This window comes from Anopheles moucheti, chromosome 3 (assembly GCF_943734755.1).
Source record: "Anopheles moucheti chromosome 3, idAnoMoucSN_F20_07, whole genome shotgun sequence".
In the NCBI taxonomy this organism is placed as follows: domain Eukaryota; kingdom Metazoa; phylum Arthropoda; class Insecta; order Diptera; family Culicidae; genus Anopheles; species Anopheles moucheti.
Genome location: NC_069141.1, coordinates 26,189,769 through 26,732,356, shown reverse-complemented (window position 1 = coordinate 26,732,356; position 542,588 = coordinate 26,189,769). Strand labels below are relative to the sequence as shown.

The 542,588-nt window shown below is 43.7% G+C and overlaps 30 protein-coding genes and 1 long non-coding RNA gene across 43 annotated transcripts; 18 read left to right on the top strand and 13 right to left on the bottom strand.

The window, feature by feature from the left end:
• Positions 1 to 58,370: 58,370 nt before the first annotated feature.
• On the bottom strand, positions 58,371 to 59,644 carry LOC128302627 (uncharacterized). The gene is made up of 3 exons (XM_053039493.1): positions 58,807 to 59,644; positions 58,493 to 58,686; positions 58,371 to 58,424 (listed from the first exon to the last, which is right to left on the bottom strand). Exons 1-3 carry the CDS (start codon positions 59,642 to 59,644, stop codon positions 58,371 to 58,373), a joined length of 1,086 nt encoding a protein of 361 aa, XP_052895453.1.
• A 199-nt stretch (positions 59,645 to 59,843) lies between these two features.
• LOC128302626 (putative gustatory receptor 2a) lies at positions 59,844 to 61,240 on the top strand. The gene is made up of 4 exons (XM_053039492.1): positions 59,844 to 60,714; positions 60,783 to 60,862; positions 60,930 to 61,085; positions 61,157 to 61,240. The coding sequence occupies exons 1-4, from the start codon at positions 59,844 to 59,846 to the stop codon at positions 61,238 to 61,240; spliced, it is 1,191 nt and encodes a 396-aa protein (XP_052895452.1).
• Positions 61,241 to 61,413: 173 nt separating this feature from the next.
• Positions 61,414 to 62,786, top strand: LOC128302625 (putative gustatory receptor 2a). The gene is made up of 4 exons (XM_053039491.1): positions 61,414 to 62,284; positions 62,348 to 62,424; positions 62,482 to 62,637; positions 62,703 to 62,786. The coding sequence occupies exons 1-4, from the start codon at positions 61,414 to 61,416 to the stop codon at positions 62,784 to 62,786; spliced, it is 1,188 nt and encodes a 395-aa protein (XP_052895451.1).
• Positions 62,787 to 62,950: 164 nt separating this feature from the next.
• Positions 62,951 to 63,850, top strand: LOC128302624 (uncharacterized). Its single transcript, XM_053039490.1, has one exon. It carries the CDS (start codon positions 62,951 to 62,953, stop codon positions 63,848 to 63,850), a length of 900 nt encoding a protein of 299 aa, XP_052895450.1.
• Positions 63,851 to 64,165: 315 nt separating this feature from the next.
• On the bottom strand, positions 64,166 to 66,960 carry LOC128302623 (putative gustatory receptor 2a). The gene is made up of 5 exons (XM_053039488.1): positions 66,006 to 66,960; positions 65,620 to 65,696; positions 65,466 to 65,531; positions 64,450 to 64,539; positions 64,166 to 64,303 (listed from the first exon to the last, which is right to left on the bottom strand). The coding sequence occupies exons 1-5, from the start codon at positions 66,958 to 66,960 to the stop codon at positions 64,166 to 64,168; spliced, it is 1,326 nt and encodes a 441-aa protein (XP_052895448.1).
• Positions 66,961 to 71,032: 4,072 nt separating this feature from the next.
• LOC128302316 (mitochondrial fission 1 protein) lies at positions 71,033 to 72,637 on the top strand. The gene is made up of 3 exons (XM_053039111.1): positions 71,033 to 71,153; positions 71,339 to 71,452; positions 71,538 to 72,637. Exons 1-3 carry the CDS (start codon positions 71,109 to 71,111, stop codon positions 71,823 to 71,825), a joined length of 447 nt encoding a protein of 148 aa, XP_052895071.1. The 5' UTR covers positions 71,033 to 71,108; the 3' UTR covers positions 71,826 to 72,637.
• A 259-nt stretch (positions 72,638 to 72,896) lies between these two features.
• Positions 72,897 to 73,936, top strand: LOC128304525 (uncharacterized). Of its 2 annotated transcripts, XM_053041720.1 has the most exons (4): positions 72,897 to 72,971; positions 73,047 to 73,277; positions 73,358 to 73,511; positions 73,611 to 73,936. In XM_053041720.1, exons 1-4 carry the CDS (start codon positions 72,897 to 72,899, stop codon positions 73,934 to 73,936), a joined length of 786 nt encoding a protein of 261 aa, XP_052897680.1. The 2 variants fall into 2 exon arrangements, with proteins under 2 accessions (XP_052897680.1, XP_052897679.1); XM_053041719.1 differs by having other exon boundaries at positions 72,897 to 73,277.
• Positions 73,937 to 75,658: 1,722 nt separating this feature from the next.
• Positions 75,659 to 93,850, top strand: LOC128305353 (ATP-binding cassette sub-family G member 4). Of its 2 annotated transcripts, XM_053042751.1 has the most exons (8): positions 75,659 to 75,915; positions 84,831 to 84,961; positions 90,764 to 90,881; positions 90,962 to 91,151; positions 91,223 to 92,047; positions 92,132 to 92,300; positions 92,374 to 92,474; positions 92,538 to 93,850. In XM_053042751.1, the coding sequence occupies exons 1-8, from the start codon at positions 75,884 to 75,886 to the stop codon at positions 93,036 to 93,038; spliced, it is 2,067 nt and encodes a 688-aa protein (XP_052898711.1). In that variant the 5' UTR covers positions 75,659 to 75,883; the 3' UTR covers positions 93,039 to 93,850. The 2 variants fall into 2 exon arrangements, with proteins under 2 accessions (XP_052898711.1, XP_052898710.1); XM_053042750.1 differs by lacking the exon at positions 75,659 to 75,915 and having other exon boundaries at positions 84,747 to 84,961.
• A 16,635-nt stretch (positions 93,851 to 110,485) lies between these two features.
• Positions 110,486 to 305,046, top strand: LOC128305581 (protein outspread). Its single transcript, XM_053043095.1, has 16 exons — positions 110,486 to 110,803; positions 216,507 to 216,590; positions 248,261 to 248,326; positions 251,126 to 251,314; positions 251,527 to 251,590; positions 271,446 to 271,589; positions 277,656 to 277,709; positions 279,446 to 279,448; positions 295,926 to 296,713; positions 296,792 to 301,033; positions 301,115 to 301,249; positions 301,322 to 301,458; positions 301,526 to 301,678; positions 301,755 to 301,869; positions 302,338 to 302,569; positions 303,588 to 305,046. The coding sequence occupies exons 1-16, from the start codon at positions 110,684 to 110,686 to the stop codon at positions 304,115 to 304,117; spliced, it is 7,056 nt and encodes a 2,351-aa protein (XP_052899055.1). The 5' UTR covers positions 110,486 to 110,683; the 3' UTR covers positions 304,118 to 305,046.
• Positions 305,047 to 307,374: 2,328 nt separating this feature from the next.
• Positions 307,375 to 308,914, top strand: LOC128304175 (uncharacterized). Of its 2 annotated transcripts, XR_008287405.1 has the most exons (3): positions 307,384 to 307,429; positions 307,518 to 307,804; positions 307,973 to 308,914. It is a non-coding gene; the product is annotated as an uncharacterized LOC128304175 (long non-coding RNA). The 2 variants fall into 2 exon arrangements; XR_008287404.1 differs by having other exon boundaries at positions 307,375 to 307,804.
• Positions 308,915 to 310,494: 1,580 nt separating this feature from the next.
• LOC128305043 (ras-related protein Rab-9B) lies at positions 310,495 to 316,637 on the bottom strand. 2 transcript variants are annotated; one of them, XR_008287444.1, is made up of 4 exons: positions 315,657 to 316,637; positions 315,418 to 315,554; positions 312,105 to 313,518; positions 310,495 to 311,943 (listed from the first exon to the last, which is right to left on the bottom strand). XR_008287444.1 is itself a non-coding variant. In XM_053042323.1 (3 exons), exons 1-3 carry the CDS (start codon positions 315,709 to 315,711, stop codon positions 313,009 to 313,011), a joined length of 702 nt encoding a protein of 233 aa, XP_052898283.1. In that variant the 5' UTR covers positions 315,712 to 316,637; the 3' UTR covers positions 310,495 to 313,008. The 2 variants fall into 2 exon arrangements, 1 of the variants encoding a protein (XP_052898283.1); XM_053042323.1 differs by having other exon boundaries at positions 310,495 to 313,518.
• Positions 316,638 to 316,869: 232 nt separating this feature from the next.
• Positions 316,870 to 327,955, top strand: LOC128305040 (glycerophosphocholine phosphodiesterase GPCPD1). 2 transcript variants are annotated; one of them, XM_053042319.1, is made up of 8 exons: positions 316,870 to 316,983; positions 317,170 to 317,537; positions 319,107 to 319,394; positions 323,427 to 323,764; positions 323,841 to 324,614; positions 324,794 to 325,261; positions 325,333 to 325,479; positions 327,002 to 327,955. In XM_053042319.1, exons 3-8 carry the CDS (start codon positions 319,148 to 319,150, stop codon positions 327,161 to 327,163), a joined length of 2,136 nt encoding a protein of 711 aa, XP_052898279.1. In that variant the 5' UTR covers positions 316,870 to 316,983; positions 317,170 to 317,537; positions 319,107 to 319,147; the 3' UTR covers positions 327,164 to 327,955. The 2 variants fall into 2 exon arrangements, with proteins under 2 accessions (XP_052898279.1, XP_052898280.1); XM_053042320.1 differs by having other exon boundaries at positions 316,925 to 316,983; positions 317,439 to 317,537.
• LOC128305041 (CLIP domain-containing serine protease B15-like) lies at positions 319,415 to 321,185 on the bottom strand. Of its 2 annotated transcripts, XM_053042322.1 has the most exons (5): positions 320,916 to 321,173; positions 320,622 to 320,848; positions 320,463 to 320,559; positions 320,257 to 320,326; positions 319,415 to 320,185 (listed from the first exon to the last, which is right to left on the bottom strand). In XM_053042322.1, the coding sequence occupies exons 1-5, from the start codon at positions 321,162 to 321,164 to the stop codon at positions 319,869 to 319,871; spliced, it is 960 nt and encodes a 319-aa protein (XP_052898282.1). In that variant the 5' UTR covers positions 321,165 to 321,173; the 3' UTR covers positions 319,415 to 319,868. The 2 variants fall into 2 exon arrangements, with proteins under 2 accessions (XP_052898282.1, XP_052898281.1); XM_053042321.1 differs by having other exon boundaries at positions 320,261 to 320,559; positions 320,916 to 321,185.
• A 600-nt stretch (positions 327,956 to 328,555) lies between the features above and the next one.
• On the top strand, positions 328,556 to 330,215 carry LOC128300943 (ribonuclease Oy). Its single transcript, XM_053037205.1, has 2 exons — positions 328,556 to 328,673; positions 328,743 to 330,215. The coding sequence occupies exons 1-2, from the start codon at positions 328,603 to 328,605 to the stop codon at positions 329,620 to 329,622; spliced, it is 951 nt and encodes a 316-aa protein (XP_052893165.1). The 5' UTR covers positions 328,556 to 328,602; the 3' UTR covers positions 329,623 to 330,215.
• A 25-nt stretch (positions 330,216 to 330,240) lies between these two features.
• Positions 330,241 to 331,776, bottom strand: LOC128300942 (UBX domain-containing protein 1). Of its 2 annotated transcripts, none has more exons than XM_053037203.1 (3): positions 331,530 to 331,776; positions 330,858 to 331,451; positions 330,241 to 330,744 (listed from the first exon to the last, which is right to left on the bottom strand). In XM_053037203.1, the coding sequence occupies exons 1-3, from the start codon at positions 331,577 to 331,579 to the stop codon at positions 330,438 to 330,440; spliced, it is 951 nt and encodes a 316-aa protein (XP_052893163.1). In that variant the 5' UTR covers positions 331,580 to 331,776; the 3' UTR covers positions 330,241 to 330,437. The 2 variants fall into 2 exon arrangements, with proteins under 2 accessions (XP_052893163.1, XP_052893162.1); XM_053037202.1 differs by having other exon boundaries at positions 330,246 to 330,783; positions 331,530 to 331,762.
• Positions 331,777 to 332,041: 265 nt separating this feature from the next.
• LOC128300491 (general vesicular transport factor p115) lies at positions 332,042 to 335,181 on the top strand. Its single transcript, XM_053036567.1, has 2 exons — positions 332,042 to 332,200; positions 332,288 to 335,181. The coding sequence occupies exons 1-2, from the start codon at positions 332,123 to 332,125 to the stop codon at positions 334,841 to 334,843; spliced, it is 2,634 nt and encodes an 877-aa protein (XP_052892527.1). The 5' UTR covers positions 332,042 to 332,122; the 3' UTR covers positions 334,844 to 335,181.
• Positions 335,158 to 336,902, bottom strand: LOC128300492 (protein phosphatase 1 regulatory subunit 7). Its single transcript, XM_053036568.1, has 7 exons — positions 336,774 to 336,902; positions 336,592 to 336,709; positions 336,321 to 336,519; positions 336,118 to 336,246; positions 335,887 to 336,049; positions 335,520 to 335,828; positions 335,158 to 335,443 (listed from the first exon to the last, which is right to left on the bottom strand). Exons 2-7 carry the CDS (start codon positions 336,605 to 336,607, stop codon positions 335,270 to 335,272), a joined length of 990 nt encoding a protein of 329 aa, XP_052892528.1. The 5' UTR covers positions 336,608 to 336,709; positions 336,774 to 336,902; the 3' UTR covers positions 335,158 to 335,269.
• Positions 336,903 to 337,197: 295 nt separating this feature from the next.
• On the top strand, positions 337,198 to 338,939 carry LOC128303217 (magnesium transporter NIPA2). Its single transcript, XM_053040093.1, has 2 exons — positions 337,198 to 337,708; positions 337,891 to 338,939. The coding sequence occupies exons 1-2, from the start codon at positions 337,462 to 337,464 to the stop codon at positions 338,757 to 338,759; spliced, it is 1,116 nt and encodes a 371-aa protein (XP_052896053.1). The 5' UTR covers positions 337,198 to 337,461; the 3' UTR covers positions 338,760 to 338,939.
• A 105-nt stretch (positions 338,940 to 339,044) lies between these two features.
• Positions 339,045 to 346,441, bottom strand: LOC128303350 (PIH1 domain-containing protein 1). The gene is made up of 4 exons (XM_053040279.1): positions 346,302 to 346,441; positions 346,119 to 346,218; positions 339,339 to 340,087; positions 339,045 to 339,260 (listed from the first exon to the last, which is right to left on the bottom strand). The coding sequence occupies exons 1-4, from the start codon at positions 346,368 to 346,370 to the stop codon at positions 339,081 to 339,083; spliced, it is 1,098 nt and encodes a 365-aa protein (XP_052896239.1). The 5' UTR covers positions 346,371 to 346,441; the 3' UTR covers positions 339,045 to 339,080.
• Positions 346,442 to 346,929: 488 nt separating this feature from the next.
• On the top strand, positions 346,930 to 363,240 carry LOC128305108 (multidrug resistance-associated protein 1). Of its 3 annotated transcripts, none has more exons than XM_053042409.1 (15): positions 346,930 to 346,974; positions 347,232 to 347,525; positions 347,601 to 348,758; positions 348,826 to 348,963; positions 349,789 to 349,935; positions 350,410 to 350,494; positions 350,566 to 351,391; positions 351,470 to 351,602; positions 351,675 to 351,882; positions 354,434 to 354,657; positions 359,183 to 359,400; positions 359,542 to 360,263; positions 360,332 to 360,498; positions 360,566 to 360,753; positions 363,120 to 363,240. In XM_053042409.1, the coding sequence occupies exons 1-15, from the start codon at positions 346,930 to 346,932 to the stop codon at positions 363,130 to 363,132; spliced, it is 4,566 nt and encodes a 1,521-aa protein (XP_052898369.1). In that variant the 3' UTR covers positions 363,133 to 363,240. The 3 variants fall into 3 exon arrangements, with proteins under 3 accessions (XP_052898369.1, XP_052898370.1, XP_052898371.1); XM_053042410.1 differs by lacking the exon at positions 354,434 to 354,657 and adding an exon at positions 353,333 to 353,553 and having other exon boundaries at positions 346,931 to 346,974; XM_053042411.1 differs by lacking the exons at positions 354,434 to 354,657; positions 363,120 to 363,240 and adding an exon at positions 353,333 to 353,553 and having other exon boundaries at positions 346,931 to 346,974; positions 360,566 to 361,416.
• Positions 363,241 to 363,429: 189 nt separating this feature from the next.
• Positions 363,430 to 365,018, bottom strand: LOC128303647 (COP9 signalosome complex subunit 4). Its single transcript, XM_053040684.1, has 4 exons — positions 364,794 to 365,018; positions 364,464 to 364,719; positions 363,722 to 364,398; positions 363,430 to 363,645 (listed from the first exon to the last, which is right to left on the bottom strand). Exons 1-4 carry the CDS (start codon positions 364,954 to 364,956, stop codon positions 363,512 to 363,514), a joined length of 1,230 nt encoding a protein of 409 aa, XP_052896644.1. The 5' UTR covers positions 364,957 to 365,018; the 3' UTR covers positions 363,430 to 363,511.
• A 224-nt stretch (positions 365,019 to 365,242) lies between these two features.
• Positions 365,243 to 369,518, bottom strand: LOC128305526 (voltage-dependent anion-selective channel-like). Of its 2 annotated transcripts, XM_053043016.1 has the most exons (5): positions 369,388 to 369,518; positions 366,996 to 367,315; positions 366,630 to 366,857; positions 366,345 to 366,553; positions 365,243 to 366,266 (listed from the first exon to the last, which is right to left on the bottom strand). In XM_053043016.1, the coding sequence occupies exons 2-5, from the start codon at positions 367,313 to 367,315 to the stop codon at positions 366,175 to 366,177; spliced, it is 849 nt and encodes a 282-aa protein (XP_052898976.1). In that variant the 5' UTR covers positions 369,388 to 369,518; the 3' UTR covers positions 365,243 to 366,174. The 2 variants fall into 2 exon arrangements, with proteins under 2 accessions (XP_052898976.1, XP_052898975.1); XM_053043015.1 differs by having other exon boundaries at positions 366,630 to 367,315.
• A 467-nt stretch (positions 369,519 to 369,985) lies between these two features.
• LOC128302619 (uncharacterized) lies at positions 369,986 to 371,287 on the top strand. Its single transcript, XM_053039484.1, has 3 exons — positions 369,986 to 370,820; positions 370,892 to 371,127; positions 371,195 to 371,287. The coding sequence occupies exons 1-3, from the start codon at positions 369,986 to 369,988 to the stop codon at positions 371,285 to 371,287; spliced, it is 1,164 nt and encodes a 387-aa protein (XP_052895444.1).
• A 247-nt stretch (positions 371,288 to 371,534) lies between these two features.
• LOC128303598 (caspase-like) lies at positions 371,535 to 373,327 on the top strand. The gene is made up of 3 exons (XM_053040597.1): positions 371,535 to 371,759; positions 371,948 to 372,290; positions 372,360 to 373,327. The coding sequence occupies exons 1-3, from the start codon at positions 371,757 to 371,759 to the stop codon at positions 372,881 to 372,883; spliced, it is 870 nt and encodes a 289-aa protein (XP_052896557.1). The 5' UTR covers positions 371,535 to 371,756; the 3' UTR covers positions 372,884 to 373,327.
• Positions 373,328 to 374,633: 1,306 nt separating this feature from the next.
• Positions 374,634 to 381,339, top strand: LOC128301341 (uncharacterized). Its single transcript, XM_053037769.1, has 5 exons — positions 374,634 to 374,864; positions 378,627 to 378,996; positions 379,061 to 379,176; positions 379,243 to 379,761; positions 380,176 to 381,339. Exons 1-5 carry the CDS (start codon positions 374,634 to 374,636, stop codon positions 380,416 to 380,418), a joined length of 1,479 nt encoding a protein of 492 aa, XP_052893729.1. The 3' UTR covers positions 380,419 to 381,339.
• Positions 381,340 to 383,717: 2,378 nt separating this feature from the next.
• LOC128302549 (uncharacterized) lies at positions 383,718 to 384,360 on the bottom strand. Its single transcript, XM_053039398.1, has one exon. It carries the CDS (start codon positions 384,158 to 384,160, stop codon positions 383,816 to 383,818), a length of 345 nt encoding a protein of 114 aa, XP_052895358.1. The 5' UTR covers positions 384,161 to 384,360; the 3' UTR covers positions 383,718 to 383,815.
• Positions 384,361 to 384,425: 65 nt separating this feature from the next.
• Positions 384,426 to 384,931, bottom strand: LOC128302550 (peritrophin-1-like). Its single transcript, XM_053039399.1, has 2 exons — positions 384,814 to 384,931; positions 384,426 to 384,736 (listed from the first exon to the last, which is right to left on the bottom strand). Exons 1-2 carry the CDS (start codon positions 384,818 to 384,820, stop codon positions 384,474 to 384,476), a joined length of 270 nt encoding a protein of 89 aa, XP_052895359.1. The 5' UTR covers positions 384,821 to 384,931; the 3' UTR covers positions 384,426 to 384,473.
• A 9,074-nt stretch (positions 384,932 to 394,005) lies between these two features.
• LOC128304045 (uncharacterized) lies at positions 394,006 to 432,440 on the top strand. The gene is made up of 7 exons (XM_053041168.1): positions 394,006 to 394,075; positions 416,409 to 416,617; positions 417,945 to 418,080; positions 418,162 to 418,295; positions 420,025 to 420,147; positions 421,269 to 421,497; positions 431,300 to 432,440. The coding sequence occupies exons 1-7, from the start codon at positions 394,006 to 394,008 to the stop codon at positions 431,509 to 431,511; spliced, it is 1,113 nt and encodes a 370-aa protein (XP_052897128.1). The 3' UTR covers positions 431,512 to 432,440.
• Positions 432,441 to 493,883: 61,443 nt separating this feature from the next.
• Positions 493,884 to 495,112, top strand: LOC128302267 (elongin-C-like). The gene is made up of 3 exons (XM_053039050.1): positions 493,884 to 494,042; positions 494,295 to 494,531; positions 494,870 to 495,112. The coding sequence occupies exons 2-3, from the start codon at positions 494,326 to 494,328 to the stop codon at positions 495,009 to 495,011; spliced, it is 348 nt and encodes a 115-aa protein (XP_052895010.1). The 5' UTR covers positions 493,884 to 494,042; positions 494,295 to 494,325; the 3' UTR covers positions 495,012 to 495,112.
• Positions 495,113 to 497,529: 2,417 nt separating this feature from the next.
• On the bottom strand, positions 497,530 to 529,257 carry LOC128305246 (PRL-1 phosphatase). 3 transcript variants are annotated; one of them, XM_053042612.1, is made up of 8 exons: positions 528,967 to 529,257; positions 527,872 to 528,388; positions 505,421 to 506,341; positions 504,870 to 505,324; positions 502,631 to 503,937; positions 502,392 to 502,558; positions 502,157 to 502,300; positions 497,530 to 502,064 (listed from the first exon to the last, which is right to left on the bottom strand). In XM_053042612.1, the coding sequence occupies exons 5-8, from the start codon at positions 502,751 to 502,753 to the stop codon at positions 501,953 to 501,955; spliced, it is 546 nt and encodes a 181-aa protein (XP_052898572.1). In that variant the 5' UTR covers positions 502,754 to 503,937; positions 504,870 to 505,324; positions 505,421 to 506,341; positions 527,872 to 528,388; positions 528,967 to 529,257; the 3' UTR covers positions 497,530 to 501,952. The 3 variants fall into 3 exon arrangements, with proteins under 3 accessions (XP_052898572.1, XP_052898574.1, XP_052898573.1); XM_053042614.1 differs by having other exon boundaries at positions 502,157 to 502,288; positions 528,967 to 529,250; XM_053042613.1 differs by lacking the exons at positions 527,872 to 528,388; positions 528,967 to 529,257 and adding an exon at positions 512,562 to 513,686.
• Positions 529,258 to 530,165: 908 nt separating this feature from the next.
• LOC128302030 (solute carrier organic anion transporter family member 5A1) lies at positions 530,166 to 538,992 on the bottom strand. Its single transcript, XM_053038743.1, has 13 exons — positions 538,677 to 538,992; positions 538,245 to 538,461; positions 537,974 to 538,169; positions 537,720 to 537,880; positions 537,513 to 537,620; positions 537,240 to 537,340; positions 536,856 to 537,102; positions 535,995 to 536,537; positions 535,693 to 535,921; positions 535,431 to 535,619; positions 535,218 to 535,366; positions 534,996 to 535,149; positions 530,166 to 534,928 (listed from the first exon to the last, which is right to left on the bottom strand). Exons 1-13 carry the CDS (start codon positions 538,977 to 538,979, stop codon positions 533,650 to 533,652), a joined length of 3,876 nt encoding a protein of 1,291 aa, XP_052894703.1. The 5' UTR covers positions 538,980 to 538,992; the 3' UTR covers positions 530,166 to 533,649.
• Positions 538,993 to 542,588: the final 3,596 nt, after the last annotated feature.

Genomic DNA, 542,588 nt, shown 5'->3' with positions numbered 1-542,588 from the left:
TCCTTCGGCATGATGTACGCCCAAAAATAGTACACACCGAATTTCCATACCTCACATGTGAAACCGAACGAACACAGCAATTGAACCACATTTCGGATACGACTGTGAGAAGATAACGCAATTCTATTTTCCAAATTTTTCCAGCTGTGATTGTGTGGCCAGGTGCAGGAGGCAGGACACGAGGGGGTGTGTGTGTATATTTTTACATCAAATTGTCAACCGTGCAGGCTGCTCTGCCGGATGAATAAAGTTGATTGCTTTCGGCCCTGTTTCGTGGCGATGGTTTCGGGGTAATCGATGCGTGTGGCTGCATTTCCATTTATTTGAACTGATTTTTCACGACCTTGGAAAGCGAGGGAAAACCGTGTTTGGGGGTTTTTTTCCGCAAAAGCTAACGAGTGTGCGTGTATGCACGGTTATGAATTTTACGTATTTACACTGAGATTGTGTCAATAATGGTAATTGACAGAGATGGTTCCAAACTATCGCAACGAATGTTGATGGTTGTGACCATTTATTAAAGCTATTATTTCAATTTCATTTCGTGCTGTACCTCATTTTACTTTGAAGCCGCAACTTAATTATTTTAAATTTATTATTACCATTAAACAGAGGCTTAAATGATAATGGAATTAATTACGATAATTTGCGGATAATACAAATGCTATGAAATGAGCTGTTGAAAACACGCTGCCTTGAACCGTTCAAGAACTACTTAACTGTAATCATTAATCTTAACTGCTGGCTTGGGAAATATCAAACAGGGTAGCACAATAATAACAACAAAAAGGATTTACGTTTCATCCCTGGAGAGTAATGTAAGATGCCAGTAGCTAGCTAACCTGCTTATCTTGATGCAAAAACAAAATGATCTCTTTTCATTCTTCTACGCTGAGCAGCAGCGGCTCCAACAGACTCCACCAACATGATGTGTCAGAGTGGATCTTGTTAGTTTTTTTTTTGCTGAAATGATTTTTTAAGCCTTTTTCCTGCACTCTGTACAACCCTGCAAAGAGTAATCTGGATGCTGGACGTCTCCCGGTACGATTGCTGCGATAGGTGATCTCTTTTTTTGCTTGTTTTGTTTTCCTTCGTTCGTTGAACGAGTGTACTCATAGCATGCTGCTAGTTTGAAGTCATAGATTAAACAAAGTGCAGACAGTGTATCATTGCACACAGCTCCATTTAAATCGTAAAGCCAAATCGCAGCTTCCACCAGGGCGATCTCATGTCGTTGGTTTAATCGGATAAGCTGTCGGACTGGGATTGGGTTGATTGAAAAGAGCAACAACAACATGTCCCGAAGAAAGTATTTACTCGAATAAATGTGCAGAAAACACTCCACTCATGAGCCTTCCCTCGGACGGACCTGATCGTACGGGATCTTACGAAGCTGATGAAAAGCAAAACACCGAACGGTGGGTTACCGAGACAGGCAACCACGGTGCCGGGTGCTATGTTGGTGATAGGTGATCACGATGTCTAGATAAGGGCACAAACGACACTCTGAAGCGAACGGAAGAAAATTAAAGTTTGCTAGCGGGATGAGTGTGATACGTACAAAATACTGATGCATTTAAACACATGCTTCTTCCTGCTTTATTGAACGACTCTAGCTGGTATTCTGAAATTGAATTTTATCGTATTTTAGTTACATAAAAGGCTACATAGTTTTGTCTACGTTAAGCACATAAAAGAATCCAAGTAGTTTTTTATGAAAGATCTATTGATCATTAAAACGTCTTGAAAAGCAATCACAATGTGTCTGTATCAGATAAAATCTTCAAAAAATTGCTTCTTGTCTACATTTGCTCATGTCCGATCAATTTCTGTTGTGTTGCTGTTGTTCACTCAAATACTTTGATTTCACAAGTATTTTCAAGGATGACCACAATAAATTAGCAAATTTATAAGGAATTTATTTGATCAATCCTATGTGAAAGTCATTTTGAAGAATTGTTCTTTTATAATTTCTTTATATTTTAAAGAATTATTGACAATGGATGATAAAACAACTGTTCCAGGTGGAATGTACGGTTAGTCATTTACGAGCGGACGGTTAAGAATAGAAAATTTAAAACCGGAAAGAAATGAAAAACAAGAAAATCAATTTAACATTTCTTCGTTTCCTTTCAATTTTTTCTTCCATAGAACCATTCGCACAAGCGAATCGAATCGTCCTCCATCTTCAACACTGTGTTGTATGTGTTTTTGAACCAGAAAAATCCCTTCCGGGTCGATATTCGGTGTGTCGGCTCCTTCAAAACATCTTATACCTTTGCAGATATGTGTTCGATGCGGTTGCAATAATTCGTCTTCGCCTTGCTTTGATTTCCCGAAACGGGAGTCCGTCCTGTGCGAAAATGTGGATATCATTTCCGGCACTTTAAGGACATCCGCTTGATGGATGGGAGTGGTTGATAGAGACAAAGTAATGTCATCAGAAATCATTTTACGACTTCCTTAAGACCGCTGCCCAAGAATGAAACTTGCGTTCCCCAAGCGCATTGTACGGATGGGTTCTGTATGTTTTGTAGTAGCAGCTTTCCAAAGAGAGTCCTTTCGTGAAAAAGTCCTTTTATTTTAAATCCATTCATTCAATTGTCCTTCTAGATGAAGTCTTAATTCTCTTATTTCTCTTCATTCTGTTCATTTGAACGCTTCAACCGGTGGCTCCTGCATGGATGTACAAAGTATGGGTGGTATTCGGAAAATGGAAAAGTGCCCTCCATTTCATTCAACTTTTTGGATGGTTCAATGGATAACAACAGAAGCGAATAGTGTTGTAGCAGGAGGATACGGGAACTTCATGCAATATTTGAACAGTGAAACGGGCTTGATTTGGACATTTTGAGATTTTGGATTTTTTTTGGACAAAAAAACATTGAGTGAAAATGTGAAATTTCATTCAATGAGGCAAAAGGGAGCGAATTAGGTTGTAGGTGTTTTTCTCACAACAACCTACCGGTCCGTTTTCATTGCAGGAGTAGTCGTTGAAATGAAAACAAAATTGGTCACCAAAATCCTTCACTACGGAAACCAATCGTACTCGTGCGCAAAAAGAAGAAATAACACGCATTTTGGAATGTACATGAGCATTTACCTCGAAATTGACCATGAGAATTTTTAAGAAATTAAAAGAACTTTAAACTCAATAAACATTAAATAATATGAATTGCCTGTATAAATTACGACCGTTTTAAGACTATAAGAGAATTAAAATTGTTAACGTTTGAAGAACAAAATTAAAATTTTTGAACAATTATCTGGAAAACATATAACAAATACAGACACCTTTTAAGGAGGCCATTATACTTTCCGGCAGCAGCTTATTTTCACTGCAAGAAGGTTCATAAACTTATGAAAATAATCATTCATTTTCATTAAGGGCGAAAATGGCGTTACGTTTGCGTTCTGCCATAAACACCCAATCCTCGGTGAAAGATCCTCCCGGTACGTTGATTACGTTCGATTGTCCAGCGGAAGGGAAAATTTAAGAACTACCGGCTCCGGTACGAAAGTGTTGCAGCCCGTTTTGTTGCGACCGGTCCCGCTAGTTACTTGCTCCATTAGGATGCCATAATGGCGTAAAGTGGCCAGTAAAGAAGGGAAACAAAAACCGTCTCCATCAATCGATTTAGACGCCCGGTTGACCATAACCGGATGGTTATATGTCCGAAATGGAGACCTCGGGTGGGGTGTGGAGTTATACAAATAGAGGGTTGAGAGGAAGCACAATAACCATAAGCGGCCACGGTTTGATAGAAGTCGATGGACTACTGGGTGAAAGCGTCAGGAAGGATACCGTCAAGAAGGATGGAACGTATTTTGCCACCATTTTCCCGATGCTTTATTTTTTCCTTTCACGCTTTAGCTCTTCCATTGTTTTTTTCCCCACACTCAACCCCAGATGGTTACTTCACCTTCGCCGGATTCTGGTGCTTTCACATGTGCAGAAGAGCGGGGGATTTAGTTGGCAGTTTTTTTGTTGTTCTTTAGGTGTTTCGCGATAGTCTTTGAAACGTACGTAAAATAGAGTTTTTAGCGGGTTTTGGCAAAACACAGCATCATCATCGTGACGTTCGCGTATCCGGCCAAAGGGAACGAACACACAGGAAGGGAATGCAAAAAAAAAACAAGAAAAACAACTCGATCCGCGACTCAGAAGCGAAGATAACAATGGAACTTCAGCCAAGTGGAAATGATATTTTCCTCGCAGTGTCATTGAAAAAAAAAAAAACACGGGAACACGGCATGGAGCCAATATTCTGGAGCAGGGTGTGTAACTCTTACGAAAACATCATACATGCTTCCAACTGGCGCGTTGGAAGTAAGCAAGATAGCGAAAATGGCGGAATACGCTTAAATAAAAACCGCTCAAGGCACGGCTAACATGAGCACGATAGTTGTGAAAATGTTTACAAAAAGAAAATCCGACAAAAAAAAGACCTCAACACAGACAAAGCATGTAGCAACAGCACAGTACAATGGGTAGGAAATTCCTCTGACTTGCAGATGACACGGTAGAAAATGGAAAAATAGAACGATAAAACCAACCTAGAAGGCCACTGGAAGCGTTAAGTGAATTAATGTGCCACTAAATGGACAGTTTTGACCGAAAGAAGTCAAGTAAAATGGGGTGAAAACCCCTCGCGAACATCAAGAAACGATGAGCACAGTGTAAAGTGGTGCTGATAGTAGCGCGGAAAAATGAAAAATACAGATCACGAGCAATGACCGGGTTGCGCGGGATGATTGTTTAAATGGATTGAAATGTTTGGCGGAAGCACAACGTTTTACCCTGTGGGTTTGAGTTGAGCTGCAGCGTGGTTTAACAACAACCCCCGCATCACCGTGAGCTTTGTGTGTTCGGTAACCTCCGAACAGTATGATTGCATTTCTTTGTGGCACTGGGGGGAAAAATATGAAAATGAAAATCAATTGCAATTGCATTCCATTTCGATGAAGCCAGTAAACAAACAAGAACGATCCAAATGGAAAGCGTCAATGAGTGGATGTGGAATGGAATATTTCCATTGGAATGATATTTGCACTTTTTCAGCTCATTTTTAGCGTTTATTTGAAAACGTGCTACGAAATTGGTACCACGGAGGGAGAGCTTTTTTGCATAACAAAGACAATAATACCACGGAAAAGCGATGGAAAAATCCCATTGGTGGGACGTTAAGAGAATTCAGCAAAAATTTAAGCTCAACATACCCGCATCATGAGATTATTAATCGATAATTTAGGCAAGAGCGTTTCCTTACCAGATTCCTGTTGCGTTTTAGAAGGATGTACCATTCAGGTAAGTCGAAAGAATGTGTAGGCGTTTGTATTATTTTCTGTGGTTTGGAATAATAATACTCCAAATAAGAGAAAACCCCAAAAGCCCCAATTTAAAAGCCAGTACGCCAGTAAATCTTCGCCCACGTTACATCGTAACGCGATGGAAAATGGAAGAAATGTTTACCAAGGAAAAGGACACAAAAGCACCATGCATTATTCTGCTCCACGAGCGCAGAACGGTGTACACCAAGGGACTGGCGCTCGGTTTGCGCCGAATATTCGATGGCTTTTCGTTGCATGTCGAAAGCCTACGCGTAAAAGCCACAGAGCCAGGGAAGATTCAACGGATAAGTGATTGTGTGTGCGCAGAAAAACGGAACCTAAAGCTAACCCATCGCCAGGGATAAGAAAAGCCGAACGGAAGTGTGTGGTGTAGAAAGGAAGGAAAATGGCTGGGCGATAGGGGGAAACACATAGTGGTTTGAGACGTTCGAAAGCGACCAAGTTTCGCTGCAGGAAGGAAACCCTTACAGGAGAAACGGATGTAAAAAGGTGGTCGTAAACCGGGATGTATTTGTGAGGGTGTATGATGGGTTCGGTTTTTTTTGCCTTGTGCTGGATGCTGTGGATGTGTGTACTTATAATAACGGAGCACCATAATCATGCCAATCGTAATCAGCCAGCTGATGGAGCTGAAGTGCGCCGAGTTATCGGGTTGCGCGAGTGAACAATGGGAGTGCGTTGGAGAGCTATTTGGCCAAAACGAACAAACAATTGTAGTATATTATGTTGAACCTTATTCAGTTTCATGAAATAAGCTTTAGACGGAATAATTTGAGTCAGAATCATGAATCACGAATCACAAACTATATATGAATTTCCATACATTCATAAGGTTGCGCATTTTTATTATTTTTTTTTCTGCAAAAACACAGAGAACACTTAATTCCATTGATTCTTTGATGAAGGCAAATATTAAAAACTCATTATTAGAGTAAGACGGAAGGAATCATTTAGAATATTTAAATTATTAAAGATTAACAATTATTCAGAGCTACGCGAGAGTTCTTGAGAGTCAATTCGAATGTTTGAATATTCATTCCAATGAATGACTCTACTGAGCACAACACACAACACTTTTGTAGCGGAAAAAGTAATCTCCAAAAAAAGTGTTGTAATTTTATGTGTCACAAGTACGTTCAATTACTTGTACGCACATTTTAAATAGTTTAAATAAAACTGTTTATTAAGCACTAATACATTAATTAAATTAAACAATATATTACTCTTTCTCGATGGGTGGCAGGTAAAATCATTTCCATGGAAAGACGACTCAAAGTATCAAAATATCCTCTGGGGATTGTTCAGTAAATTCCCACACCAGGCGGCCACCGGGTTAGCGACCCCGTAGTACACCTGCGCTCCTTATCACGGAATGTCTCTGTACCTGGCACAGTCTCCGTTCGGCGCCCTTTTATTTCCCTTCCCGTAGGTAATAATAATTCCTCACCGAGCTCACGCACACGGTGATCCATAAAAGGTGAACCGGTGGGTTAGGTTGTTTATGAATGAGGAAAAGTTTTTCATTTACCGAATCCCAAACAGCAATGATCTTTCTTTCCCTTCCCGAGCCACACATACACCTTAAGTTTGCTGCTCCCGAAAATGGATTTTTTTTCGCTTCGTTTTTCCCATTTTCCCTGTCGTGGCTACCATTAATGAAGTTCGATTTTTCCGTTATGGAAAAATAACCATGAAGCAACTTTTCATCCGAATAAAGTTTTCCTTCATCCTTTATCCATTTTACCATACCAACTGACGTCGTAGTGATGGGTTGTGGTGGTGCGTAAAACACAACTAAAGAGGGTCTCTTCTCCCCTTAGGCGTAGGGCTCTATCGGGCGAACTAGGTCGGTGTGTTTGAGTTTTCCCTCTTCCGGTTGTGTGCACCGGTGTGACAAGTTTCACGTCATACAGACAGTTTTGTGGATGGAAATTGAGCTCATCAATCAAAGTATCGATCCTGCTCGCGTCCGATTTAATCGTGTGCTAAGTGAAAGAAGCAAAAAGAAAAATAATACAAACGCTTCCCGCAATATTTAGGCTAATATTGGGCGCAGCAAAAAATATGCCCGTTTTTTTGTCTCGTTCATATCTGCGGGTAATTGCTTCGATTAGGAATTTTATACCGTCGGCATACCCATAAGCGGAATGATGAAACTTGCAGGACTTGGTGGTGCAGGGATTTTGGGGGATGTATTTTCCTCATTTGAATTTGATTGTAATGAGTTTCGGGAATTCATTTGCAAGTTTAATCTCTCCCGAGTAAGCGTTACGGCGAAATGTGTGTCACAGTGCCTCCCCTCGTGGGACTAAACGCAGCCCTCGCAAACTGTAAAAGCACTCATTTCGTATTCCAGGACAACACACAACGCAGGACATTTGTTTGATGTCCGTATCGGACATTGAGGCAATATTTTGGTAATTTATTTCCAGCGTTTGAATAAATATGAATTCATGAAATAGAACAAACATGGATAATGGTTTGCAAAAAAAAAAATAAATGCATGAAGACTTTCATCAAATCTGCTAATCAAAAAGAGGCCAATAGAAAACAAAAGTTTTAGCTCAAAATGAAACTTTTAAAACAAAATTAAAAACAATTGCATTACTTTTAATTAACTGAACTCAATCAGAATCTCATATCGAAACGATATTTTAATGAAATTGTGCCATCCTTGCGGCGATAGTAAGCGTAAGTAAGGCATTTCATTAAACCATGTCTGAATTTAATTTCGCTCAATTTACAACACCTTCTAGCAATGGAGCAGTGCTACATCGCTCGCGAACGCATCTCCCCCTTTACGCTGCATTTTGCGCAAGCTCCAAATTAACGAATTTATCCTCCAGCAATTGAGGTTCGGTTCGGTACGCGCGTATTTATGTGGAAGGTTTACCACAGTAACAACAGTGAAAAAAACCTTGTGCGTGAGTACACCGACAGAATGCAATCTTCTGACCTTCCCGGAGCAGTAACAAGTGGTGGGGTGCTGGAAACTGGAACGGAAATTTTGTGGTTTCTGGCTCGTGTTTGTGGTTTATTTATTGAAATGGTATCACGGGTGAAATATTTCGAGCGTTAACATTTTTTTTATGGTAGCATTTACCATTTCTTCTGCAGTTTGAATTTAAATTGAAGGCTGAAGGACGTCAAACTGCATCAGCGTTTGGGATTTATTTCCAATTTGTAATTATTATGAAGCACAAATTCAAATTTGACAGTTGATTGAAGTGGTACACATTTTGCTAATCAAACTATCTACATATCTACCTAGCATAGAGCTGCAAAAAACACGTGAAATCGATCGATTTATGTAATTGGATTGTAGCAGATTTTATAAAACCGTAATAATTTATTTACAGCAGCTCCCAGAACAGAGCATATTCCAGACAACACCGCTAAGAAATTAACTCATGCAGAGGGTGGTTGAAAAATTCATAAATTATCATCCTTCCATGAGCGTTCAAGATGGCGGTTAGATAAGGGTGTTGTAATTTTGTGTATGTGTGTGTGTATCTTTGCGACAACGACCCTACCAGACGATATGAACATAAACATCTCAAGGATACTGGGGTTTTTGGGAGTGGTTTATGTTTCAGGAACCGGTTTATATCTTACTGGACTCTTTGATTAAAGTGGATGCTGGAGGTGAATATTTCATTGAGTCGTTATTTGGCGCAACAGCTTCTAATTAATCTTCTCCATCATGGGGTGTGTGTGTGAGGATATTTGTGCTTCAAATTTAAAATTAGTTTTAATATTTAAGTAAATACTACAGTATAAAAATGTTCTAAAACAATAATAGGAACATGACAATTGTTATGGTCCATTGGTATTTGACTATTTGATTAGCTCGTTATCGATTGACTTACTTAGACAACTCTCTTTACCCATATCACAACAAGGACACGATCACTCTTAAGTAAATCGTCTAACGTCTTACAGTCCCTAAGCTGTCGATACAAATTACCATTTTCACACTGCCCGTACTACTTTCCGAGTCCTGTTCAAACAAACCCATCTCCAACACCGGGTGTGGTATGAGTGTATTAAACAATCCTAACAATTTAAGATCAAGTGCAAATTGGCCCAAATTGGCTTGTCGAAATCGGAAGATTTATTTTGCTGACATCGAACTGTTTTGTCTCCCCCACAAAATAGACGCCTGTTCGGAAACCACCAAGGCTAGTTGTTGCGTGTCAGTTTGAATTATTGGAATAAACATTATCACGCTCCCGAAATGGTAGACAAAAACGGGAGTATCGTTGGATATTGGAGGACGAAACGAATCCATTGCTTGTAGTGAAAATGTTTCCGAGACTAACACAGCTCGACACGCGGATGAACCGAGGATTAAATGATTTCTTCGCATATTGCCAAACAATGGAAACATGGTCCTTGCGCCTTCTTGGTCGAACATCTTAAGCACAATCGCAAACATTGCGTGATCGCCCAAATTGGATACCCGCTTCTGATTTTCCCTGATGGTTCCTGCTCTACAAGCCAGCGGGTGGTACAACGTTGAATTATGTTTTATGATAATGACATTGATTTTCCGTCCCATATTGCCATGCCACCATTGGGCAACAGGGATTGCCAATATGAGGGAAAAAAACTTTTGTTCTATACCGGATGGAGTGAAACCGAAACCCAAAACTGCAAAACATTTACTATGAATTTATAAAAAAGTTTTTGATCCCTTTTTTTCCAGCGGATCCCCAATTTCTTCTTCCTTTAGGATTCGGTTCTCAAATTTCGGTACACCCTTCACCCTGAGCTCAGCTTGTCGCAGAACTTCAAGCATCAGTAAACGAACTCATCCCATTTCGAATGTATGTTTAAATCAAGAAGAAAAAAATCGAATCACAACTCACACAAAAGGGTTTAAGGAGTTCCCAAGAAGGTGGAATAGCATTAGCATAGCACTAATTCAATGATTGTTCAAACGAACCCTACAGATCATCCCTCCCCATAGGTCATTGTGTATAAGAAAGGGGGGGTTTTCCTTTGGATTAGGGTTTTGTTTCAAAGCAATTTAAAATATACTGTACGAAGGACAGTGATGAAGTTTACTTTCAGTAAGGATCTTCATCAACAGGATCGTTTCAAAGGAATGCTTCCAATCAGCCAAATAGAAACACTTTCGTATTGAGTTTAATAACAGCAGAAAACATTCAAATTTGAAAAAAGATCATCAAAGAAATTTGAATTTTTTTTTATAATTTTTTTTTGATTTTTGAACAAAACCTCAGTAATCTTAATGGAATCAAAATTAAACTGTTGTAATTTGAATTCCAAACTAGCCAAAATAGGATCAGATGGGACGATTAGGATGAGATGGAAGATAGGGATTACGTAGTTTTATCAAACCAAACCATTAAAGCTTTGTAAAACGACGGGCCCATAAAATTATGAATAAGGATGCAAAGGCTAACTTCCCATCAAATTTTCCCATCAAGGAAAATGTAGAACGCCAAGAGCTTATCGATGCACCAGAACTCATCCACAATCTGTAGAATGTATTTGTTACGGTTGGGGATGTCGGTAGAGCAGAATGTAGCAAAAGAATGTAAATTATGCAATTGATTTGATTTCCCCTGCTTGTTGTGTTACTGAAACGACTTGTACACATGTTTACGTACGCATGTTTGACCATCTTGTTTGAAGTTGATTCGATGGAATTTCCTTCTTTTGTTGAAGAACAATTCACCTTCGGTCCGATATGTTTCATGCGATGTTACGAACAGCTCATCAGCAGCTCATCGGTATTCTTACAGCAACAGTTGCAGTCACATATTCAACCGTTACAGGGTATGTGTTCCATTTATTGAAGAAACATTCTACAATCCTTTCCGATTCTCAATCAATACCGATAGAGCAATTTAGGTCGTCATATAAAAGCTACTCCTGGTACTGATTTGACCTGACAGTTGCAGGGAAATGTTCTGTTTATCGACAATAAATTATGTTCGCAAGTCTAACAAACGAACCACATCACGAACCAACAGCCTGCTAAAAGCGAATAAACCTGCTGTAAGCGAAAAAGGGCTTTTCAGCTTCAATTTTTATTACCACCCGTTTTGGAAAATTGTAAAGCACAGAAACACGTTGATTTTTTTTTTTTCAATAAAGAAACCTTATCCATAGATATTGAATAGAAATTTTTGCCTACATATCCATTATTCCTTCAGGAATGTTCCCTTGCAAGACGTAGCAACAGGACTCAATTCAACCCTGAGGCAAAACTCAATCAAGCTTGTTTTGACAGGCGACAGATTTCGTGTTTTTTCGTGCTCTCCCTCACTTTCGGGTGTAGTTTTCGGTTTCCTGCAACCTGTTTTCCAAATGGGGAGCATAATCTATCTCTGCTTCTCTCGCACCTCCTGCGGTACTCTATACATCTTTCATCATCATCATCATCGTTATGTATATTCGGTTTTGGGCTAAGAGGTAAGGTTTCGGAGGGTTCGTTCTCCCCCATCATTTGCACGTGTACATGATTGCTACTTGTTACGTGGTGGAACGGGCGCTTTTCTTTAAGAGAATGACGGCTTCTTTAGTCTTTCATCACTTTTTCTCTTCAATTTGCCCCGGGAGGGTGGAATCGGGATCACGAACCTGAACGAGGACTCGCGTTCAAACATATCGATACCGGCCCGGCCCCATATGGTTGGCGGCGTGTGCACCCTTGCCCAAAAAATTTGTTGAAAAAATAGAAACTTTTGTGTCCAGAAGAAAAACGAACGCGAGCTTCATCATTTTCACGACGCACAGTTGTACTGTATCGATGACGGGGCAAAAACCTGAAACCGTTGCCGGGAAGTTCGAAGTACGAGCGAGCGCACTCGGCCAGTTTGATAAATCGTTTTTCCGGCATTTTTCTCGCAGGAGAGCATCCTTCCACGGCAAGAAGAAACATAAAAGTTGGAAGTACACAAGTGTGGAAATGGAGTGTTGATAAGCTAAGGTACCGGTAAGTCGCAGCTGGTTGCCACATATGTACAACCGGGTCGAACGGTACACCTTCAGGGAGGTACGTAAGTGAACCATTACTAAAGTTCGAATGGAATTGAAGTATGCATAAAACCTAACCGTTAATACCCAAACCGAAACCTTCCTATCGAATGACGCATGTGTTGTAAAGGGGGGCGATGCGAAGGTTAGTAAGAAAATCCATAAATCATTTCCATGAGTTTGACTTTACTTTTGGTGCTTTAAATTTCTCCTTCTTTTTTTCGAGAAAGCAATCCACCGTTTGAATGGTTTAAGGCGGCGCCTGCCCGCACGCGAGTCGAAAGAGGACGAAATCATGTGTGAAATGGAAATTACGACATTTTTATGAGCCTCCGTTGAACCACCGCCAACATTTCCACCTGGTCGCTCGGCAGCCTCCCGTCGAGGTGAGCCGCAGGTGGATTTTACGAGGTGACATTTAACCGGTGAGCGCAAAAGAAATATGCTTTAACGGGGGGTTTGCATGTGGAGGGGAAGGCGTTACTATTTAGCTGCTGGGAGAATTTGTTCAAGTGTGCGGTAAGAAAGATTATTGAATTCAATTTGTGTTAACGTCTAATTGCTGAGCGTAAAATAAACTTTATCGGTTTGCTTGTGAGACTAATTACAAATAAAATAAAAATGTACCTAACGTTTACTCAACCCTGCAACTGGTGGTTGAGAGGAACGCATAGATTCTGGGTGTTCTTTTTTCGAAGAAGAATCGATACTATTTTCATCGCGTTCTGCAAAATCACGATAAATAATGAATACTTTATTCAACACTATTGATTCGCATAATTGAGTAAAATGTGTTCCCTGTCCGCGTTGCTGTGCACCGAAAATATTACCTCCCGAATAGAGGAATTCGATTCGTCATGCAAAACCATCCCGAGGGGAATGGGAATATAGTTGTGCACTCGGAAAAGAAAACGACACGGATTTGGGCATGGCGGCTCCGCATTCATTCATCCGCAAGGCGATTTATGTTTATTTCATCATCATCACAGGCCCCCGAATCAATTATTGCCGGCTAACAATTTCACGCTCAATATCCGCCACCGTTTGCCCGGGCGCTAAATTAATTCACTAATTTAGAAATAGAATTTCCGCCCGAAACTTCGCTGTAGATGTAGATCCCGCGGAATTTCGGTTGCTTGCGTGGGGCAGATCCGCCCCACTTTCGTTCCTGGCTGGGACACGGTGGAGAAGGACCGTCGTGTCGCTTTCCGCCGTTAAACTTCCGAACAGCAACCAGCAGGTCCGGGAAAGCCTTTTTCCGTGCATGGTCGGGATTGTCTGATAAATATTTCAAACCTCGAAATCGATTGGCGATGATGAGCCCAAAACCGACAGAGACCGTGCGGTTGGGGAAAGGAATTGGAACGATTTTTTCCATGTAGCAGCTGGTTTTGTTGCCATGGATGTAAGGGATGTGCTAAAGGATATGAGATTTGTGTACCCGTTCGACTCAGAATGCTTCGGAGGGCCAAAAAATGCGATAGTTTCCGGGAAAATGTGTTTTATATTACGAGCTACGTGTATAAACATCAACAAGCAGTCAAATCGCCGATGTTCATTTCTATGCTCTTTTACAAAAACATTCGAATTTAACTCTGTTTCAACTGGAAACGGTTCTTCCAAACCACGTGCTGTTCTACTTCAAGCTGACGCCTTGGAACGCGAATCGTAATCAAAATGGTTCGCTAAATCGTTACCAACCATATCTGAGATTGGGGATATTTTGGGGAGAATTTTAGTGCAAAACAGCATAAAATTTTCTCTCTCACTCATCTTTCCGGATGTCGCTGGGTTTACCCAACGGAGCCGGAAGTTCCCAGTCCCCCTCTCCGGAAGCAGTCAATTACACACCATCCACCGTAAGAAGAAGAATCGTTCCGGGTGAAGAAGAAAAAAAAAGGCACTCAGAAAGAAGCGAAGAAACAAAAACACAATCGGACCAGCAGCGCAACAAACAGTCACAATCATACCGCATCACACAGCACAGAACAACGGCAACTCCGAAACTCATCGACATCGGAACAATTCACGTGGGATGCTACGGACGCTAATGAAACGTGGAAAGTTTCTGCCTCGCCTCGAGCTAGGGAAATGGGGGCGGGCGGCTTGCTTGCTTTGCTGGAATCCTGAACTGGACCTGTGGAATAATTGTGGAGTGGAGTGTTATTTTGGTCTATCTGTTCTTTTGGTTTGTAAATTTACTTCCGAGCACGCTTTGAAAATCCCTAAATTTAAGAGATAGAAATGAGTGCGTTGAAGTTGACGAAGAAATAGTATACAAACAAAATTACATTGTTGTGAGGATATTAGAATAGAACTATTCACAACAAAAGGACACAACTTTAAAAATAAAAAAAAACTTGTCATATTTTAAATTTAGTTCAAGTCAAGTTTATCTTAAATTTAATTCCATGCTGATATCCCTAATTTATTTTTCTAAAATAATTTATAAACTTCAGCCAAGGCGAAACTTTCTTCACCATAAAATGTTCTCCGCTCTTGGATAGAAACTATTTGCAGTGTTATGAAACATAATTTACGGGCCACAGTTCGACTCCGAAAAAAAAAGGCACGCGCGTCGGCGCCAGCTTCGACGGATACCCAACTTTCGATGCTATGATTTGCAATTCAAACGGCACTGATGGGGAATTTGAAATTTGCCAAAATTGTGTCGTACGGCAGTGGGATGTGGGATGTAAGCAGATGCGGTGCAAAACTCCCCAAGTGCTGCGTTGTCATGATTTTGCGACTTTTGTAACGAAGTTTTGCGGTAGCTATTGCTATAATATTTGGAGAAGTTGTATGAATTTATGCAAACGTTCAATAAATTAGATTTTAAAGGGGGCCGCTTGGTAGTTGACGACACATAAGCAGAATAAATTAAATTTGCTGTATAATCGATTATGTGATTAACATGATATAATAATCTGCGCAGGAAATTTGGAGGCAATTCCCGTTCACAGCGAAATGAAACTGTTCGTGCGTTGTGCAATTGAACACCTGAGATCTATTTCCGGGAAAACAGGATGTTTTCCATAATTGAATAATAATAGCCACGTTGTACAATATCAATCATACACTTAAGACATTCCGAGCACCTGAAGTTCGTAATCTTCATAGACCAGTGATGCGTGTCCCGCGTTAAGGCAAGATCGATTCGTAGAAAGATTAGGATTATTTATAGAATGAATGAACGAACAGGTTTAACATCAATAGTATCCTGCCCCGACTCATTCGGGCACAATTGCAAATGACGCAAGTGAATTGCAACGCGCTTACATAAGCATATCACTCATCAAATTCCATTCCAACCCGGAAAGGGAACAAATTCCCGAGACCAAAAAGAGGGAAAAAATATTTAAATCTTACGACGCTGCTACTTCTATGCTATAAATTGGCAGCATGCAATAAAGCTCCACGAAAGGAAGGAAACTAGACGATCCGTCCGAAGTACAATCACTTCCCTTGCACGGTTCACTGGAAGCTTCAAATTGCAATCAGCCCAGTGTAAAGTGAGGATTCGGTGGCATGAAGAATGGTGGATCTCATCATCTCGGCAAGGTGCGCTCGTTTGTAAGCTATGCTCGATATAACACCAGCGATCCATCTTCTACCTAATAGATTGGTGTTATGAAATCAATTTTCGTGGAAACTGTCTATCGTCCTATGCTATCACCCAAGGTAAGGGCAGATGGATCATTTTCCTATCCAGCGCAGGAAAAAATAGGGCAAACACGGGTGAAACTTTGAAGTAAAGCTTCGGAACTAGCTTTTTACCCCCCGGGGTTGGAGTGTACATGTGCAACACCACCACTCGGGACTATCTTATGTTCTCTATCTCCATCAAACATCCAGCAGGAAAAATAGATGGATAAAAGTAATACCCGGGCAAGGATATCGCGCCATTTGGGGCCCACTATCGCTGTGTTTGGGTACGTGCTGGACTAGCACTTTTTTGGAGTGCAGCTGTAAGTAGGAGATGATGTTTTTCATATAAGGTAAAGGTGGGTCAGAGAAGCATTTCATTTGAGTGAACCGATGGGGAGGTGGCTGCCGAGAAAGAACCATCGGAAATTGCACCAAAAAGGCAAATATGCTCCTTGCAAAGGGTTTCCTCCGTTCGGAAGCTGATCAAATGCGAGGTGAGTGGGCCGTTATATTTTCTTCTTCACGACAGGAAGCAGTTCTATCGATTCTCAATGCAATCGATGTGCCTTTGTGGTGTGGTTGCCTACTCCCAGCCACTTTGCGTTTTTGTTCTATATTTCGCAATTGCTATAAACAGATAGTAACAAAGGAAATATTCTTGTTTTTATTTCGTTGTAGCTCAACTGTGATATCGGTTTAGAGGATAATCAAAAATTTAATGGTTAATTTAAATTTAATGGTTGGATGCGGACTATGATTTACAGAAATACGGTTATTTAACAGGAAAATGTGATACATCAAAAGCTCATAGTAATTATTGAAAAAAGGAATTATTTGACTTCAAAAATATTAAATTAAATTTTAATAATTAAATTTTAAATTAATTTTCTTTAATACTTCAAATTAACTGATTCACACTTTTAGCCATTCGCTTTCAGTATTAAGATAGTTCCATTTTACATGCAAATTAAAACTTTCCCCGTGGTTACAAATTTTAATTTGAAGAAACTTTCATTTCTTGTCGTTTTAAAATGTGCAAAAGCGCCTTAATCCTATTTGAAATCGAAAAAACAAGAATCCACGAAGCGGTCATTCAAAAGTTGTCTTTCCATAAAAAGGATAGGATAAGTTTTGCTTCTGCTTGGTTGTCATAACCTGATCTGCTCTTTCGAAACAAGCTTTTCGTACTCTTTGGTCTATAAGGTTTCAAAATACAACGCTCGACGATTATTTAAAAATAAAAAGCAACAGAATTTTTCTTTAACTTATTGTAACTGTATAACTTAAAACTTATGGTAAATCACACGAAACCACATTTTGCAAAGTTCGTCATTTGATTGCGTTACACTCATTCAAGGCGAATTATTTCCACAATGGATCACCGTGATGTGTTGCAAACAAAAAAAAAAACATCAGCCGAAATCCAAACAAAGAAACGATCAATGGGGTTTATCTTCCCATTTGATTCAACACGAACCATTAAGCAAAAATTATGGCCCATCGCGGACGAGTGACGAAGTGGAAAATGGGCAGAAGATGTACTAGCCTCAGACGGTTTGCAAATTAAAATTTATTGCTATTCTTTGTTGCTTTTTTTTTTTTTGGGGCGAAGATCTGTGTGAATGGATGTTTTGCTCTTGCGTTTAGTATGTTAGAAAACAAACCCCTCAAACTAAAGCAGGATTTCTTTTTATTGTTTCAGTTTCGAAAAATGTTTTCATCAATGTGAAAGCAATAATACAGTATCCACCGTTACTAATTGAGTGAAATATCAATCACTTTGCACAATTACTCCTCGAACTATAAAAGGCCACATTTAGTGAAAGCAAATTCCTACCCAACACACACGCATTAAAACCTGTCCAGTAATTGAACATATCTATTCTCCGTAACTAGGCCAAACCGATCGGCATTCGCCTTCGTACGGGCACTTATATTGTGTCCAGTGTAGGACCATAAAAATATCATCCCTTGCCAATCAATTCGATTCTCGGTAGCGGCACTATTCCCAGCACACACCGTCATCATAATACCCCTGTGTGTGTACGAACATTATGGGCTAGGAAACGGGCCAACATAAAGGCATTACCTTTAATGGAAAACCGTTAGCACCTTTTCGTCGGGTGTACACACGCAATACGGTTCAACCGTCCGGTCCGCTGCAGCGCCGAAGCCCTAGAAAACAAAGCACAATAAAACGAGTCCGTGAGCTGTTAGCCTGCACCGAACTACATCATAGACATACACGCGCATTCCGCCAATTTTGTCAGACCCCAGGTCCGATGGTGGATGCTCTCGCCGTCGTGTATCGAACACTCCAAACATGTTTATGAAAATCGAAACATTACTCAGCATGGTGTTTCGCGCGTAAAACGCATCACCACGATGCCGGTTCATGGAAGCGACGCGAAACGAAGCAGGACTTACGAAGCTAAGCCCCCAAAATCGCCAATAAAACTAACAACTAGTAGCGGTGTAGTGCAATATTTGGCTAAGGTAACCATGATCGCGGCCAAAAATATACTGACATTGCGGTCAGTTTAATTAGACTACGGTGGGTGGTTGAAAGCTTTTTTGTTTCTGGTGCCTGTTAGATTAAACCTCACCGAGCATCGAATGCGTGTTTCCTAACCGCATTGTTCGAGGAACCGCTTAGAAATGGAAGCTGGAAGCACCAATACCACAAGCCATGGTATTAGCATATAGGCTGTCAACCAGCTAGGACCAACGGGATCGATAAGAGCGGAACGCACATTATTGAAACGGAAGCGGTGGAAAGCTCGTTTGTGAAATGATTAGTATTAAACAAACAAAGCTCCCCCGTTGTGGTGAGGTGTTTTCAGAATCGGTACAAAAGGGGAAAAGCGGAACACTCGATCACATTATATTTATAGTTGTACTGCTAGTTTGTTTGAAGCGGAACGATCAAATTAACATGCAGCTTCAATACATCATCCAATCAATATGAATAGAGCGGGAAAGTTAATTGAGAGCTGGAAAATGTGTTTGGGAATGTATGTATTAAATGTTGTTTTCATATGGAAAGCAAACACGTGATTCGCATTAATCTCATTCAGTTTAGATGCCTGTCGATGTGATTTCGCTGAGTTCTTCGGTAAACGCCTAAAAGTATGTAATTTTTGTTGCTTTCTATGTTATACGAAAGCCATAAGCAAATGAACGTTTTTTTCAATTCTATAACCAACAAACTATATACAAATTGTCAGGTTAAGGTTTTAGCAAATCAAACTCTATTGCGATGCATAATCATTTGCAAGTTTATTGCATACTTCCAGGAGTCAACACGAACGCTGAGTGACAATAACGAATAGCTTCATACGAATATTTCAGAATTGGTTTTATAAGCATGATTAATAATTTACATTTCACTGTTATTTAAATCATACCATCCGTGTGTGTGTATCAGTCCCACCAAGAACATATTTCAAATGATTTTCTCCATTCCGTTCAGCATGGCTAACTGCAGACCTACTTATGAACACTCTCGCTATCTGGCTGTAACCCACCTGTACCTTCAGAGCGGAAACTTAGAGTTCGACGGCTATATTTAACCTCACCCGTACGTTGTGTCTTTAGCTAAGTGCCTATTAAAAGCCCATTTTTCTCACAATATTTATTTTTTCAATTCCACAAAAGAAGCAAACTTTCCACGGTGGGTTGACGTGGGTCGCTACCGGAACAAAACCAGTTTCCCCAAACAAAATAGACCCCTAGCAGCGTTCTGGGGGCGCTGTGCAACAACCAGACATTTCATCAGGCGGCTAGTTAGTTGATTTACGGGAAGCTTTAAAATGCATCAACATTAAGTGAGACCGTTTGCTTTAACGAACTACGTACAAAACCGTGTTGCGTTTAGCTTGCTGTAATAAATTTCCTTCCAAATACATGTCCAAGGTGTTTCGCGTGGACATCTTTACCACCGATGTGCGTGAAGCGTTTCTTTATCAGACACCAGTGCCATAGGAAACACGGAAAGCGAAACTTTTCCGGCGCATCAAGTCGAGAAATTTAAATATGAAATTCCAGCTAATCGGCGCAGGTGAGACATTTCCTTACTCACGGTTTAATCTCCTGCATGAATTATGTGCCTTGGAGCGTAAATTCTGTAAAGTAGAAACACAATATCAGTGCGGTACAGCACGTGCGCTCCTATTTACATCTGGATGGAAGTGAATTTAAAGTTTTCGCATTTCGCATGAACATAAAGCACACGACGTATATTAGGAAGAAATATTTGAAATCTTATGATGAGGTGATTGCACATGAAACCATGAATACTCAGAATTTGCTTTAAAGATGTGAAATAGAAATCTTTTATTTGCTGTAATGCAACAATTAATAAAACTCTGATAGTGATTGTGAAAAGAGACATAAGGCGAGTTTATGGCCCAACAAGGTTCAAAAGTCAGTTAAGATACTAGTTAAGTGGTTCATTAATACGCTTTTTATTACCTTTTATTCCTGCTTCAAATATAATTTACTATGTTCAGTAAATATAAATGTCATCAATTCAAATACACTCTCACATAAAAGCGTACAATACAATTGTTTAAAATATAGTGCAATGATATTGTACACCATCAATCAAGCTGAAAACACACTGAAATGCTCCCATCAATCAACGTGCTCTTTTTTCGAAAAATATCTTCTACTATGATGGCGTAGTAAACCATTCCACAAAGAATGCAATGTAACTAACGTGCATTCTCTTGCATGCCATTCTATTTCGTGGACCAAAGCTTAGGTATTTTAGCAAACTGCAACTTTTTTTTTTGTGCAACCGTCCACCAGAAACAGGCACTGTTTCATGTTCGGTCAAGCTTTTCATGCTTGCCGCCCCAGTTCATGCTGAGTCACACATTTTAAACGCCTCTGTACGTCGACCTAAACCTAAACGGTGAGAAGAAAGTGTCAAAGCGAGCGAAAAGGTTTCCGCCTGAGATTGGGAAGGTGGGTTAGATTGTCCACTAGCGACATCCATCCCATGTGCGAAAGCTGCTCGAACCACCCCTTAAGACCATCAGCCCATCCACTTGCCCCCAATTACCGGCAGAAAGATTAGTAAATTGGAAAAAGGCAACGTGGGAGCAGCAGTTCGATGGTCACCAAGGTTGATGAAAGATGACCCCACACGGGGTAAGTGAAACGCTCAGTGACGAAGCTAAGCATATAGATGGATGCCTGCTTTTTTTGTGAAGCACCACTGCGCGAATAAACTTCCGTAAGTAATGGTTTAAGCGGGCAGATTAAAAATAGTTTTCCCGACCTAGTTCAACTACTCCGTGGGTTGGGCCCGATTGGGTTGACCGTTTCAACAGAAGAAAAAAAAAAACGAAAACACTCTTTCGCTTCCTCTGTTTGCCCTTTTTTCGGACAGGGGTCAGTGGAAAGAAAATTCTTTTATATTGAGCTTTTTTTCTACTCTCTCTCTGCATTGCTTCAACTATCCGTACAGGCCACTTGCGCCACTCGAAAGAAGCATGCGAGCAGTTTACTTTGCGGTAATTGCAACTTTGTTATTGTGTGCCTGGAAGTGGAGCAATAGAGTCGAAAACAAGAAGTGGAAAAAAATGGTAGGAAGCTACTAAACTAGGAAGAGAATCGTTCCGAGTCATGCCACACATCTGGGGAAAAGGCCTTAGTGATGGTAATGATGAAGAAGCATACCATTTTTTTTTCTTTTAAAAAGACGCAGTAAGTTCGAAATATTAGCTGCAGTTAAGGATATTTCACGTAGTCACGAAAAACTTTGAACGTAATAACAGGCTCTTTTCTTTCTCTTCTAATTCTTCTTATTACTACTAACAGCTCAGGATGACTTGGCCAAGAGTTTGGCTACCATTGACTATTTTTATTTTTACCTTAAATGGAAAATCATTTAAGAATATTCATGTGAAAGGATGAATTGGGATTTGATACTGGTCTAGGTGTGTGAAGACCAACGCCGTTACCATTCAACTTTCGAACTCGTATAGAAGGAAAATATTAGCAAGAATACTAGTTTATCTACTAAACAAATGCAAGAAAAGAATAACTCCTTACTTTGATATGATGCTGATTAATGATGCTTAATATAAAAAAAATATGTTTTCGAACTAGAATAAGTAACTATTCAATTAAAATGCATAGAAAGCATAATTTAGCTTCAAATGACTACTCAAATGAGAACATTTTCAAAACTCAAACGCTAATTTTAATCAATCAACATCCAGCAGCCTTCAATAGCTGCTAGACGTCACATTGTATGGCAAATATGCCAAGTGCAATCCATCAAATAGCGTTCGATTTAAAAAAATAATCATAGGTAAATAGGTAAATTGAAAATATGCTTCACAGAAGAAAAAAAAAACAATCAAACAGCGTAGAAAAAATCCATCCACGTTTTATGCATACTGTTCCCGCGCATTGTCCTTTATGGAACGTTCGGATAAGTGCATAAAATATTCCATAAAAAAAACCCACCCCCCCGCTTGATGATGGGAAAATGAAAAACATAAGCTTGATCAGGGGCAGGACAAACAAAAAAGCTTATGGCGTTTCATTTTATTGCACCGCTGCTACCGAGATGAGGAAACAAAAATGGCAAGAAAAAGTACGTAGCAATGTGGAAATACATCGCGAAAAAAAACCAAACACACACACACACACACACACACACACACACACACACACACACACACACACACACACACACACACACACACACACACACACACACACACACACACACACACACACACACACACACACACACACACACACACACACACACACACACACACACACACACACACACACACACACACACACACACACACACACACACACACACACACACACACACACACACACACACACACACACACACACACACACACACACACACACACACACACACACACACACACACACACACACACACACACACACACACACACACACACACACACACACACACACACACACACACACACACACACACACACACACACACACACACACACACACGCGCACGGGGGAACTGAAATAGGTAACAAATTATTCAATTACATTCGATGAAGCTCAACGCAACAAATATTGGCTGGGTTGCAGTAGAAGCTTTTAGTTATTTTTTTTTTAATACAAATAAAGCATACTAATTTCGAGCGTACGTGAATAATTTACCGTGGTAAATGGAGTTGAGCTGACTTGGGTTCCAGCTGACCATTGTGATATCACAGGAGGGAAAGGTTGAGAGCACGGTTGACTGAAAGCACATAAATAAGGAAAATTTTCGATTCCAGCTTGTCCGTGTCCTGCCGCAGGAATAGTGAACCGGGTACCACACTCCAGTATACGATGTAATGTAAAGGTTCATAAGCGTACCAAATGGAATTCGTAAACGGCTTTTCTTGCGACCGTGATCAAACATTGGCAGGATTAAAACAAAAACCCGCCTACCAATCGAACCGAACTGGAATTGTTTGTTATGACAGGCCACAAATAACTAGCAGAACGCAAACCCCGTCCATGTTTGTTTAGCTCAGCGTTAGGTGTGTGCGTCATCCTCGAAATCGAACAGTTACAACGACTTTTCCACGTTTCATTAACCAATCCGTTTAAACAGCATTCAGTGAGCAGCACGTTTCACGATCGCAAATAATTACATCCACGTGTGCTCGAGCTACGATTTTCTCTCGAAACCGGCCTCGGAAGCTTCCCCTAGCATCATCAGACCGTGGGGAACTTCCTTTTGTCAATTATGCTCCACATTGCAATGGAAAGGTTCCTCTGTCCCGTTCGGAAATAAATATTGAAGTCTGGACGAGGGCTTCGGGATAATTGGTACGGCAGCGAACTGTACGAAAATAACCATGGAACTAGAAATAAAAACGTACCATCATCGGGTTTTCGCTTTTCCTTCTCAGGCACGTGTGGTTTCCAAACCAGTAGCGCCTAGATGGCTGATATTTATTTAATTATTTTCCACTTTCCACATTTTTTGTTTGTTTGTTTGTTTCTGTGTCGTGATTCGATTTTTGCTTTGGCACCTCGACACATCCGGTCGCATTAATCGATGCGCTGGATGCTTAATTCAAGCGTCACCGAAGAAAGAAAGGAAAGAGAAAGAGGAGAAGGCGAAAAAAACTTGTCCGGATGGTGCTTCTTCAGTAGGTTAGATGGTCTTTAAGCCGAGCCGACCGACTACTCGGCCCATTTGATCGTATCGGTCGATCGGTACACGTAGAGGTTAAAAAATAGATACCTCACTAACAGTGCAAACTCACTCACGCACAACACTAGCACACGTTAAAGCATTCCCACATTCGTTAGTGACACATTTCGTGTCAATAAACGTTTGTGTTCGAGTGTCAAAAAAAATATAAAGAAACGCAATAAACGATCGTGAAGTGTGAGGCCACAGAGAAACAGTGCGTTTAAATTCACTTGAGTCACTTCATAAATCGCGACCATAACCACCACCACCACCACCACCATCAGCACAGTATAAAAGCAGTATAAAACAATTACTAACACTTCGAAACTCGTAATACAAGGGGTGGGTTTGTTTGTCCACCCCGAAGCGGAACGCTAAAAACAACTGCACGGCGAACGAGTGCATCGCTGATGCATTCCATATAAATAACAATAATTGAGTTATTTATTTATTAAATTGGCAAGTGGAATGAAATGAATTTGCCCTTGCAAGTGCAAACTGGGTAGTGCATTGGGTGAATTTGTTTTTTAGGGGATGGTGGAAAAGTTTACGGTTACGAACGCAAACCATTAGATAAATTTTATTATCTAGTTTCCTAAGCAATGCGTTAATTCTAAGCCGGGTTCCATGTGCGCTTTTTTTTTAAAGGTTATTTATATGAATTTGTTCATAGGTCATTCAAATGATTCTTCAGTGAAGTTACTGAAGTCCTTGTGAAGTTAATTCATTGGTCGACGCTCAAAAGCATAACAAATATTTAAAAATACAGATATCTCTGAAGATTCGCATACATCTCAAAATTCTTTAATCCAAAAGTTCCAAGAAACCAAGAACCAAGAAGTTCTAAGAATACTTAAGAATTTCTAAACATCCAAATAATTCTGGAGTTTCTTGTTTTTGGGTGAAACATGATATCTAATCCTATATTATTATCAATTTGAGGTATCTTGTATTACGTTATTATATTTTTGTAAGGTTCCTGATAATAATTGTAAAGATAGTGGCTTTGAAGGTGTTGATTATTAATTAATTAATGGTATTAATGGAGGATGGTAAGTTCAATTTTTAGAGAAATTCAGAATCATTCACGTGGTTTAAAAATCCATTCAGATTCATGAATATAAATAACATTCACCCAACACTAGTTGTGATAATTTGAGATAAATATAAGAAATATCTGCAATGACATAGACAGTAGAAAGCTCCATCTTTGTAGATTGTTGTTCAAAAGCAATAATAGACAAAGAGGTATAAAGGCTTAAGGTCTTGAGTTGACATCATGCTCCCACCAAAGCAATAACATATACCTCCCCAAGTGTTTTCTTCAAAAACAAAAAACAGCAGCGAGTCCATTCATTTATGTTTCCACCTTCGTCGGACGATAAGGTTTTCCGGCGCTCCTGAACGCTAGTGTACCCGCTGTTTGAACTTTTCCAACAATGGTATTGTTCCGTTGACGCCTCGGCAAACAACGCACAGAAGAAAAGCTCTTCTACGCTTTCCTATTTTGCTAGCTTTCGCTAAACTTTAACCACCAAACGGTCGTTCTGGCAAGCCGCCGGGGGAAAAAGTGTGCTAACTTTCTTGCAACGAGACGCGCATCTTGTAGAGGATGTACTTTTTGTTGTTGCTGCTGCTGTTCATTTTCACCGTACATTATCGGATGGTTGTTCGAGCGTAAATCATAAAACAAACAAGTGAAACAAAATCACACATCCTTTCGTTGTTTTTCGCGGATGGAAAACATCGCGGCGTTGGGCCGGGAAAGTCATAAACAATAAAAACGCGACCGAGAGTGTGCTGAGCTGTGCGGCTTTGTACTACATCACTTTCAGCAGTAAGCAACGCCCAGTTCCCACCTGATCCACCGGGTTTGCCCAACACCCAAGCAAGCAAAGTCGCAAAAATTTGCACGTCTTCACGATGCTTTCGTTGGTTCACTTTGATGGGGGTCGTTCTAGCGCAACCGTGGCAACGAACGAACACGGTACAAACGTAAACAAAAACGTTCGCTGTTCCGGTAGCCGGAAAGTCGCGGCACACCGACACCGAGATCGATCGAGCAGCGCAGACAGAGAACGGTTGGCGTTTTGGGGTAGGTAGGCGATCGGGCCAAGAATTCAACGGTCACACACTCCGCGGTCGATGGTGTAACGCGGTTGAATCTCACGAACACGCAACGATTGATGAGATCATCGTGCTGTTGGTCGTGCGGTACTGGCGTCAGTTCCATCATCTTCTCGATTGTGGGGCAATTCAATGGAGGAATACTGTTCTCCCACGCGCTAACAGATCGATAAATGTTGAAACTGATGTTTGACGTTTACATTTTTTGAGAGTGTTAAGATGCAAATCTGACGGGTTTTAAGTCTTCAAATTTAACCGAACATTTGAGGGTCTCTTGATGAATTTGTTATTAAATAAAATACTCCAACGCAAAGAAGGTATATGAATTTATTAAAGCACAACGTTTGTTTCGCACGTCGCATTCAAAAGAATGGGTTATTATGAGTTGCTCTTGGTTTTTCAACAAGTGTTATAAAGAGTTATGTTCAAGTCTTTGCCGTCCCTTTAATATGTCGCAAATTTAATTTAACAAATGTTAGGTTGCCCTTAATTAGTAACATGTACAAGCAATACTTTTTTTTCTCATTATTACATCCTCCATAACAAACCAGGTGCGTTCTAACTGCTCACCCTTGTAATAAGTATAAAATGGTTGCATAAAACCTGCCCCTCATATTATTCACTTAGCAGGAGGAAAGTATGAGCTTACAAGCGCCATTGAATGCGGTTGCTTCACGCATGATCACATATCGCAAACCGCACATTCTTTGCTACCTCATTGCTTGTACTACATTTGGGTCATAAGTTACGTATAGAAATAGTTGAAGTAAATCTATTCATCGCTGTAACAATAAAATGCTTATTATTTATTCTATGTCGCAACATTTAATATTGCAAACATTTCATAAAAGTTCACGAACAATCAGTTTCCTTCCGAATTTAAACACAACTTTCATTTAATTGTTTTTTGCCTCTTCGTTTTGTGTGAATCCAAAGTGCCTAGTACGTGGGCCTTTGCATTACCTCAACCAACCTCTGCCCCACCGAACTGTAGCAAAGCAAATGAAGCAAAGTATCGTGTTCACCTCGGCGACACACGCGATAAGAGCACGGCCCTGCGTTCGTTAGAATGCAATTTGCTTAATCCTTCTGGTTGCGACACTAGCAAGTGTATATTCCTTCCAGTTTACACTAAACAAGTAGGTGTCGCGTGCAAACGCCACTGCGGATTCGACCACGCAACCCGGGTAAACGGCTTGCGTTCTAAGATTGCTTGTGTATTGTGCTTAAAGTCTCCAAGCGTTTTGTCGCGTTGCAGATTTGTTTAGGCGAATGAAAAGAAAAGCTTAACTCTTTTGCCTCGCAAGTGCAATACGCTTGCATACGCCTAGAAAACAAGTAAACAGGCGCTTAAATATGAACGTAGTGTTGCACGATGTCTCACTATCGCTATCGTAGCATTGCTGGTACGATGAAGTATAGTCTAGCATTGAAGGACCTTTCCGCGATGGGCTAAAGCTTTACCGTTGTGATACAACGTTCTTCACATGGAGGAAAAAAACGGGTTCGTCTTGTATGATTTTCTTCAATTTTCCACATCATGCAAGAATGCTGTTGAGTAAATATACATCATCCGAGATGAAAAGCGACACGGCGTTGTCCTTAATCGGTATACAGTGATGCCCAAAAGAGTACCATAATAGTTTTAAAATTAGTTGGAAAATATAATTCGGAAAGCGAGCTTTTAGCAAAACAAAGTAAAGGATGCATGAAAAGTCGAAAATAAATTAAAAAAAAAACTATTAAAAATTGAATTTAAAAGTCAGTTGATATTCAATGTTTAAACCTTTAAGAAAAATGCATCGACACCTTATCGAGCGGCCTAACGCCCCCTAAACAGAACAGTAAACAGCAGTAAAGACAGTACAGTAAAGATCAACACTAAAATAAATAAATTCAGTAATTCGTTTAGGTTTTAGCAATTCGTGGCCTCAAACATGCTTCGAAACTATTGAATTAAATGTTTTTAAACGGATCTCTGTTCTTCACATTTGGAATGGTTGGTGATCGTTGGTAAAACGTTACCCTGTACCCTGTAGTGTGCCTGCTGGTCAGAGGAAACTGGAATAGCACTTTGTTAAAGCTAATATTTAAAATCTTCTGCACTTCATGGCGATATCGTGTGGTCACAAAGCAGGCACAGGCACAGAACATTGAACTAGGGTGCTTAGTTATTGATTAACTGACAACGTTGTCAATTTTTATTTGCGGACAAAAGGATAGCTACTACAGAAAAATGCGACGTTCTCAACTAAATGGCAGCCAACTGGTATGAAGAAATTGATAAAATTGATAATTTTTGGATAATTCAAGTTTATCATTAATTACAATATAATTTAGGCATATTTTTAATTGCCTATATGAAGATTATTAAAAACTATGTTTATAGAAAATGATTACTTATTATTGTATGATTTCTAAAACCAAGATCATCAGTACTGGAAGTTTTACATTTTCCAGTGCTTTTTGTTTTACTTACACTGTAAAACGGACGCTCTGTAAACCCATCATTAAACACTAACCACGTCGTTGCCGTAATTTGTCATTAGCGTCTCATAACACGGGACCGTCATGTCCGAACACCCTCCTGCTCGACACAGCCTCCTTTCCACCGGCTTGCCGCACAATATTTCCCAGCACCATAATCGACTCATTCACAACTGATGGGATTTATGGAAGGCAACACAGCAGCAACAAGATCTGTGTGCCGCGAGTGCCCGGAGTGAAGGTTCTGGTGTCATTACCCATCCCACACTCAACCAACCCACCACCGTACAGCGCTAATTGTAAGAACTGGATGCATTCATGCAGGTGCACAGTTTTTAAACTGTAAAGCACACCACCGCCACCCAACGGGCTTACTCTGCGGTACCGCAATGACAGGACTTCCACAGTTGGAAACGGACCACTTACAGGACACTTTGCGATGCGAACGGGACCGGACGGTAAAACACGTCTTCAGTGATTGCAACCAAAACGGCAAGTGTCACCGAGATGTCGCACCGACCTGGGCGCTATTCATCAACGCCGGCGCCATATTTAAACACACCGCTGACACTCGAATCGAAACTTTTCTTCCGCCGACTCGGTGAAAACAGCAGTTGTGCTGCGTTGTGGAGGATTGAGATTTTCCAGCTTTACTGATCCTTATTTGCTGCCGCCCGATGGCCACCCCCCCGGAAAGGACATGCAGAGCCTGCGAAAAAGTGAAGAGTCCGTTTTGTCAACTTTTCCCTCCAACTCGCGCGCCATGGGAAAGGTTGAAGAATCGGCACGGCACCATTGCCATGAAAGCGCACGATTAATATCATGTCGTATTGCTGTGTCCGTTTTCAAGCGCCATGCGAATGGTTGAAGAATGGTTAAAATGTGAAAATCACCCGCTTCAGGTACGCCGAATGGGCCAATACCGAAACCGTTTGTGGCCCAAGGGGGGGTTGAGGGATGAAAATGGTAGCATAAAGGAAACACGCCACCACAACCCAACCCCTCCCCTGTTCTGTAACCTCTGACCGGTTCGTGGAGATGCCATGAACAGGGTTGTAACGTTAATTGGGGATGGGTTTTTTTTACGAATGGTGGTGGCAGACAATGCGGGACACGCAGGGTGGTGTAATTGTGTGTGGGCAAGGGATGGACATTGAAATGTCAGCCGTGGGGATGCCGTTTTAAAATTAATGAATTTCGACAGTTGTTGCGCTACGATTATTGGGGAAGGCAAAATCAGACCTTGGGCACCCGCACGAATCCGAGAAGGCTGTTGTCTAATTGAAAATTAAACATTTTTCACATTTTCTTGGCGATGAGCAGGGCAGAGGGTGAAGCGAAGAGGAATTTGTGCTAAACGACGGGGTCAAAGCACGACGGTTCAAGAATTGGCAATTGGATGTTGTTGTTCTGGTTTAACAATTTTAAGACTTGTTGGACATCTACCCTTCTTTTGCCGTGCCGATGCTTCTGATGATTAAGGCTAGAAATTAGCTAAGACTGGTGTATTGGTAACGAAGCCGGTCTTCACACGATCGGACCACTATCCCATAAAAAATCCCAATCGGACTAATCCTCCGTACGAAGGACTAAGTATTCAACCACGGGTAATAATAAAGTCAAAGAAAGCTAGAAATGACCGGCTTAAAGACCTTTCGTGGTTGTTGTGCCGATAAAGAAGAAGTTTTAAAGATAAACAATTAAAATACTTAAGATTTGAGAAGCCAAATAAATTGAAAATAAGTGATTTATTTATACGATTTTACCCGGTTCATTAGTATAGCAATGAAAAATCTAATGCACAGTCGTATACACGTCTTTTTCCGTTTAAAGCCCCTGAGCGTATGCAATGTACCTGTAAGTAGAAATAACAATAAAATGCTATAAGTAAAGAATACTTTAAATTGATTTATCGGGTCAACAAATATAACAAACAAAAATGTCTTGTTAATACGCAAGCAGTAACCAAATAGCTTATCACTTAACTAATGATAATAGCATACAACAATTAACAGCAAATTAATTGCTATTGCGGCACTCCACTCCCACTTGCGGTGAGGTTAATTGAATTGGTCCGTAATCATTATTTTCTTTCCGCTCACTACTGCAAACATACACTCCTAACAAAAATAATAATAATAATAATTCACCAACAGCAGTTTGCCACGAGCACGAGCCATATCCATAACACACAATCCATCCCAAGCTCAAACTCATCTTCGTTAAGTAATGCCAATAAAATTTGCATCACTTTAAGCTTCCGATTTCACCACGCCGCACCCGTGGTGTGTACGATGATGACGAGGATGGCCATATTTTTGTTTGCAATCAGAGCTCATAAAAGTGGGAAATAATTTTTCCTATCCATTACGGAGAAAACGGGCCTCCCCCGGGGCGGTACCCTAGCCACAAATGGCACCGAAAAGAGTGAAGGTATATAGATGGGGTTGAGTACCAGAAACTACCATCAAAGCGCTTCGAATGCTTTTTTGAGAGCATTTGTAGCAAATAAAGCATATTATGACGCCATGTGCGCTGTAAGTGTATGTTTGATGTAGGTCAAAAGCTTTGCTAGCTTTATGAAGAACCAAACGAGAGAAAGGTTTATTGCTGAAGTTGTTGAATTATTGTAACTGTAGAGGAAATCGGACAGAACTTTTATGAATTATTATTTGTAACTGTAAGTGTATATGTAACTTCTATTGCTGATTTTATATACTTTTATTCGAAAGTACTGAATGAGGAAGTAGTAGTAGTTAGAAGTTTGCTTAAGCTTTGCAATTGCAAAAGTAGCTCATACTTTACATCCATCCATTTTAACACTTAACAGTTTTTACCGCAAAAGATCAGTTTTAGACGAGGTTCTATCCACGACCTCCGCTGTACTAAAACGAACATTGAATAACACATTTATTGAAGCTAATAAAGCAATTAATTATTAGCCTTGTAACGAGAGCTCTAAAGCAGGTGTAATAAAGCCTCAATATCTGGGAACCTGAACAAAACCTTACATTAAATTTAGAATATTTTAAACAACCTTTACAATCCACCTGATGCATTCCTTTCCACAAATTCAAAATGAGTTGTTTCCACGCGAATGATAAATGTTGCTTCCTTAGCAAAAAAAAAGGCGAAACATAATAAGTAATAAAAATGATGTCTCATTATTTAACAGCGTTTTCACTTGCCACCAGCATTGTTTCCACTGTCCAGAACCGAACCTCGTAAACTCGAGCAGAATGCATTCCAGACTAAATTTATGGAAATAAATCTTCATGTAAGTAAGACGCAAACAATTTACGCACCGCGCAAGGCACGTTTCTCACCCTCGGTCACGGGGTAGATGCGTTGATCTCCGTTGTGTTGATCCGCTGTTGCGGAATTTCTTCGGTCGCTATGTTTCGGGTGGCATTCTGTGGCATTTCATTTTTATTATGTGACCCTCCATTGTAGTACACCTTTCCTTCTGCCAGGTTTCACAGACACAAAGGCACGTGCGCGTACATAAAACTGCAACAAACGCTCGTTCTTGCGTCTGCTACATGTACATATGCATCAAGCAAAAAAAAGGACGAGACTGCTAAAAACGCAACGCAGTAGCGCAGTAGGTGCACCGCGGTCCAGCCAGCTTCCGACGTTCGGTTGAACACCGTTCCAGTTTTTTTTTGTGTTTATTTGTCGCGGAATGCAACCGCAGATGCAACGCAACGCGAAAGACGCAAAGAACAATAATACGAACACCGGAAACCCAACCCGGCACACGATTCACGACGACCCACACGGGTGGTGATGATGATGCAACGGCTATCGGGGTAGAATGCAAACGGGTGCCCAGTAGCGGATGTGTGCGGGGAATTTGCAAATTGCAAACATCGCGCGGTTTGCCCCCCTTTCGGTACCGTTACGAATCCGTTGTTACGCTTCGGTATCTAATGCGATTTGTAACTCTTTTTCCTCTATTTGGGCACAAAATGCATTTGGACGCTGGGCGCGTGTAATGCATATTGCATAGCTGGGGCAAATAAAATGAAGCGAGTAGCACAAGATGCAGCATCCCATGGCCACAGTTTCGATATATTTATTTGCCACTAATTTTAGCTCCAATTTGCCACGTGTTGTTTACCAAATGACGATTATGGTGTAATCTTGCATTTGGGTATTGAGAACTACAGTTCGTAGCTGAAACGTATGGCTTTTAGTTTATTGAAACAAAAGAAAAATTAACAGAAAATGTTAAAAAAAAAACTCTTTGAAGACATAAAGAATTAAAAAAAATGCAATTCTAATTTTAATATAAGTTTGAAACATATTTCCAAAACTGTTTCAAGTAGAACGAATTTTCCTTATTGTACTTACAAAACAGCAAACCGATAAACATCCCTTACCTCTCCACGTGCAAACAGGCATGGAAATAGCTGTCTGGAATATCATTAATGCTATTATCTCGGCGGAATTTAAACTGAGTAAATAAAATTACAATTCCGTACAGCGCCCGACGAAAGCTCGACCTGCTGGCTGTTCGACCCCCTCTTTCGCAAGTCAGTCAGGTGATCGCGCGAAGATGGCGATGTTTACTTTAAAGATTACCATACACCAGGACAGGGACGGCAGTTAAAAGTGAGCTACCTTGTGCTGTTGTAACGGGCAGCACCGGTGGAGTGCTTTAACTCGGGCGAAAATATTATGCACACAGCGCTCCGCACAAAGCTAGCAAGTGTGATTATATACTATGTAAATAAAGGTCGCTTCGCGAAATGTAGATCCAATGAAATTATATTACAGATTCTGTGGTGGTGAGCGGCGGCACACTTACAGGTTGCATTACAACGGAACACTGCCGGCATTTGCGCATTCGCAAATTTGATTCGCAATTTAATTTGCTCGAAGTTTTCGCGTGCCGAGCTAAAACAAAACTCGCCGCCCTGCAATGAAATGCTCAGTCTGACTTATTGGCATGGATTATCCTCCATTAGTTTCAATAAATGTTGCTTGTTTTGTGCTTTTTTTCCGCGGCTACTGCCCGCCTGGCAACTACAGATGATGGTTTCATTGTTGTGTCTAGCCCAACGGTTGGTTTATGTTGTCATTCTATGCAAAATAGCCGAAGCAGTAACAAGCGGACAAGCTGCTCTCTTCATGGCTCACTTCCATCCGCGCTGGGTGATCGTGTATCGGGGAGAGATAATTTAATTCCTGCCGATCGAAGTAGTGCCCGCGCCTTTCGGTCGAGATTTCGACTCGATGAATTTCCAACAACCAACAAGGAAACGGCCACCACTAACGGGTGGTCTTTCTGGTCTGGGCGGGAGGAAAAAAAGAAGCAAAACACCATCCCCATGTAATCCAATTGAACGTAACGAAGCGCACCACGATATGATCGTGTACGGCAAAACAAGCTAGCTTGCTAATTTCAATCCTCGATGACGTCTTGAAGTTTTGCCGAGAAAGATAGTGGTGGAGGCAAAAAGTATGGTAAAACCAAATTCCCTCACTAACTGAATTGCATACTGCGACTGGGTCCGTAAGATTGCAGGGAGTGGGGCCCGCTGGTGCTGGGTTGATTATATTTGTTTCTTATCATACGCTGCCATCATCTCGATAAGACGGAAGAAAAGTAGCTTGCCTGCATTGTTTTTTTTCCTACGGAAACGTCAAATGTCTTCGGCTTTATATCTTCCTCCATCCCCCGCACAAAAAAGCAAACCATAATCCCAGACAGTACCACTATTGCCATCAAAATCGCTACCTCGCTTCGGTACCATCCAACTCCAACTCCAAAAAGACACTCCATAATTTGATACAACGGCTACAAGTGCGGAAGTGATGAATGCGAAATGCTATGGCAACATAATGAACAGATGGCATGGGAGCATAGAATTGGAGAAGAAGATGGCAAAAAATAGATCGATTCCAAGGGGCACAGAGAAAAGAAAAGACTGACGGGGGAGTAGCAGAAAGTAAAAACGATAAATACTAATACCACACGCACCATCCGTACCGCGAGTCACAAATTTTAATAAACGTGACTCTTCCACCCCAGACCCCACGAGATCGCAGCTTCCGAACGCTAATTTTGTTCGCTTGGTATTTTCCGCGTTAAATTTCAGTTATAATTGAAACGGCTTTAGGTTTGTCTGCTCCCAGGTTTGTTGAATCGTAAAAACACCCGCCAACGTATATGCCTGACCGAACAAGAACGAGTTTAAATATTATGAGCTGGATGCGATTTAAAGGGAGCAACACGGTGGAACTCTTCGCGCAATAAATTGAGATGAATAAGGAATGCTCCAGCACCACCCAACAGTACCGAAAGCGAAAGTACCGATGATGAAGTTCACCCCAGCGTTTGACTGCGCCCTCTTGTCTATCGGGCGGTTCAGCTCTTCGAAGGCTCTAACGGGGGAGGAGCATTTTGCGAGTGTAATATTTTAATTAAATGCACCGTTTTGCCTGGGTGAAGGTAGCGATTCAACGTAATTAAAACCATTATTAAAACAAATGTTGCAAAACAAAAAAACTGGAGATACATTTTTTCCACAACTTCAGCCAAAAACCATGCCGAACACTGCCGAAAAATTATATCTAATGAAAGGGCGGAAAAGGAACTTTTGAAGTGTGCAAACAAGTTCATGGTGCCCTAATGGGGAACCCGTAAAATGGCTGCTTGAAAATTAGCAGCACAGTTCACGTGAAACGAAGGGAAGATTCCTTTTTCGGGGAATATTGTGAGCTAGTGAATTTTCATTAACCTTTTCTACGAATGCGCCATAAAGAATAATTTTCAAGGAAAATATGTAACTGGATATCGTAAGTGGAAGAAGTTGTTTGAAGATCAAAATAATTTTACAACCAGCATGGTTTCTGAGGATTGTTTTGAGATCGAACTTCAGGACAATCGATATCTCGTAGAGGAGACAGACCATCCGTCAAATAGCTGAATATAAGTCTAAAGACTTTTTAATTGTTCAAAAAAATACTAAAGTTGGGTGAATGTGATCTGATTTTTCGCTCTCAGAGCTTTTAATCTTTGGGCTGTTATACTCTAAAGCTTTTTTGTGAAGATCTGGACAACTAACGATTTTTTATTGTAAGTTTATGTGAACGACCCTTCTTAAAAGATAAATTAAACACAACACTACAAGCTACGTTTAATATTACTTAAAGTTTTATAGTCACACAGGTATAAAAAACTCCGGTTAATTAAAAGCTTATGAAACCCATTTGGATAAGTCGGTTACATAAATTAGGATTTTAACAGTTTAAAATATATTTACGAATACAAGTAGCCATAAGCCCAAGAGCAACAGTGAGTAATATTCAAACTAATTAATAAATGTTTAATATAAAATCATTTTTAAAACATTTGTGAGATTACGCATCTTTTATCCGCACGCTTATTAACTGATTACGTTATCACTATATCAATATTTGTATATTGTATATTATTATTAATTCCATTTTGATCCGTCACAGTCGATATCAAATAATCAAACATTAATTTCGATAATGATGCGTTGTATACCTTTGTTGATTGAATGTAAACAAATTAAAAAAAGAAATGTTGATGAGCATAATATTGGAGTTGTTTATCGGCGTGTGTTGATGTCCCGTACTTACTATCTTGTATTTAAATTGTATCCAGTCAAACGTCTTACGTATTGAGTAAATCATATCTTAACAAAGAATGAAATGAAGCTAAATATCCCACGGTAGTGCAGCTATTTACACAAATTTGCATCATGTTTTCCTTCCTATAACTAGTTGTTTTAAAATTCCCAACAAATGTATGTGACATAACGTAAAAGTTTCTCCAAATCCTCCACCACAATACACTCATTAGCTCAAGGCGTGTGACTTATGGCGTTAGTTTTAGTGGGAACAATATGCAACATAGATTTGCCTTGCTTTGCTCCACTCATTCGCATTTCCCACAGCTTCTAAGCAACGAAAAGCAAAACCTAGCTCTGTGGAGCATCTGAACGGTCGAGTTGATCGATAATTGAGCGATGTGTATGATGCAATACCGTGATCATTGGCACACACACAAAAACACTCCACCCATGCCCGTACCGTGACATCAGAGGATTTTACCGTCGAGTAGATTTCACCCTTCACAACAACCAAACCCTGCTTTTGGTTCACATTCGACAGCTCACTGATTTGATTTTCGTTGCGAAAACCTTCTTCAAAGGAAAGCTGGTGTGGGTGGGTGGTGGTAAAGTGAAGTGGAAGCGCCAACGGTAAAGATCACGGGCCAAACAGATGTTCCCGTCCAAAACCAGTGGCTCTTTAAGGTGTGAGAATTATGGGAAAGTTGTTACAGAAAGGCAATGTAGTACAGGCACACCACCTTCAAACCGCATGTTCCGTGTGTAAAACACACACAGCAGGCTAACTCCGTATGCTACCCAAGCGCCATCATCGACGCAATCACCCGGTTTTTCGCGCCGTAACGTAACCCAATGGAAAAAAACAAGCGGAAAAACTAATCTTCCCCCCTGCAACGAAGCTGGAAGCTTGCTGAACTTTAAATCAGTAACGCCTGTTAGCTTTGTGGTTGGAGTTTTGTTTCTATTTTCCCTGTGTGTGTGCGTCTTATTATGAGCTAGCGACATTACCGCATCGCTTGTTTCGCGGCCCAGTACGATTAGATTATGCTTTGCAGCAACAAAAAAAGTGCGCCACAAGTCGCGAAACAAAACAAGAGGAAATTAAACTAGCTTTGTTTATGTCACGCTGGAAGGAAGTGGGAGTGAAGTTGTGATGTGGCGCAGTGAAAACAATTATTTAATCATTTTGAAAAAAAAAAACAATGTTTGTTTGCTTTACAACTGTTGCAGAAATAAACAACATAAATCAAACAAAGCCAAGACTTGGCTCAAGCGTTAAATCATATTTGCAATTGTGTGTTGCAGTTTTCTAAAAATCTGTGCACCGGTTCCTACCATGTGTGTGTGTGCGTATTGGTTTGTTTTTGCTCTCGCTGCTCCATTCTGTTCAATTTGTGGGTACAAACGCTGGGACCCGCTTCGGATGGTTTCACGATCACCAACGCCTCGTATGAAGCGCCTCGAAACTTTAACTAGCAATCACCGTCCGGAGCGCTGTACATGCATAAGCTAACTGTGATTTATTGAGCCCGCAACTACCCAAATGCCCTTTTCCGTCGGTGGCAATCCTCCAGATCCGACCGGGCAGCACTGTGGCCAGAGGGGTAGAAACACACCGCAACGTTCGTTAGAACAAGCCGAGTGACAGTCTTGTTTGTTGTTGGACAGTATGGGCCCCAGACTCCGATAAAACGATCGCTTTCCTCCGACCATTTTGTGCCGTGTTGCTCTGGACGCCGACCTTCCGGGTTAACGAACCGGGCACAATCGATTGGCTTTTCTTTTTGTTTTTTTATTACCGAAGAAGGGTCCAGTTATACTTACGGCATGTAAACAGAGTGGTGGTCACAGGTTGATGGGTGGTGAGACCATAGCGAATCAATAGGAAAAGCTATACATAAATCAGTTTCGTAATGAATTTATTCCTCAACCGAATATTCACGGAGCGTGCTGTGGTGCAAGAGTTTTAGTACCAATATTGTTTAATTTTTAAACTTAAATGCTTAATGCTCTCTAACAGCATTGGTGGTTTTATGGCACAGTTTCGGCTACCATCGCCTTAAACAAACCTAGTACCTGTAGATCTCATTTTTCAACATTAACAAAAAAACTGCTTCCGGAACTGCAGCATCCCGTCGCCCAAATGATCATATTTTCAATTTTGAAACACATTTCATCCCACTTCCGGTTGCTACCGGGGCGGCACTGGTTTCGCCATTGAAAAACAGAAACAGTTAGAAGCAGGCAGCTCGGTCAAAAGCTAGCCCACTTGAGCACCGACCATAATTCAACGAAATAATCACCCAAATTAAGAAACTCTTCCGAAAAAAGGGGTAGCCGCCCGCGAACCGTTACCATTAGCAACGCGTATTATCGCATTACGAAAAGCCCTTTGGTACCTCGCGTTTGCCTACCAAAACCCCACCGGGCAAAAGCACGACCCGGTACCGAGTTAGGGTACACGGTTCAAGAAAAGGTTTTCATTTCATTCCACCAAAGAGAAGATAAAGCAATGTACGAGGAAGGTAAAACAAAACAAATAAACTAAAGACCACGGGGCAGGTTGACTTCTGCGCGGGAAAGCCTTTTATAACCCTCCCGTGAAATAAGGTGGGCCCACAGCCGCCCACTCGAACGTCCTCCTTCCGCCTTCTCTTTGGCGGTTGCTGAAAATTTCGCGACTTCCACCAGTTTTCCACCAAAGCTTCCATCCGCGTACCTGGGCAGCAGCCCCGGGGGGCAAACCCGTAAACAAGCGAAGCTCATCCCGGGACATCTCGAAGCCCCGGACTAACTGCAAGCTGCACGACCCGGTTGGTTGTGCGATTGTTACAGATTTTGGAGCCACTTCTTCGTCACCGCACAGCTGTGGGTTTCACTTGGACCCTTTTCATAAACCGTCCACTGGCCAGAAGGACCGTTGGAGGCGTGCTGCGATGAGGGTCGAGATGAGTATTCCGATGGATTCGAGAGGATGGCTGTGGTCGAACGCCGTAGAATGGGATATATAAATTTAGGCTGTTTTTGTGACTCGTGCTTGGAATATCGCACGCTATCTGCTGGAAGGTCGCTCGCTTTAGGTATTTTTCTGTTCATTCTCCTTCACTCGATCGTTGTATCATTATTTGTAGTTGTAGAGTCGGGCAAGAACCGTGAAGAAAGGAACTGGAGCAATAGTTCGTCGGACATTTAGATGTCTACCCGTTTTGTGGTTGGAAGATGAAGAAAAAATAAACCTTGGGACCGACACGGAGATTCTTGCCTGGGAGGCACCTTTCGTCCGTGGATGAGCTTGTGTTTCCCTTTGGCCGTTTGTTGGCGTTTGCATTTGTGTGCCGGAGATGTGTTTTATCTGCTTTTGGCGATCGACACGATTTATGTGCGAGAAGTATACAATCTACACTATTCACAAGTAAAGCATGTACAAATAATACATGTTTATATACATCGTTAGCTCAATGCTCTGGTGATGTAAATTTTAAAGAACGTCAAACATAAGCTTAAGTTTAATGATATATTATTAAGTAGATGTAAGCAAGCTCTAGTACTAATGTTTAAGGTTTAGTTTCATGACACAGGTCCAATATGAAAGTTGATCCTTTTCACTTTCTACTTTGAAATTGTTCTTTTCCAATTTCCGAATCGTTAGTCTATTCTAACTTATCTTTTCTAATCTCCACAGCATTAATTTCTATCCATAGAGTAAATATTTCGTAATAGCAAACCTATTCAGTACAAGGCACCTGCGACAGTACACTCACTTTCTTTGTAAACATGGTTTATTATGAATAAATTAAAATGATGGTTCTTTAAAACAAAAAGCTATTAGAGGTTTAATTTTGATTTACTTCTGTTTGTGGTTTAGATCATTAGAAATTGTGTCATTTTTTAAAGTTCGTGCTAAGCTATACAATTATATATTTTAAAGTTACTTTAACTTTAACAATACTATCAGCAGTAGCTGGTCCCATGTTCGAAAACCACTGAATCACGAATGGAGTTTATACGATTTCGTTTTCATTTCGCTAACCAAGGCCACCCCGGAGGCTAGACCATCGCTGTCTACATCATCTTTCTGAGAAAAGGTTCTCCCACGGTTATCCAAAACTAAAACGTGCTGCTCCTGCATAGCCCTTCAACAAACGTGCGCGCTGGAGCAAACGGAGGGGGAGCAAAAGTAAAATAAAACAAAAAAAACTCGCTAAAAGTCAACCACACAGCACCTCTCGTGCCAATGAGGCGCTACAGAGGAGGAACCTGGTAAAAGCTTTACCACAGCCCGGCAACTTCGTTTGTGTCTCTGGCGGGCCGCCAATGGGTGGTAACGTCTTGCGGAAACTTCGTGAGTGAACTCAACCTTGGCCGTATCGGAGACACCGTACCCGGGGAAGACGCCGCAACAACACAAAACGTCACACTTGGACAAAACTTTTTCGAAGCAAAATCCATCTCCCGTACGACGTTGTGAAGCCCAGCGGAATGCCCACAGTTCCCCGGACTTGTTCTATAAATACGTAACGGACATGCAATGCGGCAGCCATAATTTTCATGACACCATCGCGGACCCTCAACCCATCGGCCCCAAAGCGGTCGTCGTTTCGTTTCTAGGTCTTTTCAAGATGGGTTTTTACTTGCACTGCTTGCTTGCTTTCTTTCTTCCCTTCGTGTGTCTCCGGTGGATACGTTCACGGAGTTCCCGCTTTCGGGAAGAGATTCTTCGCCCAAGAGGTCACAAATTATGCCCGCCTGACCGGGCTGCTTTACAGTTCGTGTTTAACAACAGCATCCAGCAAGACTTCCAAGACGAATCGCGCACAAATGGAGCACAAAACACAACAAAGTCCCCAGCAAGATGAACCGAGAGGGCGACAGGCAAGACGTTCCACAAAAAAAAAAAACGGTCCCCCGAGCTGCTCCACCGGATGGTACGAATACGCACAAAAAACCCGTCATCAGATACGGAGGCACGGAGGCAAGAATTCGCTGGAAACCGATCCACGACCAGGCCAGGCCCCTGCAGGCGGTACAGGGAACCGTACAAGCGTGTACAAATTTGTCATTCGTCTTTCCATCGTTTGAAGGCTGGAGCTATTCATAGGTAACAAGCGACCAGAGTGTGCATTTGTGCTGCATTCTGTGTTAAAGTGTCTTTCCAAAACTTGGAATACTTACCCACTCGGCCCGCGTAATGGACGGTTTTTGTAAAGTGGTCTATTGGGTGAGGTAGTTCCATGAAGATGTACTTACATCGTGGATGATGGTTTTTTGCTTTGATGGACAATTTTTATATCACTCGTCTAACAAAAGGGAAAACCACTTTGAATTTTGTGACCGTGATAGTCGGTTTTATCTGACGAGTCTGACTTGCGTAGACTGTGTGGAGTCTTTCTGTGTCTTTCCCTGCTTTTTCTAAAACGCTTCACTCCGTTGATGCTTGAACACGGCGAAATATTTTAAGGAACTTTTGTGTTAGTAATCGCTAATGGTAGCAACAAGAGCTAAGTTAATATGGAAGTGATGCTAATAAAGAATAGTAAAAGAAAAACCCGAGAGATATACACTCGAAACGAAAGCTTTCAACAACTTAGTATGCTTTTGACAGCTTTTCCATTCTTAACTCTGATTTTAAAATGGCATCTTGCAAAGCACTGGGCATTACACTGAGAAGTTGTGAAAGGCTCTTAACCTGGCCTTGTTACGATCGGTTAACTCGAGTGATTTTACTTGGAACGTTTGACATTTCGATGTTGGTAACACGATCAATACCTTGTTCGTTTCACGACTAACAGCTTCGAGCTACCTTTATTCAAGAAATTCCAATAGTTGACTGATCTCATTTTCCTTTGCTTCATTCTCAAATAAAAGTTACAAATTTGTTGAATGAATCGAATTCTTTGTTTAGAAAATACAATAGCTACGAATACATCATTCAAGTGTGTATAGTTTCATAAATCAAGTCGTTAGGTCTTGCCGTTTCTAAAACAATTCATTACCCACATGCTAAGTCCTGCCCAGCAGCCAATAAGCTCTTGTTAATCTTCATAAATTATTGTTTATAAAATAATATAAAATTTTGATTTCTTCCTATTTCAACAATACGCTATACAGCTGGCGCGCGCTCCTTACCGCCTGCTTGCAGCCTAACCTAATCGCCAATTGATTGAGCCTACAATCAGATCATCATTAAACCATCTTTCACCGAACCATTATCATATTACCTTTCCAACAGGCTGGTAAGAAATTTTCCAATAATTTATGCATCCCCAGCACATCATCCCCTCATCAAGCTCAGTTATTCGCATGAACAAACATTAGAAATTGCAAAATCCAGCGAGCACGAAACCGGCCCCAGTTAACCGTATTGCTGCTGCCACGGTGGTACTACTCATCATCATTTTGTCCACATGGGTTTGTTTTTGCATCTGGTGCGAATCCGCGCCCGGTTACGAAAGGGTTGCATTCGGCAAGAGGATAAGCATACGCACGCAAAACATGATGAAACTTGGCAGGATGAAGACAGACATGCAACACCTTAATTGGTGTTCGATCGAGCAGCTAGCACCTTCTCTGCCGACCACCGTACCCACTTTCGCCTACCGAACCGTAAAACGGAAAAACAACGTGGGAGTTTAATGGATGGCGATAAGAAGTGGGGGAGGAAGTGAAGAGAGGTTTGTACGGTTCTGACTAATTATTTCACTTCTTTCAAAGTTTTCACCCATCGTAGAAAGAAATGATTCGTTCTGCACCGCCTAACGCACTCGCACCTTCTTCTTGGCCACTATCTCCTTCGGGGTCGGTCGAGTTGAACCGATAAAGCGTGTGCGTGTGTGTTCGTCTTACAAACTATTAATTTCAATGGCAAAGCTAGGGGGCTGGAGACGAGAGACGGAAACTACCAACAATCAATCCCTGTTCGCATCAATGGCAGCGCCTGTGGTTTTCTTGCTCCACATTGCCAGCTGATTAATATGCGCAACGCAAACAACCCCACAACAACAACATCATCGCAACGTAACCCTTATGCTTGGTAGAATTGGATCCACTTTCGGAAGGGTTCTCGTGCTTGCTTTTGGGGGGGAAGCTTGGTCCGGTGAAGACTCACGCCGGAGCTGGTGTTGATTGACTGTAATTGAGCAGAAATCATTGCACCACAGGAGATGTGTTGGTCCGGCTGTATGCGTTTTATCTCCAACAACCATGGACATACGCAGAGACGCTACAGCTTGCTTCTTCACTACGAATGGATGGAGTGGTGGATGAGAAGTGCATCTGTGGAAAAGGCTTAGGAAGAAATTGAACCACTAAACTAAGTTCCATATCATCTTCCGCCTTTCAAAAACCCCAAAAACTTAAACCTTCTTTCGCCATGTCAGCAAATTCCTGCAGAACAAAAAGGGGGAAAGTTCCACCTCACACACACACCAAACGCCACCACTGTTTCCTTTTAAATTAATCCTTCATTTACACATCCGAACGAGTATTTGCTTTTGACATTAGCATCCATTTCGTGCGAGTGCTCGGGACATACAATACCTTTTCCAGTTCGTTTGCAGTTCCCTATCGCACACACCCCGGGCTGGTATTCCTGCCTAGCTCAGCTTGTTTTTCCTCCCATTCCTAATACAGCAAACCTCAACGAAAATTGGGATCTCATCAGCAGAACGGAACTTCCACCCCTTTCCTCTGGCAAACTAAGAAATACTGCCAAGAAAACCACACAGTACCACTCATCATATCGCCTTCTCATCCAGCAGGCTTTTAGCAGTGATTATTTCGCACAAGTCTGCAGCCAGTTTTGAAACCCAGGGCGGCGGCAGCAGCACCAGAATTGATGTGCGTCAGCAGTGTGCCCAAACGTAATGCAAAGTGATGAAGAAATTAACCTCACATTTTCAATGGTAAAATGCGAAGTGCGTACACGGTATTGTTTTACCAAGCCCAAGAACACCGAGCAAAGGGAAAACATTATCATTGCATGTCAATCTGCATCTGGGGAAAATGTATCTTACAGAGAGGGGGGGTGAAATGATAAGCAACGTAGCAGACGTGGAGGAGGGAATGTTCGCTTTTGCTTTCCGCTTCGTTACATCCTGCGTTCATAGCCAATCCTTGCATGCCGGTTCTACTTACTGTCGGTGGAAATGGAAAGCCACCCGCAGCGCGAGGCACGGCGTGAAACATAAAGCAAAACAAATAGCATATAAAACCATAACCATCCGATGCATCATCCCCGATGATGTACCGGCAAGAGGGGAGAAATAAAGAAATCACGCAAGACAAGTAATCACTTTGTATGAACATTTGTATCGTACTGTAGATGAGCAAGAAGAGAAAAACAAACACCCACACACACACACATTGGAAACCCTCCACGAAATTCAGACCCTCAGCATGGTGGAGGAATGATTTCCCTAAAAGCATCCAACATTTAAGAACGTCATCCTCTCCCATGATGATGGGTTGCTGATCGTTCCAATGAGATTGGAGCACAGAGCAGCACGTGTTTGTGGTGGATTAAACTCCTCTCCCATCGCTTTCATCGGGGGTGGAGTTTATAGCGAGTTAAGCAGAATATGTTACGTATGCCGATGGCTTAACGGTAACACGTTGCGCAGTCAAACGATTTTTATCATAAGCATCAGAGAGCAGCCGGAAAAAGCCAATCAGAAAATAAAATGTTGCTAAAACTGCAAACCGATTTTCGCATCCCCTGTACTGTAGATTTCCCAGACATTGCGCGCGATCTGGGAGGAAAATCTTTTGCACAAACAAACGGTAACCACAATTTGTGATTGGCACGTGCATGATTCTCCTCAGCCGCCGACAATGCGCGTTGCTTTGGTGGCGCAACAAAACCGATGAACAAAAAAAAAAAAACAACACACAGAAACAGATTTTCCATTCCCCGGTTGTAATTTTTCCCTCTATCATCCCCATCTTGTTTTCCATACACAGCAAATCGTAACGAAAATCCCGTATTCGTTTTTTTTATTTTTGTTTTCCATTTTAATTGGCCATGAGCGTAATGAATCGCATTAATACGCCATTACATGCTGGGTGCTGGTAATGGTCGGCACATTATACAATGCGCGTTGATTTTATGTTACCGTTTCATGTTTTTTGTTTTTGGTATGCGACACATTTTGTATTTTCTGGGCCGGTATTTATTTTTTGTTGCTACTTATTGGCATAACTCATGTGCACCGGCATAAAAGTCGTACCTTCGCGTCATCAAGCCGATAAAGTCGCAAAGTAGAAACATATGTTGCACAATCCTTACCGCTCTGCAGCACGGATACAGTGTGAGTACTGAGCATAAGTGAAAGGGCTGCTGCCAATCATGATTAAGGTGAAAAGGTTTACATTTCAAAGGTTCAAAAACGGAAGGAGGTATATAGGGAAGAGGGATTTTTTTTTTGGGGGAGGTAGACTTTTAATTTCCAGATCGGTTTCTGTGCTCGCGCTTCATTTAATGAGGTTAAATCACTTATCACTGTTTTATGCAGCACATCAAGCGTTATGATTGGTAATGGGAGAACAGTGCTATTGTCCCGATAGATTGAGAACACACTGGGGGTACACTTATTGTGCCTTTCAAACTACTGACACCATACACCAAATAATTGCAGCCAATGCAACAAGAGGTGCAACGTGAAAGGAAATGATTAAGGGATGTGTTTTAAATTTTAAACATCTTTGACATAAAAATTAAAATTAAAAAAATAATTTAATTTAATTTTAAACAAAAATTTAATAATTTAGATAAATTTTAACAATCACAATAACGCAGCTAACGAGACTTAGAAAGATTTTGGGACTAATATGTGTGGAAGGACAGTGAAGGAGCCAGCAATAATGACGAGATCTAGGATTTGTACGATCAATTCATTATAGAATTAAAAAGATGACATTAATACTTTCACTAGAAATCCCGCCACATTCGATTATCAAGCGACGACACTCGGCTGTGAGAGGTTTTAAAGGAATCCTGCAGCTGGCCAACTAGTGTCGGATTATAAAGCTAAACACCGTACCTTTATTTAAATTACTAAATAATTTAACAAACCTTGTCAAACAAACCTAAATATTCAACGTTTCCTTCCAATCTTGTTACATACTCGTCAGTTACCGAAAGTTCTACATGACTGACTTAAAGAGGACTACTTCAGGCGTCCATAAACCCTTCAAACTGGTGAAGATGCATTTGTTTATAAGTCCAATCCTTGTAGACATTTATCGAGTTAATCCATTCGGCCTAATAAATCTTGTCCCTCATTATGTCAGTTCTTGTCCGAATAATAACTATGCGCACAATCACATATGCTGCACTATCGTTCAATTCTAACTCGCGTTCGTATAAAGCTTTAGGAAAGAACACTGAATTCGAAATACCATACAACTGCAAGAAGCTGCTCATAAATTTGGCGCTGGCCGAGCAACTGAAATAAACCCGATACAATCAATCTATTCCCGGGTTGTTCATTCGATCTTTTACGATCATTCACCGGTAAAAGGAGCGCAACATGGGTCGCCCAGCGGGAGAACTGGGACAGGAGAAATATAAGAAAAAAACCCCTCCATTTCGGTATTTTGGTTTCATCTTTCATCAAACTCAAGCGCTTTATTCTTTCCTTTCTAGCGGCACCAACGCGTGCCCATAAACTCCCACTGACACTAATGGTGGGTCGGCGGCAGTGGGGAGAAGAAATAAAGCACCCCCAAACGAACCGTTTTAGTCGCCATTCCGCACAATATGGGCACGATTTTAATGTTACGAAACCTTTTGCCGTGGCCTTTTGTCATTGGATGGTTGGTATCTTCCCAGCCTTCGCTCTCCGTGAATGTAATTGTTCCGATCGGGCCGATTGCTTTATATACCTCTGCAGGTTCTCGGCCTAATCGCCCAATTTATGCTGCTGCCTGGTTCGATTGTCAGCCACGGTGACGGTGTTGATCGTGCATGGTGCGATGAGAAAGCAGATGACACCACAGCACATGGATCAGGCACATGATGGTGACCCTTTCCCATGACCGATGCAGCGCAACAGCGTGGAAGTCAATTTGTTTTTCAATTCCGAAGGAAATGGTTTAGACGCGATGGGAAAGCGTTCCAATCCCGTTTTTTCTCTCCCTCTCGCTGCAACGTTGCGCGGTATAAGCTATTAACTTTGCGTCACACACTGACACCCAGGGTGAATGGGGGTTGTGGCTGTGTTGTGACAAATTTTACGCTCCCGGCGTTACAGAGGTCGCGCGTGCCAGTGTACCGCAAGGGAGGAGACGGAAGGGCCAAAAGAGATTTGTCTCCGAAAGCTCACCACCCTCTGCTGCACCATGTTTTGTATCAAACTCGAAGAAGATCGAAATGCAAGCAGGCAGCACGTTTCACTCATAATGCACCCCGAGAGATGCAGCTGAAGGAAAAGGGTCCCACCAAGCATTAAAAATAGTTCCATCTTCCCCTTCAGCAAACACACGTAGGAGGTAACAGCTGATGGTTTGGAGACGATGACCACCGCGTACGGCTATATTCGTCTCCTTGGGCGGTTCTGAACGTTTCGATCGTAAGGCCAAGCGAGAGTAGATAATGATACACCGATGCGATGAACGATGGAAACACGATGCGTTAAATGTCGCGCTATTTAGAATGGCAGTGTGGAGTTTGGTTTGGTTTGGGGTGGAACCCCGTCTGGACACGCGGTAAAGCGAGCGTCACCCACGTGCACTCGCTCGTCGAACGTTTTGCCCTTCGACCGGGGTTGACGGCGATGGTCGTTACGGTGGGAAAACTAACCGGAGGAGTTGTCGACAAATGGCAATGCACCTATTTACAACCCCCTGTGCCCTTCGAAGTGTTACGGTATCGAGGTACGGTAAATTGTACAAACTAGCATCCCTTGCAGAAATAGGTCTCAATGTCATTGGTAACGATATTCCGCAAGTGCAATCAAATGATTCACTTTTTAAGATTTTATTCCACAGAAAGTATTCAACTTTTCTAGGAATACCTAGTAACACAGAACATAAAAACAGCTTGTGAAAACATCGTTGCATTTCAGTCTTTAAGTAAACTTGGTACTCCTCAATATTATTATACAAAGTGCAGCACATTTGTATGAACCCCAAACTACAAACAGCGGAGAAGTCACATAACACTGCAAAGCACTTACACCGCTCACATCCGGTGAGGCAAATCGACACCGAAAGTCTTTAAGCACGATTAAGTTTATCGCTATTTGTGCTCATAAATATGTAAAACAATAACGCCCATTTACGGTGTGCGGTGTGACAAAGGTTGTTGATAAATATCGTAATTATAGAATCATGGGATGTTTATTTTTTTGTTTTCAAAACACCGAATAACGGTGCCCGTACTTCCGCGGACATTTGTTTTGCGTTTTTGACGTCCGTTCACTTGTTTCGATAAAAATCACCGACAAACGAAACAAACGAAACACATATGATGTCACCCGAAAGTGATCGAAACAGAAAAAAAACCTGCTTGTTGGGTTCAAAATTTTAGAAAAAAACCAGCCGTCTTGCCGAATGTCTTGGAAGACACTTGCCAGGTGAAGGAATGGCGTTGGTCGAATAAGTGAGCATTAGTTGGGGGCTCTAGAGAAGTCGCCTACACGTGTTCCATTTGGAAGTGTGGTGCATGACTCATCAACCCCCCGTGTGATTTTGTGGAAATGAAATAAAACAAACAATTCAAACTTTATTTTTGTTTTAGTAATGAATTTCTTAATTTTAGTTTGATATATGATAAACAAACCACTTAATGGCCATCGTGCTATGATAGCACACAGCAAACGTACAAGTATTTCGCTAGCATAGCGACATTAGGAAGAGAAACGATCGCTTACTTCACGTATGCTGCTGCCGCCCATGCCCGAAAGCGATCGCAGACACTACGAAACGCACACGGCCAGCTAGAAGCGCCTTTCAAAAGAGCCCTGGGTACGACGAACAACCCACGTGCCCGCCACCAGCGCCTACACCCACGATACGATGACGATTGCAGCTGCAAATCTCAACCGCGTCCACCGGAGTCTACTCTCGCTCCGGTAAAGTATACCAGCGTGAGCGTCTTGGCTCACTTTCAATCAAACGTACATCGCGCGCGGTGTGCCCGTTTTTTTGCCGGTTTGCCCTCAAGGAGAAGGGTTGTTTTTTTGCTCTTGATTGCGCTTGCCTGTGCGGTTATGTCGCCCATTGATAAGTGCCCGGCCCCAAACTCCCGCACGGCCATGTGAACGTTGCCGCAGCCGAACCCGTCCTTAGCTAGACTGAAATTAAAGTTCGACCGTGCGGCATCGGAATGGTTTGTCGGAAGGCAAAAAAAATCAGCCACGAAACCTTCTTGAAAACCCTTTGCAAAAAAAAAAACCGAAGCACTAAGCCGCGCATTCGGGTTGGAGGATTAGATTCAGGTCAATCGAACGCGCCACGATTAAACCTATCCGGGTGAAAAGATACACATAAAGAACGACCCGTTCACGGTGAAAGGAGCCGCGCGTTGGTTTCGGATCCGAAGCGGAGGGAAAAGTCCGAGACGAGAGAAAATATTGAAACGCTTGCGATTAAGCGATCGTTCATAGTCGAGTTTCTTCTGTGCTCTAGATAGTTATTTTCTGACACTGGGCTGGCTTTTCCTAGACGGGGAGAAGCAGCAACAAAAACTAAAAAAAAAAACATGCCCAATTTGAGGTTACACCAGCAAGGCAAGGCAAACCATCGGCGGCAGTGTGGTGGTTTTGCAGAAATATAATGATACGATATCGTGACGCTTTAAATTAGCTACAATTTTTATGTTTATTTTAATGTTACTATCGCTGCCGTTTTGATTGCGAGGCGCACCAGGCGCACGGTTGATGCCAATCTTCTTCAATCGCTCAGCCACCAATTTGTAGACACGAGATTGCGCTTCATTTATTTATTTTTTTTCGCACTGTATCGGGCGGCTAATCGAAAGCCGTTCTACCAACCAATTATCGTTGGAATGAATATTTATGCTGCTAATGTTTGGCAGTTCAGTGATGGTGATGCAATAAACAGAGCGACGAAGGTTTAGGATTTCACTTTTCACATTATGATGCTCAAGGACTCAGGAGTTTGCGATTACGCATTTGAATGGGGAGCATCCAGCAATTGCTTTTAATAGGTTGATAGCTTTCCCAGTGCAATGATCATTCGATTTCAGCATTGAATTTAGTTATGGCCTTAAACAGGCAAATATTTTTAATTTACACACAATTTTTTTAAACCTTTCCGTTCCGTATTTACTTGATGCATGAAAAAGTCATCTGCTTGAGTCATTGAGAAGGTAAATTAATCTTAAAAATGACTTAGTTTAAATAAATAAACAATGTAGTTGGAATTTTTTTTTTGAAATTCAACTCATGCTTAGAGTTATTCAACTCGTGCACTGAACTTATAAAGTTGATGCTATTCAAAGGTCGTTTGTTCTAAAATTGTATCTCAATTTTAAGGGTGACTTCAAGCGTTAACTTTTTACTTTTTCCAACGCACACACTTGGTTGTAATTCCAATAAGTAAGTGAACGCACCCAATTAAGTAGCGATCCTATGATGTTATGTCTTGGAGTTTTGTTCAACGCGCTAAAAAGTTGTGGATTGAATATCATCCACATCAGAAGGGAACAATAAAACATTTATTATAATTTGACATGCATGTCAATATAAAGTTGATTTAAATATAAAATTGTTACTTTAAAACCTATTATTAAAAATGGCTTATAGCTTTATACAACGACGATTAGGAAACTACAACAGAATACGATATTTTTATCATAAAAGATATGGATATCGGATTGCAAATTATGACTAGTGGAGATTTTTGACTTACCTGTTCGAATAAGATCTTCTAACCTTCACGCGCTGTCGTTCTCTTCTGAAGTATTTTTTTATATATTTTTTACACACTTTACAGGATGCTTTACTCACTTTACGCACAACACTTCCGTAAATCTAACGTAACACTTTATATTACACTCAATTCAATATATCACACCAACCGTCGAAAAGGAGCTGTGCAACTGGGATAGAATTTACTTCCACACAATTACTGCCACCGAGATTCGTGGAGATATTTTTTTTACATTCAGAAATACCAATATATTTACAAAAAACTGGGGTTGCCTTCAAATTCACCGCGATAGACACTTGGAACTCGAATCAATCACACACGGACACAATTTCGTTTTCTTCACTTCTAATACACACTTTGGGTTAATTTTTTTTTACAAACTTTTTCTACACTTGCACGCGGACACAGTGACACTTTTCTTTACTGTTTGCGAAATCATGCAAAAAAACTCGAGCTCGATCAACACATGAAACGGAACTGCCGAAAAGAGAAGAGTGAGCGGAAAAAGGAAATCTTTAAGACAACATTTCAAATGAAACCGTTACTAAAACTCATCACACAGCAGGTCTGGTTAATGTTGGGACTGATGTGTTCCGATGACATTTTTAATTATATTTCACGCCACAGCGCGTCAATGTGTGCCCTTGAAGGGGTAGGGGGTTGGAATGGGAGTTACCCCCAAAAGTAACTGTTTGTTGGTGTCGTTAAGCACCGCAACAGCATGTTTCGAGAGGATTACATTGGATACAGTTCAAACACACACGAACGCGAGTTTGTTTGCATTTGGTAGATTTGGTTTCTGTTGGTGTGTGTGTGTGTGTGAGGAGGAGGCGTTTTTTAGCGCCACTTCCTTCCAGTCCATCCGGTTAAAACTGTCCATCCGTTGTACACATCCGGGAGCCATTCGGAAATCATTATCAAATCATCAGCTGACGGTACCACATTTCTTGAGGACCTCGGTCACCAAAAGAGGGCCAAAACAGATGATGAGCTACAATTATCGTGCTGGAACCGGTTTTTAATATCGCTGTGTTGAGAACGACGTCGTCAGATGATCCGTTTGTGGGGTTAATCTGTGGTGTAAACAAAATTCAAGATAGCACGATTTTTTGACAGCCTGTGTCAGAGCAAACGTCAGCTGATTGGAATCTAATCACGAGCGGGTGAGAGATTAGCATCGGTTAGTTGCCATAATGAAGGTAGTGATGAATAGTATTCGTACGAGATGGACCCAAACAGCAAACGCGTTGTATGAGTTGTATGAGTGTGAGAAAATGTCTTTCACAACCGTGACAAACGCGACAGCGAACAATGGATCATCAAGATCATCAGACTGCATTGGGTTTGGCGTTTGTTTCAGCTTCAAGTGCACTCATCAAACCCAATCCCCCAAAAGAAACAAAATGCAAAAGATCCTTTTTTACTCACACGCACACTCTATCGCACAATGCCGGGGTAACGCACACTTGATCCAACGAGTATTTTTGCTGTTGTGTTCCAAAAAACAAAAGAAAACAAGAATCGACGCACACACTTCCGCACTGTACACGCGTAATTGCGTACGCGAGCTGCTCTGTTACCAAACGCCGCCAGTAGTGTGAAGGCGACAAAACTTCAATGAAATCAATGAACGCCACAGCTTCCCGGTCCCGGAACGTCACATGCGCATGGCGTCCGTTTGACTCTTTGGTTGCGTACTGCGTGCTGGAGAGAGCACGAGAGGAAAATGCGTTACTTTATTCTTGCCCTTCTGCGTATTCTTTGCGTTTCGTAGTAGTTCGTACCATCCCTTGAAAACCGAGAACCACCCTTCGGCGAAACTGGGATCCCTTTCCCGAATACGCCAAAAAAGGAAGGTGCGGAAACTGAACAGCGGGGAAGAGAATACTGAATTGTGACGCAGGAAGTGGCCAAAATGGGAGGAGGGACAAGGTACACGGAGGGACTCGGAAGAGCCCTTCTTAAAGAGGAAATGCTGGTAAGCGTACGGCGAAATACACGGGGAAGTTGCTGGAAGATCGTTCCACATTGGACGGAAATTTAAAAATAGACAACCATTAGAAATTGCCCCGAATTCCTGTGTCATGTTTCGCGCAGTTAAGCGAATTCTTCCTTATTCACAGTAATTCATACAACAAACAGTGATACTACCGATATAAGCGATACTGGAAGCAGTATCGCTTGTGATAAGCACAGACACGCGTAAGTGTAGGTATTTATGCTTCTTCCCAAAACGGGGGAGAGTCACAACAAATAATATTTCTCCCATTTCTGGAGAGAATTTCCGTGCGAAAAGTAATGGAAGAAAATATTCGCACAGGCATACGGAGCCCGCATATACACACACGGACACCGCATGCACGTAACGTTCCGGTTCTCTCTCTCCGGTAGCAGCTTCCGTGTGCTCAGGGTCACCGGTGTGTGTTGGAGGATGTGTGGGTTATGAGGTGAGAGATCGGGCGTAAGTGGAGCAACGCACTGGCGATTGTGTTTTGAAAAATACTAATTTTGACACATCTGTCACACTCTTCCAATGGCTACTGCGATGGTGTGAGTTGTGTAGCTTCTGTTTCGCATTGTCTTCATTGGGATTGATGAACTCAAATCTCTTTGATGCTGGGCTAGGCCACGCGTGCCGCTCGTATTGTTTTGTGGCAGCTGTAGCATTGTTTTAAGCCCACACAAGCACATTTTCTCACTTCATAAACAAAACACTCCTTGAAAACTTGCAGTACTATCCCATTGGCAAGAAAATCACGCTTTGCCATGATGCTACTGATTCTTCGCACACTCTCAACAGCGTTCGCACATTTCGAACACACTTTAACCCAACTGCAGCTTCCACACCCAGATCAGTGGTGTCAGTCCCGTGTCTTGCGATCTTGTTTGCCGCACACACGGGCCGGATGAAATGAAGCGAATCCGGTTGTGCGGTACTGTTTCACAGCACAGATGAATATACACACCGTCCACTTTATGCACACCAAATCGGGCACAATAGAACCGACACAACAGTTGACATGCAGTGCGGCAACAACACAGTGCGATGGCAAACGGGAGCGTGCACCTTCTACACAGACCGAGCTCACTATTCAAACTGAGAAGCCGATCCCTCATGCTGCAGAGAATCCAGCTGTGCTGCAAGGTGAGCGAGAGATGGAGCGAGTTTTCGCGTTCTCTCCGCTCTTCAACATTACTCGAGCTCTGAGCGAAATTGAAATTGTTGGCTCACGGCGTACCCTACGAACAAAAATCGGTAGTAAACGCGAGCTCCAAAATTTCATTTTGTTTTAGTATAATTTTAATAAAAAAAAGTACAATTGTAATGAAAGGTATGATAAAATACAGAAAAAATGAGCAAAAATTATCTGCTCTTCGACTTCTCGAAACATTTGGGCATTTTCAGTACGTTTGTGAAAATAGCACATTCGAGCAGATATTTCGGGTAGTTTTTTCAATTTTCAAAAATTGGCCAAACTGTCTGGTCAACGTGGTCGTGCTAATATAGCAAAACAAACAGATAAGCTCAAGTAAATTTAAAATTTGAATTATAATTCAAGAAGTCCACTACCCTTGAAAGTAATTTCGATGCAACGTTTTTTTTCTGGTGCTGAAAAAGATGCTGCTCATATATAAGTATCGTTTATAGTTATATTAAAGTGTTGAAAATATTACATTTTATTTCCAAATGAAACGCTCCTCGCTCGCAACAAACTACGGAGGTGAAGACCAGAGTTGTTAAGAGGTCAAATTGAAGTACGTTTATACTCTACATCTTCAGACATATTCAGTTCTGGTTTCGGCTCTGGTTTGTTTCGGCTAAGACCTGTATTAAATGTATCGAGGGAAATGCAGAGGTCTTTCAACAAGTTAGATCTATCCACAAATTAATTCTCTCAGTTTTGGAATACTGTTGCACCGAATGTTCTTGCAGTGCAGAATACAATCCAGTTGCGATCCCATGACTAATGGAATGTTGCTATGAAAGATACTCGAAACAGAACATACCAACACGACAAATTTGTAACGATCACGTGCTTCACCGACACACGCCACGCACCATGTCGCTATGGGAACGGTGGCGCTGGGTTGTTGTGATTTGAGGTTGGGAAATGGGTTGCCGGGAGTGGATCACGCGATCGGCACATAGGGACGGTATTTCGGATGCTGTTCGTAATTGTTGCTGAAATGTTGTTTCTATTAGTTGTAATTGCACGATTTGTTGCCGTGGCTACAGCACTTGTGCGATCACAGTGCTGCAGCTTAAGTGGCTGTGCAGGCGCGTATAATGCAACATACATAATTAATGCACAAAATAAGCGCAGACTGTAGCGAATTCACATGAAATGTTAATTAATTAAGCAATTAAGTGGAGTTTAAATTAGTTTCTTCGGCACTACCGTTTATAACCGAACGAATAATAACTGTGCAATAATAAAAACGCTATCTTTTTAATAGTTTAGTGCTAGAATTGCTAGACGTATAACTCTAAACTCCGGTTCTAGTGAACTCTATTACGAATAAAATAAATTCTTCCAAAGTTTGAAGTCACTACTAAACCGTCCTTCAAAATTCTCGTAGAATTAAGTCTTTCTCCCCAAGTCCTCATGTGCTGTTTCCGGTTTCATCATTCTCCTTCAACCAATCAGTGCTTCTTATGTCCTGTGTTCCAGTGTCAATTGACTGACACCCGTGAAAGAACTAATATTGATTCGCTTATCGTCAGCACCGGGCGTATGGTTGAAACACTGAAAAGAGCACGATGTCACAGTGCTGACTGCAGTTTTCCGGCTGTCAAGATGGCATCGGCCGTTCAGGGCGATGCGGCCGTGTGATAAGCGCGTGCATCTGCAGCGAGCTACCGTCTTCTGTGGCTTAAAGGGTGTAGCAAAACGTACCATTGCAAAAACCGCGAGCTACTCCACCGTGTCTCGAGTGGTGCACTCGCATACCGGGGGGGAAGCACGAGTATAAGAATAAGCACGCCGTTGTTGGCCGACCAAACCATTTTCCGTTTTACCCCCTGTTCGAGTGTAATGTTTTGTCTCTGGTATGTCAGCGTCGGTGGTGGAAGGTGGCCAGGGAAGATGGACGGAATGCAGGGCAGATGGCAGGCCTTTGTTACACAAAGGCACCGAGAGTAGTGCACCGGTGACGGCATCCCAAGTTTTCCCTTCGCTGGTTTGGCCAAGTTCGAGCTTCAAGCCGCTTACAAATTGGTTCTCAACTCATTAGCCCGTACAAGTACGGCTTATGTGTGTGTGTGTGAGTGTGGGTAAAAGTGTATGTGTTTGTCACGCGGGACAAACGACTCCAAAGAAACTGCATCCCAATTTTAGCAGCATGCCCGCCTGCAAACCTAATGCTGCAATGCCGATGCAACGCGGGGCTGGTAGGATGGGGTGGTGTATGTTTCGTTTCATCATAAAATATGCTCACCAGCAGTGAAGCAATTAACGATTCCAGCAATGAACTCGTGTTATGCCATGTCTGCAGTTGTACCATGCCCGAGATGCCCATACACACACACACACCGCAGGGTTGTTTGGGTGTGGAAATTGAGGAAAATGTGGAAATGTGCTATCTGTCGCACGGGTGTCATCGAGTTGTGGAGCGCTCAATTGTGGTTGCATTTTAATCGGATTTGGTGATTCTTTTCACTTTTTTATTTCTAATAATCACTCCGCTAGAAGCGTTATCCAAGGTATTGTTCAAATAATGATTAGAGATGCACTATCCAGGAGACAGTTTTCCTATGTAAATGTACAACTCCACACCTCTTAATAACTCTAATCATTTAATTTAGCTCTTTAATCACAATTTTCTTAATTCATAATTCGTTGAAAATCATTTAAACCACGCTGGGCCCTTCTTATCATCCGCTGCTCCACACCTTTTTCCCGCCATCAACATCAATTTCCAGCGTTGCACAATCACGCCGTTACGCTGTGCCCATCGTTGGAGGCTGATTTTCACCAAACAATAACAAGACAAACACCCATGAAAAGGGCTCTGTATTGATGATTTTTCTCTTAATTTTCTAACACAAGGGGCGCGTTGAGTTAATTTTCCCCAAATTTAAAAGCCAGTGCGCCATTTGAAAACTCCCGCAGCCTCCCGTTGCGACACCCGGTTGGATAATTTCACTTTCACGAATTCCGTACCGGCGGATGCTTGATTTGAGATTTTACTACCGCGCAGCAGTTTGGTGGTTTACCGGTGGCGATGCTACGGACCGGAAGTGTATTCCCAGCGCCAAAAGGAAGCACAGTAAGGCATCGCGTGCCGCAGCAGGCAGCGGCATCGTTACAATCACGAATGTCGAACGCGTCGATTAGTTAACGCGTTTTGGGCTTATTTGTATGGGTATAGTATTTTTTTCATCCTCTTTAGTTGGCAGACTCCATGTGGATGTTGGAGTTTATGCGAATTGTGTGATGTTTTCTATTTTCCTTTTGTGTGCAATCAACACTGTAAATGTACGGCTGAATGTAGCGAGTTTTTTTATGTTGAGTTGTGTTTGTCATCGGAAACATGCTTTCAAAGAGGAACTTACAATGAATCAACAGTAATTGGATGTATTTTATTATGTTGCAGTTAAGGCATGGTGCGAAACAGCTGTTGTTTTGATTTTTCGTTATTGCATTAAACGAAAGAAAGTTTGTTGCTAATTGTGCTAGTGATTGATGTTGTGTCTGGGTTTGCAGAAAAGTTTACTATTCCGTGAGATAATTTACGACAATCGTTTCAAATTGATAGCGTTTGAAGTTTGGTTGGATTATGTTCAATGTACATAAATCACTACATGACAGGAAATGACTTATTATTATTGTATTGTAAACTTGGCTTTGGAGGCAAAAGCCTTAAAAGCGAAACGAATAATTTTTTGTTGGGACATGTTCTTAAATGTTTGTCATGGGCATGACAAAAAAAAAGGTTATCTTGTGTTGTTTTCATGACATTGTCATCCACTTATAATGAAATCAATGAATAATTTTAGAAAATAATTACAGCCATTCATAGCACTAATAGGAGATGTCAACGAATAGAATTACGTACGTGAGTATGGCAATAACAAGCTGAAAGTAACGAGATCTTTTAGTTTTAATGCTTAAGAAGCTCCATTCGAGTTTGCCACGAAGCATACCTTTCGAATCAGCGTGTAGTCGAAGTCGAATATATCTTTCGCCGTAAGCCTCAATCGAGTCCGAAGTAGCTGAGTCAAGAAGAAATACCGCAGTGGAATCAGGCTCGAATCTGCCGAACAATCCATATCGAGTAACGTTGTTTCCAGCGCATCCATTGCACGCTGATGGCTTTTTGCAGTGTTCATCAAAAAGCCTAAGATTACCGGTGTTGGAAAGAGGCAAAAAAATTGCACTTCACGAAAAAAAGAAATCAAATTTTTGGTTATAAACGGGTAGTTTCATGTGCAACGAACTTTTTCTCCGTTTCGCTTACATCTTAACCCCGTATCCTGCGACATCCACATCGTATATATCCAATAAAAATCGAATGCGATCTGGGCGAAGCTGCAGGCAATGTTCAACGCTTGTGAAAACCCAAACAGCTCGTTGATAGCTTCGTTGATCTGCCACAGCTGACCGTAGATTACGCGGCACGCTTCAAGTTGCTGCGCTACGCCTAACTGCTGCAAACGGCTCAATCTATTTTGCAACTGTCGTACATTGGCCGTCATCAGCGAGATGTGCAGCAGATGATACACGTGCCTAAGGTGACTGATTGTGTGCGGGTACAGGTTGTACGTCCAAAAGTAGTGCCACTGCGATCCGTGCGCAATATCGTAATAAAACTGGCGCTCAACTACTGCGCACACCACTATTAGCACCAGAACCACGATGAAAAAGCGTACCAGAACGCGGACGAGCTGAGCTCTTCCGATCAGCCCGAAGAAAGTTCCATTTCTGGTGGCCAGATCGCGGTAGCGTATCCAAATCGAGCGATGCCTTTCAATGCCAAACCAGGAGTCGGCTAGCGTTACGTAAACCGTCAGCAAACCGAAGCCAAACTTGAAATAGTTGTTCATCGCATCGGTTAGGAGCAACCCGCTGAAAAGGTTGTCGTAGTTACGTTTGGCCATTATGCCACAAATCACTGTCAACGCCAATTGAATGATCCACCAGATCGAGGTAGACCATCGGTGATGGCCAATCGTAAGGCCGGTGGTTTGGTGAAGCTTTACGGGAAAGTTTATAAAGCCAATCAGCTGAAAAAGCACCATAACGCACGAGAAGGCTCCGAAGGAAGCACCAACGATCACGCTCTCTGCGGATACCATTTTGAACTGAAGCAGTGAGGGGAACGTTCTGCAGACGTTCCGAATTAATGACCGTCATGTAAGGCATTAAAATTGCACAATGACGAATGCATTGTAGGCATGCAAATGTCGCATCAGTTTTTCGCTGTAACGATACTTAAGCGCTTAAGAACGTTACTTAGTCTGGAGTGAGGAACGCACTGCTTCCAGTACGTAAACGATGAATCTTGTGTTACCGCTACTACCAACAGAACGGCAGCTTTTATGTGTGGCTTTCGCCATCTTCAAGCTGTTCGGTTTCATACCGTTCCCGTTCGATTGCTACACGTTTGAGCTGAAACCTTGCAGCACTAAAAGAACACTGTTGCATCTTCCTCTAGGACAGCTTCTATTCTACGTCATCGCGCACTGTACTGTGATGCTGAGAAGCGCTGACATATTTTACACCGAGCTACAGATCCTGAACTTCAACGACATTTTAAAATATGGATCTCTGGTGATGGCTGTTTTCGTGATTTTTATATGCACCATAGTACAGCGCAACACGCACCGAAGCATTTGGGACATGTTGAGGCATCTTCGTGGCACTACGCGCAAGGAGTACGTACAACGCTATACACGCCAATATCTGTGGAAGTTCTATGGTTACCTGTTGTTCAGTGCGATCGTTGAAGCGTTAGAGCTGTACAGTATTCATAATTCTCCGCCGGATTTAGCATACTGGTTGATGACACTGAACTTGAGCGCCTTTCTACGATTTCGTCATCTTTTCCACATGTTCTACATCAATTTACTCAAGATACAGTTCAAGCAGTTGCAGTATGGGCTAGTGGATGTCAGCAGTTACATGGGCAATCTACGTGCACACCCGAAAGGATCGAAATTATATCGAGAGTTGTACAATCGATGCGTTGATCGTTTGCTTGAGTTGAAAAATGTGTACGGACAGCTGTGGGAGTTGAGTGACAGCATCAACCGTACCTTCGGATGTCCACAGATTTGTAATTTTTCAGGCAATTTTGTACAACTTTCGTGCGATCTATACTGGTGTTACATGACCGCAAAAGGATACGGTGTCGGTGACTACCAAGGTATGACAACTTCTGATTTTAGTCAAGCAATGTTGTTGTCTTCATAAAAACCTTTTCTGTTGCTTCAGATTTTATGTTCATTACATTATTGCCAACATCGTGTCTTATTGTTCTATTGCTGAGCTCTGCCGAAGCATGCCTTCGTGTGGTAGGTATAGAATGATACAACATGTTTAGTGTTGACTAAATACTTGACTCATACAAAATTCGCCCAGACATCCTCGCTTCAGTCAACACTGCTGGAAATTCCCCACGAAAATAATCCTACCTTCCGAAAGATCGTCTACCGCTTTGGTTTGCAGATCGCACAGCAAAAGATACGCCTGACAGCTTACGGATTGTTCGAAATTAATTACTCACTCTTGAGAATGGTACGTGTGTTGGACAGTGTTAAGGGAGCATTACCATTAAAGCATTACCGTTCTTTAATTTTTAATTTCAGTTCGCTACTGGAATTACGACGTACATGATAATTTTTATCACTTTTTCCAAAGAGCTTACTCCTGCAGAAGTCTCTGATGACTAATATCGATCGACGACACGCCATCCTCAAATTATACTCCATCGATCATCTGCAGTGTAGAATAGTGAATTTGATGTTATCATTCGGTACAGAATTGCTAATCATTCATCAGTGTTTCCTTCCAAGTACAATACTTAAGCATTCGCAAAGATCGCACTGCTTTCAGTACGTAAACGATGAATCTTGTGTTACCGCTACTACCAACAGAACGGCAGCTTTTATGTGTGGCTTTCGCCATCTTCAAGTTGTTCGGTTTCATACCGTTCCCGTTCGATTGCTACACGTTTGAGCTGAAACCTTGCAGCACTAGAACAACACTGTTGCATCTTCCACTAGGACAGCTTCTCTTCTACGTCATCCTGCACTGTACTGTCAGGCTGTACAGAGCTGACATATTTTACACTGAGGTACAGATCTTGAACATCAACGACATCTTATACAGTGGATCCATGATGTCGGCTGTTTTTGTGATTTTTATATGCACCATAGTACAACGCAACACTCTTCGAAAGGTTTGGGACATGCTGCGATTGATGGGTAGAACTGCGCGCAAGAAGTACGTGCAACGCTTTACACGGCAATACCTGTGGAAATTCTATGGCTATCTGTTATTTAGTACGGTCATCGAATCATACATAGTGTACAGTGCTCGTAATTTACCATTGATTTTAGCGTTCTGGTTAGTGGCATTGCATTTGAACGCTTTTCTTCGACTGTATCATCTTTTCCACATGTTCTACATCGAAATGCTAAAGGTACAACTGAAGCAGTTACATTATTGGTTAATGGAGGTTGGTTGCTATATGGACGATCTACATGTACATCCGAAAGAATCGCAGTTGTATCGAGAGTTGTACAATCGTTGCGTGGATCGCTTGCTTGAGTTGAAAAATGTGTACGGACAGCTGTGGGAGTTGAGTGACAGCATCAACTGTGCCTTCGGATGTTCACAGATTTGTAATTTTGCATGCAATTTTGTAGAACTTTCCTGCAATTTATACTGGTGTTATGTATCTGCAAAAGGATATGATGATGCTGCCTATCAAGGTAACATAACTTTAAGTAGGAATGATACACAATCTCTCATCAACAAATTTACATTTTTATTAGACACGTTCCTTATGCTGTTGCCAACATCTTGTCTTATTGCAATGTTGCTGAATTCTACCGAAGCGTGCCTTCGTGTGGTAGGTAACACTAATGGGTAATGACGGTAAAATGTGACTGTAACAAAGCTCTTCTAGGTGTCATCTTTGCAGTCAGCACTGCTGGAAATTCCCCACCAGAATGATCCTGTCATTGGAAAGATCATCTATCGCTTCGGTTTGCAGATCGAACAGCAAAAGATACGCCTGACAGCTTACGGATTGTTCGAAATTAATTACTCACTCTTGAGAATGGTAAGTGTGTTGGAAGGTGTTAAGGGAGTGTTAAAACATTACCGTTCTTTAATTTTTAATTGCAGTTCGCTACGGGAATTACAACGTACATGATAATTTTTATCACCTTTTCTAAAGAGCTCACTCCTGAAGAAGTCTCTGATGGCTAATATCGATCGACGACACGCCATCCTCAAATTATACTCCATCGATCATCTGCAGTGTAGAATAGTTTATTGATGTTATCACAACACTCTGCATAATTTGCTTCATCAAACTTATTAGCTTCTTTCAAACACAATGATTCTTAGGTGCTGCTTGAAGGTGCGAAACGATGGACAGCTTTTCCAAAGTGATCAGCTTCTACCAGATACTAGCTCTGAATTGGTTCAGCTCCAAACGAAATAAGCCTATAGACTGTGCAGTTATCTTCTTCATTATTTTGAACTTTTGTGGTGTCACCGTCCTTTTGTACTGGATCTACCGAAACCCATCGTTGGTGATATTCACCGACAATGTCCTCGGGTATGTGGTGGACTATTTCAAGTACCTTCTGATGATTTTCACGTACTACTCGCTGTTTGTCGAAAGTGGCTTTCAAGCTGGAATTCTGCGTCAATTTTGGAAAGAGCTGGAACAATTCCAGCACATTCTTCCCCGTGCGGGGTGGGCATCTCAGCAGCGATGTCACTTAGTTGTTGTTGCCTGCTTCGTCTTCTACATGACCTGGTGGGAGATTACGTACGCGTACTGTGTCTGTAAGACGGATCAATGTTTCAACTTTACCATTGCGTTTTGGATATTGTTTTTGTTGCTTCATTTGCGACAGTTGCAAATCTTGCTCTATACTAATCTAGTGAGCTTTTGCTTGAACACACTAAACGCAAAGTTGGTCTGGACGATCGAGTTAAGCAGGGGTGCTAGCAGATACGGTGGTGCTCGCAGTGATGGACAGATCTGTGGTAATCTACACACGCTGCTGGATATGTTCGCACGTACCGAACATCTGATCGAATTGCTTAACCGAGCATTCGGATACTCGTTTACCATCATCAAGCTGATCAACCACATCTACATACTGACCGATACGTACTGGATTGTGCAGGGTTTCATAAACGGAAGAGTCCTCGATTCATTATGTATGTGCTGGACAATGAGCTTGCAGCAGAAACTAGTTTTGCTAACCTGTCGTCGAACGTTGCATTGCAGATCTCGAATGTTGTATATCGTCTAAATTTATCTGCCTAATGTTAAATCTCTGGTCAAATGAGCGCATCTTGTCGGAACGTATTCGCACGCAGGCTCTGTTGCATCGCATAGATGATAGCTGGCAGTTACGCTGCAATCGAGGTTGGAGGATGGTAGAAAACATTCTGCTAAAGCTGCAATCCTCTCAGTCGTTCGCTATGACGGCAATGAGTATGTTTCGCATGGATTATGGCATCATGATGCAGGTATGAAGAAAATGCAAACAGCTTCGCGTACAATGACTATCCATTTTATTCCGCATTTCAGATCGTTCTCAATGTAACAGCATCGATTTCACTCTTTATTCAGGCTTCACAGGGAGTGTACCATTAGTGAACTGCAGGTTAGGTAGGGATCCGGTCGTCGGATCCGTTCCCGGTTCCTCCTTCGGCATAAACTGTATGAAGATAACCATGTACGTGGTAATAGCGGCTGCTATCTAAAACGAACAATTTGAAGAATTACAGGGGTTTTCATACAACTGAAGATAGTAGTCCAAAATGTTGTCTTTGTGTGTTTTAACATTCAAAATCGTCGCCGATACCCATTGAAAGTCTTGAATAAATGGAAGGAAATAGGACGTACCTCTTTTAGAAGCATAAAATCCATATCGAAAAATCCACCAAGTGAGAAAAAGATCGGTGTGTGATGCAGCAGTAGGGAAAAGTTTTCGATCTGGTCGGAAAGCCACAAAACACATTAGTTGCTTGTAATAATTAAATTTAGACAATTAAAACAATAATTAATAAACTGAAAAATGATGTAGTGCAGTATTTTCAACAAGTGCAGATCACCTTTGTACTTGGAAGGAATGCTTTATATTTTGATATTGTTACAATTATGCATACATGGATTTGAAACCAATTTGTTTTGTATTGAACCTCTAGAAAAACTAACTACAGGCAGCCCCCGAACTCGTAACTCTAATTTCCGCGTAAGTCGAACCCTGGTGCAATTTCGTACATACTTCAAAGTCACAGAGTTGACTTCCTTCTCTAAACTTAATTTATTCAGCGAAACAAGCGATTTTTAGAACGATTAAATTAAAATAAGTTAAAAACAAATGTTTTATATGACAAAAAAAATCTCATTTCCACCAAATTTTTACCTTTCTGTTTAGATTTTGTGCTATAAACCTGCTCCGCCTGTCAAATATCCAAAAACCGCATATCTTCGAATCCGCGTATAAGAGGAACCGCGTATGTCGGGGACTGCCTGTATTTGTTTTTTTTATAGATCCGATTTATATGCCGCTTTTGGGTAAAAATGGCTATACAATTTCGTGTAACGGGTCAGCAAAGAAAATTAGAAATACAAATCTAATCGAATTCTAATTCCATGCTCTATCCACCAGCAAACCCTGCATATCACAAATGCGCCATTAGCTAAAATATTCTAGAACATGTCCTACATAATTCAAGGCACCGGAGTTTTTTTCTCCAAAATTATTTCCATTTTGCTGCTCCATTATAGAAAGCGTAACCATTTCCCCTTATTTATTTATCGCATGATTAGCTCTGAAAGCATGCAGATCACTGTATCATATCGCAGCGCGCCACACGTGCCACGTAACAATGACCGACGGGGTAAAGCATACGAACCATTTTCGCGAGCATATCTGTCTCATCGCCGCGCCGTTTGTGCAGCAACTGTCCCATCTGGCCAACCTGCAAATCAGCGAATGCACAAAGCACAATTCGAAAGCGAGAATGTCAAGCAAAAATCATTTCGTGCGACCGTTAGATGGATGCTTACCTGGTTCTTGCAGTTTTCGCACGCCGCCAACACGATACCGAGGGCGGTAAATGTGGCCACGATGCTGAGTATGAAACCTGTCCGAGGATGAGAAGATGTTTATGTTCTGTTTTTTCGTTTCTTCTTCTTTGCCTCTACTGCACTCATAAAAATTTCACACACAAAGCACTTCCCAGCACAGGTGAGTAAACGAGTTGAAAGGAAGGAGTTGAAATTTATGATGGTACAAAAATCAATAGCTTCGTATGTCGCGTGTGGAAGCTGTACGAGTTAAATTTATTTTTAGCAAGCCACTCCAGCTGTAAGTTGTAGCTTTTTTTCTACATTCTCCTGGACGCTTCCAAAGTGCATTAGGTCACCATGCAAGTAAGGTGAGCTCCACTTACCGAAAATATCACCCAGCTGATTGAGATAAAGCAGCGAGTACAGCGAGTACAGGTCGCACGTACACTGGATAAAGTTTTGCAGCAGATTGGCCAGCTGCGAGTAAACGCAGCTACCGTTTAGGTCCTTTGCGGCGTGCCAGAGCGTAAGGTACGTGCTTTTTATGGCAAATAGCTGGCGAAGATGCTTCATTTCGGGGCGCCCATCGGACCCGAGAGATTTGGTCAGCCCCGCTGGGTTGCGTAATGTCCACGGATCGATGATGGCCGGTCGAAGGGATGCCTTTGTCTTCCAACGGTCCAGAGATGTCCGTTTGGGAGGAACATTGTCTTCGGTTAATTCCAACTGCCCGAGGGAAATGGTCCGACCGTCGACAAGAGACTCCATCTGCTCTCGCAGGATACTGAACCGGGCCGTTAAGCGGTCAATGTGGTATGCATGGTGAAGGTGCTTCATCCGTATGGTGACTAGCGACGGTACGGTCAGACACCAGATGATCCGGTGGAGCGGGTTCGCGTAAACCAGTGCGAGTATTCCCAGCTCGATTGCGCAACAGTACGCCCCAAACAGGGCCAGCTTGGTGCGGAACTGTGTGCGGGCGTGTGCCAAAATAGATCCAGCCGTCCGACCCGTCAACTCGTCCAGCGTTCCATCAACGGAGGTCACACGAACGTCCAGCGCACGGTAAACGCCACGTGCTAGTAGCGCCTCGACCAGTACCACCAAGTGTGCCACCACCGTCGTTGAGCTCTTGATGAAAGGGATAACGTTTATTCCGATACCGGTGCGCGAATCGGCAAAGAGCCACCTGCGCTCGATGAAGCAGTAGGCCAGCACACCCCCGTACAGGATGCAACACCCAACGCACCACAACAGTGCCAATGTGGACCCGAACGGTGCACCCGGTCCTGCGTACGTTTGGAGACCACAAAGTTGAAATACCAGTGTCACAACCATCCTGCTGGAGAGCTGGTCACTTTATTACGAACGAACTTATCGAAATGGCACGTCGTGGTGGTGATTTCTTTCAACCAACCAATAGAGAATTGGTCGATGCGTTCTGATGGACGTGAGAAAAGCATCATTCGGTGTTTGGTTTGACGGTGATTAATGATGGAGGTCGGAAGTTGGTCGGAAGAAAGCAGAAACATTCTCCCGATGACAGCAGGACATTAGGGACATTGTTTCCCGGGGGGGATGTGTTGATGATGGGAATGAGCAGACCTAATTAGGAGGTGATAGGAGGTTCATTCATTGCTAAATACAAAGCATTGTGTCTTAAAGAACGAAAGTTCACAAAGTTTTGATAACATCAATTATTTTAAATTTATTTTTATGGATCAGTTGATGATTTGATTTATTAATTCTTTCGATACTTCAAGACCAAACATTTTGAACTCTTGAAACTGTACTCTTCAGGAGTCTCTCAGAGTCCCAAGTGAGAAGCACTCCTGCGGCATCATGTTGTAACCAAATTGTGTTCTTTGTTGTATAAGTCGAACGTGTCATTTTTTGGAAGAAAATTAATGTAAATCACCAGGTACGATGTAATTGAGGCAAACATCTAGACAAGAAAATAGAAATCCCAATGTCAGTTAAAGAATGTAGCATTACTTGTTACTATTGCAGCGTACTACTACTCACGGTAGTCAACGAAGCAAGGCGTAGATCAAAGAAGTTTGCTGCTGAAAAGTTGATCCGTTCGTTGTGCAATTGTTTGGAAAAATTCTCAATCTGTAAGAAATTGTCATGGTGTAAAGCTATTCACGATTTGTATAAAGATCTTACCAATAAGACTGTTTTGCACGGTAAAGCCCAATTGTACACACTGTGCAGATGGTAAAATGTCAATTCTGCCTGTGGATGTAAAATATTTTTTAAATATTATTTATTTTTATATTATTTTTTAAAACATATTAATATTTTTTAAAGATATTAATAAGTGGATATAATATAGCCAGTTTACTGTCCTTATCTTAACTACCTCGTCCAGACATCGTTGGCAGGTGGTGAATAGCACGAAGAGCATCAACAAAGGAGAAATGCCACACAGGAACGATTCCACCTTGTAAAGATTTGCATCGTGGTGCAGACTCGCATACATCCAGTATCCATCGATCGTGGTACAAATGAACAGCATCGCTATCACCGCGAACAGTTGCCAACCGAAACGATCGCTCACTTCACCGGTAAGATCTTTCAGCAGATTTTGAATCTCCTTCAGGGACACCAAGCGCCGATGAGTCGCATCACCTGCAATATCTCTCACCTTCATCGACACGGTGAGGTGAAGTTCGTTGTTCAGGAACCGGTACCGACTGCGCAGGTAATGCACGTGCAGCAGAAAGAACGAGTCACCAAGGCGGATGAGTATGAAGAACCATACCTTTAGGCACCAGTTCCGGTACCAGACTGGATTGCCGGAAATGCGCGATATTATGAAGAACTCGCTCACCGCCGGTATCACATTGTACACGAACAGGCTGGCGAGATTGGCTTGGGTGAGCTGGTGATTGAGGCGCTCCAGACACCCAGGTGTGGTCCCGTGCACTTCACACAATTTGTCAATGCGATCCATTAAAACAGCGATGCGCTTCTGGGTGGCTCGTTTGCTTAAGGATAGTAGCAAGGTCACTAGCGGAACGGTTAGAGGGATCTCAAACTGAATAGCGTCGGCAAAGGTACCGGTGGCGTCACTGAGAAAGAAGACGGCTTCCGGTGTTGTTAGGGAGTACACCATAACGATGATCTCTCCACCAATGTACAGTGACACGAAGACGGCTGTTAGGGTGTAGAGTGAGGCTAGGGCTTGTCCATCGAGAGGCACTAGCGAGAAGCCAAGCAGCTGAAACAGCGGATAGACGGAACCGAACCGACGATCGTAGTGTATGTGGTGTTGGGCCATCACTCGCAAGTCGTATGACGTGCTCTGCCCATTGGAATGTATTTGGTAGCGATTTGGGAAAGGTTTGATTAATGATGAGTTTATTAATCATTCAGCTGATAGTGCGTCATTGTTGAACGGAAGAGATTTTAGATAGCACAAAACGTTGAACCTCATCACTTACAGTGCCATTGCATTGCACGGTACGTTATTTAATTTTCAGCGTCAAACAAACGGTTGCCAATAGTTTAGGTTTGATTAAAATTGAATCCGCACACATCAGGCAATCGCGAAATCCAGCCAGCAATCCGTCATCCGGGTTTGGTCAAAGTTTGCAGAGTAAATTACATTTTCGCTACATATTTTTTCGCCGTGTCCTCTTCGTGCGCTGGGGGGAGCATTGTCACCGAAGAGGGTAAATGAAATCATGAAAATTGCACAAACCATTCCGGATAATTACTTTGCACGTACCAGGTCTTTGCGACCGAGTCTGGAGAGGGATAAGGATTGAGGATTTCGAAGTTCGACATATTTGCCTAGCCTAGATAAGCGCAATCCGTCGCCAGTTCCAGTTCGGCAATGGAAACGCTGGAGCAATGGTTCGTCCTTTCCGGCTACGTTCGTTTTCATCGGTGGCTCGGTTTACTGCCGTATCGATTGGATGGTGGAGCTATGAACCTTTTCTTGGCCCACACCTTAGTGCAGTTCTGTGGCGTGGTGGCAAATCTTGTCCTTATCATCCTGCGGCGACGTTGCATTCTTTATCACTGTGAATCGATTGGGATGGTTGTGGATGTTATTAAAATGCTTACCATCCTTTTGGCATGTATGGCCATGTACGTGGAGCTTTTCCGTAACGTTGGAAGTGTTTGCAGCTGCTGGAAAGCGCTCTACCGAGCCCATCGGACACTGCAGCGCCTCGGAATGGCAGATCATCGTCAGTTGACGCGCACCATACGCTTGTATTGGCTGTTCGTACTAGGAACGTTCGTGTATCTGGCAGGAAGTGAGGTTCACACTTTTTTCTCTGCCATGCATATGCAGATCAAACGATATTACACGTACTTTTTCGGTTTGCAATATTTGCTGCACGTCAAGCTGCAAGAAATCATCTATCCAACGATCATGCTGGATTTATATCTGCGAATGACGCATACCGCTCTTGACCATTATGTTGATCTACTGCAGTGCTCTGAACGACTGGGAAGCACGCGATATATTGAGTTTCTTGCGAGTAAGCTGAACACCTTGAAACTACTGTACAGTGATCTCTTCCAGGCGAGCGTTGGCATCAATGAAGCTTTCGGGTGGACCTACCTGATCGTCTATTGGAAGAATTACATTCACGTCCTATCCAACTCGTACTGGGTGGTGTTTTGGTTCTTAAACGGCCAAACATATCATGCTACAAGTGTGTAACGACACAGGCCGGCAATTAATGAGGCTTAATGAGGACATAACTTTATTCTTTTCCAGAGATCGTAAACCGTTTGATCATTCGTACATTATTCATTGCTGTAATGTTCTACTTCAATAGTCGAGCAACGAGCGCTAGTGTTCGCATCAGACTCCGACTTCATACGATAGATTTAGGAATTCAAATAAAAAATAAGCCCCTTTTTACGATGGTAAGTGACATTCTACATGATGTATCGAAACATGGTGTTTATTATCGCTTTCCATGCTAACTGGTCCCAGATTGAGAGCTTCATACGCCAGACAAATTTGGAAAGTATTCAACTTACGGCCAGTGATTGTTTTACTTTAAACTGTGAACCTATCCTAACGGTATGTTTCTGTTTAAATCGAACTATTTCTTTTAAAATAAATGAACCTATAATTTATTTAATATTTTGCAGGTTGTTTTCACCGTAGGAGCCTACATCTCCATATTCATACAGCAAGCGCTTATACAAATACCGGAAGCGCGATGTTCCGATTATGACGCACGTTGCTGAATAAAAATGTGATAGCAACGAAATATTTCATACCGAATCGTTTCCAAATTTCAAACTGAAATATTTCAACACTTTTCACACACAGTGAAAACTTTCATCGCACAGTGGAAACATTTTTCACTTTCAATTTATTCTATAGTCCGGGTGATGCGAATAACCGGGTTTGCAGCTACCCGGATAAACGAAAACATATTGTAAACACGATAGGTCGCAAGTATTATTTTCTCTTCAATATAAAAGATTAACAAACGAATTACTTCACAATGGAGGAAATTTTAAACGATTCCGTAGTGACCGATGAATTGGAGGTAAGCGGTGTTGCTTTAGAACTACTCAGCTATGTAATCGTTTACTCGTAACGTTGCTATTATCATTTCACCCGTGCTCCGTGGCATTCGTCATCACAAATGTTCCAGATTGTTTTTCTGCGTAGAATGAATCATTAATGCGTCTTTGTGACCGTGCATTGCCTATTTTTGTGTACTTATTTTAGAGATTCGAGAAAAAATACAACCAAGAGCGTAAGGAAGGTGCCGTTTCGACCACAACACAGTTCGAATATGCGTACTGCATGGTGCGGAGTGACTTTGCCAGCGATATGAAAACGGTAATGATGCAACAATGATAATCATGCATCATCATGCGTCCCACAATTAATACAACTGATTTACCCTATCCATGCCGTTTTGCAGGGACTTGTTCTACTGGAGGACCTGTTCGTAAGACATCCAGAAGGGCGGCGTGATTATCTTTACTACATGGCAATCGGGCATACACGGCTAAAGGAATATTCAGAAGCAATGAAACACGCACAGGCCTTTCTGGAAATTGAACCGAACAATCAGCAGGTGATAGCGTTGGAGGAGTTGATTGGGAAACGCATGGACATCGAAGGGATGAAGGGTGTTGCCAAGGCGACCGGTGCGGTACTCGTGGTCGGTGGCATTTTAGGGCTAGGATTGGCGCTGCTGAAGAAATGAAAATCACCCCGCTAAGCCCTGGAGCCGATACTGCGTGCTGGTAGGGCTTTCTGTTTCCCGTAATTGCAGAGTGTTGCGAGTTTCAGTATAGGAGTTGCGGTAAGGTTTTACGGAATTATCTTAGGTTTTAGCATCCTTCCCTAGATTATTTCAAAGTTCCGAATTATGATTGTATTGCGTAATCGTGTACTATTGTTGCTGCATACTTTCTCTCGAAACACTTAGCTTTTTACGTACAATTGAATCAGTGTATAATGTTATCTTATGGTGGAAAAGAGCAGCTATATATTCTTTGCACTTGTATCAATACCGAAGTAGCTAAACAAAGCTAAACAAGTCTTTCAAACGGAACCTTCAAGCTGTTTAATCAGCTTCCCAAAAGTTTGAAGATGGGTTCTCGTTGCCTTTGGTTCTCTTCGTGCGGTGATTGTAATTGTTTTATTTTGTTTGTTGTATTATTGTTTCATTATTGTCAAACTTCAATATGCATGTTGCTATCAAAAGGAGTCTGGAAATGTCAGCAAGAAAGAATGAAAAATTGTTTACTAGAAATAAGGTGACTACTACAAATGGTCTGTCTCATACAACATGGCCGCACATGCACAGGATAACGAATAGAAAAACAAATGGAAATTTAGGATTGTACCAGGCAGACAGGAGAAATTTTGAATGTGTGAGCAAACATTGTGGAACGTTTATATGTTTCGATCATGTACACCAAATCTATTGCTAGTGTGCTCGCTAAAGATACAACCCTGGTGGTATAAATGTGTTGTTATTAATAATCAATTCAAATATAGACATATATATTAATATGGACGGTCTTGTCAGACATGCACTATTCTCTTCTGGCCGAGGGGTTATGGTAAACGAAAGAAGTAACATTCAATGTTTAAAAGATATTATCTATCATCAATTATCCATGCGCTCATTACACTTTCAGCCACGGAACACAAAAGGACACTTAATGAAGCTATCGCTTACGCCTTACGCCTCTGCACTAATTGCCCGAACACACGCAAATCGATCCTTTTTCCGGCTCAGTCCATCAATCGTCCTGACGGCAGCAACATGGTGCTGATGCGGCTCTTCTGCTTCCGATTGTCCGTACGCCTTGGCTCAATCATCGTTGGTGGATGCTGTATAGTAAAGGCATTTCAACCACGTTATACGATTCATTCTCCCAAAAGAAATGTTTTCTCTTTATCTCGTTCCCAACAGTTAGAAACAATAATTACGATGGTTACGCTAGTGGCATTGGGTGGAGCACAATTCTTCGAACAGGAAGCGCTTTATTACGAGGAAAACATGCAACTGTACAATCCGCACGATGTGTTTCTTTGGCTTATTGTGGTATGTAAAACCAATGCGAAGCTGTTCTACACATCCACGATGATCTGCATGGCACTGTACTTGCCGTGCTGTGGCGCAATGATGGCGGGAGCATATTTTGTGAGTTTCCCTCACGGGTCTCGGTAAGTGATTGGGATTAGTACAAATGCTCAAGGATACGTTCGTGTGTTTTCCCGCAGATGAAACAATATCTCCTGGCACCGTTCGTAGTGGTGGAGCTGGCTAGATTAATCTGCATCACACTGACGCACGTGATCGGCATGATGGTGATTAAGAAATCGATTAACGTGGGATACCTCATAGCTCTCACCATTGCCGGGGGATTTGCCTTGTGTAAGTATCGGAGCACGTGGAAGCGGCCATTTGAAGCTTCCGGACGATATATATGTGCTACACGACTATGTGACTAATTTTCTTTCTATTTCTTTAAAGTATTGCTGTTCTATCTATGGGGATGTGTGATAGCGTTGATACAAATACTGAGAATTGTGCGGTCGCCAGAATACATAGCCGTGTTTGGAGACAATCCGTTAGCTCCTGTGAACGCCGGTGAAACGACTCCACCAGGAACGATCGATCACGGTGCGATGGAGTGGAATGGAACTGGGCTCAAACCCACGCAACGAAACCATACCAGCAAAAACCTTGAACGATTGCCACCGACCGCTCTTTCTTCGGGTCAATTTAATGGACCAAACATGCTGATTGATGACTTTCGTCCTCTGCACAGCCGGTACTCGTACAGTTGGGCTATTTAGAGGAAATTTAAGAAAAAAAAAATCTTTAAAAAAAAAAATCTTTTAAAATCTTCAAAAAGGCAATAATTCGTAGCTTAGCTTCATCGAACCCACTATCCATGGCCCCATTCGGGTGCGGAAACGATTTGCGCATATGCAAAGCCGTTGCGGCAGCGGATCAGGTCAGGGCACCCGGTCACAGGACCCAGCAGGGTGCGCAGCGAGAAGAAAGACGTTGATAGCCTCGACAAAGCTGCTGCCTGTATGAAACAAAATGAAATCAACAAACACTTCAACGGACGAAGCATTAGTTTCTCGCGTACGGTGTAAACAAAGTACTCGTCGATGGCTTTCGCTCAATGCGCAGCGCGAGATCGAACGGAATCGTGGACTGTAATCGGTGGTTTCTTTGCATTTTCTTCGAAGGGTTGTGTGTTTTTTTTCGTTCTTGTACTGTTGTGCTCCTGGCCTGCAATAAACGGTTCAGTGCAGCCGACCGCAATCGTCCTAGCGGCTCTCTCTCTACGTTCACAAACACCATGATTTGATATGATTTTTTCCGATGCGTTATTAGTCGGAATGAATTCCACCCATACTGCAAACGCATGTTTACAGTAAGTGTCACTCTTTACTAATGATAGTACGAAAGATTATTAGTTAGAATATCTCCAAATGAAGAGAACGAACCTATTTGTGCACCTAAATCTATAATACTAAGATAAAATGTTAATGAGTGGTTTTATTGTTAATTCTTTGATAAGTGATATTAAATAAAAATTAAAAAATATGAATGCTGATGGAAAATGAATGCTTAAGCAAATCTTAAACAATTTACATATTTCTTAACTTTCCGATCCATATCAAAGTATGCTGTGATTTAAACTAAAAATAAATCAATTTCTTGTAGAACGTAGCGCTAAAAATTGGAAGGCCCTGTATTTTAAAATCGGAAAAAGAACACCCCTAAGCTGCTGCTTCCTTTCCGTTTTTCATTTTTTTTCACCCCTTATGCAAACAGTGCGCCCAACCAACCCAACTCGCGATCGTGCACGGCCGTTCGGTTTGGCCGTTTGCCATTTGATTATATTTTTTTTTCGTTCGTTCATCAACATCCCTTTCTGTCCACCGTGCGTGGCTCTCGTTCGCACTATTGTCATTTTTCTATCGGAATCAAACAACTCCACTGACCGCCAGCCCCAACAACCAATTTAAAGGGTAGGGAGTAGGGGTGAAGTTGACGGCGGACATGCTCGAGGTTTCAGGCCTGTTTGATAGAGTCCACGATCAAAGTATGGGCACGGTTTGCCACCGAGCAGAGTTCGTATGCGAGCGAGAGGGTTGGATTGGTGTTTACTTTTTTTTCCGCGGGTTCGCATGTCTGTTCGACCGCGCCAATGCTTTCCCACATTCATTCGACCACATCTGCCCCATCGGCGAGGATCGTCTTTGCTGCGAAGTGTGGCTTCGAAAGATTTTTCGGTTCAGTCAGTCCCCATCAGTTTGGAATACGCAGTGAGAAAGTTCCATCTCGACTCGAAGCGTGCAATCATTTCCTTTTGGGGTGAAGATTTTTATTTGTCACGAACTGTCCGCGTGTAACGCTTTTGTTTTGTGTGCGCGCGTGCGATTGAGTGTGTTTCAGCCGTATTTGCCGTGTTCAGTTTCGATGGAGCTAAAATTAGGTCGGCACTAGCAGAATAAAACGCATCCGCGAGAAAGAGAGTGTGTGTTGCCGGTGTGGACTTGGCGTGCGCGTGGAGGTTCGGCGAATAATCGCGTAAATATTGTGTGCATTGCAGCAATACGGAAAATTAACACGTCGGTTGCTGCGGAGGAAAGCTGGGATAGGGTGGTATCCACGTGTGTGGCGTGTGTCGCATAACCTGTGCGGCAAGAGTGCAACGAACTGAGGAGTCCAAGTTTGAAAATTATAAACAACACGCAGCCACCAAAAACAGCTCAGCAACGATGGATAAGCAGTACGTGCTGAAGAACAACATGTAAGTGTCCTGTACCTGGTGGACCGGGTGGTGGAGTGTGTTTTTCGCGTCGTTCTCGCTGAGTCACAGCCAAGGGAAAATCCGCAATCGAAGCTCATCGACCGTGTTCGTGTTTGGTTCGTTTTTCCACGTTTTTTTTTCCAATAACAATTTTCCTGTCTACCACGTGTTGCTTCCGAACATGGCATACTATCCAAACGTTTTTCTAACGTCTGACGTATTGAATATATAAACCTAACGTCTTACGTGTAAGCTTTTAGTAATTCAATGTTAATGTAAGGGTATAAAAGAGTTAAAATTCGTTTAAAAAAATACGGGAAGCCTTAAAAGTGCCCAAGCACGGCGCCTGTTGGCATTATTTTGGCGACTGACTATCAACTTGACCTACTTTACCTACAAACTGGAATTGGAATTTTTGTGCGCCCGTCTTCGACCGGTTTTCTGGCCAGCTATTCGTAGTCATCGTTCTCTGTGATAGGATTTACGGAGTACACAGCAGCAGACATTGAACCTAGTCCAGCTTTTCAGCGGGTTTGAATCGGGCAGGTTTCGTTGCGGACGCGTGCAGTTTCTAATCTAGCAGGCGATAGCGATGACCTTAAACATAAAGCAAAGTTATCGATCGGTGTTGCGATCGGTACGATTAGAAAATCGTCTTGCGAAGCTTGAGTGGTAGAATGATGCATCAATGAGTAAATGATTCGTGTTGCCCGTTTTTGGGTTAACGATCCACTAGATCGTACTTGTTATATGTCAGATACCGACCAGGATGCGAACTTCGAATACAAGATCTTCGTTGTGTTAGATCAATCTCTAAGAAACCATATCGAAATCATGACGAGATTGCCAAGTCTCTGTTGGTCAACTAGCAGAAACTTGATTTAACCATATCCGTAGAGTTAGACATCAAAATGCTCCATGTTGAAAGCTAAGATAGAATCGTCTAGATAGAATTCCATTCCAAAAACGTGTTGGCAAACAAATTTCTACCGAGTCATGGTTCTGCTCAACACCAACCCAGCGTGTTAATAAGTTGTTTGCATTTCTGTGCCAAACAGCAACGTTACTCAAAGCAGCTTTAGTACACTGAAAGAGATGCAACCACCTCCATCAAGCATACAGAACCTTCTAGAAGACACAAAGCGAATTGGAAATCCGTACGCAATTCCGACCAGAAGTGAGTGTGCTTGCGTTTAACGTGCGAGTGCATCTGAAGGAAACACATTAATTAGAGTAACATAATAACGAGCTGTACGGGTTGGTTTGCTAATGCTACACGCGTTATTTGGTTAGCCGCTGGCGAATGTTGAACGCATCGCTGGCGCGATCCTTGATGCATTAAGAGGGGAGGGAGCGCTCGGGCTGGACATGGTCGGTTGCCTACGGGTTCTAGGAAATTGCATCGTGCTGTATACGTCCATCACGTAATATCAGTGTCACGTTGGGTACACGCCTTTCTGACGCATGGCTATGACTTGAACGTCTGTCATACGTCTGGGTGACAGCTAGTAGACATGACGACAGTGTAGTAGTAGCCCTATCGGAATGCAATGTCGTGGATGAGCTACTGAAGTTGTTCTATTCTATCAACTCCATCAAACGCAAAACTGTTTGAAGTCGGTCGAAATATTCCGCAAAGGAGATATTCAGCTTTAACTAGGTTAATCATTCTATTGCGCTTGGAAACGCCGCTGCAGAAGGCTCGTACCGATTCAAACTTTGTTCGGTTCGTTGTGCCACTATCGTCGTTTGGTTGAATGTTTCTAACCACTCTTCCATGTCCGATCCACCTGGTCCATGCCCCGCTCGGCCATCATAATGTTGGCAACACCAAGCCAGCACTGGACGGCCTTCAAAAATACCACCTTCTAGGCAACATTTCCACCCCGGGCATCCCTTCCCCAGTACGCACATCGGATGCCGCTTATGAAACTAACACCGTAGACGAATTTGACCGTGTGCAGTGGAAACGAGTTAGAAAAATATAATCCCCTTCTGCACCTTCCTTCCACCTTCCTCGCCAGATTTCGGGGGCTTCCTTTCGCATGGTTTTGCTCCGCGAGTCTGTTCACTTTCGCGATCGCGGTCGAGCAGTTCTCGGCTACTTGCCCAACACCCCTTGTTCCGCCAAAGCCATGCGTCAAGTGCGCCAACTTCACGACTGCCGCTGCTAGCGGCATATGATGTGGATGCGGCTTGGAAGATGGAGGCTGTGCATAGTTGAATGAATCGTATGTGCATTACGAAAGCTGTGCGGTAAGACTGCTGCTACTCGCTGTTTTCTTCCCTTCAGGCACGTGGTGGAAGTAGTGTGTGGCCGGTAGAGCGGCAGCAGAACCCGTACGTACGTACCACCGGTGTAAACTTAAACTTGGTACGCTGTTAGCGTATCTTTTAAACGATCGGAACCCTTGAGATGGAAGGGATGGCCGAGAGCGAAGCATGAAACAAAAACTAAGAGGTGTACGGCTTTTATGCATCTTGGAGCGGTGGCACTCTTGGTGGGCTTGCGAAAATACTTTGGATCGATTCCACCCCTAAACCGTGGTGTCGCAGGAACGGGTTCTTTGAACGATCGTTACCCTTGGACGTTTTTTCGTTGTTGGTGCATTTATTTATTTTGCTTCTTCGTTTGCCGCTTAGTGGCAATGTGTCGTAATCACGATGTCGCGCGCCTGTTCCGCTAATCGATGAGATTGGAGCTATGGTTTGTTATGAAATTGAACTTATAAAGGCAAAGCATAAAGGTGATGTTCTATTCGCAACATCAGTTAATGAGTTGGTTGTTTATTTATAGATACACAAAACATCATAATCCTTATGAATTTGATTAAACAGATTTAGTTACTAACGATCAAACTTAAAAGAACTTGAAATCGTTTGTTTTCAAAAAAAAATCTTTAATCGATAAGACACTCAAAATGATTAGTTTTTATTTTAGAACTCTATTAATCGTAAATAATTTCACAGAATTTATGGGAAAAATAATATTAAACGAGGTTATCATGTATCGCTAATCGAATAGGACATCAAATTTGCCCATTTTATGTGCTCTTTACATACATTCTTGAAAGATCAAGCATTATTTACACCTTTTAATTTACTTTAGAACATTTAAAACATCTTTATGAAGTCAAAAGATGATCAACAAATTGATAGCATATGTCAAAGTTATTACGAATTTTACGAACTAATTAATTACAGTTCTGGTTGTCACTGGTCAAACGTTTTCAATTTAGCATCTTTAGTGCGCTATTAGCCTTTCGTGAGCTGATAATTAGCGAGCACGTCCCAACCGGAAGCCAAAGCGCAATAAAATACGTAGAACGTTCAACTAGCTTCCATGATCTAGGTCAAATGGCACCATTTGCTGAACGGGGCAGGCGTGTGTTGAGCAAGTTGATCTATCGGAGTATGCTTAGCTCACATCTAGCCTCTCCGTCCCGGAAGTGACAACGTCTCGAGAGACGCTTTGAAGGAGATCGTGTTAGTGGAAATCATTTGCCGACCGAGTCGTCGTTGGAGCAGTGTGGAGATGATCCACCTTTAAGCCAGAGCCCCTCCAGTCTATCTATCTCCCTAGTGAAACTGTTTAAGACTGAACAGCCTTTTAAGCTCGAGTTTTCAAGCTCTAAGTAGCTGATAACGAGCTACGAGTGTCGGTGCAGCAGGGCAACAACACTTGGCACTTTTTCACCGTCCCTTTGGTCACTGTTGGCCTGCTGATAAAAGCAGGGCCCTTCGGTTCTTTGTGTACGCTTCCCTTCGTGCGGCGTTTCACTGACGTCAAGGCGATTGGAGTGTGCTGATTTGAATATTGACCTCATCGCGGTTGAGCTGTTCGTTCGGCCGATAGAGGAGAAGGATGAACACAGAACAATGGTTGGTGGTATGGAAATGGTAGTGTACCCATCATCCACACCGCCTGCTGTCACTCAGACGAAGCGGTTTAATGGGGTTAGATTGTGGATCGGTGTTTAGGTTTTAGTACAGCGAATTTAAATGATGTTGTACACGAGAAGTTGAATGGAATACTAAATATCTCGACGAGATATAACAACTTCACCACGCGTATGTAGTTATAGGAGTGCTGTGTAAATAAAGTAGCAGCAGAAATATTTTTTCATCTCATTAAAAATCCCCGGAAAAGTATTTTATCTCACAGCCTAGTTGAACGAACTTAGTTATAACTGGCCTTATACGTGTTTTTTTTTCGCTGTTGTTGATTATGGACAACCAGTTGTTAGCGGAATGAATTGCAATTAATTTTTGCGCCCCTACGCAGATCAACGGATTCGCAGAAGGTTGTCCAGGTTAGGTTAAGAAAGCTGAGCAGGACGTATATTCAATCATCAATGATGGGCAAAAATTCAATACAACGTTGCGAGCTCCACACGTGAAAGAAATATTTCACACGAAACTCCCAAAATATCAAGTTTATCACCCCTTCTTTATTACCTTCGTGTCATTGTTTGTGTAGGATAGACCCTTATCAAGTTGTTCAAAGGTCGTTTTAGAGTTTTTAGTGTCACCTACGTCATAGCCAAGGGGTGTGATTTTTAGTACCAAGGCTAATACAGAAATAACCATGACTGTTATCACGAAAATTTAGGACACGTTTATGGTACGGAAGTTGACAGAATTTAGTGTTTCCGAATTAAATTGATTGAAACTCTTGAGAGTGTTATAAATGATTAAATTACGTGAATATTATCATGGTAAAGTGTCAATAACCAATTTTATTGCAGTATTTTCATGGTGGTCTTTTTTTGAGAGGCATTATAAAGATGCTTCAAAAGACTCTAGTGGTAAACAACTAGTTAGTCTGGTGTCTTTCTCATAACGTGACACAATTGTCTGACGAGTCTTGTGAACTCAGATCAGCGTCCAATAGTGGAGTTTTACATACTAGCGATTCCTATTACATTAGATAATTTTTAGAAGTTGATTCTCGAAGTGGTTAACTCTATGTAATTGATTGATTTTCCCTAAAGTTTAATATCAGGTTAAACAATGGAGACGCATGGCAAGCCTCGCTATATTGGAAGCTCCTGGAAGCCAACAGGTATATTGGAATTGACTAGGAATTCGAAATTATTTGTGTTATAGTGTTTGGTGTACTTAAATTACATATATTTAGGTTGCATTCAGCTTCAGATTGTCACTTACACCCTTTTCATCATTGGTGTATTGCAATTTTTCCCAAATATTTACCAATGAGCTGGATCAGATCGACGTCCATCGTCGTTTTTTTCAACTAATAATACACAGAGTCTAATAAAGTGCCACTGCGTCGCGGATTCGTAAAAAAACAAAAACAATTACCAAATCCAAAGCTCGTGCCCTTGTCAACCTTTCGGCAGGTTGTTCATCTTCCACGTAACGATATTTACACGTTGGCAGCAAAAATATTTACAAAACCCCGAAGAACCAATGAGAGATAACGCAGTTGTCTCAAGGCTGTTCCGCCTGAGCGAAGAGATGTGTGTCTGAGCATTTATTTAATTTCGTATGAGTGTTTCATCGTATCGGATGGTACTGTGTTTTTTTTTTGGTTTCGATTCGAACGGAAGCATCCATCCTCGCCATCAGACGGTTGGTTTGGCGTGGACGTTTAGATTTATTCAATCCTTTTCGCATTGGTGTGATTCAGATAACAAATCGTTTCGAAGCTCGAATCGAAGCTCCACGATGGAACGTTTACGACAAGGTTAGCCATAGCCACCCATTCTGTTATCAGTGTAAAGTCCATACGAACTCCAAAGTCCAAAGCGAATCCGTGATTCCATTCGCCAGGTTCGTCGTTGACAGTGGTAGTGGAGGGTGGTTCACTTGTCCAAACAAACGTTCCCGATCCGAAGGTGGTGGTGTTTGCGATGAGAGGGTGGATAGATGGAACTGTAGTGATAATCGAGCCCTGAATTCAACAGCTGCATTTTTGCTGCACTTTTGTCGTTCCCTGATACGGAACAATGACCAGTACATAGACGCTAAGCTTTCGATTGAATTCCTGCAGGAAGATAGTGTGCCTGATAGGGTGAGCAACCTGTCAGGGAAATAAATTCTAAGTACCAAGCTTTGCGAGTTCCGAGTCCCAAGTTACGTAAATTCTTACGCAACCAGGCTACCATCTAAAGTGGCTACGTTTCGGTTGACGTTTACCGTTGTCATGTCGTGTCATATTGAATTTGCTAATAAGTTCGCATCGGATTGTACTGGCGTTATGTCAAGTTAGTAGTTATACTACACGCAGAGTGTCAATTGATTTGTTTACACAAATTCTGTAAATGTTTTAACATCAAGGTTAACAAATTCCAATCACAGAGGAAAAAATGCTTAATCGCTTCTAAATCAACATTGTAACAATTGTCACCGACAGCATTACGAGCGTTTCTATTTGCCTGCTTAAAATATTCTTCAGAAAGCAAATAATTGCAAATGAATCATCCATCCGACGGACAATTCTTCAAGTGCTGACAAGGCAAATTTTGGTTCGAACTTTGTGAGGAGCTTTTTGTTGAGACTTCCGTCTGTTGACACAAGGCGGCCTCTACACTTAACGACACGCAACGATGAGATTTGTTGGATGATTTGGGATAATGGAATGTATTTATTTTTTGCATTTCCTTTGGAATTTGTTTCATTATATTTTAAATCGTTTCTAAGTGGAATATCCCATTATTTTTTGTTTCTGTTTTGTTTAATAGCTCATAGGAATTATAACTCACATCAATCGACAATCGTTGTTTAGATTTTACTTGGTCAGGAATAAGTAGTTAAGTGTTATATGTTACATTTCACTTTAGGACATCCAAGATCTAAACGAATTTTAATAAAACGAGTAATTATAGCTTAATATCCAAACAAATTTATGTAAAATATTAAATTTCCAAAATATTCTTTTATGATTTATAAAAAGTAAATATGTAAAAAAATGTATAAATGAATACAAGTAAATGGAATATGGTGTTGGGGAATAAATTTCAATGATAAAACTGACGTCACTTATGTCAAAAGTAAGGTTTTTTTGCGGTTCGATCACCTGGAATGATTTTGTTATCTCGTTATCGTTAACATGTGCCACGTTTTATCGCTCCCTTTTGGTCTCAAGGTACCGGTGATAATCCGACGTACAAAATTACATCAACACCCACAATCTGATACATGCTACCTAGTAACGGTAGAAGTTATTTGCTTAAACCAAGTACATCGAGAAGGCGAATGTAAATCAAGAGAATTATTGATGCACTTTTCAAAAAGCACTTGTTGCATGCATTGCTCACTTGTTTGCAACTCTCGCCGATTGCATGCAACAACGCACATCATCACCATGGAGATCCGACCGTGCGTTCTCGTTTGCTCACAGCACAACCACGGCGCGCTTGCTTATGCCCGTCTCGCTTGCGCTTCCTGTGCAGAAGGGTGCGTGACTAACCTTTACCGAACGCTGTCGTTGTGTTGGTGGCAACTGGTTGCCATCCCCCACAGACGTAAGGGATGGTAATGCAGCAATGGAGGAGCTGACACAGGCTGGAAACAAAGAATGAAGCAGCTTCGACTGCAACGGACGTGTTGGGTGAGGGTGCGAGGGTGATGAAAGAGCCTGTAATGAAGGTTGGGGTCGGAAAGGCAACCCCCTCCCCATCTTCAGTGCCCAGTGCACCAACACACAGACCGCACACAGCTCGTCGTGTTCGTGATGGGTTTGGAGGACGCACGCAATGAGCCACTGGCGTCTCCATCATCTTCTTCCACCCCTCCCCTTGTGCTGGATTTATACACCTCCCCCCCCTCCCCCATTAACACCCAATGCTTTTGTGGATGTGTGTGCGTGTCGCATATCGTACATTTTTGCTTCCCACATCGGTGCGGTCGGAGTCGGTGGCGTGTGTTCGGTTCACTCGTTGTTTGGCACCCTGCGGGACAGAGCAGCGCGTGTGTTATCGAGGCATTCTTTCCTGGCCGTGCGTGCGTGCGTCACAGTGATAGGAAGAACGCATCTAAACGCCTTCTAAAAAGTACACATTACGGCGCGTGCGTGAATCATTTGATAAGCGGGTTGAGAAAGTGAACTTTAGTTAGCTTAGCTTAGTGGCCTCGGGTGGTGTTGGGTTGCGGAAATTCGAAACTTCCCTCATCCAATACCGGAAGTGTGATTAAATCCCACCGCAGACAGGGCAGATTGAATAGAGAAACAGAAAACAGAAACAAAATAAACCAACCTCCCATTCAGGTGAGAGAGGGTAGCTTGCAAAAAGAGAAAGGAAACCCCCTTTCGAACTGGGAGAAGAAAGTGCATTTGCGAATGAAAGTAATTCGTTGCAGTGACGCGACATTGCATCCGCAAAGTTGAGTTTGTTTTGAGAAGTTGGCGCCTGTGACGTGATCTTTCGGTGTGATCGAGAAAAAAAAAGCTCAATCGCGAAAACAAACACAGCGTTTCATTGCCTTACCGTGCGTAAACGAAAGGAAATACACATTGTCTACAAGCCAAGCCAACAAGCCGTACGTCACAGTGACACTAGGCAAATAGTGGTCAGGGTGATCTTCGCTTGCAGTGTTAAAAACAACCTATTGTGTCGGCTCGTGAGGCATCCTCACGGTGAATCAGACGTGATAAGCGCATAGTAGAAGCATTCGGTTGCATTAAGTGAGCTCCTGCAAAATAGGCGCTGTGTGGTGTTCGTTTTAACGGTTAGACACCTTTCGACGGAAGACACACAAAGAAACGCAACGTAGGAAAAAAAAACACGAACGAACGAACGAACGAACGCACAGTGAGCTGAGCTTGAGGGGTTGAGAACGCGAACGCGAAAAAAAAACCACACACACAAAGCTTCCAACATGGCGGAAGCGATCGACCTTGCCGGTGGTAGCAGCGGTCTCACTAACAATTTGCTCGATGATAACAATAGGAAAAATGGTTCGGTACGGGTGCAGATCGTACCGTCGCAGCCGAAGACGCTCTCCCATCTGCCGACCCGACCACCCGTTGATCTGGCCTTCCACAATCTTACGTACCGGGTCAAGGAAGGACGCCGCAACAGTAAGTATAACACCCTCGTTTTGTTATTCCCCTACATGAACTGTCTTTCTGCATGGTGGCGTACTTCCTGGTGGGGTATTGTTTTGCACTCAAACCGATCGGATCATATCCGACAACAAACAATGTCGCGATCACCATTAGATCATTCGCGAGTGCGCGAAAGAAATTTGTCCACGTATACCGGGTGGTAGTGATCGGTGCCACCACATGAAGGCTCCGTTTGTGCATTTGCTGGACGACGACGGCCATAATTTGCATGCGCATCGATTATAAAGTCGATCACATTACGATCGTGGCGGGGATTTATTGTGATGCCACCTAAGAAGCGCCCCGGTCTGCTAGAGGAGCAACTTATTTGCAAGGGGTTGAAGCAAGTACTGAGTTGCAAAAAAGGGAAAAAGGCATACAAGATACGTAAAATATCCGGAATCGAGCAACATGACTTCTCTACCGGTTTGCCATTTACCGTGTGGTGGTAGTGGCTGATGTGGTTGGATTTTCAACATGCACTTATCGGAAGGTTGTGGAAAAGATCGTTGCTTGGTTTTTTTTTAATCTATTTTTTCTACAAGGTCTGATAATTATGACTTTTTATCAGTTTTTTTTTGGAAGGATTACCTGCTGAAAACTTTCCACCCGCTGCAATTAACCTTGATGGAGGAATTTTATCGCCTTTATACAATCACAAGTTTAACAATCTCCAAAGAAAATTAAGAAAACCGCCCTCGAAAGTGAATGGAAAATTAATGGTTTCAACACACAGCTCGGTAAACCCTTTTTTTTGTTTGATTTCACTCTTTTACATTTTAAAAAACACTGACATCGCGTTTCACCCCGTTCCCTTTTTGAAAATGGTGCAACTAGGTAAGCAAAAACAAAACACGCACCTTCCTGGTCAGGGTCGTACACAAAACAAACAATTAAAAAGCTGATCTTTAAGGCTAGCGCTATCATGATCGTGTACGCGTGGCCCTTAGCTGACCTTATCCCTATCATTTTCCCTTGTTTTATTCTGGTCCCAGCAACACGTGAGCGATCTTAGCCAGTACCACCTGTACAGGCCCACACGTTCCGGAAGTGTGACGGTATTGGCTTGAAAGGGCAAGTCCTGGTCACGTGTCCTGAGCGGGGGTCACAATGGCCACAACGCCTATCCATCTTGCCAGCGTACTTAAGACGCTATCTCAGCACACTAACCGGTTTTGACTGATCGGTAGGTTGGTGGCTAATTAGTCCATGGCGCTCGTTCCTCGTTGTTGAGTTTTTTTTGTCTAACTGTGATCTGCCTGCGGTCTGCGGGAGTGGACATTTTTAATGGCAAACGACATTTGCGATCTTGCTAATGGTTTGGTTGGTCGGTTAGTTGGACGACAAACGTTGGTTTTTTGTTGACGTTTGGAATGACTCGCAAACTGACCGGCTTTGTGTGGTAAGGTGCGTGATGTGACCGTGTGGAAGCAATCATGGTGACAAATAAAAGGAATGTTGTTTGTTTCATTTGTTTGTTGAAACTATCATTTTTTACTGTATTTTTTTTAAAATTAATGATGAAGTTAAAATGCTGTTGAGATGTTGCTCAAAGCTTCATATAGGTTAAGAGCTAGTATATTTGCTCTTTTATTTAGCCAAGCCTTTACCTAATCGTGGTTTTTTTTAAAGATAAACACTTCTTACTTGTGTTTCATTCAATTTTTATTCAGTGTTTTATAATACACTTTTCAGTGAGAGTTCTTGATATTTGTTATGCTACAAATAAATGACAGGCAGTAAATACGCCCTCCTACAGCTACTAAATATGTAAATATCGAAGATTAAATTGAGTTTAACAAAATAGACGTGACTTTTTCTCAATAACGCAGATAGTTCGGGTCCCATAATATGTGTAAAAAGCTGTACGAATCACTTTTAGCCTAACATTATTGCCAACTCCTGAAATTATGCAAATTAACGTATTTTGTAACATTAGCGGCATCAAATGTGTCCAGATTGCATACCTCCAAGGCGCAATTAACGTTTAATCGAGGAGTGTAATATTCTTAAATAGAAATAAGTAATAAGTAGTATTACTTCCAAATGTGATGAAGTATCATTTAAAATTTTATTTATTCTTCGAAAATTGGAAACTTATTCTTTTCTAGCAATAATTACACTCACTTAAATAAGGAAATTCCTCTCCTCACTTGTATATCTCTAACTCCCCGATGTGACTCACGCGGGTTACTTTACAATTTGCTCCCAACCCTCCCGTATCTGGGCAGAATATTACCACTAAATGATTACCCATTCACACATGTGGTGTGGGAATATCTCGTTCGTTAGACGATACACACTTTTCACCCGAAACAATTGCATCCTTTACGTCATGAAATTATAATCTCATATCGTGGATGTTTTTTTTTTTCCTTCCCACTATATCCGGATCAAAGACGAAACGGAGTGTTTGCCTTGAATCAGAGATGATGCTATGCTTGTTTTTACTAATTGCTTGAATGGCAATGGTTTGTGGTGCGTCAGAGGCTTTAGAACGCTGCCAGCGAATAGTGACCTACCACCTTCGGCCCTGGCAGTTTGTTCTGATTTCACCCATCGAAAGAGGGCCTCCACTGTACAACAGCGATGCATTTGTTTGCGCTTATCCCCTTACACATGAGTCAGTTGTGGTGAACTGGGCGGATGGATTGAAGGCAGCGGGTTTTTCTTTGTGGCTACGATCGTGCTGCGTCGTAACGTTGTGCTCGGGATCAGGAATGAGTAATTTCTTGTTCTGCTGTAGGAGTTTATTTTCTCCTCAATAATGTAAATGAAATGTACAACTCCAAAGACAAAGTCGTACTTTGGACCATTCATTTGCAGCTTTACGTATCCAGGTTTTGTGAACAATGTAACCCACAGTTACGCACGAACTCGATCAGTTCGCAACGCAACTACGATAAGGCATAGAAGTGAGCCTTATCACGAGCATCGTTTCGACTCGGGATCGATTGTTCCAGCGAGCAACTGGCTTTGTTTTCCGTGCATCTTATCGACGGAAAGGGACGACGAAGTATCGAGATAAGGGCACGCGGGTCGTGTGGTCTGATATTTTGCGGTTGCAGTTGCTACATTGCACAACAACCGAAAACAATTTATTTGTTTTTTTTTTTGTAAAATTCAAGTGAACTTCTAGTGCATTATTTGAATTATAATATTGCATGCAATGATGTTACCGATTCGGTTGCAGTTAGCACTGGGAACTTAGTTTGAACGAAAAGAATATTTACTGAAATCAATACTAAGTGTGCCACGTGTCTTTAATGATGTGGCCACAAGCCGACCGGGAACTAGTTCACGCAAGGTTAATAGTTATTTAATTGCGTAAGATGGTTGATGACCGGTAGAATACAGCAGAAAACAGCAGGCACGCTATCATTGGATCCAGGGATGAAATGCGTGTAAGGGTTGCAGAAAATAATTACAGTTAAAAACACCTTTCCCCACCCAATGTATCGATTCCGGGTCTAGGTTGTGTTTAATAGTCGGCTGGGGTAGTTTGTGTATAATCAAACGATTCGTCATGTTTTTCGCCGTTGGTGTTTAGCTGGCTCATTTTTTAAAACAATCGAGATGTGTAGATATCTCTAATTAGTCAGCTACACAGAGGATGATGATCGAGTAAGTTGTTTTTTTTTTTGTTGTTGTTCCCGGATTAATTGTTCGGACTACGCTGCCGATTGGTGTATTGATGATCGACATGGTTGTGATGGACGTTGTGTGAGGAAAGCATTTATTGACTTAAAAAAGTATCCGCCATTTTGTTACTTTACAAAAAAAATTTCCTCTTTTCTCATTACCTTTTAAGTATCGAGGAACACTGGATTACATGTGCTGGCAACAGATGAAACGACTAAAACAACAAACCTGACTTTAAGCCAATATTTCCTCCCGGTATGATCGTAACCTTGATCTTATGTGTGAACCCGGCAAGCATATTTCGCAGAATTTCCCTTTCCGCGGGGATTAATGCAAACACGTTGCTGGGAAGTCGCGACAAACACTCCAGCATTGAAAGCAAACAGGCGAGAGCTAATAACAGCTAGCCAGTTTTGAGACACTGTCTGCGTTCTGCGCTTGTTACAGGACACTTAATGGGCTTGTGCGCTGCTAACCGGTTATAAAGTTGTCTAGCTGCTAAAAATTTAACATTCAAAAGCGCTACGGGGATGTTGCTAAGATGGATGGGATGTTTATTTTGCTACGCATCGTTTCGATACCGCGGATAGCTGTTTGAAGATGGTGGTGACGGTGGTATATATATTTTTTTAATTTCAAACGTACCAACAGCGGTCACTGGAATTGACCTTGCCATTCCACGCACCGCATCATCATCGAGTGCTCGCAACTTACGACGGTTGTTGAATTCGATCAACGCGACAAACCAAGATGGGAATCTAAAGATAGCTTGTACGTGTGCGTTTTATTCTCTCTCCTTCTGCTGTTTGTTTAAGAATGTTAAATTCCAATTTACCCCTTCCAATGTTGAGCGATGGTGTTTGCAAATTGTTTGCACCATCTGAGACGCCTCCCAGCAGCACGGTTGGCAACACCTGGAAGATAAAGTTCGCCAGTAAAGTTGGATGTGAATATCATCGTTTTTAATTTTCATCCCATCACTCAAAATGCGCCATTTTTGTTATGATTTTGGGTACATTTGGTTTTAAAATTTGTATCCCAATGTCGTCACAATTTCGCTCCTATTTCGTTGTGTCAAACAGAAGATTTATTAAAGTCAACACTACTTGGTAAAGGGATTGTTTCTTTTAGTTTCTGTTTGCACAGTGGGCAGATATTCTATAACTGTGTTGAGAGGGTGAAGATCAATACTGCTTCAATTATTAATGTGGGAAAGTTTGCAACACGGGCCAGTGGTTCCAGCAGCACCCAGCAGAGTGCAGCCGTTGAGGTGATTCCCGTCGCGCTGGGTCGTTTGTTGGGAATCTTCCTGCCTTAACCTTGCATTTATAACTCAATGCATAATTTAACTGCCCTGCGTGAAGGTACCGGCAAAGGTAATATGCTGATTGAAAAACAGATTTTACACCCCTCCATAACTCATTATTCGGACCACGATTCGATACATTTGATGGTAAAAATGATTAGAAAACGTTTCGCTGCTAACATTGCAGCGCCGTTATGCTGAGTAACGCGGGTGCACTTTGAGTCACTCGGTGCCGCCGGTGTGCAAGTTTAGTTTTCTCATGTTTTACCACCACCGGGTGGAAAAACCTTGCCCGCTCGCGCGAGACCTTCGACGGGCGTCAATTAAACGTGGCCCCCGCAATAAAAACCAGATCGCCGATGTTCTAGCGACAATCTAGCGATCCTTTGCCGTGGGTTCAGTGTGTTCAACAGGGTAGTAATTAGTCGCAGGTCGTCATGGAAGGGCCACCGCAGGGAAAAATGTTAGCAAAAATCCAATCGCAGTGGATATTCAATCACGCCGATTCTGAGAACTCTGAGCTGGCGGTGGAATTTATCAAGGTAGGGATGTGCTTGGGAAGGGAGTGATGGCTTTCGTCGATCACAATGACATCGAGAGAAGTAGCACAAGAATCATCCATCACGCATCAATCGTTTGACCCGCGATCGATGGATGTAAAATGTAATGGAGGCATTAATTGCCTCCACACGGCAGGCGTCACTTTGACGCTGTACAACAAGTAGACACAATGGAATATAATTAAATATGACATTTCCTTATTTGTACGATGTATTATTTATGTTCATAATCCCTCATTTCCCTTTTTTTCACACCTTCTCCATCAGATGTGAAGACCATCCTGAAAGAGGTCAGCGGCAAGCTACGCTCGGGAGAGCTGACCGCCATCATGGGACCGTCCGGTGCTGGCAAGAGTACGCTGCTAAATATCCTTTCCGGCTACAAGTAAGTAGACGATGCTGCAGTAAATGCATCTCTTTCTTTTCTAAGCTCACGTTTTAATGGCTTTGTTGTGCAATTTACAGGACAACAAACATCGATGGTTCGATAACGATGAACGGAAAGGAACGCAACCTAAGCCAGTTCCGTAAACTATCCGCCTACATCATGCAGGACAATCAGCTGCACGCCAACTTGACGGTGGAGGAAGCGATGAACGTGGCGGCTAGTCTGAAGCTGAGCCAAAAGGTGGAGAAGAGTGAGAAGCAGCATGTGGTAGGTAGAGAATGTGTTTTATATTCCCCCGAACAAAAAAGAACGCTCACGGTACGATAATCCATTTGCAGATCAAGGAAATTTTGGAAACACTCGGCCTGGAGGAACATCGCCCGACATTGACGCGGAACCTATCCGGCGGTCAACAGAAGCGTCTCTCGATCGCGCTGGAGCTCGTAAACAATCCGCCGATCATGTTCTTCGACGAACCAACGTCGGGACTGGACAGTTCGACCTGTTTCCAGTGCGTGAGCTTGCTAAAGTTCTTGGCCCGCGGTGGTCGTACCATCATCTGCACCATCCATCAACCGTCGGCCCGTTTGTTCGAGATGTTCGATCAGCTGTACACGTTGGCCGATGGTCAGTGTGTGTATCAGGGTAGTACGCGACAGTTGGTCCCGTTCCTGGGTACGCTCGATCTGGAGTGTCCCTCGTATCACAATCCGGCCAGCTACGTTATTGAGGTGTCGTGCGGTGAGCATGGTGATCATACGCGCAAGCTTGTCAACGCAATCGAGAATGGCAAGAAGGATATTCGCAGCGAGCTGGATTTCCCGGCACAGAAGAACAAGAAGAACGAAAATGCGGCCAACGGCAATGCGAACCTGAAGGTCAACTACGAGCGCATGAATGGTGGTGCGAACAAGTACGCGGACAATTTGAACCTCGGTGGAAACGGTCTGCTCCCACCGTCCATGGTGAACGATATTGCGAAAGAGACGGAAACGATCAAAATCGCCGTCGAACCGGACCGGGAACCGGAGGTTAACAGTGCGCTGCTACCGGTCGAGGGTGCGGCTGACATTGACCACTCGCCTGAACGCTATCCAACCTCGGAGTTCCACCAATTTTGGGTTGTGTTGAAGCGGACGTTGCTTTTCAGCAGACGTGATTGGGTACGTTGGTCTTGTTCCGTATTCTAGGTTGGAAATTTCTGGAATACCAAGAAACTAGTACTAATCTGCTGGCTTCTCTTACAGACTCTCATGTACTTGCGTTTGTTTGCTCACATTCTGGTTGGGTTCCTGATCGGCACACTGTACTACGATATTGGTAACGATGGTGCGAAGGTGCTCAGTAATCTGGGATTCCTGTTCTTCAACATGCTGTTCCTGATGTACACGTCCATGACAATTACGATTCTTTCATGTAAGTTCACGCCATCAGTGTGAGTTTTGAGTGTATTTGGCTAACAGCATATCAATTTCCCTAATCCTTGCAGTCCCTCTGGAGATGCCGGTACTGTTAAAGGAGAACTTTAATAGATGGTATTCATTACGGTCGTATTATCTCGCTATCACTGTCTCGGACATACCATTCCAGGTAAGGTATCTCACCCTGTTGCAGAAGACAATACAGCACTAACCATGCGATTTGTACTTTTAGACAATCTTCTGTGTGTTTTACGTCTCGATCGTCTATTACTTCACGTCTCAACCGCTTGAATGGTTCCGCTTTGCAATGTTCCTTGGCTCGTGTCTGCTGATCTCGTTCGTGGCACAGAGTGTTGGTCTGGTTGTCGGTGCTGCCATGAACGTCCAGAACGGTGTGTTCCTTGCCCCAGTTATGTCCGTACCATTCCTGCTGTTCTCCGGCTTCTTCGTATCCTTCGACGCCATTCCAATCTATCTACGGTGGATCACCTACCTTTCCTACATTCGTTACGGTTTCGAGGGAACGGCGCTGGCCACCTACTCGTACGGTCGCGAAAAGCTCAAGTGCCACCAGGTGTACTGTCACTTCAAGTCACCCACGACCACGCTGGAAGAGCTGGACATGTTGGATGCCAACTTTACGCTCGATATTGTTGCACTGATCGTCATCTTCATTGTGCTGCGAGTTGCCGCCTTCCTGTTCCTACGCTGGAAGTTGAAGACCACCAGATAAATCGCGTGATGCTTTTTATTAAAGTTTAAATTTATCGTGGAGAGCTTTAGTGTGCATGCGCTATGGTATTGCGCGCTATCATCATCTTCCAAATCCACCCGATACCATCGTAGCGTAAGCCAAAGTAGAGTTAAATGTTTTCAAGTTCTTCTTCTACTGTACCAAAAAACACAGATGAGTGAAATAGGAAAAGATAAGGTCTGTGTGATGCAGTCCATTGGTTTTTAATCAGATTATCCTTGCCTTGATCGTAAATTGAACAAATAACGGAACATATCAAAACAATCGAACATTGACCGAAGCTCGAGCTCGATTCGAATCGCAGAAATATTTGCCACAAGATTTGCCTTCTACCTTTATTGGGTGTCTTATAGGCTAACTTTATGGCGTTCTACACCGTGCCCTTATACTATCTCTGTGTCATTCAAAAAGGGCAGCTTTCGAAGCTGTTCTGTCTATCCAGTTTTCAATGCAGTTGAACTATTTTGCTGAACGAATTTTACGATAAGGCTCAAGCGCACCGTAACCGTGCATTACATTAGATGTTAATGGAACGGGGTTTCTTTTAATAACCGATATTTGCTTCAAGATGTGTACACGTAAGAAAAATGTGGTTGTAAAACAAAAGAAGACGAGAGTAGGAAAAAAATCAGACTAAATGTGATAACATTTTAAACAAGAAAGCAATGACATGATCAATCAACATAATATTGTAACAAGTGCAATTAGTTAGTGCTGCGGAAGTGAGAAGCGAATGTGGATTGACCAATTGTAAATGGAATAAACAGGATTCAAGTGGTTTTTTTGAAAATATGTAATTGTCATTCTTCAGGATCTTATGCAAAAGAAAGAAAACTTTGAAAAAGCGTTACGCTTTGAACTTTGAAACTTTGAAAAAGGCCGGAAATATGACGATAAATTGCAATAAAAACCAATTTTGTTTACTTTACAATGTTGATTTTTATGTTCGTTAGAACGGCTAGGCCGTATTGATTAATTTTATCACGTAACCGGACAGTCAGTTATGAGTCTGCAGCGTTACAGGGAAACGGTCCGGATGCACCGGACCAGTGGTGCTCCATATGTTGAATGTTTGTTCAACACAAATTTTTTAACACTGTAAAATAATCATACTATTTTGGTGTACAGTCTTTACCCGAGTTACGCGAATAATACGTGCCAGAGAAATTCGCGTCACTCGAATTCCTTGTAAAATATCATTTATTTTTAATATTCAGGGGTCGATTTTATCTTTTAACGATAGTAAACACATTGTTTATTTCGTGAATTAGAGTAAATTTTGCTAAAATTAATGTTTATAATGGTATAATGTGACGTATTCTTGGGAAAATTTGACAAATAAAATATTCAACTCCATATACAAAATTACACAATCATTCAAAATTTTAAGATTCGCGTATCTTGAATTCACGTAACTCAAGTGTCGCGTAACTCGGGAAATGTCTGTATCTTAAATAGTAATTTAATAATACTAACCTAGCATATCTCTTTCATTGTACTAAAAAGTTGACGATCCCTGTCCGACTTGTGTACATTAAATGCCTGTCCGTAACGGGCCCACTGTTCGGAACCTCAGCACAGTAGAAACTTCATATCACTTGGAAATAATATTCTTTTTAAATAAGTATTTTTCAAATTATTCAGTTAAATACATAGAGGTATTTAAATACATAACAACAGTAATTATTTTATTTTCACAAACCACTGCGTTAGAAAAATGCCTCATAAACGAATAAAATGTTTGAATTTATAGTACAAATGTTGCATAACATCGAGTAGTATTATACGCTCTTCATCTTATGATTAGTTATTCTTTTGTTATAAATGGATTTTTTTCAAATTACAACATTATTTATAACAATATTCATATAAGCAAGTCTAAGTATTCAAGTCTTCTAAAGTAAGTATAAAGTTGTAAATTCTAATATAAATGGATATAACCATCTTAAGTGGATAACAAGACAAATTATGCGTTGAATGCATAATAATGAATTTGATCGTTTGCAATAGACTCATCCTTTATAGCAAAAATTAATGTACATTACTCATATTACCTCACTCTTGTTTGCCCTGTATGAGTGTTAGATAAATGCATCATACCCTATCAGTAATCTGCTACACCGGATCCACTAAACATTGAATTGTAAATTACCCATCCCATCCACCAAAGGTCCTCGACCGGATCAAGAGCCGTTCCGGTGCACGTGGACACTTCTGCACATTGTCACCGGAATGGCTGTCAGTTCCATTACCGTCGAACGGACTAACAACATCGTTAGGCCAAAGAAGACGCCCGTACGATCCTTCCGAGCGATTGATATGACATTTTAAAGGAGACAAATCTGCATAAAGCCACTCAGCGCGGTACAGGGCGTCCGGCAACGCCAAACAAACGGCTCATAATTCATCCACCGATTTAACCGCGCACATCGGCCCACTGCTCATCGAACTGCTAAGAGGCGCACGGCCCATTCGGCAGACAGGGCACCAGTGGTGGTGCATAATAGCAAACGTTCTTTTATTTTGCACCGGGTGCAAGTGCTTTGCAAGCAGTGCGATCTTCGTTCGCTACCTTAGAAAGTGTTGTGACGCAGGGTAACAATCAGGCACTGCATTGTGCGCCAGTCTGCACCACCGTTCACGATCACCGGGGCACTTTCTTCCAGCACCCGGCCGGCACTGATGGTCGATGATTTCATTATGAAAAGCATCACTTTTCTCACCTGAAGCGCGCGAGGATCCTTGTCGAATGGTTGGCTCGAGTGCAACCGGGCGCTGGTCGTGGACCCGAGCCAAGTGGTGCGATCACCTCACACTCCTATTAACACTCGACCGCCGAGGACCATAAATCTTCACCGATCATTGCAATTTGTGCGACGGGTGCGATCGCGCGCACGCCCTTGCGGCTCGGATGAAACAGATTCGTTCCGTGCGGCCCACCCGAGTCAGCGGATGGGACCTGTTTCGGAAGAATAGCCCCGGCTCGGAAGGCGCTTGGCGCCATCGAATGGGACACACTGACTGCAGCAATCACCACTAAGGGTGGACCGGTGGTTCGCTCTTCCCCATAGTGACCTTACAAAATAGAAACGATACACCAGACTAGTTATAGATGAGAGAAACAGCAGAATCTGAATTAAAAAGAAAAAAATCCAAGGCGTAGGTGGATTAACGGCTGCCGTTTTGGGAAAGTGAAAAGTTACGGCGGTGCGCTGTAGTAGCGGTGGAAGCTTTCGATTAAAATAGCGAACTCAACTTTCCCGTGCCCAAAACCGACTCGTTGCTGCAAAAGCTTAATGAGCCTGTACACATGGGGTGAATGGTTGTTTGGGTGCAGCACCAAGGGTGTGATTAAATCGCTATTAAACACGTGCAAAAGCGGGCCTTTGCTAAATAGCTTCATTTCGCAACACCCCAAAACGGAGGCGAGGAAATGCATTCCTTGGGACGTTAAATTTGATAGATCAGGCTGTGGGTAGTAAATCGATTTCGAGGAGATGCTGGCTAATGATTAAAAAGACCACATAGACTGGTATTTATAAATGCACACTTTTGTTTTAAATTTCTCCTGGTTGATCAACGAAAGAAGCAATGAGCTTGTCTGAATATTTTTACTTCAATTTTTAAATGAGTTTTGAATAATAGTCAATTCTCTTATATTTTAAACTAGTGGTATAAATACGTTCCCAAAACCCATTAAGTTTCCTTCATTTCTTGCTTAATAAAAGTTAAAAATACTTCCATCAATACAGCTTGTTAAGAGTAGGATACATATGGCTCCTGATATAAGAGTTAAAAATAAAGTCTTTAGAGTCTGGATCATGCAACGCCGCTCTTAAAACTTATCCTGCTCAATGCCGTATCCAAAAGAATATTGGAGCTAGTGTATGATCTATCTGTTTCAATTTTAATTATGTCCGATAAAAAGATATTCTCAGAAGATTTCTCTGCCGATCATCTCACACGATATTTAAGAGCAGACAGACTTAGATTTTAATGATGATGATAAGTCACTCCAAACTCCTCATATCCAAACACAGGTTTAAGAGAGAAGAAATTATCTTTAAGGCATTTAAACTCTAATTGCGTTGTATATAAAAAGCTAGTCGATAAGTGGCGGCTTCCAGCAATTAAACTCCCATATACTTATTCCCCAGTGTCCGTTAAAGATATCTGACGAGTACCATTGATTGGGTAATAGTTTACCAGTTTTCGGGACTATTCCTTGCATATGGTCCGGTTCAAAGAAACCAATAGCGTATCAGGGACCTTCCTTCCGGGTCAGAAGATCGTCCTGAGAATCAACCTTACCAGACTGCACAAAAAAAGACAGAACCCTTGAGTATCCCTCAATGTCCACTTCAACGCGCTTGTGTCTCAAACTGTGTTGTCTCATACTTTTTCCTTGCAAACTATTAATAATTTTATCATCATCATCGAGCTCGTGATGATAATTGCAGTTACACATTACAGAGTGACATGGGACATCTACACATATATCACATTACACAGATTGTTTAACATTCACAGTACCCCTGCGCTTGAACTTTTTTAAATTACTTGTATGAATTTCTTGCACTATGAGAGAGTAAGTTCGGAACTCAATTTATCTCTTAGTAGATAGAGATCAATTTTACCTACAAGAAACCCGGGTAATAGGCCATTTAAAAGCCGAAATATAAAAATCATTGTCTGGTACGCAATCCTTTGCTCTACTGATGTCTGTTGCAGGATATTCTACATAACAGCCGACGATGTACGTCGACCGAAACACAAAATCATCCTTGTAAAACGATTTTTCAATCGTTGAAGCTTTATAATTTGTCCTTGTTTCCAAGAAACAGAATGGAAATTAGTGATTTGTAGAGGTTTAATTTCTCAACAGAATCGAAATTATATGCCAGCCTACTTAGCACTCCACACTTCTCAATCACTTTGCTGATGACCCAGTCTATGTGAGCATGATCTAGAACAACTCCCAAGTATTTAACCTGTAGGGTTCTCTCGTTCCGTATTGATAATAATGGTTGGAGGGAGACGAACCTATTCCTTTTAGATAAATCTTAACTAAGGACCTTGTAAATCATCAATGCACCTCCATATGGTACGTGACGTGGGCCATACATACTCTTAGAAATGGTCAACTTGAATAGGACCAATAACGTAAAATATTAAAAGTACTCACTACGTGCTAAGATAATTGAAACCTGAGGTTAGGCTCTCAACTGGAACCAGTTGAGAGATGGCCACTGCAGGACTTGAACCATCTTCTTACAGATTGATTGTAAATGTTTTCATTTTCTAGAGCAGGGGTCTCCAAACTTTTCAGTCCAGTGGCCGGTTGAAACTACTGTTGCAGAGAGGCTGGAAGCTCTCGAGGGCCGTAGTTTGAAGACCACTGGTCTAGAGGTATAAGCAGAGATGGATCTAAAGGTGGGCGGAGGAAGAGGTCACCAAAGGGGTATAAAACAACAGGATAATACTCATAAGTTTAAAAATCAAGGAGTTTTTATGTTTCTTTCATTTTGCTAAAACATAAAGTTTGCTATGTAAACACAGTGGAACGAATTCTTCTTTTGTGTTTACAAATTTACTTTAACCCACGCGGTGCGCCTTCCCATCGGTACGCATCCACACCCAGGCGGATGAACTTTTCTCACCCGTTCATTGAAACGAACTCCCAACGCCCCCCCTGTATGCAAATAATGCAAGCCCCAAAAGTGCATCTTCAGACGCGTCCGATCTGTCTGCCGATTGTCAATCAAAGCCGGCGGACGATAGGGGGTGGGTATTGGCGGGTATTCGAGCAATCCCGCCCGAAAGGGGAATCATTATTCAAGGATTAACCTCGGCCCGTACCGGTGCAGCTTTCTCCCAACAGCAGCACACTCGCGCACCTCGTTGAATAGCGATGAGCTTGTGATGGATGGGTTCTTCCTATCGATCGCAATTTGCGTACCATCCATCCTCATCATCTCGCGATCATTAGGTGATCAACCCAAAATGACACATTGAATCGAAGCACAATGGGGGGGAAGGGATGCATAATGTACAGCAGGCCCATCATGCCATCGTGCTAGGGGGGAAAAAAAGAAGGTCCCGTTAGGAATTCGCGCTCGCAGCAATCCCTACACGCCCATTACGCCCATTCGGTGTTTACGGTTTGTTGCGTACCGCTTTTCGGTGTGGCGGAGAGCTGGTGACACTTTTGTTTTTTTTTGCAATGGGGCATCACCTTCCACGGGGGAACCGATTTTAAAATTTGTGTCGCCCGCGCGTGCCAATGAATGATTTATTTTGTTTGCATATTTTTGCATAAAGAAAAAAAAAAACAACCTCACAGGACGGCTCCAGAGCAAGCTTGAGGGGTTGCGGTAGGCGGTACGATGGATGGCGGGGTGGGATGTGTTCGAGGCTGCCCTGCAACCTTCCCGTTTGAAGTACGGGGTGAGCTTTATGTATGCTCTATCTGCCATGGCAAAACAAACCATTGCACTGCGTGTGTACGCGTTGCGTAGGGGGTGCCAATGGAGTTGCGCCCTCGTCGGAGTTGCGCTCGATGGCGGAAATGTGGCAAAACAGGCGCAATCGTTGGTTGCTTTTGTTTTTGTCGTGAGTTTTTGATGAATTTGAGATCAATGTCGTGAGCTAATGTACGCCGTACGCCTAAGCATCCGTGGCTGTGGTTGAGGTTGCCATTGGGTCGTTAGGATGTTAGAAGCGACGTGAGGTTTCACTCCACCATGCATAGAAGATCAGTGAGTGTCCCACGTACGTTTGAAGCTGTGTTTAAAAAACAATTTTTTCATGTGAATATAAATGGCCAGCAGGTATCAACAGCTTGTTTTCGTTTCATTCTTTATAAACCACGTCCCAGGTTACTCTTAGTAAATAGAAAATATTCTACAACTTTGTTATTAGGGGTAGATATAGGGTGTGAGCATGCAAATAAAAAAACCTTATGCAAAATACCCAACAAATGAACTCATCATCATCGAAAGTGAAATCGATTATACGGCTTGATGCGACTGAGGATCATCATTAATCTTACGGGGCCGGAATGAGCCTCGCCTCCAACATTCTAGGTCAGCAATATTCCGCGGAAACGTCACCGGTTTATCCTCAATTTTTGAGCTCGATCTTAGGGGTTGGTCTTGTTGTGCGATGTTCAACTGGGCATTGTATCTTTCTTTCTCGGCAAAGCGCAAAAACAAAAGTTCCTTACATGCGTTCGATCCTGGCAAACAGCACGCGATCGTCCGCTGTCCGGGCCGGATAACATACAGTGGACCCGCATCGGTACAAGCAGAAGACAACACCGCACTCGAGCGGTTTCGGACACCGGCGCAAAACAACGAGCCATCACACAAAAAAAGTAACAACCGAAAATCACACTCACGCAGCGCGTTCCTTTCACCCGGGCGGCTTTCTATGGGCAACGGTATTTATGTTAATTGCTTCATTGAATTGACCACTTGTCGCCGATACCGCGTTATGATGTATGTGCCGTCCGCGTCTGCCTGTTTCGCGGGAATGTTGCGGGAATGGGCACAGGAGAGAGAATTCGTTCACGTACGCACGTGCAGGCCGGGGGGGTAATGTGAAACTTTGTACGGTGACAATATGGCTCGTGCCAGATTTTGTACCCTCCTTGTTTTACTGGTTCAACGCAATCGCTATGATCGTTGCATTATTTTGTGTTATGTTAAAATCGGATGCTTTTGCTTTATGTCGCTCACGGTGGTGAGGGGGGGGGGGGGGGGGGGTAGGGGGAGGGGATCAGCGTTGGAGCAGGTGCAGGGCCAAAGGGGTTTTTGGCAGCCATTGCGAACGGGATCGGGACCTCAATTTTGTTGTCGAATTGTGTCACAAGTCATTTGCATGCATTGCGTTCATTGGGAAAAAACGTAGGAATAGAAAAGTGTAATTACTATTCATGCACTGTTAGGTGCATGATCTATATTCCAATGTGTCGTACTTTCCATTTATGATGGTGATGAGTTACTGGTGAGCTGGATGAAACGATGAAGGTATAAAGTATAAATATTCAGAATATAAAATATGTGAGAATGTTTGTTGAACGATATAAGTAGATAAGTAATGGCACGTGTACTTGATGAAATGGGTAAATGTTTGATAAAAATATATCCAAAAGTGGTACTTGATGGTGGTTTCGCTAGTATTATTACACTTAAAAAAATCTTTTATATTAATTGCTGAATTTAAAAAAAAAACTAAAGATTGAATACAAATCATAAAAAAGACATGAATAAATATGTTAACATAACTATACGTAACATAAAACAAATCGTCAATAAAATTGGGTACAAACAAGTATTACATACAGTAATATAAGAATAAGAATAACATAATCAAATGATACGAAAAAAGGATCAGTAAAAAGCACAAAATAAAAAAGTAGTAAAAAAAGAAAAATAAACGTAAAGTAATAAAATATAAAAGAACTTAAAGAAAAAAACAGAACTATAATTTAAAGATAAAACAATACGGCCATTTTTATAGTAAATCACAGTGATTTGCCTACATTTAATGATTAATAAGGATGCAACTACAGCTCTTAAATATGATCGCAGGAGGATTTTTAAGTATTAAAATGATAAGCGGAAATCTTTGAAAGTTAGAAACCATTGCCCTTTATACAGTGAACAGTGGTCTAAGGACTATTAACCAAACAAAATGAAAGCTGGAAATGGCTCTTTCGAAATGCCGGTAGCGGGTGTTCTTTTCCTCTAATTACCTTCAAGCACATTCCCACATTCCGCGGAGGTACTGGAAGAAAAATCGATTAGCGAATGCAAAGCTAGCAGCACTAATTGTAACCGGAGCTTCCACTGCATTGATACTGTGCAGCGGTGCGTTATTTCTGCATTGTACTCCGTACTCCCGACAACCTCTTTCGAGCCCCACGACAAGATATGTTTGATTTCCCCAACACATCCACATTGCATTCCGCCAAAGCATTATGATTGCCGTTTTTTTTGTTGGTGTGCCATTCCGAAACATCCCTCCCGGTTTGGTTAGAAAGGTGAAAGCTTTACCGCGACCACTCGACGGGGGGGTCCTTTCTACTTGCAACGCTCTGATAGTGCGCGCCGAATAGAATGGCGGATGTTTCGGGCGTCGTATCGCTTGACTGGCGATTGACAAAACGCGTTCGATGAGGTGTATTTGTAGTAGCAGCTAGGTGGAGGGTGGCCCTACGCGGTTATGTTTATTATGTTTATTATCTGAGGGTTAATTGTGGTGTGCTCCATGGTCGCGGTAGCCGCGAAATCTTGTGCGGCCATTATCGACGCGCAATGCGGTGAAGGTGAAGGAATTGATTTCCTTCCTGTGTTGTTTTCCTTCCCTTTTCCTTCTTCTTTCGGCGCTTTTTGTTTCGACAGCGAGCATAGAAAATAAACCGCCACCCAGTGGGGTTAGCGTTGCTGTTGGACGTTTTATTTTGTGATCGGGAAATTGAATTTTAGCAAAATCGCAGGGCGGTTATGGGAAGTCAGCAATAGTGGGCGATGGTTCAGATGTGTCGAGCACTTCTAGGGTGGTGCTGAAAGCCGGAAGTTGCCTTGGAGATTACCTGCCTGGAGATTTGGGCGCAATGTTTCGGGGAAAGTCAAAGCGAAAGTTGTCCCATAGAAGGAAGTGACAGTTATCATCGGTTGGGCCACTGTTATTGATGACTGTGCCATGTAGCAAGTAGTTGTGATAGAATGATATTTTGGTAATAGCTTCAAAAAAATTATGGCAGCAGGAGAACAATTAAATTGATATCCTTTAGGGCTCATTCAATTATTACGTAACGGGAAAATTGTCAATTTTCGACCCCCTCATCCCACATCAGAAATTTAGAGTGTCAATAAAAAGATGCATTTTGTTAGAAAAAAATAGATTAATTGAATTGATAAGCATCGTAAAACTCAGCATCATTAAAATCAACTGTTTTAGTTGCTATGCTGGCTTCTGAGTGGACATAAGAAATTACCAATGACATTTAAACAATCTACAAGTAGCTAGATAACATGAAATTTGTATAACATCCCTTACATAAGTTGATTTTTCATACATAGACTATGACGCGGGAATCTAAGAATCATCTAATTGTATGTTACATAACAAAAAGTTGACCTCCCCCTCCCCTCTTTAAAGCTTTACGCAATAATTGAATGAGCCCTTATTCATCATTAATGTCATCGTTAAGTTTTAGAATATTTTAATTATTTTGCATTCTTACGAAGTACGAAGCAATGATAATGGAATAAAAACATGGTGAATAAATTCAAAGATCAATGTTACTCTAATTTACAAATATTTTCATTACTTGCAAGGATTGAATGTAAAATCTAAGCATATTATGTTAAATCTGTTGCATTCAATGCTCAAATGCATATTCCTATTGGTTCAACGATTGGAATATTCGAAATAAATAAAATAGATAAAAATTCGAATAAAAAAGCCCTGCAGTAAAGAGATTTTAGTACTTCAACTTAAAATGATTACGTGTGTCATTACCGCACATGAGTACATAAAACGGTTTGTTACATTTTCGTAGCACCGAAACAATCAATCAACTTGATGTTTATTTGACGACTATGTTGTCACGTTTCGCCAACTTAAAATTATTTGCAGTACAATCAAACTTATTGCCCATTTTTGCCCTCGGAAACAGTTCACAAATCAAGTAGCGATTCTTACATCATTCGTTAACCGTAGCCAAAAGTAGCGTTTCAGCTATGGCCGGCGTAACTGCTTAACGATCCAATCATGCAACTATTGTGTGACGATCGATATCGTTGCACCGGCTGCTGCGATTGCAATCGAGTGCATTGCCCCCTGCCGGTAGCGTTCGAACGCTGGCAGCAAATTCATTCATTTTCTCCTGCAGGCATTTTCCATGTTTTTTTTTGTTTGTGTGGCTTTGTGGAAAGCTTACGATCAGCGGCAGGAATGCAAACGGGGCGGATGGGGGGAAAAAAATAAAAGCATCACCAACGGTAGCTTACACATTAGCAAGCTTAGTCAGTTTTGCTTGCGATCCTCCGGTAGGAGTCGGCAAATTTTCCCGCACGGTCCGTAACGAGGCTGTGTGGAGTTAATCAAAATTTTTCCCTCCAACCGTCCACGGCTGGACGTTCGAGATCGTATCGCGCGTATCGCGCTTGGTCAGCTGGCAAGCATCTCACAAAGGGCTACTTTCTCCACCACGGACTGGTGGATGCTGTTCGATGCTCGAATGTGTATGTGCGCCTTTCTTGCTCACGTGTCCTAATCATCCTGGTCGAGAGCAAGTGGTGAATAAAAAAAAACGGTTTCGTTTCTTTACTGCACGTAGAAATCGAGTGAATGTTGCGCTGCACTACAGCTCTCTGACCGCACGGATGCCTGGTTGTTGGAGGTGGTTTGCAGCAGGTAGCAAATGCATTTAAGACCGATTTGAATGTAGGAACAGTTTTGCTTTCTCGCCGAGATAAGAATCCTGCGCGGGTTGAGTCGGGAGATCTGGGTGAATTATGTCCCAAGATCGTACACCGGTGATTACGCATCGAGCTCGACCGTGTGCATGTGAACCCGGTCAGGATGGGACCCGCGGTGGAATCGGACCCACGCATCGGGGGCTTAGATCATGAGTCCGTCGAAATTCACAGCAGAAGTCGGTCCCGTCCAGCCGGTCCACAATGAGTTACTGACTAAGTTCTGCGACGCCTATCAGCTGCTGGACATCTGAATCTACCCTCAACTTGTCGCGAAGATGTCCAGCGTGAAGAGGTCGCATCATCGTGGGGATAAAGAATTTTCGGAGAACATCCCCGGATGCCCCGGTGCAGTAACCACGCTGGACGGTCTATCGCCGGTACGTTGAAGTCCCGTTGGCCAGGAACCTGCTCGTTTGGCGCACATATATACCGCAACTTCACGACAGGTCCATTGCGATGAATTACGAACCTTTCGCCGGGCTATCGATCCGCGATCGGTCCTGCCAAGGGGTCGGTTTTCGATCGTATCGTAAAGCGAGCGGACCGTTCGCGTTTTTGTGTGCGATTCTTGTTGCCGTTGTTCGGGAAACCGTTTACGTGGAACACAGTAGGGACGCAGTAGCCGCACTGTGCGTTCTTGGTGAGAAGTTGTCCCCGTTGGGAGAAGGTCGCATACGCGAGATTCCGTTCCCGAGGTGGCCGGTTCTGGTTCCCCAGCGCTTAGAACGCAAGGAGTTGGTGGTTGGCGTTGGTTACTAGGCCAACGTGAAGGTGTGCGGGCATGGCAAGAGATTACATCATTCATCATTCGCCAGCCGGACAATGGTTGGCCCCGAGGACCAGGAAGAGATTCCACGCAATCTCGGTGGAAGCACACGCGGAGATAAGACCGATCGATCTCGTAGCCGTAGAAGTGGAGTCGCTGGAATTCTAACTTCATCTCACTCCGGTCGATCGTTCTTCGGTACTCAAAGGAAGGAAGAGGAGTACAGCTTACCCTCGCCCCATCTTTATCAATGCACATCGGTGGAGAAGGTTACGGTGGCAATTGAAGAACAATTTGAACCCATTCCATGCACCGGACGACGCGGACGATGCGGAAGCACCCGAATGCGTACGAGGCGTGCAAAGTATTGAAGGTGCCTTTTTCCCCTCATTCACCCTATTTGTGACCCGGTATACTGCACTAATCTGACAAGCTACATCGCTCGCACGGGAAACAACATTCTCGACGGCCAACTCGGATTCTTATGCTCTACCCGTGGCAGAGGCTCGCGGTACGATGGCAAGAATGTTTGCTCCGCGGTTCGTATCGCAGAAACGCGCAAGGAAACTGCGCGTGCACCCGGGTGGATGGATTGTCAAATCAAACCATACCAGGCAGGATGGCGCTGAAGGCGACGGCTTCGGCAATGAGATGAGGGATGCCACCGTACGGTGCAATAAATCTTTCCATCAATGACGCTTCTGCTTGTTCGGGGTGCTTTTTTTGCCTCCGCTTTCGTACTCGCTATTCTTGCAGCCTAGCGGGTTTTGCTGTTCTATTGCGCTTCACGATTGCGCCACGCAAGCCCATCGCTAGATGGTGCTGTGATTGAAGGAAGAATTATGTGTCACGGTGGTGGAATAGGACTCGGTGGTGGAAAGGGGGGAACGAGGAAAGCCGCGCAGGAAAGTGCAACAAGGTGGCAAAGAAATTGACGATTCGCGTAAGTGGCGATGATAAGCTTAACGGGGATTAATATATTGTTCAGAAGGCGGTTGATAAGATCTTGTACTGGCGGGATGTGTTCTTTTTTATGCTGCATGTTCCACGCCGCTAGTAACGATGTGAAGCGAATTGAAAAGCTATTACTACAAACAGTTTATCATGGATGGGTTTCATTGAAGTAAAGGAAGATGACATGTCTGCAGTGCACTAGAACAAGACATAACGATTATAATTCGAGATTTCCTTTAACTTTAACTTAAAATATTATATCAGTAATATTTGTACAATTGGACAATTGAGTAATACAATGATTAATAATCGGAGGCATTGCTTAGAATAAGGGCAATATTCAATACAAATCCGTCTATTTCCTTGAGGTGCAAACCTCAAGAAGTCTTGGCATGCAATTTGCCCTCAGTTCTTCTTCATCTACAGTCATCTGCACTGCACTAATTCTGTACTCGTTGCAATCTCCTCCATTTCCAGCGTCAACCAACGACTCCCTCTTTTGGAATTCTGATCATTGAATAAGAGTGATCCACAGTGCAAAATATGCTTTTGTAACTATTTATTCTTTAAAGTTATTCTTAAAGTTGAAGTGATTAGGTAAAGAGAACTTTGCGTTAAAACATCATTTGACACAAAATTTACTCATGCGGGAGAGTAATTTATTCGAGTATAAATAAGATCCCTTCAAATTATTGTTCTTGGAGTAACAATCACTAGGCCAGTCATCTTTGGTATAATAGACTTTTTAGAACACTTTGCGGCTAACTGGATAGCCAGTTCATCCTTGGGAGGAATGGTCCGGATGGGATTTTGTACTGCTCCTCTTGTGTTTAGATTTAATTTAGATAAAGATAAAAGATGACAAAAAAAATTAATTACAGTCATATTTGCTTTCAATGAGTATTTAAGTGTAAATTATTTAAAATCTAAGCATGTTCTGTCTGCTCGCCGATTCATAGTTAAGACTAACCCATGTATGAGTTTAAAAATCGGGTGAAAACTCCAAAAATCTGCAATAAGTATGATTTTTTTGGTAAGCTACTAGAAGCTGTAGAATTTTAATATGTATTTAACTTATTTGATTGGGTTTAATTCAATGGAATTCAAAGAAAATGTGATATGCTGTGCTCCATCTCGTTTAATAATTTAAAAACCTGAGACATGGAACGCTTAGACCACAGCTTTATAGAGAGCAAACCTGAAGTAGAAAGAAACAACACGACTATCCTGCATGCCTTGTCTCACTTTAGAGACCGAACTCAATTCATAACAGCCCGGTCTCTAAAGAGCAGGAAGGCACAAGAAGCAATGCAATGTACGAAAGGGATGGAATAATACCTTATCGAGAGTCGTTCGGTTTATGGAGTCAGCCGAAATGAGAGACAGTTAAACTGGGAGATGCATGGTAAAAACTGCTCCCTTGAATGTTCATTCAGAGCGAGAAGGCTACCAAAGCAGTGCAATGAACGACAGAGATGGGAAACAATCTCAGAGAGAGCGACGCAGTTTTGTGTATTCTGTCTGAGTGAAACGCAACGAAACTGGGAGTTGCGGGTTAAAATTGGTCGCTGTGCTGCTCTCCGGCTGAGTTTAAAGATCCGGCTGGTGGCAGGTTTAAACAAGCTTTCAACGACGTCGGGTGTGTGTCTCAGCAGCGCGCGACGAAGATCAAGTACATCAAACGTAGCAATTTGCAGTGTATGCGGATTATTTGTCGTTTACACTACGAGCATAACATTACGCGGTGTGCATCGTTCGAAAACGTTTGCGATCATATTCGACGATAAACTAGTGCATGTGAAAAAGGTAAAGTTAGAGGCAAGTAATGCGAATGTTTTCTAACGTTCAGCAAGTGTTTATTTCTACACTCTTAGCGCTCAGGTTGAAATCTCCTGGGGAAGCTTATATTAAGGTGCAAAAGTGTGATAACTAAACGTGCGTCTGTTGCAATGAAGCTCTTTTCCGGGTGGTGAAGATATTGGTGCAAGTTCGTTTCATTTGTGTGTATTATCATCGTGAACCGACTGCCGCAAAGCAGCAAGCATGCCGAACATTGTGAAATGAACCTGTTATTACGCGTGTATCGTGACAGCGAGCTACATACACCGCAGTGTTCTCAACGCACGCCGATCACGCGGTGATCATATCATCGCCGTTTTCTAGTAGGCCAACCAACGAAAACAGGAAAAAGCGACCGAATGCACGCGTGGATAGGCAGTGCAACAAAATCGTGCGTGCACGTGTGAGGGCAAGTGCGTTTCAGGGCGTAAATTATGTTTTTCTTTTTGCGTTTCCTGCTGACTCTGATGGCGTGTGTGCGTGTGTATATGTGTGTATGTGCTTTTCCTCCGCTGAACTGGGTCGCGTGTGTGCGTAGTGATCGGGGAGGCCGGTGTGTGCGTGTTGGTAAACAAAACGTTCTAGCCGCTGTGTGTTGGGTTGCGTACACAGGCACGCATTTCGGAACGTGTTGCGCATGGAAGCTGCGGTTGATCGGTTGATACGAGACCGGTGCGTGTATGTGTGTTGGAATTTGCTGGAGAATTGCGTTTCGCTGTCACTTTATTGTTATGCTCTCTTTTTGCTTCCCCCCCCTCACGACCATGTCGATGATCACGCGGGTGCACAATTTGTTTTAATTTATTTTCGGCCCCTTCGGATGCAGTTTGTGTGAATGCCGCTATGGGTCATTTTGATGAGTAATTCTGAATGGAGTTAAATATTAATTAGCTTTCTTTTTAAAGTGATGAAGAGAATGAAGTCACATAGAGCAATTAACAGTTTAATTTTGAAACTACCGTAAAATGGCTTTATTTGCAGCCAGTTTCCACACTGTTGAAAGTCTTCACAAAACATGTCAATATGACAGCTGTAATGTGGTGGAAGCAATAAGACATTGTTATCGGCCATTTGTTCCGAATAGTTGGAACTTAACATGATTTCGTACAATCAGCTGTAGCTCACCTTGAAAGTCTCAAGCAAACGGAGCAAGTTTTTTGTTAACTTGAGACTCATCGAACAGCATCAAAACAAAAACACGCACACGCTGAAAACTTCCCATGTGTTGGAGTTTGTTGGAAAATTGCAAACAGATTTCTTTTTTCTGGCTTTAACTGATAATAATGTTAACCATCTCAACCACTCAACACTGCTCCAGTCTGCTTCACGTGCCATTGTGTAAATGTGTTTTCCACCTGCGATATCAGGAAAAAAAAACAAACTGCTGTGTCGTTTTTCACGCGTGTTTTCTATTTTTTCTGCGCTCTTTATAGATTAACCGATTTGCCGGCAATTTTGTAGCCTCCATTAAAAAAACCACGTCTGGGTGGGTAGTTTCGTTGGTTGACCCAGTGTGATCGACGATACGATCTTGGGGTTAGTTTCGGTGGTTGAAAGTGGAGTGTCAATAGCGTTGGCTTTCCCTGCCAAACCTCCATGTTAAGAAGAAGTGTAAAAAACACAATCATAATACTACCCAACTTACATTAATGTTTGTTGTTATCATTTTGTTTTATATTTTCCAGTTTAGAAAAAAAAACCCAACGGCATCCAGTGCATCGTGGGTGCATTCAGCCTGGCGCCCTGTGCCCTGTGCCGAGTGCTGTGTTTGTTTGTGTAGAAAAAAATATAGCAAAAGCTGTTGAACTAAACAGCCGCATGGTGTGGTGGAAAGTGTTGCACAGTGATTAGCAATAAATTAGAAATTAAAATGATTACAAAGTGCACTTGAAAACAGCTTAGAAAAGCAATAATTGTGTGCGTTTGGGAGGTGAAGTGCTGAAAGCAGTTGGCAGGAGTCGTACCTTTTTTAATTGAATTGCAAGCACCAACGTCTATCAAGTGTGTCGCGTATTGAATGGGAACGTTATCACGCTTGGTAACGTTTTGTGAATGAAATAGTGTGCTAGAACCTCTATAAAACCCGACCTCCAGTTTGAAGATGTTCTCCTGGAGATAGTAATTTAACGTCAGCTTAAGAAAATTGATAATATTCCGAATAAAACAAACAACCCGAATTACGATACAACAACTCCCCAATCCCTCAAAGGGAATAGGGTGGCAAGGGCAAAACATGGATCACCAAATGATGCCTCCCAAGTGTGCGATCGCGTAAAGAAGGCTTCCGAGCCTTCCGGCAGTGGATCCCAAAGGGGTGAGAATATAAGTGATCCAAAAGTTCCAAAAGTCCTATCCCTCCCGATACGAGCCAAAAGTGAAATAGAATCCAATTGCAACAGAAAAGTGAAATTTGGTGAATTCGGTGCCCATCTTGTGTGATCGTGTGTGTGGCTGGTCGTGCGAGTGAAAGAAATTTGTGTGTCATTTCCCTCCAAATCCCCTCCCCCAGTGAATGTGTGCATCTTCCAACCCTTCGCAGTGCCCAACGCAGTAATTCGATCAAAAAAAAAAACATGGGAAGCCGTAACATCGAGTGTCGTAAATTTTCACCGAACATCTTCAACAAGAGCAAATGCACGCACTGTTTCCGCCAGCGGGAGGAGCATAGTGCGGCCGCGCTGGAATGCAATCGGGTAAGTTAACGGATCGTCTTTTCTTGTTAAAATCTCCAAAACAACCCCCCTCCCCCCCAAAAAAAACGGGTATTTGATTCACATCGAGTCAGTGGTTTGGGTTTTGTTTCTTGATTTTGTATCTCCAACTTCGGTCCCCGCTCGGTTTGTCGATTTTGTCTGCCAGTTTTGCATCGATTTCGCAATGATTTCCACGCATTTTATTGTGTGCGGTGCGTGGGTGGCGGTATGCAACTGCAGCAACAGGCACCAGGAGCAGTTGTTTCGATGTTTTTGGCGACCGATTGTGCGCGGCTGCTTGAAGGCGGATTTTTCCCTTAAGGGCACAATTTGATTCTACACCGCAAGAAGAGCGACTATGAAGGAGAATTTATTTGCAAAGAATATCGTTTTTTCCATTGCGAAAACGGATTCTCGTTTGACCTTTGCTCGTGTGACTATAAATTGTCCAAATTTATTACTTTCCCATTGATTACATTTTATTATCACAAGCTTTCGGATTGTCTTATCAACCTTTTTGGAGGTGAAATTCCCACAGAAATTCGATTTTTTTTACACTTCGCTATATCGTTCATTAAACGCCTCTGTTGCAAGGCGTCCAATTTAAGGTACCGACATTTATCACCAAACCGGAATCGGATTTTCTATCGTAATCGTAACCGAGGTGTTAGTTCGGTGGTCTATAAAGCTGAAAGGGGTGAATAACTCCAGCTCCCCAGCTGTTTTCGTGGGCGATATGATTAGGCAATTGATTTATGGTCAATCGTAATTCAACTCCCTTCCAGATGGTTACCATATCGGTGGTCTATTTTAGCCCTTCCGTTTTTGGTTCGAAGAATTGGAAGTTCGAGTGAGAATGTCGTAATGTTCTTCGAACTTGTCCCCATTAGCGGCTCAGTGATGTCATCTGGCCAGTTGCAACACCACAAAAATTTAATGGTACGTTTGTTCATAAATTAAAATTCCCTTCCGAGCAGGTCGATTCGCAATGGTTCTGAAAAATCTCTGAACGTATATGAACATATATGCGCGTTTCAGGAGAACCCCTCCTTATTCCGGTGGTTGTAGCAACATCACTTCAAATCCACCACACCGATCGAATGTTTTGTTGGTGTCGTACCGTGAAATTGTTCGCCCGACACACCAACGCGAAGAGCGCATAATTGGAAAGATCGTACGCGTGTGGAACAAACGCGGTGGTTTATTGAAATTTTTTAACGACTCCAGTCCACACCAGACGACGCAATAAGACCCCGGGGAAAGCAATAAAGGGCCAAAGATGTAGTGACCCATTGTGCACAGATTGTGACTGCAGATTCTTTACTCTTCACCCCTCTGCAATCGGGACGTGGTGTGCGAGTGCTCGCGCGCGCGCGTGATATTCCACGAGTTCACATCGCTCCTGCCATCGGTACCCGGTGTTGGCGCACGTACGCGAAACCTTCTGTGCGAAAAGCGATCGTTTGTTGGGATGTGACGGGTGTGATGAAATTCTTTTGCGTCGAGCAGAAGGGTTACGGCCGTCGCGACCCAATCCTTGGCCGCGCCTTACTGACCGATCTTTTCCCTTTTGTGCACGCCCTACCAACAACCGCCCGGCGTCTCGACTCTCCCCTCAAAGGGGTCAAAAGGTTGTAAATTCACAATCGCGATCGCAGCAGTGAGGAAAGCATCTTTCAACACACGGGCAAGCACAGCCAAATGTGCGGCCCCGGTAGTGGTGCCCCGGTCAGAATGCGCGCTCAAAAGTCGATGTCAGGGCCACATCAGGGTGCTGAAGGTGACTCTCGGCCAGCTGACCTCGATGTGAGCGGAATGGGAAAGAATGCTTCATTGGAGCGGGACTCTCAACGCGATCTCGGCACGGTGAAGGAGTATCCAGTGTTGGGCAGTGTTTGGGCGAACATTGGGCACCCAACAGGCCGGTCGGCTCGAGATCGGTGAAGCATAATTTATGCAAAAAAAAAACCACTTCCACAAAATCTCCCAAAAATGCCCGTGGAAACGGCTTGACCGAACCGAATTTGATGGTGGCTGAAAGGTGGAAGAAGCGTTTGCGTCGATGGCCACCAGAACGGCGACGAGGACAGCAGTCGCTTGTAACAACATAACAGTCTCTCGAAGAAGACACCGCGAGTAAAACGACGTAACACACGATTTGGAGACGAGAGCACTTTGCCAAGATGTTTGTAGATAGTTTTTGGGGGCAGCTGTTTCGGCAGAACTGCTGCTGTAGCGAGACACCGTTTTGGGATGGTTGTTATTCGCTTCTTTAGCCCCGCTTGTTGACTGCTTTGGTTTGTTTTGGGGCAGATTCTTTCGACCGCTCGGCGAATTCTTGATCGGAGGTGGTGCTGGGCGTCGGTGGTACAGGTGACTGTTTGAGGATATGTTTTCAGTCTTCAGGCAGGAGATTTTTGGGATGTAGACTACGCGGTAGCGGATCTGCAGCAAGGTGTGTTAAAAACACAGCGAGTTCGACCGCACTGCTCCATCCAGAGGGACTCCATGGGTTTCGGCAAGATGTGCTTACGAAGTCACACTGACGCCACGCAGCATTGGAGAGGAGTTGTGTGATCTCCAGCCGCTGTTTGCTGAAGTTGCTGGGATGGGAAGAGAAATCTTCGCACTAGCCCAACATTGGGGAGATGTTTGAAGTTTGTTGGATGTGTTACGCTGGATGAGGACATACCTCGTGTGTCTAGTGTGGATATATTCAGAACTCCTGTATATGTTCCCCAGCCACGGTTAATTTTATCTTGAGACTGACCTCAAAACCTTTTCCGCCCTTGTGCCACCAATATCTGTGTCTCCCGATGTAGGTCTCAGCGAATTCCCTCCTGCCACTGGTGTACTAATAACTATGCTCTCGCACGCTCACACACACCGGATCACAGACCCGATCTAGACGTTGGGCCGAAATTCGGTAACCTGCTTTCGGTTCGAGAATGGTATGGCACCGATACAGACAGTGTGTGCCTGCAGGCACCGGAAACCGGCCTAATAACGGTGATCGTCACCGGTTACGTTTATCACCGAAAAGTGACCAATCTACCGGTGTGGACACGCCGCGAAACATTCTCCACTCACATCGCATCCCCCTTTGCGCGCAGTTCACACAGCGCTGGGTTTAAAAGGCACACGGTCACCGATGGGCTTTATGGGTCGTGATGATGGAGAGGCTGATGAAATCGAATGAACTTGAGAGACCTCTCGCGCCTTGCGTTCGTGCGGTTGTCACGGGCTCCGTGTGCATATGGTGCGAAATGGCGCACGCTAACCGTTCACGGTCGAGGCAATAGTTGGTGCCACCCTTTATTAGGGCCATTTCCTTTCCGCACTCAAACTGCGAGAGAAAATTGATGGAATGTTTTTTCGAAGTCGATTCGAGCGATCGATCGGGTGATGCAAAAAAAAGAAAAAAAAAAACAAAAACGGGTCACACCACTAATCGGCACCGACGCCGTAGCATAGGTCGGGTCCGGGGGCAAATGCTTTTAAATGCGCCGAGATCGGGAAGTTGGTGTGTTACATGTGTTTTTTGTTGTTCGCCGAAGGTTTCGTGTGGGAAGAAATTCCACAAAATCGATACAATTTGTGGACCTTGCGCCACACCATTAGGCCGGGTCGATCGAATATTGCACCGGGCTTTTCGTTTATCCGTTTGCTGGGCGAAGGGCACATGAACATAAAAAGAGGTTTGAAAACGGTCGATCTCACGTGTTGCAGTTGCGAAAGCTAATCGAGGTCTGGCATAAGGGTCGTAAAGGCGTCCGAAAAACTTGGCAGCGGGTTTTTTAAATACCTCCAGATGGCATTTGGGCATTTGGAGCTGGATAATATAAAACTCAATTTCGTGCAACATTTTATGTCGAAGATATTTCGTTCTTCAACTAATGCCAATCAGAAGACACTTCAATCGAGCACGTTAGAACCTCTCAGAAACATTACTTCGCATCTTGATTAGTCATTGTTTCGTCCGCTTGTTACTCAATTAATACCCTGCCAGCCGCCCATACGATCGCAAACTGATGATGTTGGTTCCTTGTTTTCCCTTTTTGTTATTCCATTTTAACTACCCCGATCTTGCCGGGCTACAACCACCCTCGTACGCTTTTTGGCGGCATCGATCGATGGGAAAATAAAGCCCAAAAAACAAAAAGAAGCTAAAACTCAACTACAAGCATTAAAACAAACCACCTTGTCGGCGGCAATTCGCAGTCAAGAAGAGCTTCTGACCTCTCCCCAACACCCATCCACATCCACGTGATCGTACGTGATGTTGACCATTTCGATCTGGTTACTTCCTGGGCGAAAATGACTCTGATCAAAGGGAAAGGTAAATAATAAAACCAGCGTCCTGTAGATACCTCTTGTTGCTGGACTGTGTGTACATTTGGGGTTCCTTCTGTCTCTGCCAGTTCGCTGCCCAGTCTCCAAAGGATTGAAGCGCATTTTCAACAGCTGTTAATTTTTCAATTTCATGACATTTGGTTCGCAATGAATTGAGGTAGGAATGGAGTAACTTACATGAAAAAAGTGACCGTACCCTGTCAGCACTTCACAACCTTTTCGCGATCAGTTGTCCAGTTTATCGAACGCCCGGTCCCGAAGGGTTTTCGCTCGAAACAAAAGGGAATTTTTTCCGGAACCTCGAACCCCCTTCTTTTCGACCTTCTTGCCTAGTCCGTACCGCAAACTGATCTGCAATAAAACAAACAACTACGCAACTTCCAAAAGGCAGGGGTTACGTTTCCCTTTTTGCGTAAAAGAACGCAAACCGCGCTTCCCCCTCCTCCGATCAGAGCACGATCGTTTGAAAAGCGGATCGAACGATCGTTTACTTTTCACCTGGGCAGCGCCGAACCGCCCTCAAGGAAAAACGCTGGTTGGCATTCCGGAAGCGGGCAAGCAGGCGGTCGGCCCCGATTGCTTTCGCCATCGGCAAGTTCGCGCACTGACCGCATCGGAATGCGCGTGGCGGCCCCCGAAACGGTGCGAATATTTCTGCGGATATAAAGTCTGCTTATAGATTTTTTTTTTGTGTCCGTTGCCGCTTGCTTCCTTTAACGGCTCGTGTGTCGTTAGGTAGGTAGGTCTGTCCGCCGACTGTGGCCAGAAAACGCTGCGGGTTGTTTCACTTTCATTGCGAATATGTTTGCCCTGCATCTCCCCGGCTTGCTCTGCTCGACGTTTTTAAGCTCGGTTTGTTGTTTTATTACTAGCGGGGCATTTTTCATTTGGGATTTTCTAATTATTGGCACGCAGTGGCCAATAACACCGGCGGAGGTTAGACTATTCGGTTCGGCAGGGTGGTTTGGGGATGATTTTTCTTCTTCTTCTTCTCTTCCCTATGCCTGCTTCAAGTAGAAAGTGACTCCGTTTCATTTTTTTGCCTCGTTTGAAGTATTGTCGTTTGATTTGAACTATTCCGTTTTGTTTCCCAAGAAGTTCGACAAGTCACGATGAGCTTTTGATGAGGTGGAAAGATGATGATAATGTATCGCTTGCGAGGTGATTACTTTCGCTACTTATTGCGGCTTTAACCAGCATTGTCTGCTGTTGGCAGTTTTCCTTGTTGATGAATTAATCCCCTATAGAAGATTTAAAGAGCAACATATGTATGTGATCATTGCCAATAGTTTGTTTAATGTGAGATGGAGTGGATTTGATGAAAAGTTTGGAAATAAGTGTTCCATTCGTATATTTTATTATGTCAACTTCCTAGGATTAATTTTTGTTTTATTAAATTATTTTATGTATTTCTCATTATGCCTTCCTTTTTTTATTTATTTATTTATTTTTTTTATTTAATTTATAGTATGACGGCAGTGCCGTATTTTACCTTCCTTTTTTTTAGCTATGTAAATTATTTAATTATTTTTCAATTTTAATAATACGGTGCTAAATATTCTAGTACCGAGAAAAGCTAAAAACAGATGGTTTAAATTAACATTTGTTGCACACCTTGATCGCCAAAATAAAAAAAAAAACCTTTACGCATACGCCCAAACATTTCCCAAAACGATTGCCACTCGAACATGATTTGATTAACCTTGATTCCGCAAGCAACCTGCACGTTTTTTCGTGCGTGTTTCCTAACTCGTGCGTAACCAAATCTCGCCTCGCACGTTCACAGCAGGTTTCGGTACGGTGCATTGAACTGCCCTACCGCCGGGAATGATGCACGAAAAAGGGAAAGGTATACGAAACCCCACATCAACACACACACACACACACACACGTGGCCGGGAGCCATTGACTGCCTTCGTCATCTCTTTACGACACCGTGGAATGTGATTGTTGTTCTTCGACAAATGCTTCACCCCCAAGCGCCCTCAACCCCGTAACTTTACCCCCTGGCAGTACTTGTTGTGATGATGTGTTTTTGATGGGGCCGTGTTTTGTGTGATGCTTCTTCAATCGGTTGAGCATAGGTGTGTTTTTTCCTACCACCCCCCCTCCTCTCTTTCTCTCTTTTTGCGTGTCCTACCTTTCATCTTTCAAACCGATCGTTAAAGTATGTTTCTATCGTTCGATTTTTTGTTTTGTTTGATTTTTTTTTCAAATTTTAGTACACATTGAAAGAGAAAGTTCAATCCCCTTGTGGGATGGAGAAGCAAAAGGGTGGCTTAAGCCAGGGGAGTACTTGGGGGAAGCGCTAAATCACCGAGTAAGTGAGTCAAACATACCAACGTGTTGAACGTCACCGATGCATGAGTAATATCGGTGAGACATTGGAACAAAGTCCGTTGCGAATTGAAGTGACGATGAAGTTAAGAATGTTTATTACTGCCAACCGAAGGTGCCAACTGTCTTGCTTGCTATCGAAAACATTCGATTGAGTTGTTACAGATTTCGCAAGCTTTTGTATGTAGTAGACATGTGATTATTGCTAATATATGCTTATTTTTAAAAGATACTTCGTAGAAAAGTCATAGAAAAAAATGATGCCCTTGAACTTGCCGAATGTTAGACCTATGAATTCAATTTGGTGAGACGTTTTTAGTGTGTTCTTTTCACGGATCTCAACAGTTTAAGACCCATGTTTCTATTCATTAGTATCTTCACCCTCACAAAGCATATAACGCTTAATCCACTAGAACAAACAACCAGAACAACCTTCGGCACCGTACGTTGCCGTGGACTTTAAGCCACAGCGCTTTATCTTAAGACGGCGCATAGCATAGCATTACCGAGTGGGGCGAGACCTTTCAGAAACATCCGCCATCATCGTTTCGTTTCCGCCCTGGGCCGCAGTGGGCCACCGCTCCCAGGCCCAGGTTTCTATGACGCCCAAACAGGAACAAACGTGACCTTATGGGATCCTATTTTCGGTGCGCAGTTATTTAATTAGCGTTATCTGCCTTTACGCTAGATAATCCTTATCTGGACCCAAGCGCTACAGGGCAGCAGCGTACAGCGGCGGAGGTGAAACCGTGTTCGCATTCCGCTTTGTGGTTGTTGATGTCTCTATATGCGCGCGGCACCGGTTAGAGCGCATCGTTAGCTTCGACGGAAGACAATGGATTGTGCGTCCCGGGTGTGTCCTTCGGGTGAAGCAACGACCGAACATTTGGTATCGGTATGAGGTTGTTTAGTAAAGGAGGACACCGATAGGGCTTCCCGATGCTTTACAAACGCGCCAGCGTTATATGTTGCCTTTAGCAGAAAAGAGCCGACGAGACGTTTGGGGGCCCCTTTGGGGGGAGCGTTTTGGTTGGCGATAAAGCCCAAAGGTCATGACGCTATCTCACCTTGGTGCTGTGCGGTGGGTTGAGTGTCAGAGTGTTTCAATTATTCATACGTAACGCATTTCAATTGCACTTGGTGTAAAATACGGCGCCGATACGAAAGAAAGAAAGAGAGAGAAAGACAAGAAAGATTGGTTTGGTGCCGTGACCAGGATACTTGCTGCATGTTTTTATCGTTTTCTACATCTCATGGCGATACGAAAGAAAGAAAGAGAGAGAGAGAGAGAGAGAGAGAAAGAAAGCGAAGAAAGATTTTTTTGGTGCCGTGACCAGGATACCTGTTGCGTGTTTTTATCGTAAAAAACATTCTATAAAAACATCATAATAATCCTGGATGATTGCTCCACAAATTCGCTAGGATTATTATAAAGCAAAAAAATCACATTTAACCACCTTACACTTGGCTAGAGAAGCAGGCCTAGATGCGAGAGCAAATTGTTGCGCGAGAAGCGTTAATGCATCGGACAGACATTGGTTTGCCGTCCGTTGCGAATATGTCGTGATCGGCAACAATTTACACGGAATTTGTACCCTGTCTAGCCATGGTTGACACATGCTGCATTCATGTGTATTCCCGCGCCATCACACACGTTCCCGTGTCTGTTGCACAGTAAAACCTGCAAAACCAAGCAAGATGCGCGAACCCCGAACGAACGATCCGACACATCCCAGACCGTAGTCAAATTATAATAAATCGTCTTCACTTCACACCTGATCATGTGCCCTTTTTGCACTGGATGTGTGTGTGTGTTCGTGAGGGAAGGGGCAGGTAAAGTGAAAGGATGCTGGAACGGAAGCGAAGATGCTACACAAAAAAAAACCCGAGTTCGTCTTCATCTCAGCCACCGTCTACGAGTTAAAGGCTAGATCAAGCCCAAGGTGTGTGTACGCTGTGGAGAGCCACTCTAGATCGCGCTCGATCGGGTGAAGACGACGTGTGCTTATGATGAAATAGGATACTTTGTGGCTTCCTTAATGTCGCGCTTCGTATCTAAGGGGTGGGAGGGTAGTAGGAGGATGGGAGAAGTTAGCCTTCACAGTGCACTTTTCGCACTTCATCTTGGCATCGATGGCACGATCTGTTGGCCCGCCGTTTCGTGCACCTCCACGTACCACGGGATACGCATGAGTGGTCGAGTAACACTAAACCAGATTAGCTACTTCTGATAGTGACAGAAGACTCACATGCATTCTACACTTCGTTGCACTCCTCCTTCTCCTCACCTCCTTTTGCCAGCACGCCAAGGCTCTTTTCAATTTTCCTTCCAACAAAGCTTTCGATCGATGTTCGATTTCATCTGCATCTGGCTATTGGAGTGGTGTCGCCAATGGTGCTGCTGATGCTCCCTGGTGTGACCAACAGCTTTCCTTCTTGCGTCCCCCCTCATGTCAACCTTACCCACCCTCACGGCACCTTGCCCAGCGTGGAGGAATGGAATGTGGTTCCAAAAGGAAAAACACGATGCGGTTTCACACCGGCTTCGATGCGTTTGCTTTTTTTTTGTTGCGGTTCGGTTCGTGTGTGCGTGTGTGAGAAGCTTTTTTGTTGTTGTCATTCGTGTGTTGTGCCACCGATGTGCCAATGTAAGCGATTCAATTGCGTAGCCGAATGCGCGCGCGCGCTTGCCGCACATACACAGCCGCGCATCGGACCAGATGCTGGGGCGACGTACACTTTTCCCACCGCCACAGTTTCCCATTCGCGCCAATGCGCAACATAGAAAAGACAAATGAATGTGCACAAATGTGAACAACAATTGTCGATAATCATCCATCCCTGTGGCTGTGGATTAAGTCCCCCGCTTTCGAACCTGTGGTGTAAACCCGTGTGGCCCCGTGTGGTCAGGCAGACTCAACCGAGCTCGCCGGAATGGAATGGTTTGTGGCCCAAGTGAAGGCGCCACAAACACTTACCACCCATTTTTTGCTTTCCACGCCGGGACGCCGGGATGAGATTGCGATGATTCCGATGGACGGTGAAGCGCCGAAGCGTTTACTGGAAAAATGCGCAAGACAAGCCGGTGGCGCAACGTCATCACGGCTGTTGTCATGAAGCTGGTGGAAATTTGTTGAAGATTAATCATCTTTCACATACAACTCTCTTTCGCTGGCTGGTGTGAGGGTTGTGGGTAGTTTTTTTTTGTGTTGTTGTGCGGATGGTACGGTCACTGTTCTCCTGTCGTTGGCAGCCTTAATTTTCTCTCGGTCGCATTGCTTGCTATTGTGTTGCGATCGATCCATCCAACTGTCCGATTGCTTCGACGCGATTCCAATGGAAATAACCTTTCCATTTCTGTGTTATGATCTTTTCTTCGGTTTTTTTCTCCTTTTCTTTTCTGACAACTTGTACACCTGATCATATCACAAGATTTTTGAAATGTTATTAAGTGTTTTATATTTCTTTATTCTTGTCTTTAATTTGCTGCAAAATTATTGTAACATAAATTCGTTTCGCTTAAATTACTTCACATGGTGTTTTCTTCGTACGACTCTAAGTAATGCAGACTGTGCAGCTCGCGTTTCAGCCCGCCAAGGCTAGTGTCCTTAATTATTTCTTTAATTTTATTGCCACACGTCGGGTGTTAATTTCGAGATAGTGTGTGATAAGAGCGTCGCTGTATCCCTAGCCAAACCATCACCACCGTCACATGATAGTTTTATCGCACGGCGTTGATCTGTTTTCGCGCTCTTATCGCGGTTGACGTTGGTGCTAGCGCGTTACATTATCGTCACCCATAAACCGCGTTGCAATTGCGTAGTCGTGATTTACCCCCGGTCGTGGTGCTGTATTTTAACGGTCTGCTGTACTCTTTAAGGGGAACTGATTTGCTCGATTAAATTTATGAACGTTTACTTAATCTAATTATTGCACGAAACCAAGAAGCAATTAATGAAATAGGAGTCATTTTTATTTAATGCAAATAGAAACAGATTAATTTAATTAGCGAAAGAAGATTATTCATTTAAGTTGGTTTCATTGATTCAGTTCAACGATTTATCAGAATTAGATTAAACCCAACACTGCTATTATTGTTGCAAATTAATTGTTCATCACGCATCGGTGAGGAATTCACCTTACGGTCTCGTTTGTTAAAAAACAAACTGGAAACAAAACGATGTGCATCACGCAAAAATGCATCTGAAATATTCGGGTGATGGCGATGCACGTCTTATAAATGTGTGTTTATATATTTTATTTATCAAAACGTTACGGCGCTGTGGACCCGCTAACAAATAAGGAAAACAAATGAAAGAAGCGAAGAGACAAGTAAATGCACACTCGGTTTGAACGACGCACTTGAGCAGCGGAACTACACACAAAGTACATCCCCAAAACCTTACAACCATTTTTGTACGGCCACCGCGCACAACACCGTTTCACCCTTTGTTTGCTGGCCACCTCTGTTCTGTTTTGCTAGTGGTTGTGGGGGGGCCCCCACATGACGTGTTTGCGTACGCTTTCGACACTTCCGCTCTGCGAAACGGTCGGCGCATGCGTAAATCGCGCTAACAAGGTGAATTATAAGCATAACCACCAGCAAAACAAGTAATTACTTAAGTCTTATTAAGTTTAATATTGCATTAATTGGTGCAATTAAAACACACAAAAAGGGTCGACGAGTTGGTGTGCACCACATTGAGCGGAAAGGAGAGGGTTAAGGTCGAGTGGTGTTGAAAGCTGTGTGGAATAAAATGCTGAAAGTGTTTCACCCCCTCGAACAAAAAAAAAATAGCAGATCATGTTCGCATGTTTTGACCTGACTCCCGATGCCCCGACACGAGAAAATTAGGAGGAAAAGCATGGAAATAAACACTCAAACATGGTGCCAAGCATCCAAAACCCCAAACACAAACCCAGGGTCTTGCTTGTGCTGGGGTGGCCCCATAATTAAAGGTGCACAATTTAGTGTATGAGACGCAACATAAAGCCAGGCGATAAGAATTTAACGCGTCTGCATTGTGTTTGAAATTAAAGCAAAAATTCTTTCTCAAATTTCCCCACCCACTGCTCCGGTTCCTCCCACCGGCGGCAATCGGCTTCGTTTAATCAGAATAATTCACCAAACCGACAAAACAGCCAAACTCCGCCGCTGCCCTCCTCCCGTACCCGTGCGTACAATCGTATCGATCGAAAATGGGAATGAAAAATTTATCAATTGCACCTTAACACGATAATAACTTTATTCGGAAATAATTTCCGTTCCGTTCGGGGCCAGTTTACACGCTTTACGCAATCTGCCGGCCATCCCTCGCCAACGGAAAAGAGTGAAAGGGAGCGCGAGGGGGGGTAGATAAGCGATCCTGTCGAGTGGGAATGAATAACAAAAAAAAAAAGAACACGCGGTAATGCCAGCTATAGAGCATCCATCGCTCCAGCAACATTCTGTTGGTGAGTGGTGAGTATTCTTTTTTTGCTGCTAACCCCACCTCAAGAGCTTCTTACGATCGTACGATCACTGGAACATATGTTTCGAATCAAGGGTGGTTTGTTCAGCTCCTGCTGGCTCTGTCTGTCGCAAACGGGGCCTCCGGAGTCCGGTCCGGTGGTATGCTTCCATTTACGTCCCGACGTATCGGGAGTGGGGGGTGGGGGGCCCCAGGATACCGAAAGGTGTCAGGTCAATGGTGAAGAATGCATCATGCTGTCGGTACGTGTTCTGGTCGCGCACTTCCAAAATGGTAAACGGGGTACTTATGCGAACGATCGGCAAACTGTGAGTGGAGCTTATTCCGTTTAGTGTGTGTTTTTTTTTTGTTGCTGATCTGTTCTCCATTTTGGCTGTGAGATCGAGTTGTGGTAGTATTTTTTTTTTTTTGGGGGGAGGTAGACATAAAGAAAGAAGAGCCGAGAGAGGGGTTTAGGGCGCTTGATGTGAAGGGTGAACTACTCACTCTGTACCGTAATGTGCCATATATATGTATTAGAGGCTAGAATACGCGGTTTTCGCTGCTTAGTATGGGTGGTGTGCTGGGTGGAAGCTTTAATGGGGTCCTCAAGCCTAGCTTCACCCCGAAGGAGAGTCGCACTGAACGTCGCCAGGTACGCGTCATCCCGATGTTGAAGGCCTGAAGGGGCTGAAGGAATGCTGTTGCGAGTAAGCCGAACCGCGTCTGGATAGCTATGAGCCATCGCAGGCCAATACAGGCTTGAAGTGGGAAATGGAACCAAAAGCTGGGTGTTGGTCGTTGCTGGTCAAGATACGATACGCGTCCCAAGTATGAGACACACGAATGGAAGAAAGCAGCAAAAAAAAAAACGCTGCTAAACCGGCCCAACATAAGGTGAAAGAATGGGAAAAAGCCGGTGCCCGGCAATGGGGCGTTCTCGCCACGAGCAGCATCACTCAATGCTGGAAGGAGCCCGCTTGGAGCTGGAACATTTCTTAAGGGTGCACAATGTGCCCACAGAACCACAAGCGGGAGGTGGTGGTGGTACGTGACGGGACGGTACAATTAGTTCTCGTGTGGGCTACGCCGGACCCGGACCGTCGCCGTTCTGGAGAGTAGCGTGGAGAGCGTTTTTTTTGTCTGTGTGCTTCTTTTGGGTAGAAGCAGAAGAGTGTAGAAATAACATCACCCCAACATGGAAGGGTTTGCTCCCTCCCGATGCTCCACACGCTGATGAAGGTTTGTGGTTGTGCCATGAAAGAATGGTGACGAAGCGACAGTGAGAAAGAGTGTGTGTACCAGATATACCGTCCAAAAGTGTGCCCTGGTATAAGGCCGGGTTGTGGACCGTTGAGAACCAAGTGTTGGAAATTCGTGAACGCATTCTTCTGCTGCAAGCCATCAGACGGGAAGAAAGGCCCGGGACCTTTCGTTCGGACATTCTTGGCATCCGGCGTTCGGAGTTGTCTTTTTGCTTGCTACGGCTGCGGTAGGAACTGAGCATGCTTTCGATGTAAACTTCTGTTACGGACGAATGTCGGAGAAGGTAAACATTTTATGTACATGCTAGATGTTGACTGTGGGTCACCGAAAACCGGAAGTTTGCTCAGAATTTGGAACGGGAATTTCTAAAGACATTCTCGATGTTTGTTTGCCGTAGTCTGCGGTAGATTTTATTCTGAGCTAATTTCATATTAAAAATATCATCCATTACACTTTGCTTCCCCTTTCGCATCAAATGTAACGTGATAGTTATGCAAGCAATCATAAACTTCACTGATAATAAGGCATTATCGCAAAGGACCACGTATAAGCGCTCCACCAGAACGGAACGTTCTGCCCGTATGTCATCCGCGAGAGTTCGCCGCGTCTGCTGGTGGTTGGGGTGGATGTGATGTAGCATAAAATTTAATGACCATTCGGACGGACACCCCCGGAGGGCATAACATTGTCTTCTAGCTCCTCAGGGGACGCCGGGAATGATTTTTCATCCATGCCCGTCCGTCCGCATTTGCTCGATCGCGTAGAAACGATACGAGCGTATCACACATCCTCAGCGGCTTAAAATATCCCCATCGATACACCCGGATCGAAGCGGGTTCGAGAGCGAAGTAACAGAGGTGCGCGAGTCATTGTTGAACGATTTGCACCCTGCGGGTGCATCTTCATCTTCAGCGCGGAAAAAATGCATCAACGAGTCGGCATCCTCTAACCCCGAACGTGAGTGCGTGATCTGGGCAGAATGTAGCCTGGGGGGGTACATTAACAGCGGGATCCAACGGGATGTTGAACCTGGTGGGGATTTCACAACGACGATGCGCGATGCGCGTAACAAGAGCATCATGTCCATCAAATTATTGTGGATTGGAACTGGTTTGCTCTAGATTCTGTTGCGTGCCGGGATGTGATGGAGATGGGTGAACATCAAACAGAATGCGTTGCTGTGGGTTCTTTCTGAGGCTAATGAGACATAGTTGTGAAGTGCGTCTGGATGATGTTGAATTACCTCTAATTTTTTGCTCCAACAATTACTTTTCATCTGAAGTTCTAACCAATACTGCCATCGCTTAGTGTTGAGTGAATTATTGCGCTATAGAGTAACTGGTCCAAACGCTGTTGAACTCGTCGCCCAGCGAGCATAAACAGTCGCATATAAACAGTCATATTTGTATTTGTCAGAAATAAAGTGAAGAGCAGTTGCCGGCGTTAAACGAACTAGGAAACACGCGGTTTTGCTATCACTAATCAAAATTGAGAAAACCAGTGTTTTAGCCTTCACTTAGTTTACATCAAGATCACCAAAAGTTCTACGGAAAGAAAATCTCCGTTAGAAGGCTTGTATTTCGGTAGTCAGACATCTACTTGACGACGACCGGACCGGCCCAAGTGTCAAATCCAAGTAGCAAATTAAGCTATATCGAGGACAGTTCTTCTGTTCGTTCTTTGGTTGCTGTGCAATTTCTCCAGTTCCCCATGACTCCCATTCCACTGATCGGATGCTCGTGTTTGGATTTACGAACCAGTGCCTAGTCGGCGGTGTGTAATCCTACAACTTAATCGGGCTGAATTGGACGATACCCCAAACAAGCCGCAAAACCGTGGCGACGGTGACAGCGTTGGGAGGTAAATATGTTCTCCAACCCGCCACGTAGTGTCAAATGAAACCGCTAGTGCTGTTTTTGCTTCGTCTTCCAGTTTTCGTGTCTATTTTGGAGATGGCCATCGGTACGCCGACCGGCACAACCATCCGTTCCGTTCCGTTCGCTTCATACCGATTATGCACAGCCGAAGTCTCGTACACGGGAAGTCCGCATTCTCTAGGATTGTACAGTTTGTCCGGGAAGTGTGCGAGCTGGCGCGAGTGCGAAGAAGAAAATTGACACATTACTAAATGATCGCTTTGCAGTAACGGGACTCGAGTGTTGGGATGGGGAAGGCAAACCCGACCAACTTCCCCAAACGCACACCGAACCGTTTGCTGCTAGGCTGATGGCAATGATGATGATCATGATCATCACCAGCCACAGTGTTGCCAGTGTTGTCCGACATGCTGCCAACTGAAGACCACTGATGTCTGAAGAACCGGTCCGAGATCGTTTTCTTGTAGTGTGCTCAGTATTTTTTTTTCTCTCCTACCGCTGCTTGCTACGAAACGCGCAAAAGAGGGTCTTCCGAGCGTTGTTCCGAGCCAGCGTCCAGAATACCTCAAGACGGGGTTTTGGGGAAAGGTCGAGGGTAAAGTGATCGAAGAAAGTTCGAAAGACAAACTTCGCTCCACTCGCGAGGGGGGGCGTAGGGTGGATAAATTTAAATTTCTTTCTAATTTATGATTTCATTATTCAGGCGATTCGAGTTCGACGGTGGAGTATCTACCTGTTAAAGATCAGGTCCGTATCCACCGAACGGGCATGTCCTCTGTTTTGATCCCCTTTTTGGTGGGAGCCTCCATACCCGTTCGCTTCGGATTCGGATCTGTTGCGTCTATGATTTGTTGCATCACAAGATCTCGCCGTGCGCGCTTCTTTTCCGTCCTCATTGCCGGGGCATTTAATGGAGGCAGTTGGATCCTACCTGTTTGGAGAGTGTAGTTCCTTTCCGTGCTGGCGATTGGAGCTCAGTCCCACACATGTACCGGAGACGATGGACGGGGTTCGTTTCTCGGCTTGGGTAGAAAATTAATTCTGCGTTGAAGGCTTAACGTAATAAATAACTTAAAGTCACCCGGGAGTGTTAGTGGGCAGGATAGTGAAGGGGATTTAGCGTGTTGACGATTCTTTGGAACTAAATTGAAGTTGTCACTAGCGCTGAGGCTGGCCAATTTGCAAAGGACGCACTAGGAAGGTGTAATTTGTCGTTTTCGCACAAGTGAAAGCTTTCGCGTGAGCTTTTCTGCTTCTAGTAATGCGAAGAACGGCCATTTACGGGTTGATATCACTTATCTGCAGTAAGAAGGGGCACACTTCCAGTGGTTGAGGCCCGAAACCTGTTGCACCTGAGAAGAAGTACAGTTGTCCGGTGGTAACTTCATGTGCCGGAAAAACGAATTAATATCAATTGATCAACGCAAATCGAAAGCGTGTGTACGCCTTGTACAACCCCGACAGGGGAACAAACATTTGCGACATAAACAAATCGTAGGTTCTGTGGCGTCGAGATCTGCCCCTAGAATGCGGCTCTAATTATTTCTCTTTCTCGGGAGGAGGTCTAGCGCACAGTTTCCGGGATATCGTGCGGGGGAAGCCAGCAGACTCTGGTCGATTTGCTGTGGCGTTCGATTTATTAGACGAGAAATATTCAATTGTTGCCCGACGACGACCACAACGACCTACACGCATTCCGCTGGCGATCCTGGTGGTGAGGGTGGTGAGCTCTTGTTGCCCTCACGCTTTGTCCCGCTTCACCATGCACAATGACGAAAAATAGACCGGACCTTCCGGAGAGTGTCAAGGTGTTTGGACGTTTAGGTGCAGAGCCGCTTATACTACCCGGTCCGGGGGGTCCACGTACGCGTGGTTTGATTGAAAATTAATATGCACACATTTTGCATGCACGATAGCCGCGCACCGGAGACCTGCTTTCGTTTGCTGGCTTGAGGACAGGTTGACAGGTTGATGCAGACTGCTGGGGCGATTATGACGCGCTCCGAGGAAGTTGGCTCCCGGGCACAACTGGACCGGTTCGGTTCAGTCTACCGGTGGGTGCAATCGAGGCGCGGAGTGTATCTAGATGTACTAGATAGCGGTTGGGTGGCTTGAACTGGTCTTGAAGCTTGAATGAAACTCCGGTTCGGAAGACGTAGGCGTTCGATATTATTGTCACGCACTTGGTCACGCTGGAGGCTGAAGTAAATAGGCTCAGAATTCTAACCAGCAGCGGATTAGAGTAGGATACAGAGAAACAAAACTAAACCAACAGAACTTGAAGGTCTTTATTAAATGACAAATCCAATAAAATGTACACTTTCAATTACGATAAGAAATAATCAATACGGAATGAACAACACTAATGCACTGCTATTTATTTTCTTTTTCTCTCACAGGTACGTAAAAGGATTAAAGTAGAAATACATCTATCATTGCACGCAGTATCTGGTGAATATGGATACAAAACAGACATTTATCGCTTGACAACTTCAGTGAAGTAACAACGACATTCCTCTCCGAGTGTTGCTAAGAACTTCATCTGGAATAATTCCAGCGCATAATAACGTAATCTATTTCCGGTACATCAACGTGCAATAAGGCGGACAGTCGGACACTCGTCTAATTGTATTAATAGCTTCCTTCCGAGAACTCTGTGGAGTGAGGAGTGGAGTCTATGCGCAACAGCTGCATTGTGATAAACCAAGCGCATCAATGGTGATGATGACGATGATTGCAGCTTTGACAGCAGCAGTACGTATAGCTTCATTCATGAATGGACGGTTCACCTTTGAGCTGCAACCGGAACCCTGGATGTAACCGGTAGATGTCCAGATCTTTTCCATATGCCTACCTGCAAACAATGTTTAGATCATATCGTTGATTAATCAGAGTCTTGTCACTCGGATGTACTGTAATTTTCGTTTATAGTAATAGTAGAATGAAGAGTTGACGTTTGATATCTACTGTTCTGGCCTTATATAGGTTGATCAGGTGCAATAGCAATGAAACAGGTGCACTTCAATGTGTGAAAGTCGATGACCACATGTAAGCAAGCAAGACTTCAACTGCGTTTTTGGAGACTATTCTTCTCGCAGTTCTTATTTTGTGTTCAGGATATTTTCTCAGGAACATCTACCGCCTAACATCTAATCAACTCATACGCATCATGACAATTTATGTCCAGTTTAAATGGAAACGAGGCCATTTTCTACCGGAAGTGGTCGGAATTAAGAAGGATGATAAGCACACTTGAAGTGTCATGCTTGGGCAAGTTCATGGCGTTATTATTCAACACTAAACAACGAACTCGCGCATGATGTACCTTTTCTTCCCACCCTTAACCCATACGAAAGGGAAGATACTTTACGCGCAGGTTAAAAATCAACTCACCGAAGGTGTTTAATGAAGGTCGTCTTGTTTCCGAGATTAGGCACCAGAACGTATACACGCTGTGGAAACCAACCCCGAACGCCGGCGTGAGCGTGTGTGTTTGTTTAGAGGCAAGGGCATTGAATCGGTGAGTGGTGTGTACCAACACCAACCACCAACGGAAGGTCAGAAGGCACTGGCGGTAAATAAGTCGGTACGTTAATGTTTACAGCCCCGAGACTTAGACGCCCTACGCAAACGGCCGTAACCGTCCAACGCACGGCACGGTATCAAGTGCTTCTATCTCTCTAAGGGTCAACACTACAATAGTACCAACGCTGGTGCAGGGTTTGCCAATGCTGACCTCCAGCGGCAGCGCGTGCAAAATGCGCGTCAAGCATCGTGTTTTTCGGCGCGAGCTACAATTTCATAATGTTTTCAGTCCGCTTGCTTCGCTGACCACCGTGGATTGCCGTGGGAACTGCCGTGGCCGGCGCATGGGCCGAGATCCGGGGTCGTTACGGTGCATGTTTTGTTTTGTTTTCCCGAGCCGATGTGTGGCGATTTTTCGGTGCCACAGTTTGGGATGCAATGGCGCAAGGAAAGTAAAACTCTAACCTAAAAGCGTTTAAAGAAAGGGAAACTTTTTCACCTCATCACCATCATCATCATCATCGCCGTGATCATCACGATTGATACGGAATAATCTTGATCGGTGACCGCCAAACGGTAATGATATTGTGGTTAAGTATGAAGACAATTTCAGCTGGCCAGAAACGCAATCTTTTTGCTTTGTGTTTCCTATTTACCTCCCGGTCCCATTTGCTGTGCCGAACCATTGTACGGGGCCGAGTACTATTTTCCCAACCACCCCCCAACTGTTCCTCCTGCAACACTCCCGCCTTTCTCGAACATTAATTGTGTTACGGCAAAGCGATGCAACGCGCGGTTATGGCTGTTGTTTCTGCGTTTATCTGTATCGTTACTTATCCGGTCCGGCTTCTTTTGCGGGAGAGCTCTGCTAGTGGGGCTGGGAAACACTTTTACTATCGGTAGACCCCCGGGTGAAGGCCTTAAACACTTTCCGTTCCGTTTCGTGGCATGGCTCAGGTAGCCATCCGAACGAAGCAGGGTACGAAAAAATCGTAACAAAACAAAGCAAATAAAGCAAATCTTAAATAGGGGATGATCGTTTATGATAGCCTTTTGAGGCGGGCTGCTGTTTTGTAATTTCGGAGTGTTTCACCACCCCTCCTCCCCCAACGGTTTGCACCGCAATAAGGAATGGAAGAAATTTGTAAAACATTAACTGATTGTTTTGCTGGAACCGTGGAACAGATTATTCTTCAACCGTTCGCTTTCATTGAAAGCGCTCAGGTGACAGAGTGGAAAATGGTACCGCGTAACACCGTTGATCCGTCGGGTGATGTGATTTGATTGCATTCGATGCAAAACAGGAACGTTTAGGATGTGTATCGTGCGCCGAAATGGAGCACGCTTACTGTTTAAGGCGGACAATCATATTCAGCTGTGTCTTTAAGATAGTTATTATGCAGCGGCGATGATGAAACTTTGTTTGGAGAAGCTTTCGGTGGGTATCTTCACTTGTGTCACCCGGGCGATGGTTTGGTGAAATGCTTTGCGGGGCCACACAGACATCAGATATCATTCATCATTTGCTCGGTCTGTCATGGATATAGTGTTTTTGGGTTGGTTGGCGCGGGGGTCATTTTGTGCGGCGATTGCGCTTACACAATCGACAATGTGAAGCTGCTGGAGGGAGGGATAATTTTGTGTTTGTTGGCTTTGCTTAGTGCAACGAAGCGTAATGAGTGTTTGCTAACTTGACGGGGTAGTTGAAGATGATTGCCCAAATGTGCCTGACGGTCCCGTGTTGTGGACCGGCATAACTCAGTGCAAACATGCATAAATCCTTGAACCCCGGTGGTTGTAATTTGCTATGGGAAACCGCAAAGTTATCATCGCTTTTGCCTTATTTTATTGTGCGCTTCTGCAAGGTCTGTTACAGATTTGCGGTAAAACGGTTGATTACATAACTTTTGCATTAATGTTCACTTAAGAATATTAGTATTGCTGATAAGATGATCAGATAATATCCAGCAAGAAAAGGTTAAGAAATGGTAGAAAAAATGGAAATAAAATATACAATTTTTGCTTTATTGCGGAAACCATAAAGATTACAATTCTGACAAATTTTTATGTGGAATTCGATATTAACAATAAATTAACGAGGCGCTAGAAGCTAAAAAAAAACGTTTTAATCAATTTAAATTTTTGTGCCCTGTTTTCTGTCTAAGCTAAAATTAAAAATGGATGAATATGCTATACGATCTCAAATTAAATCTAGGTCACCCTGAGAATCCTCCCTCTTTTCGACCAGGGCCACATAAAATAGAATAACAGTGAAGGAAGGAGATAAGAAAAAAAAGCTTGCAAAAAACGCTTTTCTCCACAAAAGATTGGGATCATTTGAAAATAAATATATTTACGAGCATCGGAAGTCGGGTACGGTGCCCTAGCTATCAACTGGCAATTATAGATCGTTAAGCAAATCGGGCAAGGCCGGGCATACACGGCATCTCGAATTTGGGGTAGGAATTTCGGGAATTCAATTCGATGTTTGGCAGAAAATTATTATACTTCGGGCCAGTGGTCGGCCATCCCGTTCCGATCGGTAGCGTCCGCAAAGTGGGTTGAACGTGGAGTGGTTTTCGCATTGCCGGTGGCGTATGATTAGTTCCAGTTATCGAACTCCGTTCTCGAAGCCTTGCCCTCAAGCGTTCGCGTTCGAATTCTCGCACATTGAAAGATGGGGCCTTTCAAGTTGGGCGCAACATCAAACACAGACTCTCCGCCCGATGCTGCGTATTAATTATTCTCGATTGATGTGAGAAATGGCGAACGCTTGGGGACTTGGGACGAATTGTATATTTACGACTATGACATCCGGATTGAATGTCACGCCGCAGTGTAATCTTGTGGAGGATCGCATGAATAATGACCAAAAATTATGACCCCAAAAGGAAGGTGCCAAGATCTGTGTGACCTAGAAATCGATACAACAAAGCAACAAAATCTGTACATCATTCCGTATCCATATCGGCACGGTTCATTAACGTTCTTTTCGCGAAGATAATTCCCTTTAATGATCGTGAACGCACGCTCTCCATCATTTGTTTGCCATTGCAATGCTCATAAATTACGACATTGCTACCAACAAAACAACACGATCTGGTGCTGTTGCGATCGTGTGCCAATGCGCCGATACCTGAATATGACATCACACATGCGATGCCGGTGCTGGGGTCGGCATTAGCGTCCGTTGCGGCCGGTCCCGCGGAACGGAATAATTAAATAATTCTCTCGGAATACGATGTGCAACACTGTCATTGATGCAGATTGACGCAAATCACATTGCCGTATCACGACCACGACGGGCTGGAAAGCCAAATGCGGCCGATAGATTATCTTCTATCGCCGGGATACTAATTGCAACATACACACGAGCAACGGGGGTAACGATGGGGGCAAACCTATAAGTACAGTTTAAGATGTAACGCGCCTGGGCAATAAAATAAAACCTCTCGTCGAGGTCCGGAGTCGCGTCGATGTAGCAATCGAAACGATAAGGGATCATGCTCTGCCGAGTGTGCCCGGGCCTCTGTGGTGTGTGTGTGATTGTTTCGTGATTCTAGCACTGGGAAACGGACCCCAAGACAGAACACCCGCGGGATAGCAGCGGCATTATTCCGTTAGCTGGGAGTTCCCGCGGTGTTGCACCCGTTGGAAGCAGTCCCATTCGAATCTGTAACCCCCCCTCTGTTCGGAGCCCTGGTGGTAACGATCAAGTCTCTCCCAGGGGTTAGGGAATAATCTAGGAAATTACGCCAACAAAACCGGGCACGTCCCGGGAGCTAGAAGCATCGACTCAGCACCGCCGATCCGTCGGTCCGGTGGACGCCGTGGCGTCCGGGCGAGTTCATCGGTGGGGTCCAATCTGGTACGAAGTACGAAGTAGCTACAACACTACCGCCGAACGGTTGCTGTGGCAGAGGCATGGCGAAATTACTTCCAACGATGCAGTAATGATGTAATACATTAATTTTCATCGATTAATCCTCTCTCGTCCTTGTGGTCGTCTCGGTCGCACTGTGGTTCGTTCTCCGGCAGCGCAATGTGATCCGTGGAAGCCCAGCATTACCCAAGCGCACCGTACTTCCTGCATAATCACGTAACTGATGCTTGTGCATGGGTCTTAGAAATCGAAGAATTTTTGTCCGCACACGTGTGAATAGAGCTACGAAAGCGATTTGTTAGAACAATTAATGATCGGGCTTAAGCGATGGTTCACCCAGCGCTTGATGAAGCTTTGTTGATTTCTGCTGTTCACGGAAGGTTTGACTGGTGGCCGCACGGCCACGAGCTAACGCTGCCTGCCTTTGCGTACCGGGCATCACAGCATACCTTTGCTAAGAAATATTCGTACCTTTCTGATTTCTTGCTTATCGACACCTTTAGCGTCAATGTGCCAAGTATCTTCAAATAACCGTGCATTTGCTGTGTGTTGTGCTTGCGGAGGTCGCAAAAGGTTTCATAATTACTGGCCATCTATTAAGCACCGCGGACTAATAATGACTACCATGACTCAGTGTAGTGGGTAAAAAATGACACTAATGACATAGATCTTTTGTTGGGCTGCCGTGTTTTGTTCCTGTGTTGGGTGCATCGGTTTTGCAATGTGTCGAACCGCTTGACAGCTCGCTGGTGCCATTTGTCAAAAGAAGAAGAAAAACAGCACACACACAGACGCGGAAGCACTCGATTCCAGACGCGATGGCTACTTTCTTCAGCAGTGATGCAGCAAAGAGCTACCGAACAAGCAACACCATCCTGCAGTGGCACCTTTCTACGGCCATGCTGATCACCCATTAAACAACCTGGTCAATCCCTGCCAACTCGAAAGGTGGGACCGATTAAAGGAACTACCGTTCGCTTACCGTTTCCACCTTGGACATCCACCCCGCCACCGGGTCCATCCTGTGGTCAGGGAAGAACATTCGTGCAGATTCATCGATTCATTAACCCAGAAACTTGGCCCCGGTTGGCAACATTCTTTACCCAGCTTTGTACAGTCTCGAGGGCTCACCCGGGTCATTCGGGAGGTTTGGGCAAACCGCGCCCTTCTAACGCATTGGAATGCCAGAGCGCCACACAAAACCGGGCCCGGTAATTGCCTACAGGATTACGGAGGTTTTGTGAAGGAACTCGGACTTTTTTGTTGTTGCTTTAACGCTCCCAGCTGGGAGCCTCCGGTTGTATGCGCGGGTATTGAGTACGGTCAGGTTTTTCTTCGGAGATGTGCAAAACAAAACAAAGGCAAAAAAATGTGTACCATGATCTCTGGCAAACGAATTCCACAGGTGGTTGTTGGGTGCTGTGGACCGTACGCCTGCTGCTGCAGGGTAAAAGCAATTTAAAAGCATGAGTTTTATCGTCGCTTGTCACGTGACCATCCTGTGGCAAGAAAAAAAAACCCTTTAAAGAGAGCGTTACATCAGGGAGTACGCGGGAGCTGAAGAATTCTTGCATGGATACCGAACGCCAACCGTAAACCCGACATTCGGCACGTGAAAGGCCTCGTAAGCTAAGGCCGCATTTGGTGATCCACTGCTACAGGTAATCCAATAATCGATCGTTGCACACGAGCTCGAGCTTTTCTAGCTTTAAAAAAAAACTTCTGAAAGAATAGCTTACTTACAGGTCGTTTAATCCACTTTTCACGCTATGTAGCGATCAACGTTGCGCAACGTACTTCCGGAAAAAAAAACAAATCGAGCTTGCCGTGACGTTCTTACATAACCCACGAACCGTAACCTTAAACGAATTGCGTTTTTATTTTGAAGATTTTAATCTTATTAGCTACTAATTCTTTCGCTCGAGACTACCTGTTACGTCGTAGACAGATTAAGTATACTGGTGGAATTTAATGGTGCTTCCTATTGGAGTAGGGTGAGTCAAAGACTCCATGCTGAACTCATTTACCACCTTAAAATGTAAATTCTTCGAGGAGTGTCATTAACATCGGTGTCGAAAAGAGCACACCCTGGTCGTCTTGTGTCCTCGGTGTCGCATCATTGTCGATGCCGCTCATCATGGAGGTGTCGCTCTGCTGTCAAAATTTACATTTGTCGCTCGTTATGGTACACGCATCATAAGAAAAAAAAAAACACACGAACAGTCACCGAGCTGTGGAGTATATTCACACGTTCTTATCAGGGTCAAGCGGGAGGTGATGGGTGATGGGACTCGGTTCTTATCGAACGGTTGAGACGGTAACATTCCACAGAACGTCAGTAAACTTTGGAAGAGGCCGGCTGAGGCAAAACTTGAGACTGAGACTTGAACCTTGCTAAAGGTGTAATAAATTAATGTTTGACTTGTCCTTTCAACGACACACCTGCACAGAGACCGGTGGCGTAGTGGGTGAACCATATCAACCCGCAGGCGTTTAAGCGTCATATCAAATTAAAACGCAATGAATGATCGATGAACTTATCTAGTGTAAATAACATATTGTCTAGATAGAGGAAACTTCAGGCCGACACAATTCCTTCGTGACGGATGTTCCGCGCGCACATTCCAATCGGTTGTAAAATGGTAACGAAGAAAAACATAATAAATTGGTTTGTACGATTACAGCCACGCCTGTGCTTATGCAACCTAACCGGCTACGAAAAGTCGTGGTGTCGAAAAGAAGGCTGTTTAGATAAACGTGCCAGACAGTGCGCTTGGGGCTTGCTATATTTACCTTGGTTGTGTGTGGTGCGTTTGCCGCTTCTCGCCTCATCTCAATCGGTAGTGTTCACGATAGAAAGGCGGGTATCGTAAATATTTGACACTTTGGTCGAATTTACATCGCCCATTTCCAGGTTCGTGATGCAACCGCATTATGATTGTATTAGCGTTTTTGTGGGTGTGCTGCCACAGCCTGCCCCATTCCGGAGGCTCGTTTGGAAGGTTGGGCCCCCAAGGAAAGTGATATTTCATGTTTCACTCCTTCGTAGTCGATAATTTATCATTAGAAAACGGTGCGCTATGAATGTGTGAGTATCTGCAGGGATTGCGCTGGAGACGTTTGCCTTCGAGTGGGAAAATCCTGATTGATGTGTTTTCGGGTGACAATTAAGAGATAGGTAGTTGTGTAGGCTTCCGGCTGGAATTGGATTACAAGGGGGCTTACCTTGATCGTAGAAAGATCTAGCCAGTAAAGGAATTGTGTAATAATCACAGGATCTTAGTTCATTATTAGCCACACAAACAACCGAACTGGAAAAGGATATAGGGAACTTTCCCCCACATCTCCCGTTTTTTTGATGCGAGGGATAAGGATTTTTTTCTTAAACGAGCCTCAACGAGGATCGGAAACAAGCAACCATAATTGGAAGAGCAGGCCCGAGTCCCAACCCAATTTCTAAGGGGTTTCATTACAGCTTCCTTTCTCGGGATCATTCGTTCAAGTATGGTCGAACAAGCTCATCATCGAACAAAAAAAAAACTCGAAGAATACACAGAGAGAAATAAAATACGTGAAAAAAAAAACAACAAACGCTTCATTATCTCCCAGAACAAAACTTGTGGAGTGTCTGTGTGCCTGGTTACACCGTACGTTAGATAGAGATCAATTCGAACCAAACGAACCGTCAAGGGCGAAGGGTTTCGCTTTGTAACTAACGGCAAGCGATAGAACGAAATCCAGAATTGGGTCCACCGAAAAAGCCTTTCCCGAAACCAGTTTCCACTGTGCCGCCGGCCAGTATGGTAGAGGCGGCGAAAGGTGTTCGGGCGCGGAACGTAGGACGCAAACCCCGTAGACCCCGCGCAGCCTGTTTGATTGAGTATTAATTATAGAATATCCCGGGAGTGGCGTCGTCGACATCATCGTTTGCGTCCACTTTTTTTTTCGTCGTCGTCATCGTTTTGTGGTTTCCCATTACCGGGGCGATTGCTTGAATGCATGGTAAATTTATCGTAAAATTATTCCTAGTGCGCTCCAATCATAGCTCGCGTGAGGGATTTTGTTGAGGATCATGAGGCGATGGGTTGAAGCGATCACTTGGTTCGCTTTCCCGATCTCGTCAGATGCTGTAGAAACCTTTACCTTACCCTTTTTCCCTGATAATGGTAATTTGCCCAGCTTTTTTATACATTGATCTGGAATAATTAGTTCCGAAATGTTGTTAATCGATTTAAAATTATTTAATCCATCCAACGGAGTAAAGCAGCTGGTTAGCGAAGGGATTTTAAATGTACGACCCACAGAACAATGCACAAATTTTAAAGCTACCAAACACACATACACCTGATCAATTAACTTTTGATTTGCTTTGTTTTTGTGCGTAGATGAGAAAAATAAAGGTACCACGCCAAATGGTTGTATCTTCTAGCACCAGAAATAGCCGTTTGCGTGATGGTAAGGTTGGCTTTTTTGTTCGTGTTCGTGAACAGCACGTACGCAGAAGGAGATCATTAAACAAGCCAATTCCGGATACCGAATGAAGGCGAACTCGTCAAATCTTCGACCATCATCGTTATTAGGAGCGGGCAGGTGCCTTCGACCGATACCAGAAGCGTTTAGGATCCTGCTCGAGTATGCCGCAAGCACAAACAAAATAGGGGAGCGACTGTCGAAATGTCGCTGTGTTCAAGATCGAACATAGATTTTTCGATCGTCCACCATTTCCAATTCCAGTGCCTCCAGTGGGTAAAGGAAGAGTTTCTATTTATTTTCTCTTTCATGTGTGCTCTTTTCCATCGATCGATTTTTTCCCTTGCGGTCCCGATCGTCAATGATTTGCTAGATTATTAGCTTCAGAAGGAGGAGATCTTCTCGTTGTCGAGTCACTCGCACGGAGGCAGTGGAATCTTCTTCAAGGGCTTTTGGGGTGTTTTTTTTTTCGCTCTCCGAGCTGGAAGAAATGTATCGTAAATTACATGATGATGATGATGATGGGAGAGTTTTGTTGTTGCTGTTTGTCCCTTTCCATCGTGCGGGGAACAATACAGGGAAGGATACCCGGGAATGTGTTCGATTCGGCAGTTTGATCCGGCCCAGTTCGAACGCTAACATCCAGAGGCGGAGAACTTGAATAAGTAAAAAGCTGTGGAGCGAATAAAAAAAAAACCCCTCGGGAATCGTTAGTGAGCGCCTGAAACACGCCCGGGATGATCTTACAGGTTGGCAGGTTGGAAGGTAGATGCAAAGGAGAGGGAAAATAGATTATCGAAGACGAAAAAACCCGAATCACCAACCGGCCTAAAACCTGTGCCATGGCCTGGCATGGTCCGGGTATTCTTCGCCGGGCGCCTTCAGCTTTGGCGGGATCCTGGGTCCAGTGGAGTGGTCGATTCTGGGTGGAACAGGTGAAATTTCATCACCAACACGCGAGGAGATGAGCAATCAGGTGGGACGGGTGGTTGAACTTTCTCCTAATGAGGTGTTGACCTAGAACCCACTTTCACCGCACATGGGCCGCCAGCGGAGGCACACCGGGCATTCGTTCGTGGTGTGAAGTTTTCTATGACTCAAATTGGGTTTTGTTTTGGAAGAAAACTGGTGCACATATTCAAAATGGACTTGCTTTTGATCTATATATTACAACTGAAATAACGCTTTTTGCTGTATGTTGTCTAGTTCCTCAATAACTCTTCATTATGGAACTACTCAAATTATCTCTGAAATAAAAATAAGCATTTCGCGGTTAAAAAACTATTTTTCATCACCTTTTTATATTGATTAGTTTTATTGAGTGTAATAAATTCAGTACAATAAGCACACCGACGATACATTCCATAATACTTCCCTGTTACGATCGATTGCTTCTGTTGCACCAAATGTAAGGGACGATTGCATAAGATTTTTGGTAGCCGTATTTCCCCAGTTATGCTTCGTACCGATGAGTACCTTTTTATTTACGATTTTTTCTTTCCTTTCTTCTCATCGGTGAAGGTATGTAACGTTGGCAAATCTGGCAAAACCCTGGGGTGGCACACCGTCCAACATCCGAGCGGCCAAATCGAAACCAAGAAAGTACCAGCGACGGACACCTCCATTGGCGCATTGCGATCGCGCGCTCGCACATTCGCCATGATTTTGGGGCCGTGTGATGTACGGTAACTGATTTCGGGGGGCGCGCTACCTTACATAAGCCCGAACGCAGGAGGTTTCGAGCGCGACTAAGCAACGGAACTAATCGTTTTCACTTTTGCCACCCGGCATCGGCGAGGGTATGTTGGGAAATCGGAGAAGAAAATTCATACCGTACGGTATAGGGTATGATGTGGATGAACTAACTTCACTATTTTCGATTCTCTCCTTTCTCCTATCTGGGTACTGGGGTAATGTTTTGCAATTTTATGCGCGTTGCGCTTCCGGCAAAGTAGATACACAAAAAAGGATACGAAATTACGTACCGTACGGTAGGACGGTGTAACCTTAATATGCGGAAGAACGGAGTGGTAAGCGGGTAATGCTACGCAAAAGGGAATTAAATCGGCGAAAACGGGGGGAAATATAGGCAAATATTAAATAACGCCAAAGAAATTTAAGCTGTCGAGGTAAAGAAGCAAACCAAAAAAAAAAAACACACAACGCCAAAACACACCATTTTGCCCATGTAAAACGTGCACCAATGCGTTTTACTACGTTTACTGGGTGCGCTTTTAGCATTTCTCATGTTTTGGCATTGGTGTTTGGCGGTTTTTTTTTCTCCCGCTTGTATATACTGTTTTTTTTTTGCATCAAATTTACCGATCGATCGCGTACTTTCACTTCATGCGCATTGCAACACACGTGCAGAAATGGGTGCAAAAATTAATAATGAAAGAGTCGCGTACGGTTAGGCGCTGTAACCGCACAGCTGAAACAATACCGAAAGTGAAAAAAAGCGGGAGGTTGTTTCGTTTTATGTTTTCAAAAGCGGTTGCGGTACCTAGGTAAAATTAATAAACGATTCGTTGTAGTAAACGGAACGAGGCTTAACCAAGCAGTGCTACTTATATTTGCCTTTTTCTTAATAAATTCCCTTTCATGTGCGATATGAAGAAAAGGTGATGTTGAAAAAAAAACGGGCGCTAAAAGAAACCATTTGCGAGACCAGGTAAACCGGAGAGTCATCTGTCTTATCGCAGACCAATCATTCACTTTCCCACTGCTACTAGACGAAGGTTGGATGGATGGTTGGAAGAAAACTCTACTGCACTTTCAGAAGCTGCATCACACTCACCGGCATGGCGGCGCACCGTTGAGTGAAGTCCGATTGGGGAGGAAAATTAAAATAAAACCAGTAATAAAACAGCCGCGCTGTTTTTTAAAAGCTGCACAGTTTAATGGGATTTTTGCTCCCACCCCTCCACCATTTTCCGATTTTAGGGGAGGACGAGCAGGAGCGAGGGGGTTATCTGGGAATGGAAGAAAAATGAACAGACATGACTAAGGGATGCAGTTTTTTTTTTCTTTGGCCCGTACCATTCACTCGTACCGTTGCAGTTTAGCCGCTTGGTTTAGCGCATGGTTTGAATGCAGTTTTGTTAAACTGTTAAACGGCGGTAACGACTCGACTCGGTGCCGTACCCAACTCCCCAAGCACTCACCCCATCACTTTTCTGTAAATTGATCGCGATCGCGGCCTGCGGTATGATTACACCGTTCGCTTAATTATTTAATTATTTTTTCAACTGATAATCGATCATTCGATGGTGTAATTATCGAGCGAGATAGTTCGGCTAGAAAGTAGCAAAGCACCCGGGCCCACTCCATGGTGGGTGGTATCGAAGCAGCAGAGGATTCGTTCGTTTGGTAGCGTTCGTGTAAGAGAAGGCACTGTGTTTAGCACGACCATTTCACGGTACGCAATCACAAACGAAAGCAGGAACCATCATAATGCTGATGGTTGAAACCCACCTCCCTCTCTCTCTCCCCCCTCCCCCCACGCAATCCATCACGATCAAGTACGTACGCCCGATCGGTTGATCGATCTTGTATCGGGTTGAGGGTCGTGATCGATGACTGGGGATGGCACGGTGTGGCATATCAAGATCATGCTGCTTATCGGGAGCGGTAGCGAATGCAACGACACCGATGCGATACGAAACCTCCGAGCCCGATCGATTGTGATGAATGTGAGTTACCGGAGTTTCTTGGAGTTTCGCGTTTCCACCGCTTTCCACCCGCTCGATGTCCGCTCGAAAGAATGCAACATATCGATATGAGGCAGCATAAGGCAGCAGGGAACGGGGAGCATAAGGCCACGCCAAGCAACGCATTGTCGACGCGGGCTATGTACGGGCAAAGCAACAAATGACGACGTAACGTTCTTGTCGTACCCTGTTTTTTTTCCCTCCCCATTGGGTACGCCGTGGTGCCTTACCCGTTTTACCCTGGGCGGCACACCCGATCCAACGCGATGGTGAAGCAAATATTGGGCTGGGTGTGTATGAGATTGTATGCCAGATTGGGTTGTTACTTTTCCGAACGCGGGTTGAGATTTATGATGCAGAAGTGCTGCCCGTCATTGAGAGGAGTTTGCATTAAAAAGTAAATAAGTATTAATCATTTTTGTATTTATTTAATTTTTAAATATAATTTGACTTTTTTTTGTCTCGTATTGCGAAGAAAACTTAAATATCTTGTGGTTTTTGTTATTGTTAGATTTTTAATGTAACAGAGTTTCTAATTCCCAAAGAGCTTCAAATTATTCTTAAACTTTTACTGCTTTATTTCATCAAAAATGGAAGTCTCATCCCATCACCATCATGAAGATGAAGCAACTCCTTCCCGATTGCTGATTTATTTATGATCTCACCATGACGACTCTATTCGGTGCGGTAACGGGTCTTGCGTATTCCGAACTGGACATTCTAGTTACAATTTTCCAGTTTTTCCTGCCCCTTCTCTGCACTCTCCGCTGCTTTGGCCGGAGTCGATTATTAAAACCAATATTAAGGTTTAAGATGCCCGGCAGAAGCTCTCTTATTAAAGCGACCCAGCTTGTAGTTCGTGCCTCGTCGAGCCGATAGGAAATGCACGATGCGTTCCGTGCGCAAGTGCGCTTATGGTACGTGCAGTAATTAAACCAAATACATACTCGCTTCCTTACCCCAACCGATCTAGATCGTGCGTGGTTGTGTGTGGATGCCGCTTGCCGGAATTTGACAAAACGGACATGTAACGGGAGGCACAAGCGAAGCAGTTTCAACTCAGCTCTGGAGGCTAACGGGGTTTTTGTTTAGCTTTTATTTTTTCTTCAATGGCCGAGACCGCAACCAGTCCTCGGTGCTGGCGTGGAAAATCTCGTCCGAGTCGCATGCGCAATCGGGAACGACATAAGGAAAACCTCTGGGCAGGAAAATGTCACGCATGCAATGGCCTCCGCAATTGGAAACTGCACTGTGTGCACCCGACGATTGAATGTGTGTGCAATGCATGTTTTTCTCTATTTTTAGCTGCCCCAAAAGCCGTATACCGTGCAATGGAAATGTGCTGATGGTTTGAAAAATTGGACCGCGCGATTTTCTTACAACCGCGCACTGACTGATTCGTAAGCGCGTAAAAGTGTTTCAATCACCACTCGGGATGCTGTATTTTCCCCCGCTGTCTGCCGCTGCTGCTGCAATTCCATCCGAGTCATGGTGCAATTTCCCGCATCATCGCTTCAGCCGTAGGAGAAAATCTATTTTCGCAGCAGAACCGCGCCCGGGGACAACATTCGGTCCGAATGTGCCACAAGTGCCAAGCAAAAGGTGCCACACTTTTGAGACGATGAGTCATCGGTGCGGTTTTTGTTCGCCAAGACGATGCTTGGGGCCTTGCTTTTTCGTTTCGAACGTTGCGATTTTGGCACAAACCCGTGTGGAAATGGCCGTTTCCATTTGTCGGATATCGGTATAGTAAATTTGTCATCGGAGATCGGGAAATGTTTTGCATCGGCCTGGTATAAGTGATGCTTTGATCGTAAATCTCTCAACCGAAAGCGAAAGCGATTTGCAATCGTGACTCGTACTTGTGTGAACGATGTGTGAAGTGAGGAAAACTCAAAACTTGAGTACATTCTGTATTGTATGTGAATATTGTTGCACTTAAATAAATGTGTCAACGGAATGTTTGATACAATACTGCAACAAAATTAATGAAGTACTAACTCTGCTCTGATTCTGCTCATTTTTATTGGCTTGGTACCAATGGATTGAGATTGAGATGAGGGTAATTGGTAGTGGTAGCTGGTTTATATATATCAGAATCCGTGGAAACTCCCTTATACAACATTTCGTCGAAGGAAGTTCTGCTTATTTGAAGACATTAGAAAAAATAAATAAATAAAGAAAAACAAATTAAATAAGCCCCATCAATGTGTTCTTAGTGATCGTTGTTGGGTTAATATGATTCAGATTCGTGAATACGAGTGAATCTTTGAAAATGGTCTCTATTCTGGTTAAAGCACGAAGAATATATTCAAGAATTTTCATATATTCAAAAAACCTCTTATTTCCAAGAACTTTCAATAATTTAGGAATCTTATGAGATTCATAATTCGTTATCGTTGACCTAGCCACTATTTTGGAATATTTATTCTCAGATAACGAAACATTATTCTTAGAACATTCATTATTCTTCACAAAATCAAGAATAATTGAGAACTGACAATCTATATAACTCTTAATCTATATAACTCTATAAATATTGAAAAAAAAAAATAAAATAATTAATTAAATTTAATTTTAAACCCCTTTTTGTATAGTAAAATAAATATATAGTTAAACTCTTTGTTCTTTCCCTCGTGAAAAGGAAAATCTCCTTCCGCTGGATTGCCTGCCGTAGCCTTCAAACACCAAAATAACTGAACTCACGGTTGGCTTTGTGTTAACGGGCTCCGGTCAAGGTTAGATTACGGGGCCTCCCATGTTAATGGGCGCCCCGTAGACGATCGAAAGCCGGCGTTACAGTGCCGAGGTGTGCCCAGATTCACAATCGTGAAGCGAAAAGCAGTAAGCAGATCGTTGTTTTTTTGTTGTTGTTCGTGTGGTAGTTGTTCGATTCTTTGCGTGCTTCAGACACATTCGGAACAGTGAGAGCATGGGTGAGCATTAAATAAAAAAAAAACAAAACTGCAATCACACAAAGCAACTGCACACTTCGGTGGTGTGTGTGATGATCGCTCGTCGAGCAAATGCAGACGCGGACGCTTCAAACGGGAACACTGTGCAGAGCAGCACGGTAGCAGAAACGGTGGCAGATTTGCATCACTCACCATCAAAACCGGGATCTTTCGGGGTGCAGTCGAGCATGAGTGGTGGTGCGAAAGGATGATTACGTTTCGTGATCGTTCGAGCCTACCTGCTGATTATGTGGTACAGTACCACATGGCAGCAAACCATCATCGTTTCGGCCCTTTGCAGGGATTTTGCAGAACGACCGTAGAAAGTGATCGAGCACGAAACGCCGAGAACGTAGCGCTGCTGGTTGCGAGCGTGCAAAAAAAAGCGTTTTCCATTTGCATTGCATCACCTTTCGGAGTTATTTGGCGTTGTGGCTAATTGCGTTCACGACTGAGCAGGTAATTTATGCTGGATGTTCACTTCTCAAAGATTCCTTCCAAACTACATACCTCCACTAGAAGAAAGTGTCACAAACGATCTTGCAACAGCGAATGGATGTTTCGCTTGCACTTCACCCATTTTTTTTCTCTCCATTTCACTTGACGAGCTTGCGCTTCCCTGAACGTATTGGAATCGCGGAAGATTGCCGAGAGTTTTGGAAATACGATCACTTTAGCCTACATTGTAGTAGGGTACTGGCGCAACCCTTCCCACTCGGGCGGAGGGTGTGTTTGAAATCGATACCGCACTCGACTACAATTTCCACACATACACACACACACACGTACGGCGGTATGTTGCGCAAGTGAGGAACGACGAGACGCACGAAGCGGGCCGCGAATATGAATGAGATCGCGTTAGCGTTTCACCCTAGCGAGCGGCCTAGATAGGCGACCGATCTCGGTGCTCTCGATCAGGGGTGTTGCACCGAAACGGTTCGATTGCGATGTGACAAACGTTGCCGGAACGTCACCCCGCGAGCCCGAAGAAAACTGGGTGAAAAGTATCGATTTTGGTATCGGCTGGGAGTTTGTGTACGCTTTCCACGATCGGCTGGGGAAACGCACATGTGCGACAACATGTGTTTCTCGTATGTTTATGTTTATGCTGCGAGCTGCAGGCACTGCAGTGTCCACTGGGGTCTGGTTCTGCCATCATCGGCCGGCCAACCGTCATTCGAATGCGAATGTACACATTTCCTGTGCGCGATCATCATATGTTGCGTTTGTGGCTTCCGGGGGTGGTGCATGGTGGTTGTTTGGAGCATCGAGCGGGCGGGAACATGTTACCGAGCCGTCACTATGTGTATATACCCGGCCATACAAAATATGAGAACCCCACTCAAGGAACTCAATTTAGCAGCGTTTCTCCTTACTTCCGTGATACGTTATGCCCCGTTATGGTCCATGTACCGTATTGTCGCACGTCAACTTGTTTTCTTAGCTCTGTTTTTGCAACCTTTGGATATTTTTTTGCATATTTTGTATTTCAATCTCATTGATTTTGGAACAAACTTGCACCAACTTGTAAGAATGACATTCGAATTGTTCCCAAAAATATGTCAATTTGGTCGTGTTGTCGATAAAATAATATGTCGAGACCTGTTGAGAACGAGACGATATTTCTGTTGCGAAACTCATTTTGATTATTAATTCAAAAGCAATGCATTTAACCTGTATCTTGTGGAAGGATCGTTATCGTTTGCCTAAATAAACATAAGTTCCGTTTCATTGAACTACTTCCTACTAGTGCTTTTAATTTCCTCATCTTTTATTGTTCCGTTTGTGTGTCTTGTGTAGCACACTTTTATTTATACCTTGAGTTAGGGATGTGCTTTTAGCATTTTTAATTTTTTTTTTACGAACTCCTCAACCTCAGTTAAATTTGCTCCTCCTACTCGTTTCAACAGGTTCAATACGTTTCTATATGCCACCAACGCCAACTTTGTTTATACCGTCCTTTGATCGTCCTGTCCAGCTGCATTGCACTACAAAATGTAGCTTCTCTGTACAGTTAATTTCCGTTATTAACCAATTTTCCATCAGTTCCGCATTATTCGCCATGCAAAGACTGGACTCTAAATTGTCCAACTCTTCCTTGTTGGAAACGCTCGCGGGATGAAACGTAGGTCGTTGGATATTCCTTTCTATGCCCTGCCGATTTCCTTCATTTGTGGAGATCATTTGGTTAGTAACCACATCTACCACATCGTTTATTGTTACGGCAACTCCAGCTACAACTGTGGACAACCGTGCTGTTTGCACAAGATTTGCTTGAGTTGCCGTTTTTATGAGCATCAACTGCTCCATAATAGCTGCTGTTTCTGGCATGTTACCATTATTATCCATGTCCTGATATGAACAAAAAAACGTTAACGTTGATGAATTAACATCAAATTGTATTGTATTACTTACTTGAGTTTTAGAAATAATTTTTCCTCTTCAAAATGAAGTTTACAACTATCAACAAACTTCGAAGCAGCAAGTTCGGCGATTTTAAGTGGATTGACAGAGTTTAAAAAAACAATGTCAGAAAACCATGAGCCGCACTGTCACATTGAAGAAAATTTCGAATCAATTCAATTATTGATTGCATTTTTTTCAATACCGTGATACACTCTGTGTCGTTTTAGTACATGTTATTCTTTTTAGTAGTAATTAAAAACTAATACGAATTTTTAAACAATTTGTTTCTATATTGGATCAAAATTTTAATGCGAAATGCCATTTGAGCGGTGTCATTACGGCGATTGCCAACACAACTGACCAACCCGAATGTATGCAATGGTATTTGTTTGACAGTTCATGTCTGAGTGATCAAAAAGAGTTGTGCAAAACAAAATTACGTGCAAAAAGGAAGTTTTCAGCTTAGTTAGGTAAGATTTCCTTTATAATTGTTCGTCTTTTTATAGTTTTTTTTAATAGGCGTGAAGCATTCAACGACAAATCTGCATGAAAAAGACTGAAAGTTGGGACCCGAAGCAACAAATCATGGAGCAGCAGCAGTACCGCATCCAGGTAAGAATGTCATAAGGGTTTGCCGATGTTTGTTAATTAACAAATTCATTATATCATTATTTCCAGATTCTACAACTCGCCAAAAGTTGCGCAGCCAACAAGGAATTAACCTAAACTCAGTTGTTTTATCCTGCGCTATAAACGGTTCGCGATGTATGCCAGCAACAGGAATCAATTTGACCGCTTACGGTCAAGCGCATTATCAATGCGCTAATCAATTATTGTGGGTTTGTCTTTTAATCCTACAATGGTGAATAAATTGTGCTGTTTTAATAAAATCCAAACGGGGGTATGAGCTTATTTTTACATGATGACACGGCAGAGGCATGGACGATATGAAAGAAAAGCAGGGAAAGGGGAAAAGAGCAAAATTCACTCACGGCACTCAAAGTCACTCACGGTCACTCATAAATGTGTTGCATTAATGCTTAACGGCTATCTTCCTTTAAGCCTTCGTTAAGCAAAAGTTAAGCAAACGAGCGACGCAACTTCGTGTCGCGGGGTATATAGGTCATGTTTGCCCAGCGCAGCATAATAAATTGTGGAGCTCGAACGTTGCGTTGGACGTACATGACTTTTTATGGTAGATGGCGTGTGTCTGTGTTCGCTGCAGTGAAAGAGTAAGAACAAATAGAAATGGTGCAATGTTGATACAAATTGCTTGCAGGACAACAAATAGAAGCAAAAGAGCTCCAACACGAACCATTCTTTGGGCAAGTGTGGTGCAAATGTGCAAATTAATCAAAACCACGTGTCGCGCCACGAGATAGAGAGAGAGAGCAGCGCAGCATGCGAAGTGCACGAAAGTCCCCAAACTGCTATCCCAACCCAGGCGGGAGTGTGTCACGATATGATCGATGAGTTCCAGGAATAAAAGAACATCGAGAGCGACATGCGACTGCCGGCAAGATGAGGTTCCAGCTTCCACGAAATCGCAAAACTGTTTATTGCTCCACCATCAACACATTCTCGCCCATTCAGGGGGGTGGGTTAGTTTTATGCTGTTTATTTGTTTGCCGTGCGATGCGGTATTAAATACGTAATTCGTCGAAATCGGTATGTTCTAATTGTGCATGCCAGTTAAACACCGTGCCGTGCATCTTGTGTGGGCCGTCTGGCAAAGTGGCGGACAAAAAATGCTGGTAAAGTAAACGAAAGACAGTTTATAAATCATATTTTCTAAACACAACGACCAGAGAGACCCGGGAATCGGTGAACGCGAAATACTTGTTCCAACTTTTCCACCAAACACACACGCGCGTGACGGAGCGTATACGCAACCGCAGGAGGAAGATTTATAGTCGAGCTCGTATCTCTTCAACGTATCATCTGCTTCTCGCCTTTTTTTTGTTCTCGCGCCCAACGAAACGACGAATTACGGTAGCTATCGTTGGGACACAGATGGGAGAAGGGTAGCAGCGAAGTCTTCGGCTCATATTCCAACGCGACATTCATCTTCTTTTCGGTGATTCAAAACCTTAAATTCTACAATCGCTCGAGGTACCTCTGGTGGAGTTTAACTCTCCAAAAAACCCCCAACTCAGGGGGAAGTCCCTAGAGGGGACGAAGTTTTCGTGGCTAAAATATCTTCATCACACGCAACTTCATTACGCTGTGGCTGGTGCGGAATGTTGGCTAGGAATGGAATTTAATCGAGCACTGATTGTTTTTTCCCCTTTTTGGCCCTCTTGTATGGCGAGCTTCTGGGGTCTTGGAAGATGTGATTTCATCTAGCACAGACCTCGGCTACGGTGTTTTAGAAGTTCCTATTTTTGCTTGCCCGATCCGATCGTATGCGGTAGATATGAAGAGCAGTTTTAGAGGGAACGAGAAGAAGATCCACTAAACAGATGACTATAAAAAAGCTGGCACATGTGCGGTCTTTAGCAGGGTTTCTTGTAAGAAATAAAAATTTTAATGGGATACGATATGCTAGTTGTTGAAAATTGTTATTTTTTGTTTTCCTTTTCGGGGAGTTTGTTTGAGTTTTTTGTTTTCGTACTTGTGTTTCAAACACGCAGCGTTTGAAGCTTTTTGTTCCCTGCTAAATGATGGGTGAGCGATAGAAAGGGAAAGGTTGTTGTTGTGTCTGGTGTTGATGAGTGGATGGAGTTGCGATTCGGTTTGCTCGTTTGTTATTTCGGCGTCGGCGTTTGTTTTTACGTAATTTTATTGGATATTTTTTGTTGCCTTTATTGCCCACCAACAACTCGCGAAGGATTCTTTGGAAGGGTTTTCTTGCCGGCACGAGTGCGATCGCCGTCCAGTGAAGCAGTCCGCATGTCAAAAGTCTTTGAACCTTGTGGTGCCGTGTGCGCCCAAGGTCAATGGTAATTAGCAAAACTCGATGAAATTAAAGCACCGTCCGCGTGCATGCAGCGGAAGATGTTGAAGATGCTGCTCCCGAAAGAAAGTGATTAGAACAGCGCCGTGCGTACGATGAAGCTGTTGTGTTGTGTTCGTTTCATTTCAACCACACGTCCAATTATAAAGACCCCCACGCTGGACGGGCTGTGGACTGTCCGGGGCAACTTCTCAAACGGCTGTCATCCGAAACCAGTGCGTGGATCGCCAAGTACACGATCGCATCAATTATGGGTCCTCACATTTCATGCGATAAATCGGGAAAATCTACACGATCTACATGATAGATGCTATCTTCGCAGCGATCGGATGCGGTTCCTCCAGGTTGTTCGTGGTCCGAAGGGCGCTCAACGAGATGCCGGGATCCACCGACAGACCCGTTAAAGGATGGGAACCCGTTTTCGGGCAGCCTTCAATTGCCCACCCTATTTCTGCGTCCCGGTAAGGGCAACGGACTTGTTTGCACATATTTGACTGTCATCTGTCATCGGTCATCGAGAGGTTGAAATGGTTGGACATTGGTCGATATTTCTGTCCCGTCGCATTGGCACCGTAAATATGTCGTTTTGCGATGGAAACGAACGCACCGTTATCGGATTTTTCCAATCGATCGATTGGATTTGGAGCTTGGTAGGGGGAGTAAAGTTCCCTGCGCAACGCTACAGGCCGAAGAATGCGAGAGTAAATTGGTCTATCGATGTTTGCCTTCTTCCTCCCTCCCGTTCGATCTCACAGGCCTCGGTGGAGTTGGACATAGTAGATTTTAAGTAAGACATACGTACAAAGTCATTATTTAGGACCATAGGGTGCTGCGAGATGGTAGTGGAGATTCCCGGGGACCTTCATCGGTTGGTTGGATTAGTTAGAAAATTGCTCACAGTGATAATCTTCCATCCGGTGCCGAGCTGAAGATGCACCGCCGTGCTCTCCAAACGATTGTCAAACATTCATCTCGCAGTAGGACCGCGCTGTACCATACCAGTTGCGCTGGCACTGGATCCCTGCTCGCTCCATATGTGGCAAATCTATGCGCCATTTCGGTGGGTGTGATTATCTTTTCAACGTCCATCAACCGGGAAGTTGAATTGTTGCGCACGGCGTGCGCGTTGGTATAGAATTGTTCCCCCGGGTTTCACCAAAGTACCGATGGCGCGTGTCGTCTCAGCTTTATCAGGGCCCGATCCTGCCAGGGCAATGTTAGAAATAGTACGGGCAGAACGGGCGACGGTTCAATCTGGTCGGGAAGAACTCAATCTTAGCTCACCGCACTGTGGATGTTCACTGCACTTCGAAAAAGGGGGAGAAAACTCATCAAGCAACGGCGTAACTCGAGCGCGTGTAATGGTTTCGCTCTATTTATGGAATTTTCAAATTATCTTTCGCCATTCGTCCGGTCGTCCGGTTGCCGTCTTCATCGCTTAACTCGTCGTTTGGTGAGTCAATACGGTTTCGAGACTGGAATTGGTTATTTCGATTCCTGAGCAACTGTTGGAGTTCGGCGTGAAGGACAAACCACACTCACCGTTACCACCTTCCGATGCTCATCGAATGTGAGTTCTCTTTCCAAGGTGCATTCGCTTTCGGGGCAGTAGAGCTGTGACACGTCAGTAATATCCCGAGGATCTTGATGAATTCGCATTCCATCTCTGGAGCGGCGGCGGGAATCGTCTTCACGACCTACGGTGACCTCAATAAACCCCGCACAAAAGTGCAGCGGATGCAATATCGGAGATGATCAGTATCCGCCGATGGGAACTCCGGTTGGACGATCCACCGAGACACCTGAAACCCCGCCGGGGGTACACTGTGAAGAAAAAAATAGCGGAAATAAAGTATCACTGCTGCTGTTCGCGATGCGCGACAGACGATAAGAAGCGCTGGGAGGTTCTGCTGCTACCGGTAATTTGTCCCACCGCCGCAAGGGTGACAATCGCCAGACGATGTCAACGGATATGATCAATCATTTTTCCATCCACCCATAGAGGCTGTGCGCTAGATGTGGGTCACGCCAGCTGTGGAAAGCTAATGGGTGTCGGCTGACATTCGACTGTTTCAATGACCTCCTGGCGAGTTTCTGGGTCTCTGACGGCAGCGCACGGTACGCCGCATTGGCCACTGGGTCGATTCGATCGTCATTAGATTTCAATCTGTCATCCCAGTCCGGGGGAATTTCTATGGGCGTACGCTGTGTACGGTACTGGGTCAACATCCTTTTAGAGCGACAAAACCGAACGAGAGACCGCTCGGTTGGTGGTGGTTATTAACTTTAAATTTCACGCACCCTGAACTTGGGCGCAAACAAATGGGACAATTCGATGGGCCCGTTAGGACCTGGGTAGACCATTCTCAACATTACGTTGATAGACGACAGCGTGAAGATGACGGTGGTGTGTTGAACTGTACAATGAACAATATTCAGAAACACACATACAAAAAACTACAACCAAACCAATCGTCCATATTGGGAAGAAACATCCAAATCCGTACATTGACCGATTATGATGACTTGTGGAGGACATCCGAAAAACGGGTTGTCCGGAACTTCCAACTCTCATAGTGGAGGGAAAAAGTCAACGGTTTATTGACGATGTGTGTGTGTGCTTTCAACACTCGGTTTCCCATTGTCTACACTAGCCGTCTTCTTGCAGACATGCCTCTGTCAAGCACTTTCGCGATGAGGCTGCAGTTTCTTTTGACACCTAGTCTCCAAACAATTTACCAACGCCGAGATGGACGTGTTCTTCACATTATGGACAAATTTCTCGTTCTTCGGTGTAACTTATGAAGCAAAAACTGATTGCGGGTCAGACGGTTTCGGTGAGGGCGTTAATTGTAAGCGGTGAAGATTCCCAGCATGAACCGATAGACTGACGATTTCCCAATTTTCGTACGTCCAAATTTGGCATTGGCTGCAGTGTGAGGGGTTGAAAGAAATTTTGCAAATATGACGCTACGCTACCGTCGTTCCCCGGTACGGATCAAGAAATTGTTGACCCGCTGGAAGTGATTATTAATTTAAAAACCTTTTCCTTTCCCCACCGGGAAGACCGATCGGTGATGATGATGACAGTAACGTTTGTTGCGTTAGCTTTATCATTGTTGTCTGCGAGATGCGAGGAAGCGGACGGAGACCGGTGGTGCTGATGGGTGTGAAAATTGGAAGGCAATTTAACTACCATATCGAATCAGAATCTGGATGGTGTTGTTCTCCAGCGTTGGAGTCCGAGAGATAGTTTTGCATGTTTCGTTTTAACTTCGAAACGGTATTTATGGGAGATGGTGGTGTGGTGTCGAGCGTGTAGGACTTCCCGACAGCATCCACCCTTGGGTGGATCATTTTGGAGGGCAAACAATGAGCACAGGATTGGTTGTTTTTTTTTTATATATATTTTCGTTGTATGTTGAGCGTGGGGGTTACCGGGATTGTTGGGCGCACCGTGCTTGACCTCCATTGTGCGTGGATGTAGGAAAATCGCACCTGCAAGCGTTTTTCAGCACTACATAACGGTTATGGCGATTAGGGTTTGATTGTCCATTGTGACAAATTGCCGGGAGATGGTGTGTTCGTTCTTTCGCCTTGCTGCAGACCCGGTGATTTGGTGAGGGTCTTTATGGGTGTATTGAATTTATGGCAGCAGGAAACCATAAAAATGTTTGTGTGGGCTTTTTCGAATCGGAGCGGTTTCTTTGAGTTAGTTGTTCTCGTTATTGTGACCCGGAATTGTATTCTAAGAATATGACAGTTAGATTTACCATTTGATTGAATTGATGCGATAATGGTTGTATTTTATCATCGTTTATTTACAACAATGTAAGGCATAACAAAGTACATGATTTGAAATTCCATTGAAGCAATTATTTTTAAACGTTGGTTTTAACGTTACCGAAGGACCGATGGATTTTGCGTAAATTTATGCACTGCGTAACTATAGCGGAGCAAATAAAGAAGGGGCAACAATTTCACCTTATGGGCAAATTAAACTACTGGGTAAACGATCTTCGGCTCGAAACGACGTCATAAAATTAAAAAAAAAAATTACAAATTAAGAGGAACTTTTGTCCAACGAAACACACAACCCATCCCGCGCCATCGCGCGAACGGTGGAGCAATGGTGCGAATGCTTCCAAACCGGTGCTCCATCGGGCTGGCACGACAAATATGCCTAATTAACGAAAAAACAACCGGTGGCCTCCGGAATGTTGACGGCGGCGAAACGCAAACGAAACGGACCTGCTCATTTTCGGACGCCAGCCTGCTCGTTGTCGGCCGCTCAGATGAATGCCCGGTGCACGGTTGCCGCGCTTGCCACGTGCGCCATTTTCGTGCCATTTGTCCGTACGTCTCACCACCGCCGGACAGGGTACGGGGTCTTCTGCCTGCGAAGGCGGGGGGGGAGGGGGGGGGGGGAGTCGCCCTTTTTTTTACAAACGGTGGCTAAAAGGCGGCTGGTTCGGTCTCGAAACGGTGCATAATGGCAGCACTTTTCCATGGGCCGATTTTGTCCGTTCAGCAGTTTAAATGGCGTTGTTGGTCGCTATCGTACACCGGCATACGGTGGCGTAAAGTGGAGTGGATCGTTTACGGATCTAGGAAACACGTTCCGAAGTCTAGCGTGCGTTTCGGAGCAGTTAGAGCAGATATCCTAAACCCGAGGGGCCAAGCGCCAACGGGTGGGATAACGTGGAATGCTTTTTTTTACGTTAGTATAGCTCTGTTGTTATTTGCTCCAGACAAACGAATAATTAGCCCTCACGATTGACTGTCTGCCGAAATTAAAGTTTCGTCGGACGCAGTGAGACGATCCTAAGGTTCCCTGTAGACATTCAATCTGCTGTAAAAGAGGCAAGGAATTGAATATAAACAACAGTAAACGAAGAATAAAAACCAAACTGTTAAGATTGGGTAGCGAAACGGAAATTGATGGTGTTTTTTTTTGTTTTGGAGAAGTCGCCGCTGAGTTACCGGCTGGAATCACCAGCTAGAAAAGCATGGGGGATAAAGTGGCAATATAATGATGCTGCGCCACAGTATCTCAGTACACTGCGGTTTTTTGGAGAGTGATGCACGTGATGCTCGATTTGTTTTCAATCGTCTACAAACATGCAACGATCAAGCCTTGAAAGTGGAAGATACTCTGGGAGCTTTCGACGTTGGAATTCCCAACTTTGGTCAGAATTTCGGACAACAAAAAATACAAAATAATCCTTGTGAGAAGAAGATTTCGGCAGTATGGAATTAAAGCACTCCACTCCAGATGATCTCCACAACAAAGTTGCTTCTCGTGCATGTCGTGGCCAATGGGGTTCATTACTTTCACAAGCTCACCTCCCATTATCCATTCTGTGGACATGAATTTTGTGCTAAAATGTGGATTACCGCCAGAATACGCCTGTCCGCACCTTTGTCCATGTTACATTTCGAGCGACTCACCTGTTCCGTGTTTCGAACCAGAAATTATCGCACTTACACACCGTAATCTGATTCCAGTTCGATCAATGGTCTGCAACCGGCAGTGGCTTAGGGATTTTTACCGAAGAAGACGGTTGGATGCTGAGGAGTTTATGCCGATTATTGCGGACACGATACACGAACCTAGCTGAATCGTGCTAATGATTTTTTAATTGTACCACTGTCGAACCTATCTACATGGGGAGTTGTGAGTTTTACCGAATGGTGAAGGGTGCACCACGACAGAGCAGCCCGAGCGGCCTGAACCTAGACCTGTGGAGGCAATTTTTGGTGAATGTTTCCAAATAACAGCCCAACTTCGATTCGGAGTACTGGTTTTGGGTGCACGAGCTCATGCTCCCAGTGTCCAGCCGGCTGTTGGTTCGATCGCTATCAGCCTGACCAGTTCGGACGTGTGGTTCGGTTTGAACGTTCCACGCAACCGAAACCGGGTGTTATTGTAGCCGATCCGCGAAGAAAATTGGTCCGTAATTTCTGGGAAGGTGGTACGTGCCCGCAGTCTCCGCATTGTTGCACGCATGCGTGAGCTTGATCCGATCGAGCCGGTTGTATCATCGCGCCGTATCTTCGCGCTTAAGATCACGCTCGATTTTTGCCGGGGTCTCACCCGGGTCGTGTGTGTGTGTGGGGATCAACGAATGGAGACATCATAATTGAACTGCCGGTTCGATGCGGCACAAGAGATGGTTGCGAGTGCACGGTCGATCGTGCGCGGAAGTTTGAACCGTAGGTAGTCACCGATCCGATTCCAGGTGTACCACGTTACCGCGCCGGTGACTAATTAGCTACAAAGTTGATTGATCGTTGCCGGGCTTTGCTTCTCTTCCACCTACTGGATGCGGTAACTTTCGGACGCGCCATTCTTCACCCTCGTCGGGAAGTTGTCCAGTTGAAGCTAAGGTAACATTTCTTGCTTGCGTGTAGGACTTGAAACAAGTTTTGCTACATGCTGAAATATGTATAGGAATTGACCTCAATTTAAATCCCAATGCTCTGGAGAGAGGGGAGAAATACTCCAGAACTTCGTCATTTGCCTTAAAACGAATCGTACGGATTAGAGCCCCCCGGTCACTCTGGCGGACGACCTGTTGTTAGTGGGTGAGCTTCAGTATTATTAAGAATAGTTCGCATCGTTAATGTAACATATCTTTTTCCTCGTTGCAACAAGTGAAGCCAACCAGCTCCGGCAGTGTGGGGCCCAACACACAATATCACATTATTCATGTACCGGACGGACCTCTACCAGGCGTAACTAATGACTCCGACGCGAATAAACAACTCTATAATTCATTCAATCATACAGAAGAATATTAACAACATCGCGCTAATGTTCTCACCTGTTTCTGTTTCCTTTCCGTTTCGTTGCAGGTAAGCGTCCTCTGCGGTAACGCAACGCGACAAGTCCACGCAGTACTCCCACTCAGGGCCTTTTGACTCGACAACAAACGGTACGGTAGGACAGTGTGGATGCGAAGCAAAAAAAAACCGTAGCAAAACAACACCATCGTACGCATCGGCCATGCATCGTCATGGTGGGGACGGGATTTGCGCCCCCACAGCTTCTCACGTATAAAAACCCTTCCGGAAAGGTGACACGGGCAAACGTCATTTAGAAATTCGCAATCTCACCATCACTTTGGCCTATATGGGCCTTGCAGATTAGCGCTGCATGGTTGTAAGTTTTAAGTGCTGGAAATACCTCGGCAATATGTGGAGTTAACCCACCAGACCTTCCCGACATTTGCATCTGGCCTTGTCACCCTTGTTTGTGTGATGTCTCCCAGAAGTAGTAGTCTCCCACTCTGGAATGTTCGAAACGTTCCTCAGTGCAGTGTGTTTAAAAATAACAGGTGGAACTGATTGTTTGGCCAGTAAAACATTTTTTTTTTGCAAAATTATTTTTTTTTATTCAACATACTTCCCTTCAAAGGCGTTACACCGATTATAACCGGTTTTAAATTTTTGGTTACTATTTTTGTAGCAGCATTTGTTATCTCCCTTAAAAATGTCTTTGTTTCGGCGATCACCTCTTCATTCGACGAAAATTTCTTCCCTACGAGCATCCTTTTGCGATCTGAGAAATGGAAATAGTCACTGGGAGCCAGATCTACGAAATACGGTGGGTGGCTAAGCATTTCGTGGCCTAATTCATGATTTTTTGTCATTGTTTTGAAAGATTTGTGACACGGTACGTTGTCTTGATGAAACAAAACTTTTTTTCCTTAAAATATGGCCATTTTTTTGGTGATTTCTTCCTTAAAACGCTCCAATAACTTGATATAGTAGTCGCAATTAATGGTCTTTCCTTTCTGAAGATAGTAGATGAAGATTATTCCTTGCGAATCCCAAAAAACTGACGCCATAACCTTGCCAGCTGATTGTTGCGTTTCCCCCCGCTTTGGAGCAGGTTCATCGCGTCCAGTCCACTCGGATGACTGTCTATTGGACTTTGGAGTGAAGTGGAGAAGCCAACACTCATCCACAGTAACATACTGACGCAAAAACTCGGATTAAATTCGCTTAAACAGCTCCAAACTCTGCTCCGAATCATCAACTCGTTGTTGTTTTTGGTCAAATGTGAGCTCGCGCGGCAGCCATTTTGCACAGAGCTTTTGCATATCCAAATACTCATGAACGATATGTCCAACACATTCCTTAGACATCTTTAGGGTGTCAGCTATCTCGATCAACTTCACATTACGGTTGCTTTTAATAATTTTGTGAATTTTTTTAATGTTTTCGTCAGTAACCGCCTCTTTTGGGCGTCCACTGTGTTCACCATCTTCAGTGCTCATTTTACCACTTTTAAATTTAGCATACCGATATTTGATGGTTGATTTTGGTAGAGCAGTGTCCAAAGACTATTTATTAAACCAATTTTTGGCTTCAACTGTATTTTTCCCCTTCAAAAACCAATATTTTATCATCACGCGAAATTCCTTCTTTTCCATGATTACTCAAAACACAAAAGTTGCGTCACACAAATTGCTCTAGCTCATTAGGTTATTGTCCGAGTGCTGTCAAATTTGGACAGAATTCGTTTGAAGGTTGATACAAACTAAAAATGATATAGACTTAAATCTACTAGCGCGATCTACGTGTTAGGTCAAACAATTATCAGCCGACCTGTTAATTCAGGTCTTGTTGGAAGATGTAGAAAGCCACAAAAACCAACGAAAAAAACCCTAAAAGCAAGTAAGGAAGTGCGGATCAACTACTCTGGGGCATTGGGAAGAACTCGACGTCCAGCAACAAAACACTTAATGTGCCAATGAAAACGCTTCACCGAGCAGAAGCACTGCAGCGGGAACGGTGAAGGTGTCACAGCTGGCGGCACGTCTCCGGAGCAAATCGAATGTGACCCACCTGCAACGAACCTGCGCCCGTGTTTGCGCGAAATGTGTCGTCATGCGCAGGTGAATTTCGCGCCGCGCAGCAAATTGCTACAACCACTTCCGGTTCGGCGCGTTGAACGGATTCACCATGCGACACCTTCCATGGGGGTTGTATCAGCTGCCCATCACGGTCCCATCCCCTCCGCTCAATGTCAACTTCGCACATGATCTCGTGAATGTGTTTCCCTTTTTTGGAGTGCTTAACGTTCGTGGGTTTAAAATACTGCCCGCCATGGAATGTCCCTGGGGGCCGTGGGGGGCTTAATGTGAGGAAGAATGTGTTTTCTTCAAGGAATGGCAGAAAAGAAAAAGGAATGGTACATTTATTTTGCTGTAACAGGTCCGGACGGACAACCGATCCATCACACGGCAGACTTTCGTCATCTCTCTAATGCGCGCACACAGCGTGCCACGCCGCCGTATGGCTCTCGTTAAGATGGGAAGATAATCGCGAATCGAGCCATCATCGGATCAGGGTGTTTGTGGGTGTGTGTGAGTGTGTGTGTGAGTGTACGTGCGGCCACACAGCATGGGGTGAAGGCAATCATAATTTAAGTAATTATATACGCTCGTCGCTCACAACGGTTGAATGTTGTGCTGTGTGTGCACCTTACAACAAAACCATCACCAGCGCCGGTTTCGTCCAGTGCCGCCATCACTAGTGACACACTTCTGTTCGTTCTACGATTCGTTTGGGGGGTTTGCTTGTGCTATTTAACCTCATTTTAAATCTCATCCCCTCCTCCCCCCTTTCAGAATCGAACGGAAGAAGATACCGCGACACTAACACGCGGCTCGCGGATTGTGTTTGGTTTGGGATGGAAAATATTGTCATTAGCACCGGCACCGGCTCACTATGTCGCATGTGTTTGGCGAGGTTATTATGTGGATTTTTTTTCCGCCCCACCTGGTGATGATGAGGAAACAATCCATCCAGACACAACACATCTCGGTGTTGCCATGTCCCGCGAAAAAAAAACGGGGGTAATAAAGCAATCAGCCAAACCAACCCGGTTGACCGATTTGACCGCTGGCGGAATTGCATCCAAATCGCCACTGCAAATGACCGAAACTGATGTGGTGTAAAAGTTTTATAATGAGAATAAAATGAGATGACATCATTGAGCAGGGTTTGTTAGATTTTGGGGAAGGGTTCGCACCGACTTTTCCTTGCGTTGCGCATACACCGCCACAACTGACTGCTGGCTTGCTCAGGTGGCGTTGCAAGCCATTAGCGGTTCGGACCGACGGTTCCACAACACTCTGAAGAAGACACTTGCGAAAACACCTTCACTGTGAGGCTCCGCGATAGAATAGGATGAGGATTAAAGTTGCGTTGTTCCGTTTACGATACTTCAATTCAATCGTTTTCACAGAACACAATGATACTTTCAAACAAACGCACACTCTGAGTTCGAGGCGAGTACAAGACGAGTTTAAGCTACATTGTGCGGGAAGCACACTTTTATGGCACTAATGGCAATAAAAAGAACTGCATCTCGCTGATGTCTCAGTTCGTTCGTTAGCCATTCGTGCAGTTTTATGACCTTTTTGCATTTGCATTTTATAAAATATAATAAACTCTTCCTTCTCCAGCGGTTGGACAAAAAAAAAGGGAACGTTGTTGACCGCCGTAGTAACATGCCGCTATCGCGATAAACTTTTCCTCCGATGCATTCTGCGGGTGGCTTCTAACCTACTGCGAAATAATAAAGAAAAAAAAACACACAAACAGGCAGGCAAATCGCACACCAGATGCTCGCTGGAGGTTACACCTGATCGGTTTTATAGGTTAGCTCTCGTGGTCGTGGTCGGTGGACAAGACGCGGTCGATTGTGGCAGGAAAACCTGCCAGCGATCGTCTGCGATGCATCGTTGCGGCGAAAACAATTTTCCAGTGTGTTTCGCTTTCCCGGTTTGTTTTTTTTTTACTGCTGACGGTCCGGCCAACCGTTGGAACTCCATAGCGAAACGGTGCCGTTTGTCGGTAGCGTAAGCAAATATGCACAAACATAAACTTCTGCCACGAGCCCATCTGTATCGCTGGTGGACCGTTTTCGCCGATGCCGATGAATAATGAAATCAACCATTCGGATCGGAATCGGCCAACAAATCTAGCGAAAAGCCACCGGCATCGATTGCTGCATCCACTGACCATGGTCAGAACGCGCGTCCGTAAAACGGTACGGGTTTTCCCCCCGTGCCAGTGGGCCAGAAAGTCAGCTGTTGCTATATTTGTGTTGTTTTGCTTAATCTGCTGCTTCGCTTTCGGTGCATCCAACCAAAGGGAAAACCGCTTCCACGTCTCGCGGTTGACCATATTGCTACGATCGATTAGGAGGAGGGCCCGACAGGAGGGGGCGGAACGGGGAAACGGAGGACACAGAAATTGAAAAGAACGCTCGCACAAACCCACTGCCCCGCACGGACAAGGGAAACGGACCTGCTGACCCGATTGTTAAACAGACCCATCGTCTTATCCGCGACAATCGCAAATGCACCAACGAAAGCTGAGCCGTTGAAGTGGTGGAGATGGAGGAGCAAAAGATGCAACCACCTTCTCGTGGCCGTTTGACCATTTGTGTGCCTTTTCCCCAGACCTCAGCATTCGGTGCAGCATTCTCGCACTCCTTCCATTTCGCATTTCGATGCGATACCGCTTAATGGTTCCCCACGCGTACGCCGGCACAAGAATCGACCAATATATCTCCAACGGCTCGCGCGCGCGCACACTCGCACGGAAATGGTTGTGGCTTTGTGGAAGATTTTTCATTTATGTTTTATAATTGAAAGTTATGTTGCTCGTAAAATGTAATGCAGCGGTGCAGTATAAATTCCCCCCTCCCGCCGGCCGATGAATGCCAACTGGAGGCGGTACGGTTCAGACGAAATAAACACCGGTATCCAACGGTCGGAACCCATATATGGGTTTTGGGGAAATTGCCCCCCTGAACTTGTTGCTTGGTGACGGAACTGTGACATATATTTGGATGCTTTGTTGTTTTTTTTGGGATGTTTGTTTTTCATTGTTGTGCGGATGCCCATAAACGGGAACGGGATGAAATTTAATAATACGCTCCAGTCGTTACGAAAGAAATATTTTAATTAGCCAAATGCCTGAATGTTCTACTTGTGAACTCGGTAACGTGAATGGGAGTTATTTTTTGTTGTTTTGGTCGTGAAGGCTTCCCTCCCATTAAGCGAATCATGTCGAGGTGATTTCCATCGGGCGCAACAAATTAGATTCTCAGTTTGGCAAACCTACAGCATTTCTTTTCGCGTAGCGCAATGTCCAGTGGAAAGCAGCAGAACCAAGCCAGTCTCCAAATTCATCAAAATCTGATGCTCGTAAAGTCAAATGTGTCATAAACTGACATGTACATCCCCATTTTGGAGGTGAAGGCAACAGAGACGGATACGATCAAGTGTTGGTGGTGGTTCAATAAAGGAACTCGCCTCACAGTTATGTGTAGGAAGATTGTTGTCCAGGATACGCTGAAACCTCGACCGCCGAACGTCGACCACAATTTCTTTCCACAGCAAAACCGTTGAGTGGTTCGAGCGTGTGCGGGTGGACAGATCATCACCCCGAGCCAGGCCAAAATTCTTTCGCCAAAGTTTGCCTTTCTAGAACCTGCGTGTCTCGGTTCCCCGCGGACCAGACGCTCCCAAAATGGATCGTACCATCACGCCACCGCGTAACCGAATGTCAAGATTTATAGCTGATTAATTGAACCCAGCCCGAAGAGAGAGAAAGACGTTTTAAACGTTTTTCTGGCTTTTCGACTCAGGTCACCTCGATTTGGATTTGGACTGACTGAAGTTTGTATTAATTATCGTGGCTTTTAACTAGCTAAAGATCAACGTTGGTGTCCGTGAAGCCTTGCGTAGTTACTGTTTTAGAGAGCGCATTAACATTTCAACGACCTTTTGCTTTTCCGGCTTATCTTCTTATCCGAATAGTTTAAATAGCCTCAAGGCCTACTATTCGCGTTACACCGGGTGTATGATACACAACATACGGTGTGCTTCTGAAGTTTATCTTCCAGGACACCGAAAGCTAATGAGCTTGGAGAAAATTGGCAAGAATCGTGCCACCCACACACGTGGACATAAAATTTCAGATTGTCTTCAGAGACTCCAAACATGGCCTCACGATGGGATCTGTAATGATTGCCACAACTAGCCACAATCGTTTGGCCAGACGAACATTCTCGTACATAAATATCCCAAATGCCCCGGAGGAACTCTGCACTCGGGTTTGATTTTGGACCATTATTGTACCTTGTTTGACATTGATTTAGTTGCCGCCAGTTGACTCCAACTCCACTTCTTGCGGTAACTTCAGTGTGGGCCAATGCGGCTTTCCTAAAATCGGGCCAAAAACTCTCACTTGCCATGATAAATCATCATGCTACAAAATTGACTTCGTTGGCAAACCTTTCCCCAAAGGGATTCGCTTCTTGGGGGCCCGTCCGTAGTCCGGCTCTATCGGTATCTCTCGGTGCGCTATCATTAACCGAGGAGCATGACGACCTCCACGCAGGTTCAGTACAATCCAGCCTAACCTATGTTCCTAGAGGGCACTGCCAGCGATCGTCATAGCGTTAGACTTCATCTGGTCAAGTTTTCGTTTACAAGATTCAAGACCAACTATTTGAGGCACTGAGCTGAAACCACGCTGCTCGCGATCTTCAACAAACCAGGGTCGATAGGGAAAAACGCCCCGGGGGAACTACTGCCTCTTCGTTTCACTGCCGCGACAGTGTGCAGTAGAAGCCGTACGCGCTGCACCTTATAATATCGGTCACAACGGGTTGCGCTGTTGCAGGTTCAGTCAGCTTGGGAAAATGAACCCAGGCACGAGCAGGGCATATATGAGTGCAAACCGATTAGAGACGTGGCAGCAAAATCCATTAAAAAATAAATAAACAAACGTCTATAAACAAAAACAACTCCGAGTGAGCGAGAAGCTGTTATTGTTTTTGCAATTTCCCGCGTCGGGCCGCTTTGCGTTCCCTTTGGTCCGAGCCGGGTGACTTTATTAAATATTTTAATCATACATTGTTCCGATGCACAATTGTGTTTGCCTGCCGGCACACACCGTGCCCGACGCTTTGCCGTGCAAAAAACAAAAAGAAAAAACATAATTCCAAACCGCAACCGGGGAAGCCAATTTGTGCGCACTATGTTACAAATATATGCTTGCGGGGTGAAATGCCATTAGAAATGGATTCTTGGCGTATCGCTCGCGGTAGGTGTGTGAATGTTAGACCACCGTTTGCCTACCGTTTGGGTCCAGGTTTCCAGGTGCACCGAGAATGCGTACAATGTTTCGCCACACGAGCCACACTAATGTGAGCTTTGTTTGTGGTATGTTACTCAGTTCAGTGAAAGTGTTTCCCATCTCTTTCTGGTCGGTGCCATTTGCCATGGTAGAAGTATCATGTTTCCGTCCGATGTTAACTGCACCCCCGCGACACGCATGCCAGACATTGGGAAATGGAGCACCGGTTGTGCGGTGTATTAAAATGGAGTACGAATTGTATTCAATTGGTAAACGCAAATTTGATCACGAACGTGTACCACTTACTTTGATGTGCAGCGGTTGGTCAGTGAATCGGTTGGATTAGTTGTTTTCTTTATTGGATTACATGATTTGGTTGTAAATCAAATAATTTAACGATTTGGATTACCGAGCTGAACCAAAAAAGCTAAAGCCATTGAGTATTTTTTGGTCTTGTTATGAATATTTATTGCTGAATTTATTCATGGACTTTCATTCAGTTATTTTAAGAAACAGTGGAATTTTCAGTACGGTTTCGATTTTCGGTTGTATTTTTACAAGAATTACTTGAGAGAAAATGACATCTGTCTTAATAGCAATTTATAATTAATTGTTTTATATTTCAGGTTTGCTTGATACAATATCTCGTATTAGTACAATAGTGATCATATTTAAAAAAGAAGATCATTAAAGATGATCATTGTTATAATTTCCCATATTACAACTGCAATGGTTTCATTGGAGCTACATGTTTAAGTTCATTGCAAAATAGTATTTTTTCTGATGAATCTTAAAAAATATGTAGGAAAGGATATTGCCTTCAAAGACTCCATCAAACTTATCGTTACATGCTTTCAACTAACTTTGGCTCTTGGTGATCTTCGACATTACAAAGACTACCTTTTAACAATCATTTGCTCATGTAAGTTACTCAAGCATCAATTAAGACGTGACTGGATAAATGTTGTCTTAGCCTAAACGTATTTTTGGTGCTGCTTTTTCAGGCACAAATACCAAATACATCGTATTATTTACATATTTTTTTTACATAAAAATGCAAGATATTCAATCTTCCCCGACATTTCGGTTTGCTTCGGCACGTATGCACCTCTTATCATCTGCTCGATATCGATTACAAATAGCATGACGGTTTGTTTGTTGCTGCTCAGCAAGTGTGCAAATGAAATCAACCCATGAACCCCGGTGTTTACTGGAGCAATAAAATAAAATTCGGCTGGATTTAGGAGACACTCTTTTTTGTCGGTTACCGCTGCGGCATTTCAATTAAGCGCTCGTGTGTGTGTGTCTGCCTCAGGGCGGATTGATTTTCGTTGTCTTTAATCTGTTTCTTGGACCAAGCTGAGACTAAGAAACAAACCGACCGACCAGTCGCCTTCGTCGGTAATGTGTCATTTTGTCCACTTGTGGGGACCCATGTGTGCGAGGGATTTCTGTTGGTAAGGTGATATTTTATTTCACCTTTCGTCTTTACGCCGGTTAGAAACCGTTCGATTGTAACAACCTGACGGTTAAGAGCGAAGTACAAAGTTTGGACGGCAAATGGGTAACCGCGGCCGTCGGAAAGGAATTCCATTCCAAGTTCGGTCCCTAACTCCGACTTGAAGTTTCGGTACGAGTGGGCGCTTCGGTTCGATTTTCTTTCCGAGGCAACCTTCCGCGAAATGAGACAGTTGAGTCGGGGGTGAGTTCGTTGTACGCATGGTAAATCGTACGCATACGCATGCAGGATGCAGTAGGTGGAAGGATGGTCAATGTCAAAATATTTCCTTGTCAAAGACTTACTGTCCCGTTTCGGGCCGGGGTGTCTAGCGTCTAATCCAATTTGACGGATCATGGGCAGGCGAACCCGGTAAAGTGTCGCCCGGTTTGGTTTGGTGGTGGTTGGTTTTTTACTCATTCGGCACACCGTTTCCTTATTACAAAACACACTTAGTTCCGGGTTTGGTTTCGAGACAGAAAAAATGGATCCAAATTTCGATGCCTAAAATGGTAAATCTTATGTTGTGTTCCATTAAGGACTATATAGTCATAGTACTGTTATGAACTGTTATGAACTGTTAACTGTTATGAAAATGAAATTATTTTTTCATGAGAAAATATTGTTAATAAAATATTAAAACGACATAATTTAAACTCCCAGGAATTAAAAATTGAATGCAAAAACCCTTCGATTTCTACTCCTGATTTTGCAACCTACGGCCATTTGCAATGGGAAGCAGTTTCACACCTCGGTTTGCGAAAAAAAACACACACAGACACACAAATGGCAGACGAAGGGCTAAAAGCACGTGCCCCAAACACGGGGCACCCGATTGAAGCATGATTGTGTAATTTCTTTCGACCGTTCGACAAGGTGCATTACTGCATCGTGCCACGTGACAGTAAATGGTTGCAACGAGGAACCGTGGCATTGTTCTAGCGCTGTTCTAAAATGGAACTGTTGCAACGTGACATTGCAGGTTGTTTGGAGCATTTAGCGGTGAACAGATGAAGCTCCGAGCTGAAATAAAAGGTGAACTTGCAAGAGTTTGTTACGATAAGCACTAGAAGGAGTTTTGGAGGAAATATAGCGAGATTCCGAGTGGATAAAGTTGGTGCCGTGACCAGGATTACTATGAACGTTATATAAGATGTACAGCACCAAAATTCTCGTGTAATTTTTTTTTTTGTTGATGGTCACATTCACCACACATCAAAGACGCATGCGTGCTACCATTGCCACTGCTTCCAGCGACTATCAGTCGAGCATACCGCCCCTGGAATTTATCATCACGCCAGATGCGCCGTCAGTGATAACGTTCCCGCTTTTGCACTTTGAAGCTTCTCTTTCCCACCTTCGCCACAGCTGATCTACCTGCGAGCCTGCAATGGCCTCCAAGGTTTCGTATCCGTGCATTTATCGCGGGCAATCTTAACCTTCTTTCTGCGATCTGGCGACCCCGCGTTCGCATAACATCTGCCACGGTTGCCGCACCGATGTCTTTCAGCGCACGCCCAGACAGACATTGGGACGGTAAACAGCACGGTGCCCTTTTTGTTGCTGCGGCGGCGGCAGCATTCCATCCGGGCACGTCTGGTGAGGTCCTATTATTTATAGCAATATTAAACATGCATGACACACAGGGCTGAGGGCAAATCTGGAACATCTCTCACGCGGTGGCGCGCGGTCGTTGGCGCTTAGGCCCACTTTTGTACCTGCTCGCGGTAAGGGCCGGTGCGGTGCCTCTAGCCCTGGTGCGGTGCCGCACGCGAAAGATCCGCTACGGGGATCCGTGCGAGCGCAAAGATTAAATGCTAATGATAACGTGCCACCGGCACTACCCCGGGAATGATGCGGTACGAGAGAGCGGTGGAAAGCGGTTTGTTTTCTAATGTGACAAGTGACCTGAGAAGCTCCACAACTGGAGCAGGGGTTGCAACAACGCAAAAACCCAAAAGGAAACCATCAACCGACGATCAAGCGTAACGGATTCGCGCGAGATATTCGGTTCCTGTTCCAAGTGTGTTGAGGCAGAATGGCAGAAGGTCGTAAAGAATGCGCTTTTGCGACTGGCTGCGTTGAGAAAAGGATACATTGGTGGCAGGTAGAGTTATGAGAATTCAGCGGGAGCGCAATCACAGGTGTGTGAGTTGTGTTTGGTGAAAGATGGAGGATGGACAGACCCAAGCGCCGTACGATCAGGTGGATGAACGCACCGGGTCGCAGATCGTATTGCAGACACGTTTCACTGCTGCAATCGGATCCGTGGTACGGAGTCGAGTTCGGGCAGTGTGTGAGCAGCAGCCGTTGGACACATACCGCGGAATGCAGCGTGCTGACACACGCAAAGTATACAATTTATACCACCTTCATTTCTTGTACCAGACCCGTTTCGGGGGGCTCCCGGGGTTGTTTTTTTGCGGCGATGCGAAGTGAAGAATAAATTTAAACGTGTCAAGCTAAGGGTTTATGTAAAGGCTAAGCAAAGCTGCTTGGTAAACCGTTGACACTGCCTACGATATGTTTTTACCACACCAGCCCGTGGTGGGCAGCACCAGGTTTGCAACCCCTTTTTTATTACCCTTGTTATCCCTTGTATTTCGTGTGGTTTTGCGTTTCGTTTGTTTATTAAGTAAGCGATTCGGCATTCCACTTAAAATTCACACCTTTCCTGCAAACGTTCCCAAACGATATCGATCGATGGCTTTAGCATTAGAAAAGCATCCCTTGCTAAATGTTTTTTTCGTCTCGAAGGGGGGTATATATCTTCCACTAATCCGTGTTACCTATACGTCCGAAACCCAAAGGTGGACCGTAAACCCATACCATACGTGATAATTTATTTATCCTTCACTCGGAGCTTAATCTTCTGGTGACATTTTATCACTTTTGCTGTTTTTTTTCTCTCTCTCTTTCATTTCATTTCATTAAACCCGCACCTTAAGCTTCAATCAAATACGCTAGAATCTTTTCGACATATTCGTGTATTTTTTCCGCCACTCTGCGTGGATATAAAATATGACTAAACATTCTGGACCACGGCGTAAGCATCCGTGGCACCCACCCACCCCACAGCACCGGGGTCGTGTTTTGTTTGCTGCCCTGCGCATAGACGCAAAACGTATCGGCACGCCTGAATTTGTGCGGCCTGATTTAACTTACGGATTTTTCCAAGGTCAACCGGTGGCTAGTTTGGAGTATCTCTAACACCCCCTTTTCTGCTGGTGCTGGTTGTTGATGCTGTAGTGAACCTGTGGCGGTGTTATGCTGTGGATAACTCACTAACTTCTGACACTCCTCGACTGACCAGGCTAGACAGCTCGTCGAACCGAATCGGTGGCCAAAAAAAAAAACGAAATTTAATCAAATATTCAAACACCGAACCGGTGTTCGGAGTTTTTTTTTTTGTTTGCCTGTTGGGTAAAATCTGGGAGTGTCTCGGCATGGTCATAGAACATATCTTTCTCCCAAACCTGGGGAAGCCAGCTCGCGTGTACAACACCGCGATCGCGATAACCACGAATGTCCGTGGCCGTGGTTTGATATCGTATCCCACCAGATTCCGATGCGAATAAGATTAAGTTCAATTTGCATCGAAAATTATCTCTTCCTTTCGGAGGGTAGGTTGGTACGACTGCTAAAATATTCGTGTAGATGGTAATGGAAGACCGCCAATAGCCATGAAGTTCTGACGCTAGTGGTGTTTTGGTGGTGGTGGTTTCAAATCTCGCTGAACTGTCATTTATTTTAGCAGTTTTGATTGGCGGGTGAATGATAATTTGATCGCACTGCTCTTCGTCCTCCAGACATATCGGGCTGGTTCCCTCCGGCTGAGTCACTTGATTTCTGGACGATTGCTGCTTCTTCGTTCGCCGTTCCGAAAGGGTTTTCTACTGCGTAGTGTGTGTGTTTGTGCGTGTATTTGTTGCGCTTTGATTTCTTATTCGTTTATTATTTGAAATCGGTCCGAGCTGATGGACAGATTTGTTTAACAAATAAACATCAATCGTTAGCGCTGTCTGCTGTCGTTTTGCGGCGAGCGACTCGATCACGGGCCCAGGGACTGATTGACGATCAACTGCTGGTTTGCCCCTTGCGTGCTTATCCTTGCGGCGCGACAGAACGTACACAACAACAAAGTCATTCTAGCGGCGGGACGGAAAAGTTTTATATTTCACATGCCGAACGTTGGACGACGACTGTGTAATTTGTGTGATGTAGGACAATTTATGTTTTGCATGCACAATCATTATTTATATCTTATTTACTCAAAAAGATACGCCCGGTTCTGGTTTAGAAAGAGCTGGTGGGATTATTTATTATTGAGTTTGAAATATTAAGCTAAACATGCCAAACCGCTACAGTATTTCAGCCATCTCTCATGCCGTATCTGTTTGTTTACTGTCAATACAGCAACGACAAAAAAAAAGCGGCAGTTTCGCTGAAGCATATTTCATAACTGGCGACGTCTTGTTTGCGAATGCTTCAATTCAATCGCGCAACCAACATGACGTTTCCGTTCACTGCACAGATGAGTGTTTTCTAATCAATCTTTCCGTACCTTCGGGTCCAATGTCGCTCTCCCTTTCCACCCGAGTAAGCAATCTAGATGGAATGGAATGCCACCGCACGTAATGAAGACATGGCCCACAGAATCGTTGGCGAGAAACGAACGGGCGTCAATCATCATCATCATCATCAACATCATCTGGTTCGAACCATTCAGGTTCGAATGAGGTTTTTCGCAATGCAATCACCTACTAAACTGCATCAGATGCAACAACCGAAGCACCGAAGAACGTATGTTGAATAAGAGGGATGTGTGGAGGAGGGGGAGGGACGAACGGGGGGCGTCAGTGAGTTGCAACAATTTTTCAAACTTCACCACCACAACCAGCAACCTGAATTTGTTCGCATTGCACACCGCGGGGAGTGTTCTTGACATTTCCGTGCCGACCCGAAACGGTCGCGGTGCTGGTTCCTCCTTAACAGAGACATCATCCCATTTGCTTTCTCAAGCTTAATTTTTCTTTACTGCGGGAAAAACGGTGGTACCTGGCGTACCGATAATGCTGATTGCCGCTTCGAACTCAGTTGACCGATCGCTGCAACTAGAGATGGACGGGAAACACATTGCCCGGTGACGATTCCGGCGATGTTCTTGCAGCACAGCAATAGTGCTCTGGAATGTCTTCGGCGCGTACCACGAGAGTGATCGATGCACAAGGTGCAATCTGGCTCTCCGCTGCGCGATTACCAGCGAAAGGGAAGATCAAGACAAATTACCTCCGATTATGTTTCCACCCTGATTTAAAGGTTGCTGTTGCTAGTGCAGCGAGATTTAACCCTTAAGGATCTTTGTTTGGCGTGCATCGAACACGGGTAAGATTTGTCACCCATTTCACGCAGATCTTAGGATCGATTTGCAGTTGGTTAGCCGTGGTGACATTGCTACGATACGCGCAAAACAAATAGAACCACCCGTTCATGAAAGGTCATCCCTTAAATGGCAGCAAGAGCACAGCGCAGTGCAAAACCGTGCGTTCTAGTAGGAGCAGTTTGGTTGAAGTTGTGTAGTTTGCAGAAAAAGAAACACTTAAAATTATGTTTTATTACCGACGAGCTGAAGCGAAAATTTATCACTTTGATTTATGCGCACAACGGGGTCAGATCTTGCGTTCTGGGTTGCTGGGCACGGGGTTCTGCTGCTGCAACGGTTGTGCGCTTCCAAGGTTAGCATAGCGCAGTGCACTGGACGCGCTTTTTGCGTCGTTTTGGCCGCAGTTTAATATCACTCGTCCTGCAATCCTTCTGTCAGATGAATTGCTAAGGATAGTGACCGTGATAGAGGTCGTTTCGTAGGCCTCCGTAGGCCTCAGGATCTAGCGAGAGCGACTAGAGCACCGATGAGTAGAAGCGATAGATCACGCCAAGCACACAGAACAAGGCCCGAGTGTTCCGAATGATTCCTGATTCCAACACCGGGGCGGCACGTATCGCGTGTGTGCGGTTCGATAACGACGGTGATGCGGCTCCGTGCGCTCTCATGCACACGTGAAGTGAGTCTCAACCTGTGCGGCGTGTGATGCGGTGCAAAATTAATGATATCATCATCTTTAACAATATAATCATAACTCATGCCGTTAATCCCCGGACAACGGAGGTTCATCTTCTGTCGTTGCTTCGGCGGGGGCTTTTATTTCTCTCAAGCATATGGCTTCCCTGAGAAGCGCATTTTGCGCTCACTTCATCCCACGCAGTATGATTCGCCGAAATTGGATGACGCTACCACCGGATTGGGGGAAAAACACAAACAAGTTGGCCGAAAATCTCCAACAAGCGTGGGTGTCACTGAAAGGATGAAAGGATTTTCGGTGACGTGAAGACGAATGGTGCAAATGCCTGTACGTGTTGAACAAATTCTTTTCTGCTGACGAGTGGTTATTGATTTATGTATTTTCGTTGATATAATGGGGATTTTGGAATGCTTTTTTTTTTTTGAGAAGTGAGATTCATCGTTAATCCCTCACTAGACATGCGCTGCAGAATGAGTAACGGTAAGAAAGAACTGTTCCCTTACATTTCTCACAAATTGAATGAATTCGGAATAAAACCGTGACAAGCAAACGGTACGACTACGCTTTTCAATACACAAAAAACTGCCCTTAAATGCAGCTCGTAAGGCAAACGGGTTTCTCCTTTTTTTACGCTTCCGCGACTTGAACTACTTTTGCTAATTACGCGACGTCGCTTAGAAGAAAATCCAAGCCATGCGACACATGAGGTGTGAACCGTTTTGGTGTTGTTTTGCTAGAATGATTTTATGCATCTCAACCCTCCCGGAACGAAGTTATCAGGGCGTTGGGCTGTGTGCAGGGAAAACCAAACACCATCAAACGATCGTTGACACACTAAAACAAACCCCACAGTTAGGTGTTCCGTGACGCGGGTTTATATTTTGTCTCCATAAACCGGAAGATGCTAATGGTCATGTACGGTTTGCTGAGGGTACATGGCTGAGGGGAATTGGTACGAATTGTAATGGCAAATATAGCGCGTCGTATTGTCATCAGTCTGTACCATCCACGTCCACCTTGCACCACCGTGGTGTCAATCAGCGCATCAGCGTCATATTTTTCGAGCTCGACAATTCCGCTCGTCATCTGATCGTGCATTGAAGTCTTTCTATCTCCGGTAGCGGGTAGGTTAGCAGTTCAGCGAAAAAAAAAAGCTTTCGAACCCATCGTGCATTCGGGTTAGCGTGTTTCGTAAGCGGAGCATACTCGTGAGGTGTTGATTAGACATGATTAGAAAGCACTCGCCATCCCTTTCCTCCCTCTCTTCCGCCCTTTGCCATCGAGGCCTCCTTTTGTCCCATCGGGATCCAGCACAGTTGATCACATTTGATGAGTGACTTCCCCTTATGTGTGCCGCGCACGTCAAGAATGCTCTCCATCCACGATCGCGACACCGTTGCCATACACCTTGGCACGGCATTGCGGCTCTGCGTGTGGCACAGTTTGAGTGCCGTCACTGCGTGCAAAACAATTTTCGTGGTTGCTCCAGTTTTAAGCTTCCCCGTGCATCGGTTTCTTCGTTCATATAAATATCATTTTGGGCTGCTCGTCGAATGGTTGTTGTTGCTGTATTTTTTTCCCTCTCTCTCCCTCTCTCTCCCTCTCTCTCTCTCTCTCTCTCTCTCTCTCCCTCTCCCTCTCTCTCTCTCTCGCTCTTGCCTTCGATGGAACTACTGGCGGTGCAAAGTGCCTCCAAAAAAACCCATTTGTGCGCGCGGGGTTACCACCGCTCCCGAAAATGCTGGGAGAGTAATTGAATTTGCATTTTCCAAACTCACGGTGCGATCGAATGCCCGAATGGGAAAGTGATCGTGTGGACAGGCGGCATGCCCGCGGGGTGAAATCGCCCCAATCGGTAAAGGATGATTGAAAACGAGGTACACGGGATGGCTGGGCAACGCAACGCGGCAGGGAAAAGTGTACCGAACAGTCAAAATCCGAAAAAAAGAACCCCAGCTCTCCACGCTGAACCAATTTGTCAAACCGTGGCACATCATACGGATGGCGTGATGGTTTTCATGAGATGGCGTTACCCCGGTTTTTTTTTTGTTCAGTTTTTTCCCGCGTAAACTGAAATCTAAACGTCTTTGTTTTGCTTTCTTTCTTTTCCGCTTTCATTTCCATACCACTTGTTCAGTTCGCTTTTTTTCTTCGGTGAGAGCACAGGACGGTTGGTGATAGAAATTGAAGCGTTTTCGGCGTGCCCCTGTCGCGCTGGCGTGCAGGATGGAATGAATCAATTCAACGCCGGGTTTCTCCTCGATGAGTGGAGAATTTTGGGTCACTGCGGACAATGTTGTTGTCTAGTTGTAGCTAATTTAATTGAAATTTGTTCACAGGTTGGAGAAAATAATAATTCTTCGAAACTCTATTTTGGCATTATTGAATCATTAAACTTATTTACGTTTATTCCAAGAGTTGTAATGATGAGTTATAGTTTTCACGATTAACTACTATAATTTTGCAGAATTATTTAAATCATGAGTCGACTGTCAAAAGATGAGTTCCGCATTATCACCATAATCACGCTTGAATCTTAAAGATAAATAAATTTTGAAATGAATTTTAAAAAATCTGGAATAGATTTGTTACTTTTGACAACTATCTCAAGTACGACTAGCCAACAAATTATTTAAAAATTATGAATTTGCAAGACTAGAGGTACTTGGTTTTCCTTCCCGGTGGTGCATTGGTAGCGGTGCCGGTCTTCACACGACGCTGCCGGTTAGAAATTCCATACGGACCCATAAATAAAAATCAAGAAAGCCAGAAATGTGTGTTGTTGTGTCGATATAGAAGAAGATGTACTTAAGTTAATATTCTCTGTATTTTAATAGATTCTCGAAAATCTCATCATCAGCGAGATTCGTAGTGGTCCAAAGAGATTCATCAAATTATGCCAATAATTTGATTCAAAAGTTAATGAATCTTCGGATGATTTATAAATCCCTAGAATTAAATAATTATTATTCAGAATTATTCGAATATTTAAATAAATTCAGTGATTTTTGAATGCTTAGAAATTTATGAATCTTTACAACTGAGAATTATTCTTCCGATTTAAACATTTATTAAGGTTTTCGTAAAATTAGATATTTCATTATTTCTACAAAACGCCACGAAGTCTACTTCCACTGGTAAATTGTACGAACAATGACCATCCATTCCTCTTCGTGTGACGGCATGCTGGTACCACGCGCGCGCATTTTCCTCCGCGCAATATACCACATGCGGCTCCCAAGCAACAAATGTGTACATAATAATAAAAAAAGAAACAATAACATTCCCATCGGCCGGCCAGCTAAAACGACTAAAAACGATTGAAACACAGGAAAAGCGTGTCATCATCGGCAGCGTGTGCGTCCATCCGGTATGCTGCCGGTGAACGGCCCCCAAGACGCCCCCCATATACGTGTCAGAGGTGCATTTTTCGTTTGTTTGTTGCCGTTTGCTGTTGTGTCGCTTTCGGTGCATGTTTTTTGTTTGTCGTGTACATTCGCGCGCGCAACATGCGCAAATGTGTGTTGTTGGTTTCGTTCGGTTAGCTTTTGCTGCCATATGCCATGGCGCTGTGAATCAACGTTAAACAGCGCGTGTTTTGCTAAGGTGGGTGAAAGTTTTATGAACAGAAAATGTGTTTATGTTCAGGTCGAGAATATTTAGTTGTCGTTTTTTGCGTTTTGTTTATTGTTATCTCTTCTTTTTTTTCTATTCGGCACGTAAAAGGCGCCACGTGGCAGTGATTTTCATGGAGTTTTCAACAAATTATTTTGCCCTCACGCTAAAAATGACTCGATTTATTTCATTTTCAAAAAATATGATATAGGTTAGAGGATTTTGTATATTTTTTTTGTCGTTCATTGAGTTTGAATTTAAAACAATTCATTATAACCATACTGCCCTCTCGTTACCATCCCATTCATTGTTCGCTGGTACAAATTGTAAAAACAAAATCCAAACGGCAATTTGGATTCCTGTGACCCACAGGTCCCGACAAGCCCACCAAACCCGGCCATATCCGCACGCGCCCTTGGCTTCCCTTGGCGGAAGCAAAACAAAATAATAGACCGCAGCGGCGGTGATCTCCACGGGCTCCTTACCAGCATTACAATTTGGCCGCCCGTACTCTCCCGTGCTTCCCTAATTGGCAATTCACACACCAACATGCGCCACCTTGTCATGGCCGCCACCGGGTGTGCGGAAATGGGCACTTTCGCCCATTCGATGCTCGGAATGCACGGTCTGCAGCGGTGCGCTAACGTGACGGCAAAAGGGCTCACCATTCATGCGGTGAGCAAACGCCGCCGGACGACGATTGGAAACCATTTCTCCGCCGTGTGCCGAGCACACTGCGATTGCCCTTCGAGGAGGTTGGCACACTGTTTTGGGGTATGTGCCCGCCCGATCTAATACACACACGCGACCGGCTGCCGATAATGTCCGGCCGCTACCGATTTGTGCTCGTGTTTTGGTGTGATTTTATGTTATAAGTCTCTTTTTCTGCTTCACGCTGCTATATTTTCCACGTTCGCGTGTATTTTGTTAACCTTTCACCATGGGGAGGGAGGGTGGTCCATACTTTCGCGTGCCAAAACCACGCTTTGCGGCGGGTGTCGATGTGGCGCAAACGGTAGCCACACTCATATCATGTCCTGTCCGCATTGTCCACCATTGCACGTCCACATAAACATACGTGAGTTTCGGGAGGAACAGAAAGAACGAATAAAATCACTCTCACTTGTGCCAGGCTTGTCCGGTCTGGTAGCAGTGCTGGAGCGAACGCAAGGAGCATAATTGGTTTCTGCTGGGTGCTGGCCGCCCCATGGGAGAACGCGAACGTGGTCATTTGTATTGAGTTGCTGCGCGTGCTAGGAATGTGAAATGAGCTGGCTCTAGTGTGAGCAGCAGTGCACGGCCATCGAAAACCAAACCCCCTAAACCCGGGGAGAAGTTGTCGAATGATCTCCCGAGGTTCCTCCGGATTGTCTGAGCGTCATCCGGTGCGACTAAAGATAGTGATCGTTATAATTTCGTTTTCACGTGCCCTCGGGGGGAAACACCAACAAAAGGGAGTAACCCGTCCCAACCGTTCCCGTCGCCGACATGGGCTACGTCCAGCAAAGGTTCATATCGTCGACTTTCTATCGCTATCAATCGTTGCCCGGTCGTCGATGGCAAATCGGGCCCACCCCAGTCGGGCCCCCTTGCTCCAGCAGATGATGTTTATCGCCCCAACTTTAAGGTCCAGCGCTTTCTACCGCCAGTTCTACCGCTGCAATTTGAATGGTTGTGTGGTGTGCAACGTCACACCAGCCTACCGTTTGTTGCGCGGATAAACAAATGAACAAATGACATGCGCTTCGGTACGCGGGAGCCTTGTTTTCGAATGGAAATGAGATTCTTTGGCGTTGTTTTTTTTTTGGTATTAAATTTTCTCTTACCATTGCAACTGGTAGTGACGCACCAAGCGGGGCAACGTAAACGACGGTTGCTGCGCGCGGCTGCACGTGAATGTGTATGGTTTTGTGGTAATAGTACTTACGGCACCATTTCCGGCCCTACTGGTTTAGCTGCGTGTGTTAGCTTCCTGTGATATGAAGCACTGCTAGATTTTTGATGGTGTTTGTTTTTGGTTGGTTTGAAATTTGAATTTTCTTTTCTTTTATTATCTTTTTCAAAACACATTCGCTACTGAATGTAATCGGATTCATATTGTTTGTTATATTTTTTTCTTTCTTTGCTAGTAGTTTTACTAGTTTGTTGTCTTACTTATTTTATTCTTTTCATTTTGCCATGTTTTCATTCATTTATATATTTGTTTTTCTTTGTTTCAACTCATCTGCTTATATTTCATGTTTTACATTAATTTTTAAGTTCTATTTGAAGTACTTCATTCATTCCTTCCATTCCATGTGAAATCTGTACTTTAGGATTTATAAATCTTTTTTTATTAAATCAAACGCTGTTCGAAGTAACATGCTGCTTCTTATATAAAATATATTTCCTTTTTAATTTAATAAGAAGCTCAGGTAGAAGCATCTTTAAAAAATGTAACATTTATGTTGGAACTATTTTCTTTAACTATTTTCTTTCTTCCATTTCTGTCACTTGACACGAGTTTTAAATCACAGAACCTCATTCAGTGTTGGCATTTCGATCGTCCACTAGATGTTGGATGATTTATAACATCGTTTTCCAGAGCGAACGACGCAAAATTGCGTGCGTGCCATTTTCAATAAATCTTTTCCACCCGCCTGCCAGAAAATACACCCCAAACCTCCTGCGCTGGTTGGACGCTGACCTTGGTGTACCATTACCGTGCATTGTCAAACCACTCAACCTTTTGCAGGGCGCACAGCAACCAGCAACTGACCTTCCAGGGGGTGGGAGAGCAAATAGACAAAATCCACCCATTTGTTGCAGCACGGTCGGTTGCTTGATGCGCAAGTGCACGAATCAATCACGCATACGGCACCGGGCCCGGTGCAGTTGCAGTCGCACGTCGAACGCAAAATGTCTCGTCGAACGTGTTTGCTCTCGTGACCGTCTCGCCATTAGACGCGCACTGACGCCGGGTTTTCAATTTATCAAACCGTCCGACCGGATGACATATCAATTCTAGGCGATCTTCACCGATCGCGGTCCGGTGAAGCCGAAAGGGTGTCGAAGGCCGTTTCCCACTTCCTTCTGCTGCTGGAGAGGCTACGATTCGAGCTGGTGGGATGATGCGCAATGTGTTCGCACGAGGGTCGAATCGGAATGTTTTGCGTGCGCGGTTGGTCAAACGTCGCCACGATCAATCATATAGCGCAAGGCGACGGACAGGTTCGCTTTTCGTTCTTTAACAGTCGCCATGCTTAAATAAAAACTCTACACCAGGAACAAACTGGCCGGCGACGAACATTGACCTTGGCTAATTGCCTTAGTGGGTTGAAATTGTGGCGGATGCGATCGCAGCCAATGATTGCTTTCGATGGTGGCCCGATGGCACAGAGACAGTGAGGCGACCAGGATCACTTTCACCCCATCATTCACTCGGTAAAACGTTGAAAAATACCATTCATACCGCTCAAACATGATGGGTAGTGTCATCCGGTGCAGAGAAAGAGAGAAGAAATGTAAAGACTCACACCGACCCGTACAGCTTCCGCTTGACCGCGAGACGCGTAATTGGCCGCCGAAAAGCGAAAAGCGACACCGATTTCTCACACCGTGTTGTTTTCAAACTGCTTGATGGGAATGGATAGTGGCTGCGAAAATCCAAAGCATCCAAAATATATTTTCTGGCCGATTTCGGATTTCGGATTTGCGATCACGCAACGGTGCGATCTTGGCGTGAGTGAATGATTTGCTGCCAATCAAACCGGGCCCTGATGCGAACATGCGTTCTGTCTGTAGCATTCCCCCGGTGAACGTCACGTTGGTTCTGTAAGCTCATTTCTTGCAGTCACGCAAAGCCAGGCGGTCAGCCAATGGAAGATAAGGTAGGGAAAACACACAACCACCGAATAAAAAAAACACGGTCAAGAGCACACGAAACGTGCAGAAAAGCGAGAGTGCTTTTTTTCTTGTGTTTCGTTATTTTGTTCGGGCTGGTGTGTTTCTATTGAGTGGCTATGCTTTGCCAGCACGATTTTTTGAAGCTTTTTTTTCGCATTGAACAGTTTTGGTTCCCCTGGTGGGGTTGATTTTTGAAGGTGAACTCAAAAACACGCAACACGGTTAAAAGTTCGTGTTTCATCGCCCGTTGATGTTCTTTGTGCGGAGCCAGGTTCGGGGTGAAATTTATGCGTGGCGGGTTGGGTTTTTCTTTGCTCTTTCTAGCGCTAGGTCATTCACACGCGGCTTTGTCACATCGCGATGGGAACGGTTTTGTTGGTTTAAAGGGTTTAATGTAAGGGTAGGATTGCAGTAGAAACAGTGATACCATAGAATTAATCGCTAATTTCAAGTCTCGAGAGACAAAGTCCCATGGAAGCTAATTATTATTTGCCGATCTAAATAAACTTCCACCTATTCGTTTTGCACTGATTCAATGTCAACGTTCATCTCCCGAAGGCTATTTGCCAAATATGTGCGCACAGCCCCAGTAGATCCTATCGACCCGACCGAAAACCAACCACCGGATCAGTACAGATCTGCTCAACAGATAAACCAATCAGATCACGCTCCCTCCAATAATAAATTCTTTCCAAACCACCAACCACCCCATTGCGTCCCCGTTCTCCAAAAAACCCTCCCCAGTCAATCGTTTTCGAACAAATTCAGCAACTTCGGCGCACACCGGAATAGTCTGGCGGTCCTTTCCGCGTGCTTTGATTTCTATCCCTCATCAACGCTCCCGGCGGACTATCCGCGCGGGGGCAGCCGCCAGCCAGGGCCGAGAAGCGGCGATCGTACCCGTTGATCGTTTGTGTCCATTTTAGGACAAAATTACCCCGGCAACGGTTGATTTATTAGCATCGGCTGCTGATTTATGACGCCTTCGTAGACGCGCGGACGCGAACCATTCGGGGCACCCTAGACGTTCTTTTCGGGGTCGATTCTCCCGGCCCTGGTACCGGGTGCCGCCGAACGGTGGAAAAAAGGCTTTGGAGCTAGAGAAGAAGAAAAAAAAACTATTACCAATGAATTGTAGGTGGATGCCCAAAGCAAACCGCGGGCCCTTCGGCTTGCTGACTCTCGTTTGGCAGTCACGGTTCCATTTCAACGGCCAATAAACAATTCTATGCTGCATTGACTTTTTTTTTGGTGGCGAGAGCGATAGATATGGTAGATTTTCTTTCGATGTTCGAAGCTACCTCATCCACAACGTCGCCCATTGCAAACAAAAAAAATCGAGCTGACGGCGGCAATTTTATTCCCATAGGCCATTTTCGCGAACCCGCGCACACAAACAGTGTGCACCTCGATTGGGGTGAAAGCCCCCAGTTTCGTCACGGACCCGCGGGGGAAAAATCGAAACATTCCAAACCACCCTGTTCGGTTGTGGTCACACGGTGGATGGTGGATGCCAGCAAATCAACCGAGGGAAAGTGTTGAAAATTTATTAAAACCAATTGATTTATGAACGGTGGCGAAATAAAAAAAAAGACGTACAGGAGTGGCAATCGTGTCCATTGTTGAAGCTCGTTACGAACGATCCGTTTCATTTTGTCATCCCATCGAGGAAACGGCGGAATGTGGCTCAAATCACCCTTATTAGATTATCGATTTGTTAATGCCAATTTGGTCGCTTTTTATGGGCACCATTTTAATGCGTTTTTCCTTGCCGTGAGCAAACAGTTTTATTTTATATTTTTCCCTCTCTTTTTCGTTTCAGGTGAGTTCCTAATTAATAAGGTTCTAACGAGCGCGGTTTGGCTAGAAAAAAAAACAGTGAGTAACAGCGACCTGCCCGAGAGGTTGTAAATTCGGTGGAGGAGCGAGATTCATCTAATTGATGGGTTTAAATTTATTTCCTTCCGCGCTAGCAAAGTTCTTGAACTTTTCGGCAATTCCCACCCGGCATCACACGATCCAACACACACAAAATGTACTGTCGACTGGCCATTGATTGGATCGCCGCGCGCCGATATTGGTGCAGGGGGTGGACGTTCGATCTAATTTGAATAAATAACCAATTCCACCAGCCGCTGACCGCTGGTTAGCCGGACAGCAACGTTCGTAAATAGAAGCGCCAATATTTACGATGGCAGCACGGAATGGAAACGAAACGAACACGCATCGATCGATTTCCCTTCGGTCCTCCGGCAGTGTGTGATTAGCTATAAATTAAGCTAACATTTGTTAAGATTATCACATGTTTTGTCAACTCGTTTCAACGGCATAGTGGAAAAGGATTCTAAACTCTTTTTCTCCTCTTGTTCGCGTAGACGCGCCCCAATCTGCTCGACATTTGCTCCCTGCGGAGTTAGGCTGCGAAGTGACAAGTTCGATGTACGAAGGCAGGCAGGTGAAAATGATGATTTGTTTCTAGCTTCCACCCGTACCATCGACCGTGTGCGATCCTGTCAACCGAAACTGTTGCGCCCTAGCCCGATCATTGTGTGCAATTTATGAGATCCGGTTAGAAAATGGACACTCCCGACGCGACTCGGCAGGAGACACTCTAGCAGCGCTAAGCTATCGACGGTTCTCACTCTTTAGATCAGTTTGGCAGGAATAAATGGGAAAGCGATGGGGTGGATGGGTGTTTTTTTCATATTTTATTAGCAAAGCACTGTGGTAGGATTCTTTTTTCCCTGGTATCCCATTTCAACCAGGTGGTGTCACTGCTGTGTCCAGTTTGTGCGGGAATCGTGGGAGCAAACGTTCACTTCTAACGGTTGTTGAACGTCGGTTTAGCGATCTTTGATAGCACGACACGAGTTAAGTGAGTTTGATTTGGAAAGCACAAATTTGGCTTGTTTATGGTGCAATAAGATTAGCGTTAACATTAATGGCACTATTTTTATTGCGTCCAGGAATGAATTTATTATCACGCAACAGGGTGATTATTTAAAATTGAATTTGTTATAGAATCAGCAACATTTGTGGCACGATGATAACTTATCGTTTGAAGCATCTTATACAAAGTTCATTTTTGTTCTAATCTTATCTTATGTCTCTAATCTTATTCTATTAAATCTAATTAAAAAAATGATCACGGCACCAAATTGTTGCAACATGGATGGTAAAGCTTACATTCAATTTTATACCTACCAATTTAATAACAGTCGTCACGAAAAGTTTATAAACGTTTTAAAAATTATTAAAAATAATATTGTTCTTAAAAATCTAAATGAAATCCTGGTCACGGCACCAAATTGTTGTAACATGGATGGTAAAGTTTTTATTACATTTAGATCAATTGGATAATAATCGTATTTGAAAATCATTGTTATGAAAGGTTTATAAACGTTTTAAAAACGTTACAAAATATTGTTTCAAAAAATCAAAATTAATCCTGGTCACGGCACCAAATTGTGTGCATCGTTATAAATTCATTTAATTAGGCTTTTATTTTGCTTATTAAAGGCAAATTAGCTCACTCCAATTGAATCCAACTGCATACAGTTCTTATCCACACACTATCACTCATTCCACTCCCACGATCGCCGGTTGAACGCTCTGTTCTTTTATTACGGCTCACGCCAAAAAGTCTGAAAGGCCAAACGGAAAAGGGTGGCATTTTTGTTCCGTCGTCCCATTAAATGCTTGAAGCAATTTTTGTTTATTTAGGTTTATGATGATTGAAAGTGAAACCTGCCGCCCGGTAAGGTTCGCTGCCTTACCCCGGCTTTGCTGTCGCTTACCCTACCACCATAAGCTAACACTTGTGCTATGTGCCCTGTAAGACCCCGTCGCCGTCTAAGACGACCAGACGACGACGTGCACGGTGCGGTTCCATTTCATTTGGCTCCACTGCACCAGAAGAAAACTAGGGAAGATAAAGAGAGAGAGAGAGAGAGAGGGGCGGAAAAAGAAAATAAAGACCAATAAACCGCACTGTGCGCGGCGGTGTCCACGGCACCTACAAAAACCCACCCAACCTTTCCATTCCCGCGGGGGTGTGCGATCGGGAAATGGAGGGGAACCGGGAAAAAGGACGCAAATTGCGACGCGCATACTTTTGATTTCTTGCCGCGGGTAATCGCGCTTTCGCCTTCATCTTTTGTTTTTTCTTTTGCTTTCGCCACGAGCCAGTGTAACAAGGAGAAGGGTCGAGGTAGGTTTTTTTTTTTTACTTTTAATGGCTTAGCCATTTTGGAGTCAGCGGGATCGTACGCAGGTTCATAAAGTTTGCTTAGCGGTAGGTAGGTAGGTCTACCCACCCGAAAGCGTTCGCTCGCATAGTACGCGGGGACCAGCGGCGAAAGGAAGGAACGGATTTGCCCTTGCGCAAAGAGGTGTGCGGTTGAGTTCAACGACCGTTTGGTGCGCCCGCCGAAGGGATAGCTGAAAATTTTTATCTACATTGTATATGCGACTAGTCATTATCTGCCCACGACTAGATAAGAAGCCAAATACTTAAACATATGCCAGTGAGTTAGTGAAATGTTCTATCCAATTAGGCGAACCACTCACGGGCACCCTTCTAATAAAGTGATCGTCGTTTCGATCGCTTAAATCCTGTTACAAATCCTCATACTCCTTCCATTGCACTGAACAGCGATGGTCGATATGAGTGACACAAAATCTCCGTTCATTGCTTCATTTGTTTCACATTTTATGTCCGCTCCTATCGCGCACCACCATAAACTATGCTCTAGCGGCAGGTCTAATCCTCCCTCGCCGTGAAAGCAAGCAGCAAAAAAAGCGAATCACCTTCCAACGCATGTCACCTACACCCGGTCAGGGAAAGTAAAGTCCCGGCGCGTAGGAGTTTTGTCGATTCATCGACGGTCGCTTCGCGCGAGGTATATTTTAATGTCCGGAATTATATCAATCCCACTGCGAACTTATCGATTGGATCGTTCAACTCAAGCCTTCGTCTGCTTCGATTCCTTTTGCTTTCCGTCGGTGCATCGTAAAGCTTCACGCCGGCCCGCGGCAAAGGAGTGTTTTCAAGGCGAATTGCACTCCTTAAAGCGAAGGTGGCCACCAACGCCAACCGTCTAACCCGCCAGCGAAACAAACGTCGGTTATGATTGTTTGATTGAAGCTTTCACTCTCGAAATTCCCTACAATGTTACGCCATCTTGCTACGCCATCGTCGACGCCGCCGGGTGACGATGTTTGCTTTGGTGTTTTGTTTGTTTCCGCGTTTTCCTTTCGCTTTGCGTCACAGCGAAAAGCGGTCCTGTCCGTGGCCGGAATGACAGCCGGGATGGCCGGTGGCATATGTATGTGTACGTGTTGCATAGTGCAGCGGAACTATCACTTCGTTCTTCCCCCACCTCATAGGCAACATAAGGTTTCTCCGCCCCCCCCGTTCCCCCACCCATTGACGCAAGTTCGCCCCCCCCCCCCCCCCCCCCCCCCGGGAGCGATGCTGATCGATCGATGCCTTTTGGTGTAGCTAACGAGAAAAAGTTTTATTACTCTCCCGGCACGGTGTACGCGGCAATGGCGACGATCGGGAAAATGCGGTCCCAACCCCGTCTTAACCTAAAGGGTTTTGAAGAGATGCCACACTAGCTTAACAGATGGTGTGGGATGATTGTCATATCGTTAGTGTCAGGCGTTTGACGAGCGAAGGGAAATTTCAAATGTCGATTGTGTTGGGCCATGTTACGAAAAAGCCTGCCTTTGCATCGTAAAAGAAACAACAAACAAAAAAAAACGGTTACACACACATACGGGTGGATTTCCGTTGATGCAGTTTGCTTCTTGCGCTGTGTTTAGTGATTGCTGTTCACCCGTGTGCTGTAAAGGTGTGATGGGGTCGCCAGTTTTGTTGCCATAAACGATTGTTAATGGGTGCTCGTTTTGGGTCCATTTCGGATCGCAATAGGAAATGGAAGGGAGATTTTGGTGTTGTTCGCGCAGTTTTTCCCACAGTTTCCATTTTTCCTCACGGGAGCGTTTTTTTCCCCCTAATGATGGTCATATGTTGAGTGCTGTACATAGAAAGTCCTACTTGATGACAATTAATATGAATTTGAAAGTCGTTTAAGAGTACATATGGAGAAAGCACAACTGATTTTAATCTGCTTCATTAGAATATGGGACTAAAATTTACTTCAATTTTTTTATTTCTTCAAGAACGACCAGACCGTATTGCTTAAAATTTACTTCCATTGTTACTTCCAACTAACTAAAAAAGTATAATTATAAAAAGTAAAAGTATATGATAAGTAAATACTTTTATTGTTAGTAAGTAGGAATTTCCTGCTGCTGTTGTTTTCTTCATCTTTAGATGTAACATCGTCATCGATCGATAAAAGGAGAAAACATTACAAATACCGTAAAATTTTTAAAATAATAAAAATTAAATATAAATTTATATAAATAAATTTAAAATGGCGCTTCTAAGTTATGTCTCTAAAGATCAATTGAATCAAACATTAATTGATAATGCAATATTTGATAAAGTACCTCTTTGATATTTTTGCATGCTGGGACTCGATCATAGTACAACAAGGATATCAAACAGCTGATTGAAGTAAATTTAGAACTATCATGTCCAACCCGTTCGGATTATTCGGCACCCAGATAAGCGGTGTTTTACTTTATTTTGCAAATTCCAGAAACTATTTACATTACTGAGCCAAGTTGCAATGTTTGCTCGCAGACTATCGATCATCTACAATTCTGGGTCAAAACCTGTACCACCTTACAATAGCTCATCATAATGGGTCGGCAACGCTAGTGAGGAACCTACATCAACCCTCCCGGAGGGCAATGTGCATCGAAAGATCGTTTAACATTTCCCATTCCCCTATTCTCATTAGCTGCCGTAGTACGTGTCTTCTTGTTGTACGCCGAGGTAACGAAACCTGCACTGCAAACCTCGGTCTCGTCGCAAACAGGATTTATGGATCATCTTCCACCGGAGCCATAACTTTGCTACAAGTACCAATTGTACTATCGCTAGATTTACTAGGCAACCGGGTGTGCTGGGGATCGATCGATCCTTTTTTTTTTTTGTATCCCCACGGGAGTGTTGCGAACCCGGGTTGCGCCTCAAATCGATGGATGGATGATTTCGATGGGAGATGATTTCCCCGACGTGCCTGCACGATCCCCTATGCTAGAAGTGCGGGAAGAGTACAAAAGGGACGCGAAGTCAACGAGGGCCTCATTGTGTCCTATATGATCTTCATCCGGTGGTTGATCCACTTCGCACAGCTAACCTTAAGCCAGCCAGCTCCGCGAGCCTGTGCTTAGAGGATCAGCTGTTTAGGTAGTTATTTTGCCACCACCACCATTTAGGAACGAGCCTCCTAAACAAGCTGCCGGTGGAATTTATTATTATTATCGCATGTTTATGCGCAGCTCTGTTACGCTCATACGCGCTGGGGGTGGTAGAGTGTGTTTTTTCTTTATTTTGGAAAAAAAAGTACACCGGTGGTAGCATGTTCGTGCAATGTGAATGTAGCGGAAGGGATTTAAGACACGCTGACAGGCATGCGCTTGGGAAGGCTGGACGATTTCTTTCGGGTGCGGATCGGCGTCGGTTCGATACGCGAGCATGGCTATGAGTCATGCCATGAATCTGGGCTCTTTAGAAAGGCATTATGCTGCCGGGTTGGTGAAGGTTGGTTTATGTGGACGCGTTCGGAGCATGAGCTACTGGAGGTATTTTACTTTTATTGATGCAGTGCAGTGTAAAAGGGCTTGTTTGGAACGGTTTTATGTGTTATCCTTATTTTCCAAACATTGTACCAGTTTAAGACATCGGTAGTGTTTTTTGTTTTGCTGCATTGAATTAATATTTCGCAGCATTGCATATTGCACACCTGCGCTATTTTAATGATCTAGCGGTTTTAGTTCGGTGTATAGCTGCAATACGATTGCAGAACAACAGAACCGAGCTGCATCATAACGGAATCGTTCCCATCCTCATTTCCAGATACAGCAGACGATCGAGGGCGTGAAAATCAATTTACGCTCGATGGCTCAATGGCTTGTTTTGTCTTGGCCAATTGGAACATTAGCTACCATGATCGTACACACCTTCGGAACCACTACATCTCACAATCACCGAAGCGGGTGAAAGATGGACGACGCGCCGGAGCAAATCCAAAACACACACAAAAAAGCCCCAACACCGCTTTCAATGCATCATCATCATCATCATCATGATCATCATCTCGGCAATTCGCTTGAGAAATTAGTGCACCAAGGTGTGATCCATTGAATGCAAACATGAATGCAAACTGCACTCACAACGCTACCAACCCAACAACATCAGCTAACCTTGCCCGAGAGATCGAGTTCGTTGCACACACTCGAAACATGCCACTTAGAAATTGCATAAATTTCTCATCGGCCCATCGACGAAATACTGCTCCCCCAACGTTTTTATTTTTTTTTGCTCGAAGAATGTGTGTTTCGATGTACAAGTTTGTTGCTGTTTTCATTATTGCGCACACCCCAATATCGGGTGCGTTGATAATGATGCAGCGGAGGATGCAGAAGTGTGCAGAACTGCACCGTGTACGATCCGCTACGGCTAACGGATTTACGCACATTGTGCAGCTGAGTGGCTTTGTACGGCTAATTATACAGGTGGGGTTGATGCAGCAGACCTGCAATGAACGCAAGATGTGCAATACACACACGTGTGTGTGTTTCGGATCTATGCGTTTTTTTTCTTCTTCTTGCTACCATGCATACGTTAACGCCCCCTCCCCCCCCCCCCTCCTGTTCTGTTTCTTTTACTTCTTCACTATCGGTTGCTGCTTTTCTCAACGGGTGGCGTTTGGGGCCCGCGCACAGTTGCCAATTTGCTTTTCCCCGGTATTGAAATGCCGTTTTCGCGTGCTCGGGGGTAGCCGGGCGATAGAAAATAACTGCCATGATGCTGCAGCTATCGTTCGACCCGGCCGCACGCATGTAAAGTAGTTCACACAATCATCACGACTAATTGTGGCAATGCCAGCCAGGCAATTATCTGCTGCCATCGCGAACGAGTGAAGTGGTTTAATTTTCACTCAACCAACAGTAGTTCGAACGGGTGCGATGGGTCGTCGAGGAGGGAAGATTTCGCCACTTGCTTGGAATGTGCTGTGCAAATTTCACTCACGTGCACCAAGCCGATGCTTTCGGGTCGATTTATGAAAGTGCATTGAAATGTGTTGGTGTGTAATTATAATCCAATAAATCCGATCTCGTAAATTAAAATAAGAATTAGGTGTTTCCCATGTATTTGAAAAAAAAATCCAACAAAATTGCTTGATTAATGCGCAGTATTTTTCATTCTATCGTACCAAGATCAATTAAGTGAGAAGAATTCTCCATATATCTCAACACATTCCACCACATCTTTATCGTAATAGCTAAGATATGGAAATTGCTAAAACTTTACATCTTCAACCTGAAAACCCTGTAAACATGGTGGTCTGATTATTAACAAGAATTCTCATTTATTTGGTGGCGTACATGGAATTTTATGCGAAATGATGTTTTTTTTAACAATTGTAATTTAGTTTGAAGAATAAATTGTTAGAATATCGATACCATAAAATTTTTAGAGTTCAATTAAAAAAATTATAATTATTTCTAGATTATCTGTTCTCTGGCTTGTTATAGAAGAGGTTTTTGTGTACTTTGTACGTAAATTGAACATCATTGTTCTCAAAACTTTCCCATATGCCTGAAAGATGTGTAAATGTGTGGTCTCGAATTCGCCCTTTAAAAACTTAAAAATAGAAAGGAGGGAATATTTCACTTCTACTCTAAATATTTAAGTATTCACTACAACTTAAAAAAACTGAAAATGTTTGCTACTTTCCAATATGAAATTAAAGACAATACTTGCATGTTATAGCTAAAAAACAATTCTCCGAGTTGAGTATGTTTCAATTACAAGAAAATCAAGATAATATTATTATAAAAATTGAAATATTTAGAAGATTGTCTATGTAAGGCTTCACAAATTCCAATTTTCAAGTCAATAGAATTAATTCAAATTATGCAGTGCAATTGCGAAATGCTTCAAAAGTGTCTACTGCTATTAATTTCCTGTTCACATCGCTTCACATCGATTAAGGCAATCCCACAAGCAGCACGAACGGATCACAGTAAACGCAAGTAACCGCCGCATTTCTGACACAATACCTCGTCTAAATCCCGCGAATCCCAGTGGCGTCCCACCAATCGACAAATCGTCCATCAACCCCCATCGAAACCGGGCCTCCTTCCACCCACCAGCATTTGCTACAAAGTATCGCAAATTAATCTCATTACTCGTAGTAAAATCATTTCACTCTCGCACACACACGCTAATCGTGAACTGCCATCGGAAAACGATCGTATCCCGCGTATGAGTGTGGCAATGTGCGGTGCCCTTTTGCGCAGGATGCGCGGCACCCTTTCCGGGCCCCTCTGTACATGCGAGACGAATTGCACTGATTGCAATTCTCATTAACGGAATTGCTTTATTTCTAATTTCTCAAACCGGCGACATCCTCACCCGGTACACCCGGGCAGTGCACAGATTTGCCATCAGCCGACAGCCGAAAGGGAAATTGTTTGGCTGTACGCGGAAGCTCCACGACTGGCGGGTGGAGTGGGGGGACATTGTGCAGAGAGGACAGTGAAGGGCAAACCGAGCTCCGGAGCTGCACGACGAACTAACCGTGATAGAACTGACCCAATAATTATATTACATTAAACTTTCTCCGCTTGCGCTTCGCGAGATGATGAAAACGAAAACGAGCCACGGCCGAAGGTACGGCACTAGATGGGAAGGCACTGATCGGAGCGGATAGTGGATGGGATGAGCTTTAGCGAGCCTTCCGAGCCAGGTGGTCCGTTCGGTTGGCTAGGGAAGAGTTTCGTGAGGAGTGGGACGGGAGTCTGCTGGATTAGTGCAGGATCGGTGCATAGAAAATTGAAAATGCACATGCCACTGGCATGTTGCATGGGAAAAGGTGAATGCAAACAAAACTCCCCTCCCCGCGGACCCCCTGCCGAATCCTTAAAGTGATGCACATTTGCACATGTGCATGCGACAAACTTCGTTCCCTGCGCGCTCCTTACGCCACTCGGGGCCCCTCAGGCGCTTCGTGTGTTTTGGATTCGATCGCGAAGGTTGGCTAATGGAAGGATCAGCAAGCAGCACACGGGTGACAGCAAGGTTCGGAGGCATGCAACACCACATATGGCAAGCCGGGTACCGGGAAGCGAGCCCCGAACGTCCACCCTCTTCACAAACCGGCGAATCTGTGGCTGCCAAAACCGCTTCCCCCGTTTCGTACACAAGGACCCACGAAAGAAAGAAGCATAGATCGCACACGAGCGATCGCGCGCAGTGTGATGCCGCACCGCACCACATGTATCTACTGCCGGGCAGACCTCTGGTTGCACCATGTTTGAATGTTTAATTTGCAACAATAATAGATTCTCATGATGCCCATGCGCAAACCTCATCCCGGTGTGCCATCGTCGCACCCTTCCTCTACCACCATCCCGCTGGATGGATTGCCCTCCCCATGTTGAGTGACGCTTATCGTACCCATCCCGGAACGCGAAAGCGAAACCGAACGGTTAAGTTTGTCAGACATACGATGGGTTGCACTTCGTACAACAAAACCATTGGCTGAGGTTCATCTCGCCACCTGTCCATGTGGAGTCGCTATGTGTTTTTTTGTTGTTGTTTTCTTTTGCCAACCACGACCACGGTGCAGTTTGACGGTGGCTGCTGCTCAGGAAAATGAAGGAAGAGACCACAACGGCGTGACTCGTAAGCCGCGAATGTGACACTTGCGATGGGTCTGCGAAGTTTCTGGCCTCCATCGCACAATTTTCCAACAACGTGGTTGCAGTTTGTTTTGTTTCTTGTGTGTGTTTTGTTTTCACTTCTCAGACTTCTCTGTCCCCGCCAGCCATAGATGGTCTTTTGCAGATTCCAACGTCTCGTGCCCGCGGCAAATAATGTCAACCGAACATTTGCTGCCGTCTCCTTCGTCTGCACCGAAGCGGTAACGTTTATTTTCGCCAGTTTTGATTAACACATACGATAGTGAACTAATGTTTGGGTTAGGGGAGGGGAGAGAGAGAGAAAAGATAGTTGCGAGGAGTAAAGAAGAAGGTAGGAGGCATTTTCTTTGGGTGACTGTGGGAAAAGTCTACCCATCAGCAGTGTCGTTGCAAGGAAAGTTCTTGGACGAAAGAGAAAGCTTCCCAAATGTAGGATGCAAAACCGCATGATAAGTGCTTGCAGACGTCACACGATGGCCTTTTGTTAAATGCTGAGCCTATCAAGCGCTGCGGAAGCGACATTTGTCACAAAAAACGCGGGAGAGAGGATACTAATAAGTAGTATCAAACGAAAACACCGTGTGCTGTTACAGCTTTAGAAATTTCCCATGGGAACCTAAGCGAAATAAAAGTTGTGAAAAGCAAGTTTACTTTAAAATCTACTCTATATGTAGATCTCAACACAATATTAAGATTTTTCGAATATGTTGGCAGTACACGCAAATAAATATTTAATTTTGCACAAGTACGAATTAAACCACATCCTTATAAACTTTTACAATGATGATTGTGTAAAGGTATTTGATTAAACTAAGTACTTGGATGAATAAACCATTTCTAAATATCAATTTAAAATAATTCTCATGTCAACATCCACACCCATCCACACCCCAATTGATTGGAAAGTAACATCTCCTCTCCAACTTCCAGAACATATCAAATTTTTAATTTAAAAAATGGATAAGATCACTCGTAAAATTACATCCTGACGGAAGTCTCATCAATCATACATTCACATGCTGACGTCCTGCTGCCAGATGCCTCGAATAACATCTGTCCGACATTGAAAAGTTAATTTCGCTCCAAACTTTCCAATAAAATCAGGCTCGCTTGTGGTGCATTCTTCTCACGGTAATAATTTCCATGTACAAATAATACGCAACCTCGTTGTGTGTTTAAGCATTGTATTTCAAAAATTACCCTTCCTTTTGGTACAAAAAACGAAGCTACTTATGCCGTAAGAGAAACATCAGTCGCTGTCAGATTATCGCTGGACGGTAGTTAATCTTCCTCAAACGAAACTATGACGCCCGCGTCTCAACATGCATGCAGTGAAGGCACAGAACCGGCTTCAGGTCGAACTTCATATGATTATGCGCCAACAGTTCTGCCGACAGTGTGCACAATAGATGGTATCGGTTTCATCGCATCGATCACAGCGGTGATTGGAGCCCAGCGTTCTTCGGTTAGTAGTTGCGGTAGTGATTAAGGTAAACACCACCCGTGCCGAAGGAGCAGGCGGCACATCTGCATGCCAGAATCATCCGTGCCTGGGGACCGGGTGAGTTGTGGAGGCGTGTTGCCGTAACAGAAAATCCCATTATTCTGACCATTTCGATCTTGCACGTGGTCGTGGTCGTGGGTTCTACTGCATTTATGCAATGTGCAACAAATTACGCTCGATTGGATCCGTGCTTACCCTTCGTTCCTTGTATGTGTGTGTCTTTATTTGTGCCCAGCCTACATTATGGGGCGCAATCAGTGCAGAGCGAAACATTGTCCGCATCGTCCCATCGTAGCAGTGGTGATTGAGGAATGGATTTTGATCAAGCAAGCTCTCGGGGTACGCGAGTTCCCCTTTTGTCTGCCCCGAGGAAAGCCGATCCTGATGATAGTAAAGCAATAAGCGCAATAAGACCATCTCTGTGTGCCGTACAATCTGGCACGGATGCACGGACGAATAGTTGGAGCGGCATTCTGTAGCTGCTCGGAAAGGGAAACCACGCGTCGCTTTATGCAAACGATGGTCCAAAGTTGGACATTCAACTGTACCATAGTTTGCAATCTACAAACTACTTCCAGACCTGCCGTCCACATTACAATGTTGTGCCGGGAATATTACGGGACGCCTTATGGGGGACGCACCACCATTTTCTGTCACGGACAGCTTCCACCGTAGCAGCAAAAGCATTTCCCACTGGTTTTGCATTTCGATATGGTTGTACACGTTCTATCATCGGGTGGGAATGCGTAGATTTATGCAACATAAGGCGAAACATCCCGATCCTCCATCACAATGGGGTAGCATTTGCAGGGGCGAAAATTCCATCACCAAGGCACACCGTTTATCTGTGCCGCTGATTACTTCATTCGTAGCACGTACGATTTGATTCGGAGTAATATATGTTTGAACCTCGGACGATTTGTAGCATCGGTATCGGTATCTATTGTGAATGTTGCTTGCGAGGAGTTTACTTTCAGTGCTAATTTCCGTTCCCGCGAAGCTGTGGGGCCCATTTTTCATGTTGTTACTTATTGAGATGCTAATGAAGCGCTATCGGTTCTTTCTGGGCTGATGATTCATATTGTGAATTTGTAAAAAGATTCTTTTAGAAATCTTCAAATTCATTTGTTATTTTTTGCAGATAAATGTTATAGTTTTTTTTCCTTAAATTTTCCTCTTTCGATCATATTAATATTGGTTATGCTCCAGCAATACATAACCAACGATTGAAAGATCTTCCAAGCAATAGTCTGAAAGAACTGCCATTGGAATGGAATGATGTCGTCGAGAATAATGATCAATTCTTTACTACTATGAGAAGGTACACCCTGGTTTGTTATTGAATGTGTCCGTATTGCCCGATGTGCGTTGTTGTTCCCATCGCCAATACAAAACGGTATTCAGCTGAAAAATGAATCCCGTGTGGGAAGCCGCCAAGATCGTGCGTGTTGTGCGCTATGGTTTGACTAAATTGGCATCACTAAAGACGAAACTAAGCCTAGATTATGATGCATTCTTCCACAAACTAACTTGATCGCGAGCGCGCACACATATACACCCTCAAACAGAGGAACATAACTACCGACGCACTACAAAAGCAACATGAAACGGGGACGCATTGTCAGGCAATGGCCGACCCCAAAAGCTGTCTTTTTTAGCGGCTACAAAATCATGTTGATCACGGTTGGCGCTGTCGGGTGGATAATGGGGCACCAGAAGACGACGGTGCCACACCACACCGTCTGGAGGAGCGTATGCCATGTCCCTGCAAATTGGTATGTCGCGCTTGCGAACAATAAGACATTAAAGTCCAGACCAGCCAGTCCACCGGCGGCTCGGGTGTTTTTTTTTTGTTTGTCTTCGTTTATTTCGCCACGATGCATCTGCGTGTCGTACTTGCTGCGATAGCGATGGTGCGACGTTCCAATAATGCATCCGTGTGTCTCCTCCAAAAGCCCTCTCCCCCTTTTCGGTCTATTATGTATCGGTTTCGTGCTGCACTTCCGACTCCCAGGCACGCCGCCATGCACATTGCGGATGACAATAAGTTCCATACTGTCGCACGGAGGATAGTCGATTAAGGATGGGGGGGCAACGGGATGGTTTGGGAAAGTGGCGGGAGAATTTTAAGGGTTTGGTTCATCCGATTTTTTTTTTTCGTGTGTATGTGTCTGCTGCTTGTCGTTCGCATTAGCTGCTAGAATGTGCTGGAAATTGCAAAACGAACGACAACACGTCTCTAATGAGCATCGAAACCGGCACATTGACATTCAGCGCCAACGGCACTGGGAGTGAAAGATGTGACTTTTTTTGTCGCCCAATGACATGCTTGACATGGAGAGTGGCTGACGTGGAAGTAATTTCTTCTTTTTCTTTTCTTTAAGTTTTTAATTTATAATGTAATTTTTAAATAAAAAAAAACTGTTTTTTTTTCTTTCTATGATAACTAAATTGCATGCGATCTTCAAGTGATCCTTTCAATGTGAAAAAAATGTATCTACAAAATGGTATAATTCCTTCTCCAATAATCTTCACTTTCGGACAGCGGGAAAGTACAGAACGGCTCTAAGATCGATTCGGATATGACGAGGTAAAGAGGCTTATAGTTATTTTCATTCTAAAAATAACTTTCCAAATTGCGAGGAAGAATGTGTCGCTAAGTAACAACTGAGGGTGTCAAAGTTTTTGACACAACCTGCCCATCTATGAATGACGGAAGAGGGCGCCACCATCAATGCAAATAAAAAGGGCTGCACTTCGAGGATCGAGCCCGATTCCTGTTGGAATCGAGAAAAGACCAGTAATAAAGTTTGATCGTCTCTCATTATAAACGAGGCTGTTAAAGATCTACTGATAAAATCCGAAACTTTGCTTTAGAGGGCCGAAACAGAGGGCTTTATGATTGTTTATTTAAGGAAATAAAAGATGCAAGGAGGTGTCATATCGAGCAAACAAATAACAAATTCCCAAACTCAATTAAAAATTTCTTAAACACTTCAATAAATGTTCTCCATACTAAGTGAGCATTCACACATTGTAAACAAAGCAAATTAATCGTGAAATTTTGAACTTCATTTTTAAAAGAAATTAAACAGCTTCGATACTCAAATAACTAAAAACGCAATAAAAAAACAACCGCAATACAACAAAAGCATAAGACCCATCGCATTTTCGATCACGAAATTGGATGAATGTTGTCCTTTTAAACCAATGATTCAACCAACAACGAAGACGCTGCGATTCGGGAAAAACTTATTTGCACGCCGCTAACGATGGAAAAACACTGCCGCTCGGCATCCAACGGTGACGGCGTGACTTAACGATCGCGATCGGATGTACCGGAGGAAGAAGAAAGACCACCGCCGGTCCGGCGGAGCAGTACCGTCGGCGTATCATCATCAGCGTTACGTAATTTAATTATTTCTTGCCGTTTGTTGTTTGTTTGTTTTGTACCCGACGGCCCGGTGTTGTTTCTAGCTTCTATCTTTTTTTTTATTCGCCATGTTGTTCCGCAGTGTTTGTTGTTTTGTGGATGGTTTCACGTGTTGTTTCACTCTAACGTGGCGGTAATGTGTTTATTTTTTGTGATGAGTTTGTGCCAGTCTTTCCCGCTTACCCTTTCGGCAACACCATCGGTGCGATAGTGGCATTTGGATGGTAGGTTTTTTGTTTTACGTTCCCGCGCAGCTTTAATGTCGATTAATTTCGGAAATTGATTAAATTTGTGCCCATTTTTCCGGCTCAAGGAAAAACCTCCCCTCCTGCGTCGTCTCGGGCTGGCGTATCTATTGTTTTGCTTCGTTTCTTCTCTCTTCTGCCAGTGTGTCGAGACATTACCGCTAGGTAAACGACGGGTCGTGGTGTGCTGTGAAGTTTTCCCGCTTAACAACCTGTCCGGGCTGTCTCGTCTGTTTGCTGTAAGACCTTTCGAGCCGTACGGCAGAGGATGGGTTTCTTATTTGTATTAAATTATTCCATTAGGTCACCGGACAGATTGCGAGTTATTGCACAATCGTTGTCTCGACCCAATGTAAGCCGAAACCTGCAACAATGTCCAACTGGGAAGGATTAGAACAGAGACTGAATTATATTTAAAATATGTACCGCGAGCTAAAACATCTCATCATGAAGCAATATATACTGTAAAAATATAATTAAAATTATACATCATGCAAATGTTCTGTTCGACCTACTTACCAGCTCTTAGACAAACCTTCGTTTAGTACACAAAACCAACCCTTCGCAGTGAAAGCTGTCACATGGTGAATGAAGTGATTGTTTTTGCACTGACAGAGCCAAAATGAAGTCCTTTCTCTAAACCAAACCACCGGCGGTGATATGTCGCACTGTGTCGCGCAATCGGATTCGGTGCGGGAATGTAAATTGCATTGCTATGGCTGTGTCCCGTGTCCGAAAAGCATGTTTTACCAAAATTGGTCTCGGTTCGGCACGGCATAAACATTGCATAATAACATTGCGGCAACCGCGCGCGAGAGAGAAGAAACTGCAAAAGCTAGATCGATCGAACCGACGTCTAACTATTCGCGGTGTGTTTTGTAGTTTTTGTGTGACAGAGTGGGAACTCATTTCGTTGCAGATCGTTTGGCGGGTTCAGAACGACCTAGTCACCACGGTAGTACACACGGGCTGATGTTTTGACGAAAGTCGACACATGCCTTTCGGTACGAGCATTGTCGTCACACGGCCACATACACCCGGGCAAGGGAAATTATGTGGTGTGAAGTGAGCTTACTACAGGCGGAGCGGCCTGGAGTGGGTAGCGTTGGTGTAGTAGCAACTCGCCGATGTTGTTGAATGCCAATTAAAATTCCATCGTTTAACTTCATCCCGTCCGCACGGGGCACCAGTGTAGATTTCAAATCCATTTTTACCACCATGGTGCATGATGTTTACCATTCCCTCCTTAAACATCAGCTGAGTTAAGTTTTCGGCACGCGTCGACCAGAAAATAATCGTTATTGTACATAGTTGGGGACGCATATGCTTTCTTTCCCCCGCCAGAGTGGTGAAGCATGAAACAAAGGCATTGATTTTCGATTCCAAAACAGCAATGCTTAATAAAAACATCCAACGCCATGTCGCATGCCCCGAGTGTTGTGACGCTTGGTTGAGCCGAACGCTTCGTTCCCGCATGCCAAGATACCGACAAAACGACAACAGAGGAATTACGAAATCGCATTAAAATATTCGAATGACGCCCTCGCCACGCTAAGAGAACATTGAGATGCAGCAATCGAAACGGTATATGCGCTGTAAATCATGCTCTCTCGGGTGGACTACCCAATCCGATCACTTCAGATCGAAGAAACACGAAGAAGCGGGGTGGAACAATATAATCGAATTATAACATGCTAATTATGGGATAGGTTATGCTTCGTTCCATTAGGAAGTAGTGTCTTGTGTGTCAGTGTATCAGACCCATGTCACGACGAATACTGGGTGGCTGAGAGAAGGTTGACAACGAACATCGACAGCAAATTACTTTATTTCGTTTCTAAATACGCTATTCTACCGATGTCTAGGTACCATAACAAACAGTAGAAGCAATATCAAAGTGTTTCTCAAACTCATTTGCCGTCAGTGGCCATATCTTGATCGTGGTACTACTGTTATGATGAAGTAATGCTATAATTAAAGTTTTAGCTGCACTAGCCGTTTCAATTAAGCAGTAAAGCAATGCTTTAATTTTAATAACAATACCCGATTAAAGCTTGATAAAAAGAAGCTCAAAACAGACACGCCGACACAACAATAGCTGTGACGACCTTAACCAATAAAGCAGAATTCGCCAACCACTAGGTACAGCTATTACTAACATTGCTGGATGTTGTAGTAACGGCGATAAAGTACAGCATTAAATTATGTATGCTGTATGCTACTTTATTGTATTTGACAATGCGACACTCTGTTTTTATTTTCTTCTCACCTTAACTCTCCAGTTGTGGACATAGCTTTTTGTTTTAGAGTCGTGATTTGGCAATTGCAGCTGACCGAAATGGTGTGTGCTTTTTTGTGTTCTCATGTTTTTTTTTTACTGAACACCTTAAAGCACGACGACTTTATCACTATTGTTTTGTCGCTTGGTTAGAAGCTTGGAGGAGTTGTTGTTGCTTGTAATGCAATTTTAGCCCAAAGTGTATGCCGTTGTTTTTTTTTGTTCAACTTACAAACACGAATGTGACGATTGACAGTTGGCGGAGAACCGAAAGAAGTTGTTGCTGGACAGCAGACAAGCTCACCTAGGGCGGCATCGTAAGAAGCGTGTTAGAGCTTAAGTTTGAGCTTATTTAATAAATGATCATAATTTATGCTGTCCGGTGTAGACTGAACTGTCGCCCTACCAAACGCCATCCACTTCCTTTTATCCACCAGCCTAACAGTGTACTTGGTGGTTGGTAGTTCTATTGGAAGGCGGGTATATGGCCCGACAGTGCTATTATTTCATAAACGGCGGCACACGGCGCGTTTGGGTGGTGCTCTTTTTCTCACACCCTGTGCCGCACCATTTGTGGCCCCCTTTTCGGTGACTGGCAAACAATCGGTTTATGACACTTCGTTGTCCGGCTGTCAGTAGTAGGTACAGCTCGTACACTTTGGCGGCTTTAGTTATGACCCAGCTATGGCCACTCTGCGACACTCCCGCTCAGAGTGTTTAATCTTACGATATGGAGAAAAATGTACCTTTTGGCACATTTTGCACAGACTCTAGATGGGATCGTTGGGTTAGGTCTCGATTATACTATCACGGTAAAGGAACAGACCTAATGACTCTAAGTTAATGAAATCATTAGCTTATGCTACAATATACTAATTTATTACATGATTTGAAGAATCTATTAGCAACCAAACCCTTGTTATTAGATTAATGTACAAATAAAGTTATGCATTTTTAATATTAAAATTTTTGTTAAGTTTAGCTCAGTTAATTTTACTGAGATAATGGAAGAAGATGTGAGATGATATTATAAATTTATCATATTTTTTTAGTTATATTATTACATTGCTATTAATGATCAATTTAGAGTATTAATTGTAGTTATGCTTTCTTTTTTCTCATAATTTGTAAATTATTATTGTGTGTCATCGTGTTAATTTTAAAGATTTTCACGGGAAGAAAATATCACCCCTGAGTTTTTGAAAATAACTAAATAAATTAAATACAACGTTTCTTACTCCTCAGCCAAAAACGCGATCATATATTCACACTTAATAAAAGTTAATAATGATGAGGAACTTGATTTTTATAAATTAGTTGCTTCAATCAAACACTTTAATTCAACCGATGATCTCTTAAAAACCCAAACACTTTAAGTGATTTTTTATCCACGCTCTCCACGCTTTTTATCCCTGTGTGTCATCAAGATTAATTTCATCAGCCGAATTGACCTTCTTCCATACAAAATGCTTACACATTCAATTTTGTATCGTTACCTTGGGACACTTTTTTATTGAAAAATTATGTGAGAACAGATCATTACTCCTTCCCACGTGACCCTTAGCCGGTGGTCAATGTCGTACCGATGCGAGATGATTAATTTCATCCTTTGGCTTCTTTAGCCTAAAACTCCCTCCAATGCACACCGAGGTGGTACGTGGTTCACTCGACCCGCGGACTGATTTAAGTTCCAAATACTAGCGTCTAAAATGGTTCCAAATCTATTAACCTTGCCAGGCTGCAAAAGTCACTTTGCTCTCACCCGCACGCGTATCTCTTTCACTACGCATGCAATAAATCATGCATGATTTGCTCGATTAAATGGGCATTCGGTTAGATTGCTCTACCAAACCGCGCTCGAAATGGATGCAAACGAAGGCGCGGGAGTGGAAAAAACAGCGCTTTATTCAAATTCAGTGATCTCCCAACACAAATAACCTACATCTGCTTACACCCACCCGCTTCAATCGATCATGCAACTAATGTTCTCCTTCGCTGTTGTCCGCTTTTTCGCCCCGTTCTAGGTAAGCGTCCATGTGGACTGGGTCACCCACCGACACTAGTGCACCACCTTCTGCAACCACCTTCACCCGACAACAATGGGACGCTCCGTCGCATCTAATTGGCACGCATTACTCACGTTCGCGCGAGAATGCTGTGAGCACCGGTCCTGATTTCCTACCACCCCTCCTTACACTGTGACATTAAACTAGGTGTACCGTTCGTGTGCATGAATGAACGTATGAAAGCCTCCTCACATCCGTACCCCGACACTTAATGTGCGCCAACAATGGCAATTTCAAAGCCGCCAGTGGACACCCGATCGCAATAATAAAACCCACCCCATGATCGATGCTGGGGGGGTGTCCTGTGGGTGATCGGTGCTAACCTTCAAAACACCGCCCCGTATCCCACGAACACGGACCAGACTCCAAAGCTGCTCAATGGCCCAATTTTGTTTTATTATGCATCCCTCAAAAATCATAATAACCTTTCAATCAAAGCAATGGGCCAGAGAGGGTTGTACTCTTTTTAAAGTATTTTTCTGGTAGATTATTGTGCTTTTATATGGATGTGTCGCTTTTATCCCTTTCATGCCTTCGCAACGATGCAAAGAAGTTCAAGATCAAGTATAAATCATCACCGTGTAGCGCACGACCGCACTAAATAATGCGTACGGTGTGTGCTCCAAATCCAGATATTACAGGACACCCAGTGCGCTTCGGGGGAGGAAATTTGCATAGAATTGTACCGTAGTGGCCACACAGTTTTTCTTATCTGATGTGGGCTCTCTTTTAAGCAGACAAAATAAAAAGCTGCGGGACATTTTGTCAAGTTGCGCGAGATTTGTAGCAAAAGTTTTGTAAACAGAGAGATGATCTTCCGAATACGTAAGTTTTACTTGAAAAGAAAATCAAGAATGGGAATGGAAAAAAAAGCTGTGGTGTGAAATATTTGTCTTTTTAAGATTTGTGTCATCCCTCAGCTGGGCACCGTTGGCACCTTCACTTCCATCTTCCCAGTAAGCTCAAGTTTCCGTAGCGTAGAGTGGGTTCTATCGCAGATTTTTTTTTGTTTCTAGCACCTTTCCTAACTCAAGCTGTGCTGCTAGATGAGAAAGGAGTGAAAAAACGGATCCACAAACACATCGCCAACAGGGCCGTGTTACGCCCGGTATGGTTCGTTCTGAATTTGCGAAATAGACCAAACGCCGTAGCCGTATAAATCACAAAACTGGGTGATCTTTTATTGGCACTGTCAACATAACTTGTGGCCGTTGTCGACTGTTCCGTTTGCCACACTGTCACGGCCGATCGGAATCGTTTTTTTTTGTGTCTGTGTTACATTTTGCACACCTAACCATGGAATAAATATCCAGATTCCAGATTTGGTAGAGAAAACCGTACGCCAAGTTCAATCTCTGTCTTTCTTCGATGCCCAATAGCCTGCATCGAGCGTTTTTTTGTTGCCTTACCGTAGGTATAAATTTAAATAAATACCCCACGGAGATTGCAGGTTGATGAATTTATTTTATCAAGCAACTTGATTTCGCTGCCAATCTTTACGGTACTACCGAATCGATTAATTCCAACCCATCGAGCAGAGAAATCGACCTTTTCGAAGCTGCCAAGAAACGGTAATCGATATTCCACACATAATTCCGACCTCCGGTTCATGCTAATTAAACAATTGATTAGATTATACACCGAAACGATCATCCGGTCACACGCACCGTGCACGACACGGCACCGTTCGCTGACGCCGTACCATTATCAGCAAATAGCTGACTCTCTTCCTCGCCTGGTATGAGTTTACCCTACCATTTCACCATCCGTGTTGCGTGTTTCGTGTCGTGTATTTAAATGGATTAAATTTAGCCAATGTGCACATACACATTCGTGCATAAAACGTACCGTGGCGTCGTACATTGAAAGGGTGTGTGGTACGCCCGGGAATGGCGGTGGAAAAGCTTCAGCCGCAAACGGCGTTTTTAAAAAACAGGGTAAACTATTTCGATACCCCCTTGATCGCACGATCGTGGCAATCTTGCGTGAGTGTGTGTGTGCATGTCTTTCGGTTTGGCTGAATTATTTATCGCCACGGGCGCTGGGTGTTACGGTCAATTAAATTACAATGAAACAGTCATTACCTTCCTACTTGGGCTCATATTTTACGGCCACACATTTGGTACCCGGTACCCCCACCCATTAACCAATCTCCTTAATCCACCGAAAAGTGATCCGTTACTTTAGAAATACAAGAGAGAGAGAAAAAAAACACATAAGGGTGGAACCATCCAATCTGCAATGTTCATGGGGTGGTTTCGGTGAATTGAGGTATCATCGAGCTTTTCACCTATCGTCAAACGTAACTACCAGGCGGACAAAACACACGGGGGGGGGGGGGGGGGGGGGCAGAACGGGAGAACGAGTTAGGTGCGAGTGAAATCGATGACCGATTTGACGATCGCAAATTGGTATGGCGCCTGGCCGAAAATGGAGCTATTATTTTGAAACACTTCACCACCACCACCACGTGGAGCGGTCGGCCGTTCAAAACACAATAAAACGGTCCGCTATTTGGGACGCGTCGTCGGGGATATGTTTGATCCTGTTTTGTTTGATCACTAGTTTCATCGATTAGGGGTGCGATGGGTAAGTACAATTTTGACTCGTCTCAAACTAGAGTACAATTAGAATGCAATGCCATACGTTCGTCGCTTAAATTTTTCTCAGGGCGTTGCAGTCTTTCGTACTAAATACGCTTCTGAAGGACTGCAATGGTTTGTTTTGTTTTATATCGTTTTACTCACATTCTTTGAACGATTTTGAAATGTTCAGACCACTTAACCTAGTTGCTTTGCGTGCATAAATAAATAATCACTATATTGGTTATACAGTTAATTTAATTTAAAAAAAAACTGCATATGCTTCACAGGAAGAAATTCCCATTTATTGGCATCACATTTTTCATGTCTAATCTCACAGCTTAAAGTTAATTGGCAGCAGTTAAGATTAGATTTAACGAACATCATTACAACATTCTTTGGACTACTTTCGGGGTCTCATTAGTGGTCCAATGCGCAACAGGAGCAAACTGGCATATGCAAACATCCGTTCTCCGTTCCTAAACCTTTGTGCCGCAAAGTCACAACAGAAAAACCAAACATCATGAGGCTTAAAACGGAACGTGTCACTGCGGGAGATACGTCTAAATTTGGCAATACGATCGGTTCCTAATGGATTGTAATTTGAAGGAGAGGCCACAAACATCACACACACACAGAAACACAATCATAATACAAACAATTTAAATACGCATTCGGGTGATAATTCACGTTCACCTGTACCGTTGCGCGAGACCGTTTAGTGAACGGTGTGTCTCCTCTGTGTAACGAAATGCGATTCTCCCCTACCCCCTACCGGTTTGGTACCAGAACCAAATGTCGCCGTTTATCGGTTGACGAACGCCACCAAACGGCCAAAAGAGCAAAATAAAATGTAAGAAGTGGTACTGATTTATTGATCCTAGCTTGAGGCTCCCAAAAGCCCGGGCCCGGGCACAAAACCGAACGATGACGAATTCGGGTGAAGATTTTCCCAGGCAGATATCGATGGTCCAACGTGTGGTCAAAAAATGAACAACAGCAAAAAAACACACACACTCCACAACTTTTCAAAAGGAAATTGCAATGTTGTAAAACTTCGGCTCGCAACATGGGCCATTTCCTCTCGCTTCTACCGTTTTATCCGCTCCGCAGGTGGAGCTTGCTTGTTTTGACTAGCTGAAGTTCTGTATTTTGTCATCGATGGTTGAACCGTTGCGTTACGTCGGTCAAATTAACGGTACTGAACGGTTGCCCGTAGCTTTGGGCGACGGATTTTTTTTTTTTGCTGTTTTGTTTGCGATTGACCTAGAACACAGAACGGGCGATTGTGTAACGTTTTGATGGTTGGCCTTTTGTGTTAAGCTCCCTCTAATGAGACGGTGTCAGTGAACTAAGTCACAATTTCTGCACAGCGTGGGCTAATGAAATAAGCTAAAGGTGTGTCCTGCTGGGTTTTTTTTTTCTTCGCCTAGAAACACAAACAACAAAACCCCTGAGCCTTAGGATATAGTAAATCAGAATATTTTATGACAGCTTATATTATGGGCATTAAATTTAATAAAAATACATTTTTATTCCTTGCCCTGGCGGGGTGCCGCTTTGCGGGGACAAAATAAACAGTAAGCTCGTTAAAAAAAACTGCAGAATGATTTGTGAAAGCTGTAAACCAATATTTTCCTTACATGCCTCCGTGCAAGTGCCCACCACACGACACGTAAAAGATAATATAACGAACGATTAAACACAATTGCCACCATTTGCACTCTCATTCATTGAGAGTGCAAACGACACTCCCGGCTCATTACCGATAGCAACCTTCCGGACCACCGGTTATTATGCACTGGTCAGCGACTTACACACACACACACACACACACACACACGCGTTTCATGTCCCATCAGTGCCTTCCTTGAGTAGTTGATGAGCATATTAAGCAGTTTACGGGCGCAAACATATTGGCACTCGTCTCCCAGCGTCTCCCAGCGTCTCCCACCTCAGTCCGTACCCCGTGTTTTTTACTGAACCTCGTGGCAATTGTGTCACCTATCGCCGGTGTCACGGGAAAAGTGTCACCCATTGACGCGATTTGCCTGGTTTTGCATTTTTAAAACCACCGAAGCGCAGGATAAATGTTATCTGGACTATATTTTGCACCCCTTTTTGCACTGCATCCCTATTGGCACGTTGTGCGTTCACTGCGCGTGGAGCCGGAAGTGTTTGTGGTGCGCTGCAGAAGCAGTAGAAAAATGGATTTTGAGGTCATCACACACAGAATCGCGTGTCCCGGTTGGGTGGAACAGAAAATAAACACACATCTTGCGGTTTACGCTTACACGAGGTGCGAGCTGAAAGTGATCTGCAGAAGAAAAATCGTTCCAAGGAGGAAAATCAATAACAAGCAGCTTGGAACAAGATTGCCTTCGACTCCTCCCGGGCGTGATCTACACACCCAGCATGCGTTATCTGCCCGCCTTTCGAAATGATGAGGTGTCTCTAATTGCTTTAATTTATTAATTGCAATCCCCTGCATCTAGGTGCACGGATTTTCACGAACGAGCAGATCCACCCTTCGGTGGTGTTCCTTTGAAGTGAGTGGTTTTTCCTGTTCGATAAACTTTAGAAATAGAAAATTTCCAACCATCGGATTAAGACAGGGAGAGTGCAGAAGCACACCCTGGGTAAAACACTGGTGTAGTGCCCTCGAAATGTACATAAATAACACGCTCGTTCCTCATAAAACGAGCATAAAAATAAGCTCCATTAAATTAAATCCATAAAGCCTCGCGTCTAGTGATGGCCCCTAGGGCCGTTAAATGAGGTGTCACCTGTTGACGGCTCGGCACCGTTTAGCTTCGTCGCATCGTTGCACTTCGCTCCACACGGACGAAGATTTTTTACTCTGACTTCGTTTTTCTTGCCATTCTAAAATTGTGTCACATTGATGTTTAATTATTTATGCACGGACCGCATCTTCATTTCCTCTCGCAGTCGAACACCCCACCGACGGTTATGGTTCCAAGGGGTGAGCGCTTGGAAGTGATGATCCCATTTGTTTTTCTTTCCCCCTTTCTTGAGATCCCCCCCGGTGCTTTCCCGCTAGTTTTTAGCACCAGGTGTAAGGTGTTAGCAAACCGGTCCGGATATTTTGCTTCCCTTACCACGAACGCGAGCTAACGCGATAGCGATCCATCGATCAGACGGCCCGGACGGAGCGAAATCTCGGATCGAAGTGCAGCAATAAGCAGACATAACATGCAACCGGGCGCTTCGATAATCGTGCCGCCGGTGCTGGTTGTACGCACGATCGCACCGCGGCATCTCATTGAGCGAAAAGATGATGGAATGTTTGTTTGAATTAGAGCGACAGCAATCGACCGGACCGGGGTAGGGCAGTAATGATTGGAAAATCTATACCAGCACCGCCTCGGTGTATGAAAGTGGATCGAACAGCGGTACGATGGCGAGTCAATTAAATTCAAATTATTCTAATAGAGTCCCAACGGGAAGGTAGCAAAATGGTAATGAACTTGCGGTGGGCTTAGCGAGAGCAGAGATAGCCATCGCGTGGAAAATGGGTATTTGTATCAACTTTGATCAGTAGGATGTTTTTTTTTTCGTTATTAGATTAAAGAAAGCCATAATTAGGATGAAGATATATATTTTAAAAGTGTTTTTAAAATAACACGATAAATTAAATGGATAAAGTAGTGAAGAATTTATTCAAGAGTTGTTAGAATTAAGATTGGACCAGTCAAACAGATGTACAATTCAAAGTGAAAACAAAGACGTCTTGTATTATATGCCACGAAATTTGTATAAATTTCTTCTCTACATAGTTTACACAGTTTTCAAATATCTGAAGCTTTTCGAAGAACATGTATTTCTGTACAATTTGAGAATTTTTCAATATTCCTGGTGCAAATTCCATTCAACATTTAGACCTTTAATAGCGTAAATAGTAAATAGTTGAACCGATGAAAGTATTAGTATGTTTTTATTTAATGAATCTTACATGTAATTCGTGGAATTACACAGTCATATAGCAATATAATTGTAATATCTATACATTGTTCAAATTATTTCACTCCACGAAATATATTATGATTTAGATGTATTATGTTTGATGTAAAATTAGATCAAACCTTAGTGATAATTTTGAACACTTTCGAGATTATTTTCTAAGCTGAACTTGAATATTAAAAAGTGGACGCTTTTTAGTTCTTTTACTATTTACATAACAAAATTACTAAAAAGGGAGACGGGAAGGGTCCTTCCTGGCGTCCTAGACTTATTTTATGAATAGTTAATCTTTGCTAAGGGGAATCGGTCCGGATGGGATTTTGAAACGGTTCAGTCGGGTGAAGACCAGCGCCGCAATCAATACACCACCTGGCCTTAGCGATTGAAACCCAAAGATGTTAAAATCTTTCCACATTCACGCATTGCCTTCTAAGATGGATGTGCCAGCTTAGAGAGCGTTGTTCAGAATTAAATCCATTTTTGTCAGCCAGATTTTTATCTTCTAGAAACTAAGAAGTATTCCACATCAGTGCAACGAATTTCAGTTTGAAAAGATTGCAGTAAAGGTTCCAGTTTTATAAATTACACTCGATGATGTTGTTTTTCTAAGGAAATGCAAACCAAATGACACATAAATACCGTCATATTTAAATATGATTACATCTGTCAAACAAACCGTCCATCTGTCAGTAGATGGCCGTTCTCGGACAATATCGCATTCTCCCTCTTGTAGTTTTCGTAGAATTATGCACACACGACAGATAATTTCAATTTCTATATCCAACACGAAGTCGTCACGAAACGCAGCAAGGTGGTGGTGGTACCCGTATGAGCAGCAGCAAACCTTAATGGGCCTTTTCTACAGGAAAATTGGCGTCTGGACTACAAATAGGAAAACCTTTTCCGTCGCCTTTCACCTTCACTATCACTAGAGCCGAAAGGGTCGACAGACATATTCAGCCCTACCGCAGTCAGCCTGGGTGCATGGGCATTTGCTGTAGAAATAGCAAAGCAACCTATTCCCCAACCACAATCCGGGTGTTGCAAAGTGGCCGGGAAAAACGCCATCAGATGAGGACCTGAACCCCGATCTCTTGCTCGTCGGCACCATGCCTGGTGCAACAGGGTGCAACGGTACGGGTCAAGCATGGGTTTGCTGGAATGTTTGGAGATTTATTCACTATCGCAAACAATAGACGAGACCCGCGCACCAAACCGCAAACATCGTGTTCGGCTCTGGGAAGGACTTTCACGAAATCGATCGTCGTCCAGCCACAATCGCGCACTGTACGACCCCGTACGTGGTGGTTGACCGTGTAGATTCGATGCATTTGCGCACGAGGAAATGTTTTTTTTCTATTTATTTATCTTTTTCTCCTTCCTTTCTTTGTTGTTGTTGACAATTGTCTATTGGTTTTGCATAGAGGAGCGCACACGCGGACACACTGGCACGGTTGCATATAAATCAAAATAACAACTTTCGCCGACCCTTTCACTGGTAGTTTGGTGTTTTACGGTGGTGGACCAATGCAATCAGAGGAAATCAATGCGTTATGTGGTGTTACGGAATTGCGTATGGGTCGTAGAATTTTACACTTGATTTTAAACGAGTTTTTCTGCTTTTCCATTTTTTTTTGAAAGATAGTTTGAAGTAATAAATGTTTCGTCATTTCCATTCTGAACAAAAATACCCAGTGTGATGTTTTATTTTAGACATTTTTCTAAAACACATACACAGCGAGTCACCCTCGGAGGTCAGCATATTTTGAATCGGTCGTTATGTTTCCTAAAAGGCAATCCTCTTCTGTGCGTTGCACCCCTACTGGGCACACGAAATGTCCGCCCGCTGTGGAATGCGCCTCGCGGCCTACGCAACACGGCAATGAAAGCCATCTCGAGATGGCCAACAGATTCCACCCGCCGCCCAAAATGGCGCGCGCCCGAGCGCTCACGCGAGGTCCGAAAATGTCCGTTCGTGCGTACGAACGCTCGTCCACGGAGATCCGAAGATCGAGCGCCAAGGTCAAGAAACAGTTACCTTTAAGTGATTCGTTAAAGCCACCTCGTCAATGCGCTGACAGCTGAGTAGATTGAAGTTCAGCAAGTGGCCAGTGGGACACAGATGGAAACATTGATGGCGTTTGCTTCTCAGCATCCAGCTTACCTTTTCTTGCCCCTTTCCTTTTTTGTCGCTTTGATTTACTCGGAGGCTGCTGCTAAATATAAAAAAAAACTATTAACGGAAAGCAGTGATAATAGTAATAACAATAAAATGCTCATCTCGGATGATCCCACATGACGCTGATGACGATCTGGATTATGATGGGAAGAGCCATACACACAGACATACACGCACACATGCATAAAGCTAGAGCCGTGTGGTGGAGAGTCGGTAAAGGGGTGGCTCTTGCTACACCTGCACCAGCAAAAAACCTGCCAAGCGCAAAGATGATCATCGATTTCGGCACGAGCACATGATCGCGCAATCGAAATCGACGGCCCCAGCCGTCCGACCTGTAACGCACCAAAACCCACTTCACAAAAGCAGCTGCCAATAAATAGAAAGAGCTATAAAAACGAAAGATAAAATGTTATTCACAATGTTTTTCTTTTTCGGGAGGATGCTTCTTTATTCAGCACAAGCCTTTAGAGAGAAGAAATGATTTACAGGAGACAGAATAGGTAAAAGAACATAACATACCAAAGAAGAGGAAAATCACAAACACCCACCTTCGGCTATTCGATCGTTTCTTTTGAATTGTATTGGAGGGTTGGTTTTTTTACCCGTCACCCGTACCCGTCAAATTCATTGGGTGGTTGCTTTTTTTTCTCTCTCGAAAGGCCATCCATATCGAATGGTTCCACGCCGAAGCTTGGGAAATTTATGTTGCGCCCGGGCTTTACGTTCACGGATACGTACACGGTTGCCAGCGCTGGGCGATCGATGTGCTGATTTATCTGAAAAACTTAAGCCTCATGGAGCTTCTTCTTCCACGGTAACGGTGCGGTAATGTGGTCCCCCTTTCCGGCGGGAAAAGGGGACTCCTGCACGGAAAGGAAGGGTTCCTAATGGTCAGCAAGTTGTCCATTTAAATCGATTTGAATGAGACTATGATGAGTTTATGTGCGCCATAAATAATGGATCTTTAGACTGTCGTGCCGGGTGAGGGAATCACCTTTTTCGATTAATGTCTCGGAGCTTTCGGGGCTTGTGCGACGTAAGATATCAAAACAGAAAATATTAATTCCATCTGATTTAATGTGTTTTTATAGTATTGGCAAATGCCGTTTCGGTAAATAGGCAAATTGAATGTAAATGTTTTTGTTTTTTATTGATATAATGTTAAGTCCAAATGGTAATCAAACCCGTTTTCTACCGTTTATTTGCACACTAAATACAAGAATTTCCTTTACTTTTGAAAAAAAATTATCATCTGAATCTGGAATATATTGGGTAATTTTGAGAATGTTATGGATACCTTTTAAGTTTATTTTGAAAAAATCGAAATTGATCACGAATTCCACCCAATTTCTGAATCTTTTGCAAACTGATATCGATACTGTTCAAAGAATCTTCAAATTACACTTTTGCGAAGTCTACGATTCCAAAAAATGATAAAGATTTCAAGTCTATCTCGACATATTTTAGTTGAAGTTAAAAAAAATAATTTAAATTTGAAATGCATTTTTTTTTTAAAGGTTTAAATTTGAAACATAACTCCGAAACCCCTGTATTAATCAAGCCATGTCAACAGAAACTTCATCCCTCCAAATGGCATAAGCCGTAAAGAAAAATCTCATTCGATCATTTGACACACACTCCTTAAAGTTCACTGCTACGCTCAGAAGCATACACACCACCGGTTGATCTATCGCTACAAATCACGAGCCAACCTGCCGATCCATCCGATTCGATCGCGAACCCGCAAGCTCGATTGTGCAGTATTGCGCCATTTTTTGTCGAATCGATGGTCGATCGACACAAAACGTTCGATACCGACCGGCTGCATGTTTGTTGTGGGGCTCGTCGCCAGAGACGGCGCAGCGTAATAAGATGCGCGCGGTGCGCTGAAAGATGCCCATACCGTCGCGTTCCCACGATTAAAAATCTTCACCCAATTCAGCATCCAACAAGTTGTTGGGCCGAGGCACCCTCCGAAGTAAAATGGTGGTCCCCACGTGTGGCATCTTCCACTTGGTGTGAAGAGTCTTGAAACGAGTCGGTGAGAAGGCACCAACAGCAGGTTGGCAAACACGCAAACGCGTGACGTTTTTCGGGCGATTAGGTCAAGCTAAAGTTTAGGACCTGGTGGAGACTGTTACGCAACCGCGGGGTTTGCAACTTTACCTATCGGTTCAAATGCACCAGGCGAGTGCCTGTTGTTGTGTATCATCAAATCGCTGCCCTGGGCACCTTCTGTGGGACACCTGAGAATCTATCGATCGATCGGGGGCAGTACGAACCGTTGCGAGCGATGGAACTATGTGTTATGCCTTGCTCGACCAGCAGTGCATGATCGTCGCCTGTCATCGATGCTGATAGGGCAAACGTGCAGAATCGCTTCATTCAGTTTCGCTGACTCAAGGGCATATTATTTATGGAATGCATCGATCCACCGGCCGACATGTTGTCGATACCGGCTTACATCATGCTTCCGATTTGCATGCAGTATGTAAGATCTAGACGGCACGACATTCGATCGAGAAAGGCTTTGGTTGCCGAAAGGGACGCTGGTAAACGAAACACTAACCACGAACCTACTATACTTTAAGAGACCAAAGTCATTTTATCTCTTTGGTGGTGTAAGTGTAGATACAGAGTATCCCGCAATTCTTTGACAGTTTCCCATCAATTTTTGAACCCGTTCCGAGATTTTTGAATTCATCCCGAGATTGTTTGACTGCGTCTCATATATGTTTGAATTCGTCCCAAGGTTTTTTGACGGTTTCCCATATATTTTTGAATTCGTTCCAAGGTTTTTTATTGGGGCGGTCCGGTCGACAGGACCAGTTGAAAACTCATTTTCAGCAATTCCACAATTGTCAATTGACAATTTATTTAAAGTAGCATTCAAAACTATTTGGGAAAAAATCAAAAAAACCTCGATACGAATTCAAAAATTTGTGGGGTGAAGTCAAAAAATTGTGGGACGGATTCAAAAATACCTGGGGCGCAATCAAAAATCCTTGAGAAACTGTCAAAAAATTGTAGGATACCCTGTAACCCTATAAAATTGAATTGATAATTATAATAATACTTTATTTTGGAGCGGCCCGGTGGCATGATGGTAGCGGAGCCGGTCTTCACACGAACGGACCGGACTAAATCCCATCCGGACCAATCCCCCGTAGCAAGGACTGACTATCCGGCTACGTGGTAAAATTAGTCGATACGGCCAGGCCGTTCTAACGAAACAAAAAAAAATAATACTTTATTTTGTACTCTCTTTTATAAAGTATTTTCAAACATATTAATTTAAGAAAAGAATTATATTATTTCCAAAGCTGTCCGAAAACTAGGACAACACTCCGTTAGGTGACAATTTCAACTCGAATACACCGCCCAACTCCACCGTCTAACTCCTTCGCTGTAGACATCACTTGCAAACGTTTTATGCTGACCATTCACACCTCCACGAAAACAATGAAACAAATGTGTAAAATTCAAATTACCGGTCCGTTCGAAACCGCCCGCTGTTTGGCTTGTGACATAGATTGTGCACCGTTCCAAACCCACTACCACTGGGGGATGCATTCCATGTTTGCGTTGGTTACTGTAACGAACCACCTTGCCGGCAACCCAATTCCCCGCTTGGAGTTTTACTCCGCCAAAAGCTTCCGGAAAGTGTCGCTGTGCCCGTTTCGCACACAACAGGTTCCATTCTTCATACAGCAGCCAACTGCACTGGCACTGGGTTCTGTGTTGTACTACTTACTGTTGTTGTTTTGTTTGTCGTTTTGAACAGAAATCAACGCCACAAACATTTGACGGAAATAAATGGTGACATTTAACATACTCGATCCCATTATTTCCCTACCGTTCGCGTTCGTGTTTCGGCTGCATTACAAACAGCCGAGCGACGACAGCCGAGCGACCAATACGGTTGGCGTAGGGTCAGCGGCAAGAATGTAAATGTTTCCCCAACCGTAGGTAACGGCCCTACCGGCAACTACCGAACCGTTGGGTCGGGTTATTTTGTTTTTTTGTCATGAACTCTTCAGGCCCTGAATGAACAGTCCCGTCAAAGTACGTTTTTCAGTGAAAGGCGTTGGTTTGTTAATGTGGTAGCTGAATTCATTTACATATTTTGTGCTTCCAGTTGCTTCCAGTAGCATTAAAATTGGGCAACAATCGCAATGTAATTGAGCAATCTGTAGTCATGGCTGTGTTAAAATGTTTGAATGAATGAAATGTAAGATACAATTTAATGGTTTAATTTTGCTAGTGGAATGCATTAGCTAAAGAATTTATAAATTTCCTTCGTGGTTCGGCTTGATTTTTTTATATTTCGGCTAAAGGATTTAGGATTTCGGCCATCTTTATTTTTTATAAAATCTTATCACTACGAATAAATATTTTTAAATAATATTCATAGGCAAATAATATTAAGAAATTCACATTGCCTCAAAATATATTTAAATCCATGATTTATACAAATTATCTGAAATCTATTTTTCAACAGTAAGCAAGGTTTATTTATATTAGAACTATTGGGAATTTTAAGTTTATAGCATAAATATTTTAAAGTCTTTTAAGTCGAATTGTTCAACCTCAAAACCTAATGTAATTGAATAATACAGGTCTATGGTAAAATGGTTGACCCCAAAGTTAGTGTAGGATCATTTTGTTAACTTGTTGTCCACTATTTCCTTGACACAGCTACTGTTTCTTGAAGACTACCCCTTTTTGTAGTTTTTATTCAAACTCAACATAAAACGAAGCTGAAACACGATGTCATCGAAGAAGAATTTCACCAAACCGCAACAAGAACTGAAGAAAAAAAAACAGAAACAACCAAACTATGTCAAAACTCATCCAATAAGCATTAATGTTTATGGACAGGTGGTCAAGCGCTTGCTGGTAGTCGGAGCCAGTCTCGAATCCTTCGCCTTAAAGGAATTATAAACCTCAAAATCTGTCTTGTCGTTCGCTATAAAGGAAAACCCTCTCAACGGGGTGAGACGAACCACTCACTTTGAATTCGCAAGAAATACAAAAAAGCAGGCACCGCTACAAATGAGTGTCACTTAAAACGGATGGCAGGCTTGTTTCGGTGGTTTCGAACGGATTTGAATCTCGTTGTTGTTTCAGATTGCTTTCGAAATGAAAATATGATACCAGAAGCGATCGCTCGGGTGCGGGGGGCAACATTATTGGCTACCGGTGGGCTCTAGTGGCACGCAAGTAGAAGGCACTGGGTGCGAAGAGAACCCCCACAATCAAAGGGGTGAGTTCTGTTTTAGTAGGTCAATTGGTACATTCACCTCGACGAGTGTGTGTGAGTTTGTTTGTGATGTTGCGAAGAGAACGAGAGAAAGAACAGGACCAACAACACCGTCCTATCAAGAACATCTCCCCCTCGCCTTCACCCGACCCCTGCTTCCTTCCACCCCTGCTTCCGGACCGCTTATGTTTAATTAAGCCAAATGATGCCGGAGTGCACTTTGATCAATTTATTAATTGGGTGAATGTTCTTATACACCATAACGCTGGGGTTTTTTTTGCGAAAAACCACGATGCTGGACCCTTCAACCAACCAGACGGGCAATGGAACAAAGCATGAGTGAATAAAAAAAAAACAAACTCCCTCTCGATGATTCCGATTGTCTGAGTCAGCCAGTGGGGCTTCGGTCGGCTTACCCTTCGTTCCGTACTAACTGTTGCACTTGTAAATTTGTGCAATCTTTCAGGCTCCCCTGCTCAATAAAAAAGTTGACCCATTCGCGCTTGTTGATTCCGCACACACTGGCCCTATTGCCGGCTTGCGACTATTAAGCTCATTGATCCCGTTTTTATTTCCCACTCTTGATGAGTGTGGTGTACCGTCTCGAACGGTACGGGTCTTGCCGTTTTGCTGAGCTCGGTGATTGCACTCGATCGTTAGTACCTCTACTCGTTCCGGAGTTTGGTTTAGTGTTCTTGTTTTGGCACGGAAAGTGGGAGAAGACTTTGGCAAGTAAAACACGGAGATGCCGCTTAACTAGTTGATTTCATTGCCGTATAGCAAAACGGCGGGTAGAAAGTGAATGCACGCTCGATGCACGAAACCACCGATGCTGAAGATTACTAGGTTGTTGGGTGTTTCGGTTCGGTACAATACAAGACCAACAACAACAACAAAAAATGGAACCAAGCCGGCCCATTTAATCAGAGCACCGTTTTGGGTTTCCGCGTGTGCTTTCATCGCCAACCATTCATAACCAGTTGTTTCAAGAACAAACCCCATTTGGAAATCACTTTAATATTGGGTTTAACGTAAAAGATCAATAAACCTGTCAACACAATTTTCCAAACGGGGTAAAACGGGTGTCGTTTTATTGGCCCAAAACAATTTTCGCTCAAAACCTGCTTCAGATTTCATGCGACAGGGAGTGCATGCGACCCCAAAAACAATATATGCTCATTGTTTGTGAGACTAATTTACCTTTCATTTATAACACCGTTTTATCTGATTTGCACATTCAATCTTGATTGAAGATAATGCTACCAATTGACTTTAAATGAAAGATATGGATTTTTTAAATGTAGTATTCATAAATTACCTCTGTAAGAAAACGCTGCAATTGATAATGGAATATAAACATTTATTCGGAGTGCATAATAATGCGAAAAGAGTATTATTTTAAGTAAAATCGATTTACTAAAGTTTATTTTTCCCTGCTGATGAAAAGTAAACTAAACATAAAAATATCATTAATTTCAGACATGTTTCTGCTATTTCTGGATGTCTTTTTCTGTACTGATGATTAAATAATGTCACGTCGTTCGTTTTAATGGTTTTAGTTAAATTATTGTTTCATTCTTTTTAGATTTTCGAAGGTCTCAAAAAATTAATACATCTTTCTAGATTGTAAAATATTTATCATAGTATCTGAATGTTGGACAAACGATCAGAAAATGATCCAATGATCTTAAAAAGAACGTGCTGATCTCACCCTTCCGACGTACAACAATGTAACCCAAATACTATGCATCTTCCTAATTAACACCTACAGACACACGAATATACGGCCTGCAAATGCCGAATGCATCTGCATGCATCCTGCATTTTTTACGTACCATAATGTCTCACACTTTGTTTGCTCTTCTCACTATAATTGCAGGCAACGCGAAAGGTGTCAAAACGTGGATATTTATTCGTCGCCCCCTGGGACTGGGACTTTAGCAATCCGGTCTACAGAACAAAGGTAAGTGGTTCCTCCCGTCCCCGTTCGGCCAATCTCGCTTGGTGTTGAAGAGTCGAAGGTTTTCCGTCGCGTTGTGTTGTAGTATCCAGTACGGTACGGTGGACGGATTTGGAACGGATCGATGGATCACGAACCACCACCCAGTGGCTCTTGGGTGGCGTGGTGGTTTGGTGGCGCATTACTTCTCCATCCGATCCGGTCGACCGAGTCGGTCGTTGAGTTTTGTGGGGCTCAGATTTGCTGGCTGGATGTGTTGTTTATTTATCACTCGGCTAGTCCTCGGCAGCTGTCACTCGCACAACTTCACCGCTGCACCATCACCACCATCAAGGTGCCAAGGTGACAAAAGAGTGGTGTTCAGCGCGGGAAAGGGCGGATGCAAATTAAATCGTTTAGTCAGCGCCATGGCCTAATGTCCACAGCTGGAAGCGGTACATGCCAATCGCAGCCGTGCCGAACACGCCAAACAAGCTCCCAGATCTACATCCTCGCGGATCCCAAAACGATACCATTCTTGAGCATGAGCTGCATGTCGCCAGTTGTTAGATCAACAAGCTTTACTTCCCTTCCGGAAAAGGGAAGGGATAGCAAGGGAGTCGCGTGGGATTAGTTGGATTCCAGTTGGACAGGGTAGCCAAACGGTAGCGAATGGATCGATGGACCCGGTTGCACTCGATATCCGGGAGCAGCGTACAAGCTGTCGATAGGACAACCGTTGATCGACACGAAACGCCAGAGGGGGCGACCGATGGCGCGCGTCGCTTTACGGTCGAGTGCGATCGGTTTTGCGATCGCGCGGCCCGATTTCGCCATCGCCGGGGCTCGCTCACCGCTCGACGCTCGGTGCGATTGATGGATGTCAAAAAGTGGCTGATTAATTTACATATCAGGTGCAAAAGGAAACCGGTGGCTTGCAGCACCGGCTGGCTTGAGCTGAGCTACCGAAAGGCTTGATTGATCCAACGTCCCCGCCGGACTGGGTTTAGCGCGCTGCGCAACAAATTGGACGACGCAACACTAGCCGCCTTGTTCGGGTGCCAGGTGTTTGCATTGGAAGCTGCGTTTGCGTTTTGCTTACTTTGCTTGATGTTGACCCAGATGGTGAACAATGCGGATAATTAGATGTTGGAAGTGAATTATTTTTCCAAAGATATAACACTCGGTGGTTTCTTAAGCACCAAATAGTGGTTTAAAATATTTTATTACATTCATTTGTATTGCTAACGATGGTAAATTCAGTCACTTTAAGTAATCATCAATGGCCCACTGAATCCAATCGATGTAATGAGCAATATTAATGTATACACCTGGCAGTGATTTGCCGCAATGCTCCGCTCCAAAGCTTATGATCCCAACCAAAACCCAACGGTTAGCTTCCCGCCTCAAGAGACCACCGCCAGAGTCACCAAAGCACACGTCTCTTCCGCGTGTACCTCCAGCGCACAGCTGTATCCGTGACGCTTCCGCCTCTGGTAACTCATACGCCTTAATACACACACTGATGTTTCTGCTCGTTAATTGAAGTTTGTACTTTCGCGACAAACCGTCGAATGCTCGCGTTTTTCCCCAACCAATGGCGGTAAAATTCTGACCAGCAACTACCGGGACTTCGGTGCTCCAGTTGGGCAGACAGGCAGGTCCTACATGTTCACCGTATTCCACCGACTGCGCTAGCCTTAGCAGCGCAATGTCGTGCAGAAAATCTTTCCGGTGTTGATAAAATGCACCATGACTAACGATCGTCTCCACCGCGTAGTCTACAGGCTGCTGCAGGTTACAAATCTCTCTTCCACGCACGTACTTACAATCCTCATATTGTTCGAGGTCCCAATCACCTAATCGTACCCGGTAGTCTGACACACTGCAATGAAGACGATTTCGCTCATTACACATTCCGGGAATTCGATTCGCTTATCACTTACGGTTTACTTTTACCGCGCACATCCACAAAACAGTGCGCTGCTGATAGAACGAACCGTGCATTGATGAGTGAACCGCTACACACGATATTTTTGACCCATCGTAGCAGTATTACGGCAGCCCAGGGAAACTGATCGAGCTGGGTTTCGCGACTATCGTAGCTAAATTCGTCAGCATACTTCGAGATTCGCCCACAGTTTGGTTCACTTTGAAACACTGGACAGCAAACGAGCTGTCCTTCGTCATGGGTGTGTTGAATGTCCCCGCTGCCGAGTTGTTCCCGAAATGTGGTGCACTGCGTGGCCGGTACGAGAACACCTGTCGGTTTATCTTCACGATTTTCCAGTATACACTGTTGTTCGCCCTGAACAGTGCAACGATTCCAGTTTAAGAATATTAGCTGAGTCAAAGCTAGATGGAAAATATGTCTCACAATCATTGCAGAAGCAATCTTTAACGCTTGTTAACGTTCGCACGGTCTGATTTAAACTGCTCTGCATTATTTGATAGAGAACGGATCCTGAAGCGATGTTTATTTCAGCCTGAGACGTTCTCCCGGCATATATTGATAAGTGGAAGCCAATGTTATCAGTGCGAACATTGGAATTTTTTATGACGTGTTTTATTAATGGTTGAAGCTGGCATCATAAGTGTGTTCTAAGTATGCTGACGTCATAAGTATAACATGCAAAAGTTGAAAAATGTTCTTGGTAATATAAGCAATAAACACGACAAATACTAAAAATCGTCATTCATGAATTATTAAAACATTTCTATGAAATGGAAGAACTTCTTGACTGAAACTTTCCGGAGACTTTTGCATATATGCTTAGAAAATTTATCACACTAATGAAAAACTGAATTAGCAATACGGCCTGGCCGTTCGTGAGTAAATAAAAAAAAACTGAATCGATCCCCGCAGGGAAATTCGAGAGTCAGTGAATATAAATAAAAAATCCGATGCTAGAAAATCGATACGATACATAGGTCAGGCATTGGAGATATAAATAGAGGATTAAAAACGTTATCAAAAATTGAAGTATACAGATACTGACGAGGTAAATTATAAATAATCTGTATTATACAAGATGATTTATCAGCCGATAAGCCGAAGGCAGTGGGTTCAGAATATAACTAGAGATATTTCTTCAATTATACGTCAAGGAAGTTACCCATTCAAGTTATGTCATTTTTACCGCCTCTTTAAACCCTAGATTACCGTATTCCGTACCTCGGTGCAAAACAACACAACTCACAGTACTCGCCTGTTAAATAACGTTTTCTAGAGCAATGTTTTCAAACGTCCAAATACCCTGCAACATCCATCAGTCCCAACACCAAAACGCGCAACAAAACATCTGTTACCGGTTCACCCTTCTAGGGGGCGAGAGCTCGCGATGTTGCAACAGCTTTTCCGCTTGTCTTACTGCACCACCTTTTAAACCGCAATCAAATCGATCGCAAATCGTGTTCACGACCTGCCAACCCGTAGCGCGCGGTTAATCGAAACGCGACTTTCACGGTTACGCCATCGGCAACACCCAAATTTACGCGTCCACAGTTCTCGGGACGATATTTCGGGACACGGAACAACACCCCGTTGGTGCCGATGCGTTGCGGGTCAGCTAAGATCCAGAGCTAGACCGAACGCTGTGACCGCGCGACCCATCGCGGGTTCCGAGCCCATTAAGCAACGCGAACGCGTCTGACAACTGACGTCGGGTGGCTCAAACCCGTGTGTCCATCCCGCGGGCGGACAGTCCGTTTTCGTGAAAGGACCTTCGCGTACCTTTAAACACCATAATTGACCGCATGATAGTAGAAATAAACGCAACAACACACACACACACAACAATCTTCCTTCTCTTTCTGCAACCCTCCCCTTATCCGTCACAAAGTATGGGGGGAGCAGTGGGCAGTTGTAAAGCCTATCGCTTCAGTCTTCAGAATCATAAAGCCGAAAGCAAAACGCTGACGCAATGATTACAAAATTGATTCGATTTCCTACAGATTAGCCGAAGCCGGGTGGTAAGGTGTGTTAAAGCTGAAGCGTGTTTGCTTGCTGCTCGATTTTTCATCAACCATCCCCTCCCCCCACCCACAAAATGAAATATAAGAAGCGAGAAAATAAAAGAAGGCGGAAGAAAGGCCCAGCCCAAGCGAGATCCGCGGGCAACAAATCTGGGGAATTGGCTTTTCGCTTTTATTCTTCACATAATTTCATTTGCTTGCGTTTCTTGGTGCGAATGGAGCAAATGGAGAATGCACCACCAAACAAACGTACTGTTTTATTTCGGGTCGTGGCGAGATGTGCTCGTTCCTACGTAAGGGGTGGGCTGGCCCGCATGATCAATCAATGGGGTGGGTAGACCAGCGGGCGAATATCGGAACGCACTTACGATCGTCCACGAAATGCCGGCCCATTTTTTTGTTCCTTAAACCGTCCATTCAATCCTACCGAGTTTTCCGGTTATGTTTGAATTCCAATCGATTACATCGGATTAGGGGGAAAAAAAAGATTCACTTCTTTACAGCCATTCGATCGGAAGCTGCAAATATAAGATGATTTTTCTGATTCTTTTCTGCTCAAATAAATCGTTTCCATTACTGGCGTATAGAAGGTAAAACGTGGTAAATTTATTTTTGTTTAACGCAATTTAAAAGGAAATTAATTTATCTGTCCAGCACAATTTTCATGCGCACAAAATCAAGCACGATTTGTTGGTTGCGTGTGATAGCGCCACGCTATCGAACGTCATTTATCTTGTCAGCTGTAAATCAATTAAACAGCTTTACCAGGGCTCGACCATCAAGCGTCCACCGAAACAATGGACGCAGCATAAGCGAGCCACACCACCGGATCGAATGTCGAAATGATTTAAAATTATCCGCCTTATGCCGGTTTGCAAGGAAAGCTTTCGATTTTGGAATTCGCACTCCTACGCAACTGTCGCGCGACTGTTTTTGTGCAGGCTGCAACAGACGCACCGCTATTTATCGAACGGCGTTCGAAATCGCTACAAAACGATTACGAAAGTGAAGCCAAACATCATCATACCACGCCAGTTTCGGTTTCGGACGATTTGTTCTTGTACTATTACACCAGACCATGCGGTCCACCGTGCACGAACAAAGGAGATCTTTTCCTCCACGATCGAAAGTGTAAATAAATACGGTGCAGTCGTACACGGACCCATTTAATTTCTATTTAAACGAATTAATCGATCTCAATTAATCAATTTCTCACGACCACGGCCACAGTCGCGACAGTTTGTCTCTCGCTCGCTGGGTGCACCCGAGGCGCCCTCTCCCTCCCAGAAACACTCCCGCATTCAATTGAATTTCCTTTTAAACCAGCGCAGCTATTTGCAATTTTCCTTCCACCCATGCCTTTACGTTTGTTTTTCCCATTTTCCGCGTGCAGAAAGTGCAATGAAACTGTGTCCAACGGTGTGGGTACGGTCTTACTTTTGCTTTGGCGGTCCCAGCTGATGCGCGTGCTCTCCCGAACGCGGGGCTGTTTGTTTGCAGGAAATGAATAATACTTTTCTTTTCACCGACACCTCCCCCTTTATTTGCTCGACCACCCGGCCGAGGCCGAGGGTAGAAGAAGGCTAGAGTCTGTCGTGTACGATTAAACGCGAGTTCGTGCCTGGTGGTTAGAACGTGCAGGGGTGGCGATGTGGTCAGTGTGAGCGGGGTGGTCTGGTGACCGGAAATTAACCTGCAACGGCAGGCGGCTAGAAGATGTCCAGGCGAATGGAGAGTGGGATTGGCAATAACCGGCTCCGATGAACCGTAACCGATCGATCGATCCGAACGGTGCTTTCGTGTGGGTGGAAAATGAATGCAGTTGCATCACTCCGACGTGCACCCTCTCGATCTTGTATCTTGGATATTTTGTTTTGATTTTTTCAACAAATTTTTTAAGCAAAAATTCTTTCAAAAAGAAAACAAAAAAAAAATAGGTATGATAAACATCTTTACAGTTTGTTTAGTACACAAATATTTAACAACATTTTTCGAATCTTAAAAAGGGCTTCAAACGACCCAAATGTTCATTGAACATTCCGGTCAGTAATGTGATGTGTAATGCCACTTAAAACCCATTTCGCTAACTATAAAAAAAACCAGGTTCAATATTGTGTTTATCACCCAATATAACAACTTCTTTAGCACCGTTTGGGCCTACTGTGAAACCGTAAGCGCTTTTTCCGTTCGAATGCTATCGCATTTCGTTCAGGTGGCCACATTCTTGCCCCATGCTCAACACACACACACACACACACACACACAAACGGTTGTTCCATTATCCACCCACCACTCACTCTTTCCTGCATTCATCCTGTCCATTGCTATGGCAACGAAATGCACTTTTCGCTCATGATCAACCGTTCACTCATGATCGACAACGACGAACGTGAGCCCGTTAGTGGTACAGCAGGGCAAAACAGCTAAGCAAAAACCCTTTCGTACGGTGCAACTGCACTCATCCTTCCCGTGTATACGCTGACGCCATGGTACTGTTACATAATAGTGCAGCTAATAACGGACACGGTTAATCGTAATAACTGTAATGATGATAAGCAAAGCATTTCGGTTGCATTGCGCACACACGAGTAACGAACGAAATGAGAAATGGGAAAATAAAAAGTTATACCATTTTGTCCATGCAACGTATATGTCGACTGCTCAATCTCGTCACTCTTTGCTTCATCACCAAATTTTGCCCCAGCATCCAGCATACTATCCCGCTTCTCAGAAGCGAGATTAAGCGAGAGGGGCTAGGGTTAAGAATGGTTTAGCGTCCCCTTTTCGCACGCTTTGGGGCGGGTGTACGGGCCCTGGTTTGAAATTCCAAACCCACCAGCCCTAATGCCGTAACCCGCCGTAACCCGCCGGCATTCCCACCATGCTGTTGGTCCACCGGCAGACGATGGATTCATCAATTTTCAATCAAGAGCTAATGATAATGGTGCGCAATTTGGCATCCGATCGTGATCGCAAAACATTCGCTGCGCAAATCAGACGCTGCCCAAAGAGGATGCGAGATGCGCAAAATGTCGACAAACTCTGGCGCGCACCGCATTTTGGTGAACCACCCTGTAGAGGGATGCAGATACGAAAGGGGCGCACATTATGCAATCGGTATCGGGGGGAATAGATATTGATATACAGCCTGGGACGAGAAGAGAAGAACACAGCAGAAAGGGAACAATTTTCGGGTGCAATAGAAATTTATGTCATCAGAGCGAAAGATGCTGCGGAGTGAGAGAATCGCGAATTGTGTGGTGTGTTGTGTGGGTAGAAATGTTTTGCCTTAAGCCGCACCTCCTTCTACTGTCCGTGTATTATGCCACCGTTTCTGAGTACGTATATCTCAAATTAGCGATTGGTGTTGCAGGAGTTTCTGTTTGTCAAAATGAGCATCCATAAAACGATTTCGAAACTATCGATGGTTTATCATAATAAAGGGTGCCTCCGAAAGTATAAGCACGATTTAAAAATTGGACAAAAAATAAAACCTGTTCCAGAAACTGAATGTTTATTCGATAAATAGGATTTGTGGAGTGTTCTGGACTATTTCCAAACAAAAATTAAAAAAAATTCAATTGTATGCTAATGATCGCACTTTTGATCGGAAGCCTCCCATGAGGTTCAGCACAGACTTGTCCCAAAGGATTTTCGACACTTTCTTCCAGTCTTTTTGAAATCTGTTGATGTCCTCCGCAGCTTTAAAATGCTTTCTCAATTGTTCCTTGGTTAGCGTCCAAAATAACTCAATCGGTCTGACTTCAGGGCAGTTCGGGGGATTAATTTCCTTCGCCAAGTACCGGACCTCATGTACTTCATACCATGCGATCGTGTCTTTGGCTTAGTGGACAGAGGCCAAACCTGGACCAGCATGTTTTCGTTTCATGGCCAGCAAACGTCGATTCAAACTCTCCCGGATGTAGATATCGGTCCTCGTCTTCTCCGTTGTCACAAACGGTTCGGACATCATTCCGCATTCACAAATGGCTTGCCACACCATCGCCTTTTTTCCGAATTTTTCGAGAAATATAGATTTGTCGGCTTCTTCGACGTCCTGGCCTTCAGGAACGGTGTAATGTTGACTCCCCGGAAGAGTTTGGTAGTCAAAATTTACGCACGACTCATCGTCCATCACGATGCACGAGGATTGGCGACACAGCAGCTTGTCGTACAGCTTCCGAGCCCGATATTTAACGCATGCGGCCTGTTTTGTACTCCGTTTCGGTTTCTTTGGCTTCTTATACGTTTTTAAATTCAATCTTGCCTTAACACGTTGGATGTTCCTGTTTGATATGCCCAGTTTTTGAGCCACATCGCGAATGGAACTTTCCTTTCTTTTGCTCGAACGCTTTTGCTATGTCCCGGTCCAACTGTTGATCGACATGACCAGAAAGTCGGCCACTTTTCGGCGTATTCTCGAAGCTGGACTCCTCCCGAAACTTTTGGATGGTGGTTCGTACGGATCCGATACCTACACCTTCCGATTTCGCTCCGACTTAGCGAAATGTTAGGAGTCGAGCACCATTTGTGCAGAATGTCTTTGCGCTTTTCGACGGAAATGCCTCGCATTTTAACAGACGCTATTGAAACCAATATTTTTATATATTATATAATATAATAATAATATATTATTATGTAAATATTGAAACCAATACTTTTAATGCACTAGCTAGTAGCCCTGAATGTAAACAATCCAGCATATCAAGAGTCAGCTGTTTAACGTCACCCGTTTACTAGATACGTCATTTAGAAATCGTGCTTATACTTTCCGAGGCACCCTTTATGATAAATTTTTCGCAAAAAATTGATTAAGTTGATCATAAACAAATCATTTTCCTTGTTACCATTTCTTGTCACTTCTAATGATGTATCATGCGTGACACGGGCAAATATTGAAGGCTTCCTGAAACTGACGGAACCGATCATCCGAAAAAGGGCAAAACAGAGAAAGCTGCTATCTGCTCCTAAATTTTCCTCTCCTTTAATCCTAGGAAGCTTTTTTTCCAGCAATTTTTTTTACCGATAACACGACAACTTCAAGCAACCCTTTGGGGTAAACAGGCAAAACATACCTCACCTCGCACGCATCGAATAAGATTGACGAATAGTGACCCTCGGTACTCTTGGGACAGTGTTGGGGACGCTTAGGTCGAACCTGATTTGTTCCTTCCGATCGGTATGTGCCGCAAGATGGATGATGTTTACGCAACATCTCGGCATCTCGACATTTCCTTCATTGCGTATGCGCTCGCACCATACCGCAGGTTGCAGCACGACGCTGCACCGATCCGTCCAAGCTCTCAGCGTTACCGTTTATGTCACCGTTTGCGGACGCACAAGGGCTCGGCTTCCCTAGCCGCTGGCGACGAACGTACCGGTCCATTTATGGTGTCGAGTGTCGCTAAAGGTTGATGCACCTGTTTTCTTGCCCCGCTTTTTTTTTGTTTTTGCTGTGCCCTGCCTCACGCTCGCGCCACATCTGATGCAACGCATAAACCGCGCAACGCACCACCACCGCCGCTCTAATGCGCTTTCGAGCGCACGTTTTCCAATCCAGCCTCTCCCGTTGGGGCGCGCGTGTGATGAGGAAATGGACCCAATGCGAGCAGCTTTTTGAGAAACGTCAAGTTTTGCGCAATCGCTAGACCCGACTAATTAGTCACCGGTGGGTCGCTGTCCACCAATGCACCTTAGGCGCAGAAATAAAAACCCCCCATCCTCCACTGCACCCGCTGCTGATCTCCATCGTAAACCACCTCCCCCCGAGTGGCTAGTGTTGCAATTAAGCAGATCGGAGGGCTTGAGGGCTTTTAGCTTTTATACGGAGCGGATGTTGAGTGGTTGAGCTGATGTGTGTGTGTTTTTTATTTTCGTCCTCAGCATTGTCACTCTGTCAGACCCTTAGGCGATGCATTTTTGTCTAGTTTTATTTACCCCATCGCACTTACCCTTCGGATCTCCTGGCCTTGTTTTGCTCCTTTCGCTCGGCATCGCTGAGGCAAAAAAAAGGAAAGTTGTCCCTGCCGAAGGGTAAAGCGCTTCGGGGTGTGAGGGTTTTTGGCCATGAAATTTTTGGTCCCAGTCGCGGCCTGTCCCGTGCGCCCGGCGTATGTACATGGAGACAGGTTCGAGATCCGCTGGAGCTTGTTCGCACATCCATCTAAGCGCAAGGTTCAACGCGGGCGAAGTGAACGGCCAGTGCATGGGATAGACTTGGAACCAGGGAACCCCTAGTCGTGACTCGCTGCAGGCTTCTTCCCGGGCTTGTCCCAGGCACTGCTCGCAATATATCGCGATCCATCGATCTGCTAACAGTATTTTCGTCAGTTCCCACCGTCGGGGAACCATCGGTTGGCCGGGGGCGGCCCGGTAGTCATGGTGGAGGACGGTAAAAACAGACCAGAGCAGTGGTGCGGTAAATGTTTTATTAATGCGTTCGAAGGTCCGATTTCCTTTCCTGTGCTCACGTCGTCACTCACAGCTTATGGTGTGTGATGGTGGCCAAGAGGAAGCAGAAACCATTCCCGCGTGTGTGGATGCGGGCTGACCGTATGTGATAACTTGCGTTTGCCCTCGGGGCACGTAGAGAAAGTGAAATCATTCCTGAATCCTCGTAACGCGTCGGTGGCCACTTTCATGCAATAATGTTGCACGATGTTCAGGCTAATGGACGGCTGGTGTGTTTGACGCGTATTTAAATGTGCGCATAGCGTTCATGATAGTAGATACTATGTTTATGTTGCTTGGTTTATCTAATCACATATAAAATAGAACGAATGATTGAATTGGAAACGAGTGTCCTAAACAATTATTGAATCTTCGTATTCTCGAAACCCGAAGGCTGCGACGAAATACAACTGAAAATAAATTAATTAAATGTTTATTAAAGCTTATTTTCGTCTAAAAATCCATCTTCTAAGAAATATGGATACCCAAAACAAATTCTGTAGTAAGTCTTTCTAGCCGAGTGGCTATCGCTTGTTGGATTATTTGTGATGTTCGTGAATAACACTTAATAAAGATAATGATATCTGTATTTCAAAAGTGAACGATAATATTTGTGAGGCAAACCCCTGCTATGGTAGAGTAAAACTCCATCGTAATAAAAATCGTCACGTTCTTCACAACAAATAATTAAATAGAACAAACACACGTTATAAAAAGTAGGAAACCTATATACAAGAACAAATTATAAATTGTAAATATTTTTTTTAAATGAATAATTTCCATGATTTAATTTTCTCGCTGTTTGAAGTTTCGCCCAATGTTTTATAAAAAAAATATTGAACGATACACTACGCTCATGACCAATTAGAGTAAATTACAGTACAGTAAGCTATTATAAAATCTATCAAATTTTCTCATCAAATACTTTTGATCCTATTATCCGTGTTATCCGCTTATTCGGTCAATGTAGTATGCTGATAAGTACAGATAAACATCGTTGTAACTCAAAAATGTTTCAGAAACTTCTTTTACTAGTCAAATGAGACATTACTTACCAAAATTATCGTCACATGGATGCACGCGCGCCTTGCTTTTCGCACAGTTGTTTTTAATCAACCATAAAAAAAGGAAGACAAAATAAATATGCGTTATTGACATCTTACATAAATAAAGTTCATATTTTCAACCCACTTTAAAAAGCACTCGCCCATACACGATCGCTACAAAACGCTCACCGTGTCGGATAAATTTCGTCATGTGGAAAATTCATCACTCACGTCACAGCAAACCTTAACCTGAAGCGATCGTGTCGAATGTTAAGCAACCCATCCCCAACAGTCCATCAAACCCGGTTTCACGATTAACAGGCATGACACAACGTTCACACACACACACTCGCACACCCTGCCACCTCAAAACTTCCATACGTTTCCCAACCCCCGATTCCTACGATTTCCCAGAAAAGAAAGTGATCTTTCACACCTTTCTCCGGGTCTCCACCGGACCGCACTGACACGAATGCTGCGGCGTTTTATGCCGCCGTGACAGGTTTTATTACATCTTTCATCTTTTAATCATCACCGCGCCGGGACAGGTTACATCAAGCTCGCCCGACCGGTGGATTTAGATCCTTTCCATGACACGATCGACGCTTGTTTACTTTTCATCCAGGTTCATTTCCTGCTATGTGCCATCGTCACAGTGCGCAACAAACGACTACACTAGCCTGTCAAAGCGACGAACCCCCAAATGTGAGGTGCGGCAACAGCTTCCGCACAGATAAATAAAATTGTGCGTCCCGCTGACATACACAGCAATTATCGTTATTATTTTCCACCGATAATGAAACCCCATCTAAGGGATGGGCGAAAAAAATAAAATCCACACTAAACATCGCTCCCATCGCACAAGGGGGGTGTTGAGACGTTCCGCTACTTCCCCTATTGACGCTTACCGATCAACATCGGTGTAGACCGGATCAACAGGGTGTGTATACGGGAAGCAATAAAGTGACGCTTTTTGACTCCCATATACGCGTGGATGGTGCGTAGACGGAAGCAGTACTGTTGTTGGCACTATCGTTTAACGTCCCATCGTGGTGCGGAATAGTTATGGACTTGGGCGAGATTCGTACAGTTTCTTTTCCTTCCCCGATCCATATTCGGCTTCCGTTGCGAAAGGAAAAGTGTGAGAGATAGTTTGTGGGTGATTTTTTTTTTATCAACCTACTAGCTGAAACGCTGATTGTAGACACACGTAGGATTCCGTCGATCAACCGTCCGTCCATGCCGTTTGGTCATTTGGCCATCATTGGGGGTTGATGACAGTGGAGAACTTTCTCTTGCCGATGGTGCTGTTTGATTGAGAAAGTGAATCGTATCGATTTTACACCGTTTATAGCAATGTTCGACGCAATGATGCAATATTGCTTCCTTATGAATTTACCGGCCTCCGTAATAGCTGTTGATACGTTAAAGAGACAGTGGTCCCTTTTATGGAAGGATTACATTAAAGGTCTTCAATACTTCCCGATACATGCATGTAGTGTGTCCTGTTAAGGGCATTAAGCATTTTTCCTTTTTAATTTTGTGTATATTTGGACATGTGAAACACAACTATTTGGGTGAAGCAAAAAAAACTTTGATAAAACGTACACCAGTATGCATCACAATTGCGCAACAACCGTGTATCGACCTCTAGCAAACAAACCAGGCAAACCTCATAAAATCTCATCCCCACAAAAACCTTGTTTCTTTTTTTTTTGCGAATCTAACGACGCTGTCAGTATGTTACGGCAGATGGAGATCCTAGAAAAAAACATCAACATAATAAAAAGTAAAACAATGCCCAACCGTACCGCAGCACGCCGGAAGGTGAATGGTTCATAAAAATGTCACAGTCACACGAACGTGACAACCTTCGCGTTTCGCTCATCCATCGTTTGTCAGCGCCCGGTGCGAGAACATCTTCTTTCGTATGTTTGTTGGCTTACGTGTTTTTTGCTTCTATACACACGGTATCGGTGCTGTTCAATCCCAGCACATCCCCCTCGTGCAAAAAAAAACGAACAAAATCAACAACCGGCTCAACTAATAAGACAGCTCTAAGTAGACAGTTCTGGCGGGGAAAGACTGTGCCGGGCGAAGAGACAGACCTGCAGGCAACGACTGGGTAGTATTGCGATAATCATGTCCTAGGCCGCGAATATCACCTCCGATGCGATCAATCGATCTGGATCATCTCGTTAAATCTTCGCCAGATCGTGCACAAACTGCACCTCCAGGAATCTTTCACTCCACGGCTTACCCACAAACCTTTGCCTGGAGGTGAATAGGAAAAAAAAGACATAACGTAGTGGAGAACACAAGAACAAACGGCGTGGAATCCTCCACCCGGGAGTCTGGTGTGGATCCGATTGGTGTGCAACTTTTTTGTTGTGTTGCTATTATTTTTTTCTCGCCCCCTGCTTTAAACTATATAAAACAAAACAAAAGACAAAAAGCGACAGCAAGCGACGAACCTTCAAACACGCGGTGCAGAAACTATGTACGGTGTGGATCAACTCTCTCGCACCCCCGTTGATCACTAAATCTAAATTGCACGAAAATGTCAATTGTGTCTGCAAGGAATTGTTTCACACTTGTTCTTCCGCCCCGCCATACCCTTTTGCGGTCCCGTATCACTGTTTGTCTTATGCTTCCGTGGCACTCTGTTTTTTTTTTTGTGGCAACTGCCAACAACACAACGAGGAAAAAAACATCCTTCAAATCGAACTGATTTGCTGTGAAGTTTGTCACGACACTTTGGCTGATGGTTGGTTCGTTAGTACAGCTTGGGCCACCATCTGCGGAGCTGCGCGGTGGTTGGTTTGCTCTCGTGTTCTTTCCGCTCGTAACAAGAACTTACGTCTTACCGCGGAGAGTTATGTCAACAAACGGTGTAGTGCTACTGTTACGTTAGAGACAAAAACGAAAAAGGGGGAAAAAACGATTCCGAACGTGAGCTTTTGAAGGACATTGGTGAAGCGTTGAACGTTATTACGTTATGTTTATGCGGTCGAAAGTAACGTTTTTATTTACATTTGCCGTTAAACGAACGCTTACGGCTTCTGGGTCAAAATAGTTAAATGGAGCATTTAAAAAATATATGTTTTCTTTTAAAATAGCTACAAAAAAATTACCTATCAAGCTGGTTTCGTTTCATCGTTTAATGGCGATTTGTTGCTTCTTTTTGCTATTCTCGATTCTTTCTCCGCGTAAAATGCTAGCTAACCTAGAAAATAGTTAAATGAAATTCATACACCTTAAACATCATCATTCCCCCCCCCCCCCATAACCCCCTCAATCACCATCTCCCCTTTCTCCATAATCCGACAAAGCACCGAACGATAATGCTCGCACCGTGCGCGCGTTGTTTAATTTCCTACCCGGCGTGTTCCCGGGCCGCACTTTTAATTCGCAGCATCATTATTTTATCGTTTTAAAACGAAAAGCACTTTTCAATTAACACCGGCCGGGCGCGCCGGTTTTGGTGTCTTCTTACCGTTTCGTTACACATTCGTGTTTCCATTCTTGCGTTTCTGATCGGTTTTGTGTCTTTTTCTCTTCTCGTTCACAGGTAAGCTTTGCGAGCAAGCGTGATTTCGTGGGTCTAAACCGTGGCAGACGTTCAAGAATGAACGTAACGTAAACTCGCCTCAGCACCGCATCGCACATCGTACTATCGTCCCACACACGTGAGCAACATAACCGTACTGAGCTGCAAATTTCGTTCTTAAGCAGCGCCGTTGAAGCGGGAGCGCTTAACCGTTCACATGCGTTCCAATGCTTAGGCAAATGAGCTCGCGGGGAATAGGCCGTTAGGTTGGGCACACCCCAACAATCGGAAATCGACACGGCCAAACCGGCCATAGCTGGCGCGTTTGCGGGCAAGTGCTGGTTTCAGATTTCCTTTCGGCAAATTATCCAACCCGCGTGTGTGAGTGAGTGTGATCGTTACGATCGGTGCCATCGGTCTGTTCTAAGCTTCGATAATCCTCTATCCTCTAATTCATCCACCGAATGCCGGTAGGCTTAGGGACAGGGGAAGGCAAATGTTCAACCCCGGCCACATTCGCCAGCAGTGCTCACCGCTCGGTCGATCTCGAATCACTCGTAGAACATAAAATCCTCCAACAGATAAAATAAAATCCATCGCCGGCGCTAAGTAGCGGTACTCTTTACCCTTTTGCCAGGGGCTGCAGTGCCGAAGCGGGTGAGGTCACTCTATCGGCAACATATCGCAAAGCTACATTCGCGAGCTAACGAAACAAACCTCACAGAGTAACAAAAAAACAAACCTGCCACACGCCACCGGGATATCACCTCGCTTCAATAAAAAAGAGAAATTTATCTTGCTCGTAAAGAGGAGAAAATTTAATTAAAAACCCACCCGTCTAATGCACGTGCCGAACCCCGGGCGGGGAGACCTGTGTTGACTTCGGCTACCCACCCGGTTTTCGCACCGTTCCTCACCGGGAAGGGGGAACTAAATTTAGATGCAATTAAAATTGTCAACGGTCTTCCTTCTTTTTGTTGATGTTTGCTGGTTGCGCTGAATGTTTACGTACCGAAAGTGCGTCGTGCGGCTCGGGCATCGGTAGGAAGGAAGACATGTTCGCTGCGATCGTTGCACCGCAATGTACAGACGCGATTGGCGCACTTGATGCGGAAATGTCTGCCGTTGCTGGAACCGGTCCGGGAAGCTACGGATGTGTGTTTATGCATCGGTGTGCTTCCTTTTTGACCACGGCAGTACACGCCTAGTACATGTTTCTATTGCAATGTGAAGGTACATTGATCGATTGCAGGTTCATCTGTGTTGAATATGTTCTAATTAGCTAATGTCATCTGGTTGTTGTCTTTGTTAAGAATGGTACCTGTAGTTGGTATGCTAATTATATTTCATTTTATTTGCTGCTACATTAAGTTCTGTTTTAGTTCGCTTCGTTACAGACTGAGCTATCGAGTCGTTGTCTTTTTTTTATTTTGTTGTTATATTTGTTGCGTATGAGTGTATATTTTAGTTTACCTGATTTGATTCATTAATGATTGTAATCGAGTTATTGTATCGATTTATTATTATTATTATTAGTTTATTTGTTTTATTATTTATTAATTTATTTATTTATTTATTTAATATTTATTTATTTATTTATTTATTTGTTTATTTATTTATTTATTTATTTATTTATTAGTTTAATTTTTAATCCTTGAAATTGAGATCTTTGAACCTAAAGAAATTCACGAATATTCATAGTGAAGATTCATGAGCCTTTAACTACGAGAATAAAAACATTCAGTCCGTTGACTCTTTAAGATCCTAAACGTACCAATCAACACTAATGTTATTTTCCAAAGGGATGGTTTCAACTTACCTTTTGCAGTTTTGTTCCTCCAACGACAAAGTGCTAATTTTTTATCGATACCAATTCTCGTTCTCTTCTTGCGAAAATCATTTTCACATGGTCAACAAAATTACGACACAATATATTTCGAGAGCATTGTGCAAAAACATTTCAATCAATGCTCTTACGAGGGGTCTGTTTTGCAAAATGCTAGAACAAACCTTTTATGGTCATGCAAATTGTTTTTGGTTTGGTTTTTTCTTTCTTCAGTTTGATGATCGTTCTAATGAATAAAATTCAATCGCATGTTTATTTTTTGTGTGATTGATAGCTTCCGTTATTTCTCACCTGCAGAAGAACACGCTTTGATTAGAATTTGTTGCAAATTTTCACCGGAGCGAGGTAATAAAAACATATTTTCACACCTTCTGAATCCGGCCGATCATTGAACTTTGAGCCTAACCAGGCTGCTGAAAGTTGGATGAACTTTCGATTTTTCGCCCCGAAACTCTCCAAAAAATGACAGCACTAAAGTGATGCTGGTGGTGCTAAAGTTTAAATGAATTGCCAAAAAAAAACCACCCCACATCTGCCCGGCAGTGATTTTTGCTTCGAAACATGGCGTTTTATTGCACAAAATTGGGCTCCCATTGTTGGATCTGCTCAACGTTCTTCTTGGTTTTCCCCGCTTCCAATTCTTTCTCCTTTTTTTTCCTTTTTATCGAAGGGCAATGGAACCGTGTAGCTTAGAAAAGAAATTTCACACTTCACTCATCCGCAGAATGAGGCGCGAATGAGGCTCAGGTTAGAATGACCGGGCAATTTGTCCGGGCAGCTTGTGGTCAGTGACCGAAGTCGTCCGGGCGGCGAGTATTGAGCCACTCACACCGGTCATCCGCTCGATCCCGTTTTGATCCCGTTCGATAAGAAAGGAAAGCGGCACTGCTCTGCTTACAAACGGCCCAAACGGAAATTGATCGATCGAAAGTGATACCACGCTGCCCGGCCTCGGTCACATGTAGAAAGGCGTGTATAGACGTGCGCACTGCGGTGGAAAATCGCGCTCAATTAATCTTTCCATTTCATTCGGCACGAGTGAAAAGTGAAGATTGTGATTTTTGTTGCTGGTTCGGTGTGGCTGGGTGGCATAACGGTGGAGATGAAATGTGTTCGAACGTTGATAAAGCCAAGAACGCGTTCCGTCCGCAGTAAGAATTGGATAATGTAGCGCCAGAAAGGCATTCTCATCGCGTTCATCGCGCTAATGGAATAGGTTTCGATACTGCTTGGTTTTTGTTCGCCTAAAAGCATAAGCAACTAAGTAGTTCTGGAATATTGGTTCTTTTGTACCGCAGTAGAATGGGCAACTGTTGGAAATGGATCCTCGCAAAAAAAGATCACTGGAAGAGTTGGTTCACAGACGCTCCAACTAACGGGACAGTTATATATCTTTAATGGAATTTAAACAAAAAACAGATTTCAACAAATCATCAACATACTATTTTCTTAGTTATTTAACAAAACGTCTTGCAAGAAATTATCATTTTTCAACAACAACTCGAGCATCCACAAAATACCCATCCCAGAAGCATTTGAAGGTACGCTTCATCTTCATCATTAAGATGGCAAATCAAACCATCATTCCCATCCTTAATGCGAATGATGCTCATTTAATTGGTACTCAGGGTGGAATTTCGGACCATTCCGTTCCCCGGTCCCGTGCGTGAAAAGCAAGCGTGCGGCTTAATTTAAATATGACACCGGTATCGTTTCAACTGGATCAGCAAAACGCTAACACCACCGACAGGTTGATGGGTGTCGGAAAGTTATATAACTTCCTTCATCGCCTGGCAGACCTGCGCGCGTTCCTTGGTTGGGTCGTGCCTGGTCGCCGCAATTTATCTTTCGGTGCCCAATAAATCAGACTTAAATTTACGGCACGGTCGTAGTTAACGGAATTTTATGGACTCTCGAGTGCTAACCCGCGTGGTTTTTGGCTGTTGCGTGGATTTTTTTATTTCTTAGCCACTTTTAGTGGTGAATAAAACTTCGGTGGTCCGGTGAAATCTTCTGCTTAGGCTTGGCTGTTTCGGATGACTTCATTTTATCTTGATTTCATCGATCGTCCTTTAGGCAACGGTTATCCTGCATATGACTGCTTTCAAAAAGCTTTCTCCGAAAGGACCAGCGCGGGTTCGAAAGTTGTGTTTTAAATTGCTCAAAAATAGTACTGTGCAATCCTTCACAGTGACAGCTGTCAATATTTTAAATCAAAAATCTGACAGATCAGTGGGATCATTAACTGATTCCAAGTGTACTGGTACTATTACTACTTTGCATATTGGACTTGCTATAAATTTAAAAGTTCTAATTAATGCAACATTATTAATGTAGTTATAATACGCATGGTTCAATGAAAAAAACAATGATAATCAAATGATTATAATCGTTTTTGTGTTGTATTTTATGATTGTATTTTATATTGCAGTAGTATATTACAGAAATATTAATGAAACAATTTCCAATTTCATTTAACTACACTGAATGTTCTCACATAAATCCACTCCTGCACGAAACCATCCATTCATCATCGTTTGCTTTTTTATAGCCTAAGAAGGATAAGTTTGACCATTTGAACTCAACCCTTAACCATTTTACAAATAATACCGTCATCGACAATTTTTCAACACCATCGACGGCTGTGGTTTGTGTAACCACAGTCATTTTAGAGTTCGATTTCCAACGTTCTGACTCGAAGATTAATAACGCGGTGATAAACATAGAATGTGAATCCTTGTTTGCGAATCGAAACCGATTACCTATGGGGGAAAAAAATGGAAATATTTCAAACACACATTAAACAAAAAACCTCTTTTCCACTTTCAACGTTCCTTCGTCTAACTCCAACCCAACCCGAAGTGGTTTTGTTTATCATTATTCCCGGCTTGAATGCAATTATTGTTCCGCCCGGTTTGGAGCTTTTTTGGCGGGTATCGGATTGCGTCGAAATGTTACACCCAAACAACCCCAACCAACCATCCTGCCAACGTTGAAGGTATTCTGTGTGTGTTTTTTTTTTTGCGTACTTTGGTATCTCCTTGCCGCGTTTCTTCGAACGACGATCAATTTGTTCCGTAACCGCCCGTGTTCCATCGCAAAACGCCTTTAAATTTTTGTTGACCTCCCCAACGCAGGACGCAACATTTCACCGACATTTCAATACACCAACACAGGGCTTGCCTACCAAATATGTTTCCTTTTCTCTCTCAATTCTTCCAACATTTGCAGAAAGCAAATTGAATTCCAACACTCGGTGCTGCGTTTGAATGGGGCTTTTTTTCCCTTTGCGCTTTCGGGTGCATCCTTTTCTGTCCACGACTCCCCGACGGTGTACAGATCCCCACAGGCACATAACAATAGGGTTCACGTTCACGACACGGCGAAGGAACGTTTAGTCCTGCCCAGCATGCTGGAAAGCATCCGCGAATAAGATAATGATGAGTCGTCGTTTGTCGTTTGCATTCTTATTTCTTTATTTTTTGCTTGCGGTGAGGCCAATTTTAGCGTTTGTGCCAAACAAAAAAGAACGAACCTCTTTTTTCGGGGTGTGGTTCTGATTTTTTGCTTGTGTGCCCCATCACCATGTTTTTTTGGCGTAGTGGAAATTTTCAATGTGTCATTTTTATTGAACAATCGTTAATTTAAGCTTTGAAAAAAAAACGAATGATAAAAAAGGCTGGAATTGAAATAAACATTACTCTTAACGGTGGACCACTGTGGGCCTTCCAAACAGGGCACAATAATGTCCGAGGGTAATATTTTGACCATATAATTGATGAACCGTCAACATTTTTTACTTCGTTTCAACATTAATTTATTATTAATAACGGAACCCTTCGAACAAGTGAGTGTTGGTAAATTTAAATATTTGTTTAAAAAATAAACAATCATCATTCCTGGCCATATCACGTGTTGCGTTCGAATTGGAAGTTGTTTCTTCCTTCTGTTCCGAAGCGGCTAAAAATGGGAGGTAGCTATATTGACATGCATTCCACGTTCTAGCCACCCAGCCCCACGAGCAAGACGATTCATTCTGCCCTGGAAAGTAGTCCATCTCCGATACGAGCGCACAAAACACGCCACGTCCATACCGATCTTCTCCCGAATGCGGCCGCCGCCAGGTCCGCACATAACCGATTAGGAATGCGTATTTACGACGTGAATTCTGGCTTGCAGCACCAGGTCCACTCCAGCCAGAAGAAGAAAACAGGCAACGTTTAGCCTCCGCCTGCCTCCCATGGCCGTTTGCTTCTCGCGCCTAGATGAATGCCACCAGATTATGCGCTCGAAACCTGTTGCGCAAGCGTCGCGCTTTCCCATTGGGAAATGGCCCAGTGTATGCAGTGTACCCGGTGGAACGCTCTGCCAGAAGGGAGCCAGATGTTTGACGTTCGGTATACATCTTGAAGCTTACCCCGAAAAACCGGTACAGTCGAACGGAGAAAAAAAACGCTACAGTGCAGCACTACTTCCTCGAGGTCGTCGAGCGGGCGTGGAGCACAGTGGACAGTCTTCTGGAGAGGATCTTCCAAGGTGTCCGTAGCTAACTGAGCTTTAAATTGAATTCACCTGCCCTTGAGGGGGTTGATTTATTTTATTCCTATGTTGCACAACTCGAGAACATGCCATGTTTCCGACTGTTTGAGCGTTTATCTGCACCCGGTGGCGGCTAGTATCGTCCCTGGGAGTAGCCAATGCATTCCAATCGGGAATGGTATCCATCCACCGAACCCGGAACCAAACAAGATAGCCGGAGTCGGACCCTCCCAACATTCAAAGCCTATCGAAACCTTCATCGAAGGTTAAGTTTTTCATTTACATTCTCAACGCCGTTCTTTGCTACTCTCCATTCCGAATGGAAAATTGATTTTCTTGATTTCTGTCTCCTATCGCTAGCTACCCATCAACCGTTTGACCGGTTTACGATTGGTTTGGCCCTATGCCGACGACCTGTTCCTTCCGCTTCCTTTGGAGTCCCATCTTCGCGATGCGCTTTGGCTTTGGATTGGAGGAATTGGAGGATCTTGGAGGAACTTGGAGATACTTTCGTTGATGTAACAGCGGTAAATGCGCGTGAAGATTTTGGAACTCCCTTGTAAGACCAAATCTCTTGCAGCATGGCAAGCGCTACAGCTATCTTGAAGGTGGTCTAATGCTCGGATGTACCCACATTGTTTTTACCCTTAGCTGGACATCAGTATTACCCACCGTCTGGCCAGTCCCCAACCAACAACTCCGGATGTTTGATGATGTGGTCTTGTTTGGTGTGTATGTTTTTCTATCTGCTTTCCCGTTTCCCATGTACAACATCATCTAGACTAGTGTCTAGCACGCCTGCATGTGTGTATGTGTGTGTGTGTAACGGTGAAGTTCCGAACCGCTCCATCTTTATCTGCGCATTTTTTTTTCTTCTCTCGAAACCTTCTTATTGCGCCGGAAAAAAGGGAAGATCCCCGTGCACGATCTTCTGGCCGTATCTTGCGGCTTTTTATGCGCACGGTCACTCGATGCTGACAGGTTTGGCTACATTTTTCCGTCACCGACTCCGACCGGTGGCGGAACCCCCCGGAACCCAGCGTTCCGGGGATACCGTTGGGGAAGATGTTTGTGCTGCTAGATGCTAGATTTTCCTCCCGGGCCCGTTCCATTGGGCCGATGCTTAGGTGCTGATAAGCGTTGTTGCTGTTGGTGCTATCTTCCAGTCCTGCTCGTATGGTTTCCACGAGTGGGTTGAACTTTCGACAACCAAAAGACATATTCCGGTTTTGTTTGTTACGGGGCCCGCCCCACGGACAACAGCGCCGTAAACTTTGAAGCTCTTCCAAAATGCAAGCGCAACACACTACTGGTTTCAAATTATACCAGTTCTTGCACAGTGCCGGCAAACGGGACAACCGTGTGCACAAAAACCCCTCAATTATGCAATCACACCCCAGTGTGTACCAATGATTTGTGAACCGCTCAATTCGGAGAGTTTGTTGACTTCCGTCGTCACGGTTTCAGGACGCCGCAAGACACTGCGCGCGAGATGGGTGCGTGATTTGTTTCGAGTGTCCGCGCGTACGTACGCAACGGCATGTACCTTGCAATTAAAGTGAACCATTGCAGGGGGGACCATTTCCAACGCTTTTCAACGATGCCCCGAACGATTAGTACCCTTGTCGGGAGGTTCGGTACCTGTCACAAGCATTGCGCGTACAGTATTATGCAAAAAGGCACCACAGCTTCACTGGGCAGTGTCAACAGGAGGGAAGATTTCTGCCACTCGGATGTTTAAGCGTGACAAATAAATATCAAACACGGTATCATCTTTCCCCCCAGTTTAACTGAGCGGCATGAAACCAACGGGCCATTACGAGCCAAAGTCCAAAAGAGTGCCCAACCCAAAACCCCAACAGCACTTACATTCGTTAATGGCCACTTGTCGGCCGAAGACGTTTCAGTTGGTTTCTTTCAATCTGTACCATGTTAGGGGAACCGCCGATGCCTTTTTTTGTTGTGGTGCTCTTTTCCTGGGTGTGGTTTTTTGGGAGGCTGAAATTTGAATAATCCCCAAATCATTCGGAACTGTACAGAAAGAAGATGCCATTTTGGGCCCGGGAATCCCGTGACATGGATGGAAATTAAAATAATTACCAATTGCCCCGCGGCGGGGGTCACTTTCACGATTACACCTGATATTACAACGCAAGCAATGCAATTTCGGTCTCCAGCCCTTTTTTCGGCGTACCATTTAAACGCTAACAAATCGCCCTCGCGGTTAAATTTTCGTAAGAGACGTGTGTTTTTGTGTATTACACCCAGCATTACATTTATTGCACCTTTTTTTAACTGTGTCTTTTTTGTTTGTTTTTTTTGTTACTTTTTTATATAAATTAAACTTTTCTGAGCTGAATCGTGTCCAGCTTTATTGGGGGAGAAAATGATAGATGCTTCGCTGAATCGGCATCAATTAGTACGGTTAATTATTTTTTCTTTAATTATAAAATTGCGTACTCTTAGTACCGTGCATCCGTGAGGGCTTTTATGGCCCCACTGAATAACAAATATGTACAGCGAGAGCGGTAGCATAAATCATTCGCGCACGAGTGAATAAAAATCCTTCGACCCTGCGTCTTTCGGTTCTTCTCATGCGTTTTGGGCCCTAAAACCACTACCGCCAGTGTCGCAATACATGACGTGCCGAAAACAATAAACATAAATTGCACAAAACGGTGCGTGATATTGGTGGATACGATGGTACGGGTTTTATGTTTTTGTACAAAACGTCACCAATTGGTAGTTTTCTTTTCCACCCTGGAGATGGTTTCATGCAATTTGTATGGGAATTTTTGCTGAATTTGTTTTAAATTGTGGATTTTTATTGTCACGTAAGATGTATGGAGAAAGAGCGTCTTCGGAAATTGGGACGAGGATATTAAAAAGCTTTCTTCTAAATAATACTGTTGAATTGTTACGGCTACAGATATGAAAGGAAGGGTATTATTTAAAAAAAAAACAACATTAATTGCCGTTCCAGGAGGATACTTTTGACATTCTCATTAAAAATTAGCTCAAGATTGTACTTTAGATTTTTCACCGGGTTTTTAGGAAACTTTACCATAATATTTTTATAGCAACTGTGTGTAGGAGAAACATATTTTCATCACACTTTAGCAGATATTTTTCACGAGAAAGTATTTTTTAAATCACAGAACAGTGAGTTCGCCTGATCTTTATTTGAGACACAACTTTGAAAGATCGCCTAATCAATACTTGTCTTGGTCTTATTGTTTATGTGCAATTACCATTTTTTGTAATACTGCAAGTTCCGTCGGTATTGAGTAGCTAGTAACATATAAAAATCGAACATGTTTGGGACATGCTTTCGAACATAATTTCATTTTGATCATTAGTTGCGGCATGTATTGCATATATCCAAACGTAAGCAAAATGTAAACAAGGCATTGGAACGTTTGTGAGCTAATAATTACAGCCATTAGCCAGAAAAATAGCTTTGCTGTACTCGCAAACCGACATAAAATCAACCAAATTATTTTTCAGAATCATCAAAACGAGAATACACCCAAATGCAGGTCCAACAAGAATGAACACTAAAAGAAATGTTAAGAACCAAAATCACGCAAACCAAAAGGGAAAATGCACCAAATGACACTATAATTGTAATCCTAACGCAAGCCGAAGATGCAAGATAACGATCATCGTCGCTGTTGGCTGAGCTGAAGCGCAAAGTGTTACATTGTATTAAGTACTGCAATTTTTGACTTCTTGCTTCTTGGAAAGCCTCCTCATTTCTCCTCAACTCACAAGCGTCTTTGGGTTGGCTCTGGAATTCAGGGCAGCTTGTCAATTGTGCCGAGATTTCCTGTGTCTGTTAAAAACAAAACACACGAAAAAAAAAACACGATAATAATAAGGATTCGACATCCCGCATCGCCATCGCAACAATTGGAGCCCTCGATCGTGGTCTTGATGTGCTTCCTTCTTCAATTTTGGTGCAAGCCCTCGTTGCATTTAAAATGCCTACTTTGTTGTACCATTGTGTGGGCCCGGTCCATGTTCGTGTTTATTTATTCTGGCATCGGTCGGGAAGTGTTTTGGAGCTTTGGATGCTTCCTTCAAACCCCCGAACGTCGTGGGAGATCTCGCACTGGATCGTCTACACTTCGTGCTGCTGTTGGCCGAACGCTGACGAATTAACCTGACGACCTTTTTTCATCGGACTAAACGTGGCTGGTTGTTGAAAATCTTTTTCCATACCGAAAAAAAAAAAAAATACCCCAAACCCAACGAATCAATAACCATTGGACGTAGTCGAGCCGCCTCGGGGGTAAATCTTGCCATCCTCCATACCGGCATACCGGTCCCTCGGTCCACAGGCACGGACGAATGGTTTCACCGACTGCGGCGAATGCAAAATCCCGTTACGGTTAGACGGTGGCACCGTACAGCCAACGGTAGCAACGATCGCCACGCCGCCCATTCACGTGGTCCCTTTTGCCGCACGAAACGTTCACGAGGCGAAGCCCGCAAACGTGGCGGCGGTAGCGCGGTGGCAGTGGCAAATGACACTCCAATTTATGCAAATTGCCATCTCGCCATCGATCGCGGACGATGCAGCGATGCTCGCGGGAAAACAATCATCCACAACGGCGACCATCAGATCGCGAGGCGCGGATGGCGCATCCCAACACCTAACCGACCCATTCTTTCCCCCCCCCATTCCGCACCAGGACAAGGACAACGGGGGCAAGAGTTTGGGAAGCAAAAACCCGCCACCACCAATTTGCGACCGGCCGGTTTGAAATCAACCGATGGATCAACTTGTTTGGTTGGTATGGCGTATCGCTCGTTCCTACCTTGTATGCCGCCGACTTGTGGTGGTAGGGCAGAAAACGGCTGCTAAACTGCAACTGTGAGAATCGGACACAAAATCAACCACGTAAAATGTGTCCTTCCTGATAGTTGCGAGATTCCGCCTGGGAGGGGACGCTGGGTGGCTGTTGGCCGGAACCTGAAAAGGTGAAGAAAATTATGCGCAAGCATAACTCTCTCGCGTGGCCATCGTTGGCTGATGCGAGGCGATAAATTTGCGTTCACGCGTGCGATCGCATACACACAAGCGCGGGATCAAAGCGAAAGCGCACAAACTGCCCGACCGAAGCGAATTCTTCTTTCTGGCAAAACAAAAATATTACCATCCCAAACAGTTGTTGGTGGGTTTTTTTTTAGAAAATATTGTCCATCGGGTGGTCGTAACTGTAGCTATCTTTAAGGGACTATATTTCCAGTTCGGAGTTATATCAGTATCAATTTATTTTTAATAAAATTAGAGAAAGCACCACATTTAAACAACATTGAAGATCACTAAGATACACATCGTTGAAAGATATTTTAAATTTTCTTGATCAATGATTAAGAGTCGCAGCGCTCTGGGAAGTAGTGAATCAATATAATTTATGGAATCTTGGAAATCTGGCGATAAAAGAGAAATAATTGCAATGGACACGGATTCCTATTTGTCTTACAATACATTGTGTTTCGAAGAATTTAATAACTACAGGGTTTTCATTGATGTATCCTTCAATATATCTAATTTTCTTATGACAAAGCAGTATTTTAAAATACATGAAAAATAATTATCAAGCTTCACTTTGTGATTTATTATCATCTTAATCTTAAAATAATACTCAACTTGTGATTTATTATCATCTTAATCAATTTAAACTAAAATATTGCAAAAATAGATATTAGAAAAAATATTATAATTGCAAGTATTAGATGTTATTTTTATACTTTTCAATACAATTCGAAGCACTCCAGTTCAGCTATTCAGCTATCTGTCCTACAACCATTTGTCAACCATGATCCTCGGACCGATCACCCTTTCATGCCTTCTCCTAAAGCGATGACCGCTTTATTGGGCCATTTATCCCAGCAACCTGCAACGTTTACTGCCGATGTGTTCCATCGGTGCATGTCCGTGCCCTTTCCGTGACCGACAACTGCCAGTGCAGAAGGCCAACCGATCGGGATCGAATCGATCGATCATTCCGCGGCGACACAAATCATGGCGGCTCTTCGGAATGGCCGAGACAACGCCCATCTGTACGCATATTTTCTTACCACCGTTTGCGACCATTATCATCTCCACTCCATGCTGAGGCTTCATGCGTGCACGTATAAGCAAGCGGTGGCCGCGCACATAAAAAGGGTTGAAAATGTCACCAACTGCGTACCCTACATGCGTAGCACAAAACAAGTAGCACTAAGAGCGGACCAAAACAAAAAATACACACCGAAAAAAAAAAAAAATAAAACCCCAACGCAACGCCAACATGTTGTTACGCGCCAAATTAATCACCTTTGCCGCTGTTGGGGTGCAAAAGCGTGCAAAAAAGGGCGAAAAGGCGACCAAGACTTTTGTCCTGGTAACAACTGCACCGAGCCGTTTGTAATCGGCTTGCGGAGTGCTCGTTGAACAAAAACGGTTTCCGCAGGAGAAGCTCCGCACGTCACAGGGATCAATCGAAACCAATAACTTATAGTGGGTCAGATTATAAGTCACCTGGGAGCACTTGTTGGCTGTCCAACGGTTGGCAGCATTGCCTCGAATCAATCGAATCGAATCTTTCTTTGCCCAATCGCCCAAACCCAGCGGTACGGAACCGGGTCGGACAATTTTTCTTTCGCATCAGCTCGCTTTCTTGCATTTCCAGTGTGGTTAAGTGATTAAAATAAGTGACGGTAATTAATTATAAGATTCAACCCGATCCGCTCCGACATTTTGCCCGATTTGGCAGCAGGTTTCCCCAGGTGCACCGGTTCTGAACAGAGAAATGAAAACAATTGACCATCCTTTTGAGGCCTTTGTTCGAGCAACAAAATTAGCAAACCCTTTCCTTCAATAACTATAGGGGGGGGGGGAACAGTTAAACACCTGTAGAATAATAAATAGGCTTATCCAAAGCAGCCATAAATAATGCATCTTATCAAGAACAGCTATTAAACTTTTAATACGACCGATCCGAACATTAACAATCGTAACATTTTCCCATCGTCAATGTTTGTTTGTGTCGCGTTCTTGGGGGTGGCTCCTCTTCAAAAGAGAAGGAAAGAAACAACAATTAATTAGCATTAACTACTTGCTAGCTGAATAAATACGCCTTTCGGTGCTGGCCGTTCTACTGCTTGCTAGTAACTTATTCAGATGCGCCGGTAAGGCGGAAAGAGAGTGCAAAGTTATTGCCTTTCGAATTACAATAATTTCACCTTGCAGCTATTTTGTGATATTATATCCACCCCTAATCTTGCGATGATCTTGTCCACTAGGCAAACACCGATATATCGGCGCACTTTCACGATAAGCGCACATAAACGCTGATAAATCTCCTGACACTTGCACTGGCTGCTGGCAACATTTCCACCCCCAGAGAGCTACTGAATTGAGCCACTGCTAAACCAACGCCCATTAATCAAACCCCGCTATAGAACTGGCATCGTTTTCATCATAGAATTTTTCTACCACAGCTTTCGCAAGGCGTTGCAGCTCATTTACACATACCTTCACCCATTCGCCGAAGTACATGCCGCACTCATTCCAAACACCATCGCTCGAATGCAATCTTGACTCCCCTTACGCGTTTTATAGATTGTTTGCATTTTTAATTTAATTAACATCTTCACCCAAACCCCCTTTCGCAAACGGTGGTGGTACGCTCGGTACCCATAGCAACTGCTTTACGTCTGTCGGTCGGGAATTGGTTGCGAACCCTTTTACGGAGCCCGGGTCGGTCGGTAAGAGATTTTCCCTAAAACTCCCACGCTAACACCGGATCGTCGCTATTAAACAGCACTCGAAGGGCGCCTTTGAATCCATTCATGGCATTCATTCAAACGCTCTCGACGCAAGGTTGTTGTTGCCCGGTGAAGAATTACACCTTGTAGTCAACGGCCAAACAATAACAATGTTGCGCCAGTTGCCTCCGGGGGGTGCGCCGGAGACGGCAGTAGCAACCAGGTTCAAGAATTCAAGTCGACAAAATACACACAAGATGGGGTTAAGGCGATGAGGTGGTGGTTGAGCATCGTAAAGGGAGTTTTATTTTCCCGGGGCTGCAACTAGCAGCCATTCGCTGTTGAATGAGTCTCACACGCACGAGAAAGAAAGGCGCGAAGAAGGGGGTTTTACATGAATGTGATAGGACTGCATGGTTGTAATTTATGTACACTTTAACTATTCTGCTCACGCCTCCGGTGGTAATCACTCTTTCAATCCAATCTGACCATTTGTCTGTTTGCTGCCCCGCCAACCATAGACGATCCCAAAACGCTTCGCTTCACTGTTTACCAGCGCGCGACGTTGGCGGTGTGGGGTGGAAGGTGATTAGGACAGATGGAAACTAAACACAACAAACACCGCCGTGGCCCCTGGGGAACTGGAACACTACCAGCACAGAAAAATGTTACTACTGTTGCTTAACTGTTGTTTTTTTTATGTCTCCCCCTTATTTTTCGTCGGGTTCGTCGCTTCACTCCCGAAAAGGTGACCTGATGAGTCGTTTGTTTTATTTGCCAGCCAGAACAATCAACACAGAAGCTTAAAACAAACATAGTGCTACCACAACCGTGGTGAGAAATCGGTCGGGCGAGGGACCGTGCACGCTGTATGGACGGTATTCATGCGGCAAAGTGCATTCCATTCAGCTCGAACAAAAATATGATGAATCGTTTCCACTCGCAACGGTACATCCCGATACATGGACAGAAGCAGGTTAATAACAGAGACATTGTGAAGGAGAGAACCGTTCGAAAGAAAGAAAAAAAAAGTGCATTGTGCCAGGAAACCTTTTGAGGAGTACATTTTGAAAAGATGCATTAAACTTGTTGGCCACCATGCTTCATACTCGGCCCCGCACGCTCGGGGCGACTCACGAATTAACTGGTAAACTGTCAGCATAATTCTTTACCGATCAGGTTTACCGAAACTGGCTGTGCCCTCTGGCGCATGTAGGTCAACGTGAGCACAGACGCACCGAGAATGAGATGTAGGTTTATACTTACCGTGCCCATGCGCAGTGGGCATCCCTTCATGACCCTGCGAAGGACACTTGGCCATTTTAGGGCCGGTAGATTATTTTTCTTACCATTTTGTTTTTATCATTCCACTATGATGTTCTTGCACTGTTCTGCTCGGTTGTAGGTCATCGATGATGCTACGGTTTACGGTTTGCCGTCAGCGAAGCAGTTCATCCCAAAAGGTAGAGGTAAAACTCGGACGAGTCGAAAGACGAGTTATTGGACGTAAAGCCCAAAAAAAGGTGCCGAACCGTTTCATTCCATTTGCGGGGCAAGAATGTGACATGGTGGCACCGGCACTGAGCTTGTTATCGATCGAGGTTTATACTGCCCCGGAACATACCAGCGAAGGTGATAATATACAATTGCAATGTTGTAGCCCTTCCCCGCTTCTCTTGCAGACCTAATACTAAAAGTGTTATAAGCCTATTCGAGCTACACATTGATGAATTTTACTCTACTTTCCAAACTGTACCCCCGATATAATTTTTCTTACTACAATTTTTATTGTTCTGAAAAGAATCACCAACTGGTTTTCCAGTTTCGAGTTTTAGTCGAGTAAAAGTCGAGTTTTTATTTGTTTCATGACGCATTGTGCAAAATAAAATACAACAAACACAACATTACCATCAATAGCTATCGCAACGCGACCCATCACTTTGAAGTACCTTTCCTCAATATTTGGCCAGCAAATGCGAATGGAGAAAAAAATCCATTTTCGGCAAAACACTGGCTCGCTCATAACTTATAACGCCAATAAATGACATTCCATAGCCAAATAAAGCGTTTTCGGATAAGTGTTGCTGCATTGCTGTAAATTCATCTCACAGTACCCTTTCCCAAATGTGACCTCCGTGTACCTCCGTGTCATGTCCTCCATTGAGTCTTCTTCTTCACCCCGCATCGGCACGGGTGAACGTTTATGATGTTTTCATTTCTCCCGGACTGGCATAACATACACATTACCCTTCTCCTTCAATTATGGATGTTAACTGTCTTGTTTTTTGGTGAATATTTTTATTCTCCATATTGAGGAAGGCTTTAAGGCTTTAACTATTGCAGAATCCTTATCTTTCACCCTGTGTGTTCACCCAGCTCACCGGACCTTTGCCGCCACTCCCATGGGTCTCGTTGTCAGTGGGCAAATTTATGGCAACTGCGGCTTGTTTATGGTTAACGTAATTAATTTGCATTCTTTGGACATTTTCTTATCCGTCGTGTTTTGCTGTTTCTTTCTCGTTCACAGCGATGGCAGCGAAGGTGGTTCGTGCTGTACGACGACGGGGAGCTCACTTATTCGGTCGATGAACATGTAAGTATAAACGCATTATCGATGGATTGAATTATGATGAGACTGTTCTTAATATTTAATATTTACAAAAAAAAAAGATTTCTATACACCTGTAAGATATTAAACATAAAAACATGATCAAACTTACTATGAACAATCAATTTTAAGACTACAATCTTTTAAAACCCCAATTTCAAGTAAAGCAACTTCATCATTCTTCGTCTTAAAGGTCCTTCTGATGCGTTTTAAAGCTCTTAAATATTTTCGACTTGTATGGCATTCGAAATGATGCTAAATACCTCCAGAAAATGGTAAAAAAAATCAAAATTTAGCATTAAATCTCGATTTCAACAAAAGAAACATCCAAAAAACCACTATGTCAAACATACGCATGCCAACGGAAACTTTATCCCAGTCGGTGTGAAGGTGACTTCACAATGGTCAATTAGCACTACCGAAGGTGGCTAAAGTCCGGATCATATCCCATGTCCTCTCGTCGCGCATGCTCACTACATTTTACGAGCTATGTTAAACCTCGCCAGAAAAGGAACACGATCGGAACATTTCAGGCATTAATAATAATAAGCTTGAGGAATTATTTTCCTGTGCCAGCTTTATTTTTTGTCTCTCAGTGCTCAAACACGTGCTTAAGAGCAGCCGTTATTTTGTTTTTTTTTTGTTTTTATAGTCGCACATACTTTTGCGATTCGCAAAGAGAGAAAATATGGAGAAAAAAGCATAAGCTAAAACTCCCATTAAGAACGCATAATGATGGGTCCCAACCAAGGGAACTAAAGGAAAGGTGTGTGAAAATTAAACAAAATATGCTCACGTTTCGTATTCGCGTTCGCGTCAGGTTCACATAAAGTTCGTAATTGAATGGCATGTTTTTTTCACCCGGCCGTAACGGACACAATATCGGCGATAAGTTTTTGTGTTATTTACATTTTTACATTACCCGTAACGTCAAATAATGAATTTTAATAAATGAATTTTGATTCATTTGCTAATTCAACCTTTCCGAACTAATTAAAGCTCTATAAAATACAATTTTGATATAAAAATAAACATGATAGTCTTTTCGTCTGAGAATCATTTTAATTCCATTACCAGCAGGAGATGCCAAGGATCACTGTTTGAATATATATGCGATGCAGAAATTCCAACAAATCTGCATTCCTTACCCTACACTTCAGACAGAGTGACACGGAAATATTTTAATCGACTTGTTCAAGATTAGAATCACATGTCAGCTCGTCTTCCATATGCCTCACCGGGTGCACAAAAAGTCACTGAGGGTTATGTTACGTCCGTCTGGAAATAAGAATGGGGCTTCAAATATTTTAAATTGTTCGCTATTCTTGGTAACCTCTGAAGGTAAAATATTTTGTCAGATTTCTGGAAATAATCCGACTATCGTCTGTCATGGTCGTCTGTTAATATGAAACTAACGATTTTTTACGATTCGTAAATGGAGTATTGCTGTGGAAACGTCTAGCAGATTGCTTTAGGATATTAATCTTTCCCAAGGATGATTCTCCGACCAGAGCCAATAAACTAATCCTACTGCTCATTTTCCGAGATTTTTTTGTGGTACTGGTATAATTTGTATCGGACAATCCTTTTTGGAAAACCTTCAAATAAACCCGACCCTTCATAATCCTTGAGATTCCACGCTATCAAAAAAAAATCGTATTATACCAATGCAATCGAATGCATCCAAGCCGAAGACTGTAGCATGTAAAAGAAAAAACAGATCCCAAACCATTTCATTCGTAAAAAAAAGAAACGCAATGCAGCACCGCCTGATATCAGCCAACAAAGCTCGTAAAGAAATAAAAGAGACACCCCATAAAATGTGCAGATAAAATGGATACTACTATCGCATCGCTCCATCCTGCCGTTGGGCGGTGTGATGCTTCTTAATAAAATCTCTCCACAGGTGGCATACCGCGCCAAAGGTTAGCGCCTTGTCCGCGGCCGGTTCCCCCCATTGCCACTTCCCTTGTACGGTCCCAATTTTGTTGGCCTCCAAAAAAAAATGCACTCTCCAAACATAAGCAACCAAAAGAGCCTGAAGGAACCCCAGCCGAAAACCTTCCCCGAAACCGAAGAGGGGAATATAAATATTTTCCCAAAATGGATTGATGCAATCCTGTGCGATCCCTCCGAATGTAATCTTTGTTTTTCCATTTTTTCCCCCGTTGGTTTGCAGGGACTCATGCAATTTATAATACCCTCCCCGGGATGGAGATTTTCTGTAAACTAATTTAACGGTTTTATTGATGCAATTTAGCGGCGATGGACACCGCGTGAAACCATCGTGTGTTATTGTTTTCTGGCATCATTGTGCCTGCACCACACGGTCGTCGATCGTCACGAATAATGGTACGATCACGGCAAAAAAACGAGATTGAGAGATCTTCAACCAGTGAATGTTAATTAAGTTTGATTTTCATACTTATTTGCAGATAAATATGCGTTACGCCGTTACATTTGGATACTTTGCGTTGCTTTATTGGTCACATTCGTGTGTCCGAATATGTGCAACAGCTTGCATCTTATTTATCACACTGCAGTACATCCCATTGGTATCATTGGCATTGGGAAGGTGGAGAATTGAATCATAGCTGGACCAGCTCTCCTTAGCAACGAGTTGTCGTATATGGTTTTCTGGGAAGATATCTTTTCGATATGGGAAGCTTTACCTGTAAAGATTAGTTTAGTCATTTTACTTGTTTGCTATCTGTTATCTGAAATATCGATGTAAAGGCTATTCACTGATCAAATCAATGTCATACTTTCCTCCCTCCCAAACAGCCCGAAACGATTCCACAGGCCATAATCGACATGACGAAGGTGCTGGAGGTGACCACAGCCGACAACATCACCAGCCACCCGCACTCGATCGCCATCACCGCACCGGATCGTGTAACCTTCGTGAAGGGTACCTGCCCGGAGGAGTCGAAATGGTGGTTCAACGTGCTGGTAGCCTTTCCCAAATCCAAGGTACGTCCCAAATGCATCACTGCCCGATTTCCATTCCTTTCATCAATCAACCCATGCACGCATGTAATTGCATATGATCGATATGCTTTCTTTCTTTATGCCTTTCATTTTTTGCTGTTGTTGTTCCATTGGCCATTCTATGGCCCCACAAAAAGACACCCCAAAAACATGCGAAACTTCAACTTATCCCGCACTGTTTCACATCTTTGCAGGGTCGTCACAAGCGCAATGCAACGTTCCCCGGCGGACAGGCGACCACGATTCTGCAGGCTCAAAGTAAGTAGATTGTTCTTGTCGTTTCATTCCGCTTTCGGATTCCGTTGTGGAGATTCCTTTCTTTCTTTTTGCAAGACTTTCCCCACGCACGTTGTGGGTGGGTACGGGTTGGTAGATGACACTGGTTGTAAACCTTTTTCCCTTTTTTTTCGGATTCACCTCCCTGGTACAAGAAACGGTCAGTGAAGCGTCGAATCCGCGTTGTTAAATCAATCATTCTTACGTTTCACGGGTGCGAAAATTGATTCCCTCGCCTTTGAGTGAAGGGATGGATGAACGGGTCCCGTTACATGACGATTGGTTCCGTCATGGAGGGCCGCTTGGTCCCTGACCAGAAGCTAGTGCGCTCAATGCGAGTTGGTAAAAAGCCCGTGCACCTATTCTGCAAAAGCACCGCTAATATGGCGTGAAGTTACAATGTGTTCCATTTGCCGAACGAATGTGTGGATGAACGCTTGAGGAGTGGCATAGTAGTATTTTTTGTTTTCGTTCTCTCGCCACCTGATACCACACAAAACCACGATCGAAAAGAATCTTGTTCTTTTACTTCATCTTTCCAGAATGCAACAAAAAAAAGCCTTCTTTTATTCAAGATCTTGTTCCAAAGACTTTTTTCCACTCCTGAAGGGGAGCCGCATTTGGTATCGGTTCTTTCGTAACTTTTATTGGGTTTTTTAGAAATGCGATAGAGGATGCTATGGGACTTTCTTCCATTTCACTTCGGGTTTCCGGCGTTCCGGGGTTATGCCCTGTGGGTGGTGGATTGAAGTGATGGCGATGATGATGTTTCGGACAGGGCCGCCAACTGTGCTCTTTTTCGTTTTATTTATCATTTCCAACTCATTGATTCGTGATCCTCTTCCGGGATGTGATGGGACTCCCGCCACAGCGTGATCTTTTCTTCGCTCCTCCACACACACACACTAAGACCACACGTTTGTTCTGAAGAATTTCTATCTTTTTAATGCCGCTTTCCAAGCCGCCAACCTAAATCCCAAGTGTCCAATTCAATGCTTCCTGCACTGACGGGATGAACCCCTAGATGCATCTCGAACCGCAAATGGACCCCACCGATCGTTACGATCGATTTATCTTCGCCAATGCCGGTGAAAATCCACCGCGGAAGCAGGAAGGGATGGAGAAGGCAAGGGGTGCAAAAAAAAATGATATAAACCCCGTTATGCAATCAATAATAATAAAAGATTTTGACATGTAGAACATTTCGCCCGCTCTTTTGCCGTTTTTTTCTTCGTTCTTACCACCTTCGAGGAAAGCTACCCCGTTTTTGTGGTTTTGTGAGTGTTTTTCTCGGTGCGGAAAGAAAACCCCCAGAAGACTCTCACACACCGAGGCGCTTGTGTTGCTGCATTTGGAAATGCAATCAGGCTGTACTTCACATTCTGTTCTACCCGATGCGTGATATCCGATTTGACGTTGGATCCTTCGCTCGCTTGGAAGCATTCTTGGGCCCGGCTTGAGAGCTTCGTTATGCTGCACTAAAGATGCCTGCACCCAAGCGGTTCCGATAGCGACGTAATGATGTTATTATTGTGTATTGCATTGCCGATTTATTCCGTCCCGCTGGAGCTGCCATGTTGTTGCTGTACGAAAAAAATGGGAATATATGCTAGGGTTCGTCGCTTGCTCGCTCATTCGCAATCCACAACGCACAATCACGGGCACATGTCTGCGACACGGGCAAACATAAGTAACGACAAATGTTCCACAAACCCTTACCACCGGACGGCGTTACCAACCGATCGGAGCTGAGAACTTAGATGAAACAAGTTTCACTATCGCCGAAACAGGTCGCACCGCACAGAATGGGGCACACTTTGCTGCTGTCCCATTCCCTTTCCCTTGGCAATGCACCATGTATTACACAATCGAGCACCAATTTAGAAGCTATGAAGCATAATCTCCAACAAATCCCGACCGATCGCCGGGACGATCATCTCGCAAAGACGATGTTCGGTCCCTCCGGGTGCACGGGCGGCCAATGTCATTTCTCGGCTCGTTTTTCTTCCCATTTTTCACTCGTTTGTTTTATGCTTGCTAGGTGCATGGGAGAAAAGTGGAGAAAAGGTTCCACTTGGAGGTTGCTGGTCTTGGTTTTGCACAAATTGGTGATAGGGCAGCGAAGACGGTTTTGTACTGTCCTGAGGTTGCATTCGAATGCAATGATAAGCAATGGAAACCCGAGGTTCGATTATGAGAAATTGCGGGAAAAATTGCTGCCATTACGTGTTGAGGCAGAACCGTTAGGAAGTGCTTGCAGTTCGGTTGGGTGGAATGGTGGAAAAACAGATTTGTCATTCGACTGATTGCTTGTAAGCGTTGGTTCTACTGGATATTTAAAGAACAAACGTCAGTAGATACGTTTTTGATGTACATTCTTTCTATTGTACGGGCAGTACAAATTTAAAATTAGTTATTTTATTTAATTTTATTACGAATTTTCAACACTCTAGATAAAAATTTTTACATAAGCTTACAATTAGCTAAGATTTGTTTAATGATGTTTTTTTACATTCAAACACTGAATCAATCCTAATTTCATATTGAAGGAATTTTCATGACCCTACAGGGAATTATTTTCGTTAGCTTATTGTTTTTATAACTTCGTTTTCAATAGCTTTAAATAATTCTACAAAATTTATATAGAATTCTATTTTATATTTCCAATTAGCAAATCAAAAAACATTTTATAAAAGCTTGTACATACTGATTCATTGATCCATTCGTTTACTGATCCTGGTCACGGCACCAAAACATTTTCAAATGCATCAAAGACTATTTAGAAACTATGTTGATTGTTTTTCATATTACTTGCAATATTTGTTCTTGGATATTTTAATTTTGTTAATATTAATGCACCGCAATCACTTGAAATTTTGTATTTGTTATTAGCAATTAACTTTATGAGCCTTAAAACAACTTTCATATTTAAATTAATTTTGATGATGATCAGTTTAATCCACTTGGAATGTAATACTCTCAACCCATGATTGATTATTTTTATATCTAAGTATTATGAAAACATTCGCACCCGTTGAAGATGCGGCACTGGAGTGCAGCAACAAATAAACGCAAACGAGTGCAAATGCGCAGGCAAACACACTTACCGTCCATCCCAGGCGCATTCGTCATCCTGCCACAAGTACCGGTAACGCCCCTGCACCCCACATCAAACGGCGGCAAAGTTCAGCCGTTCAACATCATCATCATGCTCTCTCTGCCAGTTCTTACCCCGCACCTAGTCACCCCCATAAAACTTCATTCGGCATAATCGAAACCATCGATTGTGTTCGCTCCGCGCAATGCGAAAGTCTCATTGCTGATGCAAATTTATTCATAATTCTCTTTTTTCCAATTGTGCAATGTGCATCCAATTTCCCCTTGGCGCATCACCAATCAACAGTAATTTTCCTCCCGGTTTCATCCGCCCCGTTACGCAAGATGGGCGAAGTGCCGTCCTATTCTGAATCTTCCCGTTTAGGCAGATGCGAATGATCTTGGGATTAAACAAAAAAAAACAGTACCTCCCCACTTGCCACTACCAATTCCTACCCCACCTCCCTTTAGGAAACATTACCAGTTCGCAATCCGCAGCCATACTGGCGCGGGAAATAAAAATTCAAATGTACCGCTAGAAAATAAACACCGAGACCCCGATGTAAAATACCCGGGTTCTTATGAAATTGCAGTCTATCGGATCGGTTAGAATCAACGCGACGACACACCTTTTTAGTTGTTTTTTATTTGCGTTTTCTTTGCTCACGCAATAACGATAAGCCGTAGAAAGGGGTGGGTGGATGTCACTTGAGGCAAGAAAAAAATCCAATCACACTGCATTTCATCACGCATCGCATGGGTTCGGATCGTAATCGACCTCGCGCAACACCATCAGCTGTCCCCGCGCCGATCGCTCTCTGTATCTCTCGCTCTCTCTGTGTCCCTTGGCAGCAACCGAAGCGTAAAGATGCCACCCTCGTCGCATGTCAGATCGAGCACGAGCGAGTGACCATCGATTGCAAAGCCGGTGCACGGCCGGGATGCAAATAATCGGTGCGCGGCAGGGTCATGCAGAATGCAAGAATCGATTGTAAGCGCAGAATGGGTTCTTGTCTGCGAACGTTCTATTCTCGATTGCTTGCACAACACGATCAGTCAGAACGGAATCGATTCGCTTGCGCTACAATGCGGTTCAAATTTTCTCCACATTGCTTTATTTATTTAGCAACTTTCCGTATGCGGGTTTGTTTTAATTTTGCTTTAAAACTATACCTCATTTGAACTTAAAAAGACACCTCGCAATTTAAACTCTCATCCCATATATTTGGGTTGTATCAATGTCATAATCGAAGCATAAAATATCGTGTCTATATTTGAAGTCGCCAATGAGTGTGACAGAACAAACGATACTCACCGTACTAATCCGGCATGCCGTGATGGATTGCATGTTCCGCATGACAAAGATGTGGTCGCCTGTATTTGATGCTCGTGCTCAATCAATCCCAGCCCTTCTCGCTTCCCGATGCTCGCCCGGAAACCCATCCAGTATAACAAATATGTTCTTTGCCGTCTGCGGTTCCACTACGCCACAAGAACGGACTCATCTCGTGCTCGTCTGCTAATTTCCTCTTCCACACCAAAACCTCAACCCGTTCAACTCCGGGCACGATTCCGGCTTTTGGTGAAGAATATGTGGTTCGCAACAACAAAAAAAAAACGAACGAAGATGAACCTTTATTTCGCGCCAAGGTGGGCCCTTGTGGGGGGGGATGTGATGGAGAATATGTATTTGTTTATTTATTTATTCTTGACAAAGACCAGCTTCAACCGCACGTGAGAGGCGATCGGGTCACGGACACCGGGCCAGGGGGAAGGTACACGTTTGGCATATGAGATTGACGTGTTGTTGTTGTTTTATCCGATCACATACCGATTTAATGGATGGAATGGATCAACCACGTTGGACGATGAACTGTTTGTCTGACCGAAGGAAAAGCGTTTGAAGTGTTTAGTCTGCTAGAAAGCACGCTCAACAACCTGCCGGATAGCATGGTAATGCTGAAGACCCTTTTAATGATTTTAAAACAAATAATTTTATATTATATTATAACCATTATTATGATTGATCTGATGTTTCGCAAGGGAATTTTTGCGCATTTTGAGTGATATTTTCGAACCGTACACGTATCCGGTTGTTGGATTTTCCGAGCTACACGGAAAATTAAAGTTAGACCAAGGAATCCAGATCCTAAACAATTTTATTTCGCAACAATATGCTATTATACAAAATCCAATATACATATCATATTGAATCTTTTATGTGTGTGTGTTGTCCATTTATGTTGCCGAGGTCCTTCGTCCCGATGAGCACTGTTAGGTGGCGTTCATTTATTATTTTTTTATTTTTTATTTAAATTCCATTATGACGGCAATGCCGTATTTTCATTCATTTTTTTTTTTTTTTTTTTTGGTTTTCGTTAGAACGGCCTGGCCGTATCGACTTATTTTTACCACGTAGCCGGATAGTCAGTCCTTGCTACGGGGGATTGGTCCGGATGGGATTTTGGTCCGGGCCGTTCGTGTGAAGACCGGCTCCGCTACCATCATGCCACCGGGCCGCCCCATTTTCATTCATTTATTATTATTAGATTATTAATGATTTATTTCTCGTAACCTTACAAATCATCCTATTGATACACATTGTCCTCATCTCGTACACTCGATCTTAACCTCCACACTGACATAAAGCATCGCATCTTCAATCCCCCCCACATGGTACGTTCGCGGCACTACCGTATCACCTTTGGAAAACATTTATTTCTTCGCTTAAAACAACACGGATTGATTTTTGCCCCAAAGGTCGCTCACGAACCCTTTACTACGATTCGTGATAGTCGTGACGATAGCATCTTACCACGTCTCGGAGGCTATTCTCGAGTGCTCCCGTTGCACTACACACTAAGCGACATGTTCTGACAAGACCCATCCCTATCCTTGCAAGCTCCTTCCAATGGGGAAAATGTTACGCAAACAAGATGACGTTTAGCAACACCCCCGTGGTTGGATGCTAACCTTGAACGCGCTGATGCAGCAGAAGCATCACCACGATCCATCCCCGAATAGCGCTCCCGGCGTTGAGCCGTGTTTGACGCGCACCAGAGACAAGGTGTTGAAAGTGAGCAACCGTACCGAAGGTCACACCAACACCGACCAGCTTTTCCCATGCGTTTTGTGTGCGTGACCTTTCCTTTGGGTGAAAATTTGCTATTGCAACGGACAGTAATTCTTTGCTAAACCACTCCGCTAGACAGATTCTGGTGCAAAAGAATTTTCTCAGCTCAACTATTACGGCCAATCATTGACACCCGACACGGATCGTGCAAATTGTGGCACGGCTTCATCCGACCGGACTGGGCGCCTACAGCCCATGGTGGGGTTTAATTTTTCCTTCCTAATTGGCTCCCTTCTCGACAAAACAACAGAATACAAAAAAAACAATGCCACCATCGGAAAGCAGTGATGCAGCCGGGAAGGGAGTGAGAAAATCGTGCCACTAGGAGGAGAAGTTTTGGGAACAGAACAAAGAACCCCAACGGGAAGGTTGGCCCGACCGATCGATTTGTAAACCATTCGGCGGACGGCTTCGTTCTGGGCGCTTATGACACACGTCGCTAACACATTATGGCACCTCACCCGGGTCTGGTGGTCTGTCTCAATTAAGGGGGACAACCGGTAACGATCCGATTGGGTGCAATTTGTTAAATGTCAGCTCCGGCAGTCCGATTCCTTCCGCCACCTTCAATCGCCGGTTTGGCCCATTGCGCGAATGTCAATTCCAGAAATGCGGTGCCCACCCAGGATCAGACAAAATGGCAAACAGGCCGTAGAACGCGTTGGTCCTTCGAATGGCAGCATCGTCTTAGAACGGAACCAGGAACATGTGCACTAAGGCGAGTACGGTGTGTTTTGGCGTTAAAACACTCAAGATATAAGAGTGCACTCCACCACGTTTCACGCATTCCACTCGAAACGGACCGACGGTGACCCACATTTTCCGACAAGCTAATCATATCTTCCGGATCGATCAGGGTGGAGCACCAGCAGTTCAGTTTTGATCTAACCATACTGCCTGGTGCAGGGCTTAACTGCACGTGCCAAACGTTCGCCAAATCAAAATTGGAACGGACTGCGGAGGTTGGCTGTAACGACAATTAATTTGTACCGCCACTCATAACCGATCAGTTTTGGCGAGCTAATTTGAAATGTATCCGAATGCAAACATCGCCCCCAACCTCGCCGCCTGATCGGTATCACACGGCAGCAAGATTTGTGTTTTAATTATTGAATTTATTTCCATAATGATTGTGATTATTTTTTGTTGTTTTTTTTTTGTTGCCCCAATTACACACCATCAAACGGATGTTGATATTGCTTTAATTCGCATTTTAATTTAATTTACAAATCGTGCACCATATCTGCACGACCGTTTAATGACCCAACGCGTATCGTCTTGATCATTCATCAACTCCAAATTAGCTCGCACACCACCTCGGTGGTTTTGTTTTTTTTTTCGCGTTTGAATCGCCTCCATAATCAAATCGTCTATTTCCTTGTCTGTCGATCCAGGTAGCTTCATTGTTGAAAGATGAGACGATTTCACATTTTACTACTCGTCATAAATTATGTCGATACACCACTTCACCATGATTGTATCCCGACTGTGCTGCGCTTATCGGGCTAATTTAATCGCCTTTCTTTGGGATGGTTTTAACCAACGAGCAGGAACCGACTTCTCCGGGTAACATTCAAATTAGAGAGCAGGAAATTACCTTTAAAAGATCGACATCACGGCTAATAACGTGTGGGATGTGATCGCTAGACAGCCCGTGCCAGTAGTCGACATTCTATTTCATTATTAACTTTTATTATTCACGAGCAAAGCGCGAAAAAAATGTAAGCGACGAACCCACGCACGGAGGCTCCCACAGGGGTTTCGGCAAAACTGTGCAACGTAGGTGTTTGACTCGCGGGATTGACTTGATCGTGCTGTGTGTTTGACACTGCCAAGCGCGAGACTGCAACGCAACTCACCGGCACAGCACACACACATGTCATCGGAGCTATGATTTATGTCGTTTGATAGATTAGCGCGAATATTGTTTTTTCCCCAACCACTCCAATCCACTAGATAGCAAACTTTTTAATAGTGGCCCCAGAGGCCGCACCCCAGTCATCTCACAGTCAACTTAACCTCAATCGAGCAATATTCAATTAATCAATAAAAATAATTGTGATGTATCAATCGACAATTAAACAATTTAACGTCACTGCCAGTGGCAGCAAATGTGCGAACAAGCGTCGCGTCGCTTACATTGTCACCAAGCTGGATGCTGTAACAAAAGCACACGAGACGAGAAAATGGAACAAAAATAAGGTAAATTAATCTTGCAAAGATGAAGCGAACCGATACACGGTGGACAAAGAAGTGAAACGTTACGAGAGTAAAATGGTACCACGCGAGTCACGAACCTAACCGAGCGCGATCTTTCCGGGCGATCTTCATCCGGGGGCACGGTTTTCGTCCTCCATTCCCTTGTGCCATTTTCACTACTGGCCGCTGTGTTGCTCTTCATAATTTTCCATTTCTCCAAACCACCATCGTAGGTTGCTCTAGCCCCGCTTGTTTTGTGTGTCGCTTTTCGCTTTTGTGCCGATGAAAATTCTTCCACCAAAGTAATTGCAAGAGGGAAACTGCAATCGTAACATCTCGTGGTTCGTGAAAACGAAACCAACGATGCCGTCACCGTATCGCGTCTCCGGTGGTATTTAAAAACTGAAGGTTTTTTTTTTGTTTTTTGCTTTACTCCACCACCACCACCTCGCCATCGGGGGTAATGTAAGGGATGAAAGTAAAAGCGACGGTGACGACCCTGTTTGTGCTTTTTGTCTTCTTTCTGTTTTTGCGAAAGCTGCCAATATGAGATCGGTGGCCGATGAGCGGTTTCGTTACGACAGTGTTTGAACGGCGGCCGGCTTCCATTGGTTTAGGCAGCGGGGAAGTGTCGGCTAGCGGTCGATCCCTTTCCCATTTCGGTTTCGGTTTCACCACGGTTGATAGTGAGAAGTAGCTTACAGTTTTTCTCGCTTGCGTATGTGAGCCGGTGACGAAACGAAATGGTTCGTTTTTCCAGATGACCTATTTTCCACCGCAAAACAGAGCGGTTATTACGTCATGAAAAGTGTAAGCAATGACAAGTAATTTAAATGAAACGAATAGTTCTCTGTCAGCTTTATTCGCATAATTTCCATCTTAATTTTCACTTTCTCTAGAATAACGAAAAAGCCACAGTTTGGATGAAGTATCTGACTTCTAATATATTATAACCTTAGTTAAATCAACCTAAACTTGAATTATAAGGCAAACAAGGATGTTTTAATGAGAAGAATTTCAGGATAGATCATCACAGTTGACTTGTATGTACACATTTTGTTTGAGACACATGTCCATTCTATAGAATCTTAAAATGCAATGATTTATTACACGACGTTATATTGGGTTTGTCAATGTTCAAAGTTTCAGTTAAGTCTTCTGTCATACAAAATAAATTCTGTTAATTCAATACATTCGATTTACCATCAATGTGAATGCAATTAAAGGACAATTAAAGGACAATTTCATTCCATTACCAGCTAAATACCTTCAATCCAATAAATGAGTGTTGATAGCAATTTATAGAATTAGTTAAGCTGTTATGCTAGAACTCATCAGGCAGATCCAGAACTTTTATAAGAATAATCCTACACAATCCTCTCTGTTTGTTTTGTCTCTGTATCCATTACCGCATATAGACAGATGTTGACGTTAAACATCCAGAACTGAACTATCAAAAATGCACTTATAACACTATCATAAAAATTTTGAGTTGGTACAAAATTCACCCATTTTAACATAAAAAAATTTATTTTAATAAAGTATGTCTTTAATGAAAGTATGTCTTAACACTATGCTGATTTGAAGTGATTAATTTTCTATCAATTTTGAGCATAAATATAATGGTTACCTTATATTAAACACTAAGATTCATTAAACAATTTAATTTAATTTTCCAAAGTTCATAAATTGACCGATCAGGATTTTCATCCGACACGAAAATTACTCTGCTTACCATGATCCACTGCGTTTACATTGTCTTCGTTCTCTCATTGGAGGCTTGCATTTGAAATTACTTCGCCAAAAATGTTTCCACCATATCATCAATCACTTTTTAAACGCTTTCAAATTATCCACTAAAAATCTACGCAAGCCCCAAAGCCGGCGATCGATTTACTTGCTGCTCACAAAAATCACTGATCGCGCCCGTACAGTGCAGTAAATCTATCGCTTGCGAATAATACCAAACCACCACCATTAGTCGGCGCGATGTACATAAAACCAAAAAGAAAAACAACAAGATGTGAGACGAAATTGCCTAATCGTGATCGCCATTTATCTAATCTTGGTTTTGTCGTCTGGTTGGCTGGGCCGTCGGGCTCATTATGTGCGCCCAAGGCTGCATTTCGGAACGGTGTGGTAGCGGTGTGCGCAAAAATGTTGACGACTGACCTTGAATGTTTGTGCCCGAAACGAACGAGGAACCACCCGCGGTGCCGGCCGCACGCCACAAGGTGCCTTAATTGTGTGCGAGATATGCATCTATATCAGGCCCCATGGTTTCGGGGGACCGGGGATAAAGGGACGCAAACACGCCATTTGACTTCTGACTGCATGTTCTGTTTTTTTATGATTTGCCTCACGCAGGTGCAATATTGCCAACGTCGTGTTCTTTTTATTAATGTTCTGTTTCTCTTTTTCTTCCTTTCTTTTCTTTGCAGGTAAGTGATTTGTTGCGCTTCAAAACCGCATAACACTTAACGTAATTCGGACCGGACAACACACAAAAAGGGGTGAACCATTTCGGTTACGTAGAAGCGTGGAACAATTTGTTAGCTCCAAATTCAACCAACCTTGCTGTATTAAATTTCCATCCACTCCGGTCTCCGGTAGCCATGTTTAGGGGATCAGGATAAGGAATGATTCTCGTACGAAAAAAAGGACCCCGTCCGTGTTATTTATCACTGCCGTAAGAGCGCTCCTAACTGACGACAAAGTATAACATCCCGCAAACGATTGCATATGCAGGTAGAAATGCTTATGTCAACCGTCGTCTTCTCCACTTTCCGCCGGAATCGATAATGAAAGCATTTAGCCATGATTTAATAGAAACCGCACACGCGCCATAAATCACACGGTGAGACTCGCGCGGGACTTTGTCCAATAAATCATGGCTTGGTTTAAGCAGAAATGCAAAATCTGATCCCAAATCCACTCCGCCATCCTTACGCCAACTCCACGCCAGGGGTGCGCAAAGATCATTCGGTTCGGTTCGCTTCCCTCGTTTCCCGTTCGGTTGCAGTTTCGACCGTTTGCCGGGGTTTTTCGGAGCGTGGAAATTCTTGTCCCAAGCAGGAGTCCCGCGCCCGTGGAGTCGCAGGGAAGAACTAGCAAGCTATTAGGTAATTTGAACACTGCCAATGGGTGGCTGCCGAGATGTGGCGGTTCACTGCCGTGGCACGCGGACGATTTATGAGCTGCACCCGGGAGAAACAGCCAAGCGAGAAGCTGTCTGCGGAGGTCAACGAGTAGCACAGTATCCGTACATATGCCGGCCGACTGTCGTCAGCGGTAGTTCGTTAAAGGATTACTGTTGCAGACTAATAGCTGTGTCGCAACGATGTATGATGCATTAGAATTTGAAGTATCTTTGACTGTGAAGGAAACTTCTCAACATACCTTTGCTGGTCATATCTGATTGGTATTTATTTTACTACAGCTACATTTTAAATTGCAATTTCCACATTCCCTCGTTCAATTCGTTGTCTTTAAATAGCAAAAATCGGACTCTCTTTTTCCCAGCTATAAAATAACAAATGGATTGATCAATGTGATTTGCCACATTCCACGGGGAAATATTTGCGCAATTATACTCACCTTCATTGTTGACACATTCCCTGGACAATTTTATTCAGTTCAATGTTTTTATTTCTCCTTTTGTACGGTCAGGTGGAAAAGATTTCGACTTGTAAGAGACAAAACTCTGCACGGAAATAAGCAAAAAATATGCCCGCCACAAAACATGAATAATGCAACCTGCAGCCATCGTCCGAACCTCTGACGCTCGAGCTAACGAGCCTGCATTCGCCCGATGCAAGGCTGATTGCGAATGCATGCCGCGATTGAGAATTGGCCCTCTCAAAATACCTGCTCATCAGCATCACTCTCCCGGTTGATATCTTAATATCTGTTGTTACGTAGCTTTGTTATCCCTCGCTTGCTTTTTGCCCAACCATGCCATGCATCTTGACGGGAAATTTTTGGCAAGCAACTCGGGTAGACGCAATCGTACGCAATCCTACAGTTCACTGAATAATGCAACATGCAGACGACATAAATCATCTCCAAATCGATGCTTGGAGAGGAATGGAATCGATAAACTCGTTTAGAGCATGGTTAGAATTCGATCGTACAGTCCCTGGGCAGTAAGAGTACTGCTTCAGAATATCCTGCGTTATTCAACGAAAATGCAAACAAGAATTTGGAAAGAAGCATTTGGAATTAGTCGAACATAATTCGCTATTCATATTTCCTTTTTGCTCCCATACCGCATTGGTTTCGTGAGTTAGAAAATGTTGCAATCATTGGCAAGAGATAAATTAATTCAATCGATCGTGCGATCGATGTATCGACAGCACGCAAATTTGTTCTTTTTTTTTAAATGGCGGTGTATTATGTTGCATCGGAGTGGCCGTGAAGAGCGTTCGATTTTGGAGTGCCTGGAGTTCCACGAATTCAACTTGGAATAATTTTTTAATCAATGGAGCACCTCCCTTCGTGTCGAGCATGTTAACATGCTATAATAACAATTCTTTTGCCACCATTCGAAGTTGATCGATGAGATACATTTTTGTTATCAATATGGTTAGAAGGATACCACAAAATATATCTTTAATTCGATTTCTTTTCTTAAATATATGGCTTAAGTTATCATTGAAAGTGAAGTTCGATTCGATCCAATCACGAACTACAAAAATTCGCTTCTCGCAAAGATGCTGACATTAATGCACGGAAATCTTCTGATTGAGCGCCCAAACTCAATATTCCTTCCTACAAGCCCTGTACAGAGTACATTAAGACTACACCGATCGGGTAAATGGCATGGATAGAGCTTTTGAGTCCCTTACAAACAGAGCTCAATAAAAAAGGGGATAAAAAATCTTCCAATAAAAATGCTATAAACTCCACTGATTGTGGAAAAGATAGTGAATTATTTATTAATAACACAGATGGCAATGTGTGCGCCGCTCAAGGGCTGCACTGTTGTTCAAGCACATCCCTTCACGTCCAGCGACATGACTTTCGCAATGCGTCAATGCCGCCACTCGGGCAAGGAATTCCGATTCCGATTGCAGGTGTTCAGCTCACTTGTTCGCCTTTACAACACCTCGTCCGACGTGAACCATGTCGCGTCTGTCTCTTCTTCGCGCGGTCCACGGTTGCCCGGCCAAAAATTATCATGCTTGTCGTACAGCTTGTTTCGTTTATGTTGTATTGCAAGAAAAAAAAAGAACCAACCGCGAAACACATAGCTTGTGTGTTATTTCGCCGGTTTCACACAAAATAACAACAAAAATAAGCACAAAAATAACAACTGCAAATATGCGTCCGCCAACCACGCGCACACCATAGTGCAGATGCTGGCTTTCGGGGCCCAGATTTTAAGTCCCCTTTCTGGGCTGGAATTGTGCCAATGTGCAATTAAAAAAACCTTGAACCAACGGCAGCCAACGGTGCTCGGTTGGACACGGGCGCAATTACCACCAAAGCAAAATAAGCCCGACAGTCGATTATCAAGCCCTAAGCACAGCACCGTCCCCGTGCAGGAACTTTTGTTTTCGATGGAATTTTTGAAGCAGCCCGCAACGGTGCCGAAGGATGACCGGTTTTACATTATGACGGATCGTCCGGCTCCGGTTTGTCCCTTCTGGCAGCGGTACGAGGCGATCTGGTGCTAGCCTAAAGGTTCGCCCGTCTGTCCATGTACGGTGCGAAGAATTGGTGGCACCGACACCAGTTTCAAAAGTAGTTCCCCTATTGTAACCGGGGTTGCACCTTGCGGGACCGCTCACTATCACAGGTGTAGCTGAAAGAAGTTTTTTTTGTCGTAGCAGGATCGATCGAAGATATGATTTTGTTTCTCTTAATTAATCGAGAGTGTCCATAGTAGGACAATCTAATCACACATGGGCAAGCGTATCGCATTGATGGCCATTTAATCTAGATTGATACGAAATTGGAGATATCAATTAAAACTAAATACACCTAACCCGGTTTCCTATTTTTAGCTGTGTTTTGGTCAATTTTTTTACCTTACACATGATTCGGTTTCTGTTTTTGGATGCTTTTTATTTACTTAAGCTTAAAGTAAATAAGTGAGAAGTTAATATTGCCATAATGTCAGAATTTGAACTCTTAACGTCTATGATTTCGTAGAAACGACTACTTTTAACTATTTTTACAATGGAATGATATTTGATAGTTTATGCTTAAGCTAAATACGAGTTTTAATTAATTAATTCTCATTGGAATAGTTCTTCGGTTGTTTTCCTTTAACGATTTAACGATTTATTAAGTATGGAAATGAGTAGTTTATTTCTTATACTATAATTTATTAAAACTATTTTTCTGCATTGAAGGTCTTGTCATCTTGCTCCAAACGTTTTGTTTATTATAAATATCCTTCTTCTTGCTACCGGCCACAACCTACTAGATCATGCCTACCATTTCTGGCTTGCTAGACTTATTTTACGGATACTCTGTCGTAGTTACGAAAGAGCGGTTCGGATTGGATTTTTGCTTTCAATTATCTTGAGTATTAATATCACGATTATTAAAATATTGATTATTAATATCTTGAGAGGTTCTCAAACTTCAAAAATTTAAACTGATGTCTAATCCGACGTTAGCAACAGCTTGCAATTTATATCAGCAACTAAACTAATTTTAGAATGAGGAGTTATTATCATGAAATTTGTTAGCTTTGAGAACTCCAACGAATCTTCCTCAATTTATGTTTGTACCAAACGAAGTAATGTATCTCAAAACTATATTAAATTTGACATTTAAAACTGATCTAAAAAGCAAAGTCAGGACATAGACAACGAGGACGGAATTAGTGATACGGATTGCCTGTTGTTCTAAAAAATATAACTCATTATTCCGTAGTTTAAATTCATCTTCATCATCTCGACATTGGCAAAATTAAAATCTCGTGTTGTGTATTTGCACCTCACATCACCCCGTACGCCGTACATCGTCCACACGCTCCAATCGTTTAAGTAGGTTGGACGACTGAAAGTTGAACGAACACATGTGCCAGACGTATAAACCGTCCCCAAACACAAGGAGTACTGCAGAGAATGTTGTTTGTTGTTGCGAAAAGAAATCTTTAAGCGAAGAAAGAAGCACACGACGCACAGTTTTGGCAAACTGCCAACAAGATGTTTCCATCGCACCAGCGGTACACGGTGTACCGATGCACCGTGCGGTGTCTGCAGCTCGATGCATTTCGCGGAAGCGTGTATACTCTTCCGAAAGTGCATGACATCTTTGACACCACCACCAACGTACCTCCCCAACTCCGCACGCCGGCACGGGACAACAAAGATGATAAATTAGCTTTTAATGAAGCCTAGTCCAGTGCACGGTACCTGCTTTGAAGTTGGTAGTTGGCAAAATCGGCACGTGAATGGTATTTTAGAGCTCGCAGCGATGTACACGAAGCGTAGTGGCATCGTGCAAAAGATGCAAGCGAAAAATAACGATGTCCCAAAAAAAAAACCAAAACCCCCCATAACACACACAACATGACATGTGCGACGCATTTTCCACTCCGCTCCGCCAGTCTAACACGCCGTGATCCGGACCGGATCGCGTCCTGTCGCGTCTTTGAACTGCTGCAACGCGCGTAATGCAACGTAACAGAAGGTCGTTGAACTCCTGCTGTAACAACCCCACCCCCCGGTTCATGTTCCGCCGCATGTGCAGTTTCACGAATTATGAAAGTGAAAACTTGTCGCGCCCGGTTTTTCGATGCACCTTCCAAAGCCTTCCCCGGGTGCATTTCTCGCACGCAGCGTCTCTCGGGACGGCTGGCCCAGCTGGCGACGGACAGTCTTCCGGGCAACAACAGACCATACGGCAAGGATTAGGAGGGGTGAAGGGAATGGAGGGGGAAGCAGGGGGGGGGGGGAAGGGATTACTGCACTGCAACCGAACCCGAAAAACCCCCCCATGGTGAACCGTGCATGCGAGTCACCGCACAGTTTATTTATTCGCGCAGTCAAAGGTTTTGAAGCTGATTAGTGTTACAGGCATCCGGCGCGTTGGGTGGCTGGGATGGGGCGGTAAGAAGGGGAAAAGGGTTCGAAAGGGAAGATAAATCGATACCGGACAGACACGTTGTCTGGCCAGCAAAACCCCGGGGTGGGTCGATCGGACTGCTTATCTCTTATTCTTATTCGCCCATTCTCTCGCCGGATTCGATATGGAATCATACGTTAGGATCCAATATTTGATATTGGTGGTTGTTGCGTTCGGTTTTTCCAGCTTCTTGCTCTCCCGTCGCAACACAAACAGCGAATTGAAATAGCCTTATCTTATTTTATAATTCACCTTCTGCTTCTAATGCCATGTCAGTTGCGTTTTTTTTTTTTTTTTTGCGCTGCCGTTGTTATCTTTTAACCATTTTTTCGTATAATTTGAAATCCCTGTGAGAAAACATTGATTCTTGGCATGGGAGAACATTGCCAAAAATGATATTTGCTTGCAATCGAAACACTGAAAAAAAAAATGGCAAAACATATACATTTTCGATGGCTTTTAATATCCTTTCAAGCGACCGTCGGTTTTGCCATTTTGTTTCCCATCGCCCGGTCGATAAATTGTTAGCTTCGTGAAGCAGGTTTATCGGACGCGCCACAATTGCTAAGCACGGGTCAATAAATTGATTTCGTCGTGGATTCCCCCACTCGCCACAGAGTTGGGGATTTGAAACAAAAAAAAACACAGCCGAACGATCCTTATTAATTACAGCCATTTTTCGTGTTGTCTCTCTGTTGTAGCCATAACGTTGGCTTTTGTCGATTGGATTGTTGTGTGCTGTGCTGTGTTTGTTGCATGCTTGTTTGTTTCGATTCATGTTCCCTTCGCCAATACATTGTTGCACCGTACAAGATTTATCAATGAGCAGAGGTCACACCCCGGCATGGGAAGAAAGATTTTCTCTGCATCACCCCCGTTCCCTTGATCGTAACGGGATGATACGGTGGGTAGGTTTTGATAAGTTTCGCGTGTAATTATAATTTACAGCGTCACAGCAACCGCCAATAATCACCTACTGTGCGCGCGCTATATATTGCACTGAGGCTCTCGCATATCACCCCCAAAACCAGCTCCAACACACACACACACACACACACCCTCAAACCAAAAGGTTGTTGCAAGTTTTATTTCCTGTGCCTATAAGTGCATTTCGCTATTACACCAACGACTCTTCTTTTATGTTTCGATTTTGTGTACGTTTTTTCTACATGTGCATCTACTACTAGACTCATAGCGGCAACAATGTTGCTGCAGCATCGTTATTGTGTGCCACACGTTCAGACCGGAGGCAATATACATCCCCGCGCCGATCAGGTCCTCCACATAATACCCCGAAGATCACCCATTGCGAGATGCCTCGATGCGGAGTGCATCAGACATTCTAGGCACCAGGCACCGGGTTGCGGGATTGCTGTGTTGCATTCGATTGTAACGCTCATTTATCAATTGTATGATAATTGCACCGAACAAAGCCCACTTTGAAGTTGTTGGGAGGTGTGTGGAGGAGAGAAATGGAGTGAAGAGTGGGTTTGGGGTTGTGGAGATGGTACATTCAGAGTGCATAAATGTCCGATGCTCTTGTGAGTCTATGCTGGGCAAATTGTACGCCTTGGCGTCACCAGAGGATACATTCGCTCTCGCTCGTCCCTATGTGATCATAATTTCTTCAACTCTAACATTAAGACTTCTTCCACAGAAGATGCATGTCCTTCTCGTCCAAATGGGGGGGGGGGACTCTATTCTGTTCCTTATCCCAGTAGTAAAGGAAAACGTTTGAAGATGTATTTACGCGATTTAAAGTATAGGAATAACAGCGACATCTTCGACCGTTCGACTAGCACTTCTTACTGGCATTGATCTCCACAAACACACACATGAAATTACCTCTTCATCTTATAATCTATTCACTCCATATTCCAAACAATACACCTTTCAACTGCGCCTAATTTACGGTCACACCTTATCACATCCTTTACGCTGCAATTATGTTGCACCAGTACGCGCGACATTCTAAATCACGTGCAGTGGACAGGATGTAACAGTCACAGGCCGAGCACCGTGATTACAACTCCGTTATCATTACCCGCAATTAGAATAAAACGAAACCATCACTTTAGAAATGTGCGAACGATTTAGAAAATAAATTCTATCCAACTACGCCCGGCACGATGTTTGCGGCGACTCGATCGCATTTCGATGCGATTGCAATGGTGGCCCCCATTCCGCTTTGACTGGTGCACCGCTTGTGATTATGGTGCAACGTGTTAAAGTGTTGAAAGGTTTCAGTTATGAAATAAAATACGACAGTTTCAATCAGATCCATAAATGGTGGTGGCGGTAAATGAAAGGTGCAGCATTACGCTGCATCCGGTGGCAGTGGCAATGACGTGCTGAAGGGGGTCGCTTGGGGTTTTTTTTTTATCTTTCTTATGATTCTCCACCGTCTTATCTTCACGCGTTTCGGAACCCGGGGCCCGAACGGGGCGTTAATTATGTAGCCAACTGGTGCACCCTCGGTACACCCAGCTTTACGATGGGGTGGCACATTAAAAGCGCTACTTCTATTTTACTCTCGCGCAACCGAGAAAAAAAAACCCCACGCCGGGGCGTTGTGCAGCTGGCTGCAAGCGATCTGATCTGGTTACAGTGGCCCAAGGTGTTGGTGCTTGGCTCTACAAAGTTGATAACGATCGTTCCGAGCGTATCTTGGTCGAGCAGGGCCCGAACCGATCGTTTATAACAGCTCAATAAAAGAAAAAGGTAGATTATGGTCGGTTTTGTTACGACAGGAACGCTCGCGTCGCGCATTTTTCACCCATCTCTAACCCACCTCCCACGTGTAAGGTTTGCTGCATGAACTTTGTTCCTTTTCGGGTTTTCCACACCACGGGTGGTTGTCTCTTTACTGCACATGATTAAATTCTACTTTATCCTATAAGCACTTATTCGGGGGATAGTTTGACTATATTACTATATTTATATAAAACCGATCGCAAAGCTATGACTTGTTTGCATATGTTATATTTTTACATCTTTTTCTTTCTCGTTTTTCTTTTTTCTTTCTTTCTCTCGTCACCTTTCCCATCCACCCATCCATTTCCCTTTTGCACCCTGGCATTCCTTCCTTATCGCAAAAAATACATTCCAATGTTATGCTTGCACATTTTGTTTCTGCATGATTGCTTGATCTGTTTTATGTGTTTGAATGTGTATGTGTGTGTGTGTTTGCATGGTGAATGGTATGCACGCTGCTACATTCCCGATCCCCCACGCCAAACCCTCCCTCATTTTTCCCTCATCTTCCCTTACCAAACAAAAACACTGGTGCTATGGCCACGGTTTACTTTTTTGTCGGATGCACAGTGTACAACGAAGCACAGTCGGCTATTTCGGCCAAGAGCAACACTCCCGCTGCACGAGACAAGCTGACACTGCAGCTCGATAGCGGTAAAGCCCAGACGCGACTCCGGACCCGCCATCGCTCATCGGTCGACGTCAGTGATTCAGGTGAGTTTTGCGGCGATCAGCTAGTGGTGGTCTTTGCCTGGAGTTCAGGGTTCGGTTTTTGACATTATTTCTTAGCAATTTAACTTAGCTTCAAACTGTTACTTTTTAAATTAAATCTTTAAATCTTGTTTCAATACGTTTGAAACGTGGATGATGGTTTGAGTTTAATTCAATCCCGCATAAGAGTTCAATAAATCTTATCATAGTTAAGTCGAAACTGTCCTTTGTTCTGGAGTTTTGGTATTTGGGTTTAAGTATTATGAATAATTGCACTATTCTTTACTTTCTTCAATTAAAAATCGATGGAAAACTCCAGAGTACATATTAGTAATAATATACGCAAAAATTAATTATCAAGACTTCTCGATCAGTGTCATTCTACCAGCATGACACGCCCTTGAACTCAAAGTCAAAGCATGTCAACTGACATGTTCAAACTACAATTTAAAGACTATTTACAAATCTTTATTTAACTATTTTATTTTAATAAAAGATTTAAAACTCTACACACATAAGTAGGATAATATACATTCATAATAATATGACACATAGTTTTGCTACATCACGAAAGGCCGCGACATTCTTCCTTATTATTATTACCACAAGTCTTCAATTATACCTCATAATCATCCCTTATTTGCCACAACTTAAACATTATCTTTTCTCTCCATCTTTGTAACCAACACACACACACACACACATGCACACTCACATTTTACTCAAACAAAACCACTGCAGCGAATGCACACATTTGCACTTGATTATCAGCATGAAATTACAATCCCGTGCCCCCACACCAGGTGGCACTGTGTGTGGTGAAATTAATTTAAATCTGTCATGATTCCTACCAAGATTCCCACTTTTTGCTGGTGCCACCGCTACCCCCAATCGGTCGCTACGATGCAAAAATGTCGATCGATTTCCAGCAGCACACTGTCATTTCTTTGTGTGTGTCGCATTCGTTCAACCCCCCGTTCGCGTTGATGGTTGTTGCTGCAACTGCAGCCCGGTGCAACAAGTGCGTCACGGCGTTACGACAAAGATCACGCAAAGGTTCAAGGTGCCGGGCCAGTGTAATTCAAGGTTATCAAATAGAATTATTGAGCGAATTACAAAAAAAAACAGATTATACACGGCGGAGAGGGGGATAAACCAGTGAAACAAATTGAATAAATTGACTAATTGCTCCATTTTGACTTGTTGCTTTACAATGTACACAACAATGTTGAATGTGAAATTATTAATTCAAAACAGAGTCGTTATCATTATTATGATATTTCTTTTCTCTAAAATGTTAACTCAATCTTTTCTACATTCTACAATATTAGTTCATAATTCAGTTGATATGATCAACAACCTTCCAGTAAACACAATCAAATACTACTTTTACCTGTATAACTGCACTGTTTTGTACTCTGGTTTATGTGAACATAAACGTTCTGCCTGGCATCGCTTACTGACGCCTTTTCTCCACACTTTAGCGGGCGGGTCCGCTCGGGAAACATACTTTCAATTAAGCAGATCCGATCATCTGCGTATCGCGGCACCGTCAGCTAAAACCACCTCCCGTCCGATCTTGAGCGTAATACCTTTGCGTGTGAGGTTTAATGCGAGCCTCAAAGTAGCAGTTGTTTACTTCGTTAGCGCGGCTTCCAATATGTTGCCCCGGACCGTGTGTTTGTTTGTGGACCATCCTAGCGATGGCGATATGCCGCCGATGTTTACCCCCGGAGACAATTTCATCGTCCGAGCAATCGTTTGTTGATGGCGTTCGGAAAACTAGGATGAAGATGAATGATCTTCTTTTCCTCGCGTTCGTTGCTATATGCGCGATCTCTCCACACACTATAATTTCTAGATCCTTGTGAAAATCTCCTCACGGACACACACACACGCACTCGCATATACAAGCTCACAACATGACGCGCAGACATCGATCGTATGTTGGAGGCATTCGAACGACGCTCCGGGGAATATGCACCGATCCTGCTAATAAAATGTTATGTTCCATTGCGGGGCAACTCGTCGCTAGATCTGCGCCATCCCAGTGCTCGTTGCGTACGTTCCTGACGATCGGTGGCGCTTAAGACGTACGAACCGATCGAAGATCGTAACGCTCTTCGCATCCTTCAGGCGAGATTCGTGCTATCCGATTAGCCGCATCGGTTCCGTCCCATCGAATGGCCGGGAATAATTACGCATAAAGTTTAATTAAAATTAATGAATTTTATAAATAATACACTTTATGGGCACGCACCAGCATACTGCAGCTGCACGATAGAATATTGAAACGCTCCAAGCCGAACCTCGGTCGTTCGCTGCATCTTGTCGCTTCGAGGAAAAGTATAACCGGCCCATGCATATCCCCGCTCGGAAGCGGAGGGATGATGCATTTTTTTTCTCGTTTAGAAACGGGTGAAAAACTTTCATGCCTACGTGACATTCAGCTGAACCGTGGCGATAGTTAATCATTTTCGATTAACATCGCTGATGGTCACCAATCTTTGCGCTGGTCGTGATTGATCGGGAGCAACCGGTAGTGACAGCGAGTGTTTCGCGCACACGCACAACGATGCGCGCGCAATGTGGATGTGAGGAAAACTCGCTCTCAAATCATCATAAATTATGCGCACACTGTTTGTTGTTTGTTGCCCTACGCACTGCTGTAATGACGGTAATTTAAATGATGAGTTTTATGTGTTTATTTCAGTGTTTCAGTGCGCTTTTCCACCGGCACCGCTTATCGCTCGGGCTCCCCAAAGGTTGTTTTTGTTTTAATGAAACACCGGATACCGGATAGAAAGTGAACCCTTAATTAGCGCCACATCCGCTCGGGCAAGCATTGGCATAGCTAAGCATACCAACCCTTTAAACGTTCAAAGCTGTACAGTTTTATGGTTTCTTCATAACTTCATAATTCTATATGTTTCACAAACACAGCACCAAGTGCTTTCGTACAAAATGGTTTTGGTTTCATTTGTTCTGCCGAGCGGTCCATTTTATGTGCTCACGCATAACGACGTTTTACGGGATCATTAAAATCCGTAAATACGTAAGCTACTTAAAATGAGTTAAAGCATGATACCTAAACCCTCATTTTAACTCCCACTGATTCACGACCGAACTGTCCGTGCTGGCGTAAATAAAGACATAAACTCATATTCATTTCCAACACACACACAAACGTACATAAGCCGCCAATCGGTAAACGATCGTGCGTTACATTTCGCTTTCCTTGCAACTCCTTGCAACACGCGCATACCGCAGTAGCCGGCGATTATCCCACGGCTCGCTCCCTACGCATTTGCGACGATCATACCACCAACGCCCGTTCGACGAATTGGCGGCCATGGTATGTTAAATTAATAGATCGCACGTCAAGGAATCGCACCGTCAATCGACGAAATGCGATCCATCCTGCGGTCAGATCCATCCTTGCGGGGGTCTCCGGACCCAGAGCAAACCCGATGACAGCTCGCACAACAGCTCGGTTTGATTGAACGCCGATGAGGATCGGTGATAAGAACCGGCAGCTGGATTCACCTACCAATGAACTCACAATATCGGAGAGAAGTACAGGAATGGCTCATAGTGGTTGGTCTGGTGGTGTGCACCCTTGACCTTACGTCCAATCGTCCTTACCAAACCGGCTGCGGTCATCATTCCGAGTGGGTACTGCACGACTTTACGATTGCGTTGTGGAATCAACCGTGCTGCAATGAGTTCTGCAAGCGCATCACGAAGAAATGAGATACCTTTTCGCGCGGGGCAAAGAAATCCCCCATCCAATCGCGATACGTGATCTAGATTGTGATCACGACGCTGACGAGTTGCAAATTTCTTTCTTCATTTCAAGTGTATTTGTAAAGTTGAGTTTGATTGGGGTGCGGATTGGTGGTGAGGTATCAGTTTTCCGTACGCATTATCCTTTTGTGCTGTGAGATAAATTAAATTCGTTTTGAGACGGAAGTTTAATTTAGCAATAATTTTCATTATAATTATTTAACCTAAATTAGAATAAAATATTATGCCAGTGTTATCAAGCGTCCCATTACGATCATATGATCATACTACGATCATAAAAAGATGAAAAGATAAGCTTTCGATTTTTTTTAACATCTCAACAGCAAATTCACATAGTCATACAAAGGTTCGTCGCTTGCCGCCGAAATACAGCATTGGTACGTACCGTTGAAGTCTTTTGTTTCGTAGACCATTTAATATTTTTTTGCAAAAAATCATGGCACATGGCTTAGGCTTCGTTATGTAATGTTTATAATAAATTTGTAGAAAAATAAAATTACCATATTTGTTGATTGCATTAAAATATAATCAACTTTTTCGTAAGCAGTAATGCAAACGTCATAAAGTTGCACATTTTCAAAATATTGACACTAGAGCTATCAAACGACCACAAAAATCAACTTTCTGTCATCACGGCGCCTAAGCTGCAAATTCAAAGGAAGGTTCGTCGCTTGCCGCCTAGCCGCACCGTTGATACGCACCGTTGAAGTCTTTCGTTTCGCCAAACATTTCCCACATTTTTGCACCACGCCACGCGGCCGTGCGAAACGTGTGTGCTTCGGTGTCGTAATTTCTCGGGATCAGCCAACCAACCGTGCACGTCACCGCCGCAACACGCCGCAAGCGAGCGTTGATCGATAAACGATTTCACTTTCATTTCATGGCGCTCTGCTTTTACACCCGGCGAACCCTGTCGCTTCCTGTGTTTATGAACTACCGTACATCGTCATCGCACGTTTCGAGGCGCATAAAGAAAACGGTCACTTTAATTAGCAGACCGACGGAAAGAAGAAAGTCAACCACCCTGTTTCGAAAATACGCCGATCGGTGTAGGGAATGATGGTGGTGGTGCGGAGTCTTATCTTAATATGCGTACCACACACTCTTCCAAACGACTCAATACGGCTCATGATCGACACCGAATTTGGCCACGGTCGATTGTCGACGTTTTCCCTTTCGATTAACTGCCGGTCAGCTCAAGTTGACATTCATTCATGTTAATGTTTCGATCGAAATTCGGCTCAACAACAAAAAAACACACACAAAGCCACTGTTGAACGATTTTATTTTACCTGCCGCTCCACTCCATCCAGCCGCCATCGCAGCTCTAATGAACAACGGACGTCTTTAATGCTTACCAGCGGAAACGATCAACTCCTGCATGTCTTTCTGCTCGTTACCTTTTCCCACGTGCTTCGTTCGGATCGTGTTCGATTACTTATCGCCCGGTTAGGTCCGTACAGCGGTACAGCAGCAAACCTACCGAAAGAAAGCAATTTTATGTTTCCGCAGTGCTCCACAGTGTGGACCTCACCCCCGGCCAAAAAACTGATTCGGATGTTGTGCGCGCACCATTCCAGGGGACACAATTTCAGTGATTAATAGCTTCCGAACGATGTTTTTTCGGAGATTTTCTTACATTGTCGCACCGGCCAAAGGGAATACATTTTTTTTTCGGACAGCAAAAAAAAACCTCTTCCTTTCCTGCTTTGGTATTATGGTGGGCATTTGGGTGGAGAGAGCTTTGGACGGATTTTTAACATTCCCAACCAGCTTCCCAGTGCTTTCGGCAGACACACTTGTGTTTCGAGCGCGTTTGTCAGCGAATTAACGTAAAGGCAACGAATTAATCACCGCGTACCGCTCGTGTATATGTCGCACCACAATTTCGGTTTCGGTTTTCTCACGCCGTTAATCGCCGAGTCAATCGTGCACAGTTTATCGCGGACGGATGGGTCCGTTTGGGAAATGGAAGCCTGGATTGCTAGAATTATACATGCTTATGTAAATGTCAGCTGATTCGGAACGTCGGAACGAATTAAAAGCAAAACTTCGCTCGTAAACACTTTTCCTTCGCTTTAATTTTCCGGTACATTCCTGCGTTAATATTAAAACTAGTGGATTGTTGAACGAAACAATGAATTAATAATTGAAATTTCTGCCCCCCCTCCCCCTTGCATTTACATAAAAATAGGTTTAGGAAATGGTAAAAGATTTCTTCCTTTTCGTATCTTTAACCTGTTTTATTTTCTTTTTTTGCAGGTGAGCCAGACGACATTGATTCTGGGATCGATTCGCACATCGAATCTGGTGCAGGTAAACGTCGATCATTAGGGACGAAAAACATATCAATATTTGTACTAGTGCTAGTTAATGTTGCTGTCTGCCTTTAGCACTTAAAACATACCTAATGTGCCTGCAAAAACAACGTGTCGGTGTCGGCCATACCCGACTTGTGATGAAATATTTCAAACACGCCTGAAACAGGAAAGATTACGCCAAATCATTAGCATGAAATATTGCACACTATTTATCCTGATGCATTCGACATCGATATCTATCAGCAAAAAAAAAAGGTACCCACTCATAAGAAACAGCTGCAGCCCGCTCGGTCCCTGTTTAATTTTAACCCGCTCGTTTTGCGTAATATCTGCACTGATTGCACCGTACGCAACCGTTAGCTGTAAATGAGCGGGTTTCGCCAAAAACATTGCACCACAGAACGTCCGGAAGGAGCGGATGTGCCCGTAGCAGCAGCAGCAGCACCAGCAGAAGCAGTGTTTTGCCTAATGCTACCGATTTTTCCGATCGCCAACAAATGAGAGCTGCGTGTTTGAGCAAAACCGTTGCAGTGCTTAGACCCGGTTCAGCTAGGGCTAATGATCTGCCCGCTGCCACACAACCTGTTCGCCGAACCGTACACACTTGGTGTTGATGTAGGCTGTGGCACAACCAAGGCAAAGACCTAACACCCGATGGGTTTATGCATTTGTTTCTTTTTTTTTGTTGTTCACGATACGACAAGCACACACATCCGCGAATGCGAATGAATTCTCCATCACCAACGGGATGGCGATGAGCGCCGGACCGCAATTGCAATCCACCCCTTTATGTGCCTCGCTATAGCTAGCTCATTCACTTTTAATTGCACAATATATTCACCCGTTTATTATTTTAATCCAATACTTTACGGACGCTAATCACATACTTAGCCGCGGTGCAGAGTCACCGGCCATCCTGTGTTGCGGCTTTCGAACAGAATGCGGTCAACGGGTGGGTAATGTCGTGATTTTGGTTTGCAAATGGTAAAATATGCACCAAGTATTCCTTGCGCTGCACCATGGCAGAAACCCGCGCACGTCATATTTCTAACCCATCGCGCATTGCAAGGGACATAATGTTGTGTCGTGGTGCCGTGACCAGGATCACTTCATGCGGTAAACAAACAAGAGGACAAATTAAAACAGAGAAACAGAAGTACACATGCACCTTCCGCTGGCTCATTAATGCCTGTGTAAGTAAGGTTGTAAGATGTTGAACAAGTGAAGAAAAGCTGTGATAAAGAAAAGGAAGGAACTCAAAATAAAACATCCTCTTTAAAGAAAAAATAACCTCTACCAACAGGAAGAGGTCAACTACACGATGACAAATGATACACAACGGAAAGGTGGAGCTTTTTTCTGCTTCTCGCCGTTAATAATCGATCTCAAAGCTTCAGCTACAGCGGCGATGACGAGGGTGATAATGGGATAGTGTTGGTTTGAACCAACCCAAGGACGGTTCATTAGTCAATTAAAAATCAATACACGATCGCTATAAGAGGGTGGTGCTATTTTTACAATCTACCAGCAACACCAAATCTGCATCACCAGCACAGGTGTGACAGCGATCAATCGTTCAGCTATGGCGCTTAATTCGAAACGAAGGTGTGTGTGTGTGGTGCATGTGAGTTTACCGCAAGGTGCATTAGCCCCAACCGCAGAACCTGGTCGCGATCGATGCAACACCGATGGTCACACGGGATTAGCGAATGATTAATAACTTTCACGGAGCGTGTGTGCAGCGTGTGTCACTCGTATTCGTGCAGCTTCGACTGTCGATCTCTTCGAATTCATTGCGTTGCTGTTGCCTAGTGGCCTTGAGGCAGTACGGCTTGATTTATGATACGATCAAACACGACTTAAAGCTGTTTTTTTTTGTTGTCTCCAGCGTGTTCGTTCGTGTGCAATTTGTATTCTGACACTCTGTAGGTGAAAGGTTTTTTTTCTAGTTGGGTTGTAAAGTCTTGTAAAGAATTAAAAATTGTAATGGTATTTGATTGGTTATTGAAATGGACTAATTTGAGGAGCATAATGGTCCATTAAATCCAACACGAGTAGTTTTAGTGTTATAATAAATGTAACACCATCTCGCCCATGCTTCCATCTCCGCTTGATGAGAGTTACTGTAATGGTAGTGTAAATTTCTTTCCCAAATGGGACATTTCACCCAGCCTTAGCCAACGAACACCTAAACAATTTCTGGAGCTAATAATGATGATTATAATCATCACGCTTGATGGACACGATAATGGATGAAATTAAACCAATCTCTTTTGATTTCGATTAAGCAAAAATCGAACCGTTGCTTCGGCACCTAATCCAGCGGTACCGGCAAGATGAAATGCACCCCTTCAGGCACAGCAGGGGGTTTTCTCTCTTGGACAGAAAAAAAGCATACAAGGACGACACACACTCACCTTAGCATGCTAACACACAACACGACCAAGATGACGCGCAAAGTTATGTAGCACCTTAATGGCGAATCATTTCCCGTACATGTTTATGGCGGTCCGCCTGTTTTGTAAGCCGGCGTGACCCGGCTGGGTCAGTGCTGTTGCTGCCGACCGGGAAATGTGCATGTTCGTGCAAACGTTCCACCCCTGTTGCTGGTACGGACAACACTCTGGGCCTGTGACAACAATGTTGCAACGGTTTGGCCTCGGTTCCACCGGGTCGCTTTAATCGTCTGGATATTTCCCTCGGTGTGAGAGCGGACGCCGTATGTGGAGCTTTGCTTTCCCGTGCCCGTACCATGGTGCATGGTTGCATTCCATTCCGGCAAATGGGAGGCTGGAAAGGAGAGGGATTTGAGGGTGAGGCTCCGTTCTTTACATGGTAAGCGTTTCTGCAAGCTAATCCCGTGATTGACCATCGATCGCATTCGATTCCTGACCTTTCAAGGATGCTCATAAACGCCTCCCAATCGCAACCAGAATCGAAAAACCCACCTCAACCGGGGTCGGAAAAGGTATTTCAATAAACATTATCAAATGGAATAGTTCACCATTATTCCTTCTGTTAAACTCATGACCCTTTCGGTTTGAAAAAAAAAACCCAGCCAATCATGAAATTGGTTCTTCGTTTGCATTATGCGCTTTATTCTTCTAACAAGACCAAGAATGGGCCAACAACACGCCAAAGTAAACACGATGCCACTTAAGCACAAATTGGCGCCGCTCCTTATGGAAAGCAAACCTGACAGGCCCAACGCAGCGGTGCAGCGGTGATCTGACCTGACGCATTATTATTATTACATCATTCTCGTTCCGTTCCGTACACGCGCTGTTGCAGCGTCGTTTGCTAGCTTCGAACTGTCAAAACGAAGCCGTCTCCACGTCCGACGCCTAATTGTCAACGTGACACTTATCCGTCGAACACCGGGTTAGCAGCAGTCGGGCATTGTAATGGGCACTGTTGCAATGATCGCTCCACCTCTCCACACGGTAGCAAACAAAATGGACCCGGAGCGAGCATTGCAGGTGGTCTACGTGCAACGCCGAAAATTGGCCACTCGTTTTGGTGTTTTGTTTGCGCCACCCCCCTCTCGCTTGCTGGACAACATCTCACCCGTCCCGGCGCAACACCGCACCGAGGGCTTTATTTTCATTTAACAAACGTTCCGATCCGCGAGTCGAAGCCAATTAAAAGTCAATTCATAAAAATGCAAATTTGTGGTAACACTGCGCGCGCGGCCTACGGGGTTTTGTAGTTTGCAAATGCATTCTTCTGGCGCGTAAGAATGCAGTTCCCCTTTCTGCCGTTTTGGTGGCGTACCAGAAAAGGTGGGTACCAATTTAACCCACAGCAACCGTCCCGGTGTTGCTATTCCCGCTGCTCATTTGTAGGCGAGGTATGGCCGGCTTTTTGCTCTAGCGTTCGGGAACGCTCGCTGTTAAGCGCTCGGCGACTCTCTGTGTGTCAACAACAAACTATGATGACATTTAGGGGAGGGGGGGTTACAGTAGTAGAAACATCGAGAGATCCTTCGCCGGTTCCACTCTTAATTGGTATCGTTGCGATCATATTCTCGCATCATTGGGCACACTTCAATTAATATTTATGGTCCTGGAATCGGATCGACCCGGGTGGAGGAGGATAAACTTCATCGCTGTACGCGGTTTCGCGTGGCGGATAGCCAACGGGGAATGGGAAAGGGAGGGGGGGGGGGCAAGAATAAACAACAAACAAACACTAATTTAAATGTACAAAACCCATGTGCCTGTGCGCACGACGTTGCCAATATATATCGGCAAACCGGCGGGTCAACCTCCGGGCAGAGTTCTAGTCCCTATAAATCACGCCGCCGCTACTTCTGCATGCTTCACATCACAGGCACGGTGAAGTGTACGATCGGTGCATCAACCTTCGCGGGCCGTACCGCACCAGAAGCATTGCACTTAATCCCACCAGCGGGGACTCTCTTTCTCACTCTCTTCCCCGTACTACCATCCGATGCTGTGTGCGATCATTATCGCAAAATTGCATATGCACTGCATCCTGGGCGTGCGGAAGGGATAAATGTGGGTGCGCACCACTATTCGACTATTAGATGGGCAATCGGTTGGCGAGAAAATTTATTAATCCCTGGCAGGGTTACCCCCTTCTCGGTGCATCAAACCCCGACGATCGCCGGGGTTTTAAGTAGGTGCTTGACTGTGCGGATTGCCAATCCGCTTCGAATATCCATTTCCCATTGATTTTATCGTCGAAAGATCAAGTAGATGACACTAGCAATCTTTCCGTCAAGAAACAGATGGTATAGATCTCGGTATGGGGTTGAAGTTAAGGGTGCGTTAAGTAAACCAATGACTTCATATTTTACCAAGTCGCTTTGCTTATGACTTCTAATGGTCTAGTTGCACTCATACTTGGATTGTTAATTTTTTGTAATATTGCAAGCTCAAGCTCTTGTGCGTCTTTCCCAGAGCATCCATAATCTGGAACATGACAATCGGGATCTGATCATATCGACTTCATCGACAACAACCATGAAATCGGATCTCATCTTTAATATCTCGCACAGTAATCCTTGTACAATATATAAACGATCACCTAAAACCGATCCGATGTGCAATATGATCGCCTGACCGCTTCCCCAAGGAAGTCTTCCCCCAAACAGGTGTAAAATCTAGCTCCCATACATTTCATCTAAACGATTTACGCTGTGCAGTGAACAGTGGGAGATGCCTTCATTGCGCCCAACACGATCCTCTATCGCTCTCGTATCGCTGCACATACAGCGAAGGCAACTTCAAGCTGCACAAACGTGTAAAATGGGCATGTTAAATGTTGACCTTCCACCTTCCAGAATTCAACCTCCCCCGTTGGTCTGGCGAAACAACAACAAACAAAAACAAAATACTCCCAACCAAGCATGCCCAGCATGAGCCCGGCAAGATAACTTATCATTATCCCGCCAGACTTCGGACACAAACCGACAATTTTGAACATACGCCATGAAATGTGAGACTTGTCATAACACACGCTACCAGTCGGCATGGGCCACGTGAAATAGGGAAGAGCCCGGTGCTCGGGCAATGTTCTCACGAAAAGCAATCGGATCGCCAAGTCGCTGTGTACTGATATCCAGTGTGCTGTGAACAGCAGCAAACACGAATCTTTACGGCGGCGTCCGGCCCTGCCGTCTCACGTCCCCGGGACCGCCTTTTTCCTCCCGGGTTCGATGCAATTCGATCAGAATCTTCTCCGAACGAAAACGAAAACGAACACAGCAAAGATGCTCCACGCGAGAAAACAATCCATAAATTATAGCAAATATTCATGTTGTTACGGATCCGACAAACCGTGGGGCGTCCCAACAGTCAGAAGTTGGCCGATGAGTGGCATCGGAAGATCCGGGCTAGTTACATGCGGAGCGCGCGGGCATCGTTCGTGGTCGTGGTCACTAGTCGCCTCGTCGGTGCCTCGACACCCGTCCTGCCTGACGCTTACCGGAAGGACCGCATTCTGGCCGATAGTTCTGTTCCATTCCATTATGCTAGATAGAAGGTTTTTTTCCCCCCTGCGGGATAGAACATCTAGCGTCTCGCTAGGGGTAGACTGGTAGAAATGATATGAGTGATGCATAAATAATTACACTCTCCCTTCCGAAGTGCAATGGCGGTACACTCATGACCGGTGCATCCATCCAAGCCTGGCAGGCAGATCATAGCATCCCTTCGGGCCGTATAGATCAACCCACCACACATACACCATTACCTCACTACACCGTCCGATAATTGGGCCGCTCTTGTCCGGCGTCCATTCGCACTCATCTTCCCGTGTGCATTCTTAGCGAAGATTTCGTGTCGTGAGAGGTTCTCCGCGAAGATCTACCAAGGAACCGGGTCTAGACATGTTTTCTTCTTTTTGCTACACTTACAAAGCCAAAGAGACACTCTATTCCTGCGTAGCATTCAACACGGAACAATTACCACGAACTGCTCGAACTCGGAAGCGGTCTCTACTACCGGTTTCGTCCAGCGTTGTTTTTTTTTTCCTCCATCCCGCTGGATGCGTGGTAATCGATGCTAGTTAGTACGATCCGTCTCCGTGTTGTTTCCAGGTTTGTTCCGCGGGTGTCCGAAGCGCCAGACAGCATCGGCGGCCTGCTAATCAGCGGTGCAATTTGCATAAAAATTAACCCGGTAATATGGACAAATTAAAGTCGAACAAATGAGTGGCAATTATTTCGGTAGTCTGCATCGAATTGTTCGTTATGCAGGCGTCCAGAACGGTCTTGTAAATCAACAGAAGCACACAAACGTGTTACTAACTGCATAAAGAATACCATTATTGGGGCGAAGGACGTGACGTTCTGCCATCCTTAGCGTAGCCTGATCCGCTACTGCTACCAGTTGATTGTGTTACGTGGAGACAGGAAAAAAAAAGGAATTCTTCTGCTACTACCAGAATTCCAGACCATATCGGCTTTTATCGAGTCAGCTTGTAACAATCTCGACACCTACTACACTCATTCGAACGTCATCGAGATTCTTGCACGTTTTCACACGCTCCAGGCGACGGAGACACCGAGCGGTGTGCAATAGAGTGTGTTACAAACTAGATTCGCTGCGCGCCCACCATTCCCTCGTTGCTGATTGCTTCGTGCCGAACATGCCACAACCACCGAAAACGAACCCGAGGTTACACACGATCAATCGAATCGTTCCGAACGGCACGAAAACATGATCTTCCCGTTCTCCATCTAGAACGACCAGCAAACGACAAGGATGTTAACAAGTGGAATAAAACATAATTTACCGGCGTCGTTCGTGTGACTCACGTTCCGGCTCTGTTTTACATGCCAGGCAGTGCAGCACAGTCCGGAATTAGACCGTAGCGTTTGTCATGATCAGCGCAATCATGATAATAAATAGTATACACACACTGACGTGCAGGTGCATTATGTTACCTTGGAGCAGCAGTTGGTAAAACGGGTTAGGACTAGTGGTGTGCCTTATGAATCTTTCGCGAGTCATTGATATGGATCTTTAACGAGGAGTCATGCAAATCAGAAGTTGACTCTGAAAAGGTTCATGAATCCTCAGTGGTTGATGAATCCTCAAAGATTCATTAATCGTCAGAGATTGATGAATCCTCAAAGATTCAAGAATCCTCAGAGGTTGATGAATCCTCAAAGGTTCATTAATCCTCAGAGATTGATTAATTCCTTAAAGATTCAAGAATCCTCAGAGATTCATGAATCGTTGAAGACTCAAGAATCTTTAGAGAATAATAAATCCTCAATCATTCACAAAACCTCAGAAGTTCATGTTTCATGCAAATTCATCTTTGAGATTCATGAATCCTCAGAGATTTAGGAATCGTCAAAGATTCAAGAATCCTCAGAGATTCATTCCTCTAATTCAAGCAAATCCCTGTTAAAAATATATCCTAAAATTCAGATTCAATCTTAAAAGATACCGATTGCATGCTGGAAGGCGAAAAGTAGAAGACTTCAATTTTCAAGCCATTGAATATGCTTGTCTCGCGTAACGCTTCCCGCCGACGATACTTCAAGGCCACACCATTCGAACGTAATGCAACGACCATTTATGACACTTGTTGCACTTGGCACCCAGCGTCTATTTGTCAACAAGTTATTCCAGCGCGATTTATTGACTCCTTTCCCGAACGCACAAAGTTAGTGTTGACTTCGGCGACAGCCAATACTAAAAACCGATCGTAAAACAAACGCCAGCTCGTTAAGTGGAAGTTCCACTTGCATTTTTTTTTTTGCATTACTCAACTAAGCGGAACCTTGAGCTTTCTTGCAACGAGTATCATTTTATGTGTTTATGTTTTATGTTCGATTCATCGGCATGAATCCGATCAGATTGCGAGAGCGAAGATCACGGACGCGTTTAACTACATTTAATATCCATTATCCCGGCTGTGCAACTATGAAGCACAAACTAATCAAGAAGCTACATTGTTCTAGAAATTAAAATAATGGAAAAAGCGAAAGGACTATTTTGTTTTATTATCCTTTACTAAATTATACTTCTATTTCCACCCCGCCCTCCACGTTGCGCTTCATCCTTTTCTACCTAGCAACTCAGCAGTATCAATTCCTTCCTCAGCGAGTATCGTCTTAATCGCTCGTCTGATTTACTGCCACCGTTAATGAGATGCTTGTTCGATGAAACTTCAGCTCAATCCCGCTGTAACTTTACGCTCTTTCTTTAATCACCAAACTAAATGCATTCTAGAGTGAACAACACCCACCAACACCGTGCATTCCCTGTACGCAGGGACCCAACAGTACCGAGCTGGTACCGGTTGGGTCGAAATTAGTGGCCTATTTACTTTATTTAATACTTGTTATTACTTATTACAATTCGCATGCGACCGGGTCTGTCGCTAATAAAGTCGGTAACGAGCGTCCCCGTCTATGTGGATCGCGGTGTGGTGATACGTTTTCATTTCCCTTCCATCGTACGGATGTGCCTTCATTACAAGGAACACGCATTCCGCGTCCGTAGGGTAGGAAGAAGCCACGTCGATCAATCTGTGGCCTGCTGTGCGTACTGAGGTTCCACATGTGTGGACGTACCTCTAAAGGATGTTTTCGGAAGAAGCCACGGCGCGCTGAAACCACCAACTCGATAATAAGCCCACCGTCGCCTTACAGGGTTTGGCAATAGATAGGATACGGCGTGCCCAACTTATGGAATCGCGCAAACGAATAGGATAAAGCGTACCATTGATAGGGAAACGCGAAACAGTTTAAGGTATCGCGTGAAATAAATAGGGAATCGCGTGCACAATTTAGTGAATGCCAAATCGGCCGACCGGTATTGGAGCTGGGTATATATTACCCCGGTTGAAGAGTTGAAATTTAAAAACAAACATTTTAAATTAATGTTGCATGAAATATCGAATTTTGGAGGTAAAACAAGGGATGTAAAATATTGTTTGATAACATTAGAGCATAAAATAATTGATTTTCACCGACAAACAACACCATTTAAAAACATATACAACTAAAGCATTCAAAAATTTGAATTGGATCTTTCAAACATCGTTTGTATACACAGGATTTCAAAACACGGGCATATGTTGTCGTTAGGTATAATTCTCGGGTACTGAAAATATTTAATATTGGTCTAGCAAGCGAAGCGTCTAAAGTTAATCCAAGTGTGTAAAACAAGTACTTGTGTCCTGCGTTAAATTTTCTATTTAACACAAATCGTGCGTTCATTTTTGGTGTCGGTCAACATACTTGTAAAGGTACGTATTTGCGTACAGCGACTAAAAGATGCGAAATTTTAAAACGCTCTTGCATTATTGGTGTTTCAGGCGCTAGGGTACAACAGGTATCATTTCCAACTCGCTTAATTGTTGTGACTAGCAAACTGCAAGCGGATAAAGTAAGTTAAAATACAGCTACGGACCGCAACAACCGAACTCTAACTTACATCGTTCTATTTACATCCTAACAGACATGAGCTCCAATCAAAGCTCTGAGCAAGTGCAAAATGCAGGCAGATCGGTTCAAACGCCCCGTCGACGAAAAACCACGAGCAACGAAGATAGAGAGCGTGTGGTAACGGCGTATGAGAACGGAGCAACGCATGCACATATTAGCCAAATGCTAAACATCAAACTACAGACCGTTTATGGGATCATCAAAAAGTACCAAACAACATGGCAGATCGAAGCCAAGAAACGTGGTGGCAACAGGCAGAAAGTGTTGTCGCAGCAAGCTATAAGCGATGTTCGGAGTTGGATCGACGACGATTGTACGGTGACGCTGAAAACGCTCGCCGAAAAAGTATTGGAAGAACACGGGATACAAGTTTCGACTACTACCATCGCGAGGGAAATAAAAGGTTTCAATTACTCCTTGAAGATGATTAAGCTGATCCCAGAACGGCGCAACACTCTGCCAACAATAGAAGATCGCAAATTATATGCTACGCAGTTTTACGAAATAGCTCGGGAAATTCCGGACAATGGCCTAATCTACCTGGACGAAGTGGGGTTCAACGTCAGCATGCGCACGCTTAAAGGACGATCAGCGAGAGGAGCGGCGGCCACCATCACCGTCCCACAGCTAAGAACTCGGAACATATCCATCATATGTGCCATGAATCGTTACGGCGTGCTGCATTACACCACACATACGCGGTCCGTGAATAGAGACCTTTTCGTACAGTTCATTGAAGAACTAAAGCACACACTGCGTTCGAAAGGTATCCACAGATCCTATCTTGTGATGGATAACGTGGCTTTCCATAAAACAACTACCGTAAGAACCGCCATCGGAATCGATGAAGACAAACCTCTATATTTACCACCCTACTCACCTTTTCTTAACCCTATCGAAAATCTTTTCAGTCAATGGAAAAACTTTGTGAGACGAAAAAGTCCTGAAAATGAGGAACAATTGATGGAAGCGATCAGGAATGGCTCCAACCTAATAAGCGCACAGGATTGCGATGGCTACATCTCGAACATGTGGCAATACATGTCCCGGTGTTTGAGAGGAGAAGAAATTTTAGATTAAGTTTTAGATAATTGTTTAGGTAGTAAGATGCTAGATTTAATGTGTAAATAATTTAGTTAGTAAACTGACGACTCTTTTAAAGAGACGAAATGTGTTGATTTTATACTTTAGGCTTGTAGTAACATCAGCTCATTCAGCCATGCGCATATCACAGTTGTGATGTTCATGTTGCTCCGCTCTAGAAACAGCTTAACTCTTTTCAAGGAAAAATTGAAACCATTTATTTACCTTTACATTACCTCTTCCTAACTAGTTAGTCATGGCCGTAACCATAATTTTACCTTACCATTAAATATTATAAGAATCAACTTATCAAGAAGCATATAATTATATGCGATCTTCTATTGTTGGCAGAGTGTTGCGCCGTTCTGGGATCAGCTTAATCATCTTCAAGGAGTAATTGAAACCTTTTATTTCCCTCGCGATGGTAGTAGTCGAAACTTGTATCCCGTGTTCTTCCAATACTTTTTCGGCGAGCGTTTTCAGCGTCACCGTACAATCGTCGTCGATCCAACTCCTAACATCGCTTATAGCTTGCTGCGACAACACTTTCTGCCTGTTGCCACCACGTTTCTTGGCTTCGATCTGCCATGTTGTTTGGTACTTTTTGATGATCCCATAAACGGTCTGTAGTTTGATGTTTAGCATTTGGCTAATATGTGCATGCGTTGCTCCGTTCTCATACGCCGTTACCACACGCTCTCTATCTTCGTTGCTCGTGGTTTTTCGTCGACGGGGCGTTTGAACCGATCTGCCTGCATTTTGCACTTGCTCAGAGCTTTGATTGGAGCTCATGTCTGTTAGGATGTAAATAGAACGATGTAAGTTAGAGTTCGGTTGTTGCGGTCCGTAGCTGTATTTTAACTTACTTTATCCGCTTGCAGTTTGCTAGTCACAACAATTAAGCGAGTTGGAAATGATACCTGTTGTACCCTAGCGCCTGAAACACCAATAATGCAAGAGCGTTTTAAAATTTCGCATCTTTTAGTCGCTTTACGCAAATACGTACCTTTACAAGTATGTTGACCGACACCAAAAATGAACGCACGATTTGTGTTAAATAGAAAATTTAACGCAGGACACAAGTACTTGTTTTACACACTTGGATTAACTTTAGACGCTTCGCTTGCTAGACCAATATTAAATATTTTCAGTACCCGAGAATTATACCTAACGACAACATATGCCCGTGTTTTGAAATCCTGTGTATACAAACGATGTTTGAAAGATCCAATTCAAATTTTTGAATGCTTTAGTTGTATATGTTTTTAAATGGTGTTGTTTGTCGGTGAAAATCAATTATTTTATGCTCTAATGTTATCAAACAATATTTTACATCCCTTGTTTTACCTCCAAAATTCGATATTTCATGCAACATTAATTTAAAATGTTTGTTTTTAAATTTCAACTCTTCAACCGGGGTAATATATACCCAGCTCCAATACCGGTCGGCCGATTTGGCATTCACTAAATTGTGCACGCGATTCCCTATTTATTTCACGCGATACCTTAAACTGTTTCGCGTTTCCCTATCAATGGTACGCTTTATCCTATTCGTTTGCGCGATTCCATAAGTTGGGCACGCCGTATCCTATCTATTGCCAAACCCTGTAATGAGTGTGTGGAGCACGGGTAGTACAACTGACATTCCTGTCCGCACGTCGATCGCGCCGGTTGGATGCGCTCGATGAGTTGTGGTCAAACCATCGCGACCTGATAGCTTTGTGCGAGCGATCGTTTACGGATAGGGCTGCCGTCGATCACACACCGGATCACACCAGAGCAGACGGCCGACGGACGGGAGCACTCGGCGAAATCTCCTTTTGTCGCGTAATGTGCATCACCACACGCATCTCGGACGACTTTTTAATGGAAAAGCAATAAAAGTGTTGGAGGACGCTTCATACCGACCAATAAAGAACGGTCGGTACGGATTTTCCATCACACCCGTGATTGCGTTACCCTTTTTCCAGCATATTATCTACCGATAACCGACCAAATGGGTAACCGTCATCTGTGGTGGTGCATTTTTAATTCACCGCTTGTCACCGGCTGCCGCTCGACCCATTGAGAACAGCTTGGACGGCCAGTGTTTTAAGGGACGAGTGGTGCGCTCTCATTAAAAACACCGTGCATCGAGTATCGTCATGGATTTTAATGTGCTCGTAATATGCGCACATTCTATTGTAATTTCCTTTTATCCTTCCTTTTTTTTGCTTATCGCTGCTTGTTTTATGCATGTCAGCATTCTAGGTTGAGGTATTTCCGCTCGCCAGTGCTTCAAGGTCAGACACGGATCGGATCTATGTTTTATTGTCATTCCATGCAATATTAATGCGCAAAGGTTATCGTAATTTGTACGATTGCTTTACCGCGCCTGATACGGACACGTTAAAGCCAAATGGAATTTCGTTATGCATTTGCCGTCCTTCATATCTGATTTTGTAATTCTATTCTTCATTATACAGTGATGAGAAAAATCAGTAAACTATAGTTGTTGAAATACTTAACTCCAGCATTCGTTACATTTAAATTTGTTTTAAGTTATTTGTCCAGCAGACACATTCTTTTACATACCTGTAAACGGTTTAAAATACACTCAAAAACTGATAAAATAGAAATATTTCGGTGCAAATTGCATACCTTTAGGCGTTATGTTTATCATATTACTTATCCATGTTGTTGATTGCCTGTTGATTTATTGCTTTCAAATGCATATTTTATAACGCTCATTGAACCAAGATTGTACACTGCGACAAATACGTCAATGTTTGTACAAGCCATCAATAATGTATCGCCATAAAAATCTACCCTACCTCATCTGACCGTTTATGCCCGATGAACTAATGTTTATTGCGGTGTTCGTTTCGTTATCCACGATATTAAATTCCACCCTTCTCTAAGCATTAACGGTCGTAAAGTATCACTGCACGAGAATCAATTTGCGTGACAATTGAAAGCCCAAACCGTGCGCCCATGCCATGCTTCACACTAATAGCCACGCGAGCCACCACCCCCTTTTAATATCCCGTGCCGAATCGAGAAAATCACCGGGGTGAATCATAATATTGAAATCTCAATAAAATGAGCATGTTTTGCATGGATAAGCTACCGAATCACACCCACCTTGCGGGCTCGGTACCTTTCCCCTGCACAGCGCGCACCATTCTTTCATGCATCAGGTAAAATGAAGGCGCTCGACTACTCTGGGTGTGCATTGAGTTTGTGTGTAACCGATTGGATTTTGCAGTCGTAAAATAATCCAATCGCTAGCCAATCGATGAGAATGGCTTACTTTTATGGTACCATACATCCCTGGCATCCAACAGGCTTTAAATATGTGGGCCGGTTCAGGGATAAAGCGACCGCTAGATCGATCCGTTCTATCACGCCTTAATCTGCCATACCGCGCCAAGGGTCCGGCTTGAATGAAATTAACCTTCGAAAGGTGTCGAAAACATCACAATCGGTTCCCTCTCCAACGTTGGGAAGCTCGATAAAGGCACGGCATAATTTTAGCATAAGCAGCACGATGGATTTCTGGGCTGTAAATAACATTCTGGTTGGTCTAAAAATTTGAACACGATCGTGATCGTGCAGTAGATTGCCCCGTATGCGTAGATGCCCTTCGCGTATGGCCATCGTGGCCTGTAAGGGGAGGATTTTTTTTTTTCATTACGTAAGAGTTTTATGCTCAAAAGAAGAGTTTAACATGTTTTTTTTTTGTTGTTGTGATGCTCTCATGCCCCCACGCAATATACAAATGATCACAATCCACGGGTCCGCTTATTAACACCGTAGCTACACAGTATTTAGCGCTTCCGAATGTCCACCACCACCTACCGATCGCGATGAATCATTTTGTCCGTGATTGGTTCCTGTACGCGGTGCGCAAATCGTGACTTTGGAGTTGGTGTCGAGCACCGGCAATTATTAGTGGGTCAATAGTTTAAGGACAATTAGGATGGCGCGCGCGTTACGTTCTCTTCGGATTCTGGCCAGTACATGGACAGCACATTTGGCAGCCACAGTCGGTGGTTCTAAAAGGGGTTGCTTGAAATTTGGGGATTGTTTTTTTATTTTAAAACTCGTACATGTCTAGAAGTTACTTTTGCTTTTCCAAGGTTTATTAAATATTTGTAGAGCATATAACCCAGTTCGTGTGAAACGGTTTGCTTTTAAATGCAACAAACTCATTGAACTGCAACAGAATGCCTTAAAGTTTTGGAAAATATTTATCTTAAAAGTTATGTTGGTTATTTTTACCTTATCGACAATTAGAGGCATTTACCTTTATAAGTATTGCGAAACTCGAGAATTGTTCGATTCTTCCTATTTGAATTAACTCTGGCTGTTAAATGTACAGAATTTTAATCCGATCGCTTGAAATCCAGCTGATCTCTGAGAAGTTCTTTCAATGTCTGACAATCTGACCATTAGGCAAATGAAACTGTTTCGTACAAATCACGATCAGTAGAAGGAAAGGTTAAGGTTAGGGAAGAGCATGGTGTATACACCAATGTTTTACTATTCTAGGAGCATTTCCTTGCCGAATGAAATATTAAATAATATTCCAGGTGTAATGGGCTGTCGAAGATATTTGTGATACTTAAAAAAATAGTACGTAGCTCTCATTTTCTAAATCCTTTCAACTCTCTGGCATGGCGCATGCAAGATTTGGTTTCAATTTCACCATTTTCTTTATTAGATCTTTTTGCATGGAAACTGACGCATGGTCCATTGCTATTGCTATTGCTATCCCATTCAGCACAAGCATAAATAGCGAGCCTTCCCTAGCGCTCGTTAGCCAAGCCCCGTCTGCTTTATGACCGCCGGGCTTCAGTCACAATCGCAGACACACATCACACGCGATCGCTATCACACCTAATTGCACACCTCACCTTAAATCCTGCCCGGACAGGCCGGTCAAACGGGGCTAGACACACAAAAAAAATCCACATCACACCACATAACAACCGTCGGACGAATGGAGTAGAGCTGCTCGAAACGACCGTCCACCGTGGAGAACTGTTTCGAACTTTAGCCTTGTTCCGTTCACACCTTGCTTGCTGCGCTGCGCGGAAAACCTTGAACTTTCCTCACGCATTTCCAGCCCAAGCTAGCGAACCCGCTAGCCAGCGACGTATATCCCGGGGGTGCCCATTTAAGGATTACAGTGAAGGCTTCCTCCAAAACCAAGCGGAACCCGCACAAAAAAAAGAGATCGAAAATATAACCACAACAACCGTTGCGTTGTCCATCCATTCGCAAAAGCAACCTACCGGGAACTGAACTTCCGCACCGGGGTCGGGCATTTTGTCTGCCCGACCAATTAGAGCACGGATGTTCCGCGACAGTTGGCCGGATCGACGGGCCGATAATGATAGCTTTTAATATTTCTTAACGATCACACACTCGGCGGGCCCGACTCACCCGGCCACACTTGGTGCGAAATGCGCGCGATGCGCGACATGCGGCCGAGTGTCGATCGCCGATCGATCGGGCTGCCCGCACTGACAGCCTTCACGTCAGGTTCACGTTTGGCCCGTTGTTTGACAGCAGCTTTCAGCACGCAATCGATCGACAGCGGATCGAAACAAGGAAACCGATCAGTGAGGTATGGAAATTACTGCCCGCTTGTGTCTCCATCGAAGAAGGAGGAGTGTTTGCAATTCTTTTTGATGCAAAACATCGTTTTCCGGCATCGGTTGCGCCTGAGTCATCTTCTGTGGCGCCATTTTGGGAGCTAAAATATCGCAGCCTTGCACTGCCACCAGGACACGTCCGACAGACTCCACATTGAGCAAATATCAGAATCCCGTCCAGAGTGTTCTTAGTGTTCTACCACTAAATGGAAGCTATGGTTTTCCCACGAACAGCTGGGAGTGTTTTCGACGATCGTGTCATGTGTCTGCACCTAGCCCAAATAGAGTCATCCGGACAGGTCGACGTATGCGTACACGATGCTTAGAACTCGAGGGTTGCGCGATCGGGTGCCAATGGGCCACCGTGCAACGTTTCTAAACATGCCTTTAATTGAATTTATTTGTTCATTTTGCGTGCCGTGTCATTCGTACAATGCCAACCGTCTCATCTCTTCCGCCTGCGCTCGCTAGTGTCTTGTTAATAGGTGGTTTTACAACGGCTTGGGAACCGCTCAGCCAAGGATGTCTATACATGCCTGTGGAATGTTACGGGTGTCTAGTACACTCGCGCCTGAGCACGCAACAGAACGCAGAGCTGTGACACGGTTATAAAGATGTTAAATCGCTAGACACCACTAGAGCTCACTTTGCACGCATCGTACAGCCCGTGTCACGTTGCGAAGGAATTTTGTTTGTCAGCTTCTTATAGAAAACCGAAGTTTCGTGGTGTATTTGATGGTGTACACAGGCTATTGATGTGAGACAATGAAAAACTTCTTCGGTATCAAAAAAACATGTTCAACGTTTTGCAGGTGTTAATATTCGTCTACAGCTACAGAAGAACTATCTAATTAATAACAATCAGGCTGGCCTGGTTAGTGGCAGCGGCCTCGAACTGCACCCGATAGAACTGGCTTTAAATTTCATCTAGTTTGTTCCCAAGTACACAAAAGCAATTATTTAGCTATGGATAAATACAAACATAACAGAAATTGGTAGTTCAAGAACGTCAACAATTGGCTTGAGGGTCGCCAAGACTTGAGAAGAAGACAACGAAGTAGTCCATCCAAATGTAGATGAATAAAGTCAAGGAAATATAAAACCTACAAGATGAGAGATGTTCCAAAATAAGTGAATCGACACCAATGTAGTATCCAAAAATATCAGTAATCCTTGAATAAATTCTGATATGAGAAACCTTGAATCCATTAACCAATCATGGATATATTGATACAAGTATAAAATACATAGTATTTTGATGTTGGGCAAAGATCCGGCTAAGGACTGTAGAAGTGTAACTGTTTGCAACGCACATCACAATACAAAGGTGTCTATTAACAGCACATTCAGGGAGATGTCCTTCTATCAGCCATAGCCAGTGCTCGTTTATCTGACGGGTTTGATTTTTTCTCTACACGAAAATAGTAGTCTACCATGCAGACTTCAAGGGCATCCGTAACCAACGCATCATAATTACGAACTTACCTTAATATTGATTGTATGCCGAAAGAAAACACTCATACTAAAAACATCATTTTTATCGTTTCAACAGCCAAATGTTTGCTGCTGGACAGTGGTGGTAGCATCAGCGGTGCGGAGTTACGTTCGAGGGACGAGCTAAAGCTGAAGGATATCGCCAACACGATCACGAACGTGAACCGCTGGAGCAGCCCCTGCATCACGGACAGCCTGTCACTCACGGCGGACCACCACGAGAAGGCGACGAGCCCGCGGGACGAAAACACGATCCCACCACAGTACACCAACGGCGGTAGTGGTGGCGGTGGTGGCACTGGTGGTGGTGGCGGAGGTGGCGGAGGAGGAGGTACAGGAGGGGCCAGCGTCGGTGGTACGCCATTACAGATGCGACCACACTCGCTCACCCTACCGTCCAGCGCACCCGCGATCGTATCGGCCATCGTGAAGAAAATTCCAACCTCAATCGGCAAGGGTGGACAGGTGCCGCCGCTTGCATCGCTGCACCTGCCGCCCGCCACCAACGCTAGTCCGAAGCTGAAGCCTAGTCAAACGCACGAACGGGGTGATCCGGACGGTGACTGCGGTATGGACGATGCGCCGGCAAACTATCTCGGCAAAAACTCGGAACATCGAGGACCGGACGCGGATCTGCTGCAGGCGAAGAAGGGCTGGTTGCTGAAGCAGGACGGACGGGTCGGTGAGTGGAGCAAGCATTGGTTTACGTTGCGTGGAGCCGCGCTGTTCTACTATCGCGATCCGGTCGCAGAAGAGAAGGGTGTGCTGGACGGTGTGCTGGACGTGAATAGCATCACCAGCATTGCCGAGGTGCCTGTCAACAAGGGATACGGCTTTCAGCTCACGGTAAGCTCGTTTCACGAGAGAAAAACTCCTCATTTACTCGTACATACTAACATTCAGCCTGTGTTCCTCCTTCAACAGACCTGGGACAACCATCGTATCGTGCTGTCCGCGGTAACGATCAACGTGCGCAACAATTGGATCAACGTGCTGAAGAACGCGGCCGGGCTGCCACCGACGAAGGCTAGTCTCGAGCTAAGCAATCAAAACGACGATAACTTCAAAACGTTACCGGACAAATCGCCACCAACACCGACCACTCCCAGCGCGCTGGAGATCGAGCTGATCAGCGATACGATCGAGCATAAGCCGAAGATGAAGCGTAGCAAACTGCTCGAAAAGAACAACAACGCCACGAATGGTCACCTGTTGATTGAGGGTGTTGTACCGCTGGCGGCAAGCCCGGGCGAGGATGTGGTGGATAAGGTGCCGAAAGATGTCATCGTGCACCTGACGTCTGCGCGAGCCATTACCGAACCGAACGGTGCCAGCACCGGGGACAGCACCACCACCAATAGCAGTAGCAATAGCAGTAGTACTAGCACTAGTAGTAGTAGCAGTAGTTGTAGTCAGCCTCAACCAAAGCAACCGGTGGTGCAGTCGCCCGTCACACCGCTAACACCCAAATCGTTGCTGTTCTCGTCGGACGAGGAGTACCGAACGGCGTCGGAAGGTGGCCGGCGTGATAGTGTCGGCGACTGGGGATCACCGGTGTCGCCTTCGCCTCCGTCGGTGCCGCTGACCAGTGCGGCAATGCGTACCAAAGATAGAGTAAGAATGACCCCGGTTTCGGCCCAAAGTCAGCAACGGTTGCACAAGCGCAGCCGCTCATCGCCACCGAGTTCGCGGCGTAGCACGATCGAGAGCGTACCATCGGAGTTCCTAACGCTTCAATCGGTTCCGGTGCAGAAACCGATCAATACCGTACAGGAGGAGGACGGTAGTGGATTGGAGAAAGAGCTACAGCTACGATTGCAAGCGGCCGAGAAGGAGTTGGCGATGTTACGCGAAGAAACTCACGAGCGGGAGGCTCGCATGTCTGAGCTGCTCACAACGCTCGAGCGCACTGAACAGGAGCTGACCCGCAAACGCGAACTGGAGGAAAACCGCGAAAAGCTCATGGTGCAGCTACAGGACAGTCGAGCCGCCGGACAGGAGATAATCGATCGTATCACTCACGAGCTGTCGAAGAGTCGCGAAACAACCAAGGAGCTAGAGGAACGGTTGGCGCGCGGAATCGAAGAGAACGAATCGCTCTACCGACGGCTACAGGAGTGTGGTATTGCGGCACCCGCCAGTCCAGCTTCAAGCATATGCAGCTTGGCGATGACGCGCAGTGGCCGCATCAAGCGGATGGACTCGTTCAGCGACCTAACCTGCCTGACGGCGATCGATCCTACCCAGCTCGACCGGGACATGCTGGCAGACGAGTACCGTGAGCTAAGGGCACGGTTCGAACGTGCAGTCAGTGAGCTGAAAGCGATGAAGCGTGAACTGAAAGATGCACACGGGCTGTACGACGAGCTGGAGATCGGGTATGCTACCCTGCGCAAAGAACTCGACCGCCAGTCGACCGAACATGAAGCACAATCGCGCATGATGGCCGACCGCATCCAGGACATGACGAACAAATACACGGCAGCCGAAAAACAGGTGCGCCTGTTGAAGCAGAAAGCAATCCGGTCCGAGAAGCGACGCTCACTGTCCTTGAAAGGGAAGGAGTCGCTCTCAATTCAGAAGGAGCTAGAAGAGAAGGTGTCGGAGTTGGAAAGTAAAATAGATGCGCTCGAAAGTGGCAACGTGTTGCCGGTTGCTAAAGCGACCGTAGAATTGACAGCGCCGGAAGTCACGCAACCGCCACGACGCTCCTCCTCGACAAGACTGCGCCGCAAAAGTCTGGACAGTGCGTCACTTTCGGCCCAACCGATGCAGGTACTGCTGCGGTTAAACAATCTCGAAAAGCGAGTCGAGACCGTGCAGCCTGTGGTGCCGATGAAGCCGGACGTTAGCGAGTGTGAAACGGCCAGTACGTCCAGCGCGGGTAACTCGAAACAGGTGCCGGAACATCTGTTGGATCGACTGAAGAGTCTCGAGGGCGTTGTGGTGTCGGTGCGTGAACTGATCGACCAGAGCGCGCAACAGTTCCAGAGCCTGCGGTCTTCCCGTTCCCGACGTTCTGTATCACCTGCTGCCGATCGGAAGGATTCGTACAAATTCATCGAACGTTGCCTGACGGAGGTTTCGAAGTTGCTGCGCGAGAGCTGCGATAACTGTGTCGTTCCAGTTGATGGGCCTGGGTACGGTAGTGTGATTGTGCTGCCGGAATCCAACCCGATCAAGCTAGCGCTCAACCAACTCGAGGCACAACTTAAGAGTAAGTTGGCGGATCTTCTAAAGCAGCGACGAATGTTACGCGAAACGAACGGGCTTACCCAGCGCAAAGACATGGAGCTCTTGGCCGAGAGGATCGCCTTCGAGAGTGTTTGCTTCGGACGGTTGCGACACGCGCTGGAACGCGCGGAAAATTTACAGGAGTTTGAGGAGCGTCAAACCAAGGTTGAGGTGTGCGAAACCATCCAGCTAATGTCGATGCTGAAGGCGAAACTCTCCGGCAAATGCGTGGTACGACCAAGTAGCAGTGCAGACGTTCTGGCGAGTGTTTTAGCTCGCAAACTCATGCTGTCCGCCGGTCGTACAAGCACGATTCGATCGCTGTCCTTCCCACCCATCGGTACCGCGCTGTTGGACGATCTGTTGCGGCAGCAAAATGAGGTGCACCTGATTGCCAAACGCTACAAAACGACCATCATGGAGAACCTCGCGTACGGGCTGGCTGCCGAAACGCTCAGCTATATCGCGTCCTCGCACGAAACGGTACAAGGTGCGGTGCAGGAAGCCTGGCGCCAGGCACAGGAAGCGGTCAATGCGGAGTTGGTACAGTCAGAGATTGCACACATCATGATGCGAAACGCGCAGCGCTACGAAAGCTCCTTAGCACCCGCCTTCGGATATGCACTATCCACACAGGAGCGCATCACGTTCGAAACATTCGCGGACGCCGTGCATGAGGCACTCCGACGTGAAATGGATGCGGCCGTACGACAACTGACCGAATGTTACGAGGAAACGCTAGAGAAGATGAAGCGGGGCCAGTGGCGATTGCATCTGGAACAGGAGCGAAAACCAAGCGAAGGACGGCAATTGCTGGCGGAGTTTGCGGACATTATCGCTCACAAGGCGCTGATCGATGCGCGTGTACAAGTACTGAAAGGTGACTATGTCCCGAATAGACAGAAGCTAACTCAACAAGAATGTGCCGAGTCGTCGGACCGTGTGTTCAGTGTGGCTGCGCTGAAACAGTATGAGAACCTGTACACGGATCTCACTGCTGACTTGGAAGTGGCTAACGCTGATGATATTCTGGCCGAGGCAGACTTTAACTTCATGTACAAGTACTTCGCCAGTGAGCACTCGTTGAACAAAGCTGAGGTGAAGGAAGTGTCAGCAATACTGAACGAGCTGGAGAAGTCAGTTGTCGCTTTGCAGGCTTCTTTACACCACCCTGATCATGGTAGCGTCAGTGCCGCTAGCGCAATCGACGTGGACAGCTTGCGAAGCATTCATACGCGGTGCGTTGAGATACAGCAGCGCATTGATTCGTTGATTACTGCCGCCAAACAGTTGCAATCACGCAGCGAGCAGTGTGGCCGGCTGCAGGATCGCTTGAAGCAACTGACCGAAGAGCACGAACGGGAGCTCGGTACGATCCGGCAACAGCACGAGCAAAAGCTGACCACCCTGCAGCGTCGCATCGACGAGCAGCAGCAGCGCATACAAGCGATCGATGGTGAACGAGCCGAACTGCTCGAGCGACTCAACAACGAGCGGAATCTGCTAAAACAGAAGGAGAAAGAGCTGCATGAACTGTCCGTCCGCTTGACCCGCATCGATGCGGCTAGCAACGAGAAGGATAAGGAAATCGAAGATCTCCTAGACAGCTACGATCAGGAGTGCAAGAAGGCACGCTCGCTGAAGGATCGTTGCGAGGAGTTGGCGGACAGTTGCCGTAAAACGGCGGCCGAGTATGCCGAGCTGGAGAAGGAGCGGGACTATCTGTACGAGCAGATGCGCAAAGAGCAGGACCATGTGAAGAAGTTGGAGAAACATCTGGAACTGCTGGAGGCGGAACATGCGCAACAGGTGGACAATCTGCACGCTGCCTACCGGGAGCAGCAGATGGCGAACGAGCTGGACTCGCAGAAGGACAAAGACGATGAGGACAGTTTGCGATCGCGCTATCAGGCTGAAATCGAGCAGTTAAGGGTAGGTGTTCGAGTAGTTACGACGCACCATTGCCTACATTTAGGCGCACATTTTGCTAACGATTGTTTACCATCTTTTTAGGCACTCTGTGAGAAGGGACTGGCTGCGATGGAAGCTTCGCACAAACGCATCATCCACGATCTGGAGGAAAAGCACCAGCAGGAGATCGCTAAACTCATTCTGGAGAAGGAACAAGCGCTGGCCGAAGAAACACAGGTAAAACGTAGCAAAGAAATAAATTACTGTTCACGAACTTCCTATTCAACCCCTCGGAAATTTTCTATGCAGGCAACACTGGCAGCACTCGACGCCATGAAGAAAGCGCATCAGAATGAGGTACAGCGTGAGGTGACGCGCTTCAAGCAGGAGTTTCTCAAGCAGTTCCAAAAGGGTGGCCAACCGCCCCAAACGTACCGCGAGAAGGAGTAAGTCGCACAATCAGTGGTAATGTGTGGAGAACGATGTTTATAATCGTATCGCCTTCTTCAACAGGCAAGAGCTAGAAGACGTTCGGCAGGAAATCCTATCCCTCTCGGAGAAGTACTCGATGAAGTGCGTTGAAACGGCCGCGCTCGAGGAAAAGCTTCGTAATGCGACGCAACAGTTGAAATGTTCTCAGCAACACATTCAGCAACTTGATGTCAGGTAAAGAGTTAACATTTGTTGGAACATGTGGAAAGAACAACAACTAATTGTGCTGTCCTTTACGTATGTTTTGCAGAAACAAGCAACTCCGGGCACACTTTGTCTCGAATCAACCGGAAGAAGCGACTTCCGTACCACCGACCAGCAGTGTCGTAACGCCAAAGGATACCAATCTGTTCACCAGCAGCACGGTAAATAGCTAACATCACAGTTTGATTTCCCTCCACATCGGAAATGGCATCCTGTACAATCCATTATTCCCTCTGCCGCTGATATCTCGATGTACTCCGCGGAGTCAAATTTTATGAGTTCCGTTTTTTTCTTCGAGTTTTCCCAAGTTCCAAATGCACCATTACTCTTTAAGTGTGGAGTTTTTTTGATCACCCATTTCATCCCATTTTGTTGCACCGAAAGCATGTCCAAATGAAGCATGGCTCGTTGCCACATAAAACCCCCCACCGGCCAAAAAATCCATCCACTCCCTACTCTTTCCGTGTGCTCTTGTACGTGTGCATTGTATCTTTGACGTTTTGTTGTTTTTCTTCTAACGGCTAACCACTAACAAATACCAAACACACAACAACAAAACAATCAATCCGTTCAAACACAACACCGGATGATGGCGATGATGATGATCTCAACCACACTCCACACTCCAGCAACCAGAAAGTTCACCAAGGGCCACTACGCCTAAACGGACACCACCAACGCTGGGCAATGGATCGCCCAGCACGGCGGTGAATGCACCGACGGCGACGACGACATCGACGATCGCACCAATTGCTGCGTCGATCGAGTCCAACGGTGCGCTCGAGCTGCTCGATCTTCGCGAGTGCCAGCATCTACTGAATAACAAGAAAGAATCACATCCACGGTTGAAGTTCACCGAAGGTAGCCCTTTTTTAAACACATCTCACATTTTCTTATACTGTTTTCGTTTCACTTCACTACTCTACCCTGTTCCTTTACACTTTTCATTTTATATGTACATTTACTTATTCTGTGTTCTGTTGGTTGTTTGGTTTCGTTGCATGCAATTATTGTTATCGGGTTTAATAACTTCTTGTTTGTTTTTAACAATTGTTCTATCTTGTGTAAGCGTTTTATGATAGTTTTCTTCGATATGGTATTGTTTGGTTGTATATTTAAACTGTTTTGTATTTTTCTACCTTACTTCCCCGTTCGTTTTATTGATGTGTAATTATGTTTGAATTGTAAAATTACTTTATTTAAGAATTTTTCACACATCGTACATAGATAACGTTTAATAAAACTTAAACACAAGTGTTGGGTGAGTCTGATTCAGGTTTGTGAATCTGAATGACTCATTAACTCAAATAAATGAAGGTGAACTTCCATCACAGATTTTTAAAGATTTGTATATCTCCTGTTATAAAACATTGTATACATTTGAAGTAGAACGGGTACTTCTAATTGGTAAAATTTTTAGTTTTGTATTCAGCGATATATACTAATTTTAAACAAGAACTGTTAACTAAAAAAAACTCCAGCAGAAATAGTAATATTATTTAACAACCAGTATGGTTTATTATTTTAAAAATACTTAAAGGTACTAGAAGATAAACATATTAAAAACAAAAGAACTGACATCTATTTAGTTAGTTTAAAATGTTTTGAGTGTAACATTGTACTGTTGAATCTTGGACGTATAATACGAGCAACAATTTTAGAAGTCTGTACTCCTGTATAAACGTAATTGAATAACTATGGGTTAGAAACATTGTTACAGTTTTGGTTATCTGTCTGTCTAGGAAGTTTCATTTGTACAGTAAAATAGTGTGTAAAAGAAAAAACAACTGAAGAGTCTTTAGCACAAATTAATAACCTTCTTTTACCTTCTCTTTGAACCTTTCATTTTTCGGGACGATCCTGCACGAACAAAACGCAGGAGCCAAACTAGGTGTAGCACCGATCTTCTCTACCTCCAGCACGCCCGGCACTGCCCCGACCGGTACGGCGATCAACGATTCCGTCAATCTGGCGAGCAGCACCAACAACAATCGCGCCAAAGTTCTCAGCTCCAAGCAGCTGAACATGAACCTGATCAGCGGCGGTTCCGGCCCACTGTCCACCGGTCAGCCCGGACCACCGACACCCCACCCAGTGTCCCTCACACTTCCGCTGATCGCAAGTGCCACGTTCAAGAACAGCAATCTGCACCGTAACCATGCGTCCGTTGGCAGCAATAATGGCAGCAGTAACGCTACCAATACGAATCATCTCAACAACCTGAACAACAACAACAACAACAATCACTTACACAACAACAACAACAATGTTAGTAGTTTAAATAATAATAATAATAATGATAACGATAACATGCACGAGCTTAAGCCATCGACCAAACTTTGTTCGCCCCCTCCCTTAGATGAGAGGGACGTTGAACAGCAAATTCATCGATTCGAGTTGGAAATCTAAACGAGCTATAGAAAAACTGGCATCATCACGCTATAACACACATTGTCACGCTTTAAAAAAAAATAATAGGTACGTTTGGTTTGGCTTATGAAGGAACAAAATGAAATTGTACAAAATAATGCAAATAATTCACCCATAACTATGTGCTACGCTCCATCAAATGCAACGAAACCACTTTTTTTAGACGAACAACGCGAAACGCATACACAATCATTATTATTATTAGTGCACGAGTGCGAAAAGCTAGTTTAGAGCGTACTAATAAACACTTTTTCCCGCGTGATTGAGACACGTTCGTAAGCAGCGGTTAGCGAGCGGGTAGGAATGAGCACTGGTGAGCATACTTTCATTTACCAGGAAGTTGTAAGCAGTTTTCATCTTTACGCAATCGCTAACAGTGCCTTGAACAGTCACCTGAAAAGAACAAAATTCATAAAAAAAACGCCAAAAACCGTCCCAGCAAATGCGCCATCACGACACGCTTAGCTATTTTTGATTCGCTGATAGAGGATACGTTTGGACAGCTGTTGTTGTACTGTTATTGTTGTTGTTGTTGTTGTTGTTTTTGTTGTTGATAATGACGATTTATTAGTCTATTACAGTGATCTATTACACTGTTTGCTGTCGAGAAAACACGTAACGTAAGCGACCCATTTATAAGGAAAAAATAACCCATTTCGTCCATCCCGGGTTTACAAGTTATCTTTTTTCTTTTTGGTAACAGAATCACCTTCACGCCCTTTTGCAATGTTCATTCATTTTATTTATTCTACAACTGTAATTGTACCATTGTAATTTTAGTTTACCAAATGATTCCCCTTTTGTTTACGTTTTTTTTGGTTTAGCTCTTTGCCATGTGTCTTCCTGATTGAGTGTAATCATTAATTTTAAACTTCATCAAACAACACCCCAAAAGCTCACCGGTTAATTTTGCACACCAAGCGAAAATGGTTCAGTTTTGCTATGTTTGTGTTTTTTTTTGTTTTATGTATAAATTTTTATGTTGCTTCTTTTGCTTGAAAACGAGTATAAAATTTTATATCCTTAACGTTATAAAAATAACAAGAAACGAAAAGCTTAAAATGGCAAATCGTTTTTGGTACTTCTTTTTAAAATACGATTTTAGTCCCCGCTGTACTAAATTGTACTAAACATATTTTAAATTTGTCTTTACATGCACGTAAACACACGAAATTGATTAATAAGTGACTTATTCGATTAGGATTTTCGTTGCAGCATTGCTTCCTTACACGAACAAGAAAAAAATCAGAAAGAAAAAAAAAAAACAAACTAAAACGAGGATAAGTTAAAGAATACTAGAAACTTAGAAAGATGTGAAAAGAACGAACAAACATATATGCAATAATGAAAGAAGCAACAATAATGCCGTTTGTTAGTATAACTATGACTCACCAAAAACACAAGAAGGTCAATGCAACGAGGTGTGTTGAAAGGCTTTTTCAGGAGTTAAGGCATGCGTTGTAGAGGTTTAATGCGTACGTTTGAAGAATGTCCCTGTTTATGCTTAAATTGGTCATTTTTTGTTCTCATTTGTGTCACTCTCTACGACGATGTGTTCGAAAACCTTAGTTTCCTTTTTATTTTGTTGTAAAGTTTGTTCAGTTGAACACGAACGCATAAAAGGCACAGTAACTGTAGTTATGTAGGATAAAATTGGTATATTGAACCCACAGGCGCAGACACACGAATGTGTAAGGATGTTTAAGGGCGAGAAAGGATGCACTTTTGCACACTGAAACCCTTTTCTTCACGCTCGGTAGAGGAGAAAAGGGAAAAAAGAGAGGACACACAAACTCTATTGCATGCAATGGTGCCTATTTTGTTGTTGTGCATTAATTGTAACTACGCACCCTACTGTAGGATTAGTGATTTCGAAGGAAGTTTCTTAATAGATTTATGCGTATGAAACTATTTGTAAACCTTTTGTATAAAACAAAACACACAAACAAACGATAATTTAGTTTTTTTTAGAGGAAACAATTCAACCCTCTGCATACACATTTAAATGTAACAGTAACACGGCAAGATATGCAGGAGTGATAGCGGATGGTGACGCACGACCGATCATTTTGTAAATGTTAATTTGTTTGTGTATGTTGTTTCTCATCCTGTCCCCACTCCCTTATATAATGCTCTTCCAATTCTCTAAGTAACACTGTCGCTCATCGAACACCCGATGTAACCTCACCGAAACAAGTTAGAGAAAATAAATATATATTGAACATGAATTTGTTGAAACCGAACGTGTGCGTGCTAATCAGTACATGGAGAACCCTATGGAAAGAAAGCGTGTCATCTATCTCACTTGCACTAGCGATCGCTCTCACGAGTTTGATAGTATGCGTTGGTGTTAGCCCATGTATTAGAGGATCGTCTGTCACGCTCGCTGGAGGGGAATTGATGTCACCTCTCATGATGTCATGCTCTCTTGGTGTCAGAAATCGAAAATCGGCTCGTTTGTATGGAATTTCGCATCTGCCGACGGAGAAAGTTTGAGATTCACGCGTACCAAAATTGCCCCAGAGCTGCGTTTCATGTAACAAGAGAGCATCCAAATCAAGAGGTGATATTTAACCGGATGACTGCAGGGTTGTTGATAACAAATGTTAACACAACGAATTCAAAAATTTGCATTATAATTTTGTGTGGAATTTAAGTGAGAATGTAGCGTAATTAAGTGAAACTAATGGTAATATTTGTTGCATGTTTGTAAACTATCATGCGGTTGTTAATAGTTGCCGGTAAATTGATTAATGAATTATTGTGGTTTTATTTAAATGTTAAGATTATTCACTGTTTTGACAATTGTCTCAACAATGAACGGTCTGAAAAATCGTGCAAAAGAAGATTTGTTATTTTTTAACATATTTTTGTTTTATTTTCATAACTAAACATTAAATATAAGAAAGAAAGATCACGATCACGTGTGGGGTCTATATTGTTGAGGATAAAACATCATTCGCTCTTTGGTGGTGTTATTAGCCGAATAAAATTTGTATTCTTTTATTAGTATTATTAAAAACGTAGACATTAAAATAGTTAGCTGATCACGGATTGTAATCCGTTAACCCTGTAACAGTTCTGCCATAACGGTACTTCTCCTGTATGCTATTATCGTGTGCGTGCTTATCAGTACATAGAGAACCTTAGGGAGAGAATGCGTGTCATCTATCTCACTTGCACTATTGCTCCTGATCTCATTAGTCTGATTGTTAAGCTTTCCAGATTCTTATCTCCGGTGATGCCGGCATTCGGTATTCGGTAGTCGGTGATGCCGGCAGTCCATATTTCGTGGGTGTGATAAGTGTTGCAGCAAGCCAACAATAAAAAATGGAATCTAAATCGATATCTTTTCTCCTTGTGTTTCCCACCCGTGCAGATATCGGAAGCGATCAAACGAGTAATTCGTGTGAGTGCTGATGCATTATCAGTCGATACGTACAAGAACCTCGAACCTACTCAAACAATAGCCGGTTTGTCGCAGCTGGGAGAAAATTCTCCCGGCGGGCTGCTCCAGTCCGTACCGGATGATGATCCACCGCTGATCAAGTTCCGTGCCCTGCAGTACGCATTATTTAGCACCTGCTTCGTTGAGATCCTTGTTCTTCCTGATAACAGCGATGTACATCGATCGGTATGGGGCACGGGTAGAGGCTGTTGTACTAGGTAAGAAGAATGGTGTAGCACGCCACTCAGACGGGGTTTGCTCCACGGTAAATATTCTCTCAATTTGTGCCGTTCCGCTGTCACTTAACGCTTTCTTTCGCAATCGCTTGTATTGCCAATTCTCACGCGATTCTTTGTTTTTATTTAATTTTTTTTAACGTTTCACAGAAGTACCGTTACGAATCGAAGACTGTTCGAAGGTGGTCGCGGTTGAGGAGAAGTCCTATTCAAACACTTTGTACGTGAACTTTCAACTTTCAACATTCAGACAGATATTACCGCGCCAACTAGATCATTTCCACTCTCCGTACTTAATATTGCAACGGCGTGTTTAGTGTTTAGCGTAAATGTGCAACCGGTTAGGTCATACAGTATGATAGTGAAATTTAAAAATAGTGAACGCGCAGAAGAACATAAATCGCCAGTGCGCAATTCGGTGGGAGTTTCTAGGTGGGGCGGGTTATACGAAAACAATAGTCTGTAAAAACAAATGTCGTGTACCATTAATTGCTGGAAAAGTTTTCTAACGATGCGATGTTTTAGGATAAGCGGTGACGTCCATTTCGGTTGTTGGTGGTAATTATTCAAATTGAAAAGTGTTCGAAAGGGAAAAGCAACACAAAGCACGCGTTTTAAGCGTTACATTTGACTGAAAATCAGAATAAGGAATAATACGCACGTGTGATAAAGGTGCTAAAATTGTGCTAATGGCTAAGTGTGCTAATTTTTTTGGTAAATTAGTAAAATCGTGGCGTTTTTTTTTGTTTTGGCGTTAGCCAGAAACCAAGTTCTAATATGTTAGAATTTATACAAAATTGTAGAACACTCAATCACTAATAGGGCGAGTTTGGATAAACCATTTACAGGCGTGAACTATCGTTAATTATTGGGAAACGGTATTTTTCTAGGGTACAGAGGAAAGGCAGATAAACATTGTAAAACAAAAAGAAGACAGCAAACAAACATTATTTATTATTAGCTTCTCGTTAGCCTTTTTCTTGAACCAGAGAGGAAAATGGAAGAGAGTATAGACACAATTGAAAGAAGGAAAGCGGAGGATGACTGCATTCATCAGAATGGAAAAAAACCAATAAAACCAATAAAATACCACTTCCACGTGTTCCACTGTTTGATAGTATGTGATATTTATTATGGACCGTTATTAGAAGATCTGCTATCAGACTCCATGTTATCATGCGAAAGCAGAACAGCTATACGCACGCTGGAGGGGAATTGATGTCACCTCCTTAAAAACATGTTCTCTTGGTGTCCGAAATCGAAAATCGGTTCGTTTGTATGGAGATTCGCATCTGCCGACGGAACAACAGTTCTGTGGTACTTCTCCTGTATGTTATTATCGTGTGCGTGCTTATCAGACAGGGAGAACCTTGGGGAGAGAATGCGTGTCATCTATCTCACTTGCACTAGCGATCGCTCTCACGAGTTTGATAGTATGCGTTGGTGTTAGCCCATGTATTAGAGGATCGTCTGTCACGCTCGCTGGAGGGGAATTGATGTCACCTCTCATGATGTCATGCTCTCTTGGTGTCCGAAATCGAAAATCGGTTCGTTTGTATGGAATTTCGCATCTGCCGACGGAGAAAGTTTGAGATTCACGCGTTCAAAAATTGCACCAGAGCTGCGTTTCATGTAACAAGAGAGCATCCAAATCAGAAGGTGATATTCAACCTTATTTATCCACTGCAGGGTTGTTGGAAACAAATGTTAGCACAACGATATTAAAATTTTGCATTATAATTTTGTGTGGAATTAAAAGTGCGTTTTATTTATTGCATGTTTGTAAACTATCATGCGGTTGTTAATAGTTGCCGGTAAATTGATTAATGAATTATTGTGGTTTTATTTAAATGTTAAGATTATTCACTGTTTTGACAATTGTCTCAACAATGAACGGTCTGAAAAATCGTGCAAAAGAAGATTTGTTATTTTTTAACATATTTTTGTTTTATTTTCATAACTAAACATTAAATATAAGTAAGAAAGATCACGATCGTGTGGGGTCTATATTGTTGAGGATAAAACATCATCCGCTCTTTGGTGGTGTTATTATCCAATAAAACTTGTATTCTTTTACTAGTATTATCAAAAACGTAAAGATAATAAAATAGTTAGCTGATCACGGATTGTAATCCGTTAACCCTGTAACAGTTGTGCCATAACGGTACTTCTCCTGTATGCTATTATCGTGTGCGTGCTTATCAGTACATGGAGAACCTTAGGGAAAGAAAGCGTGGCATCTATCTCACTTGCACTAGCGATCGCTCTCACGGGTTTGATGGTATGCAATGCAATAGTGATGGATGAATGTATTCCACGCTGTAGGTGTCACCTCTTGAAAAACATGCTCTCTTGGTGTCGGAAATCTGAAAACGATTGTGTGCGCGGCTATTGCGCGCGCGGTGGTTTTTCGCAGTTGACCAGCTGATTTTGTCACTGCACAAATTTGTCAGCATTTTGTCCACTGTCGTGGCCCTGCACCTTTTAATGTGAATTTCTATTGTTCGCTTGATTTTCGCGTATCAAGTTTGATGCTTCAATTTTAGGTCAGTTGTCCGTGCATCAAGAAATTCAGGTTTTGCTAATCGCAATAGCTTTAAAAACAAAGTGAATGTAACAGTCGAAAATAAATATAGTTTACTCATACAAAACAATCATTTCTTTGTGTTTTAATTTGCTTTATTATACAAGTGTGTATGTGCGTGGCTGTACAAAGAGCTACAGATTTGCACTGGTTTAATATGCTTATTACAAAATAGCGTTTCACCTCTCTTTGCTGTCTTACATCTGCTTGCTACTACTATTCGTTTCATAAATCCTATCCAACCAGACACCTCCGTGGCTGTTCACTTATTGCCCTTCGTTTAATTGCTAAACCAACCAAAACAGCTCACTCTAAAGTTCGATTCCATGTTCCACGGGTTTGATGAATTCACAGGTTTTCGCAACGCGCTGCCCCACCCAACACTTTCGGCCAAGACACAAGAAGCAAGCGCACAAGAATAAGCACCTACGCACTGATGCACTGTATGTTTGAGAAGCCACGGGACCTAGTTTGACTTAATCTTAACAAATAGGTTTATTTTACAAAAAACAACACGGCGAACGGTAAACGGAATGTGTTAAATATGTAAATACGTCACTAATGCATAACCCTAATCCACATAAACTTTGTGTTACGTTCTATTTTCTTCTGTTCGGGGGATCTAGGGCGGAAAATATATGTATAAATTAAAAGTCCTTAAAACGGGAGCACCAAAAGTTAAAATCTCTACAAATATAATGTGTTGTGTTGTGTTTCGTTGTTGCAGCAATATAAACCATTCTGTGGGAGTAAATAAAATAGAAAAACTTTGAGGCATACTCTCAATACCACAATCTCGGCGTGAGCGAGTCAACGCAATTCTACATGTTCAGATTTATCAGGTACGAAATGTTAGTTTGTTCGCAGGTTCTTTTGAACCATTTTAGCAGAAGAAAACTGAATATTGTATAGAGCAGAACAAAGCACACAAAACCTGTCAACCCTACATTGCACGCAAAATATTAAGATTATTAAGCGCTGTTAACGGAGCTGAATTAGTAACAAAGAAACAGTTTTTATTCTTGTCAAATAAATAAAGTAATCCAAAACGATCTCCAGTTTCAAGGCATGTTGTTGCATGCGCCTAATTTTTTGCAATGCATTTTATGAATTTGTAGCGGTCCGAAGGCCGAGGACGGCCCGGTGGCATGATGGCGAATGAAGCGTTCACACGAACGGACCGGATCAAAATCCCATCCATTCTAATCCCCCGTAGCAAGAACTGACTATTCTGCTAGGTAGTAAAATAAGTCAAGTAAGCCAGAAATGGCTAGCATGACCTAACATGATCTCGAGGGCACCGATACATCTTCAGACCTAAGGTGACTTGTTATCGGAATAAGGATAGAAATCTCGTCAGCTACAAGCCAGAGATCGTCTCGTGGTGGGATCAGTATTACGATGAATTACTAAATGATCAGTTCCACGAGCGGCCAGATGCTGCACTAGCAGACGATTTCTTGCTTCTGCCATCTAGCATTGACGACACCGGACAGGTCATCCGTCGGCTCAAGTATAATAAGCCACCAGGCACCGCCTGAATAGTAACCGTACTGTTACAAAATAGAGGTACAGCACTAGAACATGAAATGCATCGAATTATTACTGAGGTATGGGGTAGTGAATCGATTACTTGTAATTGGAATCTTGGTATCATCTACCGTATACAAAAGGCGAGATCAGCAGCCCTTATTCTACAAGATCGGCATGTCCCAAGAGATAGTTGAGAACTATCAGAGAGAATTACGAAATGGAAAATCTACCACTGTTCACCATGCGGCAGGTCTTGAAGAATATGACGGAGCAGCAGTTCCACTCGCTCCATCGCTTAATCGATTTCAAGGCCGCAAATAATGGTATAATAATGGCCAGGAAAAAAAACTTTACGACGCATTGAGCTCATTTTGAATGGCTTCCAAACTTAGCAGATTAGTGCGAATGACAATGGCCAACGTCGCATGCCATGTGCTGGTGGAACATGACTAGTGTATGGCGCAATCCTACACAGAAAATTGGTACCTCGTTTAACGAATGCCTTCTGTTGTAATGCTTTCAAAATAAAATATGCACTTCATTTCATGCAACTTCTTCCTCCCAAGCCGGAAAACAATCAATCCGATTGTGTTCTCCTGTGTATGATCACCATACGGGTGACGCTTGTGACGCTGCAAAATAAATAAATGCTAAAATCACCTCAACCAACTGAAGCTTTAAAAAGAGTATATACCAGTACATCAAATATAGTCACTAATGCGTCTGCAATGAGGCGTAAAGTACTGTTTGCAGCAATTGGATAAAGTACTAGTGCCTAGAGTCGTTTGGTTAATGTCGCATCAGTTGAAAGACTTTGTTGTGCATGTAGAGATTAAATTTGAAACAGGAAAATTGTTGTTCTCCAAACCAGTCAACAAGTTGTGCGCACTTTTCGTTCCTTGCCCATAATCATACAGGTAAAATTTACACTGTCCTACTCCGGCAATATCCCGGCAGTAGTGACACACACGGCCCATCTGTTGATTCTACCCTCCAATCTCAGACCAGTACCTCTTATCACATAATTCTTAAACTTCTTACTCTTACAACACGAACAACCGATACCGTCTCAGTTCGGGTAATCATCGTCGTCCTGCATCGTAGCGGCCGTTGGACGTCCAAGCCCAGCACAACAGAACCGATTACGATTGGCAGTCAAATTAACACTCTTCATCAAATCGATCGTATCCTGACCCTGGGCACGTAATTCCCGCTCGGTAGATCGTTCGAGCTTTCGCCACTGCTGTACTGCCAGCGCAAAAGCGGTCGCAACGTTTTCCGACGTTTTGGCTGACGTTTCTATGTATGAAGTCACATGATGCTCCTGACACCACTGGGATACCTCTTCGGGTGAAACTTCGCGTTGGGTCGGTGGCAAATCGTTCTTTGTGCCTACGACCACAAACGGAAAGTGGTCCGGGTTGACGTCGTAGTATCGAAGGAACTCGTCACGCCAGCTGGCTAGCGCACGGAAGCTGACCCGATCATTAATAGCGTACGTTAGCAGGCAGATATCGGTACCACGGTAAAACGGTGTCCGCAGCGCACGAAACCGCTCCTGGCCGGCTGTGTCCCAGATCTAGAAGAATACAAATAAATAAGGTGTTAATACAATCTGTTTTTGCTGAGTTTACAACTTCAGATAATAATGATAATGCGAAACGAGCTATTAGTGTTAGTTGTGGGTAACGGATTTGAATCGGCGAATACCAATTCCGGATTCGTCTCTAGTTTCCAATTTTTAATCTGGCTCTGGATTCAACGCTGGATTAGTGTGAAACGCCGAATTCGACTACATTGAACTCTTTTTGAAGTCCAATCCGGGTTTCTAGCGACGAAATGCTATTGGATTTGTGAGTCCACTAGGTGCAGGGCCACGAGAGTTGACAAAATGCTGACAAATTTGTCAAAACGGTTGTTTCGCATTTGTACGCAGTTGACAAGCTGTTTTTGTCACTTGACAAATTTGTCAGCATTTTGTCAACTCTCGTGGCCATGCATCTAATGAAATGTGTAAACACTAAACACCCCGTTGCATAGAGCTGAGATAACTACGGTTACAGCGATGATGTGTCATGGCCAACGTGCTAATCAATAATCCGCCCAGCACCTTATAATATTGGTATTAACAATGGAAATATATTTTACAACGCAGTAACCAAACAAACAGCTGATCGAGGAAAGATGAAGATTACCCTTAGTAACACAAACAAAAATGCAAAAAAGCAATATGACGCAAGCAAAGCATAGCGCATTTGTTGTAACATGCATATTTAAATTGCCGTTGAAATTAAATCGATTACTGTCACCAATGTACCTTTTACCTTCTCTCTCTGTCTCTCTTTATGTGTGCCTGTACCTGCGCCTGTAGAAAGTGTACTTGTTCCTTAGGGCCGTTTAATTAAATATTTGTCCGAACAAAAACACATTTTTACATGCCGGACGAACAGGTTGATTTAATCGTTAACGGTTACAAACGTTTAAAATTTGGGTCACGTTTACTTCCGACCAAAAACTACCAAACTATCAAAAGCAAGCTTAAAGTGAGCATTTACGAGCTGCACAACGAAATGAATTTTGAATACAAATGTGCTTGAAGTAACAGGTGTCTAGAATAATTTATTAATGTAACATGAGAGTCACTTGAACCGACTTATTGCTTGTATTCTCCAATAAGCCACATAAGCGGTAAGATAAGAAATATTTCATAGCAATGAGCAGAGTTCGATATAGGATAGGAAGGTGTAGATTCAAAGGATAGGTGTAACCATGTCGAGGGTTAGTTCAACCAAGCAGCTAAGAATAATGTTTTCCCACTAATTATACAATTTCCATTGCACTTTTCAGTTGAAATTGTATTTCTAGCAGCAAATTTACTTTCAACTATTTTATTAAAGCTGCTTCTCGAGCGGCATAAACCAAATTGGCAATATTCCCTTAAATCGCTCGCTTTCGTAAGCGATGAATGATTCATAAGGCTTTACCATCATGATTACCATCTGTTGATGTACATTATTTAAACACCCGAATGGTGGTCACCTTGTTTCGAAGCGCGAACAACCGAAAGCATCTGCTAGGGATGATAAAATCGCGCTCCAACCACTATGTCCGAATGGGCCCGGTCACAGACAATGGTCGCGGTACATAAACCAAACGTAACCAAACGTCGCGAACCTGCACCATCTCCTCTTCCAGCGAAGCGCATAGATAAGCTTTCGTTAATTTGTCGGGTTTGTTTGTTTGCTTTGCCCGTGGGTGTGCGTTTCGGTATGTGTGTCTAAGTGGACCGTAATTCCAATAGAGCACATCAGAAACGTATTCGTAACATTGCTACGTACAACGCAAGGTTTGTCGCGTTTGCTCAATTATCTTCCAGCCAACAAATGCTGCATCTCCGCCACGCACTACCCGTGTAGTGCCCCACACCGTTTGGGGAAACTATTATTCTCAACAGCAAAAAAGCCCTCGTAAAGCTCACCTGCAGGGTATACCGTTCCTGATCCACCTGTATATCTTTGTTCAGAAATTCCACACCAATCGTATGAAAGCTGTTTGCATCGAAGTAGTTCGAGACGAAGCGATTCATTAGGCAGCTTTTGCCAACGTTCCCGTCGCCTAAAAGTAAAAGTAAGTTGGTTAAATGAAAACAGTCATTAGGAATCTTTCTGTTAGGTCGATAATGCGCTTTGTGGGACCTTTCTGCCATTCACAGCTTACCTAGAATGACCACTTTTAGCAGTATGTTTTTACTCGGCGGTCTCATGTTCGTCATCTTGGCCTGCTAAGTTGTTTTTTGTTACTTGATTTACTTTCTCGCCTAGTTTCTTTGTTCTCCGGATGCGTCTTATGCTGTTCTCGCTCTCGCCGTGACAGCTTACAAGTTGTTTATGCTTCAAAGCACTGGACCATGAACAACCGCGGATAGATTCGACGGGAGAATTATGCTTCTTTGTGCTTACCCCGTGGCTCGATCGTAATATTTTGCTCACCGTTTACGTTCCGGGGTATGAACGCACTTTACAGCCGTTGGTGACCGTGCTCACTACTAACTCATAAATACACATATGCACCCCAAAACGCTGATGGCAATCCGACGTTGACCTCCGCACGGTTAACTGCACTCCCGTGGACACTTCTCGTTTATTATGCGCATAAGCTCCGCGGAGACGATACCGAACCGAATGTCCAACTATGACCCAGCACCAACTCAATCAATTCCAAACAATTTTCTAGCAGCAGCACACACAGAAACACACTTCGACGCACTATTACGGGTAGGCAGCGCAATACTGCACACCTTCAAAAGCAAATTAACAATGCAGCATCACGCTGATGCCCTGTAACAACTAGCACCACATAGCATAAACAATAAACACAAAAACTATCAATCGAACCGGATGTTTGTTGAAAATTCGCTGATGACATCAGAATTCGATAGTAATCGGGATCATCGGTGGTTGAGTGCGGTACGCAGGAGGTACCAAGGTAGTGATCATGAAGATTGCGAAAATATTTACGCCTGGCAACGTATGGTGGGGGTGGAATGGATTTTTGTTCACATACCACCCAAAGAAGAAGAAAACACAACACTACACGTGGGCAATACAGCGGTGGGTGGTATGCTACTGTAACGGCATTATGTTACAATTAACCGTAAACTTTTCACAGATCATCAAAAACACGTTAATTTACCACGGAATCGGTACACATCTTTCGCATGAAAATAAAAGAATGAGAAGGAACAGAACGGAGTCGAGAGGAAGTTTGAATCTGTCAAACATCGGCTTTGCTCGGCAAACCAGCATGAAGTACTCTACCACACACGGTAAACGCGTGGTGTCAGCTGTGTTTCGGCCCTGTCAGCTGTGACGTATCACCCTAGAGGACCAGCTGTTGTGCAAATTTTTCTAAACACCCGCTATTGTTCTCAAAATCGTTGTCGCGTGAGGGTCCATCGTGTTTTTGCTCTGTGAACTAACGCAGCACAAAAACACACCCCGAATTCGAGAACAATGGTCGGATCGTGCAAATAAAGCTGTTGTAGGTGGGTGTCGATAAGTTGTATATTGTTCCGCAGTGTTATACACTATTCACCAGCGATACAGTGGAAAAATAGAAAAATCTACCAAAGCAGTTCGAAATATGTGTTGATTTTCATTGTTAACGCGAAAACGACACGTCACGGTTGCGAACGATAATCACAGATAAAGGTTTTTGTTTTTCCCGTCAGCAGTGGTATAGTCAGTCGCGCCATCGTATCACGAGGAAAAGTGTATTTCCAAAACCGTGCTCCCTTCTGTGTAGTTTAGTAGGATGTCGGTCTGCTGACAAAATACGATCATCCAAGTGTGCCGTTTTCCATTTGCTGCCTCAGAATTTTCCTTGGCGTGCTCGTTGTGCTGTTTAGTTTGAGCCAAATTAAAAGCAACCTCAAAGAAGTGTTGCCTTTGGTGTGTTTTTTTTCTGTGTGCTAATACAGCTCTTGTCGGCGCAGAACAGTGTCCCTGGGAAGCAAACGGAAAACCAACGTAAACAAAGGATTATCCATTATTCAATTATCCGAACATCTTCCACTGAACTCAGGGCTACCCAAACCAGGTAAGCAATTCTCAGCAAGGGCGATTGATTTTTCTTTTCGTACGGTATTTTTTCAATGCGCAAAATGAAAGGATTCCCTTTTTGTCTTTGAGGTTTGTGACTGTGAGCCGAAAATAGCGTACTCTATGGCAACCTATAGCAAAAGAAGCATCCATGTGTTCAAGGACTACTAGAATCACCGCAACCAGAAGGTTGTGTTTCTGCCATTATTATTGCCTTGTCCAAACGGGTAAATCTTCCTAGAGCCCCGGATGAAGGATGTGCATTTTGGTACGTCTAATTACCCAAAACGGAGTGAGACGGTACCTTGGACGTGCCGTTAAATGCACCAACGTACGTTGCGGTAATTTATTTCCCCCGAATGCAACGCGTAGACGGGAGTTTCATCAGTACGCGTGGGGGATGGTACAGGGCGGAGAAAGTGAATGTTTTGATCAGAACCGGTTTGGCGTCTTTTATTCGTTGTTGAGCGCATGATCATTCTTCGATCGTGATCGCCGACGGCATACCGCTGACTGTCACGTGACTTGAGTGGTACATGCTGCCGAGAAGACAGTGGCACTGTTTACGCTTCGCGCGCCAAAAGGGACACACTCTGGGCCATAGACTTGGCTCACAAGCGGGTTGGTATGCTCTTCCTGTTTTTCAGGTTGAATGGCCCAAAACAGCTTCTCTCTACCACCACAACGTGCTTTCCTTCGTACGTCTCATAATAAGAAGAATTTACAAGTGAATTTACACTCACAAGTGTCCACTGGTATCGCCAGATATATTTAGAAGCATTTTCTAGGAATGTGGCAATGTTAAAACCCAGGATCACCCGTCAAATCAAGTCACCTGGCTGTTGGCAGCAAATCGTGGCATACCAGTCAATACAAGTGTGCCCTGATCCAACTGGCAAACAACAATGTTCCACTAGACAGCAATACCGCCCAAAGTGCTCTGGCTGGTAATGGACTCTATCGATTGTTTATTGTACGATGTCTTGCCTGATAGTCAGACGTTCGTAAAAGATCGCTTCATGAACGGCCTTCAACTGTTACCAACGACAGACAAAAGTGCAATGAGCCCGTTACCGTACAATGAGACTAATTCTTACAGAATAACGAGATATGTTTGTTCACGTTGATAACACCAGTACACGTGATGGACACCATCTTCTGACTTCAATTTGTGTGTTTATCAGCACCCACTGCTCGTCTCGTATCAAATATAATGTCCCACGGACACGACGGCACGATTTGTCCACATGAAAAAACTATCGGACCGCGATGTCTAATTCTGCGAGTCATCACTTGCTTTCGATTTCCCGCATAATTATTTTTCTAGAAGCGACAAACTGTTTTCTGATACCGGGTATTCGCCTACCAATCATCCATGTGGTCGTTCATCCCGCCAGTCTTTTATCAGCAGACTGTAGTTGAAGGCAGACAGGCATATCAGCTGTTCAAAAGTGTTAACCCGCGTTTCAAATAATCGTGGTTATATTTCAAACCAACTGATTAAATAATTCACCTATTTTTATTTCGGTCTATCTCATTTCACTGAATGTTTCCATTTCCATTGCAGATCCATTTCCCACCTTCAGAACAATACACAACAAAGGTACGATGCAGCGTTGGTGGTTTTTGGAAGAAAATGGCGATGCAAAGGACCCGTCTACATCCGCGTCCCAGAAGACAGAAACGTCCGCGAAAAAACTAAAGCAACCAACGCCGGCTGGTGATCGTCGGTACACGTTCCGTGTGCTGGTAACGTACGATTTGCTGAAAGATGAAACCATTGCCATAACGGGCAGTTGCGAATCCTTGGGAAACTGGGAACCGGAACAATGCGTACAACTGCGTCCAGAAAACGGTAAGTTAGAAATGTATGTTTGCGTAGATTGATGTGACTTTATTGACATGGTTACGTTTTTTAATTGCCGCCAGTAATGTCAGTGTTTAGACACAATCATTTCTTCTGGATTTTGACCAAATTGTGGATTGGAATGACCTACGGAATTTGCTACATAAATATGAACAATACCCTTTACTGCTGCCCTTTAGGCCCTTTACTGCTGCCAAGTTGATAAACTTGTTTTTTGTTCCTTGTTTCGCGCTCGAGAGTGATTACATTTTTGGAAATTTTTGATACCCTCTTGTACAAGGCAATGGTAAATCTACGGCTCGCTCATGGATAGGATCAACGGGTAGAACAAGATTAAGGACACAACCCAATACATTTTAATAGTATATGAGGACAAACAGACGTTGTAGCCCCAGGCTGCATTAAGTCTCATTTCAAATTATGTTTTCACAAAGCAGGATAGTAAATCCAGTTTATCGCGTTTTACAAGTATTGCTCAACGAACATAACTGTTTCCATCCAGTCCAAATATTTCACGATATTTGTGTACACCCCGGGCAAATTGTACGCTCCACAAATTCGTGCTCCAAAACTAACGACCCCTACAAGGAACCAATCACCAATCACCTGACGCATCAGTGGTCCACCGGAATCTCCCCGGCAAGAATCAGAACCGTTCAATCCACCGATGCACAACTGCTTGTCCGTGAGGGTGACGTTTGCCACGGCGTACACCGAGTTGCAGTGCTCATTGTCCAACCCGGGCAAATCTACGTGTTTCTGTACATCACTGGGTATATCTATGAAATACAAACGAACACACTCTCCATTATTTCAGTACACCATTTTAGTAAACATACAGGTGACATACTTACGCTGTTCTGTTTCTCCCCAACCGGTGACGGTGAACGTTTCATTCGCAACCGGAAGATTTTGGATGTCTAGATTGAAGGGTAAACAGATGGGACGTACATACTTGTTAAACGTGACATCGGAAGCGAGTCGCAGGATACAGATATCGTTGGGACGCGATCTAATGTGCATGTCGTACCCGGGGTGAGGTGTAATTGACTCCACCTCATAGTCTGCCCGGCAGATGACTTCATCAGAATCCTCCAAAGTGGTACAGTTATCCGGGCTGGACGTGTTGAACTCATTGAAACGCACGTAAAGTCTGTAGAAAGAAGGAATTGCACATTAGCTGAGCCTGGTACAACTTGCCGCCAGTCCACTCACAATTTCCATTTTGGTTTGTCCACAATGCAGTGTGCCGCCGTTATCACATATCGCTGCGTAACGAGCGCACCACCACAGTTAGGCACGACGCGATTTCTTCCCACATTGTAGAACAAGAGGGCAGCCCACGGATGTTCGCCTCGATTGGATTCCTTGCCGAAATAGATCCGATCGCGTATATTCTGTTCTCCACACTTTGGCACATTGTCGAACTTTGGACAACATAGCTAAAATGGACAGTGGAAAATTTAATGTTTGCTATTTCTCTTGTGCTGAGTGTTCCGAGTTACTTACCAATGAAATGGGTTTCTTCCGGTTTGGAACCACTTTTTCGCCGCATTTCAGCGATTCCAGATATTCTGTATCGTAGTGCGAAAAGTCCGAACTTTGCAGGATCTTCATTACGTACGAACAGTTTTTCACCGGCTCACAGATTCCAGCCGTACCGGACGGTGTTTTACACGCATCGCCACTGTTCAGGGACTCGCCGGCCGCTACCAGCACCAGCGACAAAGACACGATCGAACAGACTAACCACCTCATTGTGTACCGTGCAACTAACATGCAAAGCAGCAGCACGCCACGGTACGCGAAAATAATCGACACTCAAAATACCCGTAGGATTATCAATGCGGCTCTGTGCCCCACTGTCAGGACCGGTTCTGTGTTGGACTTGATAATACGGTACGGTTTCACCAATATTCCAAAACAGACAGGAAACCGCGTAGCCCACTAATACGTGCGTTCGTGGATTAAACTCCGCCGTAAAGATGCGATTTGTGTCTTTTGATTGCATCCTACAGAAAGATAGAGAGAAACAGAGAGATCTTGTATGAGAAGACTTAATCACTATTGGGGTAATCTTCTCCTCACGGTTCAAATAAGACGCCTGGCAGCATCTGACGGGAATGTACAGATAGTGGGAGCATCTATGACGATCAAGTACGAATGTGATTGTATTATCGCTTACTGCGGGAATTCCCCCATTTATAATAGTAGTTTTATGTTTATTTGTTTAACTCATGTCACCTCTCGTTAGGCCGTCCATCAGTTCTGTGGTATTATATGTTTGGATTTTGAGACCTTTCTTTCCATCCTCCCGAACGATGATGTGCTGTCGGGAAATACCCTCTTATTTTATTAGTCTCACATGAGCGTTCGCTCGATTTATTTTATACTTGTCCAGATTTATGTAAATCACATCTCGTTTATAGCTATTAAAACTCCCCGCTATTGAGAGTGGCAGACAAAATGAACGATTTAAACCTGATTTACAGACACCTAAGCTGATGGAGAATCAGTTTCCAAAACATAAATTAGAGCTTTCCATTTGATCTAAATCGGCTATATGCGAGGAAATTCAGGTTACAAAAAGCTAAATTTATTCCACGTTTATTTCCAACATCAATAAACAACCTCGCGGAACATCAATTAACAACAAAAATTAGAAGCTTCCACTATCAGAGCTAATTCGCCGTGTTACAGCGGCAGTTCATTGACAGCTATGTCCACGTGGTAAACATTCGCTCAAGTTCAAGATCGAATCTCCCCCACAACTTCGCTCTTGGGACAGTCCTTCGACCAATACACAGGTGTGTATGTGTTGACCTCAACCTCCTTCGAAACTTGAAAAGAGCAACAACTTTACACCGCTTCCGCTGTGTGTGATCGACCAGTTTGAAGCACGCGCAACAAAGCGAACCGGGTGGGTGGTGTTATGCTGTCCGTCTCACATTGAGTGGGGCATAAATTTGTTTACACTTTGCCGACAGTACAATTGATTTGTAACCTCTCTCCCTGTTGTCCCTTTTTCACCGGTGCGTCAATTGAATAATAGTAGCTAGGGGATTTGTGGCAGACGGGTGAATATTACTTTCAACCAGACACGATCTTCAAATTGAACAGTGTTTTAACAATGTTTAGCCTGTGGCAGATTCAGTTTCCTTTAACCCGAATGAATATTAATGGAGGCACCAACCGGTAGTGGCCTATTTCAACGAACTGACTGGAATGGAATGTTAGTAATATTTGTTCATGCTTGTGCTCATCCGTTGCAATCCAATGATAGACCATGCTGAAATAGCAGCTTCCTAAGGAAAGTCGCACATCAACAGACCTTAACTTTCCCTATACGCCTTAGTTTTAACTTGATAAATCTCGCTACTTAAGCCTCATTTTGAGTAGGTTAATCGGTTAGTACACAATGTAGATTCGGTTGGTGTGTGAGGTATAGTCTAATTAATTCAATTCTTGCATTGTGCTAATTGGACACCTATTTGAAAGCCTGTATTAATAGTCTATTAATGCCACAAAGAAACCTTTTTTCCAAGCGCTATAATCCAGTGCGAATCAATAGAATGAAAAACTAACATAATGTAGCAACAAGCAATAATATGATATAGCAACCATCATATACCATAAACACCATATAGAAGAGCTTGAATTTGGTACCTATCGCTTAAAAGCCTGTTAGTCAAAGGTCCAGGCCGTAGGTCGTGGTCTGCGCTTTTAAACGGTTTTGTCTATTGCATATCTCATCAAAACACATATTTACCGTTGTGTAGATTGTCGCAGGGCCGTCAGTGAATTAAACCGCATGAGGACAATTTTGATTCAATTTAGCACGAGTGTGGCGACTTCTAGAGGCGTAATTCGATTGTAGCAATATACATAACGAACGGTCCCCAAACCGTTTAAGCAAAGCGAACGAATATGAAATAGTAGGGAATAAAGAATATATATCAGCAATTTAACGAACAAAAACCTAACGAAAACCTTTTCACTTAATGTTTTTACTTCCTTCAGATGGTGATAGAAATATCTGGCGCCTCGCGACGGAACTACCACGTGATGTTTCTGTGAAATATCGCTATTTAATCTGCTCGGTCGATCCAACCAGTGAGAATGTGCATGTACGACGCTTTGAAACTCACATCGTGCCCCGACAGGTCCCGCTCGATCTGGCTGACGAAGAAGTACAAACCACCCAAGTACAACCAAAGATCGACACACTCGGTGATATCGACGGAAATATCAAGCTGGATAAGGGTTGGCTCACTACCGAAACCATCATGCAGTTCAAGTTCTTCGATAATCCGTTCTCGGTGAAGGAACGCATCAAGAACCGGTTGCTGTATGTGAAGGTAAGAATGCCACTTAGGCTATATGCACAATAATCGATGGGCTATGGGGATTAATTTGGTGTAATATTTCTTTCAGATAACAACGATGAATCTACGCATTAATGCGGAATCCCAAAATCTTTCCTCGATGCTGGAAGAATCGCTTTCGAACGATACCCGTGAGAATGGTGCGGAATCGGCAACCACCTACTCCTTCACGGAGGTGACCTCGCTTCGCAACCCGAATGTTTGCTATGAGCAACAGTCACAGTTTGGCTGTCCGTATCATAAGGATGATTTTCTTATCTACAATGTAACGGTAGCAGAGCCTGAGAACGTGGCCTATCTCGTCGATCTGTACACATACAGTTCCAAATCAAAGGAAGACGAACCACCGTACCATCTGGGTTATCATTACATTCTGCCGAATTTCCTGAAAAAATCCGAGGGCGTGCTAGAGTTGCCGGTTACGTGTGCTAGCAAACATCGGCCACTCGGCATGATGCGGATCGAGTACCTGAAAGTAACGCCACTTTTGCCCACGCAATGCACGCTAGAGCGATCGTACATTCGGTACTGGAATAAACGTTGGACCGGGCTGGACGTGGGCCATCGTGGATCTGGCACCAGCTTCAAGGCGAGCGATGGCAATGTGATCCGTGAAAACACAATCGCTTCGCTAAAGAAGGCGGTCGCGCACGGTGCCGATATGGTGGAGTTTGATGTGCAACTGAGCAAGGATCTGGTTCCGGTGATCTATCACGATTTCGATATTTATGTATCGCTCAAGCGCAAAACCACGCTCGAAACGAACGATATGTTGGAGCTTCCGATGCGTGAACTGACACTAGAACAACTCCGGAACCTAAAGGTAAATGTACTTCCCCTTACAGTATGCATATTTCCTATTCTAACCACCGTTTTACGAATACATAAACTTGAGAACATTTAAATTTATACTTTTAAAACACTCTGAAATATTGTTACTTGAAACGTCTACCACATGAATTCAATTAATCCTGGCCTCCAACCCCATTTCAACGGCTACAGGTCTATCACGTGGTGGAAGGTAGAAACCGTGAAGCCAAATTCTTCGACGAAGATTTAGAAGAGCACCAACCGTTCCCCCAGTTAGCCGAAGCCCTCGATCAGATAGATCCACACTGTGGCTTTAACATCGAAGTGAAATGGTCACAGAAGCTCAAGGATGGACGAATGGAATCGGAGCTGACATTCGATACGAACCTGTACGTCGATTGCATCTTGCGCGTGGTGCTAGCGAAAGCCAGCAACCGGCGGATTGTGTTCTCGTGCTTCGATGCCGACATCTGCACGATGCTGCGTCTCAAGCAGAACCTCTATCCGGTAATGTTTCTAACGCTCGGAGTCACCAGTCGATACCCGAGCTATCATGATCCACGCTGCAACTCGATCGAGACGGCCGTGCGCAATGCATATGCAACCGAATTGTTGGGTATCGTTGCTCATACAGAGGATCTGTTGCGCGATCAAACACAGGCAAGTCGAAAGAAGTAACTTTAGCAGAGATATTTTTTTCCATTTTTAACTAATCTGTTTCATGTTTGTAGGTGAATCTGGCGACCGAGAAAGGGTTGATCATTTTTTGCTGGGGCGATGATAATAATTGTAAGGATACAATCAAGCATTTAAAGAGCCTCGGTATCCATGCAATCATCTACGATAAGATGGACATTTACTCGGACAAGGCGGTTAAGGTAAGTCGTTGTTCATTCGAGCAATCTCCATTTTCCGACCCCGGTTGGTATCTTCACAAACAGTATTTGGCTTCGCCTCGATGCACGAGCACTAGTAAACTTTGCTAAGTCGATACGATCGTTCATTTTTTCTCGATGCTTCTCCAATTTTCCATTCATTGGATCAAGCTGATTGCCAAAAAAGTTGCTTGCTGTTTTCTTTTGTATGTCAGTTTCTTTTGTTTTCCGTTGTTCTGCATGTTTGTTCGCCCTTTGTTTACGTATGTTATGTATTTATATATTGTTTTAATGTATATTGTTTTTGTTTATATTTGTGGAATGTTTTTAGAATATTTAAGATTTGATAAACATGGCAACTGCCCTAGCATGGCATCATATGTGAATTTCAGGCATCTTTCTTTTTAATAGTAATGTAAAAGATTATTGTTTGCAGTTTCTCAAAACAACCTGTTTTGAAGCAATGAGAAGCTTTTTATGATGTAAAATAATCATTAAAATGATTGATTAAAAACCTGTAAGTATTTCTAGTATTGGTTCATTAAATTCAATTCAATTACCGCCCATTAATGTGTGCTGTGAGTGTTTCATTGTCGTGTGATGTTTTGCCTATCCATATCTTGCTAAAACAAGATGAGAAATCATGAAATCTATACACAACGTAAAAACGTTCTCGTCTTTTCTACTTCAGCACATGCGTTTGTACTATCGTTCTTCATATTGTTTAAACGCCATGTTGTTGTTTCGTCCCAAACATTTTTGTTCCATAGCTCATCCACCGAAAACGCGCTACACATTGCCCATAGATTTCATCCACAGAACGTGCAATGTACATGTTCATTTGTTTCTTCTCTTTATCTCTCCCTAATGCGCTATCGTTGTAGGTGGAGGGCGTTGGAGCTGTTAGTGTGAACAGTTCCGAGGGTGTTACGGTATCGCAACAACCCGCTGTTGAAGCTAAAGAGCAGTAGTTAATAGATTTTGCTCATACTAACGCGAACTATACTACCGGTGTTTGTGGTCATTGTTTTAGGAAGATTCCTGTACCTTCGAGTGTTGTTTTGGTTTCTGTTCTACATATCCAGTTTGTACCGTGTCCAGTCTACAACATATGTGTATTATTTGCCCAATGCTGCCTTCTTGTCTCAACGTATATCGCGATTTTTTTTCCGTACCATGTCTTGTAAGCGTCCATGCGTCCGTGTTACAAAAATAGCGTTTTTTAAGTTCCGTTTGCACCACGTGTTCGTTTATTGTTGTCGGGATTGCTTTAGTACGTGTAGTGTCGTGACAGTAATGTGTCCTCGAAAATGTCTAGTACCTAGTATTTATTCAATGTTGTAAACAACGTATCTAGCTTTAATGAACATTCATAAGAAAAAAACAGCAACTAGCAAACCCTTGGAAACCTTTGATGAATCGTCGATTGAGTACTTTTGTAGAAAGAGAATTAGGAATAGAAGAGTGAAGCAAATCTATTATTTCTACACCCAATAATGGCATACATTTTTTTCCACCCATCTAGGAGAGTGTATTTTTAGTTGGAGCCCGTGAATCGCAAGCAGCACTTCTGCAGCAGATTAACATAGAGAACCGTTACGAGCAGACGAATCAGCACGACTTTTTAAACGATAAGGACGTTCGGCTCAGCCTGGACAAGCCGGCCTCCTCAACACCATCGATTTGAGTTCAAAAGTTACGGCTGTTTATTACCAGTGCAAAATGAATAATGGATGTGAGTGAGATTCTGAGAGTGGAAATGGTTAACTTTGTCTTGGGAAGATTAATTTGTTTTGAATTCGTATTAACATCTACACTACTGAAAAGGTTCGGAGCCATTTGAAAATCATACGGATTGTGTTAACAAAGAGGGGTTCGTGAAGGTATGAGGTGATTTAGTCGAATTTATTTACAAACCAAATGAAAGAGTAACCTCAACGCTCTTTTCGGGCGTACATTTGAAGATGAGATTGAGATTATTTTTATTTTTTTTGTTTTTCTTATAAATCACAGCGCTTAACAAACGATGTGCATTGAATGCGGGTTCAAAGTAGGAAAAGGAATTTAATATATTTTAATTTACAAAAGCACTCGTTTTATATTCATATGCACTCTTCAGCAGGTTACAAACGGCAAGCAATCCATTTTCTTAACGCAATAGTGCTTTACATGCCACCAAATGCCTAAAGTATCAGAAGCAAAATTTAGCCAATTTACTATTTGTCTAGGTATAGATAAGTGTTGAATTTTAATTGCAAGGATTCCTTTCACCGGTGGGGTTATACTGTTAGTAATAATTTATGGAAATAAGTGTGGTAAGGTTGCTAACGTAGGCTAATTTTCTTAATTTGTAATAGCATAAGTTTCGTGTTTCTGAAACTCTTCTATCTTACCCAATGAGGCTTCAATTAAATGCTTAGAACTTAAGCTGTCTGGCAAATTTATTTTTGTTTGTTTATTCTTTAGTACGTACGTTCCATGCGCAATAAATTAATGTAATTGATTTTGCATAATTCATCAATTAAATTATCAATATCACAAAGTTTAGATATTTAGAATTGAATTGCACAAATTTAGTGTGCATTAGATTAAGTCCTCGCATTTGCACAGAAGGGCCAATTCTCATTATGTGATCAATCTGAAAAGAATCTAAACAGTTTGTTGAACGAAGAATTTTCGAATATCTTCCTAGGTATATTATTGTTGGCAAACTTCTGCAGCTTTGGAGACCTGTAACCATAAGACCTGTCTTTACAGCCAATTTACAGTCTGTGCTCTACTTGTGCAATCTTCAAATCAAGCACCTCTCGATTCGAAATATTGTGTATGGGAGTAATAACCAAAATACCTACCACAAGGCATCGATCCTCTATCCCATAATTTACCAATTGCTGAAAATTGTAATCAAAATCTGTTCATAAGGAGCTTGCGCTCTTTCGCATACGGTTGAATTCTATTATTGAATTCGTTAAAGTCGACCAAACTGCTTATCGCTGCGCCCTTCAGGAACGGTAGCACATTCTTCGCATTCTTTTTATGGCTCTGTTTACGCGTCTATGCTATTTACGATCGAAGCATCGTTGTGTGAGGATCAGATCGTGTCGTTCAACGCGAATTACCATCAGTATGGTAAACATGATCTTTCGTATTGCCTGCGTTACGTTTTTCGTGCAATTTTGTGTTGCAGCACCGAGCAGGTGAGTTTGATAAGCGATCTTTGGTCAGTTATAGTGTAGTGGTATTAAAGTGGATTGTTTTTGCAACAGGAGCGATTATGAAGATTCACGGGAAAACTCTGTCGATGGTGTAGGACAGCTGCATCCGTTCGATCTACTCATTTTCACTCAACGATGGCCGATCACCGCTTGCTACGAATGGCGTGAAACGGGCAAAGGCCATATATGTAGTCTACCGACACCTGCAACCGTTTGGACAATTCATGGGATCTGGCCGACGAAGTATAATACAATAGGACCCGCATTCTGTAACAAGTCGGCCATTTTCGATTTATCCCAGCTTACATCGATCGAGCAGCAGCTCAAAGAGCATTGGCTGAATGTGGAGAAAAACAAGCCGGACGATTCACTTTGGGAACACGAATGGTTAAAGCACGGTACCTGTGCCGCCGAGGCCATCGAGCAGCTGAGCACGGAAAATAAATACTTTAGCCAGGGTCTTACCTGGTTGGAGCAACATTCAGTCAATGCAGCTTTTGCCGCGAGTGGAGACATTCAGCCCGGTTACAATTACAGCCTAACGACGCTTAACAAGGCCCTGTTTGATTATTATGGAAAGCATGTAGCGATCGAATGTTTCTTTGATCACAATACACATCTGCAGCTGTTGAACGAGATTCGCATCTGCTTCGACAAGCAGCTTCAATCAGTGGATTGTGACGGTATTGTGGGCATGCAACGTATGACAATATCGAATAACCGCGTTGGCACGGTGATAAGTAACTGTAATGTCGCAAACCCCATCTTTTATCCGAATGCTGCGCCAAAAGATATGGGAGAGAAAGTGCTGGTGGATCCCGCAGCAACGTACGAAACGATTTTTGAAGCTACCGGCGAATACACCGATGGACAAGATAATGGTGAACAGCAAACGTACGAAGTTGTCGAGGTTATTTTAGTTAAGCATTAAAGGATTTGCGATCTGTTGATCGTTGGGCTGGCAAGAATGTATGGTTGGTAAAGCACGATTCAGAGGCCCGCCTGGATTAAATTAAAATCTCGGCTGAAATGTGCTTTTCTCGCAGGCAGGATTAACCATTTCAGTAATAGATAATTCAAGTCCCAAATAATGAAAGCCCACAAACGGTTGGGAAGCAAAATAAATAGTTTTGTTAATCAATTGTAGCTAAATAAAATTGTTTGCACTAACGAATGCATTAAGAATATGGACTGATTTTGAAAAGCGATGATAAAAAACAAAGAAATTAAATACAATGAAGTTTGCTAAAAGACTTTGTACAGGAAGTATTCAGGAATGATTAAGTGGAAATACGCGGTCATGCGGTTGTCATAACTGACCAGAACCTTAGCAAAGGCCACCCAAAACATGTGTTAGATTTTGGTTTCGAGGTCTTGACAATTATCTCTTCCATTCAAGATGGAAAGAACTATTATTGATTGTTCCGACATTACGAATAGCAGCTAGGACAATGCGTCGAAAGTAATTGCCAGACTGTTTTCGTATTGACCGTTACAAAAAATAAACTGATAACGTTGTTAGCTTATGCCGATTTTATGATAATTTTTTTTATAAGATTAAGTTGATTATTACGCTCAATCGGTTGAATAAAAACCTCGATTTCTTCCCAAAACATACACACATTAGTATCGACATTCGCAATCAAAGAGATCGTTTTTATATAGATTTATACCGCAGTTACATCACAAACCGAACCGATAATCGCCTTGGTTAAGGATTTTATACAAACATCTTTGTCTAAATGTCTAGGGTGCTTTTGTTACGATCAGTACCGCGTTCGGCACAAGACCCAGCTTATCCAGCGGCATGTCGTACTCCTCGGCGCTGAACACCTTCTTCGGGAAGTTAGTCATTAGCCCAAAGGACGCATCGATCGAATCCATCTTTTGCTGCACGAACAGCCGCACGGCGCTCAACTGCTGGCCGGCCGGGAACGTTTCCACCAGCTGCGTACCATCCATCATGCGAATCGCAATCTTAGCCGTGGTGTAGGTCTTCGTCTCAGTCGGTTTCGTTGGTGTAGTGGACGTTGGCTTCTGTGCCGGCGAAGGGCTGTTCGTTGTGGAGGTTGGTGATACGGCCGTGGTCTCCCTAAAACAACACGCAATGTACCATTACAAAATATTGTCCAGAAGGAATGGAAACAATTTGACGCCCATACACACCCAGAGGACTCTTTCGCTTTCCGGGCGGCCCGATCTGCCTCAATCTGCACCCGTACACGGTCCCGCGCTTGCTGACTTTCCAGCTTTTCGCGCTTACGCTGGTCCATCAATTTTTTCATCTCCTGTTCCTCCATCTTACGCCGTGCCTCCAGCATATCCTTGCCAGATTTAATGCGCAGCCGCTCCCGCTCCATTGCTTCCTTCTTTTCGTTTTCCTCCCGTTCCTGCCGCTTGCGGCGCATCTTCTCCTCTAGCAGGGCGAGCTGCACCTTCTTCTCTTCCTCCGTGAGCGGTTTCTTCTCCTCGGTCGATTCCGAGAAGCTGCTGTGTTCCGTTTTGGCCGCATGGAACTCTACCTCCTCCTTGGATTTAAACAACTTGCCACACTCGTCGCATTTGAGCGATTTCGCTACGGCCGCCGATTGCTCGTCTGTCGATCCTCCAGCCGATGTGTCATCCGGTGTTTCAGTAACCGAGCTCGTGCTATCACCAGCCGCATCGGACGCGGGTGGCAGTGGTTCGTCAGCGTGCGCAAGCAACCATTCCATGGCCTGTTCTACACCTTTGTTGTTGGTCACTTCGAGCGCTCGTTCACTGTTGAAAATAGAGGAATCACAAGTAAGGAGGGCTGCATTAATGGGAAAGGAACATTTTGTACGCCAAGTTGCTTACGCCTTCTCCTTGGGAAAGCCCATATCTATCAACGTTTGAATATCGGACATGGTATAGCTTAACACAAACTATTCGAACTAGCACAAGCACTATTAAAATAAGTGGGAGATGTCTGTTTTTTACAATCACGGTAATGTGCAATTTTCTTGTAAACCAAACACCGTTGTGGTTGACAGTTGTTAACATACTCAGCATGACAGTGGAAAATGTCAACACCGATTTTCAAACCTTGCCTTGTGCATCATCGACTGGAGAGCAAGTTTGGTTTTTTACCACTTTTTGGCACATTCAAGAGTTAATTTAAGCATATTCTTGTTCTCCTAAAAAAGGCTAAACTATTATGTATCGGCGTTCATTTCAAAGTCATAGCGACGATTTTGTCCGATTGGTTTGGTTCCACCCAGTAAACACCTTATCACCCCAATTGTCAAAACAGAAACAATCGCTCGCCACCGAAAATATTGACGTGTACCATTTCTAGGCAGTGAGCAGGAAAGCAGCGATTTGGTGTGAAAAATTATAGTTTTGCTTGGAAAGTACCTGCAGAACGGAGTGTTTAGTGGGTAGCTGTCGTTCGTCTGTTCGCCACCGGAATGAACTTCCTTAAAAGTGGCCTACAAACTGTGCTCGGTTCACAGCAACCGAGCCAAGCGCCCAGCGGCGCAGAAACGGTAAGCATTCCTCCTCATTCGAAAAAAGATCCTTATGTTACGTCCAGCACACACACGCATTTCATGAGCTTTCTTTGCCCGTTCTAGGTGGAACTTTTAGTGGAACGTGTCACATCGTCCACCTTGCTAGATGACCGCCGAGACGCATGCCGGGCTTTGAAAGCCCTTTCGAAAAAATATCGCATCGAAGTAGGCATCGGTATGAACGCGATGCTCCAGGTGCTTGAGACGGATCGAACAGATTGTGAGATTATCGGGTATTGTTTGGACACGCTGTGCCATGTCACATCGCCGGAACAGTTCGAAGAGGAAGAAGACAACCCAAACGTAACGGCCAACATCGGTGAACAGTTTACGGAAATTTTCATCAAAAACTCGGACAATGTGTGCCTGGTGTTGGGGTGTCTGGAGGAGTACGATTTTCGTGTACGGTGGGCTGCAATCAAACTGCTCACCAACCTGCTGGCTAACCGACCAAAGGAAATACAGGAGATCGTGCTCGTCAGTCCGATGGGTGTGTCGAAGATGATGGATTTGCTGATCGACAGCCGGGAGGTGATTCGGAACGATGCGTTGCTGCTGATGATACAGCTGACGAAGGGTAATGGAAACATTCAGAAGATTGTCGCGTTTGAAAATGCGTTCGATCGATTGCTGGACGTTATTAAGGAGGAAGGTTGTTCGGACGGTGGAATTGTGGTGGAAGACTGCCTGATATTGATGCTTAACCTACTGAAGAATAATCCAAGCAACCAACAGTTCTTCAAGGAAGGTTCATACATTCAACGATTAGCACCGATGCTGGAACTCTCCACCGATCAGGATCAGGCGGGTATGAGTCCGCAGAAGGTCTCGAATCTGCACTGTATGCTGCAGGTTGTGCGGGCACTCGTGTGTCCCAGCAATCCCCAACAGGTGATCAGCTCATGCCAGAAAGCAATCCGAAGTTCGGGGTTACTTTCGGCCATATGTAACATTATTATGGCGAGTGGAGTGCCACCGGATTTGCTGATCGAAACGATCAATACAATCGCAGAAGTGATTCGTGGTGATGGACAAAACCAGGATTACTTCAACTCGTTCATTGCACCGTGCGATCCACCGCTGTCGGCCATCGTTCTGTTACTGATGTCGATGGTCAATGAGAAGCAACCACTTTCACTACGTTGTGCCGTACTTTACTGCTTCCAGAGCTATCTGTATCGCAACGAAGGTGGACAGACGTCACTGGTTAAAACACTGCTGCAATCGTCTGAGCAAACGACATCCATTACCAGCGGCCAGCTGCTCTGTCGCAGTCTGTTCAGTACGGACCCACTCTCGAACTGGTTTGCGGCCGTTTCGATGAGCCACGCACTGCTGGAGAATCCGGCCCAAAAGGAACAACTGCTCCGTGTGGTGCTGGCCACCTCTCACGCCAAACCCGTCTCACTGCTGGAACAGTGCAATCAGCTGCTGCAACAGGCAAATTGTAAGTTCCAGAGCAAAGTCGGCTTACTGATGCTGCTGTCCGTGTGGTTAAGCCACTGTCAGCTTGCCGTGCGTACATTCCTCTCCATCCCGGGTACGGTTGCTTATCTCACCGGGCAAATATCGGCAAACGAGCACGGAGACAACGAATATCTGGTGCAGGGATTGTGCGCCTTCCTGATGGGCATCTGCATCCAGTTCAACGATAACAGCGTGCAGGAGCATCAGCGCGAATTCCTCTGCCAGCTGCTGGTCAAGCGTATCGGTCTCGACACCTACAACAAAAAGCTGGGCGAAGTGTCCAAGCATGAAAATTACAGCAAATCGGCCAAACAGCCACAGATACGCATTGCGGCGACTACCGATCTATTGCTGGATTACGAATTTTGTCGCCTTTTCAAAGCGCTCGAAGCGGTCATTACTAAAACGATGAACGGTTTCAGCTCTGGGGGAGAAAACATTACCGAGCTTACCCTGAGCCAGGAAGCGTCCGGTTTGGTGGCACAGTATAAAGACATTATCCGGGAGCAGGATGCGAGACTTCAGGCACTCCAGCAGCAACTCACACACGCTGAAGCGAAAGTACTGGAGCTGACCGGTGCATTGGAACATTCGCAATCCAGCAATGGACAACTGCAGGATCAGAACATACTGCTGAAGGCACAACTCCAGGCTGCGTCTGATATGCGCCAGCAGGCCATTGTCTCCTCTTCCGCATCTTCCCCACTACACTTGCTACCGGCTCAGGGCGATCAGCAGGAAACACTCGAAAAACGACTGTCGATGCTAACGCTAGAGCAGCAAACGGATCGAGCGAAAATCGTCTATTACGAGTCGGAGAACAGTCGCCTGCTGGGTGAGCTGGATCAGCTGCGGTTGCGTGTTACCGTGGCGGAAAGTAAAGCGAACGAATCCGGTACAGATCTGGATAAGCTTCGAAAGGACCAGGAAGATCTGCTCGAACTGTTGACCGATCAGGAGAGCAAGCTGCAACGCTACCGAATGGAACTGAAGCGCGTGACCGGCCAATCGTTCGACGAGGACGACGACGAAGATGATGAGCTGCAGGCGATAGAAGCAAACGATGGTGAGAGCAACAAAGAAGCGTCAACTACCACCACCACCGCGATCAACAACAATGCTTCCATCTATCCGGGAGGATTTGTGTGCTAACTAAACGACGATATCCCGTCACCATTTTGCAATGCTTTAACCGTTTGAAATGATCGATCGCTTCATTGAGGATCTACTTCCGCTTCGTATTACTTTGCTATTCGATAGAAACAACAAACACACATACATTTTGCCAATGCAATAGAGAGAACCAATAAAAGGACTTTTCAATTACGAACGAAACTAGCCGAGGATGTACATATTAGCCACTTAGCCAGTAGTACGTTTGAGTTAATATTATTAACCGTTAACAGTATGTATACACATTCAGCAGGCAAAACCAAGCAACCAAACCAATAAAGGCGACATTAAATTTACCAAACCACCCTGCTGGTTTACTGAGTGTTTGTAATACAATTATTGGGACCTAGTTTTATTTAATTCCTGCCCTCAAGACACATAAAAAAGTACATTTGCATTATACTGCTAACGGCAGAGTGTCGCATCAATCTTTTGCAACCAAGGCACGGCAAGCTTGAGCTTTCGTCGATAGTTAACATCGTTTGCGACCGGATTGCGCTCCAGATAGACCGTCGCAAGACGCTTATTGCTGGCAAGCTTATCCACGCAACTCCATTCCGATACGCCATTATCGTTCATCTGGCATTCGAGAGAATACATGCACATTTTAGTTAGGCGATACATTTATGGACAAACTGGAAAAGCCACAACTTACCCAAAATTCTTCGAGCTGTTGCAAATGTTCCAAGTTATCGATGCGCTTCACCCGGTTCTTTGCCAGGTCGAGCGTTTCGAGCTGTTTGTTTTGGTCCAAATTTTCAATCGTCTCAATACCATTCTCGGACAGATACAGCTCCGTCAGATTGACTAACTGGTCGAGGTTTTCGATCTTTGTTAACCGGTTGCACTGCAGGCTTAAACATTCCAGCTTGACCAGCTTGTCGAGATTTTCGATTTTCGTTATCTTGTTCTTGCCCAGATAGAGATGGGTCATGTTGGTTAGATTGTCGAGGTTTTCAATTTTCTGTTCAGACGAAAGACATTAGCAGTTGTCCATTTAATGCAGGAAGTCTTTAACATACCCGGATCTTATTATCTCCCAGCTCCAGCATGGTCAGACTGCTGAAATGGTCCAGATTTTCGATCAACGATATACGATTAGCACACAGGAACAGCTTTCGCAGATTGGTCAGCGTGGAAAGGTTCTTGATCTGATGCAATCGATTGAAGCTGACGTCGAGCATTCTTTTGAGGGGACGGAAAGCAAAAAAGGGTGTTAGATTTGCACTTTGACCGCGCGAGAGTTTACGTACTCCAGGTTGACAAGTTGGTCTAAGTTTTCCAACTCCGTAATCTGATTGTCGTACAGCTCGAGCTCGATCAGTGAAGTAAGATGGTCCAGGTTTTCGATTTTTTTTATCAAATTCCATCGCAGGTATAGTCTAAAACGTGTGCAAATATGATTCATCGGTTAGAGTGCTTTCCCTCGCTTGAATTCCTTCCACTCCGCACTTACCGTTCAAGTTTTGTTAGCGGTTCGAGGTTTTCAATCTTCCCAATGCGTCCATGATTCAAATCGACCTCGGTCGTTTCAGGATCGATTGTTATTACGTCCTCCATCTTTACGATCTCATGTTCGGCCACCACTCCCGCCCCCGGTGGGCGTTCTTCATCGACCGTGGGAGAATCGGGTCGCTGTTGTTGTTCTTGTTGATCTGCCACAGAATTTTCACAAGAACGCGTATGATTAACTGCAACTGTATTATAACTCGGGGAAACATTCTTACCATCGTTAGCACTCATTCTCGCGAAGGGCGATCAATACTTTTCAATCAGCAAACAGCACGCGCCTGTGAATTGTTCCAAACAGTTCTCTGCACCGCAAGTTTTGTTGATGCGCTAAAACTAAAACAATAGAACGTCAGACTGGAACAGCTTATAACATATGATACACACGCGTTTTACGAACCTGTATTGATAAACCACACGTTTATCTTTACCTTACTATTTCGAAAGCGGCAAAATGATACCAAATATTGTAAAAATTACAAAATGCTAACAAATGCTGTGTACAATCCGCGACCGATATGAATCATATTTCGAACGGGTTGGGCCATACAACATTTCAGACCCGCCATGTTGACGTTAACCTAGAGAGTCTAAAAACAGCCAAGTTTAGTTTATGAAACACCTTTTACTTTTTGTTCTATCGTGCATTTTTAAGCTTGATATTATTCAATAAAACGAGTAGAATTATTCTTGAAGATTAAATCATCCCAAATGGAGCTGATTTTTAGCTGAGACGGTTTAGAACACGATGGATTCAGAGGTGACAGTAGCCCATGTGAGCTAACCTGGCTGTTGCTCATTTTCAACAAAGCTGCACTAATCAGATCAAAGCGTAAACAAAACATTCAGCGAGCAGAATCTGTTTGGAACTAAAATAAAAGTCCACACTTCTCCACTTACTTCTGTGCGTTATTTTTCCGCGTTCTTCTACTGTTATATTTTTTATCGTTTTGTGCGGTACATTCCGAAAATGTGTAACCCATTGTGACGTAGTGCATCGACAATCATAACCTGCAGAAAGCGAATCATCACCACCCTACAAAGGGCAAGAGGAATCAATTAAGGGGTCATCACAAACAACGTGAAAAATGCCTTCCCCCCAGCAAGGGTCGCTCCTGTCCCAGAAAGCCCCTCCGAGCATCGACGAACTGTACATGGAGCGCGATTTCTACATAGGCCTAGGGTTGGCCCTGTCCAGCAGCATTTTCATTGGATCTAGCTTTATCATCAAGAAAATTGGTCTCCTGCGGCTGTCCCGGGTCGGATCGGTCCGTGCCAGTGCCGGTGGGTTTGGCTACCTACGCGACTGGATCTGGTGGGCCGGCCTTATCTGCAGTAAGTACAAACAAACTCACCCCATCCCGTGACTCATTGCAAGAACATTCATCGCTCATCTGTGTGGGGTATGCGCGAAGCGAGAGAATTTGATAAGGCCTACTACGTTTATGATTAGAGATACACAGCTAGTCGGATCCTGTTCCTCTCCCTAATACCCTGCTGTTTCTTCTTCCTCACAGTGGGCGTTGGAGAGGCGGCCAACTTTGCAGCTTATGCTTTCGCGCCGGCTTCGCTCGTTACGCCGCTGGGGGCACTCAGCGTGATTGTGGCCGCCGTCATGGCGTCCAAGTTTCTCAAGGAACGATTGAACCTGCTCGGCAAGCTTGGCTGCTTTCTATGCATAGTTGGATCGACGATCATCGTCATACATTCACCGAAAGAGGGCGAAGTGGAGGATCTTAACCTTCTGATGGATATGCTGCAAGATCCAACCTTCATTACGTACGTTGTGCTGATTCTTGCCCTGTCACTGTTCATCGGATGCTGCGTTGGACCGCGATATGGTCACAAGCACGTCACCGTGTACATCCTGCTGTGTTCGGCTATCGGCAGCCTTACGGTAATGTCCTGCAAAGCGCTCGGACTCGCCCTGCGCGATACCCTCTCCGGCAAGTCGAACGATTTCGGCATGTGGCTTCCATACTTCCTCATCATTGTGACGGTCGTGTTTGTGGGCATACAGGTGAACTACCTCAACAAAGCGCTGGACATATTCAACACAAGCATCGTGACACCGATCTACTACGTCATCTTTACGACGCTGGTCATTACGGCATCGGCGATTCTTTTCAAGGAATGGCGCCACATGCGTGCCGAAGACATTATCGGCGATTTGTGCGGATTTTTCGTCGTGATCGTCGCAGTGATACTGCTGAATGCGTTCCGCGAGATGGACATTAGCTTGAGCGATGTGAAAGGTATTATGCGACCGAAGCGGGAACTGTTGCACTCATCACACAAGGGTGCTCAGTACGAGGACTATCTGAACGACAACGAAGAACGAGGCCCACTGAAGCCACAGTACGGCACGAATTATCTGAATGCGTAACGGCAAACGAATGGCGTCCGCTCGGTGGGCGATGGCGCTAGCAATGTGTTACATTTTGTACGGGAAACAGCCAAGTTGAACTTGAAGCAAGTGTAAAAAGACCAAATATTTAGGACAGCTTCAACTAAATTATAAACGAATGAAGATACACAGAAGGTTATTGTTTTGGAGAATACTATTTTGCAAAGAAATTCTTATCAGACAGCAGGATGAAGATTGATCTCTCTTCCGCCAACTATGCCTCGCCAATCTCTTAAAGAACCAGTAACGGTTACATCAAAAAAAGGAACAATCTGTACGTATGTTGGCCACCTCGTGTCATTAAGCATATAAAACCGGCATCGTTACTTGCAGAATTTTGGTTGTGCTATCGAAATGGGCCTCCACTTTGCTCTCATCGATACGATAGTCCACGAACACGTCGAGCAGGTAGCCTTTCTTGCGTGCTTCCAACAGAATGCGATCTTCTCCAACGTCCAGCGTAATCTCGCTCGATGAAACCTATTCCAAGCAATAAGAAAACAGATTTACCGGTGATCTTCAAAGAGCTAATAAAGCCACCTCCCCTGCAACACTTACACAATCCGGCAGATAAAATTCGCCTATTAAGCGCTTCGCTTTTCCGGCCGGGGGTTCACGGAACAGCTTGCTTTCCGGTTTCTTTGTAGCGGCCTGCGCAATTGCCACCTTTGTTGGGTCGGGCACGTAAGGCGTATCTTCGGACGTGCTTACCGGCACCACCGTGCGCGAACTGTTCCTTTCGTTCTTTACCGTTTTGACCGTTCCCGCATCGATCTCCTCAATGAGTGGCTTTCTCCCTTCGTTTGCTTGCGACCCCATAAGTGGTCTCGGATTATCAAGCTCACTTAACAAGGCTCGATCCTCAGCCGATGGACTCGGATAGCTTTCGATCACCTGCCTCACGTCCCGGTTCTGAATGTTGTGCGGGATCAATCGGTCCATGAACTTTTTGTTCTTCAGTATGCGAAAGTTGCTCTCGTCCAGCGATGTGTCGTACTTGTTTTCCAGCCCATCGAACAGCACGGTAATGAGGAACTCGCGCAACAACCCACCCGATTCAATCTTGGCGAAGAAATTCGCATTTATCGCTATATCACACACCTGGCAGCTTTGGTTCGATTTGTCCTGTGTCTGGCGCGGAACGGTTATGCTCATCGGTATGCGGTATGAGTTGGGTTCCCAATAGTTCAGGACGCGGATCAGCTGGTCGTCGGTGATGTCGCGCGGTGCCGGAATACTATCCGTCTGGCAGAGATTAATGAAAAACTTTTCCTTCGATCCCTTCTTGAATGTTTTGATGCAGAATCCTAAAAGCGAATAAAGAAATATTGAATTAGTTACAGGTTTTAACTAACATTTTCTACAATAACAATAACAATACATTACAATAACAATAAACAAAAGAAATATCTGTATGTTGTACCTAGACAATCTTCTGAAGAGTCATGAAAAATCTTTGAGGAGTCATGGATCGTAAAAATAGAGACTAAATGGTATTAAACGATTGATATAAGCAATGAAGGACCAATATGAAGTCTTACAAGTCCCAATATTATAACAAAGCTTGTTCTGACCCAGTATCAATCGATTTTTAGTGGAAAATGATGAATGACCTAATAGCTTTTGAAGCTATTCTACAACTAACGAAAAGGGCATGTGCACACCATTAAAAGCAAAGAATAATAAGTCTATTACAATTAAATGACACTCATTTGGGGTCAACAGTCCCGGAAAACATATGATCAATCAAACAGACTGTCGAGATCTGTACGCTCATACATATCCTGATAAGAATTATCAAATCCTGCGCGATCGTGAACCTGACCGGCCAACCATATGCCATTAGAAACAACTAGAAATAACACAAAACAACCACGAGCGAAACAAATTTTGAAGGCTGTGTGCAAACCTCCCTTCCTCCCTCCCAAAAAAAAGACCGGTACAATGACTGGCTAAAATTGTTCGTCATCGGACGCTTCTAAACGACTGCAACCACTTGGTGCGTTTCATGACGTTATCCGCGACGTGCTCAGCGCGCCACTTTTGCCGTGAATGAATGCAACGATGACGTTATCGGGGCGAAGCGCCGAACCGCGCGATACGGGAAAGCGCACACGCACCGACCACGCCGAATAGCCGAAGCCATAGAACGACGACCAACCACACCGGCGGTGTAACATGAGGCACGATTCCCACCCCTTTTCGCAGGTAGGTTTGTTATTTTGTAGTAGTGGCTTCCTACCGAACTTGGCGCAGTTTTGGGGACAAATACAATCTTACAATATCGATGATATCCGATGAACCGATAATAACGGACAGCGCGTGTTATGTGTCTTTCGTTCACAAATATTATGTTTCCCACACGAACGTTCTAAAATGTAATAAGACATAATGTTTAGTTTCGTTTCGGCTATTTCAAGACCTAATTAGAATATGTAGAGAGAAAGAAAGCTCATTAATAATGTGTGGCAAAAGGGGTAGCGCCACCCCCACACGTGTGACCAAAAAAGCTTGCGTTCGTAGGCCCATCATCATGTATTATGTGGGTGCTGGTGCAGGGTTTTACAGAATAAAACAACTCCCACTGTTGGGTAAAGAACTCAATTATTAATTTTCTTCTAAAATGTCAATAAAGTCGCAGAGTGACCGACACCCAGGAACTATAGATCGATCATGAAACGGTAATAAACTATTGGCCCTAAGATGGATTCATTGAAGTTTAAAAAAAAGAACTTATTCCTGAAATGGATGGTAACAGGGAATCAGCAATTGATCAAATGCGACAATATTATGCGTAAACGATCTTGATCAAAGCGCAATGAAGCAGTTCGAACATCGGCTCAAACCTGGACTAACGGACAGAAAGGTTTTACTGTATGTTTGGTGGGTCTGGCAGAGAATCATTTATTGTGAGTTGCTTCTGTATGTACTTAATTCTGAGCTCTCTATATTTAAGTCTGGACCGGTTGATGCTAAGAAATCAGATCTCACCCGTCTGAAGAAATTCGGCAGCAACTTAAAGAGCTTGGTTGGAAAGTTCAAGCTCCAAGCTATTCAGGACCAGGCCCCCAGGAAGCAAACATCCTGGGAGTGATATGAAGTTGGGATCGGAGAATTTACATTCAACGGGGATGCCCTCTAGTAAGAGATTTGTTTGAGAGAGACATTATTGAGCTGCCTTTAAAATGCCAGCAAACTATATAATACGCGGTGCACATTTGCTCCAACTAAAGCCACGAATTTTAGACAAAATGAATCGGTTTCTTTTTCCCTAACCTAATAAATAAAATCGGTAGAAAATTGTTGATCTACTCATCCGATAAACTTGAATTAGTGCTAAGGAATGAAGCAACACTGACGAGGAATGAAGATCAAGGCCAAATAGGGAGAAGATAAAGCGGAATGAAACGCGCACTACTAGGAATGAATTATGCGCTACATTGTCGTATAAAACCCTGCAAAAGCCGCAGCATTGGTCGTTGGATGGCTACGTGTGTTGGTGTGTGAAGTCGCTGATGGTGATTATTTTGTAGGCATAGGGCCGGTCACCGAGATCGCGGAGAACCGAATCAAAGTTTCGCGGTGTTTCAGTTCATCCGGAACGGACGCACCAAGCGGACACACGAGCGACCTGCTCGGCACAGTGATCTCAGGCTCGTTTCACGTAGTTTGTACGGTGTTGTGAATTTTCTACTGTGACAAATAAAACAATAGGATGTAAGTAAATGCATGAATGGTTCATTAATGTTTGGTCGTCAAATTTCGTTGTTTTATCGCTTATCGCCGTGCTGCAATAAAGGTGAAGTACAATCGATTATAAGCGTGATGTTATACAAGGAAGGTTAAGCTTAGTGATTGTAATTGATGCCAGACTTGAGTTTTGCAGGTGAAGTGAAGTGAGTATTTTGAAATTGGTTCAAACGCCACTTGCTGAACAAATTTCGCCCATTCTAATGTTGAGTACATCACACCCATCTGGGCGCTACGAAACCCGGGGAAAGACCACGTGTCTCATTGAACTCGCATTTAAATATACTTATCTACGTACCCACCACCTGGGAACGGTTGACAACAGATTAGTATTGGATTGTTTTTGCCACAGTTTCATACATGGGACTGGTATATATTTAAATCAATCCCACATCGATACGAGGCTGCGAGACAACCGAAGTGGATGATGAGTTCTTCCCTATATCAACATTGTGCAATATGTTCAACCGCCGCCTGTTCAATGACCAAACTGACCATTTGTGAGCAATTCTTTTCGATACCATTGGCGGGAATCGATGGAACGGGTGAAAAACGACTAGAAAAACACGATGGCCATTAGTTAAACGTATACCTCCCCCTTCCCAGTGGGCCGGTTAACCCAATATTAGATGGACGCACATATGCATAGTCTGGCTAGGTGGAGAATGGAACATGAATTATTAGTGTGATGGCGCTCACATATAGCCGCAATTCTATTAACAATCGAATTAAATTGTGACTGTGGAACGAATGTATTACGTGTGTGTGTGTGTGTGTTTGGACATGTTTCGGTGGTGGCTTTCTCGTGACAATCATCGTTAATCGTGTGTGCACCGTCGTGTGTGAATCCGTTCCAACGTAACAATTATTCTTAAATGATTGGGTACTGGCGGCCGCGCGAATTAGTGTGATTGAATTGCGAATATGTTGGAAGCTGCGCGTGTGGAAGCTGATTGAAAAGATATTTAAATTGTGAACAAAACGGAATAGCGAAAACGAGGAAGATTCGCTGTGGATCTACTCGACGATCTTCTCTTCGCTGCGTTGAAGCACCCCCCGGGTAAATGTCGAAAGATCTTCGTAAAACAAAATTGCACAGAAACAAAAAAAAGCTGTACAGGGAAGCAAACAAAATACGACTAAAAGCAAACGCAACACGTTCAGCTTCGATCGTGGTTGTAAGATCGCGTATATGTCAGCCAGAACAGTTCCTAACCGCACACAAAAAACCATCTACCTCAACCAAGAATACAATGAAACAAACAAACAAAAAACTCCACACTCCAAACGAAAATTATGTCTCATCAGTCGTTTGATTCATCCAAATCCGGTCTAGCTCTTTGGCAGGAGTTTACAATATTGGAAATATCAGCATCCAATGTTCTGTGCTGATATTTTTCATCAGAGCGGATCCTCGGCGTGTGTTTCATGGTTGAGAAGATCATTAGCTAAAAATGAATTGAACGAATGAACTTTGCGGGAATTCGACCCCACAAAACACTGCCCACCGTAAACCGCAGGCCGAGAGAACAAGCTTTGCATAACCGCTCGGAACAACATATTCAAATTCAACGAACTTTCAACCGTATGTGAGCACTTAATTTGGAACACAACACGTATGGAAAGTAAACATAAATGTAGCGGGCGCGTGTGAGTGTGTTTCAGGCACTTTCGGGCAGAACACAAGAGTAGTGATTTATTAAATTTACGTATGACGGATCAGGAACAATACATTGGCCAGTGTAAACCCATCGTAAACGCGAACCCGGCTGTTGTATGAACCTATGGTTAAGCGTTAAAAGGTGTCTCCGCGTTAGATATGTGGCAAACCAGTGTGAGCATATGTACATAATGTTGTTGGAACTCCCCCACCAAAAAATGTACACCGCACCTAAGGACGGATCAAGTGCGGAAGATCAAAAGGCGATACAACAAATGGATTTTTGAGGGGAATAGCAACGAACAGCAACTTAAAACTCGTTCTTCTCACAGTTCTAGCGAAAAAAAAGAGATGCGTAACGAAACCGAAAGAATCCGTCAAGGCAAAGCCACCATCAGCGCGCGCGATGGGTGAAGTGCTAAAGAGATGATCGCGACACACGACGCAATGACTGGGCAGAAATTAGTTAGATTCGCAGGTTCATGCATGATCATGAAACGTTCGCTTGGCTGCGGTAGGAAAGCAGACAGATTGTGCGGTGCTTCTGGCCCGTTTTTTTGTTGCCTTGTGTGATGATGTGTTGCACTTTTGCAATGCTGATGGATGATGACTTTTCCGGTCAGCAGAGTAATGCAATAATCGCCTATGAGTACCTCAACCGGAAAGCATCTTCTATGGGGCGGGTATTCGGTAATTTTCATCCAATTCCCACACGCTTTGGGTTTGCTATTTTTCCTTTGCGACTTGTCGCGAGCCGATGTTTTTGTGTGCGTCATGATAAGAACTCTTCAACCATTATCAGCTGTTGATGAGGTTTGAGAGAGGCGTCATGTGTTGGCTCGGTTGATACATTGTTCCTGGTGTATTTTTTTAGATGCTCATGCCTATTTTCATGATAACAGCTGATTTCTAATGCACTCAGCGAGCCACATGACATTGTGGTTGCATTTTCCGTATTGTATCCAATACAACGGACAGTAAAAGCATAGCATATATAAATAGTGAGTTTTTCATGTTTTAATTTACACAATGAGGTAGTATGATTTTCTAACAAGTGGTCAAAGGTTTGTTCAACGTAGTCCGTTGACGCTTAGAAATGGAGGAGCTTTGAAAAAAGAAACCTTGAACAAAATGTTCATAGTGACACTACGATAAGAGACAAACACGCCTTAAGATAAGCAGACGAACTCATTAATGAGCCGGTCGTTCTGCTATAAGCTTCTGGTATCATTTGGCACGCTCCGGCTATATTTGCTACAGGTCTACAACTCTCTGTCCTACTTTTATTTATGTACTATTGTATTGCACAACGTTATACGTTAAGATATATTCCATGTGTTTGTCTTACTACACACAGGCATGAGATAATTCCTGACAGGGATACTAGTAGCATGGAACGTATCCATTGAAAGAGACATAAAATCGATTTTATAACACGATAATAATTAATCATCCTCATCAACAACAACAACATGTGATAAGATTTCATCAATTCAAATAATTTCTTCATCGAAACGGTAGCATCTGGGAGATATAATTTTCATTAAGTTTTGTTGTCACGAATGCGAATAGGTGACGGGTTTGTGACGAAATATTGCGAAACAAAGTTGATTTGCATTCAAGAGCAACTACCGTTTGTGCATTCTCGGTGATTAGTGTTTCTTATCGTTAGCACACGCTTTAAGGTGCATCGTCCCAGTTTTCAGCTGTGTATATAGCTATCAGTCGACCCCCATAGAATGCGATATTCTTTAATAACATTGTTGTTGTTGTTTTGTAACAATTTGAATTCCAAGCGTACAATATTCGTAAACAATAAGCGTAAAAGAGATAACATTTTCGAGGGATTTTAATAGCGTTATTAACAGCTTATCAGTATTCCCATTTACACCGCTTTCGACCAAACGAAACTGTCCATGCTCACTTACCTGGTGTTGGTTTTACAATCTTAGACCGCCCACTACTGATGTCGTCGGCCAGTTCCGCTACCGGTGCCAGAAAGTTTTCCAACTGTTCCTCGGCTTCATTCTACGAAACAGGGAAGCGGTGTCATGTTAGTGAAGCTGCTGCTTCCCTCGTTCAGGTGGATCACCTCGGATCAGGTGGCTTACCTTCACGATTTTTAAACTCTTTTCCAGTCCGTTTCCATCGAGAAGAATACTTTTGGATGACCCACTCATTTTTAATCAAGATTCTACACCAAATAACACCTTGTACTTGTACGAAAAAAAAACTTTCTGCACTTGCTTGCTGGTACTGAACTTGTTTGGAGAAATGTCAAAATTGCAGGGTTGCTCAACCGCTCCCAAACACACTGTGGGACAATGTAAAATAGATTTACGTCAAAATACTACTTTTCACATTCAAATTAATTTACGGCATTCTCTCAACTATGCATACTCTTTTATTTTATTTGTTTAATTGTTAATACATATCTAATCAGTATTGAGTGTAAACAGTGGAGTAACTAAGGGAATAAAAATATTAACATTCGCTCTGGAATAATTATTTATTCGTCAACCGGTTCAGCCCTAGTGTGCATGGTGGGAAATTCAGCAAGCAATTAAATTCCTGTACATTATCTTTTTTTGATATACATTCATTTACCATGGCTTTAAAAAGGATTGTAGAATTTTATGCTCTTTTAATTCTATTTTTTAGCTAACATTCATCGTCACGACTGTCTCGCCATTCGACCTAACCTTAACCTTCTGTGCACCGGTGCGTTTCGTCGGAAAAATGGAGGCTCATCCGATGGATGAATTTTGTGGCTCTCGGTTTTGGGTAAGTATTTCACTGAAAAAGGAGCAAAGGCGGTACGCGTGTTACATTAACCGATAGCGAAAGCGTTTGGGAAGCGTATTATGTTAAAGCACCACTTGGAAATCGTTGGAAACAGTCGTAAAATGAGTTCAATTATGTGATGGAATAATGGAAGAAGAGAAAACGCGTGTCACTAGAAGACACACATTCTGTGAAACCGGTTTGTTTACATCATAACGTCAACGATTGCTAATGTACTGCTCGTCTTCCGGCAACAGGACTTAAATCTCACCTGGTACACGGATGATCCAGATCTGACGCCATGTTTCCAGCAAACTGTGCTCGTGTGGGCACCGTGTGCATTTCTGTGGCTGTTTTCCTTACTGGAACTGTTTTACCTGCGAAAAAGCGCCGACAAAGATGTACCGTGGAGCATCGTAAACGTATCGAAACTACTGATCACCGGTTCGCTGATTGTGCTTACTGTTGTGGACCTCGTCAAGGCAATTTCAACAGATGATATAACGGCTCCAGTGTTCTACTATACACCGGTGATAAAACTAGCAACTTTCGTAAGTGGTTTTTGCGCTATGGGTTAGCTATAATAGTGGAATAGTTGTAGTAATTAAAATCTGTAATTATTTTAGATATTTGCTGGGGTGCTCGTGTACCTTAACAAGCACTATGGCATGCGAACCTCAGGGCTGTTGTTCCTGTTCTGGTTTCTCTTATCGGTCTGCAGCATACCGCGGACCCGCACCGAAATCAGAGCACACGAAGCACGGATAGTTGAAGATACATGGGCCGAATATCAGTTCATCAGCTTTTTGATTTTCTTTTCCCTCACGTGCCTCATGTTCCTGCTAAATTTCTTCATCGACAAACCGCCACGCCAATCGAAGTACGAAATCACCGACAAGGATTGCCCCGAACTATCTGCCAGCTTTCCGTCGCGAATCTTTTTTGCCTGGTTCGATCGGTTGGCCTGGGTTGGATTCAGAAAGCCGCTGGAAGTGGAAGATCTCTGGCATATGAAGCCCGAAGACTCCTCCAAAGAGGTGTCACCGGCATTCCTTCATCATTGGAATAAAACGCTCGAGAAGACGTACCAGACGCGGGAAACCAGCAATGATGTCACGTTCAAAAAGTTGGGCAATACGGCCAGTGTAGATTTTCGTACCACGAAATCGAAAAATATAGCATCAATTCTGCCGGCATTGATTAAAACATTCGGCGGGACCTTCCTGCTTGGTTCGTTCCTGAAGTTAGGTCAGGATCTTCTGACGTTCGTATCGCCACAAATTCTGAAGCTGATTATCGACTTCGTAAGTGGCGATGATCCTATGTGGAAGGGTCTGATGTATGCAATTACACTGTTTGTGGTCGCTGGCACGCAAACCCTGCTGCTGGGTCAGTACTTCAATCGGATGTTTTTCGTCGGGCTTCGTATTCGTACGGCGTTGATTAGTGCTATTTATCGTAAGGCGCTCATCATCTCTAACAGCGCGCGGAAAGGTTCGACAGTGGGTGAAATTGTGAATCTGATGGCTGTCGATGCGCAACGCTTCATGGATCTTACCACGTACATTAACATGATCTGGAGTGCTCCACTGCAGATCGGTCTGGCGCTGTACTTTTTGTGGCAAATATTAGGTCCATCCGTGCTGGCCGGGTTAGCAGTGATGATCATCCTCATCCCGGTGAACGGTGTGATCGCCAACATGATTAAAACGCTCCAGATCAAACAAATGAAAAACAAGGACGAGCGTGTTAAGTTAATGAACGAAGTGCTGAGTGGAATTAAGGTGAGCAAAAGCAAATTTGGCAAACAAACGACCTTTCTAGCTAAATTATTTAATGTTCATATTGTAGGTACTTAAATTGTACGCTTGGGAACCGAGCTTCGAACAGCAGATACTTAAAATTCGTGACAAGGAGGTGAAAGTGCTGAAATCGGCCGCATATCTTAACGCTGGAACATCGTTTATCTGGTCTTGCGCACCCTTCTTGGTAATGTATAGTAGTTTCATTTACTGTGACTCATAATGATGCTGCGCTTACCGTGATCTTGACCGTGCTTTTGTTAATTAGCAAATGAAATCCAAAATTGAACGTTCCATCCTTTTCGATTAAATTTTCCAAGGTTTCAATAATTTCCTTCGCCACGTACGTACTTTCCGACGAATCCCATGTTCTGACTCCGGTGAAAGCATTCGTATGCCTTACGCTGTTCGATATACTACGAATGCCACTAGTGCTGCTACCTGTGCTAATCGTTTACGCCATACAGGTAACGACGTTAACGATGATTCACCCCGAGTCCCGGTGTTCGGTGTGCAGTAGAACGTTTCTCTGTGCTTTTGTAGACTGTTTCTAATGATTTCATGATATTGTGGCAGGACTGTGAGCGAAAGAATGCAAATAACCACCACTAAACACAACCAGTAGCTCTATTTGGATCATTCGATTCGTTCATCAAACTATGTCTCACTACACCTTCCCAAAGTGTGTGTGTGTGTCATTTCGGTTCTTCTACGGCACATGATCAACAGTGTGCAGCATCGGTGTACTCACCTCAGCAACTGTTTAATAATGAATATCGTTTGTTCTGTTTTCTTTCTTTCTTTTATTTTTTCCCCTCTCTTTTCATGCATAAAACATAACATACAATTTTTACATTCGGCGGCAATATCTTCACGAATAATTTTGTTTAAACCAAATATCTAACATTCTTTGTGGGATTCAAACAACACTTTTCACCGCCCCAAAAAAAAAACCTCCCACTACATACTCACACAAACGGTCAAACGCAACAATAACCCATACCTCATGCAGGTGTCGTTGGTCACCTTTGCCACCTATGTGCTGGTGGATGAGAATAATGTATTGAATGCAAGCACAGCTTTCGTTTCACTTTCGCTTTTCAACATTCTACGGTTTCCCTTGTCAATGTTGCCCATGCTCATCTCAAATATGGTGCAAGTAAGTAACAGATTGTAAAGATAACTTTTGTTTTTCTAGTGAGCTTAATTTATCCTAATATTCGAAGTAGTGCATCTATTTGCAAACCTATACATGAAGTTAATAATCTAGCCAAATAATGTGTAACATATAACAAAAACTAAGAGCAAAATGTAGTTATTGTTTTATATGTTTATATTTGATTATTTTGCTTTTTGAAAATTTATTCTAATTTAAAACAAACGCATCATACTTAGTATTAAGATGTTTCTACATGTTTTGAAAATTGAAGTTGGCTATTTTTTTTTGAAATTATTCAGATATTTTATTTAGCTGTACAGTTTCGTATGCTAAATGGTTTTGCACGTTAATCAGCACCTTTTTCTTGATATTGTTAATAATCTATTATTCTAAATACTTATGTGTAACTCATAATTGTTAAATGTTATTAGACAACGAAGATTCAACCATCTTGTTTTCAATGTTTGTCTCTAGACCAGTGTTTCTGTGAAACGTATCAACACTTTCCTGAATCAGGAAGAACTCGACCCGGACAACGTACAGCACGACGAAAAGGAATGTAAGTATCCATAATTAGTAAACGTAGTCAGGCACGATTGCGTATCATTTACAATCATTTTCCTTTCACAGCTTCTCCACTGCTGATAGAGAATGGTGTGTTCTCTTGGGGCGGTGAAGAAACTACCCTGAAGAACATCAATGTACGAGTGGAGAAGAATCAGATTGTAGCCGTTGTTGGTACTGTCGGGTCTGGCAAGAGCTCACTGCTCTCAGCGTTCCTTGGTGAGATGGATAAAATATCCGGTCGTGTCAACACGCTCGGTCGCATTGCGTACGTCAGCCAACAGGCGTGGATTCAAAATGCCACCCTCAAGGACAATATTCTCTTCGGCAAACCGATGGACCAACGGCGGTACAATCGCGTCATTGAAGCGTGTGCCCTGAAGCCCGACATTGAAATGCTTCCCGGTGGTGATATGACGGAAATTGGCGAGAAGGGCATTAACTTATCCGGCGGTCAGAAGCAGCGTGTTTCCCTTGCCCGTGCGGTTTACAACGATGCCGATGTGTACTTCCTGGATGATCCGCTCAGTGCAGTAGATTCGCACGTTGGAAAGCACATTTTTGAGCAGGTGATCGGTCCTACCGGGTTGCTGGCGAAGAAAACACGCGTACTAGTAACGCACGGTATCACGTACCTGCCAAGCACGGACAAAATTTACGTACTGCGCGAAGGCGAAATTTCGGAAAGTGGTACCTATCAGGAGCTGATGGATAAGAAGGGGTCGTTTGCCGAGTTCCTTATCCAGCATCTTCAGGAGGTGAGTGAGGAGGAAGAAGACCTGGATGAGATCAAGCAACAGCTAGAGAACAGTGTCGGCGGAGAAGAACTGCTCAATCAACTAAAGCGCACCAACAGCAAACGATCGCGAAGTGAGAGTACCTCCGAAACAGGGTAAGTTATAGTAGCGATTATAATTTATAGCAAAGATACGATAATTTCAATGGGTTTCTTCGGAATTAATTTTCCCAGCTCCGTGAAAGATATATCGCGTCAAAATTCCACCACAGATAGTAACACAAGCTTACGCCGCCGTACATCGGAAAAGGTTCCAGAGGTGACGAAAACGAAACTGATCGAGCAGGAAAAATCCGAAACTGGCAGTGTAATTATTACAACGTTCCATTTCGTCACTTGGTACCGCAGTTTTAATGGGTTTTTTTTTCTTTTATTTTAGGTGAAATGGGAAGTGTACAAACATTATCTTAAAAGCATTGGCTTAACGCTCTCGGTAGCAACCGTGATATTGAACATGATCTTTCAAGGATTCTCAATCGGTTCCAACCTTTGGTTATCGCGCTGGTCTACGGACGAGTCTGCTGAAAATGATACTAGCGTACGGGATATGTATCTCGGTGTTTACGGTGCATTCGGTGCTGGTCAAGGTATGAAAGCTCAATAGATATCCCTATCAGTCCAACATGATTTACTTGTACCCAAATGTATACACATACACAGCGAAACCCCCTTTTTCTCCAAGAAACTCCACAAACCGCACAAAAACGTTATACATATGTGCCGAGTTGTGGCACATCGTATTTTTGTGTCAGCTATGTTTCGACGAAGCACAAGATGATTTATAGCAAAATTATGTTTATTTCAAATCAATATGGATGATACACATTAGGCATGACTTCTATCCTATTGTTTCTCTACTAGTACACTTTGCTATTCCCTTGAACTAACTCTTCCTATAATGATTTTCGTTTAATTATGTTTTTAATGTTTTGATTGTAATCCATAGCCTAACGACATTAAAATATTATTAGATTTTTAACTCTTTTCGTGGCTCATCCTGGCAGACATTCTGATCGCACAACTGCCACGAAATAAGTTAATTGTCTATTAATATTGTTTTATTTAACTCACACTCCACACTCTGTATAGTTTTGTTCCTATTGGTTTTTGTTTTGTGTACTTTCCTACCTTCCAATAATCTACTAATTTCTTCCCATATACTAATTCAATCTCCAGTGGTGGCAAACTTTATCGCTTCCCTAACATTCGCACTTGGCGCACTGTATGCGGCCAAAACGATGCACGAATTGCTGGTGCAGTACGTGCTCCGTTGGCCGATGTCCCTGTTCGATACCACCCCGTTGGGCCGTGTGCTGAACCGGTTCTCCAAAGACGTCGACACGGTGGACAATACGTTGCCGCAGCTGGTTCGTTCGTTCCTTGCCCAGTTTTTTGCGGTAATAAGTTTATACATTAAGGTCTCGTGAATCGTCCCAATGATCGCTTACGGGTCTCGCTCCTAACAAATAAGGAAATTTATTGGTTTCGTCTAAAGTAAAATTCTACTATCGATTTCAAGTACTTAAAGATAAATTGTTACACATGAAAAAAAAAATTAGGGAAATGCAATAGAATTGTCATCAATAACCGTTTGCCGATTCCAGCACTCTTGAATGTTTTTTCGACTGACACATCCAGCAAAAGCGCTTCATTGTTCCTTGAGATGATTTATCTCCCTGCACCTTTCTTGCACTGATTTATTTTCCATTACTACTTATTTTAATGTACTTTAATTATTGTTTTTTTTCTGTTGATTTATCAACACTAACACTACAAATGTAAAACCCTATTCCTTGTAGACATTCTAACATGCATGCAAAACTATTCTTTATTTATTTCCAATACTAAATCACTTTAACTTTGGCATACAATGAACGAATCGTTCACCTCGTGACAGTGACAAACCAGTGACTGTGAATCACAACCAAATTCTAACTGCGCATTCCCATGTTATATCTATTTTGTGCCTTGATTTTTAACGTTCACATATAAAATTCATTTCCTTTATCACGCATAAAACCTGCGCCCCCTCAAAAGTGATGGCAAGTTTCGCCTGTTCGCTATCGTTTGCGTTGGGAGCACTGGCCGCCGCCAGAGAGATGCACGTGCTACTGTTACGGTACGTCTTGCACTGGCCAATGGAGCTGTTCGATACGACCCCGCTCGGACGGGTGTTGAACCGCTTCTCGAAGGACGTTGACGTGCTCGACAACACGCTGCCGCAGGTTCTACGATCCTGTCTCATGATGTTGTTTGTGGTAAATGATTTAACAAAAAATCCTTATGATACTCTCCTTCCGTGATCAGATAATGTTCGATATGTTTTTTTTTGTTTCAAGTACCACACAATATAGAAAGTGCATGTAGCTAAACCATTTTGAGTTAATAGACAAATGAAGTGCATTGTGTGCTAGGAAACCTGTAGGCGTATTTCACGTGCTAGGCAAATTGTGATCAGCAAGCGGAGGTTCTTTTTTGCATTAGATTCGCAGGCAAATAACTTAATAAGATATTGGATGCTTTAGAGGCAAACAATTGTTTAAGAGTTTTTTACAAAAGATTCTACGCCTGTTAACGTTTATTCGGCAGCAGCTTATTGTTGTTAACGTTGCTTACGTCCTCACTGAAAGGCAATAATTCTGTTGTGTTTGTTTTTGTTTTTCAATCGTTTATCCATATTTTTTAATATGTTTCTCTACTGATATGCATGAAGCTATCCCTCTTATGCATGCTTTACGTGAAATTGTTTCTTTTCTATCTCTCAATTTTATTTCTTCCTGTCTAAGTGTGTATCATATGTGTTTAAAAAAACAAATAACTCAAAAATTCCATCAACACGCATCCTTTTTTAATGCGTAAGTCATTCTAGCCCGGTTTCATTCCAGTTTCCCTGTTTGTGATGTGTGCATTAAACGCTGTTTCTTTCGTTTTTCGCCTTTGCTCGCGCCACGGTGCCGGTCGCTCCTTTCGGTTGTGAATGTTTTTTTTTTGTTTTGGTTTTGTTTTTCTAATTGTTTCCTATTGTTTTCTGTGCGTCTTTTTTGTGTGTTTGTTTTTTTCTTCATTATTGTGCTGTTAACGAATCCCGACCGAAAACGACCGACCGATCACGCATGCATTGCCCCACGCCCTCCCCAGTGTTAAGCACCTTCCTTTCGACGCTGTTCCTTTACGTTGGCGCACTGGAAGCGTCCCGGACGCTGCACAAGACGCTGCTACGGCGCATACTGAACGCCCCGTTAACGTCCTTTTTCGACATCACACCCGTCGGTCGGGTGTTGAATCGGTTCAGCAAGGACATTGACACGACGGATTCCGATCTGCCGGCGACCCTGCGCGCCTGGAGTGCCTGCTTTTTCGGGGTATCGTTTTCGTTACTGCTTCGGCTTACGTTTAGTTTGATTGTTTGCTACGTTTTGTGTGTTGTTTTTTTGTTTCCTCTCGCTATATAAATTGTACTTTGTATCTTTTCTGCTGTTGGTTTTGTAGAACAATTGTCAACACTAATCAGATTCGAGCCATCCCTCTTTTTATTGGAACTAAGCGGAAATCTCTCCGGTGCTTTTAGGTGTACCTAATGCCATTTGCAATAACACGCACACAATCTCTCACACATTACACGGAACATGTACGGATAAAATCTCATGTCTCATGTTGGCCCCTTTTTTACAGTAGAGCGGCATCGTTCGCGTTTAACCCTATATCCTAACTATTAAACCAATAGTTACCAAAAATCTCCTCTCATTGGGGAAAACTTTCCTTGGCGCATCGTACGGGATTCCTACTCTTTCCTCCCAACACAGTGGCACGCTTTCGCCAGCAGTAACTAGTTGAACACTCACCCCCAACTATTTACCCCTAGATGTGTTCTGTTCTCTTCTTTACACTCGTCAGTACTAAGCTTGTACCTTAGCGTGCTAACACTAGTGATGGGCTCGATCCAAGCGACGCTTATCCTTCACCGACGGCTGCTCGAGGGCATCCTGCGGAGTGGTATGACGTTTTTCGATACCACACCGAGGGGCCGCATCATCGCACGCTTCTCCAACGATATCAATACGCTCGACTACAGCTTACCGATGAATATTAAAAACATCATCCCAACGGTGCTAAGGGTATGTGTTACGCGCCTAGCCGAGCCCGAGGTTTTTTCCTTTCGCATGAAGGTTTGGTTGTTGTTTATTTTTTCTTGCTAGAACAGTTTTATTGAATTGGATACTATTTGATCGAACACGTGTGTGACGATTGCAGTGTGATTTATTTTTTTGTGTTTTTTGTGTTATGTTGTTGAGTTGCGCTAGTATCATCATGCAAACTTTTGAAGCTGAAGTGTTCTCATGTCTCGGTTTTAAGGATTTATATCTTTGAAAGTTTGGAATTTAGTACGAAAGGACACATTTACTCTAAAATTGAACCCTTGCAAAGTTCAGTTATCATATCAGCAAGTCGTCTCAAATCGGAGGAATAGCTGATAACGTTGAACGCTTTCACACTACAAGAACCGGTACTAAATCCCATCGATATCAACCTCCATAGCAATCCCTGTCTCTATTTTATCTACTTTATCCGGTTACGTGTTAAAATTAAGTCCAGTAAAGGATCAATTGTAACAGCCATTAGTGTAGAGAAACTGGAGCTGATCCGATCTAACTAAAACATCATTTAGTATGGAAACAAAGTTCCTACATTATTCTTAGAATATTCCCACCACCAAGCAATGTGTATCCATTTTTTTTCGCGATATATCGCGTCAGCTGTTTTCCACCTTTGTATGGTGAAGTCGTTCCTCAGCGCTCAGAGATTAATTTAGTGTAGTGAAGCTTAGGTATGTCAAGCAGTAAACGGAAGTTGAAATCACGAAGACTTCATCCACTGGACTGCTTATAGAGCGATCATGATCTGATCGCAAATGTTGGGGAAATTTTCAATCAGGTTGTGTTCGAGAGTATCTCCCATTGGAATATATGAATGTCTTCTTAGAATGTCCATTAGTATTATGTTAATTATTATCAAGTTAGAATATCTTTTCTCCAGAAATGTTTTCGACCAGGTCCTGTATCGGTTTTTTTTTAAGCCCGATAGTCAGATTTAGCTACAGGTTTACGGTCCGGATGGGGTTTTACGGTCCTTGTCGTGTGAAAACCGGCGCCGCGCCAAAGCTAGCATGTTTATCTCTTAAACTTGTCGTACATTATTTGCCTGTGTTGTTGCTATCTATTGGGAGATTCGATATTCAAATTCACTATCACAGATAATTTGGAGAAGGGAAGTTTCTATAGTGTGTCAGTGTGTCGACACATTTCTTATTTTTTTACGTTCGTTTTTTCGTTTATGGGAACAAAACTGTACAGACAACACACATTTCCAGCATGGAACATATTAAAATTGATTAATACTTGCCAACCATTGTGAACGATTTCGTTTGTGATGAGGTAGATGTAGAACACGCCCGGTATCACCTTTATGCTTTCAGGTTTGGCTCGCGTTGCCTTCGACGTAACACTATTTCTTGGTTGCTGGGCGGCGGCCGTTCGGGTGCACGAGCTGCTCCTTAGCAATGTGTTGCATCTACCGATGGCATTTTTCGATACGACGCCAACCGGGCGTATATTGCAACGTTTTTCTAAAGACGTGGACGTACTGGACGTTAAGCTACCGGGGCTTCTGCTTGATTGGATTATTTGTGCAATTGAGGTAAAACAACGTGAAGGAAGGGTATGCTGCTTCACGAGCCGTACATTAAGTGCGTTAGGTAGTTGTATAGATTTTTTGGCAAATTATTTGTACAAGCCTTGCTTTGACGATAGCAAGTAGATTCGCATATGATCATTGTCATGGATATTACATTTTGTAGGAATGGGATGAGCTTTTACAGACTGTCACAGGTTTGCTGCCATTATCATAAGAGTGCTTCAACGACGGAGGAGCTTAAATGAACAAGAAATAAGCAGAAGGAGGGAGAAGTAAAGCTTATATCAGTAAATGTGATATGTTACCATTTAATATTAGTCTGTGGAGTTCTGGACAGTTTACACAAATAAGAGCAGCCGACGAGCCCTGTTCCTTGTTGTAACTAAAACATTCGCCAAGGACTTATCATCAGTTTGATTAATGGACGCATTCATTCATTCATTCATAACTTTTTCGTGACTCATTTGGTTTATGTTTCCAGCAATTTTTTCATCCGTTTGCGATTTGCCACCAGAGTTCGGTACGTTGCGCGCTGCAAACCGAATGCATGCGATACTGTTGCGGACTGTTCTGCGGCTACCGGTTGCCTTTTTCGACACCACTCCCACCGGGCGCATCCTCAGTCGATTTTCTAAGGATATCGATGTTATGGATAATGACCTTCCCAATACTGTAATATCGATAGTTTATTTATCCTACGAGGTAACATGGTGTGGATGATTTCCCTTTTTTATTACAATGTGATGTATCGATCATGCACTGTTACACTGTGTTTTGTTTGTCCACTGTATGGGAGATATCCTTAGTGAAAAAAATTCGATTCGATTATGGGAAAGAATCGGTGCAGAAAATGGGACAACAACAACCGTTCTTATTTCTGTGCAGCAAACAAAATTTTGGAGTATTATACATTTTGACGAAATAAAAAACTAAGCCTGTAATCGATGAGCTGAAGGGAGTTGAAGCTTTTTTGGACATGCTTACACACATTGCCCATTCGATAACTACATAAATCATTCCTAACTCGGTCTCTCTCTCTATCTCTCTCTCTCTCTCTCTTTTCCCACTCACTACATGTTACTCGTTTGGTTTTATGTTTCTAGCATTCTTGTCTTTCTTTTGCGACTTATCGCCCCAACTCGGTACGTGGCGTGCCGCAAGGCAACTGCATGCCACGCTGCTGCAGGCGGTGCTACGGTTACCGATTGGCTTTTTCGACATCACCCCTACCGGGCGCATTCTGGGCCGGTTCTCCAAGGATGTCGATATTCTGGATAACACGCTCCCCATTACTGTCAGTGAGCTAAACTATTGCTTCTTTGAGGTAACGTTTTCGCGGATGGCTCTGTTTCATTTCTCAATATCGCTTCCGTTGCTACATTTCTACTTTTCCACTAATGTACCATTGTTTTGAGCATTCGATCATTGTTTTGATTATACATTTGCCTTCTTTTTCCTTGGTTATGTATTTACGTTGTCTTTCTTTGGATATTCTGTTCCATTCGCTTGGTTAAATGTTTACTACATATAAGAGAATTAAATTAAAACCTACAACGAGTGGCAATAACCGGGGTAATGCTTCTTGCATGACAGAGAGTATCAAGAGTTATTGTTGCGTCATTAAAGAACCAAAACTCACTCACATGTTGGGCAGAATTTAAATTAAAAGATCTATGTAATTATTTAACAAAAAACAAGTTTAATGGAATTAAGCAACAAACTGAAAGGGATGGTTTCTGGTCAAACATAATTCAAGATAATTACTGGAACAAAAATTCATTTTACCATTTTTGAAACCATGTTTTGACCTGCTTCTCAACAATTGTAGATATACAATCAGACGCTTCGTGTTTATCTCGTTCATGTACAATGCCTTTTCATAATACGCTCGTTTTATATTGTCTGCCTAACTGCTTGCCGAAACGTTACGAGTAAAGAATACTTTTGTCTAAGCCATTTATAGCAACACAAATGCGAATGAATCTTTTAATGCTTGCTTTAGAATATAATGTAATGCTTGCAAAGTAGCTAAAATACCACTGTACTATTAGCGTTAACAGTGAAATGTGTAGTTTGCTGAAGAGGAGAAAAAAAAAACGTAATGGTAGTGTGAATGCGACACGATGAGCTGCACTAATTCACGATCCGCTACTAACCATTCTCATTCTATTTTAACCAATATACACGTACGTAAAGGTGGTTGCCACGTTGGTAGTGATCTGCATCTCGACGCCAGTCTTTGCGGCTGTGATCATACCGATCGGTATCCTGTACTACGCCGTACAGCGCTTCTATGTGGCCACATCGCGACAGCTGAAACGTTTGGAGTCGGTATCGCGATCACCGATCTATTCGCACTTTGGCGAAACCATCCAGGGTGTGCAGACGATCCGGGCATACAGTGTGCAGGATAGGTAAGTATTAATGCTTTAGCTAAGGTGGCAATGGGAGTTGTGTGTGCCATAACACATGCTGAGAAACTCTATTTTGTTCACGTAATAATCGCATGACGCTATAAATCAGTATACTAAACACCGTTTATCTTTCGCTTGCAGATTTATCACGGAATCGGATGAAAAGGTTGACTCGAACCAACTATGCTACTGCCCCAGCATCATCGCAAACCGCTGGCTTGCGGTACGGCTCGAGATGGTTGGCAACTTGATCATTTTGTTCGCCGCTCTGTTCGCCGTGCTCGGTCGGGAAACGATGAACGCCGGTCTGGTCGGTTTGTCCGTATCGTACGCGCTGCAGATCACGCAAACGCTCAACTGGCTCGTGCGCATGACATCCGACGTGGAAACGAACATTGTCGCCGTGGAGCGTATCAAGGAGTACGGCGAAACGAAACAGGAAGCGGCCTGGGAACTTCCAAACAGCACGCTGCCTCGCGATTGGCCCGAACAGGGTATGGTCGAGTTCCGCGATTTCCAGGTACGTTACCGCGAGGGTCTCGATCTGGTGCTGCGCGGTATCTCGTTTACGGTAAACGGTGGCGAAAAAGTCGGCATTGTCGGTCGCACCGGGGCGGGAAAATCCAGCCTTACGTTGGCGCTGTTTCGCATCATTGAGTCGGCCGGTGGTTCGATCGTTATCGATGGGCAGGACATTTCGCAGCTCGGTTTGCATTCGCTTCGTTCGCGATTAACCATTATCCCGCAAGATCCGGTTCTGTTCTCCGGTACACTGCGCATCAATCTCGATCCGTTCAATGCACACTCGGACGACGACATCTGGAAAGCGTTGGAACATGCCCATTTGAAGGCGTTCGTGAAAGGTACGTAAGCACTAATGAGATGTGATAATTCGGAAGAATCTTTCGTAAAACCACGACTTGTTCTTCAGGCTTAACCGCTGGAATCAACCATGAAGTTACGGAAGGTGGCGAGAACCTGTCCGTCGGTCAGCGACAACTCATCTGCTTAGCTCGTGCCCTGCTGCGTAAGACCAAGGTGCTCATTCTGGACGAAGCAACGGCTGCCGTTGATCTCGAAACAGATGATCTGATTCAGGTGGGAATGTTTTGATAGTTGGGCGGAAGATTGAACCTCCTTATTGAAATGATTATGCCTTCCACAGCGCACCATTCGCACGGAGTTTAAGGACTGCACGGTGCTGACCATCGCTCACCGGCTGAACACCATCATGGACTCGGACAAGGTTATTGTGCTTGACAAGGGCCAGATTGTGGAGTTTGCACCACCACCCGAGTTGCTGCAGTCGAAGAATTCCGCCTTCTACAGTATGGCAAAGGATGCTGGTTTGGTGTAAGGATTGGTCCTAACATTAAGTTCTAGTGCACACTCTTAACTTTCATTTAACAACACCTTTCACAGACACACACACAACAACTGTGTGTTTATGTGTGGAAAATTGCGTGCATGCTCAAGGTTTAACTTGTTTCTTTTTTTCGTTTGAGTTTTCTGTTTTCTTTTGACATTACCCACATGCAAAATATTCAGAGTTTTTATGCGTGCATGTGGTTTACATGAGAGTTTAATGCTTTTTTGTTTATTTTGTTTAGTTTCTTCTCCATTTTTGTTTTGGTTTTGTTATTCTGATTAGAGATATTTCTAGCGAACAATTCGTTTGTTTTGTTGCGTTAAGTTGCAGCACTAATCCTTGCTAGCTGTTTTATGTATTAAACTTATGTTTTCTTTTTTGTTTGTTTTTGTTTCTCGTACGACGAGAATTCCGACGAAGCAACACATTCTACACTCATAGCTACTTAAAAGGAAAGCAAAAAGGCTACCTCTTACATTTCCTTGCACGTTTTGCATTTACCGCAATATGTTCGTATTTACTTACCATTAGTTAACATTGTTTGTACTGGATGATGTTTATCTAAAAAAAAAACTTACAAAATGCCAACCACCAGAATACATACTCATGTACTTACTACGGGATTGCGGGTAAGCGCGAAATGTAATGTTCCAGTATTTTGAAAACAAATAAAAACCCCCCAATTCACTAGGTTGAGTGAATGCTGACACAACATCACACATTTAACTATAAATCAGCTAACGTTAGCAGATGAAGTCTAACGAACATTTATATGGCCTTGAGTAAAACAGCTGGCTTATATTCCCGAAGAGAGGGATATAAGTTTCGTTAACACGACAACATTATGTGTAATTTTGTGTACTAAACGGGGCTAACAATGGCCCGGTAGCATGATGGTACCGACGCCGGTCTTCACACGAACAAACTTGACCGTAATCCCGTACGCAGGACTGACTATCCAGCTACGGCTAATTAAAGTCACAGAAAGCCAGAAATGTCAGGCCTAGACCTCTTGCTGAAGAGCGTATAGTGTTTATGTGTTCAATGAATTGGCAGATTTCGATATTCTCAACCGAATTATATATTTCGAGGGCTAAGAGTCTATTTTAATTTAAGCGCTGCAAATTATTTCTTTTAAACACTGGAAACAAATGAAGAGGATAAAAGCCACAACAAAACATTGCAAGGAAACAGGTTTAGGATAATGTAGATGAAAGTATAAGAACTAATAATGATAATCGGAACTAACAGGCGGTACAAAGATAAAAAGTGACAAACAAACTTAAGCAGAAGAGTATGTGAATGAGTATGTGTTCATTAGAAACCATTACAATCCACCAATAGCCATAACAATGAAACTACACCGCCGGACACCGATTTTTTTTCCTGAAAAATGGAATATATTACAAGGTTTAAGATGCTCTTTGCTACACATTGCCGATGTATAGGTAGTATTTTCCATGAAGTGTGGAGATTATCGTAACATCATCCTGCAACTTTGGTGTGTTTGAAATTGCAAATACAATCCCATTTGATAGTTGAGATGGTGTACCGTGTACCCCAGTTAGTTACCAGCAGACTGTGACAAAAAGGTTTACGAAACCATCCTTCAGGATAGCAATAGAACTTTGCTGGGTATCACTAGAGAGAAGATTTAAAAACGATCGTATATCTACTTTTGGTGTATGTGAATTTGTACTAACCGTTCTATAATGCAAAAACATAATTCGCTCAAAAGTGCCTTTAATGTGTCAGCAGTGTGGTGTACTATTATAAAAAAAAAACAATAACATTATGAGATATGATGCATAGCAAACACTAATACTTAATTTACACCTTTGATTAATGATATGCTCGAGGGCTAAGCTTAATGTCGCTGCGTACTTCAATACTAATTCCTTCGGTCTTTAACCCCAAACCCGTAAAAGTGGATGATTATCTCATATGGTGCAAACAGTATATGGACGAGTAAATAAAGAATCTTACCTAACATTGTTATTTCAAATGAAATGAGATAGACTCCGTTCACGCTTCATCACAACATCCACACCCCATCATGTATCGAACGATAAAGATTTGCTAAGAAAATAGTTTTCTGCTATTTGTTGGGCTTTTGTTCTTCGTTAATGAAGGAAGATTAATGGACAACATCGTAAAACTACTCATCGGGTAAGCTCGTTACGTTTTCTTGTGTTTTGTGCCCCATTTTGTGGAGTTAGTATCATTCATTGCTCATATACCGGGAGAACATCTAGTTTTCAAAGTAAGTTCCGTATAAATCTTATTTTACATAAATTGAAGCTTTTGTTTAAACAATTTGCTCAATATTTCTTTTTTTTCTTCATTTCAGGAAATATCACTAACATGATTTCCGTCCTTGTTTCACATTTCTGCATTGCAAGAAAGACTGGTTACAAATGGAGTTTTTGAGTTATTTTTGTTTGAGTTTATATTATACTTATTCAGGCTGTTGTATAGTCTCTTGTTGTTATTTATTGCGAAAGAGTTTAATAAAAAAAATAGTTTCTTATTTATTCATTTGCTCATTTCCTTATCGTACACTACATCCACTTTTCGGTACGGCGCTGGAATCTTCGAAACCTAATACATCGACATCAAAGTTATTACGTTCAAGAAGCAAACGATGGGTTGAAATGAATTAATGACAATATGTTTATTTAGTTGCAATTTTCAATTACATCAATATCGGTGCACTGCTTTTTTTGCCGTGTAAACACCAGTTCATGTGCACATTTCTTCCTCCATTATTTTGCTCATCCAGTCGGGTTCTGCGGCACCAATCTTCTCAATCAGTCCGTTCAGCTGATAGCACAATCCCTGAATTTGTTTGTCCCATTGTGGCAACACTTCACGAGCTAGAGAAAGAAAGAGAAAGAAAAGGATAAAATACTACACCATATGAGGATGACTGGCCATCTGGCGCTTGCTTACTTTCAAAGTGCACAACACCATCGATCTGATCGATGTAACCGTTCATACGGCCCTCGGTAATCATTTGGCTTGCGATCCGTTCGGCTTTCGGTGGTGGAATCTCGAGCAGTGCACCGAGCTCTTCGAACGTAATATTGTTGTACAGCTTGCTGGCCGACAGGAGATTGTGCTCGAACACGGCCCGATCCAGTATGGATGACCCGTCGAGCGTGCTTGCCTTCTGGTGCAGCTGTAGCAGCGCCTCAAACTCCTGCAACTCCGAACGACGAATGATGCGATCGAGATACATTTTCTCCAGTATCGAGTAGGCCGGTAAGTGTTGGCAGCGTTCATCCTTGAACAGGGTTGCCAACATGCGCGACCGTTGCTGCCCGGCAGATGCTAGTACGGTGCAGATGAGTGCCTTCTTCAGTGCCGTCATACGTTCGCCTTCGTCAACGATCGTACGGTAGGAAAGTTCATTGTATCGCTGTGCGGCTTCGATAAACTTGCGGCGATAGTCAAGAACGCGCGCATAGCACACCTTGTATAGGATCTGCAGCATTTCGTCCTTAGTGTCGGCCTGCAGAATCGAGGCACGATTGATGAAAGCTTCCGCCTGCACCGGATCTTCGTCCTCTAGATAGAGTCGCGCTATTTTCAGGTATGTTTCTAGCTTGTAGTCCAAAGGATAGGGTCTAGAAATGAAAAACAAGCATTACAGCAAACCCATTGGAGAATAATAGACAGACTGCAAGCTCACTTCTGGCCAGTTTCCAGCGGGATGCCGCCCAGTACGTTTGCTGCCTCCTTCCAGTTTTGATTACGTTCGTAAATCTGTGCCAAATGCTGCCGAATGCAAGCGACTTGCTCCTCGAACGAAATCACCCTAGGTTGCACCTTGTCCAGTGTGAAATGGGCGACAGATTTCGATATATCATCGGGCAGCTTGGTAAGGTGGGTGCTAACGTCGGATAGTAGCTGGCGCGAAATAACCAAACTGACATGCTCGTTCAGAACTAACCGGGTGAAAAGCACATCAAACCGGTAAAATCATATAGCCAGGAACAGAGAAAAAGGGCTTCCTACTTACTAGCCTCGATGAACAGTTTCAAAGTATCGATCAGCTCGCTGCCGGTGTTGAGCAAACTCTGATCCAACAACGAACGGTATTTATCCACCTGCTCCTTATGTATGCCAGACGAATTGGTCAGTGCCACCAGCTGGGTGCGAAGTGCATTTACCGAAATGGCCATTATTTTCCGTCTCTAAACTTTTACAGCACTCCAGCGATTTTGTTGTATGCCGTACAGGAAGAAAACAATGGTTTTGTTTGGTTGGTGTTGCACACTTGTCGCATCTGTCAAAACACTGCGCATCCCTTTGGAAACAGCGAACATAACGACGTAAGCTCAGCGGAAGGATAATTTTAAATTCAAATAGTTCGTTAAAGTCCCCCAAATGATGTTCCGTATGAAGCGGCTGGGTTTATGCACTTATTATATTCAACGCATTTAACACACAATTGAGTGAAGACTTCCATTCCATACATGCAACTATTTATTCATTCAATATATCCAAAATTTCCAAGTTCGGGCCGATTTCCTTTGCTACAGAAAATATATCCCTTCCGGAGAAATATCAAGCGGAGCGACAAGGATTGGCAATACATTAAAGCTGAGGAACCATGCCATACATTGAATGTGAAATAGAGGTTTAGCTGTAGCCCGCATTTATTCCACACTATCCTCTCGGTCGTTAATCGACGTTTATTGGCTAGTCTAAACACTAAATTACTTTATTCTTATACTTTGAGTGTCTATTTCGGCAGCTTTGTTAGTGATGATACGTTCTTCAGCTGACTGTGCATTGTGGTGTGTGTAATGTGCCTTTTTTCATCCCGGTCTTGTTTGTGAATTGAGAGCCTTCGGTATCTTCCGGGCAAAGTACGTGCATTATAGGGATGAAAACATGAAAACTATAGGCAATTTTCTTTGTTTTCCTATGGGAGTCTTGGTAGATTTTTCGAATTGTTTTCCGCGCAATGCCGGGAGATGAGATGCGCATGGCCATCTCTAATCGCATTGAACCAACGCATCCTGATAGCATTTCTCCTTGGAAGGAAGGTATTTCGAGCCTCCTTTCGTTGCCGATAGCTGCTGCTGCTGCTTGATGCTGTTTTCGATGGTGCCATTCTCTTAAATAATGTGTGTTCCTTTTTCTGTGAGTGTATTGTATAGGATTGGATGTCCAGCGGTTCTCAATTTATTTAAACTGTAGCATTAGTAGTAGATATATGTGGTAAGGATTCCCTCGATCGTTTAATATTTCTTAAAACACTTTGCAAACTACACCCACTGCAGCCCCACATTCAATTGTATCCGCAACACCTGGTTTTACGCACGGGGCTTTAGAGGGGGTGGAAAAGGGCGCAAGAACACAAAAACGGCACACACATAAGCGCGCGCGCTCGCTTAAGCCTCCAGCTCTAGAGCAACGCCAATCTTGTGGCCGCCAGCGTTGAAGTTCTTGCCATCAACGAGCGTGGACAATGTCAGAGTAATACCTGCGGGAACAGAAAAAGAGTTCAGGTTAGGAGTTTCACGAGAGAGCGTTATTATCGTCAGGAGAGCAGAACACTTACCATCACGGAGCTTCTGCTGGTAGCCGAGACCGATCTGGCTCTGGTTGTTGACCTTAGCACGGACGCAGGCATCCTTGTCCAAGTCGTACTTGGCAGCCATGCCAAACTTCGTGGCATTCGAGCCCGAGGCCCAGGACAGCTGAACGGCCGTTTCCAAACGATCGTTGCATCGCTGATAGATCAGACCACCGAACTCACGGCCATCGTTACTGTTAAATAGGGACAGAAAAGTGGATAGTTAAGAACGATCTCTTTTTAAGCTCTTCCAAAGATCCATTAACTTACACGTTGGTGTGCAGAACAAAGTCTCCGGCCGAGTAGCCGAGAGCGAAGTTGTTAGCGGTGATTTTCGACTTCTGAGAGTCAAATGCAACCTGGTAACCGGCCAACCAGCCCTGGTAGTTAGCGACACCGGACGCATTGACCAACGGTCCGCTCAGGTCAACGTTGAAGTCGGCATCGACACGAACACGGTCATGCGAATAGGCAGTCTTGAAGCGACCGGTTTTGCTTCTGTAGGACAAAGTGAAAAAGTTAGAACCACTACTACTACTGTTCCGGGGATGATGTTCCACAGCGTATTTCGGTGGCTTGTGCCTTGTGTATTTGTAAGACAAGGTGTAACTGTATGATCGTAGTCGCGGCACGTACCCGGTATGCGGCACAAACATGCCATCGAACGAAACCTTCAGACCCTTGACCAGCTGGTTCTCGACCGACACCTCCGACGTGAGCGTGTTGTCTGTGTTCCATTTCTCCGAGAAGTTCAGCCCGTATTCCTTCACTTTGTACTTGGTTTCCAACGAACCGAACACCTTGCCGGTGTCCTGGTTCGAGTGGCCAGCCGTGCTGAACTCCACGCCCGAGTTGGTCTTGGTCTTCACATCCAGCTTCCACAGACCGAAGTGGTAACCTTTGTTGAAGACATCGCGGGCCTGTTTGCCGAGATCGGAGTACGATGGTGGGGCCATCTATGGGGAAGGGACACAGTACAACGAAAGACGTTAGAAATTTCCAAATGTTGATCGTCGCTTGTTGCCGAAGCATTGAATATCAGCATCGGTCTGCAACACGTGCACGGCCATCTATAGCAGACGCAAACGATTCGAGATCGTTTTGTTGTGTGTTGTTGATGGCGGCGTGCCTTAGAATTATATTTAGAATTAGTTTTCTCTGGCTTCTTTTTCCGCGCTTGCATCGATACAAAGCGAAAAAAGAGCGCTGCACAGATGCCGGTAGGTGATTAGAGAGCTGCTGGCGATGCTGTTGTTATTGACATCTAATCAAGTTAGCCTCGCTTCTGCATTGCTCAGCTTGCCCTCGCGCTAGAACAGATCAATCTTCACCGTTGCCGGGGAGATGGCTACTGTGATGAATATTATTACACAGAGCGTACAATGAACCTGCAGTACATTTGCTCCTTCAGTATTCAAATAGATAAAGCGTGTATAAATCTACCCAACACACGTTATATCACCTAACAAGCAGTGAAAGAAAATAACCCCATTATACAATCCCTGTTTCCTTGCAGAGATTGCAGAATCGCTATCGGTTGTTGTTTACCGACCTTGCTCTTAAAATCGTCATTCAATATTTGTTTTATCAACGTCGTTTATATCAAAAGGAAGATCATTGCCAATCCTCCATCGCTCTGGCATTGTGTGCGCGCTTGGGGACACGGTCACAACAACTCACCGGATTTGGTGACGTAACCGAGACGAGCTCGCTTAAAGCGCGTGGTCCGGGTCTGTCACTAAGGTAGGCAGACGATGGGTATGTATCTCCTCACTGGTTTGCTCTTTCTGTCCTGTGGAATCTCTTCCGCAGTATAACCCAGCACGCATCGTGTAGTTGCTCATTGCTCTCTTCCACTAAAGCCGGCACTTTTTTATCGTATGATGAAAATATCTTATCACACCCTATCGCTATATTGCACGAGACACAAACGCATCTTACGCAGCTTTGGAAGGTGTATGATAAATTAATTAACTGTCACGGCCATTCCATCAACATCGCGTAGCACGTCCCGTGATTGTGCGGTTTCATCCCGTCCTCCTCCTTTAGGGAGCCGCACGGAAAAGTAATCTATTTGCGCACCAAAACCATGTACCGACGAGGCGTGTACTTGCGCTGGCCAATTTCATTCTAAACGCTTACATAAGTCTATTTTTCGAACGCTGCTTCGGGAATAGGGCATCACTACTAGGTATTTTTGCTGTCCAGCGTTCCGTACTGGACCACATATTCCACACGATAGGTGCGTACAGTTCACGATAAATTGAAAATGCCATGGAATCGACCATGGAAAAGCAAGCCCTGAAACAATGTCGACTAAAACAATCCTCATCTAATTGGTAACATGCGTGGATAACCACATATAAGAATGATTTGGATAAAAAGTTCCAATATCTTTGGCAGTAGCGGGATATTTCCGATAAAGTATTGCAAACGTTGTGAAAACGACTGCTGCTTCGTACACTTGAAATCAGCCATATTGATTTTTTGGTATTTTCCTTTAGTTTCTTTTCATAGCCTACCAGGATACCCCGTGCTAGCTCATTACAGCGTTAGGCAAAGTGAGAAGAAAAAGAAAATGTTCCGATGGATGACCACATGGCGAGCGGCGTCCTATTGCCTAGCGTATCACAAAGCAGAAGCGCATGCATACAGCAGCCACCCGAAACAATGGATTCTTATGAAATTTATCGATTGATTATGTAATCTCAAACTGCACTGAATGCCGGCATGTGATCCTTCTTTCCATCCAAATGCGATCGTACGCCTGGTGTGCGCTTCTTCGGTCGCCACAGGCACAAAACGCAACCCTGAGAAACACTTCATGTGTCGACGAAAGCAGAACACACATTTCTAACGTTGGGTGAGGCTGGTTCATCATCATTTTCGGCTACCCCGGAAGATTATGTCGTGGCTCTCGGCGGAACTCTCTCTACACTTTTATCGACCACCCGCGGATCGGAATGGTGGCGATTTGCAGTCAAAAAATCCTAAAAAGAAGTCAACACGCTTGTTTCCCAATACTTACTTTTATGCACTGAGTGTTTTACTTCACGTTACAACACGGAAACACGAGAAAAATCGCCTTTTCTTGCACGGAAATTAGCGAAATGCCACGGAGAAATGGGCACGCACACGGGTCCGGGTCGAATTTTTTTCACGAGTGAGAAAAAAGCTAGTGATGGTCAGGACCAGCAGTTGGACCTATAGTTCCTTCAGTGCTCGCATCGCACACTGGTCGGCTGTACGTCATAATAGTTTTCTTTCTTTTCTTTCTGTGAGTGGAATATTTCAAATAACAGTTATGAACAATTATTTAAAAAAAAAAAACTTAAAACTGCTGTGCACTTCCTTTTTCGTGCTAATCACCAATTCTATTTCCAATACCAATTTAAAATTAATAATTCCTCTGTTGATTTTGTCACTTTAAAATATGAACGCATGATGGTAATTATTGTACATTTCTGTACAACGTGGTTCTGTAGAAAAGCACGTTGATGATGCATATTTAATTTCCCCCAATGAAGATAATTGCATTGCTGTTCTTCGGCGCGAATAAAGCACTAACATGATTCTTTGTAAATTAGTTTTCATAGAGACCAGCAGCTTGTAGCAACTGTTGCGCAATGGAAGCTGAACAATACTTTAGAAGTTTTTTCAACTTTTACCGACACCATCGAATCGATTCAACGGACAAACAAGCTCCATTCAAGCTAAACCCCTATCGACATAAGCTGTACATTGTGAAGTCCGTCTTGACTCTTCTGGTGTGCTTACTGTTGGGATTGTGTGGCAAATCGTTTGAAGACAACTTCATTCCCAATCAAAGCTGCATCAGCCGCATGATTAATTGGTGCTGTCTTAGCTCGACGTTGGGCACTGCGTTCGTCGTTGCTTGGGAGTCGCTGGCATCCTGTAAGGATGATGTTCAAATATGGAACACATTCCATGCCATCGAGACCGCTTTGAACGTGTGCAATCGCAATTCCAGTATCATTTTTTCCAAAAGTCAACGGCTTTACAAAGTGATTTTTTACACACTAATTGTGCTACTGAGCGCGATTGCAGTAATTTTACTGCTCCAGTACCGGCAAATGGAGAGAGCATTGATTGATTTCATCATCATCTTTGAGTTGCTAAGCACTGTGGATATGCAGAGAATCCTTCATTTATTGCTATACATTCGTATTTTAACGTGCTACCTGCATACACTGAAGGCAGACATTCGGATTGCTGTGCTGACCATAAACGCTGGTGTGGCTGGAACAAACCATGATCGTGAAGCTCAAGTTCGACTGAAGAAATGTTGCACGTGTTACTTTCTGTGCATGAAAGCGTTCGAACAGATACACGATCAATTCTCGTGGGGCCTATTCATGGTGTGTCTTAAGTTCAGCATCATACTATGGAACGAAATTTATTGGACTGTGTATCGGGCCATCATGGAAACATCGTTTGAATGTACGTGGCTACAGGTTAAATTTTTGCGATTGCGTTTTACATAATCTTTTCTGCGTTCTTCTTTTGTCTAGTATTCTGTCTCAACGTGGTACCTTACCATTTCGTTTTTATGAGCTTTACCTGGGCATGCGAGAGCCTGTACGCTGAGATCACGTTTTTATCACAACTGCTGTATACGGTCGATCTGAATAAGGCATCAAATTCGATCAAAATACGCGTTACGCAACTAATGCTTTTGCTGGACTATAAAGTGTTTTCCTTCTACACGTTCGGCATATTTCGAGTATCGTACAGACTTATCGTTCAGGTTTGTGGAATGCTGTTTTCCGCGTTTCCGTTGAATGCAAAGTATAATTATGTGTCTTTTATTTCAGTATGTCATCTCCGGCGTTACAAAAGTTTCGTTTATTGCACAAATAATGAAGGACTTCTACGGCGGCATGAGGTTGGATGCCAAAGACGATTGAATATACAGGCTCGAAGAATCTCTGGGAAATCTTGGAAAAGCACATGTCATCAAGTTGTCCACTCCGATTCGTCAATTTTACCCATAGTGATTGTCCCGTCCGCGCGCACTGACAGTTCAAATGCGTATTCGCGTGAAAAGTTATTTTGCGTAAATAAAAATTTGTCGAACGCATGAGTCACAAAATTTAGTTTGCACGTATTTATAAACGTATTTTACCGCTCATCATCCGTAGCGGAAAGGGTGCACAAGTTTTGTTTTATTTTTTGTGTTGTTTAAGTTTAACTGTCGACATTAATGCGTGTTTGTCGTACAACGAATAGTTTAAGCAAAACAAATCGAAAAAACCTTTATATTTCACTACGCGACAAAGACCACCGATAGCTTTTTCAGTGTTTTTAGCAGTATCAGCGGTTTACTCGCTTCAAGTCGTTCAAATAATATTATTCGATAACGTTTATCCCGGCCTTATGGTAAGTAGAATCATGATGTAGCAGCAACAACAAAAACTGAATGTCCTTTGCGCAAATGCACTTTCGGTGAACATAGCAAGTTCTTTGTTCTACGAATTGAACCCTTCCAAAGACGGTCATCAGATGCATCAGCTGATTGTGTGCTGGGTCGGTGTGATTATCATGTTTATTTATAATTTCCTTTCCAGCACGGCTTCAGCAGCATGTTTAACAAAAAGCAAGACACCAGCGATACAAGACGAATACCGCACGGTTCGGCCTCGAGCAGTACATCGCAGGCGAATGGGACAATCCGGCCAGCTTACGTCATTGAGCGGTACGCCGCGTACTATCCGATGAACCATAAACGACGAGGTTTGGCACTGGTGTTCTCGCACAACAAATACAATGTGCCGCATGTGCAGTTACCCGTACGCGAAGGCAGTGCCGTGGATTGCAAACGATTGAAAGAAACGTTAGAATTATTCCGGTTCGATGTGAAAGTTTACCCGGATTTTAAGCTGGAGGAAATTAAAGCTGTTGTAGAGAATGGTAAGTACGCTAATGAAGGTTATGTTTTACACGGATTGGTTTGTAATATTCTCTTCCAATGTCTTGTAGTTTCTGCAATGGATCACAAAGATAACGACTGCATCCTAATCGCGGTGCTGACACACGGCGATGAAGGCGATTACGTGTACGCACACGATGCTTCGTACGGTCTCTCCACCATCTGGAGTCACTTCACTGCCGACAATTGTCCATCGCTGGCGGGACGACCGAAAATTTTCATAGTACAAGCGTGCCGCGGCAACAAGCTGGACAACGGAGTCAAGGTCCAGAAGGACGGTGTCGCCCGGTACAGCATCCCGACGCATGCCGATTTCCTGTTCGCGTACGCCACCATCCCCGGCTTTATGGCCTTTCGCAACACGACGGAGGGTTCGTGGTTCGTTAACGAACTGTGCAAGGAGATGCAGGAAAACGGGCACAAGTACGATCTTGTCACACTGCTCACGTTCGTTACGCAGAAGGTAGCGTACGATCATGAATCGGTGTCCAATCTGCCGGAGTACAACATGCGCAAACAGACACCGTGCGTCGTATCCATGCTGACCCGTTTGCTGCTGTTTAACCAGGTTTAACCCCACAATTGCTTTCATGCAACCGTTTTAGTCATCCTGTTCGGTTGGTTGTATGTTAGCTGACGGGAACGTATGCCCAAGGCAGCTTTTACTAAGTTTAACCTTCTACCTCATGTGGTTTTATGTTTAATTTAATCAGGTCAAATAAGAGTTATAAGAATCCAAAGTAAGGTTACCAGTCAAATCGAAATTGACATGTTTTTTCGGTGGGGCTTCACACCAAATAGGTTTTCGTCATACGAACGTTTAAACAAAAAACAGCACCACCGATAACACCACTCTTTACGCAACATTCGGCACGAAAGTATTTGATAGAAAAAGTAAATAACAACAATCTCTAAATTATTTTTAAAATCGTGATGAAAAGGGAACACACAATAACTCAAAGTCAAAATAATTTATTCTTTAACATTTTACTACGTTCTACACTGATGGAAAGCAATAATAAAATGTGAAATTTTAATTACAATCGTGTTTATCATAATTTCACTGTATAGAGAGTAAAAAATATTCATAAATAATGAAAACATTGCACTGATGCGCTTAGACACGCTGATGCGCATAGGGTGAAATTTTCCTCCGGAAAACAACCCTTAAAACAGGTGTTCTCAATCGAGAGAGGGAGAGAGTGAAAGAATGTTACCCCTTTTGCGAATGGAATGCACAACCATTTTCAGCAAAACACAGCGTGCGTTCTCACTCGCACACGATTTGCTGTTCAAGTAGCTGCATTGCTGCTTGATTCACAGGGTTTCTCAACCAATCTCAAATCCGTACTGAACGCAAACGATTCAAAGAGAATCATGTTGTGGACTTGCTCGGGCTGTATCGTAAACGTTCTCTCGCGCCCTACAGCGGCCACATAATTTGACTCTCCTCCGGTACCCAACATGAATGCGTTCCGTTTCATTCATTCCAGTTTCGGGCACTGTACGCGGTGTGTCAGATAGACCTGCACGGGTACGCATGACGACCCGTCTGTTTTGTGGGCGACTTACACGCGTACACACAGGTACCCGAACGCAGAGAGCCCTCATCCCGGAGGGTTCCACGTATACACAGATTAAATTTAATTAGTATTCATCGGGCGCTCCATCACCGCACATCGTAGATGCGCGCTTCACCGATCGCCGTCAGGTTGGCATTTCGGGCAGCAGCAGGTTTTCTCAGGCAGACAGACACGATCACAGTGAACTGGACCCCGTTTCGTGTCGCAGTGGCAAAGCAAAGTGTGTGTGGTGAAGGTTTCTTGCCTGCGTGTGTGAAAACCCCTCGTGATCGGATCGGGATGGAAGATGGTCTGCATAAGGGATGATTTGCATCTGATTCGCTAGTACGTTGCGCTGTTGCTAGCACCGACCAAAGCATCGTCGGTCGCGTAACACTCCCGCGAGGTCCGTAACGCTGTTTGCCGTGCAGGAATTGCTGGCGTTGGCGTACATATACATGGGGCTACGTTATACGATAGATATGCGTGTTTGTTCTTCTGGTTCCCCCCAACCATCCAGCCCTCGGAATTTCTTCATCCCTTGCGGGTCCGAACCGTTGTGCCACATCGTCTAACTCAACGCACTAACCTGTGTAAAGTGCGTTTTACGTTGCGAGCGCGTGTGTATGCGTTAGTGTGTGTGTTTTGTTGGCACGCGAGAGCAAACAAAAAAAAACGGGGTGGTTTGGGGAGGGTTGAAAAATTCTACAACACCATCGAAGCAAGCCGGGAAAAGCAAGCAACAAAGGCAGTAGGCGGGAGATGGAGCAGCCTAACGGTGGCGGTGTTAATGGTGGTGTTGGTGAGCCAACCGATGACCGCAGTGCGTCACCAGCAAGAGCAACCCAGAACAACAATGCAACCGGGATGGGTCCATTGTCGTCGGGGATCAGCAATGGAATGGATACCGTAGCACCAGCAGCGACAGCAGCCACACCGAAGACAACCAACTGGGTAAAGTTCGAGGAGGACGGTGGACCGGAACCGAGCAAGGTAAGAAGCAACGGAAGGCGAGGTGAAACCATTTTTTGGGCTAAGGTTCAAAAAAACAGAGAGAAACTGACAAACTGGAGAAGCAAAAAACCCAGCAGAAGAGGAAAAGAAAACAAAAACCGAATTATAAACCGTTCCCAAGCGCATTCGGAGTTTAGGGGGTGAGAGACGAAAAAAAATGGCGATAAGCGACGAACCTCCCGAAGCAGTTTAGTGTGTGGACGCGAACGGGAACCTCGGTGGAGGTTTGACTTGTATGTGCGAAGAGAGAATTAAAGCGAGGAACGAGAGGGTACGAGACCGGTGAAAAAGGGGAGGGTGCGGGGGGATAGGGAGAAGCTTTTCCAATTGAATGGTTCCGTACCGTTCGGCGCACAATTGATTAAACAAAATTCATCACCTTATTATTCCGCCGTTTTTGCACCCAGGATGAGCAAAAGGGGAAGTGTCACCTTGCGCAGGGGAGGGGTAGAGCGTCGGAGCCATCAACCATCCCTTTCTTCGCCTTATTGTTTGTGTGGGGTGTTCACTTATGAAGCCTTTTTGCATACAGTGTGCTTCCCTTTTTTTCGCTAGAAACTCTAAACTTTGAAAACTAAATTTCACTTCCAAACTTCCAATAAATGCTCTTTAGCCTTTTACCCTACATGCACTACACCAACACAATAGATTGCTTTTCCCATACTAAACTAGGTACGCTCAAATGGAATGTTACTGCCCCGGGTTCCTGTGATCGTTAATGCTAACGTTAATGTGCAAATGAATCATTCTGTTCACAGAACAGGTTAAATATTTAAACATTTTTACGTTATTAGTGTGCAAAGATATGGACCTGCACTGTCCAAACACGTGTTCGAGTTTTCCATTCACACAGTGCCCGCGTTTGTGTGTGTGTGTTTTCGTGCGACTTAGAGTAACACAACCATGTCCGGTTTTTGTTGTGCCATCGCTGGTTGTCGCTGGTGACAGCATTCCACGGTTCTTGCTGTCATTGTCATGGCGTGGCCCATCGCACCCCAGACACGTTCCCCGCGGTCTGGACGTGCTTATAAAGCCCACCGTACTGCCCCATCGACTTGTACACATACATGTGCAAGCGCTGTCGATGTTTAGTAGGTCACCCATCGCTCACTGACAAAAACCACCCCCCTGACGCAACCCAACGGGACACACATACACACACACACAGACTCGGTGTGTGTAACGTTCGGTTCGTCGTTTTCCACAGCCTCAGGTTGTCTGTTTTTGTTTATTACAATTTAATCGCAATCACCCGGCAACCACCCCTCCCATTTGTGTCACGTGTTTTCGCGCGACTGCCTTCACATACATGCACGCATCATTGACTCCCCAGCCAAGACGAATCAATCGCAGCAATCGGCGCTATTGCACCGAAGGGAGGGAAAAAGGGCGATGCGTGCCCGTTAAGTTAGCACCTCGATTAGGAGGTGCTGTTTTTCGTACAAAAGTTCTTTCAGCAAAGGATGGATCTTTTTTACCGACGACCTTTATGACCTACTGAGATGGATCATGTTACAGTTGTTTGCTGCAAGCAAGCGCAACGTTTTTCACGGCTTATCCCACACGCTGGTCACTCGCACTCGGCCGTACATGATTGCGTGTGCATGCATGAAAGAAGACGGAGTATTGAATTTCCATGCAAACATTTTTCCACCCTCTGCGACAAGTTTGGAGAGATGATGTCACATTTCGCAAATGGTGATCTAACAGCGTTAAAAAGCTTTCGCTTGGCCAGACTCTAGACGGCTTAGCATATTAGTTCCCCCAAAACAAAACACAAAAACAAGGCGGAACTGGCGGATTTGCTTTCTATTGGCTACACATAATTTTTTTTGTGGACATTTAAAAATAGCATATGGACCCATATGGCACCTAAAGCCCAGGAGATGATTATGCTGACAACGATGTGTTACGGATTGCCTTTAGTAAGTGGAAAAGCAATTAGCGCTAATGGCCCCCTAGTTTTGGCGGTAGAGTAAATCAATTACATACATAATGATTTTGTCATTAGCTTTGCATTATTAGAACGCTTATTAGCAAATGCTCGAAGAAAGTACGACCCATTGATCGCAAGAACTCGAACAACAATAGAGAGACGGCATGTTATTACTGCACATTATGGCGTCACTTCCAAACGAGAGATAGTAACCTTTTTATCGAAGGCAAGCATGCTTATCTGTAAGCGTGGACCGTATCTACGCGTGCATTCAAATGTTCGTACACAAGCAGGATAATATTATTAAGAAATTAATAAGATTGTTAAACCACTTACACACCACTGGCCTTGAAACAATACTCCTCCTTCGGCGCACAATAGAACAATCGATGCATTCATATGTGGTTACACTTTGACACACTGAAAGATGCGTTACATTCCTTTGCTTCTGTTCAGGTTTTTTTTTGTGTACGTGTTCCAGAGTGTGAACAATTTAAAAATAAAGAAACCCCGTATGAATCAACCATCCAGGTTGTTTGGTCCATGGTGCACGTTCATCCTTTTGCAAATAGCTTCCATTTGCTCGCGAGGGAAGTCGATTGCCACCCTCTCGGTGATAGTGTTGTGGCTAATTTTGCCCTTTTTTTTGCTCCATTCCACCGGCACACCCATTGGGGGGGAGGAATAATGGAAGGAATAAGGAATGTTGCCGTGTTGCAACGTTAAATAATGCGTCTCTGGGGGGCATTTAAGTGAATTAAAATACAGGGAGTGGATGAAACGGTGTAGTGATGAGCTTTCTTTCTGGTTTGGTTTGGTTTGGTTTAAAGACGTTTTAACTAAAATCGCTAGTGAAGAGTTATATTCATATGAATAAATTTTGCTTTATTTTTAAGCTTTTTTATGTTTTGTGAGTTATTATTTTTTATGTAAGTTTCAAGGTTCTGGTACTTCCTTATTATTGGCACAACAACCTGAAGAGGTCTAGGTTTGCCATTTCTAGTTTTCAGTGACTCTATTTACCCGCAGCTGGATAGTCAGTCCTGCGCACGGGGGATTGATCCGGATGGGATTATGGTCAGGTGTGTTCGTGTGAAGACCGGCGCCGGTACCATCATGCCACCTGGCCGCTCCAAACCAAAGCCGCCGGGTGGTTCTAGTACTAGACTTAGGTAGAATTTATCAGTTACGTACATGCTTATTATTTAAAACTGATACTACGGCTTTGTGGTCTTGATGTTTTGCAGGAAATCCTCAACAATAGAGTTGTGATTAATGAAATTTTTGTGATGAAATATTCTGTTCAGGTTTATTTGAATCACTGGTCGACTCTCATGGTCTCCCAGCGTTCCCACAAACTGTGTGCCATCCGGTGTCATTCTAATGACATGCCCACCGTCAATTCGCTGTACACATTGCCTAATTGTGTTAGGTGATTCTGCTCTGAAGATTCATGAATCTTTCGGGAGTCGATTCCTGATTTGAATGACTCCTTACTAAGATTCACATGAATGACTCTTCGCAAAAGATTAATTAAGCACAATACTATTGTCCAGCATGGTCCTTCCATATAAACGGGGTGTTTGTCATTTTTGTCATTTTTTGAGTTGTATTTTTGAACAAAATCCATGTCTCAAAGGACTTACTACGGGTTTGTTACTACCAGAACTTCAGGCCTTTGTACATTGCAGATTAAACCAACGCGCGACAGGTGTTTCTCAGACTGTAGAAAGATCAGTTGGCTTAATATGGTTGTATCTATATCTATTAACTTAAAATGTAATTTCCTTTATCTTTAATTTTAGTCCCCATCACCATCACTGCCACCTCCACCGTTGGCCGCCTCCGGTAAGCATCCGTTGGCGGCGGGTAGCAACCGGCAGTCGGTGGCAACATCACCGGATACGGCACCAGCGGCCGTACTACCAACCGAAACGGTGCATGTACATCTGGACACACGAACACCTAGCACACCAAAGCAAACCCAACCACCACCATCACATGGACCCGGCAAACCGACGCCCAGCACCGGTTCCGGCACGGTACCGAGTGGAGTCAACAAAACATCACAACCGGCCGTCATAGACATCCCGAAGCAATCGGTAAACGTGGTGCAACCGATCCAGTCGATGCGTACGATCGAACTTTCGACCGGCCGTGTACGGGAAGGTTTCGGTAGGTGGCCATGTCGAGGAGTACTCGTCACACAGTTTGATTGATTCCATGTGTTTCTTTTTAGCAAACGGAGATGTAATCGTTACCTTACTACCTACCAACACTCGGTGGCCGTGGATCACACCGGCCGTATTTCGTCCTGAGCTCGTCCCGGAAGAGCTGATGGCGCAAGGTTTGACGGTAAGAAAGATTGCGTGATGAACCGTGCAAAGGTTTTTGAACGACTTCCCAACTGATCTTCATCAGCTCACGGTGGAGGAGTACGTGCACGCAATGGAAACGCTGGTGAACGACTACCGGTTCACGCTGTACAACATCTGCTACAAACGCGTGCTGGTCGTCTGGATTCTGTTCGCTTTCATCGTCCTGATTGGGTTGCTGTTTTCCGGCTTCTACGGCATTACGCTGCTCTCGCTCGGCGTTGCCTGGCTGTTCCTGAATGCGGCCGCCATTTTCCTGTGCATGTGGGTCAAATTGAAGCTGGCGCGGGGCCTCGAACGGTGTATGGCGCGCGTGAATAAGCAGCTAATACGACACAAAATTTTGCTCGCACTGGACGACCGTGGCCACATCTCCTGCCACAAGGTGAACCTCTGCTTTCTGTACTTCGAGCCGTCGCAGTGCATCAGCTATCTGAACGAGTTCATTGAGCGGAGCGAACAGAACGGTAACACGATCGAACCCGGCTGGGAAAGCCGGCTGGACGTCACGACGAATGATATCGTTATACAGGGCGCGAACACAACGCGACTGTCCCGGAAGCAGGTAGGTTGTTTGTTGTACATGTGTTTCGAGTGTGCGTTGGGAGCGTGAATTGCGTGGATTGGTAGCGTTGATATCTATTCTATTCGGGAGATGGACGAAGGAGCGCATCTTGCGATCTTCGGTCCATCTTTTCTTCCGTTTGCTTCTTTACGAGAAAGTTTGCTTTAAGGGGTAGAACTATTACTATTGCAAATATTTGCAATTCAATTTTTAGTGTGTAAAGTTATCTTCATTTACTTTGAGTTTATGTGCGACTTGGTTCCTTGTTTTGTTGTCACACTATTCCAAAATGTGTGCCTTATTGTCACTCTACGTTATTACTACAACGATAAGTGGACCAGAATTTTCAAAAAATAACATCCTTACAACCTCCAAACACTTCCGATATCACTAACGGTCGCACAACTCGTTCAGGGACGTGCGGAAGGCATCTTTCTGCGATATCTACAGCGCTGGGGTAAGGATTATCTGCGCCGGCGGCTAGACTGGACGATCGAGGAGAATACGCTCGTGTCCGCACCGCGCCATCTGCCGACGGCCTACTGTCCCTGCCAGTACGCGGAGGAGGTGATGCTGCAGAAGAAACCGAAGGAAGATCCACGGCTGTGCTGTGCCACGATTCGGGTCCATCTTGCCCGCATCGGATTCCATTTCTGACTGTGCCGACGAAATTCACAACCCATCGCATCATGCCAGCCAATTTGTGCCTAAGAATGTGCTCGAAAGTTTTCCGATTTTCAAAGTTTTAGGAACGGGAGGGAACCAGCAGAGAGAATAGAGCTAGTGTTAGAGAAGCCAACAGATCATTATTGCGGTTTCGTCCTTCTTTTCCGGGTCCGGGATGCAGTAATTAAGCTTTTTGCAAACTAGTACAAACCTGCAATCTCTCAACCAGAAACGACTGTTAGACCTCAGAGTGCCTTTAGCTTTGTTTCTTGAGGGGGAGCCATAATAGGTGGAATGCTGGTAGTACTGGTAGTCGATGGAGAGGGAGCCTTTTCTAAACATTTTCTTCAAACTTGGAGTCGGTGTCGGAGAACAATCACGTTGACGCTCCACACGCTGTATAGTGCCTCGATTGGGCATACGTTTTAAACTGGTGGCGGGATGCATTAGAATAAGTGTGGAAGCGTTTTAGTTATTATTAGAATTTTAGTGTACACTGATGCTTGCCGGAGGTTCCGTAGCGCGCGTTCACACGTCGGTATCGCACTCAGCTGGATTGGAGTTCTTCTGTTAGTTGTCGTTCCTCGGTATAAACTGCTCCCAAACGAAAGTGTATTACTAACTAATCACACCATTCGGAACACTATTTCCCTGTGCCCTGTTTCTACCACTGTCACCTCCGCTAACTGCCCACACTGTTCGGCTGCTGTCTGCCGTTGTTTTGGCCCGCCTGTCTTCATCGTGTATCTCCCAACCAAACTCCCATTGCAGGAACGAGGAATGCTGCTGCTACTGCGTTACGCGTCCCGGTGGGGTAACGAGGCAATGCGTGGCCTTATCGATGTCACGCCAAACGATCCGGCCCGGCACTGCCGGCAGTACCAGTGCCCCTGCCAGTACGTTGAGTACCACTTGAAGTGCAAACCGCGAGGCAAGTTACGCATTTTTTATCTCTTCTATTGGCTAACGGCTTCCGAACGGTACGGTTAACCCTTCGGGGAGCTGATGCTGCTGCTAATATTCTCTACCTTCCATATTTCCTCGCGCTCTAATGCGGTAGCTTAGATGGTGTAACTTTTGGCCCCTGTTAACTAACATGCTGACAATAATGGTGTACTACTAACTCTTGACCCTTGGATGGAAAGCATCCGCATTTCCGTATGCATACTAATACAGACTCCACTGTTGTTTCACTTCCAAGTAGTGCTACCAGTGAGTAACGATAACACAAGATGCGCTTAGACATCCTAGGACTCCCGCAAGACAAATCTACAGTTAGATCCACCTATCTGAGTACTTAATTTTTGTTGAAGAGTCCACGTTTTATTTAGTCATAGAAAAATGAGAGTGTATGCTAGGCTAGGAGGTAACCCCATTCCCTATCTCTTTGCAAAGTGTTATTTAGTGAAGATGCAACAGTTCAAGTCCGTCCAAATGCAGCCGAAACAATATCGCTTGCCAATTTGTTTGTTTGATATCCCGAATCAAAGTCTCTCCTGTTGCACGTACACAAGACAGTTGTAAATTCAATCGATAAAAGGGACCAAGTGCAGTGATAGTTGAGAAGCTTCGTTGTTGATAGTTCAGATAGTTTAGTGTGCAGAATTGTTTTGGTTTGGCCACCCGAAACCCGGGAAGTAGACATTTGTAATCTCCAATTTTAACGTACACGGGGCGTTGCTCAGAACATTATTTTCAATAAACCCCTTTGTACTGTGTTATCAGGCGGTCTGAGTAAACTCGAATATTCCTAGGCAATTTCAGACAAATTGGGTTTATTTTTATCAATATCTTCGGTGTCACGTTTAATGAGAACGAGTTAAAAGCGATCATCCGAAACGTTCTCCGGGTATTGCAAAACACAGTGGTGCGATTATATTTAATGCCTCTCACTAATAATCCCTTCATCAATGCACACATTAGCTGGGTGGTTTGTTTGCACTTTCTTTTCTAGATCCGGGTCAGTACGTTAGTGTTGTTCCGGAGATATCTGCTAATCTATTCTAGTGCCTGCGCAGTGTATAATCTCATCCTTCCGTTTGAGCTATTGAAGTATTGATAAATAGAGTTGTAAGCTCGGTGAGTTACTAACCGTGTGGGGTTGTATTAACTTGCTGCTATTGTATGAACAGTATATCTCGTTGATCTACCATTACATTATAATCCTTTCTTTACACACTGCTCCGTACCGGACGCTGATACTTTGGAAAATTGTTTCTTGTCCCATTTTTCGTAGGATTGCGCACGCTTTCTCCCGTCAATTCTTATCCTCATTACTAGGACGAGCTGCGGAATTTCTTGTAAGCCTCTAAACGTCTCTATGACCGTTACCTTTTTCGTACGTTACACATGGGCTCGTATTACTCCAACTGCTATACTTGAAACCAGATTTCGGCCATTCCCAGAGCTCGGATATCACAACTAATCCAATGGCGACACATTGCACCCAAACGGCCGTAGCAAATTGTTTTCCTTTACAACAACCTCAAAAGGAGAGAGAGCATAAAAACACACATTTTGAACAACGTTTTTGTGATGCAATGTTGAAGTCAGTACTAACGTTCTTTTTCTGTGGGATCAAACCAAAAAATTATTTATGCTACAACATTTCATTGTAGAAATAATACCCATACTGCCTAACTGACCGATAACGCGATACGTTACTTACAGTTTTATTATCATTCACTTCTTCGTAGGCTACCCGTGCAGTTGTTGTGCATTAATATCTGATCCACACTATCAGTACAGCTACTGAGCACAGCAGGCAGCCGCCAAGGGGTTTTGCACCGCGCCTGGGGGTTGAGGTGTGTTCCCAATGAAGGAAACCATTCCAAACCCTCTGTCTAAATCTCCCCCACAGTATCGACACCAATGTATCTCTTTGCCCTTTGTAACTTCGTGTGTTTGCGTACCTGTGTGTGATTGTGTTTTTTTTTACTTCCATGTTTGTTGTTTGTTTTGTTTGTATGAAATGTTACTACTGGCACCACAAAAATGCGGGACTACTAATGGATCTAGGGGTGGGCTATAGCATGGAATGTGGTGGGTGTAGTGCATAGGCGAATGGCAAATAATTGAAGCAAAACATAAACAAGCGTACCTTCCAACCCCTACCCCGTCATTACCATAGGCTACCCGTGGAAGTGGCTGTCGTCGGTCTGTGGACACGTGTACCCGAACAACTAAAACTCTCTGCGGGAATGCATCACACCCGTATCCGGACATACGCGCACACAAACTTTTGACACGAGAATACCAGATGAAAGATGAAAGTAAAGCAATAAAACTGATCCAGGATTACAACAATAAACACCCGTAGTTTTATTCCAATACGTTCGAATCACATCGGTCAAGATATAACCGAAATTTAACATACATTACTATGAACCTATTCCGACATCGTTGTACCTAGCCGTTCCAAATCTTGACTGATTTCGGCCATAATTTTATCGCACGCTGCCTGCAATTCATCGCGCATTTCTTGTAGCGTCCTCTTCAGCTCTTGTGCATTCGTCTTCAGTCCCTGAAACTGTTCGTGGTGTTCCACCGTGGCATCGTACACCTTCCACCAATCGTCCATGCTCGGTTCCTCGGTTAAGGTTGGTAGGTTTTCGCTGGAAATTTGCTGTGGCGCAGGTCTTGTCTCGTGAAACAGCTGTAAATCCTCTCGCATTTGCTCTTCGGTGGGTGGTTTCGGGAGCGGGGCCACAGTTTGTTTAGATTTTCGAAACATTTTTCCACTTGATACACCTATTTAAGAGGTAGAACGAGTTTTTCCACCAGTTTCGCGTATACGTTGTTTTGTTTTGGAATTCTCCGTGAACTGTCATTGCGCTGCGATGTGTCAATCGGGGGTGCGTTTATACGTATGCGAGTTGAAGTTGGTTTGAATCGAGTATGACTGTTCTGAGTTGTAGATGCATGCACCAGTAAGCTTCAAATTTATTTTAACAGTGAAGGACAAAATTTATCTCATCTCATCTATCTCATGCATAATATCACATTTTAAAATAACCTTATAATTTATTGATCAATTAAACCCCACTTTAAGGATCGATCTCGATGGGTCGTTCGCAGTTAGCCAGCTCAGGGTAATCACAGTAATCTTTCTCGATATTCCAATGCAAACCGCCGGGACAATCCATCTCGTACTTCTTCCCATCGAAACACTTGTAAAACTTGGTACAGTCGGTGAAGTGCGGGATGTGAACCGGATGGAAGATATCGTCCACTTCCGGGCAGGTGATCGGAAAGTCCACCGCCTGTACAGCCACAGCAAACGTGGCGAGCAAAACTAGTGCACAAACACCTGGAAACGGAATGCAGGAAGAGTCGTTCACAAAGGAGATTCACAGTTGCGACTAATAACGTTTCACTTGCAATTACCTTTCATGATTTTAACGTAGCACCGATAACAACTGTTTGAATAAAACAAGCTTACTGACGAACAATGGCCAAACAGGTGGTTTTATATGTTTTCTTAGAGAAACGAAAGTGATCGAATGCGTTCGTATGTGAAACGATAATGAATGGACGATAAACAACCACTTGAGGTAAAGTTTTTACCGATCAATCCATTCCAATACACAATACGGCAAGGTAATGATGGCTCTTGTAATGTTTTGTAGCGTTAACCGACATTAACAAGCACACAACCATCGGTGCAGTTGTCGCTTATCTCAAGTGCTAACCTCGTGTTCCATCTCATGAGCAACACAAGCAACACGTTTCGGAAGACAATGGTCATTTACAATTACAAAGACTTTTGCTAGAGAGATCAATTCATTTCTAGTGAATTTCACTCAGCTAATGTTAATCATGACAAGGAATAAGGTGCAGGGCCACGAGAGTTGACAAAATGCTGACAAATTTGTCAAGTGACAAAATCAGCTTGTCAACTGCGAAAAACCACTATACCGTTGTCGCGCACACAATTGTTTGCAGATTTCCGATACCAAGAGAGCATGCTTTTCAAGAGCTGACACCTGCAGCGTGGAATAAATTTGCCCTGCTGATTTTGTCACTTGACAAATTTGTCAGCATTTTGTCAACTCTCGTGGCCCTGCACCTCTAGATGCGATTTAAATTAAATGCCAAAGAAATAATTCGAAGTCACTATACGATCAGGCACAGAATTCGTTTGTTTGCAAACAAGTTTAGATTACTTTTCAAAAACAAGATCGAAAATGTGATAAGGAATGAAGTAATAACATACGATGAGACGACAAATGCTGTTGTCTCACCAAGGAACAACTCCATATTCTTTGGCGCTTTGGTGGAATGAATTACGAGCTGGAAAACTAAAGAAAAGAAAACATGTTATGCCCATCCCACGCGACCCAAACTCCCAAGAATTTGGTCCTTGTTTTGTGGCACATTCACAGACGCGCACACCTACACACACACACACACAGACTCAAACGCAGTTCGGTGTGGAAATATTGGCCACCAATGTAGAAGCCAAGTGTCGGCGAAAGACAAGCGTTAAAGAGCGACGGAAACGCGACATTGGACGTCACGAGGCACCGACGGTTATAAACAAGTTAGTTAGTCAACAGCAGTGTATGGAGATGGAACCCAGGGAAGGTAGTACACCAGATTTGGCATCTGCATAAAATTTTATGCAAATTATGCACAACGAAAAAGTACACGCGGGATGGTAAAACGATGGAAGGGTTTTGTATCCACCCACCCACTGGGAACTGGGAAAACTCGTTAGAAGTAGTTCCGTCGCGCTCTTGCTGACTCTTCTGTGTCTGAGTGTGCGGTGTTTGTTTGGATGAGCACGCCGTCATGCTGGAAAGCGTTAGATGTTTTGCACAACAGTTGGCGGTAAGGATCATCTTAGGAGATCGGTGGCGAATCCCAACTGTATTAAGTCATTGAATGGTGGTTTGAGTTTTTGGTGGACAATTTCTCCAAGCGGAAGACGCATCTGCGTTCGCGAACGTCCAAGGTGAGACAGGTCGTTCCTTTCCGTTTGCTTTGCTTTCGGTGCTGCATTCAACGGGCATTCGGAAGGGATGAGACGGTCGGGGGAAAAGGTTAAGGAGGAGGAAAGGAAGACTAGTTTTGATTGCAGGAGTTCTGTGTGCTATGAGCTGAGAGGTGCTCAGCAAAGGCCAATTGCATAGTGCCCAAAGTGCATTTTCAACTCAAACTGTCCCAATGGGCTATGGGGTTATTGTACGGCATGGATGGTGTATTGAGATTTAAATGAGTTCATAACGAAACTACTTTATTGTCAGAGAAGAGAAGTTTTTCTATTAATTCCTTTTACCATTTGCTTACTTATAGCCATTCTCTAAGCATGTAATTTGCATGATAGACAGTCTATACTATGGACCTCTTCGGTTGTTCTTTGCCGGGTTTCAAGTGGTTTAAATAATAGATTGAATACTTTCATAAAGTAATATAGAGTATTAATCGGAAAGTTGGAGGAAACCTCACTAGAAATGACCCCTGCTGATGCAACCCGTACGAGTCATTTGTCAACAACTCTTACTAAGATTACGCTTCTGCCGTGTAGAGTAATTGTATTTTTGGATATCACTCACTTGCATGCACTTTAAAGCGAATCCACCGAAACACCGTAAGCTAAACACTCCTTTAGGAAGTAAACTTGCTCCAGCACGCCGTTATAAACCTTCCTTCGATTCCATTAGAATTATTCGCTAGACCCACAGCAGTGGTCCATGGTCGATGCCCTAGGTGTTCATGGGATGCTATTCGTCTAAGCTGGTACGGAACACAACAACAAGCAAACAAAAAAGCCTCCCTGCAGCCGAATAGAGAAGAATCCAACATCTGGCTGTCAGCAAACCTCTTATCAGCTTAACAGCGATGCTCGGAATCTGTTGCAATGGATCCACTGGCCAGTGCAACACGAAGTTGCCCCGCTGTTCGAATTCCCTTTTGGCACAGCAGGAGGGTTGCTGGGTGTAGGCTAGAACCAGAACCGTTGTAATGTTGCTCCGAAGAAGGAAAGAAGGTACCATTTTCGGTAGCATCAGTTAGCATCAGGAAGCAATCAAGCGAACCACCCCATGTGCGGCGATCGGCAGTTTGTTTGACTATCCGTAAAACTTTCCACAAATCGTCCTCAGGCACTCCGGCACGGTAACCACACCGGGCCAGCTTCGAAACGTAGTCGGAAAGAGAACCAACAAGCACTGACCACACAGGCCACGATGCGCTGGAGAATGTAAGCGATAAAAAGCAGCAGCAGCTGCCAGTATGCTTTTTTTTGGGGCTGGCAAAAAAAAATGGAAGCAATGGAGACGCCCAGTCCTCGGTGGAGTTGTGCTGGTCAGTTTTGGGTTGTGAGGCAGGAGCGATATGCTTTCGATACGGCATGTTATTCTAGTGTATGCTTTATGTGATGTAGATAAATTTCTTTCACATCCTCTTTTGTCTACGGCGATACTTTCTTGCAAAATGTTCACCGATACACACCCTTCCGGCTGGGCGGTGAGCGTCACGGTGGTCATCAAGGTTTGTGAAAACACGAATTTTCCCCTCGCAGAAAGTTGGAGTCTGTCGTACGAAACAATTCTGGCAGGGAGAGGGGGGGGGGGGGCAGGGGAGAAACAGGAGTGGGACAGCTGGAGAAAATTTACATCGAGCACACTTCCGGTAGGGTGGCATTATGCAAATTTCGGGCCGGTTCTTTACGTTGTGTGCCAGCAAGCAAGTGGATCGAACGAACCATATATTGGATTTATTAAGCGCAGCAAGCGGTGATGATGGGAATGAGTTGAATAAGTTTACGAATATTTATATATTGAATGTTCTCTTTCTGTATGGGGGGTTGGGGTGGTTGACATAACTGAGGGCTAACCACACACTGTAAGACGTTGGTTATGTTTTCTTGCGGATGAGCAGTACATTAGCGTCCTTAGCTTAATAAATAGTTTTATAATAAGTTTAAAAAGGCATATTTTCACATAAAACCTAATATCAATTTAAATATTAACTTAACCTTTTTGATCGTGATCTTTGCAATAACTTCTTATACTTAATCTGCCATCGCGTGGAAAAACGTCGTACCACTGGGGTTGGCTAACAACAACTGACTTACCTAGAATCCTTTTTACTATCAAATTACCGAAATTCTTCCTAAACAACTTTACAGAAAAATACACCAAAAGAGCTGTTATTGCGCTGTTTTCAATTTAATATACCGTACAAAGCTCTACAATACGTTAACAATGTAATCCATTGAACCTAGAAGAGTGTACAAGCACCCCTTCTTGCAAAAATCTTCCAGCACAACTGCGGAAAAAGAAAGGCAGAAAATTCTAGTGCAACATATGGTCAAGCTGGATGAAAATCAATAACAAATATCCATTTATCAACTTTTTTACTGCTTTCGTAAGAGCGTAGCGTAAAAATATGTATCGAAAAGGAGCGAAAGAAAAACACCAATACCATTGATGCTTAGCATCAAAACAGCAAGAATCAGCCCAAAAGGATAGAAGGGAAAGGGATACAAAATGAAACAAGTGATGATTCCATCTGGAATGCGTTTTTTTTTCTTGTTCGCTTTTTTAAGCTGTTTAGCTGTACTGTCCCGTGCGGCATAATGTTTGTCTGTGACCAAATGTGCCACACGTGATGCTTACATTTCGATCATATTTTCAAACCTTCGAACCCACGATACTCTGGCCGCACCGGTCAGATGGGTTGAAGGTAGAACTGTCAAATGTGGCAGCGACTACAAAAAAACAAAAAAACAAAAGAAATATAAACGAACCCGGACATGTGTTACGGATTCGTATTTCGGGTGTTTCGATGTTGAAAATATGGGAAAACTTTCCATTTTATTAGAATTCTTCCAAGCTGGAGGGTAATTTCGTCAAAAAAACAAACAACGGGGACACCACATGATACATTCCACAGCAATCCATCTATCGGTCGGTACAGGCTGAAACTCAATAAAGAAAAATATGCAATAGCACTGCATAAACGCGCACCGACAGACATTAATCGAGCTGAAAAGCTGAAATCAATTGTGTACGGCATTGTTGAGCCATTGTGGTTTTACATCCGCGTGCCCCGTTTCGAACGGTTTGCGCTCAGTGTGTGCTGTTATTGTTGTTTTCAAAGAATACGTATGCTCCGGCGCAACCTTCCAGCCTTCACACTAGGGTTAGGGGTTTGAGTGCTTTTCCAGCTTTTCTTCCAAAGCAGCTCAGCCCAACTTTATGCAAAAATCCCATCCCATTCTCCTTCCACCAGGGGGAGCCAAAGGGGGCCCGCACCAGCAACAGTGGGGCATTATGCTTACGAACCACAAACCGTCGGCAGTAATTCGTTCTCGCTTCTTGTTGCTCGCGTTTCCCCCATCTCCGTGAAAGAACGAAAGGCTGTGTTCGCGCGCAATGGGTGACCCAAATTGTGCAATCCATCTTTGCGAAAGTTATCCATCATCATAATAATGACGTTTTTATGCATCGTTGCGCGTTCTGTCGGCTGCGTTTTGTGTTTGCGTTGAGTTGAGGGAAGGATGGAGCGTGGTGCGCAGTTGACTGCCGCTATTGCCACTGCTACCAATGCTCAATGAATCTCTTCAGCCTTCGTCGTGGGGTTCGATTATGCCTGCTGTTTGCATTCTTGGCAGGGCGCAAGGTTAGTGCATCTTTTCTTGTGCGAAAGGAAAAGGTTTTCGCGCGATGGAAATAATTTTGCCTGCGCAAACAGAACCCGATTGGGTCAGATGTGTTTAGCGCCCCGACAATACTATTGTGCGGCAAGAGTTATTTTTCTGATGAATATGTTACGAGTATGTATTGGTGATTAACAAGCGATACTAGTGGTATTGAAGTAATCCTTCCCGAGATGGCTTCGTGATGGAAATTGTTCTACAAGAAAGGGCAAAGAATTGAAAAACATTTCAAAGTATACTCAACGATATTTATCCTGTATTAATACTTGTTTGAACCAGCACCGACTGCCATAATAAAGATTAATCACGCATTAAAAACCTCATCGGTTATCATTATAAAAAAGTTTCTACTTTATTCCCACTAATGAATGGATCAGCTACGCGTACTAAAGACGGTAAATGCACCAAGGCTGGGATCTTTTCATTGCAGCGCAACGATAAATAGAACTCTTTTTTCCACTTTACTCAATCCTCAAAGGCATACCAACCTCCAACATGGTCCACTCGGGCCATTCAGACCACCAGACCACCAGAGAGCGTGTGTATGTGCCGCGACGTTTGTAATTATGAGCGCCTGCATGTATGCAACCTTTTGTGCAAAACGGTCGGAAACGCACCCGCGAATCCTATTATTGGCAGGAAGCGGCGGAATAGAACCGGTACGAAGGACAGCTTTTTGTTGCAACGCAAATGCTTTTGTGCTGCACGCGCGTTGTTGATGTTCCGGTGCGTGCAATGAGCCGTTTCCGGTGTAATTGCGGACGGTGTTGTGAGTGGTGAGTCGTTGCATGTTCCCAATGGATGATTGCTATCTGCTAGGAGGTCTTTTCTTTTATATTTTTCTTAAGAAGTTCGTTAATTTTTATACATTCACATGGTTCACATTCGTACTACGGCAACCATTAATCATTTTTGTCCGCATTTAAAGTAATTTTGGCCTAGTTTTGCGTTGCCGTTTTCATACTCATCTTCTTTCCAGAGCAAAAAATCCTTCCAACTTACAAACTGACGCTCAATTTACATAAATTAAAATACTTTCCGCGAAATACACGGATGAACGGAACTTCTGCAATGACTTTACGTACGTTTTTGACAGGTTCAGTGAATCCAAGTACCCGTTGGTGAATGTTATCTCTCCTTCTCACTCAACCCTCACCCTCACCCAGGATTCGAGATGAGTAACCTGCTCTTTCTGCTTCACTATTCATAAAGGTAGTACAGACGTACAGTTGCTCTGCACCTTCACCGAAAAGTGTGTGGACATTTTGTGTGTGGCCTTTCCGTCCTCTTCCGTGGAGACAAGCGAGTATGGCGTTGCGTAAAATGTGGCCAAACACAACTGTGTTTGAGGGACCGTCTTGAGAGTGGCCAGAGGTATCGAAACGAACAGGAGACACGATGTAGTGGGCTTCTATTTTCGTCACCGATGCCAAGAACTATGACCTCCTCATACGGAGCGAAACGACGCTAAAGGATGCGAGTGTGGTAACGCGTGTGCTGATTTGCATGTGTGAGGTTATGCAAATGTGCGCAACACTACATACCATTGCTAGGGGGAGGACGTGGAATTCACCGTTTACTGCTCCCAAAACGACACGGGCCACAGTGGTTGAGTGTGCTGCTCGGTAGGGTTGGAACGAAATTATGAAAGCTTTGCGGAGAAGTAAACAAAATCCATCGTCCATATAGACTGAAACCCTTCGGTACGCTCCCGGACTTGTATCTGTGCGGTAGCCTGGAACTGAGTGAAGAAGCTCATCTTCGTTCTGCTACTCACTGAAGAAGTTCTAGCGAACCGATGAAGTTTATCATGAAATATGAATATTTGTTCAATCAACTTTCCCCCGTCCTGATTGGAAGGTAAAGTTGTTGTGAAGATTTCCCAGAAATAGTCGTACACTTCATACGTTAGTATGCGCGTATGGTTTATCTTACGCTAATTTCTTTTGGGATTTCTAGAGCAGTGCGATCAATATTGAATCAATATATTTTTTAAAGTGACAATCAGTGAACCCATGTTGGCTACCGTTGAAGACCTTGGTGAGAATCGTGCTATAGGTTGATAGTCCCACAGCTTAAACACACACGCCAATGAAATGTGTTTTTAACACGATATTTACAGCCGAAGTAAAAAACTTACTGCTCGATTGACTTTGCTAGCGAAAACGGGACCAGAAATTTATTTGCTTACAGTGTGTTTTTTTATTTTGCTTTCAGCAGCATTGTGCATTGTGTCTCCCAATTGCACACCAACCCCTGTCCCCCTATCCATAAGACTCTAGTTTTAAGTCTGACGATAGAGTAATTTATTACCGTTCCGTACCGGTTCTTCTTCCACCACAGTTGCATCGATGCACTCACGGACTCACTCCCACGGTGCAACAGCGCTGAAACAGCAATCGAATAAATCCTCCAAGCTGTCAGCTGGCGAATGGGTGTGTGTGTGTATGGGAAGAGTGGATACGACTAAAAAGGCGAGAGAACACGTCGCGTACGGAAGGAATTGGTTTTGCGGGTTGGCCAAACTTTTGCCTGTTGTTGCGTTCGGCAAAGTAGTAAACCGTAGCGAATTTATTAGATGTTGCTTTTGTGACGGTACACAATGAAACAGCGATAGGGCCAGTAATAAGTTTTAAATAACTATTGCAGTACGTGGAAAGTAAATTTTACAAACTTTTACTTTGAACAAAAATGACCATGCGTCTCCATCGGTCTAATAGATGAGGGACCATGCGTCTCCATCGGTTTGATAGATAAGGGATCATGCGTCTCCATTGGTCTGATAGATGAGGGACCATTAATTAATAAATTGGCTCGCTATTTCATGGAAGCTATTGATATAGCTATCAAGTGTTTCAATATGTTTTATTAACATTAATATGAATTGATTTGTATCTCTATTAGTTTCAATTTCATTTCAAACTGAAACTGTTAATACTTACTGCATTGAATTGATTGCATGAAAATTAGTTATGCTGATCAATTTAATTTTGTTAATTTTTGAGTGGCTTACACAAAGCAAGACATCCTAGATATGTATAGTTCAATACATAACTGAACATCTCTTATTCTGGAACTCATTCCATTGCCAGCCATACCAAACCCAAACAGCACTCACTGCTGGCCACGTGAAACGAATCAGCACTCACTGTTTTGTTTACAGTTTCTAGCGACCATGTGTTCCGTCGGTTCCCCGATGTACCATGCTTTCGTTCGGAACCGCTTACGCTTCGGGTCGATTCGGGATTCCGTTCGGCGGTTCGGAATTGCACATCGTATTCACTAAACAAAGACGAGCTTTTTCGTCCTCGCCCAAGGGAGGGTTGATTACGTGCCGAGCTTAACTATGTCCGACCAGTTGACAGTGTACGGCCGGATGATGATGATCGTGTTACCAAGTGAGCTAATCCACGGTGGTGCTTAGTTAGTTAGTTAGAAGTGCGCGCGCGATAAGAATGCACTACGTCCCGTTCGGTGCCAACCGGGGTTCATGTGTTTTGTGCGGTTAATTGTTTGGAAGCGGTGCGTTTAGATTTATCCAAATCACTCACAAGCATCCACGTGATTGATGTGAAACAATATGAATGGGCAGCATTTCGTGCCGGACGCAATCAAGGCATTAAACACATGATTGTTACAATCCGTTGGGGTGCGGTGCGGTGAGTTTAATTATGAACGAATATTGCTTTCATTACGAAAGCTTGCGAAGCATTGTGAATGTTTGAAGTGATTGCGATAAATAATAGAGTTTGTTTCGCAATAAATTTAATGAAATTATTCACACAAGCTATTCGGTGAGCAAAAGTTCCGGCTTCGGAAAGAATCAAACAGAAAGTTTGATCTGCAATTGAGATCAAACAAAACGTGAAGTTTTCAGTGCAGTGTGTGTTCTCGAATCGATTAAGAAGGAGATGCATCTACCATTTGGATGGACGATGGATATACGATACCCGCTACTATTGACGCTGATCGCCATGATCGGTAAGTGGAGTTGAGTGAAATTGATCATAAATCATGGTTGTTCAACTTTTTGATGTTTTTTTAAGAATAGCTAAGGAAAGCTATTTTTAATAACCTTTCATTAACAATGACATTTCATTTACTAAGTTGTTTGGTAAGTCTCAACATTTAAACAATCTTTTTTGTAAATTTGCTCAGATTCGTAAAGATTTTTTTTAAATTAATCAAACAAAACTTTGCATAATATTAGGCGCAGTTTCCAAAGCCATTTAAGGCTCAGTTTCTTTCATTAAGTACTGCGGTGATTCATGCATTTTAAATGAATTTGCTAAATATGTGTAAAGGAAATATTTCCATAAGCTCCACTAGATATAGTGCAATGCTTTAATATGATCCGTTTCTAAAAATGTGACACAAATTGAGACGTCGTACAAACGAAGTATGCAATTCGCACGACAAATTGACCGTAATGCTTGCAGTCCGTTGATTTCAAAGCACATCCCGGTCGTACCACTGTCTATGCTAAGTTACAAATTTCATTAAAATAATTGCTTCTGTAAAACCGATTGCAATCACACTCCATTGTGCGGTACGGTTCGTGTCGTTTCGTCACAGCTAGAAACTCACGTCCGACCGTTTCCTCGCAAAAGCGATTGACGGTGTATTCAATTACTTAGCTGCAAATTTTCCCCCAAACGCTTCAACACCCTCGGGGGGTCTCGGACGGGGGTTTGCTACTGCTGCAATTATTATCCACTATCATCATCATCGATGGCTTCGATCGCTTACCTGGCCCGGCTGGCCGTCCTTTTTACTCTCGACCCAACTGGTGGGCAAGTTGCGGGAGGTAATTTCATAACTTTATCCATCCGTTTTGCCAGGCACACGACGATGGATGATGCGATACTCGACTTCCATGACTCGGGGCGCCTTGTCCCGGTGGGGGGTTGGGGGTGGGGGGGGGGGGGGCCGAACAGCCCATTGGGCGGAAGCTGCCAGTGAGTGAGTTCCGGTCGACTTGCGGATAACAATGATCTGTGAGAAACACTCTCGCTCGTGATACCCGCTGTATGTTTCCCCGAGTTCCCCGGTTGGTAGTAATAACGACAAAACGAAATAATCTTGATGAACTCCTTCACAATCCACTAACCACGGTACGGCTGGTTCCATCACCGACCAGCCCTTCAGCCCGTGGCTTGAGGTTGGTACCGGTCGACGAAGGTTTGCTTGCTCAACAATGTTTTTTTTCCCTGCTATGAGCTCTCATGCTCGTAACACTAGCGCACCGGTGAAAGTAGCAGTAGAATGAGAATGTTATTTCATTCTCTACCCTCTTTATCATAATCCCTGGATCTACCGCAGGAGTAGACTCTTCCTTCTAACCCGTAGCTCACTCGAAAGCGTTCCGCCCGCGCTCGGTATCGGGATGATGGAGCAATTACACCCGAGTGGATCGCCTTTACGTAAGGTGCATTTTACCCGACGTCATCGCAACCGATCCCGATCTGACCGCTTTTCCCGCGAAGCAGATTCGCTTACTCATCCCGGGCGGTTCGGTTGATGGGGAAGCATCGCTTCCGGGCCTGATGCGACCCGGTTACTCATTTTTCCAACCCCGTTACACGCGCGTCCCCGGCGACGCTTTGCCTGACATACACGCGAGACAGTAACAGTGTGGCCCGGTGCAGGATCGCTTCCCGTACCGTCAGTCTAGTACGCTGTCGGTCGCATGCCAAACCGAAGACGTCAGACGGCTGCTACTTTTCGCAATCCGATGCGACCGATGATTGAGTTTCGTGACATAGGAATGCGGTGGGTGACACCGTCCATTTCCCGTCACCCGTGAGCAAGCAATAAGTGAAGTCAACTCGGCTACCTCGTCCGCTTGACGGCTGGACGGTGATGTTAAATGCAACTTCCTTTTATGTGCGACGGAGAGACCACGATTCGCCAGTTCCATCAGCTAAGAAGCTTTCGGACGATGTAAGTGTGTTTTTGCAGTCAGTTCTTACAGTGAAGGGGTTTTTTTTTTCGTTTTCGCTGCAACCCGGTTTTCGGGCCGGTACGGATGACAAACGAACACCGACCGGGAGGACAATGTCTGCTGTCATCTTGCGTAACGGTTCGTACGCGTTCGAGTGACACTGGTTCCTGTCTTACTGCGTCACGTAGTGTTGCTTGCTGGTAGAACGTCACCCAGTATGGTGCACAAAGTTCCGACCGAGTTTGTTCCTCCACAGTTTTTTTTTTGTTTCGGGTTTTGTACCGCTTCTCGCCACAGATTCCAATGAACTGATAGCAATCGATAGTGCTTACGGCGTCGCAAAGTTGTTGTAGCAATTTTCGCTCAATCTGTTCTGTCACCGTTGAATGGAACCGGGCACACGGCAGGCGGATGCTTAACGGGCAGGGCAGCAAAAAAGGAAAGTTTTCTTCCTGTATGTGGATGTGTGGGTGTGTATTTTTGTTGCTGTTGTTGTTGCTTGCTGTGGGGTGACTTTGTGAAACGGGGTGGTGAGATAAAAGTGAACGAATAATGTGTGGCGTCGACCGGCAAAAATGTTCCAACAGAGCTTCTGTGCAGAAAACTACTTTGCCAAACTTTGACAGTTGTCTATTCATTCATTAGCTTTCTTGTGTACACATTCGAGACACGAGTGGCCCTTGTGTACGGTTGAGTATTTTATGTGCATCGAGGGTGGTTGATGAACCCCACACCGTTGTGGCGGGGTGTGGAGACGGTTGTCACGGAAGTGGGTGCCCTTAAAGTTGGCCAGTAAAGTCAACGGCACGACAGATATGAGCACACGTACGCAGAGTTTTAGAGAATTCAGATGAGGGTTTTCAGAATAGTTTAGAAACACCATTTGGTCTAGGTTGTTGCTGGGAAGCATCTTGGGAAAGGTTTACATTTTACGCAGAAGATATGATATATTTATTAGAAGAAATTCTTCTGGTTTCGGTAGTTTCACCCTGCTGTGTTGTGTTTGGCAAATGTTGAACCTCTTGGGGTAACCATCAAACCATGAAAATTGATAAAGGTAATATATTGCATAGCTGTAGGCGTTATGCTTCCAGCAAAGGATTCGAAAGTGATCTGAGCAGGGTGAATGTGTAGAATTATATTCTTTTCGTAACTCTTATTAAATTGTTAATTTCACAATTCATATGCTGATTGTGCAGAAAGCTGTCAAAAGCTGCTTTTTCGTTCGATGCTAGTGCTAGTACTTGTCTACAGCCTTAAGAAACGATCTGATTTGGATCGGAGTAGGCGTAGAAGTTTTAGGAAGTTAATTTAGGTAACAATAAGCTCACTTACATACACTTTCCCCAAAAAATAAGCCGTTGGTATGATATAGCTCCTACAAACGAACTTCATGTGGTTTGGATTGATTACGCCTGAAATTATGCAATTATTCTTTTTTATCGACACAACAACCTCAAGTGGTCTGGACCTGCCATTTTTGGCCTTCTTTGATTTTACTCATCCGTTGTTCGATAGTCAGTGCTGCGTACAGGTTGGGATTTTGGACTGGTCCTGTCGAGTTAAAACCGGCGCACCACTACATATACCAATACACCACTGAGATGTCTTAACTGCAAGCATTAGTTATTTTTTTTAACCTTGTCTCAATTCATCAAGGTAAATTTGATTAGGCCTGGAGTTGCAATAAGATGCAATAAAACAATGGAACGAGACCATTTGGTGATATTCTACTGTGTGAAGTACCTGTAGATATCATAACCTAACAACAAACATCTTGTGTGTTGATAGCAATCTTGTAATACGTAAATTGAATGTTTTTCTGGCACATACACGCACACACACAAAAAGCTTTAATTACACACAAAATGACATTACGCGTTCCAATCAATCCTCGTGCATGCGACCCTATAAATAAAAATCCCAGCAATTGAAAATTCATCAACCGTCCCTTGTACTTAACGATGGGCTCAAGAAGCAAGCCGAAAGCAATCCCGTACTACCGGCGCCACGCTTATGAATTTGAATTGCCCCAATTGATCTTCCCCAGGACCTGCCTGTCGATTGGAAGGATCTCGAAAGGTTCGGAAGTTTTGCCTGCACAAACGGTTCGCAATCAAAAATTAATGGCTCACCGTTGTGCCTCCCATTTTTTCCGCGCTTTCCGTTCGCTTACCCTGTCTGGCCAGACTGTCCATTGAAGCTAGCGGCCGATAAAATGTGTGCGATCTTGAGCTAATAATTTGGATTCCCGTTTCTAAGCATTTTTGCTCCGTCTGCCGCATTTTGGTCGGGAGGGGGGGATATAGAGCCAATTCCTATTGGGTTGGAAATGAAATAATGAATCGGTGAACCATTCGCGCGTTCTCATAACGCTGTGTGGGTGCCGTGAGAGGTAAAGAATTCCGTGTGCGTTAGAATGGAAACTTAAGCCATGTCACTCTTCAGCGGCTCGACTGTGGATCACTTGAAGCCGCCTGCCGAAAACAGACCGGCATCGTGAGTTCGCGGAACAGCGCAAGAATCGGGTGGAATTTGGAAATTGAAAAAGCTATCGGGAAAGGTTTTTTTTCATCATGGGGGTCCCAATACTTGCGCCGCTATTACGCTGAACGGGATCGTTGAAACATTTTAAGTGGGAAAAAATATCGCAAGCACCGAGAAATGGCGATGGTTTGGCGCAACGAGATGGGCAGAAGAAAGGACATACCATTTCGATACGCTTTTCACCTCGAGTGAATGGATCGATTGAGGAATCGGTGAAGAAAATAGAAGTTTGCTCGTGGCAACGGGTCGGTTGGGAGCTGGACAGACATTTCGCATAATTAAATGATTGAGTATGTTTATGATGATAGAAATTGACGAGGGTTGTAGGGCATTTTTCTGAGACGGGGGCCAAAAAACCCGGGGGCCCCCAAGTTGACAGGATCCGGCATGTTCCGGTTTTAACTTTTTCCACCAACACAAGCGCGCGCTCCCGCACACACACACACATTTGATTGATGGAGTGCTATTGATCATTCCAATCATCGTACACCAAAAAGTGATTTGCGAGAGTCGGCCTTGTCAGCCGCGGCGCTTATTTAAATGGTGTGTTTTGCAAACAGCGCTGCAAAGCAGAAGGTGATTATCTAACGCGCACCATTAAATGTTGAGCTTGAGTGGTGAAATGAAATTAATAATGTGTTTCGTTGAAAAGTGTGACGGGGAATGATTTACGTCATACGGTTTGCCATTTTGTTTTTCCTCCACCCGAACGTTCTTCAAAGACGTTGGATCATTGATTAACGATCGACATTAAAGTTATTTATAATGGGCACGGCAGGGTTTGCGTACAAAGTAAAACACGTCTCAAACCCACGTGCAGTCGAAAAGAAATCTCCCCACTAATTACTAATCCAGTTCGACCAACGATTGATTTCATCGGCAGGGTGAAATATTTGCGGAAAGCAAATTATCACTGTGCAAACATAAATTGCCTCACCACAAAGGCAAGCATCCGGGCGGGAAGGCCCCCTTTATGTATCGGACATAAGCAAGATGAAAGGTTATCGGGCTGTAGGCAACCTTCAATCACTAATCTCCACACACCCGACATCAGCAGACGAGCATCTTCTGCGTAAGTAAAACGGCAGCACGCAAAACCTAAACGAGCGTATGATGAGCATACCTTGGCAAGGTGCAACCGGCAAAGAACTCCTATCACCCTTTTCGCATCGGAATCGAGTTAGTCAGTTAGCCAGATTACGCTTTATCGTACGCCAGCACACACGAGACCGTACATCCATCCCGGTGGGGGCAGCCGGCATGAATCACATTCAAATAAATTCGTATTTATTCTCCCGTCAGTGGGGACGGGAGTGAGTGCCACCGGAATTGTTGCGGAATAGACCGGCGAGGAATGGTGGCGAAGGTGATTCCCAGTTCCACCATTTTCCATCGCGGTTTCCTATTTCTGTTTCCCGTTTCCGAATGGGGCTTGGGCGCCGCTTGGTTTGGAAAAGCTATTTCGATTGATTTCTTACTCAAACCAAACACGGGGAAAGTGTGGCGGGAATGGGTGGCGAAGGCAGTGATGGGACGGTATGTTTTCTTCACTCGTGATACGAGATACGGGGTGGCCGTGTGCTGGTGTGCTGTATGCCCGGGGAAAACGTATGGGATATAGTAACTCAATTTATGTTTATTGAAGTGTTTACGAGAAGTGTTTGGTAGACTATTTCGGTGCGCTGTTTGTTCAATCTACTTTTCTTCCCCGGTTTGTGCTGGATTAATTCATTGCAAGTGTGTGTGTGTGTGTGTGGGAAGTTGATTGAAAGCTTGCATTTGGAAATGGAAATGGAATGAATGTTGTCGGAAAAGCATGTATTGATGAGTTAGTATAGGGGTAATGGAAAGGAATAGAAAGGACACGAAATTAGTGACATATTGAGCAGTCATTTGATATGAATGCTTATTGTACCTTATTGGAGTATTTAGATTTTCGCGATGGCATGATGATGCATATTTGTGATACCAGCTATTAATATATGCACACAATGGAACAATTTGTTAGGGAAGAATAATGGATTTTGAAGAAAATTGTGATGTTTTTTTGTAGTTATTTTTAATCAAAACTGTAAAGCACTAACTATAGCGTAAATGATTTACTTTCACTCACCATTCACTGGTTTACCATGTGGCCTTTTCAGAATATTTGAATAAATTAATTACCGCCTGAATGTAGGCAATTTGAAAACAAATCTGTTGATATTAGGATAAATCTGGTTTATTAGTGTGTTCAGTATCTAACACTAGTTTTGTAGATTTGTGTACTAGTTTTATTGGTACGAAGATGTGGTTCTATTTTTTCGATATTGTGGTAGGATTAAAAACCTTTGACAATTCATGAATAACAAAAAAAAACCTTTGACGCACAAAAACACTAGAAATCACTTCAAAGCTTACTTGAAACCCCAATAATTAAAAATGTAGTTGCGAACAGTTGCCACACGATGTTCATTTATTTAATTGAAGCTTGGTTTACAGTGCACCAGTTGCACCAGTTCCCTTGCAAGCTGCCTCAAGCGCAAGAAGACCAAAAAAAAAGAACCACGAGATCTTCCCTCAAAGGAAAGCAAAGCTTTGCGAGAAAAACACATTGCGTTTATATTTCAATTTGAGTGTTTCCCTTCGTTTCGTCTTCATTTTCCACCACCGACGGACTGCAACTGCTTGCAGCAGACATTTTTCATTTCTTCCCATCCATCTGGGCGGCATGGGGTTGCATCTTCCCAGAACCAGCTGGTCACTCCGGAGACGGTACTCGCAGCAATCGAGATGGAAAGCCGCCAGCGCCGGGAGCGCACAAGCAGAGTGAAAAACACCTTCCGCAACATAATGAAGAGTGTTTTCGGCAGGGGAGAGAAAGGGTGCAAATGGCGCACGTGAAGGGGGGGAGGGTGTGTACGTGCCGTGCAAGTTTTACAGTAATTTTGAGCAGCTTCCGCGTTTCTCAAGGGTTGTGGGTTGTGTTTTTGTGTGTCTTCAATTTGCTTAAATTCAATTACATACCGAGCGTGGCCTCGGTGTGCGACTGCCCATCGGTTTGACCCGGCTATGGATGGGTTTGAGTTTTCCAAAGGTTCGCCACTACGATATGGTTGCAAAATGGGGCAGCCAGCCAGCCAGGCATGAAAGGTTTCTAACAATTTAATGGGTAAACTTAACTTTATTTTCAATTCAAGTTATCTTCCTTTTTAATAGAGGTATTAAGGTATTCACAGTTTAAAGAAAAATACATCCATTTGATTTAAAAAGCTAACTCAATATCTATATTTAACCCAAATTTATTTATTCTTTGGTTTGGTTTGGTATCCATTGGTTTAGTTCTTCTTTCAGGTGTTATTTTAAACTCCTTTTAGTTTACTTTAATGTTCTATTTTTGTGTTTCTTATGCTTATAATACCTTAAAAGTCTTAAGTATTTTTGTATTGTTTATTCCTATTTTTTAGTATATTGTTGCATGATTTTATCATTTAGTTTTTAAAACTAACTATTTCCAATCGTTTCCAATGGAGTTTATTATTTTGGCTTCAAAGCTTAAAAGTGCTGCTGCAAGATATGGTACGCTTTAAGACGTGTTAGAACTAACCATACACCATGCAAGACTTCCACCGTTCAACATTTTCGAATCACGCTTTCATTTGAACTCGAAAGAAAACATGTTACAACACTTTTCATTCGTTAAGCCGCTGCATTTTCTTGTTCAGACTCTTCGCTACGCCTTTTCCAGCCGTCCTACTGCATGCTGCTCCGTGGTTTCACCACCTTCCCGGGAAACCCCGGGAGGGATGGAAAAGCGATAAATAACTGACCCATGTTAGGTTGGGTCGGTTCGGGCAATTGGGTGCCTTTCTTCACGCTTCGAACCAACCCCGAAAGCACTTGAATTCCTTACAAAGTGTGCTTTCTTTTGGAATGCCGTTTGCATAAGTGCACCCAAGCTTACCTGCCGGTGCACCGAAACGAAACCACCCGCCACCCTGAAGCAGGTCTGCCGCTTGATTTCCGTCCGTTTTTGGAAGACGCTATACTACCACTGGGTGCTGTCTTTTTGCAAAAGAAACGAACGAAACCTAATTTAAATTAATTTAAATTCGCTTCGGTCGCTTTTACGCCATACGCCGACTGCTTCGTCTCTCTGAACCGACCCGGTGTGGGAAGGAAGTGGGTTCGTCTTACCCATACATTGCGGCGCGTCGTGTGCCCCTGTGCGGCCAAGCGAACGGACAACTTATCTTAAATGCATGCACTTTGGAGTATTTAAGAATCGAACCGTCCGGTTAGTCCCGGGGGCAGCGGCACGGTAAGGAACGACGCACGCGGTAACGCTGCAGAGCGTATTTTCTTCCCGGGTCATTCGTTTTTCTGGGGGCCAAACCTTTAACTGGAAAGCGCAATGCAGTGATGAGGGAAATTTATCTCTCGGCCCATTAAAAGCACGATTTTTGGGTAGGCAAAGTGCACGATCGGGCCGGAATGACCCCTTCCAGTTCATGGCCAGCGGCATTGCTGGGGTGTATGAGTATGTTGCCTTCGGTGCGTCGATATCGCTAGAGTAACCTAATTTATTGGCTTGGGTAAAGTAAATATTGACCATCGGTAAATGGTAAGGCTTATGAAAACGAGCGAATCGATGGTGTGTTTTCATTTTAATAGTTGAACCAGATACCAGACTCAGATGCTTGACGATAATGTGAAGGGATTTAAATGGAATCCTTTCAATTAAAGTTTTTCACATCTTGTGGAAGATCGTGATTTACGCATTACTTATATATAATATTATTATTTACAGACATTCAAAAGCGGCTCACATTACTTTAGAAATATAAGACCTATGAATGTCTGTTCCATGGAAAAGCTCTACATGCCATTGCATTGCATAGGCATTAAACATAACGTAAAGCTATTAATTCAAGAAAATTAGCTCCATTAAGGTGATTGGTATATGTTTTTCAATCCGATATGACTTTTACTATAAATCTTGGGCATTCAACTATAAACAATAACTTAATACATATGAGGTCTGTAGGTGAGTTAGAGTGTATTGCTCAAGGATTGCCCCCAGCATTTATGAATATTTTTATAATTATTGTACCGATTCTGTACATTTAATTAATACCATTGAGGAATATTAAGTGATATTAATATATATTAAAAGAAGAAGATTTACACATTGATGTACTTACTTTCTTACAGTCAGTTTAAATTAGGCACTATCAACGGTCTCCTCTTCGCTGATTTTCTAAATTTTCTTGTATCTTATTGAGATCGATACCCCTAATAGTATGCAATTACTATTTTGAGAGCATTTCGTATCTAAAAACAACGACAAATCTCATCTTAATGCAGTGGAGGATCAATCCCCTTGAAGGCCGCAATTTTTTAAGGGGGGCCTATAATTTTGCTACGGCCATATTGGTGTTAGGGAGGTGTACTTCAAACATGATTTAACAACACCAGAAAAGTCTCTGAAAGAAAGCTCCCTTGCGTACAGCTCAGAGTTCTGTTGCGTAGCCCTGTAAATGGGCCTAGTAAGCTAGTCTATATATAATCGTTTGTATGCACTAAGGAGAACCATAACGCCACTACTTGGATCACATTTTCTACGATTTACGTACATTTACCATTCCTGATTAGTCCAGCGCCTGCTACGATTTTTCGCCTAAGGTACAGTTTTCAATCGGTTTACTTTACGGTAACAATCAGAGAAATTTCTTAGAAACCTGTTTCGCTCATGTTGAAGATTTAGGCGATGAACAACACAATTGTTTTCAGATTTGCGAAACCAGGAAAGCATGTTTTTTCAAGAGGTGACACCTGCAGATGCATTTTCAGATTGCCGATACAAGGAAAGCATCCACGGAAGAGGTAGCACCTAGTACACCAATTTTGGTCGAAAACCGCCGAAAGGTATGCAATATTCAAAACATTAACTTTCCCGTTGGTCGAGTAAAATTATGCAGCAATTTTGCTCGAAAACCGCCGAAAAGTATGCAATGTTTAAACACTAACTTTCCCGTTGGTGGAGCAAAATTTCTTCGAAAACTACCAGTTTTCGAATGTATAGTACCAGGAGAGCATCCACGGAAGAGGTAGCACCTTGTACTGCGCCGTAAGGTATGCAATGTTTATACACTAACTTTGCAACCAACTTTCCGCCGTAAGGTACATACATTGCATACATTACGGCGCAGTACCAGGATCTACCTCTTGCGTGGATGCTCTCCTGGTACTATGCATTCGGAAACTGGTAGTTTTCGAAGAAATTTTTCTCGATTAACGGGATTAATTAGTGTTTAAACATTGCATACCTTTCGGCGGTTTTCGACCAAAATTGCAATCCCAAGTTGTTGCATATAAGATGTTGCATGCCAGATGTTGCGCAACATATGTTGCGCGACATATGTTGCAAGTCAGATGTTATGCAACATATGTTGCGCAACATGTGTTGTGCAACATGTGTTGTGCAACATCCTGGTACTCGGCTGGTACCAGGTGTTACCTCTTGAGAGACATGCTCTCCTGGTATCGGAAAACTCAAAACAACTGGTTTGTATGGAAAGTTAGTGTATAAACATTGCATACCTTACGGCGCATTGCATTGCAAGTTGGTTGCAAAGTTAGTGTTTAAACATTGCATACCTTTCGGCGGTTTTTGAGCAAAATTGCTGTACTAGGTGCTACCTCTTCCGTGGATGCTCTCCTGGTACTATACATTCGGAAATCCTGGTGCAATTTCGTTTATACTTTAAAGTCACAAAGTCGATATTCTTCTTTACATTTAATTAATTACATAGAAACAAATGTTTTATATAACCAAGGAAGATATTTCTGATCAATTTTGTACCTTTTAAATTTATTTTTTTGCTATAAATTAACTCTGCTGTTAAATTTTCAAAAATCGCACAATCAACACAAATTTTTTGGGGCCCCCAACACGGCGAGGCCCTAGGCGACCGCCTACTCCGCCTACCGTTTGATCCGTCGCTGTCTTAATGTAATGTATTACTAGATTTAAAACCATCGCTGTCCAGAAAATACTTGAAATATACAATTCGCAACTCGTCAGCCAATAGTTTTCTTGCTCTATTACACGAACGTGCTCATTTTCTTAACATAACTTATAGATACTAATAATTACATGGAGCAAATCATGCTTCCTAAGAAATCGGAAACAATTTCGGCGAGAAAATTCAATCCAACACCAATGATTTTATGATTGATCGGCGAAATACACATCTGGCGTAAATGCCAACCAACAAAAAATATGAACAACGAAATGTTTAATCAAAGAAAAATTCCTTCCATCGCTCATTTGAAACCCCCCCCCCCCCCCCCCATCGCGTCGATTCCTGCTGTGTCTTCAACGTGTGTCCGGATCCGGGAACTTTCCCCATTTTCCCGGGCAGATTACATTATGTAAAAAAAGGCATAAAAATGAACTGAAAAATGTGACCAACCATTAAATCGTGGCATAATTGTAAAACGCTCAGGTAGAACCGTTTTTCTTCCTGCTGATTAATGTTGCAACGGTGGAAAATGGTGGCACAATTTATGTTTTTTTTCACTTTTTTTCTCCCTCCTGCTGGTGTTTTGGTGGATTCCTTAGGTGGGGAGCAGTTGGCGTAATGGGGTGGTATGTTTGCCGAAAGCGTGCCGTTTCGTAACGGGATGAAACAGCTTTTTGTTGGAGCTCGGTGCCGATGCCGGTGATTTCGATTCGAACCCTGAAAATGAACCAATTTCGTTTGCGCTTTTGAACTTCATTAAACTTCCCGACGATTTTTGTGCCAGTAGCAGTAGCCCCGGTTGTGGGTGTGTGTGTGTGTGGCGGTGCCCCGATCGTCTGGCACGTCATCAATAAGCACACACGTGCGTGGGGTGCGTCCGGCGGTGTTGATGCGGTGGTTGGAAATGGAAAGAAATGCATGTGGTTTGCCTGTTCCTTTGCCAGCCCTGATGTATGCTTATCAATTTCTCATCTTAATAGACTTCTGAAGCTCGCTTCGGTGAACGAGGGCTCGCAACCAGCCCAAGCCGAGGTAATGCAACAAAAAAAAACCGAATCCCAGTAGAAAGAACGTGAAAAACCACGAACGAAACGATTGGAAAAACGGAACCTGCACCGGGTACGGAATTCACTTTCGATAAACTTAAACTGTACGTTACGCTAAACGATATACGTTCTGGGTGGTCGATCGGTCGTCGGCACTGCCAGCCCGGCAACGGAACGTAAACCGGATCCGTGCTCTATTGCTTTCCACTGGCTTGCGATTCAACACTGCGAGCGGGACGGGACATTTTTCTTCCGTCCAATTCCTGGAACTGAAGCGTGCAGCCATGCTGTCGATATTCGGTGCACGTATTTTTGGCATGTTGTGTGCAAAACTGCTAACCTCCCGGCATGGCCACCGAAGGCAGCCAACAGCAAGGAGAAATGGAAGAATGTTTTATGCTTGTACTGTATCACTTTGTTGTTCCCCGTACTGGTGAGGTTGTGATATTTGGTGAAGTTGGTGCTTGCTTGCGCTTTTTTTGCGAAGCGGAGATGAAGCGAAGAATTCCTTCTTTCAAAAGCGAAGCGTGTTTTAACTGTTGTACGCTCTGGATGCACTTTACAGCTGGAACGTTGGGATGCTAATTTATGATATTTGAGCCGAGAATGGGAAGCCGAATGAGCAGGCAGCTCGATTGGCACACTGTTTTTTTCTTCTACCACACGGAACAGTTTTTGTTTTGTTCGGTTTTTGGCGAACATGGCAGCATCTCGTGATCATGGTCGTTATTGGTATTTTCAACCAATGCTCATTCAAACGATGATTTTGCCATTTTGCTCCATGAATAAGTGATGTTGTGGGTACGCTTTTTAAAACAGCTTTGAAATGTTGACGTCTTTTAGTACGATTTCTCAGTTTTTCGTTTATTAAATATTGCAGTTGTGGTTTCAGTTGTGCTACGTTTGAAATTGATTATGCAAATAAATCAAATGACATGATGAATAGAGTTTAAAGACTATCATCATGGTCCTGTGTCAATCGTCGGTCTTAGTAAATTGTAAAACAGTTTTATTTAAAGCTCTTAGAAGAAAGCATGGATTACCATGCACGTAATGGTTCTTTATAAATTAATAGGCACACAAAACATGTCCAAATTATTCAAAATTAGAAAGATACTCATTTGACTAAAACTGCGATGATTAAAATTAACTCGCCTAAATGTATGCAACACGTATTGCAGGAGGTTGAAGGGGTTTGTGAATATATCCCGCAATAACAATCAGATCTAGTAAGTCATGCCCTATAGAGGCTTTTTATACTTATTTTTACGTAGAAAGATTAGATTGTTAATCAGTCAGCTTTTCTACGCGTGATACCTTCTGTTGAATTTGTAATACTAATTTTTGGTGAGCTTCAAATACATACCATACCATAGATTGACAGATAATTAATTAAATCTCGTTTGATGATTTAAACCGAAAACATGGCTATATTACTATGAACGCACCCCAGGATGAGCAGTTCTATAGTTTACAGTTTATACGGAGTAGAGATTTTAAAATGGCCAATAATTCACGGAATTCACAAGGAGAAATTTACTTTGACAAGCTAAAAAGGAAAAAAAAACAATACAGCTACAAAGCGAAAACCAGGTTGAATACTACCGTCGGAAAGTTTTCCAAGAAATCCTGAAATGTAGTTTCTGGAAAATGTCCTCGAGGATTATGTTATCTTGATGCTCTAAATAATGATTAAATTTGCTAATTGATTTAGCACTTCGTTTGAATTTTGGTCTCTTCTTGGATTTTCGGATGATTATAGAGTGAGTATAATCAACCCGTGTTTAAAACAAACATTTACGCTTATTCTACATGTCGTCACCCATGGTAACCGGGAATCCTTCGTGACGATGAACCCGTTGCGAGGGTGGTAAATATTTATCATTCGGTAGGAATAATTGGCATCGTAGAGCAATGAGCGTCTGGGAGCTAAATTGATTCGTGGTGAACCCTGGCAACACACACACACACACACACTCACACCCCCGGCAGATACACCACATACACACGCGAAAACACTTATGAGTTCTAGAAGGAAAGCATTCGACAAGTCGTTCAGGTTTTTGCACGCTATGAATTCCAACTTTCGTTCTCTCTCTCCCTTTTTCTTGTGCTCCTTTTAACGCAAGTCACTCTCTTACATTTAAGATTAGTAGAATGGCATCCTCGTTAGTATATGCTAGTCGTTTTTGCTACGATGTATAAAAACACGTTATGCTTCAATTTATTCAACACCAAAAACGTTCCGAAAACGAGTTTTATGCGAAAACGAACGACATTTGAAGATGTTTGTTTGTTGATTGGCAATGATGTGATGATGGTACATGGGTACTTCGCTGCTTTACAGTGCATTCAGAGTTGAGATGGAGCCATTGAACTCATTGCATTTGCGGTACAACAACAACACCAAGTGTGTACAGCAAGAGTAGATTTATGTCAAACAGTAGATTCACATGATTTACACAGCAGTGCGCCTAAAGTTATGCATTGTTTGGATATTTGACCTTTTTTAATATTCTGAATATGATGAGCTAATCTGTTGCAGAATACCAATTATAACTTTATGTAAGGAACTGCTCGAAACTCCTCAGAACTCTTTGACACCTCCGTGGGGTAACTTGAATTAAAGTAATTTCTAACGGGTACACTTGATTTTAAGCAGAAAACAAAATTGCTAAAAAACTTACTTGAAACATTTATCTCCCAGAAAAGATTGCTCAGAGCTACATTACTGCTTTCAGCATGGTATGCTAACCCGTTTTAACGCATTCTGTCAACAAATTCTATCCTCTCCTATAAAGTAGAAAAATAATGTGATAAACGCAGCTAAAATGCTTATTTAACCATCCCATTATTCTGACAGCACTGGAACGGAGTCGAGAAAATGGTCCCCTGTCAGGTACGGGTGTTATACTCGCCTGACTAAAGTTTACGGACGTGCATATGTCGGGCCAATAATTGCATTACTCGGTACCCATCAACTTTCACTGTACGGTAGCGGCCTTTGATCGTGAACATTTGTAGCGTGTCAAGTGCAAAGGAAAACTTACCCAGTGGAAAGTATAACAAAAAGTAGCCTAGCCTAGTAGACTTAAGCGGTTTAATTTCAGAGCGCACGTCGGTCGGGTCGATGGTTTTGATGGAATATTGGCTATACCACAGGTGGATTAAAAGCTATGAAACTGCAAGATGCTGTACAGGAAACAATGAAATGGGGAATACAGTAATCTAAAATGGAGAAGTACATGCAAGTCATAGAGTGAACTTAAAAGCGATTTCCAATAAATTTAATTTTTAAGAAACTAAAATAGCATAAATGTAAAACAATCCGAAGTGATTTTATGCACGTCAGGACGATAAATTCTTGCACTGAACCTGTGGCACGTTCCATAAACTTTTCCCGACTGCTTGTGCGATAACTTTTCACTCTCTGTTTAGCTTCTCTTAGGATTTATGTAGTTCATTAGCTTGCTTGCTGTTGCTTGGAACATCGGAAAACTGCACAAAGTGTTTAAAGTTTAGCTCAGCTTTGAAGTTGTTGCGTTACGCATGCAACGAGTCAGCCCGGACGATACCAGAGATACCCGAACCGGATCGGTGAATTTTTCAATCATCCAACCACAAACATAGTTACGAACCGGCAAGAAGTAGTTACGGTACGGGAAAATCGAGAGTGAGAGCGAGAGAGAGAGAGAGAGAGAGAGAGTGAGAGAGAGAGAAAGAGTAAGCATTAATCTAATTTATCTGCAGTTGTTTCGTGGGTTGAGAGGTACTAATGGTAAAGGAACTTTGGAGGTACTCGGGACAGAAAGCTTTTCATGTGGTTTGCGAAAATTCCTTCATCATCCAAGCAATGCCCGGGCCGGACCCGGTGGGTTTATCGTACCTGTTCGATTACTGCACACGATTCCCGCCCTGGTTGAGATCGTTTAGGAGTTGGCTCACAGCACCCGACGTTGCTCAAAAGTCGGAAAAGGCAATGATGAAGTGCCTTCCAGGGAACATTCACCGGGGAAGAAGCAGAACGCACACTTTATTGCAGCCAAAGTACCGGCACATGAATGTTTCGAAATATGATTGATATCTTCGTTCGTTCTGACCGGTAGCAGGGACCACTGGCACCGCTCATTCGCCTCCCTACCGTGCCGGTCCACCGTACACGGGCCGGTGTATTATTTCGATCGTACCGGGGTTGCTTAGCTTCCTGGACCTGGGGTGTGGAATCTTTAGCTACAATTTTTACCTCTTTACTGTGTCGCCCACCCGGGCGATTCATTCGCAAACCGAAGCACAAAACAAAATCGTCCGGTAATCGATAAACTTAAAAACCATTTATCAACATTGACTGCTAATATCCTGTCAGTAACCGTAGCGAAATAACAAATTGAATTCAACTCATGATCGGGTTTTCCCATCCGTTCCCTTCTGTTTTTTTTGTTGTTGGTCGATCCAACAACCCCAAAACTTGAGCGGAAAAGATTGTTCCGAACGATTCAACGACCCAAAAAATAAAGAAATGGGAAGAAAACACAACAACAAACTTCAGTAATGCCACCGAATGGAAAAGCATAAAAGCTAGAAGTTGGACATAAAACAAATGGCGCTTGTTTTTTATTCGACTCGTAAATCAATTGCGTTCACCACTGCTGAGGGGGTGAGTTTTTGTTCTTTTTTTTTTGTGTTTTGAGGCAAATGTAAACCACCAGCCAGAAAAGGGTGAAACGCACGATTAGACATCGAGCGTATGAGTGCCACTGACCGGCTGGGCCGGCGGAAAGGGAGATGCCTTAGCCGGACGGTTTTATGGGCGCCCTGTTGAGAGTCCTTCGAGATTTCCGTGAATGGGATAATATAACCAGCGGCAGGTCGCTGTGGTCCAAGCAAGAGCGCGGGTTGTTATCTTACCACCCTGATCGTATCATTTGCTCACTTGTTTTCCTGTGAATAATGGGAAGATAAACATGGTTAGTAAATAAAGTTTTTGGCTTTATTTTTCGTCCTGTAATGTGTTTTCTAGCGACAGCAACGGTTTTGTATCGACCAAACGCGTTTGGGTGTAATGAATCATGCAAAACAGGTTGATGCTTGAAGTGAGTTCTGTTATGCATTCATTTTAATTGGTCGCACACTGCGTAAGTAGAGCAATTCGAAGGAATTAAATTTGATCTTTTTCGTACGTGGATTTTAAGAATACATCGAATGTTGGAGTACGGTACTGATAGATTTTTTATCCGTTTTTGGCTCATAATGCATTGTTTTTCTTAAAGAGCTAAATATCTATGCCATTTATACTCTCAACAAGGAGGACATTTATTAGCTCTGGAAAGCGGTGTATGTACGGTCATCAGTTTAATACTAGATGGTCATTGTATCGCGCCTAGAGTTATGCAATTCTTCTGTTACTAAATCATTGGACAGCCTTAAATTTCTAGCAGTCTTTTAAAGCCACCGATCATTTGGCTTCTTTACTGTAATGTAGTATCCGAGCATATTCATATTATATGAACCACAATGAACCACTTTGCAGGATTGTTTTTTTAAATAAAATATTTATAGTTACTGATTAATCAAACTACTGAAAATTAATGCTGAAAATTGTTACAGCATTTTTCTACTGGCTAAGAAAGCTACAGTGCACCATACTATATTACTTCAAAACACAATCCGGTTGATTTCAATATTTTAAAGTTTATGGGTAGGATAAAATTAGTCAATGACTTTAAGAGGTGTGATGACGCCTAAAGCTAGGCAACACACATTGAATTTAAATTTGCTCAAAATTTACAACAGAAAATCAAAAGAACTAAGAATTATAACCAAATTAGGTTCTAAGCATAAGGTTCTATCGATGCTACGTTCTTACAATTAAGCATTATTAATTGTCTGCTTATGTTTGATCCATTATGCTTTTCCCATTAGACAATCCTGCTCTAGCCGTTGTCCCATTACCGAAGCGTTCCCAAAAATTATCACCGCCATCGCAATCTTTTCCCAGGCACAAGAAGCTCCGAGTTAGTGATTAACGAAATGAAAAACCAGTCGTAAACTCTCATTCTACCACCGACAGTACCTATTAAACCATTAGTTCCCTACGGTAGGACGCCGAGCAACTGGAGGCCCGAGGAGCAAAGGAAAACGAACATTGCAGCGATGTACGTTTTCATTTGGAAATGATCCAGAAATGAATCTTACGCCAAACTGGAACCGGTTCGGTAAGAATCTAGTTAGGAAAAGGGGCCAAGAGCATCAAATTACTCCTGAAATGTCTATAAATCTTGACGAAAAACACATAAATTATGTGGCGCACACTAAACGGTGGCCGGTTCTAGGTTGGAGGTTTAGTTTGATGCGATTCGCTTTTGCGGGGTGATTTGCATGTTGGATGAGTGTATCGAGGAACTTACCTACCGCCACGCTATCTAGTTCATCGACGAACGCTTGGTCCATTAATTTAACGTTGCTCGATCTCAATTGTTCGGACCAGTATCATATGCAAGCGCGAGACCGACACGCTCCAGCCGTGTAAAACTTCTCGGGAATGGCAAAGAATGAAAAAAAAACGGCGGCTCTTTTCGGCTTTTAGCACGGTTAGTACCGGGTCGAGCTTTTGCTGAAGAAGCAAACTTTTTACACTGCAGCTCTCGATTTCGCGTGCTAAAAACTAAACCACTTCCCCAGCTTTCCAGCGCTAGAGCGAGCGAACAGCACAAGGATAATGGCTTTTTGAGCTCATAGTTAGAGATTCCTCACCCGGCTGTATCCTCTTGTTCCCCGTTTCCGCCTAGAAAGCGAACTCAAGTTAACTTTTGCTAACACAGGAAAAAAACAAGCGAAAGAACTCAAGTGGAGAAATTGTGCCGAAAAATCTTTCAAGGACCGTGCGTTCGTGCAAAATAGTTCACCAGCGGTACGGATAATGCCTCGTTAATGATCAAAAGTTTCTGTTGCCCCGTTCCCGAAAAAAGGGCACCCGAGCCCGAGATGCCGGAAAAAATGGCGAATTGAAGTGAAATCTAGCAGAACACTTTACGGTGTTCGGAAAGGGGGGCAGCAGCACCGCGCGATGGGTAGTTGGCAGGCAGATCTTGGCAGGCAGGCTGGCACCGAATGGTCGTCATTTTGTTGCACAACTACAACGCTGCTGCTTGGCGTATTTGGGTATTTGGGTGCTGCTGCATGCTCACCGCATGTTCGTTGTTTTGCTGGGGAAGTTCGGAAGATTCCAACATCCCCAAAACGGTGTGTGTGTGTGTGTGTGTGTTCCCCAAAGCGGAAGAATGCGAACGCCTATAAAGATGACCGGTTTATGACCGCTGCCATTCACATATTTTATCAATTTTTCCATCACACCATCCGAACAGCAGGAAGCCTTCATTCGATTCGGAACGTTGCCTTCGCTCACCCAGAGGATGGCACGTAAGCGAAATGTATTCGCCACCAGAGACAACATCAAGATCCTGTCCACAAGAAGTCATCGTCTCGTGTGTGGGTGTGTGTGAGTGTGTGTGCAACACTTGTGCAACTCGAGCTGTGGTACGATTATCGTCATGTGCTGCACGGGATTTATGTCCCACCGGAGGAGGTGCACAATCGTCCTGGGCCGTGTGTGCAACATGTGGCAGAATGGTTGGCGGCCACTGTAGCACTTTTCTTACATCTTTCCTAATTGGCACTACAATTGATATCTCGCGGGAACGCACCAGCTGCGCTGTACGTGCCGGGAACGGTCGCATTGTTGCCCCGCACACAACGGTACAATTGACATCGTATTGTTATGGTTCTGGCCAGACGAAGACGTCTTTATTATTACTGGCTTGCTGTGCTCCACACGCCAAACAAACGGTTATCTGTCAAACGGTTTAACGTTGACACTTAAGCGATCAAAGCAAGCAGCAGCCAGAAATGTGCGGATTACTGTGATCCGCTTTTTACTGCCATTGTTGTTGCCGCATCTCACGATGGTAACAAATCTTTATTTTATGTCCTGTTTGCTTCATAAACTTTTTGGGTTTTTTCTTCTTCTTAATCCTCTATCCTATCTCCAGCATCCAGTTGTCGTCGCTATTGTTTCCATCTTTAATCTACACTCTGTAGGTTGGTGGGTTGTGTTTGGTGTGGCTGTTCAACATGAAAGTGACACCCATTTCCCCACTCACGCCCCTTCACACCCCTCCCACTCTCCTTTTCCTTTCAACCTGAACGGTGGACAAACACAAACACACACTAACACACGGGCAGACAAATTGTAGCAGTCGATTAAAAACAGACTTTCGCCATCGAAATTGGCGTAACAGTGAAATTTAATTACTTTCCAACAGTGTAATTACACTTGAAACGATTGCCTGCGACGAACACGTACACGGCACTCTTACGGTGAGGGGGGGGGGGGGGGGGGACATTTTTTTGGGTTTGTATTTGTGTGGCGTTTCAGTTTTCAACTGTACGACGGTCCACTCCCCACTCTTCCCACAGGCCGTCCGTTGAAACTTGCTTCGGACGTTGTAGTAACAGTTTCGAAAATGCTCACACCATTTTGGGTAAAAAAGCTGTAAATGTGGTACAGTGTGTAACAAAAAAAGCAAAACTTCAAACCGCTGACTTGGCTAATGAGAAGTTGGTTAGTTTGATCGAAAGGGAAACTTTCGGTGACTGTGTAGTAAGACGTTTTTTTTTCGTTTTTACGATTTATTGCTTCCACCAGCACGGGAGTTAATGGGTGAAGATATTGTTTATCTTTTTTGGTACGTTTATTGCACTAGTAAGTCAAACACATTTACTGCGAACTGATTATGTTAAACACAGGTTAACGTGCGTACAGTTTTATTACATAGTACCGTAATGAAAGTTGCGTGTTTATTGTCTTTACATGAAAGAAGCGTGGATTAAAATAATTTATTTGAGTAATTTTATTAACAACACGATAATTTCATTCCTCTTCAAGTTCATGACGCAGGTCAGCTCGTCGTTTGCTCTTTTTTAAATAATACTTAACACAATACAAATCAACACTGATACCAGATCATAAAAACGACTTCAGGAGTTATCAAAACATTGTAGATAAATTTATGTTTATGTCCAAAAAGAGTGTAGCTAACCCTTTACTTTTATTTATTCAAACATATTGATATCTTAATAAATATATAAATATCTTTCTGATGCTAATCGGCAAACGGGGTATGGCTTACATTACTATTACTGTTCGCAGCGATTTATGTCCTCTTAATGTAACTTTAAAACACATCTAGAAAAAAAGTTTATCTTTATTCTATGAGCAAATAAAATCGCTAAAAAAAGAAAGTCAAACCCCTTTCATCTACAGGGAAATAGATTCCACAATCAGTTACACATTATCAGTTGACACTCCATGGAAGTTGTGCTCCTTTATTCGCTAATAAATCCGATCAGTACTAAACCGTTCAACGCGAGATGTTAGTGTGGCCATTATCCTGGTTCGGAGCAGAAAAAGGTATAAACTCATCCCCCCCCATTTTTATCGTTAAGTATCCAACCCAAATCGTTACGTCGGCAAAATCGCTTAAAGTCGATTATTGACTCCATCGACACCAACATGCACAGATGGGTTCGTTTTCACCCAACGCCAACACCACGCGCCGTGAAGTTTGTGGGGAGCCGGGAGATGCTGAGTATCAATGCGAACCTTTCCGCCTCACACGAAGCTTTTCATAAATGCAATTTCCATCACCGAACGATCTTTAGCTCATCCCAATTTCCCATTCTATATACCGCTCTCTCTCTCTCTCTCTCTCTAGATCTCGTCATCACGCTGAAGGACGTGCGCGTCAGTGTTCCGGTCGCCATCAAGCGGGGCGATAATGCAAATTTGATCTGCCATTACGACATGGAGGGTGCCGAGCTGTACTCCGTCAAGTGGTACAAGGGAAAGCGTGAGTTTTTCCGCTACACACCGAAGGAAATACCCGCCCTGAAATCGTTCGTCGTCGCGGGACTCTCGGTGGAGGTGAGTTCGTTGTTTGAGGCCGGTGAGCACGGATGGCACGATTTGCGTCCCGGCCCGTAGTGTGTTAGTGTGCGGGAGCCCGAACAGTCGGAACAACCAGCACCAGCAGCGATTGCAGAACAGTTCCCGACTGATATGTAGCCAGAAGTCACAAGGCTACAGTTTGAATCAGACGCTGACGTCAGTCGGTTGGGACGAGGGGTTAGGACAAATGCACATCGTGCCAGGAGTGCCAGGATGGAAATGCATCAACGAAGCAGTAGCACTGCACCGGATGACGATGATTTCTAATCGGGAATTTGCTTCCCACACGCTCGCAATTTCGTTACACAGATCAACGGGATCATAATTATCATTCCTTTGTTGTTGCTGGTGTGGTGGGTTTGTCTTTTTTTTTAGAGTCTATCTTATCCTGCCTTTCGCGGTACCTCTATTCTTCGAAAGCGGTCTGATGCAACCGGTGCATTTCAGATGGTTGCTGATTAACGACGCTGAATCGGCACGCCAGCTTACACGGTGCCCACCACAGCGCCGGGCTCCATGCACAATTAGTTTCCGGAAAAGGGAATTGGGTTAGTCGATGATGCGGCATCGCATAATGACCTGATTGTGTTGCACTGTTGCACACTAATGATGTGTCTGCCGGTGCAGTTTCCAAAATTCCATTGCATTTCTGTGCATTTTACTCGGTTGCAAAATGTGGTTTTGATTTGATTAAATAAATTTCAGTTGCTGCTTGCGCTCAGCAAATAATTGTTTTAGGGAACGGTTTTTACTGCAATTTGATTCAAATGAATCAAATTCATTTTTAATAAGCTAAGTATGGCAAAGAGCATTGATTGCAGGTTAGTTGTAGAATTCATTATGTTGCATAAAACATCATTCATCAAACATCAAACATCATCGATTACATCATTTTAATTATCAGTTGTAAACTGAACCTTTCCACAAAACATAATTTAAACAATGCATTTATCTAAACAGTTCATTGCTGTGGTAAATTACAGTGCGTGCCATAATTTTATGGATATTAGATTTATGGCGTTGTTCCTGAACTCCTGATGAGATTATATAAAAAAACATAATATATTAAAAAAAACTTAGTTAAAACTCATTTTTTTGTAAATTTAGTATAGTTTTTTTGTTCAAATATTCTAACATAATACGCTTGTTATGATTGCTATTAAAATACAAAATGTGTTTAATTGTTGTCATCAAATAATTTGAAATCCATAAAAATTCGCCAACTTAAATCCAGTTAAATTCGCCCTTACGCTTTCATCTTGTTTGCTAAATAATTTCCCCATTTCTGCTTTGCTCATTACAGCGCCCACTATCGAACGGCAGCCATCTCACATTGATGGCGGTCGAGCCTACGGCAACGGGTAAATACAGCTGCGAAGTGTCCGCCGATTTACCGTCATTCGATACGATGATCGTATCCAGCGAGATGGAAGTTGTTGGTAGGTGTTTTTGCAGATTTGGATTTGGTTGAAACAATTCCCGTTTAATCATTTATCTCTCCTTCGCTTTACTTCTTCTAGACGTTCCTGTAACAAAGCCGCTAATTACGGGCATCAAACAGTTCTACCGAATAGGGGACGTAGTGCTGGGGAACTGCACGTCCTACAACTCGAAACCGGCTGCCAATCTTTCCTGGCTGTTGGACGACAAAAAGGTATGCCCGGCTGACAGACCCTTCCTATTCCGACTCCCGATCATTCCTGGAACAGGCCAGTCTTGAGGGCTTAGGTCGTATGACATTGAAATCCGATACGGATGGTTGGAGGTGTGTGGGTGTGTCTCCGTACGCATGGCAAGCAAACTTTCCATCTACCCGCAAGGGGTAAGCGAGATAGAAGGAGTTAGAAATTCAATCAACATGGGAAATCGTTTTATGTATTTAATTAAAACTTTAATCCTTCGGAATATCAATCTTCCGGTGTCGACAAATCCCTGTCATCGCACTGCGACAGGACCGGTATGATGGAACGTTTGGTGTCGCTTCCAGGAAACCGGCCCGGAAGCGATGTGTACTGTCGGAGCCAGCTTTACGGGGAAGGGGAAAGTTCGCACGCGTGCGGTGTGTTACGGTTTTGCTAGTAAATAGTAAATGCTACCAGCCAGTAATTCTGCCAGCATTACGAATCTAAATCTCCACTCTCGTAAGCCACTCTCAGGTTGCTCAGTTTGTATTTTATTTACCCCCGTAAACTTATGCCCCGGGATAAGGGATAATAGGGGTGGGAAGGAGGACGAAGGAGGTGTGGGAGGGGGAGGGGGTGGATGTGACGATGTCGAGTGGCAAACACAATTCCCTTTGGGATGGAACAGTGTGTGTCGTTGGAACCATGGCTCCATATGGTTCCATACAGTATGTCTGTGTGCTCCACCGGTGACGGGACGGTGTACGTTGAGATATGTTTCCATCGGGTGCTAGCGGTGCTAATGTTGCTGGATAAGGTATCCCGGGGCTGGACAGTATCTTGAACGCTGCACAACACACCACACACTAAATCCCTCGTGGACTCCCGGTGGCGGTAAACCTCCCCACACCTTCACCAGTGTTGAACGGTTTGGATCTTGCAAGCGTCCATGTAACTTTGCTTACCGAACGGATCGGACTGGACCGAGCCTGGTGCACATATCGGACACCGGGAACAGGAAGTGACAGTGGCGTTTCTGGTGTGTCGGGTTATTGGGGTTTGGCAAGCGATTTTGTTGGCACGAGATAAACACGAGAAGAATTTGTTGCATAAGATTCATCATCTCGGACGAGTGTTTAGAAAGCTGTTATTTTTTTAACTGCCCTAGCTGAAGGGAACGCTAACGCTAGCTTCATTTTTACATGAATTTTGTATAGTAGTGTTGATACACGATGATTAACAATCTGAACTCGAAGAACAACTTTTAATAAAAAAAACCCTGTGCTGCGGTGAAAACTTCGGAATCAGCCCTCGGTCGAATTTCTGAAGCTGAAGCTGAAGCTGAAGCTGAATTTCTTTTGGAAATGTGGGCAATTTAAGTGTTGATACAGTTTGTGTTGGCTGTCGTGTAGCATTCCCCAGTTATCCGGATTTTCTTTCTACAATTGAGTGTTGTAAAAACCTGAAATGACCTGAGAAATGAGAACCTTTAGAAATAGTTCCCCAAAATTGCCTTTCAACGTATGTATGGATAGTCATCTTCGGCTCCTCCTGTCGGATTGAACTCTTTAAATCAGAGATGGCTTTCATTGCAAACGTGCTTCATTAGTGGTTTTTTTAAGATTCTGCTATTAGATACTACGAATATCCTCCCCGGTTTGATAAAATATTTCAACCCTTACATGTGTAGTAAATTGTACAAAATGCTAATTGTTTATCATTGTTATCTATTAATTTACCCTCTTTCTCTTACGCTTGCAGGTCAATGCATCACAGATGATGCAGTACCCGGTCTACAAGGATCATCGAAGCGGACTCGACACCTCTACCCTTGGATTGTTTTTTCATCTCTCACATCACTTTCTCGGACGAAGTAAACTGAAAGTAGGTGATGTGTACAGATAATACTTGCAAACATTTCATAAGAATACCGGGTTTTCCACTACCCTGCTACTGAGAGTGTGTTGCTTGTTATTAAGCATGAGTTTTTTTGTCCACAGGGTGAATCGTTTTATTGCCTTATCAACACTTCTTTTCATGCGCTCTTTTTATTGCAAAGGAATGAAATCAATTGTACGCTTTAATGCTGCAGAAGGGATGTTTCGAATGAAAATCGGATAAAATGTGTACGAGTGATCTAAATGTCCCAAACATGCTTCCTTTCCTATAATTCAATGCTGCTTCATTGCTTTTACCGCGAAACACTCACTACCCTTGCTTCTTTGTTTCTTCTTCTTTTTCTTTTCTTCGTGCCGGGAGTTTAACTTCTGCCGGAAACAAACAACATCGTCATTTTCCGCCACATTGACGACATACCAGGAAAGCTTCGAACCCCCACCCGACATCGGTGGATGGGCGAACGAGCCGCGGGACGTGCAAGTGTCGCATGAAAAGATGTACAAATATGAAAGATAAGAAGCAACGAGTTCGCTTGGCAGTCGACTTTCCGCCGGTTCGCTTCGCTTTCATCTTCAACGGCGAAAGCGCCTCCTCGAAGACAGCGGCTCAAAGCTTCTATTTTCCACCGTTGGTCCGTTTGAGGTTCCGTTTTTTCCGCAAACATAAATAATCGTTTGCTTCAAGAAACAGCCATCAGTCGCTTTCATGTTCACTCAAACCATTTCCCGCTCGCAGAAAAAGTTGAGCACGATTTCTTGGTCGTCGTACACGAAAGGCAGGCCATGGCAGACCCGCGCCCGCGTTTGTAGCTATTTATCTTTTCCATCACATCGCCGGTGGAAGTGTTGTACGCCTTTCCCAACTCTTCAACACTCTGTTTACGCCGATCGATGATGCGTGACATTGATTAGGAAAAAAGAGAAACAACTTCGTTAGTGGGTTATGTTAGTTAGCCGGTGGCGTGGTGCTGTTTCATCCGGATCTGGAACACTTTATTTCCTGCTGACAAGCAACCACTCAGCGCATATTTCCGCGCAAATTTGCAAGCTGTCACACGCCAACTTACTTTTGACCGGTTATTTCTTTCTTATTTCTTTCCTCTGCAGTTTAGCTGCATTGCTAAAATTCACGACGTCTATGAGCAGCGTGTCGATCGGTGGATCGAGGATGAGCGACCGAAGCTGATGGCCGCCTCGGCGTCACCGGTTGGGCTGAATCCGGTCAACTACGTCCATTCGATCTACGACCAGTCGTCGGCCGCATCTTCCTACCATCATCACGATGGTAGCGATTTCGACAATCAGAACAGCGATGCCTACATGACACAAATACAAGGTAATTTAATAACATTCTGGTGTGATTGACAAAACATTTACTTTGTGGGATAAGATTTGGACAAACGGAGTGTAAAAAGACATTTTTTCCAGATTTTGCCTTGAGAATTGCATACATTTAGGCTGACTTTGAACACCAATTACTTTACAGTAACTTGAAGATGTATTACTTTATGTTACCTTTTGTTATTGAAGCAGAACTCTTTCGTACAAATATCCTTCGTAGCAAGGGGACCTCGGCTCGATATTTATGTGGTTATTAGGTCCGAAGACTCTCTCCGGAAGTATAATGGAGCAGGGCAGAGTGTGAGCAGTAGTTTGATGAGTGTACCTTCATTCCACTCGAATGGCGTGAAGCTGCACCCGTAAAGATGTGCAGATGTATAAAACACCAGTTGAATGTAAAACGACTTCCACACCTACATGCAAACAAAATCGTTTTCGTTGTCTTTTGAAAAAAAAAAACATCTCCAAATAGAACAAGTTCTAGAAGCCTATTTTATTAAACCAACTTAAGCTCCACTCTATGAATGCTTAGAGTGAAATTGTGTATAGTTCAGTCGAGGAGGTTATCAGTAACCATTCGATTAATCTTTAAAATGCAAATATAGTAAATACTGACCATCGCGTGAGTTGTGTATAATAGTAACACACCTGGTTGTATGCAAAGTGAACATTAAATAATCATCGTGTGAGCTTTGCTTAGTGAACCATACACGCAACATACCTTAACAAATTTATGAATAGCAAGCAACTCTTCAAATTTTAACTTCAATATCTAAACTCAGCTGATATAACAGAGATTGGAGTTCCAAAATGGAGAATGACGAAGTAAAATTCGATTATGGCGATTTCGGCGAGTTTATTGACTGTAAATATTTTCATGGTATTCCTATTCAAACTTTCATTTCTTAATGAATTTTCTATAACCATTGCCCCAAAATAGTCTACTAAAGTGCATGTTATGTTAATCTATTACCTATTTACGATTATCATTCAATATAACACTGAAATAGGTAAAGTTGTTTAAGTTTGTTAGCTCAATATAATTTCCTACGTAATCACCAAAATCATTTAAATCACTCATTTTACGTCCCAAATTACTAGGCCATGCTGAAGAATGTCAGACCGATAGACAAACAACACAAAAACGATGCTATTTCAGCGAGCATGGATGTGCTGGTCGGGTATCGGTAGGCCACAATACGCTCATGCGAAAGCAGCGACGCTTTCTGTGCCAAAACAGTTCGGGGGAAAACTCTCGTACACGTTTACACTGCCCTGCATCTGCTAGCTGCTGCCGGCCTGTGCTCCATGCAAGCTGCGAAGGCACAGACAGAATTCAATTAGTTTGCCGAACGGCACATTCATCGCGAGCTTCGCATGCAGATGAGAACGGAAGCCAAAAGTCACAGTGAAGCGTACGATGCCGCCTGCCCATTCCCACCCCAGCAAACCGGTCGACTACAGTGAGAACAACGGTGCTTCTTTTTATTATTTCGTGCCTTTTTTGTGTCAACCTTTCTCAACCCCCTCACATTAACCCGATGGAGTCGCCCGGTCGCTGCGGTGCGGCGTATGCACGCTGCAAGCGTTTTCCGATGGTCGATGACGAAAACGAAAATGTTATTACGTGACCGAAACCTGAACCAACGTCTGCCGCTTCCGGGTGGTGCTAAAACAGCACCTTTCTTTGGCGCTCGGTAGCGCGATCATCGGACGAATAATCGCAAGATGTCTGGTTCGTTGTTTTTTTTTTTAGCTTACAGCCAGCGATTTGCCGTTGGCTAAATTACAAACCATTTTGCATGCCCTGTGCGGTGGTTGCAGCTGCACGGTAATGCAAATTTGACCGACATTGTAATGATATTGCATTTTCTGGTAAATTGAAAAACCGTCTAACGACTAAAGGACTAAGTAAGTGAAGGTTGTTATACTTGCAGCAACAGAGGAAAATGAAACATTTTCATATGTTAAACACACCGATTGCTTAAGATCGATGTTCTTTCTTGGGCGTGAGGCTCACAGACTCACTCTGGGTACCGCCTGACATAAACTTGCGTAATAAAATTAATGGCATTACAGTGACGGCAGTATTTGTAATGTTGGGCTTTCGCTTAAACATTTTCCATGCTCACTTTTTCATATTACGATTAGGATTTGTACAAAATTATTTATTTCTCAATGTTTATTAATCCATTTTTGCGAACTGTATAATACCTTGATTCTCTAGATAATTACTGCTATTTGTTGTAAAGAATATTGCATAACTTTAAGCGCTAAATTCTCACATTGTGATACGCATTTCATTGTTATACTCATAAGGTGCAGGGCCACGAGAGTTGACAAAATGCAGACAAATTTGTCAAGTGACAAAATCAACTTGTCAACTGCAAAAACCCACTATACCGTTGCCGCGCACACAATTGTACTCTTTGACAAAATAAATTGACAAGAATATCCACATGATCGAAGCAGCTCTCGACAGTTGTTACCAAAAAAAAATAACTGTTTTCATATTTTTATTTTTTGTGTAAATATTAGGTGATTTGAGGAATAATGTTAAGATGTAAATTATAATTCATTCAAAAATCAAGCTTAGGTACTTTAAATGAAAAATAAAATATCATTTTCCGATAAAAACTAATATTAACATAATGCCTTACTTAGCAAGCGGTGCAACATTTTGTCCGCATTTTGTCAGGGTTTTGTCAACTTTTTATCGTGGATTTTCTACAAAATGAAGTTTGACAAAAGCTCACAAATACTGACGAAAGCTCCGTTTTGACAAATATGTCAGCATTTTGTCAGCTCTCGTGGCCCTGCACCTATAGAATTTTGAGTCTTGTTGCATTGTCATGACATTAACTAAGGCCAGTTTGTCAAAGTTCAAATCAATCCGTTTCTTAGTTTTTTTAACATAAAAATCAATCATATCGATTACAAAACATCGGAGAAAAGCTCCCACTTTGCCGAAGCGCTTCACAACCATCGTGGCATGAATGATGCTAATTTTTACACCCTGTTCCATTTTTGTTTGTCCACTCCAGCTGACACGCTACCTTCCGCTGACAAGCAATCGTCCGTATGCTGTTTATAAAGCGGAGTGATAGCAAGCCTATTACGTTCTCCTTCGATTATTCACACGTCAACATCGTTCACCGGAAAACTGTTCAACCTGCCATACTGCCTGTTGACCATTGCACTGAAAGGCTTCCATTTACATGCTCGTTAGAAAAAGGGCGACTTTGTGCTTTGTTCGTGTCCTTTTTACACCATCCTATCGGTGGCCACCGAGGCAGTCGGATGGCAAACTAAACACTTATAGTTCCCGTGTCCATCAGCGTGTGTGCATGTGTCCGTTGAAAGGTTGCCACCGCTTGGAACATGCGAGCAAACATGAAAGGTTGATATGTCAACAGTTACCATACATACCTCCACCGATTCCAGGAAGCATAACTATGCGGCGCAACTAAAACTAACAGGCGAAACAGCAGCGAATTATTTCGCTGGGAAACTGTTTTTCCCCTTCCTGGCCCCGTTCGCCATTGAGCACAGCTCGGGAACCGGTAGTGGTAAAATGAGAAGAAACATTCAACCATACTGACCCGATATGAACAGGGTGTTTGACCTACTGTTGGGAAAACTTTTAGCGTAATGATTTTCATATTTGTCCAACCTGTTCCATCGGTGGCGTGGGTGTTTTTTTGTCGCGTTACTTGATATGCTACAGTATCATGCCATGTATCATGGGCAAGGAAGCAAAAAATATGTTACGATTTAATAAATGGCACGTAAATTGTGTTCTGAATCTGTGAGTTTTATGTGCTGCAGTTCAGGGTAATGATGAGTTGGGTTGGAAATTTAATATCCCGAACTACATTGGGAGGGAAACTATTTTTGCTAAATATAATATTGCTACGAGTTACATACCATTATCAACATGCCAGCTAGAAACCCAGCGGCGGATTAAACGGTAGGCGGAGTAGGCGGTCGCCTAGGGCCTCGCCGTGTTGGGGGCCCCAAACAACTTGTGCCGATTGTGCGATTTTTGGAAATTTGGCAGCAGAGTTAGTTTATAGCACAAAATCTAATTAAAAAGGTAAACAATTGATCGAAAATATCCTTGGTTATATAAAACATTTGTTTCTATTTGATTAGCTACATCGGCCCGGTTACACGGCTACGCAAGAGAAGTATGCAGTGTACTCAAACTCCTTCTTCTTTACCGGCACGACATCTTCAGGATGTTTAAGCCTGCCATTTCTATATTTTTTTACTTTATTTACCCGTAGGATAGTCAGTGCTGCGTACGGAGGTTTGGTGGTCCTGATGAAATTTTTCCGTGGTCCTGTCTTGTGCAGACCGGGTGCGCTACCAATACACCTTCTGGCTGCCCCGTGAACCCTTATATGCCCTTTTACTTCAACCTATTCATGTATTCTATTTCTTGAACGGGATTTATTCATCTGTTCGTAAATGATCCTACCGTTAGATGCTAGAATAGAAACCATGCTTATTTTCACTTCCGCAATATTCGCAAGCTATTGCCATTGCGATACTCGTGGTGTGGTATTGTTTTCTCTCCCCGATTGAACCGTGAAAATGTCCAGCCTACGTGTTTCGGAACAGTATTGTGGTGAAGTATTGTGTTTAGTATTTCGATTGTCACAATTTGTGCAAGTTTGCAAGCCGGTAATGATGTTATAACCGACACAATGTGTCAGTGTACTACGACATATGCATTGTCATAGAATATGAATAAAATCAAATTGCAATCATTAGAACTCTCTTTTCCGTTTGATATTTGATACCTCATGGTTCTTGGAATACCATTTCTGTTTTTCTTGATTATTACTTAATCGAAGCTGGATTGTAGGTCCAGCTTATGTCCACCTACAATCCAGCTTATGTCCACCCATCCCAAACTGTCCAAATACTTCATCATATCCCCGTGTAGAATACTGTTCAAACTACATTGTTGTAATCTCGGTAACATTTGGCTAAAACATTGTTGGCGATATCGTGCGTGCTGAAAGCGGTCTCGTTTTTTTGCATTGAAAACTCAGTTTGTTTGAGAAAAATTTGTGAGAGCTTTGTGGTGTTGTAAACCTATAATTTGCTACTGACTATCAAATTGTGCCTGAGGAGCACGTAATATTGATGTAAATGTGCAAGTGTAAATGTAACGAAATGATCGCAAGTATCTTCACAATGACCGAAGAGATCGGCCCAATAATTCTAGGATTTCTTGATGCACGGACAACTGACCTAAACTTGGAGCATCAAACTTAATACGCGAAAATCAATCGAACGATCGAAATTCACATTAATATGTGCAGGGCCACGAGAGTTGATAAAATGCTGACAAATTTGTCCAATGTCCAAATCAGCTGGTCAACTGTGAAAACCACTATACCGTAGCCGCGCACACAATTGTTTTGCAGATTTTCGATACTAGGAGAGCATGTTTTTCCAGAGGTGACATCTGCAGCCTGGGACAAATTTGCCCATCACAATTGCTATTGCATACCATCAAACACGTGAGAACGATCGCTAATAAGTAATATCAATAAAACGGAAAGGATCCTTCATCTCGCTCAAACTTTCCGACGGCTGGTACGAAATTCCATACAAAACCAGCTGTTTTCCGATACCAGGGAAGCATCCACTAAAGAGGTAGAACCTTGTACAGCAATTTTGGTCGAAAACCGCCGAAAGGTATGCAATATTTAAACACTAACTTTCCCGATGATCGAGTAAAATTTTGCAGCAATTTTGCTCGAAAACCGCCGAAAGGTATGCAATATTTAAACACTAACTTTCCCGTTGATCGTGAAAAATTTCTTCAAAAACTACCAGTTTTCGAATGTATAGTACCAGGAGAGCATGCACGGAAGAGGTAGCACCTGGTAATTTTGCCCGCCTAAAGGTATGCAATGTTTATACACTAACTTTCCATACAAACCAGCTGTTTTCAGATTTCCGATACCAAGAGAGCATGTTTTTCAAGAGGTAACACCTGGTACCAGCAGAGCAAGATGGCGCCCAACAATTCATGAAAAGTTTCATGAAATTATTTCATGAAATATTTCATGAAACATTTCATGAAAATTTCATGAAAAATTCATGAAATATTTCATGAAATATTTCATGAAACATTTCATGAAATATTTCATGAATGAAATTTTCATGAATGGAATTTTCATGAATGAAAATTTCATTCATAAAAATTTCATTCATAAAAATTTCATTCATAAAAATTTCATTCATAAAAATTTCATTCATAAAATTTTCATTCATGAAAATTTCATTCATGAAAATTTCATTCATAAAAATTTCATTCATGAAAATTTCATTCATAAAAATTTCATTCATAAAAATTTCATTCATGAAAATTTCATTCATAAAAATTTCATTCATAAAAACTTCATTCATGAAAATTTCATTCATAAAAATTTCATTCCTGAAAATTTCATTCATAAAAATTTCATTCATAAAAATTTCATTCATGAAAATTTCATTCATAAAAATTTCATTCATAAAAATTTCATTCATAAAAATTTCATTCATAAAAATTTCATTCATAAAAATTTCATTCATGAAAATTTCATTCATAAAAATTTCATTCATGAAAATTTCATTCATAAAAATTTCATTCATGAAAATTTCATTCATATAAATTTCATTCATGAAAATTTCATTCATAAAAATTTCATTCATAAAAATTTCATTCATGGAAATTTCATTCATAAAAATTTCATTCATGAAAATTTCATTCATAAAAATTTCATTCATAAAAATTTCATTCATAAAAATTTCATTCAAAAAATTTCATTCATAAAAATTTCATTCCTGAAAATTTCATTCATTAAAATTTCATTCATAAAAATTTCATTCATGAAAATTTCATTCATGAAAATTTCATTCATTAAAAATTTCATTCATGAAATATTTCATGAAATATTTCATGAAATATTTCATGAAATATTTCATGAAATATTTCATGAAATATTTCATGGAATATTTCATGAAATATTTCATGAATTTTTCATGAAATGTTTCATGAAATATTTCATGAAATATTTCATGAAATAATTTCATGAAACTTTTCATGAATTGTTGGGCGCCATCTTGCTCTGCTGGTACCAGGTGTTACCTCTTGAAAAACATGCTCTCCTGGTATCGGAAATCTGAAAACAGCTGGTTTGTATGGAAAGTTAGTGTATAAACATTGCATACCTTACGGCGCATTGCATTGCAAGTTGATTGCATACCTTTAGGCGGGCAAAATTACCAGGAGCTACCTCTTCCGTGCATGCTCTCCTGGTACTATACATTCGAAAACTGGTGGTTTTCGAAGAAATTTTTCACGACCAACGGGAAAGTTATTGTTTAAACATTGCATACCTTTAGGCGGTTTTCGAGCAAAATTACTGTACAAGGTGCTACCTCTTCCGTTGAAGCTTTCCTGGTATCGGGAATCTGAAAACAGCGGGTTTTGTATGGAATTTCGTACCAGCCCATGGAAAGTTTGAGCGAAATGAAGGATGCTCTCGGTTTCATCCATCTTCCTTAAACTAGTGAACGCTCTCACGGGTTTGATAGTATGCAATGCAATATTGATGGCAAATTTATTTCACGCTGCAGGTTATTTCACCTGCAGCGCAAATTTATTCCACCTCGTGAAAAACATGCTTTCCTGGTGTCGGAAATCTGAAAACAATTGTGTGCGCGGCAACGGTATAGTGGTTTTCACAGTTGACCAGCTGATTTGGTCAATGGACAAATTTGTCAGCATTTTGTCAACTCTCGTGGCCCTGCACCTAATGGATTAAAGAATGCTATAAAACATGATCAATTGTTAAAAAGTTTAGTAAGTAGAAGCTCACCGCAGAAATCAACCGTTAATTTTTGTTCATTGCCTAAAACATCGACGTTAGCGAATGATCATGGAGGTAGTCTTTCAACACTAAAACTTGACCTAGCATTTTAGTTTTCAAATTTAGCATAACACAAATTATTATTGTTATATAAAATTTGCGTTGTTTGTTTAATGGGATACACAATGTTAAACAATCCACTAAATAATAAATAAACAAAAAAATCGAAATTCACAACTTAGTAACTCGCTCATTCTGTATTGCAAAACGTATGACGGGTGACTACCCTTCACAATGCATCAGAGAATGAGCGATCTCCCGCCAGGATATGCAATATATACGCGGCATACTTACGTGGAGTAATATGATTGGATGAATTTTCCTCTGCATTCGGCTCCATCTGGGCATCATCCTCATTGATGACGGCACCACTATTTGTGTCTGTCCCCGTGCTCGATGGTCTCGGCTGTCTTCCTCGGCGACGTATCTTAAACATACCATGAGTCCAACCGGCTTCACCCCGTGGAAACAGGATCGGGTACTGTAGTGGACGCATCATCTGGTTGGTTTCATACACTGGCCTTAAGGATGCTGTAGCACATCACAAACACGATGTTGCAGCACAATCTCCCGTGTATATTCCGTGCTACCGATGATATCATCCCAAACACACATGACCCATCTCACCTGCAGTCGGTGTGTTGTTCCGGCACTGGTCAATACCTGGTATACGTGAAAGGAGGCAAAGGCGCAGCTCATCGCGAACAGACATGCGTTCATACGTATGACTGAACATCCATGTTAGTGGATTGCGTATGATAAATACTCGCTGCAGGACAGACAATATCGATTAAGTCCACCACCAAATGCTGGTACTTGAGTGTTTTGTTAAGTTAAGTTAAGATCGAAGAAGTAAAACTGAGTGTTGCATGGCAAATATCCCGGAAGCACAGCGAGCGAACCAATTCGATGGCAAAGTGTTCCTTGGATGCTGTAGTTGTAAATTCCACCACGTGCTGCTTCTCGAAGTTGGCGCACCTATGATTGTAGCTACATTTAGAAGAGTACAGGTGCAGTGGTAACTGGTGTTGGTGGTGATTTAGTCGGTTCCGATATTGTATTCGAAGATGGTGATGACCCTGGCGGTCCATTTGAAGAAGATGATTAGGAACGGCCCAGCGGCGGATCAAACGGTAGGCGGAGTAGGCCCCTTCTCACTGCGCTTTTCGCCTTGTCGCATTTTAAGTCCCCTCAATGTTCCCCTTCCCTCCCTCCATCGTTTTTGAAATTAGAGGCCCCAACTATAATTCCGCCCTGGGCCTCCAAGGGGATTGATCCTCCACTGTAGAAACCACTGCAAAACGGTAGCTCACAAACAAGGAGTTTAAGTGGAACAAATAATTTGGGCATTCATCCACAAATCGCATGCCGTTAAATGGTACAGAAAAATGTTTTTCCCCGAGCATACGAGATGGAAACTTTCGGTGTGACATACTGCGTTACGATCAGCAATCGAGAGCGTGTTTTTGTGATGTTTCGTTGAATAAGATCATGAATATATTCTATTTATGTTACAAATTTTTGCTTTTAGAACATTGCATTTTATTGGAAAAGTTGTTCTACCACATGAACCCACTTTCAACGAAAGCTTTCAAAGCATCTTGTGTTTGGTGTGTATGTGTACTATTTACCCGGTGTCAGACTGAGCCGCTTATCGGAGATCTCCGCTTGAGCTTTTAAGCAGAAGGTCCTACGGGTAACATTATCATCACCCATATTTTGACACTCTTTCGTCCATTAATCATTCCGTGTTGCTCCCGGCTGTCGACCTCGTTCGCATGATGATTCTAATTTTAAATATTTTTCTACCTTCTCTCTTTCTCTTTCTCTCTCTCTCTCTCTCACGTTCACCCATTCCAGGAGACATGTCATCATCAGCATCCAGCCTCGGTGCGGGGCGAATAATCCTTACGCTTGGTGTTCTGCATTCTGGCAGCCGGACAGCACTGGTAGCGGTTATGCAAATAGTGTTTTCAACCGTAGTGGCATTGCTTTCCGGTGCAGGAAGTGTAGGTCAACGGCCGGCGTCTTGTGGTCGCCGCCGGGGCACCCGTCACCTCTACGCAATCTGAATACGGTCGGACTCGGTGATCGGTGTGAACATAGCCATAGCCGCCAAACCCATTTCTCCCGTTCGCCCCCTTTCGTTAGTGGGTCAGTTTAGGTTTGCATTCTGTGGAGTGGTTTCCATTCCGATGCTCGTGCACCCGGAAATGGTTCCCAGCGAGGGCCATTTAGCATGGTTTGAAGATGAGGCAATGAAAAAATGAGTATCATGCACAATCCCTTTGGTACCGGGTACCGGGTAGATCCGTGAAAACCATCCGGTTGGAAGGACGGACATCGTTTTAGTCGCGAGCGGAAACTGTCAAACGGAACGGAAAACATCAAAATCGTAGTAAATGGAATGTGAGTAAATGAAGAAAAAAATAAATAAATAAACAAACAATAAATGCACAGTGAAACAACCAAAACTTCTTTCCGGCATCGAAGACGGGTCAGTACGGTCAATAGAACGGAGGCATTCCATTTCGTTGTTGCGCGATGTAAATATGGTTCGTTGCGTTGCTCAGGACAACAGTAGCAGCCGGTTGGTATTTAAAAATGAGAACAAGAAAAAACCAAGACCGGCAAAAAAAAGGATGAGCGGTTGAGTTCATTTTCTTCCCGCAGCTGAGTGATCTTCCTGTTAAGAGATATGATGTAAATGCAAGTGATGGTCGCATGGACAGAAAAAAAGGAAACTAACGGTCATTGAAGGGAGCACAAACTAGAACGGAATGGAAATGATCCAATATCGTGTCCAGAAGGAAATGACAGCACAATGCACCCCCTGTAAGCTCGTCAAGATTGCAGCCGTGAATGAAACAAATTTAATAAAAAAAGTATCCCTTCTCTCAGCGTCTGCCAGCGATTTTTTATTCTACCCGTTGTTTGGTTGTGGGTGTAGTGACCCTTTAATGGTGGTAGCAATGAAGAACGAGAAATAAAAACTGTGACAGGATATCTAGATATCATCTTCATACTTTATGCGTCATATTTTCATTCCCTGCTCGATTTAAAGTGAATAAATTTTGTCACATTCAGTAAACGAGAAGGTGCGGATAAAAAACTGAATATTTTATTTTATTTTCAAGCAAAAGCAAAAGCAAAGCAAAAGCAAAACAAAAAAATAATATTGAATGTCTGTCACTATGGCTAGGGTAGGATAAAATGAATGCAAACAAAACAGTGGTATTCAGCATGGGAATGAAAAAAGTAAGCCGTACCCATCACCCAATCATAGCAGGCTGGCAAAAATTGTGTATCCACTGCATGACGGTATATGTGCGGTCGCTATGGAAACTTCACTGTCTTCGCACGGAAAGTAATTTCCTGTGCCCCTACTGAGAAGCGCGATTCGGGATGGAAGAATTATTTGTACTCCTAGCTCAGTGAAGGACTTGAATAGACCGGGCACATTATTACGATATGAGCACATGATGTAATGATGGTGCGCGTTTTGGAGGAAATGTGTAAATATGGCAAGCAAAAAGAATACAGTTGTGTATACCGAGATATAGATAAGTCAGGGCCGAAGAAGCTAGGTGACAATTAGGAGGGCAATACCTAAAGGTACGGCCGGAATGTGAGCCAGATTCAGCTCATCTACCCAAGTATTATGGTGACGGCGAGAATATGTGTGTAAGAGTAAAGCACACAAACACACACACACACACGTGCGCAAATATACACATACAAACACAGGGACAATGCTAGGAAGATGTGTCTAGGAATGTATCAATCGTGATGTGGCAGCGGGAGACGCACCGACTGTATAACATGTATAGCGACGTATTGTAGGCGACTAATGGAAGTATTTGCGAATAAATAATCTAACCCTGGTATAAACATGCCAGTCTTCATGTTTTCATGATGGTTGCCATTTTACTATGCGGAAGAATGCCTTTGAGAAACGGGAGGGTATTTTTGACTTTTAATCGAATACCTTTGTGAGTGGTTGATTACTTTCTGTTGAGTGGTACATTATGTGAGGGTAATATTCACAGTGATGAAGTGATATAATAATAGCATGTGTCAAAATATCTTACCGAAATGGCTCAATATGAGTTTTTATATGGACATATTGTCCGAGCTCTCATATTTTAAAATTAAACGGATAATGTTTACTCACAAAATGATGCCTTGCACGTTATGTACCTCGTTCCAGTGTAATCATCATTTTTTCTTAACAGCTTATTAAAAAGATTACGATCGATGATTGGTGTATCGAAATTACCTTTTTTTTTGGGTTGGGTGCCCCAATATCGCCTCATCTATCGAACAGTGATTACCGTCAGATATAACGCTTCATTAATCATTTACTGGCTCTTTTACGTGAATACAGTCGTTTTTCCATTTTCTCATAGCCATATGCGCATAATCCACCGTATGCAGCACAGCGAATGCATGCATATTAAAACTGTGATAACATGGATAAGTAATCAGTCAATTGATACAACTTTCGCTAGGAAAACGCTTTTGTCTTTGCTGTCGGTTACACCGTGGATGATGTTTTTCTGGTTTGTAAAACGTCATAATAAAGCGTGTATTTTTTATTCATTGATTGTTTGAAAAATAATTGCACATTTATTAAAAAAAACTTATTTATTGTCATACTATGTAGAAAATGATGCAGATTTTTTTCAAACATCGATCAACATTGTTTCTTTGTTCTGAATTCCCATGATCTATTCCGTAATTTAAACATAATTTAATATCCAATCAAAAGAAGGATCATGGTAGCTTGTAATAAGAGTCTCTTTTATATTTTTATTAACATGCTTAATGTTTTTAGCATTATATTTTATCTAAAATGAAGAAAATATATGTTGTTTCATTATGTTAAACATCTCCACAACCTGTAAATGTAATATGCAACCGGTAATGATATTTGGTGGAGGCGCATGGTGTTTCATCAATTTTTAAAATTAGCTTTTTATACATATTTATTTAAACAAGAAAATTTTATACGTAAAACGTATTTCACATTGTATGTTTTTCCTTCTTTTTCATCTTAAACACCCAATAAACCATTTTATACAGGACGACTCGTATGTTATATTCATCGTTACTTGTACGTCTTATGGAGGCGCCTGGTATTTTACGTTTCACTAGTAGCTTAATCCTTCGATAAATGTTTTGGTACTACATGCATGGCGCATCTCAATGCTACCATAATCTGCGCGAACACACACACACACACAAGCAAACAAGTTGTAACAAACCCACAATCCTATCAGCTATCGTCAAATCCACTTTTAATTCCTTCTCACGTCGATTGACACACCGTCAGGCTTGCAAACCAGTCCCCATCAAAGCTTGTTTTCCGTCCACCGAGTTGGTATCGGGTTTACAATCATGTGAATAACGTTCGGTGGAACGAAATGTACCACAACATGATTGCAAAATACGCGAGCGTTTGTGGTTTCGCTTCGATCGGACAGAATCGATGACGGGTCGGTAAGCATGCAGCGCACGACTGGGCCCCCAAAACGACACAGTTGCAGATTAGTGATGTAGCTGCTGATGCCTAAAATGCACCACACACGGCTACCATGTACCGTGTCAAATATTAAACAACAAAACTCCCTGTTTCGAGGTCGAGGTCCAAGCCATATCGGGTCGGAATCGAGACTCCTTTCCCATGTGCGATACGCATACGCCTACTTTGCCGTATCATTTCCGCTGCAATCCGCAAATTTTCAATTCATCCATTGGCGTGCCGAGGGATGATGATGGTCATCTGCACCCTTTTCGTGTGTCATTATTTCGAGGTAGGTGCACTGCTAGGACCCGGCTGAGGTAGGTTTCGGTCGAATTGTGATGGGTCTGCAAATCGTGTTTTAATTGCGAGTTGAAACATATTTAATTAGTGCCGCTCGGTGCAGTGTGTTACTTTGGGCAAGCATGAAAACAGGGCGGAATATCATGGGCTTGTGAAGCTGGTGGTTTATAGCCATTTGTCCGTGTCGTTCTCGTAGGAAGGAGTGAACCGCAAATGAGCCCAATGCTCGGTGCTCCGTTTTCGTCTTGCAAAGTTTGGTGCTGAGGTTGTAACTGTATTATGGAAGAACGTCCTTAGCACATAGTCACATTTCCTGTTCGATTGGTTCCATTTAGTGCGTAGGTATGGAAGCACATGCTTCACGTGTCTTCGTACGGCACTCAACTGCATAACTGATACAAGCCTAGGGGAAAATTTTGTTCCATTAATTAAGCTTTTAACATTCCATCTATATATTCGAAGATGGTTCACAATTCAGTTCATACTAAGTTATTATATGAGCATGTGAATGTATAGCCGTAATGTATTACTCTATATTGGAGTCTTAAAGATACCTTAGAATTCATAAAGTAGATCCGGTTTACAGTCTCCTAGTTCTGCGAGACTAGACATCAAAGAAGGCCTAGAAGTCGTAGGCACAAAGATGACGACCATCACGATCTCGACTAACATAAGATACCCACAAATCACTAGAGATCGTTATTGATCTTAACTGATGTGGCATGAAAAGAAATAAGTACATAAAACGAAACAATGAAATGGTTGCAATATTACATATCTTAACACGTTCAGCGCCGCCCTTATTTAGGTGATGCCAATGGTTACCACCAGACCCCTACCACCGTATCAGCCATAAATGGGTGATGTATTGTACAACAAGTCAAGTAAGCTTTGACAGCGATCCCACGAGAACTATTCCGTGCTATTTGCTGTCCTGCAGGTGAATCATCACCTGGATCACAGGTCGAGTTGTTTGCTGTTAGGACTAATGCCTCATGAGGAAAGGGTACTTAACGCCAGGCGAATGTTCGAGGCAGGACTTTTAAATGGTCAAATGGTGTTTAAATGGTGTCCTGCACTACTCTCAGCCATCAACCTTTACTTTCCTGTCTGTGCCCTACGTGTGTGGTCCTTGCTCGTGGTGGATGATCGGCAAACTGTGTTTGGATCGTCTGATCCGTTCCTGCTCATGTGTCGGAACTTCAATGTGGTCTGCGTCGTGTTCGAGCCTGGCATATCGAACTCAGTATTTGTCAACCACACTAATGTACTTCGTGCGTCGTCTTAAGAGTTTTAAAGATGTAAAGTTTCTTGTGTATCTGATCAATAAATCAATTACAATTATAACTACAATTTCGATTTTTCACACGCCGCCGTACGTGTTAAAGCGCGTGTATAGAAAGCGCTCAATACTCATGAGATTTGAACTTTGTTTGAGAGTGTTGATAAGTTTCGTTTCGTTTCCCGTTTAAACGCAACGGGAATGCAGATTTTAAAATGTTCTTTTAATTTTAAAACATATTTGTTACAAGAGTGTACCGGATAGGAAATTGTTCCCTCCTATTTTCCGTTGCCTTTACATACTGGCTCCGGAATAGCCTTTCCATCGCACGCAAATATGTTCCCAAAGGTGGTCCATGGTGCCACCCCTCCCTAGCAGTTTCCGGGAACAACCATGAGCAACATAATGATAATAATGTAAAAGCAAGCCAGCCTTTGAACTGACGGTAACACACGCGCGTCAGCTCAACATGTACATAAATGGTGGTTCAGGTTTTCGGCCAAACGAGGCACTCATGCTACACCGGATACACTCACACGGACACATAATGGTAGGAAGTTTCGTGCAAACACTACCCCAAAACCGAGTGAACACACAGGAACGCACGGGGCAGGGAAGCGCTAAAAAGCCAACGATACAGCCTTCTTCATGACAAGTTCGTTTGATGTTGTGCGCAGAATGTTGTGCTGCAGTAAGAGAAAGAACTGAACAGATATGGGAAATGGGTGCGGAAATGGCTAAATAAAATAAATGCACGGGCACAGATATTTCGGCGCAATGTGGCCCTGCTGGCCGGATTGTGCTTTGTGCTAGTGCTTGCATTTATTAGCTTTACTTTCAACGCGTTAACCTGAAGAATTTAACGATAGCCGACGAAGACGATGCCGGGCCAATTGTCACAAACTGTGTTTATTCCTTTTCGTCGCCCGTACACCTTCGCGCCGGATACTTCAGTCGGATGTGATCTTGCATCCATTCGCAGAGCACACAACCGGCAGCCAGGTCAGCACTGGTAGAATGTTCTTTTTTAAAAGAGCTTCCTTTTCATAACCGAGTTGCGGTGGCAATCCAAATAAGGGTACAGAAAAAGAGTGCACAACCATGCAAAAAGGGTAGCTCTCTCGCGCCTGACGATTTTAGCGCGGCGTTCTTTGTTCCGTGGGCAGTGCATACGTTTTCAAGTACGAAACTACGAGACTCGCTCCTTGCAACGCGGACGTCGGCGGGTGAAGATAGGCTTGCGATGCTATACGTTGCACTACGGCCAGCCATTGCAACGTCTCCACCCCTAATAAGTGCGCTACGGTGTGCTGCTGAAAACGGTTGCACTCGCTGCACTTGAGCCATACTTGAAACCGGTTGTTTATTCTTTCACCAGCTTTACGCTCAATTTACCTGGCAGCTGCACCGTGCGGATGCGTGCGTTTTGCGGTACCGGATTATGAGCGTGTAGCAGTGGAAATGTTGTTGTGATGGTAAACCGGTACCCGACTGGTGGACGATCATAGCGCTGGTAACTCTTCCACCCTCCCGGACCAGCAATGAGCTTTGCAAAATGCAACTCAGTTTGCTTTCATTATGCCACCGAAAAAACGCAAAAAAAAAGAAGCACAACTACATTAATGGAAGTCCGAAACCCGTGCCCGTGAAGGCATTCGAGTGGAGTATTATGCTGTGATGCCATCGCTGCGAACGCGACTGGAAACTGTAAGGAAAACTGGATTTTCTAGGCAAAAATGTTGGGCACCAACAGGAATTTTATGCTGAATGATTCACAGCTATATGGACGGCGAGGACATTATGAACAATCCTAAAAATAAAGCATAATTCATGTGAAACCTTCTACTATGGTGGAACAAATTCTGCACTTGGATCAATGATAGAGATAAATTTTATTTCTCAAGCTATATTGTTTGATAATCTATTATCATTTCATTGTGTTAAAAATGCATGGTATATAATGAAATAATGTATTATAATTACACATAGATTTTCCACCATTCTACTCATTTATAAGTGGGTGTTATTAAAAATCGTGAAAATATTGCAATTGCAACTGCCAACTGCCAACTGCCATTGTAAAATATTCCCAAAGCATATTTGAAATAATCCACTTACACGAGCACGTGTTTGTAATCTATATAATTTTATACAATATTGTGTAATATGCGAATGTATTAAACGTAAAATGCTAAATGTATTAATAATATACAAAAGTAGAATACTTTTTTGAGTAGTTTTTAAGAGGGGATCCCCTTAAGATATGCAATCTGGAAGTCATCAATGAAGCGATACCACATAAAAGAGAATGAGACCTCTTATTAATAACTACAACTCACTTAGGCGAAGTGATGCAGAGTTTAAATTTGGGTGGATGAGTTGATAGTCGTCACAATGAGTTATAATGTATATGTATATGTGTAACGATTTTACAACCAATACGTAAATTTTAATGAGTAGACTGCGAATTATTGAATTAGTTGTTACAGTTCTTTGTGGACTCAATAGCAAAATTTTAATCTTACTGAAGATTTTACTCACTCAATCATTCTTACACGCAAGAACGGGAATTGCATACTTGTAGGCGTTTGACGTGCTTTCAAAGCCAACTTGATTGTTAGAAGAAGTGCAGAAGTGCAGAAGGCAGACAAACCATTTACATTATTAATGTTATTTCACCCAATTCAACAAACTTTGTGCTTATGTTAACGTGTATGTGATAAGAAACCATTTGTGCATCAGTTGAACCACTATCTTATCTTACCCCAAACAATCCATTCATTTTCGTAGTTGCTACTCGATAAACTGCTCGAAAAAGGATTCCATATCGGCAACGCAAACTTTCGCTCGTAGTCGTTAAATATCATACACCCGGTCAGTATTGAAACGTGACGATGCGAATGCATTTGTTTATCGCTGGTCGTGCAGGGAAAAAGCGATTCATGTTGCTCAATGTGTTGCTGGTCATGTTACCGGACATTACAAAAGGGATGGTGCGGACACTCTTTCTTGTAAGGGTAATGGTGGTTTTCCACCATTCATCTAGCCCTTTCACCCTGCTGCTAGTACATGTCTCCTTTGTTACAATATTGCCATGCAACCATGCAACGGAGCTCACTATTTAAATGGCCACTCACACTTCCTTTCGTCGATACCGGGCACCGAAACCCGTTACGACGATTTGGTTTTTGCAGTGGATATTAATAACAAGAGTCAGGATTGTTTGGGTGTTTGTTTTTTTTTTTAACTCTGAATGTGTTATTATTTGGCTTACTCACACTAAGTGCCCAATGTCGGTTTTGCGTTGTTTTCGTTTGTTGTTTGCATTCACAATTTCCAACCTTCCGCCATGACGCACACTTTTCGGTTCCTCCCTTCCGAAGACGAGCCAACCGTCACGGCCATTGTTTTATGTAGCCGTGTCGTGCAGCATACCGAAAGACTTGCGGGAAAGGCGACCCGGAAATGGTGAGCGGTCATTGTTGTTGCTGTAGCCGTTGTTTAAGCACGTGTTTCATTCCAACAAAATTATTGCACTTTGTTCGCACGCTTCGTACGCCGGACGCTGCAGAGCTCGGGGTGGGGAAAAAGTGCATTCGGACGGATGTGGTGGCTGCGGCCGGGACCGCCACGTAGCGTCCGCACCATCGGTGAAGCATAAAATATGCACATAAAATAAATGGACCATAAGGAAACGGTGACCTCAAAAATGATTTCCTCGACGTTGGCGTTGGGCAGGATGGGTTTCGGTTTCTTATCGTGTTTTTTGTTGAGCGTGTTTTTTTTGTGTGTTCAACATAAACTGGAACAACAAAAACGTAAATGATTTGCATTTTGTTGTCATTTTACTGTTTGTAAAAGCGCTTAAAGTCAACGATTATGATGATGAGTTCCATTAAAGTGGCGACCAGCATTTATGTTTCAATGCTATGAAACATGTTGTACATTGTTCACTGGTTAGCTTGAAGCCACTGTACTGAATTCTTCTAATTGAAATGATATTTTTCAGTACCACATAAATCTTCTAAGTCCGATAAATCTCTCGCATCTCTACCCGTTCGACAAGATTAAGCTTACATTTATCCAATTTAAAAACTAAAACTTGAACAGGAAATTCGTTTAACATTCGATCTCCGAAATTTTGCCACTGCACACTGCTGCACCCCACGAGCTGCACGGCAAGATCGTTCGGAACAAAAGTGCAATTCGTTTTACATGGATCATTAAAAGTGATAGTGCCACGCCTGGACGAGCTTCCGTTCGCACAGGGGAACTGCTGCGAGCTTGAGTGTGCTTGTTCGTGCGTGTGCTCTATGTGTGTATGTGTGTGTGTGTATGTGCGCACGGTGGGGCTTTGTGTTTGTGGTCTCAACAAGACGTAACCCACATAATGTCCCGCTCGTGCCCCCACGAACGTGCCCCGGGAAGTGAAGCAATTGGGTGTGCATCTTTGGGTTGCCGCGGCGCATTCCAACAACTGGCAAAAGTGGCATGCCCGTAATTGAGATCAGCTCGTTTTTACCCGGCAGTGTGTCAAGCAGTGAAACCGGGAACGTGGGGAACAATGCGAGGAAAGTAGAGCGAGAAAAACGGGAAAAGGTTGCAAGCGGTGTAGCTCAGTAAGCGTGAGCGAGTGAATAAACGAACACAAAAATTAAGACAGAAGAGCAGAAGTTTAGCGACGGAAAACTCTGGTCGGATAGCGCAATGGTATGGTGAGTTCGGTAGTTCAAAGTAGTTTACCGATGCCGGAATGTGTTTTATCCATGGCAAGATGGTAGAGATTTTACACAAGCACTAAGAGATTGTATTCCGCACCGTGATGTGACAGCGAACGAAGAAAATATGTAAGGGTAGAACTTAATAATTGTGCCAAGAACTGCGTTGTGCGGTATGTCATTGTAATATGGAGCAATTTGAAAAGTTTTTCTGGAATTATCAAATGTTGAAAAGAGAGAAAAATCAGGTGAAACAAAAACCTCACCCTTAGTTGTCATCCACGCGACCATCTGTCAGTTGGAAGAAGAGCTGTCACTTTCATTAGACAGCTAGTAGTTTAGTAAAAATTTTACACAGATTTTCTTGCCCCATATCTTGTGTGATTCGTATTTTCCAACGAGTTATAAAGATAAATTATTTCTTTAATACTACCAAGTGTGCTATAATTAAACAAAGTTGCGCTTTGACCTAAAATGGTACACAAACTTTTTCATTGTCTCACTATCGCCTACCGCCCAAGGAAGGAAAGGTCGTGCTCGAGTGCACCAAAGTGCAGCAAATGTTAGACCTCAACTTCACCGAGCGAGTTCCTGTGCCCGGTCGTGTTAGTGTGTGTGTAAGTGGAAAGAAGTGTAAATGGAAAAAAATAAACGAATCCGGCCGCAAGAAGTGCATGATAGCAATAATTGCATTAACCCATTACGACTTCCACACACTTTGATGGCAAGATAGCGTAAACCGATCCGCTCGTGGGTCGTTCGGTGGCAAACGAGCACCACCACACCGCGGTATCAAAAAAGGGAGAAAGGATCCTTTGCTACGGGGGCCATCTTGAACCAGCCATCGAACGTAAAAGGAACGCGCAAATGCACTCGGCACGCTCGCCATGGAAAACGATCGCCAGTTTTCGTGCGGTCCTGCAAGAGGTGTAAATGTGAGACTGTGATTTACTTACTTTCTAGTGCTACTTCCTTCGCATCTTCCCAACCATACCGTTTGTCTTTGTTTCTTCGGGTTTGTGCTACCGGCGGGCAAAAAAAAGAAAACTGCATGGAAATCGGGATGGAAAACAAACGCTCAAGTGAATGTTTTCCATCGTCTTTGCTTGCTTGCCACTTTTTTTTTTGTTGAGCACTCTTTGGCTCGCTCAACAGTGAAACGACGCGTTGGGACGACCGGCGTAGCGTAGCGTAAGTATCTGGATCTGGTGTGTCTGTACGCGATGAATCTTCATCGTTTGGCAGGATTCAGATGATGCATTTTCCCGGTTCATTTTTCCCACCACCACTGCCTACACTCCCGTCACGGAACGTTCGCCGAATGGTTCGAGAGTAAATGGTAAATGTGCCAGCAGATTCTCCGGGGCCTGCAACTACCATGCATGAAGGATCGCTTTGATTGGTTCGAACGAAGCGCAAGCAGCTGGAAGATGACATAATATGTTTATGCCAGCAGCATTCAGTTTATGCAACCGGGAAGCTTTTTCACGGTGTGATCAAATGGAAATGATTGTTTTTTTTCCGGAAGAAGGCTATTTTTCACTGCCCGTAAATTGGGCTATGAAATCAAATTGATTGTACGACTGGTGTTTGTAGGTGGATTGTCGCGGATAAGATGTATTGTTTTTGGACATAATTTTTATTCAGGCAGCAAGATTTGAGCGAGCAGTTATTGCATCTACTACTTACTAATTGCAGAAAGTAATTTGTGCTGTGCTGCACACAACTATACCTTTTTATCCTTAGTCGATATCTGTAAAACAATGGATTTGCTTGGTGCTGCTCGAAGCTCTTGATCTGCTGTTTCGGAAAAATTGATTGCACAACGCACATGGTCAACTGCACATGAGCGCCTAACTCTCAGTTTATTCAGCCCATTCTAATCATTGCATATGATTTATTAAAATAAAATACGAAATTATTAAAATCCTTACAACAATAGGAGCGATTTTCCAGCTATAATAAATCGCCTACAGCATGCAAATTGAGAAATATTTCATCATTAGCCTGCCGTCGTCATAAAATCACCACAATTTTGCACCTATCTCATCATGTCTGCTCTTTAGTGACATTCTTCATTTCCTCCATTTCCCCACTTTTTATGGCAGACGTAAAATTCGCCATTTTTTAAACGCAATTGGCGCTCGAAATACTTCACAGCAGCGAGTGCACGGTAATACACCTTCACGTTTACCTTGAACAGGACGTTGACAAGGGACAACCCACCACGGGCATACGGTACCTAAACGCAGTGCAACAAGTGACAAAATGTGGAGAAAGGAAGAAAATACTTCCCTTTTCACTTCATTTCTTCATCCCCAGCCAAACGGATGAACGGGTTTTACGTGCGCTGAAGGGTAATTAATCCTTTCGGTTTCTTTGCCTCCCTTTAAGCGTGCCTCGGAAAAGGGCAATGGGTTTAACCTGTTAAATACAATCTTATAAAGTGGGACGGTAAGAGAAAAGAAAACGCACCTTCATACTTTACTGACCATCGTTTAAGGGTTTAAGGGTCAAAGGTTACGCGGTGAAAGAATGTTGAAAGATTTTGATGAATTTTACTTGCCTTCATCGTTACGGAGACCTATGTCAACGGATGCGTTGCGACAGAGGGTCAAAAAGTTTGTGAAGGGAGAAAACAATAGAAGGTGCGAAAATGGACCCATGGAAGATGTAGATTCTTTAGCAAGGCCTTCCGAGTAGACGCAAATAGATGATAGAAATAGAATGATAGAATCAGTATTAAAGGACGTCATACGGGAGCTTAAATAGGTTGGAAACACTGACTATTAGCACACTGCTTAATTTTGACTGTTTTGTAAATATCCTAAATGTTTCAACAGATCGTGTTGCTATGATTGAAGTATTGTAGTGTTCAGTCTCGTCTTTACCAAATAAAATACCATTGCCTACATTTAGGCGCACTGTGATCGTTTGTCTTACATCTTTAAATATTATGTTTATTTAAGTAATTGCTGTAGAGTAAGATTTATTTTATTCCACCAAAACTTTCTTAGGATATCAAATTTGGTAAATGCGCTATAAAATATATGTCTCCATAATGCCCACTTTCAAACCTCTTGAAAGCATAACTATAGGCGCCAACAACCACCGTCATAAAAATGGTACCATTTATTCGCTCTGTAAAAAGATCTTCACACCATTGGACAGATTCAATATTGCCTTAACATTTGCATCCATTCAACACCATCTGCGTGTAGCTCAAAAATGGAAGTTGATCGTATTCGAAAGATCGTAAAATGAATCCTGATGACTTTTATGCAAATAAAGCACCTCTTCGCATCGCCAAAAGCCAAAAAAAAAAAAGAAACACAACCTGTAGTATGGATTTCATTATTGCATTGGTGTATCATCATCGATTCTCTAAGCATTCACGCACACAACCGTCGAATGCAGGTCGATTCTTTCCCCAGTTTTACCCCAAAAGTTTTCAGTGGTAAAGGCACCCAAACAGGTGGATACGTTTCGCTACATTTCGGTTGCGGCTGCATGTTTCCCTGTGAAATTCCATATGGCTCTCAGAAGGACACACCGACACAACACACGGTTTCGAACGAAGTCAAGGCAAGCCATAGAGCGTAGGAGGAATGCGAATGTGAATAGGACCAACAAAAAAAAATCACCCAATGTTTGAGGCTATACCGCACGAAAGTCTATTAAGATGAGCATTTGATAAACGTACGCGTTCCCATACATCATCTCGTACTGGGCGATGAGTTTATGGTTGGTGATACGAAAGCGGAGAGAGACGGGAAACGATCAGGATGTGGATCGGTGGACCGGTTTAAGGCTTGTTTCGACATGCAATGGCTCTTTAGTTGGACAACTGAAAGCCCCGTACGGTTTGAGTTATGGTACAGATAAGCGAAGGATTATTCACACCGGATTTTCACTTTAACTTGCATGCGTTTTTTTTATTTTGCGTGTGCCTTTTTTCTCTTGCTCCCTTATTCAAACTCTCTTCAAGCGGAAGCTCAATTCTACGCAAGAAAGTCAAGGTGAAGCAGCTGGTTAAAAAGAAAAAAAGTGCACTTACCACCATTCAGGGCCCGTAGTCTCGGAGTCGCATCTTGCGGATAGTTGTGTGCGGTGGGTGGTGTGTTTAAGGAAGTATGGATTCCTTTTTCACACCCAACATCAACCCAAGGCCAGCATCGTGAGCGGTGGAAATATGGTTTCCGGCTAGATTTATTGAGGTTATGTAAATATTGGACATGGTAGCATATCGTGCTGCCCTGTTGCGGTCGCTCGCTAGTGAGGGTGGAAAGTTGCGTTCTTTTTCGAAACGTCTCACAGGCTGTCCCATCGCGAAGCATTACCATAAAATGATAAATGATGCAATGATGTGAAAGTTTCACTCTGGAAAACCCTGTTTTAATGTCTTTCGTAACGTACTTTTAATTTGCTAACGGTTGATTGGTATAAAACTTTAGTCTGTCTGAGTGAGTTACTTTGCCTTAGATTATACCTTCAACTTCCTGTCAGAGTAAACTTACCCCAAAAACATATTTTTCATTACATTTCAATTAAGTACTACCGTACCATGATGGTTCAAACTATGAATACAACTATTTCAGTTGAATTGGACAAAAAACTCTTACCTTGTTACTAATCACACTTCTGTTTATAGGTTATCGGTTCAATTTAAGTCTAGACATACCATATCAGAAATCAGAAAAGCTCGTCGACCCAGAGACGCAAAAATGGCTGTGTTTGCATGTAACATCTGGGATCATCCTCATGCCCCATACTCTCTCAAAAAACAATGCAAACCTGTAGTAAATGCAAGAAAATCATGAACAGAAATCGACTTCCCAAAACAACTGCTCTCAAAGGCGCTTCGTTTTTCCAAAAGCTAAAGAGCTTTCCATTCAGCTAAAGCGATTTTTAAGAGGCTTCAAATATTCAAATTCTGACGAATGAAGTGATTATAGTTACTTAAAATCCTAGTGCATTCAACCACTCTGAATCTGTCTGTAAATATAAAACACGGATCCGGTAGGTTTACATCGATGAGATTACAGTGAAATGGAATGTAGTGGGTTGATAATGGAAACTTCGAATGAAATAGTACAATGGGAATTGAATTGTGTTTTGATTATTTGGATTGAGGTAACTCGAAACTGAATCCTCAAAGCCGTGCTAGTTGTTAGTTGCACTATTCGTACACACCCAATACCTTGAGGTTTCCTTCAATCAATCAATCAATCGACTACAATGAAGTTAATGGAACAAGTTTCCGTTTTCAACACTGCACAAAGCATTCAACCAGCTGGCTCTGTTGAATCAAAATATTTTCAAATTAAATACTAATTCCAAGAGCTTAAACTACAGCACGAACACTTAACTCACCCTGCTACTCGTCAGCGCTGCACTAGAAAAACCGAAAAATAAATAAGCATCGACGAGCAAATTCAATAACAACTCGTTGGTTTTAATGTCGCGTACGCAAAATTGCTACCCCATTCATTCGAATCGCATTGTTTCGCTTACAGTGGCGACGAAAGTGGGCGCACCATTCCAAGAATCGCGCGTACACGCTTATCACCTTGGCAGTTTCTAGATTACAACTTTTATTTATTATTTTCCAGCCAGCATTCCTTCCGTTCCTCTGCCGCCACGGTCCGTACACGGGGGGACTGCCAACGACGGTGGCACATTGTTGCAACTGCCCCGAGCGGTTAATGCAGCAGTAGCAATTGCGAGCGGAAAAAGAAAAAAAACGTACACAGCAGCGCAAAAGGACACCGAAAGGACTATCAACACCACCATTACCGATAGTTGTACCAGTGCTAGCTCGATTAGCGTCCGAAGAACGACGCAAACGGAATCATCCTCGAAAGCTGTTCTCCCGTATTCGTTTAACCTTTCGCTTGCAGCGTCCACTTTTGCTTGTACGTTTCTTGCAACATTTTCTTAATTTTAATGCTTTGCGCGTTTCGCGCGTCGTCGAACGCGCACGCGGTACGCGGTTGCATTTGCTTCGCTGCGTTTTTTATAGCTTTTGATAGCCCTCCGCACCTAGCCTGGAGCTGCACTTTTGATCCGCTTGAGATCGTCGGCCAACGGGCAGCAGTAGCAGCAGCAGCAGCAGCAGATGATAGTGAACTTTTCCCTCCCGGACGCATCGGTAAGTAACCGCTTTCTGTGCTTTGTTTTACTATGTCCACCACCCTTTACGAGCGTCCGAATGAAGGCGCGTGCCTGTGTCTTCATCTACATGTAATTGAATTTTAAAAGTGCAGAAAATAATTGAAAACTTTGCACGATGCCCATCCACCGGCATCCAAGCACCACTCCGCCGGTATACGAACGGCTCCTTGGATGGGCGTTTACGAAAAGAAATTCTCATCTTTACAGCTTCAAGCGCACACGGTGCACGGCCAGGAGGGCTGGTAGACAACAGCTCATCCCCGGTGCGTTCCGGGTTGTGTCACAATTTCGGTGCAGAGTGGTCTGCCATCTTCTTCACGATAAAGTTTTCCGCCCCGTTTCCCGCTGCGTAACAGTAGCGGAATGTTCCGCGCTGGGCGTGCTGAACCGGAAGTGTTTTCGGAGCAAAGAAAAGAGATTAAGTCTCATTTTACTTACACATTGACAGTATCGTCCTACCCCAACAGAGGCCACTGCTGCGCTACGTACCTTTTCTGCCGGTCGGCGTTTGCTGCCAAAAATTTGTGCAGCGTCCATTTGGTCGGTGTTATCGGTGAAAGCGTTGCACTTTCCCAAGGGTGCGTTTATTCTCGGGCGAAATGTTTTGTTTTGTCACCTTCGAGAGCGGGTGGAGCTATTACGGTTTGGTGAATCGGACGAAATGACTGCAATTAGCGCCCTTCTTTTCTTGGCAAAAAAGTTATCACTAGGATCCAAGGCGACTTTGAACCGGATTTGTATGAGAATATAATGAAGAATGAAGTCTGTTGACTAATAGCTTTTTAACAAACTTTCTAGTTGTTGTTCAACGTAGTGAGCTGCGTGAAACGATTAATGTTGAATTGCTTTCTTTTCTAAGCGGGAAGCATCCTGGTATTGACATATTTACCTTGGAGTTTATAATTCAAGGTATCTTGTAACACTTAGCTAGGATATTTGAGAAGAACGTTTCATATAAGAATGAAAAATTCTGTTAATATTTTATATACATTTAAATTATATTGGAAAATTACGACGTCATTTCGAAAATAATTCATATTGCAATTAAAATTATAAATTTTTGTTTTGTTGACAGGCCGATTTATTGCGGAATAAGCACTGCCGTACAGAATTTACGAAGGAACAGAATGATCACAATTTACAAACGATTGCCGAAGAAAGAGATTATTCGAAGAAGACACGCTCTCACATTCGTCATAATTTAATTGTAATCACTATTAAAAAAATTCAACTTGAGTAATGTTTGCGGCGCCTTAATCACAAATTGAGACATTGGATTATAACATATGCGTTACATAAGGAATACTGATTTATCTTTAGCCTTAACTTTAGGTTTAGTTTAACACACGAATTTAAACTATGCGTCAATCATTAGTCGTATATACTCATTGTTTAATATAAACGCCAAAAAGTATGCAATATGATGTAAAAAATAACAGAAATTTAATTGATGACTACAGACATTTCGTTAGTTTTATTGACTCGCGAAAAGTGAGGTTAACATATAATTCATTGTAGAAAATGATAAGGCATTCAAGATAATCAATTGAATAGTTTCAGGTGAAAACTGCCAGAAAATAATGGCTAGTTTTCTTACCTTTTTAAAAAGCTGGCTCTGACAAAGGAAGGTTTTCCAATTTTTCCTTTTTAGCTCTATGATCTGGCCATTTACATACCAGTTTACACAAATTATACAAATCTTAACATGTGCCCACCGTTAATCCTTTAACTTGCAAACAAATACGAAATAAGGTATGTTTACAAATCAAACCTTTCACCATTTCACGAAGATCATATCGCAAACTCAGCAAATATTTCTTTGTTTTTTGTATAAACAAAAAACCTTATTAAGCAACAAACAACTCGAGTGGCTACAAAAACTAACCTCAACTAGGAACATTGTCGACCTTCCCCATCGTTTGTGTATTGATCAAACAATGGCACATTTGTACGGACTCTTATCTACGAGATTGCATCTTGTACTACGAGTGAAAGCACTATTCGCAAAAGGCAAACTAGCCGATACGTTACGGGAAAGGAAAAAGGGAAAGACCTATTCAAACACCTAAAACATTCCTGACAAAAAGACTTTCCTCCTAGGTACGAATTCAGCGCGCAAGCGAAAGAGAAAAAGTCAACGAGCGTAAATCTCTTTCTCGTAAATAAATAAGCATAAATTGAGTTACTGGCCAGAAAATTCCGACACTGATAAATTTCCACACTTCCGCATTACCGTGTGCAAAAGTTCGAGCGAGGGATTTTTCTTGGTGCTTGGTGTACGGTTTCTTTATCTTCTGTTCTTTCTCGTTCCTTTCAAACGTTTTCACAGTGTTTTTTTTTCGTTTGATCTAGCCTTCCCATCGAATTACTCCCCAAGCAGGCGAGGAAAGTCAACACGAACGCAAGCTTCAGAACTTTGCACCGAAGCAACCGAAACGCCCGTTCCGGATGGTTTGTTACATTCGTTCTAGGCGTCAAAGCGATAGATTCGGTAAGGGAGAACGCCAAAAAAAAGTGTGTCCGTAGTGTGTCCTAAGCAGTCGAACAGCAGCAATAATAAAAGATATACGCACACAAACATACACGTAGCGTGCAGCACCCACTTGTCCCATTCGGCGGTCCACCTTTAGGGCTTGCCTTCAAACATCACCCCTAATAGCAGCTTGTGTGCACTTCAGGTCCTTGAAAGCGACCTCGAAAGACACCAGACAAACAAATGTGTCCGTTCGGCCCAGCGTGGCGCCATCGTGAAGCTCTGTTTGTGCCGGTGTGAGTGTCCAGAGTGGCTTCTTTACATGGTTACATATCCACCAAGCAATGTGTTGCAATGTGCGAATGGCCACCCCAAGCATTGACCGGTCGTTTTTCTTTTATTTTGTTCCTTTTTTTCTCAAACACTTCCACAAACAAGTGATAGGGACGATTAAGGGCAAGCAGGAAAATTTATTCGAATCTGATTGGGATAACCTTTCATCTTGTTTGTCTTTCGATTGGGATAGGTAAGAGAAACAGAGAAAGAGAGTGAAAGTAAGAAGCAATCTTTAAGGGAATGTAGGTGTTTTGCTTCCTTTTCAAATTGTACAGGAATGGGAGAACTCTAATAGAGCTTGTTCTCCTTTCCCATCGCTTTCGTTCGATCCCGTGGGAAGTGATCATATGCTGAGTAAACGTTTTCGGTTCGATAGAAGCCGGGAGAGCTGATAACAAATAAGAAAGATAAAAGTGCACAAGAAAGATCGTTCACGCGATTCAAGGCGAACATGTTTATTTGTAACACGGACGAATTAATCGAACCGGGTTTCGTTTTCAATCGCACCCGAACGCAAGAAATTTGTCTTGAACGGTCAGAACATTTGGTAAAAAAGATACTGATTAAAATATTAAATTTTACTATTATATACTCTAGTTTCTGATTGAATATGTTTAATGGGATACAGTGGGTTCAAACTGTTACATGAGCTTTATGAAAAGATGGGACCATGTGCGCCAGTAAGATATGTGATGTGTAATATTTTTGCAAAGAATGCAAAGAATAATGAATGACCTGATGACTTTGGCTGCTATAAGGGCTCATTAAATTATTACGTAACGCAAAAATTGTCAATTTTCGACCCCCTCCCCCCTATTGTAACAAAACGTAACACTGGACGCAGTGGAGGATCAATCCGCTTGGAGACCCAGGGCGGAATTATAGTTGGGGGCCTCTAATTTTAAAAACATCGCATAACAAAACAACGCATTAAATAGCAAATAGCAAATAATAATAATAATTGTTATGCACAGCCGGTAAGATTTGAATAGCTTTTAGCATTTGAAAACTAAAATGCTAGGTAAGGTTTTTGTGTTGCAAGACTACCTCCATAATCGAACAAACACCAGCAAAGTCTCTGAAAAAAAGCTCCCTTGCGTACACCTCAGGGTTATGTTGCGTAGCCCTGTAAAGGGGCCTAGTAAGCTAGTCTATATATAATCGTTTGTATGCGCTAAGGAGAACCATAACGCCACTACTTGGATCACATTTTCTACGATTTACGTACATTTACGATTCCTGATTAGTCCAACCTGATCGCTTCTACGATTTTTCGCCCAAGGTACAATTTTCAACAATCTTCGTACTTCTTCGGTAACAATCAGAAAAATTTCTTAGAAACCTGTTTCGCTCATGTTGATGTTTTAGTCGATAAACAACACAATTGTTTTCAGATTTCCGATACAGGAAAGCATGTTTTTCAAAAGGTAACATCTGCAGTGTGGAATAAATTTGCCCATTACTATTGCATTGCATACTATCAAACCTGTGAGAGCGATCACGCTAGTGTAAGGAAGATGGATAACACGGAAAACATCCTTCATTGCGCTCAAACTTTCCGTCGGCTAGTACGAAATTCCATACAAACCAGCTATTTTCAGATTGCCGATACAAGGAAAGCATCCACGGAAGAGGTAGCACCTAGTACACCAATTTTGGTCGAAAACCGCCGAAAGGTATGCAATATTCAAAACATTAACTTTCCGGTTAATCGAGAAAAATTTCTTCGAAAACTATCAGTTTCCGAATGCATAGTACCAGGAGAGCATCCACGCAAGAGGTAGCACCTAGTACAGCAATTTTGCTCAAAAACCGCCGAAAGTTATGCAATGTTTAAACACTAACTTTCCCGTCGGTCGTGAAAAATTTCATGGAAAACTACCAGTTCTCGAATGTATAGTACCAGGAGAGAATCCACGGAAGAGGTAGCTCCTGGTACTGCGCCGGAAGGTATGCAATCAACTTGCAATGCAAAGCGCCGTAAGGTATGCAATCAACTTGCAAAGCAATGCGCCGTAATGTATGCAATGTTTATACACTAATTTTTCATACAAACCAGCTGTTTTCGGATTTCCGATACCAGGAGAGCATGTCTCTAAAGAGGTGACATCTTCCTTCCCCCTCCCCCCTTCCCACTCCACCCTTCGCCGTCACCCCTTCCCCTTCCCCCCTTCCCCTTCCCCCCCTTCCCCCAACACCTTCACCTTTCAATATGGCGACCAAGATGGCGGCCAAGATGGCGGCCAAGATGACGGCCAAGATGGCGGACAAGATGGCGGACAAGATGGCGGCCAAGATGGCGAACAAGATGGCGACCAAGATGGCGGACAAGATGGCGGACAAGATGGCGGACAAGATGGCGGCCAAGATGGCGGACAAGATGGCGGACATGATGGCGGACAAGATGGCGGACACAAGATGGCGGACAAGATGGCGGCCAAGATGGCGGACAAGATGGCGGACAAGATGGCGGACAAGATGGTGGACAAGATGGCGGACAAGATGGCGGACAAGATGGCGGACAAGATGGCGGACAAGAAGGCGGACAAGATGGCGGACAAGATGGCGGACAAAATGGCGGACAAGATGGCGGACAAGATGGCGGACAAGATGGCGGACAAGATGGCGGACAAGATGGCGGACAAGATGGCGGACAAGATGGCGGACAAGATGGCGGACAAGATGGCGGACAAGATGGCGGACAAAATGGCGGACAAGATGGCGGACAAGATGGCGGCCAAGATGGCGGACAAGATGGCGGACAAGATGGCGGCCAAGATGGCGGACAAGATGGCGGACAAGATGGCGGACATGATGGCGGACAAGATGGCGGACACAAGATGGCGGACAAGATGGCGGCCAAGATGGCGGACAAGATGGCGGACAAGATGGCGGACAAGATGGTGGACAAGATGGCGGACAAGATGGCGGACAAGATGGCGGACAAGATGGCGGACAAAATGGCGGACAAGATGGCGGACAAGATGGCGGACAAGATGGCGGACAAAATGGCGGACAAGATGGCGGACAAGATGGCGGACAAGATGGCGGACAAGATGGCGGACAAGATGGCGGACAAGATGGCGGACAAGATGGCGGACAAGATGGCGGACAAGATGGCGGACAAGATGGCGGACGCAAGATGGCGGACAAGATGGCGGCCAAGATGGCGGACAAGATGGCGGACAAGATGGCGGACAAGATGGTGGACAAGATGGCGGACAAGATGGCGGACAAGATGGCGGACAAGATGGCGGACAAGATGGCGGACAAGATGGCGGACAAGATGGCGGACAAGATGGTGGCCAAGATGGCGGACAAGATGGTGGACAAGATGGCGGACAAGATGGCGGACAAGATGGCGGACAAGATGGCGGACAAGATGGCGGACAAGATGGCGGACAAGATGGCGGACAAGTTGGCGGACAAGATGGCGGACAAGATGGCGGACAAGATGGCGGACAAGATGGCGGACAAGATGGCGGACAAGATGGCGGACAAGATGGCGGACAAGATGGCGGACAAGATGGCGGACAAGATGGCGTACAAGATGGCGGACAAGATGGCGGACAAGATGGCGGACAAGATGGCGGCCAAGATGGCGGACAAGATGGCGGACAAGATGGCGGACAAAATGTCGGACAAGATGGCGGACAAGATGGCGGACAAGATGGCGGACAAGATGGCGGACAAGATGGCGGCCAAGATGGCGGACAAGATGGCGGACAAGATGGCGGACAAGATGGCGGACAAGATGGCGGCCAAGATGGCGGACAAGATGGCGGACAAGATGGCGGACAAGATGGCGGACAAGATGGCGGCCAAGATGGCGGACAAGATGGCGGACATGATGGCGGACAAGATGGCGGACAAGATGGCGGACAAGATGGCGGACACAAGATGGCGGACAAGATGGTGGACAAGATGGCGGACAAGATGGCGGACAAGATGGCGGACAAGATGGCGGACAAGATGGCGGACAAGATGGCGGACAAGATGGCGGACAAGATGGCGGACAAGATGGCGGACAAGATGGCGGACAAGATGGTGGACAAGATGGCGGACAAGATGGCGGACAAGATGGCGGACAAGATGGCGGACAAGATGGCGGACAAGATGGCGGACAAGATGGCGGACAAGATGGCGGACAAGATGGCGGACAAGATGGCGGACAAGATGGCGGACAAGATGGCGGACAAAATGGCGGACAAGATGGCGGACAAGATGGTGGACAAGATGGCGGACAAGATGGCGGACAAGATGGTGGACAAGATGGCGGACAAGATGGCGGACAAGATGGCGGACAAGATGGCGGACAAGATGGCGGACAAGATGGCGGACAAGATGGCGGACAAGATGGCGGACAAGATGGCGGACAAGATGGCGGACAAAATGGCGGACAAGATGGCGGACAAGATGGTGGACAAGATGGCGGACAAGATGGCGGACAAGATGGCGGACAAGATGGCGGACAAGATGGCGGACAAGATGGCGTACAAGATGGCGGACAAGATGGCGGACAAGATGGCGGGCAAGATGGCGGACAAGATGGCGGCCAAGATGGTGGATAAGATGGCGGACAAGATGGCGGACAAGATGGCGGACAAGATGGCGGACAAGATGGCGGACAAGATGGCGGACAAGATGGCGGCCAAGATGGCGGACAAGATGGCGGACAAGATGGCGGACAAGATGGCGGACAAGATGGCGGACAAGATGGCGGACAAGATGGCGGACAAGATGGCGGACAAGATGGCGGACAAGATGGCGGACAAGATGGCGGACAAGATGGTGGACAAGATGGCGGACAAGATGGCGGACAAGATGGTGGACAAGATGGCGGACAAGATGGCGGACAAGATGGCGGACCAGATAGCGGACAAGATGGCGGACAAGATGGCGGACAAGATGGCGGACAAGATGGCGGACAAGATGGCGGACAAGATGGCGGACAAGATGGCGGACAAGATGGCGGACAAGATGGCGGACAAGATGGCGGACAAGATGGCGGCCAAGATGGCGGACAAGATGGCGGACAAGATGGCGGACAAGATGGCGGACAAGATGGCGGACAAGATGGCGGACAAGATGGCGGACAAGATGGCGGACAAGATGGCGGACAAGATGGCGGACAAGATGGCGGACAAAATGTCGGACAAGATGGCGGCCAAGATGGTGGACAAGATGGTGGACAAGATGGCGGACAAGATGGCGGACAAGATGGCGGACAAGATGGCGGACAAGATGGCGGACAAGATGGCGGACAAGATGGCGGACAAGATGGCGGACAAGATGGCGGACAAGATGGCGGACAAGATGGCGGACAAGATGGCGGACAAGATGGCGGACAAAATGGCGGACAAGATGGCGGACAAGATGGTGGACAAGATGGCGGACAAGATGGTGGACAAGATGGCGGACAAGATGGCGGACAAGATGGCGGACAAGATGGCGGACAAGATGGCGGACAAGATGGCGGACAAGATGGCGTACAAGATGGCGGACAAGATGGCGGACAAGATGGCGGACAAGATGGCGGACAAGATGGCGGCCAAGATGGTGGATAAGATGGCGGACAAGATGGCGGACAAGATGGCGGACAAGATGGCGGACAAGATGGCGGACAAGATGGCGGACAAGATGGCGGACAAGATGGCGGACAAGATGGCGGACAAGATGGCGGACAAGATGGCGGACAAGATGGCGGACAAGATGGCGGACAAGATGGCGGACAAGATGGCGGACAAGATGGCGGACAAGATGGCGGACAAGATGGCGGACAAGATGGCGGACAAGATGGCGGACAAGATGGCGGACAAGATGGCGGACAAGATGGCGGACAAGATGGCGGACAAGATGGCGGACAAGATGGCGGACAAGATGGCGGCCAAGATGGCGGACAAGATGGCGGACAAGATGGCGGACAAGATGGCGGACAAGATGGCGGACAAGATGGCGGACAAGATGGCGGACAAGATGGCGGACAAAATGGCGGACAAGATGGTGGACAAGATGGCGGACAAGATGGCGGACAAGATGGCGGACAAGATGGCGGACAAGATGGCGGACAAGATGGCGGACAAAATGGCGGACAAGATGGCGGACAAGATGGCGGACAAGATGGTGGACAAGATGGCGGACAAGATGGCGGACAAGATGGCGGACAAGATAGCGGACAAGATGGCGGACAAGATGGCGGACAAGATGGCGGACAAGATGGCGGACAAGATGGCGGACAAGATGGCGGACAAGATGGCGGACAAGATGGCGGACAAGATGGCGGACAAGATGGCGGACAAGATGGCGGACAAGATGGCGGCCAAGATGGCGGACAAGATGGCGGCCAAGATGGCGGACAAGATGGCGGACAAGATGGCGGACAAGATGGCGGACAAGATGGCGGACAAGATGGCGGACAAGATGGCGTACAAGATGGCGGACAAGATGGCGGACAAGATGGCGGACAAGATGGCGGACAAGATGGCGGCCAAGATGGTGGATAAGATGGCGGACAAGATGGCGAACAAAATGGCGGACAAGATGGCGGACAAGATGGCGGACAAGATGGTGGACAAGATGGCGGACAAGATGGCGGACAAGATGGCGGACAAGATGGCGGACAAGATGGCGGACAAGATGGCGGCCAAGATGGTGGACAAGATGGCGGACAAGATGGTGGACAAGATGGCGGACAAGATGGCGGACAAAATGGCGGGCAAGATGGCGGATAAGATGGTGGACAAGATGGCGGACAAGATGGCGGACAAGATGGCGGACAAGATGGCGGACAAGATGGCGGACAAGATGGCGGACAAGATGGCGGACAAGATGGCGGACAAGATGGCGGACAAGATGGCGGACAAGATGGCGGACAAGATGGCGGACAAGATGGCGGACAAGATGGCGGCCAAGATGGCGGACAAGATGGCGGACAAGATGGTGGACAAGATGGCGGACAAGATGGTGGACAAGATGGCGGACAAGATGGCGGACAAGATGGCGGACAAGATGGCGGACAAGATGGCGGACAAGATGGCGGACAAGATGGCGTACAAGATGGCGGACAAGATGGCGGACAAGATGGCGGACAAGATGGCGGACAAGATGGCGGCCAAGATGGTGGATAAGATGGCGGACAAGATGGCGGACAAGATGGCGGACAAGATGGCGGACAAGATGGCGGACAAGATGGCGGACAAGATGGCGGACAAGATGGCGGACAAGATGGCGGACAAGATGGCGGACAAGATGGCGGACAAGATGGCGGACAAGATGGCGGACAAGATGGCGGACAAGATGGCGGACAAGATGGCGGACAAGATGGCGGACAAGATGGCGGACAAGATGGCGGACAAGATGGCGGACAAGATGGCGGACAAGATGGCGGACAAGATGGCGGACAAGATGGCGGACAAGATGGCGGACAAGATGGCGGACAAGATGGCGGCCAAGATGGCGGACAAGATGGCGGACAAGATGGCGGACAAGATGGCGGACAAGATGGCGGACAAGATGGCGGACAAGATGGCGGACAAGATGGCGGACAAAATGGCGGACAAGATGGTGGACAAGATGGCGGACAAGATGGCGGACAAGATGGCGGACAAGATGGCGGACAAGATGGCGGACAAGATGGCGGACAAGATGGCGGACAAAATGGCGGACAAGATGGCGGACAAGATGGCGGACAAGATGGTGGACAAGATGGCGGACAAGATGGCGGACAAGATGGCGGACAAGATAGCGGACAAGATGGCGGACAAGATGGCGGACAAGATGGCGGACAAGATGGCGGACAAGATGGCGGACAAGATGGCGGACAAGATGGCGGACAAGATGGCGGACAAGATGGCGGACAAGATGGCGGACAAGATGGCGGACAAGATGGCGGCCAAGATGGCGGACAAGATGGCGGCCAAGATGGCGGACAAGATGGCGGACAAGATGGCGGACAAGATGGCGGACAAGATGGCGGACAAGATGGCGGACAAGATGGCGTACAAGATGGCGGACAAGATGGCGGACAAGATGGCGGACAAGATGGCGGACAAGATGGCGGCCAAGATGGTGGATAAGATGGCGGACAAGATGGCGAACAAGATGGCGGACAAGATGGCGGACAAGATGGCGGACAAGATGGTGGACAAGATGGCGGACAAGATGGCGGACAAGATGGCGGACAAGATGGCGGACAAGATGGCGGACAAGATGGCGGCCAAGATGGTGGACAAGATGGCGGACAAGATGGTGGACAAGATGGCGGACAAGATGGCGGACAAAATGGCGGGCAAGATGGCGGATAAGATGGTGGACAAGATGGCGGACAAGATGGCGGACAAGATGGCGGACAAGATGGCGGACAAGATGGCGGACAAGATGGCGGACAAGATGGCGGACAAGATGGCGGACAAGATGGCGGACAAGATGGCGGACAAGATGGCGGACAAGATGGCGGACAAGATGGCGGACAAGATGGCGGCCAAGATGGCGGACAAGATGGCGGACAAGATGGCGGACAAGATGGCGGACAAGATGGCGGACAAGATGGCGGACAAGATGGCGGACAAGATGGTGGACAAGATGGCGGACAAGATGGCGGACAAGATGGTGGACAAGATGGCGGACAAGATGGCGGACAAGATAGCGGACAAGATGGCGGACAAGATGGCGGACAAGATGGCGGACAAGATGGCGGACAAGATGGCGGACAAGATGGCGGACAAGATGGCGGACAAGATGGCGGACAAGATGGCGGACAAGATGGCGGACAAGATGGCGGACAAGATGGCGGACAAGATGGCGGACAAGATGGCGGACAAGATGGCGGACAAGATGGCGGACAAGATGGCGGACAAGATGGCGGACAAGATGGCGGACAAGATGGCGGACAAGATGGCGGACAAGATGGCGGACAAGATGGCGGACAAGATGGCGGACAAGATGGCGGACAAGATGGCGGACAAGATGGCGGACAAGATGGCGGACAAAATGTCGGACAAGATGGCGGCCAAGATGGTGGACAAGATGGCGGACAAGATGGCGGACAAGATGGCGGACAAAATGGCGGACAAGATGGCGGACAAGATGGCGGACAAGATGGTGGACAAGATGGCGGACAAGATGGCGGACAAGATGGTGGACAAGATGGCGGACAAGATGGCGGACAAGATGGCGGACAAGATAGCGGACAAGATGGCGGACAAGATGGCGGACAAGATGGCGGACAAGATGGCGGACAAGATGGCGGACAAGATGGCGGACAAGATGGCGGACAAGATGGCGGACAAGATGGCGGACAAGATGGCGGCCAAGATGGCGGACAAGATGGCGGACAAGATGGCGGACAAGATGGCGGACAAGATGGCGGACAAGATGGCGGACAAGATGGCGGACAAGATGGCGGACAAGATGGCGGACAAGATGGCGGACAAGATGGCGGACAAGATGGCGGACAAGATGGCGGACAAGATGGCGGACAAGATGGCGGACAAGATGGCGGACAAGATAGCGGACAAGATGGCGGACAAGATGGTGGACAAGATGGTGGACATGATGGCGGACAAGATGGTGGACAAGATGGCGGACAAGATGGCGGACAAGATGGCGGACAAGATGGCGGACAAGATGGTGGACAAGATGGCGGACAAGATGGTGGACAAGATGGCGGACAAGATGGCGGACAAGATGGCGGACAAGATGGCGGACAAGATGGCGGACAAGATGGCGGACAAGATGGCGGACAAGATGGCGGACAAGATGGCGGACAAGATGGCGGACAAGATGGCGGACAAGATGGCGGACAAGATGGCGGCCAAGATGGCGGACAAGATGGCGGACAAGATGGCGGACAAGATGGCGGACAAGATGGCGGACAAGATGGCGGACAAGATGGCGGACAAGATGGCGGACAAGATGGTGGACAAGATGGCGGACAAGATGGCGGACAAGATGGTGGACAAGATGGCGGACAAGATGGCGGACAAGATGGCGGACAAGATAGCGGACAAGATGGCGGACAAGATGGCGGACAAGATGGCGGACAAGATGGCGGACAAGATGGCGGACAAGATGGCGGACAAGATGGCGGACAAGATGGCGGATAAGATGGCAGACAAGATGGCGGACAAGATGGCGGACAAGATGGCGGACAAGATGGCGGACAAGATGGCGGACAAGATGGCGGACAAGATGGCGGACAAGATGGCGGACAAGATGGCGGACAAGATGGCGGACAAGATGGTGGACAAGATGGCGGACAAGATGGCGGACAAGATGGTGGACAAGATGGCGGACAAGATGGCGGACAAGATGGCGGACAAGATAGCGGAGAAGATGGCGGACAAGATGGCGGACAAGATGGCGGACAAGATGGCGGACAAGATGGCGGACAAGATGGCGGACAAGATGGCGGACAAGATGGCGGACAAGATGGCGGACAAGATGGCGGACAAGATGGCGGACAAGATGGCGGACAAGATGGTGGACAAGATGGCGGACAAGATGGCGGACAAGATGGCGGCCAAGATGGCGGACAAGATGGCGGACAAGATGGCGGACAAAATGTCGGACAAGATGGCGGACAAGATGGCGGACAAGATGGCGGACAAGATGGCGGCCAAGATGGCGGACAAGATGGCGGACAAGATGGCGGACAAGATGGCGGACAAGATGGCGGACAAGATGGCGGACAAGATGGCGGACCAGATGGCGGACAAGATGGCGGACAAAATGGCGGCCAAGATGGCGGACAAAATGGCGGCCAAGATGGTGGACAAGATGGCGGACAAGATGGTGGACAAGATGGCGGACAAGATGGTGGACAAGATGGCGGACAAGATGGTGGACAAGATGGCGGACAAGATGGCGGACAAGATGGCGGACAAGATGGCGGCCAAGATGGCGGACAAGATGGCGGACATGATGGCGGACAAGATGGCGGACAAGATGGCGGACAAGATGGCGGACAAGATGGCGGACAAGATGGCGGAACAGATGGTGGATAAGATGGCGGACAAGATGGCGGACAAGATGGCGGACAAGATGGCGGACAAGATGGCGGACAAGATGGCGGACAAGATGGCGGACAAGATGGCGGCCAAGATGGCGGACAAGATGGCGGACAAGATGGCGGACAAGATGGCGGACAAGATGGCGGACACAAGATGGCGGACAAGATGGCGGCCAAGATGGCGGACAAGATGGCGGACAAGATGGCGGACAAGATGGTGGACAAGATGGCGGACAAGATGGCGGACAAGATGGCGGACAAGATGGCGGACAAAATGGTGGCCAAGATGGCGGACAAGATGGTGGACAAGATGGCGGACAAGATGGCGGACAAGATGGCGGACAAGATGGCGGACAAGATGGCGGACAAGATGGCGGACAAGATGGCGGACAAGATGGCGGACAAGATGGCGGACAAGATGGCGGACAAGATGGCGGACAAGATGGCGGACAAGATGGCGGCCAAGATGGTGGATAAGATGGCGGACAAGATGGCGGACAAGATGGCGGACAAGATGGCGGACAAGATGGCGGACAAGATGGCGGACAAGATGGCGGACAAGATGGCGGACAAGATGGCGGACAAAATGGCGGACAAGATGGCGGACAAGATGGCGGACAAGATGGTGGACAAGATGGCGGACAAGATGGCGGACAAGATGGCGGACAAGAAGGCGGACAAGATGGCGGACAAGATGGCGGACAAAATGGCGGACAAGATGGCGGACAAGATGGCGGACAAGATGGCGGACAAGATGGCGGACAAGATGGCGGACAAGATGGCGGACAAGATGGCGGACAAGATGGCGGACAAGATGGCGGACAAGATGGCGGACAAGATGGCGGACAAGATGGCGGACAAGATGGCGGACAAGATGGCGGACAAGATGGCGGCCAAGATGGCGCACAAGATGGCGGACAAGATGGCGGACAAGATGGTGGACAAGATGGCGGACAAGATGGCGGACAAGATGGCGGACAAGATGGCGGACAAGATGGCGGACAAGATGGCGGACAAAATGGCGGACAAGATGGCGGACAAGATGGCGGACAAGATGGCGGACAAAATGGCGGACAAGATGGCGGACAAGATGGCGGACAAGATGGCGGACAAGATGGCGGACAAGATGGCGGACAAGATGGCGGACAAGATGGCGGACAAGATGGCGGACAAGATGGCGGCCAAGATGGCGGACAAGATGGCGGACAAGATGGCGGACAAGATGGTGGACAAGATGGCGGACAAGATGGCGGACAAGATGGCGGACAAGATGGCGGACAAGATGGTGGCCAAGATGGCGGACAAGATGGTGGACAAAATGGCGGACAAGATGGCGGACAAGATGGCGGACAAGATGGCGGACAAGATGGCGGAAAAGTTGGCGGACAAGATGGCGGACAAGATGGCGGACAAGATGGCGGACAAGATGGCGGACAAGATGGCGGACAAGATGGCGGACAAGATGGCGGACAAGATGGCGGACAAGATGGCGGACAAGATGGCGGACAAGATGGCGGATAAGATGGCGGACAAGATGGTGGACAAGATGGCGGACAAGATGGCGGACAAAATGGCGGACAAGATGGCGGACAAAATGGCGGACAAAATGGTGGCCAAGATGGCGGACAAAATGGCGGACAAGATGGCGGACAAGATGGCGGACAAGATGGCGGACAAGATGGCAGACAAAATGGCGGATAAGATGGCGGACAAGATGGCGGACAAGATGGCGGACAAGATGGCGGACAAGATGGCGGACAAGATGGCGGACAAGATGGCGGACAAAATGGCGGACAAGATGGCGGACAAGATGGCGGACAAGATGGTGGACAAGATGGCGGACAAGATGGCGGACAAGATGGCGGACAAGAAGGCGGACAAGATGGCGGACAAGATGGCGGACAAAATGGCGGACAAGATGGCGGACAAGATGGCGGACAAGATGGCGGACAAGATGGCGGACAAGATGGCGGACAAGATGGCGGACAAGATGGCGGACAAGATGGCGGACAAGATGGCGGACAAGATGGCGGACAAAATGGCGGACAAGATGGCGGACAAGATGGCGGACAAGATGGTGGACAAGATGGCGGACAAGATGGCGGACAAGATGGCGGACAAGAAGGCGGACAAGATGGCGGACAAGATGGCGGACAAAATGGCGGACAAGATGGCGGACAAGATGGCGGACAAGATGGCGGACAAGATGGCGGACAAGATGGCGGACAAGATGGCGGACAAGATGGCGGACAAGATGGCGGACAAGATGGCGGACAAGAAGGCGGACAAGATGGCGGACAAGATGGCGGACAAGATGGCGGACAAGATGGCGGACAAGATAGCGGACAAGATGGCGGACAAGATGGCGGACAAGATGGCGGACAAGATGGCGGACAAGATGGCGGACAAGATGGCGGACAAGATGGCGGACAAGATGGCGGACAAGATGGCGGACAAGATGGCGGACAAGATGGCGGACAAGATGGCGGACAAGATGGCGGCCAAGATGGCGCACAAGATGGCGGACAAGATGGCGGACAAGATGGTGGACAAGATGGCGGACAAGATGGCGGACAAGATGGCGGACAAGATGGCGGACAAGATGGCGGACAAGATGGCGGACAAAATGGCGGACAAGATGGCGGACAAGATGGCGGACAAGATGGCGGACAAAATGGCGGACAAGATGGCGGACAAGATGGCGGACAAGATGGCGGACAAGATGGCGGACAAGATGGCGGACAAGATGGCGGACAAGATGGCGGACAAGATGGCGGACGCAAGATGGCGGACAAGATGGCGGCCAAGATGGCGGACAAGATGGCGGACAAGATGGCGGACAAGATGGTGGACAAGATGGCGGATAAGATGGCGGACAAGATGGCGGACAAGATGGCGGACAAGATGGTGGCCAAGATGGCGGACAAGATGGTGGACAAGATGGCGGACAAGATGGCGGACAAGATGGCGGACAAGATGGCGGACAAGATGGCGGACAAGATGGCGGACAAGATGGCGGAAAAGTTGGCGGACAAGATGGCGGACAAGATGGCGGACAAGATGGCGGACAAGATGGCGGACAAGATGGCGGACAAGATGGCGGACAAGATGGCGGACAAGATGGCGGACAAGATGGCGGACAAGATGGCGGACAAGATGGCGGACAAGATGGCGGATAAGATGGCGGACAAGATGGTGGACAAGATGGCGGACAAGATGGCGGACAAAATGGCGGACAAGATGGCGGACAAAATGGCGGACAAAATGGTGGCCAAGATGGCGGACAAAATGGCGGACAAGATGGCGGACAAGATGGCGGACAAGATGGCGGACAAGATGGCAGACAAAATGGCGGACAAGATGGCGGACAAGATGGCGGACAAGATGGCGGACAAGATGGCGGCCAAGATGGCGGACAAGATGGCGGACAAGATGGCGGACAAGATGGCGGACAAGATGGCGGACAAGATGGCGGACAAGATGGCGGACAAGATGGTGGACAAGATGGCGGACAAGATGGCGGACAAGATGGCGGACAAGATGGCGGACAAGATGGCGGACAAGATGGCGGACAAGATGGCGGCCAAGATGGCGGACAAGATGGTGGACAAGATGGCGGACAAGATGGCGGACAAGATGGCGGACAAGATGGCGGACAAGATGGCGGACAAGATGGCGGACAAGATGGTGGACAAGATGGCGGACAAGATGGCGGACAAGATGGTGGACAAGATGGCGGACAAGATGGCGGACAAGATGGCGGACAAGATGGCGGACAAGATGGCGGACAAGATGGCGGACAAGATGGCGGACAAGATGGCGGACAAGATGGCGGACAAGATGGCGGACAAGATGGCGGACAAGATGGCGGACAAAATGGCGGACAAGATGGCGGACAAGATGGCGGACAAGATGGTGGACAAGATGGCGGACAAAATGGCGGACAAGATGGTGGACAAGATGGCGGACAAGATGGCGGACAAGATGGCGGACAAGATGGCGGACAAGATGGCGGACAAGATGGCGGACAAGATGGCGGACAAAATGGCGGACAAGATGGCGGACAAGATGGTGGACAAGATGGCGGACAAGATGGCGGACAAGATGGCGGACAAGATGGCGGACAAAATGGCGGACAAGATGGCGGACAAGATGGTGGACAAGATGGCGGACAAGATGGTGGACAAGATGGCGGACAAGATGGCGGACAAGATGCCGGACAAGATGGCGGACAAGATGGCGGACAAGATGGCGGACAAGATGGCGGACAAGATGGCGGACAAGATGGCGGACAAGATGGCGGCCAAGATGGCGGACAAGATGGCGGACAAGATGGCGGACAAGATGGCGGACAAGATGGCGGACAAGATGGCGGACAAGATGGCGGACAAGATGGCGGACAAGATGGCGGACAAGATGGTGGACAAGATGGCGGACAAGATGGCGGACAAGATGGTGGACAAGATGGCGGACAAGATGGCGGACAAGATGGCGGACAAGATAGCGGACAAGATGGCGGACAAGATGGCGGACAAGATGGCGGACAAGATGGCGGACAAGATGGCGGACAAGATGGCGGACAAGATGGCGGACAAGATGGCGGACAAGATGGCGGCCAAGATGGCGGACAAGATGGCGGACAAGATGGCGGACAAGATGGCGGACAAGATGGCGGACAAGATGGCGGACAAGATGGCGGACAAGATGGCGGACAAGATGGCGGACAAGATGGCGGACAAGATGGCGGACAAGATGGCGGACAAGATGGCGGACAAGATGGCGGACAAGATGGCGGCCAAGATGGTGGACAAGATGGCGGACAAGATGGCGGACAAGATGGCGGACAAGATGGCGGACAAGATGGCGGACAAGATGGCGGACAAGATGGCGGACAAGATGGCGGACAAGATGGTGGACAAGATGGCGGACAAGATGGCGGACAAGATGGCGGACAAGATGGCGGACAAGATGGCGGACAAAATGGCGGACAAGATGGCGGACAAGATGGCGGACAAGATGGCGGCCAAGATGGCGGACAAGATGGTGGACAAGATGGCGGACAAGATGGCGGACAAGATGGCGGACAAGATGGCGGACAAGATGGCGGACAAGATGGCGGACAAGATGGCGGACAAAATGGCGGACAAGATGGCGGACAAAATGGCGGACAAGATGGTGGACAAGATGGCGGACAAGATGGCGGACAAGATGGCGGACAAGATGGCGGACAAGATGGCGGACAAGATGGCGGACAAGATGGCGGACAAGATGGCGGACAAAATGGCGGACAAGATGGCGGACAAGATGGCGGACAAGATGGTGGACAAGATGGCGGACAAGATGGCGGACAAGATGGCGGACAAGATGGCGGACAAGATGGCGGACAAGATGGCGGACAAGATGGCGGACAAGATGGCGGACAAGATGGCGGACAAGATGGCGGACAAGATGGCGGACAAGATGGCGGACAAGATGGCGGACAAGATGGCGGACAAGATGGCGGACAAGATGGCGGACAAGATGGTGGACAAGATGGCGGACAAGATGGCGGACAAGATGGCGGACAAGATGGCGGACAAGATGGCGGACAAGATGGCGGACAAGATGGCGGACAAGATGGCGGACAAGATGGCGGACAAGATGTCGGACAAGATGGCGGACAAGATGGCGGACAAGATGGCGGACAAAATGGCGGACAAGATGGCGGACAAGATGGCGGACAAGATGGCGGACAAGATGGCGGACAAGATGGCGGACAAGATGGCGGACAAGATGGCGGACAAGATGGCGGACAAGATGGCGGACAAGATGGCGGACAAGATGGCGGACAAGATGTCGGACAAGATGGCGGACAAGATGGCGGACAAGATGGCGGACAAAATGGCGGACAAGATGGCGGACAAGATGGCGGACAAGATGGCGGACAAGATGGCGGACAAGATGGCGGACAAGATGGCGGACAAGATGGCGGACAAGATGGCGGACAAGATGGCGGACAAGATGGCGGACAAGATGGCGGACAAGATGGCGTACAAGATGGCGGACAAGATGGCGGACAAGATGGCGGACAAAATGGCGGACAAGATGGCGGACAAGATGGCGTACAAGATGGTGGACAAGATGGCGGACAAGATGGTGGACAAGATGGCGGACAAGATGGCGGACAAGATGGCGGACAAGATGGCGGCCAAGATGGCGGACAAGATGGCGGACATGATGGCGGACAAGATGGCGGACACAAGATGGCGGACAAGATGGCGGCCAAGATGGCGGACAAGATGGCGGACAAGATGGCGGACAAGATGGCGGACAAAATGTCGGACAAGATGGCGGACAAGATGGCGGACAAGATGGCGGACAAGATGGCGGACAAGATGGCGGCCAAGATGGCGGACAAGATGGCGGACAAGATGGCGGACAAGATGGCGGCCAAGATGGCGGACAAGATGGCGGACAAGATGGCGGACAAGATGGCGGACAAGATGGCGGACCAGATGGCGGACAAGATGGCGGACAAAATGGCGGCCAAGATGGCGGACAAAATGGCGGCCAAGATGGTGGACAAGATGGCGGACAAGATGGTGGACAAGATGGCGGATAAGATGGCGGACAAGATGGTGGCCAAGATGGCGGACAAGATGACGGACAAGATGGCGGCCAAGATGGCGGACAAGATGGCGGACATGATGGCGGACAAGATGGCGGACACAAGATGGCGGACAAGATGGCGGCCAAGATGGTGGATAAGATGGCGGACAAGATGGCGGACAAGATGGCGGACAAGATGGCGGACAAGATGGCGGCCAAGATGGCGGACAAGATGGCGGACAAGATGGCGGACAAGATGGTGGACAAGATGGCGGACAAGATGGCGGACAAGATGGCGGACAAGATGGCGGACAAGATGGCGGACAAGATGGCGGACAAAATGGCGGCCAAGATGGCGGACAAAATGGCGGCCAAGATGGTGGACAAGATGGCGGACAAGATGGTGGACAAGATGGCGGATAAGATGGCGGACAAGATGGTGGCCAAGATGGCGGACAAGATGACGGACAAGATGGCGGACAAGATGGCGGACAAGATGGCGGACAAGATGGCGGACAAGATGGCGGACAAGATGGCGGACAAGATGGTGGACAAGATGGCGGACAAGATGGCGGACAAGATGGCGGACAAAATGGCGGACAAGATGGCGGACAAGATGGCGGACAAGATGGCGGACAAGATGGCGGACAAGATGGCGGACAAGATGGCGGACAAGATGGCGGACAAGATGGCGGACAAGATGGCGGACAAAATGGCGGCCAAGATGGCGGCCAAGATGGCGGACAAGATGGCGGCCAAGATGGCGGACAAGATGCCGGACAAGATGGCGGACAAGATGGCGGACAAGATGGCGGACAAGATGGCGGCCAAGATGGCGGACAAGATGGCGGACATGATGGCGGACAAGATGGCGGACACAAGATGGCGGACAAGATGGCGGCCAAGATGGCGGACAAGATGGCGGACAAGATGGCGGACAAGATGGTGGACAAGATGGCGGACAAGATGGCGGACAAGATGGCGGACAAGATGGCGGACAAGATGGCGGACAAGATGGCGGACAAAATGGCGGACAAGATGGCGGACAAGATGGCGGACAAGATGGTGGACAAGATGGCGGACAAGATGGCGGACAAGATGGCGGACAAGATGGCGGACAAGATGGCGGACAAGAAGGCGGACAAGATGGCGGACAAGATGGCGGACAAAATGGCGGACAAGATGGCGGACAAGATGGCGGACAAGATGGCGGACAAGATGGCGGACAAGATGGCGGACAAGATGGCGGACAAGATGGCGGACAAGATGGCGGACAAGATGGCGGACAAGATGGCGGACAAGATGGCGGACAAGATGGCGGACAAGATGGCGGACAAGATGGCGGCCAAGATGGCGGACAAGATGGCGGACAAGATGGCGGACAAGATGGTGGACAAGATGGCGGACAAGATGGCGGACAAGATGGCGGACAAGATGGCGGACAAGATGGCGGACAAAATGGCGGACAAGATGGCGGACAAGATGGCGGACAAGATGGCGGACAAAATGGCGGACAAGATGGCGGACAAGATGGCGGATAAGATGGCGGACAAGATGGTGGCCAAGATGGCGGACAAGATGGCGGACAAGATGGCGGACAAGATGGCGGACAAGATGGCGGACAAGATGGCGGACAAGATGGCGGACAAGATGGCGGACAAGATGGTGGACAAGATGGCGGACAAGATGGCGGAGGTTGGAGGTGACCCGTGGGATGTGGGTGGTGACCCGTGGGAGGTGGTAGGAGACACGTGAGAGGTGGGTGGTGACACGTGGGATATGGGTGGTGACCCCCCCCCAGAGGAGACAGATGACGGCAGACAGATGTCAGCGCCGGAAAGTTGACAAGCTGACAAATTTGTCAGTCTCTTGTTAACTCTCGTGGCCCTGCACCTAATGGATCGAAGAATGCTATAAAACGTGGTCAGTTGTAGAAAAAGTGCAGTAAGTAAAAGCTCAACACAGAAATCAACCGTTTTTTTTCAAAAAATTCCAAAATCACCATCTGAGTAGACACCAGAGTTTATTAATGGGTTGGTATCAAAAGATACCAAGAAATTTGACCTTTAAACAAACGACAAGTAGATAGATAACATGAAATTTGTATGAAAATCCCTTAAATAAGTTAATTTTTCATACATACACTATGAAGCGGGAGTCTACAATAATCTTATTGTATGTTACGTAACAAAAAGTTAAACCCCCCCTCCCCCCTATGTAACAAATCGTAACGCTGGTACTGACCCCCCCCCCCCCCTCAGGGTTACGTAATAATTGAATGAGCCCTAAGGATATTGTTTTTCAGATCTCAAATAGGTCTCAAATATAACAGACAGTGTTTTAATTGCTACAGTACGATTTAGCTACTAGTATCAATAGATATCTCGACAGATAAAGCACAAAACCAATAAACAAATAATTTCCCACCTACTATTCCTTCCGATACAGAACAGCGAACGTTCAAAAGTATGAAGTTGGCATGACAAAGCAGTTTTGTTTAAGACAATTGTGGTACCTTTTTTTATGCTCGCTGACTGCACTGTTAACTGAAATTAGCAATAATTATTTATATTAAAACATTTTATGGTTATTATGCATATTGCTTCATTCATTGTTAATAAAAACCAAACAAAGCATCATTCAATTTTTTCGACTCCATGTTTGTTCCTTGTAGAGCCATTTTGTATTCCCTGTTAAACTATAAGACATTTCTCTGTATTGCAACATTATTCACAATCACTTACTTCATAGCCGGGAGTTTACGATCAGGATTTTGACTAAACCGGATACTCCATTACCATTCGGCGTGGGTCAATTTCGGCAAAGATTGTCTCGTCAATGCACTGCGAGGCGAACAGGACACTCCAATAACGTGGGGATAAACCCTTCAATTAATGCACGGTGCAGCATAAACGGTGAAACCAATTTCCGACCGTGACCGTCATCCCCGAACTATGGGCTAACCGAGCGTACGGTAAACGGTTGGCTTTCAACCTCACCGAGGCCAACGCTCACCAGCAACAGCAGCGGTAGAAAATGGAAAACTTTTCCTTGCCAACCAATTAATTTTAAACATCGAACCCGTCCGTCACTCACCAAGTCATTCACCTCCGCGAAAGCTTTTCCCTTGCTGCAGGGCGAAATTTCATTTGGGGCTAGCTAGATGAAGGAATGAGCTTTCGCAGCACGTTTTAAAATGTTGGTTTTGGCTAAACTTCACCCACGCACCAACTTGGCCGAACTGCGTTTGAAGAAACTGATTTCGAATTGGGAAAAGATTTCCCAGCGTTCAGCGTGTCGATGCGAGAAGTTGTTCCATTTCACTGTCTGCAACAGTGGTGCTCGGGCGACAAGGCGAACACGGCTGGTGTGACGCGGGTTAAAACGTTTCCGATTTTCGTATGAACCGGTGCCCCAAAGGGACTAACTTTCGACTCACCTCACGTATAATATTGCAGATTGTGTGTCTGTGTAAGTGGGGGTTTGGATGCAGTAGAGTGGAATGTATCTTTTCCCAAACCCTTGTCCATCCAGCCAACGGTATGGACGGAACTCTCCACAACCAAGAAAAGAATAAAGTGCTTGCGAGTGTTTTGCGGGGAGTCTTTGAGCCAGAATGCAGCTCCCTTTTCAAAACATTGGCGGCATGAGGCGAACACGTGTGTCGGTGTGTATACGTTTTTGGGGGGAAACTCAGACCGGCTGCACATATCTGCACGTAATTCCATTTTAATGAACTTTCTCCAATGCACAGCAGGAAGATTTTGATGCCCGGAATGTGGAGCACTGCATAGTGCCGGTGCATTCCATATTTTGCGTAGCAATTGATGCGAGAAGCATGCAGCTGACGTACACGCAACACGATTTAATGGTGACGACAACGTGGACGACGGCGACAACAGGGAGCGATGCGATTAAGCGACCGACAGCGGGCAACATTCCGGAAGAAAATACTTACATAATCGGGCCGTGTTTGTTGGTGCAGTGAGGTTCTTTCAGCTTCTGTTTGCAAAACGGCATGAACAACAACAAACGCACATATGCACCCGGGCGAAAGGTAACATCAAAGACGCATGCCTGTTCGGAATCTTTTCCTTGTTTCTTAGTAATGTTTTGAATGTGTGTACAAAATAACTGTTGCCGGGTTGCTGTTGGTGTACAAATATTGGCATCATTTCTTGGAATGTTTGGAGATATGAACTTTCCTTACGATGGAAGTGTATTAATTGAAAATGGATTTCATTTTATTGTGCTCAGCGAAATAAACCTTAAGGCATATTGTGGAATTGGTGCAGTTTACACCACACCACTCCACACAAAAATAAAGGAAATTCTTGCCTTAAGCAATATGCAATGCAATTTACCTCACATATCATTAAATTTGTTTTAAGGAAAATTAAAAAAATAGAGGAAGGAAAATTTATCGAAGAATTCGGGGACGGAACTGTCACTAAGGCAAAAATATAACAATTTCCAGTAAAACTTCCTAACTAATCCTTGAAGTAATAGACAAGGGACATATCAAACAGCAGTTGTAATCAAAATTGTCCAACTATACAGTGGAGCGCCGATTATCCGTGCTCATCGAATCTCGACGGTTACCGGATAATCGGATTACACGGATAATAGGCTCATATCCTATTTATGATAAAATTAGTGCATAATCTGTCATAGGCAGAGCTTTTTTTTAAAGAATAACTTATTTTCCCTCTGTGTTTTCCGAATAATAATAACAACGGCGCGCCACTGTACCTTGTAAATGATTTAAAATGCTATTCCATACTTTCAAGCTTTGCATGTATCGGAATCTCTATTCGAAAAATTCATGAACCCTCCAAGATAAATACCCTCCTAGGAATTCCCCACCTCCCCCGTCGATCATCGATTGATCGATTTCTTGGGGCTTCCACAAGGCTTGATCCGCCACTGCTCGGAGGATTCATATGAATTACTCTTCTAAAAAATGCATTAAGCACAATGAGGCAAGAACATTCACTTGCCGCACTAATCTTTCTACCATTAAACATCGACCTACGAGGGGGCATTGCAAGTGAATAAAACTTAAACTCTAAAATTAGTTCATTTCTCTTGCTAAACAGACATTAATTTCCTCGCAAAAAAATTAAATCCATGCTATAAATAGATTGAGCATTCCTAATTCCCTATGCAAAAGGACACAATTTGCCCATAAATTACTAGAAATCACAAACAAAAAACGAAACAAATACAAAAAAACACACACTAACCCAAACCCAAATAACTCCTTTAAGATAAAAATAATACTTACGCTTGTTTGAGACATTTTGGGAACAGCAATACGTAACCGGGAACGGGAAGTCAACCCGCAACGACCCCATCAAAGTGCCATCTGAAAGAAAATCAATTAATTATTCGACAGCCATTTGAGCCACTGCCAAATGGGTAACCGAAAATGGGAATGCCTTGGAACCCCTTTGGCCGGTGTGCGATTATGTGAGGTTTTCTCTACGAATGTCACCGACGTTTTTTTTTTGCTGCTCAACATCAAAATATTCTTTTGACCCAAGTTAAATAAACGAGTTCGTTGGAGTGGGCCCCGGGTGGAACAACTCATGTAATGATTTTATTTGCCATACCCCAACATTCGTACTAGACTTTTAAGCCATGGGATGGTGGTTGTCACTGGTGTTTGAGTTCATACAAAAATCTTTCTCTCTCTCTTTCTCTCTCTGTTACACACATACACACAGGCATCCACTCGGCATCATAAAGGAAGCAATTTAAAACTAACCATCAAAAGGAATCCGGCCATCAACATTAAAACATAGTTCCGGTTTTTTCGCTGCCCCGGTCACAGAAAACCCGGAGAAAGTGTGAGTGGCGTGTGAATGTGGCCTCCCTGTTGGTAGAAAAGAAGGAAAACTTTTTCTCATATACAGACACACACACACTCACTAGTGAGCACAATAAAAACAGAAAGAAAAAGAATTTGAAGGGACGGCATAAAGAAGTCCTAGCGGGACAAAGGGCCGGGCGCTTGTTGCAGAAGCAGACGGCCCAGGCTTCAGCTTGAATGGAGACGTCGCTTGCTTGGATCAAACAAAATGCATGAATAGCAGCATGGAAATGCATTAGTTTGGGAAAGTTTTTGCTTCGCCACCTTTCCTTTTGCCACCATTTTAAAGGTGGGGTCGAAGAATCCCGTCAGATATATCCTTCGGTGCTGTTGCTCACGGTTGGTTCCCCACCCTGAATCCCCGGTGTGATTTTGCATTGTGTATGTTCAATTTTCTTTGCCCGCTTTCGCCATCATTTGCCATGCTGTGTGTGGCCGTGTCTCGGGCGGCATTTATTTGGGAACAGCCGTGGGAAAATTCGTCACATGCAGCCAGGGGAGGGGGGAAAGGAGAGTGCTGGTATGAAATACGCAAATGCTTACCTGTGCTTGAGAATGCTTTTCATATTGCGAATGGTTTGAAAATGGCCCAAATACTGCTACCAAACAGTACAAACGGTGTTTGAGTAGACGGAAAACTTTTGCCCACGAGTGCATGTGTTTCTCCTTTTGCATTGCATCATTTTCGGCATCCCGCTCACTCACCTTCGCCTCCGCATGGAGGGGGTTTCTTTCACTATTTCAACCATTCAACCGTGTTGACCTCATGTCGGTCGTTTTTCTTTAGCGGTTTCCTCGCTATTTCCTACACCTGCTTCCGTGATGTAAATTTAAACGCGAAAGTTTTTCGGCGGAGCGCTTTTTGCCATTCCTGCGCCTCTTCATTGTGGTTGATTCCGGCCCGATCTAGTTGACATTGGTACAGTTTGTAAACATAATGTCATCTGGATTTTTTTGCGTACGTTTCGTTTTTTGCTCCCCACTGTTAGAAGCTATATCAACGGAAGGGCATTAATTTTGAAGCGATAAATGTGTAACTTACCACGCCTTAAAATGGCGATAGAATCTTTACACGGTGGTTACGGGAAGTGGACACAAACTTCTAACCTAATAATGCAACACCTTCTTGAGGCGCCTAAAAGTATGCATTTGCCTAAAAGTATGTATGTATGTTGGTCTTTGCTTTTAACACTCAATTTCAATAGCTTTTCATAACATCATAACCAGAAGTAAATCTGGCGCAAGTAAATATTGCAATCCTGCAATAGATAATTTTAGCCTGATGCCCATTTAATATTCGATATATGTACTCTACATCGTACCGATCACCAACAACACATTACAAAATATTGTTTGCATATATCCAGGCGCCATGGAGTAGGAAAACATTTACAACACTACACATTTTAATACGCCTGAATGAGTACAAACCGAATGACATCATCTTTATGATAAATATTGCCAAAATACTGTAAGCTTTGTCTGCTAAACCATTAAAATCTGCAATATCTAAACTGAATAAATATCAAAATCAGTTAAAAAATCAGTCAATTATTACTCCAACAAATGCAAAATTTATCATGATTGGTTCATTAGATCCTTTGCTTTAATCTGTATATCGTGCCCCGAGCTATGCATTTTAAATGAAGATCTGAATCTAACTGGAGAGAGAAATTGTAGTGTTCAATCATATTTACAAATACTACAGTTAAGAAATTCTTAATTATCAAGAAAATAATAAATGTAATGGTAAAAGCAGTACAAAATTATTGTTATCAATAATATTCTTTGCCACAAGTGTTCTTTGCCACATAATCCATGTTTAATCTCACTCGCCAACAATAAAAGATAAATCCTTCAACTTAAAAATAGGCTTCTTCTTCCAGTTTACTCAACCAATTATCCTTCGCTTGACTGTAAAAAGGGTGAAAAAAACTCCTGTCACCATAAAAGTGATGTTTATTTTGATGATTCAATCCACCTTCAGAAATACTCACAGTGCATCAAACCATACGCTCCAGCCAGAACCGGAAGTCAAAGATAAATCTATTCCGCACGCTCGGCACAAAGGCGACCATTTCAATTGAAGCTTTCGAAACCGATTGACGTACATCCAGCGTCTATTGTCTGTTTACCTTCCGTTACATCGCAATTCAATGCGCAGCGTATGTGAAGTGTGATTGTTATCCCTTGTCTCACGAGTGTAGCGTCACCAAGTAAGAAAGAGCGAGAATTAAACACAATTCAATTTATGTTATGAAGTTGGAGGTTTTTGGGAAAGCTCACAAGAGAACAGTGCCTTCACATTGTTTGCTGTCAAACATGTACAAATATTGTATCCACTGGAGGGAAACATTTTCTCACTTCCGTGTGCGCTCCGCATATGTTGACTTGCTTTCGGAAGCGCGATTGTGCCGCATGGCTTCAAATGGTGAATTGTTTGTTTATAATATTACCGAAGGAATAGACTGTGGGAAAGATTACTTGCGATGCAGTACAGAACGCTCGACGCTCGTGTAAGAAAAGCCGGAAATACAATCTACCTGTGCGGCCTGTTTTATTAGGCATATTTACAAGAACTGATGTAACATGGACAGCGTTCATTCCAAGGGATGAAGCTCGTAACATGTATTAATGTATCGCTCATCTTGTAATCGGGATGAAGACTCGCACAGCAGCAACATATTCTCATCTACTCTATCAAATCATCCCTCGTTGGACGCAGGTTTCCGCAAAACAAGAGGCCAAGCTTCATGACAACATCCCACAATCCAGCATCCCATCCCAGCTGCAGTACATGTGTCCGTTCAGCAATACGAGAAGCAGCTACGGCAAGGACACTTTATCCCGGTGATCGTATTATAACGCTGGCTGAGCGAGATTTTCATAATTAATTATTATCTCCCGTTGACCATCGGGATGCATCGTCATCTTATTCGTTTGCTTCGACAGAAAGCCTACACCGAGCGCCAGACGGTGTGTTCCGATCGTTACCGTTACCGGCTTCCGGTTTGGTGGCTTCTGATTTCCGGTCCAGGGCGGTTGGTTCCTCCTTTTTTGTTCATCTTTCATCCGCTACAACAATCATCATTACCAGTGCCGTTAATGATGTACTGATGATGGTTTCTATAGCTCTGCTAACGAGTGCGAACCAGATTTGCCTTCTTCGACCGTCCGGGTTTGGACAAAACAATGCCACTACCCTGCACGATTTCGCCGTGGCTTGTATGTGCCACTCCACTCATACACACACACACACAGTAACAATAGTTCGCCGCGATGGCCTCATATCAGCGAAGATGTCCTTCTGCCATATTGAAAGCGGCAGCTGATGCGCACGAAGTGCGACGTGTGAGAGTGAGATTTTCTGTTTCGTGCTGCTCTGGAATCCAGCGGCCGTTGCATCTGCGTGCCTTAGCACACCAGACACCGACCTGGTTATCTTATCAACAGCGTACCGGGCGCTTGATTTACGTACACCCAAGAGGGAATGGGGTTTTGCGAGAATGTTGCATCCTGCGAAGGCGCATTGTTTTCGATTTATGGCATTTGACCGTACACACCCGCACGGGCACAGAGCACCGGAAGGGTGTGATTGCACTAGGTCCAGGTCCTTACGGGATAATGTCTAGACTTCTCGGCAAGTGTCGCTGTAGCGGAGGTCCCAGAACCGATTATCAAGCAACAACAGCAAAATGTACGTGTTTTAGGAGAAATTTTAGAGTGCGGGTCAAAGATATAAGTAATCCCGCTGACAAGCTGGTTATGAAATGGTAAACAAGCTTTCAGTTAATACCTAAAAAGATTTTGTTTTGTTGTGAATTGCATACATTTAGGCAAAAACCTTATACTCGCTCCTTGCGACAAAATAACCTTTTTATGACCTTGTTTACCATTGCAGCAGCTCATTCTAAAAAGGCCGTCAACAGGGCAGGTTAAACGCAAGTTTGAGCGGGAAAAGTATCAAGGGCCAAAAGTTAATATATGAAGACAACGTACACAGTGGACAGAAATAACTTCCACCTGCCCATTCGGTTGTTTACAATATTTGCACAAGAAAGCTGAACAAATAGATGATTTCTTGGCACACTGTATCGCAGCCCTCGAAACTAAGAGCTTCAACTCCACCACACATGGTTGCACATTAATTAACTACAAAACGTACCCGTTGGCGACCCGAAATGGATTGCATATTAATTTCTTTCTGATCATTATTTTCACCTAACGTTCCGATGGGTTCCATTACAAATTGAAAACCCGAATAAGTGTCTGCCAGTACTCACCAGAGTTCACTTTTCTACCAAACTGTCACCCGTTCGGATGGTTGACTGACTTTTATTGGACACCTTCCTAAAACTATCCGGGGCATTGGCACTGTTTTTGGGGTGCTGGGGGCTTCAAAGTTGCTTTTGAAAACTCCAATGTGAACGCTGTAGGTCCATTCGCACGTAACCGCATGTCGTGCAAGGTAAACTCTACCCATGGTGACTACCGGTGACTATTTGCATAACCTCACACATGTAAATTTCTGCCCCAATATTGCTCCCCCAGTTTCACTTTCTCTTTCTCTCTCTCTCTCTCTCTCTCTCTCTCTCTCTCTCTCTCTCCCTCTCTCTCTCTCTCCCTCGCAGTCTTTCTCTTTCCTATCTCTCTTCATACAACGATAAGAAAATTAGGAAGCACCTATTCCACCACAAGGTGTGCGAGATCTCTGCCCTGCTGGAATTCGTCCTCAGCTCATCTCCAATTGGAGGTACTTGCCGAGATGCACCCTGTTTATGGGAGAATGGTTTTCACTTCATGCCAATTTGTTACCACCACGACCACTGGAAGTCACGGTGTATGTCACGGTCATTTGCCAGGCATCACAGTACAATCCGGACCATGGCCAGGATGGGGTCTGACCAAAATGGGCATCCCAAAATCGCTGCACCAAATGTGCGCTACCACAAAATTTTCCACATAACAAATTCTTGGCTACTGCGGTCGGAACCGAACGGGGAGATGACCAAAGGGTTTCGTCAATTTAACTTTCACTACTCCAACCATTCGGAGTCCACACTGGGTGCGAGGTGCTCTGCCGGGAAGCGCAGCCAAGCGCACGAACACGGACCAAACGTTACCGTGAGAACTGTCACGAAACTATTCTAATTTATGCAAATCGAATTTTATTATTCCAATTGGACGAAACGGTGTGGCCCGGCATGCCACGCATCCATGCTGACAAGACTCGGGAAGTTTGTTGCGAGCGGACGAACAGATGAAAGTTCAAGTACCTTCGGATGGTTTCCGTGTCAGGTTGCACAGCGTGAATCACACGTTCCGTTTCGGGAGCGGCCGTTTATTTGGTAAACTGTAACTCTGAGGATGAGGTGTTTCGAAAACAATTTGTAGAGCATTTACATCATCACTTTCCATGTTTGACAAGATTTTAAATGAAAGGACAGTACAAAGGTCCACTGCCGCTTATGAACATGGCACGGTGGGTTTATTTGAGTACACAAACATCTTACCGCCATACTCCATCAACCGTGGTTTATTAAAAGTTTGTCATTTGAAGATGGAAATTTATTATTCAATAACAGTAAAGAATGCATACGTGAAGTAATTTACGTAATTCATGTAAGTGTGAGAAATGTGCAAGGAAACAATTTTTTTTTCGAGTCCAAACTTCTGCTTGAACTCCAATCCAGGCTTCATATTACGTTGAAAAGATTGAAAATGTCAAACAAGTACTAAATTAACTTTTAAATTGCTTAAAGTACAAGGAAAAAACATTTTATAATACGATTTGCATAACTTTAGGCAGTAATAATTAATTAATGAGACTTTAATAACTATGAAAATGAGATATTGCGTTTTAAATAAGGACAAAGATCAACAGCCAATGCTTTGACGTTGAAAATAATAACTTTTAAAAGTAAATTGAAAGAATTGTATCGGTAATTCCATCGTCATTTCAACGTAGTGTTGGAACACGCCTGAGTGTATGCATTTTTTCCAAATCAAAACATTTTTCATGGCAGATTGATAAAACAATTTAAGTTTATCTTTTGAGTAGTAAATGTTTACATTCCGACATTTCCAAGGACCGCGACAGTCTACATTGCGGACCGTATTCTTGCAATACTAGCACAAGTTATTGTTATTTATAAGTGTATCAATATCAAGTTATTTCAGACAACAAAATAAATGATCTCCTGCTACGGTTGTTTTAACCAATGACGTTCGCACACTACAAAGTTCGAAGAACCGTGATTTAGGCTATACTACGAAAATGGATGGATTACAACGCCCAAATGTATGCAACTGTAAAACATTTCCGTGTTTGTAACATTTCGCCACATTGTTAATCACAACGTATGGTGCAAACATAATGTTCGAAATACAATTACAAGAATTTAGAAGTTGCCTTTTCCTGCAATGTGCAAAACACGGGGATTTTCTTGTGAATATTAATTATGCAACATTGTAGTTACAGGAAATCTAATAATTTAACCCACCACATCACACCAACCACCAGTCGATCAATCGATCAGCCAACAAGGCGACCAATAACACAATACACCGTATAACCATTAATCGCATTGTGGCCATAGCTTATGCCGTCAACACACCGCCCATTACCTTCGGCACTTGGGTTTATCATTCAAAAATAAAACCGCCTGCCGTTAGCGAATTTGTTGCACATTGACTATTTATTCACCGTAACCAAACAAACAACCGTGCATACACGAACGCACAACAATACATGCATTTACCGGTGGTCAGTGGCGTTTAATTAAAACTGTCCCTTTTAATTCACATCCGGCAAACCAGGGTCCTTACATACATGCGTCCATCTGAAGTACTGTTCAACGGTCATCAGAAGCTTCGTGCCGGAAAACACACACACACACACACACACCCATACGCAGTGGTTCCCTTTTTCCAGGTCTGGGCCACAGACAACTAGAGCGAATGTAATGAAATTTGTACTATCACTGTTCGGAATTAATGGGCCGCAAGAAGCGCGAATTTATTTTCCATTCAGAGCGTTAAATTGAGTGAAAATTGGGAGCGAATGTTGCCGGTGCTGCTCGTTTTGCCACCGATTATGGGTGGTTTGATCGAGGTTTCCCACCCGCGTGCTCGCCTTGCTGATGCGAATTGAGGGGCCTCATTGAAAAGCCTACAACGGTTTGTTTTGTGCGTGGTGGGGTTACTGATATGCCCATGGGCAACGATGGAAGAGTTTAGGAAAGATTGATTTGCGAGGCAAATTAATTACAAGTTCACTGAGGATGGTGTATTATTATGTGGTGTTGTTATGGAAGGCTTTGAACAACATGGACAAACGTAGCATCCATAATGGCGTAAACTTAAGATTTGAAAGGAAAGATGAGAATTAAAGTGGGTGGCATATTCAACGGACATTTAAATCCTCCACTTAAATTTTAATAAACACTAATCATTATCTTACGTTGTTCTCCCAACTGGGCGACTGTAGGTTGACAATTGTTATTGGGTCTGCTTTGTTTCTAAGATACGCCCAGAAGTATGCAATCTGTTTTTTGACAATCCCCTGCCAACTATACCAATCAAAAGTGTCAGACACGATGACAGATGATGAAAAAAACAAATCCAATAGTGAAAAATATAATATGCTTTAGGTTGAATAACAAATTCAATGATTTCTTCAGCAACATTAAACCATTCTGTTAAGTAAACCCTGCACTGTAAAGGAAAAGAATAACATAATACTTAACATTTGAGATAGAATCTTATATTATTCGTGCTATTCGCCTGTTCGGTCAGAATCTAGTTTCGCACATATAATCGGCATCCTCTGTAAGCGCTCAGTATACTCTGTAAAGTATGCAATCCACGTGACGGTTATTTCAATTTACACTAAGCCGTGGATATTACACCGTAAAGCATACAATCCTCATTGCATATTTTTACTTACAATCTGTCACTGCCGAATTTACTGTTAAAATCGAATTGACATGTGCCATGTTTGCAGTTAATCAAAGCTACCAAAAAGCTCTTTTTACAGTGCTTTAGCATTGAACAACGTTTTTATTGGAAAAGATAATCACAAATTTTCAATTGCACAAATACTACGCGACAGCACCATTTTGGTCCTGCTCTACCATGCTGCGATACACTTAAAAAGTGATAGCGCTTTCCACAGATAATTGCATCCAAGAGAACACACTTGATGTTTGTCACTACTCGTGCTGCACGGGCATACATTTCAATCCACGGTTATAAAAGTAGCACCACGATCAACCGCTACACACAGCTTCGCGTCAATGTTCACTAATGGCCTAGTGTCAAAGATGAATTTTCCCAATTTTACACCCTTTCCCACGCTCGATTCAACTCGATCGCTCACCGCGCACAAGAAGGGGATGGAATTCACCCGTCGGCACTTTGCGGCAATGAAACTTCCGCCAAACTCGGCTCGCACCGTGTCGCCATGCATGGCCTTTTCCGCAAAGTTGCTCCATTTCGCGGCTCACATCACGCATTCGACGAGTTTTGACGATGATGCATGAGAACCAATTTGCTGTACGATACGGGAGTACGGGGACGCGATACGGGTGGGGAAAGGACACCGCGGAAGGTTTGTCGCCGAAAAACGGAAAAAGCCACTCAAATTATGACAGTAATTAATCTTGCCACCGGCGGCCAGCGTCGGTGCCTTTTTAAGCGGTGGCCATGATTTGAAAGTTTCGCGTAGATGCGTCACGTCCGGAAGCCGGTGGCAGGAAATGGTACTTTGCTTTCGCTGCATGCTGAATTGAAGTTAGACGTTGTGCTATGCTACTATCGAACTTAACAGCAACAGTGAGAAAGTGTGCGCAATTGTATTGGATTAAAAACCATTTGTAAGCTCGTTGAAACAGTATTTTTGAGGTAGTTTTTTTAACTGAAAATTTAAAAAAAATCTTGATTACCTCAGAAAATTGTCTTTCAATCTTTCGATACAAAGAAAATCACAATTATAGTTTGTTATTAAAATTATCAAACTTTATGATTACTACATTCTATTTATTCGATAATAATTAGTTAATTAGTAGCAAATGTGTGGAAATAGTATATCAATTAAATTAAATATTTAACAACATGAAATTGAATTTTGAATTAAATATTTAACAACAAATTATCCAATAATTTAAAAATGATTACAGATACGATAGAACATAAGAAAATAAAAAAAAATCATATCAAACTTTTTTTCATAAAAACTTTTTATATAACGTTAGCACATTTCAGCTTGCACTTTGTGCTGAAGTACCACTGTGCGGCCATTAAATTGTACCACGATCGTAGAAATTACTCAGACGCAACACTAACACGTTCGCCTCATTTAAACCTTCGCCAAATCAGTACGATACCTGCAGGGGCTGGATCCTCCGAAAGTGCGGGAAACAGGTACGATAGTTCACCATGCAACGATTGGAATTTGCAACAATCTTTGGCCGCACTTGCAGCAGTGGCAACAACAACAACAAACCTTTTCACATCGTCACAACATCATCGGTCGCTTGTTGCACTTTGCCTGCAACCTTGTTCTCGTGTTGCTCGGCGCATTGGCAAAGAAAAATGACTCACCGAGCATGAGCTGAGCGAGCGCGGCCGTGCTGCAGAAGTTAACCTATTTTTCACTCACCGAAAATTAGCTCATTTTCCACACCGCTGAAGTGGTTCCCATGTACGCTGTGGCCGTAAGCACTCCGGGAACCAAACGGCTCGCTCTGCAGCTTGCCAGTTCAAGACAAATCTAAACAAATAACGATGATGGATAGGGAGCGGGTGGAGCTGGTGGTGCGATAAAACCGGTGAAAAAGATGAATGAATGTGCATTTTTTACCACTCCTCTCCACTGCTTCTCGCTTTTCGCTGCGGTGACTTTACACTTTCGGTTGCATTATCCAACGAAGGACACTAATCGTGCAGTTCATGAACGGTGTTCCACTTAGGTAAGCGTATAAGATCAATTGCTCTACTCGTGCTTCGCTGCAGTTTGGATAATTAAGAGATACTTGCTCGTACTGAGCTACTCGCTCATTCAATGGTAGAGATGGGTTTAATGAGTTACATCGATTAAATCAAGATGTTTAATTTTTTTTTTGGGTGATTAAACGCCTTTTGCAGATAACATTACCGTTTGTAATTATGTTAAAAATAAAACCGTATCTTAATTCAGAAAACAAATTGTTTTTTCTTCCATCTGACAATTCAAATGCGTTTTGAGTCGCTGCAATTTTACCAAGATGGAGGCGCCTGGTGGTTCACAAAAATAATCCCAAACGTGATGGAGGCGCCTGGTAGTTTGTAGAAATGATCGAAAATAACAGCACAATTACATAAGTCGTAACCTCTTTCCTGCTAAATTTTATCCTTATGGCATATTACCAGAGCAACTGTATAAATTAAGCCTCCTTTGTGGTATAGTTGGCCAGCTAATTATAGTCAATTTGGAGTTCATATGCAATTTCTCCTGTATAGACTCATATGCAATAATATGTATTTAATAAGCTCAAATACACACCGGGCTTGCAATTCTATCTCAAATTACGTCTGATGTGAGATGCAACTGCATTCATCAATAATATCTTTCCGGGTATATGACAAAATCACCCACGGTTTCACATTACGAGAACATAAGCTGATTCTCGAAAATGGGAAATTTTCCAATTCAATCAAATCTAATTTAAAATATCTCCCCGTCACCCCTCCTCCACCCACTCGTAGTCAAACTTCAAAACGAGTTTCAAGTTTTGCTTCTTAAAAGCTCAACCCTGCGTCTCACAATCTGCTGGGATGCAACAAAACTTGAAAAATGACCATTTCGTAATATTGATGCCAGCTACCGGGCCACACACAGTGCTACCAGTGTTACGGACGATAAGTGGCACCATCTTTCTCCAGTGCAACCAGATAAAAGGTTACCACAGACACCAGCATACGGAATGAGCCACAGACACACACGCACACACACACACACACAAACAGTTGCAAAGTAAACCCGCATTAAATCACTCGCCCGGAGGCAATCGCCACCAGTCGGCCAAAGTCAAAGTCGTCCCAAAGCGAACCGAATGCGGCTAATGCTAGCACCAGTGTGGAACTGCTGCACCAGCGGCACGTACAACTTGTCCATCTCGCTGTGGCGGTGCCACATCACAGCGGCCCGCCCAACCACCCGTGCCGGTCTACAGTTCCCAGATGTGCAATAAGAAATAAATCAGAAACAGTTTTATTTGCAGCGAATATATATGTGCGGTAGCATGTCGTCGGAATGTTTGCCCTGGAGGTGGTTGCAGTCCCCCTTCCCCCTCTCCTTAACGATGTCCGACTAGAGCTTAGTGAGAAAATGAAGTATGAAGCCGATTGCCGTTGTGCACAAGAAAGTGCACAAAGCGAGTTGAGAACTACCCCGTGTGCGGCACGGGAAGATGTCCGAAAGGTTCCGAAGATGTAAGCGGAAGATGTAGTAAGTGCATCTGGTGCATTCTGGGCAAGCTTACTGCACGTACCGATCTGGTTGAGAACCCGACGAAGCAAGGCGATTACGAATTTGAGGCCGTTTTTCAATAATTTCAATAAACCCCGTCGATTGTGGAACGGATATTTCACGGGAACTCACTGGCTGCTCGTCCACCCATCTGTGCATCTGTTTGGGGAATTGATTTCAAAGGGTTTGAAGTGCACCGAAGCGTATGTAAGAGATATGTTCGTTTGAAAAATGACATGTAGCAGCTGTGAGTTGAAGCATAATGAGATGCTTCTGAGCAAAGTACGAGCAAAGTCATAAACAGTGAGGAATAAAATATATTCATCTTAAATACTTGCCGAAGGTTCTTATCGTGATATGTATCTCCTAAAGAAGATCGCTGAAGAAGCGATAAGCAGACTTCACTAACAAACACACTCTAACACGTCCGATAGTCATCCATGACAATCAGCTTTTAATAATGTATTTAGAGGACATCAACGCCGCTTACGAGAATTGGAGCCAATAAATCACCGAATCGCCCCAATGGCCACGGTATTGGTAAAAATATGTAGGATTTTTATTGATATTTTAGGCCCTTTTAGCCACCATTTCATTGGTGTAACAAATAAAATACAAACGTAACCATCTTCCTATAACACATCGTCAGACAAAATAAACACCTCAACTTAATTTCCTAATAGTACTTAAGTACAATACAGTTTTTCTCACTCAATTTTGCATAATTTCCTTTTACTAGACTTACGCCATGCGTACGCCACGCATCAAACCATGAGCATAAAGCACTACCAAACACAAAACGCCTCCAGTAGAGTGCCCGTGCCTAATCTCAGGCAATTAAATTATTATTAATGAAAGCAACCGCAAATTGCATCCACCGGTGAGTGGGCAAGACAAAAGCGCATCACGGAATGCCGCAATTCGTATGGTGGAAGGAAAATGAAAAACAGAAACAAAAAATTCCCCCATCATTCATGGACGGTGGAGCTTTCAGAAGGAAGAAGCAAGGGCCACAGGATGGGAGTTACATTGTTGCTTTCTTTCTTTCCATCCGCTATGTTGTTCGCAGTGCATCTGTTAACAAGTCTTAACTCGGCCGCAGACAAGACCAACCCGGTATCGTGAGATGGTGGCAAAACTCCCTTTGTCGACTGAATGGGGACGGTTTGTGAAAGATGTACCGGTCTGCAATGGGAAGCGCACATTTGGAAGATAATACAGAAGAGATATCTTTGTTGCACTTTTCACTGCTGCGAAGGACGAAAACTGTTTGAACGAGACAGCGAGAAACAGCTTACGCGGGTGAGTGCGGCAGCAGTGAATATGTGTGAACAAAACTGGTCAATGGCTGCTTTGCCGTTTCGGCGGGGGAGGGGGGGGAAACTTTTCACCAAAACGCTATTCATTTTCCCCGGGCTGCTGGTGGAAAATTGGTGGACGAAAAAGGGGGAAAATCACAGCATTGTCCGAAATTCCTGACCATACGAGAAGGTGTTTTTATTTTCCTTCCCGGTTTGGATGAAACAAAAGTACCCTTATACACACACACACACACACACACACACACACACACATACACCGAGTGAAATTGTTTGCGGTAAAAATGTTTCCTAACAAATGACCATATTTTTGTGACTTTTCGCCATTTGTTGTTTGCAACAAAAAAAAGGGAGCGAATGAAATGGACGAAACTTTGCCCCACTGTTTCGTTCGCTGTTGAAAGAGCGAAACAGGGCAGCCACAGCAAACAGCGGCATCGGATTACTAGATTGACCAATTCGAGGTTTGGTCTATGGTTGTAAAAGCTTATTTTCTACGACCCGTTAGCTTCCTTCCCAACCTTTGGTTTAATTTTTCATTCACCTTCGCTTTCATCTCTCATTACCTTGTACGCTACCACGTAAACAATAGCAAACGCACACACACACACACACACACACACACACACACACTCGCTTTCTGTCGATGAATGTACGCAGAACTTGGTTAAACAAGGGGATGGAGACCACAGGCGTTCCAGGAAATCGGATGGAAAAACTCCGTTACAAATGTACCGTCGGCTGCTTTGCTCCCCATTTACCCGCTGCGGACGCTTTCCACCATGATGGCGGTAGTGTACACTCGACCAGACGGTTTTTGAGCTTACGGTGCGTTGTGGTTGTTTGTCTTTTGTTGTGTTTGCATCCAACCACCACCACCACAAACAGAACCCCAATTTGCCTCCCTACTTATCCACCCACTTTTCCAGCAGGCAATGGCTTTAAAATATTTCCATTTCTCTGTCAGCTGATTTGATTTATCATGATTTTTCCTCTGCTCCACCGGTACTCCGCCGGTGTTTTTTTTTTGTCCCCAGGACATAAATTCACACGGCCAAAACCATTCTTTCGGCTCATTGTCATTTGTGTGTAAAGCACTCTGTACGCCGGGAAAGTGTTTCTGTTCGGTTTGGTTGTTTTGGACCACATTTGTGCTTTTGTGGTAAGATTTGCATGATGCATGATCGCTTTATTTTTTATTGAAAGAGAGAAGATGGGCGAGAACATAGCACAAGGAGAGGAAGGGTTTATGATCATCCCATTAGCTTTAATGCTATTAATAGGAATAAAGGCTTTTGGTTGAATAATTATTAGATTATGAATAAGGGCCGCCAGCGGCACGAAAAACGCAACTAGCACCATTTGTAATTTCCAATATTATTTATTTGATCATGCATAATGGAGGTAAATTTATGTTGTCAACCAATATTTTGGAGCATTTTCCACCAAAAAATAGAAGTAATAGATTTTACTTCAAAATAAACCAAAGTTTTGTTTTAAACGCGCTAGTTTAATTTGTTACAATTACCAATTCTTTTCCGATACGAATTTCCATTAAAGAAAAACTTAACAACATGAAGAGAAATATTTTAATTACATGATAGAAGACTGCGAAAAGAACTGGGTTAAGCTGCCCATTACGGTTGGATTGTATTAATTAATGAATGAATCCTCCGTTATGCATTATCTGCAACTGGAACAAAACATAAGCATAACTTTTTATCCCTCCATCTCCTTCACTGCATGCAAAGCGGGCAAGGTGAGAAAAACCGACAGAAAGTATGTAATCCTACATAGAAACGATTGCATCCCCTGCACCTGTGCCGTCTGTGTCTGTCTGTCTGTCTGTCTGTTTGTCCCAATCCACACGCTGCATACCGGTGTCTGTGGAGGTTGTGGTGATGTGGTTGTTAGAGTCGTTGTTTCATTGTTGGCTTTTCACTGGATTAGCCAGCTTAGCAGCAAGCAAGAAAGGACCAACATGGAAAAGCAATGTATGGGGACCCGGAATGCTTATCCGCTTCTGTTGACCATATGACGCTGGTATTAGTGAAAAATGGCTTGCTTCCCAATAGTATTCCATGAGTGTATGGCTTTGCTCCCTCACCGTTCCCCTGCATTCCGAGGCTAACCCGGGGAGAGGTTGTGTTGCATTTCCTACCCGTGACCGCTCAACAAGGGTGCAACCTTTTTTATCATGGAAAAACGGTACCACTTTTCATTAAAAGATGGAACGGATAGAGAGGGAAGAATGAAAAGGCGTTCCACTAACGAAGGATTACGAATTGTTGAAATGTACCCAATGAAGGATCTAAAAGCAGTTATGTTATTTTGCTCCATGAGCTACTGTAAATTCTATTTGTTCTATCACGGTCATAAACAGAAAATAAACTTAAACTTAATGATTATAAATATTTAACCTATTTTACCCATGCTATACTTTACTTACCATCTTATTTGTTAGAAATTACTAATACGCAGTAGTGTGAAAAAAAATTCACAGGATGGATTGTCCGGTACCATTCACATGACGTTAACCACATTAATTACACTAAATTCCATGACCATGACATTTTCAAAGTAGTCCACTGTAGTTCAACAGCATACAACATACAGGCATCCGGTTCAATGTTATCTTTCCATTGATCTCCTTCCATGTGGGTTGGGAAATCATGAGGATGCGAAGGACTGACAAGGCAGTGGAAAAGAGAAAGAAATAGTTCATCAGCAAATATCCAGTTTGATTAGTCGACGAACATGACATTTTCCTCGGAGTAATTCCACGAAAAATCATCCCCTGTGATGAGCCCTTCCAATGCTATACTAACGTAATATGCGGAATTTAATTCATGTTCTCTCTAGCTCTACTTGGCGTAGCTTTATGCGCTTCCATAGAATTCCAACTAAGTTCATGATGTCGAGTAGCGTTGTTGTTACAACATTTGGTCCAACATTCTTTCCCTAGACCTCTTAATCATCATGAGTCGATGAAACATGCTGGTTGTGTTTGTGTCTCATCAAACATTCTTTAACAATTAGTGCCCTAATGGAAGTGCATAAATTACAATTTGCAAACAGAGTAGAGCAAATCTTTTCCAAGAATGCATATTTCTCGCATTTCGAACAGCTAGCACACGATTAAACTGATCCGATATACACTGCATTTGCAAATTGCCCCTATTCTTTTGAGAGTTGCTTGACGTCGCCTTAAAATGCATCATCGATTAGGGTGGAAAATGCATTCTTTAATCAATCAGCACAAATAGCGATACTTTCTTAACTGGTGTGAAAATATTGGAAGTAGATTAGAACACCATGCATTGAAAGGAAAATGAACAAAGCAAAGGACAAACACTGAATGATCTTTAATTTAATAGCACTAAATCGATTGTTTTAGATGCGAGACTATAGCAAACTATTACTGTCAACCCGAATGGCCATTTAAACGCTGAAGATGCATTCAAATTTATGATTCTCCTTCCCGGAAAAAAAACACCTAAAGTACTTCCTAACATACTTCCCTAAAAGGAACGTTCGGTGCCACCGTTTCGGAAACTTTTGCTTTTTCTTTTCGTTCAACGTTCAAAAAGGCGACTCCTTGGAACCTTTGTGCACTTTCGATTGTGGTGAAAATGGTGAAAGTAGAAGGAAACGAACGATAGAAAGAACGAAAACTATCACACGCTAGTAAATCACGGTATTACGGCGGGTGAAACTCTTACTATTATCGCCTGACGGACGGAATCTGTCTCTGGAGTTTTCTCGATTCTGGTACACAGCGAACGTTCAAACCATAGAAAAGGAAGGGTTCCTATGGTTTATTTTCTACCAAAACGCACCAACCAACCAAAAATAACGCCACGGCACCACCACCACCACCACCGGAAAGCTCACATTCGAGTTTGGTCCGGGGGAAAGCAGAATTTTGCAATTGCAGCGCTTGTTGGTCGAAAAACAGTTCTGAATATAATCTACAACAACAAAAAAAAAGGAAAAAGAAGCGAAAAAAAATGTTTTAAACCCCGGGAATTGGGCGCTCGAATTGGAATCATATCTCATTTCACTCTAGGGAGCAAAAAGAGTGTATGTGTGCAGTGATATTATGCAGCTCCAAGAACCTTCTAGATAAGTGCTGGAAGCAGCAGGCGAATTTCTGCTGAATAAAATGGTGCTGTTCCCATGTTTGTTACCATGGAGTGGAGAGCGTTCAGGACCAAACAACGTTCGTGGAGCTACTTTAATATAGAGTTGTTGCATCTGAAGCTAACTGAAAAATTGGTCACTTACTGCTCTTCAATAAATAAAAGTGTTTCCCCAACAAACGTTGGGGCGTTTTGTTAACGCGTTTTTTTTAAACCAACACAATTTTAAAAGTATACGATTGAAATAAACGTAATATATTTCAAGTGAAAAGGTATCGTTATTATTAACGGTTTTAACACCGTCGTCGAGGAGCCCACAAGTTGCGTTTGCAACACGGACACATGGTGTGACTGGGCGCCTCCATTGTACCGTGTCAAACACTCGAATCTGAGGTTCGCTTAAAGTCCGTTCCCAACGATCTGAGGGCTCATAATTCGAGTAGCTCGTCGTTCAGTAGGACACTCTGGTCCGTTCATGATGTGCATAAGCTTCATCCCGACATATGAGTGTTATTAGTGCGCGATGTCTAAGTCTTCGTTTCGTGAGTGTGTTTACAAGCGTCACAGTGAAAGTAGTAATTCATTAGTAACTTGAGTTATATTAAATAATGCGATCGAATTCAATAAGATATACGTCAGTTGAAATGTTCAGATGGGAAAACTCACCCATGTGACACAATTGCGAGCACAGCTTGTGACAAAAGTTAGCCCCAGAAAATCTTTCACCACCAAAATAAGTACCAAAATAAACTGATGTCATTTCATCGTATCCGTATTGAGCGTCCGTGCAATTTGCTGTTGTTTTTGTTCTATTTCAACATTTTCCTTTCGCAGGACAACAAACAATAGACGTGAAGAGCACCAAATGTTTGTTTCGCTCGGTTGCACTCGGTTCCTCCCAGTAACCGTAAGTCAATTCCCGCAAAATATAGACACCGCACCGGTCGTGTATATACGGTTGAATTCTGTCCCGCCCCGTACCCGGTCGTCCAGTCGCTGCCCCCTGGAGCGCCCCGAAGCACCACGGAAGTGATCTCGAAGCAGTTATTTATGTGTTCCGGTTTTGGCGGACCCAAATCCTAGACCAATCCTCGGTCTAGGACGGTGAACGAGCGATACGTACGAGTACCCAGATTCTAAATTCCAGCGACCACATTTCCATCCCACCAAACGCAAAGAGAAAGAAGGTGTGGGATCGGAAGGGGAAGATTTAACAAGACATTCAACGAGTTCTCGCACACACAAATCGAACTCAAAATTTCTCGTACCAAAGTTTGCCATCGGAGCACTTCCGGTACAAACACGCTACAGCTCGGAAGCACCCGAACACACTGACCCGTGGACTAAGACAAATGGACAAATCATGAATGGACAGAACACAGTTGACAGCAGCTTGTGGGGAAGAGGAGGGAGGGGGAGGGGAGGGGAAGAAAAAGGGGAATAGAGGATAACGAAATGAAATGAACACCATATGTTCCATTTTTCAATAACACTAACAGCTAATGGTCGAGGCAGCTTGCAGCGGTAGGAAGTTTGGAAAAAGGGCCTGCAGTGGTCCGGAAGTGATTCTTTGTTGTACATGAGCTTCTTGGAAGATTCCCCCTGCCCTTGTTCTTTCACTTTTTTGTTACTAGCTCAATGTGCCGCTGACCACTTCTCAATCCACTCCCCCTTTACCTTTCTCTCTCTCTCTCTCCCTCTTTCTCTGATGATCGGCTGGGGATGAAAATAAATCGTAAGAGTTGGATCCATTTTTCCATTCCATACCCAGATATGGCCATTCCCGAAGCAAATGGTAATGATTCCTGACCCGGCGGTACTACTACAGATGGATGCAGCATTGGTGAAACAGATAAATGACACGTATTAAAATTAAGTTCTTTTGAAAACATTTAACTGAATTGATGTGTTTTTGTTTCCCCAAGGGAAGAAGAAAACGTTTACAAAGTTCCGTATCTGTTATTCTTGCCCAAAGTTCGATTTTTCGTAGCAGCAGTTCCACATCAGTCACATTCCACACGTTTTAATGCAAACTTTCAATCTGCAATCTCTTTTCACCAGTTAGTTGCAAATGCAGCTGACCGGAAAGCGAAAATCACTCGAGGAATTCGCAATAAACTTTCAACACATGTCAAATGCTTCGAAAGTTTCTTTTTCGTTCGCATAATTACAATTGGTAGTTGCGGGTGGTGAACAGAAAAAAACCAAGCACATGTCAGCATTGAAAGACAATTGAACACTTGGAAGGAAAGTTTCGTTTCAGGGTTGGCCGGTGGAAATCGCTTTTCTAACGCCGCTTTTTTTTGTTTCCTTTGATGCAATTTTTGTTTCCCTCTTTTTTTTTGCTTACTTCTCTCTCGACCTTTTTACACCACAAATGGAGAAGCAACGCTTTGTAGTAAGTTTAGGTGGTTGTTTGTTTGTTTTTTTTTACTTCTCGTCTTTTGTCCATTCACCAGCAAGTACGAAATGACAGCGTCGTTGGTGCGTGCCTTTGCGCTGGGTTTTGGCTAAGAAGAGACGAACACGAAAATTAATTAAAAACTCCTCACTTCTCGGTATAACAATTGCGATGTTTGATAGCGTCCGATTTGTCGCGCTTGATGATATGCGTTTTTTTGCATTTCCATTTGCTTCCATCTCGATTGTTACGTTCGTAGATAGGGGTAAATATTATCGCTGATGGAGTTCTTCATGACTAAAAAAAATTTACCGTTAGTTTATTTTCATTAGTCATTGAATAAGATGGTAAAATTATCGAAGTAAATTTTAATAAACACGTCAGAAACATAAAATATACTAATTACTAATTGCTTGTGTTGTTATTGTATATAGAATTTACTCATTTGCTTCGAAAGCACATGCAGAAAGCTCTGAAAGCTCATTGTACATCACCTTGTATGCTACCTTGATTGCGCTTCACGCCTTGCATAGTTTAAGGGTCCTGCAGTTTTGGGTTTCAACTTTTGCCAGTGTCCTTACAAAATGTAAGAACATGCACGCATCAACACGGAAATACTTTTTGAATGAAGTTTAAAAAGGAATTCACGAATTGAACAATTATTAAAAAACAACAACAAACAGTTCCCACTGTGCGTTCGACCTTCACGAACTGTCAGATGATCCTACGTCAAACGACAACAACATAACTGACAGCACTATCGCCCTCTCGCTCGCACCTTCAACCAAACGATCCAATGTTGATTCCGGTTCACTTTTTACTGTACGTGCATTTACCTGTGATTGCGATTACAAAGAGTGCTTTTGAACAAACTCACGTAAAGGTATCGGACTGTTGATTACGATACGCATTTCTGTGTTCCCGTCTAGTGAATTTCGCAGAATTTGGAAGGTTTGTACGGTGGACAAGTAAAGCATATCGGAAGCAATCGCGTTGTGATCCTTGTGGGTCAGACACTAGTGCCCGAAGAATCTGAATAGTCATCATTTGGCTGCCTATGTCCTTGGCTTTGTATTGTCTAGTAGAATCTTTACCCAGCAGTTTTTCTACTAAAACAACAGTCGGCTTATACTTGCGCCATAAAATACAATGCACAAAAAGCATCAATTTTCTAACTTCATTCAATCTTCTACTGTTATCTAGCCCACACCACAGCCCACAACACCACAACAACATGGAGGAACGTACCGGAACGGAAAGGATTTATGGTGGGTGCGAGGGGCCGGATGCAATGTACGTGAAGCTCATCTCATCAGATGGACACGAATTTATAGTAAAGCGCGAACACGCACTGACCTCCGGTACAATTAAAGCCATGCTGTCCGGTCCGGGACAGTTCGCCGAAAATGAGGCCAATGAAGTAAACTTCAGAGAAATACCGTAAGTTATTATTAAATTGTATTAGTACGTACTTAACACGTTCAGCGCCGCATCACCCTAATTCTGATAATATTCAATGGAAATCGCCTTGAACGTTTCTAACACGGCCCTAAACGTGCTTAAACGGATTACTTAAACTTACCATTTCCGTCCCTTACGTCGATCCCAGCTGATAACGTGTTTTCGGAATGATTTCAGTTACAACCTTTGTACCTTGATAGAATAGCTAGAATAATCCCCTCGAAGAAATACTTTGTAACTGAAACTCAAAGTCAATGTGACCGATAAGTCATTGTTAACGATGCAAAACATTACATCTGTATTTATTTAACTTCCAGCTCGCACGTCCTGGAAAAGGTCTGCATGTACTTCACCTACAAGGTACGATACACGAACAGCTCGACGGAAATACCGGAGTTCCCAATTGCGCCGGAAATTGCATTGGAATTACTGATGGCCGCTAACTTTCTCGACTGCTAGGAACTAGTGTTATGGTTTAGGTTTGGTTTTTTTTATTGTTTTCTTGTATAAGCTGGAACATCGGAAGGAGTGAATAAATATGTACTGATAACATTCACAAGCATGCTTCTTTGCTGTAATACTAAACTAAGACACCTCAGTACGATAAATAAGGAAAATCCAGACTTTCATCCTTCGCCTCCAAGTGTTCCAATATGTGGGGATGTGCTCTTGATCGGTGTATCATTTGTCGGGCTCAGCTGAAGAGCTAAGCTCTGACAACTGACTGACTTACTCGCAGGTTGTTGAACTCCTCATCGTACCTCAAGTACCGTCCAGTTCCAGCGGCAGATCAAACGGTAGGCGGTCGCCTAGGACCTCGCCGTGTTGGGGGCCCCAAACAATTTGTCCCGATTGTGCGATTTTTGGAAATTTAGCAGCAGAGTTAATTTATAGCACAAAATCTAATTAAAAAGGAAACTATTTGATCCAAAATGTCCTTCGATTTTATATATCCTTGGTTATATAAAACATTTGTTTCTATTTGACTAGCTATATCGCCCCGGTTACACGGCTACGCAAGAGAAGTATGAAGTATGAGAAGTAGAACATGTCAATATAGTCCCTAAAAACCCTGCAATAATAGCCAACGTATTAGAAACTCTTCTATCACGCGCAATGATAACACGTGCGAGCGGATCAGCAATATGCATACTGGAGGGGAATAGATGTCAGCTCCTGTTTTGGATGCTCTCTTGGTGTAGGAAATCTGAAAACAGCCGGTTTTGTATGGAATTTCGTATCAGCCGACGGTACGCATGATTATCTCAGTTCTGCATACACACGCAACACAAAACCACGTATCGTATCGCTCGAATGGTGAGAGCGAGATCGGCTGCCGATGCTAAATGCGAGCACCGTGTGATAAGACTCTCGCGTGATAAGCCAGGTATGCGAATGAGGGAGGGGATTCTTCATCTTGAAGAGAGCGATGGTGTGCGATGCAGGGTTCGCGTCGTATGTATTGACGAGTCCAGCTCGGTGTTGCTTTGTTCGGGAAAAGCTATATGCGTTGACAAGTTCGGTAGAGCTATCGAATGACCGTCAAATGTTGTTGCTGGCAACGATAACTTGCCAATGATTATATTATATTATATTATATGAGATATAAAGGACAATTATATGAAATACCAAACGAGCCAAACTACGTCACGCTGAACATGTCAATATAGTCCCCAAAAACCCTGTAATAATGGCCAACGTATGAGAAACTCTTCTATCACCGGCAATGTTAACACGCGTGAGCGGTTCAGCTATATGCACGCTGGAGGGGAATTGATGTCAGCTCCTGTTTTGGATGCTCTCTTGGTGTAGGAAATCTGAAAAAAGCCCGTTTTGTATGGAATTTCGCACCGGCCGACGACGACGGCATTTTTTTATGAAATTTCGGAGACGCATTTTTTTCATCGACTGGTGGAGATTCAAACGCATGCGCAAGAAACGAAAATAATGTGCGTGGAACGATCGACATGGTGCGGATAAAGTTGATAGAACAGAATGTTCAAAAATAACCACGTTTATTAAATAATACACACCCATTATACTTACGTATTGTTTTATCAATAAAAATACTTTCGGATGGTGCTTGTTGCGAAACGAAAATCGCAAATTTAAGAGTCGAAAGACAATAATTAATTTGCATTGCTGTTAGCATTTTCAGTTGTTTGTTTGTTCGTTTTTTTTATTACTTTTATTTTTTATTGTTTTTTGAGCAAGATGAAGAACCTGCCCGCAATGATGGTCCAAGGACAATCCGTACGAAAGATGTTTTGTGGATCGATCGATCGACGCGCGACAGGAACCGACTCTTGCACCGGGACTATCATAGAAAAATTGGACAAATATGGTTGCAGATCATTTCAAGATTTTTCAATTTCCCCCCCCCTCCCCTCCTTCATCGTTTTTAAAATTAGAGGCCCCAACTATAATTCCGCCCTGGGCCTCCAATGGGATTGATCCTCCACTGATCATGCGGTTGTAATTAGCTGCCGATAAATCGATTAATGAATGCTGATAATTTCTGTGGTTCTATTCGTGTGGTTTTATTTAATTTTTAAGAATATTTACTGTTTTGAAAATTGAAAAAAATGGTCTGAAAAATCGTGAAAAAGAAGATTTGTTATTTTTTGTCGTGCCGATAAAGGAGAAGGAGTTTGAGTACACTGCATTCTTCTCTTGCGTAGCCGTGTAACCAGGCCGATATAGCTAGTCAAATAGAAACAAATCTTTTATATAACCAAGGATATTTTCGATCAATTTTTTCCCTTTTTAATTAAATTTTGTGCTATAAATTAACTCACCTGTTAAATGGTCAAACGTGTCATCATGCACAACTGGCGGCAATAACGAAACAAAAAAGTCCCCATATTCATTGATATAAATCATTCCATAAAATTACAATATCTATTCAGTATAATATTGTTTGTTTGTTTTTTTGTCTGTAGCAAGTTTCTTTACCATGTTCTGCTTTTGTCAAGTGTTTTGTTTTTTTTTTTTGAGTATGGTCTAATGTGTTTTCGGTTAAATTTTCTTTTTATTCCTTGTTTTTTGCCACTTTCTCTCTCTCTTTTGCTCACAGTTAAGATTTTCTGGTTTGCAGTAACTTCTGTTTTGCTTCTTTTTTATGTTGACTATTGTCAATTTTGTTTAAGTTTATGATGTTTTACAGCATGACACGCTCACATCTGTTTTTCCTTTTTGTTTTTTTTTCATGGAACGTTCGTTCGTTTTAAATTTTAATTTCCCATTTCCCATCCTCCCGCCATAAAAAAAGAGTAATAAAGCACTTTTCTCGGCGAAAAACAGGGCGACGCGGTGCTAGACATACAATACAACCACGTTTCGGTGCCGATTTTCCTCGTGCTCTAAAAGGGGTATAGAAGAGATATGGCCTTCATATGCACAATTACTGTGTGTTACACCTGTTCCTGCCCCGTGTGTGCAATTGTGTTCGTGTACGTGTTAGTTGCGAACGATGCTAATAATGATCGTTAATCTGGCCGCTTTTTAATCAATCCAACATTGCTCGATAGGTTTTCGTTTCGACGCCCTGCCCGTCGTCATGTGGCCACAAACATAGCCCGTGTCTTGCTACTACTGCCCACTACTACACATGGTTGCATCGATGCACACTTACAAAAACACACACACACAAACAAATTACATATATCCAAGTACCGCAACAGTTAAAGTGATCATTATTAGTAGCCGCTAGCGCCCTTTTTGCTTCGACCGTGTCCACACACATACACAGCGTTCAACGTAAGCTTCCTCCGCCGCACAGGCTCTTCTAAAAGGTAGTGTGAATAATATATCTGATTTGCATGTCCTTCTGCCACGAAATCATGGTTCCCTCCATCGACTATTCTTCCACTGTGCTTTGTGTGTCTATAATTTTATCGGTTGCGGTTGATTGAGTTGGCTCTCGAACTTTTCCAGCTCTTGGGTTTTTCTTCTGTTGTCCTCGTTTGTTTTTGTATTTACTGGTGTATAAAATATGAATACGATCTTCTCACCATTCCACGCGCGGACCAATCCTTCAGCTGGAACCACGTAAGTAATTTTATATATAGTATTTATTTGCGTTTCTGGCATTACTTAGTGCTTGTTTTGTATAGTTTCGTGGTTTAATATTAGCTTGTTTCTGTATAGAAGTCGTCATATAGACTACGACGCTTTATCAATACATATAAGTAGATGCTTTTCTTTACGCCATGTTTTCTACTAGGTTCGATTCCCTTCATCTCATTTTGCTAATAGAGTTTTTTTGTGTTATTTTATGCTGTATATTAGCGGTGCTGTCTATCTTCTCATCAATCCCACACCAATTTTCAATGCTCGTCATTGGAAACTAAACTTCAAAGTAGGTGAAACAACACAGAAAGAGCTAGAAATTATACTTTTTTTTAGCTTTTACTCCATTCGATGATTGTGAAAATTTATATCCTGCTTTTATTGGTGGCTTTTTGTAACAAGCGCGTTTACGTGCCCAAGCAGAGATCCCATCATTCCTTTCTCGTAGGTGGTGGTAATTACCCGAAAATTTAATAGCTTGTAACTTAAATACCATTTCGTTGATCGCTAAAAAAATAATGTGTAGTCATATCCGGGTAGTTCATTCGTATCGAAGATCGCTCCCTCTCCTGTTTAATTCCCCCTTTTCTCACTCATGTTAGTAGTCGTTCTCTTTTGTTTTATAGTATCACAGAAAAAAGTGGCCACATACACGCGTTCACCCATGGTATGACAGTGTAGAGTATAGCAATAAACGAGGACATTTATGAAAGCGAATAAGACGGTGACCATTCTGCATTTTCGCTACGAAACGAAGCCCGCCCAAAACGGCGAGGGCGAGGAGCACAACATAAATTAAGTATACAATACATACTATGGAAATTGCAGCATTATCAATTGTTCGTTCCGCTTGGGCACGCGAAACGCTCTTTTTGTCGTAACAAATAAGTATCATCTGTTTTGGAGCCTGTTGTTGAATGATTAACATCGCAAAATGTTAATTTTTTTTGTAAGTTCACAATTTGCATAAAGTATTAGTACAGCGATCATCGAAGGAAGCTACTTTTTTTAACATAAATTCGGGAAAAGATCTCTCGATCGCGATCGAAGAAGCTTAAGAATCACGGATGTTCATCACAGGCGTTTTAGGAAGGGTGAAAGTGACATAAAATAGCTGCAGGAATATGGCAGCAATGGGATTTCGGTCTGTTGGTTTAAGTTTATGTTTTGGCGGTGGCAACGTACGGATCTTCGTTCAGACACTAATGTAAAAAATAATTCAATTTCTTTAGTTTGCATATATGGTGGCTATACAACAAATAAATTATTGATAGCATAGCGGTTGATATGGGTCTTCTACAATGTTAACTAACTAAAACTCTGGTGGAATGGTTGACATAAGCAGCATAAAAACAAGGGTTCGCAGTGTACCCTTAGGCCACCATTGAATGCGGATAATGTGTCGAAAGGAACTGTCTAGCCTTCAAATAATAGCTATTGCTTCCAAACGAAGGATCCTTCACCGGAAAAAGCTTACGTAGTTTACGTGGGAAAAACACAAAAATTGAACTAATATTCTAATAGGTAGCAGCCGAGTGTCCTCGAAGACCATATGTCGATTTACCTTAACTAAACAAAATGGGATCATATCGCTACGATCACAGCGTTGCAGAGTTCTTTGCGCGTGGTACAGTGGATGGTTGTATTTGCCACTGCACAGGTTACGGTGTGGTACGTCAATTTTTAAGACTACTGCAAATAAAACAAATCATGTAAACTGTACCTCCGGTTAATCTACAGCCATATTGCACGATCCATGTCAGATATTCTAAACGTACGAGTAACGGAATAACATTACTGTTAAATTTGCTATTGTTCGTAAACGTCTGCTGGTCTGTCGCAGCACGTACATGTAAGGATGTTTGATTTGGTGTAATGTAAAACTATAAAAATAAGCATTAGGCAGTCGCCAGAACCATGCGGAAACCGTCCAACAAATAAAAAAAAAATGTTTATGCCATATCTATTGTGTAACGCCTGTGACGAACGCGATGTTTTAGGATACAATTATTAGGCCCTGGCACGTCTCCTTGTCTTCAATGCCTGTCATTGCGCTATTGTTTTTTTTTTGGTTTGAACGACCATATACAAGCATTTTAGCTGGGATTTGTACAGTGTTATTGATTGCAGTACAGTTTGACTCAGTGTTCATAAATACAAAACAAGAATAAGATAAACGCATTCGAACGCAACTGTTCCTATACGATACGATAAGCCCTTTGTGTTAGCTAGTGTTACACGACAACTATAAAGCAGGTTGTTCCCCACAAGCTTGATAAATCAGCTTGTCCTCTCGTGCAACGACTAACCTAATGAACTAAAAGTTCATCTCATTACAGTGTGGACAACTATCAAACCGTAGAGAAGTGTCCTGTTCGGACAATGTCGTATCTCTCTTCTTGAAACGTGTTCTAAAAGAACGTACGGTAGAAAGAACGTCTGTTCCACTATACTGCATTCGCTATCTCTTTCCACTCTTCCGATTATTTAATTTATTACAATATATTAATAATGATCTACGGTCACACTGGGGCGTCATCGGATACGTTCATAATATGTCTCTGTCTAAGAATGTGTAATGTGGCATGAGTTGTCGAAGTTGTATAGCAAAATAAGGATAATATACTGCTAGTAAAGCTCAGCTTGCGCTTGAATTATTAGCCTTTTTAAAACCTAAAATGCCTTCTGTAGCAGCTCATTTCTTTGCTAGGTTTGTGGGTCTCATGCTCAGTGGATCCGATTAACCATCAGGCTGTTTTCCGTTTGCCCTGTTTACAATGCATCGTTTGAGATCGTGGAACTGAAAGGAAGAATTGAGTTTTGAACTGCTACTACATAAATAAACGATGAAAACTTCAATTGAAACTAATCTCGACGATCAGATTGACCATCCTACTTCAATAATTGGATTTAATTTAAGAATCATAATAAACGTACAGTTACCAGCACTTCATTGACAGATTGTAAATAATATTTTCGATTTCCTCTTTATCCTAGTTAAATTATCTTCTTTACTTTCTCTGTTGTTGGGTTTACTTTTGATGCAATTTCTTGTCTCATAGAATTTATCATTCTTCTCTCCTTCCACTGGCAGTTCCGAAGGTAAACATTAGATCCAATCTCCTCACTCGACCCAAAACCTGCATTAGTATGAATTGCGAACAAAAAGCCTACGTCTATTTTTTAGGATCTGCATCTTTTGTTTTCAACATTTACATATGTCCCTTTTCTTTTTTCGCTTACTTCCATCATCGTTTCACCATATTGTTTTATCTCTGGATGTCACTTGCTTAAAATGAACACTTTAACTGGTGGGAATTTTGATAGTTTTATTGCACGCAGCACGAGTTCTTGTGGCCATTTTTGTGCTTTAACCGTGATTTGGGCCTATACTTTTCTAGGTATGATAGTTGTTTGGCATTAATAGCACCTCTTCGTTTACTGTAAGGATAAAAGGGAAGAAAGGAGAGAGAGAATAACAAATTAGGAAGGGAATTTTAAAAAGCACAATCACCACCGTGTTATATACTTACTCTCTAATCAATTCTACAGCTGCCTCGTACTTAAGTCCTAGTTCAATCAAAGCAAGGGCCACAAGCACTGGTGCACGGCCTAGACCTGCTACACAGTGTACCGCCACACACGCTTCCGGATCCTCCTGAAATCTGTACAGAAAGCTACGATTTATTGGAGGAATCGCTTATTGCGGTTAGCCGATTTGTTACCAACAAATCGCCCCGCCATTGGATCGAACGATAATTCACTTACTTTTGCTTCAAAATCTCGAACCATTCCACTACGATGTCGTTCGGCGGGAAAGTACCATCCTCGAACGCTAAATCGCGCACGATGATACCATGGTTTGCCAGCTCTTCGATTTTATAGCTCGGCTCGCACACGCGCACCACAATCGAGACGTTATTTTTTTTCAGCTCCTGTAGACGAGATAAGAATAAGCGATCGTCACATTCTGGAAGATAGTTAGTACAACACTCAACTCAACTTACAGCGATATACGAATGTATGTTTGCATCCGATGGCCGATCGGTAATGAGGAATTTCATTCCCTTGAACTCGATCCGCGCCGGTGCGGGTCTGATGTCCTTCTGACGCATGATGACGGTTGTCATAAAAAGCACTCCTTCACGCGACTAAAAACAAATCCAATTAACCGGTGTTTGATTTGCTGCTGTCTTGTTCGTTCTATGCTGAGCTTATACGAACGTGCACACTAGCGCGTCTGCTGCTGCACAAGGTTCTGCACGAAAGTCTTTCTTTTTATCACACGACTATAGTTACCGCGTAAGTCTTACAGACAAAATAACGACGTTAACAAATCGCACTAATTTTTCTCCGTAGATGGTTTCCCAGCAAGCACGCGCACGAAGCGGTTACACTTATTTTTCTCTGGCAATACAATATTATCAATGCCAAATAGATACAATTTTCATCACATTTACAAAAAAAGATATTTAAAAGACGGAAGAAGAAACCAAATCTTCCACGAAAATTGCTTAATAAGCAATAAAGATGAGAACCACTAGAGTAAACTTAAAATTCTCTTATCACAATTCTTTCCGCGGTTCTATCTATCCCCTTTAAGTTTGTTGACGTTGCAACGAGATACTTATACAAGACTCCAAAGATTTCAGTAAATCGTTTAGCTTGCGTGTATGTCCTCTTGATGTAACTGTTTGCCACAGAACGGTCTTCCTCCAAGCAGCAATGATCTGGATATTATCTTCTCTTTCAGTTAATCTGTGTTCAATATACGATCGAGTAATCTTCTTTACTTTGATAGCAATTTCAGCATCGACGAAATCTACGAATAACTCAGGTTTTGTAAGATTGGGCAAAAACAAATCATGCACAAAGCAGTAGTCCTCCTTGTTATAATATTTCTTCCAGCACTGGAACGAACACTCTCTCAGTGCGACGTTGATGGCGAAACAAGTGCACCTATGTTAAATCTTTTTGTCGACTAATTTTCTCTGATAACACCTTTGCAGATTCAGGTGGAGGCTGACACTGGAGTCTGTTGCCTGAGTGAGGGCCGGTAAATTATCTTAATTTACTCCTTCGCCGTTCGTACGAACACACACGAACGCGTTTATCTTTTATCTGATCAGATTTTCTCGCTAGGAGTGTTCACTGCGTCGCAAAACAAAAGCACCTGATCGACTTCAGAGCTGATGGAATAACAGATGCACTCTGAGGAGGGGTGTTATCTTCCGTTGTTATCAAAAAGATGATTCTATCTTCTTCAGAGTAAAGCTTGAAACACGTATCTAAAAGTATTTTTCGTTCGAAACATCTGAAAATTAAAAGAAAGATAACTATCAATCAATATATTGTAGTACATGAAGATTTATTTAACATAAAACATTTCGTTAAAAGCGTTTCATTATAACGAATTAAGCGCTAAACGTGTTTAGTGTATAACCGGAAGCAATAATTTATAAATAAATAATTTATTATCATGACTACAGTCTATCCCAAACATATTAGAATCTATGAAACAATGGAATTAAGGAAAGTATAATGAGGAGGTTCAATGCATAATTTCTATTGTATCTTCTTATCATAACGGGGAGCAAATATATATGCTACGTGATATAAATTTTAAATCCAAATTAGACCCTTTAAGAAAAATGCGTTTTAGTGAAAATGTGAAACGAAAACAAAGGGTTAAAACAACACAAAACAACAATAAACGCTTCCTAAGTGCACGCAACCAATAAAACCGAACACTCATTGTTAGTTAGTTCCGGTGGCAACAGTGTGTGCATTTAAGCGCTCTAGCGTGTATTTTTTTATTGGTACAGCTGTCAATGCCAGAAGCCTCTTGCTGATACGGATATACAACCACTCAAGGCTTCGCTAGCATAACACAAATTTACTCTTAGGTCGATTCTTAGCTTAAAGGTGGATTCATGTAAGAGAACATAAACAATAATTATAGTCTTTATAAACACACGGACAAAGTGATGAAAATTATTTGTTAATAAGTGTCAAGCCAAACCCCAAGTTCTACTGTGACATTTCATATACAACAGAAGGAGAAGTACAAAATAATGGCATATTAACATATAATGGATCATCGTTAGCCTATGGTGCTATACTATTCTAATATTAGTAAAATTATATAACATTGCATAACATTACATTACATCACATAACGTTACATTACATTATATTACATTAAAGTGTGTTAATCAAAGTATAACATAAAAATACAAAACTTACTTATATTCATCTGAAACCCTGCTGTATGCGGGACTTAGATGGCGGCTCCGAACCACGCTACAGTTATTTATTTCGTTTGACTATATCCGCCTTCTTAATAATCGGCCAAAATTCGGTGGAGCAGTGATTACCCTTTTCTCTAGAAACGGGGGGGGTGAACGATATAAGGGCTTGCAGCAGAAAGGTTTCTGGGATCTTTCGCGTTGTATGCACACTTGGTCGGGATGCTGGTGTATGTTTTATTTTGATTCAGTTGGTTGCATGAATGCTGCCTACGCGGAAGGAACGCTAGTTGTGAGGAGAATGTTTACCCCCAGGCCAGCAGAATTTTCCTCCCCTCCACGAGGTCACTGTCTGGCTCTATCCTGTCCTTGCGGCCGGTGATAATGGATTGACGATGGTTATACTTCCTTGGTTACTATTCTTAATAGATCTATTTTACAATCAGTCTCAATCTGCAAACGAAACAGAAAGAACGAAAGACCTTTTAGATATCTTTGTCTCATGCAAAACTACAGTACAATCGTGTTTAACATCAAACATATACCTACATGTTGTTTTCTGCCGCCGAGTTTTGCTTGCAGTTGTCGAAGATAACCGTATGCAACGTGTCCTTGTAGAACGATTGCAAACGTAACGCCACACGCGCAAACTAGTGAAGCGCCACAGCGAAACGATGGGATTATTGAAGCTCAACGAAAAGCAAACAATTGTTGTCGATGCAATCAAGAGCAAGGGCGAGAATGCGCCAATTTTCTGACAAGCAAAACAAAAATTTGCTTACTCCGAAGACGCTACAGGTGATCTTCGCGCAGGGTTCGATATGGATGCGGGATGGATATCAGTTTCGGTGATGTCGATACGTTCTCCACACACTTCGTTTCTCGATTATGACGCTGAGGAGGATGATGATGGGAGGGGACTATTTTTCGTCTTCGCTTCGCTTGTCTATTCCACCTGATCTTCTTCCACAAGGACCTTAATTTCGGGTACGCTTGATGATGCTTCTGCTTGGGCTATGGCAATAACAAAACCACGCTCGCGTTGTGCGCTTCCTGTCGAACGATGCTTCGCTAACGTGCAGCACTTTCTTCTCCAATGTACGCTCCAGCTCGGGGCTTCTCATTCAAAAGCTCTGCTCTTAGGTGTTGCGCGAACTCGCCTTCCTTACGCAGCAACCACCAACATTCGCTTTCGCTCGACGATGTCCTCTACTGTTGCACGCTTCCTGCCCCCACTCGCACGCGTTTCGCTGTCTCCCGCACAAGCACACTTTTTCTCTCTCTCGCGCTTATCCACGCTACAACTTTCTCCAGTTCGGTATCCTTCGGGAGGTCCACACGGGCGACGATGGTGTTTGTTGATGGTGATTGGCAGGGAAAAAGCGCGCCTTTCGCTTATTTGTGTTGTGCCTGGCAGTATTCCGCGCTGTCTAGCTGAAACTCCATAGAGGTTGGAACTAGCCGCACCAGCTGTTTTAGAGAAGGAAAAGAGAACAGCAAGAAACATTTATTAGTAACACCATCTTCTACTACCAACGACGCGTTGAGATGGAACGACGAATGTGTGCTCATGAAAATCAAAATTATATACTTTTTGTAAAAAATATACTCAAACTTTATATCGTGACATAGAAACAATCCCAAAACAATCATTGAAAGGGGATACAAACTGGTATTTCCTGCATCAAGATACGACAACTTAAACATGACTGAGACATTGTCATAATTCAACCATTTGTTTGGCTTTTCTCCAATTTTTCCTCAAGGTAAAGCAAAAAAAAAAAACACACACAATACAATGCTTGATATGGTCTCCCTTGTGACCGAAATTGTACCAAGGACACACCAATTTCCCATGAGATCATTAGTAGATTATATTATTCTACTTGAAGGACGATCAGACCCGTATTGTTTTAATCTTTTGGGAGCAAAATTGCAAACATTAAAGATAATATTTTTACAGCTTTTTTTTATATGGAGAAGCAAAGATATACACGAATTCAAATAAACTCAAAACCATTACGGACATAGTGGGAATTTTCCAACACTGAACTTGACATTGGCGCCGCAACAGTAGCTTTACGGTCAAAGCTAATTTAACGAATGATGCAATGCTTACTGCACTTACGTATTTTGTTGATGCCCCAAGCATGGTCGGGTGGTAGTAGCGATACAAAAAAAAACAACCATCATTTGCCCAACCATTTGTCATGTAACACTGTACATTCTTATCGGTGCTTCAAATCAAGAGCCGTAAAATACATTTTTCACAAAGCAGAAAATGTATGAAAAAGGAGAACCCCCCTAAACATTATGTACCAACACAGCACCAAAGTAAAGTGCACTGCAGTGGTCAGGAAAATACGAACGACCTACATTTTTGCAAGTCAATTTAGTCCCAGATTTCACAAGGTATTATTTCTCGCTGTATTATTCCACTCTGACGAAAACCTTCTCAGGATAATCATGATTTAAATTAAACGAATTTTCAGATGTATAAAACATCTTTAGAGTTTCAGTTCACAAAGCTTCAGAGATCCGTCAAATCTTCTGAGATTTACGATTTCTCGGCTATTCCAACAGTCATAAGAGAAAGATCTCTTCTCAACAGATTGTTTGTGGGGTTGGGAAACAATTTTTTTAGTAATTTGAATCCCGATTGTATATTGTATTTCAAGCATTGCTCTACAAAAATATAACATTCTATTTTTACAATCTGTTCGTACGTGCCCAATCGAGAGTGCTACCTCCACGCTGAAGTTTACCTTTTTTCCACAAATTCTATCTTATCGCACTGTGTCGTCTCCAAACGCCTCCAGTTCACTTCCCAATTCCCACCCCGCGTTGTATTGCACTGGCGATTGCGCAAAAACCTCCCCACCGTACACGCGCGGCGTATACACAAGCGCATCGCCCGTGCAGCTATACATATATGTATGTAAGCCAACGTCAAAATGCGATGTGGAACCCAAACCACTTGAGCATACAAAAAAAATAGGCAACGGGGTGTATTTCTTCCAAAACAACAACTGGTCCCCCCAACCCACACACACCCATGGTGATTACTACATATCCGAGGTACACATAAATTCACCAGTGGACAATTATTTCGTGCTTAGCGTAGTACTTCCAACTTCCGTTTTTGATCCTTGCTTTTGCACAATCCGTGCACTAAAGTTGCAACATTACCGTTCTAGCGTTCTAGTAAGTGCGGAATAAAACTAACACCAGCTTTTGCTCCTATTCGTTTGTTTGCCCTTGGTGGCACGTAATTGTCACAAAACAAACACGATCATTGTCGTCGCAGTGGCCCCGTTTTAATTATCGAACAAACGCCAACAGGGCAGAGAAAATGGAACTGGTTGGTTGATGGAGGTTACTCCGAAGGGGGGAACTGTAGAACAAGTTGTTTTGCAGGTTATTTCTAATCATACGCTCACGATGACGCTTCCAGCACCACACCATTTGACGTTTGCGATCGTGTGCGTCTGTAACAACGCTCGTTGCTAACGATGTGACTAATAGAATCGATGATCACACAAATCAAAGGAATGAAATACGCGAGGAGGGGGTGCTATGTACTGTAAATACCAAAATTGTCGCGAAAAGTTTGCGTTTCAAACAAACCCCGGATGCAAAGTACCGCCAAAGGCACCACCAAAGCAAAAGGAACAAGGAATGAATGGAGGCAGTAAGCTTAAGGTTTTTGGAGTATGGAAAGAATGAATACATTTTGTGCCCTCCCCTCCCATCGTCATCGCCGATGACGCAAATCGTGTTGAACAGTGTGAATACGCAACGAACGCCTTTATAATAAACGCCCTATTGACGCCATATAAGCGCTGCTGCTGCTCCATCACTATCTCGCAATGGCTGGACAATGTCACGAATTCCACCGTGGAAAGGAAGGATGGAATACGCGGGGGAGAGGTCTGTAGTTCCTTCGGGAAGTAAATTACAAATGCACCCAGCAGTGGAGGAATTCCTACCAGAGCTCCGGATAGACGTGGGAGTGTCCGGTCGTACAGATCAATTGGCTTTTGCTGGAAGATTAGGGATGGAGAGATGAGAGAAGTTGGTGGAATTTTGTTACATAAACTTCCAGGAATTCTTAGCAATCTTACGACTTCCCGTAGCAATTGACAGTTACGCCATCAAATTTTGGATGTTTTGCATCTTATTTCTTGCACATAGTGTCGTCGCTCTATTACATTACATTACGCAATGCAGTAGCTCTAAATCAGATTTAAAAATCTAAAATTCCATCTCCAATTCCACCGCGATTCGACAACGATTTAATCCTTCCCGTTACATCCCAACAGATAATCCAATAAAAAGCACCGATAAATGCAATGTAACCAAGTTTGCGACACATACCCCATCCTACCTTCCCCGCCAGCCAGAGGCAATGCAACATCTGTAACGCGCAACAATGTTTTCTCCCTCCCTCTGACGTCATACGACGGATTTGCGTTTTGCGAAAATCTCGCCACGAACCCACACGCAAGTAAAGACTTTCTTTTTTTGCCCCCACGACCCCCGTCTGCTCACACTGAAAAACCACACGAAATCGGAATCATCCCTCTTGAGCCGCCAGCAGTAGTAGTGGAAGTAATAGTACTAATACTCCCAATTGCACTGCGCTCTCTCTCTTTGCTCGCACTCATCTGCAGTTGCACGTCGGGTTGGCGTGAAAATAAGAGACCACCACCACAGGGGGATGATGATGCATGTAATCACTTGTGGCGCACAAGAAGGGCACCACAGGATAATGGAGGTAGTATTTGCATCTGCCCTGGTCATAAAGTTAGCTGCCATCATCACCCGCTATCTGGCCCGGTTGAGTGTACACACGTTAGTGGCCTGTTTCTTGCACAGGGCCACAAAGTCAAGCCGCTCGAAATGGGTGGGGGAAAACGGATGGGAGGAACCATAAAAATCGTACAGCGCGCGTGAGGAGATATCGCAAAATGAGATGAACCCACATAAAGCAAAACGGCGACAGCGATTATGGTGATTCACCGCGAAACGGATCGTCGTCACTCCCGACCGAAGTTAGTGCGTGCGTGGTCGGAAAAACCCCACTTTCTCATTCATGATAGTGTTTGATGATAGTTTCACAAACAGCGGCAATTACGAACTAATTTAACTTTTTAATTAAGTATTCCGTTTTCCATGAGACTCGCCTCCTTCCATAAACAAACGTATTGGTTTTTCAAGCCGCAACAACAAGAACAGTGGGAGTCCAACGGTCACAAGATGAGTTTTGAACTACGACCTTTTGGTGTTATATCGGAAGCTAAGCCACAGTGCTATGTAACCGGCCCAAACGGAACAACTGCAATATGTAACCAGATTCGTACGCATGGAAGCAAATCATGGAAGATGCTGTTTTGTGCCGTTTGCGCAATTTTAATCTTAATTTGCGAAAACGATTACCATTCAAATGAACCAAAATTTCGGTTCCTTCGAAAAAAAATAAAATAAAGCATTGATTATCACCTAACGAGCCAAATGGTTATGTAAATATGCCAATAAACCGTCTTGGTATATTACAAGAGTTCAAATGTAGTTTATCTACAGAACAATATATCCAAATTCCGAATCTTTTTGAGAAGAATTAGGCACCACAACGACTTCTAAATTTCCCGTAAAGCATGAGTGATTAAGTGTCTAAATACCATTACACCTTAATATACTTTTGTATCAAAAAGAGTGTTTTACAATCGGTTTAGAAAAAACAAAACTATAAATTAAAAAACATAAAGAATAAAGCAAACAAAAAACCCCACAATGTATCATTAACTGTGTAATGCTATATTAATCAATTTGAGGAATGCTATCCCAATGTTACAAATCACGTGTTTAGCGATGGCTTATTATTTAGAATACCAAAATATTGATTGATTTTAAACAAGCACATCACTTGTAACAACTGTAACCGCTCCTTGCAATCCTTAAGTGCAAAGACAAACGATCGTGACTGTCGTTTATAATCCATCAAAGTTGTTCATCTACACATTCGTTTCCCTTTTTTCTTGCCAGCGTTCCCAATCGTGCAATGGTGCAATTCGAACCATTCAAGCATCAATTACCACTATTGCGCATCTCAGAATCCGCGGCTAGAACACAGAACGCACACTGCACATACACTAAATCAAACTTCACGAGTCACGGATGGTTTCGCTTTGGCAAATAAATATAGCCCTCAGCTGTTACAAACGACCATCGAGAATATTGAGCAGCGCAACAAACCGTCTACTCCTCCCTCCATCACTTTGACGGCCAACTGCAGAAAGGGGAGAAGAAGGAGGACGACTTTTGCTCCCGGTGTTCCCGGATTTCTGCGTGTGCCGCTGTATCTAAGTGTCAATGTACTACCGAGATTTGATGGGCATACAAGCGCAGAGACGGGCACAGGGACCGATCCGCCCGCGCAACTACTGCAAATGCCGCATTCGACCCAAAGGGGAGTTGTTTTCCATTATACTTGTTGCCTTTAACTTCCTTCCACCAACCAACACCAGCCCCGTCGACCAGACCCACGACCCGTGCTGGCCCGAGCTGCGCTATACTACTAGGTCACCTTTACGTGTGATACGATCCACACACACACACACCCCGGATGATCTATGCGGCGACGATTGCCCGTCCGTTCTCATTCGCCGCCGCACGAAACGTGATACGCGGAGGCTGGGTCGCGCGCGCACTCGATCGCGCCGTGTCGGCGGCTCAGCACTTTGCGCTTGTGCGTTGTAGCCAGCTGTCAAACGCGAGAGTCCGCGGTGTGTATGGTGTGAGCAGCAGCGCACATGAAAATAGATCGCGAAAACACTGGTCGGGGCCCCGCAAACGCAAAAAGCGGACAAAACAAAAACATTAGACGAAGAGATCGCACACAACCCACATCCATCCAGCAGCGGAGGGTGGGAAATACGTAAAAAAAACCCCAGCGCGTTTGTTTGTTTGTTTTTTTTGCGATCTTTCCACGATATTTTCGCAGATGCTATTTTTTATTTCAATCTAATGGCTGGTGCTGGTGGTGCGATCGTTGGAAACGATACCGTTTGGAGAAACAATTGGCAAGTAAATCAACTGAAATTTTATCACCCTGTTGGAAAAGCGTCACAGGATGCTCGGAGTATCTCCGTTTTTCGTACTCTTATCGTACCGAACCGTACCGGACGCGAGACATCACACTATCACATGATAGATTTCACACCAAACGGTGTGATAAAAAAATACCTCAAATCACTTCGCTATGCTAATAGATGATGCCATCGAGGTGGCACGACGAAAAGTGAGGTGCAGCAGGTGAAGAACATATCAAGAACAAGATAACCGCAATATGACAAAACTCACCCCTTCCTAAAAGGTGTTTGCTGTTCGCAATGGGGATGATAAAGAATTCGAAATCAAATATACAACGAACCTTGGATGAAGATGATGAGTAACGCTCCACAACAATCTCCCTCCTCCCTACCTCACCCCGCCGCCCAAAAGGCGGCCATTGTCGCCGATGTTAAAAAAGATGCGAGTAGCAGACTTGACAAGTATTGAGATTGTGTAAATATTCGCATTGCGCAGGATTCGCTGTACCGGATTGTAAGCGAGAGAGATAAAGGCAATAAAAACACAGCATGATGACAGAGAGGTGAACTTTGATATGGAACATACATTAAAGACTTACTGTGAAGCACAACACGCCACACACACACACACGCACACGGCAACACGATCGTTTAATGATCGTTAATTTGCGTCTATTAATTACGCTTAACGTTGACGAATGGTTTCACTGTGCCGGGTGTGTGACCACTTTGTCACTTGCCTCTCTACCTAAAGCTCACCAAAAGTCCGAGTCTCACAGGGTACGACGATCAACAACACTCGACAAGTCTTTTAGGGCTCAACAAAAAGGACCAGAGTCACACACACACGGTGGGGATCTCATGTAACGCTCTCCTTGAAGAATGCTTCCTGTGCGCTGACCGTTCGCCGACGAATGGCTGCGTCCTGATCCCGGGACGGAATTACTACCTTTGGGCAGCAATAGCCTATCCACCTTCCACCGAGCAACCGCACGGTAATGCTCCGCACCGCCGAATGCAAACGGTTTGGCTTTAACTGTGGTCGCGGTTCTGCGACGCCGGCAATGGCGATGATGATGTTGGTGTCGTTGGGACAGTGCCCCTTACTGTCAATCATGTAAGAAAAAGGAAGCAGAGCTACCCACTACTGCTGTTCCACCGGGGAAGGTGTGTTTTTTAACGTTCCTCTTTTGCGTTGGCAAATGTTTATCTCCCACACGGTTCAAATTATGCCCGTGTTCTTTCTGTCACCTGCGTCGAGTGGTGGCGCGACTCAAGGCAGCGGCTAAAACACTCACAGAACTGTCGGTTTTGTTTTGTACTTCTGTCGCAATAACGCGTATATGATATCACTCGCAAGATATTTCTGCCTGTTTTCACACCAGCATATTTATGAGATGATCTACTCGGAATCGTTTATTCTTGGTCTTGTTCAACATTATTATTCGCCAAACACTGAATCACTATCAACCCACAAATCCGCACACGATTCTAAAGGCAGACCCGTCCTCTTCACCACACGCTCAACGGAGCCAATCGCACACAAGGGTAAGGAATTGGATTTCCCTGGTGCTCACTAGTGTCTAATCTAACGAAAACTTCACGGCCTCTTCAAGAACCACGGTCCACGAGTTGGACTGGCCTTTTGCACTGCTGCAAGACGCGTTCTTATTGCCAAGGCACAATATGTTTTGAACATCGGCACAGTAACGTGATGCTTTATCAGCCGCAATTTCCTGCTCCGTCCAATCTCCGATTGATCAACCAGCACGCGAAGTCACCGCTTGGTGCCTTCAACCACTTTGAACCTGCGACGTTGACTGACAATGCAGTGGATGAAACCTGTTCGTTCAAGTCCTCGCGGCGCGTGGGAGAATCCCCCGTGTTAATGATTGTAGTAATGATCAACCCCCCCGTACGCTCCGAACACACACACGCTCATACAATAACGCTCCACACGACCAAACCTGTTCTCGCGCAAATGAACACGGGGTTGGTGGTGGTGATCGCTTGTGTGCGAGCTATTTCTACGGCTAACGTCAAAAATCCCCACCAGCGCCAGCGATTATACACGGCGGGGGACTCTTTCCGGTATAATTTAAGCAAGCAACACACACCCCGCGAGACGATTCGCGATGTCAAGAGCGCGCCACACACAACCACTAGAAGCGGAACACACATGCACGGACAGGGCGCGCTGTACGTGGGGCGACCGCGTAGAAAAACGAAAGGAACGCGTGTATGCGCGACCGTATTTGTACAACGTGCCTGGGGGCCCAGCCGCGCTAAAGCCCGTGGGTTAGGGTAAACGTTAGGCGCATGTTTGTGTAGACGTCTGAAATGCTTCTTCTTTTTGTTCGTTCTACCGCAAATCGGCCGCGAATATAAAGTCGAGATGTTACGCCAATTAGCACTTAGTCGCATTCGCGCATCAAGCGTGAACGGAACTGCCGCACATTCGCGACGTTCGACGCGTCACAATGTACTCTCGTCTATTGAGTGCTGATATTCTTAGCAACGTTCAACACAACTGCAATCAGATTGAATGATACGAATAGTTTGTAATGAAATTGCCCTTGATCAGTCCCGTTTTTGCTTCAAAACGAATGGAACATGCCTATTCTTCCAATCAAAGCTTGGTCTACTAGCAAGACTTCAAATGCAGTCACAACACCTTTATCTAACATCTAAGTTGCAAGAGCAAACGGTCACGTTACGGTGCAGTGGAATCTTACCCGGGGCACACAACAGCGTAGAAAGAATCCACCGGGGCCCGTAACTTTCCCTTCATGAATGTCCCCTTACGCCGCACAATCGCATCGCACACCAATCGATAGTACTAGAATGTGGAGTTGTTGTATCAAGCGTTATCAGCGGGCGGTGACAGGAAACCATTTTCCCACTCACTTCAAGCTGCTGCTGCTGCTGCAAAGCAGATAGCGGATGTGCACTTCAAAAAAAAGGAAAGAAATGAAAGAAATGAAACTATGACAGCGAAATACCCCACACATAGACAGCCGCGGGTGATAAAGGCCCCGCGAGGGCCCACTGCGACGTTCGGTGTCATTCATTTCGAGCATGGTTCGCGCTGATCGAGAACATTCCCGCGCATGAACGAGCCGCGCACTCGATGGATGATCACCATGCATCACGAGGATGGGAGAGCAGCAGTGCCCAAAAAACCAATTCCCATATGGCGCCCGTGGACGCGAGTTTGATTCGACACATATCGGTTCCATTCGTCAATTATCCGGCGGTACCCTCGCCAGCACGAGGAAGCAAGAGAAGTGCGGTAAAAGCACCCCACAGACAAGAGCACGGATGTCCCGCGCGCTAATGACGGGAAAACACATCAACGGTTGATTGCTGCTTGTCTGTTTGCAGCATCAGCCACTGCATGTTCGGTGCTCTGGATGGAGAGGTTGTAAATCAAACCCGTTTGCTAACGTGTAGCGTTCCTTGCCAAAACATTCTAAGCCAAAAATAATGTACTAAAGAAGAAAGGAACACCAAGTTCCAAGTCCCGTAAGTGGTGGTGTTAAGTGGTCGAATTCTTGGAAAGATATTAAGGGAGTACCTCTGTAGGAACAAAAGTGTAGTTCACCGAAAAAAAAAACTAGAATATTTGAACGGGATGAAACAAAATGTCTAATCTAAAATTATCTCTCAAAAACCCTGTCACCTAATAACTATTTCAATACAACCAGTCAGCATCTGCAAATGGATAAAATTTCCTGCAGTGTTTCATCGCCTCTTGGCAACTGTCAAGCTGTTCTCCTCCATTTCTCTCGTGTCTCACAACCCGCAGCCATTTCGTGATGTGGTCAAACGTCAACTGCTGATTGATTAGAGGATATGCCGGTCATGAACATCCCGAGATGCGACATCACTTTCGAAAAATGGTACGATCAATCAGACTTCTTTGCCATTTTGAGAAAACATCTCCAATAGCTGGGGTAGTACATGCGTGACGCATTTCTAGCGCTTGTTAGGATTGCTCTAATTGTACAGTGTTATTACGGTAAGATGCAAACAATCAATCTCCCCCCCTACGCTGATTGCGACAAACGTTTTATTATGATTTCGCTTTCAACACAGAACAAACGAACGTGCAGTTTCACACACAGGAATGCGAGCAAAAGCTTAGATATCACCTCTGCAGAAATGTAACGAACCGCTTGTGCGGCAGCAAGATAAACGGTGATACGGTCGCTGATCATCACATGACCCAGTGGGTTGCGGCGGGCATGCCGTACATTGTTAGTAAACAAACCAAAATCCCTGCCCGAAGAACACGGTGAGATGAGAAAGATCGTTAACGGTTAGGAATGATGTTTGTGCCTCCTTTTTTATCGCGAAAGCCGTGCAATGTTTTGACCATTGAGACATACCAGAAACGGACAGATTCTGACAAAGCACAGACAGTAATTGTTTAAAATTAAACGCAAAACGGAGCAAACGTTGCTTGCGCATGACAAATTGTAGCGGAGTAATCGCGTACGACAAACAAAACGAATTGCCAATAAAGTAACGTAAACACAACACGTTTCCTGCTGCCCCCATATGCATTTACATTTACACATTACCCATTGCAGTTCATCCTAGGCTGCAAATATGATGCTTCCTATGGCAATTTTTGCTAACCGCAGAGCACGCAACACAAGAGGTGACGCATGTTTGCAGACGCGGCAGAAAATAATGCAAACGTGATCGTTAGCTAGGTGCGATCAGATTACCCACGTATAAACCCCACATCCCAGACTTGGCCAGCCAAAACAATAGTAACGTGACACGGCACTGGTGTCTTAGGTTTCTAAAGCGGACAATGCTAACCGTTAGGACGGACTATGAACCTTCAAATTATTCGAACTGTTTGGTGTTCCGTAAATAACGCTTCAATTACGAGGGATTTCGATGCAACATTTTACGATCGGTTAATTAGGGATTTTCACTGTTTGCGATGACTAGGATTCTAAGATAATTCAAAGATTCCTAGGATTTTATATATTAAAAAGTATATGATGTAAGAAATAAACATTGGTGTAATAACAAATTGAACCATATCAAATATAAGCTGTTAAATTCCCTGATTACAGTGCCCATCCTACAACTACGAAAGACATTTGAGAAACAATCTGTCGTTGAAAGGCACATTTCCATACATTAATTCACTGGATCGCACGTTGGCCTAAGCAGATACTTCTAACCTCCCAACATGATACAAACCCACCACCCACCGTGAGAGACGTAATAGCTGCAAAAAGCTGCAGTTTGCAACGTGCTACACCCACCACGGCCCGCACATCCACAAACCACTGTCCATGCCCTTGCTCGTGTACCGTAAAGGTCGCGGACACGAGCTTCCATTTTAGCGTGGCAAGCCGCTAAAATACACCGCACAGTACCAAACGTCAGGAGAATAAACGTGATCATTACACGTAGGATATATGCACACGAATGGACGGAAGTACCGGCATTAGCGAATCGGGTGTCTCGTCATGTGGCTTGCCTCGTTTACCGACATTGTTAAACGATTTCTTTAGGAAATTGTATAACACATCCAATATGTAGGACAGTATTGTCTCTTGAAAGATCATGCAACTTTATCACAAAAAAAACAAAACAATGGTCCAGATGGTCTGCTAATTTTCCATATCGAAATTGCATTTGCACTTTACAACTTCAACCGGGACGAATGATGTTTTTAAGTACTACAAACATAAACACGAATCATTATTACATTTTATTAGCAATAAATACCCATTTAATGGTCGTTACAAACGGCGATGGGCCAAATGTGCCACCAGTGCTAGTAGCAGGAAGAATTGCAATTCCGCACAGTACCGTTGTCGAGCAATTGACATTGAACGGTTGGCTCAAAACCGCAACCTGTCCATCGAGCTGTTAACCCAATCGATCGATCCGAAGCAACGAAGTGAAAAAATAGAACCTACTACCTTACCGGCACACGCTAACCTTTTCCTGATCCTGGCGTAACTTAACAGCGACCCTTAAAATAAATCACACTCCTCCTGGGGCTCGTGCGGTTCGTGCAACGGACGAGGCTCACACCGTTTGCACCCCAGGGCGTAGGACACCGTTTGCTGTTCGCGGTCCCATAGCTACGAAGCGGGTTCGGGACACGCGCGACCAAGCCAAGATTAGCAGCTAACCGTCGTCACCTGGAGGTCGCCATCCGAGCGGTGCAAATATTGGCGTGTGCTGCCAGTATATATAGATCGTCGATCATAAGACGAAATAGCACCAGGTACTGCGACACAACCATTGGAAGGTGCTTTCAAGTTATTAAACGATCATTATATCAGTTTTCGCACATAGTTTTGTTAAACGCAGTGATAAAAACCTGTTGACTGAGCCATCGACAAAATAGATACACAACGAAACTAAACAAACAATAACACGCTCAGCAGAACGTTTGGCGTAACATGTTGTGAAATTCCGTAAAAAAGAAAACATTGACTCATATTGCACTCTACAAACAACTGTTTAACATGTACTAGCAAATGCTTTGCTTCATTAAAATACAAACTCTAATTGGATAAGGTGAAAACCGCACAATTTTAACTGCTGGCGCTGTATATTCAACGGAAGTAACATGTTTCGTTTACCGGTGACAGTAAACATATAATTTCAAACGGTTTTTGCACTCCAAACGACACCATTTTGCACTGTGAGGTATAAAATAACTAGGGTTAAGCAGCGTGTTGTGCAGTGACGAAGGGACTGTAAATATGTGTTTTTGTTTGGACATTGAATATACATTCTTTGCCGTAAGGTAATATAACTCCTTGCAGACTGAATAATATGTAAACAGCACATATTACCTCATGTTTTCAATTATACAAGAAACAAAATATTAGTAACGTATTAGGTTTAAGGTTCATTAAACCAATTAGAAGGATGTATCTGTCATTGGCCCCCGGTCTGTGTGGTTGAGTGTGTGAAGAGTAAGCGAACAATCTAAAAATTCATTCACCAGATGTCACCCAACTTGCTGATCTGTCTGGGAGCAAATTTCCCCAAAGAAAACACCGCTCAAAAAAAATATTGTTGTTTCAAGCAAAAATGGGCCAACATTTAATTTTATCACCCCGTGTACATGTCGTGAACGAGATTTCTCGTTCAAGGACACCTCAGAGGACATACGCAAAACTTCTGTGGCGCAATTTTTATTCCCTGGGATAAGGAACAATCATACCAAGAAGAGGAAACCAATACATTTCAACAGGAAATAGCATTGACGCGGGAAAGAAAAATTAGGTTACGATATTCTACGTCTCGAGCGTAATGAGCAAGTTTGCTATTTATATAGGCGTGGTTTGAAAGTATTGATAGACATGTACGCCGAATACAAAGTGGCTGGGAAAAGCTTCTATAGATAAAGGTTTAGAATTATGTTAGAAATAATGCAAACATTTCCAATAATACTCTGTCTAATAATACTAATTTCACATTTTTGTCAACCATATCTATCGCATCTCACTGGTACACATAATTCCAAACCGTCCACACTTTCACCAAACAATCACACAAAGCTGGTGCCACGTGCAAAGCTGTTTCCTGTCTGTTACCATCGAGAATGAAAGGTTCTTGTATTTATAAACACGATAACTTTTTATGTTGACCGTCATAACCATTGCCCGGACGGGATGTCACGTTACCGCGTCCATTACAAAGGTCAGGTTAACGCAAACCAATGGAGAAGAAGTTTGCATTATCTTCACACAGAAGCTAAAACGTGACATGGCATGGAAATTGAAAAACGATAATTCTGGAACGTTTTAGTCGTTATCTGACTATTAGACCAAAAAAAGTGCGTCTATACTGACGGTAGAGGAAAGAGACACGAAAAGCGGTACGATGTTATCTGCCCCGAAACAATCTAGCAAGGTTCCTTTTCTAGGATATAATACTCGGAAGTGAAAAGGGCCTGTCATTCTGTGATTATCTGTGTTGGTTGGTAATTAAAATATGGTTCTAATGAAAACGATAATCTATCCATCATTCCATTAACCATGGTAAATTTTCACATTGTTAAAAAAATCCTTAAGAGATTCGAAAGTAATGCAGCAAGCGGCAATTATTTGTACTTTCCTTCCACTTCATGGAATGGCAGAGTGCAAATGATGTAACAACAGCGCATATCAAATGACATGCGAAATCATGTTCAAACCAAATATGGTCTTAAGACGACGAAGGGCTCACAACAGTTGCTATTTTCTTCACATTTTGTCTAGTTTTTCCTTTCAGTCTCTCCGCTTGTCTTTTTCTTCCATGCCCATAGCCTTCATGCGTTGTCCCAGGCCGCAAGGACACACAACCATCAGCACAAACGGGTGCCGATTATCGATTTTTTTTTTCCGGTATGATATTTTTATCAATTCACTAGCGAACGAACCACGACTACAACCAAGCCAAAAGGGCCACATTAAGGAGTGCGCATTTGACCTTTCACGATCCTTTCGCCGGTGAGGAAAGGACAAAACCTTCGTCAGCTAGGCATTGGATGGAAGGAATGACCTATTTTAATGGCGCGCTTGAAGCAACGGGAAGCCACACGAAGACAGCAGACATGGCTCGGTCCTTCTTGGCACGACACATACATTATCACCATCGATGAGTGCGTGATGGATTCCATTAGTGGTTTCTGGATGGATCCAGTATTGTGCAATGTGTTTCATCATCCAAAACCCCCGACCAACACTTACCTAAAACGAGATAAAACGGAAAGGAAAACAACAATTATTAGTAATGTCACAAGAGGCATGAGTTGCATCATGAAAATATCAAACGATATTACTTAATCTTTGTGATGTTGCGTCATATTGATAATTGAAAAGTAATACATTCGTAAATTCCTGACATTTTGGATTATTGGTGTTAGTACAAAAAAGGAACTGGAGCATTAAATTACAATGACGTAATACAAGATACGCTAAACAACATATTGCCATTCATAATTTATGGGAAATTTGATCCGTATACTAACAATTTGCTAATGAAAATATACATGAAGATGAGCAACTTCGTAAGTATACACAATACATACAATGATATATGTTATAAAGCCCACAAAAAGAACTAATCGGGAAGAACTCAATGAATATTAAAACATTCCCAGAATCTGGGTTAATGTACTGATAGTTCTTGTGGTCATTGTCCCCTTCAAGTCCCCAAAAATATAACCGGTTTGACCGGCAAGAATCCACGAAATTTCCGTAGACTGGCTCTGGGGACAACTGACTTCGTTACCGTTCCAAAATCGTAAAGTCTTCAAAGTCTCTCATGTCCAATTCTACGCGAAAAACTTACAGAACTCGTCTTTAAGCACAAATTGATCGTGTACGCGATCGAAAGTGTATTGACTTTGCATGAAAGTTCATTGTACCAGCAGTTCATTATGCTACCTCCCCCTGGCCAGGGAGCAGAGAGAACCAAAGCATAAAGGATCACCAGAACCGAACCGAACAATCTTCCCTTGAAACCCACGATCTCAGATCCGATCGGATGGGGTTGGTGTGCGCTTGCGATCGTTGAACTTTTCGCAAGCAACAGCCCCAAAACCAAGCGCACTAAAGGAAACGGCGGAAAACGCGGAAACCACACCGTATAAGTTGTTTCGTTTCGTGCGTCACTCCTATTGCCGGTGAGGGGGCCAAACACACACCCGCACACCCCCTTTGTCCTGCGGCGAATGAGGAAATGCTGCTCCACTCGGTATGCGGGAGAACGCGGCAACGAACAACAAATGCGAAAACTGTGCAAAATGTACTCCGCGTCAGCAGGGGTATGACGACGACGACGACGACGACGACTGCAGGATGCATTGCACGAGCGCACTGATGCACGGATGACGAACGAGTTCGTTCTGAGGTGAATTGGAAGATAATTTCGATGCATTTATGCAGTTGGTCTCTCACTCTGCCACGTTCTTTACATCATTCCCACGGTTTGCATTTCCACAAAAGTAGTTTAAGGTTTTTTTCTGTTTTTTTTTGCTTTGGTCATCCGTTTTGGGTAGCACCAGAACTGGCCGTGGAAAAAGGGGTCCACATTTTAACCAATACAATGGGACCGAACGAAAGTTCAATGCCCTCCACAAGAAAGCACGTGAACTTTTGGTAAAAATTGCACAATAACTGTTAATGTAGTTGTTAGCTCATTGTTGGCTTAATTGAAAATTATCTATACAAATTTAGATAAGCATTAAAATCACCATTTAGCAATGAGTATTTCACACGCATAACTCAAGGTTCATACATAATAAAAACAACTTCTGGAAATCATTCACGGGTCTGACAAACAAAATAAAATATGCAGTACGATGCACACAAAAGGGGATAACAACAACAAAAAAAAAGTGATACACATCGAGCGGAGATAGGCGGTTATTTAGCCCACACATGCGTGTCTCGTCCTGTACACTCACATTACTTCCCTTGGCCATTCTGCCTGCCTGCACTTTATGATGCTCGGGAAAATGGAGCAGAATACGCCGCGGACACACATCCGAAAAGGTGAATGACTTTTAGAGCAAGGCAAATAAAAAAGGGGAACGGAAAACGTTATGCTTCTCACTTTCCCGGTACATATCCCGGCTCCGTTTTAAGTCGACCGACGCCGGAGAGTGCATAAGTATCGCATTAATGCATTTTCATCTCAAGTGTGAGACTTTGTCTCTGGAACGATCAGCACAGTTAGGAGTTGTCTTTGTATTAAATAAAATGAAGCATTAGTTTGTATAACAATCGTAAAAAAGCTGTACGTTACAAAGGAATTATGTAACTCCCGCTTGGAAACTCAATCGGAACGGAAGTTCGCCCATGTGAAGGTGGTTCGATTGAATGTTGAAGAAGGTATGGTGGGTTTGCAAATTTTATCAATCAACAAACCGAAGAAGCGATAACTGAAACCCGCAACAAACAAAAAAAAACGCAACACATTATTCCCATTTGCTTCTCGGCGGGAAGCGTTGTGTTTTGCACGCATAACATGTTTGAGGCAGAATAAAAGGAGGGCAATAACCTGGTTCAAGGCCAGCAAACAGCTTGCCATTGCTCAGACCTCGCGTATATGCACCACACATTAAGCCAAAGATTCCCTCCTCGCCCAAAAGGGTTCGGGATTCGCTGCTTTGTGCGCATTTTAAGCAATCAAACAGGAAGGGGGTAAGCTTTATTGCGTTCTATACAAGATAATCTCTAACCGATTCGGGCGAGTTCTTTTAGGCTATGCAAAATAGCTAAGGCAAATCTGGGATTGACGTGCCGCCGCTATACACGAGGTTAGAAAATTGTAAAAGACGCGATCCCAAATGAATTTATAACACCACAAGTGGAATCCGTTTTGAAAGAAAGGGTTCTATTCATTGCGCCGAGTACATTGCTATAATGAAAAGAACTTCCGAAAACAAAATGGGCACCAGCTGAAAACAATCTGTCTGGAAAAGGGACAAATAAACCAACCGAAAATCCTGCTGGAATACAGTTTTGGGGGTAGGTTTTCAATACAGTTAATAACCATAAAAGACAACATCTCAAGATGTATTATTTTTCAAATTAATAATGGGTATTGAACTTAGAAGCTTAGAAGTACAGAGATGTAAAAATTCTAAAGCAAGTTCCCAGAAAACGTAAGAAAATATATCAATTTTACACGAATTTCACAAATTCTTGTACTGTACTTTGTGTATATGTCACCTCAAAAACAATCAATGTCCTTGCCAATGTGTAATTTTTCGCGGAACGCACTGTTGTCGATGGAACGCAACACGTCCAATCTGTTCGCCAATTGGAGTTTGCTGCTTATACTGGCGAAAAAAAGGGGCACCGACAGTTTGTCTGCGTACCATACATTCGGCCAGACATATTCGGCAGAAATTTAGAAGGGGGAATGTACTCCGAATTTTGAATTCGAAAGGCCTCACTCGGAGAAAAGCGTGGCCGCGTGAAAAGCGTGATAGGGGAGCATCAAATGACCTCCGAAACCGGAGCGTACGTACCTGGGAGGGGAGCGTGGGCCTTAGGGGAGAGGAAATTTTGTCTAGACGGATAAAAAATTGTGTAACCTTCACAGCAAAAAAAAAAAACGAACACAAACTCCCCGTCGATGAAAAGGAGAATAGAAAAGCCAAAAGGGAAGTCCGATGAGCAGGAGGAACGAACGCTGTAACAATGGCGGACAAAAAGGAACGTCGTGACATAAATAAAAGGCAGGGAAACTTATCCAACGGGAACACCGACAAAGGGATACGCTGTGTCTGGTTCGGTTCCGGTCGAGAAGAGGAATATTCGAACCAGAAAATTTTTCCCACAAGCACACGAAGAGACAGAGACGAGCATTAAAAAAAAAACATTATATAGATATAAAATAGAAAATAATTAATTGAGTATCGAACAAATGAAACTTAACTAAATACCACTAGGTTCCGTGAAAGAACTCATTTAAATTGCGCTATTATCTGCGAAATCAGCAAACAATAGAGTTATTTATGGTCACATTCTTTTACGAAACGAAACGCTATTCGTGTGCCCTTGCAATCATATTTTATGCTCGGACGAACGGCATGACCCGGACCCCAGGCCCCCCAGGCATCAAACGATAGATTGTTTATCCAATGTAAACAAACTCGTGACTTTCCCAACAAATGGCGAAGGAATGTAAGTAGCATTTTTGTAGCAGTTCGATGGCACGCCAAGCTGGAAACAACAGTGATAATAGTTTATCACTCCAGCGACTGTTGCACGGCACAGCAATAAATACAACTGCTTTAAAAAAAAAAACAACCATGCCGCAGTGTTACTCTGCCTTTGGGCAATCATTTTTAATTCCTTCAGCGCGAATAGTGTATCAAAAGAGGTTAAATATCAAATGTATTATAAATATGTCTGCTTTAATATTATTCTTCGCTTTCCTCTTTTCCACCTGAAATATAAGTCCGGCGGGGAAAACCGATATTTTTTCGAAAGCTATGCAATCAATCAATGCCTGCGGAATGGGAATCCAAAGTGGAGCTCGTTGAATAGCGGATACATAGCAACGAAACCACAATCCTCAACATGTCCTAGTGGCTTCTCCTCGTGGCAACTTTCATCCCCTGTGGCCGTACTGCAAACCAACCCCCTATCAACCATCAGAAAAGTGGATTTTCTCGTGTCGATTCTTAGGCAAAGAAGTGCCAACTACGACGAAGAAGGGAGATTATGTTGGAAATTCGACCTATCCGCAACGAAAAACCGGGACACCACACCACCGTCGATGGTGAGGGAAACATGGCAGTAAGAGTGGCAAGTGGCAGCATATTTCTGTTGCACAAATGTAGGACACGGTACGATAGTTTTGCACCTCCCAGTGCTCCAGCACCGGGGTAAACCGGGAGTTCCCAATCTGCCCCTTCTTTGCTTGATCTTGATCTCGGGGAAGAGTTTCGCATTTCTCTTCACGATGGAGACTCTTTGTTCTTGAAGTTGAGCGCTTTCTGTAAAGGAAGGTTTAACGTTTGCTAGTAGTGTAACAGATAACTAACGCTTTACGAAGGGAACTAGTTTCACTAGGAACAGGAAAAAGAGTTGATCACAGCGGCGTTAAGTAATACTTTATCAAAATGCTCAAATATTTATTGGAACTTGTTGCGAAGGTTCCAAAAAAAATAAATAAATATCGTTCATTGCCTTTTCACCGCTAAATGAGTTCCAAAAATACCTTCCAAAAATCATAAATATATCCCACAATCGACGAATTAGGTAAATTGGCTCTCGCGCGCAACGTTGCTACTCACGGCAACCCCCAAAAAAAAAAGAACTTTTTCAGGGCTTTCACCCCCATTCTAGCACGCCAAGAACGATCGATAATCCCAACCGGTTACGATTACTTCCCAGAACTTACGCCGCTCCGGGAAATTGATCCACTTTTTCCACCCTCGATTGACATATAATCAAATCTGACGCAATTTTCCCTCAGAAACGGAAACTTTTCCCATCACATTGAAACCGCCACAAAGCGTTGAACCACAGCGTCATACTGTCACATAGATTGTCACAACGTCCGTGTTTTGCAAAAGGATTATCCGCGCACGCAGTCGGAAAAAGCCCTCAACAAAAACTCCACGTAGAACATTTGGATTGCATTTCGCAGCTAACAATTGTTTCCGAACGGAACGTGTTCTGGCGCGTTGGCGAGAGGTAATGCCAATCCAAAAAAAGGTCCAGACGAAAACGAGACACACCCACAAAGCTCATTACAAATTTATTCAGTCTCCGACCAACCCAAAAGAATCCGAAAGACCACCAAGAGAACGAACGATTGTACCGCGTGGTGGTGTTGCTAACCGGCCTTGGTTTGATGGGGTTTGAAAATGTTTTTGTGCACAACGCCGCACGCAACAAGGATACGCGGTTGGCACTCATACAGGTGTGTAGTATAGAGTTTTGAAAAAAGCAATAGACCGTGCCGGTTTGGTGCGCGGTCTATTATAACAGGGCTATTCGATTCGTCAGCTTTGTGTGTTAATTTTTGCGAAATTTTAACAACAAATTAATGATCTTGCTTATAAATAATAATTATTGACATTAAATGTTAATATCAATAATAATTAAAATTTAATATTGATTTTAAAATAACGGAATTATTACGGATTCTGTTCCACTGATTTCATCTTTATACGAAAAACTATTCATACGATTTGTGTGTCTCACCGAAATAATAATCATGTTTCTAGAAGAATGAGGATTGGTTCTATCCCATCTCTTACTTGGGATCAGTAACTCTGTAAGTTCCTCAGGAATGAAACTTCCTGGTACTGCGTTAGAATCTTTGCTTTTCCTGACATTTTTTCCCGCACCTGAACGAATGGGTAAAGTCATAAAAAGGAGAGTTTCTATAATGGCACTGATCCAAACTGCTTCTTAACACTTCATATCAGGCCAAAGTATATTTTTGAACCCAAATACATATATTTTAACCCAAATTCTCCTTAAGAGAGATAAATTTGCTTGTTAAAAGGCATATTTTTTCGCGATATTTTTATCATGTAACTCGTTATAACAAAAACTCGTAAAAAAGAGCACTCGTTATGTGCGGGTTCAGCGTGAAGCGCCCTGTAGCAGTCTTGTGCAGGTCACATAATGGCTATAAGTGACATCTGAATTTAAAATCATTTTTTGTACTAATTCCCGTTTCCAATAGTCGTGTGAACTCCTCTATAGTCTTTTAGAATGAGCCTGTTCATTAAAGTTACATTAGAGTTGTAGTTTTCAATGCAATATATCCTTGAAATTTGCAGAACATGGAAACGGTTGGCCGTTATACAGCCAGTAGAGCAAACTATGTGACGGCGGCATGTGACCCCGCGTAAAGGCGCGGAATGAAATTAAAACCAATTCTCATGATTTTGAGCTCCGACACGAACACAAACACAACGTTCCCGCCACGTACGGGAACGGGCGCACAGTCGATTGCCATTGATTGTGGAAGTAAAAGAAGAAGGCAAATCAATCCACTCCCACCACTTCATTCCACTTCCCCTACCCACCTATTCCGACGACATTCCGTGGGTTTCGCTTATCACGGGTCCAGCGGCACTCTTCAAACTTAGCGTGTGCTTTAAAGTGTGCAAAATGTTCTTCAATGCCAATGAATGGAAGAAAACTGTTCGTAGGTTTTTAGGAACATTATCACAGCAATTGGACCAGAGTGTGATAGTTTTTTGGTAACAACGACTCGCACGATCTTTGATCAAAGCCAGCTATTAAGCGTCATTGCTATGTGCGTTACACACAATGTACTCCATCTTTTTTTTTGTTGGTTGCCCGGGAGATAAAAAAGGAACCCTAAAAAAATATGGACGATGAATTATGATGTAAATGGCATGGTTTTTGGGACGCTACTTACCACTAAAGCCATACACATTGAATTAGCGATTGCAACGGGATGGAACCGCGTGAGCTGATGTCGAAATACACCCGTGAATGTGGTGATCACTACTTGTGCTGTGGTGGCAAACGCCTACCAGGACTGCGAATATCCGGACGGGTTACGCACGGCGTTGGAGAGGCTCTGTCCCGTCCACTTTTCTTCCGCTGTTCCACAACAGAGGTGTGACGGGGGTTGTACGGGGGCGATACGCACTATAACGACACAATGGCCGACGAAAAACACTCCGCTAAATCACAAATTGCCACCACGGCCACCACGGCACACTCGACGACAGTAAAGTCGCCGCTTTAGCTGCGTTTTGCAATTTTCACCCGTCGCCTCACAAAACAGACACACTTTCACCTTAAAATTTACTGACTGCACCCACAAACGCGACCCAGACGAGATGGGCTTTTTTTCTATTTGGATTTTTTTTTCCACTTCCTCCTCGAAGGGTTAAACGCGTGAATATATGTCGCCGGACAAGGGTTGCCTAGAAACGAAGAAAAAAAGAATCGAAAATTTGCATAAATTTTCACGATGTTTGCCGTTTTCACACTAGCGAAAGGACCCGCAAAAATTAGTACTACGCTACACACCAGAACGAACCACACGAGAGCACGAGGATCACTTTACTGAAAGCAGCCAAGTTGTGTGGCTAGACGGTAACACAAAGGGCACAACGCATACACACGCACACACAGGACAACTCGACAACTTTACGCACACTAACGCAACGCTTTCAATTGAAACCTCTCGCCGTGTGTGATCGCTTCTGTCGCCTACTTGTGTATGATTTGATGGGTAGCTCGCTTTGGCACTGCTCCTTTTTCGGTGCTTCAAGATAGGAGCAACAAAAGAAACCTCGAACCGCAAAAAAAAAACGATAAATGGTGTCGCGTTCACACAGGCACACAGCTCACACACATTTATACACGCCCAAAATTGTCAATCCGCCACGATAGTCGACAATGGTGGACAATGATGGTATCGGAACTTTCTCCGTACGGTTCACTGTCGCAGTGCACTGGTCTGGCACTTTTTCCCTTGCGTTTGGAAATTATCACTCACGATTTCCTTATCTGCTGCTCTTCAACTGACCGAGGGTTGAGGAAAAACCCGTGTCTGGTCGGACGAAGTTTGCTGTCGTGAATACTATTCCAACACGAAAGTGTTGCCTCGTTGGCTGGTGCACCCGTGGACTTGGTGGATTTCGACCCTTCCAAACAGCGTTGGCTAATTCGTGAAGTTGGTTTGAAAATGCTGGCTATTTTCACCCCCTGTTTTCACAAATAAAACGCTTGGAAAAGCGAGAGCACAGTACACGAGATGACACACACCCTCCGATACGGAAAGAATTGGAACACGATTTTCTTTGCAGTCGCGACGCACGCACCCGAAGAGGAAAAACTTCTTCTGAGAGTGTGTTGAGCGATCGTTCGTATTACGCAGCATTGGAATCGGTGTGTTGGTACGGTTTTCCTGACCTGGCGTTGGTTGTCAGAAGGTTTATTTTACAGGGTCGATAGGCTAGAACAGCAGTCACTGGGTGTGTTGGTTTGTGTCTTAGATAAGGTGATAGAGGGCGCTTCTAAATAAGGGGTATTTAAAACAATAAAATCGATTGTTTCGTTACTACTGTAGCAACAAAATGGGTTTTCACTAACAATTTTCGTCTATACACATCTATTTAAGCTAACATTCGCTAACAAAATAAATATAAACCATCCAGAAACTCAACTTTCATTTCACTCACCGTTTAAATTCTGTGGCAGAAAACGATGACGCAACCAAATTTCCCAAACTCCAATCGCACACGCACACTCTCTCTTGATTTCCCATCAACCTAAAACGAAAAACAATATTAGAAGAAAATCTAGTTACGTCATTTAACGAAATTACGTCGTTTTGCTCCCTAGAGCTACTGCGCAATGTGCCACTCTGACGACAAAACGGCACGTGGAAAGCAGTGAAGAGCTTGTACCAATCGAAGCCGAATGGTTTTCCAAATGACGTCGCAAACGCAATCAATGCCACGTGATTTGTCCGCCCACATGGCAAAGCATGATATAAAGGTTTTTCCTATCGAAAAAAAAAATTGAAGTTGATTCCATCAACAGGTGGCACAAGGAGAATGTTTAACGATTTATTGCACTGAATTCATTGGATATTATTCTTTGTGTTATGCTATTGTCATTCTTATTTAAGTAATTTCAGACAAGTTGTAGAATGAAAATTCGCAAAAGAATGTAAAGGTCTTTTTTGTAAATTTGCAATATGTATTTCTAGTTTTTATGTACCATCTTATAAAATAAAAGAATAACTAAATTGCTGGGGAGGAGATTTTTTTCTGGTACCCGGTCTACGACAACCATCACGAACTATTCCACCATTTGAAATGCTGCACTGTTTGCCAAACCTTTAAACCGTTTTGATTGGGACCGATACGTTTGAAATGGACATCGCTGCAGCTAAAGCATGGCCAAAACATGTCCCCTTTAAATGTGATAATCCCGACGGAACGGTGATGCTAAAGAAGGATGATGTGCGTTTTTTTTATTACACAAAACCCAGAAAAGCTCTCGTCCAATAATTGACAACGTGGTTAATGCAACGGGGGTTTCGAGATTACAAACAAACGAACGCGAAAACGCTCAAGGATAGAGCATGGGTTTTATCGTTTTGTTGCTATGCTTGATGCAGGAGGTGTTTGTATTTACGTTTCTTCGCCCGGTACCAGGCGCTGGTACCAGCCTAAGGACACGGTTTGTGAAAGGGTTATTTCTTTAATTAATATTATTACTATTATATTCATTGCACGTACGCACAACAACTGCACTGTAAACGCATTTGCTTATTTGTTTGCTATTATCTGTTGTGTTTGTTTGTTACCTATAGGCTATGTGTTGCACGATATGTATGTTTTTGATGAGCAGCTGAATTCTCTAACGTACTGGGAGTCGGGTGTGTGTGTGTTTGTGGGATGAGGATGTTACACTACTCTTGTTGTTTATCTTACTTAATAAATCCTGGTACTTAACATACGGTACTTAACGTACGAGTGGGAACGAGCTTCTATTTAGCAGAGCAGGCGCACTATAGAGAAAGGAGAGCAGGGTTTGGCTGGAACTTCATGCTCATCATATCGACGGTAAAGAGTGTGCACAACGGCGCAACTACGATTAAAAACCAGACACATCACATACGTTACGGAAAACAGTTTCGTGACTATTGATCTTCCATTACAACAATAATTGATGGTAGGTTGGTTGGGTACCACCACACTAAATGCTATTCAAAATGGACCGAAACGAATGGGAATGAAAGAGCACGAACACCGGAACGAACGTTAATGAATCGGATACAAATTTGGTAAAGATTTCCCCCAAGAAAACCTATCCCAGCAATGGAGCGCTCTAAAGCAATAAAACTCACTAAACTGTGCGCCGCTCCCTTTCAAAAGGATGCGCCACCACGTTGCTAAGTAACGGTTAAATTCTCTCTAATATACGCGCTCCTATGCCTCTACGGATTGCTACCAAAAACCTACCAAAAAACGATGTACGTAGGGTGACGACATTTGAAACTTTTGTTTTTTGTTTTGTTAAATTGTCCTCTTTAAACGTATTATTTTTTTTACCATGCAATAAAACCTGGAACATTACACCCTTTCTTTGTTTTTCTGCGTTTGTTTCGTTTGTAACATTATTATTTTTAAGGAAAGAAAAGGCAAGATACACAAAACCCACGAGTCCTGTTTCGTTTTGCTACGGTTCTGGCTTTTGTTTTTTTTTTTGTTCTTGTTACGAATCAATTTTTACCCACAATTAACACTACATTTTAAATTTTCGATGATGATTCTACCGTAATTGAATGAAATATGCACAAGGACTGTTACCAAGTCAATGAAAAAGCATGCAACGGTTAACTATTTTCATCAAACTGCCCAAAACGATAAGCAAATAAGGGTGTTTCAATCATAATATTTTTTTTCTACATACTCAAAAACACTTAACAAAACCTAAATACGCAACTTGACTTGGGTCTCATCTCTAAAATCCAACCTTCTCTTTGTGTTCTGTATAGATTAGCTAATGTTCCACTCATTGCAATGTCCGGTATCGTGTCACAACCCACTCGCGTCTAAACTGTGTACCCCCACAGGCGATCGTCGTATCGTAACGCATTTTCTAATTAACTCTCACAGCTCCAATTAGTTAACCTGTGCCCAGTCGAAAGGCTCTAAAAATCGTTCTCTATTGCACCGCAAACACCACGGTCTAGGTAAAATTCTATTGCGTTCCTAAAATTCTAACGTGGTAAGGCAAACCAAACGATGTTACATTTGTGTTCTCTGTTTCCGGCAAACGAAGAGGATCAGTTTAAACAATGCTCGACAGCCCCTTACAGTAAAATATAGCGATAAACAAATGACGAAACATATTGATTCCACTTTTGGGAGTTGTTGATTGTTGGTGAGGATGTAGGATCTCTTTGTGTTGCTGTAGCATGTTTGTTTTTCTTCCTATTACGACTATAACTGCATTCATCTATGCTGGGCTTCCTCCTTCTGGACATTAAAATATCCTACCATTCCTCCGCTTTCCAAAACTCCTTTCCCTTCCATTGTACATTTCATTTCACTAAAATTTCTTATCGCATCATTCATTCCGCTACTGTCACCACTTCCACTTTCTTTTGCAACCTCTAACCACCGGCAACATTTTGCTAATAATTTGATATAAAAAATATGTTTGCTTTAGATTATTAACTGGTTTTCTTTTACCATCCTATACAGCTATATTCGACCCGAGATTTCTCAAAACTTGTCGCTGCCCATCATCACATGCTGTGCTGGACTCTCTTACACAACAACTCGCCCCTCTCTGTTCGTGTGAGAATCAATTGTAGTGTGTACATATCAATAGGATCTAGATTATATTGCTATTACATCTGCGTTACCTATACACTCAGTTCATCAGTCCCATGTTCCACTTGACCGGAAATGGTATGCTTTCCGGCAGAAAGCTCCCAGCAGTCCGTTTCATCCGCTTCCACAGTACGACTTCTTAAAAGCTAAATGCACACACAATCACTCTCACACGCACGCAACAAGTACACGCCAACGTCGTAATGCATTGCTTCGATCGGTTTGATCTCGGTTTCTTTAGGGACCGGCGTGTCTCTTTCCAAAAGCATGGAAACATAGAAATTGACAAGGGCATTACTATGGATTCGTTATCAACTTGGTTAGACTTGTTCAGTTTTTTCCTTCTGTAAACTCATAGTATTTGAGAATTCCTCACGATTCTGCGGAACATTGTACATGCTTATATCGCATTGATGTTGAAATGCTTTTAATGTTTGAACATCGTTATAGTTTGCAGCAAAGAACACGACCACAACGTCGGTACTATCAAGTTGTACAACCATCCACCATGGAATGGGGTTGAGGAGCAAATTCATAACCTCTCCTGACCTTTACACAGCTCTACTTACGGATTGAAACCATTGCTAGCATTGTTTTTTTTTCTGCAGGCTGTTCACCCTAGCATGTTACAATTCTAGGAGAACCATTCCGGTAGATTGCATCGTCTCATGGAGATTGTGTTACGATTCGGCTTAGAATGTAAGGTCCAACATTTGCTTTGGGGTTCATTTCCTATTTTAGTTAGAGACAAACATGCGCATAAATGCATCACCAGATTTCATAAAGCGTCGCCACCAGGGCCATTTAGGACATCTCAGCTCCGGCTAAACGTTTGCTGCCGAAGACGATGCGGAAGAGGCGGATGGTGATGACGGGGAGGAAGATGCAGACGGTGAAGAGCAGCAGGTCGGTTCCTCTTCTGGCAGCACGCTGTTTTTGTCCAGCAGTAGCTGCAAAGATTCCGGCTGTACGCTTCCTACGTCGGATGCGATCGTTGAAAGGCAGGAGGATACGACCGGTGCCAGTACGGATGTACTCCGACCAGCAAGACCCGTTGACTCGTGGCCCAAATCAACCGTTGGCAGTGTAGCGGTTGCCGAGGAAAGCTTGCGGGCGAGAGCATTCGTGCCGACGCCGATTGTGGCCGTTTCCGTACCACTGCACGGTTGGTATCCACCGTACTTCAGATCCTTCGAGTTGGTGCGTCGATGACGCAATATGCTATTCGAGTCTTCGATCAATGATTTAATGCCACCAAGAATGCCACTCGGTGCACTCGGTTCTACCGAACCGGCACCAACGAGCGTGCTTGGCGCGAGATTCAACAAGTTCATATCACGTGAATTCGTGCGCGAGTGACCCTTGCCGTACTTTGATTCAAGCTCCTCGTTGAGATCGCTGCTGTGCTTCATGTTGTTTAGCTTTGCGCTAGACACACCGCCACATCCCGGCACACCGATGTTGTTGTTCTTCAGCACTGCCACGTCATGCGAGAAGGAACTTTTCCGCGACGAGCCACCCCCGGTAATGGATGCCCCGGTGGAGCTGAGGAACTTGTTTGCAATGTCGTTATCCAGCCGAATTATGACATTATTTGGCAGGAAGGAGAACTCCTGCCCGTACGAGTAGTTGCGCGTGTGGCGCTTCTTTTTCGTTGGACCTGCGACGCCTGCACCACCACTGCAGCTGCTGCTGTAGCCCAGCTTTACGTGCTCCGAACCACTGCTCGAACCCGGCTTCAGATGGTTTAGAATGTACCGAATGTTGCTCGCACCACCCGACGCCAGCGAAGGGGGTTGTTGTTGTTGATCGCCTGCAGTATTATGGTGCTGCTGCAGCGCAATCCACCGTCCGAGATGACCCGATGAGGAGGAGGACGTTTGCTGCTGGTGCCGGTGCTGCTCGTTGTTGTAATCGTGCGAGTTGTTGCGCGTATGGTGGCGCATAAAACGCTTCAGCTTCCAATCGTGGAAGTCTACCTCCCGGTTTGTAGCTGAGTTACTGCGCTGGATTTTGATATCACAGGAATTGCTGCGGTAGTGTTTGCGAGCGGCCGACGCTGTCGGTGGCAAACGGTACGGTTGATGGACACCATCGTCGTACCTAAAACAACAAGACCATAAAATGAATAATTCGGCTTTGAAGTACACGACCACAGTATCACAGTTACCGGTATTCCAGCTGAATAGTTTTGGAATCATTTCGTTGATGGCGACTGGCGACCAAAATGCGCTTGTTGTTCTCGGCCAGTGCGTCTCCAGAAATACATTCACCATTGAACGGTACCGCAATGCTATCATCCAAAGTGCTCTTTTCCTCAAACACTGATAAAAGAACATGAAACACAATTTATCGGTAATACTCATCTACTTTTCCACAGGTCAAAACTTACACTTGTCTAAACTTATAATCGATCCAACTAATTCATTAGTCGACAGTGGATTCATCTTGTCCAAATTTTTCCGTCGTCTCACGAGCCACCAGTCAATGATGAAGATCACCAAGGCAATAATTTTAATTGACGCACATAATCCAACGTATCTGAGAAAAAGGAAATGAGATGTGACAAATCTATTCGCCAGAATAGATGGTAATATGAACTCACTTGTAGCGAAATTTTTCAATATCGTAGATCAAACACCGGCCACCCTTTTCGCCGCATGTTGATTTCCACAATAGACAGGAAGAATCAATCAAATTGCCAAACACGATCGGTGCCGGGATGTAGCCGAATAGTCGAAAGATGACAAACTGCATACCGAGCGCAAACGATCGTTCCTCTTCCGAGACGGATCTGTGGAATATAACGCGATCGATGATTACTAATTTGATTGTTTGATTTACTGCTTGTTTGGATCCAGCCATACCGCAAAACAATCATGAGTAAAGGCATTTGCGTTGACGCCACGACGAACGTCATGAAGAACAGCAGGATCAGAAATGGATAGATCGTACGACATGGTGTGTTACAAACACCCGCAGTTGCTACTGGCACTACCGTGACCTCGGCGAAAGCTTCATGTGCGTTCAGGGCTTGCGCTTGTGCTCCTTCGGCACCTCGATAAATGCTGTTATTAGTAACATTGGCTTGTACACCTGGACAGAAAATGCACAACAATTGCAAATAAATGTCTTCCATTAAGGTGTCACAATCAAACGGCATACTTACAGGCGCAGTTTGTGTAATTCGAGCTAGACGAAAACGCGGTACACCCGGCATGGCAGGGACTGAAATAGGTCAGCCCGTTGTTGCCGCAGACCGGCTCGACGTCGTACATGTGACACTCGCATCCAAAATTACACGCCGCCGTCAGATTCACCTGGAACGGTTCCACGTTGTGGGCTGAGCTGTTGTAGTACGGTATGGTTGTGCCGGCCATTTTCAAATTCTCACAACCAAGGAAGAACAACAATCCGTAGCAGGATAGACATATCAGGTTCGATATAAGCACAAACTGCACAGCACCCTTCGGCTTCAGTTGGAAGCGTTTCAGTATGCAGCCACCGATGAAGATACCGATACAGGCGCCCGGTACTGCGATCGATCCGGTAAAAACGCTCGCTTGGCTCTTGCCCAGACTGAACTGCGTCTCGAGATATTTGGGCAGGAACACCACGAAGCCGGACACAATCATTAGCTCCATGCAGGCGCCAAGACAGGTGACAATGTACACCGGGTTCGTTACCAGACGCCACATTGACTGGGGAATGTCTGCAATGATAAAATAAGGGGAAAATTAAAACAGTCATTGGTACATTGAAACCAGTTTTTGTTATACGAATAAAATGATATATTTAAAGCAACATTCGGGAGCCGCATTAAACTTAACGTCTAACTAACTAATTAGAATTCTACTCTGATACAATATTTGCCACTTAAAACAATCTCTTTATAAATATTATAAATCTAATGTTTACACCAATAGAATGTAAATGCGACGGATAAGTTTCCACGACGAAAAACAATTTGTACTAGAAGCGCAAAATATCAATACCATAAATCTACCTTCCGTATCGCGCTCAACCATACCTTTAATGTCCTTTCCATATCCGGTGTCCTCGCCCGTTTTGTTTGCTTGCGGAGCGTTATTGGCAGCATGTCCTGTTTGTTGTTGCGGCTGCTGCTGCTGCTGCTGCTGTTGCAGAGTTCCCGTTTGCTGCTGGGCCAGATTCGGCTGTGATCGGGGAAGGCTGCTAGAATTATTCGATGTTAATTGCTGCAGCTGGGGTAACCGCTGTTCGGCAATGCGTATTTTCTTCTTCTCGCGCGTTAGAACCTGCAACAGTTCGAAAAAGGGAGGCCACACATAAGTCGATGAATTATTGGCACCGGCAATAATGGCAATCCGAAAGTGGTATGTTTGGTCATTTCGGGTTCTTTAGGCTCAAAATTACTGCCAAATAATTCACCTACCTTCGGAAAGGAGAAAAACGGTACCGCCACTATGATGAGCAGGATGCCGCATACCAGGAAGCCACCCCACCACATGCCAACCCATCGGCGATCGTCAGGATCTGGGCAGGATACAAAAACAAGGCACGGCACCCAAAGGTACGAACAAAAGAAGAAAAAAACAAGACACAATTTATTAGCGACGTTCCAGCGAAATGTTTTCTCAGACGGTTCTTTTAATGCGCTTTGCACGCGTCTGCGGCCAGCGGAAATTGGCTCATCCAATTAACTTACCGATATTGATATCGCTACCGGAAAAGGAATCCATATGGAAGGACAGCAGATAAGCACCGAGCAGGAAGCCAAGAACTGGACCGAAGGCGGCCATACTGTACATGGCACCTGCGAAAGAACATAAAACCGTAACGAAATGGACGGCGAAAAAAAAAACAGATTACTTCTGCTGCGGGCGTGACACGGTCAATGCAGTGTGGCGCTTACCGATATACATCGATGAGCTTTCCTTCCGGACGTGATCATCGACGTACGTGGTGCCGAGCGTGAACAGTGGACTTCCGCCACCGCCGAGCAATATTTGCGCAATTACAAACAGTATCACAGGCCCGAAGGTTGACGATTTGCTTTTGAGACAATTGTCCCCTCTAAAAGAAAAACAAGAAAGAAAGCAAACGAAGATATTCATATCAGTCACTTTATTCTACGGTGACGCCTTGCTTTACGGTCGGTTCGCTTACCTTAAATTGTGAGACGTAAGGGGCGGATTGGATAGGCTATTCGAGAGCCTACCAAGCCCCATATCCTGCTCGCGTACCGACACCAATCGACAGATGTTGTCGGACGTTTTATTGTCAATCATAATGCCCGGGTTAGGCTCACCGGTAAAGTGTGGCACCATGAACACGAGCGAACCAATGCCCATGATGACGGCTCCTGTAAGTGGGGAAACGATTCAATTTAGTATACTTGTAGCTGAACGCTGTGGGAATTACAGTGCGCAATACGTACCGATACCGATCCAGACCGGGATGTGGCGCCGGCTGCCAAGGTAGCTTACGAAAATGACCGTGATAACGTTGCCAATTTCGTAGCTAGACGCAATCAATCCGGACAAACTGGACGGTATTTCAAACCGCTTCTCTATTGTCGTAATCACTGAGTTGATGTAGCCGGAACTAAGCGCCTGTTGTAAGGTTACTAGGATTGAAAGCAGCAGGACGAACACCTTTTGGAAAAGGAAAAACACCAACAAAAGAAAATTATTTGAGCAGGTCCTGTTAGATTCCGAATTGGCGGAATTCCAGTTCGCCTCTACTGTTTCTTGTCACATAATCCGGAATGGAGAAACTCACGCAGAATCGCTCTTAACGCGAATGTCCTTGCGCCTAGCAATTTTTCATCGAAATTGATTAAAATTTACCCCAATACTGCGAAACGTACCTTTATCCGGGCAAAGTGTTGTACCGCCGATGGTCGACAGTTTAAGATGCCGCAGTCTCGTGTGTAGTCGTCGTTGATCAGCAGCACGTTCGGTAGCGGCTTTTCCCGATCCATCATCACGCTGCTGGACGGCTGTCGGCTGTGGCACTTGATAACGGTGTCGGCAGTGGCCGTTGCCGAGGTTGTCGTGGTCGTGGCAGTGTTCACCGACATCGGCAATGACTCCGATTCGGTGTCCTGCGGAATGTCGGCGCTGCTGTCGTCGGTTTGCGCTTCCGAGTACAGACCGGTCATGGCGTACATGGATTCATTTCGCCTACGATGGAATAACAAGCGAATTTTACAAACAGCTTACTTTGATTTTAAAAAAAATCTAAGGCTTAAATACGTTTAATACAGCTCACTTTTAAGGCAAGTGGTATCACACAAAACTTCTCACTACATCCAACTCACCTATGCCCTTTGCGTTGGCCGGTGCCACCATCGACTGTTCCACCACCGGACGTTGTCATCTTCATCCAACTCGAACGCGTAATGGATCAGCGAAGAATGCAGCACCGAATCTTCCAAAACGACACAGAATGAATGGATAGTGGCACAGCTAGCCAGCAGGTTGCACCACCGGTTCAAGGGAAGCTGTTGCCGCTTCGTGCGCCCGTTCGATACAGCCAATGGTCGACAAGGGTTGCCGATTGCGCCGCTATCATGTCTTCTGCTTCGAGACGTATGTTTCTATGGCATAGAAACACACAACACTGCTGGTGCTATTGTGGCCGTACTTCCGTCCTATACGACATCGGGGTGAGTCTGTATGTAGTTAATTGTTTCCTGCAAAACGATTGCATAGATGTGAGAAAAAAGAGTTTCATTAATAAATATGGGCAGATATGGTATTAAATTGCAATTGCTCTTGAGATTGCTCAGTATTTAAAAATGAAAAAAGATCTCGATCTTTTGAATCGTCACATGGTTCAGAGTCCCACCCAAAATAAAATTCTAATCTAAATACTCTTCAGAACTGGTTCGTTCCACACCTTGGCACTGCATAAACGCCACTCGATTGTTGGAAAATGTAAAATCAAAACCGGTCTACATTAAACTGTCATCAGGGACACATGTTTGCGGTAAAGCATAAACGATAGCCCATCACAGCATGGGGCAATAGTACTCAGAACGTTCTTCTACACTGGACGTAACAACACAACAGCCCATCACCATTCGTTGGCCTGACTGACATCTCGGGGGATTTTTGGGTATCGCTCAATGAAACCAGGTTAACGACCATTTAATGAGCAATTTCGTGTAATCACATGTATTCCTGGATCTCTTAAACGAGCACCACCATGATACCCGCCATTACATGTTCTATCTCATCGTAACCATTATACATCTCGCCGGTTATATAAACAGAACCTTTGGAAAAATATGTTTCGTTTCCGCACCGTTCAATGCAGTACAGAGACATCCTGACTGACATTAATTTGGTATTGCATCGAGAAACGAGATGGACTAAACCGCGCACTGTCACAAATGATGATAAGTGACTTTCTCTCTCCACTAACGAATTCACCGATTGGTATCGTTGGTGCCAAAAAACAAACAAAAAACAACCGGTGAGGTGTTGATGCTAATAAGCGGTCACCGTTTGACCTAAATTCTGAGCTGATGAATTCACGCGTCCGGCCAACACAGTAGTAGTAGTGGTTGTTTTGTAAAAACAGACCTGCGCTGCCAACATATCCTACAACATCCGGTACATGGCAAATCCGCACATGTGCCACATATTGCCGAGAATTCCGCTACTGTATCACATCATCTCTTCTACGGAACCCACAGATTTCGGTGCTGTCAACGGTGGCCAATTTTGCGCAACAACACAGCTGCACAAGTGCACGATGGTGCACAACCGTGTTGGAGATCGTGGCCCATGTCCAATACCGTACCTACGGGGGGAGAGGATTACACCTGCCATGATGGATGCGGATGCGGAGTGCTGCTGCTGGGTGGGTGGTGCAGTATTGGCCACAAGCTAGAGCGCGAGATGATGGACTGATGATGGGCATATGGGTGAATCAAAGTGTTCGCAATTAATTACGGCGTATCGTGAAGTGCTATCGAAGTGCACTCACGCAAATGTCACCCTTATCGGACTGCCTGTACCGATCACCGATTGTAATGATTAATTGCACAGCCGAGCGCATTAGTTTGTCATGGGAACTCGTGTGGAAAAATAGGTATTAAAACAGGCGTTGGCCATTTTTTCTGTGTAATTCATATGCTAATTGATTTATTACTGTTTTATTTAACTGTACTGCAACACTAGAACTACCACACACGTTAAAAAACATTGAAGATCACTTTATGAAATATTTCAAGGATCTTAATACTTTAACGAGTTCGTACTATAGAACAGATAAGTTCAAATATGCAACAACTACAGTAGAATTGTTTAACTCCTCTAGAGATCTTCAACATCCATGAAAACAACGTCAATATCAAAAACATTACGGATCACTTCAGTAACTCAAATTAAACCTCGATAAAACTGTACCATTCAACCACGAAACTTACGTCTAGCGGAAAATTATCATCGATATCATCATTATACAAATTCTATCACCACCCCATAGAAGTAAAATAGCTCACAGCCCCGAACAACTTCCTGGCGTTGCTACATTTCCGATAATCCGAAAGTTAATCCGATTCCAATTTCCATCAGCGCGACTTGTAATGAGTCACAAAATGCTGGAGTATCGTTGCGAGCCATCGATGTAATGTACGTGACATGCCTTCCCGTATGCATCCCCCAACAAACAAGCACGGATCCTTCCCATTTCGCGCAGGTTAAAGGGACACGTACATTAACGAATCTCGTACCGGGCGGGAAAATATCTCAACCCACCCAAGCTACCATCATCTCCACCAGAAAAAGATGCGCCAAGGTTGGTGATGGGGTGGAGAAAAAAACAACAAATGCTCCACATAGAATTGGGGGGTGGCTTAGTGTGGAGTGTGTACTTCCCGGTGCCTGCCTGCCGCCACGCACGGTAACTTCCTCCGTTCGCGAGAGTTCAGTGACCTGACGGCTAAAAGAAAAACACCAATATCCGGAACCAGACAGACAGAACCGGGTCCGATGGAGGAGTAGAAGGCGGAAAGGAAGGGAGGGACACGAAGAAGCCGTGTGGGGGATGATGATTCTTTCATTTGATTGCATTCAGTGTGTGGTGTGGTGCATGAAGTTGGTCAACGAGCGTAAAAGGAAACCCATATAACGAACCTGACGTGGTGGCGTGCCGAGGAATGGAAACCGAGGAAACCTAATGTGCCCCATAGGTATTTTCGTCCCTAAAGTGGTATTCTCCATTCTATTCCCTGATGCGAACAGCGTATCCACAAAGCGAGAAGAAAAAGAGCCGTGGATACAAACACAGACCACTTCCGGGACTGGGGTGGAGGATAGTGCCAAATGCTAACTTCATCTTGTTCGGGGTCGTCAAGAAAACACTGCACCACGGAGACATTTGGCTGCAGTTTTGCAGTTGCTTGTTGGGGTGTAGTAGGGACAGAGGGGCCGCCATTTTTAGTACCTTTAGTTCCCATCAAAAGGGACTTTATGGTGTTGGGGCGTTGGGAACACAGCCAGCCAGCCAGTACGGGGGTGTCTTTAGAAAAAGGCTCAAATTTCAAACTAAATTAGAGTTTTGTTAATAAACGGTTTACAAATTACTTTAAAAAAAAGTGTCGTAAATTTGTTGGTTTGATAAGGTTTTTTGCTCCCAATTTCCACCAAGCCCAAGTTTTTTCAATTTATTTATTTCGTTCAGTACACAATTTACAACAGCACTGCTCCATTGATACACGGGCCCGAATTCCACTCACCAACACGGGGGGCCCAACACGAAATACTTT

Bases quoted from the DNA above. Each gene is read 5' to 3' on its own strand.
- LOC128305041 (XM_053042321.1), bottom strand. From the start codon at position 321,185: ATGTTAGTTGCACGGTACACAATGAGGTGGTTAGTCTGTTCGATCGTG. The intron at 320,849-320,915 runs GTAAGTAACTCG...TGTCCATTTTAG, and splicing joins GGAAGAAACCCATTTCATTG to CTATGTTGTCCAAAGTTCGA. The intron at 320,560-320,621 runs GTGAGTGGACTG...TTCTTTCTACAG, and splicing joins GACAAACCAAAATGGAAATT to ACTTTACGTGCGTTTCAATG.
- LOC128302619 (XM_053039484.1), top strand. From the start codon at position 369,986: ATGGAAGCTGAACAATACTTTAGAAGTTTTTTCAACTTTTACCGACAC. The intron at 370,821-370,891 runs GTACGTGGCTAC...TCTTTTGTCTAG, and splicing joins CATGGAAACATCGTTTGAAT to TATTCTGTCTCAACGTGGTA. The intron at 371,128-371,194 runs GTTTGTGGAATG...CTTTTATTTCAG, and splicing joins CGTACAGACTTATCGTTCAG to TATGTCATCTCCGGCGTTAC.
- LOC128300943 (XM_053037205.1), top strand. From the start codon at position 328,603: ATGGTAAACATGATCTTTCGTATTGCCTGCGTTACGTTTTTCGTGCAA. The intron at 328,674-328,742 runs GTGAGTTTGATA...TTTTTGCAACAG, and splicing joins TGTGTTGCAGCACCGAGCAG to GAGCGATTATGAAGATTCAC.
- LOC128305108 (XM_053042409.1), top strand. From the start codon at position 346,930: ATGGAGGCTCATCCGATGGATGAATTTTGTGGCTCTCGGTTTTGG. The intron at 348,759-348,825 runs GTGAGCAAAAGC...TTCATATTGTAG, and splicing joins AAGTGCTGAGTGGAATTAAG to GTACTTAAATTGTACGCTTG. The intron at 360,499-360,565 runs GTGGGAATGTTT...TGCCTTCCACAG, and splicing joins AAACAGATGATCTGATTCAG to CGCACCATTCGCACGGAGTT.
- LOC128303350 (XM_053040279.1), bottom strand. From the start codon at position 346,370: ATGAGTGGGTCATCCAAAAGTATTCTTCTCGATGGAAACGGACTGGAA. The intron at 346,219-346,301 runs GTAAGCCACCTG...CCTGTTTCGTAG, and splicing joins AGAGTTTAAAAATCGTGAAG to AATGAAGCCGAGGAACAGTT. The intron at 340,088-346,118 runs GTAAGTGAGCAT...ATTCGCTTTTAG, and splicing joins GATTGTAAAACCAACACCAG to GATTCTGCATCAAAACATTC.
- LOC128302316 (XM_053039111.1), top strand. From the start codon at position 71,109: ATGGAGGAAATTTTAAACGATTCCGTAGTGACCGATGAATTGGAG. The intron at 71,154-71,338 runs GTAAGCGGTGTT...TACTTATTTTAG, and splicing joins TAGTGACCGATGAATTGGAG to AGATTCGAGAAAAAATACAA. The intron at 71,453-71,537 runs GTAATGATGCAA...GCCGTTTTGCAG, and splicing joins TTGCCAGCGATATGAAAACG to GGACTTGTTCTACTGGAGGA.
- LOC128302627 (XM_053039493.1), bottom strand. From the start codon at position 59,644: ATGGTATCCGCAGAGAGCGTGATCGTTGGTGCTTCCTTCGGAGCCTTC. The intron at 58,687-58,806 runs GTAAGCGAAACG...CGGTAATCTTAG, and splicing joins GCAGGATACGGGGTTAAGAT to GCTTTTTGATGAACACTGCA. The intron at 58,425-58,492 runs GTATGCTTCGTG...CGTTACTTTCAG, and splicing joins ACTACACGCTGATTCGAAAG to CTTGTTATTGCCATACTCAC.
- LOC128305353 (XM_053042750.1), top strand. From the start codon at position 84,760: ATGGCGGAAGCGATCGACCTTGCCGGTGGTAGCAGCGGTCTCACTAAC. The intron at 90,882-90,961 runs GTAAGTAGACGA...TGCAATTTACAG, and splicing joins AATATCCTTTCCGGCTACAA to GACAACAAACATCGATGGTT. The intron at 92,048-92,131 runs GTACGTTGGTCT...CTTCTCTTACAG, and splicing joins TTTTCAGCAGACGTGATTGG to ACTCTCATGTACTTGCGTTT.
- LOC128300942 (XM_053037202.1), bottom strand. From the start codon at position 331,579: ATGTCCGATATTCAAACGTTGATAGATATGGGCTTTCCCAAGGAGAAG. The intron at 331,452-331,529 runs GTAAGCAACTTG...TATTTTCAACAG, and splicing joins GGCTTTCCCAAGGAGAAGGC to TGAACGAGCGCTCGAAGTGA. The intron at 330,784-330,857 runs GTGTGTATGGGC...GTGTTGTTTTAG, and splicing joins AAAGCGAAAGAGTCCTCTGG to GGAGACCACGGCCGTATCAC.
- LOC128300492 (XM_053036568.1), bottom strand. The intron at 336,247-336,320 runs GTAAGTGCGGAG...CACACGTTTTAG, and splicing joins CCGCTAACAAAACTTGAACG to ACTATACCTGCGATGGAATT. The intron at 336,050-336,117 runs GTACGTAAACTC...TCCCCTCAAAAG, and splicing joins GACCAACTTGTCAACCTGGA to AATGCTCGACGTCAGCTTCA.
- LOC128305043 (XM_053042323.1), bottom strand. From the start codon at position 315,711: ATGACGAACATGAGACCGCCGAGTAAAAACATACTGCTAAAAGTGGTC. The intron at 315,555-315,656 runs GTAAGCTGTGAA...TTTTACTTTTAG, and splicing joins GCTAAAAGTGGTCATTCTAG to GCGACGGGAACGTTGGCAAA. The intron at 313,519-315,417 runs GTGAGCTTTACG...GTATTCTTCTAG, and splicing joins AGGAACGGTATACCCTGCAG to ATCTGGGACACAGCCGGCCA.
- LOC128305581 (XM_053043095.1), top strand. From the start codon at position 110,684: ATGGGAAGCCGTAACATCGAGTGTCGTAAATTTTCACCGAACATCTTC. The intron at 216,591-248,260 runs GTAAGTGGTTCC...TCTCGTTCACAG, and splicing joins ATCCGGTCTACAGAACAAAG to CGATGGCAGCGAAGGTGGTT. The intron at 251,591-271,445 runs GTAAGTAGATTG...TCGGATGCACAG, and splicing joins CACGATTCTGCAGGCTCAAA to TGTACAACGAAGCACAGTCG.
- LOC128304525 (XM_053041719.1), top strand. From the start codon at position 72,897: ATGGTGCTGATGCGGCTCTTCTGCTTCCGATTGTCCGTACGCCTTGGC. The intron at 73,278-73,357 runs GTGAGTTTCCCT...GTTTTCCCGCAG, and splicing joins TGATGGCGGGAGCATATTTT to ATGAAACAATATCTCCTGGC. The intron at 73,512-73,610 runs GTAAGTATCGGA...ATTTCTTTAAAG, and splicing joins TGCCGGGGGATTTGCCTTGT to TATTGCTGTTCTATCTATGG.
- LOC128303647 (XM_053040684.1), bottom strand. From the start codon at position 364,956: ATGGCCATTTCGGTAAATGCACTTCGCACCCAGCTGGTGGCACTGACC. The intron at 364,720-364,793 runs GTAAGTAGGAAG...TCACCCGGTTAG, and splicing joins GAAACTGTTCATCGAGGCTA to TTCTGAACGAGCATGTCAGT. The intron at 363,646-363,721 runs GTAAGCAAGCGC...TTCTTTCTCTAG, and splicing joins TGGTGTTGTGCACTTTGAAA to CTCGTGAAGTGTTGCCACAA.
- LOC128302030 (XM_053038743.1), bottom strand. From the start codon at position 538,979: ATGTACGCCATGACCGGTCTGTACTCGGAAGCGCAAACCGACGACAGC. The intron at 537,341-537,512 runs GTAAGTTAATTG...TATCCTGCCCAG, and splicing joins CGGTAGCGATATCAATATCG to ATCCTGACGATCGCCGATGG. The intron at 536,538-536,855 runs GTATGGTTGAGC...TTATCATTGCAG, and splicing joins ATATGGAAAGGACATTAAAG to ACATTCCCCAGTCAATGTGG.
- LOC128302623 (XM_053039488.1), bottom strand. From the start codon at position 66,960: ATGGTTGTGACACTGGTATTTCAACTTTGTGGTCTCCAAACGTACGCA. The intron at 65,697-66,005 runs GTAAGTGGAGCT...ATCCTCGGACAG, and splicing joins TCAGCTGGGTGATATTTTCG to GTTTCATACTCAGCATCGTG. The intron at 64,304-64,449 runs GTACGTCCTATT...TGTTCGTTTTAG, and splicing joins ATTTTATGCTTCTAAAAGAG to ATAGCAGCCGCTATTACCAC.
- LOC128302267 (XM_053039050.1), top strand. From the start codon at position 494,326: ATGGAGGAACGTACCGGAACGGAAAGGATTTATGGTGGGTGCGAGGGG. The intron at 494,532-494,869 runs GTAAGTTATTAT...TTTAACTTCCAG, and splicing joins GTAAACTTCAGAGAAATACC to CTCGCACGTCCTGGAAAAGG.
- LOC128304045 (XM_053041168.1), top strand. From the start codon at position 394,006: ATGCATCTACCATTTGGATGGACGATGGATATACGATACCCGCTACTA. The intron at 394,076-416,408 runs GTAAGTGGAGTT...CTCTCTCTCTAG, and splicing joins GACGCTGATCGCCATGATCG to ATCTCGTCATCACGCTGAAG. The intron at 416,618-417,944 runs GTGAGTTCGTTG...TGCTCATTACAG, and splicing joins TCGCGGGACTCTCGGTGGAG to CGCCCACTATCGAACGGCAG.
- LOC128302625 (XM_053039491.1), top strand. From the start codon at position 61,414: ATGAATCTTGTGTTACCGCTACTACCAACAGAACGGCAGCTTTTATGT. The intron at 62,285-62,347 runs GTAACATAACTT...CATTTTTATTAG, and splicing joins TGATGATGCTGCCTATCAAG to ACACGTTCCTTATGCTGTTG. The intron at 62,638-62,702 runs GTAAGTGTGTTG...TTTTAATTGCAG, and splicing joins ATTACTCACTCTTGAGAATG to TTCGCTACGGGAATTACAAC.
- LOC128303217 (XM_053040093.1), top strand. From the start codon at position 337,462: ATGCCTTCCCCCCAGCAAGGGTCGCTCCTGTCCCAGAAAGCCCCTCCG. The intron at 337,709-337,890 runs GTAAGTACAAAC...TCTTCCTCACAG, and splicing joins GTGGGCCGGCCTTATCTGCA to TGGGCGTTGGAGAGGCGGCC.
- LOC128305040 (XM_053042319.1), top strand. From the start codon at position 319,148: ATGCAGCGTTGGTGGTTTTTGGAAGAAAATGGCGATGCAAAGGACCCG. The intron at 324,615-324,793 runs GTAAATGTACTT...CAACGGCTACAG, and splicing joins AACAACTCCGGAACCTAAAG to GTCTATCACGTGGTGGAAGG. The intron at 325,480-327,001 runs GTAAGTCGTTGT...CCACCCATCTAG, and splicing joins ACTCGGACAAGGCGGTTAAG to GAGAGTGTATTTTTAGTTGG.
- LOC128305246 (XM_053042612.1), bottom strand. From the start codon at position 502,753: ATGACAACCGTCATCATGCGTCAGAAGGACATCAGACCCGCACCGGCG. The intron at 502,301-502,391 runs GTAAGTGAATTA...AATAAATCGTAG, and splicing joins TTCGAGATTTTGAAGCAAAA to CTTTCTGTACAGATTTCAGG. The intron at 502,065-502,156 runs GTAAGTATATAA...TTATCCTTACAG, and splicing joins GCTGTAGAATTGATTAGAGA to TAAACGAAGAGGTGCTATTA.
- LOC128305526 (XM_053043015.1), bottom strand. From the start codon at position 367,315: ATGGCCCCACCATCGTACTCCGATCTCGGCAAACAGGCCCGCGATGTC. The intron at 366,554-366,629 runs GTAAGTTAATGG...CCTATTTAACAG, and splicing joins TTTGTTCTGCACACCAACGT to TAACGATGGCCGTGAGTTCG. The intron at 366,267-366,344 runs GTAAGTGTTCTG...CTGTTCCCGCAG, and splicing joins CCAGCAGAAGCTCCGTGATG to GTATTACTCTGACATTGTCC.
- LOC128302549 (XM_053039398.1), bottom strand. From the start codon at position 384,160: ATGTTTCGAAAATCTAAACAAACTGTGGCCCCGCTCCCGAAACCACCC.
- LOC128302626 (XM_053039492.1), top strand. From the start codon at position 59,844: ATGAATCTTGTGTTACCGCTACTACCAACAGAACGGCAGCTTTTATGT. The intron at 60,863-60,929 runs GTAGGTATAGAA...AAATTCGCCCAG, and splicing joins CCGAAGCATGCCTTCGTGTG to ACATCCTCGCTTCAGTCAAC. The intron at 61,086-61,156 runs GTACGTGTGTTG...TTTTAATTTCAG, and splicing joins ATTACTCACTCTTGAGAATG to TTCGCTACTGGAATTACGAC.
- LOC128300491 (XM_053036567.1), top strand. From the start codon at position 332,123: ATGAACTTCCTTAAAAGTGGCCTACAAACTGTGCTCGGTTCACAGCAA. The intron at 332,201-332,287 runs GTAAGCATTCCT...TGCCCGTTCTAG, and splicing joins CGCCCAGCGGCGCAGAAACG to GTGGAACTTTTAGTGGAACG.
- LOC128303598 (XM_053040597.1), top strand. The intron at 372,291-372,359 runs GTAAGTACGCTA...AATGTCTTGTAG, and splicing joins TAAAGCTGTTGTAGAGAATG to TTTCTGCAATGGATCACAAA.
- LOC128302624 (XM_053039490.1), top strand. From the start codon at position 62,951: ATGGACAGCTTTTCCAAAGTGATCAGCTTCTACCAGATACTAGCTCTG.
- LOC128301341 (XM_053037769.1), top strand. From the start codon at position 374,634: ATGGAGCAGCCTAACGGTGGCGGTGTTAATGGTGGTGTTGGTGAGCCA. The intron at 374,865-378,626 runs GTAAGAAGCAAC...CTTTAATTTTAG, and splicing joins GTGGACCGGAACCGAGCAAG to TCCCCATCACCATCACTGCC. The intron at 378,997-379,060 runs GTAGGTGGCCAT...GTTTCTTTTTAG, and splicing joins CCGTGTACGGGAAGGTTTCG to CAAACGGAGATGTAATCGTT.